At 32.2% G+C, this 499,345-nt stretch overlaps 11 protein-coding genes and 3 long non-coding RNA genes across 30 annotated transcripts in view; 6 read left to right on the top strand and 8 right to left on the bottom strand.

Annotated features, from left to right (window-relative positions):
- Nucleotides 1-15,021: 15,021 nt before the first annotated feature.
- On the bottom strand, nt 15,022-16,279 carry LOC127709643 (uncharacterized protein PF3D7_1409500-like). The gene is made up of 3 exons (XM_052215250.1): nt 16,168-16,279; nt 15,704-15,820; nt 15,022-15,284 (listed from the first exon to the last, which is right to left on the bottom strand). Exons 1-3 carry the CDS (start codon nt 16,277-16,279, stop codon nt 15,022-15,024), a joined length of 492 nt encoding a protein of 163 aa, XP_052071210.1.
- Nucleotides 15,867-220,346, bottom strand: LOC127708312 (E3 ubiquitin-protein ligase ZNF598-like). 2 transcript variants are annotated; one of them, XR_007985238.1, is made up of 7 exons: nt 220,005-220,346; nt 212,030-212,272; nt 211,321-211,532; nt 210,157-210,392; nt 209,002-209,128; nt 202,111-204,294; nt 15,867-15,876 (listed from the first exon to the last, which is right to left on the bottom strand). XR_007985238.1 is itself a non-coding variant. In XM_052213162.1 (6 exons), the coding sequence occupies exons 1-6, from the start codon at nt 220,158-220,160 to the stop codon at nt 202,308-202,310; spliced, it is 2,961 nt and encodes a 986-aa protein (XP_052069122.1). In that variant the 5' UTR covers nt 220,161-220,346; the 3' UTR covers nt 201,471-202,307. The 2 variants fall into 2 exon arrangements, 1 of the variants encoding a protein (XP_052069122.1); XM_052213162.1 differs by lacking the exon at nt 15,867-15,876 and having other exon boundaries at nt 201,471-204,294.
- LOC127709642 (D-erythrulose reductase-like) lies at nt 45,117-75,470 on the top strand. The gene is made up of 6 exons (XM_052215249.1): nt 45,117-45,131; nt 50,136-50,181; nt 52,274-52,367; nt 53,360-53,471; nt 58,570-58,678; nt 75,367-75,470. Exons 1-6 carry the CDS (start codon nt 45,117-45,119, stop codon nt 75,468-75,470), a joined length of 480 nt encoding a protein of 159 aa, XP_052071209.1.
- On the top strand, nt 120,747-172,019 carry LOC127708315 (uncharacterized). Its single transcript, XM_052213171.1, has 4 exons — nt 120,747-120,849; nt 143,079-143,239; nt 164,216-164,295; nt 170,165-172,019. The coding sequence occupies exons 1-4, from the start codon at nt 120,845-120,847 to the stop codon at nt 170,825-170,827; spliced, it is 909 nt and encodes a 302-aa protein (XP_052069131.1). The 5' UTR covers nt 120,747-120,844; the 3' UTR covers nt 170,828-172,019.
- Nucleotides 129,924-133,014, top strand: LOC127708322 (uncharacterized). Its single transcript, XR_007985241.1, has 2 exons — nt 129,924-129,972; nt 132,638-133,014. It is a non-coding gene; the product is annotated as an uncharacterized LOC127708322 (long non-coding RNA).
- Nucleotides 220,347-232,683: 12,337 nt separating the features above from the next.
- LOC127708317 (synaptogyrin-2-like) lies at nt 232,684-262,122 on the top strand. Its single transcript, XM_052213174.1, has 4 exons — nt 232,684-232,816; nt 233,440-233,659; nt 257,929-258,083; nt 258,691-262,122. Exons 1-4 carry the CDS (start codon nt 232,703-232,705, stop codon nt 258,880-258,882), a joined length of 681 nt encoding a protein of 226 aa, XP_052069134.1. The 5' UTR covers nt 232,684-232,702; the 3' UTR covers nt 258,883-262,122.
- Nucleotides 235,203-240,950, bottom strand: LOC127708321 (uncharacterized). The gene is made up of 3 exons (XR_007985240.1): nt 239,556-240,950; nt 236,704-236,791; nt 235,203-235,701 (listed from the first exon to the last, which is right to left on the bottom strand). It is a non-coding gene; the product is annotated as an uncharacterized LOC127708321 (long non-coding RNA).
- On the top strand, nt 250,033-251,472 carry LOC127708320 (uncharacterized). Its single transcript, XR_007985239.1, has 2 exons — nt 250,033-250,378; nt 250,832-251,472. It is a non-coding gene; the product is annotated as an uncharacterized LOC127708320 (long non-coding RNA).
- Nucleotides 262,123-273,832: 11,710 nt separating the features above from the next.
- LOC127708314 (inositol polyphosphate multikinase-like) lies at nt 273,833-336,824 on the bottom strand. 2 transcript variants are annotated; one of them, XM_052213169.1, is made up of 6 exons: nt 336,328-336,824; nt 287,651-287,764; nt 285,155-285,343; nt 279,202-279,374; nt 276,567-276,651; nt 273,833-275,182 (listed from the first exon to the last, which is right to left on the bottom strand). In XM_052213169.1, the coding sequence occupies exons 2-6, from the start codon at nt 287,742-287,744 to the stop codon at nt 274,719-274,721; spliced, it is 1,005 nt and encodes a 334-aa protein (XP_052069129.1). In that variant the 5' UTR covers nt 287,745-287,764; nt 336,328-336,824; the 3' UTR covers nt 273,833-274,718. The 2 variants fall into 2 exon arrangements, with proteins under 2 accessions (XP_052069129.1, XP_052069130.1); XM_052213170.1 differs by lacking the exon at nt 336,328-336,824 and adding an exon at nt 289,567-289,754.
- On the bottom strand, nt 296,990-335,035 carry LOC127708313 (inositol polyphosphate multikinase-like). 5 transcript variants are annotated; one of them, XM_052213165.1, is made up of 6 exons: nt 334,911-335,035; nt 321,918-322,031; nt 311,125-311,313; nt 309,809-309,981; nt 307,994-308,078; nt 296,990-305,326 (listed from the first exon to the last, which is right to left on the bottom strand). In XM_052213165.1, exons 2-6 carry the CDS (start codon nt 322,009-322,011, stop codon nt 304,863-304,865), a joined length of 1,005 nt encoding a protein of 334 aa, XP_052069125.1. In that variant the 5' UTR covers nt 322,012-322,031; nt 334,911-335,035; the 3' UTR covers nt 296,990-304,862. The 5 variants fall into 5 exon arrangements, with proteins under 5 accessions (XP_052069125.1, XP_052069126.1, XP_052069123.1 ...); XM_052213166.1 differs by lacking the exon at nt 334,911-335,035 and adding an exon at nt 334,725-334,867; XM_052213163.1 differs by lacking the exon at nt 334,911-335,035 and adding an exon at nt 334,633-334,716.
- Nucleotides 336,825-354,990: 18,166 nt separating the features above from the next.
- Nucleotides 354,991-382,961, bottom strand: LOC127707478 (protein FAM227A-like). Of its 7 annotated transcripts, none has more exons than XM_052212013.1 (16): nt 382,809-382,961; nt 381,160-381,330; nt 377,650-377,703; nt 373,983-374,056; nt 372,599-372,634; nt 371,313-371,426; nt 369,232-369,249; nt 365,013-365,075; nt 364,687-364,827; nt 363,775-363,901; nt 361,747-361,851; nt 361,032-361,462; nt 360,228-360,384; nt 359,117-359,195; nt 358,133-358,280; nt 354,991-355,987 (listed from the first exon to the last, which is right to left on the bottom strand). In XM_052212013.1, exons 1-16 carry the CDS (start codon nt 382,927-382,929, stop codon nt 355,913-355,915), a joined length of 1,914 nt encoding a protein of 637 aa, XP_052067973.1. In that variant the 5' UTR covers nt 382,930-382,961; the 3' UTR covers nt 354,991-355,912. The 7 variants fall into 7 exon arrangements, with proteins under 7 accessions (XP_052067973.1, XP_052067974.1, XP_052067980.1 ...); XM_052212020.1 differs by lacking the exon at nt 354,991-355,987 and adding an exon at nt 356,093-356,173; XM_052212019.1 differs by lacking the exon at nt 354,991-355,987 and adding an exon at nt 356,267-356,359.
- A 1,390-nt stretch (nt 382,962-384,351) lies between these two features.
- LOC127707566 (methionine-R-sulfoxide reductase B1-A-like) lies at nt 384,352-396,036 on the top strand. The gene is made up of 4 exons (XM_052212164.1): nt 384,352-384,432; nt 387,184-387,326; nt 387,640-387,757; nt 393,403-396,036. The coding sequence occupies exons 1-4, from the start codon at nt 384,378-384,380 to the stop codon at nt 393,432-393,434; spliced, it is 348 nt and encodes a 115-aa protein (XP_052068124.1). The 5' UTR covers nt 384,352-384,377; the 3' UTR covers nt 393,435-396,036.
- A 5,895-nt stretch (nt 396,037-401,931) lies between these two features.
- LOC127707427 (plasminogen-like) lies at nt 401,932-422,365 on the bottom strand. 5 transcript variants are annotated; one of them, XR_007984854.1, is made up of 11 exons: nt 422,166-422,365; nt 421,037-421,279; nt 418,963-419,196; nt 417,701-417,781; nt 416,431-416,509; nt 413,325-415,709; nt 407,207-407,452; nt 406,136-406,255; nt 404,577-404,642; nt 404,217-404,295; nt 401,932-403,279 (listed from the first exon to the last, which is right to left on the bottom strand). XR_007984854.1 is itself a non-coding variant. In XM_052211938.1 (6 exons), exons 1-6 carry the CDS (start codon nt 410,122-410,124, stop codon nt 402,208-402,210), a joined length of 1,638 nt encoding a protein of 545 aa, XP_052067898.1. In that variant the 5' UTR covers nt 410,125-410,189; the 3' UTR covers nt 401,932-402,207. The 5 variants fall into 5 exon arrangements, 3 of the variants coding, with proteins under 3 accessions (XP_052067898.1, XP_052067899.1, XP_052067900.1); XR_007984855.1 differs by lacking the exon at nt 421,037-421,279; XM_052211938.1 differs by lacking the exons at nt 413,325-415,709; nt 416,431-416,509; nt 417,701-417,781; ... (1 more) ...; nt 421,037-421,279; nt 422,166-422,365 and adding an exon at nt 410,070-410,189.
- A 65,928-nt stretch (nt 422,366-488,293) lies between these two features.
- Nucleotides 488,294-499,345, bottom strand: part of LOC127708300 (uncharacterized) — a 14,549-nt gene continuing 3,497 nt past the window's right edge. Inside the window, exons 2-5 of the mRNA XM_052213149.1 lie at nt 496,613-496,903; nt 494,645-494,704; nt 492,829-492,904; nt 488,294-489,036 (exon numbers count right to left, since the gene is read on the bottom strand). Coding sequence (XP_052069109.1) covers nt 488,682-489,036; nt 492,829-492,904; nt 494,645-494,704; nt 496,613-496,903 — 782 coding nt within the window. The 3' untranslated portion in view covers nt 488,294-488,681. The remainder of the gene's footprint in view (nt 489,037-492,828; nt 492,905-494,644; nt 494,705-496,612; nt 496,904-499,345) is intronic.

The raw sequence follows: 499,345 nt of genomic DNA, 5'->3' as shown, positions 1-499,345 counted from the left end.
AAGACAAAATTAGCTTTAACTCTTGAACCAAAGGTCCTAGACCCATGGAGTCTTTTGTAATGACATTGTGGACCAATGACCTTGAAAAAGGTCATAAGGTCAAAAGTCAAGGTCATGTCCAAAATTATGTGTTTCTGACCATATTTTAAGGGTTTTATGCGTGTTTTAGAGCTTTTCAATACATTCTACGCTTATCTTAACATATATTTTACGTAACAGAAAGGAAAGACCTGTCAATTGTTCACGAAAAAAGGAAAAATTGGGATTGATATTTCAAAGTTCCGCCAAGTACACATGTTAAATAACTCAGTGGTATAGGCAAACTTTAACTTCCTTAGTTTTACTTTTTTGAAAAGGGAAACAAATAACAAAAGTTGATGATTTTAGAAATGAATGGAGCAGGTCTTTACGGCAAAAAAAAATTTAATGACAGTTTTCATAATGAATGTGTAAAAACACTTGTTTGTTCTCGGACATAATATATATAATATACATGTAATATACTACATAAGTCTAAATTGAAAACAACGTTCAAACCTATGATTGCGTTGGATAAAAACCGCAATTTTTATACGTGTGCATGTAAAACAAATTTTGGTAGAGGGGTCTAAATACAGCAGAAACAACATTTTCTAAAAGACCAAAAAAGTGAAAAAGTGTATTTTAACAAAACGGATGTTCTTAAATCCTGCTGACTGCCATGGCGATTGCCAAATAAACGGATCACCAGATGTAACAAAATGTATCTTAAATATTAATTTAATACCAAACATGTAATATACTATATATATAGTTAGTATACAATTCCCAAGTTTGACCCACCTGCTGTAAAGTAACGAAATTATCGGTCTACGATGATACTGAGACGTCATATCTTTTTTTTATTAAACTGGACTCTTAGGGTAAGATATAAGAACATGTGGTATGAGTGCCAATGATTCAACTCACCATCCAAGTCACAATTTATAAAGGTAAATCATTATAGGTCAAAGTACGGTCTTCAACACGGAGCCTTGGCTCACACCGAACAGCAAGCTATAAAGGGCCCCAAAAATTACCCATTCAAACGGGAAAACCAACGGTCTAATCTATATAAAAAACGAGAAACAAGAAACACTTATTAACCACATCAACAAACGACAACTACTGAACATCAGATTCCTGACTTAGAACAGGTGCAATGGATATAGGAATATTTAAAAACTATAATGCTTACAAGCAAATGATGTGAACTATTAGGACTTGTTTCAATACAACCAAGAAGTATATCAGGATAAATCACATATCTTTTTAAAGTTGTAACCACAGATTCCTAGATACATCTGCATTTAAGGTAGTCACAGTTTTCAACACATTTTTTGTCTGAACAAGAATGCACAAGCTGAAATGTCTCTCCTGCTTTACTGATCTTGATTGCTTTTATGTTGATATTTCTAAAAATCAAGTTTTACTTCAAGTATCAGATAGACCAAGTCCGCCTTACAGTTATTCCATACACCAAACGTTGTTGAACTATAGCATATACATTATATACAGGAAACAGACCGAACCATGAAAACTTAATATTGACTTATTAACCATGAAAATGAGGCCAAGGACACATGATACATGCAGGACAGACCTGTACACCTTACTATCATTTCATACATCAAGTATAGTTTACCTATTGCTTTGAGTATTGGAAAAACAGACCAAAACACAAAACTAAACATTGACCTACGACCTAATGCTAACAATACCTGAGAAACAGCCCTTATCAGGTAACTTTAACCTTGATCACTGATCCATGAAATGAGGTTGAGATCAGATAAAACCAGTCTGAAGGACATGTAGACCTTGCAAGGGACCCATTGACCTACATGTAACAAAGGTATCCTATATTACATGTAGCAGTCGCTAAACCATGAAAACAAGGCCAAGGACAGTAGACATATGACAGACAGAAATTTTGTAAAATGAGGCATCTGAATACCGGTACAAGTTATGAAGCTTCTAAGTTTTCTACCTTTTGAAATATAAAGCTTAATACGAATGTTGTATGCCAACGCCCGATTGTAATCCCTATATCTCGCATTATGTCATTTTCATCGCAGGCAGGAAAAAAAACGTTGAGTTGTTGTTTTGTTTATGAATGCTCCATATTTGTCCTGCAATCTTTATAGGATTTAAGGGTAACAAAATTTTGAATTCAAGTAATGTTAAAATCCATTGTTGATGACATTCAGCTGATTTATCAGACATAATTCCAATGTTGAGATAAAAATTGTGCAGACAGGATTTTTCCATTTGTTAAGATATATTTGCAAGATTAATTTCATGTTTATAAGGCCATAATTAGGGTAGGGTTATAATTATTTTTTAAATATCATTTACGGAAATCATTGTTGCAATCCCTATTAATTAGAGTTCACATCTACTTTTACAAAACAATATTTGCCTGATTTTAGTGATCTGGATCATGGGGACAGATAATGAGGTTGTCAGTTAAATTCTGGTGTGACACAAGTTTGCAGATAAACCCTATAATCACCATTCCTAATTGTGTCAGTTTTCCCAGACAATATATAATTTGTTTGATTATTTTGTTTTGTTGCTGTCTAATTGAACTATATTCTAAATCTCCTTTTATCTAGAGAAGACTTTTGAAATAGCTACTGATTAGCATATGGATGGACAACAAATACCAAATGATGCAAAATAATTAAAATTGCCATTTGGGTCAAGAGGTGTGTGAGGTTAAAGATGAAGGAAAGGCACGTGCATTTACCACAACCGCCACCTGATATTATGATTTCCAAAATATTTAAATTCCATTAGTTTAATTTTGTAAGACAAGGCATGTATATTGTAGTTTGCATGTCATGTATCATGGTGGTTGTTGTTTGTTGCTGTTTATCATATTTGTTTTCTTTTATTGTTTTGTATAATGTGTTCTAGTGCTGTGTTGTTGCACCACTGTCCCAGGATAGGGGAGGGTTTGGAACCATCTAACTAGTTTAAACCCGCCACATTCTGCATGTGCCTGTCCGAAGTCAGGAGCCTGTAATTCAGTGGTTGTCGTTTGTTGCTATGTATCGTATTTGTTTTTTCATTCATTATTTTGTATATAAATTAGGCCGTTAGTTTTCTCATTCGAATTGTTTTACATTTGTCATTTCGAGGCCTTTTATAGCTGATTATGCGGTATGGATTTTGCTCATTATTAAAAGCTGTACAGTGACCTATTATGCTATAGTTGTTAATTTCTGTGTCATTTGGTCTGTTGTGAAGAGTTGTCTTATTGGCACTCATGCCACATCTTATTTTTATATCATGTATGATGATTACAAGAAAATTCACTACAAGCTGCAAAAAATAAATGAAATCAGCTCAAAAAATATGCTTTGTGTAGTCTAACATTGCCATGTATACATGTGCAATCATTAACTGATCAGATTTATATTTTCACTATTTTCATACATGTATCAATATATTTTTTTTTTATTCTTCTTCAGTGTTCTTTAAATATTCTGTGTTGATCAATGGGACATGTAGGTTAACTGGTCCCTTTGATCTTGAATTTTGATACGGATTTTGAATGCACTTTGCATATAGTTCCCAAGTAGTTGATATCGGCTTCTAATGTGGATTCTGACAGTACATTGTATATAGTCACCAAGTATAGTTGATCTTGGGTTCTCATTTGGATTCTGACTGTACTTTGATTTATATACTTGTAGTTCCAAGTATTGTTGAATAATGTGGATTCTTAATGGCAAGTCGAGTAGATCCTAGCTTCTCGTGTGAATTCTGTCAATACTTTGCAAATAGTTCCCAAGTAAAGTTGAACATTCAAGAATAAAATCACGTCCTCCTCTTCTTAGGCTATTACATGTCTCATATGAACCAGTATTCGTATTTGAACTAGGATTCTGAAATTAAATTTAACCATGCTTGATATTTAACTGCATAATGTAATTCATCTCTAAAAAATAAAGTTTTCGCACAGAGATATGTCTTGCCTTTTTGTTATTTTGATGGTAAAATGCAAATGTTAAAATCAAAATAGCAATACTTTAATTTGAATGTCAATGAACCATTACTGAAGGTACAAGGTCAAACAATCTCTATGGAAATGAGATGTGCCAATGCTAATACAACTGCATACCAAATATCATTGACCTACCACTAGAGGTTCCCCATTAACTGACCTTATCACACATGTAAACTAAGCAAAAGTTTGTAAGTCTACAGACCATGGCTGATGGGGCAGGGCCACACAATTTCCATGGAAATGAAGTGCCAATGCTAAAGCAACTGCATACCAAATATTACTGACCTACCACTAGCGGTTCCCCATAAACTGACCTAATCACAAACATTGTTGAAGCCACCGCAGGAAACAGCATACCTATGTTTGCTTTTTGACTCCATCAAGGCGAGACAAATATGAAGAAGTAATGGTGTTCATTCAATAATGAGCCAACAAAATAGAATCAAATGTATATTAAAGTGATTTTCTTTTATCAAACACCTCTAAACATGTCCAGAATAGATGGCTCAGAATACATACTTCTGAGGTCAGGCTGTTTGGCTGTCAGGGACAAGTAATTTCTCTCTCAAATTCTGAATCATTGTAGAGGGTCTCATTCCGGATTCCACTTATCCTTGTAATAATAAGTAATTTCACATCCCGACTGACTTCGTTTCCCGTTTTCATGCAAAACAGTTTTGACATTATATTATTATATTATATTTTTTTTCTACATTTAATTTGTATTAAACCTTATTTCATAACAATCATACTAATCATTAGAGACATATAATAATTATCTTGTTATCTTAAATATTTAGTTCAAATATTATATTGTATCGTATATTGTGACTATTCTGCTTAGTAATGGGCGTGCGATTGTTACAATAAAATATCTTGTATATTGTATGCATGATGTATATACATTGTGTAATTGTGTACAGTTCTTACTGTAAACATGACAGCACCAGTCACCCAAATGGGTATAACATCCTGCATTGACCTGTTTGGGATATGGGATTCTCAGATTTAGTACTTCAAATACTGAGCAAAATAAATATGGAATTGTGGGTTTTGAAATGTACGTGTTATTAGGTAATTTAGTAGAGTCCTACATTGTATGCTTGTACCTAAAACCTAGTGATGTTTTTCCAAAAGAAGGGGGAGGGGTAACTGTTTACAAATTATGATCATGACGTATCGACCAATAAAATATATTGCCTTATACTGTAGGGGTTCTAATTTAAATTATACCATTTATATTCTTGCCAACAAATTCAACAATCATACTTTTTGGCACCGATATTTTACCACCAGGTTACATGTTCGCAATTTGTCGGTTTAAGGTAAAACGAACCCAAAAGGATAACCAGCCATTACGAATATACCATGTAAAATTAGGAAAATAAATTTAGAATACGTTGGGCACACATTTAACCCATGGAAGTTTTCAGTCGCAGATAGTTTTTTTCATAAGTGTTTCTTGTTTCTCGTTTTTTATATAGATTAGATCGTTGGTTTTTTGTTTGAATTGTTTTACACTAGTTATTTTTGGGCCATTTATAGCTTGCTGTTCGGTGTGAGCCAAGGCTCCGTGTTGAAGGCCGAACTTTGACCTATATTTGTTTACTTTTTACACATTGTGACTTGGATGGAGAGTTGTCTCATTGGCACTCATACCACATCTTCGTGTTTATATTTAGTAAAACCTGTAAATCAAGATATTCCCAATCCAAATTATTTCTTGTTTGTTTTAAGGCCCTGTGAAACGTCATGATTACTAGAAACTGCTGTTTGGTTAAACATACCCGCAGTGGCCGTATGTTGTCGTGGAACAGGGCTTTGGTCAATACCAGCCATCTCAGGTTGATCACTGACACCGTCCAAAAAAATAAAACCAAAAGTCGGCGTTTGCAACTGCTGCAATTAGAATGGCACTGTTTCTGTATTGTTGGTTCTTTCGTCATGATAAGTTTGTTCTGCTGGAATAATATTTTCTTTTTGTGTGGCCTCTGGAATGGAAATGTTGTCATTCTTCGAGGTTCTGTTGCAAAATGATGAACTACTTGGTTAAAGAAGAATGTCGATTTACTTGTGGTGATGTTCTAAGTTGAAGGATTTGAAAGTTGTGCTGTGGTCATTTGTTGTATTCTTGTCTTTCATTTTGCTTATGTGCTTTGTTTATATGCCATTTTGGTTTTTTTGTTGTTGACATATTTGTTTGTTTTTATTGTGATTTAGATTATAATACAATGTTGACTGCTGTGCCCTTATTTTTTACATTTTTACCTATAATGTCTGTTTGTTTTGTTCACATATTGTTTTCAATATAATGAAATTTTATGCGACTGTCATGCAAGTGAGAGTTTTAGCTAGGTTTAAAACCAGGTTTAATCCCCTATTTTTTACATAAGGAAATGCATTTACCAAGTCAGGAATATGACAGTTGTTTTCCATTCGTTTGATGTGTTTGAGCTTTTGATTTTGCCATTTGATAAGGGACTTTCCGATTTGAATTTTCCTTGGAGTTCGGTATTTTTGTTTTTTTTACTTTTTGATTCATATTAGAATAGTGAAGTACTTAGTTCATATCAGAAAGATAAAATATTTGGTTAAAGGAGAATGTCAATGTACTTTGAAAATATCAAAATGGTGAATTTCTTCGATAGTATCAGAATGGTGAAGTACTTGGTAAAAGGAGAATGGTGATGTACTGGGTTGATATCAGAATGGTGAAATACATGGTTAAAGATCATGTCGATGTACTTGGTAAATTACTTGGTCAATATCAGAATGGTGATGTACTTGGTTAATAAAGAATGGTGATGTACTTGGTCAATATCAGAATGGTGATTTAGTTGGTTAATAAAGAATGGTGATGTACTTGGTTAATAAAGAATGGTGATGTACTTGGTCAATATCAGAATGGTGATGTACTTGGTTAATAAAGAATGGTGATGTAATTTATTAACATCAGACTGTTATGTACTTTGATGTATATGATTAATATCAGAATGGTAATGTATTGGATTAATATCAGAATGGTAATGTAATGGATTAATATCAGAATGGTAATGTATTGGATTAAAGAGGAATGGTAATGTTATTGCATTCATATCAGAATGGTAATGTATTAGATTAATATCAGAATGGTAATGTATTGGTTTAATATCAGAATGGTAATGTATTGGATTAATATCAGAATGGTAATGTATTGGATTAATATCAGGATGGTAATTTATTGGATTAATATCAGAATGGTAATGTATTGGATTAATATCAGAATGGTAATGTATTGGATTGATATCAGAATGGTAATGTATTGGATTAATATAAGAATGGTAATGTATTGGATTAATATCAGAATGGTAATGTATTGGATTGATATCAGAATGGTAATGTATTGGATTAAAGAGGAATGGTAATATATTGGATTAATATCAGAATGGTAATGTATTGGATTAAAGAGGAATGGTAATGTATTGGATCAATATCAGAATGGTAATGTATTGGATTAAAAAGGAATGAAGGCAAGAAAAGGGGCGCAGTTGATTCCCATGGGAATGTCGATTGTTTGTTGAAAAACACGTCCTCTAAATGTAACAAATATGTTGTCACTCAAGAAATCAAGCATCTTGATAATGTCAGTTACAGAGAATTTATTGTTAGAATCAGAATGATTTTTTACAAAGTAGGATTTATCCCTCCATGAGACCAGATACTTGTATCTACGTTGGCCTTTCTTTTTTATGAAACAAAGCAGGATCAACTCTTTCAATTTGTCTTTTAGTTTGGAACGGGGAATACTTGTGTAAAGTGTAGAAAAGTCAAGTGTTTTAATTCTATTGCAAGATGAAAGAGTCTTAGATTGTATGTACACTAAAAGATCTTTGGAATTTTTTGGTTTCCACATCTGATTCACGCCACCTCTTGAATAGGTAGTTTCACAATAACTTTGAAGCCCGGCTTTGATTGCTGATAAAATTGATGTTAATAATTTAGAAAGAGGTTTCGTGGAGCACTTGGAAGACCCAGCAATATACCGTTGTTTGTAAGGACACTTATGTAGTTTAGGTATCCAATACAGTGAACAGACATGCTCTTTTACAATGCCCAAATATAAGTATCAATAGTATGAACAATGTAGGACCGCAAGTGTTCATAACTTTAGGAATGCATATGAAGTTATTTTTTAATATATTTATTAATAACAAAATCAATGATAATACGGAAACAATATTCAAGATCTTGTTACAGTGTTAAATTGGTAACGATTTAGAATAAGTTTATTCAAGTGATCGATAAGTTTACATTAATGTTAAAAAGAGTGACTCCTGGTTAACTCGAAAAATAGTCTCAAAGAACTTAAGGAATGATGAAATTACAAATATTTCACTCAAAGAACTCAATAAACTCTAGTATCTACAACACTGCCATGAAAAGAGATGAAGTTTGAATTTATGTGATGTAACATTCCATGCTGTTGTGTCTAATCATTAACCAACAGAGCACGTGATGTTTGCTATGATAAACTTTTATTCAGATTTTTGTAAAGGAATTTGAACTTTCGATGTTTGAAACTACTAAGACTTTGTACTTCGGTTATGTTTTTATATAAATCAGGCCGTTAGAGTTGTTTAAAATTTGTCTTTTTTGGGCCTTTTATAGCTGCTTTGCGGTTTTGCTCATTGTTGAAGGCTGTGCGATGACCGGCAATTGTTAATTTCTCTGATCATTTGTTCTCTGGTGGAGAGTTGTCTCATTGGCAATTATACTACATCTTCTCTTTTTGTATTCAGTAAGTAACTTGAATTTTATTTCGATTCAAATGCATATGAAATTCAACTGCGATATGAATTTTAGGAATTGGTAGAGCTATTGCGAAAAAATTAGCAGAATGTGGAGCAGAAACATTTGCACTTAGTAGAACACAGGCAGATTTGGATACTTTAATATCGGAAGTAATAAGATCGGTTAAAAGACAGGTAATACGATCCATTAAAAGACAGGTTATTTGATCGATCAAAAGACAGGTTATCAGAAATAGAATCAGATGTAACTATATGTTAATTGAAAATGTATATAAATATCGGGAAGTATTTGTTTTTATAAAACATTATTTTAATTATTTTAATACTTCTAACAATAACAAAAAAAAATCCAACATATCCAAATAAGTTTCTTTATTAATTATTCTATGGGAAATACAGTAATAAAAGAAATAATCAATCCAGCTACATGTAACAAAACGTCTTGCATATCGTTTAAACAAAAGGATCAATTCTATTGATTAATAAGGGCTCAGGGAAATTGGTGTTATTTCCAAGCAATTGATACATGAACAGTCTCTCCATTGAACATTGATTATGGAACAGATTTAAATACCTGATTCATATGTCATTTATAAATCAGAAACTTAGTACTAGGTTTAGTTAGCACTGCTATTTTTGGCGCTTAGTCTCCTGATGTTGTTTCTTTCCAAATATTGTCAAATTGTGTAAGTAAAGTTTGTTCACTTATAAATTCATTGGAGAATGGCTGACCCCATGTCAGTAATGCAATGATCATCAAACACGTAGCAATATTCCTTTCGACTAATCTAATTGGTGTATATTGTAGGTACCAAACATTAAAGTTATCAACGTGGACTTACAAGATTTGGGATAAAACAAAAGAGGAAGTCAGTAAGATCGGACACATCGATCTTCTGGTTAATAATGCTGGTATAGTAATGGCGCTATCATTCATTGATACTCCAAAAGAAAACATTGACAGCCATGATATCAATCAATTCATTAAACAAATGCTCATATATTTTTTTGAATAATAGTTTTGTTCTTATATTTCGCTCATTACAAACTCTGCACGTAAATTAGCAGACTCCCCGAGAAGTAGGAAATTAGGAATTACCTTTTTGGTAGAAATTTTAACAAAAAATTAAAAAGACAGGTTTTAAAGATTTTACACTAAATTTTTCAGATATCTCGGATTTTGAGGAAATTGTCCTCATTGCACTTTGCACTTGCTTATCGATATCACCAATGAATATGCTGAAGACAAAATGTTCAAAATTCAGAAAAATAAAATGTATGAGAGCAATATAAAAGCTTTTTATAGAAAAACAAAGCTATATAAGGTCGACAAGGTCGACAGGAATCCAAAAATTATTATAATCAAAGACATAATTTATAAACTAGACATTTACATGAATAATTATGATATTTAATGCCTTGTAATGATCAGTGGTTGGATGATACCCTATTGGACTTATAGTCAACCTGTATTGGCTCATGATCAGTAGACGTTTTGATAAAGTAATATCTATACTGTTGTTATTTTATAATTGCATCTGATATTTTTGGTATGGCCATTTATTCGGAAATTTCTAGTATGAAACCAGACAAAATGTTTCTGTAATTCCTGTTGTATTCTAATTATATACAGTAGTGGATTTGATATAAGATAATTTGTGTATGCCCCTGCAACTGAAAGTTTGGGGGTGTTATTGGTTAACCCCTGTCCGTCCGTACGTCTGTCCGTCCTTCCGTCCGTTCGTCACATTATGGGTATATAGCTATTCCAGATAACTCCTCCTACAGTTTGAATGCTAGGAAGTTTTCTCTTTGATGGCTGTTTGTACATATATTGAAGGTGTGCATGTGGTCAGGGTTTTGATCTTTATTAATATTTACTCTCTTGGAAGATAGTTGAACTTTGTCATTTTTGGAGTATATACTTGCATTAGACGTGCATAGCTATTCCAGATAACTCTTCCTACAGTTTGAATGCTAGGACGTGTTCACTTTGCTTGCTGTTTGTACATATATTGAAAGTGTGCATGTGGTCAGGGTTTTGATTTTGATTTATATTTGCTCTTTTGGGAGATAGTTGAACTTTGTCATTTTTTGAGTATATACTTGCATAAGACGTGTATAGCTATTCCAGATAACTCCTACAGTTTGAATGTTAGGAAGTTTTCACATTGCTGGCTGTTTGTACATATATTGAAGGTGTGCATGTGGTCATGGTTTTGATTTTTATTTATTTTTGCTCTTTTGGGAGATAGTTGACCTTTGTCATTTTATGGAGTATATACTTGCATAAGAGGTAAATAGCGTTTCCGGATAGCTCCTCCTATGATGAACCATAGATATATGTGCTCCCATGCTCAACTTTGTGTATTTTAAAATAATACTTTGCATCTGCGGGGGCATGATTTGTGTCGATAATATCTCAAAGAAAGTCCTACATTGACTTAGTTATAACACAGTTACTTAAGATTGGAAATCGGGGGCATCACTTTGTCTAGTTTCCTTTTAAGTTAGTATTCGTATAGACGTGGAATAGAGTTTTAAACGTTGAGAGACCTAATATGTTTGCTATGACATACCAATCGATAATTGATATATATGCTTATGAAATCCATTAAAATTAAGCAAATGGGTATTACTAGAAAATGACATAATCAGTACGTTTTGTCTTCATTTCTTTAGAATGGTTCTGTATACATTCTGCTAAATATTAGCACACGAAAACGTCAGCTAGCTGGAATTCCGACTTTCTAATCGGATACTAAACACAATAAATAGATTTAAACCTAAATTTTAACTTCACTTATATTTCAGAGATTCATTTTCATCATTAATCCCTTTGAATTTGTCCACTGATTTTAAAACATGATTGATTTTGTGCTGTTTAATAATTCTATTGTGGTATAGTGGTGTACTGTCGTAAATTCATGAGAGATGTCCACTGTTAGTCTGTGGTTTAAATGTTGTAATGTACTATTTTTATTATATTATTTATTTATGTATTTCTCTGTCCTGAGTGTTCTTGTGTTTATTTTTTATGTATTCCTGTCACGTAATGTTGTCATTTTAGCGGAATTTTTAACATAAGCCATATAAGCGGAAGGTTTGACTAGCTATAAAATCAGGTTCAATCCACCATTTTTTCTTAAAATGTCCTGTACCAAGTCCGGAATATGGCAGTTGTTATCATATAATCCGTTTCTATGTATTTTGGCGTTTGTTTATGTAGCAGTTCAGTGTTTCTGTTGTTCCGTTGTTTTCCTGTTAAAGTTGATTGGTTTCCCATCGGTTTTGGTTTGTGACCCGGATTTGTTTTTGCTTAATCGATTTATGACTGTTGAACAGCGGTATACTACTGTTGCCTTTATTTAACATTCAAGGAGACCAGAATCATAAGAGATTATACAAAACAACCAAAACCTAAGGGTTACCTTGCCTGAAAGAGATTTAACATACATAATAATTTTAATACCAATTACTTGTATATTGAATGAAAATTTACGATAAGAATATACGATATATACCACGTTAATATCAAAGCACTGAATACTAGTTATCGTGGACTGGCAGTCCACCAGACGTGCCATAGACGCATTATAGGATCACTGACTCGATCATACTAGAGTTTAAAACTGAGTTACAGACATGTAAAAATTTCGATCTAGTACAAAACAAGCTAAAATTCATATAAAAGTATTTTTTTATTTTGATTGTGGTCAAAGGATTGTCAAATTTTCAAATGATTTTCGTCTGATATCATCTTCAATTTCATCCATCTATCGAAACTATTGTATTAAGTTTGATAGGGTAAGAATAAATGAATGTGCAAGGTACAACAACCCTATGATGATAATAAGAAGTTATCAATAAATTAGTTTACTATTTAATCATACTATTATAAACTAAATCGCATTGAACATTTATAAATATCTGACCTTTCAACGTGTCTCAAGAAAACTTAAATGGCAACAATTTAGGGTCATATTTGCCATTGAATATAAAAAAAAATCTAATTTGCATACTAGTAATGTATTATTTTTCTTTCGTACTGTTGTATTTCAATGGATGAAGATACGACCTTGCAATAAAATGACAGCAAATGCAATATCATGGCAAAAAAAAATCACAGTATTACACGTTTTATTTTATATGACTAATCGCACCGCAGGGAGCACTTCAGCAATTCAATGGTTTAAATGATACATTTAATAGATATAAGAAGATGTGGTATGAGTGCCATTGAGACAACTCTCCATCCAATTCAAAATTTATAAAAGTAAACCATTATAAAAAATGATTAAACCATTATTTTAGACTGTTTTTTTTATTAAATCATTTAATTTTGTTATTATACCAAAACTTAGTTTGAATATCTCCTGAATGCAAAATTTACCTAGCGGGATTCTGTCTGTATTGTTAAAGCCCTCTTGGTTTTTACAAAAGTATGTCTGCTGAATGCGAAATCACAGGATATACACCGGCGGTTAATGTTATTAGTGTGTTTAACTGTGTTCAAGAATAACAGATACCAGACAATCGAAATTATAAGATTTAATATTTAAATACATTTAACATTCAAGGGGACGAGAATTATAAGTGATTACACAAAACAACTAAAACCTAAGGTCTACATTGCCCGAAAGAGATTTAACATACACTATAGTTTTAATACCAATAACTTGATGTATTGAATGAATGTATACGATAAGAATAAACGATATATACCATGCTAATACCAAAGAACTTAATACTAGGTACATGGGACCAGACGTGTTACAAACATATTGCAGGATCACTGACTCGATCATACTAAGTTTAAAACTGAGTTAGAGACATGTAAAATTTCGATCTAGTACAAAACAAGCTACACTTCATATTTAAAAACGTATTTTTTTTATTTTGATTGTGGTCAAAGGATTGTCAAACTTTCAAATGATTTTCGACCGATATCATCTTAAATTTCATTCATCTATCGAAATTATTGTATTAAATTTGATAGGGTAAGAATAAATGAATGTGCAAGGTACAACAACCCTTTGATGATAATAAGAAGTTATCAATAAATCAGTTAGTGTTTACTATTTAATCGTACTATTTGTTAAGTATAAACTATATCGCATTTAACATTTATAAGTATCTGACCTTACTTTTCTACTTTCGATTATAGAATATTTGTCTCAGGAAAACTAAAAAGGGAACAATTTAGGGTCATATTTGCCATTGAATATAGAAAAAAATCTCTAATTTGCATAATGTATTATTTAATGGTTCAATGTGAATGATTATTTTGAAAATCTCATTACTTAAGATTATTGCTAGGAGGATGATAGAAAATGGAAAAGGTGGAAGTATTGTTAACATGTCCAGTATAATGTCTGAAACTACTGCACCTGATGGATGTGTTTACTTTACAACAAAAGCATCTATTGACATGTTAACTAAATGTATGGCATTAGAACTTGGACCTCATAATGTAAGTAAATCTCATTCATACCGATGGATTAGTCATTAAGGACGCTACTGAAAGAGGGTATTCATCACGCTGAGACTTTGTTTAATTCGTATTTACCCTAATTCTTAGGTCAACGTGTACACTGTTCGTACACATTTTTGTTAAGGGTCGACTTCTGTCATGTTGGTTTTTCTGTCCGACATTCTCATTTAATTCCGAGGAACTGCTTTCCATTCTGGTTTATTGAGTTCAACCGGATTTCAGAGTGGTAATTGTCGCTTAATCTTTATTGTCTGGGTAGTGTTGTATGAAGTATTATTTGTCTTATTGCTTTTGACCATGGTGTTATCTGTCTTTCTTTGACTGATGGTGTTATCAGTGGTGTAAACTGTGTTTCTTTGACTCATGTGTTATATGAGTTTCTTTTACTCATGTGTAATCTGCCTTTCTTTGACTCTTGGTGTTATCTGTGTTTCTTTGACTGCGGTTGTTATCTGTGGTATTATCTGTCTTTCTTTGACTCATGTGTTATCTGGCTATCTCAAAATCATGTGTCATCTGTCTTTCTTTGACTTACATGTTACCTATCTTTCTTTGACTCGTGATGCAATCTGTCGTTTTTTAACTCATGGTTTTATCTGGGTTTTTTTACTCCTGGTGTTATCTGTCTTTCTTTGACTCATTTGTTATGTTGATATCAGTCTTTCTTTGACTCATATGTTATCTGTCTGTCTTTGACTTATGTGTTATCTGTCGTTTTTTAACTCATAGTTGTTATCTGTCTTTCTTTGTCCTATGGTGTTATCTGTCTTTCTTTGACCTATGGTGTTATCTGTCTTTCTTTGACTTATGGTGTTATCTGTCTTTCTTTGACCTATGGTGTTATCTGTCTTTCTATGACTTATAGTGTTATCTGTCTTTCTTTGACTTATGGTGTTATCTGTCTTTCTTTGACTCATGTTGTTATCTATTTTTTCTTTGACTCCTGGTGTTATCTGTCTTTCATTGACTCATGGTGTTATGATGTTAACTGTCTTTCTTTGACTCGTGGTATTATGTTGTTATCTGTCTGTCTTTGACTCATGGTCTTATCTGTCTTTCTTTAACTCATGGTTTTATCTGTCTTTCTTTGACTCATGGTGTTATCTGTGGTGTTATCTGTCTTCCTTTGACTCCTTGCGTTATCTGTCTTTCTTTGACTTATGGTGTTATCTGTCTTTCTTTGACTCATAGTATTATGTTGTTATCTGTTTTTCTTAGACTCATGTGTTATGTTTTTATCTGTCTTTCTTTGACTCCTATGTTATCTGTCTTTCTTTGACAAATGGTGTTATTTGTCTTCCTTTGACTCCTGGTGTTATCTGTCGTTCTTTGACTCATATGTTATCTGTCTTTCTTTGACTCATATGTTATCTGTCTTTCCTTGACTGATAGTGTAATCTGTCTGTTTTTGATTCATAGTGTTATCTGTCTTCCTTTCAGTCCTATTGTTGTCTGTCTTTCTTTGACTCATGTTGTTATCTTTTTTCTTTGACTCCTGGTGTTATCTGTCTTTCTTTGACTTATAGTGTTATCTGTCTTCTTTTGACTTGTGGTTTTATCTGTCTTTTTTTGACTCATGGTGTTATCTGTGGTGTTATCTGTCTTCCTTTGACTCGTGGTATTATGTTGTTATCTGTCTTTCTTTGACTCATAGTATTATGTTGTTATCTGTTTTTCTTAGACTCATGTGTTATGTTTTTATCTGTCTTTCTTTGACTCCTATGTTATCTGTCTTTCTTTGACTAATGGTGTTATTTGTCTTCCTTTGACTTCTGGTGTTATCTGTCGTTCTTTGACTCATATGTTATCTGTCTTTCTTTGACTAATGGTGTTATTTGTTTTTCTTTGACTGATTGTGTAATCTGTCTGTCTTTGATTCATAGTGTTATCTGTCTTTCTTTGACTAATGATGTTATCTGTCTTCCTTTCAGTCCTATTGTTGTCTGTCTTTCTTTGAATCATGTTGTTATCTTTTTTCTTTGTCTAATGGTGTTATCTGTCTTTCTTTGACTCATAATGTTATCTGTTTTCTTTTGACTCATGGTATTACCTGTCTTTCTTTGACTCATGGTGTTATCGGTATTTTTTCGACTGATGGTGTTATCTGTCTTTCTTTGACTTATGGTTTTATTTTATTGTCACTTTGGTATCGTCTATTTTTTTCAAATAACAATACATATTCATATTAAAGATGATGTATATTTTCTTACTTTATTGGAACTTATATTAATTGATTTATAACATGCACGTTTTTTTTAAGTAAGCAATTGTCTTCTGTATATTATAAATCTTTTTTTCATTGTAATTTCAGATACAAGTGAATTCGATTAACCCCACTGTGGTATGGACAGACATTGCTCGTTCAATCAAGGACTACTTAATGCCGTTGCTTCCCATGACACCATTGGGAAGATTCGCCGGTAAGATACATAAGTAGAATGATTTATCCATTTATTCATTAGACTCAATAAAACTACAAGGAAAATATTATGATTTTTATTAATTTCGGATTTTACGTTTCCGAATGATGGGATTTTATTCATAAAAATCCGGGGATTTTCCAGTTTTCTGACAAAAACTCAAAAATGCTATGAACAATTTCCATGAAACTTCTGTTAATTATTTAAAGATATTGACATCAGTTTTCTTTCGATTTTTTTTAAATTTTAGATTTTACATGATTGGAGTATTGGGAATTTTTTCATCAAAGAGGGTGGGTGGGGGGGGGGGGGGGGGATGGGGGTTACAGTTTTTGGACAATTTTTCAAAAGTGATTTGAGAGAAACTTTCAAGAAACTTTGATGACTGGTTTATATCTATTAAAATAAGCTCCCTTTAGTTTTCTTGATACATGTCTGATTTGATATTGACGAGTTATTGAACTTTATTCGTTGAACAAGCGAAGGCCGTATCATGCACTCATGGCACAGTTCTTTATTTTATTAAGACTGTATTTTATAAATATGTACTACATGTACTTGTCTTTGCATAAATGCCTACCTCAGTCAAACACCTTATGACAGTAAATGAAAGATTGTTTCAATAATAACAGAAAAAAAATATAAAAAAAAAATAAAAAGATTATCCGCTTAGAATGTTACATGTAAAATTCTTTGTACTAACATGAGCAACACGACAGGTGCCACATGTGGAGCCGGATCTGCTCACCTTCAATTCTTGGTAGGGTTCGTGTTGCTTAGTCTTTAGTTTTCTATTTTGTGTTTTGTGTACTATTGTTTGTCTGTTGGTGTTTTCTTTTTTAGCCATGGCGTTGTCAGTTTTTTTTCCACTTATGAGTTTGAATGGGCCTTTAGTATCTTTCACCTCTCTTTGATAATATCGGAAGATGAATTTTTGCTTTATTAACCCCAATCATTCAATATTTAAATAAAAAAAACTGGTTATTCGTAAAATCATGAAAAAGCCAAACAAATTGCCCGTTATTTCAAACCTAAAAAATCTTTAAATTCATGCTTTTTCAGAGATAGCAGACGTAGTTAATGCCGTAGTGTTCTTACTGAGTGCTCAGAGTGGCATGATTAGTGGTGAATGTCTCCGAGTGGACTAAGGATTATGTGTACATTGACGACTGATATTAGATGTATTTACATACCAGCTAGTGATGCAAATTAACCTTTGATATTAAACTTGGTAGTTTCTCATATGATTAATTCTTACCACAAATGACAAAAAAATACATTAGTTTTATTTATATAAATACATAATAAATTTCCATAAAAAGAGTTAGAATTTTATATGTTTACTGAATACATACTTAGTAGTAAGTGCAAATCAAAGTTTTATCACATTGATGTTATCCAGAACATGCTCGAAATATTTGGATCTCTATATCCAAAAGACAAGAATCAATCATTTGTGTGATGCATATACTACACGTGTCCGGGTCAAAGTTGATTTATAAATATATTAAGTAAAACAATACTCTGTTTTGGAAAATATATTCTTACCCAAAGACTATTTTAGCAAATGAGAAGTAAATTAATATACAAATAAAACCTTTGTATTTGCCAGTCTCATAAATTATACTGTCCTTCAAACACTTTTGCCAAAGCAGCCCATTTTTTATATCATAATCATCATTGCATTTTGTTAAGATTGATTTCCAGTATTTTCATATTCATATTTGCCTTAGGGCTACAAATCTATTGCATTTGAAATAGTTTCATCATGAGATATTCACTTAAGAATTAAAGCCTTACCTCGGTCTAACAGGCCTATTGCATTTTATGCATATTTGTTAATTCGGATAAAAAGTAAAATCACCAAAATACCGAACTCTAAGGAAAATTCAAAACGGAGAGTCCCTTATCAAATGGCAAAATCAAAAGCTCAAACAAATCAAACGAATGGATAACAACTGTCATATTCCTGAATTGGTACGGGCATTTTCTTATGTAGAAAATGGTGGATTAAACCTGGTTTTATAGCTAGCTAAACCTCTCACCTGTATGACAGTCGCATAAAATTCCATTAGATTGACAACGATGTGTGAACAAAACAAACAGACATAATAGGTAAAAATGTCAAAATAGGGGAACAACAGTCAACATTGTGTAATAATCTTAATCACTTTAAAACAAACAAATATGTAACAAAGAAACACAAAAGGACCTATAGACAAAACACATAAGCAAAAATGAAAGACAAAAATACAAAATTTTACCATAGCACAATAACACAATGACGGGATGTACAAGTACCGAGCCACGTCAAATGGATATCACAAAAAATACACTAAACAGTAAAAGTAATATTTAAAAAGACAAATAAAAGAATACTATAACATGTTATTAAGATTATAAACAACGTCAGTTCCCAGAATCTATACTTCAAGACCATCGTGTATTATTTGTGAAGTTGATACGGAATATTTATCAACAAGGTCTTGGTATCTTCCGATGAACGTTTTTAGAAAAAGAACGCGACATTCTTTGACATACCCCTGGTTCATCAACTTTCTGCTCAGACACTGGTGACGTTTTACAAAGTAGTAGCTGCAAGTGTGAGTGAGGTATTGACTAATTAATAAGTTTTAAATAACATATCTAGTTTTAAAATGGTTATTTATGGTCAAAGTATTTGAATTTCGACAATATTTATTACAACAGAGTTAGCATAACTGATATTTCTGCTTTATAGTTTTCATATTACTTTATCCTTATCATTCATCAAGTAACATCACGTTGATTCAAGAGTTATATATTATTTTATATATTTATAATTATTCTATTTTGTAATACACCTATTTGCATTTGAATGTTTCTAGACATTTTATACCAAGCAAAAGAAAATAAAACTAAAATTAATATGTGACCCGCTTTGGCATTTCCAGGCTAATAGAGGTATAACGTCATTGATAGAAAAACGCCGTTATCTATGAAAATTACGTCACATTTTGTACACATACTGAATTTAAAGTCTGGATGATTCTTAGCATTGGTGCATTCTTCATCACATTTTTTCTAATGAACAGTTATTAAATATCAATTCAAAATACTATACAAGGACTACATTCATTTTGTCAATAAAACCTCACCAATGAAACTATACCAACAATTTTTTCAGCGATATACGTGTAACACAGGAACAGCCAATAATACGAAATATAGATTTTAAGAAAGGAGTTACGACCCCTGACTACGGTAACGGGTTTGTAAACTGTCCACAAAAATATACTTTGTTTACTTGATTTATCCTGTGAAACAGATGAAAATTGTGTTGAATTAGATCCTTTATAGATTTAACATCACATACAATAACAAATTTTGTTAGATTATCATATTATCTCGGACGAAGTACAAGATAAATAATGACCAAATCAAATACTCTAGAACCACCCAATATGTCGTCTTATGCTGAAGCATTCAAAAATAGACCCAAGTCTTACGAATCTGATTTCATCTCTTCTGTTAAACCTGTATTCTCTCAGGAATCAGATTTATTTGGTAGCGTTACAAATCCTATAAATAGTCTATACTTGACTATGAATGAAATGTTTGAAGCTGTTGGTAAAGTAATGCAAAAACGAAGCATCAAAGGCCTACAAAGAATCCGTGGCCTTTGGCGGATATACTTAGACGATGAAAAGGAGAGGGAACTATTACTGTATAATAGCTTAAAACTTCGTGGTAGGTCAGTATTAGTCTACTCGAGAAATCCAAGAGTTAAGTCATATGAAAACTCAACAGATATTAAGATTCGTGTCAAAGATGTACCACTCTCAGCAGATGATGGACAGATTCTAAGAGTGCTGGAGGGGTACAAATGTGTTATTCTAAAACATTTCAGAGAACGACACCGATATGAAAACACGTTAACGGACTGTCAAACCGGAGACAGGATTGTTATATGTCAAGGTCCATTAGAGGAGCCTATTCTAAAAAACATACCTATTGGGAAATATAGAGGAACCGTGCTATACAGAAGTCAAAGTGACAGCATTGCAAAATGCAGTAAAGGCATGGAAGTAGTTCATCGTGCTTCGGAATGTCAAAATGACTGGAAATGTCGCAATTGTGGTGAATCTGGACATAAACAGATAGACTGCACTAAAGGCGATTCAAGGCGAAAACACAGATTACAATGAAGATGATACTAGTAACTATCCATCACATCAGTCAAACTCAGATAATAATGATGACATTAATGGAGATGAAATACAACAACCAACAGATAGCGCACAGCCAGATGACATGTCAAACTGCACTATAGACCAATCGCAGTCAATCTAGAAAATGAGGACTATGTGAAAACAATTTCTTATTTGATAACCAATTATAAAGATAAAAGTACAAACTATCCCGATCTCGACATACTATGGGATAATTTTAACTATTGAAAATCCAAAGCTAGAGAGAAAAGAGATAAAATAGACACTTTAGAAAAAGACTTACAAAGACTTAATATCCAAGCTGATACTATAAACAATAATATAACTAAAAAACATTATTACAAACAATAGAAAATACAGAAGAAGAATTCGGAAAGCTATATTTTGAAAAAATAAAGGGTAACCAAATTAGACCTAGAGCAAAATGGGTGGAAGAGGGTGAAAAAATTCAGCTTATTATCTAGGTCTTGAGAAATCTAGGCAAAGCAAAAAAACCATAACACAATTATATGATGAAAAAGGGAAGATAACTAGAGATTAAGAAAAAATATACGTCAAGAAATCAAAACTTAATAGAAACACAAAATTATTTAAATGATATTAAAAAACAAAAAAAAATAAATGAAAGTGAAAGTGACGATTGCGAAGGAGAAATAACTGTAGAAGAATGCACAGAAGCTATCTTAAATGAAACTAAACCGTGCCCCAGGATTAGACGGACTAAATGATGAATTTTACAGAAAGTTTTGGGAGGAATTAAAAGTTAATAGTATCTACATTTAATCATTGCTATACTAGAGGACAATTATCAAACACAAAAAATAGGTATTATATCATTAATTTATAACAAAAATGACCCTTTGTCGCTTGACAACTATCGACCTATAACGCTTTTGAATTATGATGCAAAACTTCTGGCATATGCACTGGCGCAAAGACTCAAACCTTTACTTCATAAAAGTGTACACTCTGATCAAAAAGGATATATAAAAAATAGGTACATTGGTTTCAAATTATACAGATACAGGATGCTATTGACTACTCAGAAAATTTTAAAATAGATGGAGCTGTTTTATTTTTAGATTTTAGCAAAGCTTTTGACTCTCTTGAGTGGATCACTTAAAAAAATTGGTTTTAAAGAAAATTTTCTAAAATGGATTCAACTAATGTATTCAGATATTAAAGGATGTATAACTAACAAAGGCTGGGTTTCAAGTCGTTTTAAAGCATTTCGTGGAATTTACCAAGGCTGTACGTTATATTCGCTACTTTTTGTTCTTGCTGTAGAAATAATAACAATAAAAAAGTAGAGAAAATAAAAATATCAAAGGATTAGAAATTAAGCTAGATAATAGCATTAATACCCTAAAAATATGTCAACTAGCAGATGATACTACCCTGTTCTTACAATCTAAACAAGACATCACAGAAGCATTAAATTTAATTGAAATATTTGGCAACTTTTCTGGTCTTAAACTTAATAGAACTAAAACTGAAGGAATATGGCTTGGCAAATTAAAACATTGTAAAGAAAAATATGAAAATATTAACTGGTGTAATAATCCAAACAAAAGTTTGGGAATTTATTTTGGGCACAATAAATGAGAATGTCAAAAACAAAATATTGAAAAACAAATACTGAAATGTAAAAAAATAATAGCTAACTGGAGTAAAAGAAAACTAAGTATATTAGGAAGAATAGTAGTCACTAAATCTTTAATTCTACCAAACTTAACATACATAGTATCAAATACTGTCATACCAAAAGATTTGTTACAAAAATTCAAAACCCTCATATACAATTTTATATGGAATGGTAAAAGAGATAAAATTAAAAGATCAACACTTACAACAGAGTATAAAAAAGAGGGACTAAAATGATAGACATTGATATGTTTATAAATTCCATTCACATAGGTTGGATAACAAAATTATTTAATACTGAAAAGGACAACTCGACAGTTATCCCAAAATTTTATTTAAATAAATTAGGTAATAATGTGATAATTTTTAAAATGAATCTAAAAAATATAAAGGATCTAGATAAAACAGTTTTCAAAAGTCTACCAGAATTTTACCAAGAATTTATTAAAACTTGGATTTGTGTTAAAGGAGGTGCATCAACATACCCTCAAGACTTTCTGCAAATAAGAAAACAGTTTATATGGGGAAATAATTTAATCAGACTAAATGGAAAATGTTTATTTTTAGAAGAATGGGCAAAAAACAACTTGTTTTTCATAAATGATATCATAGATGATAGAGGTAAAATTTTAGAAACATATATACTTTCTAAACTAAAAAATAAACAAGATTGGATCAGGCAGATATCTTGCATTAAAAAAGCAATACCAAATCATTGGCTTACCACAATAAGTCAAGATAATTCAATTAAAACCAAAGTCAATATTCATAAAACCATAAATAGTCTAAAAATCATGCTTAAGAAAGAAATCAATTCTAAAATGAGTACAAATAAAGGCAACAGTAGTATACCAACTTATAACATTATTATAAATGACAACAAACCAGGTAAACCAATAGGAGTTATAACTTGGGAAAAATTGTTTGCCATAAACTTATATTTTAAACTAGAAAATTGTTTTAACTTTATTTTTCACTACTTACTTAGTACCTGACAATAAACTGAAAATGTTTAGATGGAAATTAATTCATTTCATTCTTCCATGCAATGATTAATTAGTAAAATCGAAAATAATCTCAGATAATTAATGTAATCATTGTAGTATAAAATAAGATTATGAACATTTTGTTCTCTCTTGCAGCTACAACAATGATTTTATATCAAAAATATTAAACCTACTTAACTTCTTAGGTTTCAATGAAAGCATTCTAAATATGGAAAATCTTTTAGTATGAATTAAAATAAATGATGAAGCTTACTATGAAATTAACTACCTTTTGAATATAATAATTTTTTTCTATCTATAAATCATATTATATCTCTGATCAAAAAGAAAAAAAATAGATATTTAAAAAATATTTAAAGCAGAAATACAGTATATTGTTGAAGTCAATAATGTAATTAATCGAAAAAAATGCAAATTAATTATAAAAACCCTCAACTTCATAAAACAATCATAAAAGTTTTAACTTTAAACATATCAAAACATATTTACATAATACCCAACCAATATCCCTGAAGTCACATGACGCGAGCATGTCATGATCAGGTGACTTTTATGTTCAACACATGTTTAAATGATATATTATTGTATAATACACACCTTTTGTTTTTCTTCTTTTTTTGTTTCTTTTTCTTTTTTTGTAACTTTGTGTTGTATATGCTGATGTTGTGTATAATCATGTCTGCCTGAGTAGTTTGTTTATATTTTAGTCAGAACTGCACAAAGTTCAAATAAGTGCAAACTTTGCTTATGATACAAAAATCAAGAAGATTATGGTCAACTTACCTGTAAACAAAGGACAATTTGTCTAAAAATTATATTCCGTAGTTATTCAAATTCAGTTAAAATAATCCAGAACATCAAATCAAAGATGATGATGGCAACACGCTGTATATTAAAAATTATGAAAAACCATTATCGGATAGAAGTGGAATACTCCAGTAAACATGAAATTATTTAAAATATTGTAATATTTTAATGTAATATCAATTTACTCTTATTAGATATTCTCCCTGGATACCTAATAACTAATATATCAAGGATACTTAGTGCAATGCTGTACACTAAGTAAATTGTATACAGCAATAGTGTGAAATAAAAAAGAAATATAGATTCCACCGTTGCATCAAGTGTATGACGATATTTCTCCACTCCAGATAGTTATATTTTGAAAAATTACTCTTGAGAACGAAGAAATATCGTAACACACGAGATGTAGTGGTAAAATCTGTTGTCTACGGATTTTAAGATATATTAACAACTTTAATCTTCGTCTTCAAAAAAATGTAAAAAGTTATGTTCTTTATATGTTACGTCATCATGCATGGTCGCCTTTCTTCATTACGTCACGTTAGGAAATTCAGAAGAAATCAAGAAAATTTGATGTCATAATTGAAATTTCGATTAACAATTTGCCGAGAACAAATTTTCTCTAGAGATCATGGAGATAGGAAATATTTTTCTAACACCGATCGAGACATATAAAAATAGCATGAAATTAAAGAATACAGTTATACACATTCATGAATATACCCTTACGAGTTTTAGAGGGTTTAATATTTCAACATAAGACTGTCTCCCATAAAACATACATTTCCAGGCTTTTGCCTTCATAAATATGTAAAGTATGTTAGTTTCCATAAGAATGCAAGTATCATTAAGATAAGCAGTTTGTTTATTTAAAGAATAAATATTTCGTCGTGTGAATGTTATAATTATTTGAATCACATGTTTTCTAAATGTTAGGAAATTGAATATTTCTAAAGTGCAACATCATATTTTTTGACTCAGGTTTAGAAAACAATATTAGACATTTATATTAGAAGTCAAAAGAAGTCGTTGTTATGTTAGCATGGTAGATTGAAAGATAATTTACTTCATAAGTTGAAGCCTGGTAAAAAATGATATATTAATTGAAAGTAAATCAAACGCTTACAAATCAAAGATTGTTTTTAGATAGTCCCTTCAATTATGTAAATATCGTTTAGAAGTATTTGTGGAGAAGGTAAACCACTTTAATTTCTTTTTAAGATTTCCTTTTTTGTTTGAAATTGAAATTAATTCCCCATAAATTGATAAAAAAAAGCTTTCAAAGTGTTTGAAATCTAAAATTATCTGCTCTATAATGTTTTCATAGATAGAATTATTAAAGTTGCATCATTATAATAAATGCACCGTCATTTTGAAACTACGCCTTATATAAACCGCTACGCCTCGCATGATATGTTTGGTAGGGACTTGCATAATCAAACTTTAAAAGAAAAAAACCCTAATACAGACAATTCTCAACTAAATGCATTACAAGATCAAATTACACTTTCTAAAAGAGCAAATAGCGGTTTTTAGTACATTTTAATCGGTTTTCAAATAACCTGTATAAACTACTCAGCGCCAATGAAATGTATCATGTGTCGTCTTAAAATAAATGCGTTCGATAATCAAAAAAATGAATGAAATACTCCTTATGTAGATATACAAAAAGACCCATTAAACTGTTGGTTCAACAACTATATCATTATAACTTGACAGGATGTTTTCTCTTAGTATGTACTTGATAGATATGCAATAAGTCCATTGTAGACCAGGTACCAGCATCAGCCTGGGAATCTCATATAGTTTTGGAAATTGAAAAAAAATAGATGTTTTAGTTCATTTGAAACTGTGTTCAAATAAGCCGGGGGCTTCGGTGGCCGAGTGGTCTAAATAGTCACTACTGTAATCACTACCCAGTCAACACTGAGTTTGTGAATTCGAACCCCGCTCGTGCAGGTGCACTCGACTCCAATCTTTATTGACTAGGATTGTCAGTTTTCCTATCCAAGGTCGGTGGTTTTCTCAGGGCACTTCGGCTTCCGCCACCAATAAAAACTGGCCGCCACGAAATAGCCCAAAAGCGGTGCTTACAAGTGGCGTAAAAACACCAAAAATCAAATCAAATCAAATAAACCGTCATAAATAACTCAGCGCCAATGAAATGAATCAGATGTCCTCTTACAATAAATGCTTTCGTTAATCAAAAAATGTTATCGAAAACTCCTTATGTAGATATATAAAAATACCCATTTAACAGTTAGTTCAACAAATATATCATAACAACTTAACATGGTAGGCATTAATTATTATGTAAACTGGATCAATTGCCAATTAGTAAATTACATGACATTTTCAAGGAGTGTGACACAATCTCTTTCTTCAGCCCACTCTATGAATATGCGCGTATAATTACAGCTTTTTGCCATCATAGGCTGTTCCCGCGTATCGATAAACCTGAAGATCATAAACGGCACTTTCTGAAAATTAAATATATGTAGGACTCTAAATTGCAATTGGGACGCTAAAATGCTATGGTCACGCTAAAGTGCAATGGTCACGCTAAAGTGCGATGGCCTACGCTAAAGTGCGACAGATTGATACGCTAAAGTGCGCTGGTATGTGCTATTAAATGAACCACACTAAAGTTCGATGCATCAATACGCTAAATTGCATTTTTTCGCGAAAATGAGTTTGTTCGCGAAAGTATAGACGTTTGCAAAGTTAAATAGCATTATGACGTTACAAGCCCTTTGTACAAACAAAAATTGCAGATTTGGAAGGTTTTTTACTAAACAAGAAGGAAACAAAACAAAAGAAACATATGATCCCAATTCGGAACATTTTTGGTCGGTGCTAGAAGAGTTTGTATCCGGAGGAGTTATTTCACAAACAATCATCCACAGTTACAGAAATGCAAACCTTTGATCCCGTTGTTAATGATTTACAGACTTTCAACCAAATTCAGCTTTGTCGGTTTGGGACAAATGTGTTTTGTCAGGGTACCAGAAAAGGGACTTCTCATAAACGTAGAAACTGACGATAGCAAGGGTAATATGTATACCGTAAAAGAAAGTGACAACGGCAAAATACATCAAGTGTCAAAGTAATTAATTCGTCCAAATTTGATTTAGAAACTCCTCCTATGTTTGTAATCCCATGCTATTTACTTGCGTGGAATAAAGTCTAATTTTTACTTTCTAATTGAATTATTTTATAAATGAATTTTTTTACAATATGGTTTGTCATGTTTGTTTATGAGATGGGTATTGGTCAACAAGACAGTAACCTAACGACCAGAGGTGTAGTATCATAATATGATTGCCAATGAGACAAGTCTCTCTATCCAAGACTAAATGTCATTAATGTTAATAACTACATGTTACCGTTTGGCTAACCCCACAAATAGTATTCTATTAAGACCAAAAGGTATAAAACGACCAGTGTAAAACAATTAAAACTAGAAAAATAACGGATTGATTAATATACAAAACAATAAACAAAAAACAAATAAGAAGATGTGTTGCAAAATTATGTCACTGAAACAACTCTCCACCAAAGACCAAATGTCGTTAATGTATGCACCTAATAACATTATGACCTTCGACGTGAAAGTTAAAGGTGCACAAATAAGATCTCGAGTACAATGGTTAGAAGAGCGAGAGAAAAATACTAAATTCTTCCTGGGCCTTGAAAAATCGTGACAAACAAAAAAGAGTATTACAGCGCTTAAAAATAAACAAGGGAAAATAGTAACAGAACCCGCAGAAATTTTAAACATAGAAAGATCATACTATGAAAATTTATATAAAAGCACTTCTTCGAATTTAAAAGATATTAAAAATATATAAATGAGACCAACATTGACCACAAACTGTCTGAAGTAGAAAGTGATTCCTTGGGAGGACCCTTAACAGTAGAATAATGCACTAATGCAATATTTAAAATGAAATTAAATAAATCTCCAGGAATAGATAGGCTAAGTGTAGAGTTTTATCGCACTTTTTGGAGTAATTTAAAAGAATTTACAGTTGAAGTTTTTAATAAATGCCATGAAGAAGGAGAACTAACAACCATACAAAAGATAGGTATAATATCCTTAATTTACAAAAGAAAAGACCCTTTGTCATTAAATTACTATAGACCAATTACGCTATTAAATGTAGAAACAAAACTCATTGCATATGCAATAGCCCAACGTTTAAAACCAATACTGTTGAAAATAATTCATGGCGTTCAAAATGGTTATATAAAAAATAAATATAGTGGTTTTAATTTACGCCAAATCCAAGACATTAGAGATTATGCTGAAACCGTTCATATTAATGGTGCATTACTTTTTATTGACTTTTCAAAAGCTTTTGATTCATTAGAATGGAGCTTTATGTATGAAGCCCTTATAAAATTTGGTCTCCCAAACTCATTCATTCATGGATCTACAATCTGTCGATACCTGTATCTTGGCATTGCACAAGGTCATGTTTTTTCTCTGACTGTTTATGACGTCTTTACACTAAATCCATTAGATGTTGAATGTGTACGGATTGATAATTTAGTCTTAGATGCATGATTGTTTTATTAGTTGTTAGTGGTTTTGAACTAGCTGTCAGTTAATGCGAGTAATCTCAGATCTGTACTTAGTGTCTTTTTGTTGTTTGGATGTACAAGCACCCGGCCATTTCCACTTGTATTTGTAGTATTTGTATTTTTATCCATCTGATGAGTTAAGCCTGTTTCAACTGATTTTTATAGTTCGTTCTTATGTTGTACTGTTACACCACTGACCCAGGTAAGGGGGAGGGTTGGAATCCCGCTAACATGTTTAACCCTGCCACATTCTGTATGTATGTGCCTGTCCCAAGTCAGGAGCCTGTAATTCAGTGGTTGTCGTTTGTTTATGTGTTACATATTTGTTTTTCGTAAATTTTTTGTACATGAATTAAGCCGTTAGTTTTCTCGTTTGAATTGTTTTACATTGTCATTTGGGGGCCTTTTATAGCTGACTGTACGGTAAGGGCTTTGCTCATTGTTGAAGGCCGTACGGTGACCTATAGTTATTAATTTATGTGTCATTTGGTCTCTTGTGGAGAGTTACCCATTTTCTTGCATAGTCCTCAACTGCATCCATCAGTAACCTGAAGTTCTTTTTCCAGTTGATGGGCTGGGGAATTCTGTATTTTGGTCCCTTGGCTAACAACTCTCTTGGTTGTTCATTGGTAACGATGCCAAGATCGCCAGTAATAACATGACCAGCTGGACTATAATTGTATTGTGACGATGCACATGAACAATCCAGAGGCTTGGATTTCACATCTTTGAGGTTAAAGGCCTCTAAAACCCTCTTGGATGCAATAGACTTGGTGTAAGTATAAGAAATAACAGGTGTAGCTTTATATTTGAAGTAATCAGGTATAGTTTGTTTTACAGATTTCTGGTGGAAAATATTGCTAATATTTACAGCATCTAAACCTTTATTGGCGAATTCAACCATAAAAGATTACGTTTTTCCTCATTTTTGGATGTAGTCGATACGGGTTTGAATAGTCTATGGTTAGCAATGTCCATGATTATTGCAACTAATCTATACAAAACAGAACGAGAATCAATAACGGAAGTATTTTGGGCCTCTTGAAATAGTAAAAAAAGTTTTGACAATGGAATGGAGTATAATTTAGTTCTGATATGATAAATTCCTAAAGGTTTTTGAACAGAAGTTAACAGACTATCAATTGTCACGGTGTGCACAGAACGTGGTATATATTTTCTGTGACCATGACTTCTATTTCGTCGAGCAGAAGTATTAAATAATTGTAATGTATTGACAGTACTACACCTGCGACTAGACAAAATACTTATACCATCAATTTTTTCATTGCATCAATAGGGAATGGCTATTCCCAACTCTCTTATCCAAAAGTCTTCTCTTTGTAAACGATATGGTGTACTCAATATGGGCTCATTTGTTGAATGATATATTATTTCAATAATCCGGACTTTCATAGAAACAATAGAATGGTCAGGCTGATTGAAATGTTTATATTGAAATTATATTAGGTATTCCAAAAGGGTCTTTTCATGTTTTCATCATGCCCAACATGTTTTATTCTCAAACTCAAAGCCAGGAATGATTAACTATGACAAAAAAAAAGTATCAACAAAAATACCGAACTCGTATTAACAAAAATAACGAACTCCAAGAGAAATTCGAAAAAACAACTCAATAAAACCAGTCAAGATATCAACCAACGGAACAAAAGGAAAACAACCGTCATATTCTTGACTTGGCACTGGCATTTTCCTGAGACATGGTAGGCTAAACCTCCAACTTGTAGGGATAAGAGATGAAAATATGGCTTTATGCTAAGCAACTCACAAACTTGTTATAATGAAAATAAAACTTAAAGTTTGGACATGCGCTTAATCTAATACTATCTACCATTTAAATTGAAACAAAAACATTTATATTCGTTATTGTCTATCCTCCAAGTAAATACGAACCAATATGTTGTTAATGCTCATCGGTCATTCACAACCGTATGAATAATATAGGTCACATATTTTTGGACAAGCTGAGTGGATAATAAAGAGTGCGGTTCCTCTTGAGTTTTTTTTTCTTTTGTTTGTTTCTTTTGTTTCGTTTCGTTGGTTTAAAAAAATGACTGTGTATCAAACATAATTGTTTTTCCTTTGATTAGGAATGAAGAAAGCAATTCGGAATCTGTTATACATAGATTGTATGTATTGTAATAAAGATGAAGTTAAGGGAAAACAAAAATGTGTATATAATTGCTTAATACTTCAAAAATATATCTAAAACATACCTTGACAATCATATGCATTAAATTGAGTTTTTTTTTGTAAATTTTCGCCATCTTGCACAGCTGTAAATGTCATTAATCGAAGATACAAAACTGCTTTCTATATATGTCTCATGAACGATAAACCCTTTTATTGAACGAAGTATAGTGTAAAATATATAAATTCAGCTCCTTTTGTTTGTGAAAGAGGCGAAATATACCAAAGGAACATTCAAACTCACAAGTCGAAAATAAACTGACAACGCTATGGATAAAAAAGAAAATGACAAACAGACAAATAACAGTACACAAAACATAACATAGAAAAACCAAAGACTGAGCAACACGAACCCAACCAAAACCTAAAAGATAAATACAACACAGAATTTGGAATGATATGGCCAAAGTATGAACTTTTTGTGCAGACAAGATGAGGCAAGATGAACGTACAACCGCCGACCATTTATGTTTGGCAAACCTGTGCTTCACTGGTAGGCAATGGAAGCTAAAATGCTTAACGTTCATTGTAAAATAGAGAGATCGTATTGAAAATGAGTCCCGATAAGTAGCAAATATTTCCCCGAAGAACTCTTTGGTTTCCATTTGCAGCTTATTAAGAGCAATTCTCTGTAACCACCAAAGAAATTCTAATAGGGTCTGGCACACATGGTCTCAGATTTTGATGAAACTTTTATATAATAGCCAGTACCATACCTAAAGGCAATAACAGGTAACAAATTGGGCCGCAATACTCCGGTTGCCATGGAAACCACATAGGTTGATTTTAGCAATAAAAGGTCATATTTTAACTCTTGAAAAAGTGAAAAAACGACATTTTGCACTGTTTAGTACTTGATTTATGTGTAACATATCCTTTTTTTCTGAATAATATAATATAACTGTTTGAAATTCACATATGTTTTACTTTTACCATTATTAGTTATTTTGCTGCCAGCTAGTAAAGATATGCTAAAATGGCAAATTTGGATTTCAGTGAAAAATGCGTAAATACAGGGTATTCAAGTGAATTTTTTTCTTGAATGCAGCGTCTCCTAGTAAAATGTTAGGTATATTTAGAAAGAACCAATATAGGTCTTCCAGAATATAAAATAAAATCAATGGGCAAATAATTGCAAAAAATATTTTTAATGAATGAAAAACACAAGATTTTCAAATTCTGTAAATTGTATTTTTCTACAAGTCAATAATGATCCAAGTAATTTCCATATTTAAACCATACAAAGATGGCATTAAATTTCTTACAATTTAACAAAATTGATCAGTTAAATTTTTCAGTCCAGAAAAATAGTTTTGTTTAATGAAATTTAACAAAAATGGTTGCTATGGTAACCGAGTTTCGAAAATTTTACAATTTTTTTTTCTTTCTAAAATTAAGTATGTATCTTTACATTTTTAAAGATTTAATTTTGTAATTGAATACAGAGGGAAGAAAGAACTGATTGTGCATATTAGTTTTGAACTGATACAGATCAACAAAGTTTGCTATTTATAAAGCAATGTGGGTAAAATGCTGGTCCGACTTAAATATTTAAAATAAAGTAAAACACCTTCTAAGTACATGCAAATTTCATTATATTAAACTCATATTGGTGCAATCATGTGTAGGTAATTAAGGAGATAACTGTATTGTATTTTAACCTTTTCGGACATAAAACGTAGATATTACTGTCGCAAATTGAGTTTACCTAGCGACCTGTAGCAGAGCTAGGTAAACTGATAATTGCAACAGTAAAATCTAGATTTACGTCCACAAACCTTAAAATACAATACAGTTATATCCATTCTAATGCAATAGCCAATAAAGATATTGTTTCTGTTTTTTATTTGGACATATAGTTGCTTAAAATAAAAATTCCACAAAATGTTGTTGACTTCTTTGGCACATAAACTTCATAGCAACATCATGACGTCATATGAATACTTCAAGTGTAAAACTGTAACATAGTATGTTTTGGGGCTTTGTTTACGCTTCAATTTTGGATATAAGCTATTAAAAAGTAGTTTAAGGTAGGCGTTTTTTTTTTCTATTTCGCCTATTTATTGGGAAAATATAATGTCGTTGAATCCAATATGGCTGCTTCTTGCATCCTTTCAAGATAAATAAAATAAATCCGTCATGAATTCTTTCTGTTTGATGCCAAAGAAAATCTTTTTCTTTTTCACTTTCAATGCCCATCACATTTCTTTGGCACTCAAGTCTGTAGTACATGCATTTTCTAGTAAGACTGCTTGCATATCAGGACAATGATGTACATTATTTGACAGCTTTTGGGCATATAGAACTTTTGCCTGATCTTTTAATGGGCCTTTCTCTAGCTTATATTCACAGCTGCCTTGAAGGAGGTGTTGATCAAGACTAATCTGGTTCTTGAACTCTTCAATGCAGCCATCCATAGAACATAAATGTCTGCTTCTGTTGTTTTGAAGCCTGTTCTGTTCCTAAAAAGAGGATAAATAAAATAAAAATTGATTCCCAAAAAAATAGAAAAATTCAAATTTACTACATTAACCAAGTTCAGTTCCAATTGGCCCAGTTGTATCAGAAGATTTTTGAAAAAGTTTATGCCAGACGGACTCAAAATGGGCCAGGTGACCTAAAAAGGACAACGATACAACATGTATAAATTTCTCTTTCAACAATGGACAGCCTGATTATCTATAATAAGATTCTGTCGATACCCATAATCCTGTAACCCACAAGCAGGGAATTTAAATGATGCATAACAATGTTTATTGAGTTTTGTGTTGGTTTTCTCGGTTGTTGTGACAAAATTTAATAATGATCATTGTCTTACAAGTGTGCTTAAGTTTTGTACATGACAGTTAGTAAATGAAATAATTATAAAATTACCTTCAGTAATGAGGTCATTAAAAGACATCTCTGTCCAGTCATTGAGTACTTTTAACTGCACAGAATTCTTTGTTGATTTTAAAGTCACAAGCTTTCCTGAAATGAAAATTGTAATTAAAGAACCTGTATTCATTTTATTGTTTGTTAAATTGATCAATATGGAAGTTTAAAAAAAATAACCAACTTCAAGATCATAAACTCTATAGATTTTTTATGTCGTTATGATATAAAATTACGTGAATTTTTATAGCATCCATTCTAGTCTAGGAGTTTGTGGTCTTTTTATCAATAGGCTCAATGCAACCTTTTTATTAAGATGATTTAATTTTTTATGTTTTAAGATGAAGTGCTGAGCTTATTGAATTTAGTATTGGTATTGCTTTTAATTGTCTTTATATACTTTTAACCTCTGAACCAGGATTTCGGAGGAGGGTTGAGTACTTATAGACTTCTTTTACCCACCTGTGTACAAGCCAGACCCTGTATTTTCAGTGGTTGTGTTATGTTTAAATCTATATGTTATTTGTAATCTGTTTTTTTCTTTATGTTGAATATAAAAGTAATACCTTCATCAATATTGTATGTCTGCCACATCCTCAAATGACTGCTCTCAAATCTAAAGTTGTAAAAACATGTAATATTGGTTATTGTTTCTTTATTCTTGGTTACATCTAAATCAAGGATTGTGTCAACAACCTTCACCCTGTAACGATTCCCTGGTACTTTATCAAGTGCCTACAAAAGATTGGATACTAAATGAATTCTGATAGACATAATATAAAACAAGATGTGCTGTGAGTCATTGCTCACTAGTGATATCCCTGCTTTTTGATAGGTAGCCATCAAACTTTCACATTGATTTGTGATAGCCTTTTTGATTTATTTTGTGAAAACTGTTTGTGACGGACAGACGGAAAGCTGATTACTATAGGGCTCCTATGTCTGAATAAAAAGATAAGATATCAAATAAAGTTAATGAAATATCTTATATCTAATTTATGAGATATCTTATAAAATAAATAAGATATCTTATAAACTAAACAAGAGGAGGCTCCGGGGTCCCCCACTGGTGCTAAAATATAATATTTCCATAAAGCACTTGTGACCTTGACCTTTGAACGACAAGAAACATCAAAATCAATAGGGATCTTCCTTACCTAATAACATTCAACTGTGTAAGTTTGAAGAAATAATATGAAGGTGTTCAAAAGTAACAGTCCAGAAACCGATTGTCAGCTGAAAATTCAACATCATTAAGTATCTGTGACCTCGACCTTTGACCTATAAACATCAAAATCAATACGGATCTTCCTTACCTAATAAACATTCAACTGTGTAAGTTTGAAAAAATTATATGAAGGTGTTCAAAAGTTACAGTCCAGAAACTGATTTTGGACGGACGGACGCACTGACACCGGTATTTCTATGTCCCCTCGGGTGGGGGACAATAAGAGAACTTATAAAATTGTTTTATAAGATATCTTATAAATTATATCAGATGTCCTATAACATTCATTCTAATGCAACATTCGTTGTAACGTACGTACGTCAAATTTCATTGGATAAAGTCATTTTCAGGGTATATATCAATCTGAAGATTTGGAGCCATCAATCTATGATTTGATGGTCGCAAATATCCGTTTACTGGCTCCGCTAACGTGTCGCTAGTAAACTCAATTTGCGACCATCAAATCCATGATTGATGGCTCCAAATCTGCAAATTCAAAACAGTAAGCTCCTAATTGGATATCTTGAAAATCTTATATCTTGTAAAGTTTATGAGATATCTTTATAAACTTCTTTATAAGATATCTCATGAAAGATATAAAATATATTATCATATACTTAGACTTAATAACATATGATTTTTACCATATGATAATAGCATTACATTTACGTATATTCCATATTTTTTTGAATTGGTGCTTAGCGGTCTGATATGAAAAGTTTATCACATGCTTCGACTTTTATCACATGCCTTTCCGTAACGTTATCGCATGGCATTCCGGTAATACTCGGCAAATTCTGGAAAATACATCTCAATGGTACCTTTTCAGTGAAAAACATTACAAAGAAGGGTACAAAACAATTATTTGGATACTGGAAAGTATATTGTGTAAAATGGAAAAAAAACAAACAATAAACAAATGATTAAATAAATGCATTTTTAACATAATTAAGAAAGTTACTTTAAAAATGTTGACTTTTCCAAACAGTGTTTATTATGTATATTGTTGAATTATTTTTTTATCGTCCGTATTAAAATATACCATACTGGTTTTTTTTCTTCATTGTTGAGGCATATGATAGAAAGATTTCATATCAATTGTACAACATTTGGGGTCTGTCATCCGTGATTATCTTACCTCCTATACATTTCTAGGAATATGATTGGTTTAAAGCGTCCGCGTGGAGACTATGTATATTTCATATTAGGTTAGTAGGGATTTGGGGCTTATTTCATACACGGTTAGTAGTGGAGTTCAGCCCTTTATATTCCATATAAGGTTAGAAGGTAGGCGGGGCTTATTTCATACACGGTTAGTAGTGGAGTTACGTCCCCTTTATATTCCATATAAGGTTAGAAAGGAGGCGGGGCTTATTTCATACACGGTTAGTAGTGGTGTTGCATCCCTTTATAAAAACAAAACGGTATTGAGAAAACATCTTAAAGATTTCAACAGACGAAGAAATTGATGATTAAGATTGAAATGAATTCATAAAACACATTCAAACCTAACAAGTTGTTATTGTTGGCAGCTGTTTTTGTAGGATCAATGAGAGAAGTTTCTTAATGCTAAAAGTATTGAAGACTTCAGTGCTCATTTTGATAGGTCACTAGTCTAAATTTCACACGTTAAGATAGTCGGTAAGATAAATTCGTTACATAGTGTGCTAGTGATGTAATACGGTATATATGGGGTCAGTAAATTCCATATGGGGATTCGAGCTTTGCTCTCACCCCATATGGAATTTACTGACCCCATATATACAGTATTAGGTCACTAGCACACTATGTAACTTATAATATTTCACTCTTTGAACTGCTATTTAAGAACCACGTAAAAAGATCAATATATTAATCTGTTATTTTTCTCCATTGTTGAAGCATATGATAAAAAGATCAAAGCATGTCATTTTTCATATCACATGTATTATCAGCCCTCGGCCAATATCAGCCCTCAAGCCATGCGGCTCTTGGGCTGATATTGAACCTAGGGCTGATAATACATGCGATATGAAAAATGCCATGTAATAATCTGATATTATACAAGATATCTTAAATACTTTTACAAAATATCTTATAAAGTCAAGTTTATGAGACATCTTATAAAGTGTATGCAATGATACTATTTTATATACAGTTATACCAACCCTCTTTCTTTAAGGTGGTAGTATTTCAGCCTCTGCAATCTTGTTCTTTGTATTTGTCTCAATAGTGTTCTCCTAAATTAAAAGAAAAGAAAAACTTTTTAAGAATATTTTAAACAAGGTACTAATTGAAATTGGAACAATAATGAATTCTGGAATACACATGATAATATTGAAGCAAAAACCAACCTATCTTAGAGGGTTTAGTAATATATGAATGGGTTAGGGTTCAGTTGAGGTATGTTTTATACCCAAATGATTTAGAAATTTACCCTTAATTTACCCTCAATTATGCATGCATGAATGCATAGTTTAACCCCTATTGGCCCTAAGTGTACATGTAAATTAGATCAATTAAAACCTTGGTTTTTATTTTAATAGATTTTGTACTAATGCTTAATGATGAAACTAGTTTACCAAATAAAATGTGCAAAAGCTTAGTGAATATGAAGACCAAATTGGAACTTTAAAGTTTAATGTTATTTCTGAATTGAAAGATCTTCTTATTCTTGTCATAGTAAAACTGAGTACATGCAGTTTGACATGTAGTTACAATATGGATCCCATACATACATGACAAAACAATAAACTCACTATTGACTATTGAGTATACATGTGTACAGGGAATCATATTTATACATGTAAATGAAAAGACATACCTCCTCAACATGCTCAATACTGTTATTTCCAAATAGTTTTTCTCTACACAGTCTACAAATTGCTGTAATATAAAAGAAAATAGATACACAATTGATCTCATTCTGTGTATCACTATCAAAACTATTTAGGCCAAACAAAAAAATATGTGTGTTTACTGTCACTTGCTGAAAAAAAAAGGGTAGGTAGGAAGGGATTTTTTTTTTTTTTTTTTTACATTGAGTCTATGGGAGCAACATTGTGACTTTAACAGTACTTAATCAAAAATAGTCAAAAAAACTTTAGGGTAGGGGACAAAAATTAGGGTAAGTAGGGGTACAGTAAACCCACATACATTTTTGTTGGGTCATATACTGAAATTAGGGTAAGTAGGTGTACAGTAAACCCACATACTTTTTTGTTGGGTCATATACATGTACATGTTTGTACATAAAAACATGAATTTTAAAACATACATATATCTCAAGTAAACATGAATAAAAGAAGGCTGTCCGCGCCCTTATCAGAATATAAGCCTTCTGGCGCATACATGTAGTTGTGACAACATTAGGGCTATGTTGCGGCTTCATTGCACTAACATGTTGTGGCAATGATGCTGCATAAGCGTATTTCATATGCAAATTAGTTTTCTGGCACTGGTGCCAGAAAATGCTGTGGCTTCGTTGCCGCAACATGTTGTGGCTTCAATGCAGATATTGTTTTTTATTTTGTATGCAAATTAGTTTTCTGGCACTACTGCGCCACTAATGCCTTTAAATTCTGGCTTCCTTTAATTATTGACTAAAAAGGTAAAGTAACGTCTGACCAGGCAAGTTTAGTGCTAAGTATACCTGAGAAAAAGTTTTAACTCCTTTATTTAACGTTATGATTTTTTTGTGTGCTCAGGGTTATTACTATAACTTTTTCTTTTAAAGAAAGTAAAGTTCTGTCCTCAGAAGTTATTCCTATATGTAATGTACTTAATTTTCCCACATTGAGGAAAAGGAAAGTTAAAATGTGTAACTCATGAACTGTCAACATGCAACATCTATACCTTCAATAACACCAACATAATTTCCATGATCCCAACAGGAGCCCCTTCACTTCAGTCAAAGGTGTTGTGTTTTGTCTGATTAGCAATCTAAATTCGTGATTATACTACATTTTTTTCCAAACAAATAGCACTTTCAAGCTGTCTTTAGAGGGTTACAAAGACATAATTGACCAAACTTCTTTCAGCATGCTCTTTAAAATTTTAGCAAGGGTTAAATTGAGAAAGGGAAGAGAAACCATGACTTATGTTTCAGAAGGTACCAATTCGCCCCATTAGATGATAGTTCGTCCCTGTTAATTAGGATTTTTTGAAAATGCTCTCCAGGTCTATCAGGAAGAAGACAATTTCCTTGATTTAATTAAATGAGAGATTGAACTTTTATATAATGCACTTAATTAATCATGTTAATCTAAGTTTACATACAAGTCTTCACAATAACAGAACACCCAATTCTTCACTAAAATCATAAGCTCAAGCAACATATGGTCCACTTCTAACACACCACCATGACCACAGTAAAAAGCTCAAACACTGGTGACATCATCAATGACATTATCAATGTTCTGGCTCTATTCTGGCATCATTTTAGTAGATTAAGAATGAGAAAATTATATGTGTCCTTTATGGCAACATTGTGGCGCTTTTTGTCATGAAAGGAAATAGCGCTGCACTGTAGCCAGAATGATGATGATGCTAGCGGCATCATTCAGCACTTATCCGGCGTCAATTTTCTGGCAACCTGATCAGCAGCCGCAACATTGCAGCATTGTTGCTGCAACATTTTTTATTTCATAAGGACCGGTATGAAATGATGTGATTATCATGTACAAAACCTTACAAATCTGGTAAAGGAAAGGAAACGTGAAACAGCATTCATGTTATAATTTTTGTCTCTCAAAAACAAGATTCAAAGAACTTCACATAATTTTATGTTTTATAGTTTAAAAAAGGGGTATTAAAGAAGTTCATATGGCTGTCACATGCTAAAAACAATAAGCTTAAGGTTCATAGCCAAATGGTAGATAATATTAACCCTAAGGTTTTTTTTTTTTCTTTTTTTTTGGGGGGGGGGGGGGGGGGGGGGTTACCTGACAGCTGCATTTGATTTCTTTTTCATAAGAGGTTTATCACTGTATCTTTTTTAAAGAAAAATGGTATTAGGTAAATAGTATCTACTTACATGTGGTCTAAGTAGTTACTACTGTAATCACTAGCCAGTCAACACTGAGGTTGTGAGTTCGAACCCCGCTCGTGCAGGTGCACTCAACTTCAATCTTAATTGACTAGGATTGTCAGTTTTCCTATCGAAGGTCGGCGGTTTTGTCCGGGCACTCCGGCTTCCTCCACCAATAAAAACTGGCCGCCACGAAATAGCCCAAAAGCGGTGCTTAAAAGTGGCGTTAAAACACCAAAAATCAAATCAAATCTACTTACATGTTCCAATAGGAATGCAAATGCCTGTCTTTGTAACAATTCTTCGAAACATCTCGGGTGTAACATGTCGATCCACTGCTTTTGTAGTATTATGATATTTCAAAATGACATTTACTGAAGGCACACCACAATTTTTCCTTCTATATCTCTTGTTAGTTGTTTCGATGATAATATTTCTATGAATATCACAGATCCTCAGTTGTGACGTACAATGTAATGTCAGATTTAAGTAAAGAAATTTCTGACAAAAATTTATACATGTATCTTTTTCCAATGGAAGCATTTTCAAAAAAAACTGTCGTCACTGCAGTTATCACAATTGCCTACGAAATCTTTTATGCTACACATTTTATAACAATTATTCGAAGATTATATAAATAAATACATTAAAAAAGTTAGTTACGGTAAGCAAAATAAACTATAAAATACACTGTCTTAGTACAGACACAGTTCCATTGTTCTGACAATATTTTCAAAATATGAGCAAATCACACCAACTTAACCATATATATAAGTGTAGGCTAACATCACTGTGAAAAATTTATCCATTTCCCATTATGCCTGAATATAAAACATGAAGAAATTCGCAAAATAACATTGTTGTCTGCATTTGTTTACATTTTCCCTCCTGTTTTTAATTTGTTTCTCTACAAGAGAACTCCGTAAAGGGAGGTAATTTGATTAGGTAAATACAGGACAACTCAACTTTTCAGGGTCAATTAATTTCAACACAGTCAAGTTTGCCCACTGATTTTTTTTCTTTTCTTGTATAACCTTAATCAATTCTCTCTATTCATATAATCAACAATATAAGAAATGGCTGCATTTTTTTACAACACCTGATCGAAATAGGCTCTAAAACCCCCTTTTATTGCATTTTTACCCTATTTTAGCAATATAGATTTTTTTTTTCAGAAAGTTTACTGTTGAACACAATTTTTATTTGTTTTTTTTAATCTGAAAAAAGTTTTAAATGTCTGAATATCTATATTATTTTCTTTTTATTAGACATAATTGATCATAATTTGTAAACACTGCATTTTCCCTCTTTCTTGCCACTTTAAGTCCTGTTACCAAGGAAACGGTAAACATATGGGGCTAAGTGTAATAATATTTTTTGTTAAGCTCATGTGGCTCTATTGAACTAATAAAGTTTAAAACAAATATTTTTTAGTGCGTGCCGAAATATTTTGGTGATTACAGAGAATTGCTCTTAATTATTAAATTCAAAGAAAACATCCTTAGATCCGAATTGGGACGAATTCAGAAACCGGTCTCTCTGGTACATTTAAAGAAGACCTAATTTTATCTCTTCGGGAACACAGAAGTTGATAATCCAAATTATAAGCTAGCGTATAATTTAGGACATGTTCCATTTTCATCTCACCTTATCCCACTAAATGAGTAGGACATGCCCACTCACTGCCTAAGAATTCCCCGAAAACCCTTCTTAAACTTAATGACGTCACCCTAAAGTCCCTAACCGATTAGGACTTGCCATTCACTTTATAACAGCTTCCAATTAGGAAACATTACTTGTCCTCCATGTATCTTGAACCTTTCAAGTGCTCCTTGTAAATTGATCAAATGGACACCATTACCCAGCTTTGCTAAGTGTGTTCAATCAAATATATATAAATTACTTTCTTTAGCACGTATATTACAGTACCTTATTGCGTAATCACGGATGCTCAGAACACAGTTCCTGAAACGGTGATTCGCTCGCTTACGAGCCCTTCCAACAGCTTTTCCACAGTTGGCATTGTGCCAGTACCGTCTCATTAATATATCTGACCAAATTATTTTAAAAGCAGGATATAATGGATGTGACCAAAGCAGGTCACATTCGATTTCATCGAATAGTGTGTCAATACACCCAAATCATTTGACCCAAGCTGAATAATAATGAAACTCAGGAGGGGGCGATTACGCAACCATTGTCCAAAGACTCGATTAAAAGTGCACCATTTTATGCCCTTTTGATCAATCCAATTAATATAGCCTGCATTCTGTAGGCCAAGGTGAAGTCCTCAAAGTCTAGACCAAGAGTCTTCATTCGCCCAATACACTATCGATGATCCTATTAACCAAATTGTTTTGACACCTACAATTGATACATGTATTACTTCAATGCCTGCAAATGTGGTTTCAAATTAATAAACTTAAATGGTCGAGCGAATGTATTTGGTATTACCGTTCGATATCCATCAACTCCATTTCTGTAAATAAGTCGTCATTTGCTCCTAACCTTTTTGCTTAAATTTTTTGTTATGATTCTGAAAGAATGTTCTCCGAAATAAAGTCCATTGACTTCGCAAAACGACACTTCTCTCAAAATAGAAGAAAATTGAAAATTAAGACTTGACCCTTCACAATGTATGTATAAGATATTCCCGGGCGGAGGATGACAAATTTGCAAATAAATCTTGAGTAAGTAAATGGGACACACATATTTGTCGTTTTGCTCACGGACAATCAAAGTTATAGAAAAGAATAGTTGATCTATTTAAGACTACGAATACTTAAATGAAACTCTTCATACCAGTTGAATTTAATCATTTAAAAGTCAGATATATGTATAACAAGTGCACCTAAATCAGCCTTACCTTCAGCTGCTATTTCACCCATGCGAGGTAAAGCGAAAAACCTAAGACTAAAAGGGTAAGCAAAGCTGATTAGTACGACGAATTGCAAACATATTGTAGCGGCCTGATTGATTCTGTTTATAAATTGTTCGAAATTGGTATCCGCAAGTCAGATTTTGAGGTTTTGACTTTTTTAGTCTATCTAAAGTTTCCCGACTCCGCCTAAAAAGGATTTCATACCATCTGTTAAAAGTTGAATCTTATGTTGATAACTAATTCCTGAAATACATGTTAAGACTGTTGAGTCTGAAATTCCCCTTGGAGAAAGGAAGGCGATGTTAAATATGAATTCGCTTAGTAAGGATGGCCAAATATCTTGTAAGTTATATGATGCGCGAAAAGATTTAAAATATTCGACTGCCTTATTGTACATTATTCAGGTTTTGAGTGCCATGGAAGAGTTTATAAGGTGATTTAATTCGAGTTCTAAAGCGTCCAAAGGGGGTCTGGAATAGCTGTACTGTACTAATCTGCTTCTGGTCAAAGGTTTATGAACCGCTGAAAATCACAACAGATAACAAATCAGCTAAGACATTCATTTTGCCGGGAATGCTTGTAAGACGATATTATACTGAAATATTTCAACGAGAAAAAACTAGAATTTTGATAAGGTGCATAACTCTATTGACTTTAAGTTTTTGCAGGTCCAAATGTGGTGATTTCAAGAGTACCTGATAACATTTATGTTCAAATTTACATGCTGCTCCATAAGTATGCCTGCCGTAGTTGTAACCCGTGGCACTCCATGGTGTCGAGAGTCTTTGGACATGAACAGGTTAAGTATCGTGGACATTTGACCCCATAAAAATGATTGGTATCAAAAGTGTCTGAATGAACGGATCTTTGGGGTGTAGAGACGTACAGTACCCAATTTCTACTCAAGACGTTTTGTGGACATCTAGCCTTGCCTGGGTAGTATTGTCATCATATGTGACCCAACCTAAGCCATACCCTCTAGTGTACTTCAGGAACTCTTGTCCTTCATTATAAAAATAAGAAAGTGTGGTATGATTGCCAATGAGACAACTATCCACAAGACACCAAATGACACAGATATTAACAACTATTTCAAAAAAGAAAACTAACGGCCTAATTTATGTACAAAATATTGAGCGAAAAACAAATATGTTACACAGCAACAAACGAGGCCATTTTCCCAGCATAACATCCATAAAGAAGATAAAAGCAGATGTCCATACATGTAAACTTGTATTGGTGCTCTGTTTTGTGGAGTAATGGTTTATTCTATTGCAAGGTCGCATTTAAAATAGAGTCTCTTTCTAAATCTTCTGCAGACTTTAGTAAAACATGTAAATCAAGATTTTCCCCATCACAATTCTATCTTTTTGTTTTAAGGCCCTGTAAAAACGCCCTGATTACTAGAAACTGCTGTTTGGTTAAACATACCCGTAAGGGCCGTAAGTTGTCGTGGAACAGGGCTTTAGTCGATACCAGCCATATCAGGTTGATCACTTGCACTGTCCAAAGAAATACCACCAATAGTCGGCGTTTGCAACTGCTGTCATTGGAATGACACTGTTTCTGTCTTGTTGGTTCTTTCATACTGATAAGTTCCAGTTTGTTCTGCTGGAATAATATTTTCTTTTCTGTCTGGCCTCTGGAATGGAAATGTTGTCATTCTTTTAGGTTCTGTTGCAGATTGGTGAAATACTTGGTTAAAGAAGAATGTCGTTGTACTTGGTCAATATAAGAATGGTGATGTACTTCGTTAAAGAATAATGGTGATGTACTTGATTAATATTAGAATTGGGATGAACTTGATTCATATGCGAATGGTGAAGTACTTGGTTAATATCAGAATGGTAAAATATTTGGTTAATATCAGAATGGTAAAACACTTGGTTAAAGGAGAATGTCGATGTACCTGAAAAATATCAGAATGGGGAATTTCTTGGTTAGAATCAGAACGGTGGAGTACTTGTTTAAAGGAAGATGGTGAAATACTGGTTTAATATCAGAACGATGACGTACTTGGTTAATATTAGAATGGTCATGTACTTGGTAAAAGGAGAATTGTGAGGTACTGGGTTGATATCGGAATGGTGATACAATGGTAAAAGGAGAATGTCGATGTAATTGGTAAGTTACTTGGTCAATATCAGAATGGTGATGTACTTGGTTAACAAAAAATGGTGAATTACTTGGTTAATAGAGAATGGTGAATAACTTGGTTAATAGAGAATGATGATGTATTTGATTAATATTAGACTGTTCATGTACTTGGTTTATAACATAATGATGATGTATATAATTAATATAAAAATGGTAATGTATTTGATTAAAGGTGAATTTATTACGTGTTTCGACAATCATAGAATGGTGATTGTGATAAAAACAGAATGATAAACGCTAAGTAAAAAAAAAACAGAATAGTGATTTGCAGATATAAAAAGAACGAAAAGTGCTTTGTTAAAATATGAATGAAGATGTACTTGGTTAAAAGAAATGATATTACTGTTGTTAGTTTAAATGTGTGTACAAGTGAAGGAACGTTTCCGAAGGAAAGTTTTGATATAAATAAAAAGGGATGTAGGGCATACATCAATGACAATCACACAGCAACACATTGACTGTTGACTTAAATATAGTATGCATAATATCTGACAATTAAATTTCTACAACAATGTATCATTTAAAACATCTTTTTCATGAAAATCTATATCAGTTAAGACACCAATGACTGTATTAATTTTATGAATGATTGAAATGCGAAATTCATAAAGGACTTATTTATCCAATGTAAGTTTTATACTCATTTAATTTGATGTGTGTCTCTAGTGTATAAGATATATTATGAATAATAAGTGTCACAATTTTATCTTATCAATTTGAAATCAAAATACACTTTTTGTAGTTGGTTAGTAGATGACAAAAATACAACTTGATGTCCGTTTGTGTTAATTTGTAAAAATAAAACAAAGTTTGCCAATACATGTTTATCCGTATTTGACACGGTAATAAGTGTATGCATGTTTATCATACATAAATAATGTTCGTTCAACGCAGAAGAACTATTTATTTATTCATTTGATCATACATTCTGGAATGAAGATTGCATCAAGGTCTACAGAGGTCAACGGTCACTATTCATATTGCATTTAATAATTATGAGTTGCGGTGGATAAATTTTATACTTTTCCCTAGGGCTTCAAACTTATTGCTTTTATTGAAAACTTCAAAAACCGCCACAATAGATCAACTGAGATCTTGTTAATACTATTTAGAATTCAGCCTAAGCCTTACTCAAAAAGATATTTGTATGGAATGCCACGGCTGTCTTATGTAGTACTCTGGCATTAGGTTATGTGGTTTTATTATTACGTAATGATATTTTGAATGATTATAAAACCAGGTTCAATCTACCATTTTCTACATTTGAAAATGCCTGTACCAAGTCAGGAATATGACAGTTGTTGTCCATTCGTTTGATGTTTTGTCTTTTGATTTTGCCATGTGATTAGGTACTTTCCGATTGAATTTTCCTCGGAGTTCAGTATTTTTGTGATTTTACTTTTTGTCTTTACATAATATGGTTTGACATTACGTAATAATGTTTTGATACAACTCAATATGGCATAGTCATTTCTTAATGGTATTTCGATATTACATGATATGGTTTCGTATTGACTAGATAACGTTTTGTCATTACTTAATATGGTTTTGTCATTAATCGATGTGATTTCACCATTATTTAACCTGGTTGTGTCATTAGGCAATGTGGTTTTAACATAACTTCATGTGTCTGTGGGTTTACGTATTGTTGTTGTTTCATTACATGATGTGGTTTTGTTATTTCGTAATGATGATTTGCCAATTCTTTATATGGCTTAAACATTACATAATGATGTTTCAAAATTTGACGGTTTTACAGTTATTGATGTGGTGCTGTTATTCTTTGATGTGGTGAGCACATTACTTCATGAGGTAAAACCACGTGACCATTCGGGAAAAACTAGCTCTATTCTTAAAACCGATTTCCATGTCGTTTGTTTTATGTGCTTAGAGTTCAAATTAAAGATCGGGTTACTGTTCCAGTTAAACTTCGAGTAATTCTTCGAGTAAGTCTTCGATTTCGAGTTAGAATTCAAGCCATAATTAGAATTGAAGTTTGAATTAGCATTGCATTTCGAGTTGAACTTCGAGTTTGAGTCACATTTAAAGGTAGAGATCGAGTTACAATTCGACTTTAACTTTGAATTTGAGAGTCACCTTTTGAGGTAGAGTTCGAGTTAGACTTCCAACTTGAGTCTCATTTAGATTAAGATTTCGAGTTGAAATTCGAGTTATCTAATATGAGTTTGTATTTAAATGTTTCTATCGCGCATCAAGGGCTTTAGCTCGGGCTACCGAAAAAGGACTTAGGGGCATGCGTACAAAAGATTAACAATGTTACAGTTTGCAAAACACAACATAGAAGTCTAAATAAAGTTAGATGTGGTGTGATGGCCAATGAGACAACTATCAACTAGAGTTTAAATGCAGTGGATGTTAGCAATTATAGGCAACCGTACGGCTTTCAATTCAACAATTAGAAAAACCCATACCGTATAGTCGGCTATAAAAGGCCATCACGTGAAAATATGAAACATTTCAAACGAGAACACTAACAGCCTAATTATTAACCAAACAATTTACGAAAAACAAATATGACACACATGAATAAACGCCAACCATTGAACTACAGGCTCCTGACTTGGGACAGGCACATAAAGAATGTGGTGAAGTTATAAATGTCTGTGAGCGCCTAACCCTAACCCTAACCTGGAAGCGTAACAGCACAACATTAGAAAATTAGAAAAAACTGTAAATATCAGTTGCAATTGGCTTAACTCAATAGATCGGTATGACTGGGCAATATAAATCCATCAAAATCCGGGGGGGGGGGGGGGGGGGGAAGGGGGTCTCGGGTGATCTGGAAGGGAAAACAGATCCTGCTCATCATGTGGCACCCGTCATGTTATTCATGTCAGTACAAACCCAGTGATGTGGGTCTCATTCGGTTGGTCACATTCGAGGATAAGAGAACGGAATTGTGATTACGACAATTGGAACATATCCGTCGTCACCTATGAAACAAATATACCCAAAAGTTTGGGTTTTTTTTTCAATTTAGTGCGAGGTATACCAGAAACGCAATTTATAAAAATAAAAGATTGATATTCGAATATGTTCAAATGATCATACATGCTAAAAATTAATCGGAGAATTCTTATTTTATAGAATTGATGCTTTGTCGCATAATGCGATCCCCCCGTTTCCCTGTAACTTTAGTGTGAGTTGATTAAAAGTGTCTCATTTGTTAACAGTACGGTACAAGTCATTTGATTTGTGTCGAGCCTGCGACATTTATGTCTCGGAAGTGAGACACAGTAAACTTATATTCCGTCTTCGGTAGTGGCGTCAATGTCTTCATCATTTAGATCGTTAGGTTTCTCGTTTAAACTGTTATACATTTGTCATTTCGGGACCTTTTATAACTTAATTTGCGGTATGGGGTTTGCTCATTGTTGAAGACCATACAGTGAAATACTACGTAATTTGGTATATGGTGGAGAGTTGTCTCATTGACAATCATGTCACATCTTCTAATTTTCATATAAGTTTTTTTTGGCAAAGAATGTTTCCGTTTAAACTGTTTTGTCATGATATATTTGTAAACCTCAATGGATTGTTATAAAACCTGTACAGGAGTTAATCTTCAAGATCAAAATAAAAATCTGCAGAAAAAATATTTTTTTAATTTTGTTTTTTACCGATAAATGGACTTACAACATTACACTTTTACACTGACAGCAGCAATGTCAGGCGAGACACAGGATTTCCGTGGAATCCTTCACGAATTTATAATACTGCTTCCATTTGATAGCTATGGAAAAAAAACAAAAAACAAAAAATGAAACGTCGGACCAAGTTGTTAGGCGATATCTATTAGATATCCCCCTTATGTCCGCAATATTGCTATTTATTTAGTACTTTTTTTTATTTCTGTCTGCATACCAAATAACTCCTAACAACAAATCGAACTTTAAATTAAACTATAACTCAATTGAAAGCGACACTCATCCGAAGCACATTAAACAAACGAAATATGCAAATCGGTTTAAAAATAGAACTACTTTTTTTTAAATGGTCACGTGGTTTTTACCTCATCAAGTGATGTGATAACCTCATCAAAGAATGACAGGACCACATCAAATACTGGAACAAAAATTTTGAAACATTATTATATAATATTCAAGTCATATAAAGAATTAACAAATCACCATTACCAAAAAACAAAACCATATCATGTAATGAAACAACTGCATAACGTTTACCCACATACACATCATGTAATGTTAAAACCACATTACATTATGTCTACAATTTCAATGACCACTTGATTTTATAACATCGCCTTTGTCTTTGCATTTTTGTAGATGAAATTTTATAAATAAGTTTGAGGTATTGAATAAAAAGATGAACATAGGAAAACAAAGGATATGGAGTATCAATTCATGACACGAAATCAATACATGCACAGCAAAAAAAAAAAACCCCACAAAAAGCAAAGTAACAGCTCCTTTATTGTTGTCTGTTCTTCATCTCAAAGTCGATTAAATAAATTTTAGGAATAAGAATGTTTTTTTGGCTGACTTTTTTTCATAAGCGTCCATCTGTTTTATATGGAGAGTAAATTCGAATGATAATGTGTATTGACATAAATATAAGTAAGTAAGTATATCAAAATTCATTATTGAACTTTCAATTACAATGTAGGACAATAAAGCATGCGTATGTTTAACCCTATCTATAGATAAGAGAGATAGGTTACCTTGTACAGACTGTGTGTTGAGGTTATCCCTTTCCTGTTGTTAAAAAAGTGTGAACAAGTATCAATTAATACTAAAATACGGAGATTCGATTTGATGGGAAGAGAGCTCTTGTTACCGGTGCTGGGAAAGGTAGGTGTATTTTGATCTGTATTGATAAAAATATGTTCAAAGTAATAAGAATATACAAGTTTCCTTTCATAAATGTTTGTTCATTTCCTGATACTTACATTTTGTTTTCAGTTATATTATCATTAGTAATACGACGCAAAGTGCGACTCAACAGCCTTGTGATGCAAAGATGCACACCAACCGTACGTAATAAAGGTTACAACATAGGTACCTGTGGAAGGAAACATATAGAATGGCTAAAACCAGAAATGTATCCATTATCCTGACACGCGATACAAACATTCTGAAATATGTTTACCCTCTGCGAATTATTATATTGTTTCATGATTAGTTCAATGTTCTCTTTTTACTTTATTCAATCGATAAGAAGTTACAAAGCTACTTGTCAAAAGTAGAGTAATGCCCCATATAAGATTGTGTTATGGGAAACCCTCACTGAGATCAACATAAAGAAATGAAAGAGTACAAGAAAAAACAGCAACTATTCTCGTGTCAAAAGATAAATATTAGAACAAGAAGTTGTGATATGATTGCCTTTGAAGCAACAATCCACATCGGAGACTAAAAGACATAGATGTTAGCAGGTATAGGTCACGTTTTCAATAATGAGCAACACTCAAACTTCATAGTAAGCTACCAAAGCTCCTTCTCTGTCATGCTATATAAACGGCCTGATTTATGAACAAAACATTAAAAGAAAAAAACATATGACAGACAAAAACCAACAACAACCACTGAATCACAGGGTCCTGACGTAGGATAGGCACATACAGAATAAGGCGGAAATATTCATACATGCGACTGCTCAACCCTCCACCGAATCCGGGACAACATTAAATTAGAACAAACTGTAAAAATAAGTTGACAACAGTTTGATTAATCAGAAAAACAAAGCTTACGAAAGACTAAAGACACAAAGTACCAATCAACATAGCTTGCTGTTACTAAAAACTGGTTCAAAGCCAATTACAACTTATAAATAAACCATGTTTCCCAGACAAAAGTATCAATATATATATATATGTACAAGTCTAAATTGAAAACAACGTTCAAACCTATGATTGCGTTGGATAAAACCTCAATTTTTATACGTGTGCATGCAAAACAAAGTTCTTGGTAGAGGGGTCTAAATACACCACAAACAGCATTTTCCAAAAACCCAAAAAGTGAAAAAGTATATTTTAACAAAACGCATTTGACTAGCAGATCGAACAACGGATGTTCTTAAACCCTGCTGACTGCCATTGGCGATTGCTAAATAAACGGATCAACAGATGTAACAAAATGGATATAACAATTTAATTTATTCTGATAAACCGGCAAAATATAAGTATAACAGTATGAACAATGTAGGACCACAAGTGTTCATAACTATAGGAATGCATATGAAGTTATTTTTTAATTTATAACAAAATCAATGCTAATACCGAAACAATATTCAAAGATCTTATAACACTGTTAAACTGATAACGTTTTAGACTAAGTTTATTCAAATGATCGATAAGTTTACATAAATTTTAAAAAGAGTGACTCCTGGTTAACTCCAAAAATAGTCTCAAAGAACGTAAGGAATGACGAAATTACAATTATTCTACTCAAAGAACTGAACAAATACTAGTATCTACAACACTGCTGTGTCTTTACTACTCTGTAAATTTAATGAAAAGAGATAGATTTTGAATTTATGTGATATAAAATTACATTCCATGCTGTTGTGTCTTATCATTACCTGATTTTTGCTATGATTAACTTTAATTCAGATTTTTGTACATGAATTTGAACTTTTGATGTTTGAAACTACTATGACTTTGTATTTCGGTCATTTTTTATACATAAAATCAGGCCGTTCGTTTTCTTGTTTGAATCGTTAATATTTGTCATTTCAGGGCCTTTTATAACTGACTATGCAGTATGGGTTTTGTCGAAGGCCGTACGATGACCTCTAGTTGTTAATTTCTATGTCATTTGGTCTCTAGTGGAGAGTTGTCTCATTGGCAATTACACCACATCTTCTCTTTTTATATTTAGTAAGTAACTTAAATATTATTTCGATTCAAATACATATGAAATTCAACCGCGATATAAATTTTAGGAATTGGTAGAGCTATTGCGAAAAAATTAGCAGAATGTGGAGCAGAAACATTTGCACTTATTAGAACACAGACAGATTTGGATAGTTTAATGTCGTAAGTAAATAGATAGATTAAAAGACAGGTAAATAGAAATAGAATCAGAGGTTACTATGTATTAATAGAAAATGTATATAAGTAAATTTCAGGAAGTATTTGCTTTATCCAAAATTAATGGAACTTATTTTAATACTTCCAACAATAACAAATAAATCCCGGAAATACTGTAATAAGAGATATAATTATCCCAGCTAACAAAACGTCTTGCATACTGTATAAACAAAAGGATCAATTCTACTGATTATGAACGGCTAAGGGACATTGATGTTCTTTTCTAGCAATTGATATATGAACAGTCTCTCCATTGTAAATTGATTATAGAAAGAATTTAAATATCTGATTCATATGTCATATATAAAGCAGAAACTTAGTACTAGGTTTAGTTAGCACTGCTATGTTTGGCGCTTATTCTCCTGATGTTGTTTCCTTCCAAATATTATATTGTGTAGTAGTTTTCTCACTTATAATCTCATTGTGTTTGAGGATGGTAAGAAAAAGAAATTACAGAACAAGGGTTTTATACACTGGTCTACATCGGCGAAAACATCTCTTGAATCGATTTACTTGGAAATATTGGTGTTTGTTATTACATTCTCGGTTTGAAAAAGGAGGCTAAAATACTAAATGAAGAAACATAATTACATGTATGTCGAAGTCAAAGTGACAACGCCATAAGAATAAAACCTTTAAAAAACGTCGAAAAGACAATAACAGTCTACATAACACAACATAAATAACTAAAGACTGAGCAAAGCGAATCCAACCAAAAACCGGGTATGCTCTGGAAGGATAAGCAGATGCTGCTCCACATGTGGCGCCATGTGGAACATGTACTTCGGATGTTATCTCAAGTGTACGGTCACAAATGCCTCGCTTGAAAAAGACAAAAGGTTTCATAGAGTGTGGATCGTGCACCCCATGTCAGTAATTCAATGATCATCAAACATGGTAATATTTCTTTTGATAAATCTTATTGGTGTTTATTGTAGGCACCAAAAACCAAACAAAGTTATTAATGTAGACTTACAAGACTGGGATAAAACAAGAGAGGAAGTCAGTAAGACCGGAAACATCAACCTACTGGTTAATAATGCTGGTATAGTAATGCTGTTATCATTTATTGATACTCTAAAAGAAAACATTGACAGGCAAGATATCACTCATTTCACTAAACAAATGCTCATATATATTTTTTAAAATCTTAGTTTTATTCTTATATTTAGCTTATTACAATCTCTACACTTAAATTAGCAGACCACCCGAGGGTGAAAAAATATATGATTTACTTTTTTGGTAGAAATTTTAACTGAACAATTAGAAAGACAAATTTTGAAGATTTTACACTAAATTTTTCAGAGATCTGGGATTTTGATGAACTTATATTCAGTGCACCTGGCACTTGCTTATCGATATATCATCATTATACAAATATATGCTGTAGACAAAATGTTCAAAATTCAGAAAAAATGAAATGTTTGAGAACAACATAAAAGCACGTAACAGAAAAACAAAGCTATATAATGTCGACTTTATCGGGAATAACAACATTATTACAGTACAAAGACACAACCTATGCAGTAGACTTAACTGCGAGTACTCTCAAATCGTACTATCTTTTTAATTTGACCTGTTGATACTATTTGTAATGCTTTTTTGTTATTTAATGTTAACATGGATCTTGTCTATATACCAGCTTTGATTATTTGGTATTTAATTTACCACAAATTTTCACTTCTTCGTACTATGAACATCAAAATTATTTCATTTTTCCTTAGATGCTGTTCTTGGACTTGTACAGGAAGTTTTATCTAGCACTAATTGTATATTTTTATTGTTGATATTCACCCCATATGTACCAAGTGTTAGATTAGTTTTATTGATATTAAAGAAATTTCTTGGTATTCCTAAACGGAAGATTTTATACACACAGAAGAAGTATACTTAACACAAAATAATTTTCATTTACCTGTGTATAATATGACGCAGGTTTCTTCAAAAGTGATGATTTTCTAAAAATTGTTTGAAATTTCACAGTGATATCATACTTTGATATTTATTCACTTATAGGGTCTTTGCATCGGCACTAAACACATTTATTTAAAAACCAGTTGTTGGCATGACACGGGTTATGTTCTTCTCATATATGCTATGATGGTATGATACTAAACCCCTAACGGGAAGGATTGTGCCTGATATTCATATGATGAAGACATAATCTTTCAATCAGTTTAATTGAAGTCTGGAGCTGGCATGTCAGTTAACTGCTAGTAGTCTGTTGTTATTTATGTATTATTGTCATTTTGTTTATTTTCTTTGGTTACATCTTCTGACATCAGACTCGGACTTCCCTTGAACTGAATTTTAATGTGCGTATTGTTATGCGTTTACTTTTCTACATTGGCTAGAGGTATAGGGGGAGGGTTGAGATCTCATAAACATGTTTAACCCCGCCGCATTTTTGCGCCTGTCCCAAGTCAGGAGCCTCTAGCCTTTGTAAGTCTTGTATTATTTTTAATTTTAGTTTCTTGTGTACAATTTGGAGTTTAGTATGGCGTTCATTATCACTGAACTAGTATATATATTTGTTAAGGGGCCAGCTGAAGGACGCCTCCGGGTGCGGGAATTTCTCGCTGCATTAAAGACCTGTTGGTGACCTTCTGCTGTTGTCTGTTCTATGGTCGGGTTGTTGTCTCTTTGACACATTCCCCATTTCCATTCTCAATTTTATTTGACTTTGTTTAAACCTGTTTATTTACTTTTTACTTTAATTATTTTACCCTTGTAATTTTTTATTAACTGTGTCTTTGCATTCAGGTGTCACAGGTCAAATTTATTCATTCATTGTGTGTTAATTTACGTTTTTTTGATTGAGTTAAGCCTTCCAATTGATATTTTATAGTGTGTTTTTCTATGTTGTGATATTATACTTTTGTTTCAGAAAAGGGAGAAGGTTTGGTACCATTAAAACGTTTAATCCCGCTGCAAATGTTTGCACCTGTTCTAAATCAGGAATCTGATTACAGTAGTTGTCGTCTGTTTATGTAGTTCATACGTGTTTCTCGTTTCACGTTTTTATATAGATTGGACCGTTTTTTTTTCCGTTTGAATGGTTTTACACTAGTAATGGTTTGCGGCCCTTTATTGCTTGATGTTCGGTGTGAGCCAATGCTCCGTGTTGAAGGCCGTACCTTGACTTATAATGGTTTACTTTTATAAATTGTAACTTGGATGGAGAGTTGTCTCATTGGCACTCATACCACATCTTCCTATATCTATTTTACACGAATAATTGATATTTTTGTTTAATGCCTAATAATATCAATGTAATAGCTACTGGTTAGATGATACCCTAGGGGACATATTGGCTCATGAGCAGTAGACGTATCGGTAAATTAATATATATGCTATTGTTATTCAATAATTGCATCTGAAATGTTTGGTATGGCCATTAATTCGGTAATTTTTAGTTTGAAACAAGATAAAATGTTTGATATAAGATCATATTTTTCCTTTTAAGTTAGTATTCGTATAGACGTGATAACAACACAACCACAACCTAAGGTCTACCTTGCCTGAAAGAGAATTAACATACATAACAGTTTTAATACCTATTACACGACGTATTGATGTGTTCCCATGCGAACCAACTCTGCCCATCTTCTTGCCGACTTGTTCTTTTATTCATATGAGGCTGCTTTCATACAGGAGCTTCCGAGGAAGAAAGAAAAAGAGATAGCATTATCCTTGAACTTCACTTTCCGCTATATTGATGATGTCCTCTCAATAAATAATTCAAAGTTTAGTGACTATGAACGCATCTATCCCATTGAACTTAAGATACAGTTAAGTCTGCCTCATATCTTGACTTACATCTAGAAATTGACAATGACGGTCGGTTGAAAGCGAAACTTTACGACAGAAGAGATGATTTCAGCTTCCCAATTTAAACTTTCCATTTCTATGCAGCAACATTCCAGTAGCGCCTGCATATGAAGTATATATTTCCAAGTTCATACGATATTCTAGGGCTTGCTTTTCCTATCATGATTTCCTTGATAGAGGGTTTCTGTTCACAATGAAGCTATTTAACCAAGAATTCTAAGTGGATAAGTTGAAATCATTCCTTCGTACATTTTATGGACGCCATCACGAGTTGGTAGACCGTTATGGAATATCTGTTTCACAGATGACGACGAATATGTTCCAATTATCGCAACCGCAATCCATTCCTCTTTCCCCAAAGGTGACCTACCGAATTAGACTTATCACCGGGTTTGTACTTACATGGGCACCACGACGGGTGCCCTAGTAGAGCAGGATCTGCTTACCCTTCCGGAGCATCTGAGATCACCCCCGGTTTTTGATGGGGTTCTTGTTGCTCAGTCGTTAGTTTTCTTTGTTGTGTTTTGTGCACAGTTGTTTGTCTTTTCGTTTTTTTCCGTTTGTTTTGTAATGGCGTTAACGTTGTCAGTTGATTTACGATTGATGAGTTTGAATGTCACTTTAATATCTTTCGCCTCTCTTGAATGAAAATTTACGATACGAATACACGATATATAGCATTCTTATACCAAAGCACTGAATACTAGGTAGATGAAGCCATCATGGACTAGCAGTCCACCAGACGTGTTACAGAAACAGTGGAGGATCACTGACTCGATCATACTAAACGTTTAAAATCGAGTAATAGCAAAACCTAGTCGGCTCGAAATGAAAATAATGTGTCCCGGGATCATGACAAGTTGATCAGAAATGTAAAAAAAAAAAATTGATCTAGTACAAAACCAGCTGAAATTCATATCAAAGTATTCAAATTTTTATTGTGGTCAAAGGATTGTCAAACAGTTATTTTAAGCAAAATAGGAAGAAGAAGATACGAAAATTGCAATAAAAAGCAGCTATAAAATGACAGTAAATGCAATGATGACTTAAAAAAAACGCAACAAAATGCACGTTTTATTCTATATGACTATTCACACCGCAGTCAGCGCTTCAGCAATTTCATGGTTTGCATGATACATTGTGACTGTTTCTTTTAAATTGATAAATTGTGTAATTAAAACCCAAACTTAGTTTGAACGTCTCCTTAATGCGAAGTTACCTAGCGGGGTTGTGTTTGTTCTGTTAAAGCCCTTTTTGGTTTTTACAAAAGTATTGATATAATTTATCTATTTTTGTTTTATTTATACTGTTGTAAAGCGAAGAAAAGTCAAATATTTAAGGTCTGATGGCTTACAGATTTTGTAAAGGGCAAGTACGGGAATTTATCCGGCGATTAATATGATTTGTTTGTTTATCAGAGAGCGTTTACTTAACTAGAAAGATTTAATACTTCAGGACTTCTGATAGATTACAACTGGACTATTTTGTTAATGAATTGTGCGACAGGTTAAACATGTGGAATGCACTTATTTTGTTTTCATAGATTCTGCTGAAGACATAACACTTTTAATTACCAATAACATTTGTGAAGACATGATCGCAAATCAAACTAATCAATAAGAAGCTAAGATATAGTTGGGAGTTCAAAAGAATTTACGTTAAAATGGTTGCAGTGAACGATTTTTTTGAGACGGTATATTATTATTATTTTAGATTATTGCTAAGAGGATGATAGAAAAAGGATATGTATGGCATTAGAACCGATGAAGTAGAAATTATGTACACTTCTAAAAGAGGGTAACCCTACGCCTGGACATAATTAGGTTAATGTGTACATTGTTCGTTTACTTTTTTCAAAGGATAGATATCTGTCATGTTGCGCTTAACAAGTTTTTTATCCGACTTTCTCATTTAATTCCAAGGAACTGCTTTCCATTCTGGAGCACTTGAGTTCAATTGGATTTCGGTGTAATAATTGTTGCATAATCTTGGGTCTGGATAGTGTTGTGTAAATTTTTTTCGTCTTATTTCCCTTTGCCCATTGTGTTGTCTGGGTAGTGGTATGTGAATTAATGTTCGTCTTATTTCCCTTTTTTCATGGTGTTATCTGTCTTTCTTTGACTCATGGTTTTATATTGTCACTTTGGTATCGTCTCTCTTTTCAAATTAAAATACATGTTCATATAAAATATGATTTATATTTTCTAACTTTGTTCTCAGACATTTGAACCAATATTTATTTTTAACTTGCAAGTTATTTTTAAGTAAGCAATTGGCTTCTGTATATTATAAAATTTATTTTTCATTGTAATTTCAGATAAGAGTGAATTCGATTAACCCCAGTGTGGGATGGACAGACATGACTCGTCCAATCAAGGATTTCTTGATACCGTTACTATTCAAGACACCATTGGGAAGATTTCCAGGTAAGATACATTAGTAGAATGTCGATCGATTAATTCATTAGACCCAAAGAAATTAGAGAAAAAATTATAGATAGATTATAGAATCAAAGTAACAAGACGAAAATATGTCGTGCAGTTTTGATCACCCGTTTACGTCACGTATTACGGTATACCATTTTCCGTCCGTGTGTCCGTCATCAAGATGTCGGACAATAACTCAAAAACGATTTAACCAATTTTCATGAAACTTTGGTGAATTGTTTATATCTATTGACTTAAGCTCCCTTTCGATTTTTATATATTTTAGATTTTTCATTTTCGAGTGATGGGATTTATTCATAAAAATGGGGGACTTTCCAGTTTTCTGACTAAAACTCAAAAATGCTTTGAACAATTTTCATGAAACTTTGGTGAATTGTTTATATATATTGACATCAGTTACCTTTCGATTTTTTAAAGTTTCTGATTTTACATTTTGGAGTACAAGAATATTAAATTGGGATTGAGTTTGTAATGTTGTTTATGTATTTTCTAACCATGACAAGAATATAAATACCTCTTTGAGTAAGGTATTGATTCATTTATAATTTGTAAAAAAAAGCTATCGAGTTAAATTGCTATTTATGGTCAAAATATTTGAATTTCGACGATATTAAATACATTTAAGAGTAAGCATAACTGATATTTCTGCATTATAGTTTTCACTTTACATTATCCTTATCATTTATCAAGTAACATCACTTTGATTCAAGGATTATACTATTATTTTCATTTTATGGGTTGGGTGAATACTTGTAACATACAACCTTTGTATTTGAATGTTTCAAGACAGCATTATACATCAAGCAAAAGAAAAATAAAACTAAAACGAATATATGACCCGCCATGACATTTCTGGGCTTATGGAGGTATAACGTCATAGATAAAAAAAAACGCCGTTAAATATTAACATAATTTCACGTTTGCAAACATACTGAATTTAAAGTCTGGAGATTTTTAGCATTGGTGCATTCTTCATCACATTTTTTCTAATGAACAGTTATCAAATATCAATTAAAATACTATACAGGGACTTCATTCATTTTTTCTACAAAATCTATCAAACAAAACTATACTCACTATTTATTCAACAATATATGTGTAACACAGGAACAGACAATAATAAGAATACAGTTATACGCTTTCACGAATGTAGCCATACGATTTTAGAGGGTTTCATATTTCAACATAAGACTATCTCCCATTATACACACATTTCCGGGCTATTGCTACATAAATATGAAAAGTATTTAAGTTTCCATAAGAATGCAGGTATCATTAAGAGAATCAGTCTATTTATTTAAAGAATATGTATATCGTCGTGTGAATGTTATAATTATGTAAATCCCATTGTTTCTAAATGTTAGAAAATTGAAATATATTAAAAGTGCTATATAATATATATATTTGACTCATGTTTAGAAAACAAGAGATGTAGCAATCAAATTTATAGACTTGAAGAGCAACTCTTTGTTCAATTGTTTTTGCATAAACAACATCTTAAAAAAATTAAGCATCCGGTTTTTTTTGGTGAACACTACAATACAAAAACATATTTTAGAAATTATTTCCAATATTTGTATTGGAGATAGACAATGGATTGTTTAATTCTGTAATATCCCCAATTCTGTAATGCTTGAATTGCTGAGTATTATTCAAAGATTGAGTTGAAATAATTAAAAAACAATTAATCAATGTATTGCTAAGATAAATATGATAACAATTGTTTTAGAGGAGTAATGTCTGTAAAACAGTGGCGATACAATACTTTAAAATTAATTTTCTCTGAACTTCCGATGTCAAACTAGTATAGTTTTGACAAAAACTCATAGAATGTGGAAATTTCGTTTAATAGTTGTATGGGAAGATAAACCATTGCACATGGATCTCAAACACATAGCTATCTCAATTTTTATCAAAAGTGGACATAGAACATTATACGAATCACACGACGATTTATCTATGATAGATCCAGTCAATTAATGTAATTCGATGGACGTGAAGATATGTGATGAATTATTAGGAGTCCAAATCCTCGAAATATCCATATATAAATAAACAGAAAGATCAGAAACAATATTAGACATTTATAATAGAAGTCCAAATAAGTGGTTGTTATGTAAGCATGGTATATTTAAAATATATTTTATTTCATAGGTTTAAGCATGGTAAAAATAGTATATAAATTGAAAGTAAATCAAACGCTTACAAATTAAAACTTGTTTTCAGATAGTTCCTTCAATTTCCTCTGGTATTTAATTGTCGTTTAAAAGTATTTTTTGGAGAAGGTTAACCACTCTACTCTGGTCATATTCTTTTTAAGATTTACGTTTTTGTTTGAATTTGAAATTACTTGAATACTGATAAAAAAGCTTTCAAAGTGTTTGAAATCTAAAATTATATGTTCTATAGCGTTTTCATAGGCAGAATAATTAAAATTACATCATAATGATAAATGCACCGTCATTTTGAAAACTACGCCTTATATAAACCGTTACGCCTCGCATGCTATATAAATAAGAAGATGTGGTATGAGTGCCAATGAGACAACTCTCCATCCAAGTCACAATGTGTAAAAAGTAAACAATTATAGGTCAAAGTACGGCCTTCAACTCGGAGCCTTGGTTCACACCGAACAGCAAGCTATAAAGGGCCCCACAATTGACTAGTGTAAACAATTCAAACAGGAAAACCAACGGTCTAATCTATATAAAAAAACAAGAAACGAGAAACACTTATGAACAACACCAACAAACGACAACCACTGAACAACAGGCTCCTGACTTAGGACAGGTGCATACGAATGCAGAGGGTTTAAACGTTTTAACAGGCGCCAACTTTCACCCTAACCTGAACTATATGTTTGGTAGGGACTTGCATAATTAAACTTTAAAAGAAAAAACCCTGCTACAGACACATTTTTAACTAATTTCATTGCAAGTTTATATTACATTTTCTAAAAGAGCAATTAGCTGTTTTTAGTACATTTAAAACTGTGTTCAAATAAACCGTTAGAAATTACTCAGCGCCATTGAAATGTCCTCTTAATAAAACATGCGTTCGTTAATAAAAAAATTGAATCAAATACTCCTTATGTAGATATACAAAAAGACCTATTGGTTCAACAAATCTGTCATAATAACTTGAAAAGATGTTTTCTCTCAATAAGAACTGGATAAATGTGCAATAAGCCCATTATAGACCAGGTACCTCCATAAGCCTGGAAATCTCATAGCTTGTCACATATAGTTTGGGGAATTGCTTAAGCATATTGGTTGTCGTATGTTGCTGTTTTCATATTTTTTTTTCGTTCATTGTTTTGTACATTAGTTTTCTCGTTTAAATTGTTTTACATTTGTCATTTCGGGGCCTTTTATAGCTGAATATTGCTCATTGTTTGTAAAGTATATTGATCCAATACCCACCCACTCAAAGTATGGATCCCATTTCCGACCTGTATGAATATAATTCGTCAAAAGCTGTAAACTTTCATTGTCAATGATGTTTCAACATAAAATACACAATATGACAATATTCAAATAACACACAAGTCACAATTGGATAAGTTGACAACGCGATTGATAACAGTCAATACGACACAATAAGCAGTTCAAACATCCACAAACCAATAATGTTATATATCACTTACGCTATATTGTATCTATATTGTATCTTTCTATCTATTCTATATTTCATCTCAATCATTCGCTATTAACTTGGTTTGCCAGGAAGAACAAAGCCGTTCAAAAACCGGTTCAGGGTTAATCGAGAAAGGGGAAAGAAACAAGTATATATACTGTATTTTTCTTCTTATAATTTTACCTCCATTATTTGAATATATGTACCACTACTTTTTACTTCATACTACTTCATCACATCATCTAATTAGGATTAATCCTTCATTAAATTAATACTAATATCGAAAAATGTTATCAGATTAAAATAAATCGCCATACAATCCAAAATTAGTTATCAATCAAAGTTATAATGTTTAATCTATCCGATACATTCCCCGCCACAAAGTTTCTGTGAAGTTACAACTCAAATGTTACTAATTTGTTCTTCATCTGGAATCACCACTACAAGTCTGTATGCAGATCTTCGGAAAATTAAGTCCTGAGTTTCTGTGTATAAAGTTCCAGGTCAAATTTCTTGTATCAATCTGTTACATCCCTTCCACACCATCTCGACTTACTTGGTTTCAATTATTTGTCCTAATTGCCAATTACCGCGAAATGAAGAATTGTCCTGTACAAGAACATGATCCAAAACTTGAAGGTTCCGTTTACTGACATGTCATTTTTGCCTAACAATTAGCGATGGAAAATATTTTCTGTGCCTTTTTTCTCCAAAATGCATTAACAACTTGTGCACTATTCATCCCAATGTCCTTAGGGCACATTCGGAGATGCTCTTTCAAGAATGAGATCATTCGGGCACAAGTAAGTTCTCTCTTTTGGATCAGATGTTGAAGTTCCTGTAGGTCACTAATTAAAAACGTTGGCTACTTCAAATAGCACGGTTTGTAGTTCAGAAAATGTAATGATTGACTGTCCAATGGCAAGAACTAAACTTTTCTTGACATATTTAATCAATACTTCACTGCATCCCAAAGGAGCGTCAGCGGCTTTAGTGAATTCCCATTCCATGCCATTGCCCTTCCCAACCATTTTGATCGTATCCCAATTCCAATTTTTTATCAATTCCTGCAGTTCCTAGTTGCAGATACTAGTTGTGATCCAAGATCGGACCTCATTTTCTTGGGATATCCTCTTACAGATGTGAATCGTCGCAGATCCATGATGGAACTACTAGTATCGTATCTATCGGCTAGATCCACATACACAGCTCTACTGCTCATGCAATTAAACAATACGCCTTATGCTTTTCCATGAGTGCGCCCCTTAACGGTATGCTTGATTGCAAAAGGTCCAAAGAGGTCAACTGAACAGTACAAAAACGCTGGTGACGGTTGAAGTCGTTCTAATGGCTATGGTCCTACTCTCAAAGGTTTCGAATATGAGGAAATGTTTTCCAGTTGAAAATCATCAAAATCGAAACTAGACATTGTGGCAGTTATCTTCTTGATTTCAGATGACATTTCAATACCTACCGTGTCGGGTAACTCGTCATTACCTCAATTACAATCTTGCCTTAAAGGCCACTGATCTATTAGATCATTCAAAAATTCAGGTCCATTTTTCCACATTGAGTTCTTAACCAAATCGTTAGGCGATGTATTCCTTGTCGCAAGGTACGCTGCATTGAATTCACTTGGCATTCACCACCAATCGGAAGGTTCAGTCTTATTTTGAATTTTTGCTACCCTTGTGGCAACAAATGTGCCGAATCCATAACTTTTTCTTTGAATTTGTGCCCTAACAATCATCGAATCGACTTTGTGTATAACACGACTAAATTTGTAGTCCATCTCCTCAACAAACTTTTGTCTAATTCTAGATGCCAATACAGCTCCACATAGTTCCAGTCTTGGAACAGACATCTGTTTGGTTGGCGCTATACGATTCTTCGCTATTACTAATCGTGATTCAAATCCTCCTTGTTCCGTTCTCCATCTCCATCTGACATATGCACATATTCCATAAGCTAATTTACTTAAATCCGAAAATATAACTAGCATGGGATCCCCAACAGCATTGTCGGGTTTTAAACATCTATGAGATTTCAACTGTTCTATGTCGAATAGCTCTTTGAAGAAATCAATCAACATGGCATAATCCCATCGCGAATTGGTTCGAGTTTTCTCATTACATTGTTTTCTATGTATGGTTTTCGTGTAGCTGCTAAAGTATATGGAGGAGCAAGTCGTAACGAATCGTACACACTAGCAACCTGGCTGATTACCATACGAGGATTTAAGATGTAGGTACGCTACTTTCAATCTGTGATTTCGTTAGATTTTCTCCCTTCGGAACCTTTTTGTACTTAGGAGAAAAATTAATCTTCACCTTGAAATCAAACAAGTCTTGTTTTGGATCCCATCTCATTCCAAGAAGTGTTTCATGTTCAGATTCATCTAAATCAACTTCCACGCGTTCACCACTATCTCGGGATTGTATTGCACTGCCGCATTTTTCATTTCCAGATAATCCAATGTTTAATGAGGTAACCTCCACATGCCAGCATTTTTTCGGTCTGCCGGGTTTTCGAATGAGTATGGTTGAAACTTTCAACCGACTGTAAAATATCATCTACATAACTGTTTCTGACCACCATTTTTGATGCATCTGGGTAGATGTGTTGATACATTTTTGCTGTGTGATTTAATGCAAGCGTCGAAATAGCTCCACTTGGTCTATTGCCAAAAGTAACTGTTAGCAATGCATAATGATCTGGTTATCTGTGTGTTTCTAAATTTCTCCATACGAATCGGTGGGTGTGCTGATCTAACGTTGAAAGTCTTATCGCATTGCACATTTTTGAAATTTCACAAGCTAAAGCTATGCATTATTGTCTGATTCGAATTAAGACAGCTAACAAGTCATTGATCACATTGGATCCTTTTGCCCAATAGTCATTAAGAGCGTGTCCCATATAAGATGACGAAGAGTTAAATATAATCCTTAATTGTATCGACTTTGATTCGGGTTTTAACACCTCTTGGTGTGGTATGTAATGCACCGGACCACTATGTATCTCCATCTCCTCCTTCGTCAATTTTCTGGCTATGCCACGTTTCACCATATTCATAATCTGTTCATCGTAGGCACTTGCATATTCTAAGAAATTTTGGAGTAGTCGTTTTTCAGAAGATCCAAGTCTTGATACCGCTGAATTCACGTTGTTTTGAATTTTTATCCAGGAGTAATGTACTACCCATTGCTGCAATTCTTTATCATGTGTCATGCCTGATTTAATTATATTTAATTCCCTCTCCTCTCTTATTCTGTGCCATATGCTTTTCTTGTCCATATTTTACCTCCAAGGTCAGTCAATGGTAGTACATACTCTTTACTTTGTACGTGTTCGGTTATATTTCCAACCTTCGTCACATATAATGTTATATCTTGTTCAGATAATCCTAATTTTTAGCAGTTTTGTGCGTAATCAATGACATGTTCGCTCCAGGGTTCCAAGTGTTGTCAATGATCGGTCCTTACACTGAACAGAACTGATCATTAATAGTACTCCATTCTTGCTCTTGTCGTCGTTGATCACCTGAAAGGATATGCCATCCATGTGTGCAGTGTGCACATTTGTGTGAAGCATTTTTCCACATGTTTGATGAAACTCATTTTGTATGTCACAAGATTTACGGCTGAGGCAATACCTTGACAAATGTCCTATCTTTAGACAACTGAAGCATCCGCCATTTTTTCTCACTAAATCAACCTTCGTCTGACTATCTAGTCTCGCAAATATAGAACAATCACCTATTTTATGATTATCTGATGTGTGATAATAACACTTAAACTTTCCTTCTGTATTTCTGTTTGTTCCGGTATATTTGTCTGGATTGTATCGTTTGTCGGTTTGTTCGACATGGCTTGCGCTACCTGTGCAAGACCTTCGATAACTTGTTTCATCACTTGCTGTTTCTCTTGTAATTGTACTTGTAAAGGATTTACAGCAACATCATTTTCATTGTCGTCATTTTCTGATTCGTTTGCTTCAAAATTATGTAGCTTTCCGTTTGCGGTTCCATAATCACGCAAACTCGACACCATGTACTCTAAAGCACTTTTGTCCTCTAACAAAAAATTCAAGAATTCTTTAAAACTTAGGGGAATACTTTTCGATTCTGTCTTATGTTTTCGTAATGACCATTCACGCTTTTGTATTTGCAGGAGTAGCTTTTCAATCTGACTAATCATTGTTGCTGTGTTAATCTCTGCTTCGAGGTTCATACGTGTTAAATCAAAAAAATATTTCTCGACAGTTTCTACCACCGAAATAAATTTTATGTTGTCACCTTCTTGAACTTTCTCAATTCACTTAATATGTGATCGACAAATTTCTCTGCTCTGTCATATTTCATATCCAGACGCCGAAATATTTCTTCGAAATCATTGTCAACACCGTTCACGACAGTTAGCGCTTCACCATTTAAAATTGCTTGAGAGCATATGGATCATTGCCGTATGACGATAGCATGTGTCTTTTATAATCAACTTTGAAACTTGGATAATCACGAATGCTGCCAGCAAAATTAGGAGCCTCTAATTTGTCCTTCTAAACGTTTCAGTATTTTTATTTTTCTTAACATGCTTCATTATGTTTTGGTCCTTTAGTTTACTGTCTTGTTCATGTTTTATATTTTGTCTTAGATTCTCGCATAACGATCTTGATTTACAAAGTTCTTTGTACATGCCAGTCAGATCATGATTAAATTCATTTATCTTTGGTTTGTCGTCTTCACTTTCAGAATCAAACGATTCTAAATATACATCATGTCTTGCCTCTAGTTCTGTATATGATGTTTCCAAGTATTGAAGTATTTTTGCAACACAACTGTCCCTAGCTCATCCTGTATTCCTTCTAGTAAACGACCATATATTCTATGAAATTTCCTTTTGGCTGTACTTCTTTTTCTTCTTTGTTACCTTTATGTTATCTGCATCAACAGACATCTTACCTTGCGTTGAAATGTATGAATATAATTCGTCAAAGGCTGTAAACTTTTATTGTCAGTGATGTTTCAACCTAAAATACACAATATGACAATATTCAAATAACACACAAGTCACAGGTTTGATAAGTTAACAACGCGATTGATAATAGTCAATACAACACAATAAGCAGTTCAAACATCCGTTCAAACATCCACGAATCAATAATGATACATATCACTTACGCATTGACGGCCTATTTCACATCAATCATTCGCTATTAACTTGGTTTTCCAGGATGAACAAAGCCGTTCAAAAACCAGTCGATGGTTAATCGAGAAAGGGAAAAGAAACAAGTATATATACCGTATTTTTCGTCTTATAATTTTACCTCAATTATTTGGAGTACCACTACTTTTTACTTTATACTACTTCATCACATCATCAAATCAGGATAAAATCCTTCATCAAATTAATACTCATATCGGAAAATGTTATCAGATTAAAATAAATCGCCATACAATCCAAAATAAGTTATCAATCAAAGTTATAATGTTTAATCGATCCGATACATTGTTAAGTATATTGATCTAATATTCAACCGTTCATAGTATGGATCACATTTCCTACCTTACATTGATAACGTGGTACGTGTACAATGTTTTGAGTTCTTTCGGAATAATATTCCAGGTAACTCTCTTCGGAGGTCGTCTTTTACATGTTTTATTCATTTATCTATTTGTTGATTTGTTCCTGTGTTATTGAATGTTATATATAAGTGTTTTACCGTTCTTAATGTAAGTTTTGGTATAGGTTACTAATTTTTGTAATTTAAATATGTTTGATATAGGATTCAGTAAGCATTTCGTAGCACCATCTTTTCGTTTTATTGTTACTGTCCAATTCATTTTTTTTAGGCGACATTGATTTTTTTAAGTGTTTCTTAACGATCTCTCCAACGTTCCTGTTTCTTTTGAATACTATTGTTAGTTTTTTATCAAAGAGATTTTGTAACTGTTGGTTGTCCTGAGTTATATGAAAATGTTTTCTTATAATGGTTTGTAAATTGTCCGCATTAGCGTGGTATGTAATAGTAAAAGTTCAATGATAAGTTAATATTGATATTAAAAGACCTCCGAACAAAAAGGGATGTTCAGATCCCCGAGCCCGAAGGGCGATGGGATTTGAACAGCCCTTTTTGTGAGGAGGTCTTTTAATGTCAATATTAACTTAATCATTGAAGTTTTACTGACTTACAAACCGTCAAAAACATAAGAAAAGTACACAAAAAGCACACGCAGAAACCTAATTCCCCTGAATTGGACGAGTCTAAATATGTTTTCCTTAAATGATTGTTAAACAGTACTCAGACTGATATATACAATTAACAGTTACCAAATTGCAACGGAAACGGACCGATTAAATGGCAGTACATCATTCAATTATTCATTTATTATATTTTGTTTAGCATTAAAATAACACCAAATGATAGTTTTACAAAATTAGGGGGTAAATTTATATTTTTGATACAATTTTTCAAAATAACGATTTCTTATTTAATAAAACCCTATACATACCTTATTTATAACTGACCAATGAATATTCTGCACAACAACTTCTTGTTATATATATATATATATATATATATATGATGTTTTTAATCTGTCAGTAATCATGAAACAGACCAGACCTAAGAAAACAGTAAGTAAATTCTTCCATCAATTATCTTTCTAAACAGCTTATTTCAGAACTTTTAATCGAACAGACCTAGATGCATAAGGTCCTTCACAATATTCATCCGGTAAATGTTCATTCCTTTTTGATTCTGTAATTTTCCTACACTACGTTACATGCGAATGCCAAATAATTAGTGTTGACAATGTCTGTTCAGTCCAATTAATTAATAGATCTTGCTTTGGTTTTTTTTTAAATAAAAACTATGCATGCAAATTTCAATGAATAAAACCGTATTAAAAGCATAAATATGACATCTATAGCATCAACTAGGTTTCACTGACCCGATCAAAACGTGTTTAGGTGACATATATTCGTAGGTTCGATGTTTTATATGAAAACAAACTTCTTTTATTTTAGTCGTCCGTTATTCCAATTTTATGTCCAACTGAAGCAAAACACCTGAAAAAAAACTTTTACCTTTCTTAGTTTTATCCTTTCCTGACAAAACATCATGTTATAAATCGTATTAAAACAGTAGATAAGAACCATAGTAAAAAAATATTAAAACTTTCTTATAAGCAGTCACTTATGTAATAAATTGAAGAAAAAAAAAAAAACACAAAAAAAACCATAAAAATTTAAAAGAAATAGTACCTCATAACAATTTACAAGATCTTGTCTTTGAGTGCTAAGTACATGGAACAATTTATGAAGTTGATTGATTGGTGTTTGCGTTACGTCCAGTGGCAAATGTTTCATGCATGTTCATGACTATAACACATGAAGTCTTTAAATACAATACTCAATAGGTAGGTCGTGCAATAGGAGGTCGACAGTGAGGTTGGACGTGAAACTTTAAAATACCACTGGAAAATGAGGGTATATTGAATTAGGACAGAAATTTAGACTTGCAACAGCTGGCCATTTTCGGACCACCCAAATAATTTGTGCAAGAGTTTTTTAATTTGCCGAGAGCGTTGATCCATGAAATCTACACTAAAGTCGATCATCGATGTTTACGTGTAGTTTACAATATCATTTCACGCATTTAATTTAGGTTAGATACTTTTAGCTCGCTTTAGTAACTGTGAGAAGTCTGTGAAACTGTATTGTTTATTGTACTTGAGGTTTTGGTATATTATGTACTACCGCTCTACTGGTTGGTCTCATGTGAAGTTGTTCCCCTCGAGAGCGGGAGGTCGTTTGTTCGAATCCCGACCGGGCCAAACAAAGACGTTAAATTAGTATTGGCTATTACTTGGCGCTTAAAACGTGACACCATAGAGTAGGAGCACAGACTGGTCGGCTCAGAGTCGGAAATGTGTCCGGGTCGGGTGACATTTTTTCCTGCGAACTAATATCTTGGGAACTTACGTATAAAAACACCGACTCAGCTTGTCAGTCTAGTAAAAAGCGGGGTTAATATTCGTATTGTATTTACATGTTATCGTCCTAAATATTCTTTTTATTTGCCGCTGGTCGTCATCCATTATCATCATTTATTTTACCCTTTTATTATACAGTGAAGTGTTTTTCTTCTACTTGTTTATATTACAACTTCTTAAATTTTCACCGATCAAAATTAAAATAGGGCAGATGAAATTTTTCAACCAGAGGGGATATCTTTGAGGGTAAATAGTATTAAATCAAATGTGACTTTTGGGATATTTAATATTTGACGGTAATTATTATTGAGTTAACTCCATATAACTATTATTAAGTCATTAGGCGGTTTTCACGGATTATTTTTCTGTATACGGATCTTTCTATAAAAAAAAGACTGAAAGTTGACTATAAATGTTTTGATATGTCTGTGTATTTGTGTTGCTCTCGCATTAATGTACAGTATATCTTTATCACCTTTTATTCAAAATCAAATGATTCACTTGGGTATAGAAATATTGACATCTCGAGACCTCTCCCGTCCCACAGTATACCCTTACTAAATGGGTGCGTTCGTTTGGCTTATCGGATATATAAATACGCAGTTTTGTCCCATCGAAATAGGGATGTATATCAGATTCCTGGTGTAGTGAGAATTTCACGCTATCTATACGTTAAAAAAACATTAGGGGGAAAAACGATCTGTGCACGAGTTAAATGATCGAAATGTGTAATATCAACAAGAAAGGTCAGGTAAATTTTTTCAAATAAGTCGCATGGCTGATTTTAACACATTTTTTGCGAATTTTGCTAGGACAATTGTAGATGAAAAAAAAAATATAACGAAACCGATTAGCAAAACAATATCTAAAAAATAAATAAATGAAACGCCCAAAATAAGTTGAATCCTTGAAAAATTGTTGTCAACATTTTTTTTATCCATTTTTGCTTTTATGGCAACTATTATACCAGTCTGAGATATAAATAAACTTGAAACAGCAAATGGTGATACGTAGACGAGACAGCTGTCATTGTTCGCTTCAATATATGAGTTATTGGCACTCAATGAAGATAGTTTTTTTCTGTTCTTATACCCTCTCCTATTAGTTTTGCTAAAGGATACAATGTAACCCCTGCTGTGTACCACGACAACGTTTTTGTAATGTTTAAAAAAAAAGATTAAATGCAAAGAGAAAAATGATGGAAGAAAGATTTACTCTTAAAAATTCATACTTAAATTAAAATGAAATATAAAAATTGGAAAACTGTTTGAGACGATTATTTATTGATTTATTGATTGTTGGTTGCTTAACGTCCAGTGGCAAATATTTCATGAATGTTCAGGACGAAAACAAGTTAACAATAAATACAATAGGTAGGTTTTGTAATAATAGAGGCCATCTGGGATGATGGTCGGGGAAATTTGGACTGCCACTGGACAATGAGGATATATTGGATAGGAACAGAAATTTTGCCTTGCAACAGGCCACCCACGGACCCCTCAAAGAGTTGTTGCAAGGGTTCTTAACGTGCAAAGAGCGTGGCACTTTCTGTACACGAGGTATCGGATTTAACGTCCCCAATCTGACCGGACGTGGCTGCAAACTTGATACATCCCGCACAGCCAAACGGACGCTCCACTTTGGCAAGCGTTTTACTGCTGGTCGGAAAAAGACCAAGTGACCATATTTGTATTCCCCACAAGGGTGACGATTATTTTCTGAAACCAAATGATTATACGTCACTAAATGAAGCTGATTAATTAATTGCTTCTGTTATGTCCAGTGGCAAATATGTCATGCATATCTACGACGAGATGCAAAGTGGATCAACTTGAGGCAAATGATTACAATTTTAAAGTGGCACTTTTTACAATAAGGCAGAGCGTTCGCTAGAAGTAAAACGTATGCCGTAATAGAATACAGTTGAATCATGATCGAAGTCGTCAGCTAAGCTATTAGCCCTCCTGGGGGCCTCGGTGGCCGAGTGGTCTAAGTAGTTACTACTGTAATCACTAGCCAGTCAACACTGAGGTTGTGAGTTCGAACCCCGCTCGTGCGGGTGCACTCGACTCCAATCTTAATTGACTAGGATTGTCAGTTTTCCTATCGAAGGTCGGTGGTTTTCTCCGGGCAGTCCGGCTTCCTCCACCAATGAAAGCTGGCCGCCACGAAATAGCCCAAATGCGGTGTTTAAAAGTGGCGTTAAAACACCAAAAATCAAAACCAAATTAGCCCTCCTTCTCTCTTTTTTCTCCACGGTAGACGAATGCCAAAAAACAGAACGTCATGAATTAACAAACAATAACGGCCACTATAAGTAAATGAGATATGGACTTTTTTATTTAAATAAATTCCTATTGCAGCCAACATCTCTCGGTTCGAGACAGGTTAGTATTTCCACCGATTGATTATTGAATGGAGATATTAAAGCAACCAAAAGCACTTTGAATCAAAAATTTTCTGAAATTGTAAATTATGATATTTTGCTGGGTGTTATTTCCCGATCCTATTTCGGACCCCTTGATTTTAAGAGGGCGTGTCTAATTAGTCATGCCCGATTAACTTTTAGTAAATTGAACCTCAACTTAAAGACACACACCGGGTATTTAAGTTCGAGGTACAATAAGTAGACAATAGAAATCCTTTGTGAAATGAGATCGTCCCAGGTATCTTAGATAATTATTTTGCGTTGAATAGCAATGAAAAATGCACGAGCAGGTTTGTAATTTGTGATAAAAGAGATATTATAGTTATTTGTGTTTGTATTTATAATGTCAGTTCCTTTGTATATTAATTATTTTGATCTTTCTGAATGAGAAATATTTATAAATATTTTTCTAACACATGTGTCTTTATAACCTCACCGTACTAATTGTTTCTATAAATAAATTTATTCGTATATTGAACTGATTAGAGTCAGAGATATTTCTTAAGATACAGACGCAGTGGAGGATCACTGGCTCGATCATACTAAAGTTTAAAACTGAGTAAGAAAAATGTAAAAATTTCGATATAGTACAATCCAGCTAAAATTAATATAAGCGTATCCAAATTTTGATTGTGGTTAAAGGATTGTCAAACTTTCATTTGTAATTATCTGACCTTATTTTTCTAATTTCGATTTCAGAATATTTGACGTGTCTCAGGTAAACTTAAAAGGGAATAATTTAAGGCCATATTTGCCATAAAATAAAATTTCTCCAATTTGCATAATATTTTATTCTTTCGTACTTTTGTATTCTAAGCACAACAGGAAAAAGATACGACTTTGCAATAAATCTCAGCTATAAAATGACAGTAAATGCAAAAAACGCACCATATTGCACGTTTTATTGAATATATCATTTCATGTTAATTACCAAAATATCAAAATTTACGAACAGACGCCATTGATGACTTCATTTGTATTTCACTACAACAAATAACAAATACTGAATTTGTTTGAATATTGAATTGTCATGACAACATTTAATCAAAATCAAAAATTTTTTTTTTTTCAACAACAATATTGCACATGATTTCTTCACTGGTACAGCTATTTCAGTGATGCTCCCTGTATATCAGTACCTAAAGACCAGGGTAACTTTAGGTATATATATTTATAATTTTGTTAGTATATATATTATTTATCATTATTACATTATTTCTCTATTATCTTACTATTATAACTCTAAATGTGAACTTTATATATAAAAAAAAAAACAGTAGCCCTTAATATATCATTGTTAACTATCTGATAGATGTTGAGAGTAAAAAATGATAACGGGTTATAGTATATAACTTTGGTGAATTGTTTATATATATATTGACATCAGTTTCCCTTTCGATTTTTTTTTAATTTCTGATTTTACATTTTTGGAGTATTGGGACTTTATTCATAAAAAAAGGGGGGATTTTATTTGTACATCCAACATTCATGTATTTATCTTTGAAGTTTTTGTTATAGTTTCGGTTGAATAATGTTTTATGTCTTATCGTTTTTTGTCCAAATAATTATAAAATTGCCTTTCAATACCATCATTGTCATATTCCAGAATATGACTGCTATACCGAGTGTGAATTTGCATTGCTATACGACGTGTCTCGGTATTTTGTACATCCAACATTCATGTATTTATTTTTGATGTTTAATGGTTTCGGTTGGATAATGTGTTGTGTCTTATCTTTTGTAGTCCGAATAATTATAAAATTGCCTTTCAATACCATCATTGTCATGAAAATTGTTTGGACGAGTATTGTGCAAATAATTGTATAAAGGTCGAGATTGCATGTTAGTTACGTAAGCGCGCCATTGTGGTGTTTGTCGTTGATGGAATATGTTCGTTGTTGTTCTGCGGTTTGCATGTTGTGTCGACTATTATATTATTTGTTTGTGCGTTTCTCTGTGATGAATGATCTTGCGTGTGTTTGTGCTGTATTTCTGTCACGTAGTGTTGTCATTTTAGCGATAGTTTTCGGACAATAACTCAAAAATGCTTTGAGCAGTTTTCATGAGACTTTGGTGACTAGTTTATATCTATTGAAATAAGCTATTTATTTTTTTTTTATACATTATGATATGATATTGAGGTGTTATGGGACTTTATTCGTTGAAAAAGCGACGGATGTATCATGCGCTCATGTCGCAGCTCTTTATTTGTAGATGATTTCTTTTTATCTCTATCGATTTATGAGTTTAGAACAGAGGTATACTACTGTTGCCTTTATTCTCATATAAGACATTGGTTTTTTTTTAAATGTGTTATTTGTCTTTCATAACCGCCTATCTCAGTCAAACATTTGATTGAATTCAGAAAGATTGTTTGAATAATAACAGAAAACAAAATAAACATTTGTTTAAAATATTTACCCGCTCAACTCTGTTACATGTAAAGTTGTTAATATCGGAAGATAAATGTTTGCTTTATTTACTTACAGTCATTCAACCTAAACATAACAAAACTGGCTATTCGTAAAACATTTAAAAAAAAAAGAAAAACAAAAAACAAAATGCCCGTTATTTCATACCTAAAAATCTTTAATTTCATACTTTTTTCAGAGATAGCAGACGTAGTTAATGCCGTAGTGTTTTTACTGAGTGACCAGAGTGGAATGATTAGTGGTGAATCTCTCCGAGTGGATAGAGGATTAAGTGTACATTGACGACTGATATTAGATGTATTACAAGTTGACCTTTGATATTAAACTTGGTAGTTTCTCTTATGATCAAATCTTACCACAAATGAAAAAAATTGTTTTATTAAGATAAATACATAATAAATTTTCCATAAAAATAATTATAATTTTATATGTATACTGAGTACTTACTTAGTAGGTAGAACAAATCAAAGTTTCATCACACTGATGTAAACCAGAAAATGAATGAAATATTTGCATCTTTATGTCAAACAGGTAACAATCAATCATTTGTGTGATGCATATACCATGTATACTACACGTGTCCGGCTAAAAATTGATTTGTAAATAACTTAAGTAAAAGAATACTCTATTTTGGAAAATATATTCTTAATCAAAGACTATTTTTAGCAAAGGAAAAGTAAATTAATATATCAAGAAAACCTTTGTATTTGCCAGGCTCAAAAATTATACTGTCCTTCAAACACGTTTTGCCAAAGCAGCCCATCATAATTATCATTGTATTTGTTAAGATTGATTTCTAGTAGAAAAATTTCATATTTGCTTTAGGGCTTCAAATCTATTGCATTTAAAATAGTTTCATCATGAGATATTTACTTAAGGTAGATCATAGGTATACATTTCTTGAGATAGAATTCTCTAATACTTTGCCAAAATCAAGATTTTACTATGCTTTTTTCAAAAATATAATAAAAAGTATGGGTCATCGTGCTATTTTCCAAGCTATGAGTAGTTGAAAATTGCCTAAATTTGGTTAGATTGTTCATAAAAAAAAACACATTTGTGTGCATTAAAAACAATTTATGAGATAGAATTTTGAAATAAATAGTGAGAAGATAGGTTTTATAATATATTTTAAGAAAATAAAAAGAAAAAATGGTGTCAGCGAATTTGTTTTCTTGCTAGAAGTAAAAATAAAAAATTTTCCTATCAGTCCAGTATATATTTTTTACTTAAATAGTTATCTCCCCTTAAATGGCTTATTTGAAAAAATTGATTCAAAAAACACAAAATTTGATATTTGTTATACAACAAAATCACCAAGTTTTCTTTATATAAATTTTTAGTCTAACCAATAAATTGCAAATCTGTCTCCAAATTTGCAGATTTGGGCAAATAACTAAACCGATTTTGTACTGGGATTGTACAATTCAAGATGGCGGTATACCACGAATTTACCTTAAGTAAAAGCCTTTACCTCGGCCAAATGGGCCTTTTGCATCTTATGCATAGTTGTTAATTTGGGTACAATACCTCTTTGGGTAGGGCATTGACTCATATATATTTTTTTAAACCTATCGAGTTAAATTGTTATTTATGGCCAAAATATTTTAATTTCGACAATATGTATTACATTATAGAGTAACCATAACTGATATTTCTGCATTATAGTTTTCTCATTACATTATTCTTATCATTTATCAAGTAACATCACTTTGATTCAAGAATTATATTATTATTTTACAACTTTATGAGCCGTGCAAATACTTGTATCATACCACCTTTGTATTCGAATGGTTCAAGACGACATTTTACACCAAGCAAAATAAAAATAAAACTTAAACTAATATAGTTTGGGGAATTGAAAAAATAAACATATTGGCTACTAAAAAGACTCTTTACGGGGTGCAAAATCGAATGGTAATGTGTGTTGCTATAAATATCAGTTTGTCTTATTGAACATTTATTATTATAATTGCTTTAATAATTTTACAAAGTAAGTCAATATAGCATAAATGTGTTTAACCTTATCTATAGATAAAAGTGATAGGTTGTCTTGTACAGACTGTGCCTTGAGGTCATAACTTTTTCTAAGGTTAAAAACGTATAAGTGAATAAAAAATGTGCAGATGCGATTTAATGGGAAGAGAATCATCGTTACTCGTGTTGGAAAAGGTAGGTCATTTAGATCTGTATCAACCAAATAAACAATGTATGTACAAAGGAATATACATACAAGTTTAACCGTTCTAGACAGATGTGGGTAGATCGCAGTATCATACATTGATGTCAGCTAGGTTTTCCCCCTAGTATTAACGTGTTAAGGCAAAGTGTTTATTTTTATTTCATTGATATTAATAAGTTTTGTTTGTCCATTTTATTATTATTTTATATGAGTTACAGTTATATTATTATTAGTATTAAAATATGTTATATAAAGTGCAACTTAACAGACTCGTGAAGCAAACATTTGCAGTGGAGTTTACAAACTAAAGAAATGTGCAAGGAAAACAACATAGAACATTAAAGCCAAACACTTATCTATTTGTCTGACACGATTTATGTTTGTCAGAATCAAATGTAGATTTAAGGTCGTAACTCTTCAGAACCAACCGTTATTTACAGTTAATATAACAATACCTTCTCTGAACCAACTTTTTCATGTAGACTTTAGGTCGTGTCACCCTCAGAACCAACCATTACTTACAGTAAATATAACAATACCTTGTAAAAACTAAATTTTCTATATAGACATTAGCTCGTTACATCCGCAGAACCAACCCTTATTTACAGTCAATATAAGAATACCTTGTCAGAACTGTTATTTAGAGTAAATATAACAATACATTGTCATTGTTGTCCGTGACAAATATAATATAGAAGGTATGTCATTTCTATAATTACCGTTTAATATATTAATGAGTATGTTAACTCGTATAGTTTTATTGTGACTGGGTTAAATTCAATGTTGCTTGTAGTGTGCATTTGAATTAAAACTATGGTACTTAACAAATTGAAATGTCAAAACAATGCCACTCTTTTGGGCATTAGAGACAGGGTTATTTTCATAAATGAGTATGGAACAGAAAACAAATAACACATTTTAAAAGCAAATCTTCTTTACTGTTACCTCAGGGGACTACCATGAAAAGTGGCAGAAAGGAAATAGAAAAAAAAAACATATACAAAAATTATAAGTAGAGAAAATGTAGTGCGGTGAGAAGATATTCATCGTGACAATGAAGATTTTCCATGCAATTCGAATAACAAAATAGTATAAACACGAGAACAGGTGTTATATCAGTTGATGGGGGATATAAATCCATATAAGCCTACCCAGATTAGATGAATAGGTAGTCTGGTAAAAATAACAGCGCTTATGATATCAAATATGATCTTTTTCATTGGAGTTATTTATCTCTGATTTTTATACATGTCTCCAGTGTTCTCACTCAATAATGATTAACAAAAAATCTTAATCTGTAAAATGCAATAGTTTGTCGGCTGTTTATTTCACGTTAAATAATAAGTGTAAGACATATAGATATATGGTATATATATATATCACAACATGGTAAAGTAATAACACGTAGACATTTTTATTACGCCTCTGTTGATGCAAATATTAATAGTTTTATTTCAGGGTCGTTGTTATCTATCTTAATTTTACGGGTTTGAGATATCAAGCAACGACAAGTCTGCGAAAGACTTTGAATGGTTCATAAAACGTATTCCGGTTCTGCACGAGTAGTGGTTCTGGAAAAGTAAACCGCTGCAGTACCCTGATCGTTAAAATCGAATGCTGATAAAAAAGTTTTGCAGCTTATCGTACATTTCTTTGAATATATTTTTGCAGCTTATTGTACGTTGCGTTTAACAGATCAAAACAGATAATTATGTTAGTTTATTTGTATGAGATCTAAGATTTTATATAGATATATTTTATATAATGTATATGCTTCAATAACAGAAAAAATCTGTCTAAACAGGATAAAGTATTTAAAATATTTACAGTATTTATTAATGTTTAAAATTCAGATAAAACTCATTGTATCACACCACAAACAATATTAAAAAATAAATTTAATCTCTACTGAGAATTGTATTTCACAAATGATTTTCAGATACTTTCAAGGCACTTAAGGTAGATGTGGGGTCTAAATAACAATCCATAGAGTTTTTTTAATAATTTGCTAAGATATAGTTTTTCGCAGCTCATGTATTTTAAATTCTATTGGGCAATGCATAAAAGAAAAGAGAAACAAAATCATGTTTTAAAAAAAAAAAATATAATTTATGCTTTCATCCTACAAACTAAAAAAAACAACCAGAGGTTTAACATACACTTGAATGAATCAGCGAGTAGCTCATGTATTTTACATTCTATTGGGCAATGACTAAAAGAAAAGAAAAACAAAACGATGAATTGCGAAATTTTTACTTTTTCAGACTAAAAATGTTTCTCATACAAAAAAAAAATGAGTATGAACTAATTTGAGGTAAATTATATGGCCTTCCAAATAACGTTTCGATTCCTAACATCACTGAAAAGACATTAATTGTCGAAATCCAGATATGGTGTACTAATCTTTGCACCTTTTGTTTGCGGTATACCATCTTTTCCGCAAGTTTATTGTTTTCTGTTTGGTATTAAATTAATAGTTAATTAGATCCATGGTGTTACATCTGGTGATCCGTTTATTTGACAATCGACAATGGCAGTCAGCAGGGTTTAAGAACATCCGTTCTTTGACCTGCTAGTCAAATGCGTTTTGTACTTTTTCACTTTTTTTGTCTTTTGGAAAATGTTGTTTGTGCTATATTTAGACCCTTCTACCAAGAAATTTGTTTTGCATGCACACGTATAAAAATTGCGGTTTTTATCCAACGCAATCATAGGTTTGAACGTTGTTTTCAATTTAGACTTGTTTATATTTTTTCGTTTGGGCTTGTACTATATTTGCCTTCGGGTTTATTTGATCCGTTCATCCTATTTCGACTCTTCAAAATTCAAGAGTCTATCCTAAATTGAGATAAATTATATGGCCTTCCAAATACCGTTTCGATTCCTAACATCACTGGAGAGACATTAATTGTCAAAATCCAGATATAGTGTACTAATTTTTGCACCTTTTATTTGCGGTATACCATCTTTTCCGCAAGTTTATTGTTTTCTGTTTGGTATTAAATTAATAGTTAGTTAGATCCATGTTGTTACATCTGGTGATCCGTTCATTTGGCAATGGCCAATGGCAGTCAGCAGGGTTTAAGAACATCTGTTGTTCGACCTGCTAGTCAAATGCGTTTTGTTAAAATATACTTAATCACTTTTTTTTTGGTCTTTTGGAAAATGTTCAAACCTATGATTGCGTTGGAGAAAAACCGCAATTTTTATACGTGTGCATGCAAAACAAATTTCTTGGTAGAGGGGTCTAAATACAGCACAAACAACATTTTCCAAAAGACCAAATGAGTGAAAAAGTAAATTTTAACAAAACGCATTTGACTAGCAGGTCGAAGACAAATGTTCTTAAACCCTGCTGACTGCCATTGTCGGTTGTCAAATAAACAGATCACAAGATGTAACAAAATAGATCTTATTATTAATTTATTACCAAACAGAAAATAATAAACTTGCGGAAAAGATGGTATACCGCAAACAGGAGGTGCAAAAATTTGTACACCATATCCGGATTTCGACAATTAATGTCTCTTCAGTGATGTTAGGAATCGAAATGGTATTTGGAAGGCCATATAATTTATCTCAATTTAGGATAGACTCTTGAATTTTGAAAGAGTCAAAATAGGATGAACGGATCATATAAACCCGAAGGAAAATATAATACAAGGCCAAACGAAAAAATATAAACAAGTCTAAATTGAAAACAACGTTCAAACCTATGATTGCGTTGGATAAAAACCGCAATTTTCATACGTGTGCATGCAAAACAAATTTCTTGGTAGAGGGGTCTGAATACAGCATAAACAACATTTTCCAAAAGACCGAATGAGTGAAAAAGTATATTTTAACAATACGCATTTGACTAGCAGGTCGAACAACTGATGTTCTTAAACCCTGTTGACTGCCATTGGCGATTGCCAAATAAACGGATCACAAGATGTAACAAGATAGATTTTATTATTAATTTATTACCAAACAGAAAACAATAAACTTGCGGAAAAGATGGTATACCGCAAACAGGAGGTGCAAAAATTTGTACACCATATCCGGATTTCGAAAATTAATGTCTCTTCAGTGATGTTAGGAATCGAAACGGTATTTGGAAGGCCATATAATTTATCTCAATTTAGGATAGACTCTTGTATTTTGAAAGAGTCAAAATAGGATGAACGGATCATATAAACCCGAAGGCAAATATAATACAAGCCCAAACGAAAAAATATAAGCAAGTCTTAATTGAAAACAACGTTCAAACCTATGATTGTGTTGGATAAAAACCGCAATTTTTATTCGTGTGCATGCAAAACAAATTTCTTGGTAGAGGGGTCTAAATACAGCACAAACAACATTTTCCAAAAGACCAAATGAGTGAAAAGGTATATTTTAACGAAACGCATTTGACTAGCAGGTCGAACAACTGATGTTCTTAAACCCTGCTGACTGCGATTGGCGATTGCCAAATAAACGGGTCAAAAGATGTAACAAAATAGATCTTATTATTAATTTATTACCAAACAGAAAACAATAAACTTGCGGAAAAGATGTGATACCGCAAACATGAGGTGCAAAAATTTGTACACCATATCCGGATGCCGACAATTAATGTCTCTTCAGTGATGTTAGGAATCGAAACGGTATTTGGAAGGCAATACAATTTATCTCAATTTAGGATAGACTCTTGAATTTTGAAAGAGTCAAAACAGGATGAATGGATCATATAAACCCGAAGGCAAATATAATACAAGCCCAAACGAAAAATATAAACAAGTCAAAATTGAAAACAATGTTCAAACCATATATATATATATACATTTTTCTAACAAGATAATAATGAATGAAAAACACAAATGAATAAAACAATACAGAATTCAATAGCTTGGCCTAGAAAGGAGTCAAACAAGCCGTATAAAGATATTAAAAGGCTAAGTGTAAGACATGCAACATAAGTTTTCAAAAATAAAGATGCTCACAAACTTAAACTGACATAATTACAAAAATACATTTGTAATAGCCAAATATATACATGAACATCTAACAAATATCTTTAAAAAAGCTTAAGGTGTTGAAAGGGGATGAAGGGTGGGAAAATATATAAAATCCCAAAATAAAAATCTTGTTTACAAAACTATCGATCTGGAGATCAGCAAGAATGTGTAATAATAAGATACATAGTGTAGGAACTGACCAGTGGTCATCCAGCCAAAAGATCTTAGTGCAGGGGTTTCCCCAAAGTGTTAGGAAAATAATGTAAATTTAGAAAGAAATTAATGGTTTTCGTCGTCTGCATAAAATAAATTATTAAAATAACTTGCCTTTATGCTTTTCTCCAACAACACAAACAAACAACTAGGATCACTTTTTTCACGTTAAAGGTTGTGCAAAATTGTCAGATGTTGTATAGATTATTCATGGAAAACCCAATTTTGTGTAATAAAAAGAAAACTAAACGATAGAATTTTAAGATAGAAATGAGAATTTAGCTCTTATAATATTCTTTCAGAAAAGAGAAAGAAAATTGTGGTCCTGAGACTCGTTGTCTTGCTACAAAATAAAGTCTATATATTTTAATAAGAAAATTATATCTTCTTATTTATATGTTTTAAAACGGTTGAAAACAAAACTTTACGACAAAAGAGATGATTTCAGCTTCCCAATAGTGAAGCATTGGGAGGCTGAAATCATCACTTCGTAAATTTTACGAACGCCATCACGAGTTGGTTGACCGTTATGGAATATCTGATATCGGATATGTTCCTTATGTCGTAACTACAATCCCGTTCCCTTTTCACGAAAGTGACCTTCCGAGTTAGACTTTTTACCTTTATTTGTGACATGTTTACCTGTTGTGTCCGTTTGTTTTGATCACGCATCATTATCATTATTATTAAATTTGATGCGACTGTAGTACCAGTGAGAGGTTTGGCGCTATAAAACCAGATTCAATCCACCATTTTCTACATTTGAAAATGCCTGTACCAAGTCAGGAATATGACAGTTGTTGTCCATTCGTTTGATGTGTTTTGTCATTTGATTTTGCCATGTGATTAGGGACTTTCCGATTGAATTTTCCTCGGAGTTCAGTATTTTTGTGATTTTACTTTTTACTGTTTTTCTGATACTTTTATAGCTGTCATAGTTCTAATTATTATCTAAAAAAAGCACTTTTCTGGATTGACCTTCATCAGGAACGCTCACTTTGTCTTTGGGTGCGTTCGAAGTGCTTTGTTGCATAAAAATATTTAGGTTGTTTTCTCTACTGGGGTCTGATAAATCTTTCTTTTCTCGTCTTTCCTTGCACAACATCATTTCTAATGATTCAATTACTGCACAAGCGCCTATAATTGGTGTAGAAAATATGAAGAAATACTCCGTAAATGTTTCTAGATTTGGTCTGTATGTTGATGAATTCCTTGTACCTGTAAAAAATGTCGACTTATTATCATATTTTCCGTGACAAATAGTGGAACATTAAAAAATGACACAACCCTGGCACATTAACTTTTTGCTCAGACACCGATGACGTTTTACAAAGTCTGAGTATTTCAAATGAAGTGGACTGTTTGTTAAACTACAATTCAATTCAGACAAATACCTTATATCATATGCACGAATATGTGGTCGCTTTGCTTATCATATTGTTCAGCCGCGTTAATTCCTTTATTATTATTTTTTTTAACTCATCTATATGTAGACGAGACAATATTTACAACTGATGTACCGATTAACTGGTCTCTATTGTACGGTGTTTTATGGCCGAACATGATAGTTTGATTGATTTTTGTTTGCTTTATGACAACGGAAATATTTCATGCATGTTCAGAATGAGAACAGATTATCGATTAATGCAATGAGTAGGTCCTGCACTATAGAATCGACCGGGATAAAGGACAGAACATTCGGAATGGCTCTGGAAAATATACGTATACTGGATAGGGACCGACATTTACCTTTGCAACATGCCACCCCCGAACTCATCAAAATGTGTTAGATGTGCTCTTAATGTGCATAGCGCATGGCCACTTTATCTTCGCGAGGCATCTGATTCAATTCCTGACGTGGCTGCGAATCTATATATCCCCACAGTCAAACGGAAGACCTACGTCGACAAGAGTTTTTGGTCGGAAGACGACCAAGGGATGGCCATATTTCTTTACCCAAGTCAACCTAAGGCGTATCACCCGATGACAATATACAACGTACAGTAATAGTAACACAACTGATGTTACTAATGGAGTTGAAATTGTGACCTATTCAGGAGCACCAGAGTTGATATTCCTTTTTTTGGTGATATCCGTATTTTTTCTATTTTTATTTTTCCGTATGATGTTAAGGGGACTTTTTTTTATTTTTTTCGTCCATTTATTTTTGCCATTGATTCGTCCCTTTTCTCCTCTTCTACTCATGGTTTCGAATGTCCCTTTGGCATCTTCGAATTTCCCCTTGATATCTTATATAATTTATAGCAGAAAGGCTGCTATTGAATAATTTCTGTTCAATCATTATGTCTGGTAGCTTATGGGATTGAGAATTAATTTGTCAATTAATAGCATAAAACATGACTTTGATAGGGTTTTCTATATTTTATTAAAATTCGGTGCAAATTGATCAAGATCCTGTCTGATTACAATGTTCATGACGTACAGCCGCCAGTATAAAATGGTATAATTTTGATATACAGTTTATAACGTTTCCTTTCAGTAGCTGTGAATTTTCTTTGTTATGGTATTATTCGTACAGTAATAAGTTTGCAATTCCCTTAGACCAAGTTGACCATAGACAATTTAAGCTATTCTATTTAAGTGTTTTTGTTTTTTATGCAACTGTTTGGGGTGTCCGCTAGTTGCATGTTCGAATTCAAAATGTCTAGCTCTATCCCGTCATTGCGTGAAAAGAATGATGGCGGAGCAGCAATATATCGTAGACGAGGGATACATTATACCAATCAAGAGGAAAAAAGGTACTTCCACGGATCGAAATCCAGAAGCTTTCTGTGCAGATATATCACATATATTGTAAAATCAAAAGAATAACACCCAAACAAGTTAGAGGCCGACCATTTTACAAGGACATATATATTTTAGAATGACGTAATGACTAAACACTGATTTGAGAAAGGGACATAGATTTGAGGTTGAAATTATTAAAAGGACATTGATTTGTGAATGACGTAACGATTGGACATACATTTGAGAAAAGAATACAGATTGATGCCAAACACGGATTTGAGGCTTACATATATATTCCATTTATGATGTTGTCCCATTGATGTCTATACCACAAAACATTTATCTATTCAAGTTTCCTATCTGGTATCTAACTTTCACATAAAAATGTCACCGTAAATTTATTGCCGGCACTGTACATTAAAGTAGATTTCATGTATAAACATATAGAACAGTGCTTAAACATATGCTGTACACGAAGGGAATGGGTATAAATATTGTACTGGAAAAGTTCACAGCATCCTTTGCCACTCAAATACCTACAATTAGATTTATTGTGCAACGAAATCACATGTAACCAAATCTGTAAAAGTTTTTGACTATGTACTAGCTTCCTTAATAACACATCAAACTTAAGCTGTTTCGATAAGGATCAGCATCCATTAGATATTGTATTACAATATTGATATTCGACTAAAAAGTGCACTAACTTGTCAACAGAAACTCTCCAAAAAATTATGATAACTGATGTTGTTGTATTTACCATATAATTAGATATAAAAAAAATTTCGTTCGGACGATGTAATATGTTTACGACTTATGAGTTTGAATGTCCCTCTGGTATCTTTCGCCTCTCTTTTACAATTGACAGTTATAATTTCACGACCTTGTTGATCAATATTCCGTATCAATTTCACAAATAATACATGATGATCTTGAAGTATAGATTCTAGGTACTGATGTTGTTTATCATCTTAATTACGTGTTATGGTGTTCTTGTATTTGTCTTTGAAATTATTTACCTTTATTGTTTAGTCCATTTTTGATAATATCCTTTTGGCATGGCTAGGTACTTATACATCCCGCCATTGTATTATTGTGCTATGGCCATTTGTTGTATTCTTGTCTTTCATTTTTGCTTATGTGCTTTGTTTATATGCCATTTTGTTTTTCTTTGTTGACCTCTTTGTTTGTTTTTATAGTGATTAAGATTATAACACAATGTTGACTTCTTTGTTTGTTTTTATATTGATTAAGATTATAACACAATGTTGACTGCTGTACCCCTATTTTTGACATTTTTATCTATTATGTCTGTTTGTTTTGTTTACACATTGTTGTCAATATAATGGAATTTTATACGACTGTCATACAAGTGAGAGGTTTAGCTAACTATGAAACCAAGTTTTATCCACCATTTTCTACATAAGTAAATGCCTGTACCAAGTCAGGAATATGACAGTTGTTTTCCATTCGTTTGATGTTTTTGAGCTTTTTATTTTGCCATTTGATAAGGGAATTTCTATTTTGATTTTTCTGTTATTGCACAATATTTTAACACTATACTTATAAAAATCCCTTTTCATGCTTTTGGTTGAAACATCAGCACAAAATTATTAGAGTAAAAATTAATAGTCAATATGAACATCATCATTCTACGTTTTTGTCTAAATACAAATCGAGTACTAGAGTATCTACTGTATGCGTTACCCCTGAAATGATCTACAAAGTCTTACGTAGTTAACCGAAGGAGTCAAACAAATATACAAACTTACTCAAGTTATTTTTCTACCATCAAATTAGAAAACACAGATAGAAACCTATACATACCTGTTTTGATACAGTTAATAAGTGAAAACTTTAATACTCGTAAAGCCATTTCTAGAGAGATAATAACTAGAAATAAAACAAAAAATGTTAATCTTAGTTAAATTACGTCAATTTTTTATATCACATGTTTTTTCAGTTGAGTATATATAGGACCAAGTATGCATTTATAGGAATATAATATTAATATGGTATTTGTGACAAAAAAAGACAAATAAAAAAACCATCAACACTACAAGTTACAATGGTTTATGGATCGAACATTGAAAGGTCTATCATGAAAGGATGATATTCGTTTGAGGAATGGGAATTCAATATGAAATAATATAAGGAATAACACTTTATCATGAAGATTGAAAATGGGGGTTTCTAAAAACAGCTAGGAACGGTCCCGATAATCCCTTAAACAACATTCGTGTCCTGTAAATATTTTCCTAAGACACTTTTTAAAATCAACAAAACTAATGATCTTAAATTCTGTCTGAAAAAAAAAACCCATTTGAGATAGCAAGGTCCAAAATGATTAATTACATTCTTCATTTATATTAACTAAATATTTGTTTACAATTGATTAGAAATCCAATTTTCTTCACAGATTAAACAATATTCAAAAGAAACCTCCATTTTAGGAGGTCAGAAAGTGCATAAAATATCACCATTACAAACTTAATCCCAATTTAATAGTCTTGTACGTGTCTATAAATAAAACAAATATATCTTATTTTAAGAAATGTATCTGTGATAATATAAACGTCCTAAAGAATATGTTACTTTTTGGGACGTTGGTCCATTCATGTGACGCGGAGTTTATATATCAATTATGGTGTCCTGGTGTACTGTCGTAAATTCATGGGAGGTGTCCGTTGTTATTTTGCGGTTTACATGTTGTAATGTACTATTATATTATTTATTTATGTATTTCTCTGTGCTGAGTGTTTTTGCGTTTGTTTGTACTGTACTCCTGTCACGTAGTGTTGTCATTTTAGCGATATTTTTAACATTGCCATATAAGCGGGAGGTTTGGCTAGCCATAAAACCAGATTCAACCCACCATTTTTTCTTAAAATGTTCTGTACCAAGTCAGGAATATGGCAGTTGTTATCAAACAGTCCGTTTCTATGTACGTTGGTGTTTGTTTTTGTTGCAGTTCAGTGTTTCTGTTGTTCAGTTGTTTTCCTCTTATAGTTGATGTGTTTCCCTCGGTTTTAGTTTGTTACCCGGATTTGTTTTCGCTTAATCGATTTACGATTATTGAACAGCGATATACTACTGTTTCCTTTATTTATAATTAATAATTATCTACATGAATAGTTCTTACAGACATTAATCATTCTAAAAAGGAATCAATTCTAAAAAGCTAGGCCATAGAAAATATCAATTCAGATCCCGTCTTCACATGTACAACTGCAGCAACACATTCATTTTGTAAAACAGGAATCTCTTTTAAAATGATTTCTTTTCAGATTTCGTCACATTTAACCTTAAAACATTTAGTTACATATAACAAATTTTCCAGTGCCAAACCAGTACATGTAAAAAGTAAATAGAAAAAAATATACCAAACTCCAAGGAAAATTCAAATCGAAAGTCCCTTAAAAAATGGCAAAATCAAAGACTAAAACACATCAAACGAAAGTCGCATACAATTCCATTATATTGACAAAAATGTGTGAGCAAAACATTGATATTGAAAATAAGGATAAGTTACAGTTCGTAATCATACATGTTCTATACATTAAACACGCCCTTTAAAACAAGATAATCTTCTTTTGTCGACAAATTATGCATATATATATAATTATATCTAATTATTACATACAACTCTAAAACTTCTTCATGAGTTGTCTATGTTATAGATATGAATATACGGACACTCTGGTCATTCAAAAAACATTACATAACCGATACTTTATCCACTAACATGTTTTCCTAAATAAAACTGGTAAACGCAAAACTTAAAAAAACAACATATAATCCAATGGTGAGATATGTTACTTTGTGATAAGCACACAATAACACGTATATTTGAAAATGTTTAAGAGCTTAAGAGTTTTAGAGACATGCACTATTTCAATACCAAAGTCTGTAGATCTAGTTTGAATAAAATTTTGCTTCCTTTTGATATATTCTATTTGTTAAGTAAAAAATGAAAACAACAATTCATTTGTTTTCCTATGCCTACACTTTTGACTAAACGTGTCTTAGTCATTCCATATTTTGCAACTGCCGCCGTCATAGTTATATTTTTATATCCACAATTTACAAAATGTGAAATTTTGTACGTATTTTTAAACTCTGTTTTACAAGAAAATCTACGGCTATGTCTCACGTTTTACTTTGCGAATACACAAATATTTTTTACATAATGAAACGGACGAATGATCATAATTGGACACTTCATTGATAAGTTTATCACAAAACACTTGTCTATAGATGGACTGGTCAACGGTTAAACCCCTCCCAGTCAAGGGACACTATTGAAAAACAAATTCTAACTTCTCTTTTAAAGCGGTAAACATAAAAACAAATATACTGCAAATTCTTTGAGCACATGAGTTTGTCTCCAGTTTTTAGTTGGATGTTGTTTGTTGTTTCATAATTGACTTGCTGTGCATTGTTTTGCTGTTGATCCGACTATAACTTCTAATAAAAACTTAAATTTCCCAAAGTCGTTAACCACTTATACTGACTAAGAACCTAACCATATTTCCAGCATTTGTTTTGTCAGGTTTTGTGGCGTCCCCCTTTTTCAATTTACCTTAGAGCTTGTTTATTTGTTGATACGAGTTTCTGTAGTAGGTTAAATATATGTAGGTTTTCATAAAACGTTTAACAGTAAATAAAGTAATATGAAATTTTTGTATATTGATCGAAAATGACTTTTTACTTAGTACTGCAGTATGAAGGTATCTATTTCGTAATGGCTACTTATCACAAGTTTGAAATTTAAAAGAAGTCGCAATGATATGACCCATATATATATATATACGTCTATATTCGATTAAAAAAAACTTATTAAATTATGTAATACACAGCTATTAGATTTAGTAAAAAGATATTTCAACTTATATAGATATTATTTCATGCCATTCAGTAAAATGATCAAAAAGATATTCTCTTCTTTTATAATAACTAAATGGGCACTATTTTGTCGTTGGTTTAGCGGTATTTCATCATATCTTAATAAACATGCCATCCAGTCATTAAATCCACAAATAATCGCAAACAGAAATTGCTTTGTCTTACTCATAAGATACACTATTTTCGTCGCATTCTGGAATAAAATATTTGGAATGAATTTTTTTAATGAAAAATGTCATTTTGTCAACTGTTTTATTTTTTTCAACAATTTTGCAAAAATATTATAAATAACAATAAATTAAATAATAGCTTTTGGACATTTTTGTAGGCTTTTGTCAAACTTCCACATTATTCCCATGGCAAAACAATACATGCAACATTGATATTGAAAATAAGGATAAATTATATTCAATTATCACGTGCATCTCTTAAGTTTCGTCAGGATAAGAGAGAATTTTGTTAGTTTAAAACCCAAACAATTTGATTGTTACTAAAGAAAAACATATAAATATCAAAACGATAGACAGAAAACAATACAAACATGTAGCAATTGTAATATCTATTACAATACTATTTTTGACAACATGCCTCATCTATAAAGTTATCATTTCAAATATCTTGACTATGTACATTATAATATGTCGAAATGTACAATTATATTATTTATTTATGTATTTCTATGTCCTAGATGTTTTTGCATTTATTTGTACTCTGTTCCCGTCATGTAATGTCATTTTAGCGTATTATTTAACATTGACATCAAGCGCGGAGGTTTGGCTAGCCACAAAACCAGGTTAAGCCCACCATTGTTTCTTAAAATGTCCTGTACCAAGTCAGGAATATGGCAGTTTTTATTAAATATTTCGTTTCTATGAATGCTGCATTGTTGTTTTTTTTTTTTTTTTGTTGCACTTCTGTGTTCTGTTATTTCGTTGTTTTTCTCTTATAGTTGTTGTGTTTCCCTCGGTTTTAGTTTGTAACCCGGATTTGTTTTATCTCAATCGATATATGACTTTTGAACAGCGGTATACTACAGTTGCCTTTATAATATTAGTCATTATTCATACACAGTTCATGTATTGACATTATAGTTGTTTCTATCATTATATATTTCACTTATACTGTTAACAATGATAATTAATATATCACATTCTTCACAAGAAAATATAAAATCAAATTTGTTTTCATTTCTCATTGAATTAAAACAGTGGACAATATTAGAAATTTTATTAAACATTGTGATCCAAGGTTTATTTCTGTACATGTTATGATAAAATGGAATTCATCTTCCACCTCTTATGGCATAAGGGATATATTCTATTTTCTAAGGCTGCTTTATTGTATCGACCACGTTCAATAGCTAGCATACTATTTCAATACTCAATTCAGTCAGTCTTCATGAGTTGTCTATGTTATAGATATGCATGTTAGAACACTCTAGTCATTAATAACATATTTCATAAACTAAACTTTATCCACTAACACGTTTTCTTAAATAAAACTTGTAAACGCAAAACTAAAAAAACAACAACATATAACCCAAAGGTGCGATATGTTACTTTGTGATAAATACACAATAACGTGTATATTTGAAAATGTACAGTTTAAGAGCTCTGCATTATTTCAATACTAAATTCAGTCAGTCGATCTATTTTGAAAACAATTTGAAATTAATTTTTATTGTTTTTTGCCCATCTTACTCTTTTTGTAAGTAAGTATGAATACAAACGAATGTGGGTTTACGTGAATGTGGTAGTAGTATACCTAACGACACAAAAAGTCTTCTAGAACAAAATGTATAATATTCAAAGGATTAATATGTCTCTGTGTAAAAGAGAGAAAGAAGATACCAAAGGGATAGTCAAACACATAAGTCGAAAACAAACTGACAATCTCGCAAATATTTATATTGAAAGATATTTAAATTTTGTAAATATTATATTTGAGTATTTTACTCCTTCACTCTCCAAATATCTCTCCATTTAATCATTAAACCTCATCTTGAACAAATTATTTAAATGAGAATACTGCAAATGTATTCATTAAAAGAAGATTAAAATAACTGACCTGATTATAAAAACATCGCCAATTCAAGAATATGAAATAATATGAATATAACAAAAACAGTTTTTAGGCAAGTAATGTTTGCAATACTATGATGAACAAAAACAAAGAAAACATTCAACAGGCATTTTGCCCAAAAAATTGAAAATGAAAATCCTATATTTCTCCATCAAAAATGACATCAAAGTGAACACATGAAAGGAGGACTAAAATAGCACAATAGTAAAAGAGGGGCTTTAAGATAGAATCTGTATACGTTTCGTGTAAATTTCATATTACTTTTCAACGGCGTGAAATATATCTTGAGAAACTGAAATTTTATTATCAATTGAAATGTTGGTTTCTTGCTTAACATTTTTAAATTATGTTCTTAGTTTCATTAAAGTTTCATATGAGAATTTGATTTCACTTTCTGAAAAAAATATTTTACCCTCTTTATAAAGATTCAGAAATTTTGTAGTTAAGGCAATTTCATCTTCGGTACGGTGTGTTTTCTTTGCATTTTATTCTTTATTTTTTTCAATCTTTGTACTATGTTTTTGTTGTAATTGTCCCATTGATATCTTCTTATGTTTGCTTGGAAGAGATTTAGAATATGTCGTCATTGCGCATGCTTTTATTTACTGCGTACTTGGTAATCTATAATATTTTCTATTATACCGTTATTCTAGAATATAGAGTTTTTCCTGTGCTGATTTCATCGTATGTTTTTTTGTCTACCCTTTGTTTATCCTCTGACTGAAATTGGACGGGGGAGGGTTTAGTTTTATAAACAGCATTTTAACCCTCTCCATATTTACATCACTGTTTGAATGCACGAACCATAGTTGTTCTAAATCATATCTTGTTTTGTTTTGTTCTTTGGAGAATTTTGTGTTGATGGCTATTTTTCGTAAAATATTTTCATAATTTGTTTTAGACCTGTTAACACTTAAAGCATGAAATAGTGTATGGACATCAATATATTGGTATTTGATCTAGGCGTGTTTTGCAGATCGAGACAAGCGTACCTAAAATTGCTCTTATACATAACTGAAGGCAAGGAGAATAAAGAAATTTCCAAAGCCTTTGAATTCTGACTCAGAGCTCATAAATCATTACCTTAGGTAAAACATATGTAGGTTTTATAATCTTTCGCCTCTCTTTTATAAAAGATTAAGAAATTGACAAAGAAGAAGGGTATTTTTTAAAACGATTGAACTGAATTTACTAACCTTAGACTAAGTATTGTAAAATATCCGAACCTGCTGATTTAAAATGTCTGATTACGTTTAAGTATTAAATTGCGCAGTCGCAATAAAACGCCCTCTATGTGTTGACAAATTTCATATGCTATGAAATTATCTAATTCAGTTTGTTGTGTATTAGATCATTTACTAGAAAAATGATGTTTAAAGTAATGTATATATTTTTTTTATTGCATTAAAATCAAATCAATGCAAATTTTTTTTTCATCAAGTATGCGATTAATTATTTGTCGTTTATTTTTTTAGAAAACACGTACCACCTCAAGCAGAAATGTTTTGTTTAATCAACTTCCTTGTCTAGGTCACTATATATTTATTCATAGATTTCCAAAAAATATTTAATGTTTTCGTCGAATTGAATCATATCGTCTACTGCAAACACTGAAATATGAACATGTATGTACTGTTTAAAGCAATTTTCTACTTATAATTTTTGGTTGCTATTATGTATATCATAAATAATTCCAACAGAATTTCTATAAAAGTTCTGTTTGATCGTTGGAAAGTATATTTTTTTATGCCAATGTGTATTTTTATCTTGCACATGTATATAACTGCATATTGATTACTACCATAAAAAAAAACGAAAGGAACAAAAGTATAGAAAATCTGGACAAAGAATAAGAGATTGGCATGAAGGAATTACTTATTTTCAAATGATTTCCTACGTTGAATAATAGAAAATGCCAATAAAACTATATCTGTATTTTAAGTTTTCGGTTTCCTGTTAGAATGTTGTCGCCTTCTTTAAAAAAAATATTTTTATTGAGAACACCTCTGGGAAAAAACCCAGTATTCTTTGATTAATCAAAATAAAAATATGATTCAAATGTTTGCGCTTAATTGTCCTTTCAAATTCCTCCGAAAAGAGATGGGGGATATGCACGAGAGCAGATTTCCTTTGCCTACACTTTTGACTAAACGTGTCTTAGTCATTCCATATTTCATATCCACAATTTTAAAAATGTGACATTTTGTACGTATTTTTAAACTCTGCTTTACAAGAAAATCAACGGCTATGTCTCACGTTTTACTTTGCGAATACACAAATAGTTTTTACATAATGAAACGGACGAATGATCATAATTGGACACTTCATTGATAAGTTTATCACAAAACACCTGTCTATAGATGGACTGGTCTACGGTTAAACCACTCCCAGTCAAGTGAAATAAATCAAGCAATAGCCTTAATGAATCAATACACGGTTCTAAAATGATTAATCTAATGAATAGTTTTGTACACAGCGATACCCTTTCGAGGTAAAATAAGATCAAAGTGCGCGTATGATTATTTACTTATTACAAAGTAAACATTAGTTAAAATAAAGTTAGACTCCTTGTTTCTCTTCATTGTACAATATTTTGAAGAGAAAAAAAATACAGATGCATATTGTAACAAAAACTACTCATGTCAGTTTTAATACATGCAAAAAAGTGTCTCTCCTCATTTAATTGTATTAATAAACATGCGACAATCATACATTTTCACAAGTATTCCTAATCTTAAGCTGTTGGCACTATTGAAAAACAAAGTCTAACTTCTCTTTTAAAGCGGTAAACATAAAAACAAATATACTGCAAATTCTTTGAGCACATGAGTTTGTCTCCAGTTTTTAGTTGGATGTTGTTTGTTGTTTCATAATTGACTTGCTATGCATTGTTTTGCTGTTGATCCGACTATAACTTCTAATAAAAACTTAAATTTCCCAAAGTCGTTAACCACTTATACTGAACCTAACCATATTTCCAGCATTTGTTTTGTCAGGTTTTGTGGCGTCCCCCTTTTTCAATTTACCTTAGAGCTTGTTTATTTGTTGATACGCGTTTCTGTAGGTTAAATATATGTAGGTTTCCATAAAACGTTTTACAGTAAATAAAGTAATATGAATTTTTTGTATATTGATCGAATATGACTTTTTACTTAGAACTGCAGTATGAAGGTATCTATTTAGTAATGGCTACTTATCAAAAGTTTGAAATTTAAAAGAAGTCGCAATGATATGAGCCATATATATACGTGTATATTCGATTCAAGAAAACAACTTATTAAATTATGTAATACACAGCTATTAGATTTAGTAAAAAGATATTTCAACTTATATAGATATTATTTCATGCCATTCAGTAAAATGATCAAAAAGATATCCTCTTCTTTTATAATAAGTAAAAGGACACTGTTTTGTCATTGGTTTAACGGTATTTCATCATATCTTAATAAACATGCCATCCAGTCATTAGATTCACAAATAATCGCAAACAGAAATTGCTTTGTCTTACTCAAAAGATACACTTTTGTCGTCGCATTCTGGAATAAAATATTTGGAATGAATTTTTTTAATGAAAAATGTCATTTTGTCAACTGTTTTTTTTTTTATCAACAATTTTGGAAAACTATTATAAATAACAATAAATTAAATAATAGCTTTTGGACATTTTTGTAGGCTTTTGTCAAACTTCCACATTATTCCCATGGCAAAACAATACATGCAACATTGATATTGAAAATAAGGATAAGTTACAGTTCGTAACATGTTCTATACATCATAATACGTCCTTTAAAACAAGATAATCTTCAACAAAATATGCATATACATTGTATATATAATTATATTTAATTTTCACGTGCATCTCTAAATTTTCGTCAGGATAAGAGATAATTTTATTAGTTTAAAACCAAAACAATATGATTGTTACTAAAGAAAAACATATAAATATTAAAACGATAGACAGAAAACAATACAAACATGTAGCATTGATAAAAAAGATTATAAGATCTATTACAATACTATTTTTGACAACATGCCTCATCTATAAAGTTATCATTTCAATTATCTTGATTATATATATTATAATATGTCGAAATGTAGAATTATATTATTTATTTATGTAATTCTATGTCCTAAGTGTTTTTGCATTTATTTGTACTCTGTTCCCGTCATGTTATGTCATTTTAGCGTAATATTTAACATTGCCATAAAGCGCAGAGGTTTGGCTAGCCACAAAACCAGGTTAAGCCCACCATTGTTTCTGAAAATGTCCTGTACCAAGACAGTTGTTATTTAATATTTCGTTTCTTTGAATGTTGCATTGTTGTTTGTTTTTTGTTGCACTTCTGTGTTCTGTTATTTCGTTGTTTTCCTCTTATAGTTGTTGTGTTTCCCTCGGTCTTAGTTTGTAACCCGGATTTGTTTTATCTCAATCGATTTATGAGTTTTGAACAGCGGTATACTACTGTAGCCTTTATAATATTAGTCATGAATCATACACAGGTCATGTATTGACATTATAGTTGTTTCTATCATTATATATTTCACTTATACTGTTAACAATGATAATTAATATATCACATTCTTCACAAGAAAATATAAAATCAAATTTGTTTTCATTACTCATTGAATTAAAAACAGTGGACAATATTAGAAATTTCATTAAACATTTTGATCCTAGGTTTATAAAGTTCTGTACATGTTATAATAAAATGGAATTCATCTTTCACCTCTTATGGCATAAGGGATATATTCTATTTTCTAAGGCTGTTGTATTGTATCGACAACGTTCAATAGCTAGCATACTATTTCAATACTAAATTCAGTCAGTCTTCATGAGTTGTCTATGTTATAGATATGCATGATCGGACACTTTAAGATTATCGCATCCGATGTAAAATACAATCATATTAATAGATCAATTCAATAATCTAAATATTGGCCAGAGCACCTGATGATGATGAACGGCCTTGGTCCGAGTGTGACCTAAATTGATACCCGAAACACCATGCAGAATAGAAATATTAGAACAATTAATCCAATACAATAGAAAGAATACTTAAATAATTGTATGACATTAGTACACTAGGAAACAAACTACGAGTGTCAAAGTAAACCCTCATTACAACTTATAATAAAAAAACAAAGACATTATAGAAATGCTCAATTACTCCTTGGATTGGTTTAGACACGTATAATAATTTGATTATGATAGCTTGAAGCGACTGCTTCCCTCGTTGTCTTGTCTTCGTATTGCTTAATCATCAGATTAAGTAATCTCCAAGTAAATCAACTAGACATATTATATGGTCGAAACTTTTTTGACCTCAATATACAATTTGAATGAAAATTAGTTTAGTGATTTTCTAATATTAGCAAGAAGGGTATAAACCATTACAATCAGCCAACACACAGCTTGAAATAAAGGCTCGATACAACTCTATAATACACCGCTACAAATGCGATTTTCTATGGAGCATTTACCACTTGGGGGATCAAACTATATATATCACAAGATGAAAAGATACTTTTCATTAATACGAACACCCAAACGGAAACCTAATTTTACAGCAAAATAGACCAGAAAACCCCATTCTTCTCTCAAGCACACTACATTTCGGAAGTAAATTATGAATAATACAAGATTAGAGTTAGATATAATGGATGGCGAAATTCCTCCATCACAACAATCACCTCCCAGGCATAGAATCATTCCTATCAGTTTCGACATATGAAGTCTAAACGAGGTATTCGATGAAGAGGGGGTAAATATAACCACAGAAGCATATGAAAAAATCGAGTCAAAACTTAAAAGAAGACATCATGCAGCAACCCTTACCAGAGACCTAAGAAGATATCCCAATGATGAATTACCTACATATGCAAGGATTGCAAAGGCAACATTCGCCCCTTTTATCGTTGACCCGGAATCAGAGAAATACTTTGACAACAAAGTGACAGAGTTCAACAGAAAAATACGCCGGGATTTTAGGGAGCATATGCTAGACGGTGCCAAAGAAGTAGTAAATACGGTAGCAAAGGACATTGAGCTAATATGGCGACACGCCTGTACTAAACTAGACAATGGAAATACGGAATGTGGAAAAAAACATTAGTAAATTAAATGACAGGATAATGGAAATGAAAAACAAGTGGGCTGCTGAATACCAAAATGCTGCAGGTATACTTGAAATACATGAAAGAAGACAAGAACATAAAGCTGGAACTAAGGATTAATCTGAAATCTCTGATCTAAAAAGAGAACTGGATGATCTAAGAAAAGAACTGGACAGAAACAGGGGATATCAAAACTACAGAGGACACAGAGGACCTCGGTCCAACCATCAATACAGACACTCGTCTTATTAAAGACAAAGATAATTTAAATATGTGAACTGAAATGCTACATTAAATAATTTTTATAATGAACTCAGATCAAACATCAGTTAAACAATTCAAATTAAAATCTATACAGGACTTTACATAAATAGTGGATTATTCTTACTTGGCAAACACATTATTACTTGCAGAATGAGGTAAAGTTTGTTTATATTACTGATTGTTATTAAATAATTAAATCATATTTAGTATTCGTAAAATGAATTTATGGAAATAGATATTATAAATGATACACAATCTTATTATAGGTCTCACTCTAATCAACCGAGATAAAATCATAACATGATTTTAGGTCAACAAACACTGTCCGTTGATTATCTTCACACACTGAATGATATCGTCTGATAATCTTTAAACTATACAACGGGCGAACACATTTTGTAAATAGATAAGGCTAGATTTCCTGCTAGTAAGAATATAAGCATCGTCTGCTAAAACAAATGAAACTTATTACAAAAAATTTAAATTCTCAGAAGTTTAGGAAGAAAGCTATACATATATGTTTTTGAGTCAAACAATCAAAACGAAAAAATAACACACGTTCGATCACAATATAAAAAAATTGTCAGCTGCTACGAAAAATAATCATACTTGAAACCTTTAAATAAACCGTATAGATGATTTGTTTTCAGAGGTAAAAATATCGCTTTGTAGCCAACTAACTGCATGACGTCACAACTGATATGATGCATATGTACACCTACTACTACGCAATAGGAACATTCAATATTTTAGCCAATCAAATAGCAAAGTACTATCAATTTACTTCAACCAATCAAAAATACACACAATAAATTAAAAACAAGTGCACAGCAGTCTTTACAAATTCCTATAGATAAAACTCACTTCGATGGTCAGCATTATCGGATACACATAGCTATAAATTGTATACATACAGAGGTGTTTTAAAAGAAAAAACACCTCAAACAATCATTAATCTTCTAAGATATGGAGCTACAGTAAACATATTCCAAGACTAAAAATTGTATACATACAGAGGTGTTTTAAAAGAAAAAACTCCTCAAACAATCACTCATCTATCAAAGTATATAGCTAGTTGTAGAAATTTTCCAAAGCAATAGTTAAAGAAAAATATTGGAAAAATACGAAGGTGATTCTAGGAATAAACCTTCCTTTAATTATCAATTCTAATACATATACAGAATATACAGATAAATAACATATAGATATATACATAATACAAGGGATTGGAAAGGTAAAGGCTCGTGCGTATCTGTGCTATATTATACACAGTTAGATAGAATAAAATCGTATGCCTAATAATAAAAGAAGACGCCTGAGAAATCAGGATAAGAACCGGAAACTTTTGAAAAACAAACAAAGGAAAAACAGAAACAACAAACGTAGGATATCTTACAAAAGAAAACTGAAAGAAACCGCTAAAAGCATAAATAACTTAAAATATATTGATATGTATACCAAACAAAAAATAAACGAAAACGAAATATCAGTTCTTGCTAAGGACTTAAAACTCGTTCCTAGTCCAAGCATAAAAAATGTAAAGGCTAATCTTCTCATTGATTTTGAAGAACTAGCTCGAAAAATGAGATGCAAATATCAGTTTGACGACGGATCAAATAATTTTATTCCTCATCCATTTCAACAGAAAACAGGATATAATCCTATACTCGCTAATAATGCAATTGAAGACTACATTTTTGCTACTAAGATTGAAATTGGAAAATTAAATACTAGAAAAATCAAATCAAACATGTCCATCAATGACAAAATAGCACTATCGACTTTGAGGAATAACAAGAATATCATAATAAAAAAAGCAGACAAGAATTCATCGACAGTGATACTTGACAGAGATAAATATAACAAATTAGCCATGGATCATTTGAACGACCAAATGCACTATGAACAGGTGAATTAATCTGACTTTGAAGAACTTATAAAGATTCTCAATGAAGAAATAAACAATCTGTACAGGAAATCTTACATTGACGATACTACACTAAAATATCTATCAATTCCTAAAAATACAAGATTGGGAAGACTTTATTTCCTACCTAAAATTCACAAGGTGAATGACCAGGACAGAAATAAACTAAAAGTAAACAAAGAATGGTTAGACAATATTAATATTACGGGAAGACCTATTGTATCATTATGCAACAGCCCACTTGAAAAAGTAGGGACATTCCTCAATTATTTCATTTACCCGGTGGTAAAAGAACAATGGACTTACACTAAAGACACCACCGACTTTATTAACAAACTAGAAAAAATCAAACTTCCTCAGGAGATAACTATGTGTTCATTTGATATTCATTCTATAAAATTGAGAATGGAAATGGGGAATGTGTCAAAGAGACAACAACCCGACCATAGAACAGACAACAGCAGAAGGTCACCAACAGGTCTTCAATGCAGCGAGAAATTCCCGCACCCGGAGGCGTCCTTCATTATGTACACAAATATGCGTCATGAAGAAATAATTGAGGCTGTAGATCGTGCTTGGCCTAAACTAAATAAATTTAAATATGAAATCCAACTTCCTCCTAAAACAGAAATGCCGGAACTACTAAAAATAATTCTTGAAAATAATATTTTTGAATTTCACAAAAATATTTTTAGGCAGAGAGTTGGTGTCCAAATGGGACTATCAGCCGCACCATGCCTAACAGATCTGAGAATGTTTGAAATAATATCAGACATACTAAATCGATTCCTATATTCGGAGGACATCTTAATGATTTCAATTTACAGGGATGATGGATTTATTATTTTTAACAAATCTGAAAGACATTTTATGGAATTTATAAAAATTGCTAATAGCATTCATCCACTCATTAAGTTCACATACACCATTTCAAATACCGAAATACAATTCCTAGACGTAATATTCAAGGGAAAGAGATTCTTGAAGGATAACATTTTGGATGTTAAACTATACCGGAAACCTACAGATAACTTCCAACACCTAGACAAAACCTCCTCTCATCCTAATACTGTCTTCAAAGGATTCATTATTGGTCGAACAATGAAATCCACAGACAACAGGAAATAGATCTTTTCAAAAATAAATTAATACATAGGGGATATGAAGAAAGCGAAATTGAACCGATTATAAAGGAAACATTAAAAAGACCTGGACATGACACATTGATTTATAAAAAGAAGAGAAAACATATAGCGCCGCCTCTAGTTTTAGCAACTAGATACAATCCCTTGTTTAAACAACTTGGCAGAATGGTAAGAAAACACTGGCACATCATTGAGAAAAATAATACTGCAAAACAACTATCCCTAAAACCACCTATTATTGCATATAAACGGCATAAAAATCTGAAGGAATATCTTACATCAGCAAAACTATAATTTGAATGTCAAAAAGGACACACACAAGAAAAGTAGATATGTAGAATAAAAGATCCGCCAGGTGTCGTGCTCTTTATGGCATAAGGGACATATTCTATTTTCTAAGGCTGTTTTATTGTATCGACCACGTTCAATAGCTAGCATACTATTTCAATACTAAATTCAGTCAGTCTTCATGATTTGTCTATGTTATAGATATACATGTTCGGACACTCTTGTCATTAATAACATATTTCATAAACTATACTTTATCCACTAACACGTTTTCTTAAATGAAACTTGTAAACGCAAAACTAAAAAAACAACAACATATAACCCAAAGGTGCGATATGTTACTTTGTGATTAATACACAATAACGTGTATATTTGAAAATGTGCAGTTTAAGAGCTCTGCATTATTTCAATACTAAATTCAGTCAGTCGATCTATTTTGAAAACAATTTGAAATTAATTTTTATTGCTTTTTGCCCATCTTATTCTATTTGTAAGTAAGTATGAATACAAACGAATGTGGGTTTACGTGAATGTGGTAGTAGTTTACCTAACGACACAAAAAGTCTTCTAGAACAAAATGTTTAATATTCAAAGGATTAATATGTCTCTGTGTAAAAGAGAGAAAGAAGATACCAAAGGGATAGTCAAACACATAAGTCGAAAACAAACTGACAATCTCGCAAATATTTATATTGAAAGATATTTATAAATTTTGCAAATATTATATTTGAGTATTTTACTCCTTCACTCTCCAAATATCTCTCCATTTAATCATTAAACCTCATCTTAAACAAATTATTAAAATGAGAATACTGCAAATTTATTCAAAACAAGAAGATAAAAATAACTAACCTGATTATAAAAACATCGTCAATTCAAGAATATGAAATAATATCAATATATCAAACACAATTTTTAGGCAAGTAGTGTTTTTCAATACTATGTCGAACAAAAACAAAGAAAACATTCAACAGGCATTTTGCCCAAAAATTGAAAATGAAAATCCTAGATTTTTCCATCAAAAATGACATCAAAGTGAACACATGAAAGGTGAACTAAAATAGCATTTGATTTCACTTTCTGAAAAAAATATTTTACCCTCTTTATAAAGATTCAGAAATTTTGTAGTTAAGGCAATTTCATCTTCGGTAGGGTGTGTTTTCTTTGCATTTTATTCTTTATTTTTTTCAATCTTTGTACTATGTTTTTGTTGTAATTATCCCATTGATATATGTTTGCTTGGAAGAGATTTAGAAGATGTCGACATTGCGCATGCTTTTAATTTCTGCGTACTTGGTAATCTATAATATTTTCTAACGTTATTTGTTTGAACTTGTATTTCTATTTTCTATTATACCGTTATTCTAGAGTATAGAGTTTTTCCTGTGCTGATTTCATCGTAAGTTTTTTGTCTACCCTTTGCTTATCCTCTGAATGAAATCGGACGGGGGAGGGTTTAGTTTTATAAACAGCATTTTAACCCGCCACATATTTACATCACTGTTTGAATGCACTAACCATAGTTGTTCTAAATCATATCGTGTTTTGTTTTGTTCTTTGGAGAATTTTGTGTTGATGGATATTTTTCGTAAAATATTTTCATTATTTGTTTTAGACCTGTTAAAACTTAAAGCTTGAAATGGTGTATGGACATTAAGATATTGGTATTTGATCTAGACGTGTTTTGCAGATCGAGACAAGCGAAGCTAAAATTGCTCTTATACATAACTGAAGGCAAGGAGAATAAAGAAATTTCCAAAGCCTTTGAATTCTGACTCATAGCTCATAAATAATTACCTTAGGTAAAACATATGTAGGTTTTATAATCTTTCGCCTCTCTTTTAAAAAAGATTAAGAAATTGACAAAGAAGGAGGGTTTTTTTTAAAAACGATTGAATTGAATTTACTATCCTTAGACTAAGTATTGTAAAATATCCGAACCTGCTGATTTAAAATGTCTGACTACGTTTAAGTATTAAATTGCGCAGTCGCAATACAACGCCCTTTATGTGTTGACAAATTTCATATGCTATGAAAATTATCTAATTCAGTTTGTTGTGTATTAGATCATTTACTACAAAAATGATGTTTCAAGTAATGTATATATTTTTTTTTATTGCATTAAAATCAAATCAATGCAAATTTTCTTTTCATCAAGTATGCGATTGATTATTTGTCGTTTATTTATTAAGAAAACACGTACCACCTCAAGCAGAAATGTTTTGTTTTACCTGAAGCAGAAATGTTTTGTGCTATTCAACTTCCTTATCTAGGTCACTATATATTTATTCATAGATTTCACAAAAAATATTTTATGCTTTCGTCGAATTGAATCATATCGTCTACTGCAAACACTGAAATATGTACATGTATGTACTGTTTGAAGCAATTTTCTACTTTAGTCATTCTATATTTCATATCCACAATTGACAAAATGTGACATTTTGTACGTATTTTTAAACTATGCTTTACAAGAAAATCAACGGTTGTGTTTACTATTTACTTTGCGAATACACAAATATTTTTTACATAATGAAACGGAAAAATGACCATAATTGGACACTTCATTGATAAGTTTATCCCAAAACACTTGTCTATAGATGGACTGGTCTACGGTTAAACCACTCCCAGTCAGGTGAAATAAATCAAGCAATAGCCTTAATGAATCAATACACGGTTTTAAAATGATTAATCTAATGAATAGTTTTGTACACAGCGATTTCCTTTCGAGGTAAAATAAAATCAAAGTGCGCGTATGATTATTCATTTATTACATTACAGATTTCCAAAAAATATTTTATGCTTTCGTCGAATTGAATCATATCGTCTACTGCAAACACTGAAATATGTACATGTATGTACTGTGTGAAGCAATTTTCTACTTATAATTTTTGGTTGCTATTATGCATATCATAAATAATTCCAACGGAATTTCTATAAAATTCTGTTTGATTGTTGGAAAGTGTTTTTTTTTTATGCCAATGTGTATTTTTATCTTGCACATGTATATAACTGCATATTGATTACTACCATAAAAAAAAACCAAAGGAACAAAAGTATAGAAAAATCTGGACAAAGAATAAGAGATTAACATGAAGGAATTACTTATTTTCAAATGATTCCCTACGTTGAATAACAGAAAATGCCAATAAAACTATATCTGTAATTTTAAGTTTTCGGTTTCCTGTTAGAATGTTGTCGCCCTCTTTAAAAAAAATTGTTTTTATTGATAACACCTCTAGGAAAAAAACCCAGTATTCTTTGATTAATCAAAATTAAAATATGATTCGAATGTTTGCGCTTAATAGTCCTTTCAAATTCCTCCGAAAAGAGATGGGGGATATGCACGACAGCAGTTTTCCTAAGCCTACACTTTTGACTAAACGTGTCTTAGTCATTCTATATTTCATATCCACAATTTACAAAATGTGACATTTTGTACGTATTTTTAAACTATGCTTTACAAGAAAATCAACGGTTGTGTCTTACTATTTAATTTGCGAATACACAAATATTTTTTACATAATGAAACGGAAAAATGACCATAATTGGACACTTCATTGATAAGTTTATCCCAAAACACTTGTCTATAGATGGACTGGTCTACGGTTAAACCACTCCCAGTCAGGTGAAATAAATCAAGCAATAGCCTTAATGAATCAATACACGGTTTTAAAATGATTAACCTAATGAATAGTTTTGTACACAGCGATTTCCTTTCGAGGTAAAATAAAATCAAAGTGCGCGTATGATTATTCATTTATTACAAAGTGAACATTTGTTAAAATAAAGTAAGACCCCTTGTTTCTCTTCATTGTACAATGTTTTGAAGAGAAAAAAAATACAGATGCATATTGTAAAAAAGACTATTCATGTCAGTTTTAATACATGCAAAAAAGTGTCTCTCCTCATTTAATTGTATAAATGAACATGCGACAATCATACATTTTCACAAGTATTCTTAATCTTAAGCTGTTGACACGATTGAAAAACAAGTCTAACTTCTCCTTTAAAGCGGTAAACATAAAAACAAATATACTGCAAATTCTTTGAGCATATGAGTTTATCTCCAGTTTTTGGCTGGATGTTGTTTGTTGTTTCATGATTGACATGCTGTGCATTGTTTTGCTGTTGATCCGACTATAACTTCTTATAAAAACTTTAATTTCCTAAAGTTGTTTAACACCCATACTGACTAAGAACCTAACCATATTTCCAGCATTTGTTTTGTCAGGTTTTGTGGCGTCCCCCTTTTTCAATTTACCTTGGAGCTTGTTTATTTGTTGATACGCGTTTCTGTAGGTTAAATATATGTAAGTTTCTATAAAACGTTTTACAGTAAATAAAGTAATATGAAATTTTTGTATATTGATCGAATATGACTTTTTACTTAGAACTGCAGTATGAAGGTATCTATTTCGTAATGGCTACTTTAGTTTGAAATTTAAAAGAAGTCGCAATGATATGACCCATATATATACGTGATTATTCGATTAAAAACAACAACTTATTAAATTATGTAATAAACAGCTATTAGATTTGGTAAAAAGATATTTCAACTTATATAGATATTATTTCATGCCATTCAGTAAAATGATCAAAAAGATATCCTCTTCTTTTATAATAATTAAAAGGACACTGTGTTGGCGTTGGCTTAGCGGTATTTCATCATATCTTAATAAACATGCCATCCAGTCATTAGATCGACAAATAATCGCAAACAGAAATTGCTTTGTCTTACTCATCATAAGATACACTTCGCATTCTGGAATAAAATATTTGGAATTAATTTTTGTTAATGAGAAATGTCATTTTGTCAACTGTTTTATTTTTTCAACAATTTTGGGAAACTATTATCAATAACAGTAAATTAAATAATAACTTTTGGACATTTTTGTAGGTTTTTGTCAAACTTCCACATTTTTCCCATTGCAAAACAATACATGCAACATTGACATTGAAAATAAGGATAAGTTACAGTTCGTAACATGTTCTATACATCATAATACGTCCTTTAAAACAAGATAATCTTCTTGCGTAAAAAAATATGCATATACATTGTATATATAATCATATTTAATTATCACTTGCATCTCTAATGTTTCTTCAGGATAAGAGAGAATTTTATTAGTTTAAAACCCAAACAATATGAATGTTACTAAAGGAAAACATATAAATATCAAAACGATAGACAGAAAACAATACAAACATGTAGTATTGATAAAAAGTATGTTAATATCTATTACAATACTATTTTTGGCAACATGCCTCATCTTTAAAGTTATCATTTCAAATATCTTGATAATATATATTATAATATTAGTCATGAATCATACACAGATCATGTATTGACATTATGGTTGTTTCTCTCATTATATACTTCACTGGTACTGTTAACAATGGAAGAAAATATATCACATTCTTCACAAGAAAAAATAAAATCATTTTGTTTCATTACTCATTGAATTAAAACAGGGGACAATATTAGAAATTTCATTAAACATTTTGATCCTAGGTTTATTAAGTTCTGTACATGTTATGATAAAATGGAATTCGTCTTCCACCTGTTTATGGCATAAGGGACATATTCTATTTTCTATGGCTGTTTTATTGTATCGACCACGTTCAATAGCTAGCATACTATTTCAATACTAAATTCAGTCAGTCTTCATGAGTTGCCTATGTTATAGATATGCATGTTCGGACACCCTAGTCATTAATAACATATTTCATAAACTATACTTTATCAACTACCACGTTTTCTTAAATAAAACTTGTAAACGCAAAACTAAAAAAACAACAACATATAACCCAAAGGTGCGATATGTTACTTTGTGATAAATACACAATAACGTGTATATTTGAAAATGTGCAGTTTAAGAGCTCTGCATTATTTCAATACTAAATTCAGTCAGTCGATCTATTTTGAAAACAATTTGAAATAAATTTTTATTGCTTTTTGCCCATCTTATTCTATTTGTAAGTAAGTATGAATACAAACGAATGTGGGTTTACGTGAATGTGGTAGTAGTATACCTAACGACACAAAAAGTCTTCTAGAACAAAATGTTTAATATTCAAAGGATTAATATGTCTCTGTGTAAAAGAGAGAAAGAAGATACCAAAGGGATAGTCAAACACATAAGTCGAAAACAAACTGACAACCTAGTGGCAAAAAACTAAAATAACAGTCTCCAAAACACAACACAGAAAACTAAAATCGGAGCAAATATATATATTGAAAGATATTTAAATTTTGTAAATATTTTATTTTAGTATTTTACTCCTTCATACTCTAAATTTCTACTTATTCAATCCTTAAACATAATCCTTTAACAAAGTATGAAAATGAAAAAAATAGAAAATTGTAAATTAAGGAATATGAAATAATATGAATAAAACAAATAACCCTTTGAGGCAAGCAATGTTGTCAATACCATGACGAACACAAACAAAGAAAACATCCAACAGGTATTTTGACCAAAAATTGACAAGGCAAATCCTAGATTTCTCCTTAAAAAATGACATCAATGTGAACACATGATAGGAGAACGAACTAAAAAGCACAATAGTAAAAGAGCGGCTCTAAAGATAGGATCTGTATACGTTTCGTGTAAATTTCATATTAATCTTTAATGACGTGAAATTTATCTTGAGAAACTAAAATTTTTGTTGAAACTTTAGAAATTCTGTTATTAGTTTCCTTAAAGTTATATTTGAGAATTAGATTTCACTTTCTGAAAAAATATTTTACTCATCGTATAAAGATTCAGGAACTTTGAAGTTAAGGTAATTGATTTCATCTTCGGTAGGGTGTGTTTTCCTTGCATTGTTTTGTCGATTTCTTTTTTTAATCTTTTCGAACTACATTTTTGTTTTAATTGTTCCATTGATATTTTCTTATGTTTGTTTGGAAGAGATTTAGAAGTTGTCGTCATTGCGCATGCTTTTAGTTACTGCGTACTGGTAATCTATAATATTTTTATCGCTTTTTTGTGTATCTTTCCTTTGACCTTTGTTTGTGATAATTTTTCATATCATGCTACACACTTGAGATAGAAAATTATAGTTAGAAACTATACGCGCACGTGCTGTTGTCCATATAAACATCAACGTCATAGGCAGATTGGCGATAAACAGGTTATCAATGGTCTTTCAAACTCAAGGATTTTTCTCTGATACATCTCATCTCAAGGCTGTCGCCCTTTGATTAAAAACACCTACTCGTTTGGAAAACCATCGATAATCTATTACTATCATATTTCTGTTTGTACTTGTGTTTCTATTTTCTATTATAGCGATATTAAAAAAAAAAAAAAAATTCCCATGCTGATTACATCGTATGTTTTTTGGGCTGCTTTTTTTTAATCCTCTGACAGAAATTGGACGGGTGAGGGTTGAGATATACTAATACCATTTTAACACGCCACATATTCACATTTCTGTTTTATGTAAGTAATCTTAGCCGTAGTTGTTTTTTTGTCATATCGTCATATTTTTGTGTTATTTGGGGAATTTTGTATCGATTGCTTTTTTTTTTTTAATTTTATCATAATTTGTTTTAGACTTTGACGGTTGAAGGCCGTACAGTGACCTATAGTTGTTAATTTCTGTGTCATTTGGTCTCTTATGAAGTGTTGTCTCATTGGCAATCATACCACATCTTCTTTTTCATATTGTAAAGATTTAGAGCTTGAAATATTGTATAGACATCAAGATAGTGTTGTCCTCTAGATGTCGTTTGGTTATTTCATTCTTTGAGTTGATGTCTAATCTCATTTTATTAACACTTATAAGCATTAGGAACTGCCTGTACCAAGCCAGGAATATGACAGTTGTTTTCCATTCGATTGATGTGTTTGAGCTTTTTGTTTTGCAATTTGACAAGGGACTTTCCGTTTGGAATTTTCCTTGGAGTTCGGTATTTTTGTTATTTTACTTTTTATAACTTATCAATAAGTTGGTGAACAAACTATAACTTTTTTGTTAAATGTTATTTATTTTAGGATTGTTTTGCAATTCAAGATCGAAAGCACCTCTCAAACATAACTGAAGGTAAAGAGAATCAAAAATGGTTCCAGAGTCTTTAAATACTAACTCAGAGCTCATAAATTATTTCTTTAGGTAAAACATATGTATGTTTTATAAAAGAATGCAGAAATTGTTAAAGAAGGATGATAGTTTTTAAAGTATTGAAATAAATGACTAACCTGATACGTATTACTGTAGAAGATCCGAACAGGCTGATTTAAAATGGCTGACTAAGTTGAAGTATTACATAACGCAGTCGCAATAAAAACATCATCTGAGTGTTAGCAAATTTCTTACTATGACAATTGGTTAATTGAGTTTGTTGTGCAATGGATCATTTACTACGAAAATGATGTTTCAAGTAATATATATTTTTTTTTCATTGCATTAAATCCAAATCATGAAAAAAATGTTTTTCTTCAAATATGCAATTGGATATTTTATTTCGTAGTTAAGATAGTTTGTTGTTAATGAACAAAGAATGCGGTATTTCGTAATATTGATTTATCTTTAGAAACACGTACCACCTTAAGCAGAAATGTTTTGTTCTATTCAACTTCCTTATTTAGGTCCTTATTTGTTTATTCGTAGATTTCCAAAAACGATTAATTGTTTTTATCTTATTAAATCCTGATCGTCTGCTGCAAGCACTGAAATACGTATGTAATTTTTTAACCAATTTTCTACTTATAATCTTATGTTGGTATTATGCATGTCATATATAATTCCGTTGGAATTTCTATAAAATTTCTTTTTGATCGTTGTAAAGTGTTTTTTTTCATGCCATTGTGTATTTTCATCATCACATGTAAATAAGTGCATATGGCTGTCTATGATAAAAACGAGATTTCACATAATTTCTTGTGTGTTTATGTGAATTTGAATAATTTGTAGTACTAAAGGTCGATTCCAGAATTTTTCATGATTTTGAATCTGCCCAACCAAATTGAAATCTTGATTCCATACTATATTTGTTGATGTCGATAGTATTAAACGTAAAACAATTGCTGTACCAGATGTATATTTCGGCACTTGATGTTTTCAGTTAAGCTCGAGGCTAAAATATTATTAAATCTCAACGTCAATAAAAACTATGAAGAGTTAATTTGACCAAAACGAAACAAAAGTATAGTCAAATCCGGACAAGGACAAAGTGCTATGCGTGACGGAGATACTAGCCTTAATTCGAAAAGATTTCATTTAAATGGAAAACGTCAATAAAACAATATCTGTATTTTCACAGCAAAATGAAATGTTATACTGACCATTTTATTTTACTTAAACAAATATTTTTCATATACGATTTCCAATAAAATGAGTGAAAATGATCACACTTTATATCCGATTATAACTGGTCATCACTTATATATGAAGGTATCACATTATTTCTTGTAGGTTTTATTCAATCGACCATACTGTTACACTAAATTATTTCTTTATATCGGTTGAAATTTGCAAACAATATGGCAAAAGTATGATACTAAGTGAATAATGACAACTTAATAATCCAGTCTTTATCTGATTTCATGCATATGAATTTCAAGTGTTTTATTCGGAGATACTGAAACTATCAATTTGTCATACGGTTTGAAATTTTCAGTAAAATGAGGGAAATGAAATAGGGAATGGAAACGGGGAATGTGTCAAAGAGACAACAACCCGACCAAAGAGCAGAAAACAGCCCAAGGCCACCAATGGGTCTTCTACACAGCGAGTAAAACCCGCACCCGGAGGGGGGCTTCAGCGGGCCCCTAAACAAAAATGTACAAAACATACTTTACAAACGATTTTAACTTTAACATTAAGTTTTAACATTATTGTCTCTATTTATTTGCTAGATTTTCTATTCTGAGATAAGGATTTTTTGATATTTTATATCCTTTTTAGATTTAGATTTAAATAAGAATGCATTTTGAATGAAAAATCTAAATTTTGCAATCTGTTAGTTTTTTTTCAAATTTGCAACTATATTATATAAATAACATCACCTAATTCAATCAAGGGGTTATCATCATTATTGTAGGGTTTTTTAATATATGTATTTTTCTAATATTAGACTATTGTTACCCATTCAAAATATGTACAATGTAGCCTAAATGAATCATTACACGGTTTTTAAACGATTAATCTAATGAATAATTAGAAAAAAATTAAAGGTTTGTACACCTCTACAACGATACCTTTTCAGGGTAAAATAATATCAATTTGAGCGTATGATTATTCACTGAGTACAATAGTAAACATAAGTTGAAATAAGGTTAAACCCCTTGTTTCTCTTCATTTTTCAATTTTTTGATAAACAAATCCACAGCTAGTATATTTAAAAAAAAAGTTTAATTTCATATAGATATTTTTTTATGTCATTCAGTTAAATTATCAAAAAGATACCCTTTTTCTTTTATAATAAGTAATTGGACACTCTTTTGTCATTGGTTTAATATATGGAATTACAGCATATCTAAATTAACATGCGATCCTTTCATGTGATCTATAAATAACTTCAAACGGATATTAGTTTGTCTTACTCATAAGATATTCTATTTTCGTCGCATTTTAGTTTATTACCAACACGGAAATATGTATGTACTTTTTGTATTAATTGTCTACTAATCCAATTATAATATTTAATCTGGTATTATACACGTGCCTAACTATGCAATGCAAAAATTATACCAAACTCTTTTGGATCGTTGTAAAGTGTTATTTTCATACCATTATTGGTTTGTACTAGAAATCTTGGAATTATCTCCATAAAGATATTGGTATCTATAATTGCCGACAACTTCAAAGATTTCAAATTGTTTCTTGTGTGCTTATGCTAAATTTTACATTATTTTGTTGTTCTTAAATAAGAAATTTTGAATATTAAAAGAATGAAAAATATCATTTTGTCGTCTGTGTGAAACTATTTTGTAGGTTTCCGTCAAATGCCCCTTTTTTCACAATTTTGTCGATTGTCACAAGTAAATATATAAAAATAAGATGTGGTATAATTGCATATGAGACAACTCTCCACAAGAGACGAAATGACACAGAAATTAACAACTATAGGTCACCGTACGGCCTTCAGCAATGAGTAAAACACATACCGCATAGTCAGCTATAAAGGGCCCCGAAATAACAAATGTAAAATAATTCAAACGAGAAAACTAACGGCCTGATTTATGTAAAAAATAATGAACGAAAAACAAATATGATATACAGCAACAAACGACAACCACTGAATTACAGGCTCCTGACATGGGACATGCACATACAGAATGTGGCGGGGTTAAACTAGTTTGAAGGCGTGGCAACCCTCCCCCTAACCTGGGACAGTGGTGTAACAGTACAACATGAGAACAAACTATACAAATCAGTTGAAAAGGGCATAACTCATCAGATCGATACTAAGCAGAAATACATCTAACAAAAACACAGAGTGGACATGGCAGGGTACTTATACATCCCAAGAACAAAAAGACACTAAGTACAGATCTGAGAGTACTCGCAGTTACTGACAGCTAGTTTAAAGGCAATATAACAACTAATAAAAAAATCATGCATCTAAGTCTAAAATATCAATCAGTACATATCCAACAATGTTTACAATGTTGTTTACTTCAATTATAACTCGGTTTGTATACAATTAATTAAAAAAACAAATAAGGACAGTTTTCTACACAGCGATATTTACTTTATTATATGAATTAAGGCAACAATAGTTTACCAATTTTCTAAACTCATAACTCGATTTAAAAAATCAAATCAAAGTCATAAACGAAAATTGAGGGATTGCATAGTCATCAAACGGAGCGAAACCGGTTGCGTCGACAGGGTAAGCGTCACCGGCCAGGCATATCCATTTTCAGACAAAATATTACTTTCGGGGAAAGGACACAATCAGTAATATACAGATTAGGCAAAGTTTCTGGTAACTTATTATTGAAGGCTCCGAAATAATGTCGCTAGTGAGTTGAGAAACAGACATATCGTATCGGTCAGCCAATTCGTCACCACTTTAAAACTTATGTAGTTTCGATTTCAGTCGTTCTTCTTCATAAGCATGAAGCAGTTTTTGTGTAAGGAGCGCACCTATTCTAATGAAGTCTATGTATTAATCTTATCCAATTGTTTCTATAAACGTTAACGTCCCAATCTTTACACAACGATTCATCATTCTAAACTGAAGACAAAAATTAAAAAAAGGTAAACATTCTTTTAAAATGTGGTAAAATAAACATGAATATTTTGTAAATTCTTTGCATCTCAGCAAGTAGATTTTTTTATAACATTGTTTCAAAAATTATATATTATCTCATTCACTTAAACCAATATGAACAGATATTTTTCTGTGTAATTATGCGATTTGACACTCTTTTATCCTGGCTATAATATGTGACATTTCTTCATATTTAAAATTAACATGCATTTTTTTCTGAAGATCCATAAATAACCCCAAACGAAAATGATTTTTATCTTACTCCAACGATACACTGTTTTCGTTGCATTTTTGAAGAAGATTATACTGAAATATGTATCGACTGTTTGTAAATCATTTCAAGATATGTTATTATTTTTTTTTTAATGTGCAATGGGACACTCAATTAGCATTAGTTACAAGGGTATTTCATCACGATTTAGAATTTAACATGCCATCATTTCTATAGATTCACAAATAACCTCAAACGCAAATTGATCTGGACACCTCGGACAAACGAAATTGTTTATGTTTTATTTTCATTTACTTTCACTGGGTTGATACCTCTGCTGTTGGACTGTTAGTTCCCATGGGTATCATCAGCACAGTAGTTAGTTGTAACATAATTTTCTAAAATTCCCGTTGTTTTACTAAGAAAGTATTCAGAAACTAAGGTTCAAACTTCCTCAGGCAAATTTAACCTTAGATGAATGTGTTTATTCATATTTGGTCCCCTTTGGTCATAATTCTACGTATTTATTTATCCCTGACTTTCAAAGGGTTTGATTTGAGCGTTTATAATGAAGGTAAATCCAGAAAATCGCTAAGAACGAAATTTATATACTGTTAATTTCTTTTACTAGAACTTGGTCGATACCTCTGCTGTTGCACTGTTAGCCCACGAGAGTATCGACAGCGAAGTAGTCAGTGCTTCGGTTCTAATATGATTATCAACATAATTTCCATTGAGAAATAAAGAAATTTTTCAGAAACTTAGGTTCTCAACTAACGTCAGGCAAATATCACCTTTGAGGAAATTGGCGTTATCTTTTAGGTTCATGTTGGTCATAAACTCTTGACGTTTTTACCTATCAAACCATCCCTGGATGCTTTCAAAATTTTAGATTTGAGCTTTTTTGGTGAAGGTATAGTCAACTCGCATCTCTTTTTTTTTTTTTGTTGTTAATAAACTCATTAGTGGTTAGAACGTATTATAATGATCTTTCATTGATTGCCTTGTTAGTCTTGAATATCCTTTTTTTTCCAATGTTCCGTTACTATTTTGTACCATCTGAATGGAATCTTGGCCTCATTTTAGCCTCAGTCAATCCTTTTCTATTTCATCCGTACCACACCTCTTTGTTTCAAATGACGTTAATCTTTGACAGCCGGTGATAAAAACATTGCACATTTTCGAATTATCTTGTGTTTCACATAACAACTGAAAAACTATTTAGGTACAAATTTCTATAAACATATTTGAGGTGTAAAAACAATTCAATATCCATTTAGTTCGTATATCGATAAAAATCACCTCTCGCATTTAACTTTAATCCAGTGTACCAAAACTCCACACTCGAATTCATAATTTCTAAAATTCTTGTCGGATCAAGTAGACAAACAACGCTTGAGACACTTTTATTATCATTGTAAAGTAACCATTTTACACAAAAAAACCAACATAGATCATAACACGAAGGCTATAAATACATACGCAAATGAAAGAATGGAACGTTTATCACGAATATATCTTAAAATACTAGTCTTCTCTGCTTGTAGATATCTAGCAACTCAATATTTTTGTAAGTGTTCGAATATTTTTGTCATTTTATAAATCTCATTTAAAAAAGTAGTACTAGCTTCTGCTAATTCTCAAGTTAACTTGACCCAATTTGTTTTGTGTTAAATTTTGCAACATAGACTTAACTATGAAAATTCATTAATGTAACAGTAATCAACCAGCTGCTACGTTTTTATGGAAAGCCAACGGGGTCAATATTCTTAATTCGTGAATTGTCAATTTGTAACTTGTATCTTTGTAATTTCAAAATTCATAATTCGTAAATTGTCAATTTGTAACTTGTGTCTTTGTAATTTTAAAATTCTTAATTCGTAAATTGTCAATTTGTAACTTGTATATTTGTAATTTCAAAATTCTTAATTCGTAAATTGTCAATTTGTAAATTGTCAATTTGTAAATTGTCAATTTGTACATTTGTAAATTGTCAATTTGTATATTGTCAATTTGTAACTTGTAACATGTCGATTCTTTACAAGTCGATGTGTTAAATGTCATCGTTGTATTATGCTAACGATCATTATGACGACAGATGGCGCTCGGTTTCTTTTTCGGTGTATAAGCCTCTTGTAAGAAGGAGTACCTCCATATGGAGTATATACCTAAGTAATTTTTGAAAATTAATTATGTACAGCAAATGCATCTAAAAGAAACAAATAGATTTTTTTTTATATTATATGTATACAGGAACCCGGTTTTATTTTGTTTTCGGAAGACCACAGGTGGTGTTTCGTTCGAGAACAGAAAATATATAAAAATACAACCCGAATACTTCAGTCCCTCCACGTAATCGATCTCTCCTACTTGCGAGGTAAATGAAGTAGTCGTAGATCAGCGGAATATAACGACTGAATAATTCTGGTAAATAGATATATAAGGAGATGTGGTAATAAACCGTATGATTGCCAATGAGACAACTATCCACCAAAGTTCATTAAATAAAGTCGATGCAAGCAATTATAGGCAACGTACGGCCTTCAACAATGAGAAAAACCCATATCATATAGTCGGCTATAAAAGGCTAAATCATTACTGGAAAACCCGGGTATTGACGGTTTCTATTAATCATAAAATGCTTTTATCGGACCATTTTATTCTGACTGAGGGGAAGGGCTGACAGATATATACATATATATATATATATAGATTGCCTAACAATGTAATTTTAACACACTATTTAGTATGTAAATATAAGAATGTTTAAAATATTTACAAAATGATGAAAATAAACGCAATATTTCGCTAGACTAACTAGCTTTATCAAGCGTGCATCTATCCAGGTGAAATCGGATGTAGATGATAAGAAACTTTTGCAGCTCAATGTATATGTTGAACCTGAATTTAGCTGCCTTGAAAATAATTCATAATTTGGATGAAGTTCAAGATTTTTACAAAATTTGTAGTTGAAGTTAGCAACGTCCATTGGCCAATATTACAGGATGAAAAGGACGATGCTGTGTACTAAATTATTCTTTATCTTTCCTGTATCTTTTCTCATCTTTTTCGTTAAGACCATCAGGTTCTAAAGTGTGGAGTTGGTGGATCCAAAAATTTTCTCTTCTCCTTCTCGCCGTGGTGTCCCACTCGGTGTTGACTTCTATGATTTGGAAAGTAACATTATCAAAAGAATGTTTCGTTGAACGAAGATGTCTTGTGAGAGGACAGCTTTTGTTGGTGTTGTACCATGAACGATGGTTATTGAGCCGAATATTAAATTTGTCCATTGTTTCTCCCACATACTGAAAATTATAGAAAATGATTCAAATCTTAAAAAAGTATTTTCCTCACCACCAGTCATGGCCTTCAGAAGACCTAAAAACATCCGTGACAAATTAGTGACATCTATATTAGCAAAGCAGCCTACTCCATCTCCTGGTTGCTACAAACAATGTGGTCGAAGGAACTGCTTGTGTTGTAAAGCTGCCAATTCAAGCAGTTCTTTCATCAGCTCCGTTACTAAACAAAATTATACCATCTACTCAAATTCCAACTGTAAAACGGAGAACTCAATTTATATATTAACATGTGACACTTGTGGCATTCAGTATGTGGGAGAAACAATGGACAAATTTAATATTCGGCTCAATAACCATCGTTCATGGTACAACACCAACAAAAGCTGTCCTCTCACAAGACATCTTCGTTCAACGAAACATTCTTTTGATAATGTTACTTTCCAAATCATAGAAGTCAACACCGAGTGGGACACAACGGCGAGAAGGAGAAGAGAAATTTTTTGGATCCACCAACTCCACACTTTAGAACCTGATGGTCTTAACGAAAAAGATGAGAAAAGATACAGGAAAGATAAAGAATAATTTAGTACACAGCATCGTCCTTTTCATCCTGTAATATTGGCCAATGGACGTTGCTAACTTCAACTACAAATTTTGTAAAAATCTTGAACTTCATCCAAATTATGTATTATTTTCAAGGCAGCTAAATTCAGGTTCAACATATACATTGAGCTGCAAAAGTTTCTTATCATCTACATCCGATTTCACCTGGATAGATGCACGCTTGATAAAGCTAGTTAGTCTAGCGAAATATTGCGTTTATTTTCATCATTTTGTAAATATTTTAAACATTCTTATATTTACATACTAAATAGTGTGTTAAAATTACATTGTTAGGCAATCTATAATTTTATTTGTGTAATTGAATTAATCTCTGTACTGATTAATCCACACTCCCATAGATTTGTATGTCATGTGCTGCTATTTATAGGCACTTATATATATATATATATATATATATATTAATATACACGCCTACTAAACTTTTCTGGTCAAGAAGCTTAAGAATTGCCGCTAAACCTGATTTTTTGTTCTATAATAATTTATAAAACAAAAAGACCAACATATTCCCGATTCCCGGCCTACCTCTCAATTCCTGCTTAACGCCCCGTACTCCGGTATCCCCCCCCCCCTCGTGCCACCCCTCCTTAGCCTGGCAACCTGACCCAATCTAATACTTCGTCGATCTGATCGTTAATAATTAACAGTTGATTCACGATGCTAATCAATAACGTTTGTATTACATAAGCTAATTTTTTTCGATATTTGCATTTCATATGACATAAAAAATAATTTGCAATGAATTCGTAACAAAATAAATATTTCCCGCATATGCCAAGAAATGACACTATCCGACGATGCATCCGTGATTCTAATATCCAATTGACGAAAAAAGTAAAATCACAAAAATACTAAACTCCGAGGAAAATTCAAATCGGAAAGTCCCTATTCAAATGGCAAAATCAAAAGCTCAAACACATCAAACGAATGGATAACAACTGTCATATTCCTGACTTGGTACAAGCATTTTCTTATGTAGAAAATGGTGGATTAAACCTGGTTTTATAGCTAGCTAAACCTCTCACTTGTATGACAGTCGCATCAAATTCCATTATATTGACAACGATGCGTGAACAAAACAAACAGACATAATAGGTAAAAATGTCAAAAATAGGGGTACAGCAGTCAACATTGTGTTATAATCTTAATCACAATAAAAACAAACAAATATTTAACAAAGAAGCACAAAAAGGCATATATCAAATTTAACAACCTCATTCGTTGTTTACTTATTTTTGTATTTTATGTATGTTAAATCCACCCATAAAGGATTGAAAGATTTTAAGTACTGGGACCGAATGGTTAGTTTAACATTAAGTCTGACGTAGAATCGCGCGTTTGACGTCAGAATGTAAACGTCACACAGGTAGAGATATAAAATAATTTTGTCGTTCAAAGTATACAAAAATTATAATAGAACAATAACACAATGGCGGGATGTTTAAGTACAGCATATGCCACTATTCCAGTCATAATTACGTTCGATAACTCTGCATGTTACTGGTTTAATTAGGATTATGTAAAATTTACTGGTTACCCGTGTGATAAATGATTTAGAAAATTGAAAAATATAGTTATTTCACCTCGGTTACCATCCGCTCGAGGTTTTCTTTTATTAATATAAAATAATATCGTTAAATAATTTCATTAAGAATCGGACAATACTAATCTACATAGGTCACGATTAGGTGCCATGTTTGTTTTCTTTGATCACGTTGATGTTTTGACTTAACATCTCCTTAATCTAGCTATGTCCTTGTGTATTAATATAGTGACAATAACGTGTCATATTTAATTGCAACAAAACAGTGAAATTAAAATGAATTATTTGCATGGGCAAAATTAGTGTCGAACATCGTCTACGTTTAAAAATTATTTGGCCGCTTTCCATTATATTGACAACGATGTGTGAACAAAACAAACAGACACAATAGGTAAAAATGTCACAAATAGGGGAACAACAGCAACACGAACCCCACCAAAAACTGGGGGTGATCTCGGGTGCTCCGGAAGGGTAAGCAGATCCTGCTCCATATGTGGCACCCATACTCTATCTCTATATTTATATAGAGTCATTTCAAGGCTTTCGATGTCTTTGTGTTTAGTCTTACATAAATCAGGCCTTTAGTTTTTTTCGTTTGAATTGTTTTACATTTGTCAGGGCCTTTTTTAGCTTACTAGGCGTTATGGATTTTGATCATTGTTGAAGGCCGTACGTGTGTACTTCTATCTCATTCGGTCTCTGATAGATAGTTGTATCATTGGCAATTATACCACATTTTTTTATTTTCATATTAGTAATTTTAAACAACGATTATTAAAACAAATTGTTTAATTTTCAGAAATACTCATCATTGTTTGTGAAGAAGCATCCAAAAGGTCGTATACCTTTTAAACAAAGACCATAAACATTAACGACAGGACTGTGAAGTAACAAAAGATGGGGTAAGTGTGTCCGTTTTTATTCCTGTTTCAGGCAAATTTATAAAATTACAACCTCATCTTTTGATTTTAGTTTTAGCGTGCATGTACTTTGCGTTCAAATCTTTTGTCCATTCATGTCGTTAACGTTAAACCCGTACATTAATGTTTTGTGTAAAATACATTAGGTGTCATTTTAAATAAAGGTTTGAGCGTATTGTCATACAAATCATCAATTTTTTAAGATCATTTTCTGATTAGAGTTAATTAATTTTGTCCTTTGAAATATTCATTCATACTGTACACGATATTATCGAAATAGGACTGTTCAATTGAACAAATTAATTGTCTACCTTAAAATTAGATAGTTACGGGCAATAACCATTAAGTTTTAAACAAAAGACAAAAGCACGCGTACGTTAGATAGGTATAAATCTCGACAGGATTGAACTTGTATAACGCACAACTATGAAGTTGTATACTTTTTTACATTTCTTGAAGTTTAAGAATATACCTAAAACGCCATCAAAAGATACCATGTATTGCTATTTGCTGCTATGTATTCCTACATTGCTGTCATGTTACATTCAAAATTATTTTGTAGATCACTTTGAGTTCTCCCCTATACACCACAGTTGTAATACCAAACTTGTTGGTATTTTCTAACCTATGAATTGTTTCTTTATTCCTCTGGCCAGCATCACCAACAAATCTAATTATCCAGATAATTCTTCTCTCACACGCATTACCCTTCTCTTTACATTATTATTGTTAAGCCTGCAATTGTAAGACTTGGTTTGTGCTCTAATGGAAATCTGTGTATTGCTACTACTTATAAATAAGAAGATGTGGTATGAGTGCCAATGAGACAACTATCCATCCAAGTCACAATGTGTAAAAAGTAAACAATTATAGGTCCAAGTACGGCCTTCAACACGGAGCCTTGGCTCACACCGAACAGCAAGCTATAAAGGGCCCCAAAAAGACTAGTGTAAAACAATTCAAACAGGAAAACCAACGGTCTAATCTATATAAAAAACAAGAAACGAGAAACACTTATGAACCACAACTACAAATGACAACCACTGAACAACAGGCTCCTGACCTAGGACAGGTACATAAAATGCAGCGGGTTTATACGTTTTAACAGGCGCCAGCCTTCACCCTAACCAGAAACAATGGTATAACATGACAACATAAAAAGACACACAACAAAATATCAATTGAAATGGCTTAACTCGATCAAAAAGACAATACACAAAAACAAGTTTGATCTATGACACAATATAAATAAAAATGATGTTTCAATGTCAAAAAGACAAAATTTTAACCTAGGACAAAATGACGTTAAATAAAATAACGTACACAGGTACATTTCAATATAATAATTTTGTTGTTAGGTGTACAGAAACATTTTTTACAAAATAAATTTGTTATTCATAGTTCGAGTACACAAGTAAAAAATTTTCGTCATACTAAATACTTATCAAAGGTAGTACATATTAAAAAATATTAAGACGAGATATAACACAAAATAAGTAAACATTGAAAAACAGAAATGCATTACAATTTGTGTACCTCTCTTTCTTCTCAAGTAATGTTTTCTCATCTACTGAATTTGTACAATGTGATATTGTTTTTCTATGAATGCTGTTCATTGCAGTTACTAAAAAAAAGTCTGTTCGGCATGTTCTTATTAGGTTTTCCATTAAGTATAATATATTCTGTATGTTGTATTTACTTTACGATTGCTAACAATAAGGAGAAAATGAGAGTATGACGATGATCTTGAAAAATAGAATTAATCAAAAGTAAAATGCTCTTTGAACTGTCAGTGAAATTCACTAAAGGACTTCGACAATGAACTTCAAACCCCACTCCTTGGGGCAAATTCAAAACGACGCTTTCAGTCCAATTGCAGCAGTACTTTTCATATAAGAATAATGAGACATAGTATGATTGGCAATGAGACAACTGTCCACCAGAGTCCAAATGATGTAGAATCTAGCAACTATAGGTCACCGTATGACCTTCTACAATACCAATACCGCATTGCAAGGTATTAAAAACCCGAAAATTAAAAATGGTAAAACAATTCAAATGAGAAAACTAACGGCCTGATTTATGTACAAAACAATAAACGAAATACAAATATAATAATCAGCAACACTTGAATTACAGGCTTACTGTGCCCTGAAAAATTTTCCCACATTCTAACGATTATATACATAATAAATTCCAATAAGTAACCCCTTGATGTTGTAATCGTATCTTGTAAAAATCCAATTGAATGTCAACATCTGGGGAATATCTATCAAATAGAGGAATCCTCGTAATATGTTCCGTTGAATTCAAAGTGAGTTACTTCTAGCTTTAAAGTCACCGGCAAATATAATGTGTCCACTTTTTGAATGCAATGTTATATCTTTTTCTTGGATGTCTTAAAACATATCTTGTACAGCTTATGTATAAATGGAATATGCTGGAAGATTATACTCGTATATAACGAAATAATTTCTCTGAAGGTAAAAACTGATTTACTGAGACTATGGAAAATATATTCCACCATCCACCTAAGTTAAATTTTGTGTTTAGGTCCATATATCAGATTGAATGTCCAGGTTTTTCAAACGACATTGGAAACGACATTATTTCGTCTTGACAGAAATCATTTTTTTTTAATTTTCAGCTACTCACCTTGCCTCATTATTATTATCTTCGAGGAATTAATAAATCGGACTTCAGTCATACAGATACTTAAACAACCAAAGCGTTTGTTAGCAGTTTTCGCTTTTTTAGTGTTCTAAAGTCAGAAATAAACTAACAATCTTCCAATGCACAAGAGTATCAGACATAAGTAGGTATCTCCGAATTGAATTTTCCTTTACAAATGTTTAACAGGGTCATAGTTTGTCTATGTATTCTTTACAACTAGAAAATGATTGCATTCATGTGATTCACATCAAATTGAAGTTAAAGGCAATTCACTTTCAATTTAATACATATAAAGTCTGCCTCGGTTCGGAAGGTATATGCAATCATAGCTGTTAGACCTAATACATCTAGGCAATTATCTCGGTATGTATAGTGTCGGCTGGGGTCGTTTTTTTCAAGTAATTTGGTACAGTTTTTTCCAGCGTGGTCAAGTTTTTTTCTCGAGTAAATATGATCTAAAATGTTAACACATACATTTCCGTTCTGAAAAGACGTGAAACATATGCTTGAACTAATATACCAGATCATATAAGGTAATTTAGTATTTGTAATAAAAAAGATATTATCGGCCATACATCATGTTGTGTTGTAAACGTTTCATTTAACCTTATTATTTCAAAATAAAAACCTTTTTATAATATACGAATTCAAATATTAAAGGAAATGTATACATGGGATCTCTATATCTTTAGGTATAAAGACACTTTACAAAAAAGTTGCATTAATCACAATTAATTTTAGAGCAGTTCACTTTTTCCGAGTAGCATCTAGGTTTGATTGAGTGAATAAACAAAACTCCGACTGATTGAAATGATCTAATACATCGCTTGGTCACAGGTAAAGCTATGTTTGGATACATCAAACATGTCTGTGCCCATGTAAGGACTGTTCACATCATGCACGTTTACTGTATGCAATCCACCCCAGTTAACGTGTACTTGGATCGATCACACATAAAGTACCATGATAGCTTCATTTCCATTAGGGAGAGGTGACTGGATGAAAATTAAAAAAACATGATTTCTGTCAAGACGAAATAATGTCGTTTCCGATGTCGTATGAAAAAACTGGACATTTAATCTGATATGTGGGCCTAAACACAAAATCTAACTTAGGTGGATGGACGGTCGCTGCAACTAACCGACCAACAGACCGTCCTACGGTTAAACAAAATATTGTAAATTTAGATGTCTTATCTATGTCGGATTGATCAAAACTAGATGATTGTATCCTTTTCTGGTGTTCTATTTTAACGAGTAAGAATAGCGATGTTTATTATTGAAATTAAAGCAAATGAGTCAAGTTTGGTGATTTGATAACTACACAGAGATATCAGTATATATTCCGGAAACATACGAGGTATTTATGACGTTTAATATCCCAATAGGAACCTAAAAATGTCATCATAACGGACGTTACTATGTGGCGTAGTTTTAATCTGCACAACAGTAAAATACAGTCAGATTCTCACAAAGGAACAAAACATTAGAGTATCCGTCATATAAACGGGCTTTTTCTAATGTAAAATCAGGCAATTTTCTCACCAAATACTGAATTAACAGCTAAAAGCAAATTCTGTGAAACTGTTTACTCGCGTAGTAGTATTCACCATATGTGGATTCTAAAAAACTCTAAAAGAACTTCTGGGTATGGTAGTTGTTATCAAGTAGTCCGTTTCTATGTATGTTGGCGTTTGTTTTTGTAGCAGTTCAGTGTTTATGTTGTTCCGTTGTTTTCCTCTTATAGTTGATGTGTTTCCCTCGGTTTTGGTTTGTGACCCGGATTTGTTTCAGTTAAATCGATTTATGAATATTGAACAGCGGAATACTACTGTTGCCTTTATTTAAATCGATCTTTCTCTGAAATCAATTCTATCATAACCTTTCAACCCTTTAAACCACCATTCCCCATGTCAAATTCAAAATCGTCTAAAAGAAATAATCCACAATGCTTTTCAATATATCGATACTGAATGGTGAATGTTCAACAAATACTTGGCACTGGAAAATACATAAAGAAAAAGAACATTATTATGTATGAAATTCATGTTACGGATATGGTATACAATGTGATAATGTGATATCACTATATATTCCGGAAATAGCCGGTTTATAAAAGAAGTTATTAATCCAAATTGGAACCAGCCTGGAATGTCACATTATATACCTTGTGTAAGACCTGAATAACATATAATATTATGATTTCAAAGGGGTCATATTAAAGCATATAAATCATTTATTACATCGGTATATTACATTATATAAAGAAGGCCAACATATGCTTGCTTGTTTCCGCGGCAAAAAAAATGGTCGCATGTAATTTGTTAATCAGACTGTGAAACTTCTCTTTAAAGTGACTGGCTTCCATTTTGATTTCACGTAAAGTTTAAATGTTGTATTAAAATCACTCACAGCTTCTTGATTCATGTTGTCCTCTAGAAATCCATCACGAGAGCTGCGTATATTTGAGCAATTTTTTCCAATAGCTGTTATCTGTAGAGAACATTTTCCACCAGCAAAAACGTGTTTTTAACAAGTATAATATTCAATGCTTCAATAGAAAATTGGTTTGTAAATCTTTGCCCAGTAATGTGCCTATATGTTACTAACCAAAAATGTACAGCGCATATAACCCTCGTTTGTGGGCTTAATTTTTGCGTAGACTGGTTACATTGATGCTTACCAATTTTACAGCATCTGTATCTTTAGCTGGTAATGATAAAACAACAATCTACATTATAACTGATAAAACTTGGCACATATTAAATAAACTAAGGGTTTTAAAATTAAGTCAATAAAATCTATGAGTAGAGCACTGCGGTTCAGAAACAATTGACCGAAAATTTATATCTTTTGGTGATTATAAAGTAGGGTAGGCTGGTTTCCTTATCTATTGCACTAGGAGGAAATTTGGCATAGTATTCTTGTCCATATTTTTGTTGAGTTCTCTATAATTTTGTACATCATTAAGTTGTTTCTGAGTTTTGTCATGATAATATATCCTGTCTATGATAACTATCGCCCAACCTTTATCTTCTTCTTTTATGATAATAGATTCATCGTTTTGTAATCGGATTAATGCTTAATAGATATAAGAAGATGTGGTATGAGTGCCAATGAGACAACTCTCCATCCAAGTCAAAATTTATAAAAGTAAACCATTATAGGTCACAGTACGGTCTTCAACACGGAGCCTTGGCTCACACCGAACAGTAAGCTATAATGTTGTTTTTCTGGTAAATAATCTTTCGCAGTTTCGTTATTAATGGAAATATTGACAGGTGATCAATGAACAGGTCTTAATTTCTATTGTCTTTCTAATTCAGACTTTTTCCTCACAGTTGATTCATCATTTTTACTCGGATTTTATCGGCAAAATGATGTTTAAGGTTAATTTTTTTCTTCATAATTCCTTGATGTCATGCAATCAATGTTAACTAGTTCATATTTCTTACCTTTTGATAACACTTTCATTTTGTCTTTGGTTTCGAAGTTTTTGTTCAATCACAGCTTTTCACCATTTCAGAGTACAAGGTTTGAGTATTCTTTGTTTTGACCCGATTAATGCCCTTGCTTCTTGACCGGATTTGTGATTTGTTTCTAATCTGTTTTGTTCTTGGTAGAGTTTTACTACTTGGTCGTTGATTGACGTATTTTTTTATTTAAGTGGTTATTTTTTTTTCTTTCTTAGAGTTTCGGTGCTGGTTGTGTGAATTCTCTGGCTTTCTGCATGTTATTGTAGCTATTTTTGAATAAACGACTTAATTTATACCAACGACTGGCAAAGGAAGTTATTTTATAAGAGTCTTTCAGCCAAAATTACACGGATCTATGTGAACACGTTGGATTTATCTCCCTTACCAGTATTGTTACATCATAAACGTTTCTAATAGCAGTGTCGTCAGGGTCATTGTCGCCCGAAGAGCGTCAAGAGGCATTAAAGTGCTAATGAATTATTTTTATTAAAATTAATCTATTTTGATGTGAAATATAGTCTTTGCAAATTGCAAATTATTCTTTATATTTATTACAATGTTTAACTTGCAAATTTGCGCTAGGAAGTTTTTTCCCTAAACAGGACTCAAACCCCTGCGTCTTATATATAAATATATATTTTAAATAAAATAAACATCATAATAAAAACAAATGTTAAATGTCTACATTTTTTTTCCTTCACGGGACTTATCAAGACGTTGTTAAGTGTTTCTATGACGTTACGTCATCGTATTGTTACACTGTTTTTATTCATCTTATTGTTCGGGTGTTTCCGGCGGATATATGATATATTTATAGAATGAATTTCATAACAGCGTGGACATGGACACATGGTAATTAAATGTTATCGTGTGTATCACTGGCTGTCGACAACAAAAACTTCACTCAATTACAGTATGTCAGGGGCCTCTCAATTGGGATAAATATAATTACTATTTTTACACATGTCCATTCATAAAATAAAAGTGTTTGCATAAAAGTTTAAAGGAATTTGTTTTGAATATATTTATAAACTCACAACAAAAAGTTTCTTTTGACAGAATGAGTATATTCAGAGGTGATATTAAGTAATCGATAAAAAAAAAAAAAAAACGTTCTGTGGCTCCTTAAAAAAAAGTATGAGTTGAAGTAGAGTAACCTACGATCAACTTTCATACTAAGATTAGTTTTGTTGGTTATAAGAACCCCGGACCTTCATAAAAAATAATTTTAGTCCTCTGGGCTGCATAATTTTTTGCACGGAACAAATTTGAATTCCCATAAATAAAGGCAACAGTAGTATATCGGTGTTCAAAAGTCATAAATCTATTGAGGGAAAATAAATCCGGGTTACAAACTAATATACCGAGGGAAACACATCAACTTTAAGAGGAAAACTGAATTGCAACAAAAACAAACGCCAACATTCATAGAAACGAACTATTTGATAACAACTGCCATATTCCTGACTTGGTACAGGACATTTTAAAAAACAAATGGTGGGTTGAAAAATAAAGCCAACAGTAGTATACCGGTGTTCAAAAGTCATAAATCGATTGAGAGAAAACAAATCCGGGTTACAAACCAAAACTGAGGGAAACACATCAACTATAAGAGGAAAACAAATGAACAACAGGAACACCGAAGTGCAACAAATATTTATTTTGGCGATTGACCAATCCACTGAATGATTTGCAATGCATGATATTCTACTTGTCTATAACTGACACACTACTTAATTTTTCACTTATTGCCAGTAAAGATTTTTTTTTTATTAGCATTCGTTTGTTTAACACCTGACGTTTATATTAAGTTGCAACACGTAGTTAACTATTGACTGTTGATTTCTAAATGTCCAGTGGCAGATATTTCATGCATATTACGAGCAAATCAGTCGGAAAGCTGACCCCGGTTTAATTCCATTTCTAAAACCAACAATGGAAGTCATGTGACTACCATATTTGGGCATTGTTTTGTCATTTTATGTTTGATTGAAACGAGTCGGTTTCATTCAAAAAATCATATCAAATGAAAACAAAGCATGCTGTACGTTATAAATGACAACTCCATATACATTTTAGAAATGTTTTGATAAAACGTACTGAATTAGAATACGAAGCCTTCAAACCCGAGCTCGTCACCCGTCGAGTCAATTTTTTTCAACAAAAAAGTTGAAACTTCTTTCTTAACTTCAGTGCAACCTATGCTGATCATGTGATGAGACTTCACTACTGTAACAACAGCCCATGAAAAGGCCGTAAAATGTCTGTCAAATATCACAGGGCCGTGAAAACCCCGTTAAAATACCCCGTGACTTTTGTAAAAATAATATTTCTAAAGGCCGTGGAAAATATTTGATGTTAGAAAAAGACCGTGAAATTTCAATATCCCGTGAAAAGGCCGTGATAATTTGTCCTTTCATGCTTAATAAAAAATATCACGGCCTTTTCACTGGTTGTTGAAACCAGTTAAAAGGCCGTGATATTTTTTCATGTCAATTTTTTCTTATCCTAATTCAGATTTAAAACATCCCATGTGATTATTATAATATGGTCTAATTATTTCCACTCACATTTTTCTAAATATCCTATAAACTTTTCATTATAAATATATGTCTGTTTAAATATTATTATATGCAATACTACTGTACAGGACTGACTTTTAGATGGAACCATTCATTGTTATAATTAATGACTTTGTGCCAATAAATATTTTGTATTTAAAGAAAAGTATTTTGCTTCTCGTCTGTACATTATTATAAACAATGTAAACATTAATTTTAATTGGAACCGAAACATGTAAAAACGAGAACTTCCCGGAATATCAGACAGTATCCGGATTCGTGTTTCTTTTAGAGTAATTGTAACATTTCCGCAAGGTTGCATTTGGAAATTGAAAGACGCCGAAGGTCGATTAATATTTACTTTACAGATGCAAGACGAGTGACAGCAAGTTTGAGGTAAGTTAAGTTATTAATATTTTATTCTTTTATGCATCATATCACCAAAATGTTGATGACGTTTGTGAGCATTTCCATTGAACTGATTTTTACTGAAATTTGCAGAAACCGCCCAAACAAGCATGTGATATATTCACTTATATTTGAGTCTGTTGCACTTGATTCCTTTAATCATTTCGGTTACTGTTTTCTAAGACTTACCGGATCCTTTAAATACGATTACGGTTTTGTTTTGTTTATGTAATTGGGGAAAAAAGGGGGGGTCCTTTTTCCCCACACTGGCCACATAAAAAAAATGACATTTATGTACAGTACACTACGTAGACATAGACATAGATAATTGGAAATGATTATAATAGCAATAAGTATCTCTGAAATGGAGTTACTCTGATAATCAGAGGCGTAACCCCCTTTGAATGTGTCGGGAGCTATTTAAGTATTTTCTGACTTGGCCGTATGGACACAGAGTTCAAAAGGGATTAATCAGAGGCATAGCAGGGAAAGTATTTAATATTTGTACGGCAAAATGTCCTTTCTAGAAGGGTTTGTGCCATATCATAAGAATAATTGGTATGGCAATGAGGTGTTAAAAAAATAATTGGTATTGCGAATATGCCTGCAGTACATATCCAACTAAGTCAGACATCACGTGACTTTTGTGACGTATACTAGCCGCCATTTTGTATTATATTGCCCCATATAAAATGCATAGGTGCTTCAATAAAGTTTAGTTTTCTCATGCACCTGACCCGTTTTCTAACTTTTGCAATTCAATCCTTGATATTCAAACATATTTCTATCAAACATGTTGGTCCTAACAGTTTAATTTTTGATTAAATTCTGTCACTGGAGAATCGTAAAAACATGTACTTTTTCTCGTTATTTCTCCGTTGACTCAATGCTAAATGTACCGATACCCATGTCTACTTGTATAACAAATAAAGAAATTCCGTTAATAAAAATAAAACTTTGCAAATCGATTAAGTATATTCAAACATATATCTGGCGAAAAATACTATTTAAAACAGTTTAATTTCTGGGCAATTTCGGTCAAAAATCGATTTAAAAAAGTGAATATTTCGGGATTTTTCAAAATGGCGGATGATGTATATGGAAATGTTGCATTAAATCGAGGATTTGTATAGTAAGACTTTCCTTGATTTAATTTAATTATCATGTAGAATCTCTGGTGTTTCTGTTATTTTCTTTGGTGATATTTCGATATGATTGATTTCAAAATTTATTGATTAAAAAAATATTATTTTAAGTGTGACACGGGAACATTTTATTTTGACAGATATCCAGGATATACTGTTACCAGAAAATAGTTAACAATAAAATTTTTCTCTTCTTTTTTTAAAAGTTTTTTTTTTCCTGTTTTCTGTATAATTTATCTTTCTTTAGAAATATATTTATACATTCCTTTTAGAACAAAAAAATATTTACGTCCCATGAGAGAAAAAAATCCCAACAATTATTATAGATAAATATTCCATACCTTCAAAATCCCATCACTTGACGAACAGGTGAACTCTGACTTTGGATGTAATGTTACATAACAATATATTGTCAGGTAGACGTGCAAACCAAAAGCAACCAGGTGACATTAAACATCCTGTGTATACATGTATTACCAGAGTTTAAATTTTGTGATATACAAAAGTTTTCATAACTGTACAAATAAATATATTCTCTTCCCCGTGTCAAACCAGAAGAAGTATGTATCATAATAAACTTTAAGAAAATATGAATATTATAAAAAAAAATCTTTAAAAAAATAATTTTTGCTTTAAAAGATAATCAAACTAATATTTATGTTTCTATAATTACTTTAAAGAAATATTTTGATTCAAATTTTAATTTAAATGGATTTTGTATTATTTCGTAAAAAATTAAACGAGATTTCATTGAATATGATTTTATTATTTATTTTTTAAATTCAATATTTTAAGCAAAATCCAGGCATTCAATAAATCGATATAAAGTTAAACTTGTGTAAAAAAATTTGTTATTGTATACATTTCAACAGAGACATATAATACAATTGCTCTGATTTCAACAACATTGTATACCCGACAATATTTATCGACAGAGTTATCGGTCCTGAATAGGACTGATATAGTTGGGTATGAAAAGTTGCTACGCCCCTGGCCCCCTGTAAAATAAATAGCTGTGACTCATTACGGCCACTTAGTCTAGACAAGTTTGGCTTAAGCCATACATATTATTACTTCAAAGAAACATTTAAATTTAATAGTCTGTCTTAAAAGTGTCTTTTGTCTTTAAAAAAATCTAAAAAAAATAATACATGTATAAGTTGACAATACAGAACTTCGTTAACTAATGATGCCATATATATTGGATAGGGGGCAGATTTTCTGGAAAATGGTATGAAAATATGGGAAAACCTATGCATGTTTCCAAGTGGCTGTTCTGTTTCAATGATGTTTTTTAGTATTTTTCATACCATTTTCACGTCCAGTATGAAAATCTGCCCCCTATTCAATATGGGGTCATTAACCGTGAAGTCCTGTATTGCATGGAATAATATTGTAGCTGTTTTAAGTACATGTATGTACATAAATGCCAAAAATTAATTTGAATATATAAATAGTTTTTTTTATATACATGTATAATATATGTAATGTTTCTTTATTTATTCTAGGAATGAAGAGCAAAAGGATATAGCAGTCTTTATATAAAATAGTTCAGGAATCCAGTTGGAAAGAAGAGATTTTCAGTTAAAAGTATTTCCTGGGAATTAACAGGAACTTCTATAAATGTTTTTCTGGAATAGTTATTCAAAAGGGCAGTGAAGTGAAGGATTACATTAGACAAATATTGCTGAAGTGGTAAAATCAGACCCAAGAGTTGTACAAAATGTCTACAATACATGTTACAGCTGACTTTAGCTACTTAATCACATTGACATTTGTGTGCTCCTATGTTTTCTTTACATAATTACTACAGTTCTATTAAAACTAATATTTTTATTCTTTGTCACAATTATTACTAAAAAAAATACAGCATTTTAATATGGTTTTTCATAGTCTCATTTGCATTGTACTTAAATAAGTTGTCTGTAGATGTTTACACTAGGTTTTCACTTGATTGAAACAGCATTTAAATTTTTTGTTAAATTATGGCCTGAAAAATACATTTAACATTTTACAGGAGTTTTCACAATCAGTGAATGGCTGTTTATCACAGTAGTACATGTACATTTCACTGTCTTTTCACAATGGGCACATAATTTATCACGACTTTTTCACGGTGTACATTTTTGTTTTTCACAGGGTTTCTACGGTCTCTTTACCCAAGTTTTCAGTTGGCACCTTTTCACGGCCTTTTCATGACAAATAAAGGCATATACTGTACTATATTCTACATTTCACGGTCTTTTCACAATGGGCACATAATGCATTATCACGACTTTTTCACGGTGTACATTTTTTTTCACAGGGTTTCTACGGTCTTTTCACCCAAGTTTTCAGGTGGCACCTCTTCACGGCCTTTTCACAAACTTTTCACAGCCTTTTCACGACAGCCATTCCACGGCATTGTCACGGATAAGTTTCACGGCCCACCGTAAATTAACCGTGACAAACACTAAAAATCACCAGCATTTTGACGGACATTTTCACGGCCAATCTACGGGGCATTGTTCCAGTAGTGCTTTTTATGAACTTTTTATGTTCATTATAAGTGAACATAATTAAAATCATTAATTACTTTTTATCAAATACAACTGATTATATTTTTATACTACAGATATATGTAAAAAGTAAAATAACAAAAATACCAAACTCCAAGGAAAATTCAAGTCGGAAAGTCCCTTATCAAATGGCAAAATCAAAAGCTCAAACACATCAAACGAATGGAAAACAACTGTCATATTCCTGATTTGGTACAGGCATTTTCTTATGTAGAAAACGGTGGATTAAACCTGGTTTCATAGCTAGCTAAACCTCTCACTTGTATGACAGTCGCAAAAAATTCCATTATATTGGCAACGATGCGTGAACAAAACAAACAGACATAATAGGTAAAAATGTCAAAAATAGGGGTACAGCAGTCAACATTGTGTTATAATCTTAATCACTATAAAAACAAACAAATATGTAACAGACAATTCGCATAATTTTCAATGTATTTGTAAAAGGACGGCCAATTTGAAACATATTTTCTATTATAACAAGACACGTGCTTACGACATCAATTTCTGACTCCAACGGGAAGTAAGAAACAGAAAACAGAAAATTTCCGCGAAAATAACGCAACTTCAGGATGGCGGGTTTTGATATCAGTCCCATTGTTGTATTTAGAAAGTAGTAACAATGGTCGTTTCTAAGGGCTTGCTTTCCGACTGAATATGAAAATTGCAATGAACTGTTTTGTACAGTTTAAATTATCGTTTACTAAGTGAATTATTTTGTACTGATATACTCCGTTGATGCCTACATATCTGTATAATGTATGAGGGTACAGTCGGAAAGCAAGCCCTTAGAAACGACCGTTGTTGCTACTTTCTAAAGACAACAATGGGACTGATATTTAAGCCCGCCACTCTGAAATTGCGTTAATTTCGCAGCAATTTGGAAAAATTTTCTGTTTTCTCTTTCTTACTTGTCGTTGGAGTCAGAAATTGATGTCTTTCTATCTTTTAAGCATGTATCTTATTATTAAAGAAAATAATACCTAAATTGGCCGTCCTTTAACAAATACGTTGAAAATTATGCGAAATTGTCTGTCAGTTTTTTTTTCTGCTGTCTTCACAGATAAACTAAGATTATATATAATCTACAGAGGTAAAAACAATTAATACGTATGTCAAAGTTAAAAAAGTATTTAAGTCTAATGTTCTGTCACCCCTTATGAAACCCCGTTTAAACTTAATTCCGAAAGAAAGACAGTGTAGTTTTTTTGGCCTTACACATCGATGTCAACATGCATGTGAAGAGAATGTACACACATTTAGTGTGTTTTTATTAAAAGCAATGGCGATTGCAGTTGTGAATTTGACTGGATTAATTATTCTCTTTAAGTGAAATGTTTGACGTTAACTGAAACAATAAGGTAAGGAAATTTTATACTGTCTGTGCACAACCTTGAAACAAGATGACTGGAAAAAATTAAATTTATCCATTGTTAATATTTTATTATTTTTTGTGATGAAGGACTCCTGCAAACGTAAATGCAAATATTACATGAACAAAGGAAACATAACAGTCTTGTCCTTTGAACTTAAAGTAATCGCTATCAGACTTGCATTTTAATCACTCTTATTCAAATCATTTTCATAATTACATGAAATATGAATTATTTGTGTTCCAACAAAAAATAACTATTGACTTAGCGCTCAAAAACTGCACTGGAATAGGCCTAGTTATTTTTTTTAAAATAGAAGAAGAAAATTATGAGATCGAATATTTCTCGTTGCAAATTTATGATTAACCATTTAAATTATTATCCATTAGTTTAGGCTTCTTTTTGATGATATATTTAGTTTAATTGTTAAACATTCACAGATTGCAAACCAATTTCCTTTTATTTCAAATTATGAAGAATTTACATTGAGGATACTTTGATTATTTTTTTTTAAATATATATAAAAAACAAAAGTATTGCAAGGGAATGCAACATTATAACCCTGTCTAGATCCAGAATGTATGCATATTTTGGCTTGCCGTTGCCTTTATGAAGTAGAAGTTTATTTCTGTGTTGGTATTATTCGGTTACAGCAGTAAAAAATATATACCAAATATATTATGGCCCAGAGTAACTGTAATTAAAGCCCCATTTCAGTCCTGGAACTCTTTTAAAAATGATAAATAAAGGCAACATTAGTATACCGCTGATAAATAGTCATAAATTGAGCGAAAACAAATCCGGGTCACAAACCAAAACGAGGGAAACACGTCAACTTTAAGAGGAAAGCAACGGAACAACAGAAACACTGAACTGCTACAAAAACAAACATACATAGAAACGGACTATTTGATAACAACTGCCATATTCCTGACTTGGTGCAGGACATTTTAAGAAAAAAATGGTGGGTTGAACCTGGTTTTATGGCTAGCCAAACCTCCCGCTTATATGGCAATGTTAAAAATAGCGCTATAATGACAACAGTACGTGACAAGAATACAGTACAAATAAACGCAAGAACACTGAGGACAGAGAAAAACATAAGTAAATAATATAATAGTACATTACAACATGTAAACCACAGAAAAACAACGGACAAACTTCCATTAATTTACGACTGTACACTATTACACCACAATAGAATTATGAACTGTGCGTAACACAAATGTATCAACGCCACAAAAAGTGACGTCACAGGTAAATTTCTAAAAATAGAATATAAAATTGGGATTAAGTTTGTAATGGTGTTATTTTATGTATTATCTAACCATTACAAGAATATTAATATAGAATTGTGTTAGTAATGGTGTAATTATTTGTATTTTCTAACCATGTCGGTTTTTCTTCTAAATCAAAACTGTGTAAAACAAATAAATCCTGTGCATATAGTTGCTTTAAACTAAAAATCATATAAATGAACTAGCTGATTAATTATCTTAACTTTTGCATAAATATAGAAAAGAAAAAAGGCATTCAAACCACAAAAGATAAGACATAACACAATATCCAACCAGACTTACGAAAGGAACAACAAAATCAAATACATGAAAGTTGGATGTATAAATACCGAGACACGTCTGATAGCAATGCGAATTCACACTCGGCAAAACAGTCATATTCGGGAATAAGTCACATTCGGTACTTAGCAGACCAGTCGACGTAAATGGTAAACCACAATCTAAGACGTGGTAAAAATGTCGTTAGTTAGTGTAGACTCGTTTAGATCAACCAATTTGTGATGGTGTCCATAAAATTTATGGAGTGTCATTTTTAATCTTTCCTCCTTATAACTCTGTTGCAGCAGTTTCTGCGTAAGAAACACTCTTTTTCTGAAATTAGTTCTAACAAAAACTTTTGATTTTTCAACCCTGTATACCACCATTCCCCATGTGAAATTATCATTTTGAAAATACTTTGAACGACAAAATTATTTTATATTTCTTCCTGTGTGACGTTTACATTTTCTGGCGTCAAACACGCAACTCTACACTAAGAGTAGATGTGAATGCAGTTACAGGACTTTAAATATTTCAATCCTTTATGGGTTGATTTATAATACATATATATGTAGCAAAAAATGTGGTTGTTAAATTTGATAGATGCTTTTTGTGCTTCTTTGTTAAATGTTTGTTTGTTTTGAGATTGTGACACAGTGATGACTGCTGAACCCATATTTTGACAATGTTACCTATTATGTCTGTTTTGTTCACGCATCGTTGTAAATGTAATGGAATTTGATGCGACTGTCATAAAGTGAGAGGTTTAGCGCTATAAAACCAGGTTCAATCAACCATTTTCTACATTTGAAAATGCCTGTACCAAGTCAGGAATATGACAGTTGTTGTCCATTCGTTTGATGTGTTATATCATTTGATTTTGCCATTTGATTAGGGATTTTCCGTTTTGAATTTTCCTCGGAGTTCAGTATTTTTGTGATTTTATTTTTTTTCTATATGAAGTCCGTATAGTGTTAAAATGCACGAGCATAACGTATCAATTGAGATATGTAAACACCATACGATGGGGCAGAGGGTATGTTACTGCTGAGAAATGGGAAATTGATAATTGGGATGTTGAAATCGTCCCGTTTGTCATAAATTTTAGTATGAAGTCGTCCAACTGTGTCAATATTGCATGAGGAAAAGATCAAGGTATGAAGCAATACTTCTAGTATCAGTAGTATCCTTAATTTCAAGTTCACTGGGATATATGAGATGCAAGTACTGACTGAAATATTGGTTATTCAGTGATAGGACATCATCAATATATCTGAAAGTAAAATTAAAGAATTTCGCAAGGTGCTTTTTCTTTTTGTCTTTTAGAAAGTTCTGAGTGAATTCTGCTTCATACGGGTACAAAAACAAATCGGCCAGTAGTGGTGTACAATTATTACCCATTGTTTATGTTTACCAAATTGTTTGACATATGTCCGTAGTGTAAAATATATTTAGTAAAAAGATAACTAATCATTTTAATTATTTTCACTTGTAAATAACAGCATGTGGTACAATATATATATATTAAATTAATAGTTATCAATTATTAAATTAATAGTTAAGATCCATTTTGTTACATCTGGTGATCCGTTTATTTGGCAATCGCCAATGGCAGTCAGCAGGTTTTAAGAACATCCGTTGTTCGACCTGCTAGTCAAATGCGTTTTGTTAAAATATACTTTTTTACTTTTTTGGTCTTTTGGAAAATGTTGTTTGTGCTGTATTTAGACCCCACTACCAAGAAATTTGTTTTTGTTTTGCATGCACACGTATAAAAATTGCGGTTTTTATCCAACGCAATCATAGGTTTGAACGTTGTTTTCAATTTAGATTTGTTTATATTTTTTCGTTTGGCCTTGTATTATATTTGCCTTCGGGTTTATATGATCCGTTCATCCTATTTCGACTCTTCAAATTTCAAGAGTCTATCCTAAATTGAGATAAATTATATGGTCTTCCAAATACCGTTTCGATTCCTAACATCACCGAAGAGACATTGATTGTCGAAATCCGGATATGGTGTACTAATTTTGCACCTTTTGTTTGCGATATACCTGCAAGTTTATTGTTTTCTGTTTGGTCTTAAATTAATAGTTAAGATCCATTTTGTTACATCTGGTGATTCGTTTATTTGGCAATCGCCAATGGCAGTCAGCAGGTTTTAAGAACATCCGTTGTTCGACCTGCTAGTCAAATGCGTTTTGTTAAAATATACTTTTTCACTTTTTTGGTCTTTTGGAAAATGTTGTTTGTGCTGTATTTAGACCCCACTACCAAGAAATTTGTTTTACATGCACAGGTATAAAAATTGCGGTTTTTATCCAACGCAATCATAGGTTTGAACGTTGTTTTCAATTTAGCCTTGTATATATATATATATATATATATATATATATATATATAAGTGCCTATAAATAGCAGCACATGACATACAAATCTATGGGAGTGTGGATTAATCAGTACAGAGATTAATTCAATTACACAAATAAAATTATAGATTGCCTAACAATGTAATTTTAACACACTATTTAGTATGTAAATATAAGAATGTTTAAAATATTTACAAAATGATGAAAATAAACGCAATATTTCGCTAGACTAACTAGCTTTATCAAGCGTGCATCTATCCAGGTGAAATCGGATGTAGATGATAAGAAACTTTTGCAGCTCAATGTATATGTTGCACTTGAATTTAGCTGCCTTGAAAATAATACATAATTTGGATGAAGTTCAAGATTTTTACAAAATTGATAGTTGAAGTTAGCAACGTCCATTGGCCAATATTACAGGATAAAAAGGACGATGCTGTGTATTAAATTATTCTTTATCTTTCCTGTATCTTTTCTCATCTTTTTCGTTAAGACCATCAGGTTCTAAAGTGTGGAGTTGGTGGATCCAAAAATTTTCTCTTCTCCTTCTCGCCGTGGTGTCCCACTCGGTGTTGACTTCTATGATTTGGAAGGTAACATTATCAAAAGAATGTTTCGTTGAACGAAGATGTCTTGTGAGAGAACAGTTTTTGTTGGTTTTGTACCATGAACGATGGTTATTGAGCCGAATATTAAATTTGTCCATTGTTTCTCCCACATACTGAATGCCACATGTGTCAAATGTTAATATATAAATTGAGTTCTCCGTTTTACAGTTGGAATTTGAGTAGATGGTATAATTTTGTTTAGTAACGGAGCTGATGAAAGAACTGCTTGTATTAGCAGCTTTACAACACAAGCAGTTCCTTCGACCACATTGTTTGTAGCAACCGGGAGATGGAGTAGGCTGCTTTGCTAATACAGATGTCACTAATTTGTCACGGATGTTTTTAGGTCTTCTGAAGGCCATGACTGGTGGTGAGGAAAATACTTTTTTAAGATTTGAATCATTTTCTATAATTTTCCAATGCTTCTGAACAATGGAAGACACATTTTTAAAATCAGGATGGTAAGTGAGTACAAGGGGTGTTCTGTTAGCTGCTTTATTCTTATCTTTGTACTCTAGAAGTTCTTGGCGACTAGTTTTGTTTGCTCTTTCGAAAACGCTATCAATGATGTTGTTATTGTATCCTCGAACAACTAGATGTTTACGTAGTTGTCCAAGTCTAGCATTTTGCGTATTTTCAGTAGAGCATATTCTCTTGATTCGCAATGCCTGGCTGAATGGGATGCCACGGGAGCAGTGTTTAGGATGGCAACTTTTAGGAGAAAGGAATTGATGTTTGTCCGTTTGTTTGGTATGAAGGTCCGTTATAATGGTTCCGTTCTTGATGTAACTCGTAGTGTCGAGGAAGTTTATTTTCTCCATAGATGATTCATATGTAAATTTTATTGAATGGTGGAAAGAGTTACAGTGTCCTAGAAATTCATTAAGATGTTCTTGTGAATCTGTCCATTTGAAATCAATATCGTCAATGAATCGGAACCATGATAAGGGCTGGTATGGAGCACTAGCCAAGAGGCGTTTTTCAAGTTGGCCCATAAATATGTTGGCATATATGAAGAAGCCACCTTGAAGAAGCTGTGGATTAACAGATTCAGATACTGACACCAATGAAGAAGTCACGCCCATCCCAAAATTTAAGAAAAAAAGTTCATGGAAACCACCTAAGAGTAAAAATGATAACTTGGAGTCATTCATTAACTACGTGAGGTCTGATATAAAGTCCTGTATAACAAATACAAGAAATTATAATTTATCCAAGTCAGAAAGCATTGCTTTGAAAGCGTTAAAAGATCAAGAGGATATCGTAATAAAACCTGCCGACAAAGGGGGCGCTGTGGTTGTCATGAATAAAACAGATTACATAGCAGAGGGAAATCGCCAACTTTCAAACTCCATTTTTTATAAACAATTAACCACAGATCCAACACTAAATAATATTCGAAGGATCAACACCATCCTTCAAGAGATGTTCGACAAAAAGCATATAGACAATGACACCTTTGATTATCTCCGACCTCTTGAGAACGAAGCAAAGGCCGGGCGATTCTATATGTTGCCTAAAATACATAAAACGGGCAATCCAGGTCGACCAATTGTTTCAGCAAATAGTCATCCAACTGAAAAGATATCAGAATTTTTAGACCATCATCTAAGATATCATGTGAAAGAACTACCCTCTTACATCCAAGATACGACTGATTATCTAAAGAAAATGGAAAGCCTCAATCCTCTACCAAGCAATACTATACTTGCATCCATGGACGTGTCTTCTTTATATACCAACATTCCACAAGACGAAGGAATAGCAGCGTGTGAAGAGGTATGGAACACTCGTAGTGAAAAAAATCCTCCAACTGAGTGCCTTGTTACACTTCTGAAACTAGTGCTAGAGAACAACAACTTTTCTTTCAATGAAAAACATTATCTCCAGATAGACGGTACTAGTATGGGCACAAAAATGGCCCCGTCATATGCCAACATATTTATGGGCCAACTTGAAAAACGCCTCTTGGCTAGTGCTCCATACCAGCCCTTATCATGGTTCCGATTCATTGACGATATTGATTTCAAATGGACAGATTCACAAGAACATCTTAATGAATTTCTAGGACACTGTAACTCTTTCCACCATTCAATAAAATTTACATATGAATCATCTATGGAGAAAATAAACTTCCTCGACACTACGAGTTACATCAAGAACGGAACCATTATAACGGACCTTCATACCAAACAAACGGACAAACATCAATTCCTTTCTCCTAAAAGTTGCCATCCTAAACACTGCTCCCGTGGCATCCCATTCAGCCAGGCATTGCGAATCAAGAGAATATGCTCTACTGAAAATACGCAAAATGCTAGACTTGGACAACTACGTAAACATCTAGTTGTTCGAGGATACAATAACAACATCATTGATAGCGCTTTCGAAAGAGCAAACAAAACTAGTCGCCAAGAACTTCTAGAGTACAAAGATAAGAATAAAGCAGCTAACAGAACACCCCTTGTACTCACTTACCATCCTGATTTTAAAAATGTGTCTTCCATTGTTCAGAAGCATTGGAAAATTATAGAAAATGATTCAAATCTTAAAAAAGTATTTTCCTCACCACCAGTCATGGCCTTCAGAAGACCTAAAAACATCCGTGACAAATTAGTGACATCTGTATTAGCAAAGCAGCCTACTCCATCTCCCGGTTGCTACAAACAATGTGGTCGAAGGAACTGCTTGTGTTGTAAAGCTGCTAATACAAGCAGTTCTTTCATCAGCTCCGTTACTAAACAAAATTATACCATCTACTCAAATTCCAACTGTAAAACGGAGAACTCAATTTATATATTAACATGTGACACATGTGGCATTCAGTATGTGGGAGAAACAATGGACAAATTTAATATTCGGCTCAATAACCATCGTTCATGGTACAAAACCAACAAAAACTGTCCTCTCACAAGACATCTTCGTTCAACGAAACATTCTTTTGATAATGTTACCTTCCAAATCATAGAAGTCAACACCGAGTGGGACACCACGGCGAGAAGGAGAAGAGAAAATTTTTGGATCCACCAACTCCACACTTTAGAACCTGATGGTCTTAACGAAAAAGATGAGAAAAGATACAGGAAAGATAAAGAATAATTTAGTACACAGCATCGTCCTTTTTATCCTGTAATATTGGCCAATGGACGTTGCTAACTTCAACTACCAATTTTGTAAAAATCTTGAACTTCATCCAAGTTATGTATTATTTTCAAGGCAGCTAAATTCAAGTGCAACATATACATTGAGCTGCAAAAGTTTCTTATCATCTACATCCGATTTCACCTGGATAGATGCACGCTTGATAAAGCTAGTTAGTCTAGCGAAATATTGCGTTTATTTTCATCATTTTGTAAATATTTTAAACATTCTTATATTTACATACTAAATAGTGTGTTAAAATTACATTGTTAGGCAATCTATATATATATATATATAGTACAAATAAGTTTGTTCATGTTTAAACGACCTTTTTTGTATTTCAGATATTATATTTTCCGAAAATCATGGCAATTTCGAAAAACCCTTTTGAGTACGAAGAAAAGAATTAGTAGATCCTACATAAATAAAACAGATATTTCTAGTACGGAGAGTGGAAAAGTTAATGATATTTTAATTACGATGAGTATAAAAGTTGAGGAAATAAGTAAGTAATTTTAAAAGTAAAAGACGATACTACTACTACTACTGCTACTACTACTACTACTACTACTAAATAAAAATAATAATAATTATAATAATAATTTAATCCTTTATCAGCCGAATTAAAACTACTGAAGCCAATGTTGGTTGGCTGACATTCAAACCCAGAACTTACGTAAATTATATAAGAAATATATCAAATCACATAAATTTGTATGTCAGCTCCTTTCAAATTGAATTTCAAATTTGTTTTCCCCAACAAGTTAATGACGGATTTTTTTTTTTGGAAAACTACATCCTCTCTCTTTAAAAATCAGTGATGGCCTTGAAATAATGAAAAGAAAAATATTGTCATATTTCTGATAAGGTGGATATGGTTTTAGTTTAAAACGATAGAATTTTCTAATGATTTGCCAAAATGTACTTTTTATTATGTTTTTTTTCTTTAAAAGTATGGTCAAGGGGTATTTTACATGCTTCGCAAAATTGCTATATTTTGTGAAGATTATATAAATAAAACACTTTTTTTTTTGTCACTAGACAGAAACTTAAACAATAGAAATTTGAAATATAATATGTGACGATTGCTCTTTAGTTTCATTATTAGTAAAAACAGTCGTAATAATATGACAAACCACACAACGTTCTTCATTTAGATAAAAGAAAACAACTTACAATTGAATTGCTTTAACACATGACATAGGCAAAATCTCTTTGTTCTTACTGTGCTATTATCTGGATAATGCACAGCTAAGGTGTGCATTGACTAAGTCAAATGTGTACAGTTCAAATGTACTCTTATCTTTAGGGGCGGATCCAGGATTTTTCAAAGGCATATTCCAATGAAAAAAGTTTGACGATTTTAGGATTAATTAAACACTATATATTTTCCAATCAAAGGGGGTGTACAACCTCTTCGACGTCCCCCTTGAATCCGCCACTGACCTGACAACTACGGCATAGTTTATCAGTAAACAACTCTGTATACACTTTGTCGTTTCAAATTATTAAATAGAACGTGCTTCTCATTCCTTAGAACACTTCATGATATTATGTGTACAATTTAAATCTTATGGAGGCTCGAGGCTATAAACACTTTATATAAGAAATTCCTGAATACTTGATATTTTATTCCTTAAAGTGAGTGGATCAAAATAATGAAATAAAATTAGAGGGTCACCGTTCATTTTAGCGTTTTATAGGCCACCGAAATAAGGAGGCTTTTTTTGGCGTTTTACAAAGGAATAATAGGGAAAATTGTGTGTTGACATACTTAGATTTTAATAACGAATACAATTTATATAAGATTTTGTTTAAATTTGTTTTACAACAAGCAAAAGTATAGTTTTACATGTTCAGCTAAAAAAACATATAGGTCACCGTTGGTTTAAGAAAGATATTTCACATTCTTAATTAACTATCCATATTGGCGGGAAATTTCTAATAGGGAAAATATCACCTCCATTACCTTCATCAAAAAAAAATTAAGAGAACTAAATTACAGATTTCCATTAAACTCTCTATTCTAAGAGAATTATAAGTTAAGTTCAGAAAAAGGAAAAAAAATATGGGGTCACCGATCTTTTGAGAGAGATAAATCACTAAAAGGGTGAAACCATGGCAACAAAAAAAATGGTTATTTTTGATAAAATTCAACTTTTTCTCCCTTTTTTTTGCCAAAACTAGATGAAATGAAAACTTATTTTGGTTTACAATGCCCCGTAGTGATATGCAGGCCCACGTTGAATTTTAGGTCATATGGTCAAATCGTAAGGCTACAGGTCAAGGTCATGGCATTCATAAATCAATATTAATTCATAAATTTTGTAGCTTTTTATGAGATCATTTAATAAGTAAATCAAAGTTTACAGATATACAGTGGAACTTAATGAATATATAATTCAATTGTCAAAGTCACCGTTGTTAAAATACTCAAACTTGGATTGTAGGGAACAATCTAGATAATTTTAAATACCAAATATTTAGAAGGAAAAGTACCAAACTTTTATAGATTATGACCTACTGGGGAAAATGCTCCTCATTAGATCTAATGTCAATTCCATCAAAAAATAAAATAGGTGCATAATGGCATTTGGAATGATGATTCTCTGCAAACCTCATGACTTATATTACACTTTCTTGGTTTTTGTGAAAAGTTAAAGGTTTAGATTAATATGTAGTCACTGCCTGGGGGTAATTCAGTGGTTGTCATTTGCTGTTGTCATAATTTTATTTTTTTTGTGCTTTGTACATAAAGCAGGCTGTTAGTTTTCTTTTTGAATTGCTTTACATTTGTCATTTTGTTTAATAGCTTGCTGGGGGGATGGGGGGTAATAGGGGGTTTGTTAACAACACCTCGACTTTGGCAAAAACAGTTAACAACAAATATAAAATACTGATAACGGTTAACACCAACTTAAATTGTGACTTAGGGAATTTTTTATGAAAACCACAGGTTTCAGTAGTAAAACAAACACTGCTTACTCTTCCAGAGCACCTGAGTCCTCCATGGTTTGGGTCGGTTTTGTCAATATTTAATTTTTTTGTTGGTCTTTTTTTTTTGGCGAATTAGCACATTTTGTCCCAGATGGCGGGACGCTTACTCTGGCAATGCGTCCGGTTTCGCTCCTTCTGAAGATCCTGCTATTCCTTAAATTTTTTTCTTCATTGGTACTTTTTATTTTTTTTATTTTTTATTTGAACATTGGAGAACTACTGTTGCTTCCATTTTGTCATGGTGTTCATAAAAATAAGAAGTGGTTTGATTGCCAATGAAACAACTCTCCACAAGAGACCAATTGACACCGAAATTAACAACTATAGGTCACCGTACAGCCTTCAACAATGAGCAGAGCCCATATAAAATAATTAACGAAAAACAAATATGTTACACAACAACAAAAAATAACCGCCGAATGTAAGGCTCCTGACTTGGGACAGGCACATACAGAATGTGGTGGGGTTAGACTTGTTAGAAGGCGCCAACCCTCCCCTAACCTGGGACAGTGGTGTAACAGTACAACATAAGAACGAACTATAAAAATCAGTTGAAAAAGGCTGAACTCACCAGATGGATACAAATAGAAATACATCCAACAAAAACACAGAGTGGACGTTGACGGGTACTCATATATCAACACAACAGACAGATACTAAGTACAGATCTGAGAGTACTCGCAGTTACTGACAGCTAGTTCAAAGCCAATAACAACTAATGAAAAAAATCATGCATCTAAGACTAAAATATCAATCAGTACACATCCAACATCCAATGTTGTCTATATTTCATTTGAACTACGGATTTCGATTGCACCCTTGGTATGTATCTTCTTACATTTGTATTTGCATTCGTGATAGTTAAAAGTTTTGATGGGAGGTCTTCATTTCTGGGTTTTTTTTATTTATTTTTAAAGACATTTTTTCTCAATTCTTTATATTTTTTGTCCACTATTCTCTATTCTTTTTTTAACACTCCATTCTTCTCTATTCTTAATCTTTATTTTATTTGCGACTTGTCTCTTAATCTGTGAACACCATCGAGACCATTATGATTGCTACTGGATATGACTCTGTGACATTAGTATCGTACTTTGTTTGGATATTACGCGATTTCGTCTGTTTTCCCCTAACGTTTGTCGGTTTATACCTTAACATTCATATGATCAGCTAACTTACAAAGTGGTAAAAATATTGTGATTGAGCAAATTTAAAATGATAACGATATTGATTTTTTAATGAGCATTTTAATATAGTCCCCTTGTCCAAAGACAGTTACATATATGCTGTTTATGTTACTCCTTTGAGGGAGCACCGTAAAGAAAGAAACAGTGAACACTCTAACTGTCAAGTAACAGATAACAGGAATCCCATTTTCATACAAAACAGTTAACAACATTGTCAATTTAAACAGAACAGATAACAGAAAGTGGGTTGAAAACAGTTAAAAGTATATATATATTTCAAATAACAGCTAACAACACCTTGAAATAGTCCAAAACAGGTTAACAGAAAAAGGTATTGCCCCCCCCCCCCCACCTCCCCCCCCCCCCCCGCCCTCTTTGCTTTGTGGTATGGAGTTAGCTCATTTTTGAAGGCCATAGGGTGGCCTATAGTTGATAACTTCTTATTTTTTGGTCTCTGGTGGAAAGTTTTCTCAGTGGCAATCATGCCGTGTCTCATTGGCAATCATATCCCATCTTTTTATAAATATTTGAAATTTTAGACATAATGCTGACAATAATAACACACAGGACAGCTTTTATGTTTGTGGTAAAGTGAATAATTAGAGGAGCCATTTATATCTAAGTTTGAGATAGACAAATTCTTCTTTCATTTGATAGGAGTACTCATATTTATGTATAAAAATAAATACATGAGATAGTTGAACATGATACACCAGCCATTTAATCTTTTTTCATATCTGTCAATTTATCCGTTTTATGCTTTTGAAATTACATACATTAAACATTTCAGTTTCAATAGTGTTTTAGATTTGTATTAACTAGAAAATGTGTCTATAAGATACATGATGTCCTGTAATTAAATGTAGGTCACAGTAATCAAATTGTTGATGAGCTGTGTGCTTCTATAAAAGAATACTGTAGTGGTGATATATCAGTATAGGTTTCTGTGAAATGAACCTAAAAGCAAGACATAACCAGACACAAAAGCATGAAATGTAGGTTAAAGTGACTCGAGTAATGTGTTGTACTACTAGTGTTCAAGATGTCTGTGGTGAATAAATATCATCGATATATATCTATAAGTTACTGAGAAATGGGGCTAAATGCAAACTTAACTGGATAGACCCATAGGGATGTACATACTTATGGACGGACAAGGGTATATCTATATAATCCATCCACATTTGTGGGGCGGGGCATAATAAAATCCAATCTTGGTATCTACTTTAAATATAAATAACAACATGCAGTATAGGTGACAAAAGTATTCATTTATGAGCATATTTAAGTTCCCATACATAACTTATCCAGATTACATAAATTCCAAAAACAATTAACCAATTAAAAAGTGTTGAAACATGTGAAAAGCATGGTTTGACTAGCAGCATATCAACTTTACAGGCTTATTCCATTCATATAACCTTACAACCTTATGACTTTTCACAGTGCACCAGGTTTTTTTTATCCTGTTATGCAAATCATGTTATGCAAAAAACCTGTCTCTCCACCCCCCAACCCCCCCCCCCCCAACCCCCTACCCCCACCCCCGACTCCCACCCCCACCCCAACCCACCATTCCCACCCCCAACCCACACCCCCAAACCCCCATTTCCTCCCTCGTAGAATTTTAAGTGCACACATGTTTTTATGCTAATTATTTAAACCAAATAGCCTTCAAAAATTTTAAATTGGTAGAAAAAAAATACATTTTTATGTAAAGCCACCGTCATTTGAAAATCTCCTTTTTTCAGGCACTGAGCCTCATATTAATTTAAATTTTGAATAATTATAATAAATCTTGATCATGAATCCTTGATACATTGAATGATTCTTCAATTGCTTTAAATACATGCTACATTATCTATAAGGGCATTTAAAAAGCAAATTTTTGCAATATTTAATTTTTTTAAATCACAAATTTTGATAGTTTAAATTGTTAAATTAAATGTAAAAAGTAAACACCCAAAAGTTAAATTATTAAAATGGACATATTGTCTACAATCAAGATTGTATTGTCATAAAACTTCGTCAACTCTTTTATAACTCCCTAATCTAAGGTGATGCCAAGTTAAAAAAAAAAATGTCTATTCAGTTTGGAAACACAATTATTGCATAGCAGAGGTGGATTTAGGGGGGAGGTACATATATGGCTAATGCATAGCCTTTTTACATGTCCCACTCCAAATGTTGCCTAGTTTTGGGGCCCTGGATCAATAAATGAAAAAAAAAATCACACTTGCACTTTTTCAATAAGATTTTTACAGTGTAATGTACTACTTTTAGGAAAATTATATCAAAATTATAGAATAGTCTTCCAGCTCTAACTCAAAATATGGACAATATTATGTTAAGGGTGTATGTAATTCAGTTTGACAGCTTCATACATACATGTACTAATTTTTGCCTTGTTCTACTAACCCAAATCACTACTTTACCTCAAAAATCATAATCCTTATTGTTTTTACATGTACTTTTGTCCCTCTAATTACTATATTATGCATAAATATAGATGATAAAAAATTGCAAGTTAGAAATTGTCCACACTAGGGACTATATTTGTAGACACTGAAAATCAAAGGATGATAACTGTGTACCAGGACCAAATGTCAGACATGTCAGTCAACAATGTTACATGTCATATTAAAACATTTAGAAAATGGGTATCTTTCTTAAATCATGTTAATACAGAGAATTAGAGTGTTATTTTCATTATACATGTACTTTAAAAATTAAACATTAATCTATCAAAATAGAAAGTTAAGTTGTGTACTATACTGTTTGCATTTGCTAAATTAGTGACGCAAGGATCCTATATTATGCAGATCCATTGTATGATGGCATTCAAATGTAGAAATAGGGAAACATCACAAACTTTCACTTCCCATATGTTTATATGTACGTTCATTTTTACATGTATGTAATAAAGAAATTATAATAGTATCAAATCAGTGAAATATCATGAAGAACCTTTTACATTTTGCCACTGTTTCAGTGATAATAATTATAAGAACTATATTTAATCCGAACTGTTTAAGCATAGCCTAATTTAATTAATCTAAATTTTTAATTCTTTCCATGAAAAGTGTACTGTTCTAGCAAAACACTTACTGGTACTCATGTATAACTTTATTAATTAAGGCATTTGACATAAAATTTTGCAAAGAGAACAAAATTTTAATCCAACAGTTTAAAATATATATAGTTTAATACACAACTTCGCCTTATCATTAAATATTCAACACATCTTGATATATGCCAAGTTCTACATGAATAATCTACAGGGGGGATCCAGAGTTTTTGAAAAAGGGGGAGGTGGGGTTAATCCCCAGTAATTGAATATATACAGCTGAGCAAAATTATTAGTTTTTAGGGGATTGGAAATCAAAGGTTTTTTCCGTGAAACAATGCATAACCAAAAAATGTACATAAATGTTTTAATATTTCATATTCTTTACCAATTTTGAAGTTTTATTATACAAAATCCCAGCAAGATTACCCAGTATTAGCAGTACAAACAGGAATTAGTGAGAAACACCTTGGGGGGGGGGGGGGGGGGGGAACAAGTATGTGACAACAGGAATCCGAGCAAACAACTCATATTCAAATAAACTAGACTAACAACAGAGTGAATTAAAATTCTGTTTGCAAAAGAAACTCCTGCCCTTTTTGTCCTTTTTTTTTGAAAATCAAATGGCCATTACTTATGGTGTCTGATGTAGACAACACACCTGCCAGGCCGGACTCTTAAGGTCTGCAAATAAATGGTGATGTAGTCAACACACCTGGACCCTAAGGTCTGTAAATAATGTGTCAAAACATTTATCGCAAGTACATTGTACCATGAACTACAGCCTACATGTATTTTACTGTGCGTATTGCTGTGTGTTTGCTTATTCCACATTGGCTAGAGGTATAGGGGGAGGATTAAGATCTCACAATACATGTTTAACTCTGCCGCAAAGTTTTTTGCGCCTGTCCCAAGTCAGGAACCTCTGGCCTTTGCTAGTGTTGTATATTTTTTAAATTTTGGTTCATTTATATGTTTCGGAGTTTAGTGTGACGTCCATTTTCGTTGAACTAGTATTCATTATTGTTTAGGGTCTAGCTGGATCCTGCCTCCAGGTGCGGGATTTTCTCGCTGTGTTGAAGACCCATTGGTGGACTTGGGCTGATTTCTGCTATTTGGTCGGGTTTTTGTCGTGAAACATTCTCCGTTTCCATTCTCAATTTTATATAATTTATAACACACACTCTTAAGAGCTGGTATGCCCTAGGGGTCGGTACTGTGTCCATTATTGTTCTTGGTTTATATAAATGACATTGCAGATGATCTAAGTGGATTCAGTAGACTTTTTGCTGATGCCACATCTATTGGCCATACAGTACCTGATGTTACACGTCTAAACACTTTAATAAATATTGATCTAGATAATTTGCAAAATTGGTCTGAAAAGTGGATACTAAAATTTAATCCTAATAAAACAGATATCATGATTTTTAATACTAGGAATATGCAGAACGTCCTTACTTTTGATTTTGGTGGAGTCTCAATAGCTCCTGTAGATACACATAAGCATTTAGGTATTATTTTTAGTAGTGACTGTAAATGGAATAAACATGTTGATAAACTGATAGAGAAGACGTCAAAACAAGTAAATGTACTGAGGAAACTAAAATTTAAACTAAAAAGGAAATATCTTGAAAAGATTTATATGATTTTTATTCGTCCTATTTTGGAATATTTATCTGAAGTTTGGGACAACTGTGGGCAAATTAATTCCGAACGGTTAGAAAAGATTCAGATTGAATCGGCACGTATAGTTACTGGTTTACCATGTTATGCTAATATTAACTCTATTTATAGAGAGACGAGATGGGAGAAATTAAGTGTAAGAAGGGAAGTTAAAAAAAATGACCATGTTTTATAAAATTGTAAATAACCAAACACCGGATTATTTACAAGCATTGGTTCCTCCGTATGTATCAGATACTACTAATTATAACCTGCGAAATAGACATAACATTAATATACCATTGAACCGTCTATCAGTTTATCAACAGTCTTATTTTCCATCATCTATTATACCCTTCCCTTTTCACGAATGTGACCTACCGAATTAGACTATTTACCGGATTTGTAATAACATAAGCAACACAACGGGTGCCACATGTGCAGCAGGATCTGCTTACCCTTCCGGAGCACCTGAGATCACCCCCAGTTTTTGGTAGGGTTCGTGTTGCTAAGTTTTAGTTTTCTATGTTGTGTCATCTGTACTATTATTTGTCTGTTTGTCTTTTTATTTTTGGCCATGGTGTTGTCAGTTTGTTTTCGATCTGTGAGTTTGACTGTCCCGCTGGTATCTTTCGTCCCTCTTTTACATTGTGGAATAAATTAGATTTGCATATTCGTCAAATTCCTACTTTCTCTTCTTTCAAGTTACAATTGCAACAATTGTATTTTCATAACGTAAAAACCTCCCAGGTACTATTTAAATGGAGATAGACTATTATCTATATTACATGCAAGGCTTCGCAATAAGTGCAGTGCACTTAGTGCGGATTTATACAAGGCCAATTTAGTACAGGATGCATATTGTGCATGTTGTCACATTAGTGAAAGTGTCGAACACTATTTATTATATTGTAATAACTTTGCACCGCAAAGAAATGTTATGCTAACTGAACTGACCCACTAAGACATTCCCGTTACAATTGATTTGTTATTGTTTGGTAATAATAACTTAGATACAAATGACAATTTTGTAATATTTTCTTCAGTACATAAATATACAAAAGAAACACAACGTTTCTCACTTTGATAACAACCTTGCTGGTTATTGTTTTATTTACTACAGTACAGACGTTCCATTGTTTGAATGATCGATTTGCGGTTCATAACGGTTAACATAATGTTTCGTCTCAATGAATTTTAATTATTAAGTTAGAAATATGTGCTACGAGATGCACATGCTGCACACAAAAAGGATATCTTTCCACTCTCTTTAAATATCTCGGGAAAGTCTATTGCTAAAATAAATGTTTCTTGGAGTTATCTCCTATTATACGTAAAGTCCAAAGAGAGTCTGAATGACATTGATGGAATGGAATTAGCCTGGGGTCCTGGCTCACTGTCTCTATCTGATCAGTCAAATTTATTTGGTGTATATGCATGTGTTGTACATTATTGTTTTCACACTCTCGCAATTTTTTTAAAGAAGAACTTTGTACTATTTGTCTGATATATGACTCAACATCTAATGGATTCCTGCTTAATACATCTGCATTGACATTTGAACGTCCTGATCTATATTTGACCTCGAAGTCAAATTGTGCAAGTTAAGAAACCCATCTCATTTCAGTCGCACCCAGTTTTGCAGTTTGAAAGTAAAACAAAGGATTGTTATCGGTATAAATTATAAATTTACTTCCTATCAAATATTCTCTGAATGTTTCGGTCACAGCCCATTTAAGAGCCAACATTTCAAGTTTCATAGAACTGTAGTTATCCATATTCTTTTTATTTGGATGTAAGCTGCGTGATGCATACGCTATGACAACAGTTCCTTGTTCTTGTTCTTGCGATAGAACAGCACCTAAACCTTCTATACACGCATCGGTTTCTAAACGAAACGGCTTTTTGAAATCAGGAAAGCCTAATACGGGTGAACTTACTAATTTTTGTTTTAACTCTTCAAACGACTCTAAACATTTCGCATCCCATTTTTCTTGAAATTCCTTAGCATTCAGTAACTTAAATTGTTTTGATTTTCCCTTCTTTCCATTTGATTTTGTAGTGAGTGAATGTAATGGCGCAGCTATTTTACTAAACTGTGGAACAAACTTCCTATAGTAACTGCATAGTCCTAAGAATGATCGGAGTTCTTTTTCATTGGTAGGTACTTACCAATCTTGAATTGATTTTGTTTTATCTGGGTTGGTTTTAATGCCGTCTTGTGAAATAACGTGTCCTAAGTATCTTACCTCTTTCTTGAAGAAATGACATTTAGACAATTTTAATTTCAAACCATGCTGTCTTAGTCAAGGCGTTTTAACTGTTCTTCTACTGTCTTAGAAAAGATAAGAATATCATCTAAATAAATTAGTAATATTTCAAAATTTTTGTCATTGAAACATGCTTCCATTATTTTTTTTAAATGTAGCCGCACTGTTAGAAAGTCCCATCGGCAGTCTTAGGTACTCATAAAGACCTCCCGTTCCTACACGAAATGCAGTCTTATGAATATCCCTTTCATCGGTCGCCACTTGATAATAACCTTGGGATAAATCAAACGTTGTATTAAACTTTGTTTCGTGCAAAGTGTCTAATGCCTCTTCGATCCTTGGAAGTGGATTAGCGTCGCGTATTGTCTTTTTATTCAATAATCTATAGTCAACACACAGCCTAATAGACTTGTCATGCTTATGGACTATTACTACGGGCGCAGCATAACTTACGAATAATATTTTAATTTAACAATTGTTTGATATGTGCTCTAACTTCTTCCATGTGATTAGGTGGAATACGTCTATGCGGAATCGCAATTGGTTTCTCATCTGTTGTAAGAATTTTGTGCTTTACAATGTCTGTGTATCCTAAATCTAAATCATTTTTACAAAATATATCGGTACTCTTGTTTAATAAGTCTTTAACTTTTTCTATTTGTTCATGCGTAAGGTTTTCCTGTTCTATGTCGAGGTCATTCAATTGTATTTTTTTATTGTTCTCTATATTTGTTGTAGCTAGCTTACAAACAGCAATATCTATTTTCTTTATTTGAACATTAATTTGAGTCTCATCTATATCAATGTCAATATTGTCTCGTGACACTTCGTGTATTAGTGAAGCTGAATGTAATGTACCAACTCCTTGTTTTCTGATTAATCCATACATCTTCTAATCCTATATTAATCATACGTACCGGTACTGTTCCTTGACTTATCTCAGCATAACTATCAACTACCATAATGTTTCTTGGTAAAGAGCCTTGGTTACCTTGTAATGACTGAACAACTGTACAATACTTTTCAGTTTTGTCTTTTTGCCTGGTTGTACACATAACTGTCTTCATTGAATTTCCTGGTCTATGTACTGGACTGCTACCAGCTATCTTAACAAAAGATATCTTTGGAGAATCTGTTTCACAGTCAAAAGAATTATTGTATAAAGTTAATATATCCGACAATTGCTTCCCAATAAGAGTGTTTTTTTCAGTTTCATTATAAACCTCTAAGGTTTCTTTCATCTTCATAAAAAAATTGCTTCCTAGTAAAAATGGTAATTTACTTTACTATTGTTATCAGTGTCTTTCACAACAAGAAAACCAACATACGGAATCATTGTTTTCACTACTGAAATGTTAAGTTCAAAATAACCTAAATATGGGATAGGTAAATCATTGGCTCCAGTGACTTTCATCCATCTTGTTATATCGTGTAGTATTGGTTTCTTTTCTTATGATGTATCAAAATATGTTTCAGTAATTGTTGAAACCTGGGAACCAGTATCTATAAGTTCTATAACTGATTGATTTTCAACAACAATTTCTGTCTCTGGACTTTTACTAGCAATGTTTTTAAAAATATTATTTTGAAATGAATTGGAGTCTACTCGTACCGTAGTATCTTCTACTGATCGACTCACTGCAGTAGAAGCTACTCTTTTACCTCTTCTGAGTCATTAGGAAGAACAGCTCCTCGACCTTGATATCTGTTACCTCTTTGGTTATATCTAACACGATAACCTCTTCCTCTACCTCTAAACTGTCCACGCGTAGGTGTTTTCTGTGTATCTTCGTCACTTCTTTGTGCTTGAAAAACTGATGGACATTCCGGACGTTTATGACCCTTACCACCACAATTATAACAAAAAATTGGTGTATGGCTATTATATACATCATTGTTTGTTTAATCACTATAGTTTCTAACATTACACAACCTATCAATTTGCTGTTGTTGTTTTTCTAACATTTCCTGTTGTTTTGTGAGAAGTTTAAATATTTCGGAATTGTCTTTCGATGTGTGTTCAGATTTTATTGCTTGATTGCTAACAACTTCGGCATCTTGCATTTGTAGTTTTACTTTCCTTTACTTTACTTTAGGTTTTCATTCACCCAAAGTAGCACTTCTTGTCTAAACTCAAGAAAATTCATTGTTTTATGCTCATAACTTCTCTTTTCAAGTGTGGTTCTTGAATACCTTCAATAAAGCGATCTTTAAGAACTTTATCTTTATCACCCAAAACTGTGTTATCTCGCTTGTTGATTTGGTCAAATATTTTCATCAGATTCAAAGAATAGTCTTGCAATATTTCATCATCTTTTTGATTTCTTTGGAAAAATAGTTGTTGTAATTGACTTACAGAATCATCCCCATCATAACTACTATGAATCAAAAGCAAAATTTTATCGGCAGAATCTCTTTCTAATAACGGTATAAGTCTTATCTCATCTTTAGCTGGAGATATGAGATTTTGCATAAGAAAGTCAATTTTGGCTTTTTCGTCTGGTATTGTAACAAGATGTTCTCGGGCATCTTCCAACCAATCACTTATTATCGGATCTTTGTCTTTTGTGGGTCTACCTGATAATTTTGTAAACGGTCTCTCTTTGCAACATATATAGTTTTTGTTGATTTTTGTTATTGTTCAATGATTTTGTTATTATGTTCTAATTGTTGCTTTAATTGTAAGTTTTTACCTTTTTCTTTGTGCATATGGTATAATTTCTTACTCAGTTCGTCTACCTCTTTCTGTAACTTTTCTTTTTAGTTTCCATCTTGCTTGAACTATCTAGTACTTTAAACCTAAAAACATATTGTCTAACCAACGTTGCCAATTTATATATATATATATATATATAGTTATCCTGTCGACGACTCCATTTTTGTAACCTCCGAAAACGATAAACTGGCTTACGAAAGCACAAATATAAGGTTCGTGAATTTATTGTATATTCATATACATATATATCAAAAATAATCACATTAATTGGCAAAAAATTGACTAGTATGTACCTCATCAATAAAATCATTGACGCCGCCATTCGCTGGTGACGACAAATGTGTTTTATACGAAACCCACATGTTTTTCTTAGGCATGATGCTTAGTGGAGGAACTCTTCCATTTGAAAATGGTCGATTATAAAAGGGCCCCGCAATTTTACCATCTTCCACTTTACACAATACTTTTTCTCAAGCTAGATTTTGATCTTGTAAAAAGTAAAATAACAAAAATTCCGGACTCCAAGAAAAATTCAAAACGGAAATTCCATTATCAAATGGCAAAATCAATGGCAAAACCGATTTAAAATTTTTGCTTTCATAAGCAACGCTTGGGCCTGTATAGTGTATTCGAAAAGCATATTTAAACCCATTATATAAAATATTTGCCGATGCTGTATCAGGGTAATCTTTCAACATATTCTCTAAAACCCTGGTCTTAATAGGGGTATAATCTAACTACCAAATATCGAACTGCTGATTGCAAGCTGCAACACATGATTAATTTGAAATGATTAAAATTACATCCGCATAAAACAGGTCTCCTGTCCTAGACATCTATAATTCTTAACAGAAAAACGAGTATCCTGGTCAAAATTTGTAGGATGATTCGACAACCTATTTAACTGCTTTGTAGCACTTGCACTGGACTGATACCATGGTGCAAAATTTTGTCTATCAGGTGCTCTATGGTAATTTGGAGCAGAATATTATTAATCTTATTAATGATTATATACATAATGTATACGAGTACAAACACTCTTAAAATTGTAATCGTAGCAACGTCTGTCAACAGTGTGAGGTTTGTTAGAAGTTGTCTGTTGAACATGATGTATGCCTACTGCAACAAACTGAAGCTATAGTTTCCCATCAATGACATCCCATGCACGCATATGATCTTAAGCTTTTCTAAGTCAAAATTTCTTGTCACATTTATTAATGTTCTGAAAAGGTACATTAGCCCCCTAATGATAGTCACGTAGCTAATACAATCATTTGTCAAATCAGGAAATCTTTGTAACAAAATTTTCATATAATATTTAAAAAAAACCTTCAGTCCACTCATCAAAGTTAGATAATGATTTTACTTTTGAATATTTGTTTCTTCCTTTCTTCCGATTAAAATGTTTTTATGTTCATCAACAGTAATTGAGCCAAATCAACACTAGTAAACCAATTTTCGTTTGAAACGTTCATTTTGATATAAACAGCTCTTAAAAGACTAAACAATACATTAAGTAGTTTTCAGACTTTAAGTCAATTTTCAGACTTATCCATTGCGGTAAATTCAGTATTAAGACAATTCATTTGCAGTCAATTAAGATACGTTCAGTCTATGTTCAGACTGTTCAGTAGCTGATATTTACCTGTTCAAATCAACATAATACTGAATTGTTTGTAAAGTTATTGAACAGTACTGAATTGACTGTAAACGAATTGTCTGATCAGAATTGAACCGCAGTGGAAAAGTATGAAAATTGACATAAACACTGAAAATGGCTGAATTATTTATTGTTCAGACTTTTCAGATGATTTTGAAATAAAAATGACCATTTCAGATCAAAATTGGTTTACTAATGCAAGATATTCTAAATGTCAAATTTGATTTCTAATTTTTGTGGTACAAGCACATCAATATCATTACTAGTAGGTATAATTAAAACCTCACCAATTTTAACAGTATAAGGTACTATGTGTTGCGCAGGCGCGAGGGTCTAAACAAATCCCTGACAAGGAACGCGTTGTCCAGGGGGCTGTTGGGGGACTACATAAGGCATTCCATACTATTGCTGTGGTAATATCGAGTGCTGTGGTGGTAATAATGGTTGTTGTACTTGTTGGGATGTTTGATGTAGCTGATGTCTTGGTAGTGCAAAGACATTGTTTTGTCTTTCGATCATGTCAATTGATCTTTCACAAATCTATTTTACCCAACTAGAAAATATCAATTAATACGCAGTCTTAACCAAATCCATGTTTTAAAAGCAAACCATGTCTTATATACAAACAGGAGGAGTCAAAGTATTTTGAAATGTTTTCGAACTTTGACATTGACCTTCTGTATACATGCATAAAAGTTATGGTAATAAGCGACATATTTTTTGATTTTTCCCATATTTTAAGTAATTTCGATATTCATGCTCGATAACATCCAAGTGTTTCATCATCCATATATTAACAAATAATAGATACAGGAAGATGTGGTATGAGTGCCAATGAGACAACTCTCCATCCAAGTAACAATTTATAAAAATAAACCATCATAGGTCAAAGTACGAGCATGTATCATTTCCTTGATCCTTAAGTTCAATGGAACTTTGATCTGCGCTTGAATTTTTAATTTCTATTATTATCAATGATGACGAGCATACTTGATGTTTATTTGTGTCATCTACCGTAACTATAAATAAATCGTTTCCTGAAAGCTTGAATGTTTTCTGCAAATATCATTAACAAGATCTCCTTAATTTTTTTTTACAATCAGTTTATTTTGGCATTTTCTCGTTTTTCTTTTGATCATGATTATCTGTTTTTTTCTTCGACTTAAATTTTTATTTGCCTCCCTAGATATAATCTCTTCCTTTTTTACCTGATTTTTGTAATGTGGATTAATAGTATGATAGCATGAGTTCTTTAGTTCAATTCATATAAAATCCTCAACGATAACTCTGACCATCTTCATTGGCTCAGTGGTTTCAGACTGAGAAAATAATTCTGAAATTTTTAATGACTCCCAGATAAATAGAAAACAGACTTTAAATGAAGACAACAGTTAAAAAGATCTAGTGTCTTGATAAGTAGGTATAGAAGGTAATTACCGATACATTTACGCCAGTGATACCCTGATTTTTAAATGTCAGCATTTTCTTTCAACTTGTACTCAAATCTCATCATATAATATGCAGCAGCATTTACAACAGGCATAAATAAATAAAACAATATTGCCAATGAACTTTTATTTATTATTTGAGATATTATTATGCACTTACTTTAATAAAGATGTCAATGTTTTCAAAATCATAAGACCAAATATCTGTTTCAATATTGAAATGTTTACAATCAATTCATTGACCAGTTCGACAGTTTTCACTTTTGGTTAACTATCACTAAACGCGTCGATTTAAAACAATCGTGTTCTGGATACTATTTTAAATTACTCAATATTCCAAATACATTATCAATAGATACTGTTGATAATGTTCTCGATGGCGAGTCCGTGCTGTAAACTAAACAGTTTTAACAATATTTTACAAATGTTTAAAATTCGTAAATTCATTTTAAATAATCAAAACTAATGAAGTGTCTCCAGCTATGCGTTCATCATCCGCCATACAAATCAAAACAAAGTCAAAACCTTCACGATATGGTTTAAAACAGTATACAGTAAGGTTTCGAATCAAAACGACTTTTCTGAGTCCTAAGATTTTCAGAACAACAAATCATGTCTATGTATTACGCAACCAATTTGCACTGATGTCAATTTTAGTTGTCCTTCCTCATAACTCTGCTACGAGAGTATTTTCGCTAGGATCACACACATATACCAAAATCCGTATAATGTAAACATGCAAGCACGTAACGTGTCAATTAAAATATATAAACGTCATACGATCGATAAAATGATTGATAATTACTGAGAAACGAGAAGCTGCCATCGGGAAAACTGAAATCGTCATATTTATTGTAATACTTAAGTCGAACATCTATGTTAATTTCAAGAATAGATATGAATATGGAGCAGACCTTCCAGTTTCAGTTGTATAATTAATTTCAAAATCATTGGGATATATGAGATACAAATACTAGCTGACATTATGGTTATAGAGTGACAAATAGTATGTCTGAAAGTGAAAATGTAAAAAATTGGCAAGATTCGATTTCTTTTTGTCTCTTGGAAGGTTGTGTATGAATTCTATTTCATATGAATATGAAATGTTGGCCAGTAAAATCATATGATAAATTATTCAGTATTTGAAACATGCAATTAAATTTGAGTCAATAACGTCAACCATATCAAACTACATACATTAGAGGCAACGATGGTTTACCGATGTTCCAATCTTATCACTAAAACTTCTTTTGTCATAAAAAAGAATGATGCATAACTTAAGATTTTTTAAGAAATTAAGGTTTCAACTCCCTCAGGCAAAATTGATGAATTTGGCTATTCTGTTGAGGTTTTGTTTGGTCATGTAGCTCCTAACTTTTCAGCTTATTCACGCATTCCTGGCTATTAAATATTAAGGTTTTAGCGTTCCTAATAAAGGTAAATTCAGAAAAAAACGCGTCAGACGCTCGAAATTGTTTTTTTTTTCTATTAAAAACGGAAATTTAGAAGATATTCGTGATAAGTTATAAATTAGACGACAGAGGTTTACCGATGTTCAAATCTCGCAAATAGATTAAGAAGAGACAAATCAAGGTAATAAACAAAAACTGATGGAAATTCATAAACTCCAAACGGACGAGACCTGGTGTGATGACAGGGTAAGCGTCCCTTGCTATGCATGCATCACCGGTCATGCGATTCTACACTCAGTCAAAATGTCACAATCGGGAATTTGACACAATCGGTAAAATAACAGATGAGACGACTATACTCGTATCGAAAAAACTAAGACCACGATATCATGTTGCTTGTCATTTGAGATACATAATATCGGTTAGCAATTTCGTGATAGTGACCATAAAACTTACGTAGTTTCGATTTCAGTCGTTCTTCTCAATAACTCTTTTGGAGCATTTTTTGTGTAGGGAGCACATACCTGTCAATTAAGTCCATAAAGTGTAGGATCATTTTTTGTGTAGAGAGCACATACCTGTCAATTAAGTCCGTAAAGTGTTGGATCATTTTTTGTGTAGGGAGCACATACCTGTCAATTAAGTCCGTAAAGTGTTGGATCATTTTTTGTGTAGGGAGCACATACCTGTTAGTTAAGTCCGTAAATTTTGGAGCATTTTTTGTGTAGGGAGCACATATCTGTCAATTAAGTCCGTAAAGTGTGAACATGCACGAGCTTCAAGTTTTAGAAGAGGGTATGTTACTGCTGAGAAATGAGAATATGACAATTAAAAAGTTGAAATCATCACGCTAGTTTGATGTCGTCCATCTGTGTCAACATCAAGGAAAAGATGAAAATATGCAACATATCTTCCACTTTTGGTTTTATCCCTAATCTCAAGTTCACATGAATACATGAGATGCAAGTACTCATTGAAAGTCGGGATATTTATTGAGTTACAGGACATCATCAATATATCTTAGAGTAAAATTAATGAACTTTGCCAGATGCTTTTTCTTTTGTCTTTGAAAGGTCGTTTGTGAATTCTGATTCATATAAGTACATAAACAAATCGGACAGTTATGCACAATTAGCATCCATAGTGGATTATCAATCTATGATTTTCCGTGACCTAAAACAAGGAATTTATCTCCACGTTTCCCGTTTTTATAGAAAACTTTGATTAATGAGACGATTTCGCGATATAGTCGATCTTTCAATCAAACATGGGGAATAGTCGTATAAAGCGTAATAAATCACAGGTTTTTTATATTACTGCATAATTGTAAAGATTGTGATTTTTAGTAGATCTTTAGAATTTTCAGAATCCAGATATTTGATTGTCACCGCTGGTTAAATATACCTCATCTCAATATTTCTGATGTCACTTGTTGAGTGAGCAAGACATATCTAATTCTAAAAAGTCATCAAAGATACTAGGCTTATAATTTTGTACGATAAACGCTGGTTTCATCAATAAAACTTTAAAGACTCATCAATGACGATCGAATCAAATAAAAATAAATAGGCCAAATCAGCAATTACCAATGTAGTGACATAGTTATACAATGCATTTCCAATCCCGATAATAGCATATTTTTTTTAATAAAAGAACTTTCATTGTCATCAATGGGTGATTGGGATAAATATATAGCAAGTCCTGAGATACAAATCAAATGATATCAGAAAGCAGTGTTTTACTTTGATTAAATATGTCTTGCTAACTTAACAAGTGACATCAAAACTAAATCAAAACTTAAACTTTACGAAAAATCAAAACTAGTCATTTCCTATGCTAGAGTACATCTAAAGTTTGAAATTATAGCTTACATAAATGGTTCAGTCAGGAAAAAGGGTGTTCAGGTACTAAAACGCACTTTTCTATAAAGATAAAAAGATTTCGTATAATTGCCAATGAGACAACTATCCACCAGAGACCAATTGACTTAGATGTTTACAACCTTAAGTCATCGTACAGTCGTCAACAACCCATACCGCATGGTCAGCTATAAAATGCTCCGAAATGACAAATGTAAAACAAATCAATCGAGAAGAGAAAACTAACGGCCTGATTTATGTACAAAACAAGAAATGAAAAACAAATATGATGCACAACAACAAACGACAACCACTGAATTATAAGCTCCTGACTTGGGACAGGCACATACAGAATGTGGCGGGTTAAAAATGCTTGCTGGCGCCAAACCCTCCACCTACCCTTGGACAATGGTGTAACAGTGAAACATAAGACATGATAAGAACAAACTATAAAAAAATAGTTGAAAAAGTGCTTAACTCATCAGATCGATACAAAGCACATAAAAACCCAAATAAATTAAAACCACAACTCGCACTTAAGCCGGTTTGAATTTGTGCTGTCAGACTTAGATATTTTGGACTTTCCAAACATGTGAAAGCATATTGTTAGAGCTATCTTATAATATTTAATCTTTAAATTATATGGCGTAATTTTCTTTTTATCACAAAAAATTTCAGATATTTTAAATTCACGCGTCTTGCGTACGATAACAGGTCTATATGCTTTCCCTCTCCGTGAGTTAAGATGAAACAAAGTTGTCATAACAACTTTCATTTGAAATAAATGTCAACATTTTATTCATAGGAATAAACTAGGCGTTGGATGAGTGATGCATGTGACAACTATATACCAAAGAACAAAGGACGATGATGTAAACAATAATGTGCAAATCCATACCATATAGTAAGCCCAACCCTTCTTAACGTAGGGCAGTGGTGTAAGAACGCAACTTTTGAATGAACTGTAAGAACCAATTAAAAAGGGCTTGACTCAAAAAAATTTTTACATATCAAAAATTAGTTTTATTAAAGATTATTTCATAGCAACAATTTCAAAGACAAAAACAAATGCTCTTAAAATAATGTTATATATTTAGGTTTGAAATCTTAGTTCGTGCGTGTGTGACTGTGCGTGTGTTTGTTTCAATAAATCTACAATGGTATTCTACAAAAAAAGTAATTCATTTCTTATGATTTCAGAGGAGATCCTGAAGAAGTGGGAGCCCATTTGGATGTTTGGTTTTAATCTTTATGGATTTTTGCGTGCTAAAGAAATCATGGTAATGCAATAAATAAATATAAACTGCCTAGCAAATTAATTTTAACACATATTTACAATGCGATAAAAAAAATGCAATATTTCGCTAGCTAAACTAGCTTCATCGGGCGTGCATCTATTCAAGTGAAATCGGTTACAGATGAAAAAAAACTGTGGCAGCTCATTGTACGTTAAATTTTGGTTCTTAATAAATAAATTGAATGACGTTCAAGATTATTTATTTAATTTACGAAATCTGTTGTGGAAGTAAGATAAGTTTTCAACGTTTATTGGCTAATATTACAGGGATAATTAGGACGATGCCACATAATAAACGTATTACTTACCTTTCCTTTACCTTTTCTCGTCTTTTTCATTTAGACCATCAGGTTCTAAAAAATATAGCTGGTAATTCCAAAATGTTCTCTTCTCCTTCTCGCCTTTTTGTCCAAGTATTAATGATATGCACATTGAACACAAAATTTGTTAAGACTCGCTAATTAACAGGAGACACAGTGGTGGTAACAAACTATTCAAATACATAAACAAAAAGCATCTGAATATATGGAAATGTTGAAAGAATCAGACCTTAATTATGAGGCTGTAATACTTTACATATTAGATGCTTTTTGTTTATGTATTTGAATAGTTTGTAACCACCACTGTGTCTCCTGTTAAATAGCGAGTCTTAACAAATTTTGTGTTTAATGTGCATATCAATGAGATGACATTACTCTGATAACAAAGTTTAAGGTAGATGGGGAGTCTAAATTAAAATCCATGGATTTTTTTAATAATTTGTCAAAACGTAGTTTATAACATGCTTTTTTCAAAAATATATTAAAACGTATGGGTCACCGTGCTCTTTTTCGTGCTACAGGTTGTGAGAATTTGTCAGATTTGTATAGATTATGCATGGAAAACAAATTTTTTTGTGATGAAAAGAAAATTACGCCATAGAATTTAAAGATAAAATATGAGAAGATAGCTCTAACAATATGCTTCCAGATAAGTAAAAGTAAAAATGGGGTCACCGGACTCGTTTTCTTACTACATAATAAAATAGGTAAATTCACAACACATTCTTTTTTAAAATTAACCTTATCTGAGTTATATCCCCTTATGTGGCAAAGTTGAAAAAAAAATTAAAAACAAAAATATGTTTTTTTTTGTAAAATACAGCCGTAAAATATGATAAAACACACAATTTTCTTTATCAACATGAAAAGTCTTGCACATGAATTACAAAATACTCTTGAAATTTGCACATTTCATTAAAGATCTAGACCGATTGATATTCGCTATTTCAAATTCCAAGATGGAGGAAGACACCCCGGCTACCTTAATAGTTAATCATTCCAACATTCAAGAGTTTAAAACGTATCCAATTCTGCTGCAGTCTTACTGTATGTCCACTTATCTTTATAATATCTCAATTTCTGTCTAAATTGGTCATATCAGAAATAGTATCACAATCTTAGCATATCTTACCACATATCTAACATAATTTGGCTAATGTATGAACTAGAATCGTTGAACAAAGCCATGTTTGCAAAATATGTAAAAGTTACCAGTTTGATGAATGAATTTCTTAAAAATTTTAATGTTCCAATTCAAGCATCAGGAAAAAAGGTCGCATATACATAACGGCTAAGACACGGATCATATGATTTTCTTTTAAGGGACTATTGTGAAGTAAGTTTTCAATGGAACTTTAACTTCATCAATTGCAGTTGATCATATTAATAGGAACAAACGCAAAAGGCACATAATAGGTATTATATCATTCAGAAGAAACAAAAGTTTAAAAATTACTTTTATGTGACGCAGAATTTACAGAAAATCTGTTTGAAATTTGATTTCTGTTAATTTCCTCTTTTTGATACTGTAACAATTCCTTAGAAAAAACGTGATGTACATGAAATTACGCAAAGCATTTTTGATGGAAATTTTGAAGCAATTAATTTCATTTGACTATTGCAAGAAATTTCGATACATCTGGAAGTGACATTGGTGGGATTTTTTTTGGGTGTTTTTTCTTTTGTTTTTGAGAAGTATTTGAATGAGTTCTGTTTCATAAGAATACAATAGACAAGTAGGCCAGTAATGGTGCACAATTAGTACCAATTTGATGTTGTAAATCCCGCACCAGCTACTGTTGACTTTAATTAAAGATCTGCTTGGCAAAGTATTTCAGTACAGCTACTAGTTTTGTTTTGTACATTTGCAGCTTTCTGGATTAATTTGATTTTATGTATTTTGGATAAATCATGGGGGTTCGGGTTGTTGCCTCAAAATTTCACTAATAAGCAATGCCAGTGTTTGTAAAGGAATAAAGATATGAATATATACATGCACTAGTAATTTTACTTCGCTTATGTTTATAACTATGAGTTCACAGTTTTGTTTCAGTATTATGTGTCATGCAATTGTACAATAATTTTGTTTCTTATGACAATTGCACCATTCAGGTCTGATTCCTTAAGAATGATAGAAGTGTTTGTTCTTGAAGCGCATTTTTGTTTATTTTCTTTGTCTACATGCCATTTGTTTTTCTTTGTTGACATATTTTAACCTATTATAGAATTGAGAATGGAAACGGAGAATGTGTCAAAGAGACAACAACCCGAACAAAGAGCAAAAAACAACCGAAGGCCACCAATGGGTCTTCAACACAGCGAGAAAATCCCGCACCCGGAGGCGGGCTTCAGCTGGCCCCTAAACAAAAATGTGTACTAGTTCAGTGAAAATGAACATCATACTAAACTCCAAAACATATAAATGAACTAAAATTAAAAATCATACAAGACTTATAAAGGACAAAGGCTCCTGACTTGAGACAGGCGCAAAATGCGGCGGGGTTAAACATGTTTAGTGAGATCTCAACCCTCCCCTATACCTCTAGCCAATGTAGAAAAAACAAACACACAGCATTACGCACAGTAAAACTCAGTTTAAAAGAAGTCCGAGTCCAATGTCAGAATAGATAACAAAAGAAACTAAGTAAAATGACAATGATATATAAATGAACAAAGGACTATTAGCAGTTACTGGCATGCCAGCTCCAGACCTCAATTTAACTAATTGAAATATTATGTCTTCATCATATGAAAATCAAGCACAATCCCTCTCGTAAGGGGTTTAGTATCATACCATCATAAAATATATGAGAAGAACATAACCCGTATCATGCCAAAACTTGTTTTAGAATAAATGTGTTTATTTCCGATGCAAAGACCCTATGAGTGCATCAATGTTAATACCAAAATATGCCATCTTTAATGACCTGACAATAGTATATCCCTTCTGGATAAGTCTGTTTAAAGATTTGGTTAGCTTTTGAGGTAAATGCCGACATTTTTGTGCTTTGTAAAGAATATTACCATAAAGGATTGGATGTAAAATACCTGAACGTATTAGATGTCTGCAGGTTGATTTATATTTACGAATGATGTTCTTGTACCGATGATAAAATTTAGTAAATATTTTGACTAGTTTGTGATATCGAAAACCTTGGTGTTATAATTTTTCAGTAATACAGAGATTTCTTTCGTTAAAATAAAATACGTTGTTACATACACGAGCGAATCGAAGTTGTTGAGATATAAAAAACACCATAAGATGGTGACAAGGGAACGTCACCGTCTAAAAATGGATAATTAACAATAGAAAATCAAAAATCATCTCTTTTATCATAAATTTTGGTATTAAGCTTCCCGTTAAAGATATAGATATCAAGATCCAGGAAAGAACAGTGTTCATTGTTAGTATTAGCTAGATTTAAAGTCAGTTCAGCTGGATAAATCTCTTTAGTGAACATACCGAAGTCGTCATCATTGAGAGCCAATATCTCATCCAAATATCTAAAAGTGTTATTAAATTTTTGTATCAGATGTTGTTTCGATGGGTCTTTGCTGATTTTAATCATAAATTGTAACTCATTACAATATAGAAACAGGTCCGCAATAAGTGGTGTACAGTTAGTCCCCATTTGAATTCCGATAACTTGACGATATACGGAATCTCCATAGCAAACAAATATGTTATCTAGTAAAAATTCAAGGGCAGTTATAGTATCAAAGCAGGTCCAATTGACATAATTCTTTTGTTTGTTAATACTAAAAAATTACCTAAAAGAGTTTGAACATATATATATTCGCATTCTGATTTTTTAAATGCCCATTTAATTAGGTGTGTTAATTTTTTCTTAATAAGATTATGAGGCAAAGTGGTATATAGGGTAGAAAAATCAAAACTTTGAACAGATTCGAAATCACCAATATAAGCTTGCAATTTATCATGTACTTCCAACGAATTTTTGACACTAGAAAAGTGATTAATTCCACTATTTTCAAAGGCCTTATTAGAATAATTTATTACCAGGTTTTTGATTGTACCAAGTGTACTATTAGGTAGAATAGACAGTTTAGTAGTGGAACAATGGCTTGAAGATGAAATATATCTATATTTGTAAGGTTTTTTGTGCAGCTTCGGAAGCCAATTCATGGTTGGAACTTTCATTGTATTTGGTTCTGCTTGTAAAGAAGTAGCTATAAGTTTGTGTTTGTTACAGATGTCATTTTCTGAAAATGGAGTCAATTGGAGTGTTGGTGAATTCGTGATTTCCTTTTGCAGAACCTAAATGTAAACTTTACGTCAACCAATAATGATATCATTGGCAGCCTTATCAGCCGGGACAAAAACAAATTCATTGGCTAGTTCTTTTAGCTTATGTTTGATGGCAGCTAGCTATAAAACCAGGTTTCATCCACCATTTTCTACATAAGGAAATGCCTGTACCAAGTCAGGAATATGACAGTTGTTTTCCATTCGTTTGATATGTTTGAGCTTTTGATTTTGCTATTTGATAAGGGAATTTCCGTTTTGAATTTTCCTTGGAGGTCGGTATTTTTTGTTATTTTACTTTTTATTATTACTCTTATATTGTTATGACTTTTTTGTAAAGGTATTGAAAGTTTTAATTGTTTCTATGATAATTCTTAATGTGAATCCCTTTCAAGTCTCGGGGTGAACATTGTTTTATTCATTACAAGTGAACTATCACTTTCTTTTCACTTCCAAAATGTTTCTGAAGGCAGAGATTATTATATTTAAACGTGTCCGTGTACGTCAATATAAGATTCCACATCCAGAGGTAAGATAAATGTCTTTCAGCGAACATTTCAAAGTGTGTGGTAGAGATAAATTCCATATGACGCCTTTTTGTTAAATCTATAGAAAAGAACTAGAAACGTGTTTATCAAGGTTTAAGCAGACAGTCTATATTCCAATCTGTGCTTATCGTGCATTTAGTATTCAGATGAAGCAGAAATCACTCAGAACCTTCTCAAAGACAAGAAAAAGAATCAAAAATCTTCAAAATCTATATCATCATTTAAAATAAATGTAGACCGTGAAGACAGTGATGAACGAATTTAGAAACAGATGTTGTCAATTATTTATATGTTAAATTTTAATTTTGCGAATTATTGCACCAAATCATCCAAGATTGATGCTGACTTGTTATTACTAATTAGTTTGAAAGTTTACCTTAATATGGTGGGCTCAAAAGACGATATTATTTCCGATCTCTTCCAACAGATACTATACAGTTAACTAGCATTCGATCTTATGTTTCCTAAAGCATATTAAAACAAGTGTCTTTCCTATTTATATGGCCAAATTACAAATTTAAACCTGGCCATTTGAGTTATTGGCAAAATTTTACAGATTTCAATATCAAGTCTTCTTCAATATAATCGTATGAATTAAGTGCATAATACAAGTGTTGCTGTAATAACCGTCATTTGGGAAGCTCTCAAATTTTTTTTAGAAAATTTTTACACAACACGACATGCCTTTATATTTTTCCTTTTCTTTCCTTTAAACAGAAAGAGCGAAAAGAAGGTGATACAATAATATTGATGGGAAAACATGAGAAAGCTAGACAGAGGGTACTCAAATATTTTGATCCGTTAGATTCAGACAACATCAAAGCAGATAAACGATATTCCATTAAGGGCTTAGAAGGTGGATTGGTTGAACTCAAACATATAAAAACAGCCACATCGCTAATCTGTTATCCTTCAAGTAAAAAATTTACTGACGGTAAAAAAGAAAGGAAAAGTGATAATGAAACAAAGCTAGAAAGTGTTACGCATGCAATCAAACATATCCATAGATCCACTTTGCTCATCTGCCATCCTTCAAATGAACCTTTTAATGACGGTGACACAGAATGGATAAGTCTTAATGATAACGGAAAAAATCTACATAACATATACAGCCATTGCCTTCTAGTTTTTACTGATTGCGCTTGCAAGTGTGTCCGTCAACGCGAAATTCCAGAATCAATACAACGTATATGCACAGGATCTACAATTTTGCACAGGTTGGATGGAAAGGCGTTTGGAGTTAGGTTGTTTTTCTTGAAACACACCGGAAATATGCAGTATGGTGAACTACTGATGGACTGCTTGTACGTTTTTTTTGATTTATTTGTTATTGTAAAACAAATTAAGAAAATCATTAATATTTTCCGGCGAAGGACATAACTCGAAAGTGGTCTAATGGACTTTCAGTTAAAGTCAATGTAAGGGCGGAGTCCTACCTGTTGAATATTTTGCATTTGAAGTCTGATAGAGATAGATACGATCGACGTAGTCGCCAAACTTTGATTTATTTATTCAAAGACTTGCATTTTTGTTTAAAGTCACTGGTGAGAGAGTTTGACTCTTTTACTAATTCATAACCACACATAAGGTTTCGATTGAATGTATCTACAACGGGACATGTTCCTCGAACAATTACTCTACTTAGTTCGTATCTTTGAAATTGAAACAAGACAGCTTTTTTTTTTTAGTTTATTCACTGACAAACATGACGGGAAACTTAGAATCATGCATTATGTTGTATCATGATTATTGCACAGCTTTTACACGATCCCTGCTTAATACAGCCAAAGGCAAGTGTGAGACATCACACATATATCCTTTATGTTCGACGGTTTCCATTTAGTTGACCTCGTAAGATGTTTCCGGTGCCTATCAGTACGTACCCACTTTAACTGGATATATTGTTTATATTTTATCTCCAAAAAATTTATAATGTGGTGGTTTTCATTATACTGGTCTCAGTCAAAACTTATTTTACCCCCCTGGAATCTCCTGGTTTTAACAGTTTTTTGGAGGAAAAATAAATAATTTTTCACAAAAATATTTGACTTGTATCACACAAAAATGCTTTTGACTCAAACTTAATATTCCATATTTTCAGTTCATATTTGTGGGTGTAAACCTTAAAATCCAGGAGCACATAAATAAATAGTACAGGAATGTAATGTATCACTTATACTTGGGCAAAGATTTTAATAGACAATCCCTTACTCAACAGGCAGTACAATATAAGCTACACACAAATGCGCAGTAGTTTCTGCTCAGTCTACTCTTGAGGAGAGAGGTCATTATTCATCTTTATCGCTTTGACTATACAAAGTAATGATGAACATTTTTATGGTTTTATAATAAAGCTATTTTAATTTTTGAAAGAAAACGTCAAGACAACTGTTGAGATTGTTATATTTGACGTGTTTGTACGTCCATTGTTCGCCCCCTTAGCAAGTTGTTTTTAACACTGCTTCCCCTACTAAAACTATTGCTACCACGTAAAATGTTTACAAATAAAACCTTATTAATTTAGCGCGTCTGGATTAATTTTCACCAAGAATGCTCAGAATGAATATTTAAAAGCCAAGGATATATATATATGAATTCCAAAATATCAAAAGAGATATTTAAAGGATAGCAAAAAAAACCATCTTTTTTTATAGTTGTGTTTTGTACTTTTTGCCAATCGGACGAGTCTAGCCATTTCCAACTGATTTTTACAGTTTGTCTTTATGTTCTGCTGTTAAACCATAACTCTAAGTTAAGCAGGAGATTAAGCGCTGGCGAATATGTTTATCCTCCACATTCTGCGTGCCTGTCCCAAAAGCTCGTAATTCAGTGGTTATAGTTGGTTGCTGTCTGTCATATTTGTTTTTCGTTTATTGTTTCAGCATAAATCAAGCTGTAGTTTTCCTCCTTTTAATTTCGTCCCATTATGTCATGTCGGGGCCATTCATAACTTACTATACTATATGGATTTAGCCTATGTTTAAGGCATTACGATGACCTATTGTTGATCACATCAAATTTCTTTGGTTTCCTATGAATAGTTGTCTCCTTGGCAATCATACCACATCTCTCCCTATTTAAATAAGGTTTACTTTGTCTGAGGAAATTGGAACTTTATTGTCTTTATCATTTCTATATTTATCGACGGAAATTTTTTTTTTTAAATAATGTGATAACTTATGTATTTGGCGAACAATTGACTGCTTGGTCTAATGACAACCTCATGATTAACAGTTCACAAGTAGCGGTAACGACTAAGTGGTAGTTTGTAAAATAGCACTTTGACAATTTGGGACGTTTTCCCGAGTTGGCCACCACCAGGAGGATCAAAAGAAAATTTAAAAAATATATACATCTAGTAAGTTTTCTACGACTAATCCCTCTGTACTGTTAACTAGTTTTCTTACTTCTATTAAAGAAATAGTGATTATTTTTTGTAATAAAGCATATGAAAATAATGGAATTAACTATTTTTTTGGAGTGTCAAAAACTCTTTGGATGCTTTGAATAAATTACGTGCTTTTAATGGTCAGTTCAATTTAGTTGACAGCTATGATTTTTCGACTCTATACACTACACAACCACATAATCTTATTGTAGCGCCGATCGGAATTGTTGTGAACTTTTGTTCAATGAAACTATAAATCTTTTCCAGTAAATGAATGTTTTATTTCATTATATCAATATTTAAGTTTAAATGGTGTGTATAAATTAAAAATCAATGCAATGTGTGTGCAAAATATAACTGAAAACAATAATCGTTTGACTGTAAATACGATCAACTGGTTTGGTCAACGTCAGATTTCAAACTGAAAAGCTGTCAGACTCTTTTTAGCATCTTGTGCTAAAAATAACTACACAGTTACATAGTCCCTATTTCCGGTTAACATGCAAACAGTAAACGAGGACCTTTAAGGACAAATTAACGTTACGACTCTTGTATTAAAAGAATATATAATAACTATCTTGAAAGGTAATTAATTGCATGTTAAATATATTATAACGTTTAAAAACATCGTTGCTAAGTAAATTTCTACGCATAACATCTGGGCCGACATGATGACAATGGGACATGAATGTCATATTCGAGGAAAATATATTGCGGGAATTATAAAATAGAATTGAACTGAATAATTGTTCATTATGAAAATAATAACTTCTAACTTTGCACAACACTGCCTCCCGTCAAATAAAGAATTCTGTCCGCAGAATTAATAATTAAAAAAAACGGTATGCACAAATAAAATATCAAATTACACATGAATATACAAATGCAACTTTCAACATAAGTTCAATGAAATATTCATATAATTGAAATATATAAGTGTAATCAAATGTTTGAATTAAAGTTTTCTCTTGATTGGCACAGTCACAATACTTCTCATCTCCTTCAATGGTACATCATTATAATTATCTGTTTCCTGTTAAAGTTTGTGTTTTAGTTTGTTGATTTCATTTTGAAGACCCTGTTTTGTCTTTTCCTGACGTTCTATGAAATGTCCAAGTCTTTGGCATTCAAAATTGTGTTTCCTGTTTATATCTTCTATTTCTTTTTGATGTTTCTCTTCTATATTCTTGATCTCTTCTTTATGTTGCATGTGCAATATTTGTTTTGTTAGCTGTACATCTTGAGTTGGGACTTCTTTCTGATCATCTTGGAAGATCTCAACCAGTTTTACCTCCACAATTTCCTCTTCATAATCTGGTACCAATTCCTCCTCTTCAGTGCAGTAAATTTTGATTTTGTTGACCTCAGTTGCGATTGGCACAACTGTGACTTTTCTTTCTGCTGGTTTATGAATTCTTTGGATTACCTTGGTGGTTGTTACTTTTACAACATCTTCTCCAACTAAAACTTGATATGGGGTTTTACTTATGATACATGAGTGTTCAACGGAATCCTCTCTGTCAGGCTTTCCTGCCATTGCCCGTAGGTGTTGGAACCATTTTCCCTCTGAAAGTTCTTTGAAATTACACTTGATGCAAAGATATGGAATTCCGTCTAGTGGTGCATGTTTAAACATGAAGTGTTGTATTGCTCCTCTCTTATTAAAACTCATTTCACATTTACTACATTTGAACATTTCTGCCATTCTGGAAAAATAAAATTATTAAGAAAATAAAATAAAATGTTCTTTTGAGTTGCAACAAATAAAACTAGTGCAACCTTGCTTCTGCCCATGCTGGCATATCTTCATTACAAGATTTAAGACGGTCATGATGGATTACCTCGGTACGTGATTTGTCCCTGATTTCGTACACAAAGGAACTGAGGATCTTAGTAATTATGAAAGGACCAAGCCATGGAGTTTGAAATTTCTTATTGACGGTCTTGTCAAACTTATAAACCAAGGACCCTATCTCATAATTGTTGTCAGTCAGTCGTGTGTCATGGTCACGTTTTTGTCTCTCTGCATTGGCCTTGAGATTTTCTCTTGCTATTTCATAAACTTCTTGGAAATGAGACTTAAGTGTCGACATGTACTCTTCTTCATTTTTCTGGATTCCTTTTTCTTTACTTTTATATAGTAAGCTAATAGGAATATTGACCTCTCTTCCTAACATCATACAGTTTGGTGAAAAACCTGTAGCCGGATGAAGGGTACTTCTGTATGCGGCTAACAGTAAACTGATATATTGGTCCCAATTTGTGACGTTCTTGTTGACAAAAGTTTTGATCATACCACCAAGTGTCTTGTGAAACCTTTCAATCAAACCATTTGATGCTGGATGATATGCAGTTGTTCTGGTTTTATGAATTTGTAATAAATTACAAACAGATTTGAACAGGTCGCTTTCAAAATTCTTTCCTTGGTCTGTATGCAGTTCTAGTGATATGCCAATAAATTCCATCACCAGTTTCTGAGATATCTGATCGGCTTGCTGATGTGGTATTGGGTAGGCTTCCATCCAACGGGTAAAGTAGTCACCTATAACCAAAATATATTTATTCTTCCTCTTGGTTAATGGTAGTGGATTGATTGATTGATTGTTGGTTGCTTAACGTCCAGTGGCAAATATTTCATGCATATTCAGGACGATAATAATGGTAGTGGACCAATGACGTCTATACCAGTTCTGTCTAATGGATACCCAGCTCTGTAATCCATCAAAGGGGCTTTTGGCTTTTTCCCAGTTCCTTCTATCTTATTTCATATTTTACATCTCTGTATGTGCTCTGTTATGTTTTGACTCATCTTGTACCAGGTGAAAACTGTCTTCATTTTCTCTGTGGTTTTCCTGACCTCCATGTGTCCAGAATGAGGAGTGTTATGGCTCATGGTCAATATATGTTTTTTTTTAATATTGCTGGAACACGCAACTGTAAATGATTTAACTTATTCTTGGTATTGGTCCATTTCTGATAAATAATACCATCAATCATTTCAATATTCTCCCAGTTTAACCAATACCTTCTTACAGCTGGGCTTAAACTGGCACACGTTTCTCTGTCTGGTAGTTTTCCTTCTGTTTTCCATTGGTGCAAATACTTCAGGTCTGGGTCTTCTTTTTGGAATGACTGCATGTCCTTAGCTGAGTATTTAGCTAACCACTCTGGCTGTGTTTAAAACCTGGTCAATACAGCTCTAACTGTAACATTAGAGTTCAGTTTTTTGACATCATCCACCTCGGTCTTGAAATTTTTCCATTGCTCATTTAGCTCTAAACAGGCCTTACATGTATCTTTCATGTTGTTTGAAGAATGAATGCACTCTGTATCACCATGTTCTTGTCGAGACAATGCATCGGCATTTTGATGTTTTAAGCCGGGACGGTGTTGTATTTCAAAATCATACTGGGATAGTGATTATATCCATCTTGCTATCTGACCTTGAGGGTCTTTGAATCCAAATAACCATTAAAGAGACCCATGGTCCGTTCTGACTATGAATTTTCTGCCCAGAATGGCAGACACGAACAAATGTAGTATATGTGAAATGAGTTTTAATAAAAGAGGAGCAATACAACACTTCATATTTAAACATGCATCACTAAATGGAATTCCATATCTTTGGATAAAAGTCGAAACGAGCTCCTTGTGTCATACGGTAGCTCAGATGCAAATTTTGCAGCTTGATCTTTAAGCACCAGTAATATTTCCTCAGCTTGACGTCTTGGATCCCAATTATTTCTTTCAGCAATTATTTCGAATTGCAACTGAAATGTACTCCAGTCACTTCTTCCATTGTAGAATGGTAATCTTGAGTGATAACTATCTTGCATGCTAGATGTGGAGTCTGTTCGGTATCTCATTTGGTTATTTTGCCATCTAGTATAATCTGGTTGAAAATTTTGCTGTCCTGTATATTCTGATTGAAAATTTCGCTGTCTTGTATCTGGTTGAACATTCTGCTGTCTTGTATATTCTGATTGAAAATTTTGCTGTCTTGTATTATCTGTTTGAATATTCTGCTGTCTTGTATATTCTGGTTGACCATTTTGCTGTCTGTAATAATCTCTTTCATTTTCAATTTCTCTTATTTTCTCCCTCAATTTAAGTACTTCTTGTTGGTCATCACTGTTATTATGGCTGATTGGTCTGTTGAAACTGGTGTCACTAAATGATGTAATTTTCGGTATATTGGCCGTCATTGTCTGGTCATGAATTGGATTAGGGGCATAAGATGTACTTATTCCTCTCGTGGAAAAGGACCATGTGCTTGGTACACCTTGTACTTTTGCATAAGTGTTTGAAACACTACTGCTTTGAACAAATGTGCACGGTGCACTTTGGGTGTATGAACCAATGCTCTGTGCACTTTGGTTATATGGACCAATGCTCAGTGCACTTTGGTTATATGGACCAGTGCTCAGTGCACTTTGTGTATATGGACCAGTGCTCAGTGCACATTGTGATGAAATACATGTGCTCAGTGCACCTTGAATTTGAATATATGTGCTCGGTGCACTCTGATGTTGTACGTTAGTGCTCAGTGCACTATATACTGGAACATTAATGCTCAGTGCACTCTGTGATGGGATATGAGTGCTCAGTGCACTGTGGGATGGGTTATATGTACTCTGTGTACTCTGAAATCGAGTATTTGTGTTCAGTGCACTCTCTCTTATCATTGACACCCCCGGTTCATTTAACTAATTATTACTGGCTAAAGCAGGCAAGGTAAGATGACTTGTAGAACTATGTAAACTTGGCAAATTTGATAACCCACTATTTGAAACCACGCTGGAATTTCCCCCGTTACCAGAAAATATCGGCAATGGAAGTTCTCTATTCTGTAAAAACATTTTGACTTGAGCAGAAGCTAAGGTTTGAATATTCTTAATGTTTCAATTAATCAGTATATTATCTAATAGTAATTAAACATATACAATCCTTTAAGCTTTACAGTTTATGTAAACAATTTTCAGAACAATAAAATATGTTTTTGTGTATTTCTTTTTTTACCAATTAGTTTTCGACAATAATATTTTATCTATACTTTATTCACACTCTAAGTTTCAGCAACATTTGAGTGCTTATAATTTCTTTAATACTTTTTAATTTTAATTTTTTTTATTTTCGTATTATTTATAAAAAAAATCACAGCTCTTAAGTTTCAGTAACTCTCAAGCTTCAATAGGCTTTAAAAATATACTTCGAGTTTCAGTAACTCTCTGTTATTTCATAAATTTTTATAAAGAAAAATTATTCAACACTTATTCTTTATTTTCGTATTATTTATGAAAAGTCACAGCTCTCACGTTTCAGTAATTCTCAAGCTTCAATGGGCTTCAAAAATACACTTCGAGTTTCAGTAACTCTCTGTATTTTTCATAAATTTTAATAAAGAAAATTTATTAAACGCTTAAAGTTTCAGCAAAGTTGTGTTTCGATATATCACTGTAAAAAATTTAATTTACTCTTTGTGTTTCAATTTACACTTTAAGTATCAATAAATTTATTCTTTTAATTTAAATTGTTGGTTTGGTTTTTTTTTTTTTTTTTTGGTTTTTTATCCCACCGCTGCCACCAATTGTAGCGCCGATCGGAATTGTTGTGAACTTTTGTTCAATGAAACTATAAATCTTTTCAAGTGAATGAATATTTAAGTTTAAATGGTGTGTATAAATTAAAATCAATGCAATGTATGTGCAAAATATACCTGAAAACAATATTTTTGTTTACTATAAATACGATCAACTGGTTCGGTCAACGTCAGATTTCAAACTGAAAAACTATCAGACTCTTTTTAGCATCTTGTGCTAAAAATAACTACATAGTTGCATAGTCCCTATTTCCGGTGAACATGTAAACAGTAAACGAGGACCTTTAAGGACAAATTAACGACTCTTTATATTAAAAGGATATATAAAAACTATCTTGAAAGGTAATTAATTGCATGTTAAACATATTATAACGTTTAAAAACACCGTTGTTAAGTGAATTTCTACGCATAACATCTGGGCCGATATGATGACAATGGGACATGAATGTCATATTCGCGGAAAATATATTGCGGGAATTATAAAATAGAATTGAACTGAATAATTGTTCATTATGAAAATAATAACTTCTAACTTTGCACAACACTTATCAAACAGAAGTTCTCTTTTTTAATTGAATGGTCCTTTGTTAAATCTGGTAGCAGATTTATTTGCTTCAACTCATAAAAACATTCTTTTGTAATGAAAAAGGAGAATATTCTAGATATACTTACTGTAACTGTTATGAAAGGATTAAAGCTTTAAATTTTCTTCTTGACAACATTTATGTACGTTTCGGATATAAGGTATATTGACAGGTTGTAGGTATTGCTATGGGCACCAATTGTGCCCCATTAATAACGGACTTGTTCATGTTATATGTTTATGGCCAAACTCAGAAAAGACCCATTTAAATTGCATTTGATCGATAAATTCAATAACACTTATCGTTATCTTGATGATATTTGTGCGTTAGGAATTCTCTACTGTATACTGCAGAAATTTACCCAAAGGAACTTATTTTACATCAATCAAATTTAAACGGTAATAATTCTCCTTTCCTAGATTTAGATATGTTAGTTTTACATGGGAAACTCTACACAAAAATTTACAACAAAAAAGACGATTTTTCGTTTCCTTTTGTTAATTTTCCTTTTTTTGGAAGATTATGATGCTTTGGCACCTTTTTACCGACTCGTTTGTTACACCCGTGACTGTAGTGACGTTTTGGAATTCAATCATCGTAATATATGTATTACTATGAAAGGTAATTGAGGCAAGAATTTTGTTCCCTCAAATTACTTAAAACTAAATTCTTCCATAGATACAAAGATTAGGTTTTGAACTTTGGCTGTACCTGTAGAATCCTTATTTCAAACGGAATAGCCCATCCTACTTTTTACGGTGATTTTATTCACCGAGCTCATAAATTTAGATACGATTCGGATTAACTTATCGATCCTTTAAATAAACTTATTCTAAAAGGTTACCAATTCAACACTGTAATTACATCTTTAAATATTGTTTTTATCGGTTTAAATATTGATTTTTATATCAGTAAATTAAGACAAAACTAAATTTCATTGTTATACACACGTTACATTCACGGTTCTACAATCTGTCGATACCTATATTTTGGCATTGCACAAGGTCATGTTCTTCTCTGATTGTTAATGACGTCTTTACACTTTATCCAATGGATGTTGGATGTGTACTTATTGATATTTTGGTCTTAGACACATGATTTTTATTAGTTGTTATTGGCTTTCAATTAGCTTTCAGTAACTGTGGGTACTCTCAGATCTGTAATTTGTGTCTTTTGTGGTTTGTTAGGAGTTTTAAGTCTCAAGTCATGAGCATGTAATTCAGTGGTTTTCGTTTGTTGCTGTATAACATATTTGTTTTTCGTTTATTGTTTTGTACTTAAACATGGCCGTTAGTTTTCTCGTTTGAATTATTTTACATTTGTCAGTTCGATGCCTTTTATAGCTTACTATACGGTATGGGTTTGCTTATTTTTGAAGGCCGTACGGTGACCAATAGTTGTTAACTTCTATGTCATTTGGTCTCTGGTGGAGAGTTGTCTCATCGTGTATATTATACCAGAAACTGACATTTTTAAATGCTGTATGTAGAAAATGTGTATTAAGAATGTGCATGAAATTGGTAAATTTAACAGGGATACTTTATGGAATGCTGTACACCAAATTTTATTGTTAAACAGCAATATGTGCAATCAAGAATCGATTTGAGTGTTAAGAAAACATTTTCATTAAAAAGTAAAAATCAAGCTTAAATAGATAAGACACAAATTACGTTAGTGTTACGTCCCTTGTCTGCATAGTTACGGACTCATGATCGTGACGTTACGTTTCTATTGACTTCATTAGTAACATTATTATCCATGATTATCACAAAGATGTGAAACCGGTTGGAGAAAAATGTAGTGAATTAAAGGATTTTTGAACGTCAATTCTTTTTATATGTTTCTACGTGTGTGGACGTAGAATTTGATTTTAAGTATATATATATATATATGGAAAATGTTGTTTGTGCTGTATTTAGACCCCTCTAACAAGAAATTTGTTTTGCATGCACACGTATAGAAATTGCGGTTTTTATCCAACGCAATCATAGGTTTGAATGTTGTTTTCAATTTAGACTTGTATATATTTAATAATATATTTTATATATAAAATAATGGTATAATTGTACCCCATGATAAAACTAATTTGTACATATATTTATTCATTAAATTGAAGAATTGTCTTAGCCATGTGATTATGACGTTTGTTATCAACTGCTTCCAGTTAACATTAACTGCTTCCGGTTCATATCAACTGCTTCCGGTTATATCAACTGCTTCCGGTTATTATCGCATGCCTTTCTGTAACGTTATCGCATGGCATTTTGATGTCATTCGGAAAATACACCTCAATGGTACGTTTTTAGTGAAAAAAATTACTAAGTTGGATAAAAAAAACTATTAGGAATCAGGACAATATATTATTAAAAAATGCAAAACAAATAATACAATAAATGCATTTTTTAAAGTTTTAAATAATTCTTGTCTGTATGTCTTCTGCTGTTAAAAAGAACATAACAGGTCATTTTTTAATCAGACCCCTTATCAGCCCATGGTCAAAATCATCCCTCGAGCCTGTCGGCTCTCGGGCTGATATCATGACCTAGGGCTGATAAGGGGTCTGATATGAAAAATGCCATGTTATAATCTATATAAATATATGGTAATGGACTATTCTTTTAACATTATGGTGGATGAAATTTTTACCCTTACTTTTAGTGAGCAATCCCTAATCTCCTATAATTGTGGTAGACTGTAGGTATTACAGTAATTGTGTATATTTTTATATTTAGTTTATGGTATTATATTTTGTTTATTATCTGACTTATATTGATTAATTAAAAGGTATGAGTATATTAATTACAGATTGTAATTAATTGATTAGACTATATATTTTCATAGTTCATTTTATTTGCTTATTTGACAGTTGGACTTATTGACAGACGACATTTTCTACTGGTTTGGGTAACTTTGGTTTCACTGTATTTTACTTCAAAGGCTTTCTTTTCATGGTTCATTGGACAGCACACTTTCTTTATTTCTATTGGTTATTATGTTTTGGCGCTATATTTCTTTTGTTCTATATACTGGTTATCACTTTTTGATATAATGGTTGACATAGACATATGTGTTTGATATAATTCTAAGTTTGAGTAACATTCTTTCTTAGTGTTCTATATTCTATATACAGGTATATTTTAAGTAATCCTGGGAAGATGTGATTAAATTCCAATTAGATAATTCAGGAGGCCTTTGCACCTCATGCGAGGGTATTTATTTAGTTATTGTTATTATCCTGATTTTGTCAAGAAATAAAGCGAATCCACCTCAGAGGAAAGTATTGTGTTTTATTAGCCCTAGAAAGTGCTATTACATAATCAAGGTGAAGAAAAGATACAGATATAGATTGGCAATCATATCACATCTTCTTATTTCTATATAGTGGCATTGTTGGATCCAACTAAAGTATCATTAAATATGCATGTTAAAAGCAGGAATGTGAAGGAGACTGCTTTGACCGTTTGTATATTATATTTAGAGAAAAAAATATGTGGATCTTGGAAGAGGAAGTGAGTCGTAAATGATGTCAGAAGCCAACTTTGTACTGCAGAGGTTTTACACCATGATGGTCAAAGCTCACTAGGTGCTATAGAGGTACCTGCCCGTTCAGCATCCCCTTGTCTTTATTACTTCCCCAATTTTGATTGTTTACTCTGAAACCACGTACATGTATCGGCTTCAAATCAAGCTGGAATATTGGTTCTTTTCACCTTCGTTATCACATATTATTTTATTTATCATCTAATTTGCATGAAGGAAGCAATAAAATAGTGGGGTTTTTACAGAATGACCAAAGTCATATGTCATATTCCTAACTTGGTACAGGCATTTTCCGAAGAAAATAGTGGGTTAAACCTTGCTAGTTAAACCTCCCATGGTATGACAATTATTTATAATTGCGTTATATTGACATAATTGGGTAGGCAACCCAAACTGACATAATATCTTCATATCTTTATTTCCTCCAATGATGAAGAGAATCTATGACAAACGAGACGATTCTAATTTTGAAATTATCAATTTCCCCCATTTTAGTAGCAATATACCAACTTCACCTGCATATGGGATATACATTTCCCAACTTATTCGGTGTTCAAGAGCTTGCAGCTCCTACTCAGACTTCATAAAACGTCACCAGTGTCCGAGCAGAAAGTTGATGAACCAGGGGTATGTCTAAGAACGTCTCGTCCTTTTTCTAAAAAAGTTCCTCGGAAGGTACCAACACCTTGTTGATAAATATTCCGTATCAACTTCACAATTAATACACGATGGTCTTTAAGTATAGATTCTGCGTACTTACGTCGTTTATCATCTTAATAACGTGTTATAGTATTCTTTTATTTGTCTTTATTAATACTATTTTTACTGTTAAGTCGGTTTTTTGTGTTATCCATTTGACGTGACTCTGTACTTATGCATCTCGTCATACATTGAACGACAAAATTATTTCTACCTGTGTGACGTCAAACGCGGGATTCTATGTCAAAGTTAATGTCAATCAAACCATGTGTCTGTCACGGTAAGGATTCGGTCCAAGTTCTTAAAATCTTTCAATCCTTTATGGGAGGATTTTACATATATAGATATAATCGTATAATAAAAAAGCAAAATGAGTTTGTTAAATTTTATGTATGCCTTTTTACTTTTACTGTTAAGTCTGTTTTTTGTGATATCCATTTGACGTGACCCTTTACTTATGCATCCCGTCATACATTGAACGACAAAATTATTCTATTTCTACCTGTGTGACGTCAAACGCGTGATTCTACGTCAAAGTTAATGTTAAAAAATTGAAAACAACACGTTTAGTAATTTCATGCGTCCAAAGCGCTTTTCTGGATTTACCTTCATCAGGAACGCTCAAAGCCAAGCATTTGAAATCCGAGGGATGTATAAGTACCGAAACAGTTGAAGAGCTATATGACAAAAATACCTAAAACAAATAGCCTAACCATGTGTCTGTCAGGGTAAGGATTCGGTCCCAGTACTTAAAATCTTTCAATCCTTTATTGGTGGATTTTACATATATAAATAAAATCGTATAATAAAAAGCAAAATGAGGTTGTTAAATTTGATAAAATTGAGAATGGAAATGGGGAATGTGTCAAAGAGACAACAAACCGACCATAGAACAGACAACAGCAGAAGGTCACCAACAGGTCTTCAATGCAGCGAGAAATTCCCGCACCCGGAGGCGTCCTTCAGCTGGCCCCTAAACAAATATATATACTAGTTCAGTGATAATGAACGCCATACTAAACTCCAAATTGTACACAAGAAACTAAAATTAAAAATAATACAAGACTAACAAAGGCTAGAGGCTACTGGCTTGGGACAGGCGCAAAAATGCGGCGGGGTTAAACATGTTTATGAGATCTCAACCCTCCCCCTTAACCTCTAGCCAATGTAGAAAAGTAAACGCATAACAATACGCACATTAAAATTCAGTTCAAGAGAAGTCCGAGTCTGATGTCAGAAGATGTAACCAAAGAAAATAAACAAAATGACAATAATACATAAATAACAACAGACTACAAGCAGTTAACTGACATGCCAGCTCCAGACTTCAATTAAACTGATTGAAAGATTATGTCTTCATCATATGAATATCAGGCATGCCTTTTTGTGCTTCTTTGTTAAATTTGTTTGTTTTATAGTGATTAAGATGATAACACAATGTTGACTGCTGTACCCCTATTTTTGACATTTTTACCTATTGTGTCTGTTTGTTTTGTTCACGCATCGTTGTCGATATAATGGAATTTGATGCGACTGTCATACAAGTTAGAGGTTTAGCTAGCTTTAAAACCAGGTTCAATCCACCATTTTCTACATAAGAAAATGCCTGTACCAAGTCAGGAATATGACAGTTGTTATCCATTCGTTTGATGTGTTTGAGCTTTTGATTTTGCCATTTGATTAGGGACATTCCTTTTTGCATTTTCTTCGGAGTTCGGTATTTTTGTGATTTTACTTTTTAGTTAGATCGACAGTTAGAGTAAAGTTGGAAGATGGAAATATATTTACAAACAATATATCAAAATTAACCTTCACAAAATTATATAAAACGTGAAGAATGCGTAAAATGTGAAAAAGAAAACGTTTCTAAGCCTAAGAAAAAAGTAAAACAACAAAAATACCGAACTCCAAGGAAAATTCAAAACGGTAAGTCCCTTAATAATTGGCAAAATCAAAAGCTCAAACACAACAAACGAATGGAAAACAACTGTCATATTCCGGACTTGGTACAGGCATTTCCTTATGTAGAAGTAGCATTGCCTACACAGTAGAATATTATACACAAATTAATGTCCAATATATAAACACCAGTTTATTCGTACATCTTGAATTCGCACACATCCAGTAAATGTTTGTGATGCAGGCCTTTTGAAAAATAGTCCTTTCAGCTTCGTCCAGGTCGATGTCTGTATGGCATGATAAGATACATGCTAAAACGTCTTCGTCAGTTAAACTATGAAGATAAGCACTAATTCGATTAGACCTATTTTTATCAGATCACAAAAAACTTGTCCCTTTCTGGCTGGAATGATTCACAAGAGAGTACGATGTGAAGAGTTATATCAGCGAAAAACCTTCCGCATGTGTCGCACAGAAAATATAGTATGGATGGGTTAAGGTACACAGATTGACAATAAAACGGCATGCACTGTTCTATAAGTAATGGGTGTTTTCGGCTAAAAGTCCATGCCGGATGAAGACCTTCTGAAAGTGTAAACGAATGGAAAAACAACTGTCATATTCCTGACATGGTACAGGCATTTCCTTATGTACAAAATGGTGGATTAAACTTGGTTTTAAAGCTAGCCAAACCTCTCACTTGTATGACAGTCGCATAAAATTCCATTCTATTGACAACAATGTGTGAACAAAACAAACAGACATAATAGGTAAAAATGTCAAAAATAGGGGTACAGCAGTCAACATTTGTGTTATAATTTCAATCACTATAAAAACAAAAAAATATGAAGCCTTTCGGTGGATTAAACCTAAATTTCCAAACATTTCCGCATACTGATACCATCGTCTGCAAGTTACCACAGTTTGTACTGATCAAAGCGATATCATCTGCTTGTACGTGTGATGAAATAGCTGCTCCCTTGACGAACATCACGATAAATTTAGAAGAAACGTGACATTTGTCCGTTGAAAAGAACTGTACTTTGAGCGTCCAAATACATTTCAGCTATAAGCAACCATAACTTTCCAGTTACACCATATTCAAGCAGCTTATACAACAATCCATTGTGCCAAACCGTATCAAATGCTTTTGTTGAAACAACTATTATCCGTCCTAGTCTTTCAAGATGGTGATAAATGGATTCATGGATATTAACTGATGTATGTAAACACGATAAACACTGCTGATATGCCGTTTGCTGTGGGGTTGGAAAGCATTTGTTGTATTTTTTCAATTCTAATTTTAAATCGATACTTTTATCAAACACTTTTCCGATACACGGTGCTATACTTATTCCTCGGTATGAGTTTGGATCTCCTTTGCATTTATTTCCTCATTTGAATAAAGGGACAATTAAACTTGGTTACCAAGATTTGGGAGCAAAAATGGTTTAACAAACTAAGTTCAATAGCTTTGTCATATGATCTCTTAAACTGTTACCACCGTATTTCAGATGTTCATACTAGTATTCATATTCAATGTAATCAATACCAGACGCTTTGTTATTTTTTAGGCTCATTAACACTTTCCCTTCTTCGTTAACTACTAGTATAATATTTAGCTGATCCGGTATTTTGTTTGAAAATTGACTCAAAGTGCCCGGTTCATCCGTCTAAAATATCATCCTGAGTCGAACATTGTTTCCCATTCACCATGAGTTTTTTTATTAGAAGTTCTTTGACTTTTTATTTTTGTTCAAAAATTACCAGAGACGTTTTTGATCTATATTAAAATCCTTTTCGTGTGAATCATATGTCTCTAGCATATGCCTTTGATATGCATTTCATAATTCCCGACGGAAATTTCTCTTGGCAGATTTGTACTCTAGAAATTTGATCTGTTTTCCCCTTTGTCGATTTTCAAAAATCCGTCCATTGTTGACGTTTTAAAGTCATATGTTAATGCAACGCATTTACAGGTTGAGTCCAGTAAGGTTTAAGATATTTAACAAAAGTTGTGTGTGGTAAAGTTTCTGTTTCTGATTTTTGTTTCGCATCGATGATATTTGTATAATAACACTCTATATCACAATTAGAACATCCTTCATTCTGTATTTCCACGTCCATTAGATGTGATGTTGCAAAAGAAAAGTCTTCCAAACTGTTCCTTTCTCGTGCCTTTTTCCATGATACTTTTCATGGTTTTATTATTGTTTCAGTGTCAGCATTGTCTAATGATAGCTTAGCTAAAATTGGGTGATGATCCGAAACATTAAATGACTCATGGTCTTACACACGTGTTGAATCTACCAGACTGATATTATCCTTTGATATCAAAACATGGTCTATAGCTGCAGATGGACCATTTTCATACGACTGGAATGTAAATGTATTTCCTTCTCCAAAGGATTGCAAATGTAGAGAAACAAGGCTCAATTCGTCCAAAAATTTCGCAAATGTTTCGGATCGTTTGTCTCTAACGGAACTGAAAGAACTTGGACCATTTACTTTGGCGTTTATATCTCCAAGAATTAAGATCGTTCGTTTTTTTTTATCTGAGCGTCACTGGTTAGTCTTGTGTGGACGAGACGCACGTCTGGCGTATTGAATTTTAAGCCTAGTACCTTCTGCTAGCTATTATTCGTGTGTTTCTTTGTCCTATATGTTCTCCCATTTATTTGTAGTGTAGTCCTGTCATGTAATGTTGTCATTTTAATGTTATATTTAACATTGCCATAAAAGCGGGCGGTTTGGCTAGCCACAAAACCAGGTTCAACCCACCATTTTTTTCTTAAAATGTCCTGTACCAAGTCAGGAAAATGGCCATTGTTATATTATAGTTCGTTTCTGTGTGTGTTACATTTTAATGTTGTGTTTCTGTTGTGTCGTAATTCTCCTCTTATATTTAATGTGTTTCCCTCAGTTTTAGTTTGTAACCCGGATTTGTTTTTTCTCAATCGATTTATGAATTTCGAACAGCGGTATACTACTGTTACCTTTATTTGCTTGATACGTTTTCAAGACAGAATAGACAACTCAAACATGCCCGAACATAAAAAGGTGCACGCGACTTTCTCTTTTCGATGCAATTATTACTCATGTTTTGGATTTACCGGGGATAGAGATGCAAATTCATGCTTTAGAAAGATCAATCTATTATCTGTCTGGTCATTTTTTTCGGCGGAATTTATGCTTATGCAAGAAAAAGATCCACTTGGATTTGAACCTGCCACAATCGAATGTTTTATAAAAAAAGGGCCTATGATTTAAAATTTTACAAATATCTCGAAGCTCCATACTATAATTCAAGTAAAAACACGTGTGTAAGATGCATAAAATCCTAAATTATGCACCTTTATTAAACTTTAAAGCCCATAGAAACAGATGTAAACAATTCAAATATACCAATTTTGCTTTTTCACCTTCTCTAACAAAGAGTTCCATTTCTTTTGTTTCGTTCCAACCGGGTTTCCGCCTGAGAAATCAAGCAAATGTTTCGATAAATGAAAAATACAAGCCACTTGGTAAGTAATTTATGATATTAAATTTATAAAAAGGAGTATGCTTTTTTCTCTGGTTTATGACCTTTGTACCGCGAGAACCATTGTTTGTTCGACAATTTAAATAAAAACACTTGTTCAGAATAATCGTTTTCTTTTTTTTGCTAGGCAATACAGTTTTTTTTTCTTAAAAAATTTAGAATCATGATAGAATATTATAAAATTTTATCTCATATAATTGTGCGTTATAGACGTGTTCTGGAATAAGTAAATCTAATCTAATAATAGAATAGTATTCTAATAAATGGAGTAAAGGGGTATTTAAGGTGGGAAATTATTTACAAACCCACAAATGGCAACAACACATGATTACTATCAAATAATGTTTTAACAAACAAAAGTATCGAGGTAAATAATGACCTGACACAGGTCATTATTGTATGCTGTGAAGCACTTTTCATTGAAATTTGGTATCGTACGGGTTGGTTCTTGAAAAGAATAACCTATCGAACCTATGAAAGGACATAACTCCATATATGTATATAAATGCAGATTAATGTAATAGCCTTTTTAATCGTGATAGTCATGTTAACGGTACTTTTATGAATAAGTATGATGCTGAAAAACTTTATATTTATGTTTAATAATGATGATATGCAATTTTACACTGCCAAAATCTGCCACGATATATTATTAAAAAGAAAAGTGTTTCATATGATTAATGTTTGTTTATACATCACGTTTATGTAAATCTGTTTTAATCAGTCTCTCACAACACTTTTTTCGAGTGGGTTGTATATATATATATGTCTATGTAACAAATAGATTTAAAGCTTGTATATACATTAGTTTAAATTAGTTTAAAGTATATGTTCTTTTAATAAGTCTCTCGTTGCTCTTTTAAGAGATGCGTATGTTTAGCTGTAGTTCACCTTTTATATATATCTCTGGTTTATATATATGTGCATGACGTGGACTTATATAAAGTTTTTGTCTTTGTCATTGTATGATAAAGCACATTGCACATTTGGAATTGCCTGTTGGACTTATTTTCACTGTGAATTCAGAAAATATCATTGTAGGTATTTCACACATACAAACAACATGTTTATTATCGTAATTATTAGTATCAAGGATATGCATACTATTAAGTTATGAAGCTCTTCAACTGTTTCGATACTTATACATCCTCGGCTTTCAAATATTTGGCTTTTAGCGTTCCTAATGAAGGTAATGAAGAAAAGCGCTTCGGACGCATGAAATTATTTAACGTGTTGTTTTCAATTTTTTATGCACATTATCTTCATTTGGAAAAAATATAAAATGAGATCATAGTTTACGCTCTATAAAATGAAATATTTCAATAGGTTTGATAAACTAATTTTTGTATAAATTCCACAGCAACAATCTTCAGGTTAAAATTTAAAAATAGATATATGATTAGATTTGACAGTGTTTATATAGCTTTTGATGTGTAATATTGTTTCCGAGGCCAAAATATTTGAAAATCCAAACATAGTACATACGTTACAGAGCTGATCAAACCAAAACGGACCTAAGTTATGGTCAAATTCGGACAAGGAATCAGAACTTTGCATGTGGGAGATATATTCATTATTTTTAAATGATTTCCAAAATTTTATAACACCAAATCGCAATTCAACAATATCTGTATTTTCATGTTAGTACCGAAGAACTGGCTACTGGGCTGCTGGTATCCTCGGTGAAGTAAGTCCCCCAGCAGAGGTAGTAAAAACATTACGGACGATTTTTTCTGCACCAGATGCGCATTTCAGCAATTAATATATCTTCAGTGATGCACGAGTTCTAAATATTTGAAATCCAAACCTAATACCAAACGTTAAAGAGCTGCTCAAACCAAAAGGGACCTAAAGTATAGATAAATTCGGAGACGGAATCAAAGTACTCTCAGATCTGTACTTGTGTCTTTTTTATTCTGGGGATGTATAAATACCCTGTCACGTCCGGTCTTGGTTTTTTGATACATGTTTTTCTGTTTTGTACCGATCTGATGAGGTAAGCTCTTTTCAACTGATTTGATAGCTAATTCATATGTCGTGCTGTTACACCACTGTCAAAGGTTAGGGGGTGGGTGCCAGCTAACATGTTCAACCTTGCCACATTCTTATGTACCTGTTCCAAGTCAGGGGCCGGTAGCTCTGTGGTTATTGTTTGTTCCTTTTTATCATATTTTTTTTTCATTGTTTTGTATATAAATCAGGCCGTTAGTTTTCCGTTTAAATTGTTTTACATTTGTCATTTCGGGGACGTTTATAGCTGACTATGCGGTATTGGCTTTGCTCATTGTTGAAGGCCGAACGGTGACCTATAGTTGTTAACTTCTATGTCATGTGGTCTCTGGTGGAGAGTTGTCTCATTTGCAAATCATACCACATCTTCTTATTTTGTATATTCAATTATATCAGTTAACTAACATAAAATGGCAATATTACAACTTATGCTATATGACATCGGCATAAATAAAGTTGTCTATCAACCAAGTTAAAGCAAAATGTATCTTCTATATTCGTTAGTGTCTATATATGTAGTAATGCTGTATCGTGTATGGAGATTTCAGTGGTCATTCACATCAGTCGGGATCAGTGGGCCAGACATTATGGACGAGTTGAGAAAATAACATTGAGTATTGTTTCTCTTTTTTAAGGGGATGTGGTGTTTTGTTTTGTTTTGATTTTGATTTTGTTTTTTGTTTGTTTTATTTAGTTTTGATTGTGTTTGTAAAGAAAGGAAAGGTGTATGATACGGATCATTTTCCTCCTGATGACGGACTTCGACATCTTTTACAAGTGTAAAGTTCATTTTTACAACTTTTTGTTATATACGCTCCTAGTACGGTTTTCTGTGAAACGGATATTTTTCAATATTTTTTTCTTATTATTAAGATTATATTCATTTATCTAATGTATTCTTACTTATATGAAAGCAATCTAATTGTTATAAATATGTGCCATCCCTCTTTTTCAAAATTAAGATTTAAAAGGAAAAAAAGGAAATAAACTACTGTAAATAGATATAGGAAGATGTGGTATGAGTGCCAATGAGACAACTCTCCATCCAAGTAACAATTTATAAAAGTAAACCATTATAGGTCAAGGTACGGCCTTCAACACGGAACATAGCCTCACACCGAACAGCAAGCCCCAAAAATTACTAGTGTAAAACCATTCAAACGGGAAAACCAACGGTCTAATCTATATAAAAACGAGAAACGAGAAACACGTATGAACTACATAAACAGACGACAACTACATTACATCAGATTCCTGACTTAGGACAGGTGCAAACATTTGCAGCGGGATTAAACGTTTTAATGGTACCAAACCTTCTCCCTTTTCTGAAACAATAGTATAACATCACAACATAGAAAGACACACTATAAAATATCAATTGGAAGGCTTAACTCAATCAAATAAACGTAAATTAACACACAATGAACGAATAAATTTGATCTGTGATACCTGAAAGCAAATACACAGTAAATAAAAATTATAAGGGGTAAATAATTAAGGTCAAAAGTAAATAAACAGGTTTAAACAAAGTTAAAGTATGATACCACTGTGAAATGTTAAACAATATTTAGAAAATCATCACTATAAGATCAAAAAGGGGGTCGGCGTTACTGTTTTCTATTAAAAATAAACACTTGCTCGAGGGTTAATTGGTTTCGTTTTTTATAATGTGTTATATCCTTAAACTGTTTGAGCTTCTTTCGATATTCTTGTATAAACAAAAGGAAATGCGGAGTGAACATCAATGATTAATTGATTTATTGGTCGTGTGTGTTTACCGCCACTTATAGCACTCTTGGTGATATCGTGAAGGCCAGTTTTCATTGGTGGCGGAAGCAGGAGTAACCAGAGAGAACAACCAACCTTCGGAAGGAAAACTGGAAATCATAGTCAATTAGATCGAAGAAGAACGGAAGTGCGGGTATGGAACTCACAACGACATAGTTGACAGGCTATAGTGATACTGTAGATAAGCTACTCAGACCACATGATCACCGAGGCCACTTGTACATTAATGAAACATCACCCAAACGCCACTGGCATTTGTGTCTGGAAATAAAATTACCGATACACCTTTATATTAATGTTTATAGGTAAAAATAAATTTGTGACAAATGCCTGCTCGACGCCATAAAAAAGACATGTTGAGGTCAATTATTTATTTTACTGTCGTGTGACTTTTCGTCTTGTTTTTGACCAAGGCGAAATGTGCCCTTCTTCGACCCGTAGTCTTTCATTGCCCTTCAGGTACCCCTTTAACTTTTTATAATTAAAAACATTTAAAAGAACTGAAGGCATTTGTTGTGTGGTTCACCATCATTTATTTCTCGATGTAAACTAAAAAATACAGAAAGATGTTTATTAGCGTGAACAAACAACACAAGTCAAAGGTTTACCGTTGATGTAAGGTGGACATTTTAGAGATCCACAAACACCTCCAACTAAATAAACAACAGATTCTCCATTATCACGATCACCACTGGGTACTGCAACAGGTCTGTTGTCAGTGCAAATGTACTTTGTTGGCTGCCACGTTCCACCAACACCATGTGACATCAGATATCCCCAGTATTCCATATTCCAGTCGCTAGGACAAGACTTCGTTCCAGGTATCATTAAGACAGACGACCTTTGTGTGAGACAAACGGCACATGTCATATCTTTGTCAGCAATACTCGGACTGAATCTATTTATGTCGGTTTCCACGCCGTATGGGTTCTTTGCAATGTTAGGTGATTGTAGATTTGTATATTCTGGTTGCTTTGTTAAGCACAGGAAATTTGATCCGCCCCCATTAATATTATGCTTCTTCCCAGCAACATAACCTGTATTAAAAACAAAATGGGGATTGATTATTACGCATTTTGACATCCAAACACAGGCGCTTGGGTATGTAGGATTCTGGTGTTGCATTTTCATTGTTTACACTGATTTTCAATTTTCTAGATTTATACCACGAACTTAATAATAAGGAGATGTCGTACGATTGCCAATGAGACAACTATCCACCATAGACCACAGGACGAGGATGTAATAAACTGCTAGTATATACCGGTCTAAACTATAAACTAGTGCTTGTGTTACCTAGTTTTGAGAGAATTTTTCAACTCTAATGCAATCACTTACTTTACTAATCATGCTGATTACTTCTGTACAATAGTAAAATAAAGGCATTCAATCAGAGTTGATAAATTCATCCTAGACTAGAAAATACAAGCAAAGTATTGTTAAGTTTATGGTATAAAAATTTAAATATTCAGTGCAAACATAGAAACATGAATTATCGAAAGCCTGTTGACTTCCATAGAAAGAATGAATGGTCATGCAGGCTGGTTAATTAAACTTGAGTGTTTTTAAAAAAGATTTTTTTTTCTTAGGATCATTAACATTAGAATATAGTGAGCCATTTTACTATGCAAATTTTCATATAAATACGGGAAATGTAAAAACTTACTGTTTACGTCACACTTCATTCAAGCAGAGACATATTATATGATTGTATTATATGTCTCTGATTCAAGCAATGTCGATTTCTGTTTAAAAAAAAACAAACGATTGGGAATCAGTAAATTAAACGTTCAATCGTCAATGTTAAATTTCAGGATAAAACCATATATAAGCTGAAATATTATAGAACATAAATGTACGAGTTTTAAAGACTCAATGTTTCTTACGATTGTCCTATATTGTATATAATCACATCACCCAAAGGCAGTAACTACCGAGGGTAAGTTTTTAGACACGCCAATTGTAATTATGAACGTCCACATTTCGAGCTCTTCAGTATGAAGACAAGAAAAATATACGGAATTGCGGGACTGTAAGTGCCGATCATATAATCATTGCCAATGTATATGTATACGTACCTTCATACACTATAGAGGATTTTGTTGGACATTTGTTATGGCCCCAACGAATGTATGTCGATCCTACTTCTTTTGTTCTTAATGTCGATACTGTTGGCACTGAAAATTTATTTATTTTTAGATTTACTTCAATAACCAATAAATTAGTCCGAGATTATTCTGAAGACCAACGGCTGTTTTGCCAGACAAGCTGGGCCGTGGGACGTCAGAGCTCGTCCCATATCAAAAAGTGGATATTTGCCCGTCCAAAATAGATGCGCTGCTTCGTCGCTTCAGGTGCCAACGGACGGCCTTGGAATTATATAAATCGGGTATCAATTTGTTCATTTTTCATTTATCTCTTCATTTATGTAAGTTTCACCTACCTGCCACCCTTTACTTTCTCATATTTAGACAGTTTTCACAGTGACCCACCGTCAGAGTAATCTCGGACTACCAATAAATGAGTAAATTTAACGGGGGAGGAGAATCAAAGACTTTAAGTGGAAGAAAAACGGACAGACGAAAAACGATGAAAAGAGTAATTCCAACCAAACTAAAATACCGGTTGAACTCAGGTGACCCGGAAGGGTCAGCAGTCCCTACGTACGCTACTAGTGGCAACCTGTCGCGTGACTCGTGTTAGAATTCGTTGATGAGTCATATATCCGTTCATAACAAACCTCTGTGATAAGGCATTAAACAGTAAGAACGGGTAAATGAGTATTTTCTAACCTTGAAACACTATTTGGAAAAGATGAAGAATTTTTTAAGTCTCCTATACTCAGTCTAAGCGGAAAAAGATCATAAGAATCGGTCACGATGAAACTCTATTGAAACTAATGTTAGATCCAATACTTTTCGCTTTTTAACCATATAAATAGCTGTTCAAAACACAAAAGGAGGAACGAGGAGACTTCTATGTACCTGTTCAAAGTGTTAATCGTGTTTTTTAGCGGCAGTTGTGATTGACATGCTACGAAAAAATAGAAACGATTAAACTAACATCCTCATTTATTATAAGATAACAAACGAAAATGTAATACGACAGAATGCAACCAACGGCAACCTCTGGAATACAGGCTCCTGAACTGAATTGGGACATGCACATACTAAATGTGTCGGGGTTAAACATGTTTGCGCTTGGAATATTTTTCTATTAATAACGGAATAGCATACATAAGAACAAACTGTAAAAGTCCGTTAATATCTTTCTTTCCGTACCTTTCTTTCCGTACCATGTGAACAATTTAAGGAGAAATTAAACAAATTCGAGGCAAGGTTCACCCAATTCGTCATTTTGGCGTGCATTTTTACTTATTTCTCTGTTAATCTAGAACGGTTGTAGAAAATATTACATCTCACAATAGAAAATAATAATATATGTATATATATATTCTTCGATATCATAAAAATAACAAATAAATAAACAGAAAAATACCTTTTTCTGTCTATTGATGTTCCGTCACCGTGCCGGATACTAGATACCATCGAGTCCAAACATTTTTTGCCGGGGTAGTTTAGACACAGTGGATACTAATACTAGATCGAAATTGATACATATTATAATAAAATGCTTCGCTGGGCACAGCTTGATACGACCGCAGAGGTCGAACCCTGAACAGTTGGGGCAAGTATGGACAGAACATTCAAGCTTGATACAGCTCTGAATATGGATTGTGATTAAATATTTGACACAGCATAGGTTTCTGACACAAAATGAATGTGGTCTAAGAACTTAAAAAAATTTAATTTACCTATTCAAACCATATCATTATTATTTGCATTTATATATAAATCAGAAATAACCAATTTAAAATGGAAAATTTAAACGAAAAAAAAAGGAAGAACCCCCCCCCCCAAATTTTTTGATTCATCACCCCCAAACTCAATTCCAGCCTTTCCTTTGTGGTATGGTACCTTGCAGTACAATTTCAGAGAGATCCATACACTTGAACACAAGTTATTGTCTGGAAACTAGAAAAATGCTTATTTTTGGCCCCTAATTCCAAAACGTTTTGGGCAATTACCCCCAAACTCAATTCCAGCTTTCCCTTTGTGATATGGAACCTTGTAGTACAATTTCAGAAAGATCCATACACTTACACACAAGTTATTGTCATGAGACCTGAAAAATGCTTGTTTTTTGCCCCTTTTTGGCCCCTAATTCCTAAAATTTTGAGGCAATTACCCCCAAAATCAATCCCAGCCTTCCCTTTGAGGTATGGTACCTTGCAGTACAATTTCAGAGAGATCCATACACTTAAACACAAGTTATTGTCTGGAACTAGAAAATACTTATTTTTTTGCCCCTTTTTGGCCCCTAATTCCAAAACGTTTTGGGCAATTACCCCCAAACTCAATTGTAGCTTTCCCTTTGTAAAATGGAACCTTGTAGTACAATTTCAGAAAGATCCATACACTTACACACAAGTTATTGTCATGAAACTAGAAAAATGCTTGGTTTTTGCCCCTTTTTTGGCCCCTATTTCCTAAAATTTTGAGGCAATTACCCCCAAAATCAATCCCAGCATTCCCTTTGTGATATGGAACCTTGTGGTACAATGTCGGAGAGATCCATACACTAACACACAAGTTATGTCTGGAAGTTACAAAAATGCTTATTTTTGGCCCCTTTTTGGCCCCTAATTCCTTTACTGTTGGTACCATAACCTCCAAAATCAATCCCAACCTTCTTTTTGTGGTATTGAACCTTATAGTAAAATTTCATAGAGATCCATTCACTTAAACTAAATATTGAGTGCGAAAACCAATGTGTCTTCGGACGACGACGACGACGACGACGCCAACGTCATACCAATATACGACCACAAAATTTTTTTGCGGTCGTATAAAAACTATATGCGAACACATTGGTTGACTGCAGTATACAAATAAGGCCAATGGCTAAACCCATCGGGAAATTGAATACGATGTGTCGTGTACGGAGAGTTCTATGCACGCTCTCTGTATACGTTAAAAATTCATTGGCTTGCAACAACTCGTTGATGGCGTTCTGTCTCTATCCAACAAACCAAATATTGTAGTGAGTATCGAAATTTCTGCCCTTCATCACGGTACACCCTCTTTGAAGAACCAACCTGATGGATTTATTGTTGATTTGCTCTTGTTATGAATATACATTACATATTTGCCACTGGACGTTAAACAAACATCAATCATTCAATTTAAGTGTCATTTAACTCAAAACGTATTGAAGCACGAATTATATATTCTACTTCGAACTGATATTCATGGACGTTAATATAAAATTACCTAATCAGAAACGTATCCTCTGAACAATTTTATTATAGCAGTACCGCGAAAGCTGGGCCTAATATCAGATTATGTTAATATACTGTAGACAAGTTGATTTATGTATAATTTATCTATTTGATAATATCCCCAACCTTGTACTTCATTTGTATCTATGTTACCCTTATATTATAGAGATCCAACTATTTCGAACACAATGAATCCAAATACTCTATGTAGGCTCTTTGATTTTACTCACTACTGGCTACTGGACAAACTACTTTTCTGAACAGTCATTTTATCTGGAACTGGCTAGTTTGATAGTTTGACCTTGTATTTCTACTATATATACTGTGATTTTTATTTATATTGTGAATGCGGAATAAGTTAGACCAGAAGTAACATTATGAGCCGTAACCAGCAGTTTATAAGGTATTTATCATTTCAAGGTTTATCAATAGTAAAAGTTTTCGTCTTAAATATTTCATTTAGTTTCACTGACTTTGCTAATTGTATTTTAAAATTTATATTTTATATTTTCTTATTTACCTGTTATTAACATTCAATGTTGTACAGTATTGTATTGAGTCATTTAGTCAACTTACTTTAGTGGAATGTTTTCATTTGCATTGATTAGCAAATTGTTTACATTTAGAATTGTCATTTAATTGTATTTTGCATTATTATATATTTGCAATTGTGTAATAAACATAATATACATTATTTGCTACAAAATGATAAATTCATATGCATTTATTTGTAAAGTTATATTAATTTGTCATTATCTGTATATTTCAGATCTGTCATTCCCTTCTTCGATTATATTTAATAAAGAATTTGAACGTTTCACATTCGAGTCATCAAACCTGGTCACAATGCATTATGTTTATATGTGACTATGCCTATTATTTTCTGTACTGAGATGACTGGACCTAAAATTCTGTAATGATTTGGTTGGGTCCATCAGTCTCTGCTGATGTGGCTGGGCATTATATTCATTACTGATGTGGATGAACCATATTTTCTATACTGATATGGCTGGGCCTTATAATCCACTAATGCTGTTGGGTCGAATAATATTCAGATATATCTATTATAGTATGCCTTATATTCTGCATGCAGTCGATTTGTGTCTGCTTATTTAAACTTACAAGTTATAATTATATCATGCGAATTTTAGACAACGGCAAATGAACCCTCAACTAAATAATATGCCAATGCGACTAGACCGGAATAAGTGGCGGAAAGTACCGTGTAAAGGACATGCATATAAGGTTAAATGAACCAGTGTGACAGGCACGTACATTAGGTTTGATGATCCCAGTGAGACGGACATATCATTGAACCATAAAATGAGGCAGACCAATGGCCGTAGACACCATGTTCACCATGTTTGATTGGTATAATACTAACACCTAACCAAGATTCTACAGATCAAATAATTAAAACTATTCTCCTCCCAGTACGCAGCAGCCTATGAATTCACCCATGGAAATACTATATCGACGTGTTCACAAACAGTCACTTTAACCATGAGAACCAAGGTCAAGTGGTTTCTTTGTTTTCATAACATAGACAAAATATAGTTAAACTATTACTCCTAGTAAATGAGCAACTTATCCGAGCAGGAAAACGTTTATAATGACACAAACATAATAACAGGCTCTTCTCTAATTGGACAAGGACAACTGCCAGACTGAATATTCAGACTATAAGCCATTTATTCACAAAATATGATATCTTCTATCTCTTCTTAACATAGAGGTATTTAAAAGCTTTACACAATTATCACATCTCCCAATAAACATACCTATGTCTCATATTCTGAAATTTAAGCTGCAGGCCACACAAAAAAGACAACTGTTCCAAGTCGGGAACCCTGACAGTGGTTGTCTATAATTATATCTGTGTGTTGCTTCCTCCTGCAATTTGGTGTTGATGGCAAATCATTGACAAGCGCTTAGCTTTATACGAAACGTTTCTAGACTGAAAGGTATATTGAAACTTCCATGCCTTTTACATGTTGACCTCCAAATGTCTTATGGTTTTTTGTCATTGGGTAGCTGTCTCTTATTACACATCGTTATTCACATTGGTCAGATTTGCTCCATCTTTTTTGATTTTCAAAATATTAGACAATAAATTGCATTTTACCATGATATCCATGCTGGTTGGTTGACCAAACTACAATTAACTAACTTTAATCTAGAGGCCCAGAGGATGATCATATTTATCTTGGTTACACTTAACTCTGCAGTTATGATAGACACCAACTAATATGTCTACATTAATACATCTATTCAAACAAAAGTTCATCCCTCCATCATTTCAAAGTCAGTTGGCTAAATAAAGGCTTCTTCGTTACAATGTTCAAATATTTTTCAAGAAAAATAAGGGGCAGGGGGGAGTAAGGATTTTTTTCTTCTAACATTTCAATACAAAAATGTGGTCCATTAGCAACACAATGATCAATGAATTCAAGATTGATAACCGCTAGTTAGTTCCTTCATATAAAACTAATCAGATGTGGTCACATGGATATAGTTTAATTGCCTGTGAGACAACTTTTCACCAAAGAAGAAAGGACAACGATGTGAACAACTACAGATCACTTTAGGGCCTTCAAAAATGACAAAATCCCACTTTGTCAATAAAGCTATATATAAGAAAGGCCTGGGATACAGGATGTGAAACAATTAAGACAATAAACTAACAGCCAGCTTTATTTTATAAACAATAAACTTCCAACCTCAATTACGTTCTCTTTCTCAAATGTGAATTATCGAATTAGACTTGTCACCGGGTTTGAACTTAAGTTACATGAGATCCACAACGGGTGCCACATGTGGAGCAGGCTCTGCTTACCCTTCCACAGCACCTGATATCACCCCCGGTTTTTGGTGGGTTTCATATTGTTCAGTTTGCTTTTCTATATTGAGTTTTGTATACTAATGCTTGTCTTTTTTTCGTTTTACGTTTTTTGCCATAGCATTGTCAGTTTGTTTCAACTAATGAGTTTGAACGCCCCTTTGGTATCTTTCATCTCTCTTCTAAAAACTGTTACGACATAGAGAAGCCATTTACAACCACTGGATTACAGGCTTCTGACATCATGAATGTGGCAGGTTTAACAAGTTTGTGAGCATAACCTGAGACAGTGGCTGACATTTTATCAGAGGTCAGGACTCATCCAGGGATAGCAGACAATGGGCGGCTTATTATATGCCTGCTCCTTAAAAGTTTTACTGTGATTTTATTAACCACCATAGTAGGTCTGAGCTAAGCAAAGTTTACTGATGGCAGACAACAGACAACAAATGCCAAGTTATAATAATAGTTTTTACCAAGCTTAATGGATTAATGCACAGATGGAATAAATAAGTGAAGATAATAATTATCCTGAGTAAAACAAATTAAGCAACAATTCTTTTTAACTTTATTTTTCAAAAATAAATTATATTTTTAAGCATTACAATAAATAACTTATTGTTAATAAGAAAATAAACCCCACTTTGCAATTTTTACATCACAAAAACCTGGTTATAAATTTTTTTTTCTGCAACTTTAGAAAATTTCAATTTAAAGTTTTTTTAATTAAAATATATGTTGCTAAACCTTTTACTCAGTATAGGTGGTCATATAATAATTCACAGAAACTTAAGATTCTGATTAAGATTTATTATTAGCTTTATCAAGCTTCTTTTAAGAATTGCAGGTTTCAGATGTTTTTTCTAAATTTACATAACAAAACATTGTACACCTTATTTAAATTTATAAGTACAACAATGAAATATTATATACTGTCTGTTATTATTGGTCACATGAACAGTTCATTATGTTTGAGAAAAATATCTATATTTTCTGAAAATAATTTTTTAACATGGTTTCTTCAAGTTTGCTCAATTGACAAACATGATTGACAGCCATTTGAATTATACATGTTATAGATGTGCAAGAACCTTTGAATGACAAAAAATACAGATGCTCTTGAAAAAAACCCAAAATTAATAAAATCAAACTTTTTCTGTTTTAAATAATTTTAGGAGGCAAACCATACATGCCATATATACATATATTTTCAGGAGGCAAATCTCATTGTAATTGTTAACAACATGATCATTAAAAAATAGTTTAACAAGGGGCATAAATAGTAAGAGTAATACAAATTGTAAAAGACATGAAAAAGTATTTCTATAGGTAAGGCGATTATCATCCAAATGGATATCTTTTTTTAAATCTTTTCAAGGGGGACACAAATCCAGTACACTGATTGACCATTTGTATAACAACACAGTGGTTTTACAAGTACATCAGGAATGAAAACTTAATGAAAATAAAGTAATGATATTCTTTTTACAAACCAAACAATCTCTTGAAGCTTTGATAATGTGACAACCATATTATTCTAAAATTTGGACTAAAAACTAATGTAAAACAGATTGAATACATAAAACAATGTAGGTTAACTGTTTTCTTCTTTACATGGCAGGGTAACACAATTTATTTCCCTTTGACCCATGACCTTAGACAATGTCCTCCACCACCATCACCTAGAGAAGGGAAGTCTGATGCACTACCATGTATAGATGTGTGTTCAGTGTAATCTGATGAAAGGAGCACCTGTCGACATGTTGGACATGTCTGAAAGTTTGATGTTTGTTTCCATGGAGCATCACCACTCTTACCAGAAATTCTGATCACATGACCACTTTTGTTTTTCTCCTGAATAGATTTGTAGGTGGTTAAAAGTTGTTGTTGTTTGTTTATGTCTGGTAGGAGGACTAGAAGTTCAGGGAAAATAATGTCAAAATTCTCCTTCCCTATCAACTTTTCACATTGTTTGTAATATTCAGCAGCATCTGTTGTTCCTTGCCGGAATGAAGCAGACACAGTTTTAAACTGATCAAAATTTTCCTTGTCCTCTCCTAAATGTAACATAATGTCGGCAATCAGTTTCTGATTTCTTACTTTAGAATTCTCCGGAGCCACATAATCAAAGTTGCTCATTTCCGTCATCATCGGCATGATATTTTTCAATGTAAAAGTGCATGATTTTTCTTCAGATGTCGAATGACCATTCTTGTGTGAGGATGTAGGCATAGCAAAACCAGGAGGAGGTCTCTTAGAGGAAGAGACGTTATCAAATCCTGGTGGCTTTGCTGCTGACACACTGCTGTTTGATGGCAGAGGTTTAGCGAATCCCGGTGGTGGTGCTTTGGACTGGTTACTCGATCCCAGTGTTGGAAAATCATCCAATTTAAGATTTTTGTCATTCTGTTTTGGTACAAACCTTGGCTTGCTCTCAACAAAGGACTTTATTTCAGTTTCGTTGCTCAGTATTGAAAATTTATTGTTATCTTCAGGAATATCTGCAGTTTTGACTTTCTTGTCAACTATTTTGAAATGTTCAGGACTTGCTGACCTATAAATTTCTTCTTTTCTGACAACCTTTGGGCTTTCAACTTTAGGTTGTTCCCTGTTTGTAACTCCTTTAGTACTCAATAGACTACTAGCAATACTATCTAAACTGGAACCACCTTTAGACTTTGTATCATTATTAATATCATTATCTGATGATTTAGATTTGTCTTTTTTCTTCTTCTTCTTTTTAGTATCACTAGTATTAGTTTTTTTATCATCAGTTAGAATAGGTTGTGATTGTTTTGTTACATTTTCAATACTATATTCAAAGTCATTATCGGCATCAAACCAGTCAATAGGTTTCTTTTCTTGTATAGGCTTACTCTTCCCTTTGGCAGATTTTTGTAACCAGTTCATATTTGATGCAGATGTTGACGCAGGCTGTCCTCCTAAAGATGGAAAGTCTTTTTCATCTTGGAATGTCTTATTAGATAATTTAGTTTTGTTTTTTGACGACTTTTGGTTATTTGCGGAGACATTCATTGTAATTTGTACAGGCATGGCAGCAGCTTGTTTTGTTTCTTTGGCGGTTTGTTTAGAAACCCACTTCGCTGAACCTAAAGCACTGCTAATACTGGATGATTTAGTGGGCAGCCCGGGAAAATCATCCACCACCGGTCCTTTAGATGTTGTATTAGTAAACTTAGATACAGGTTTTGATACAGATTTGGAAACAGGTTGTGATTTAATAATAGGTTGCGGTTTAGATATTTCAACAGTTGCAGGTTTCTTTTCTAATGTCTCAGCAGTTTTATCTTTGGTAGATGGTTCTCCAGACAAGGAGGGAAATTCTTCTGATATAAGTCTACCATACTGTACAGATCTTTTGTTTTTCAGTGCTATTTGTTGTGCCATAGAGAAGTCTAATGCTTCAGAGTCAGAATCCTTATGATCTGAATCAACAGGTGAGTCTACACGTAAATCATTGTTACCTAGAACAGGGAAGTTCTCAGCATTACGTAAAACTTTTTCTTCTTCTTCTTCCTTTTCTGGTTGTTCTTCAACCTTTTCTTTTTCTTTCATGACATCTAAAGAAGCATGAATAGCTTTCTGTACATCTTCCTCACTGTTAAAAAGAAAGTAAAATCTAATTAAACCTTATTAAAATCTAAATGGAAGTAGAATTGTAAACACCACTGTTTTAAGATGCTGTCATATACTTACCATTTTCTCTGCTAATTAAGGTACCAGGTACATCTAGAGCAATCTCTGTGACTATCATGATATTTTGCATGCAACTAGAGAATTGTTGAGGTTTTATACTTTTCAAGAAACATTTGGTTTAAAACTACTTAGTCAGTAGAGGTGTAAATGTATATACTACATAAAATAAAAATAGCCAAAAACTTTTATAATAGACTGTTAATAAATTGCTTCGCCGGACGCAGCTGCATACGACCGCAGAGGTCCAACCCTGAACAGTTGGGGCAAAAATAGACACAATATTCGCACTTGATACAGGTCTGAATTTCGACTGTAATTAAATATTTGACACATAATAGGTTTCTGACACAGAATAACTCTAGTCAAAGAACTTAGAATTGGTTATATGATTTGAATTTATATTCAATTTTTTGTGCAATACACTGTGCCTGTGTGAATTGAAACCCCACCCCCCCCCCAAAAAAAAAAAAAAAAAAAATTGCCCCTCCCCCCCTTTTCCAAAAAAAAAATTCTTTCCCTCAAGATATGGTTATAATCAAGGCTTCCAAAACGGTCATATATTCCGGACATTTGTATAATGTCCGGTAAAAGTCCGGCTGGGCAAAGCACGAAACGGTCATCTACTTTTTATTTGTCAAGGCTTTCTTAAGAGACGGTCATTTTAACATAATTCGCGATCTTTTTGACCCAACCTTTAGCCTTTAACAGCCACTTATTTCCGGTCATAAAAGTGACATGATCATTAAGTACTATCGAAACAACCCCTACTTTAATACGTTCTCATTTTAATCGAGGCTAATTAGTTGTCGAACAGCTGAAATTTACCTGTTCAGGTGACAGGTAAACTATTTTGAACCGGACATTGATCGGTCTATTCAAAGTTATTTTCTTACATTTCACCGGTTTGCATCTAATTAATTTAGTCAAAAAGATTAAAATTATCAGAAATACATTTACAAATAAGATTTGATAAAAAATTAAAGAGGTGAAAATGAAAATTCATCATATCCACGTTGACGTTGTTTGAACCAGAGACATGTCTCTGTTTGAACTAGTACACGTGTGTGCATGTGCATGTGCGCAGGTGTGAAATTTAATTATGCATCCTAATTTCTTAAAAAAATGCTTAAATTGTCATTGATACCTTTATCTCACGTTTATTTCGAATATTTTCTTGAAGAAATAACGTAGAATGAGCTACTTACACTCATTCATGCTTTGCAAAAGTACACGGAATTTACGTATCCGTCTCTGGTCAATGTTTTACCATTGTCAAGATAACATCCGGTTTCAGATTTAAAACGAAAGTAAAGTTTTTGACAACGTTATTTTGCACAAATAAAGAGTCTAAGGCAGATATAAGTACGCTGATGTTGCACACTTCGGATGATGCACTGCCAATTTAACAGTTTACTTCAGAACTTCAAATTTGAATCAAAGAAAGTTTAATATCGTTTTTTTTTAAATATCAATCATTGGGATGGCCAACTCGGCAACTGATTACCATAATTGCCTTTTGTTTATTTAGTCTTAAAGGATTAAAATCGGGATAATATATAAAATGTCCGGCTGGCTAAAAATAATTTTGGAAGCCCTGGTTATAATCTCAATTCAAATTACCAATGAAGTTTGCAACCATAATTACCCATTTAAATACATCATAAAAGTCTTAAATAGATAATTTAAAAGCAGTGTAAGGGAGGTAATCCAACATTGTACAACATTGTACAATTTTGTTTTTGGATTACCTCCCTTACACTACTTTTTAATTGTCCATTAACCAGGAAACCCTTGTTTTCCCCCTTTTTTTGCCCTAATTCCTAAACAGTTTGAGCCATAACCCCCCAAAGCCAATCCAAACCATCCCTTTGTGGTATGGAAACTTGTGGTATAATTTCAGAGAGATCCATACACTTAAACACAAGTTATTGTCTGGAAACTAGAATAAAATGCTTCGCTGAGCACAGCCTGATACGACCGCAGAGGTTGAACCCTGAACAGTTGGGGCAAATTTGGATATAATATTCAAGCTTGATACTGTCTGAATTTTGATTGTGATTAAATTTTTGACATAATATAGGTTTCTGACACAAAAAAAAATGTGGTAAAAGATCTTATAAATCTATTGTGCAATACTGTGCAATTGAAGACACCCCATTCCCCCCCCCCCCCCCCCCCCCCGACTTTTGGAATCCCCCTTGGAGCAATTACCCCAAGACTCGATCCAATTCTTTCCTTTGTAGCATGGAACCTTGTAGTACTATTTCAGAGAGATCCATACACACCTAACAAAAGTTATCGTTTGGAAACTAGAATAATGCATGTTTTTGGCCCTTTTTTTGGCCCCTAATTCCTACATGTTTGAGGCAATTACCCCCAAACTCAATCCCAGCCTTCCCTTTGTGATATGGAACCTTATGGTACAATATCAGAGAGATCCATACACTTACACACAAGTTATTGTCCGGAAACTACAAAATTTGTTGTTTTTGGCCCCTTTTAGGCCCTTAATTCCTAAACTGTTTGCCCCATAACCCCTAATATGAATCCCAACCTTCTACTTGTGGTATTAAACATTGTTGTACAATTTCAGAGCAATCGAAATACTTATACACAAGTTATTATCCTGAAACTAGAAAAATGTTTGTTTTGGGCCCCTTTTGGGCCCCTAATTCCTAAACGGTTGGGACCATCATCCCCAAAATCAATCCCAACTTTTCTTTTGTGGTATTGAACCTTCTTAAAAAATTTCATAGAGATCCATTAACATAAACTAAAGTTATTGTCCCGAAACCAATGTGTCTTCGGACGACGACGCAGACATCATACCATTATACAATCCCATAAAATTGTTTGTGGTCGTATAAAAATGCCTTTTTGGGCCTCTTTTTGGCCCCTAATTCCTAAACTGTTAGGACCATAACCCCCAAAATCAATCCCAACCTTCCTTTTGTGGTATTGAACCTTATGGTAAAATTTCATAGAGATCCATTCACTTTAACTTAAGTTATTGTGCGAAAACCAATGTGTCTTCGGACGACGACAACGCCAACGTCATACCAATATATGACGGTTGTATAAAAATTGATTTCTCAAAAACTTGTACAAATTTCCTGAGAAAAATAATATATTCCTGCAACTGAAATTTCTGTTTTAATTGATACAATACCCATTTGTGTCCTAATTCAGTTTTAGGTTAGATTCACTCTACATTTTGATGGGAGTTTGTATTGACAAAAGCTTAAGATTTGTTTTCTTCGATTTGTTTTCTTCTATTGGTACAGTAGACTCCACCTAATCGGATATCGGCTAAACGAATATATCGGCTATTGTAATATTATTTCAAAACACCAAACCCTTCCCTATATGTTTAATGTTAATTTTATCGTGTAATCCAATATCGGATATAAGAATATATCGGCAAATCGGATAAGAATATTCAGGTCATTTTGTTCAAAACCATGCACAATCGGATATTTTCAATATTTTTCTGACAGGAAATGGACCCGGAAGTTACGAATTTACAATCTTGCAGACAAGAAGATTTTGTTTTTACTAAATAAAAGGAACTATTTCTTAATAAATTGTTGTCTTTAATCATTGTCTTCCTTTGTCATGTGAATTAGATGCCCTTTTACTTCAAATGGTTTGAATTTATTTATATAATATGCAAGACTTGACAAGTTGACGTTGCTGTTTGGAGAATTTTGATTAAACTCTAAATGTTCACAGAATCAGAAATATAATCTAAACTGAATGTACCTCCTTCTGAATAGTTTATTGCAATATAAATATAAATCCCTTTTGACAAGAGAAATCTGACTTTTGTCAGATATATTTTTTTCACATGTGCAAAAGTAACCACATGTCATGGACGCCATTTTGGATGTTTACAAATTTGTGAGGAAGCCTCTAGAACTATGACCTAAATATAAATAGTCTTCATAAAACGTAAACTTTATGCAATAATATTTTATCAATCATGATTATTTTCATAAATTTAAATTTGATTATTTAAAGAAATAAAGTTATAACAAATACGATTTTAGTTTGGAGATTCTACACAGACATGCTTAGATCTATTTATAGCCAAATTAGTTTACCTGTGTGATAATGTAAATAATGGATATTAATTTGCTTACAAAACAAATAAAGATAAACTATGGATGGAAGATAATAATTCACAAAATATTTCAGGACATTTGATTTATTTTAATAAATAAAGGATTTAAAAACTGCAAACAAATTTAATCATTACATAATCAGCTGATAATTTTTTACACAAACATCCTGGTGATGTAACTGATAAAAATCACTCCATCAATCCTCCAGCCCTTTCACATATTTAGCAATTGTCAGGGTTAGTTACATCTCAGGATTATATCTACTCATTATTGCAGAATATTCAATGAATATACATTCATCGTCTAATTGAATATATCGGGTTATCGGATATTTTTAGCTGACATTTTGGGTATCCGATTTGCCGGAGTCTACTGTATCTTTTTTTGTGTTCACATACATGTATCTGACTCGTTAATTTTCGTTTTCTTGTTTTGTGTATCGTTTTCTAGGTTATATCTACCTGTTATTTTCATGTTTATATTACCTGAAGTTTCCTCTTCTATACCCTCTAGGTTCCTCATATCTTTGTCTCCCTCTGGAACCTCTATTATTATGGAATACTTGTGTCTGTACAGGTCTAACATCTTCATAATCACCAGCATTTACAGCACCTAAAATTTACAACATAAAAACGTCAGCTAATATTAACAATATACAATTAGGTGTCATAAAATATTTAAAGGATAAAGTCAATTTGTTTTCTGTATATTCATATAAATTTAAATCAAGCATTTATTATTGTGAACATTGACAACTAGCAACAAGATATTGGTAATTGTGTTTTTGTAAACTTGTAAAAGAATGATAACTTAAAAGAATTAAATTAACAGTTTTAATGAATGTGATGATAGTTCTGTTATACGTTTCCCAAATAACAAATAGCTCAGTAATAATTAAATTTACACGTTTTACACATAACAAATTTATAATCAATTTAAAGAAAATCAACAATTAAGGATACTATGATTTTTAAGAGAGCATGATATAGTGTTGGAAGAATGTAAATGCCTTAAACAATCAAACATGTTGTCAGATAGAGGTCTATCATCATTACCACTGAACGTTAAGCAACTAACAATCAATCAATCAATCTATCATCATTAAAATAATTGATTTGCTGATGACTTACCCCTGTCTCTCCTTCTTTGAGTTTCCCTCCGTGGTAACTGATAATCTATGTCTATGGTACGTAGTTGTTTAGCCTGGGCTTTGGTTAAGTTATTAGACTTACCCCTGTCTCTCCTCCTTTGAGTTTCCCTCCGTGGTAACTGATAATCTATGTCTATGGTACGTAGTTGTTTAGCCTGGGCTTTGGTTAAGTTATTAGACTTACCCCTGTCTCTCCTCCTTTGAGTTTCCCTCCGTGGTAACTGATAATCTATGTCTATGGTACGTAGTTGTTTAGCCTGGGCTTTGGTTAAGTTATTAGACTTACCCCTGTCTCTCCTCCTTTGAGTTTCCCTCCGTGGTAACTGATAATCTATGTCTATGGTACGTAGTTGTTTAGCCTGGGCTTTGGTTAAGTTATTAGACTTACCCCTGTCTCTCCTCCTTTGAGTTTCCCTCCGTGGTAACTGATAATCTATGTCTATGGTACGTAGTTGTTTAGCCTGGGCTTTGGTTAAATTATTAGACTTACCCCTGTCTCTCCTCCTTTGAGTTTCCCTCCGTGGTAACTGATAATCTATGTCTATGGTACGTAGTTGTTTAGCCTGGGCTTTGGTTAAGTTATTAGCATGTTCTGCAGTTGTATGAGCCTGAAAATCTATCTTGGAACGGAAAGCATGAGTCAAACGCACCTCAACACCAGAACAAGCTCCTTCTTGACATAAATAATGCTTCTCTCCAAAATGATTCCTCAATGATTGATAGTCACTGAAATGATATTATAAATAAAGGTCAAAGTTTCAAATAATTCCACTTCAAAAAGTTAAGTTCTTTTATTTTCGACATAACAAAACTTCAAGGTATATTTTCTAAAAAAAAAAAAAATTAGTTTTGCCTTAAATTTCCTGAATTTCAAATGATCTTCATGGGAACAATTGACAACTTACTCTCATAGTTCTGACTTTGCACTAGCACTTTATAAGGAAAGTTGTGGGGTTGTATAAATGAATTTTCTTCCATACGCTATTTTGTTTTGAAGATGCAGTCACCAACATCAGAGTAAATTCACTGTTATCTGCTTAAGTACTTTTAGCTTACATTTTATTTAAGTAGTGTAATTACATATATAATTGTATTGTAATACATATATGATTATATTGTAATACATGTATGATTGTATTGTAATACATGTATGATTGTATTGTAATACATGTATGATTGTATTGTAATACATGTGTGATTGTATTGTAATACATGTGTGATTGTATTGTAATACATGTGTGATTGTATTGTAATACATGTGTGATTGTATTGTAATACATGTGTGATTGTATTGTAATACATGTATGATTGTATTGTAATACATGTATGATTGTATTGTAATACATGTATGATTGTATTGTAATACATGTGTGATTGTATTGTAATACATGTGTGATTGTATTGTAATACATGTGTGATTGTATTGTAATACATGTATGGTTGTATATCACATCATTTATTTATATTTGTGTCTCAATGAACTTTTGTTAAGTCCTCTTTTATGAATGCATTGATTTTGTATAAATTACATATTTATGGTTTTTCCCCTCAGTAACAATTAAGGTTATAGGGTATGTGTTAACCTGACACATTTTAAAATCTAGAAACTTTTGAATGAATTATAAGAGAATACAAAAACATTTGTTTGACTTACTTATAAAATTCACTGCATCCCTCTGGGTCACAAAAGTGACAGAAATAGTGATCTTTACGTAAATGTCTATACAACTCATCTTTATCAAAGTATCTTTCATCACAAAATTCACAATTTGGATGACCTTTATAAGATTTATCATCTTTATCTCCTTGACGACGATGAGCTGCTAAATCATGACGATTATAAAATTTTCTTTCCGATGGCAATAACTGAAATAGAGAATACAAAACCTGTTCAAACATTAAAATTAAAACACAGATTTTGATTGTTTATATGTTTAGCACCACTTTCATTTAACATGAACAGATACTTTTTACAAAGTTCTGTAAACATATGAAAAGTTATTGTAAAATTAGAGAAAATACACACTCAATCAATCCATCAATCATGTCAATAAAAAAAATTTTGCGTCCATCATGTCCATTTTATTAATAAATTTTATGACGATTTTCATGGGATTTTTTTCAACAATATTTGTTAAAATACAGAAATTTTTTAATGTTGACAGGTCAGGGCCTTTTATGGAATACTAGTCGGGCAGTATGGGTTTTGCTCATTGTTGAATGCCATACTTATAGTTGCTTACATCCACTTCATTTGGACTCTGGTGAATAGTTGTCATATTGACAATCATACTACAGCTCCTTTTTTTATACCATTAAAAGTACATATAGTTGTCTTAAGTTTCAAATTTTTAAATTTTTACCGTTAAATGATCCACACAAAGATTACAATAGAACAAAGTATGTTGTTTTCTCAAATGATTCTGTAAATCTTTGAAGCATCTTTCAGGCCTGGCATGGGCACAGATCTGACATCGATTTTCCAGAATATTATCAAATGAGTGTTTAATATCCTCATTTTGGAAAAAGATCTTGTTTCTCCTATTTTGAATATACCCATGTCTAGGAATTTCACTAAATTTTAAGGCTTCTTTTATCAGATAAACCTGCAATATAAAATAAAACAACTTAGTAATTACAATTGAATCTTGTTTTTTTAACCAATTATTATTAATATACAATGAATTCCAAGCTGTTAAATTATTAAACACCAATCATAATTTAATAATTGGATTAAACATGTTAAACAAGTTGATTACAGGTGTAATACCATCATTGTTTTTCCCCTATTAGTCTTTGTTCAATTTGCACTGTTCAAAAAATGTGCAGAATATATCTTTGTTTCAAATAAAGAAATACTTGGCATGAGCAAAGTTTTATTCTGTCCAGTACTACAGACAAAATTTCACATAACATGTCATTGCATATAAGATAATAACCATCATTGGAAGTTAACCAATCAAATGTCCACCCTTTCTTTCTTGTTTACAAGCTTTAGTAACCATGTAACCTCAAGTTTCCAAAATATTTTATAGAAACACCAAATAAAAAAAGAATGGTGCTTTGAAACACCCAACTTCCCAAGATCAAATGAAGGTATATGTGTATCATGTTTATGACTCAGAAATTTTTTACTGCAATGAAATGTAAGATTAATTTCCTACAACTGTCAAATTCAAGGGAATATTTTTTTCTACCCTTTTTCGTATGAAATTGGATGTGATGTACTATGATTTGGTGGTATTACACCTACACACATAACTACATAATGGTATGAGTTCACAGTGGTAAGAGTTGACTTTTAGTGGTATGAGTTGACATGATACAAGTTTGCAATGGTACAAGTTGACTTGCTTCCGCTGGGGACATGGTACATGTACTTATTACAGACCGATGATAACTATTAATGAGCTTTAATCTGTAATTTTGTGTAAAAACACGGAATGTATAGTTTTGCCAAGGGATAAAAATTAACATTGTAAAAGTTACATGCTTATTTAAATCAAGACTAATGTATCAGAAATATATATATCATTAAATGACACTCTCTTTAGCATGTTTAGTTAGTCTCTGAAACCCTCACCAAAACCAAAAGTGCTTGGGGCATGTACCTCTTTTTTTCTGAGTTTATTGTGGGTGCTTTTTAAGATTTTTCCCTAATTTATTATGTTCTTACTCCTATACATACAATCTTACAAGTATTCTGTACGGAAGCAGGACAAATCGCCCCACTGGCAAATCGCCCCACACCAAATCGCCCCACTTTTTCACCAACTCGCCCTACTTTAAAAATAAAATGCTTCGCTGGGGCGCAGCTTGATACGACCGCAGAGGTCGAACCCTGAACAGTTGGGGCAAGTATGGACACAAAATTCAAGCTTGATACAGCTATGACTTTGGATTGTCATTAAATATTTGACACAGAATAGGTTTCTGACACAGGATGAATGTGGTGTAAGAACTGGAAAAAATTTAATTTACCTATTATGGTGGAATATCCATAAACTAAATTGTTTGTTAATTTCAATATATCAAAGAATATGTAGAATTCAATGTTTGATGTAATGTAATAAAGTTGAAATTTGGACCGTTTTTGTTCAATGTGGACCAATTTGGTAACATGTATAAATAATCAAAAATCTAAATACATGGGAGCCCATTTAAATACATCATAAAGGTATTAAAATAGAAAGTGACATCATAGTCATGGCTAAAAATAAACAAAAATCCTTAATCAGCAACATTTAAAGTAATATCTAAAAATAAAATTCCTTTGTAACCATAAAAGCCCATTCAAATACATCATAAAGATATTAAAATAGAAAATGACATCATAGTCATGGCTAAACATAGCAAATAATCAGCATCATTTAACAGTAATATCTAAAAATGGAAATTACATCATAAAGGTATTAAAATAGAAAATGACATCATAGTCATGGCTAAAAATAAACAAAATCCTTAATCAGCATCAGCAACATTTTATAGTAATATCTAAAAATAAAATTCCTTTGTAACCATAAAAGCCCATTTAAATACATCATAACAGATATTAAAATAGAAAATGACATCATAGTCATGGCTAAACATAGCAAAAACCTTAATCAGCATCATTTAACAGTAATATCTAAAAATAAAAATTTCTTTGCAACCATAAAAGTAAAATAGAAAATGACATCATAATCATAGCTAAAAATAAACAAAAATTTTTTTTATTGGCAAATTTTAAATGGAGTTTATTATACTAAAACAATAAATTTGCAACCATAAACATGATAAAACCCCATTTAAACACATCATAAAAGTATTAAATAATTCAACTACATCATAAGGCTATAAAAATAGAAAATGACTTCATAGTCAAGGCTAAAGGTAAACAAAAAACCTTCATCAGCAAAATTTTATATTGGCAAATTTCCAATGAAGTTTATTACACTAAAATTGTTGGCAAATTTCCAATGCATTTATTAACAATAAAGTTATTGGCAAATTTCCAATTTACATAATTTAAAAGCAGTGTAGATGAGATATTTAAATGAGTTTGAATTACCAACCTTACACTGCTTTTAAATAATGTTCTTTACTCAATTATTTGTCTATTAAAATGGAAACCCTTGTTTTTAAACCTTTTTTCCCCTTATTCCTTAAACATTAGAGCCATAACCCCCCCAAAAGCCAATTATTACTTTCCAATGTAACCTAAATTTCCAATATACATAATTTTAAATTTCAATTCCTCATGATATATAACCGTATCATTATTATTTTCTTTCATATATAAATCTGAAACAACCATCTTTAAATGGAAAATTTTAAAGAAAAAAAAAAGAAAAAAAAAAATCCTACCTCCCACACATTTTTTCAACCCCCTTTTGATTCATCATCCCCCACCTCAATCACAACCTTCAATTTGTGGTATGGTACATTGCAATACAATTTCACAGAGATCCATACACTTGAACACAAGTTTTTGTTGCAAACTAAAATAAAATGCTTCGCTGGGGCGCAGCTTGATACGACCGCAGAGGTCGAACCCTGAACAGTTGGGGCAAGTATGGACACAACATTCAAGCTTGATACAGCTCTGAATTTGGATTGTGATTAAATATTTGACACAGCATAGGTTTCTGACACAGAAAGAATGAGGTCTAAGAACTTGAATTTTTTTAATTTACCTATTATGGTCCAATGTCCAAAATCAAAATACATGGTTAGATTCAGCATATCAAAGAACCCCATATATTCAATTTTTGTTAAAATCAAACAAAGTTTAATTTTGGACCCCAACTTGGACAAACTTGAAAACTGGGCCCATAATCAAAAATCTAAACACATGTTTAGATTCAGCATATCAAATAACCCTAAGAACTCAATTTTTGCTAAAATCAAACTAAGTTTAATTTTGGACCCTTTGGACCTTAATGTAGACCAATTTAAAAAACGGGACTTAAAATTAAAAATCTAAATACACGGTTAGATTTGGAATATCAAAGAACCCAATAATTCAATTTTTGATGAAATCAAACAAAGTTTAATTTTGGACCCTTTTGACCTCAATATGAACCAACTTGATAGCGGGGCCCACAAATAAAAAATCTAAATTCATGGTTAGATTCAGCATATCAAAGAACCCCATATATTCAATTTTTGTTGAAATCAAAAAAAGTTTAATTTTAGACCCCAACTTGGACCAACTTGAAAACTGGGCCCATAATAAAAAATCTAGACACATGTTTAGATTCAGCATATCAAAGAACCCCAGGAATTCAATTTTTGTTAAAATCAAACTAAGTTTAATTTTGGACCCTTTGGACCTCAATGAAGACCAATTTAAAAAACGGGACCCAAATTAAAAATCTAAAAACATGGTTAGATATGGCATATCAAAGAACCCCAATAATTCAATTTTTGATAAAATCAAACAAAGTTTAATTTTGGACCCTTTTGACCTCAATATGAACCAATTTGATAACGGGGCCCACAAATAAAAAATCTAAATACATGGTTAGATTCAGCATATCAAAGAACCTCATATATTCAATTTTTGTTGAAATCAAACAAAGTTTAATTTTGGACCCCAATTTGGACCAACTTGAAAACTGGGCCCATAATCAAAAATCTAAATACATATTTAGATTCAGGATATCAAAGAACCCCATATATTCAATTTTTGTTGAAATCAAACAAAGTTAAAATACTGGACCCTATCTTGGACCAACTTGAAAACTGGGCCCATAATCAAAAATCTAAACACATGTTTAGATTCAGCATATCAAAGAACCCCAAGAATTCAATTTTTGTTAAAATCAAACTAAGTTTAATTTTGGACCCTTTGGACCTTAATGTAGACCAATTTCAAAAACAGGACCCAAAATTAAAAATCTAAATACACGGTTAGATTTGGAATATCAAAGAACCCCAATAATTCAATTTTAGATGAAATCAAACAAAGTTTAATTTTGGACCCTTTTGACCTCAATATGAACCAATTTGATAACGGGGTCCACAAATAAAAAATCTAAATACATGGTTAGATTCAGCATATCAAGGAACCCCATATATTCAATTTTTGTTGAAATCAAACAAAGTTCAATTTTGGACCCCAATTTGGACCAACTTGAAAACTGGGCCAAAAATCAAAAATCTAAATACATGTTTAGATTCAGCATATCAAAGAACCTCATATATTCAATTTTTGCTAAAATCAAACAAAGTTTAATTTTGGACCCTTCGGACCTTAATGTAGACCAATTTGAAAACTGGACCCAAAATTAAAAATCTAAATACACTGTTGGATTCGGCATAACAAATAAATAAATGTGATCAAAGATTTTACAAATTTAATGCGCCATACTGTGCAATTAAAGATTTCTTCTTGAAATTTTTCAATATTTGAAATTTGAAAAAAAAATAATATTTGAAGAATAATGTTTTTAATTTCTGAAATCTGAAATGAGAAAAAATTGACCCCCCACAATTTCTTTTTATCCCCCCCCCCCCTTTTTTTCCCCAAAAAAATTCTTTCCCTCAAGATATGGTCATAATCTCAATTCAAATTTCCAATGGAGTTGGCAACCATAATTACCCATTTAAATTTACCATAGTGCTAACTTAATTTATTTTATAATAGAATTAAAAATATAGTGTCAAATCTTTCATATGGATTTTTTTGTAAAAAAAAAAAGATGCAACATTTGCAGATATTTTTACTGGTCTTCCTTTATAAATATGCATTTCTTTAAACATAATTTAAAAGCAGTGTAAGGGAAGTAACCAAAACGTTGTATTTTGATTACCTCCCTTACACTGTTTTAAATTATCTTTATTGTTCATTAACCATTACTTTATACATAATTTAAAAGCAGTGTAAGGGAGATAATTTCAATGATGTATTTGATTTATCTCCCTTACACTGCTTTAAATTATGTTTTGTACTAAAGTATTTGTCCATTAACCAGGACAACCTTGTTTTTCCCCCTTTTTTGCCCCTAATTCCTAAACGGTTTGAGCCATAACCCCCCAAAGCAAATCCTAACCATCCCTTTGTGGTATGGAAACTTGTAGTATAATTTCAGAGCGATCCATACACCGTTCCACAGTTATTGTCTGGAAACTAGAAAATGCTTATTTTTGGCCCCTTTTTGGCCCCTAATTCCTTAACTGTTGGTACCATAACCCCCAAAATCAATCCCAACCTTCCTTTTGTGGTATTTAACCTTATGGTCAAATTTCAAAAAGATCCATTTACTTAAACTAAAGTTAGAGTGCGAAAACCAATGTGTATTCGGACGACGACGACGACGACGACGACGACGACGACAACGCCAACGTCATACCAATATACGACCACAAAATTTTTTTGCGGTCGTATAAAAATCCTTATTTTTGACCAATATTTGGCCCCTTATTCATAAATGTTTGAGCATTTAACCCCAAAACTCAATTCCTACTTTCTCTTCGTGATAAAAAATAACTAACTTAAAATGTAAATTTTAAACAAAAAAAAAAGGAAAAAAAAAAATTACCCCTTTTTTTACCCCCGCCCCCCTTTTCCCCCAAACCAAGCTCAATAACAGCCTTGCCTTTGTGGTATGGTACCTTGTAATACAATTTTAGAGAGATCCATACACTTGAACACAAGTTATTGTCTAGAAACTAAAAAATGCTTATTTTAAACCCCTTTTTAGGCCCCTTATTACTAAACGTTTTGGGCAATTACCACAACACTCAATTCCAGCTTTCCCTTTGTGAAATGGAACCTTGTAGTAAAATTTCAGAAAGATCCATACACTTACACACAAGTTATTGTCATGAAACTAGAAAAATGCTTGTTTTTTGCCCCCTTTTGGCCCCTTATTCCTAAAATTTTGAGGCAATTAACCCCAAAATCAATCCCAGCATTGACCCTTTGTGATATGGAATCTTGTGGTACAATGTCAAAGAGATCCATATGCTAACACACAAGTTATGTCTGGAAGTTACAAAAATGCTTATTTTCGGCCCCTTTTTGGCCCCTAATTCCTTAACTGTTGGTACCATAACCCCCAAAATCAATCCCAACCTTCCTATTGTGGTATTGAACCTTATGGTAAAATTTCATAGAGATCCATTCACTTAAACTAAAGTTAGAGTGCGAAAACCATTGTGTATTCGGACGACGACGCCGGACGACGACGACGCCAACGTCATACCAATATACGACCTCAAAATTTGTTTGCGGTCGTATAAAAATCGCCCCAAACTGGTTTACCAACTCGCCTCACTTTTAAAAAAATCGCCCCACTTGTGAAAAGGTTAAATCGCGTTAATTTTTTTCCTGCCAACTCGCCCCACTTTATGATAAAAGGTAAAATCTAGATGAATATATAATTTTCAGGTCTGCCAACTCGCCTCACTAAAATGAAAACTAATCTGCATTACAGTTTAATTCTTTTATTCATTAAGTGGGGCTAGTTGGTAGGCTTTAATTCTGTACATACTTTTATTTATCAGTGGGGTGAGTTGGCAGACATAAATTCAACGGCATTACTTCCTTTTTCATAAGTGGAGCGAGTTGGCATGACTCAATTCATCAGGATTTTTCTATTTTTCATAAGTGGGGTGATTTGGCATGACTCAATTCATCAGGATTTTTCTATTTTTCACAAGTGAGGCTAGTTGGCATTCAAGTCGCAGACTTCTTTCTGCTTTATTTCAACAAAAAGAAAGAACTACAAAAACCTGTTTATCTAGGGTTTTTATAGGTATTGATTTTATTTATAAGTGGGGCAGGAACATAGATATACAACGGGATTGTATCATTTTTCATAAGTGGGGCGAGTTGGCATTACTGAATTCATCGTGGTTTATCTATTTGTCATGAGTGGGGCGAGTTGGCAGACTTTATTTCAGCGGGATTTTTACCCTTTTCATAAGTGGGGCAAGTTATCCAACCTATTTTCAATGGGATTTTACCCTTTTTTATAAGTGGGGCGAGTTGGTAAACAAGAGTGGAGCGATTTTTTAGAAAGTGGGGCGAATTGGTGAAAAAGTGGGGCGATTAGGTGTGGGGCGATTTGCCAGTGGGGCGATTTGTCATGGATTCTTCTGTACATGCTGTCCCTCTGTTCTTATAATGGAAAATAAGAATAGAGGTACACAAGCATGGCAAGCATCTACTGTTATTGAAAGAATGTAATAAGAGCAAGAACATAAACTTGGTAAAAAAAGTCATAAACAAATTATTTTTTTAAAAGGGATCTATACCCAGCGCCTGTGTAACAAACCTTTAATTATATAAATAATATTTAGATGAACAGCCTTCACAATCTGGTAGATATTAATTTTGAGGGAACTGACCTGTGGTAAATCTGTTCGACAGATAGGACAATAGAACTGTTCGCAGAGTACACGCATTCGACAAGAACATTTATAACAGATGACATGATCACAGCAACCAACAGCAAACACATCGATGCCCTCGTGGCAAACAGGACAGGACATACGGGACTCCATTTCTTCAAACTGTGACAATCAGGTGATATTACTAGATTAAAGTTTAACTTATTAAGTTTCTCTTTCGATTCTGCACAATCTGTGTTATGTATACTAATAGGGTTGTGCAACTTTTAAAGTCTTTTATAGAAAATTTGATACCAAAAATAGAAGCAGTGACCCAGCTTTCGTTTTGATTGTGCAATATCTTACTACGTCATCAGTTATTGTGTTCTTTTTTCATTTTTTTTTATTTATTCAATATTTAAAGAGTAACTAGCTTCACCCTTTGAAACAAAAAAACACAAAATTAAGTTTCAACACCTAAAAGCATATATAATATTTTTCTGTTAATGTGAAAATTATTAATTAAATTATGTCACTTATCCCGTACACGGTCCTTAATTTAAAGTTTTATCTAAAGTCGATATATTATTAGTATGAGACACATATTATGACATATATACAAAAGTCATGTAAACAACACATTTCTAAACATACAATGCATGTTAAGATAATGAGATAATTAAGTGTCAACTAAAGGTTTTAAAAAGACATTGCTTAAAGTCAGGTTTTAGAAAAAACCACACGCATAATTAACACAATATATTTGAAAACGTTTTTTTTTTTAAGTTAACAAAAAAATTAAACACAATACATTATACCAACTAAGAATAACCGTATTATAAAAGGTAACCAGTTCAACACTGTTGTAAAATCTTTAGATATTGTTTTTTTTTTTCGGTAATAACATCAGTGATTTTGTTTTCAAAAATGTAATCATAACGAAATATTTATTTTTATATATGTGCAGCTATGAGTACTCGTGATCCTACATCCTGTAGATACCGTTTTCAAATATTTTGGCATTCACAAGATCATCCGTTTCTCAGACTTTCAGTTATGACGTCATTTAATCTAAATCCGTAGGATGTGTACTCAGGATTGATACTTTAGTCTGTTATAACATAGTTCATATATTACATGTAGTAGTTGTAGTTGGCTTTAAGCTAGCTTTCAGTAACTGCGAGTACTCTTTTATCGGTACTTTGTATCTATATTTTTTATTTAGGTTGGTTTTGTTTTGTGCCGCTCGTATACCGATCTATTGAGTCAAGCCATTTGCAACTGTTTTGAACAGTTTGTTCTTATGTTGTGCTGTTACACGACTGCACTATGTTTCAGTAGGGTTGAGTGTTAAAAATGCTTATCCCCCACCACATTCTCGGTTATCATGGTTATATGTCTCTGTCCAAAGTCAGGAGCCTATAATTCAGTGGTTGTCGTTGGTTTTTATCTGTCATATTTGTTTTCCGTAAATTGTATAGTTATAAATAAGGACGTTAGTTTTTCGTTTGAATTGATTAACATTTTGCATGTCAATGCCTTTTATAATTACTATACGGTTACGATTTTCTAGTTTTTACAGGCCGTACGGTGACCTATAATTGATATATTCTCGTCATTTGAACTCTGATGGATAGTTGTCTCATTCGCATTCATATACCACACCTCCTTTTTTCATATAAAAAGACTGAAATATCACGGAGAAAATGGCAACTAAAAAAAGCAGTACAAGTCAAAAAGTATCATAAACTGAAAAAAAACACAAGCTTTATAGCACTACATGTATATGCATGCGCGTCACCGGCTTTAATAGCTGTAATGTCGGGATCCGGCATGATTGCCTACGGTATATTAGTCAGTTTATGATATTGCTAAAAAGATGTTTCCATGCGACTGTGGTATAGCAGCTCATCCCAGATTTGTGCAGCATCGAAAGAAAAGATTTCAACCAAATCTGGTAATTCTCTTGTGATTACTGCTGTTTCATAAAATTATAGTTTTGATTTTAAATATCAATTAAATTATGTAGATAACTTGGACTTTTATGAATTATTTTTTTAATTTTTCAAAGCAAACGTATTTTCCAATCCCGATAAAACTGTCATATTGCAATGTTTATGTGAATATTTTCACAATAAAATATTGTTTACACTAATGGCAAACGTTTTTATTCTCCTTATTCTTAAAGAATGTTTTGTTTTTCCTAGCAGATTTTGATGAAAACTATGATAATCTGTGTCTATTACATGCGATCATTCATAAGTTCTTTATTTTATTTTCATTTTTACTTGAAAAGATTGTTTTCGCATCACTAGTGCCAACTTACTGGACAATAGTTAAAATTTGAGAGAGTAAACGATTAATATGCTATGTTTGTAGTGACGTTTTGGATTTTAATGAGCGTAATCTATGTATTACTAGTAAATTATTAAGTCAGGGATTTCGTTACCACAAATTACTTAAAACCTTTACTAAATTCTTATATAGATACAAAGATTTGGTCTGCATGTTTGGCTGTACCTGTAGAAAACTTATTTCAAACGGAATAGCGCATATCCTACATTTTAGAGTGATGTTGTAAGCCGAGCCCGAAAATTTAGATAAGATCCGGGTAAACCTATCAATCCTTTAAATAAACTTATTCTAAAAGGTTACCTATTCAACACTGTCATTGAATCTTTGAATATTGTTTTTATTGGTGTAAATATTGATTTTGTTATCAGTAAATTAAAACCATACTAAATATTACACATATGTACTACAATCTGTCGATACTTATAGTTTGGCATTGCACAAGGTCATGTTTTTCTCTGACTGTTAATGACGTCTTTACACTAAATCCATTGGATGTTGGATGTGTACTGATTGATATTTTAGTCTTAGATACATGATTTTTTTCATTAGTTGTTATTGGCTTTGAACTAGCTGTCAGTAACTGCGAGTACTCTCAAATCTGTACTTTAGTTAGTGTCTTTTTGTTTTTGGGATGTATAAGTACCCGTCCACGTCCGCTTTGTGTTTTTGTTAGATGTATTTCTATTTTTATCCATCTGATGAGTTAAGCCTTTTTCAACTGATTTTTATATTTTGTTCTTATGTTGTACTGTTACACCACTGTCCCAGGTTAGGGGAGGGTTGAGCGTTCACAAACATGTTTAACCCCGCCACATTCTTTATGTGCCTGTCCCAAGTCAGGAGCCTGTAGTTCGGTGGTTGTCGTTAGTTCATGTCTGTCATATTTGTTTTTGTAAACTGTTTTATTATAAATTAGGCCGTTAGTTTTCTCAATTGAATGGTTTCATATTTTTCATGTCGGGGCCTTTTATAGCCGACCATACGGTATGTTTTTTTTCTCATTGTTGAAGGCCGTACGGTTGCCTATAATTGCTTACATCCACTTCATTTGAACTTTCATGGTGGATAGTTGTCTCATTGGCAATCATACCACATCTCCTTATTTTTATGTTAAGCTGCCAAGCATAATAGATATTTGACCATCTACTTTAGAATGTTTAATAGTCAGGAGCCTGTTGTTCAGTGGTTGTCGCTTGTTGGTGTGGTGCATGAGTGTTTCTCGTTTCTCGATTTTTATATAGATTAGACCGTTGGTTTTCCTGTTTGGATTGTTTTACACTAGTATATTTTTGTTGCCCTTTATAGCTTGCTGTTCAGTGTCAGCCAAGGCTCCGTGTTGAAGGCCGTACTTTGACCTATAATTGTTTACTTTTTACACATTGTGACTTGGATGGAGAGTTGTCTCATTGGCATTCATACCACATCTTATTTCTATTAACCGTCTTGATGCCATATTCTTTCCAAATTTAGTAAAAGTAAATCGTACGGTAAACTACCGAATGTCGCTTTAAAATGATCCATTTAAATAACAGCATTAAATTTTCTGTCGTCTAGAGCTTTTTTGAAGTCTTTTTTATCGTTAACAGTGCTGTTTGGCAACCAAAACCGGACTTAATTACTGAAAGCAGAGGATGAAAATGTTTATTTTAAAATTCCATTCATGAATAGCTCGTTCATAAATTTTCGAAATACATCATGTAACACATCTGTAGGTATATAATGTCCTTTAATAGAGAAATATTTATTTTAAATAGTAGGGACACCTGAGCAGCTTTTAGATTATTTAGATAATTTAATTTTTACTTTCGATTTAATTGTTTACTAAAACTTTAATTGGATACGACTTTACTGGTTGTGTCATTTTCATAATTTTTTGGTGATATAGCATTGTATATTTCTTTTTCTATATTTATCAACATTTATGTAAAAAAAAATCGGAAATCTCTCTTGGACCTTTAGTATATAGGTCCCGCGATTCCACTGGAGTAATATTCTTGAAATTAAAAATCGTCTAAAACATTGTTTAATACTATAAATAAATAAATAATAGGTAAGCTTTATTTAGAGTCGGCATAGTAAACAAACAAGGACATAACATAAGCTCTATTGAGCTTTTAACCGACATTAAACACCTGCATGATACCTTTATTTTAACGGCAAAAATTACCTAACATCCACGTCTCTTAGACTATACATGCATGGTCACATAGATTGCTGTGCTACAGCTTGCGCGGATGATGTTACTTTAAACACGACAGACCCAAATGAAGCTCAAGTACTCTTAAACATGGCGTATGAATACAGTTGTAATAAACATTACAAATTACAACCACATAAAAGTGTTGTAATTGAGATGGTTAACAAAAGGAAGAAACGACATAATTCTGTAGAGCTAAAATTGAAAGACAAGAAACTGCCAGTTGTGGAAAAAGCTACACACCTTAGAACTCAAAGATCAAAGTCCAAAATAGAAACTTTGGATAATACTATCAATGAAAACATCCAAAAAGCAAAAAGAACAGCATATAGTCTCATGGCTGCAGAATTTCACGGTAACCATGGTTTAGATCCAAGCACTTGTATTCATATTATGAAAACATTTGTCTTACCAACATTTCTTTATGGACTGGAGATACTGATACCAACCAAATTAAATATTGATAAATTGGAACTATTTTTCAAAAAATTGCTTAAACAAATACATTCTAGTTAGAACATAGACCTCTGATTTCGTTATCCTCACTGAGGGCCTCTTATGATATCAGAGGCTATACTTTAATTAGATTGAAACAAATACTGTCCCTAGCGCAAAATGTTCCTGATGTTGTACCGTACATTGTCTCTGGAATGATACCAATTGAAGGACAAATACATTTTTAACCTGCCTCTACAGTATATGTTTACTTCCAGTGGAATCAACTGAAAAACAAATAGCCAGAAGACAATTAGCAAAATGGTCACAGTTGGTTCATAGAAGTAAAGAAAATTATTTGGAAATATGTATGGCATGGTATTGGTTGCAAAAATTTGATATTTTTCATTTAAATGCAATATTTCTTATTTAATTGGTATATTTCTTCATTTAAATGCAATATTTTTTTATTTGAATGGTATATTTTTTCATTTAAATGCAATATTTTTTATTCAGATGGTATAATTTTTCATTCAAATGGTATAATTTTTCATTCAAATGGTATAATTTTCGTTCAAATGCAATATTTTTTATTCAATTGGTATAAAATGTCATTTGAATGCAATATTTTTTATTCAATTGGTATAGTAGTTTTTTTATTTATATGCAATAATTGCATTATGGGAAATTCTTTGACGTCATAAGGTCAAATTTGCAACAACGTTTGTGATTGGTCGGAAATTGTTTGGATTTCTCCTCTTTCTTTCTAAACATGGGTGACCAAGAATTAAAAAAACGCGTCAGAATATCGCCCCTCTAACTAAATCTAACGTTCGTGCGAGTCCTGCACTAGCTGTTAAAATCTTGTGGTCATAACTAGTATTTCTATTGCAAAATTTCGATGGTCAAAACGTTCGGTCCACTTTTCAAAAACCGTTTCATTGTATATGGATTTATATGCAAGTATATCGTTTTTTTTAAATAGATTATAGACACCGTTGGTTTTCCCGTTTGAATGGTTTTACACTACTAATTTTTTGGGGGCCCTTTATAGCTTGCTGTTCGGTTTGAGCCAAGGCTCCGTGTTGAAGACCGTACGTTGACCTTTAATGGTTTACATTTACAAATTATGACTTGAATGGAGAGTTGTCTCATCGGCACTCATACCACATCTTATATCTATATACAACGTAAACCAGACGTTTCTCAGACTGTTTTCTTTTTTTTAATAAATCCTTTGCCGCGCGTTGTGTACTGATTGATAACTCAGTCTGGGAGAACAAGATTTATTTCAGAACCAGTTGTATCAGTAATTAGGTTTGAGCAAACTTCCAGTAATTGCAAATACTCTTATGCCGGTGCTTTGTGTCTATTGTCTTAATGTTAGTTTTTTTGTGTGTCTCGTACCGATCTTTTGAGTTAATTTGCTGATTTGTGCAGGTTGTTATTTTATTGTACTGTTACACCACTGTCCCAGCTTCGGGATGGGTTGCCGTCACAAACATGTTGTTGTACTGTTACACCCGGCGCTGTCCCAGATTAGGGGGAGGATTGGGATCCCGCTAACATGTTTAACCCCGCCACATTCTGTATGTATGTGCTTGTCCCAAGTCAGGAGCCTGAAATTCAGTGGTTGCTGTTTGTTGCTTTGTTATACATATTTGTGTTTCGTTCATTATTTTTGTACATTAATTCGGCTGTTAGTTTTCTAGATTGAATTGTTTTACATTTTTGATTTCGGGGCCTTTTATAGCTGACTATGCGGTGTAGACTTTGCTTATTGTCGAAGGCCGTACGGTGACTTATAGCTGTTGATTTCTGTGTCATTTGATCTCTTGTGGAGAGTTGTCTCATTTGCAATCATACCACATCTTCGTTTTTATATCCATCCTGCCATATTCTTTATTTGCCTGTCCCAGGGAAAGAGCCTGTAGTTTAGTGGTTGTCGTTGGTTCCTGTCTCGACTCATATTTGATATTTTGTAAATTGTTTTGTTATGTATAATTAGGCTGTTAGTTTTTTCGTTTGAATTGTTCACACTTTTCATGTCGGGCCGTTTATAGACGACTTTACAGTATCAGGTTTTTGTCATTGTTGAAGGCCTTACGATTGTCTACAAAAAGCATTTGTCTACATGATGGCAAACAGCTCTACAGAGCTTATGTTTGTAGTATTTCATGTAACCCGACTTAAAATATTTTTTTTCTTATCTTATCTTATCTTATCTTATCTTATCTTATCTTATCTTATCTTATCTTATCTTATCTTATCTTATCTTATCTTATCTTATCTTATCTTATCTTATCTTATCTTATCTTATCTTATCTTATCTTATCTTATCTTATCTTATCTTATCTTATCTTATCTTATCTTATCTTATCTTATCTTATCTCTTCTCTGTATCAAACTTGGACAAAAGCTTGTTTATGATCAAATGCTAGTATCTAGAAGGAAATTTTGTTTTCTTCCAGATAAAATTACATTCAGTCTGCAGTTAAAGTTTTTAAACATTTATTAGATTCATAAACTATCCTGGATTTTTACCAAACTTGGACTGAAGCTTCTTACAATCAAAAGATAGTATCAAGTGGAATATTTTTATTGATTTACTTCCTCATTTTTGTAGAGCCTGCGATTAACAGAAAAAGTAGGCGAGACACTGGGTTCCGCGGAACCCTTACGAATTTTTATATTATATAGTTACGTGACTTCTAAACTCGTGTTTTCCTGAACAAGCATGAAATAATTTTCACTGGGTGTTAAAATTAGCAACAAACAATCAATCAATTTAAACTTGTGTTAAATAAGAGGAAAACCATTTGATATTTATTTATTTGTTGGGGTGGGGGACAGGATTTCATATATGAATATGATTGCCTGCATGGTAAGAGCTGAACAATAGGCATGATTAGCGACAGATTGAAATGAATAATAATGCCCTCTCTTCCCTTCCCCATCCTTCATCTATAAATTTAAACTGACCACCACGGAATAGCCCAATAGTGTTGAAAGTAGCGTTACACACCAATCAATCAAAATCCCTTCCCTAGAATATCAAATAATCGTCCCTTAACTGTTATTGTCCGTGTAGTTCTTATATTTATCCAGCTTATCGTCCTACAGGGATGTCATATTTATCCAGCTTATCGTCCTACAGGGATGTCATATTTATCCAGCTTATCGTCCTACAGGGATGTCCTACTAAGGCTGTCATACCATACAAACGTTTATAAAACAGCTCACATTCTAATACATCTGCATTCATAAATTTATTAATTTCATTTAGACTAAACGACGCCATGTTTGTTATGTGCCTCTGCCGTCAACCTATCAAAAAAGAAGAGGTGGAAGAGAGCCAGAAGATCTTCCCAATGCAAAAAAAAACAGAAATGGACTTCTTCTGGCTCACTTCCGAAGAAAAAAAAAAACGCGCCCCATTGATATGTTTTAAAAACGCCTTGCCCCTAACCTTTTTTTAAAAAAAATGGCATTATTAAATATATAAACATATATATAATCATCAAAATTAAAATGCTATTGTATTTTAATAAGACCTACTTTATTACATGACCTGGGACTAATGACATCTATCTATAAGTCCTAGCATACATTTATTATTATAATATGAATATGTTTCTTGTTTTAATAACCACATATGATGCTATGCATGAGTCACCATCTATCAGGACATGAATTGGGTTTACATAGAGAGGATAAGGGACGACATCAGAAAATCAATGAAGGATAAAAAAACTTAATTCAAATAGTTTTTTTTGGGGGGGGGGTCAAAATTGTTGCAAGTTTTGTTTAAATAGCATCGATTTTATATATATCCTTATTGGTCAATGGTCAATCAATTTTTCCCAAATTAAGTTAAGATGGGGGGTGGGGGTAGGGGGTCAGTGAAAAAAACTATATGAATTAAGTTTTTTTATCCTACATTGAACTTTTGATGTAGTCCTTAATGTGCAAAAAAATAGATAAGGGGCGGGACCAAACTTATAGATAACATAATAAAGAAATGATGAAATATACAGAATACGTTGATTGACTTTTGGTTGCCTTATGTCCAGTGGCAAATATGTCACGCATGTTTAGGACAAATATTATAGAGATCAAAGGATAAAGAATAGAGTGAAATGGTAAAAACTAAAAGATATAGAATTATAGAATCGATCTTTGATCTGAAACCCCTACCCTCACACACACACATCATAACCATTACTGCCAATACTCACATATATACATCTCTATACAAATATCTAAATTTGAACCATAAACTTGTATACCCCCCTTCCAAATGCAGTATTGAAATGTAAATCATTTAAAAGTCCTGAAGATAAAATATGTTTTGAAATATGCCCTGCATACTTATTTATGCAAAGACATATAGTAATTATTGAACTACTGTGGGGCTTGAAAAAAAATCTATTTAAGGGATTCGGAGACGAGAACAGTAAAAAAAAGCTCAGCAACGAATCCTAAATGTAAAATGATTTGCAGCATAAGAAATGAGAGCACATATTATAGATAGTATTAAACATGAAGTTCACGCCTCATATAGTGAAGTCCCATGTCATAGGACTATTGTATTGTTGTAACATGGGTTAGTAACTGGTTCCAATTTATCCTGAGTTGTCTTTATTAAAGAATTAGTTCTGGAGTATAACAGCTTATATGTCTCTACTTGTGGGTTTCTGGTTCTGCTGTCGTAATTGAGGGGCCTGATGGGGGAGGGGGGTCTTATCACGATTCATGAGTTGATTTTTTTGTCATTCACGATTCACAGAAAATAAATTTCCATGATCACGGATCACGAAAATATAAAAAAAAAATCTGTAGAAAAACGGATCACGATAGCGAAAATGCGCCGATCACGAAGAACGAAAATAACCCATCAGGCCCTCGTAATTAGGTGATTTTTTTTCTACATGTAGTAAAAAATAGGGGGCTTAGTCCAAATAATTGTAACGTCCTGGATGCTTTTTATTCTTTTTTCATGTGTGCCTTCCTGCAACGTCTCCGAGGATCAAGAAAAGTAAAAAATGATATAGCACTAAAGAACGTCATGATTACATGTATCTGGACTTAGAATGGGGAGGGGGGCTAGCTATGTATATTTTTTTATTTCAATGTGTAGACTGTAGGAGAGTTTCTTTAGAAAAGGTTTTCATTGGAGGTGTTTTTGCCATGCACGCAGGCATCTGTTTCTATCCATGAACAAGTTGTGTGTCAAATTATTTATTATTACTGGTCACTCGCATTTTTTGCTCATCCTGGCCATTATTGGCATTAACAGCCAGTTCACGAACTCGCACGAACGCCAAATTTAGTTAGAGGGGCGATATTCTGACGCGTTTTTTAATTCTTGGTCACTCAAGTTTAGAAAGAAAGGGGAGAAATCCAAACAATTACCGACCAATCACAAACGTTGTTGCAAATTTGACCTTATGAGTCAAAGAATTTCCCATAATGCAATTATTGCATATAAATAAAAAACTACTATACCAATTGAATAAAAAATATTGAATTCAAATGGCATTTTATACCAATTGAATAAAAAATATTGCATTTGAACGAAAATTATACCATTTGAATGAAAAATTATACCATTTGAATGAAAAATTATACCATCTGAATAAAAAATATAGCCATTTAAATGAAAAAACATACTATTCAAATAAAAAAATATTGCATTTAAATGAAGAAATATACCAATTAAATAAGAAATATTGCATTTAAATGAAAAATATCAAATTTTTGCAACCAATACCATGCCATAAATATGATCTTGCGGAAATATATCTTTTAGACACTCTACATACCAAAATTCGGTGGAAAAACCTAATCTATAATAATATAAATAAATATTTGAAAAATTACTTTACAGATATCTCCAAGCTATACAGGAATGTAAAATCATTTAAATGTTGAAGAATACAATCCTGGAAAACAACACTCTTTGATTTATATCCATACATCATCTGCACGAGACATAAATCGTCTTCCTATCAAGTTAAAACTAGTAACTGGAACTTATATTCTCCAAGAAAATAGATCTAAATTTGATTAAAATAATGTTGAAGCTACCTGCCTTCTGTGTGGACAAGAAGATGAATATTTATCCCATTTTCTATGGAAATGTACACTATTAGAGAACACTATAGAAAAACTTCAATGGAAGATCTTATGAACGAATATTATAATCTTACTATAGTAGAGAAATGAAGTACCTATCTGATAATGATAACATCCACAGTATACTGGACAGCTCAAATCTCCTTAGGGAAAATGTTGGACATAGCAACAGAAAAATAAGCATCAAGACGTTATCTGCATTAGAATTTCAGTGTCGCAGATATGTGTATATAACACATGTAACATTCATAGAGCAAGATATGGGATGCTGTCTGATATGAAAAACAGGAAACGATAGGGTCTCTTAAATGAAAATGCCTCATAATTTACCATATATCCTTTTAATAATGCTAAATTTTAACTATACCATATTTTAGGTTTATTGAATGTCATTTTTTTAAATCATAAAATATCAAAGCATATAGCTTAATTCTAAACCAAATGAATTAAAATTTGATTCAACTTAAGATAGGCAGGACAAATATTTTTTTAGTTTTTACGTTATATACATCACATGTATGAGTTCTTAAATGTGTGAAGAAATAACTAACAGAGAGAGATATTTTTATATGCTGTACATATACAATGTGTTCTTAAGAATATACATGATGCTTATATACATGTATATATATGGTGATGGAATATTTTTTAACATTGTGGATAGAAAATTATTTTTAACTTATACTTTTAGTGAGAAATCACTGATCTATCAAGGAGGTGAAGACAAGATACAGATACAGGGTGGCAATCACACCACAACTCCTTAATTTTTATATTTACTGAGAAAAAAATACAACGGTGGAAGGTGGAAGGGGAAATTTAACTTTTAAGGAGAAATGAATCAAAATAGAAAGATACCAGAGAGAATGGTAATAGTCCCTGCATGGATTCAAACTGACATCAAAGTTTATTATAAGTTTAAATAGGGGGGAAATTCAAATGTTACAAAATCACCAGGACAAAGGTGTGGTACAAACCACTTACTGACAAAACAATAGAACGGTAATACAATTCCGAATCCTCATAGACTAAGTACAGACCTGTATATCCGAATTTTCACAGTAAATATTGGGGTTCTGGTTTGTACTGAATTTTTATTAGTATGAATCAGAATTATATTTTTTTACTTATAGATTAAATTGGAATTGCAATTTGTTTGAAGCCGGATGATCCCTACAGTACTCAAGGATTTGTAATTCGTACCAGAGACAACATGTCTCTGTTCGTACTTAACATTTCGAATCAAACTCAAGTTTTCTTATCTTATCTCGACGAATGAATCGAAAACAATGTGTAGCTAGTCAGGGCACTTCCAGCCATTTATAAAAGGGGGGGTTCCTAACCCAGGATAAAGGGGGATCCAACTGTATGTCCCCATATTCAAATGCACTGATCGTAAAAAAAAAGGGGGGTTCCAACCCCCGGACCCCCCCCCCCCTTGGATCCGCCACTGCTAGTGTAATCAAAGATTTTGATAGTACCGTTAATAAAAAAACCCAAAGAAAATTTGTGATCAGGATCTTCAACCATGTTTTAACATTTCCCTGTTTATGTTCGTGACGTCATTTCCTCGTGATTTTGTGTTCGGAAAATGTCGACGGCACAGGGAAGTGGGGGTGCGTATGGTGCTGGTAAAGCTGGTACCCCCTTTGATCCATTAGAATTTATCAAGAAACCACAAGTCATATTGCGAGCTGTCAGTTTGGTACGCTTGAATTCCCACTTTTTTAAATAGATATTCACTATAAACACAGTAAGCACAACCCACAATCATGACCCTGTCTAAAAAAACAACTTGTCAATACTTGTGATTTACAAGAATGAACAGAAGATGCATTTTCAAGGATTACGATAGGCAGGGGTCCAGTAGTCCATGGCCCTTAAAATATGAGCTGGGCTTATGCGTTTTTGCTTGATCATTAAAACACTGGGCTACCACTGCCCTGGAAAATTTTAATTAAATCCTTGCTTTTCTATTCAATAGTCTATTGTTTATTTCTTCGAAATCTATTGATTTATCAGCATAAGATGTCCATGCATACTATTGTTGCCCTAATGAGTAATGCAGTTATCTTCATGTAACCATTGAGCTGTCATATATGCAATAGCATCTAATCATTGATCTATCATATGCTATGCAGGACCATGCATGTGTAACCTTTGAGCTGTCATACCCATGACCAGCTAAGTCTACATGTCGGTCTTTTCACCACCACACTGCTGAATACCCAAAAAGACATTTATTAGAAAACGTAGTCGCATGTGAATGTTGCCATGGAGATAAACATGATAAATGTACATTAAAATTTTTGTATTTTTACTTAATAGATATGGTCCATTATAGTATTTGGTTGTATCATAGCAGAAGGTTGGCATGGAGATAAATGTCAGATGCATGGTGACAATAATGCGTGTGGATATGGGACAGGAATTGGCATCTTAGCATTCATTTTCTGTTTAGTATTCCTTGTAATAGATGCCATGTTTGAAAATATTAGCAGTGTACAATATAGGAAATATGTAGTCATAGCAGACTTAGGAATATCAGGTATAGAACATTGTTCATTTTGTAAGAAATATGTTTTTAAAGCAGATTTAAGAATATTCAGTCTTCAATGTTACACATGTTACATGAAGCAACCAGCCAAGGCTTGTAAAATGGCCTTCATTCCTATATCATTGTCTTCTACGGGAAGATAGAATCTAGATATAATTTACATCAAAATGAGCTTTGGGTCTGTGGCATAAAAAGAAGACTGAAATCTGAATTTTTCGTCATATTTCGTGGGATACCAATTTTCATGGATTTCTTGGGTGTAAATGTAGGAAGATGGTAAACCACAAATTTAAATATTCATCAAAGTACACATTATCTATGGGCTTGTATGTAGACTTTGCCAAAGCCATGAAAATCAAGTTAAATATATCTACGAAAATGCAATTTTTCCTCAATCCACGAAAATGCTATAATATCTATAAGTATAAGGTATACATGGTAAAGATAGCTTTGTGCAGTAAATGCTCATGTGTATATATAGGAAATACATGTATGTTGATAGCTTATGATTTAGGAACATGAAGTAAATGTACATGTACCATGAACAGTCTCCGGGACAAGTTTGCACTTCCGCTGAGTGCAAAAGTTGTCACCTTATTTTTTGGAGTTAAGTCAAAATGAAGTTGATAACTTGGTTGGTATTGGTTCCCTGATATTTGTCCTAAAAAATTTTGGCTCTAGCACCACTGTTGAAAAAGTTATGCCCCTTTTTTCAACAATTTCCTCAGAGGAAAAGTTGTTTTCCTCAAGGGAAATCAAATTTCCCTAAAGGAAAAAGATTTTTCCTTAAGGGAAATTGTATTTTCCTCAAGGGAAAAAGATTTCCCTTAGGGAATTTGCTGCATTAATATTTCCTTTGAGGAAATTCTATTTCCTGTAAGGAAATTTGCGGCTTCAAATTTTCCTTTGAGGAAATTTTATTTCCTCTGAGGAAATTTGAGGCTTCAAATTTTCCTCTGAGGAAATTTGCAGCTTCAAATTTTCCTTGGAGGAAATACTTTTTCCTGTGAGGAAATTTTGTCAACTGCAATTTCCTTTGAGGAAATATTTAACAAACACTTTTCCTTGAGGGAAAATTCAATACCACAAATTTCCTCTAAGGAAAACATTGTTCTCCAAATTTCCTCTAAGGAAATTTCTGTACATCAACTTTCCCTGTAGGAAATGCTTTCCCCTATTTTTACTCATTGTAAATTTCTTCACTATACAAACAGTATGAACATAATGTTTACAAGACTTAATAAATGATACAAATGATATTTAAACTTTAATAAATTTTTGACTCAAAATTATCATGACATACAAAACCAATATAGTGAGTCTGACTGTTTAGGTCAAGGTATTGTACATACTTTATATGACTTTAACTTTGATTTTTAAAATATTTTTTGTAGCAAAGTATTCTGTTTTCTTTGTTATTGTTTCAATTGTATACATTAATAAGCAACCAATTTGAATGTCATACCATTTGTGGAGTTCTTAAGAATGCGTTCATATTTGCAAATTAAATAATAAAATAAACACAGTGACTTTTCTTGTAAATTTTAATTTTCCTCTGTTTCAGCTGCTGTGTACAGTTATTCAATTCACTACGTAAAAGTTCATAACATAAATTATTCCATTCACTAAACAATTTCCTTCAATTCTTAGAGAAAACATTTTTGCAATTTGTTCTTCGAAGATCTTCTTCAGTATATTTGATATGAGGGAGCGATGTAAATGAGTGGATAAAGCTGGTGTTCCTTTCAACAACAAAATGCTATTTTTTTCTTCATTTCTCCCTTCTTTTGACGAATATATATAATATGATGTTGCATTTATACAATTGTGTTTTTCTGCATCTATGATAGAACTCCATTTTGTTTATAGCCATTATCATGTGATTATGATGAAATTTCCTATTTCTTTTTTGCAGGAAAGCACACATTTCATTTCACATTAATCCAATTAGCGCACCATGTAGATAGATATCAACTTTCAGTTTCCTCTTCAGTATTGACCTATTGATCATGAAAACCAAGATGTCTGATCACCTATAAATACACAAAATAAACAAATAAAATGTTATAAATGGAGAGAGAAACAGCAATAAAAAAGCTTATTTTGTCATGTTTATGAACATTTTAAGAATATTTCCTTTCTTACTTGCATGACTTGTGAGTTCTCATAATTCCGTGCTTTTTGTCTATGGGTTTTTATATTACCCCGGTAGTTGATTTTGTGCATTTTATCAATCTTTCGAGTTGAGGCAATTGCAACGGTTATTTTTACAGTTTGTTCTATATATGTTGAGCTGTTTAACCACTGTCCAAGGTTAAGGAAGGGTTGAGTGCTCACAAACCTGATTTTTTTATTACATGTATTAGTTTTTATTGATTTTTAACTAACTGTCAGTAGCTGTGAGTACTAACAGATCTTTGTGTCTTTTCGATTAAGAGAAAGGTATACATTTCCTGCTTAGTTCGGACTGTTTATTTTTTTGCAGGAAATCTACCGGTATGTCATTTGTTGTCTGGTGAAGAGTTGTCTTATTGGCAATCATGCCACATCTTCTTATTTTAATATAACCTTGCCATATTCTGATTGTGCCTGTTCCAAGTTCGGAGCCTGTAGTTTATTCTGACACTCAAATTTAGTGGTTGTAGTTGTTTCATATCTGTCATATTTATTTTTTTTGAATTTGTTTTGTTATAAACTAGGCAATTAGTTCTACAGTTGGGATTATTTCAATTTTTCGTCTGAGGGCCTTTTATAGCTGACTACTTTGACAATAGGGTATGGACTTTCTCATTATTGAAGGCCGTCACTGGCCTATAATTGCTATCTTAGAGCAATGATCAATAGTTTTCATATTTAATATGCCACATCTTTTTATTTTTATAATAATCATGATAATCATCTTTCAAGGGCAATAACTTTTATAAAAGTGGCCTTATGAGTCTTATCGAGCATCACTGATGAGTGTTTTGTAGACGAAACGTGAGTCTGGCGTAAATACAAAATTTAATCCTGGTATCTATGATGAGTTTACTTACCATTTAGGTTTTGTTGACTTCTGCAAATTTTAAATTACCTATCATTTCTGCTGTTTATAATTTCTCTGCATCTTCTATAGTTCTTGTCCTACACATAAAAAGAGTAAAAATTATTATTTAATGACATCTTGCATAAATAATTATTTTGCTGTTTAATGTATATATCAATACGTGTTTAATAAAAAGCTGTACCATGAGTGCTTGATAAGCTTGTTGCCCTTTTAGCTTGGGTTTATGCTTTAAATGAATTTTAATGATCAACTACATTATAGAAAAACTCTGAGCACTGCGCAACTAAGACCCCCCACCCACCTACAAAAAACAAAACTACAGGCTCTAAAGAGCCTGTGTCGCTCACCTGACTCTATTTGGGTTTTTGAAATCATATAAAAAAGATAAAAATCATAACAGATACTTTAATAATGATTGAGGCCATATTTGGTTTAATATTGTCCTACTCCGCTGGCGGCCGTCTTGGATGATGCATCGGCTACAGAGTAACAACACTTGGTCAACACCTCATAAGGAACATTCATGCTATGTTTGGTTTCATTCCATTCAGTGGTTCTCTAAAAGAAGACATTTGTATGTATTTCCTATAGGGTCCTATCTTAAACGAAGTCCCCCGCTGCTGGCCATCTTGGATGATAGATCGGCAACAAAGTAACAACTCTTGGTCAGCACCTCATAAGGAATTCAGTGGTTCTCTAGAAGTTCAAAATGTAAAAAGTTAACAACGGCAACGGACGACGACGGACGCCAAGTGATGAGAAAAGCTCACTTGGCCTTTCGAGCCAGATGAGCTAAAAAAGGACATGCACACAGAGTGGTATTCATTGAAACAAAACATGAAAATAATTTGGCTCCATTTAAAGGGATATTGCAAGTGTATATACATTTTGTAAGTTTAAGGCCGTGATTTTTGAACAAATACAATTCTAAAACCTTCCAAAGTGTGAAAATGGACAATTTTAAACAATTTTCCAACAACTAAAATTCCATAACTCTGCATCTTATATAAAAATAAATAGGGGATGATACTCCGGCTTGCATATCATATAAAGTTATAAAGGAAGATAACTGAAGAACGGTAAAATTTATACTACTAAAATTATAACTTGATCTGATTTTGTGGTAAAAAGTATTGCTTTAAAGTTTAATAAAATTTGGTTGAGGCAAACTTAATTTAGAGGACGGAAACGTAAAATTCATCATTTTTTCCATCTGTAAAGGACATAACTCTAGAACAGACTGAGTCAGTAAAAGTGACACCACCAAAATTCAAACTGTTTTTTGTGGTAATAAGCATTGTGTGCAAGTTTCATAACATTTGGTTGAGGCAAACTAAAGTTAAAGATAGAGAGCCGGAAACCAAAAATTCAGTAATTTTTCCATTTGTAAAGGGGCATAACTCTAGAACGGTAACACTGACACCACCAAAATTCACACTTGATCTGAGTATTGTGGTAATAAGCTTTTGTAAAAGTTTTATAACATTTGGTTGAGGCAAACTAAATTAGAGAACAAAAACCAATGACTTTGGGACAGACGGACAGACGGTCAAGGGTTGACCCACTATCACATGACTATGGGTCATAAAAATGTAAAGGGAGTTTATGTCAATATTTAAAATCAATTCACCAAAGTTTCATAAAAATTGGTGAAAGCATTCTTGAGACTATCCAAAGTCTCAATATACAATAAAAACTTAAATCAGAATTTTTTTTTTAAATTGAAAGGGAAATTATCATGATTATGTTAATTGGCAATATTAATAAATACATGCAACAATTTCTGAAATTTACAGTATATAGGCTTTTAACCCCACCATATTTTTGCACCTGTCCCAAGTCAGGAGCCTATATGTGGCATTTGTCAGTTTTGTATGATTTTTAATTTTAGTTTCTTTTATATATTTCGGAGTTTAGTATGACGTCCATTATCACTTAACTAGTATACATTTTTGTTAAGGAGCCAGCTGAAGCACGCCTCAGGCTGTGGGATTTTCTCGCTGCATTGAAGTCACATTGGTGACCGACTCATCTGCTCTTTGGGCAGGTTGTTGTCTCTCTGACACATTCCCCATTTCTATTTTCAATTCTATTTTAAATTCAATTATAAATGTAAGGCTTCTTGTTGATTTGTTTTACATTTGTCATTTCGAGGCCTTTTATTATATTTACAGCTTTCTATATGCATAGGTGCTTGAGGACAGGATCCTGTTTTGAGCCCCACCCCCCCCCCCCCCCCCCCCCCCCCCCCATAGTCCCTCCCCCTTATTATCATAAATCTTAGATTTTTCAATATATATCACTTATTTGTACCATATACATACTAATATACCATATTTTTACTCTTAATATGCATGTTTACTATCAACGTGAATCTCGACTCCTGTCCTCAAGCACCTATGTCTATATGGTGTGAATTTTGCTCATTGTTGATGGTCGTACGGTTATCTATAGCTCAGCGAAGCAACATCACAACTGTTTCCAAGTTTGTGAAGTCAGAGGACTATATTCATCTTTCCGACTTTCAGATCATTTGTTGATTTTTCATGAATATGTGCCATTCCAATATGAAATAGCTAAATCATGTATACATTAAAAAAAAACTTTAAACTAGGATACTCATTTGGGGAACTAATGATTTGTTGGTTTTTCCCTAGTCCAAATAATTATGACGTCTGGCAAGGCTATTTTTTTTTCTGGGACGGCTAAATAGCCTTGCAAGACGTCATAATTATTTGGACTAGGTTTTCCCCACCATCGACATCGTCCTGTGGACGAAACGAGTTTGGCGCATTAACAAACAGATCATGTCTGTAGTGACAAGTTAGTGTGTGTGCTTACCAATATTTGAATTTTATGAGCCTTCTTTTTGAATATTTTTTTCATTTTTTGGTGCAATACTGACGTCGAGTGCTGTTGTTGTTGTGCTGTTTATTTTTTACAAAAGCGATCAAGTAATGCAGGGGAAGGAAACTTACTTAAAAGACCAAAATGAGTCGCAACTAATGGTACATAAATATTTTACTATGCAGTCAGTATCCTGATATACATGTATATACTCTTAGACTCATTTCACAGAAAAATCGTACAAGTGAAAATACTCGTTAGTCATGAACATTTTAGATCACTTAAAATTTAGATTTTATAACTTAGATTACGAAAGATGATAATTTGTCAAATAAGCCCTTGTAACCAGGTGCTGCATTTTTTAGCACGTGTCAAAAAACAGTTAAAAGTGCCGGGATCTGACAGAGCTTTCAAGAGCTATTTCTGTTACTGTGAGTTTATTATATATTTATCACAAAAAGCTAATGCTAATTTCTTTTCATTTAATATGGGTCTATATGAAGCCCCCACCCCTCCTCCAGCTTATCTGATTAATTTACGATCACTCTGAGTAAAGAAAGTAAGTCACAATTGCTTATATAAGGTATTTTAAATTCTGGTTGATAGTTGTCTCATCACCAATCATACTACATCTCCTTATTTTTTTTTACAATAAAGCTATATTTAGATGCGGTATAGTGATGAATGTGTAAACATGCAGCATGCTTGTAAATAATTGTTAAAATACAGCACAAAAGATGCATAATATATCAAACTCGAGTCAACGCCATGTCAAAAACTAAAAAAACAACAACAAAAAAAAGGCCAAATGACAAATAGTCTATAAAAACAACTATAGCATACCAAAATATATAATTTGTAAAGACTTGCATGCAACTAGGCCTATACAGTAGCTCTATGTTCTTATAGATCTCATAACATTACGATTAAAAGTCAGATTATGTGTGTGTAAGTTTATTAGAAAATTCAACGAGACACGTCCTAATCAGGTAAAATCCAAAATAACAATTTACAAATTCAGATCTACTGCCTGTTGTATATTGCTTACATGATTGTATATTGCCAAACGAATAAATATGTCTGGTACGGGATGGCGGCTTCGAAGCGGAGACAAAAAGACCCAGATAAATGAAAGTGTAGAATTTTTGTTGTGGAGAATTTTTTTTTAAAGAACTAGATTCATATCTCAGAATTTGAATATAGCATCTCGTTTTCTTTAGATAAATTGTTAGCTATTACTGACTATAATAATTACCCCCTTATAAGTATTCGCAAAACATGAAGTTAATGATCAATGAATATGAAAACATTTTATAAAGTATAAATATTGGTAAACGGACAGCAAGTCATAGGACTATTATAGTTCGAATAAATTAGTTTACAATAACTGTTGAAAAGTTATGAGAGAAAAATCTGGATGAATTTATTTTTATTAGAATGATTTATTTTACAGTAAAGGCTTCATATTTTTAATCAGTTATTTTAAAAGAAAGGTGACATGTTTAACACCATGGAGCCAGTAAATTAACAAACTACTATGATGGATTTTTTCTTTACAATCATTGATCATTATTAATATTTGAGAATAAATTTTGTTTACAATTCGTTTTCATAAATAATGGTTCAAGAAAAAAACTTTTTGAAAATTAGTCTGTTAGTTTCCAAAGAAAAAAATATCTTAAAAACTGAACTGTGAGTTTTCAATCGTTACGTTTTGTTATACTTTTTTAGTGTTAATCTCAGCAAAGACAAATTTGGTGATAAAAATCGATTTGTTGGTCTTTAAAAAAAAAACATATGTCATAATGTAATCTTCATCTGGAGATATTCATTCCCTACTGTAAAATATTGAGTTTTGGTTGATTAATGTCGGGTGTGTCTGACGTACCGAATAATATATGATAGGTACATGTAGGTCTTGTAATTGAGACCGCCCGTGATACGGTCGGAAAATTTCGACTGCCAACGAAAAAGGATGGACAGAAAATTGGCCTAATACCAGGCTACTTATAGTCCACTTGAAGAGTTGCTGCAAGGATTCAGCGTCCCCATTCGGACGTGTCTGAGCACAACCCAATGGACGTTCGACTATCATTACTGCTAAGGATTTATTGCCGGTCAGAAGAAGACCTGTAACGACGCTATTTCTATAGTTACTCTAGTTCGCTAACGAATTCGCTTCTTGTTCCATTGAATATAAAGGAAACAGTTATCTAATATATATGTATATATATATATATATACATATATATACACGTCTTAATTGAAAACAACGTTCAAACCTATGATTGCGTTGGATAAAAACCGCAATTTTTATACGTGTGCATGTAAAACAAATTTCTTGGTAGAGGGGTCTAAATACAGCACAAACAACATTTTCCAAAAGACCAAAAAGTGAAAAAGTATATTTTAACAAAACGCATTTGACTAACAGGTCGAACAACTGATGTTCTTAAACCCTGCTGACTGCCATTGGCTATTACCAAATAAATTGATCACCAGATGTAAAAAATGGATTTTACATATTAATTAAATACCAAACAGAAAACAATAAACTTACGGAAAGATGGTATACCGCAAACATGAGGTGCAAAAATTTGTACACCATATCCGGATTTCGACAGTGATGTTAGGGATCGAAACGGTATTTGGAAGGCCATATAATATATATAGGAAAAAAAATAAGACTGAAAATGCACCAAATATTTATATTCAATATGAATACTCGCATTTTGTCTATTACAACAACAAGTTGTTCAAAAATTGTTGTAATAGACAAAATGTGAATATTCATATTGAATATAAATATTTGGTGCATTTTCAGCCTTATTTTTTTTCCCTATTTTATGCACAGCATGGACAAAATTTAAAACTTTTTAATATATATATATATTTTTCTTGAACTACTATAAATAAAGTAGTTCATTTTAAAATGTATTCTTTAAAGGTTAAGAAAACAATAAGTTAAAATGGCTGGTACATATATGGTTTCATGGCTAATACCAAAAAGGTATAGCCAATTTCCCGTTTATTTTTTTTCGTTGTTTGGTTCACATGTTCAAATTTAATAAATTGATGAATTTAATAATTTATTGATATCCTAAATCTTTGTTAATATATTTACTTCGGTAGAAAAGAAAGTGAATCTTCTCATCGGGACTTTTATTAATCTGCATATCTCTTATCTGTTTTGGGATTGAAAAAAATATCTTTAAAAAATGCGGTTTCGAGTCTATTTCTTCATTTTAATTTGGTTACACGTTCAGCAATAATTGATACAAATATGATACATTACCAATGATAAGGCCATATATTTGAAGCTGTTCAAAGTTTTGTACATTATAGCTGGGACTATTATACTAAAAAATAGTTAGTATAATAGTCCCAGATTATAGGTACGTGTATCAGATTGGACATTTTTTTTTATTGTTCTATATAAATAATCTCACTATAAGTTATCTCAGGTCTAAACAAAATGTTACTATGAGTTTTCTAATGAGTTTTGTTTGATAATTTTTTGTTTAATTCAGTTAAAAGTTTGTTTTTTTTTACACGAGAAGGTCTGCTAAAAAGTTTATGATGATCTCTTTTTTTTCAGCATAACAAACGGATACTCTTTAATGTACACTAGGTGGACTTTCCTCTATTCCGATGAAGGCAGAGCACGTCTTTCATTTAAAAGATTAAATCGTTGTTTTGCAACAGACGGCGGCACATCGGGCATTGACTTACCATTTTATAATTTGTAACAATTATGATTAACCATATATTTATGAGTTATAACAAAATTATCTTTTATACATCTTTATTTAAGATGATCGAGATTTGAGAATGATATGAAAATAATAAAATATATATTACAAAAAAAAAGTTATCTCAGGTCTAGTTATCTAGTATAAAATATATTCACTGGAAATAAGCCCTTTAAAACACAAATCCCCATTTACTCATTGCGAAGTTTATTTGCTAGTGTTTTTTTAATCTTTTTTTTTAATGATTTTATTATATTATCTTTTTTGTGAAAATTTTGAGTGGTTGAACATGAAATGGACATCGATGCTACAAAGAAAATTTGTTTAATGTCATCTGTTGCAATATATACTAAGTATTACACGTGGACAGGATGTTCCCCAGAAAATTAAGGTATTCAAAATAAGTTATACACACCCCAAGGGTACACGCCACTGTCATATGGAAAATTACTGGGTCACCAGTAAACTGGTAATCAGCCATGCAACTAATCAGTTGACTGACCATGCCACTACTATTTAAAAAGTTTGTCGTTAGATCAAAATGAAATATTTATTTTAATTTAAAATTGAAGAACTAAAAGGATTTATCATAATTATGAAAGGAAATAATTCAACAAAATCGGATTATTTCCCAAAAGATTATATATTTTTTAATTTTTTTCCGGGGAAAATAGAAAACTGTATCAGAGACATATATATATAAAGGGTCCCATCAAGGATTTTATAGAAATCCTTGGTCTCATGAAATGTATCTCACACAGACATGCATAATTGAAATTTATACATTGATTGATTCTATGATTTCTTGAGAAATCAGGAGCGAAATATAACAAATATTTAGTTTTGATATTAAATTAAATTTACTTTTCCTCGCTATAATTCATTTGACATAACATTGAGGGATTTAAGGGTCTGTCCGTACAACGTTAGTATTTCACATGACTTATTTTCGCGCTTCGCCTTGAAGCTCATTATTCAGACTGTTTCAGACAAGATGATGAAAATAACATGCAAGGCACTTTTTTTCGATCATCGTGAAGTGCACTCTCCCCCTCTTCAAGAATTGTATATTTATAAATCCTCGTCCTTTTTAATATTACCACACTCTTTGTGATTACCGTTATGCTATTATGCTAACAGTAATTAACCCGGGACTTGATTTACATGTAATATCAGGGGCGATTCTAGCTAGGATAAAGGGGGTCTTAATACATAGGCAGATCCAGGGGGGGGGGGGCTGGGCCCCCCCTTTGGTGGGAAAAATTTGGTTGATTATATAGTGAATCACTGAAGCATGACTGGAGCGGGCCCCCCTTAGATCAGTCGAATGTAGGACAGAAAGTCACAGGACAAAAAGTCACGGACAAAAAGTCACAGGACAAAAAGTCACAATTCAGTTTTGAGATTATTTTTCTTTAAACAAGAAAACACAAATTTAAAAAATTAAATTTTTGTTTTTTCTTGAACTATTATATATGAAGCAACTTCGTAATTAAAAATTATTCAATAAATATCAATAATGATCAAATAATTGTTATGAAAACAAAATGTCAAAGTGGCTTGGTACTTAAAAGGCTTCATTGTGCCAAGAAATATATCCTTTGCATGATTAAAATTTAATAAATTTTCATTTATCAAGGCTTATGAACAATTTCCTAAACTTAGAAATGAATATATGTAATAAAAAGAAAATATTTCAAGATCTTTCTTTTATATATTCAAACAATTGTCAACAAATTATTTGTGACTTTTTGTCCTGTGACTTTTTGTCCTATCAAATTTGTGACTTTATGCCCTGTGACTTTTTGTCCTGTGACTTTCTGTCCGTTTACCAGATCAGTCAGCCCCCCCCCCCCCTTACAAAAAGTTCTGGGTCCGCCACTGAAATATATGTCTCCATTAAATCAGAGACATATAATCAGAGACATATATGTCTCTGATTAAATGCAATGATCGTTCACAAAAAGGGGAATCAAACCCCCGGATCCCATCCCCCTTCGATCCGCCACTGATTGTGAATATAAATATAATTGTTACTTAAAAGTCATAGACTAGTACTAGCTCCGAGCACCTGTTTGGGGATATATACAGCTAATTAACCGTAAATAACTGCGAGATAATGAATAACAAGTTGATAATTGTCTATTCTCTGCTAATTAATGTACCTGCAATTCACCCTGATTCATTTGTGAGACCACCGACACTAATAATATTACCTCAAAGTTAGAGGTTCTCCGTTACTGGGAACTTCATATCGGATCCGATCAATTTATTGGTTCCATTCCCCCTAGTAATAATGATCCATTTGCAGTGACGATGACAATCAAAAGTATACTCATTACTTCTTCTTCTTCTTCCTGGTACGGGAAAGACTCCGATGCCGGAGTGTGGAATATTACTGTTGATTTTGCATGATAACATACATGTTATGTCAACTCACTTCTCCTTCCTACGGCGTCAGAGAGAGAAAAAAAGCCTTGCAATGCGTCATAATTATTTGGACTACTTCCATATGACTTTGAAAAAAAACAAACAATAGTTTATTTCACTGATTGAGATTGGGCTGACCAGACATTTCAGCATGTGAAATCTTAATTGTTAGTCCAAGTACACAGTTATCATCCGTTGATTTTCATTTTTTACAAAAAGATTTCCTAGTGTGGACCATGTATTACTTTAAAATTTATTTATTTATATTTTTTATGCATAAAAAGTAAGTACAATGAAGTAGGGGGATGAAATTATTTTATTTTAGTTTGAGAATCACTCATACTTCTTGTATGATGTCACCTTAGCCTACAAATTACCAAAAAGAAACACTTTTTTATTTCCCATAGCTTATGTGTATGCCTTATCATATACATGTAAAAATGTGTTACTGCCTATATATTGACCTTAAATGTTATTCAGTCTTCCATGGCCTAATGGGACCTTGTTCTACTCATGTGGTATGCTATAAGCAGATAAGTAACTTTCTTTCCTTTTGAAATACAAATAATTTTTTAAATATACATGAAGAATTTTTATATTACCCCCCCCCCCCCCCCCTTAATTTTGAAATCTCTAATTTTAGGCATAGGCTCATATAAATTCGACTTTTGAAGAATTGAAATAAATCTGAGACAGCAAATGAGTATTGAGCTGCTTTACATTAAAATACATTATGTACATACATGTGACATACACAATTATATATAAATAGTTATAAAGACATTTAAAAAGCAATTTTTTGCAATATTTAAATTATGTAGGCCCAAATTTTGATAGTTAAACGTTAAACTTTAAACGGCAAAAAATTAACAACCCAAAGTTCAAACTTATAGTCTTTAATGTATATATGCTATTGCCATGAAACTAGGTAAACTGTCTTATAATTCTCTAATCTTAGTTCATGCCAAGTTTGATTAAAATTAGTATTTCTACTCTATTAGGTCTCTAGTGTGGATATAGTGTATAACTTGCAAATTATTTTCATACTCCTTCCAAATTTATTGCGGATGAATGACATTTTTACCAGATATTCGGAATCCTCTGGTTTTATCCATGCAGTGCCATTAAAAAAATTTAGCCCGCAAACCCCTACTTTTCTTTTCATATTTTTATTACATAGTTTAAAAAGCCATATTTGAAAATCTTATAAAATCCTTGTTATTTTTCCATAGCTTTTGAAAGAAAAAGGTGCCAGTGTTAAGTGTATGAAAAGTCTAGAGAGAATCACTTCCCGCCAAATTTTTAATGGCTTATATCTTAAAAACAAGCACACGGACCCTTCATTTTTTCTGTTTTTTTAGTTCCTTTATTCATATTCTTTTAAAAAGCTTGTTATTTTGAAACGGAGTAGCGAACATCCTTAAGGCCAAACAAAAATATATATCTGTTTACGGTTACCCGACCGACCGTCCTTTTGAGCGCCGACCCTAAGTAATTTTATTTCCGTCGTAAAAGCAAAAATTAACTGAACTCGTGTCAAAAATGAAGTTTGTGTTGCCAATAATATAAATCAATTGCCTGATACATCCCAATGTTCACAATCGTGAATATCACAGCTGTTATAAGGAAATTCGTGACTCATGTGATGAAATAAACACTTTGCCGCCATTTTGTCCCTAACCAATAACCAAGGGAAATAATCCAATCATTAAAATAACGGGTAAAATTGGCCAAGGATCAACTCAGACCACGACAAGACGAAACGGCATGACTCAAAATCATGTCGCAAAAAATAAAATGAAAAAATAAAATAAAATGGAAATACCGACCTACCTAGCCTTTTTTTTAAAGTATGTAACCTTAAACAGACATATATTTTTTGGGGCCTAAGTAGTGATTTGGTATAGTTTGAAAAGGTCAAATATTAGTATGTCTGTGAAGTTGTCAAACTAAATTAAAGACCCTTTAAACATAAAATTGTCCATATTTTGAGTTATAGCTTATAGATTTTTCTATTATGTTAATATGTCCTGTCCCAAAAGTAGTACACTACACTGTTAAAATCTCTTTTGGATAGAGCCAGCGCAATTTTTTAAATTTGCCTTTTTGCTCATCGTTCCGAAGGAACAGTGCGATTTTGCCATCACTTGGCGTCCGTCGTCGTCTGTCGTTGTTTTTCGTCAACCATTGGCATCCGTCGGGTGTAAACTGTTTCATACATCTTCTCCTCTACTGAACCAATTCCTACCAAACTTAAGCTGAATGATCTTTAGGGTATTTACAATAAAGTTTGTGTTTTGTTACATGGTTGTCATGGCTAAATATGAACATAGGGGTAAATGCAGTTTTTGGCTTTTATCTCAAAACCCAAAGCATTTAGAGCAAATCTGACACAGAGTTAATTATTCATTAGGTATTCAAAGTTCTATCAGCCCTGAAATTTTCTGATGAATGTAATAACCCATTGTCATGATTGTTGGGTTGCTGTCACTTAATTGGTAATTTCAAGAAATATTTGCAGTTTTTGGTTATTATCTTTAATATTATTAATGATAAAGATAAACTGTCAACAGCAAAAATGTTCAGCAAAGTAAGATCTACAGATAAGTTTCTATAACCAAAATTGTCAATGGACCTCTTAAGGAGTTATTGCACTTTAACGACAATTTTACACAATTTGTTTATCATGTTTTCTAACTTTAAAAAATCTTCTCCTCCGAAACTACTGAACCAATTCCAACCAAACTGAGGCTGAATGATCCTTAGGGTATTTAGAATAAAGCTTGTGTTTTATTTTCTGTTTCATCAATAAACATGGCTGCCATGTCTAAAAATAGAACATAGGGGTAAAATGCAGTTTTTGGATTATATCTCAAACACTAAAGCATTTAGAGCAAATCTTATGTGAGGTAAAATTGTTCATTATGTCAAGTTCTATCAGCCATTAAATTTTCAGATGAATCTAACAATCCATTGTTGGGTTGCTGCCACTAGATTGGTAATTTTAAGGAAACTGCAGTTTTTATTTTGTGGTCAAAATATTGGTATGACGTTGACGTTGGCGGCGTCATCGTCGTCCAAAGACACATTGGTTTTCACACTCAAACTTTAGTTGAAGTTAATGGATCTCGATGAAATTTTACCTTAAGGTTCAATACCACAAAAGGAAGGTTGGGATTGATTTTGGGGGTTATGGTACCAACAGTTAAGGAATTAGGGGCCAAAAATAAGCATTTTTGTAACTTCCGGACATAACTTGTGTGTTAGTGTATGGATCTCTCTGACATTGTACCACAAGATTCCATATCACAAAGGGAATGCTGGGATTGATTTTGGGGGTAATTGCCTCAAAATTTTAGGAATTAGGGGCCAAAAAAAAGGGGTAAAAAACAAGCATTTTTCTAGTTTCATGACAATAACTTGTGTGTAAGTGTATGGATCTTTCTGAAATTGTACTACAAGGTTCCATATCACAAAGGGAAAGCTGGAATTGATTTTGGGGGTAATTGCCCAAAATGTTTAGGAATAAGGGGCCAAAAATAAGCATTTTTCTAGTTTCCAGACAATAACTTGTGTTCAAGTGTATGGATCTCTCTGAAATTGTACTGCAAGGTACCATACCACAAAGGGAAGGCTGGGATTGATTTTGGGGGTAATTGCCTCAAAATTTTAGGAATTAGGGGCAAAAAAGGGGCAAAAAACAAGCATTTTGCTAGTTTTAGTACAATAACTTGTGTGTAAGTGTATGGATCTTTATGAAATTGTACTACAAGGTTCCATATCACAGGGGGAAAGCTGGGATTGAGTTTGGGGGTAATTGCCCTAAACGTTTAGGAATTTGGGGCCAAAAAACAAGCATTTTTCTTGTTTCCAGACAATAACTTTGTGTTCAAGTGTATGGATCGCTCTGAAATTGTACTGCAAGGTACCGTACCACATAGGGAAGGCTGGGATTGAGTTTGGGGGTGATGAATCATATGGGGGTTGAAAATGTTGGGGGGATTTTTTTTACTTTTTTTCCTTTTGTTTTCTTTAAAATTTTCCATTTTAAATTGGTTATTTCTGATTTATATATAAAAGCAAATAATAATGATACGGTTTGAATAGGTAAATTAGAAATTTTTAAGTTCTTAGACCACATTCATTTTGTGAGCCTCTTGTTTTAATTGCTTCTGTAAGTAATATATTAATTTGAAATTTTGACGACAGACACATACAGATTATACTGTTAACAATATTTCAGAGTTTAATGTTGTCAAGCACACAAATCATAGAAAAATAGTTAATCACGTCATTGTTGTCCGTTGAAAAATTAGTATGAACACGATGAAAAAGTACGGGAATGTTTGTTTGTTAAACTATTGACCGTGGTTATGTCTTTGAAACTGTTGACTGGCAAATAGTCTGTGAAATGAAATAGCACAAATATTTCATTCTTTTTTATATTATGGTATATAGAAAAACACATACTGATGTATCATAATAGTTATAGTGACTGTCATTAAATTATAGTTTTTACCTTTTTTAAGTTTAGGGCAAGAAATATAGAAGATAAAGAAAAATATAAACAATTACAACTGTACAGTAGAAATGATCGGCAAAACAAGATAAACAGAAGACAACAAGGCCTAAATGGTAAGACCACTTCTATATAATAAAAGTGATTGCCCTTGAATGATGACTATTATAAAAATAAGAAGATGTGGTATGGTAAATGAGTTATCTATCCACCAGAGTTCAATGAAGTGGATGCAAGCAATTAAAGACCAATGACGGCCTTCGATAATGAGAAAACAATCATGTCTGTGAGCACTCCACCTAACCATAATCTAGGACAGTGGTTCAAATAGCACAACATATGAACAAACTGTAAAAACTGTTGAAAGTGGCTCAACTCATTATCACTGCAAGGCACTAAAACGACTGATATTAAGTCGTGGACACAAAGCACTGAAATAACAGAACTCATAATCATGATTAGTAGGAATATCAAATTTAAGTTTCTCAAAATGTTCATATTAAACATGATAAAATAAGCTTATTTCATATTGCTGTTTTTTTTTCTATTTATATTTTGTGTATTTATAGGTGCAGAGACTTCTTGGTTTTCATGATCATCAACAGATCAATACAGAAGAGGAAACTTAAGGTTAATACTTTTCTACATTGTGTGCTAATTGGATTAATGTGAAATGAAATGTGTGCTTACCTGGAAAAAGAAAATAGGAAATTTCTACAAAATGGCTGTAAACAAAATGGAGTACAATCATAGATGCACAAGAACACAATTGTGTAATTGCAACAACCTACACTGAAGGATTAGGGAGAAATGTAGAAAAAAAAGTATTTTTTTGTCGAAATAAACACCTACTTTATCCATTCATGTACATAGCTCTGTCATATCAACTATATAGAGGAAGATGTTTGAAGAACAAATGGCAAAAATGTATTCTCTACCAATTGAAGGAAGATGTCTGGTGGATGGAATTATTAATGCACTGAACTGTTTTGTAGGGGATTGAATAATTGTACGCAGCAGAAAAGTTAAATTAACATGAAAAGTGGTTATTTTATTTAATCCGCAAATATGAGCACAATATTAATAACATCACAAATAGTATGATATTCATAGCATTTTGCTTATTATTGTATTGTCTCAAACAGCTAGCCTATTGTTTTTGTATGTCATGTTACTCATCAGTGAACATTTTATTAAAGTTTTAACTATCTTTTGTATCAATTATTCAGTCTCAGGAAAAATTATATTCATACTGTTTTTACTGTTATGAAATTTTCATAGAGGAAAATTGAATGAGAGAAATTTCCATAGAGGAAATTTGGAGAACAATGTTTTCCTTAGAGGAAATTTGTGGTCTTGAATTTTCCCTCAAGGAAAAGTGTTTGTCAAAAATTTCCTCACAGTAAATTGCTGTTGACAAAATTTCCTCACAGGAAAAAGTATTTCCTCAAAGGAAAATTTGAAGCTGCAAATTTCCTCACAGGAAAAAGTATTTCCTCAGAGGAAAATTTGAAGCCTCAAATTTCCTCAGAGGAAATAGAATTTCCTCAAAGGAAAATTTGAAGCCGCAAATTTCCTCACAGGAAATAGAATTTCCTCAAAGGAAATATTAATGCAGCAAATTCCCTAAGGGAAATCTTTTTCCCTTGAGGAAAATACAATTTCCCTGAAGGAAAAATCTTTTTCCTTCAGGGAAATTTGATTTCCCTTGGGGAAAACTACTTTTCCTCTGAGGAAATTGTTGAAAAAAGGGGCATAACTTTTTCAACAGTGGTGCTAGAGCCAAAATTTTTTAGGACAAATATCAGGGAACCAATACCAACCAAGTTATCAACTTCATTTTGACTTAACTCCAAAAATTAAGGTGACAACTTTTGCACTCAGCGGAAGTGCAAACTTGTCCCGGAGACTGTTCATGATGTTGTACAAATGCTGTATGATCATGACACGTACATGAGGTATGGGGAAATATGTTTTCATAGCATTTTTTTTAGTATCAAGTACAAATAAAACCATGTGCATTTAATTATGTACATGTAGGACATATGTTTTCAAAGCAGATTTAGGAAAATGTGGTAAAATACATGTACAAGGATAATGCTAGTGAGAACATCTTCCAGTTTTGGGGGGAAAGACATGAACAATGAAAGAGGGGCAGATCTATCAAGATACCAAAGGGATATTCAAACTCTTGTTGATAACAAACTGATATTTATTGCAATATTGGTAATATTGGCAAAAAAACAAACAAAAAACTCCCAAGATACAAACAGGTGACAAAGCACAACAGAAAACTAATCTTTGAGCAAAACAAACCCCACCAAAAACCAGGTGAGATCTCAGCTTCTGTAAGGTGCAGGGTAATGAGATGGTGCCACTGTGGCACCCATTGTGTAGGTCATGTAAGTTCACATTTGGTGATAAGTCTAATTGAGTGATGTCACATACGAGGAAAATTGGACGGGAAAATAATTTCCGTCTTCTTTTGATCGCTGAATCTTTAATCTGTGTTCTGAGTTAACTTTGCTGCTTGCATCTGATTTTGACACATTTTTGGAGGAATTTTTTGTTTTCAGTGCTCTTTAACATGTTTAACTTCATATTTGATGTGGCCTTCAAACTATTTTTTTTTTATTGCCACATGTGAGTTTTGTGCCTGTTCAAACCCTCATTTTGCATTCTTAATCATAATATAAATAAGAAGATGTGATATGAGTGCCAATGAGATAACTCTCCATCCAAGTCACAATGTATAAAAAGTAAACAATTATAGGTCAAAGTATGGCCTTCAACACAGAGCCTTGGCTCACACCAAACAGCAAGCTATAACATGTATAAAGGGCCCCAAAATGACTAGTGTAAAACAATTCAAACAGGAAAACCAACAGTCTAATCTATATAAAAAATGAGAAAAGAGAAACAATTATGAACCATACCAACAAACGACAACCACTCAACAACAGGCTCCTGACTTAGGACAGGTGCATACAAATGCAGCAGGTTTAAACATTTTAACAGGCGCCAACCTTCACCCTAACCTGAGATGGTAGTGTAACATTACAACATAAAAAGACACACAATAAAATATCAATTGAAATGGCTTAACTTGATCAAATAAGACTTTTAAACAAAAACAAGTAAACATACACTGAACGAATAAGCTTGGTTACCTGTTCTTTTTCCCTAGATTTAAAGTCTCTTTTATGTTAAAGTTACATATATTGTTGCCTCATGGTTTTGTAAGGCGTTGATTTAGATTAAAAAGTTTGCAGTTGTTAGGATGTACAATGTAATTATAGTTATATTCCACAGTGATAGAATGTTAACACTTTAAACAGATACAGTATACATATACATGTACCTGACTTGAAAACAAATTAGCTAAAGTGGTCTTTATTCTACCATGTGTCTATTGAAATATCAAGAGTTTTTATCAGAGGAAACTTTGAATAATGAATTAAGATTGGGAAAACTCTGATATCCATAGTGTATATTACAGCTTTCATTTCTGGACTTCATGCTGTTGTATTACATGTAGTACATTTCTGGACTTTTGGGGCCCTTTATAGCTTACTGTTCGGTGTGAGCCAAGGCTCCGTGTTGAAGACCGTACTGTGACCTATAATGGTTTACTTTTATAAATTTTGACTTGGATGGAGAGTTGTCTCATTGGCACTCATACCACATCTTCTTATATCTATTCATACAATTGTATTGGTACATTTCTTGGGTTTATACAATTGTATTGGTACATTTCTGGACTTCATACAATTGTATTTGTACATTCCTAAGACAGACATAAGACGTTTTATTTCACTAAAGCCCCCACATGGGGTATGTTAGTTATAGTACAACATTTTAACAAACAATAAATGTGTGAACTTATTTACATTAGTACAACATTGTAAACAAAGGTGCAATGATAGTATATATAATGAATACTTATATGTGACAGGAAGTACAAATTATAATAACATGATTCAGCACATGTATAAAAAGGTTTTAATAAAAAATTTGCAAAATTTTGCTATTCCAGTAAGTGTAAATAAATCTGATGTATTCATCAGTTCTTTAAATTTTAAATCATTTGGGTTATTACATTTATTTAAAGGTAAAATTTTAGCTCTTACAGTGTTGAAAAAGGTACATTTGAATACTGTAAATTCAGAAATTATTGTGAGGTTTTTATTAATGCGAATAATGCGACTCCTTGAACATGTGTTGAGTATCGCAATAACAAGAACTTGCATTCTGATATCTGGTACATATATGTATGTAGCTTTTCCTAAAATCGCAATGATTAAAATCGCATTTTTGTTCCTTCTTCAAAAATCGCAATGATAAATGCACGCAATAATTTCTGAATTTACAGTATGTAATGAAACTCTCATCACCAAGTTCATTAGCATTACAGAGATTACAATGTCTTTCAGTTCTATTCCTTGACTTTATACAATTGTATTGGTATATTTCTGGTTATCTCCCTTGTCACATTGCACTTTTCTATCAAAAAATGTGAAGAAACAGGAAGATTCTTGCTAATTCATTGGATATGAACATCATGAACTGGTTTGAAAAGTTTTTATATTTTTTTTTCTTTTTACATTTGAAAGTGGTGTAAATAAATGTTTTTCGTAGATAATCAAACTTGTTGGGCTGCTGTCTCGTTCTTACATTGTCTTTATTTTCGGTGTAATTTTTATAAGCCGGTTTTCAAGGGAAAAATGTGATTTTTTGAAATGGTGGAATTCAATGGCATTCACTGTCAATGGATGGGCAGCTGTCAACAGTTTCTGTGCAATAACTCATGAACTGTTAAATCAATATTTTTCAAATTTGAATATATTACTGATGAAAAAATGGAGGTCAACATGGATATTGACTATTTTTACTTTAATCGTTCAGGACAAATGATCCTTAAGAGTTGATTCATTTAGCTTGGAAAATTAAACTCAGAGAGCCTGAAAGGGTCATACATTATAATACATCATTGTCCTTTGAACTAGCTGCCCTCTGTTCAACCTTCAAAATACAGATAACCCAGTTTGGTGTCAATTTGACAGCCCATTTCTTGTTCATAATTGTCTCACCTCATGCAGATCATCACTGACCATGTAGTGGTCTAATGTGTATTGTGTCTCCTATAGACATGATATAGTTTATCAAATGTTATATACAGGATATCTGTAGTTTAAGATTCATTAGAGGAAATTAAAATGAGTCTTGTTTGCATAGATCTGTAAAATTCAATGTTAGCCATCTAGAATTATTGACACACATACATTATATGTATAGTTATCATTATATCAAGTGTATAATGTAAAGAAAATCAAATATCTGAGTGATACATGAGTAGCTAATCTGTGTATATATCTTCTTGAATTCCCTATTGATTAAGTTCATTGACAAGAGTTTGTAGTAAAGCACCATTGATTTTGTTAGGACATGGAATGGATTTCTCTCATCATTGATTGATTGTTTATAATTCTTCTTTAAAGTAAGGCTGTGGAATAAAATCAAATATCTATTAAATGATCTTGTCACAAAGTGAAGCTGACCATTGTTTTAAGGATACATGTAATATAATCATGATAATGGACCAATTACATTTTTTGTACAAAGTCCAACATTGTGGTCAATTAAATGCATAAAATACATTAACACTGTAGTATTTAAAATCTTAAACCACTCACATTTTTCTAATAAATGGAGTGCTTTTGCAGTTAACATTTAGATACAGTCTAAGATTTTTAGGACATAAAAAAAATAATTTCAAACCATCATGGAATGTTATGACTTTGACAAAAACTTCTTAAAGATAAAGAAATAGCATCTGAAGAAAAAAATGATTAAAAAAAATAATGTAGTTTTCCTGATAAATGGAATTAGACTTGTTTGTTTTTAAATCATCCGATCTCAAATTATATAAATCCATAAATATTACTTAAAAATTGGTATGATGTTGATACATAAGTTTCTGTTTTGATGATTGTGAAATAACAATAGAGCTACCAACTTTGTTTTTACTGTATGCATCATTCAAAGTGGTGCTCTACAAAATGTAGGTGATATTATACCTAAAAATAAGAGGAACATGTACATGATCAATTGTAACTTACCTCTTATTTTAGGTATATTTTGTAATTTGTAAGCTGGAAAATGTTGATTTTTGAATGAATGTACGAGATTGGTTGATACACACAATAAAAAAACCAAAGTCATTTATCATTATATGTATTTATATCAATCAAACCAAGGATGTATAACTAACATAATATACGTCCTTGATCAAATGAACATTTATGTATCAATTGTATATGATAGATCTATGGATTTGTTATTGGAAATGAGATGATTTTAAGACATGCAAGACAAGTTTAAGAATATTTTTTGACAATTTGATGTGTTTTCTATAAAAATGAACTTCTACTTTGAAAGAATGAATTCTATAATATTTGAGAAAATAAAAGAGATATATCTATCAATATTTTTTTTTCAATATTTAGTTGTTGGTCAACAATCCAAATTTGTATGCAACGTTTTGCTTAAATCTTTGATATAGCCCATTTACTGTGAAAGTAGCTTTTCTTAATGCCTAGTTTTTTATGTTAATTTCTTAAGTTTTTTTATCAACTGAGGGTGATTACTCAAAGATTGCAAAAAATGGGCTCAATATTACACTATAAATTATGTGCCTTTTGCATACATCATGTACATGATTACAAATGTACATGTAAAACATTTTTTGATGAAGTTAAACACCTTACCATACACACTGAACATCAATAACATCTGTTAAAAATTAAAACATCATTTATGTATTGAATTTGTACAGGTTATTTATCATTTAATTCTCATTTATGCCTCATAGAATTTTAATAACCTATGTCAGTATTTTGTTTTGCTCAGTATTATCAACTTTTACCAATATTTCCCTCTGGGCTGGGCAATACATTTAAACCCTTGGTTTCCTAACCTTGCCTATCTATGGTTTGTTGGTCGCTGTTAGTCTTGAGTTAGATGTCAAAAGTTATACAAATTACCTGACATTAGTCTCTTAGTCCCTCAAATTGATTTTGCATTTGACAGGACTAATAAGTTTTCTATAGTTTGTTAGATTTTGTCCGACTTTAGACCTTTAAACTGATTATTATGTTTTACAGCTCTATTGACCTTCCTATGTTCTGTTTGAATTTAGTTTCTTACATTCATCATGTTCATAAGACCTTTAAACTGATTATTATGTTTTACAGCTCTATTGACCTTCCTATGTTCTGTTTGAATTTAGTTTCACATTCATCATGTTCATAAGACCTTTAAGGTGGTACCTAACACTACAGGGAGATAACTCTGTAAAAATCAGCTAAATGTTTTAATCACGTTGTATTGTTGTAGAAAATATTAAGCTTCTCAATGATCAAAATTAGTGTTTGTCAAACTGCTATATAACCAATGAAATTTTTCTGATAAAGTGGTTGGTTCAAATTTTTTGAAATTTTTATATTTTTGTCAAAGGGTCAAAGTAAACATTTTGTCAAAATTTTATGAAAATTAAACGAGCCAAATTAATATTAGTCAAGATGTTGGGTACCACCTTAAACTGATTGTTATGTTTTTCCACAGTTTAGACCTTTATAAATATTATACTGATTATTATGTTTTACAGCCCTATGGACCTTCCTATGGTTTGTTGGATTCTGTTATATGACTGATGCATGGAGAAGATCTGAAGATCATGCTTCTTATATAGCACCTAATGGTTATGGCAAGGATCATATTCAAGCTGCAATAGCATTTTCTTTCTTCTCAATTATAACTTGGGTATGTTTAGGTTAAGTGCAAATTATATCATTTTCAATAAATTGGAAATTTTTGTTTTTTAAATTAATTGTAAACATGATAAAGGGAAACTAGTTGTACCTGAAACATAAGTAAAGACATATTATAAACACTAAAAGTTCAATGGACACAAGAGAAATTTTTATAAGGTCAAAGTAGACAATGTGGTGCAGACCAAACTGCTGGTCAGTTTCATAAATTTGTGTTACTATTAGTAATCTTCAAAGAAGCATTGAAAGTGGAAAAGTGGTCATTTTAATTCAATGAGAGATGTATGCTTCACTTAAAAGTGCCTTGGTTGCACAATATGGTCTGTTAATTAATGGCTGAGCCATTGGTAATATATTCAAACGCTAACTGACAGTAGAGTGTTCATACTTTGAAATGTTAATGGCTGTAAACAACATTTCAATGAAAAATATGGCATTGTGATTCAGGGGCATTCGAATAAAATTCAAATAAATTCATTGAAGTTTGAAAAGAACATCAATTGATTTAAAATATAAAAAATATTAATTTGCATGGTAATTTAATTTGAATACCCTCAGTAAAGAGATATATGAATTTTTGATTGGTGCTTTAATTGTAGGGAGGACTTACCTTCTTTGCTGTAAGACGTTACCGTGAGGGTGTGACAGAAACCTTCCAAGAAGGATACAATCCAGAGCAGAATGCTTCATCACCATACTCATCATTCCCCGGTAGTGACACCGGGGATCCTTACCAGGCACCTTTTGGAGGCCAGAAAGAAGCCCCTGAATATCAACCTCCGACATACTGATCAGCTGTATACTTTAGAGATATATATGTGTTAGATACATTAGGTCAGTGGGAGCACCAAATATTACTGTGTATGTATGCAAGGAACCAATGATTTGGTGCTGTCATGTCAGTAGCTAACTTATTTATTGTATGTATGAGTATAAAGGTTGTGCATTCTTAATTTATTTATCAAAATTATCAAAACTAACAAAGAATGGATTTTATGTACCAGGTTTAATTAGCCGAAAAGTTGTGTAGGAATGTGCTGAATGGCAAGTGAAATTTTGTGTTTTATTCATATCAGATTTGTACACAATTGCACATACACAAAGAGTAATTTTTTTCTGAACTTGTTTTTCTTTTGTATTAAACTAAAATATGTTTTGTCAGGAAGAAAATGGAAATAAATAAATAGTTGAACCAACATATAAAATCTTATTTATACAAAAATAACTGAACTTTCGCGAAATACATTAATTTATAATGAATTCTTAATTTGCCTGGTATCCTTCAGATTATTGTCCCCCTGTTGTGGAACCAGGGACATGTAATACTAAGCATCTGCCAGTTTTATAAGTGAAATCACATTTACATTTTTTGTCAGTTTTTTAATGAAATGTGTATCAATGGTTTATATTAGCAATGTTTTAGAAAAAATTCAAAATCAACACCTATTAACTATTTTTAAAGGAGTTATGCCAATCATTGCCCATGAAAATGGAAAAGCTATGGAAATTTGCAGCGTTAGCAATCTCAAGACTACATTTCTTGATGGATTTTGATGAAATTTTATCAAAGTGCTATCCTTTTTTTTTTTAAATTACACTGTAAGCATTCTCATGCCATTATTTCTTGTCAGATTTATATGAGAAAGTTCAAAAGAACAAAACAAAATAAGTGGAGTAATTGCTGATAAAATATGTGCTTCAGCTGGTGACATGGCAAGGCCGTTTTTTTTTAGTTTTTTGTTATATTTGGGTGTAAAATATATTGAGTATTGTATACATAGAGAACATTTTTTGCATTACATTTAGAAACATCACTGTTATTGAAGTTTACAACAAACACCACTGTAGAAAATATACTTTAGGTATATAAAACTGGAGAAAATAGTAACATAATAGTTCATATAGTAACATGTAAACATTGATATTGATGAAATAAATGTCCTAGATAGTGCAATAAATGTTATAGGAGAAATCAATGGTGTTGTAAGAAGCATTTTATCACTTTATTTTACTCAGTAAATAACTACATTGATATTTTATCAAATAACAGATACATATACATCAGATCTTAAGGAAAATAGGAATTCTTCCCTTAAAACAACAGAGAAAGATATTATATATAAAGTTTTATTAGAATAACAGATAATACTATATGATTTCAGTCTGACAAAGATAAATGATGTGCTGAATATTTGATCAGAAATATATTATGATTTGAAAGACTGTGCAAGTCAGATTTAAAGCATTCTATAGAATTATTGTGATGAATGTTGTTCCAAGGTAGAATGATGTATTGGTTTACTCATGCAATCCACTTTTGATAATGTTTGTCACAATATATATAATTACTCTGTTATTGTATGACAAATATTTTAAAATGACAAAAAACACCATGTCTACTTGCTAATGATGCCATCCATTATTTCAAAGTTATAATTGTCTACTTGCTAATGATGCCATCCATTATTTTAAAGTTATAATTGTCTACTTGCTAATGATGCCATCCATTATTTTAAAGTTATAATACACTGGGTGTAGTGCTTCGAATTATTGCACATGAATTTTGGTTATGTTCTATTGTGAATATTACTTTACTCTACAAAAATGATATACATGTAATCTATACTTACCAAGTCTATCTACAGTTATTTTCCATTTATATATAATTTTGTATAACCATTAATGTGATAATCAAATTTTTTTTTTGATTGTTATAGATTTTAATTAAAAGGGAGTATTTTCTTTGTTACTTGGTTATGAATGAGTGATTCATATTTTTTTGTATATAAATCATCATTCCATAGTTTGTTTTGTTACTATACATTCCAGCTGGTTGGTTTTCATTTACATGTGAATGCTATATATACAAATGCTTTTGTATGCTATTTAGATCTATTGACTTGCTAAGGGTATTGGAAATCCTCTGTTCCAGTTTAGCCTGAGGTCTCACAGATTTGGTATTAAATTTAAAATAAACATTCAATGTAAAATATAAAAAGAAATTTAATTAGGCCATTCATTCTTTTATAGTTTCAGACTTTGGTGAAGATTTAAATGGTTATTTAATAAGAAATGTAATGCCAAAATTTATGATGACAAATCTTTTTCAATTGTCAAATTTCTTATTATCCAGCCATTATTTTTTTATTCCGAAAAAATGTTTACTGTTCCAATAAAATTTAGTATTCATCTGTTGATCAAGGTCTGCATTTCTGTTAAATAAATCCAATGTAATAATTGATTGTATGCTAAGAGACATAACAAAACTTTAAAGAAACAGAGGATGTTTCAAATGCCATAGATTGGAGTCAATATATTTTCATGGACCTGCTTTCTTTTAGTAGTTTTAGCAAAGGGACATAACTGAGTTTTAGAGGACATGTGATATGTCAATTAATCTTGTATCAGTGTCAGGTTTAAAGATTAACATTTTTTATTGATGTTTTGATTGCATAATATTATAATATAAGTATTGCATAAAGAAATTTATTTGCCAAAATTTTATACTGTTCAATGTACTAACTTGAGTCAATGATTTGTTTTTGGATCTAACACTATACGTAAGAATGACTTGTTTAATAGTAAAAGGTACACCCACTTACTTGTGTTATGAATTACAGCTCTACAAACAATTTTTGTGTTTTTCAAAGAAATCCATGCATTTTACCAAAAATTTGATTGATTGTTAAAAATTAAATGATTGTTAACTTTGAATAACATTCAGGTGTGTAATGATTAAGGGTAAATGTATATTTATGTATGTTATATTTTATTTTATTCTTATGTTTTGCTTCAATCTAAACTTAGAATGAAAAACCTTATGAAGATTTTCTTTGAGATTTGTTATTTTTGCTGATACATTTTGTGGTAAATGGCTGGTTTTTTTTTTTATTTAATTCTAAAGACTATTAGACTATTAGAGATATTGTAATTCCAATCTTATTTACTTTTGTTTATTCTGTTAAATAGAAGTTTATCATGTTTTTATGTCTACTCAGTTTGGTAATAAAAGTTGCTTAATATTTCTTTCAGTTTTGTTTTGTTTTTTGTATTTTACGTTTAGTTTCGTTAGAAAAGTTTTATAAGTATATTGAATACTTTTCTTAAGATGGATTTATCAATGTCAAAATAATTATCAATAATTTTACATTTACAAGATTTGAAGAATCTATAGATTAGCCTGCATTAATTCTAAAAAAGCCAAAAGTTTTGTTGCCAAATATACATTAATGCATAGACAACTTGTTATCATTGACTTTCTATACATAGAAGGGATGAGGCATCTCGTAACACACTGTTGAAAATCTTTCCACATACACCTTGATCTTTTCCTATACACCTGTACTATTAAAGTAGAATAACATATACACATACACTTTTAAAATGCATTTCAATATCTTTTCTAGGAAATTAAACAACAACAGCATAATTATTGTCTTACAGTTTCAGGAGTTAAATCTGTTATGATTTTATTGACACAGTATCTTCTTATCTAGATTGATTTGTGTGTTATAACTCTGAAAATTTTATAAAGCAGATTCGAAATTCACAGGTACTGTTTGAGAAACACTAGAAGAATGAATTCCCCTTGATATACATTTATTAACATTGTATTGTGTGATTATTATGGTAGTACATGTTGTTTTCTTACTGTTTGTTATATTAATACACAACTAATACTTTATATAGTTTTTGTCATTGCATCCATTGCAGAAACTTCAACAATATCTTTAGATGTATATAGACACAGTAAGTGTCTAAAGTTTCATGTTTGGTTCTACATATCCAATCCCTTTACTAAACAAGGAGGATTTTTCTGATCTTTATATCCATGACTTGTGCCAGCATAATGTCAATAATGCAAAAAAAGAGTCAGAAGAAACCAATATAACATTAAAATGTCACAAGTCGAAGAAAAATTGACATAGCCATGGCAAAACAAAAACAAGTTCACAAAATACTGCATAAAATACTAAAAACAGAGCAACACCATCCCCAACAAAAATTGGGAGTTCCTGCTCCACATGTGGCACCCGTTGAGTTGCTCATGCATGTACAAATCTGGTAACAAGTCTCATTGGATGTTGTCACAAGCAACGGAACACAACAGGGTTTGTTGTTAAGACAATTGAAGCATTCCGTGGTCGACTTCTGTGACAAAGATATTCAATAACGATCTTCCAACTAGTGATGGCTTTCTGTAAAAAGTTTTAAAGGATGACTTCAACTTTACCACTAGGAACCTATGCTTCAACTGCTTACTTGTAAGCAGCAACCCTCTGTCAAGAAATGATAGGAAACACAAGCTCTGAAATATATCAAATAGGAGCTATATATTCCATATGCAGGCATTGCTGAAATGTTGCTAATAGAAATGAAAAGGTCATAATAGGGAAGCTGACATCATTCCTTTTGTCGTAAAGTTTTGTTTTTAACTGGTTCTCGTTGGACAATTTTTGGAAAATGACGCTATCAGCGGCATGTTTCCGATACCATTGACCAGAACTAACGGAAGTTGAATATGCCTCCGCCTACCGCACTCGGTTTCATATTTACTATTTTACATACTAACTGGAATCTGCTTGTATTACGCTACACTCGAACAAAGTGTTGTAGTCGGACGGGATCCAGCTTACATACGTTATTTTATTTACCAAAAAGATATCTTGACCTGTCCATATGTTTTTTGTTATTAAATGGTATTTGGAGCTATCCCTTTGTTATATTTTTCATATTTATTCGAGCTTTCACTTTTATGCACATGTCTTACAATCGTAAACAATCGGTATGTATACATGATAAATAGATCCGTTTTGTTATGGTGTTGGACTTTTTACCCACCAATGATCAGCAATCGCTAGACAAAATAGTTCTCCGAAATAATGTCAGCCTTTCATGCCATTTCAACTTTACAATCATTAAAAAAGTAATAATCGGAATCATTTTGATATCCATTGGATAGAAACTGGTCTTTATCCAGATTTACGAAGATTTTAATAATCGGACATTAGTAATACGGTTAATTATACCCACGCGGTGCGTATGAATCTTTGTTTACAAAGTTATAGCAGCAGAGTCTGTAACTGTATCATTATTGATTAACTACACTGTTATTGTACTTAATATGATGAAAACTGCATATGCAATATAAGATGTCAACTCGCCCAATACAGATTTTTTTTTTTTGACTCACAATAAACAAGCTGAAACGTTCAGTATGGCATATATTTTAGGTTAAAGACGGTCCCATTCATTTGAAAAGCATTTTGAAAGTACACGATGGAATTATTTCAGGTTTGGGGAACGAGTAAATTATCACAAAGTTCATTTCTTGACGACCTCATAATTTCATCATGTCGATGGTACAAATCGTTTTTACTGTTTACTTTCGCTTCTCATGTTTTGTAAACGGTCTTTTATTTTTTAACCCGAACCAGGCATATGCATTCTGTAATTGTGCAAATCTTCGTTCTTTGGTCAATTGGCTTATATATAGTTGTATCAATTTCAACTCTTACATTATTTTTTTTTAAATATATTTGCATTACAAATGCAATGGCAGTACCTTTCCAATTACTATTTATGTGTTGTGTCTAAATTAAAGTTGTAACACTTTATAGTGACTGGAAAGGGTAGAAAAATTCATCAGATGAGAAAAGGCTGAAGATACATGGAAACGGCACCAAATCATAAGATATTGCATCTTATAAAAAGAAACCGAGATTTGGATACTTCCACTTCAAGGTAAAAATGTTTATCTCTTGTGAAATGAAATAAAAAAATATTGTAACACTGTAGTTAATTAATAAAGATACTATTACATGTATTTCTGTATTGTCCTTATTGTTTTGTCCTCGGCCAGCAGTATTGGCCTTCGGCTTCGCCTCAGACCAATACACCAAGACATGGACCAATAACAAGGACAATACAGAAATACTTACGCAATAATATTATAGAATGACAGTATGGTTCAATAGCGGGAATCAGCCCCTCAACTACTTTTTACATAAATATTAACTTCTGGCTTCATATCCTTGTTCGTCTTGTCTGGAGATGTTGTTGTAGTTCCAGTTAGGCAAGCATTTTAGAGACGTATCCCGTCCATCCTCTCTTGACTTGTAATTTCTGGTGATAGATTTTGCCGCTTGACGTTGTATCCTTTCAAGCTTGTTTTTTTTGTTACCGTGTAGGGGTCCCATACTATGGCTCCATATTAAATTATAAGATCCATTCCTAAAGATCTAGATCATTGTTCTAATCTGACACAAATTTCAATAACTGGAATGCTACCCAAGTTGAATGTATGGTGACCTACTAGAACAGCATTATCACTATTGAAATTGTGTTTAATACCATGATTGTTCAATGTCATTAACTTAAATGGAGACAGACATTTGACCTGAAAGGTGGTGTGGGAGTGCAAAATCAAAAACTAACTGACTATGATATATGGTTAAAGAATGAATATCAATTACATGGGTCAACATGGTCAAGGGCAGAGTTGTTATGAAATAACAATATGGCAGAGAAGTGGTTTCAAGTTTCATATAAAGCGACCTGACTGACATGAAATAAAAAATCAAAGGAGTATCCCTATTTGTCTAATCTTCAAGGTGAAATAAAACTAGTAAAACAATATTATACTATTGTCTAAATCTACAGAAATAATTTGCTTCAAGTAACAGAAATAACTAGGTCACTAGTAACTTATTTAATGAGTATGTGGGGTATAAGAGCTTGATAACAACAGGCTCTTCATAATCATTTGGTTTGAAAAGGATACTAGTAGTCTATATTCTTGATTTAGAAAAATGTAATTGCAAGACAAAAATCACATTACTTAGAATACTTTAGATCATTCAGGTAGTCTTTATTTATATGTGCAAAAGAACAGCCAGTAGTCATTGGATATTGTAGATCATTCGGGTAGTATTGACCTATTTATTTATAGAAAAAAACAGCCAGTAGTCATTGGATACTGTAGATCATTCAGGTAGTCTTGACCTTTACATTTGTACTAGCCAGTTGTCATCTTCACATAACACACACATATACGAATATCAATTATATGCTTACGAGACATGTTGGAATGTTAAACTAATTACGGTATGTGAAAATCAAGACTTGCATAAAAAATATCACAATATTAGAGACAGTGGCGTCATTTTTCCTCAGAGCTTTCAGCTCTTTGATTAGATGCATAAAGTCAAGATATGAGGCCGACTTAACTATCTCAAACTGAGGGGAAACTGATTTTACATCTATAAATTACACCCAACTAATGTGAGCAATACAAACTAAGGGAACATCTGATCTTTACATACATGACTTGCATTCACCTAATGTGAAGAATACAAACAAAGGATGGGGAAGAGTGTAGAAGTAGTTCATGTACTGTATCCCTAACCTGTTAATACTGAAGGTTATGTGAGGACCCCGCACGTGACAAATTCCAATCTTAATTGACTAGGAATGTCAGTTTTCCATCTGAAGGTTGCAGTCACTCTGTCTTCTTCCACCATTTAAAACTGACCGCTAGGATATAGCCAATTGTGCTGAAAGTGGCGTTAAAAGACCTACTATCAAACCAAGGAATATCGGAGCTTAAAATACATAACTTGCATTCACCTAATGTGTATAATTTAAACTGAAGAATTTCTGATCCTAATTTCCACGACTTGCATCCACCTAATGTGTATTATTAAATAAATTCATCACAGATACCAGGATTGATTGTCTACAAATGAGTCATCAGTGACGCAGGAACAAAAAAAAAGTTAAAAAGACCAAATAATGTACGAAGTAGATGATCATTGTGAACCCAAAAATCCTAAACGTTTTGCCAAATACAGTTAGTGTGTTTAATTCAAAATAAGGAAATATCAGATGTTTACATTCATGACTTTCATCGACTTAATGTGAATGATTCACACTAAGGAAACATCTGATCTGTATATATGTTGTGTACAAGTTATCATTCTGTACAAATTATAATTTGTATTTTGATTTTGTACAAATTGTAATTTGTCCAAAAAGTGCTTGTACAAATTTTAATTTGTACAAAATTTTACTAAAATCCACTTATAACTTGTACAATAATTTGTAATATGGATTTGGTTAAACACGCATTAATACACACTATAGAATATTTATTTAATGACCACAAAATAAACTTTATTTACAAAATACGAAAATAGTTTTCTGTATTATTTGTTTGAACATGTGAGTGAATTATGTCAACGTGAATTGCACAACATCTTTTGCTTTTTACATTTTCATTTAGAAGTGCTGCAACCCCCACCCCCCTTTTGCTTTACACGAAAGAAACCCCCGACCACCAGTTTTTGAAAGCTTTTTAACTGCTTCACATAGCGAAAGTTGAAGCTCGAAGCTCAAGAACCGTTGTGCGAATAAACATAAGTCTTTAACAGCTTAAATTTTGTTCTTAACAAATATCCTGTTAAAATTCCTACAGCTGTTCCAATGCTTTATCAAAAATCACCGGATTCAACAATTACGCCTAAGATATTAGGATCAGTTGGGGCACGATCATACCGACATTATCCCTACAGCAAGTTTTGATAATTGCAGCTTTGTTTTCTTGGTAAGATATTCGACTTGGATATGTCGGCCAGACAACGCATACAGATAATTTATTAAAACAATTGACCCAAAAATAATGAACAGTTGAAAAGTGTTCAAGAAGAGTTGTTATACCACTGTTTCAGGTTAGGATGAGGGTTGGCGCCTGTTAAAACGTTTAAACCCGCTGCATTTTTATGCACCTGTCCTAAGTCAGGAGCCTGTTGTTCAGTGGTTGTCGTTTGTTGGTGTGGTTCATAAGTGTTTCTCGTTTCTCGTTTTTTATATAGATTAGACCGTTAGTTTTCCTGTTTGAATTGATTTACATTAGTCTTTTTGGGGCCCTTTATAGCTTGCTGTTCGGTGTGAGCCAAGGCTCTGTGTTGAAGGCCGTACATTGACCTATAATTGTTAACTTTTTACACATTGTGACTTGGATGGATAGTTGTCCCATTGGCACTCATACCACATCTTCTTATTTATATTGAATACAAAAATATTTTCTTCAAAATTTATAAATGTTAAAAATATATAAAAAGGTCATCATTTCTATCATGTTAAGTCATCATATATCCTTTGTACAAATTATAAGTGAAATATAGTCAAATTTTGTACAAGCATTTATTGGACAAATTACCATTTGTACAAAGTTAACATACACAATTATAATTTATACATTTTTTTGTACAAATTATAATTTGTACAAAATGATAACTTGTACACAACATATACATGAATTGCATTTGTATTTTTATATTTTATTTATCAATATTGATAAGATATTCCATGACTAGTGTTTCCTATCATGATTTCAATGATAGAATATTAGTTCTTATAAGGAAGCTATTGGAACAAAAATTCATGATGAAAATGTTGATGTTATGAAATATCTGTGTCAGGGATAGCCACATTGAACCGTTCTTTACTTGACATAGCCTCAATCTTATCTTCATTTTCTAAATTTTGACTAAACACCGGATACATTACTTGCCACGAGCAACATGAATTTTGCTATTCGTGGAGCAGGATCATCTCACTCTATAATGGAACAGCCCCGTGTTTTGTGGATGGATTTGTTTAGCTAAATTTGTTGTTAGTTCCTCTTATTTTCCATTGTGTTGTGTGCTTTTCTTAAACACATGATTTGTATTACCACTTGGTATCTCTTCCTCTTTTATATACTAGTAGGCGAATTATGCTTTTAGATTTTTTATGTTATAATGAATAACCAGTCATGTTATGCCTTTATGTATTCGACAAATGAAAAAAGCATTGACGGAAAAGTTCAACATTTTCTAATTGAGAAATAAATTTGATGAAATAATTATTCATGATGATTATCGATTAACAAGTATGAAGCACATCAACTGCTAATCAGATATGTATATTTCCTAGTCTTTGACAAATGATAACTAACATATAAAGATATCAGCAAACTTTTATCCATAGATAAAATATTCAAACCATTACAAACTTTGACCTCAGGCATCTTCTAGCTAAGAATATATCCTTATCAAAGACAAAGAGAAAAAGCTTCATGCAAAGATCTTTAATTTCCCAAGATAGATTGATGATATTCTGTCATTCAATTATCTACGTTTCAGTGTGTGCTTACCTCTCATATATACCCCAGTGATATTGAAATTAAGGATACTACCGAAAGTAGAACGTCTGCTCCATAACTTGATTTTTTCCTCGATATTGACTCAGATGAACGACTTCAAACTAGATGTATGACAAACGTGATGATTTGAACTTTCCAATTATTATCTTTCCTTTTCACAGCAGTAACATACCCTCTGCTCCATCGTATGGAGTTTACATATCTCAGTTAATACGATAGTCTCGTGCTTGTTCAAAATATACGGACTTCATTAACAGGAATGTGCTCCAAACACAAGGACTTCTTGACCAGAGTGATGAGGCAGACCGACTGAAATCGACACTACAGAAGTTTTAGTCACCATCATGAATTGGTTAACCAATAATATGTGTTGATGTCTCAACCCATTAGCGACATGTTTTCGCAGTCTTAGCTCATTGGATACCAGTGTAGTCGTCCAACGTGTACTTTTATTGACTGTGACCTTTTTCTTGAGTGCGCACTCACGTGGCGGGTGATGCATGCATAGCAGGAGACACTTAACCTGTCCACGCAAGCGATTTGGCTCCTTTTCGAGTTACCTTGATTTGTCTCTTCTTAATCGATTTACGAGACTTGAATATCGGTAAACTACTGTCAATTTAATTCAGATCCACGATCATACGTCTCATGAGGTTTAGTCAACTTTTGGTTCTGATTCTTTCCCAAACTGTTGATCTTGAACTTAGTTGATGAAATAATGACCAGAAGGTGTCATGCGCACTGATATTGGTAATGCTAATTCATTGTGTAACTGAAAATTACAGAAAATATTTGAGTATAACAATACCAATAAGTCAACAGACATGATGTGGGTGTAAATCATGAAGAAAAAAACTAAAATTCTTTCTGTTTGAATTACATACTTAATGTGGGTGTGAATCAAGAAGGAAAATAATTTGGCACAACTTTTTCGGATTTTCGGTTTTTGATGTTTTGTTTTGATTTGGTGTTCTAACTGTTTGATTCCAGTTCCACTGGTGAGTCTGGTGTAGACGAAACGCGCGTCTGGCATACCAATTTACCACCCTGATATCTTTAATGAGTCTTTACTGCACCAGATGTGCATTCCATCAGTTAATGTCTCTTCAGTGATGCTCGAGGCGCTTCGGACGCATCAAATTTGTAGAAGTGTTACTTAAGCTTGTTTTCTAGCGCAGTGTCGAAACTGTTGCTTATGACATGAAGGTCCAAGGGACCAGCTCAGTAGTAAATGCTTGTGCTGACATGACCTATAACACACTAGTACCTTTTTTCTAATTCTCCTTTTATACATTTATTAATGATTAACAAACTAAGGTTTCCACTCCCTCAGGCAAATTAACCTCAGATTAATTTTTGTGTATGCATTTTTAGTCATGTGGCTTAATGTATTTGAAGTGTTTGAACAGTATTATACCGCTGTTTAGAAGTCATAAATCGATTAAGAGAGAACAATTTCGGGTTACAAAAAAATATCCTTGCCTTTCAAGTATGGACCCTCCTGACATCATCTGAGAAACAAAATGTATCAAGGAAAAGTTAACTTGGACAAATAAACCAGGAAATTCAGGTTAACGTCATTAGAAACCTGTAAATGACACGATCAACTTACAATCATTCTTTAAGCCTAATTTAGTTCACCCATTGCTAATAGTTTCCGAGAAACATAAAGGGTCAATACAGTTATAACAGGTACTTTGCATTATCAATGATTCCCATGGTCAGATAAACACTGCTAGACAGATAGTTACAATTACAACCATTATACACATAATAAACATGATAAAGTTAAGCTTTTACAATTAGTACGCGAGAAAGTCCGAATCAGATAAACGTAGCATTGGCCAATAAACTATGAAAACCAGGTCAATATATCAACCCTGTCAGACAGACATGTTCACATTTCTATCATTCAATACACCAAACAAAGATAAGCTATTATGAAAAGTAAAACCTAAAGACCAACACATGCCATAACCCACGAACCATGAAAATAAGATCAAGGGTAGATGAGCCCTGCCAGAGAGAGACGTACACCTAACAATCGGTCTGTATAACAAATATAATTGACCTATTGCTTATAGAATCGGAGACACGGATGTAATTACAAAACTTAACGTTGACCAATGAACCACTTAAATTATGAACACCTTACAATCATATGTACCAAATATAGCTTACCTATTGGTTGTAGTATCAGGGAACAGGACCAATTTAATACCGAAAACTAAACGCTGATCATTGATTTATGTCTGATGGATATGTATGCATCCCTATGATTCTTTAAATCCAATACAAGTGTGCTTTCGCTAATAACTGCGAGAGAATCACATTGTAAAGAAAAGAAAAACAGTTGCCGAATCATGAATGAGATCAAACACAACGGTCAAATGCCAGGGAAAGTGTTTAGGTCTTCATTCTGGAATTTGAAAAGTTACACAAAGAACTAACGTTGACACAGACGGATTACAGTCCTATGTCTTACATCCTGAGGCATTCGTCCCTGACGAGACAACAATATACGCTGATCAATGCACCATGTTACAATGATTCTAAATACCGAATTCTGCTGAAATTTTATTCGTAATAATTATTAGATAAGTGACAGTTACTTCAAGCAATCATTGAATCCAATCAATCATTTTTAGCATATCTGTATGAAAGACATGAATTATCCAGCTCTTTCACCTTCTTAAATATAAAGTTCATGCCGTCAGCTATCCTGCCTAGATAGCATCCTTGTCTTGCATAAGCAAGTACACAGTTTTTATTAAATCATCAGACCATGAAGATGAGGTCAATAACATAGACCAGATGAAAGTGCATCTGTTAATAAGATATGATTTATCTTCTGGAAAGTGAAACTTTAGACAAAACAGTAATTCTAGAGAGACACCACCAGACAATCATTTTATTATCTTTCGTTCTTTGACAAATGTCGAAAGCAAGACAAAAATGAATGAAGATAAATCTTTGTCAATTTAGCTTTTCTTGTGTAATCATTGGGACAGATATTATATCTGTCACATTTAATTACATTTTATTATATTGTTCAATCAAATTAAAACAAAACAATAGCAACAGCAACAGAGCACAACAAATTATCATACTTTTCTACAAATCAAAACAATAAGTCTATGTACAGCTTAGCTTTTAGGTGAATCAAAACAACAGCTGCGGTCAGTTTGGCAAAACCATAAGTTTATGGTCAGCTTGAAAGATAATTAATGCATTAACAAGTACTTTGGCAAAATATAAATATATATTTACATAAATTACAAATTATCACTGTTATTATTTATACGTTTCTAATAAAACATGCACAATATTACAAAATAGTTACAATGTAAAATATTACAATATCAATTATCTAGAAAATAGAAAAAGTGATTTTACCCACAGAAAATATTACTCTGATATCTTCTATGACTGTAATGAACAATTACTTCTGATTGATTGGGGGTTAAAAGCCAGTGTTTATTATCTCGCTAAGACTCATTTCATCTTAATATAAAATAAACTTAACACAGAGATATGTCTCGCCTTTTTGTATTTTTGATAGTCTAATGCAAATGTGATATTAAAATTGTAATACTTTGACATGCAAATTATGCAATATATTCACAGTCAATGAACCATGACTGCAAATGAGATGTGTCAATTCTTATATATAACTGCATACCAAATATCATTGACCTACCACTAGAGGATCCCAGAAACTGACCTAATCACAAACTAATACATGTAAACTTAGCAAAAGTTTCACAGTCAATAGACCATGACTAAGGGGGCGGGTCCAAAACAATCTCCATGGTCACGAAATGTGCCAATGGTAATATAACTGCATAGCAAATATCATTGACCTACCACTATTGGTTCCCAATAAACTGACCTTATCGCAAACGAATACATTGTTGACGACGCCGCCGCCTCCGACGCCGCAAATCATCTGATTTAAAACATTGTGAAAAGAGATTGTCAAAGATGTAAAAGAGTGACAAGAATGTCAAATGATTGCCAAAAGTATATTAAAGCTGATTATCATGTTTATAGCACACAAACAATATAAAAATCACTCACCATTATAATGATCACACAATCAATATAAAAAGCACTCACTATTATAATGATACATCTGACGCATTCCATTACCTAACATGTTAAAAACTAACTGTTCTATGCTGATCATCTTTTTCTTTTTCTTGAACGTGTCTATAAATAAAACGAACCTATTTTATGCTTAGAAATTTAAAGATAATATAAACGTCTTTTTGTGACGTTGATCCATTCATGTGACGCGCAGTTTATATTTCGTTTGTGGTGTCCTGGTGTGCTGTCTGAAATTCATGGGAGGTGTCCGTTGTTATTCTGCGGTTGTAATGTATTTATGTATTTCTCCGTGCTGAGCATTTGTTTGTATTGTAATCCTGTCACGTAGCGTTGCCATTTTAGTGGTATTTATAACATTGCTATATAAGCGGGAGGTTTGGCTAGCAATAAAATAAGGTTCAACCCACCATTTTTTCCTTAAAATAGGAATATGGCAATTGTTATCAGACAGTCCGTTTCTATGTAGGTCAGTGTTTCTGTTATTCCGTTGTTTTCCTCTAATAGTTGATGTGTTTCCCTCGGTTTTAGTTTGTTACAGTGTTTTTAATATTGTAATGCCTGAATACCATCATTGAAGAACAAACAACAGTAGGAGATCATAAACACCATATAAATTATCAGTATGAACCCGACATTTTAAAAATGTTACATATGCAATGATTTTGAACAATTTGTATAATATGAACTCCTCATCAAAAATAATTATACTTTGAAACAAACGACTCTTCATTCAGAGGAAATTTTTCCCTGTGATCGGTAGCTAGGATGAGAGAACAGCCTAAGAAAGAGAAATAACTCCTCCTCAGTTATACGTACTTTATTGGCATTCAGTATTATTGAAATGACAAATTTTTAAAACATCCACTGAACAATATAATTATATAGCTGTCAAAAGCAGACAACAAATCAAATCTAACAAGGTTTAATATGGTCTATATACTTTTGTCAGGGTATAAAAATGGCAGTGGAAATCAAACTTTCTGACAGTCTAAAAAGTAAAACATCTTTTAAAAAAAAAAATAGGCCAGGAAAAATATTGCGTGTTTCTTTATTTAAGACAGGTGTATAGTCAAAGGAATAACTAGCTAATTATACACCTTAATATTTTTCTTAATGCTTTATGAAAAAAAAAATCACAGATCTTTAAAGCATGTTAACAGTCTTCTTGAACAAAAAAAAATACACTTGTTATAAAAAAAATAGTGAAGTTAAAATAACAAGCTTTACATAACCACATAACACATAAGTGTTGATCTGGAAACATTAAGGCACTCACACATATTTGCACATTTCTGTTAAAAAAATTAGGAATTACATATCAAGCAGAGATTGTAAATGTTTAATTAAGTTTTGTAATCCAAATATATAATTCTCATCTCGGTCTTCTGACGGAAACACATGGGTAAAATCAATCATTCGTACATCTACAAAACTTCTATCTGGATTGTTATGGTTAAAAGAAGAATTTCCGGTTTCGTCACTTCCTTCCTCTTTGAGCCGATCGTAAGTTTGATTAATGTCGGATTCATAATTTAAGTCTATTTTATTGTCTTCCATACTGTCCAGTTTTTCTTCCTTTTCTTCAGAACACCATACTATATCCTGTGCTTCAGTTATGTCTACAGATGCATTGTAAACAAGCAGCAATGAACTGGCATAAAACGCATATTTTTTCTGATTTAGGAACCAGGTTTCTATCGATTTTAATTTGTCAACCACGGCTTGGATATAATCTTTTCTGTAGTATTTGCCTTGACGAAAAAATTCACCTAATCCTAAAAAAAGAGATTTTTATTCAGAAAATTATGGTTATATAACAAAATACAGAGAATGTAGGACGTTGGTATGATTTGATAAGTCATGTATAATAATTATTTGATTTTCTGCATATTAATATTATAAAATATCAGCTGTGAGTCCCATTATAAAGATTTTTCACAATTGATTGATTGATTTTTGTTTGCTTAATGTCCAATTGGAAATCTTTCATGCATAATCAGGACAAATGATCACTGCTTATAAGCTGAAAAAAGCTACATTCTGTACTGTTGCGTGTATAGAAAGGGTTTGTCGCATCTGATCCATGTCCGATTCATGAATAATATGTGAATTCAGGGATGATTTTACTATACCATTTTGGGCAGCAAAAATAAAAATTCAAACCTCAAAACAAGAAATTTGTTTTTCTGTATTTCAATAGATAAGTCCATCAACTGTTCCAGTTTTTATTATCAAAGATGTTAGTCATTAAAAAATCATAGCTGAACACAATATAATCTAACATTTCCAACTAAAACCCATATTTGACAAATGTGACTAGCAGATTGAGAATAATAATAATAATAATAATAATAATAATAAAAATTATAATAATAATTCTTTTTAAAGAGGGTTACACTGTAGGCTATAAAATTAATCTTCCCTGAGGCTCTCATGAACTACATTGAAATACAATAAACAAAGAATCACAAATAATCAAACAAACACACACATAATAAAAATCAAAAGAGAAATTGTTATGAAATATACAACTTTCAAAACAGGTAACAATGATGAATTCATATAGTATTGGCATCATTCAAATTACCTCAACAATATTTAGAATTGAAGTAAGTGTTTGAAAAATTATCATGGGATATTGTTGTTTGTCTTTTCGTCATGTTTTTTTTTTTGCCATATTGTTGTCAGTTTTTGTTGTCTTATGAGTTTTAATATTCCCACCACAATCTGAATGTGCCTGTGCCAACTAAGGAGCCTGTAATTAACAGGTTGTCATTGATTGGTGTCTTTCATACTGTTTGTTGTATTCATTATTGTTTTGTCCTGAGATCACCCCCAGTTTTTGGTGGGGTTCGTGTTGCTTAGTCTTTAGTTTTCTATGTTGTGTCATCTGTACTATTATTTGTCTGTTTGTCTTTTTATTTTTGGCCATGGCGTTGTCAGTTTGTTTTCGATCTATGAGTTTGACTGTCCCTCTGGTATCTTTCGTCCCTCTTTTATCCATAGTTTTTCCAGACTTTTTTGCAATTCAAAACCAAATCGTAAGACAACTCACTTTAGACTAGAAAAGGGTACATCAAGCACCTGCATATATCAATATGTATACATTTGCCACATTTATCTTCATGGCAACATATAAAACAAGAGTGTTACACTTACCATCAATAAGCATTGTTTTCTCTGTCAACTTTCTACAGAAATATTTATCATATTTGACCATCTTGTTTTTGTCTGTATCAAATTTCTGAAAAATGTATATATGCATTTAGTATTAGGTTTTATCAAAAACAAAAATTCTGTCTAATTATCAAATGAAATCTTTATCTTTAAATACAGGCTCCTAAATTTGTAAAATCTGAAGTAAGAGTTAAACTTATAGATAGGGTTAATGATATCATAAGACTACTTAGATTTATTCTGTATTTTGATACTGTTAAGGAATAAAACTACTAATTCATATCCCAATGCTTTCTTTATTAAATTCTGCAATTCATACCTTATCCTGACTTGTGCTGAAAAATTTAATATACCTTTGATTACATATTAGAGAGCACTGGTTAATATCTACTCAAATAGCAATGTTCTTACTTATATGTCTTATTTTAACAGAGATTTTTTATTGAATATAAATATAGTGGTCCTAACATAAACATATTTGAAATATTTCCCCCTTTTTTAACATGTTGGAAAAGGAGTGTATCTTGGTAAAAACATACTTTTATGTTAAACATGGACCAACAAGAGAAATTCATGTATTTCCCAGCTAGACATCTTGCTTAACTGGTTGAAAATGGCATTCCAAGTGAGATTTTAGAATTCTTATCCAAGTATATACCAATTTCCTTAGAAATAAATGATCTACTAAGAAACCCAATAAAACATGAAAACTCACTAGATAATTTGACCGAAATCTATATTTTTACTATAAACCAGTCATACTATGCATGTTTCATTGATTTCAGTCTTGAATAACGCAAAAATTAAAACTTCAGGTTAAGTCTTAACTGTTTGCATGCTAAATGACCCAGACAAGGCTGATATATCCTATTGTAGCAATTTGGGAGCTGTAATTTGAAACCAACATTGAGAAAATTATGTAACATGATAACTGACAGCAAATGTGACCAATTTTCATTGTATTGGGTATGAGTTTCTAAAGTTTGAATTTCACATTCCTTTCAGAAATAGGAATAACACTACTAATTCGTATTCCCATAGCTTTCTATGTTAAATTCTGCAAGTTCAAGCATGAAAGGCTACTTTTTCTTAACTACAAATTATGTTCCAGTCATTTCATGTCAAAACTATACCTGACTTGTGCTGAAAAATTCAACATACCTTTAATTGCATATTAGAATGATTCGTTCCCGGACGTTTGGTAGTACAAGAACACGTACTTCTGATCTGAACAACAGGGCACATGTGCCTTCCTATTATTTTATTATTGAGAAAAAACTTTCAACACGGTTTCTATAGTGAACCCAAGTCCATAAGATTCCCTTTGATACCCAAAATCACCCAAGTATTTTACTTATTGACAAAGTTACAGCTATGGGTAGGAACTATTCTGTTTAAAATATCTACTACTTTCTTGTATATTCTGTCTGATCGGACCCTAATTAGTGATTCTATATCTTATGCACCATTACTGTGAATGCTCTCATCCCCGGAATTGCATCCAATTGGCAGATCTATGCAATGTTTTCAAATAAGCTATTTTTTGTCAATATACCAAATGTCAAACAAAAAATACCTTGACTCCTTCTGCAGATAATCTAAATCATAGATACAAAATTTGTTCTTATAATGTTTCTGATTAAGTCAGACTTTTTTAGTTTGAACATTAAAAACAGTTCAGCACCATAAACACCTGTATCTCCACCCATTCCATCAATGCAGGGTCTAAATAGGTCAAATTATTTCAAGCATATACTAGAAATGTAAAAGACAGTCAGATGCCTTTATGGATACTTATGCAGTGATGAAGATTTGAGAATTGAATGATTCTACTAAAGTTAAATCCTAAGTGGCAAACCAAACTCACATGGTATGAACAAATAGAGAATGAAAACAACACGTTATAAATGTTATTCATCCGACGCGCTTTTCTAGATTTACCTTCATCAGGAACTCTCAAAGTCGAATGTTTATGTTTGAAACCCAAGGATGTACAAGAACCGAAACAGTACTATGTAAATAAACTCATCATGTTACTTGATAGATAAAGACTGATTACAAGTGATGGCGCTGCTCATGCAAATGTCTTCTGTGTACATCAAAGTATAAATGAAAATTACATTTAATTCATTTTTTTTCGTCTGAAGCACCATCCTGGATTTACTTTCATCATGAACACTCAAACCCAAGTTTTTGAAAACAAGCGATGTATAAATATGAAGAAATGTTGGGAGATTAATCTTCAAAAGGGACCTTAGAGGAAAAGTCAAAAAAAGGTCAACTTTGCCTGATAGATTTGGAATCTATTATGTAATATTTTCTGCAATTATCAGAAGGGAATTTTAGGGGAATATCTTATAAATCGTTTCAATACTGAAACACTGACTTCTGACCTGATGAAGCCAGCGATGTATTAATGCGTAGAAACATAACAAGCTACAAGACCAAAAGTGACCTTAAAGGAAAAGCCATATTCAGCTATGGTCAACTTTGCCTTGCAGAAGTTGGAACCTTACTTTCTTCATATGCAATAATTTCCATAATTTATCAATGAATTTTAGGAAATCACTGACTACTGAGCAGATGATACATAATTATACAGTGAATAGTGTTTTACAAGCATTCCTGTGAACTGATATCCAAGCTGCAGGACAGGGGGAAATTTTGCTATTTGTGATGCCACTTTTTCTGGTGAGGCTTCTGGGTCATATGTTTTTCTCCCCATTTTTATGTCCAAAACACATGGCTTGGAAAGTTTCTTTATCAAGTTTTCTAACTTCAAGTATTGGTCTGGAAAATAAAGGTAAAGACGTATTTCACAATTATAATATTGTGATGAAAATATCAAAAATAACATTAATTTCACCGTGCATGGCAAACATCAACATTGACAAAGTCTTTTTAACTTTAGTTTATGTAACAAGAAAGATTATCTCATAGTTTATTTAGGGACCACATTTCCATGATCTTATATTTAATGATATCTCTATGTGTACAATTCTTCTATGACCCTTTACTGGTGTGGGGAAAAATTACAACATATCTAATCTATCTAGAAACTGATCAATTGATTGTTGTTTGTTTTACCTCCAGTGCCAAATATGTAATGCATGTTCAGGGCTATATATAAGCTGAAGTTATAAGGGGAATATGATTGGGAACTTTTCAAGCAAACTATTAAAACAAAACTAAGAACAAATCTTGACTCATTACATACTGCTTAACATATTTACATGATTGATTTCTACTTGTTATTTCAAGTGGTAAATATTTCATGTATATCAGGAAAAATCTTAAGCTTGAACATATTTAGAATTTTGTCATTTATATTAGTTAGAAAGAACTCCTTATCTTTAACATTATATCACGATCTGCTTTAAATTTCATCTGATATTACCATAGTCAACAGTAAACATTTCTCACAGTAACCATGTTTAACTTCAGTGATAATGATGAATTGTTGTGACCTTTGATATTTAACAAATAATTCCTTTTTTTTTCTAAACTCCTTTCAGCGAGTTAGATCAGAGATAAAGAATTGTCCTATTTCCTGAACCATACCACTACAAACTGCTCAGAATCTGAAAAGACCATGTTTTGTGCTCGACCAGTAAAATCGGGCACAGATTTTACTCGACTAGACTCGACATTGTCTCGACAGTACTTAACTTTACTTAATTGTACTCGACTTTGGTCTCGACTTTACTTAATAAGTCTGATTCAGTACTTGATGATCTTGGTGTAGTCTGAAATGGTCTCGCACAAGGCTCGACCAGTCTCGACCTGTCTCGACCAATCTCAACCTGTCTCGACTAGTCTCGACTCTGTCTCGACCAGTCTTGACCAGTCTCGACTAGTCTTGATCTTCAAATTTAGTCTTCACTGGTCAGAATCAGCCCATCTAACTAAATTAAATATAGATCTTATAAAATTCCAGTTTATTTGGTAGTTTGGTTCATTGCTGTGAAACTAAAGAATTTAATTAATAGGTAAAAACAAATTAGATTAAATTCAGATAGTCATCTTTAATTATTTCTATAACTTTTTCAAACAAACTTGGATTTTTATAAAACTCTACAGCTATCTCAATTATACTTTGTTCTTACAGAATGCCAGGTGGTTTCGTTGCTTGATTAATTGCTGTCAAATTTGAGGATTTAATTAATAAGTAAAAAAGCTAAAATTTTCAGTCGGACTGAATTCAGATAGTCAACTTCAAATTTGTTTATTTCTTTTTCATAAAACTATACAGCTATCTAAGTTATATATTGATCTTTCTGAATCCCAGGTCTTTATGTAGTTTGGTGTATTGCTGTCAAATGTTAGGATTAAATTAATCTAGGTCAAAAAAGCTAAAATTTGCAGTTCGGACTAAATTCAGATAGTCAACTTTAAATTTTTTGTTAACTTTTTCAATCTGTTAGAACAGATGTTAATAGTAACTTATCAAAAGCACTTTGAAATATTAATGTCGGAATTTTAATAAATAGCGCCGTTTTCCAGAAATTCCATTGAAAATGACAAAAATGCATGAAAACCAAAATTTGTGTCTGTGTATCAACTGTTATTCACCATAAAACCAAATAACATACTTTATTTAGTGCTTAGGATGTTTTTGACATAATTAGATTACTGCAATTACGCCACTTGTTAATTATACAGCCACTTATAACAACCATGTAGTTGCCCAAAATACCGCCATCTGCAAAAAAAAAGCTTTTTTAGCTGTTCTTTGTTAAATCAATTTGTATGTAGTCAATATTAGGTTGAAAAACACAAATCTTAAAAGTGCAAAATTGTTACAGGACAGAATACATAGGTCATTCATGCTTTTAGGGGAAAGTTTTGGAGCGAAACTTTGATATTTCAATATTTCAATATTTATATGTTTTCTTGGTTGCTTATACTGCATCTTGTATTGACTGAGGATCTTAGTGAAAATTATTATAAGCTAGCGACTGAAATGTTCTTTATGCCTGGTCAAGGTATTTAATCCTAACAAACTACGTAATTCTTGTTTATAAATTGAGAATTTCGCAATTATATTTACTTACATTAATTTTTTAGATGGAAATTCTAGCAATTCGCAATAACAATACATACACTTCCTGAATAGTTTACATATACATACGTTATAATATAAAGATGATTGATGAATTGTTGGTGTTTGACGCAATTTTCGGTTCAGCACTATTGGCTATTAAAGTATTTAGCGGCGATCAGTTTTTATTGGTTTAGGCCTACGGAGTGCCCAAGGAACCACCGACCTTCGACAGGCAACTGGCAATCCCCATCAACAGAACATAAGTTATAGCTATTAGTATCATGGACGAAATTACTGCCAGTGTAGGTGTCACAACAAAAATCTACCAATCAGCATCAATTACCTTTTGTAAAAGTAGGCAACCTCTTACAAAACAAAGCAGGTTTGATGTTGATGTTTAATTCAGCTAATGTTACAAGTAATGTTGCGTAATAGAAACAGAAATGTAAATGCATTTGAACCACTTTTATTTCAAACTTAATTGGCCATGATTTGCATTAAAATTTCAATATAATGCAAATTCACATAATATTTTAAGGCATTTAGAAAAAAAGAAAAATATAGTAGATCATCTGTTAAGCATTGGTTGGACGTTGGCATATTAACCTAAAGATATTACATGTACATTAAGAATAAATATGGATAAAATGAAGTCATTTTATTCTAAAATACCTATACAATTGTGAAAAATGAAAATTGTGGTTGAATTTATCCAGTGGCAGTTGTTATCTAATACTTAGTAGTTAGTTTCTATGTATGTTGCATAGTCGTTTGGATTTTTTTGTTGCACTTCAGTGTTTCTGTTGTTTCGTTGTTTTCCTCTTATAGTTGATGTGTTTCCCTCAGTTTTAGTTTGTAACCCGGATTTGTTTTCTCTCAATCGGTTTATGACTATTGACCAGCGGTATACTACTGTTGCCTTAATTTATCATGTTTTTTAATTGGTTTTATGTCATCTAATCTTAAATTATGTTTATGGATATTTATTGTCCACTGAACCCTCTGTTGTTGATCTGACAGCGACTTTTGGTGATTTTCTCACTTTATTTTCATATTTTTTCCGTTCGGGTTTTTAATGATGCGAAGATCTCACAACAATGATAAGTGATATATAAGTTCATGAAATAAAAAACGTACATAATGTTATGTATAAATGTAAAAACATGGGTTTAAACAATCTGACTAAAATTCATATCTATCACGACTCGCCTGCTCATTCATCGTATGAGAATAACGAAATCAGAGATCTACATTTTAATAAGATTGGGGTTAACTTTATGAGATAGCTTGAAAGCATGTATGTTCTGGTCAATTTTAAGAGATTACTACTTTTAATTCTCTTTGAATATGTCTATTATGAAACAAATCCCTTCACGTATAACCTCTATATGTGCACTTTGAACTTCCTTAATTCTACCAAGTAATGTCGGAAAACAGATGACAGCATGACCAAGGCGAAAAAGTAGGACAGACAAACAAAACTTCTTAAAACACTATACCGAAATGTGCGAACACTACGTAAACCAGTATGGTGATTACAGTTGCTCAGGAAAGGTATTCAATCTTAATTAATCTGAATTATTAATTTTCAGTCATATTTAATAAAACAACTAATAAAGTATATAATGACGGTCTAACATCAAAATGAATTCGCCGGATTTGATATTGAAAGCGCATGGTACAAACAGTTTTTATTGAAACATTGAACGAGAATAAACTTCGTAACATGTCTTTCCACATCGGAAAACTAATTTTTGTCAAGTATACCTTTTTTGTTCCTTAAAGTTCTTCCATAATCCTTTTTTTAGATATGGTTGATCATTATCTGCCGATATTGGCAATATTATGTAGCCAGTAAAAGCAAAATGATCCCCATTCGCAGATAGTGTTTTTTAGGGCAACTGCAATAGCTTCAATTGAAGGCTGCATCTTGTCCTATATCATATTAGTTGCAGTTTAAAATGATGAAAATATTCCCTTGGCCTATAAACGATAAATCTATTCTATTTTCGACATACAAATATTAAAACTTAAGAAAATATTTAGATTTTATTGCAATTTTAACATTTTTGAAAGTTTTTTTAAGAAATGCAATTTTCTGTAAATATAGAGCAATCAACAATTAATTTTGCATTTGATTTTTGACCGATGGTTATTGTTATAAAAGGTTTAGATCATTTTTAGAAAAAAAAATCCATACAAGTACCAGAAAATAGCATTTTGTTTAATTCTGGCAAAATTAAGGAATGTTCAATTTTAACCTTTGACCTTGATTTAACGCAAATTGCACCGTACGAATTATTGACGACCGGGCAAAACAGAAAGTACAGATAATAAGCTTTCGAATGATATATAATATAGCCGTATGTTAGGTGGGTGCATTAAAGTCGTTAACAAGGCGTCTTTTTGAAAAATGTCACTCGCCTATATCTCAGTTATATATTTATCTTATAGAATGCCAGGTTGTTTGGTACTTTGGTTAGTTGCTGTCAAAATTAAGGATTTCATTGATAGGTAATTAAATAAGCTAGAATTTTCAGTTCAGACTGAAATCAGATAGTCACCTTTAAATTTGTTTATTTCTTTTTCAAATTAACTTGGATTTTCATAAAACTATACAGCTATCTCAGTTGTATATTGATCGTACTTAATCCCAATTTGTTATGTTGTTCGGCATATTGCTGTCAAATGTAAGGGTTTAATAAATCAAGGGTAAAAAAGCTAGAATTTTCAGTTCGGACTTAATTCAGATAGTTATCTTTAAATTTTTTTATATTTATAACTATTTCAAAACAACTTGGATTTTCATCAAAATCTACAGCTATCTCCAATATATATTTATCTAACAAAAAAACAGGTTATTTGGTAATTTGGTTTATTGCTGTTAATGAATACTATCTGAATTTAATCGATTTTTTTTTGCCTATTAATTAAATTCTTTAGTTTCACAGCAATGAACCAAACTACCAAACAAACTGGAATTTTGTAAGATCTACATTTAATGTAGTTAGAAGGGCTGATTCAGACCAGTGAAGACTAAATTTGAAAGTCAAGACTAGTCGAGACAGGTCGAGACTAGTCGAGCCCTGGTCGAGACCATTTCAGACTGCATCAAGATCATCAAGTACTGAATCAGACTTATTAAGTATAGTCGAGTACATTTAAGTACAGTTAAGTACTGTCGAGTAAAATCTGTGCTCGATTTCACTGGTCGAGCATAAAATATTGTCTTTTCAGACTCTGAGCAGTTTGTAGTGTACATTGATCAACTTGTGGTAATTTAATACACTTTACAACATACATTATATATCATGTATGAAACTGACTTCACAAGTCAAATGGAGTTTGAACAGTTATTTCAATCTTATAATTATGATAACACGAGATACTCCTATATATATGAATTATAAATCAAGTAAGACTAATTATACAGAGAGAAACCAAATCAAATTGTGGTAATGGAAAGTGACATTAAACCCTTTATCTTACAGACAGTTCCGACAGATAATAAAAAAGGCTGTCTTACGTTTGGCTACACCACCATTTGTTTCTCCATGGATTACACCATGGAATTCTGGTACAAATGACCTAAGTTCTATCAGTGTGTTGTCGTATGTTGACTTGAAGATTTCATCATAAAAGTCTAACTCTCTTTGACCATTAGGTGGATTCTGCACAAGTTTTAGTATGGTACCATCATCTACCTCTAAACATCCTGAAAAAATTAAACTGTTATCAAATATCACAAGATAATTCTACATTGATTTCTTTTTGTATAAGACTTTCATGCGAAATCTAAATGCAGGCTAAACAACTTCAATGCAAAGAGGAGGTTTGATTAAATATTTCAATAATTCTAGAGAACTGATGACTGGATATTATGTATCACAGACAAGCAAACATACTGATCCCTTATCATGTAACACATCCCCACCAAATGTGTAAAGTATTCATAAATATTTCATGATGTATGTACATATGTAATGATCTGAAAAGTCATAAGACATTTCGGTAAAATGTAAACTTTGCAGCATAAAACAGTGCAATTCACGTTTAGTATTATACAAAAAAATTTAAACCATGTTCACTCTTCCAGAGCACCTGCTGAAGGGTTTAATGTTAGTTGATGTCAGGTTTATATGTCAGTGTTGTTTATACATGCGTGAATGTGTTTGTTCTACATATTATCACTGACATGTACCACTCAATTCACTATAAGATGAACCACACATCTTTGATTTCATTCTTCAACTTCATACTTTGTTTTGGCCATTTAACTATTTTGATTCGAGCGTAATTTATTTAGAACATTGGAAAAAACCACAAAACTTCACCATATGATCATTCACATAATTATGTGCTGAGAATAATTCAAAACCATCAGTTGTATGGTCATTTTTTTATTCTTGTCTTTAATTTTTACATATGTGCTTTGTATATATAGTGTCTATATGCCATCTTTTGTTTTCTTTGTAGACATAGTTGTTTGTTTTTGTAGTGATTAAGATTATAACACTATGTTCACTGCTGTACTCCAACTTTTGACATTTTCACCTATTTATTCTGTTTGTTTTGCTCAATGGAATGGAATTATATGCGACTGTCATACAAGTGAGAAGGTTAGCTAGCTATAGAACCAGGGTTAATCTGCTATTTTCTACATAAGGAAATGCCTGTACCAAGTCAGGAATGTGACAGTTGTTTTTCATTCGTTTGGTGTGTTTGAGCTTTTGATTTTGTCATTTGTTGAGGGACTTCCCGTTTTGAATTTTCCTTGGAGTTCGGTATTTTTTTTTTTTTTTTTTTTTCCAAAAATGCTATATAAGGTTCACAAAAACAACGGTCAAGTTTGTTAAAAAAAAAAAACGAGTAAACGCATTTTTTAAATGTAACGCAGTATATCCAAATATTAACAATCGCCCCAATGTAGATCTCAGCCTTCTATTTACGGACAAGTTATAAGGAAAAGACATTTAAGTCGATCAAATCAGAATATGATGCTTGAATAGGGTATCATTATTTTTTTTGTGTTTAAAACTGAATTTCATTGTAAAATTATGTGTTGCAGAGACGTATAAGAGATTTACCAAAACGTAGGTACGACCTGTGATTAAGGACGACCTTAGTGTATACATCGATTGATCATGCACAATCACCTGATGCATTAAAAACCGGAAGTCAACATAGACCCTTTCCGTTTCTACTTATCTGTTTGCGAAGTGACTGCGGGACCAGTCAAAATTAATCTTTTGACACTGAAAATTGTTATCGGACCTAAAAGATTGAAATTATTTACCGGACAAAGGGTCCGATATGATAGCTATGTCACCCGGACCACGCCATTTTTAGAACTATATAAACTAGAGTTGACAGGGCCAGTTATGTAATAAAACAGAATAATATAATACATGAAGGAAGGAAAGGATCAATGCATGACTACCACATATTACAAGGACGTTGGTTCTGATGCTGCTATAACTCACAGTGTTATAAATCCTTGAAATTGACTTTTCGTCTTCAAGTTAAAATAAACGCCAAACAACATTCATGTGCCTATTGCCATTTGACAAATGTAAACAACTTGTATATACAAAGTTTTCGGCTATAAAATATTTCATACAATTGTTCTTTAACATCCTTATCAAAAGCACAGAAGATAAAACAATGTTAGACTTTCCATTGAGCACTATTTCCTAAGTGTAACGTCATTTATTGTGGGTTGGTCGACGATCATTTAAGGTTATTCTAGACATATGTTTTGTATTCCAGAATTAAAAGTATGAAAACATGTCCAATTAATTATAAATAAACTACCAGCCTGCTAGAAAATGGCAATGGCACCTATTTCAGAATTCCCGGGGAGGGGGGGGGGGGGAGAGAAAATATGCTATGCTAGCATTAAGCAGCTTAACTGCCTAAAATATGACTTGAACATTAGGATATTTAAGAGTAAATAATTCACTAACATATCAGATGGGGTAATAATTCATGGGGAGACATTAATATATATATATATACATACCTATGTTTCCATCTCCATACTTGTGTCCAGCTACTTGGGTAGGCAGAGGCTTTGTCCCTGGAGGCAACTGGGGAGAACTAAGAAACTTAGACATCAGTGCATTTCTTTATTTGTCTAAAAAAAAAGACAAGCATTGTATATACACAGTTTTTAAAGAATCTGCTAGCCATATCAATAGCCTTCTACATGACTTTTTTTGTCATCTTCTTTTCTGTAAATAATAAAATTAATTGATGAAAATTTCCCCTGTTTCTTAGTTTTGGCAAAACAGATTATGTAATGTGACCACCAAACTTGTATACCTGTATAACAAAAACCATCATGTATTAGTCTGAGTCAATAACAACATATAGAAACATATGTGTTTCATCTGTAACCATGTATTTGAATAACATAAAGGAATTTTTTCCATGTAAGGTACCTCGATATTAACACAGAGGAGATGTTTTTTTAAGTTTACGATCACAGACGACGACAGATGTCAAGTTATTGCAATAGATCAGTTGGTCTTTTAGACCAAATGGGATAAAAATTTATTATAACAATTTGGGTTTTTTTTAGAGATAAACGTAACAAACTGATGGTTAACACCTTACGTGGATAACCGTTTGTTATTGACTTTAATTCCTTAGACCAAAGAGATTTTCATTTGAATCAATGTAGCAGATTTTTCTCAGTTCTGTGCAAGCCATTAATTGAAAGTTACTTCTTTTGATCTAAACAAATGCACTTGAATATTTTCACAAATTCATTATAAAGATTTTTATATACAGTTTTTTTATAATTATGACCATTTCAATAATGATTCATGTCAACACAGAAGGTTAAAAGATTGTTTTGGCTTTTGGGCAATGCCATCTGTTTTCAATTTTCAACAGATTGTTAAATTACTTTGTAGCACGGGTCATTAAACAAAACGATTTTTTTCTAATTCTAATGACCAGGAATTCAAGTCTTTAACTTTTTCTTTCCAAGGGAGTGAAGTCTTAGGTAGAATGTTAACCTAAATCATACAAACTAATCGTAATCTTTCCGCAAATCAAATATTTTTCCCCAAGTATAGCATTTTCCCTAGCTGAACAAATTTATAATTTACAAGTAATAACAATTTTCCAAAGCCATCTGATTTCTTATGTCTCAATGATTTGAACTAAATCACTGAATCAAAGTCAACGATTTTTTACATTCTATTACTATCCTTACTATGAATTCCCTAAATAATTCATCTCTTTAATCCTAATCATAGTGCAAAACCAAACAATTTATATTCAATATATTAAAAAAGATCGTAATTCAATGTAGTCCCCTAAACAAAATGATTCATATATAATGTCCTTAGGACTATAAGTGTAAGTATCCCCTAAACAAAATGATTCATATATAATGACATAGGACCCTTAGTGTAAGTATCCCCTAAACAAAATGATTCATATATAATGTCCTTAGGACCCTTAGTGTAAGTATCCCCTAAACAAAATGATTCATATATAATGTCCTTAGGACCCTTAGTGTAAGTATCCCCTAAACAAAATGATTCATATATAATGTCCTTAGGACCCTTAGTGTAAGTATTCCCTAAACCAAACAATTTATTACTCAGGCTTAAATTAGGGCTGTACTTTACTGAGTGTATGTAGTGCATAGAATTATTATATACATATGTATTGCACTAAATAGAAAGGCAGTAGTATTAAATCAATAACAATCTATACAATTTCATGGTTCAAATCAATAGAATAATAAATATTCATTTGATAAAGTATCATAATTATATTCCTCCATTTAAAGGAAGTATTTTCCCTTCTTCTACTGTAAATTTATTTAAAGAGCTAAAATGGTTAAATTTCAAATCTAGGATTTCTTATCATAAATTGATTCTTGTTCATAAAATTCTAAATAATAAAGCACATAATTACCTTAAAGAACCATGTTGTCCAATTATAAACCTACAAAGCAGCAATTTAAGATCTTCTACAAATAATAATCTAGCTGTAGTGAGGCCTAACACAAATTCCATGAAAAAACCATTCACATATAGCTCCTCAATACTTTGGAATAAACTACCAAATGAAATAAAACAATGTGAAAATCTTGGTACTTTTAACGGAAAATGTGTAGATTTTTATGAATGATATGTAATAACTCTTTGACTCTATCGTGTCTTTTAAATGTTTGTGTATAATGTATTATTTTGTTTTTCTTGTTCTACAGACAATCATTTAGCGTGAAAGTTTAATTATATGTTCAAAAATTGTAATATTTGTAATACTTGTTCTATATGTTTTTGTGAGGGCTTCAAGGTAGATTAGCGAATGCTGATCGAGTCACCCTCTTTAACCCTTGCAAAATTTTACTGTAAAAATTGTAACTTGTATCCAGACTATCATGTCATAATTGTATAAGCTATTTTAGTATTACCTCTTATATATGTGTTGCAAATGTGTTCACTGATGATTCCAATTTAAATAATGAAATATTGTTACTTTGGTAATTTGAGATTTTGTATTAGTTTTTAGAAGTTATTCCTAGTTTTAATAGAAATAAGAAGATGTGGTATGAGTGCCAATGAGACAACTCTCCATCCAAGTCACAATGTGTACAAAGTGAACAATTATAGGTCATCATATTTTAATAAGCAATTAACGTACGTTTTACTTTAAGTTATTAGCTGTATCGATAACGTCAAATATGGCGCAACTTTGTCATGTGTTCTTCAAAAGGTTACCGTTGGGTCAATATTCTAAACGTGTACCCGTCAAATGTGTACACTTATGATTTCGTAACTGGAAGAATAGACATGCCTGGATTGGTTTAGTCACGATAGTTTATTAGAATAAGCATTTTAAGTCGAGGACTTCTATATTTTCAGTCAGCGTTTGACGTTATGTTATTCCTACTGCTTAGAATGTTTACTTCCGGTAAGTTATGACTAAATACCAGAACAAGGTCATGTTTGTCTGTCTTTGCTGTGCTTACATTTGGCCTACAGCAAGGATTCTGGGGGTTTCTAGAGGTAAGAAGCAGCGCATTTAGCTGTATGCCCCGTATATTTTATAAGTAATTGTCGTAGTTAAGAGGTAAGAAGCAGCGCAGGTAGCTGTTAGCCTCGCATCTATTGGATTTATTTGCAATGTAGAATTTAAGATATCCCCGTTTGGTCAGTGCAAAAATACAAGAAAGAATGTTATTTTAGTAGCTCCGCCCCATATGTAAATTATATAGTTGTTAGAACATTGTACATGTATGTAAATATATCAGCTGTTCCAGAAGTTTTATAAACGTACCATTTTCTACTATAGATTATTTATTCACGCTACCAATACTGAGAGAGAGCAGACATCAGAATCGACGGCCTTACTTATTTATCCATCGTATAGTTACAATTTTTATGAGTTTATTCGTATTTCTTTGCTTTAAATCTAGACAGACTTAGCCAGAGGCAGAAATTACGATAATATGTACAAACATTAAGATCCCCTTGTTATGTGTAAACCACTTCTGAACAATGTAAATAATCATTCATTTAAGGATAATGTACCCTTTTGTTGTTTCAATGCTTATCATATTGAATTTATTAAAAAATACAGCATTTCCCTTGTACTCCTATATTTGACAATTCGGTGCCTTATAGACAGAGGATTATTGCATGGAGTGCTAGATATGATTTACTGTTTAGTCCATTTTTGGTAATATACTTTTAGCGTGGCTTGGTACTTATACATCCCGCCATTGTGTTATTGTGCTATGGTCAATTTTGTTTTTTGTCTTTCACTTTTGCTTATGTACTTTGTTTATACAGTGTTTGTATACCAATTTGTTTTTCTTTGTTGAAATAGTTATTTGTTTTTGTAGTGATTAAGATTAAATTACAATGTTGACTGCTGTACCAAAATTTCAATCTAAAATTTGTGACATTTTTACCTATTGTTTCTGTTTGTTTTGCTCACACGTTGTTGTCAATCAAATGGAATTCTATGCGACTGTCATACAATAAAAGTGAGAGGTTTAGCTAGCTATAAAACCAGGTTTAATCCACCATTTTCTGCATCAGGAAATGCCTGTACCAAGTCAGGAATATGACAGCCGTATCCATTCGTTTTATGTGTTTGAGCTTTTGATTTTGCCATTTGATAAAGGACTTTCCGTTTCGAATTTCCCTTGGAGTTTGGTATTTTTGTTATTTTACTTTTCCCTAAAACAAGTATGTAAATAAAGATGTTGGTTAAACAAGTATAAAAATACCTAGTCAAGTACACATTCAATTGTACGCACGACTTTAGCGACTCAGCACGAGTTTTTTGGATTGTTTAGGACTTTTTGTAGACAATAAACGCTAGCGCATCATGGACAACTAAGTGAGTAATCTATGTTTACAGTTTTGTGATGAAAATATCTGTTGGATTTTTGCAAAACTATTGGCTTATTTGCCACAAAATCCCCATTTTCTATTAAATGCAATAAGATATTAAAACTGTATTTCTTTGAACAACATTCCCCTTTGGTATATATGTACAACATATCATGTCATGTTATTCTGTATTTTTACTGTTTTGGTATTGTAGCCCTCAAACGTAAGACTTTAAAACTGATACATGGATTTGCTGCATCTCCATTAAAAGCGCGGCATTTGGTTTTGAATGTTGTCCCAACTTCGTTATCAATTTGCCCTAGCAACTGTTTTATTCCAGCGCAACTGATGAGTCTGATGTAGACAAAACGCGCGTCTGACGTACCAAATCAAACTTCTGCTATCTTTCAATGCTTCTAAATACCAAAGTCTGCTGACCTTTTACTCATACCAACTTTTAAAATCAAATGATAGTTACTTTAAGCAGTCACGGAATCATGATAAAGAGGTTAAGAACAATCGACATATGCTAGAAAGAAACATCAACCATATTAAAAGTTTCAAGATATGAATTGTCCAGCTCTTCCAACTTCTGAAGTATAAAGTTTCATATAAATAGTTTATGTAGTCTATTCTATCCTGCCAGGACAGCATCCTTGTCGTGCATGAGAAAGACAGGATCTCTACAGAGTTTTTGTCTAGACGTTGGACCATGAAAATGAGGTAAGAACATACACCAGATGAAAACTAATGACCATGATGCATTTATAAATAAGATGTGAATTATTCACCAATTACACCTTCTGGAATATAAATCTGTAGACAATATAGTAATTCTGAGACATTGCCAGATTATCATCTGGCTGTCTTTCATACTCAGACATTTGTCGAAAGGCGAGACAGTCAAAGCGTCGTTGTTGCTGGGATCCAGCCAATAGTGTAGCTAGTCTGATATTTTTTTCTGATCTCATTTTTAATATTTATTTCAGTTATTTTCATTTTGATGTTCTTACTATAAAATCTGTATTCATTTGCCCAAAGATATTTTAATTTTAGATTTTTTTAGTGTAGCTAGTCTGATATTTAAATTATTGACTAATATCAGATGATTGGGCAAAATACATATCTTATCGTTCATCTTTCACACACAATTTACAGAAGTAAAGAGGCGAAGGATACTGAGGGGGCATTCGAACTCAAGTCAAAAATAAACTGACAACGCCATGGCTAAAAAAGAAAAAGACAAACAACCGAACACAAAACACAACATAGAAAACTAAAGACTGAGCAACACGAACCCCAACAAAAACTGGGGGTGGTCTCCGGTGCTCCGGAAGGATAAGCAGATCCTGGTCCAAATGTGGCACCCGTTGTGTTGCTTATGTTAGTACAAACCCGGTGATAAGTCTAATTCGGTACGTCACATTCAGGGAAAAGTGGACGGGATTGTAGTTACGACAATTGGAACATATCCGTTGTCATCTGTGAAACGGATATATACTCCATAACGAGCAACCAACTCGTGATGACGTCCGTAAAATTTACGAAGGGATGATTTCAACTTCACCACTTGGAACTCTTGGTTTAATAGCTTCCTTGTGAGAAGCAACCCTCTATCAAGGAAATCATGATAGGAAATACAGCCCTGGAATATCGTATCAACTGGGAAATATGAACTCCGTATGCAGGCGCTGCTGGAATGTTGCTACACAGAAATGGAAAGTTAACAATTGGGAAGCTGAAATAATTTCTTTTGTCGTAAACTTTTGTTTTTAACCGACCATCATTGTCAATTTATTGATGTAAATCAAGATCTGAGGCAGACTTAACTGTATCTGTTGTATCCTTTATTTCAAGTTCAATGGAAAAGATGCGTTCAACATAGTCCAAATTTTGAATTATTTAGTGAGAGAACATCATCTATATAGCGGAAAGTGAAGTTGCAGGATACTGCTAAATTCTTTTCTTTCTTCCTAAGAAGTTCCTGTATGAATTCAGACTCATATGAATAAACGAACAAGTCGGCAAGAAGAGGAGCACATTTGGTTCCTCTGGGAATGCCGATTGTTTGTTGAAAAAAAATCCTCCAAGCGTAACAAATATGTTGCCAATAAAATTATTTATTTTGTAAAAATCATTTCCACATTCCATGTATACCTTACAACAATATTATTTTTATTTTACCGGTGAACGTTATTTTATTTGGGCGGCATTTTGTCCAAGGTTATGGTTGTCTTTCTTATATTGTTTACATCTAACCCCCTTGTTTTATTAATTTTGTATTTACATTGTGTCATAGATCAAATTTATTCGTTCAGTGTATGTTCATTTGTTTTTGTTAATATGTCTTTTGATTGAGTTAAGCCATTTCAATTGATATTTTATAGTGTGTCTTTCTATGTTGTGATGTTACACTATTGTTTCAGGTAAGGTCAAGGTTGGAGCCTATCAAAACGATTAAACCCGCTGCATTTGTTTGCACCTGTCCTAAGTCAGGAACCTGATGTTCAGTGGTTGTCGTTTGTTGATGTGGTTCATAAGTGTTTCTCGTTTTTTATATAGATTAGACCGTTAGTTTTCCTGTTTGAATGGTTTTACAGTAGTCATTTTTGGGGCCCTTTATAGCTTGCTGTTCGGTGTGAGCCAAGGCTCCTTGTTGAAGGCCGTACTTTGACCTATAATGGTTTACTTTTACAAATTGTGACTTGGATGGAGAGTTGTCTTATTGGCACTCATACCACATCTTCTTATATGTAATCAAGAAATCAAGCATCTTGATAATGTCAATTTCAGAGAATTTTTTGTTCGAATCAGAAAGATTTTTTACAAAGTACGATTTATCCATCCCCAAGACAAGAAACTTGTATCTACGTATGCTATTCTGTTTAATGAAACAAAGAAGGACCAACTCTTTCAATTTGTCTTTCAATTTGGAATGGGGAATACTTGTGTAAAGTGTAGAAAAGTCAAATGTTTTAATACTATTGCAAGATGATAGAGTCTTAGATTGTACGTACTTTAAAAGATCTTTGGAATTTTTTAGTATCCACATCTGATTACAGAATAATTTTATGCAGTGTAGATCAAATGTAATTATAGGTGTAATATCGAGGTCAAGAATTCTTTATTTTGATGATGATGATGATGGATGGCTGCTCAACGTGCTAGTTCACAAGGTAACAGTCGGTAGGAAGACATGTCACCTTACCCGGACACATTATTCTGACTCCGAGCCCACCAGTCTCTGCTCTATCTCCTTAATGACGCGTGCTTAGCGGAGAAGCAGCAAATACCAATTTTAAAGTCGTTAGACCCGGCCGGGGTTCGAACCCACGATCACCCGCACTCGAGGCTAACACGCTACCATGAGACTACCGAGGTGGTAGAATTGTTTATTAAGTTAATTGTGTAATAAGTATTCAATTATGTAACTCAAGAGATATTAACTGTGGTCAACTTAGATTACATTACAGCAGTACTCTCAGGCTATTTTGCCTAATGAAAGAATTGCAATAATTCATTTGAAAATAGTGTGGGAATCAACTTTGATATCAATACACATCTTTTATACCAAATTTTATTCAATTACTTACACAAGCATAAGATACTAATACAATGCTTTTATAATTCTTATTAACTGATTATAATTGATATATTACTTTTTCATTTTTATTCATAAAAAGTAATATATCATAAATTTTTATTTACACATGAACTATATGCGAGTGTGTATCTAAAATTAAGTAGCTGTTGGACCTGTATTTTCTCAATTCAAGGGTTAATAACATGTCAAAATGGCAGTAGGTGAATAAAATGGTGTATAAACTTTCATAAGTCATAAAACACATAATTAGATTCACGATATGAATCAGAATTCCGCACCATCTTAAAATCTGGAGTGATAACATAGATACAGCATGGCTGGATTAACAAACTATTATCACAGAGATATTCTCGCCTTTTTGCAATTTAGATAATGCAAATGTTGAAATTAAAATAGCAATACTTTAACATGTAAGTTATGCAAATATTCAAAGTCAATGAACCATGACTGAAGGTACATGGCTAAACAATCTCCATGGAAATGAGATGTGCCAATGATAATACAACTGCATACCAAATACCATTGACTTATCATAAGTTGTTCCCTTTTAATAAACCTAAACACAAACATTAACTTGTAAACTAAGTTTCAAAGTCAATGAACCATGATAAGGGGTTGGGGCTATATAATCTCCATGGAAACAAGACTTGCAAATGCCAATACATTTGCATACAAAATATCATTGACTTAACATAAGTGGTTCATCTTAAACTGATCTAATCACAAACTAATACATGTAAACTAAGCAAAAGTTTCAAAGTCAATAGACCATGACTGAGGAGGCTGGGCCAAATAATTTCCATGGAAATGAGATATGCCAATGCTTATACAACTGCATACCAAATACCATTGACCTACCACTAGTGGTTCCTCACAAACTGACATAACCACAAACTAATACATGTAAACTAAGCAAAAGTTTCAAAGTCAATAGACCATGACTGAGGGGGCAGGGCCAAATAATCTCCATGGAAATGAGATGTACCAATGCTAATTCAACTGCATACCAAATATCATTGATCTACCACTAGTGGTTCACAACAAACATGACCTAATCACAAACTAATACATTGTTGCCACCGCCACCGCCGGAAACAGCATACCTATGTCTCACTTTTTTAGAGATAATTCTTGGTCAATTTCTCCTTTCTTTAGTAACCAATTCGGACATATATACTCTCATCCTATTCTGATGATCATTGTTTTAAAAATTAATAGAACATAATAAAATAAATTTTAGAACAAGTAATAAGATAGAAATCTGAAGGTAAATAAAGTGTCTTCAGAACTGTCCCATATAATTATACTGTTTAATCAAAGCAAAACAGAACACCACCACAACGAAATTATCAAGCTTTTTAAAAAAATCAAAACAATAAGTCTATGGTCAGCTTGAAAGATATTTAATGCATTAACAAGTATTTTGACAAAATATAAATATATATTTATAGAAATTACAAATTATCACAGTTATTATTCATACGTTTCTCATAAAACATGCACAATATTACAAAATAGTTACAATGTAAAATATTACAATATATATTTTCAACAAAATAGACAAAGTGATTGTAACCCCAGAAAATATTACTCTGACATTTTAAATGAATATAGTAAACAATTACTTTTGTTTGATTGAGGGTAAAAAGCCAGTGTTAATTATCTCCCTTAAAATCAAATTATGTCAGAATTTTATCTTTAAAAAAATAAGAACTGTATGGGAAGGTAAAAAAAAATCAATTTAACCTGAAAAGGGATGTATCATCTGCTTTACAACTTTCAAAGATGTAAAAACGTAACAAGAATGTCATTCTGATATAAAACTTGACTTAACATTGACCAGAAAAACTACATTTTGGTTAATTTTGGTCCAAACTGCCTCTGTATAAACTGTTGTTTCAGTATTTCAGTTGATCCAATTTCATAAAATAGATGTATTTACCTTCAGACATATAAATTTTCATTTGTAATAAAAATATATCAGCATTTTTTGTTTTTTCTAATTCTTTAAATTTCTATAGGAATAATGCCACTGATTATCAACAAAAAAACCACACACATACACAAGTGAGCGCAGATTGGAATAAAATAGCATTCTCTGTGCTGTTTTCACTTATTACTAGTGCAATGGTATTAATCAAAACTATTACTATACCAAAGTCCAAAATATTTCCATATGTCTCTTTATCTTCTGAATTAACATAAGAAATATCCACCTTGAGCTGACAACTCCTAAATTACCATGGGAAACCACCTTTTCCAAATAAAGAATACACGTATTTCTATTAAAATTTGTAGGAGTAATAATTTGTTATATAACTTAATCTGTCTAAAAGTGTGCAAATTCTGAATTTAAAATTTTATTGAAGCTATCCTGGTATCCCATTTTAAACTTAAAAGTATTTCTATTTCTATACAATCGAAATTTATAAAGGACAACCCGTGGTAAAATCACGATATATTCAAGCCCCCATGAATTATTTCGATTCTAATAGGACAAATACGGCAATTGTTTTGGATCGAAGCGCTCTAGATGAAGGCATTATTTGCCGTTCCCATAAATAAACGCACTATTAAATTGACGTAAAAGACCGGAGCAAACTGAATAAATGACATGCTTAAACTATTTACAATAACATATTTAGATAGGTTTGGATGAATCTAAATGATAATTGGACTTATATGTCTTATATGTATACAATAAAATGCTTCGCTGGGGCGCAGCTTGATACGACCGCAGAGGTCGAACCCTGACCAGTTGGGGCAAGTATGGACACAACATTCAAGCTTGATACAGCTCTGAATTTGGATTGTTATTAAATATTTGACACAGCATAGGTTTCTGACACAGAAAGAATGTGGTCTAAGAACTTGAATTTTTTTAATTTACCTATTATGGTCCAATGTCCAATATCAAAATACATGGTTAGATTCAGCATATCAAAGAACCCCATATATTCCATTTTTGTTAAAATCAAACAAAGTTTAATTTTGGACCCCAACTTGGACCAACTTGAAAACTGGGCCCATAATCAAAAATCTAAACACATGTTTAGATTCAGCATATCAAAGAACCCCAAGAATTCAATTTTTGCTAAAATCAAACTAAGTTTAATTTTGGACCTGTTGGACCTTAATGTAAACCAATTTAAAAAAATGGGACTTAAAATTAAAAATCTAAATACACGGTTAGATTTGGAATATCAAAGAACCCCAATAATTCAATTTTTGATGAAATCAAACAAAGTTAAATTTTGGACCCTTTTGACCTCAATATGAACCAATTTGATAGCGGGGCCACAAATAAAAAATCTAAATTCATGGTTAGATTCAGCATATCAAAGAACCCCATATATTCAATTTTTGTTGAAATCAAAAAAAGTTTAATTTTGGACCCCAACTTGGACCAACTTGAAAACTGGGCCCATAATCAAAAATCTAAACACATGTTTAGATTCAGCATATCAAAGAACCCCAAGAATTCAATTTTTGTTAAAATCAAACTAAGTTTAATTTTGGACCCTTTGGACCTCAATGAAGACCAATTTAAAAAAACGGGACCCAAATTAAACATCTAAAAACACGATTAGATTTGGCATATCAAAGAACCCCAATAATTCAATTTTTGATGTAATCAAACAAAGTTTAATTTTGGACCCCAATTTGGACCAACTTGAAAACTGGGCCCATAATCAAAAATCTAAATACATGTTTAGATTCAGCATATCAAAGAACCCCATATATTCATTTTTTGTTGAAATCAAACAAAGTTTAAATACTGGACCCTATCTTGGACCAACTTGAAAACTGGGCCCATAATCAAAAATCTAAACACATGTTTAGATTCAGCATATCAAAGAACCCCAAGAATTCAATTTTTGTTAAAATTAAACTAAGTTAAATTTTGGACCCTTTGGACCTTAATGTAGACCAATTTAAAAAACAGGACCCAAAATTAAAAATCTAAATACACGGTTAGATTTGGAATATCAAAGAGCCCCAATAATTCAATTTTAGATGAAATCAAACAAAGTTTAATTTTGGACCCTTTTGACCTCAATATGAACCAATTTGATAACGGGGTCCACAAATTAAAAATATAAATACATGGTTAGATTCAGCATATCAAAGAACCCCATATATTCAATTTTTGTTGAAATCAAACAAATTTTAATTTTGGACCAACTTGAAAACTGGGCCAAATATCAAAAATCTAAATACATGTTTAGATTCAGCATATCAAAGAACCTCATATATTCAATTTTTGCTAAAATCAAACAAAGTTTAATTTTGGACCCTTTGGACCTTAATGTAGACCATTTTGAAAACTGGACCCAAAATTAAAAATCTAAATACACTGTTAGATTCGGCATAACAAATAAATAAATGTGATCAAAGATTTTACAAATCTAATGCGCCATACTGTGCAATTAAAGATTACTTCTTGAAATTTTTCAATATTTGAAATTTGAAAAAAAAATAATATTTGAAGAATAATTCTTTTTAATTTCTGAAATCTGAAATGAGAAAAAATTGACCCCCCACAATTTCTTTTTATCCCCCCCCCCCCTTTTTTCCCCCAAAAAATTCTTTCCCTCAAGATATGGTCATAATCTCAATTCAAATTTCCAATGGAGTTGGCAACCATAATTACCCATTTAAATTTACCATAGTGCTAACTTAATCTATTTTATAATAGAATAAAAAATATAGTGTCAAATCTTTCATATGGATTTTTTTGTAAAAAAAAATGATGCAACATTTGCAGATATTTTTACTGGTCTTCCTTTATAAATATGCATTTCTTTAAACATAATTTAAAAGCAGTGTAAGGGAAGTAACCAAAACGTTGTATTTGGATTACCTCCCTTACACTGTTTTAAATTATCTTTATTGTTCATTAACCATTACTTTATACATAATTTAAAAGCAGTGTAAGGGAGATAATTTCAATGATGTATTTGATTTATCTCCCTTACACTGCTTTAAATTATGTTTTGTACTAAAGTATTTGTCCATTAACCAGGACAACCTTGTTTTTCCCCCTTTTTTGCCCCTAATTCCTAAACGGTTTGAGCCATAACCCCCCAAAGCAAATCCTAACCATCCCTTTGTGGTATGGAAACTTGTAGTATAATTTCAGAGAGATCCATACACCATTCCACATTTATTGTCTGGAAACTAGAAAATGCTTATTTTTGGCCCCTTTTTGGCCCCTAATTCCTTAACTGTTGGTACCATAACCCCCAAAATCAATCCCAACCTTCCTTTTGTGGTATTTAACCTTATTGTAAAATTTCAAAAAGATCCATTCACTTAAACTAAAGTTAGAGTGCGAAAACCAATGTGTCTTCGGACGACGACGACGACGACGCCAACGTCATACCAATATACGACCACAAAATTTTTTTGCGGTCGTATAAAAAATGGCTTATATAACACATTTTTGCATCGTTTGTTTACGTTTCCTTGTTGTGATGATTTTCGGTTTCACAAGCGTGTATTTTCCCGTAAAATGTTTATATTCTTACGTCATCGTTCTATGACGTCAGGTAGCTCATTCATAAAAAAACATGTGACGCGGGAGTATGATTGGAACAGCCCAAACAATATATTCATATTTTACCACGGGTGTGTACTCAAAGCGTTTGAAGAACGTCATGTTAGAATGGTGAATATCTATAATATAGAATTAAAAAAACATTTTTTTTAAATTAGGGGAGATAACCTATTACATTGTATATATGAACTCCTAGCACCATATGGAAAGTGTTAAAATAAATACTGTCTATAAAACAATGCTTGTTTGCTTGTTATATCAATAATAAGAAAATTGAGGAAAATATATGCACAATTATCTACTTTCATGTTCTACCTATGTTAAACATTTAAAAATTCAGCATTAATTCAGTTTATTAAACGTGTTCCAGATTGGTTGAGACATTTGTACTATTCACTTAATGATATATAAAACTTGTACATGAAGCTGTCAATATTGAATAATTATATTTTTGTTGATACCAGGTTTATTTAACCTAAAAATCAAAATAATTTCAGACTCATATTCTTAGTAAATATAAATTTCATGGTTGAAAAATCCATGTATGTATCCAACTAAAAGTAAATTATGTTTTTAAAACTTTTGACATAATTTAAAGATAATGCTAACCTCTGAAAGTGATGAATATTTATTTACACATTAATTCATAACATTTCTCAACTATGACCTCTCATTCAATATAAAAAAAATGTCTCTTTGCGTTATATTTTTTAAAACAGATAAAAGAGTTGATTTATAGTTTAGTGTTTGGAATTAATCATATCAACTATATAAAAGGGAGTGTTTGGGGCAAGTAGCAAGTAAGGTTATCGAGACAAATTGTTACCTTTTCTGGGGGGGAGGAGGTTGGTGTTGGTGGCTTGGTTTCACACAAGAAGTCAACCTAATTCTGATTATTACTGAATATTCAGTGAGGTGCAAAAAACCCTATTTCCTAAACCAAAAACACAGTTTAAACTATATACAGTTTTTTTGTAAGGAGCCTTATATAACTACAAATGTGTCAATTATTTGGAAAACAAATTTAAACTGCACGCCACAATAAACAATAAACAAAGGATGATTAAATTCTTTTATGAAATATATATTGGTGATTTTTATATAAATCCAAAGTTTTTCACACTTAATGCATCATTTATGGTTTTGTTTGTTACAACATAACTGTTAAGTGGTTTGTATAATATTTTTAAATGTTCCATTAATCAATTCAATTTTTCTACGGTATTATCTATCCCTCTTTCATAGCTACCACAAAAATATTGCCTACTAATGTCTTCACACAAGGTCAATCTAGAGAACGCTTTCATAGCAATGCATTTTTCCATGGAAACACTTTAATTTACTTTCTGTTCATCATATACATAGTTACAATATATATACTCAAGCATACAAACGCAATAGCCAAACAAAATTTCCTATTTCACAAACCTTTAATGAATATTATACAGATGACAAAACGGAATGTTTACACAGATCTGTACAAAACATAAGAGTAAGTGTCTGTACACAACTACTTTGGCATGTATTCTTATGTAGTAACATTAATTTGAAGTACAGAAAACATACCTAAATAATAATACTTTTGAAATTAGTGTGTTAATTCAGTACCATAATTTCACAGTACTGGACTTAAAAGTTGATGGTAATAGTTTTATACGTTTGATTTGTAGTACATTGAAGGTCATATTTCTATTTGTACCAGTCCGGTATTTTTTTTTATAATATTACACTTTCAGTAAAATTTTCTATTAAATTAAAATGAAAAAAAGTACTATTTATTTAGTGTACTTTTGTATTACTACACTGCAGAAGTACAAAACTGGGACTTTAAATATGTAGTACAAACCTTGTGTAAAAAAAGTTTTGATACTAAAAAAGTACAATTGTGTAAGAGTTGACGGTTGACTTTTATACTTTTTTCGTTCCGTTACATTCAAGCAGATTCCAGTTTATTTTAAGCAATGCAGTGAAAAGAAACGAGAAATTTGTAGTGAGCATTTAATTTTTAAATTAATCAGTATTAATTTGATATTGAACAAAAATAACATATTAATATGGATTAGGTAAAAATATTAGTTTTGAAAATGATAAGAGCACCCTTTCCAATTTCAATAACAAACATGGCGGAATGTAAACAAACCACCTCAAGAAATCGATTTTTTTCTCTTATTTCTTGCTTATCCTACTCTATAGTCCAATCCCCTGTCTGGAAGGTTCAATTTTGGAGAATAAAACCACGGACTATACAAGCCTTTATTCAGTATATATTTCCTTATCAACGGTTGATTCAGAAAAAGGTAACAGGGTAAAAATAATTCAACTTTTTAAAATGGAACCCAGAAAAAATATTCTGGATCTGTACTTGGCAATATTTATCATATTAACAGTCACAAACATTGACTATTATTATATTATGACAGACAGTATACTAAGTTGTGTATGGGTTCATATACCTAGTACTTCTCATTAAGCAAATGATTGCCAAAAATTATACTAAAGCTGATTATCATGTTTATAGCACACGAACAATGTAAAAATCACTCACCATTATAAAGAGGTATTCTGACTCATTCCCTGACCTAAACAACTAACTGTTCTACATTGATCATCTTTTACAATATCAGAAAGACAAACATTTCTAAAAGAAACGTACTGCTCATAACCTTGTTTCTCCAGTAGGGTATACTGATTATGTCACAAGGTCACATTTGAAATTGCTGAAGGTCACCAGGTCACTTATTAAAGAAAGTAGGTTTTGAAAAGGTCACATGTCACTTAAATTTGATTTCAGAGTGCAGGACAGCCTGCTTAGACATCAATCTTTTGTTGTCCCTTACACTTAACCTGTCTAAATGTATCTTATCCTGATAAGCATATAGACTAGATTCTATAAGGGAAATTATTTCAAGCACACTGAAAAACTGTTTCTTTGTGAAACCTGACTTCTTATATTATTTTTAACATTGTAATGCCTGAATACCATCATTGAAGTACAAACAACATTAAGAGATCATAAACACCTTACAAATTATCCATATGAACACGACAACTTAAAAATGTTACATATGCAATGATTTTAAACAATCTGTATATTATCAACTGCTCACCTGAGAAAAATAATTATATTTTGATACAAGTGACTCTCCATTCAAAGGAGTTGTTAACCTTGTGATGGGAAGTTAACATGGGAAATAAATAATACCTTAAGGAAGGGGAATAACTCCTCCTCAGTTGTACTTTATTTCAGTATTTATGTAATGACATATAAAACATCCACTGTACAATAGCTGTCATAAGCAGAGCTTAAAATCAGATCAAAGGTTTAATATAGTCTACATTCTCAGGGTATCTAAAAATGGCAGTGCAAATCAAAATTTTAAAAAGTCTAAAAAGTAAAAGATCTATAAAAATATATATGCTTGGAAAAAATATGATTTGTTTCTTTATTTGAGCCAGGTGTATAATAAGGTTAACTAGGTAATTAGAAACATATTTTTTCTTAATGCCGTATGAAAAAAGAAGAGCCACAGATCTTTGAAGTATGTTAACAGTTCTTTATGTACAAACAAACAATTTGTGTAAAAAATTTATTGTGAGTAAAAATAAAAAGCTCCACATAACCACATAACACTTTAGTATTGATCTTGAAACATTAAGGCACTCACACATATTTGCACATTTTGTGGTAAAAAATAAGGAATTAAATCTCAAGCAGAGATTGTAAATGTTTTATCAAGTTTTGTAATCCAAATATATAATTCTCATCTCGGTCTTCTGACGGAAACACATGGGTAAAATCAATCATTCGTACATCTACAAAACTTCTATCTCTATTGCTATGGTTACAAGAAGTATTTTCTGTTTCGTCACTTCCTTCCTCACTGAGTCGATTGTCAGTTTGATTAATGTCGGATTCACTGTCCTTGTTTATTTTCTTATCTTCCATACTGTCCAGTTTTTCTTCCTTTCCTTCAGAACACAACACTATATCTTGTGCTTCAGTATTGTCTACAGATGCATTGTAAACAAACAGCAATGAACTGGCATAAAATGCATATTTTTTCTGATTTAAGAACCAGGTTTCTATTGATTTTAATTTGTCAACCACGACTTGGATATAGTCTTTTCTATAGTGTTTTCCTTGACGAAAAAATTCACCTAATCCTAAAATGAGAAATATAATTATCAAGATAACTCATAATGGTAATATTGCAAAATATGAAGAATGTTGGACATTGGCATGATTTAATATGTCAGATGCATACATTATATTATATAAAGTGCCAATATGAAGCTTTTTCATGATTGATTGATTGATTTTTGTTTGCTTATAAATGTTCAGTTGGAAATGTTTCATGCATATTCAGGACAAGTGAGCACTGCTAATGAGCTCAAAAAAGCTTCATACTGAGTTGACTAAAAAGTGAAATAACAAAAATACCAAACTCCAATGAAAATTCAAAATGGAAAGTCTTTTATCAAATGGCAAAATCAAAAGCTCAAACACATAAAACTAATAGAAGACAACTGTCATATTCCTGACTTGGTAACGGCATTTTCTTGTGTAGAAAATCGTGGATTAAACCTGGTTTTATAGCTAGCTAAACCTCTCACTTGTATGACAGTTGCATAGAATTCCATTATATTGACAACAATATGGGAGCAAAACGAAGACATATTAGGTAAAAATGTCAAAATAAATTAATTCTGTATTTCCATAGATAAGTCCATCAACTGTTCCAGTTTTTATTATGAAAGATGTAAGTCATTGGAAAATTGTAGCTGAACACAATAAAATCTAATATTTCCAACTAAAAACCATTTTTTGACAAACGTGACTTGCAGATTGAGAAGAATATTAATCTGATAAAATTGTATTTCAGCTACTATCATCTACATAATTTCATACTTGGTTACATTCTGTATCATTCCTTAATAAAATGCTTCGCTGGGCGCAGCTTGATACGACCGCAGAGGTCGAACCCTGAACAGTTGGGGCAAGTATGGACACAACATTCAAGCTTGATACACACTGAATTTGGATTGTGATTAAATATTTGACACAGCATAGGTTTCTGACACAGAATGAATGTGGTCTAAGAACTTATAAATTATTAATTGACCTATTCAAACCATATCATTATTATTTGCTCTTACATATAAATCAGAAATAACCAATTTAAAATGGAAAATTTAAAAGAAAAAAAAGGGAAAAAAAATCCCTCCCCCCAAATTATTTGAACCCCCTTATGATTCATCACCCTCAAACTCAATCTAAGCCTTCCCTCTATGGTATGGTACTTTGCAGTACAATTTCAGAGAGATCCATACACTTGAACACAAGTAATTGTCTGGAAACTAGAAAAATGCTTATTTTTGGCCCCTTTTTGGCCCCTTATTCTTAAATGTTTTGGGCAATTACCCCCAAACTCAATTCCAGCTTTCCCTTTGTGATATGGAACCTTGTAGTACAATTTCATAAAGATCCATACACTTACACACGTTATTGTCATGAAACTAGAAAAATGCTTGTTTTTTTGCCCATTTATTGGCCCCTAATTCCAAAAATTTTAAGGCAATTACCCCCAAAATCAATCCCAGCATTCCCTTTGTGATATGGAACCTTGTAGTACAATTTCATAAAGATCCATACACTTAAACACACGTTATTGTCTGGAAACTAGAAAAATGCTTATTTTTGGCCCTTTTTGGCCCCTTATTCTTAAATGTTTTGGGCAGTTACCCCAAAACTCAATTCCAGCTTTCCCTTTGTGATATGTGACCTTGTAGTACAATTTCATAAAGATCCATACACTTACACACATCTTATTGTCATGAAACTAGAAAAATGCTTGTATTTTTGCCCCTTTTTTGCCCCTAATTCCAAACATTTTGAGGCAATTACCCCCAAAATCAATACCAGCATTCCCTTTGTGATATGGAACCTTGTAGTACAATTTCATAAAGATCCATACACTTACACACAAGTTATTGTCCTGAAACTAGAAAAATGCTTGATTTTTGCCCCTTTTTGGCCCCTAATTCCTAAAATTTTGAGGCAATTACCCCCAAAATCAATCCCAGGCTTCCCTTTGTGGTATGGTACCTTGCAGTACAATTTCAGAGAGATCCATACATTTGAACACAAGTTATTGTCTGGAAACTAGAAAAATGCTTATTTTTGGCCCCTTTTTGGCCCCTTATTCCTAAACGTTTTGGGCAATTACCCCCAAACTCAATTCCAGCTTTCCCTTTGTGATATGGAACCTTGTAGTACAATTTCAGAAAGATCTATACACTTACACATAAGTTATTGTCATGTAACTAGAAAAATGCTTGTTTTTTCCCCTTTTTTGGCCCCTAATTCCCAAAATTTTGAGGCAATTACCCCCAAAATCAATCCCAGCATTCCCTTTATGATATGGAACCCTGTGGTACAATGTCAGAGAGATCCATAAACTAACACACAAGTTATGTCTGGAAGTTACAAAAATGCTTATTTTTGGCCCCTTTTTGGCCCCTTATTCCTTAACTGTTGGTACCATAACCCCCAAAATCAATCCCAACCTTCCTTTTGTGGTATTGAACCTTATGGTAAAATTTCATAAAGATCCATTCACTTAAACTAAAGTTAGAGTGTGAAAACCAATGTGTCTTCGGACGACGACAACGACGAGGCCAACGTCATACCAATATACGACCACAAAATTTTTTTGCGGTTGTATAAAAACAGAAAAAGTCTTGGTCTTAGTTTGATAAATTCACAATTGTTCTAAAATTTCCAATTATTAACCCATTTAAAAAAAATTGCAATCATTGTAATACACTTACCATCAACCACCATTGTTTTCTCTGTTAACTTTTTACAGAAATATTTATCATATTTCACCATCTTGTTTTTATCTATGTCAAACTTCTGAAAAATGTATATATGCATTTAGTATGAGGTTTTCCGATTTTTTTCCTTCTTTCTAACTATAATCAAGTAGATCTATAAAGAGGCAGACCTCTGTTTTTTTGCTTATATTGTTATTCACCATTACAATGAATGCTTACCCTCTTAACTGCATTAAATTAACAGATTTTCAAAGTTTCTCAAATAAGCTATTTCAATATACCAAATGTCAAACTGAAAGTACATTGAGTCTCTCTGCAGATAAACTAAATAATAGATACAGATTTTGTTCTTATCATATTTCTGATAATGTGAAACTTATTTAGTTTGTACATTAATAAACTGTTAACACAGAAATATGTCTCGCCTTTTTTGAAATTTTCATAGTATAATGCAAATATTGAATCCAAATGGCAATATTTAAACATATAAACTATGCAAAACATTCAAAGTCAATGAACCATGATTCAGAGTGCAGGGCCAAATAATTTCCATGGAAATGAGAAATGCCAATGTTAATACAACAGCATACCAAATGCTATTGACTTATCATAAGTGATTCCCTAAACACTTACCTAAAAACAAACTTTTACTTGTAAACAATGTAAAAGTTTCAAAGTCAAAGAACCTTGATAGGGGGTGGTGCCAAATAATCTCCATTGAAAAGGAGACTTGCAAATGCTTATACTATCATTAATAGTACATTTTTTGACACTGCTGCCGCCAACAAGCCGACAACACAGGAAAGAGCATACCTAAGTCTTGCTTTTTGACTCTGTCATGGCGAGACAAAAACAGCTAAGCACCATTAAGAAACGTATCGCCTGCAAGACATAATTTTTAACAAAGGAACATTCAATCAATGCATGGTCTAAATAGGTCAAATGATTTCAACATACACTAGAAATGTAAAAGCCAGTCAGATGCCCTTATTGATACTTATGCAGTGATGAAGATTTTGAAAATTTGGAAGAGATCCAACCAATGAATGATTCTACTAAAGTTAAATGCTAAATGGCTAACCAAACTCACATGGTATGAACAAATGACTATGTAAAAGGTAACTTAATAGATGAAGACTGGTTCCAAGTGATGACACTATTTATACAATTGCCTTCTTTGTACTTCAAAAGTATAAATGAAAATTACACTTTATTAATTTTTCTCATCTGAAGCGCCATCCTGGATTTACCTTCATCATGAACACTCAAACCCATCCATTAGAAAGCAAGGGATGTGTAGAAATGTTGGGAGATTAATCTTCAAAAGGGACTTTAAAGGAAAAACCAAAATCAGCTACAGTCAACTTTGCCTGATAGATTTGGAACCTATTTTTTTAATATTTTCTGAATTTATCAACAAGGAATTTTAGGGAAATATCTTATAAAATTATTACAATTAATCTAAAACACTAACTTCTGACCTGATGAAGCCAGGGATGTATTACTACGTACAAACGTAATAAGCTATAAGACCAAAAGCGACCTTAAAGAAAAGCTATTGTCAACTTTGCCTTGTGGAAGTTGAAACCTTACTTTCTTTTTATGTAGTAAAAAGTAAAATAACAAAAATACCGAACTCCAAGGAAAATTCATAACAGACCTGGTTTTATACTAGCTAAACCTCTCACTTGTAATTTCTTTATCTGTCAATGTGGAACTTTAGGATATTGTCACATGTTATATATCATGTAAGTACTGAAGCACTAACTACTGAATTGATACATAATTATACAGTGAATAGTGTTTTACCAGCATTCCTGAGAATTGATAGCCTAGCTGCATGACAGGGGGGAATTTGGCTATTTCTAATGCCACTTTCTCTGGTGAGGCTTCTGGGTCATATGTTTTTCTCCCCATCTTTATGTCCAAAACACATGGCTTGGAAAGTTTCTTTATCAAGTTTTCTAACTTCAGGTACTGGTCTGGAAAATAAAGGTAAAGACTTATTTCACAATTATTACATTGGCGTGAAAAATATAAGACTTTCAAGAAAATATGAATTCACTGACGCATGGCACACTTCAACATTGCAAAAGTCTTTTTAACTTAATTTTATCTAATAAGAAAAATTATCTCATCAGTCTATTTACGTACCACAATTCCAAGATCTTATATTTACTACAAACTCAGTACAATTCTTCTAGGAACCGTTTCTGATGTGTGGATGATATACATAATATATTTTGCTAAATACTATATATAAATTTCAAAGGTTCTAAATTTTGGTTATTAAAATTTTCAAAACAAGATAAATAAATTCTGTATATTAATGTATGTCTTTTTATATAAGTCATAAATACCAAAATCAATTCAATTTAAATAATTTGTAAATATTAAACATCAAATGAAATATTTATTAACCAATATGAAATTTGGTATTAAAAAGGGGAGCTAACACCCCATTTAAGTTATATTTAACTTATGTTAACTTGTCGAATGTCTAAATATAGATGTGAACGGTGTGGATATAATCATTTTCAACTATTATAGAATAAAAAAGACAAAATACGAAATTATCTTTATGGAATTCCGTTGATTTATTGTCAAAACGTAAAACAGACAGTTGTTTTTATTAGAAATTGGTTAAGCTAGAGAATTGATAAGAAGTAGTGGATTTGGAAACGATAATCAACTTGCGACTAAAGTCTTACAGTAACCCTGAATACCTGCAGTGGAAATGTTGAATCACTGGTGACCTTGGATATTTATCAAATAATTTCTTTTTTCTTAACCTCGATCAGTGATTTAGATCATAGATATAGAACTGTCCTATTTCCTGAACTGATCAACTTGTGGTAATTGAACACATTTCACAAAATACACATATATATATCATGTTTAAAACTGACTATACAAACTAACTGGAGTTAAACATGACAGCTATTTAAATCTTATAATCAAGATAGCACAGGATACTCCTATATCTATGTATTATAAATCATTGAAGACAGATTATACATAGAGGAACCAGATCAAAAGGTGGTAATGGAAAGTGACATTAAACCTTTTTATCTTAAAGACTAAACAAAGAGATTGTGACATAAAATAAGGTCTGCTCTTCTTACGTTTGGCTACACCTCCGTTCTTTTCACCATGGATGACACCATGGAATTCTGGAACAAATGGCCGAAGTTCTATTAAAGTGTTGTCGTCTGTTGACTTGAAGACTTCATCATAAAAATCTAACTCTCTCTGACCTTTAGGTGGACGCTGCACATGTTTTAGTATGGTACCATCATCTACTTCTAAACATCCTGAAAAAAAAACCAATAAATTATTATGTAATACAACGTGCAAATATGATAGAATTCTTTCTGTCTAAAACTTTAAAGCTGAAACAAAACTAGAAGCTTAGTCTAAAGAGCCTGTGTCGCTCATCTAGGTCTATGAGCATCTTCAACAATGGACTCTCTCCAACATTGTGGACTAGTCTAGAATAGAATTCATGACAATAATCTCTTTGTTGTTGATCTTGTATTGCTGATCATTTTTGCTTAATTCAGTTTTTATCTATCTATTATAGTTTATAAAATGATAGGCAAATACCCAAAAAATTGGTAAAAACAGCACTAAAGGGCAATAACTTCAATAAGGAGTTTGCAGGTGATTTCGGCTATGTACACTTATCAGCCATGTTGACTTATTTGTAGATCTTGTCTTGCTGATCATTTCTGCTTATTGAAGTTTCAATCTATCTATTATTGTTTTTAAGATATTAGACAAAAAATAGGTAAAAATTGTCATTAAAAGTCAATTTCATCCATTAAAATTATTTGCAGATCTTGTCTTGCTGATCATTTTTGCATATAAAACTTCTCTCTATCTATCATAATTTCTAAAATAATAGGCAAAATCTAAAAAAAAAAATGTTTAAATTTGTCAATTATTTAACTCCTGTAAGAAGTTGTCGGGCAGTTTTGAAGCAAATATACAATATGTAGATATCATCAATCTGAACATTTCTTTATTCATGGAAGTTTTCAAGATAAAAGACAAAACTTGCATTTTACCCCTATGTTCTATTTTCAGCCATGATGGCCATGTTGCTTGGCGGGCAGTGTCATCGGACATTTTTTTTAACTAGATACTCCAATGATGAGTGTGGCCAAGTTTGTTTAAATTTGGCCCAGTAGTTTTAGAGGAGAATATTTTTGTAAAAGTTAAAAATGACAGATGACAGACTACAACAGACGATGATAGATGATGGACGACAGGCGCCAAGTATTGAGAAAAGATCCCTTGGCCCTTTGGGTCAGGTGAGTTAAAAAAGAATACATAAATTTCTTGCAGAGAGGATGTTTGACTAAATCTTTCAATAATTCTATAGAATTGATGACTGGATATTATGCATCACAGACAACCAAACATTCTGATCCCTTTATACCTCTAACAATCAAGGTTATACTTCTTTTGCCATCACATATATATGAGTTCTAAATCCTTTGCCATAACCCCATTGATCTCTTTAGGTTACTGACATGTCATTTCACACAATACTATATAGATAAACATGATATATAAAATGATTTTAAGTTTGACACAATTCAAACAATATACAATACTGGTTAACCAGAAACCGTTTAACAAAGCTTTAAAATCATCTACTAATTTTACAGATACTAACAAAGATTTTAACAATTTTTGTTAGAATTTATTTAAATGAACATTGTAAAACATATAATTAGTTTTTAACACAATTTCTGAAATCAATCTTTTGATTTCCTGGTCTGTATAATTTCCCTATGTAATTCTAGTCCTTTTAAGAATGTAGGAATATGCTATATTTATTTTGGAAAGAAACACTCACAAAAAAACAAAAGAAAAGAAAAAGACACAAAAACATGAATAATTAATTGCATTATTTATATGTCATTTTATTTTAATGTACCTGAACAGTTTTTGAGGATTAATTTGATTTTACAAATTAAAAATGTTTGTCAAAACTTGAAACACATGACCACCAAATACCTTTAGTATTCATAAATTTTTTGGATGATATTATGATATACAAAGTTATAACAGGTTTCAGTAAAATGTTAAAGTTTGCAGCATAAAACCATCGTAGGACACAGACGGTCGCCTATTCGCATTTGGCGACCAAAACCTTGATTGGGTGACTAGAAATTGTCAAAAGATGGATAGTTACTGGCCCAAAAATAAATCATTGGGAGAGTGCATTATTATTCTCAAAATCATAGTTTACTCTCATAAATTAACCACCCCAAATTCAGAACACCCATTTTCAGAAATCCTGTACTCTGGGTCACGCTGTTAAAACGTGCAAGTGCATCAGAATAGACACAGACAGTCAACATGGAGGATATACAAACACGGGCTGGGGATTTCTAAAAAGAAAATTAAAGATTAATTCCTTTATCTTTTCTATCTTACCATGTGGTTTTCCATAAGACAATTCAAATTAAATCTGAATTTGTCAGAAAGCTCTTTAAAATAATAAAATTATATACTGCATACTTTATCACATGAAAAGCAATACTATATGTGGATCCCTTACTTTAATATCCCTGCAATCTGGGAAACCACATTAGGTGTTTACTTCTCCTTGTTTAATATGTTCCTAAAAGTGTGGTGACCAACTACAAAATGAATGTGAGACCCCCTTCCCAAATTAGCTATATATGACAAAAACTTGTAAGGCATAAATTAACAATTTATGCAAAAGGAACGATTTGACAACTCAACACACAATCTCTGATTTGAAGAACTTTCTCCCCCACCTTTGATTTTCCTTCTGTTGTGAACCCTGAACCCTGTCAATGGATACAATGAAGCTGTCAAAATATGCAAAGTAAGTTAACTAATGTATTTTTATAAGTTTTCTTCACTGTAAGTTACTATTTTATGTTGTTTAGTCTGCCGTATCACCAGTACAGGTTGATGCCAAATAGACATAAGAACATCAGGAGGGGTTGATTGAAGAATAAAGAACAACGATTTGTATTACTTTATTGGCATTTGTTATTGCTCAACACTGAAAAAATTCTTGGTAAAATAATTGGGCTACCAAACCAATATTCATTTTGGGCCTGTGAAATAATTTTAGCACTCGCCAAAAAAAAATCTTCTGGCCCGACTGTCCTACAATGAAAACAGTGTACTGCAAGTTTTTTATTATACAAACAAGAGGCTGTCAGAGTGACAGCAAACCGGATTTTCCTGCAGAGGTTGAACCCTGAACAGTTGAGCAAGTATGAACACAACATTTAAGCTTAAAACAGCTCTTAATTTGGATTGTGATTGAATATTTGACACAGCATAGGTTTGTGACACAAAATGAATGTGGTCAAAGAACTGAAAATTTTTAAATCAGACATTTACCTATTATGGTCCAATGTCCAAAATCTAAGTACATTGTTAGAACCAGCATATCAAAGAACCCCAAGAATTCAATTTTTGATGAAATCAAACTCAAGGTTAATTTAGGACCCTTTGGACCTTGTGGTATTATCTAATTAATAATGAAAATAAATACAGGTTTTGATTCAGCATTCAAAGAACCCTATATATATTCAATTTATGCTGAAATCAAACACAGTATAATTTTGGACCCTAATTTGGACAAACTTGAATACTGGGCCCAAAATCCGAAATCTAAATATATGTTTATTAATAGACAAACTAAACTTAGTTTTTAAAGGAGTTTGCTTCATCAAAAAAAAATATATAGCATTCAGATAAGAAGTTTATACAGAATAACAAAACAAACCTACCACAAAATTCTTCAAACAATTTACCAAAGAAAAGAAGAAAAAAAAATCCAAAATGTAATTTATCATTAATACAATATCTATTAAAAATCTATAAAACTTATCTGTAATTATCTTCAAAATGTCTAATAATGAACAGTAAATTTCAAACTTTATTTATACCCTACTACAGATCTTATCATCATCAACACTTAGGAAACAGAAAATTTTCAAATAAATCTGTCACTCCAATCATAATTGTGTGATGAATTGACCAGATATTTACCAGATGCTTTGTTATCTGATAACAGGTGACAATTATTTAAAAACACTTAGTGTAATCAAACTTTATATATATAATTAATAGTTCCCAATATTTTCTTTCATTTGTCACAAACTAATATAGATCTGCAACTTATATATCAATGTCAACAATTTTATCTACACAATGTTATGTAATGAAATATATCCTTTAATAAAAATAGATTATTATCTAATGAAAATGATATTTGCAAATCTCAATTTCTGTTCAAAGGGAAATAACTCAATCATATAATAAGTATAACTTTTGGCTACTGACACAAATGACTAAAAGGTCGACAACTCAACAACGAGAAAATCGTGAAAATTGAACTTGACCTTCATTTATTCACAGGAAACAACATATCTAAATTTGAAAAAATTTTGTCAAAGCGTATGCATGTTAATGAACGGACACTGTTTGGCAGCCGCCCGCCCGCCGTACATCCCCAAATCAATAACCGATTTTTACTTCGAAAATCCTGTTTAAAAAAGTAAAACCATATTTACTCTTCCAGAGCAAATCACTGCAAATCTTTGATTTCATTCTTCAACTTCATACTATTTTTTGGCCTTTTAACTTTTTCGATTCGAGCATAACTGGTGAGTCTTTTGTAGACAAAAGGCGTGTCTGGCATACAAAATGCCTGGTATCTTTGGTGAGTTTCATTACACATTTAGTTCATTTGTTCATTAGTTCAACCCCCTAAACTTCAAATTCATATAAAAACTGATTTTAAAAAACTTTTTATCTGTGAAAACTTGAGATGTCTCTAATTTCTTATTCAATATATTTTTCTAAAACTTGCTTTAGTATTTACTTCAGTATAAATTATATATATAAAAAATTATAATAAAACAAATATTCATTCAAGTAGTCTTTAATCTGGGATTATTGCCCATGAAAAGCTAACCAGACAGTTTTATATGAAAGTAAATAATTTGTAGGTATATCACAATTTCGTTTTGACTAAAAAGTTCAGCAAACAAAAAATAGACCATAAATCTATGAAGAAATTCAGAATGCTCTTTTATTGTGTACAATAAGTTTGTTAAATAAAACCTTATCTAAGACGGCTTAGAAATGACAAGGGCATTATTTAATGACACATTAGAGGTTTATATTTAGAAGTTGATGCGATATACATGATCAGTTTTGAAGGAGGTTTAAAATATATAACATGGGTTTATTATAGAGATAACCTATTTAAGGCAATGTTTACTGTATGACATCAATATAAACTATTTTGCATGTTTTTACAGCCACCTTGAAGAAAAGTTTTAGCCCTATAATTAATATCTTTTAAGGAAGACAATCTTTTTTTGGGCCTTCTTCTTAAGAATTAAGAGGTTATAATGGGATAATGAAAAAAGGAAAATAAATTTGTTTATACAATTGCAAGTCAAATTAATTGGCCACTAAATCAGATGTTTTAGCTTTCTCCTATTTGCTAAATCAAATTGAATCTTATATAAAATGTTCGTCAATAGAACAGATGTTTTTATGTTTAAAATATTTAACAAGGTTATACAGTTATGATATCATAATATATTTAGAACATTCCACAAAATCTTGAATATATCACTCACATATATGCTGAAAAAAATTAAAACCCCTCTCTTGTCTGGATAATTTAAGTCTCCTGTTATTATAAATTGTGCCATTAATTATAATGAATTTCTAAAGAAGTCAACAAGTGCTGTAAAGGGAATGGAGAGTTTCAGGGATACAGATAGAACATTTGCTCTTTTTTCATTATAAAATAGTTAATAGGCAAATAATAAAAATGAAAAGTATTGAACTCACGACTGAACACATTAATTAACGAATGCATGTAACACATGAGTGAATTATCACTGTTGTTAAGTCCTGAGTATATCAATATTTCAATATTAGAAATCTGGGATCAGTAATTCTCTTTATCACATTGACTTTAATGTGAATAATGTAGAAATGCGAGTAACTTTCTTTTTTCTTTGAGTAATGAATTTGTTTTGTTACAAAGCAACTGACATGGTCTTGACGACAATTATTGTTGTATGAAACATGTGACAATTTTATGACAGACATGGCACTGGACACAGTGCAGGCAGTGTTGCAACTATGTCACAGAAGCAAGGGTTTGAATCCAGCTGAGTGGAGAAGTCTGATTAAAAATGTACACTATTAAAATCAGATTAAACATTAACAAATATGTTTTCTTTAAATCTGAGCTGCCTCTGTCTACATTTTGGTGAATAACTTCAAACATTTAATCTTTTAAACCCATTAATCCAACATTATTCATAACCGGAAATAAAAACTAGATCAAAATCAGTAAATACCTTACTACAATCAAATAATTAAATAACACTCCAATTAAATTTATATCTTATGATTAATATATGATTATAGAAGTGTTAGTTTTGATTGTCACAATTAATCATAGAGGGATTGGCAATTTTGACATCCTTATTATCCGATGTAACAAGAACGTGCTGTTCCTTTGCTTTACGTTTTGTCTTATATATAAACATGATAAATGTTTGGATTTTCATGAAATCAGAATTGATATATTAATTTGTCCTATCATTAAGGAAGGGGCAAGATATAAGCAAATCAATACATGTTTTTCTTGTTTACAGTTTCACATTATAGTTTTCTAGATAATAAGCCCTTTTTTAATGGGCTATAATACTCCAGTAGGATTTTATCAAAAATTTCTACCATATGACATTTTTGTATATCTTGTATTGCTGATCAGTATTGCTGTTTACAGTTTCAATCTTTCTTTTATAATTTGCAAGATATAAGGTAAAGACTTAAAATAAGTTTAAAACTAGAGTTCTCTGCAAAGTACTTTGCAGGACACTAATCAGACAAGGTTTTATTATTTTAGGGGTATATGACACACCCCAAGCTCATGATACAACTGTATACCAATATGATTAACATACCTTATAAGAGTACTAAAGTTATGAGCTGGACACGAATTGGACAAGGTTTTACTATCATAATGGTAAAAGGTTAAAGTCAGGGTCAGAGTGACCTGACTTTAGAATGTGACACATCCCAAGCCATGAGGCAACTGCATACCAAGTTTGGTTAATTTAAGTTTTTGGTACAAAATGTATGTGATGGACACATATTGGACAAGGTTTTACAATCATAGGGTTCAAAGGTCAAGATCAGAGTGACCAGACCATGGTTTATGACACACCAACAGCGCATCTTTACTCGATAGTTGTTTTTGTTATTGACAATTTATCTCTTGTCTATTTTAGTTTACAAGATACTTTCCAAAAATGCAATATATAAGAAGTTGTTTGATAATTCTTAACAAATATTTACATTTGTAGATAAAGGCTTTGTGAAAGCTTCAAGGTAATAATTTTATTTTATCTATCTTTTACACTTTTTAGAGAAAAAAAAACAAAATAAGATGTTGACCCCTCTGTTCTATTTTATCAAAAGCAAAACCATGATTGTTGAAGGATCAAATCCCAAAATTCAATTTACAAAGGAAAATATAGGTAAAGTTTTGTAATATACACCCAGTAGCTTCAGGAGAAAATTAATTAACCTAGAGGATGACAGTGAACAACTCCAAGTGATGGAAAGAACTGACATGAATTTTTTGGTTTAGGTGACCTTATGAAGTTGAATTTCTCACTTACCTAGAAATGTGACTTATCATATCATGAGTGTTCTATTTACTCTATGACATCATTAAGTAACTAGAGGCTCTCAAGAGCCTGTGTCGCTCACCTGACTCTACTTTGGTTTTAGAAATCATGTAAAGATAGATAAAAATCATAACAGATACCCAAATAATGATTGAGGCCAAATTTTGATTAATATTGGTCCCGTTATTTAATAAAATATCATGGTGGCCATCTTGAACAGTAAATCGGCAACAAAGTAGCAACACTTGGTCAGCACTTCATGAGGAACATTCATGCCATGTTTGGTTTCATTCCATTCAGTGGTACTCTAAAAGAAGACATTTGTATGTATTTCCCATAGGGTCCTATGTTAAACTAAGCCCCCCCCCCCTAGCGGCCATCTTGGATGATGGATCGACTGCAAAGTAACAACACTTGGTCAGCAACTCATAAGGAACATTCATGCCATGTTTGGTTCAATTCCATTCAGTGGTTCTCTAAAAGAAGACAATTGTATGTATTTCCCATAGGGTCCTATGTTAAACTAAGTCCCCCGCTGTCGGCCATCTTGGATGATGGATCGGCTGCAAAGTAACAACACTTGGTCAACTTCTCATAAGGAACATTCATGCCATGTTTGGTTCCATTCCATTTATTGGTTCTCTAAAAGAGGACATTTTTATGTATTTCCCAAAGGGTCCTATGTAAAACTAAGTCCCCCCGCTGGCGGCCATCTTGGATGATGGATCGGCTACAAAGTAACAACACTTGGTCAGCATCTCATAAGGAACATTCATGCCATGTTTGGTTTCATTCCATTCAGTGGTTCTCTAAAAGAAGACATTTGTATGTATTTCCCATAGGTCCTTTGTTAAACTAAATCCCCTGCTGTCGGCCATCTTGGATGATGGACCGACTGCAAAGTAACAACACTTGGTCAGCACCTCATAAGGAACATTCATGCCATGTTTGGTTTCATTCCATTCAGTGGTTCTCTAAAAGAAGACATTTGTATGTATTTCCCATAGGGTCCTATGTTAAACTAAGTCCCCCCCCCTAGCGGCCATCTTGGATGATGGATCGACTGCAAAGTAACAACACTTGGTGAGCACATCATAAGGAACATTCATGCCATGTTTGGTTTCATTCCATTCAGTGGTTCTCTAAAAGAAGACATTTGTATGCATTTCCCATAGGGTCCTATGTTAAACTAAGTCCCCCGCTGGCGGCCATCTTGGATGATGGATCGGCTACAAAGTAACAACACTTGGTCAGAACCTCATAAGGAACATTCATGCCATGTTTGGTTTTATTCCATTCAGTGGTTCTCTAAAAGAAGTCATTTGTATGCATTTCCCATAGGGTCCTATGTTAAACTAAGTCCCCCGCTGGCGGCCATCTTGGATGATGGATTGGCTACAAAGTAACAACACTTGGTCAGCACCTCATAAGGAACATTCATGCCATGTTTGGTTTCATTCCATTCAGTGGTTCTCTAAAAGAAGTCATTTGTATGCATTTCCCATAGGGTCCTATGTTAAACTAAGTCCCCCGCTGGCGGCCATCTTGGATGATGGATCGGCTACAAAGTAACAACACTTGGTCAGCACCTCATAAGGAACATTCATGCCATGTTTGGTTTCATTCCATTCAGTGGTTCTCTAGAAGAAGTTCAAAATGTAAAAAGTTTACGCCGACGCCGGACGACGACGGACGACGCCGGACGACGGACGACGGACGCCAAGTGATGAGAAAAGCTCACTTGGCCCTTCGGGCCAGGTGAGCTAAAAATACTGGTACTTAATGCAGTAAAAACATTTAGGTCTACTTCCAACTTAATTTTTCTTTATATGTTAATTCTTTGTAAGTTTAATAGTTTCTGGTTAAATTAATGTGCAGTGTATGGTGTACTGATCAACCATAAAGATGTATATCTCAGCTTAACATCCACGTGTCTGTCTAGCAGGAAGCTAGACCTTATGAACATACAGGTTGTCTAGTTACTGAATAATATACCTGTCATGTTAGATCACCACAAATTCACAATATTAATGTTAAGCTTTCTAAGATAGAAATACATGTAAGATTTTAATAACATAAAGGTAAGAGGATCAAGGGGTCAAGGTTCATTAAGTTTTAATCTGTCCACAAACAATAAAAGGACTTTCTTATTCTATTTTGTGACCCTACTACCTGTTAATCTATATGTTATTGGAAGAGTTTCTTAGCAGATTTGACATTGAACTAAAACTAAATTTACACCCACAAGTAATTTGAAGGGAAATTTCCCCTGGCAGTGCTGACCTTAAAAGAAATTGGTTATTGTTTTTTGGTTCTTGAAAAGTTTTGATGTTATGAAATTGTTATACTGTTGGTAGGTACACTGTGTATGTTTTTAAACATGTTTTGTTTTCACAACATATAATCTAGATAAGCAAAAAGGATGGTTCATGTATATATGTAAAACTGGTTCAATCCAACCACATTCTGTACCAAGTCAGGCTATCTGGGCCATTTGTTGTTCATTGTTCTCTTTGTTTGTATGTCTGTTTTATTGGAAGGAGTAAGGTGTTGTTGTACTGTGCAGTATTTTTGGCTACTTTTGTTACCCCTTTTTATGTGTATCAATTTGGCTTTAAAGTAATGATGAGAATACTGGTAGAGAATATTGTGGTGAAGACCCAAGGAGACTTGACACAATTTACATACAATGTATTGATATGCATACTAAAAGTGAAATTTGAGGTAAAGGCCTGAGGTGACTGCCACAATTAACATATTGATAGAGAAATTTGAGGTAAAGGCCTGAGGTGACTGCCACAATTAACATACTGATAGAGAAATTTGAGGTAAAGGCCTGAGGTGACTGCCACAATTAACATACTGATAGAGAAATTTGAGGTAAAGGCCTGAGGTGACTGCCACAATTAACATACTGATAGAGAAATTTGAGGTAAAGGCCTGAGGTGACTGCCACAATTAACATACTGATAGAGAAATTTGAGTTAAAGGCCTGTGGTGACTACCACAATTAACATACTGATAGAGAAATTTGAGGTAAAGGCCTGAGGTGACTGCCACAATTAACATACTGATAGAGAAATTTGAAAATATGACTTTGACATTTGGATATTTAAGAGTAAATAATTCACTAACATATTAGATGGGGTATTATAGGGGAGACATTAATATATAAATGTACATACCTATTTTTCCATCTCCATACTTGTGTCCTGCTACTTGGGTAGGCAGAGGTTTTGTCCCAGGAGGCAACTGGGGAGAATTAAGAAACTTAGACATCAGTGCATTTCTTTATTTGTCTGAAAAAGAAGACAAGACATGTAGTGTATAAACAGAGTTTTCCTCATATAAATACCCATCTACTTGACAGTTTTAGTCATCTTCTTTTCTGTAAATAATAAAACTTAGCAATGAAAACTTTTAATATCTAGTTGTTCCATGTAAGGTATCGATCTCAATATCAACTCAGAGGAGAGTTTTTTCAAGTTTACAACAGATGACAACAGGTGTCAAGTTATTGCAATAGATCACATGGCGCCTTTTAGGTCAGGTGAGCTTAAAAAGACCTAATGGGGTATAAATTTATTGCAACAATTTATTTATTTTTTTCAATTTAGGAAATATATTTAAAAGTGCAGCACTAGTAACTAATCAGATAAAGTCATAAACTGTTGGTTAAAAAGTTAAGTGGATAACCATTTGTTACTGACATTGATTCCTTGGAGATTTTCAAATGAATCAATCTCACAGATTTTTCTCAGTTCTGTATAAGCAATTAATCGAAAGTTACTTCTTTTGATCTGAACAAATGCACTTAAATATTTTCACAAATTCATAATGAAGATTTTTTGGCACTGTAAACTAATAACTAATGTAAATTAATATCTAAAACGAGTTATTATCATAATCTATTTTATTTGTTTTAGTGATTAGTTCTAGTCTGTTGATAATGTCACAAATACAATTAAGCAGTCATTTTACTGTTTAAAACTTTTAACCTAATTATCTATTAGTAGTTCTAAACTTTTTAAATCCAGTTTTCAAACAACCCTACCTTATAAAGTGTAATTTCCTGTCTCCTTAAAACCATTTCAGGAGTTATAAATTATTACTTATTGATTCTTCTCTTTATTGGAAAGTATGAATTAAAACTAATTACCAAAGAGTTTTTAAAAGTCGGTACAAAAACAGAAATCAAATACATTTTTCTTTTGTTACCTATTCTGACATCAGACCCGGACTTCTTTTAAACAGAGTTTTACTGTGCGTATTGCTGTGTGTTTGTTTATTCTACATTGGCTAGAGGTATAGGGGGAGGGTTGAGATCTCACAAAACATGTTTAACCCCGCCGCATTTTTGCGCCTGTCCCAAGTCAGGAGCCTCTGGCCTTTGGTAGTCTTGTATGTTTTTTAATTTTAGTTCATTTATATGTTTTGGATTTAAGTGTGACATCCATTTTCAATGAACTGATACACATTTTTATTTAGGGGCCAGCTGTAGCCCGTCTCCGGGTGCGGGTTTTTCTCGCTGTGTTGAAGACCCATTGGTGGCCTTCGGCTGTTTTCTGCTCTTTGGTCGGGTTGTTGTCTCTTTAACACATTCCCAATTTCCATTCTCAATTTTATGTAGTAAAATCATTTAATCATTCAATGAACCAAAAGACATTAATTCCTAACCAAGAATTTTGCTTCTAAATGTCAATATAAGCTTAATTGCAATAAAGCATTGCTATGAAATATATCATTTTCTTTAAAGCTACTACCAGTTAACATGAAACAATGATATAAATACAGGTCCAGTGTGCATGCTAATTCACTGACCTGAGGATCTCACATTTCTATAACTAATTATGCCAAGATATGAAATTTCGGTCTCCAAATTGTTTAAAGGTAGGTATTATTATTAAAAAAATTTAAGGACCCAGAATAGGTCTTCTAATGCAAAAAAAAATTGAGCATCGTAAGATCCTCTACACAGGATCTGCATTTGATCCGATCCAGAATTCTGATCAATTTTACTCATGGAGAACTGAGTCATTAGACAGTGAAGTATGATCCGATCCAGAATTCTGATCAATTTTACTCATGGAGAACTGAGTCATTAGACAGTGAAGTATGATCCGATCCAGAATTCTGATCAATTTTACTCATGGAGCACTGAGTCATTAGACAGTGAAGTATGATCCGATCCAGAATTCTGATCAATTTTACTCATGGAGCACTGAGTCATTAGACAGTGAAGCAGATTCAGTAAATACTGAAACAAGTACAAAGAGACCTCCTCTAATTTTAGTAAAACCACTTTAAAAAGACTACTACCATTTGTGACAATCCTCTTTTGAAGGAAATCTTATCTTTAAAGATATCCACTTTAAAACCATTAGAATATCAAGTTTTGGTATTTAATAGGTCTTTTCAGTTTCCAAGATAAGACAAGTTTGCAGTATCTGCCATTACACGGGTTACTCAGTGTGCACTACATTTTTTATGTTATTTCTTCACAGACAGAAAAATATCACAGTCATTCCTTAATTAGAGGCTACAAATTTTGAAAGAAGATCTTGTGAGGTATCATTGAATTTTTCTGTGTAAAAAAGGCCCTCTTTGAAAGTTTTTACACTAAATTATGGATGATCAAATGTTAAAACAAGTTGAAACCCATGTCTCATTTTAAGAAACTTACTCAGTATAGTAATTTAAAAAGAAATAAATCTAGGCAACAAAACACTGAATTTTCTTATTGCTCCTTGTTGTAGGTAAAGACAATCTACAGTCATAACAGATCAGCCTTCTATATATATATAGAAAGGTTTGTAAAATATCTCATATATAAATACTGATATTAAATGGCATGCAATTTGTCACAACGTTTATCTGTATTTATGTTTGTGGTGTCACAATATATTTTATCTGAAGACTGACCACTTTTGTAGCTACAAATTAAAGTAGAGTAAATTAATTCACAAATTATCAATCAATTTTATATTAACTATTATATTGTATTGTATTATATTATATTATATTTTCATGCCATACCATTACTGAGGATAAACAAGTAATACAGTTATCCTAAAGATAAATATTTTTATATTTAATCAATATCCTTATTGACCAATCTATAAAACCTTACAGTTCATTGTTCCTATCTGTTTAAATAAGTACTCTATATTCAGAAGTGTTTGTGATGTTTTTCTTGTTGCATATAAAATGAACATATTTTATATATAAATACTTCACAGATATTTATTTCATAGCATGAGATTTATTTATCTGTAGTCTAAGTTATGTGGTGTTATAGTTTTGAGGATTTATTTCTTTTTTTAATTCCAAAAGCATTATTTTATTGTAGATAGAATTTCCTCAAATCTCCATTAATTCAGCTGACATTTGTGCAGATTAATTAACATTTGCATTTATAAATGCCAAAAATAATGTTTAATACTCATCTAGATTCTAAAACTGTATCAAATATAATACAATATTCCTCCACTCTAGACAGATAAATCTTCAATTTTTAATGCAGTGATTGTTTAAAGCTTTTAATAAATTAGAATTTAAATGTCAATATTGGGAAAAATATTGAATTGCGGGAGAAACGATTGTGAAATCTGTTTGTCTAATGATTTTAGATGATATATTGTAGGCAAACTTTTCATTCTTTGTCATAACCGGGTAAGCTGCAAAAAGTTCTTTCTGTCACTCAGAAACATAATCGTCTGCTAATTTGTCTCATCAAATGTCTTTGAAAGCTGTAAATATTGATCGTTTATTTTAGGACTAGATTGTCCTAAATAGGTTGTCCTAGTGCTAGACCTAAATAAGTAAAACTGATCCACTATGATTGACAGAGGGTTTTAAACTATATTTAAATATATAATAATTTAAAATGGTTTGAAATCATTTGACCTGGTTCTTTTTGGTATACTGGTGTATCTGGTTCTTTTTGGTTTACAAGTGTATCTTTAATCTGTCCTGTATATCCTTAACAAAATAACCCTTTATAAAAAAATTCGATCATAATTTCAAAATAATTCGGCTTTAACTCAATTCAGTGGTGGATCCAGGGGGGGGTTTGGGGGTTGGACCCCCCCCCCCCTTTTTTTTGACGATCAATGCATTTGAATGGGGACATATAAAGAGATAAAAATTAATTTTATTTCCAATATAGGACCCATTATAGGCATAATCAGTACATTGATTTTTTTATCACACAATTGCAATAGACAATACACAAGAAAATAAAAAATAGAAATACAACTGACAAAACACATGAAATATAAATTGAGTTAATAATACATGTAGTCACATAAACCAGTATGTTCAGTGTTTATTGACCATGCACCAGAAGCAGCATCACATCCATTATAGAAAAAGCTTTTGAGTTAAGTCCTTCCTCGTGGCTGATGCATATGAACAAATAGTATTATTGTTCATATGCAGGAGTCACCAAGGGCAGGTGCTTAAAGGACACTCAAGCCAATACACAATCAAAGCACTGTAAGCGCTGTAGGCAGTTAACCAAAAACCAAGCCAAACGTAATTATGAAAACTGTGGCAGTGTTGCTTCATTTTTTTTTTTAAGATTTGAAAGAACAAACATTAAACATTCGTATATTGTACATTTATGTTCATTAAATGAATTGATTATTAAGGCAAATTAATTAATATTTCATCAAGGTTTTCAAAAGCAACTCGTATATCAATGTAAATGACCCCCCATCTTCATCCCCATATGCATGATGTTACTCCATACCAAGTTTGGAATAAAATGACAGGTGATTATAAAACAGTTGGTCAAACATTCTCGGGCTTTACACTGCTTGAAAGAGTTATATGTTTTCTTTAAAATGAGCCATAAATGAAAATTATTATAGGCCCAGAAATAATTTAATAAATTATTAAAGTAAATTCAATTAACCTAGGCTCATTTTTTGCATCAATAAAATTTTATAATAAACAAGAAATAATTGTAACAGGATGCCGTCACGAAGTCTCCCAAACAAAGCCCCCATAATTCGTCATTCCGATGGTCTCCTGACATTGGGCAAAGTCCAGTTCATATTGGTTTGGTCTAGTAAAGTGATATGCATATGTGACACCTAGGAGATTGACCCTGTATGTCATTCAAATCTTTTTGAAATGATGAACAGGAATAAATATGGTTTAGGTGTGGGTATCTCGACCGTTTACAAGTTCTCAAACAGGAGGGGTGGGGTGACCCCAGGGACTCCCCCTATATTTCATTTGATTTGTTATATTGTCCGATACATGAATACATATGGTTTAGGGGTGGGGATCTCGACCATTTCCAAGTTCTCAAACAGGAGGGGGTGGGGTGACCCCAGGGACTCCCCAAATATTTCATTTGATTTGTTATATTGTCCCATACATGAATATATATGGTTTAGGGGTTTGGATCTTGATTAACAAGTTCTCAACTAAAGGGGTGGGGATCTTGACTGTTTACAAGTTCTCAAACAAGAGGGGGTGGGGTGTCCCCATGGACTCCCCCTATATTTCATTTGATTTGTTTTATTGTCCCATACATGACAAGAAATAATTGTAACAGGATGCTGTTACGAAGTCTCCCAAACAAAGCTCCAATAATTCGTCATTCCCATGGTCGCCTGACATTGGGCAAAGTCCAGTACAAATTGGATTGTGATATGCATAAGTGACGCCTATTGATTTACCCTGTATGTCATTCAAATCTTCTTAAAATGACGAACAGAAATATATATGGTTTAGGGGTGGTGATCTCGACCGTTTACAAGATAAAAGCACATTCTCAAATTGAAGAGGGGTGGGGTAAGAATACATATTTCATTTGATTTGTTTTATTGTCCCATACAAGAATATATATGGTTTAGGGGTGGGGATCTCGACCGTTTACAAGTTCTCAAAAAGAAGGGGGGTGGGGGTGACCCCAGGGGACTTCCCCTATATTTCATTTAATTTGTTTTATTGTCCCATACAAGAATATATATGGTTAAGGGGTGGGGATCTCGAATGTTTACAAGTTTTCAAAAAGAAGGAGGGTGGGGTTACCCCCATGGACTTCCCTTATATTTCATTTGATTTGTTTTATTGTCCCATACAAGAATATATATGGTTTTGGGGTGGGGATCTTGACCGTTTACAAGTTATCAAAAAGAAAGGGGTGGGGGTTACCCCCATGGACTTCCCCTATATTTCATTTGATTTGTTTTATTGTCCCATACAAGAATATATATGGTTTAGGGGTGGGGATCTCGACCGTTTACAAGATAATAGCACATTCTCAAATTGAAGGGGGTTGGGGGGGGGGGGGGGGGGGGGGGGGGGGGGGGGGGTGACCCCAGGCACTCACCCTATATTTCATCTGATTTGTTTTGTTGTTCTGTGATCATTTCTAAAAACTGTGTGTGTCTATCACTTACAATTTTCAAGTTAAAGTCATTTGAAAATTTTAAAAGATAAAATCTCAAAGGTTTCTAAAGTAAACCCCTCCCTTCTTTATGCCCCTTAAAATACCCTTTTAGAGACCCCAATGCACAAACGATTGGTTGATGGCTCCCCTAGACATGTTAATCTAACATTTTTTGAAACCCTAAGTAAATCTGACAAGGGGTTTTGGAGAACCGCTGCGGACAAGTTCATCTTTAATGTGGCGGAAGAAGAAATAGAAAAAGAAAAAGAAAAAGAAAAGGTTAAGAGAAGAGGAAGAATAATAAAAATAATAAGAACTGAGCAAAAACAATAAGTCTCCAAACTTTGTTTGGGAGACTTAAATATATATGGTTTAGGGGTGGGGATCTCGACCATTTCCAAGTTCTCAAACAGGAGGGGGTGGGTGACCCGAGGAACTCCCAATATATTTCATTTGATTTGTTATATTGTCCCATACATGAATATATATGGTTTAGGGGTTTGGATCTTGATTAACAAGTTCTCAAACAGGAGGGGGTGGGTGTCCCCATGGACTCCCCCTATATTTCATTTGATTTGTTTTATTGTCCCATACATGAATGTAATTGGTTTAGGGGTGGGGATCTCAACCATTTCCAAGTTCTCAAACAGGAGGGGTTGGGGTGACCCCAGGGACTCCCCATATATTTCATTTGATTTGTTATATTGTCCCATACATGAATATATATGGTTTAGGGGTGGGGATCTCGACCGTTTACAAGTTCTCAAACATACATACATGTATATGGTTTAGGGGTGGGGATCTCAACCATTTCCAAGTTCTCAAACAGGAGGGTTGGGGTGACCCCAGGGACTCCCCCAAATTATTTTCATTTGATTTGTTTTATTGTCCCATACAAGTATATATATTGTTTAGGGGTGGGGATCGCGACGGTTTACAAGATAAAAGTACATTTTCAAATTGAAGGGGGTTGGGATGACCCCCAGGGACTCACCCTATATTTTGGTTGATTTGTTTTTATTGTCCTGTTCTCATTACTGAAGACTGCATGAGTCTATCACTTACTGTTTTCGAGAAATAGTCATTTGAAAATTTAAAAAAATAAAATCCCATAGGGTTCTATAGTAAACCCCTCCCTTCTTCAGGCCCCTCCAAATACCCCTAAATAGACCCCCAATGCACAAACAAAAGATTAATGGCTCCGCTAGACATGTTAGTCTAATATTCTATGAAACCCTAAGTAAATCTGACAAACGGTCAAAGTTGTCTTCTTAGACGGTTTGAGTGGATTCGGTCCGACTTGTCTCGGGAACGAGTTGTCCACATTACTTAAAACATCCCATCAACGTCGAGTTCCGCATCTGTTTCATGACCTCGTTTCATTCATAAAATAACAACAACCTTATTTGGCAAGATAAGTTAAAAATAACCGCCCACTTATATAACTTTATTTCCTCTATCATAGAGATTTGGTGTACATGAACAATATTCCTGCGCATTTTGCCATTTGGGAAATATAAACGACTTGTAACTACCGATTTTCGGCGATGAAATATTTCATACAATTGTTCTTTGACATCGTAGCCAAATGCACAGGGGATAATAAACTACGTACTGATTTCTGTTGAGCACTACTTCCTATGTGCAACTTCAAAAGTTTTGGGTAGTTCGACGATCATTTAAGGTTTTTCCGGTCATATTTTTTGTATTCCAGAAATAAAAGTATTAAAATAATGTCCAATTAGTTATAAATAACATAATAGCCAGCTAGATAATAACAATGGCACGTATTTCAGCATTTATTGGGTAGAACACAAATCTAGGGTGCTCACTGCCTAAAAATATGAAAACTTAAACACTTTACGCACAAGCATAAACTAATACTTAAAAAGAATTACTATATTATAGTCCTCCTTGTGGCTAATGCACATAAATAAGATTAATATGTAGTTATCCAAATGCAGGAGCCACCAAGGGCAGGTGCTTAAAGGACATAGTAATATATTGTGTAAAATTTCTGTATAAAAATATTTGGATTTGGACGCAGCCTCTGCACAACTTGTCCCAATGCACTGAGAGAAAAAAGAAAATACAAAAAGAACACAAACAATGGTATGAATTATGAGTATTTTTCATTCTGTTTTATGAAAGCACACATTTCATACAAGATATCCTTGTTTTCATTACTCATTAACCAAATAAACTGATCTTTAATTGTCAACATATCAAAATTAGCACAATATTTCCTAGCACAAAGTATTAATTTCCTTCTCTCATTATATAATGAGGTACAATTAAGAAGAAAATGTAACTCATCTTCAACTTCAGAACTTGAGCACCTGGGACAAGTTCTATCGTGTCTAGGAATACCCTGATACCTTCCCTTTTCAATCTTTAGGGAATGTGCTGAAACACGCAGCCTTGTCAGATTTTTTCTAATATCAACATTGTGGATTATAGATAAATATTTTTCACAGACAAAATTATTTTTATAAAGTACATAAGAGCATAGTTTACAACCAGCATGTATTTGTAATGTCTGCTCCCATTCTTGTAAAAAACAGTTCTTAATAAACTTACTATTTACATTTAGTAAGTTTTGATTGTTCATTGAGTTAAATAGCAGACTTAATAATTTTTAATATCACATTTAAACTATATAGCTTATAGCATATAGCTGGAACCCCCCCCCTTTATCCTGGGTTAGGAACCCCCCTTTTATAAGTGGCTGGATCCGCCCCTGAAATTAGAAATCAGACAATAAAACTTGATCAATATTTTTGAAAAAGCTGACTGAGAACATTGATGAAAGCTAACCAAGTACATTTTGTTCTTCTACTGAAAACACAATCAATCATATCAAACAATAACTGGCTACTCCTATTAGTACTTTTTTGTTTACTTGTATTTATACGTCTTTTGGCCTCTCAGAGCATTTTTGGTGATCTAGTAAAGTGCTCGCAGCAAATTGGAGGATTCATTTTGATAGTCCGCAGGGCAACATCTACTATGACTTTAACTCAGTGTGTTGTTTTTAAAATAAATCAATGAAATAAAACTTGAGATTATGAATACCATATCCTAATGCGTCATTGAAATCATTAAATATTCAAAAAGGGTTGACAAATATAAATCTACATGCAAAATATATTATTTCTATATATATATTTTTATTGACTGAAATACAGTAAACATGGTAAATTTACTGAATTATAAAACAAATATTTTCTTACGAGAAAATTTAATATATTTTTTTACATTTCAATAGGTACAACTGATCAGTCAATGTACTTCCTGGTGGATTTGATATCCAGATCAGTTAGTAGAGGATATATATAGTGATGGAAATCTTCACAGAGGCTCCAACCCAGTTTAATGAGTGTGATGCAATTTGAGAAATGCAATTTTAGGAGAAATCCGGGTTATTTCATTTGAATATAGTTTATATCCATGGAAAGAAATTTGTTACTGATGCACCACTTATCAACCCCCAAACTCCATCAGATCTCTGATCAGGTTTCAAAGTAAGAGAGTGGAAAATATTTATGAGGAAGGGACATATATATGGATGGAACTACAGATAGACAGGCATTAGCTAATCAATGAAGACCAATGAAGGCCAATGAAGGCCTTATTCTGCAAGGCCCTTCAAAATCAATTCCTCAACAACCCATAAATTACTGCACTTTTACCAGCATTACATCAGGTCAATTTGAAAAAAAACAAAAGTGTACACGCTAAAATGTCTTGCTTGCTTTATTCATCATGATTAAACTTATGTTGAAAGTCTGTAATCATTGTTAATAAGGTCAAGGTCAGAGGAATCGAGCAAGACAGACATGTACACCGATCAATCATACCATACACCAAGTATAGTTAGCCCATTGCTTGTAGCAACTGAGAAATAGTTGTTTATGTGCCTGTCCGGAGTCAGGAGCCTGTAATTCAGTGCTTGTCATAGTTGTCTCATTGGCAATCATACCAGTTTACCACATCTCCTTATTTTTATATCATACTTCTCTGGTGGATAGTTGTCTCATTGGCAATCATACCATATCTCCTTATTTTTATATCAAGGACAATGGACATATGAAAGATGGAACCTTAGTAACATAAGGCATCTGAATACAAGGTATGAAGCATCCAGGTTTTCTATCTTCTGAAATATAAAGCTTTAAACAATAAGTTTATGCAGCTACCACCACCACTGCTGCCACTGCTACCTGAATGTTATCCTTATGTCTCACATTGTCGCAGGTGAGACAAAAATCACTTAAAGAACAAAAACCAATTTCACTGCATTCTTGGTTCAAGTGTTCCTATTCAGGTCTTCAAAAGATTTTAAAATCTGGTCTAGCAAAAACTTTACAGGAAACATATGCACTCATTCAATACTGGACCTTTATTATAGTGAGTGATAAGATCACCAGACTAGTCAAGAGATCTCAATCCACACTGTACATTAGTACATGCAGTGTTCCAATGCAGTTATTTCCCCCATATTTAAATTATTATGTAGTTATATTCTATAGGCTATAGTCATATGTTAAATGATGCATTGGGCTAATATCAAATATTTGAGAATTGAAAGTTCTTTGTTAATCTGTAATCTTATTTTTTTCAAAAATTGAATTAGAAAAGTCATATGCACACATTAGAGCTTCCGATATATTTCCACAAAATATCAATCAACAAGCAGGATTTAACGTTGTCATGAAAAACACCTATAATTAAATAAACATCTTATAAACATGCAAAATAAATTTAAAAGATTGTTTTGGCTTAAGGGCAATGAATAATTTCCATCTACATGTATCTTTAATTTTTGACAGATTGTTTAATTATATTGTAGTTAGCTATGTAGTTCCCCCGAACAAAACGATTTGTTTCTAATTCCTTATATGACCAGGAATTCAAGTCTTCAACTTTTTTCTTTCCAACGAAGGAAGTGAAGTCTTAAGTAGATTCTTTACTCAGATCATACAAACTAATTGTAATCTTTCCACAAACCAAATAATTCATTCCAAGTATAGCATTTTCTCTAGCTAAACAAATTTTTATATTACAATGAATAATAATTTCCCAAAGTCAGCTGATTTCTTCTGTCTCCATAATTTAAACTAAATCACTGAATCAAAGTCAACAATTTCTTACATGCTATTAACACGATTAAGATCCTTACCATGAATTCCCTTAATAATTTATCTGTTACATCCTAGTCATAGTGCAAACCGAACAATTTATATGCAATGTCCTAAGGAGCATAAGAGTAAAAGTATCCCCTAAACCATACAAATTCATGAATTTATTAGTCCGACTTTACTTAGGATTGTACTTACTTTACACAGTGTGTACATAGTCCATAGAATTATAATATACATATATATTGTACTAAATAGAAAGGCAATAATATTAAATCAATAACAGTTTATACAATTTCATATAGTTCAAATCAATATTTCATTGGATAGCATTATAAACATTCAGTTAATAAAGTATCATAATTTTATTCCGTCATTTTAAGGAAGTATTTTGCCTTCTTTTAACTAATATAAATATTTTATCACTCTGTCATAGCTTCCTGATTAACTATAGGACTACAGTAAACATAAAGAGATTTACATGCATTATTTATTGTCATGAGACTCACTAAAGGGATCACTGATGCATTGTCAATGACTTTGTCATCTTATCAATGATTGATTGATTATTTATTGCTTAACATCAGCACTCTTAACAATGAATAGCCCTTAAAATTTGAATTGTGGCAGAAATCTAAAACACTATTTTATCCTGCAATCAACTGTTTTACTATTTTTACTGTACAATAAAAGGTGAACAAACAAACCTAAGGTATACTTGTACAGAATACAAATATTGACGTTTTTTTGGTATTTCAAAATGAGCAAAAGATAATATTCTAATTATTTAGGTCACAGTTCCATGTTCAAACAATGTCATTTTCTACAGAAAAGAGACTTCAGATTAAACCATACACTAAACTTTAGTTGACAAAGTTGACTTATAACAAGCATATATCTCAACTCCTTTTTATATTTCAATAAACCTTGAAAAAATTCAAAATGCAGAATAAAAAATAACCATTATATGTTGATAAATAAATATATTAACGGTAGTAAAAAGCTATAAAACAGAAAATAAACATGCAGTTTATAAAACTGATACAAATTAATTTTATATTTTCAGACATTTATAACCTCCAGTAACTGTCGATGGAGCTTATGCTATGTCCATGTTTGTATACTATGTGGACTCTAAATAAAACGTATTTTTTATTATTATTAACTTCATACACTTCCAACATTTATGCATTCAACTTAAAATCTTCAAATTGAAGACCCAGTGTTGGTAAATGGCACTGGCCAATAGACTGAAAGTAATAACTTTCAAGTTTGCAATATTTTACTGTAAAAATTGTCAATTTTATCTAGACTATGATGTTATAATTTTGTAAGATATTCTAGTCTTACCTCTTATATATGTATAAACATTAAAATCCCCTTGTAATGTGTAAACCACTTATGAACAATGAAAAATAATCAGTCATTTAAAACAGTGTTACCTAAAAGTTGACCTGGTGATAGCCAAATAAACAGAGTATTTTCACCTGTAGAACATTACACTTTGATTTGACTTTCATTAATACACAAATGGAATGGAAATGTTGTTGAAACAAGCAGTGAATCTTCATTTTTTCCTGTACCTTAATGTAATGTTGTGATTGATATATATATATACATTTACTTACCTAACCTAAACTTTATCATATAAATACTAATATACAAATTATAACTTAAATATTATCCTGGTTAATCTCATTAGTAGTTAAGTTCCTGGTTTATTTTAGCACATCTATGGCAATCTTTATCATATGAAATCTAAGGGGAAATCATTTGACTATAAATTACAATTAGGTTTTAAAAGGAAACTTTAAATTGGACTATGTACTTTCTTCAAATTCAGTAAAACATGACTTTAAAAAAAAGTTTTCTTGAATATGAAATATTTATATGTAGTAAAATTACCATATGTATATATGATCATTCCTGTTCACTTAAAAATACTTTGTGTATTGCGTTTAGACATCCTTGTTCAATTCCTAGGAGAAGGTAACACCTCCCGAAACAAAAGCTGATTCTTATCAACTATAGTTAGAGGGTATAAGGCATCTACGCAATGCTCAGCGGTGTTGTCGTAGAAAAATGAAGTGAAAAGTACAGGTTACAGCCCCGGTCGGGGAGGAAGTAAAGAACCAGATCTACTCTAACATTGTTAGGTTGATTTTCTAGGCACTTTATATATATCAAATTATATATACACAATTTTATAACATCATCTTCGTATATTACCTTTATAACATCATCTTCGTATATTACCATCTTAGATAAGATCTTTAGACTTTTATTTTTAGATATATATATATATGAATAGATGGGCTGGTAACATTATTTATTTACTACAAGCCCATCTAATTAAAAATAGCTCGAAGGACAATGAAAATAAAGGTCAGTGGAGGGAGAAAATAAAGGTCAGTGAAGGGAGAAAATAAAGGTCAGTGAAGGGAGAAAAAAGAATCAGTGAAGGGAGAAAAAAGAATCAGTGCTAAATATAAAGCTTGTAAATATGATGACATTGAATGCCAATACATATAATAGAAAATACTATTACATGGTTATTTTTGGCAGATATTTTTTTCACATTGAACCCTTTCTAAAAATTCAAGCGATTTTTTCTGCGATTTGTTGAACTTTGTTGATGTATCCATTTAAGTGATAACCCAAGTTTGACATGATAAAAAAAAATTTGTATTTATGTTATTTTTCTTCTAAAAAATGTCGCATAATGAATCACACAAAAAGTAATTGATTAAAAGTCATATTACATATATTAGGCACATAAAAAATAAATTTGGTTAGCTTATGGAAAAAGAATATTTTTTTTTTCCTGATCAAAATTTCTATCAGGTTAATTCATTTTGTGTCATTATAATCCTGTTCCTGTTTTTTGTGGACACGTTTTAAGTAAAATGACAATCTACATGTAGACATGAATGAAACTTAGTAACAATTTACATTCTTCAAATACTTCACATAGATAAATTTATAAATATAGATTTCAATATTACAAACAATTGTTAATGATGTTATAAACACAAATTGACTTACCTGTTATTGGATTTATTGTACAAATGACTCTATAATTACATAGTACTCCCACACCTGTTGAAATATATATAAGCTAATTAATTAGTGACAAGTCTATCTGATGGACCCTCTATACCTCACTGACAGGTTGATTAAACAAGACAACCTTCTTCCTTCATGTATACAAGATTATGATTAATTCAGTCACAGAAACAACCATCACAAAGAGTTCTAAGATACCATGGATAACTTAATTAGGTCTTTTTTTACATGAAATTCTTCCTGGGCTTGGTTTCTTTTCAACTTTAAACTAGCTAGAAAAATATGACAGTAGTGAAACAAGGAAGTATTAAAACATAAGTAACCCTGGTACCTTTTTGGAGCCTGAAATAGTCAATCCTTAATTAATTTGCATAATTATAATTAAGTATGATGACATGCAGAATGACAATGTGTAATGTGTGACTGAAGGATAAATCGTGAAACATACACCCTTCATCTTTACAAATGGAGTTGTTTACATTGCATGCATATCTCCAGGTCAAATATGATTGTACATGGACTCTTTAATTTATCAAATATTTTTGGCTGTATTCATCATGTACAAATAACAGTAAAGTACTTCATTATGTAATTTTTTCTTTGTTAGCTTTAAGTTTTTCATTCCAATTAGTCTTTTTTATTCATACATTATATCTTTTTTTGAGATCTGCAGTACTATTGAATTACATAAATGACTGTTAACTAAAACTAAATGCAAAATATTATTCCTTATGTTATTGATGGTGTTTTACCAAAACGACAAAAATAGGATATGATGAAATGACTTTTAAGCTTTCATATCCTTCTTTACTTATTTTGAAATGACAAGGTATATTAAATATTGGTTCATTTCATTTAATGTCACTTACATGAAAGAAATTAGCAGACCAAATAAATTATTAGATTGACTACTTTACTTATCTGATGGGGCAAAATCGTTTAATCAAATTCAAATTGGTAAATCTTAGATAGTTTAATTTTTGTAAAAAGTACCTAAATGAAGATTTTTTCAGACATTTAAAAACAATAATCATTTTTTGCCATGGCATTGTCAGTTCCATTTTGAGTTATGAGTTTGAATATCCCAATGGTATCTTCCGCCTTCCTTTTTTATCACGGCTCAAGGATATTTTTAGTAATTACTATTCAATAAGACAAACACTTAACTTAAAGGAAATAAGAAAAGACACATAAACTTAACTGAAAGGAAATAAGAAAAGACACATGGTAATATTTTGCCTTGGCTTCTGAAATGTATGACTCTGAAACTAAGAAAATAATCAAATGAAACTTGTATGTGTCATAACTGACATACTGGTAATCCATGAACAGTTTCCAAGAAAAAAACCTTTTCCAAAGTAACTTCCCGTCTCAGGATTTATGTCCAAAATATTGTTTATTCATGTACAGTTTTTGAGACAAAAACTGTTCCCACAGTAACTCAACTTCACATCATCAGATTAATATACCAAATACTTTCGACCAGCATTTGACCAGAGAGCAAGTTACTAAGGAACAGACCTAAACAAAAAACTGTCATATTCATTATCGCTAATCCATATACCAAGTGTTCTTGGTCTGACATTACGAAAATAAGGATATGTGGTATGATGATTGTTAAACATTCTAAAGAGATCACTATCCAACAGATAACAAAGAAAACGAAACCATAAATATGAGGTTAAGTTCAAATGAACCCTGCCAGACAAAACGCACACTACATGTATGCAATCATTCCATACAACAAATATAATTGACCTATCAATTATAGTAACTGAAAAACAAACAACCATGAAAACCTAACATTGACCAATAGATGAAACCTACCAGTTGGACAAGTATATTTAACATTCAATCCATACACCAATTATAATTTACCTATTTGTACACTATCTGAGATACAGACTTGACCACTAAAACCTAACCTTGATCTTTGATCCATGAGACAAGGTCTAGATCAGGTGAACCCTGTCTGACGGACATGAAGACCTTGCAAGGAACCTATGATATACCAAATTAGTTATCCTATTACTTATAATAAGTGAGTATTTCATGTTCAACATATTTTATATGTCCAAGGGCAATAACAAAATTTTTTTTTTACAAATATCTTAGAAAAAAGTAAAATCACAAAAAAACTGAACTCCGAGGAAAATTCAAAAATGAAAGTCCCTAATCAAATGGCAAAACCAAAAGCTCAAACACATCAAACAAATGGATAACAACTGTCATATTCCTGACTTGGTACAGGCATTTTCTTATGTAGAAAATGGTGGATTGAACCTGGTTTTATAGCTAGCTAAACCTCTCACTAGAAGAGCAAGTTTGTAATGCAATTTCCAATACAAATAACATTTCCAAGGGGCATAACTTTTTTCAAATATTTGATAGACACTGATTTTCGCAATTGTCTAAGACATTGCTGATAGAAACCTTTGATATAAATTCAATAAAAATCTGGTAAGAATTGCACATGTGAGAGCGCTTATAATGCAAATTTCCATATAATCAATATTTCCAAGGGGCATAACTTTTTTTTAAATAATTGATTGGCACTGATTTTCGAAATTTTGTCCGAGACATTGCTGATATAAAGCTACGATATAAGTTTCATAAAAATCTAACAAGAATTGTACAATAATATTTCCAAGGAGCATAACTCTTTATAAAAATAATCGATCGGCACTAGTATTCTAGGTCTAGGGCCAACAGACTTGCTCAAGAAAGGTTTTGGATAAGAAAGCTTAGGACAGTTTCTCCAGAGGGCATAAATGAAAAAACAAAGAATGTGTCACTCATTTTCCCTACCATCACTTGTTTCCAGTAATTCAGGCTTCCGTTTTGGACTCTTACAGATTTAAGAAATTTATTCCTCCTCCCAAACATCCATATTGAAAAAAAATTACCAGCGTATTGATTATTGATAATTTGTATAGCATTCAAGATTTTTATTTCAGTTTGACTACCACATGTCAAGATAAGATTCATTTTACATCTTACTGATGAAGGATATTAGTTATCCGAAATATCTAAAATTTGTTCATGATTTAATTATTTTTTGGTGATGTTGTACCCTTTTAGACTTGTTATATATATATATATATATATTTCCCAGTTGATACGATATTCCAGGGCTTGTATTTCCTATCATGATTTCCTTGATAGAGGGACTCAGGGTTGCTGCTCACAAAGAAGCTATTAAACCAAGAGTTCCAAGTGGTGAAGTTGAAATCATCCCTTCGTAAATTTTACAGAAGCCATCACGAGTTGGTTGACTGTTATGGAATATCCATTTCACAGATGATGGCCGATATGATCCAATTGGCATAACTACAATCCCGTCCCCTTTTCCCTGTACATGACCTACCGAATAAGACTTATTACCGGGTTTGTACTAACATGAGCAACACAACGGGTGCCACATGTGGAGCAGGATCTGCATACCCTTCTGGAGCACCTGAGTCATGTGCATGTTTTCCACCAATGAAATGTGTGCATCAACAACTTTTTGTACAGCTCTGAGTGTCACAAATTGCTATTTGTCAAATTTACTGGAAAAAAATTCTTGCAGATTATATAACCAGTATACCTGACAAACAGTATCACACATTTGACAATTACCTGTTTTATGTCATTAAAGGTAGCTGGGATGTCTAAATGTTCAACAATAGATTTTTCTTAAACATTTGTAAAAGACTTCTGAGACAATGAACTTTCAAATTTCAATATAAAAACTGAGGGTCAAGGACAATATTTTTTTCATTTAATACATTGAAATTAATGAAATCAGTTATTTTATATGGGTTATATAGGGGAAACTTAATTTTTCCTTTTTGAGGAAACATTAAATGATAGAATTGCTTTTCATAAACATTTCTGAAATAGCGGGTCACAGGCTTTATTTTCTTGAAAATTCCAAAAAACACAAATTGTCCTATCAAATTCAATATAATTATCTGCCCTTGATTTAAAAAAGATTTTTTTCTGAAAATTTTAAATACACTTAACGACACTTTATTTTTTAATATTATAATCCTTAAATTTCAAGTTTTATATGTTGTTGATATATATTGAATGATACTAGGTAAAATATCTTTCAACCAAAGAAGTGTTTTTGCAACACACCCAGAAGGAATGCTCAGAAAAAAACACCCAATCTACCTTAATTTCATGAGTTAGGTAAAATATCCTCAAACCAAAAAATGATTTTGCAACATTCCCAGAACGGATGCTCAGAAAAAGACACTCAATCTACCTTAAGGGCATACGATACAGTTTTGATCCCATGGTGAATTTTTGACGAAAGTTTGCATACAAGCTATTTTTCACCTAGTCAATTCAGATATGTTATAAAAAATAAACCTTCATGTGCTACTTTTAGAGATATATGGGGTCGAAATTTTAGACATTTACCAGAAATTTCGGTTTCTTGGGCATTTCTATCCTTTAGAAAGACACATCTAACTTTTTTGTTTTAAAAGATAAACACAAGAGGATTTTTTGCAAAAGCATCTGGAATATCTGCTCTATATAAGTGTGCTTTGAATTTGTGAGACAATTCTTTGGAAATTATTCATTTTTATCACATTTTCATGATTTTAGTCAAAGAACTGCATTTTTTGCTGTATATTTATCTAATTTAAAAAAAAAAATCATCGGTGATTGTTCATAAAAATTGGCAAAAATAATCTTCATACATAATCAAGCCAAATGTCATTTTTAAAAAGAGGGGTCCATGAACACGTTTTCAAGTTAAAGCAGTCTGTATGATAAAAATCAGTCGAAAATGCATCTTTTCCCGATATATAACAGTTTGATGCGTGAAAAATAACATTTTACGTTAGCAACGTCATTACCTCCCCTGTAACTGTATCATATGCCCTTAATTTCATAGCATTTTCCGTTTTACAGATAGATTTACAGATTGTTTTTTTCGGTCCATATTTTAAGGCCAGTAAAAATAAATGTTTATTTATCAGCAACTTAAACCCACTGTATTAATTATAGTATGGCTCAAAATGACCAAGACATACACTACAGCTCGGGTGGATTTTGCTTTGTTCACCGGCCCACCATGGGAGTGGGCACCGGGTGGGCAAAATTTGTACCTTGTCCACTCTGCCCACCTGTAGGAGTGGGCATTCAATTTCTTTTGTTTCATCTAAAAACTAGTACAATCACTTGAAAAAAGCAGATAAGCATTTGTAATCAATATTTTTACAAAAAAGAGATTATAGCTAGAGTGGGCACGGGTGGACTGCCCACGGTGGGCCGGTGGAAAAAGCAAAATCAACACGGGCTGTTGTGTAAATAAAAAGAGATTTTGGTATTAATGTTAATATGCATTCAAGTCATTTTGTCAACGTATATTTGTTCCGCCTAACCGAAGTTCCACTGGAAACTTTGTTATAAACAATGTCATAATATCTGTTCCTGTTGGAACAAATATTCTATACCATTTATTTTGTTAGGAACATTTACTGTAATATTATTTCCAGTGGATACAATATTCCAGAATATTGTTTCCATTTGGAACTTATATTATGAAGGAACTTCTATTCCGTGACAATTTAAATCTTCTTCATAGGTTTCGATAACCCAAATTAACTTGGTATCAGTGATGTGTATTTGACACAATCAACCTATATATAGCCCATTATAGGTAATTTTGATGGGACCCCTAAAGTAAAAGAGTGCAATGCAATAATGCCTTCTTTTACTTTAGGGGTGCCACAACCTATATACAAGCCAATACTATATAAACAATCAATACAACAGTATATAAAACCACAGCACAATGCATTTTAAATACACTATATATTGTGGGACCCTCCACTTTTAAGTAGTAATGTTGGGACCCTAAAGTAAAAGAAGGCTGAATTATCAGTCAGTCGAGATTAAGAACACGTGTGATCACCTGTTGCATTTTAATCACTTGTCACGTCTTGTTTACAAATTATATCAAAAATAAATATACACAGCCTATAGATTTTCATGTGGTGGCCAAAATTAATGCGTTAAAAATCAAAATAGCGTTTCAAGACGTCATCGACATAATAATGTGGACTGAGGGTTCACCAGAGATTTTACACATTCACATAAGTTAATTATAAGTCTGACATTTTCTGAAGTGGCTGAGAAAGTTTAAACCTTTACTACCAGAGATCTATATATTTTTTTCTGATGAATATAAATAACTACAGCAGATTGTGAAGGAATCTTGGAAGTCATTGTTTCTCCAAAAAATCTCCGAATGTATAAAATATTTGCACCTCATGTTTGTGGTAAACCATCTTTTCCACAAGTTTATTGTTTTCTGTTTGGTATTAAATTAATATTAAGATCCATTTCATACTGGTGATCAATTTATTTGGCAATTGTCAATGGCAGTCAACAGGGTTTAAGAACATCTGTTGTTCGACCTGTTAGTCAAATGCGTTTTGTTAAAATATACTTTTTCACTCTTTTGGTCTTTTGGAAAATGTTGTTTGTGCTGTATTTAGACCCCTCTACCAAGAAATTTGTTTTACATGCACACGTATAAAAATTGCGGTTTTTATCCAACGCAATCATAGGATTGGACGTTGTTTTCGATTTAGACTTGTATATATATATATATATATATATAATATTATATTATAAGGAAACATTTTTGGGTGCGAAAAACAGCAACTGGTTTGGTCGATATACTTGGGCCAAGTTGGGGTACTACAGTTGTGTTTAATATTTAACTAGTTTTTCAACTTATTAAACATGATACATGTATATAAATAAATTAAATAGAAAGCTCACACAGAAAGAAAATGCTTGCTTACCAACGGGAACATTGGAAATGGGAAGTAACTCATGATCTGACCAATAACCGACGATCTGTCCAAGTTTCAAGAATCTTTAACCCTTTCACTGCCACACTGATTCAATACTTTGCCACGGCATATTTTGGGTATACAAAAAACAACTGTACCGCCTATGACGTCCACAATGAAGGAACGTCACGGAGAGGGGCACAGATGGAGGTGTGCACAGAACATCAAGTATTTTGTGTTTTTTAAGATTTTGATCCGAAGCGCAACAGATGAAATGCGAGTCCTACGTATTTGAGGGGTTCCGTAGTAATTTTAAGCGATACATTTATGATATTTATGATTTGAAATGTTTTCAAATTTAACCTAGTAAAAGTATATCATTTAAACTTAAATATTGAAAATCGAACATTTATTGAGTATGTCAATTCTATGAGGCGCCGTTTTACTATTTATTCCTTATTTTCTGATATCAAAAAATATCTTGATATCAAAAAATTGAATTCCTGATATCAAAAAATGATTTTTTGATATCAGGAAATATTTCTTGATATCAAAAAATATTTCTTGATATCAGGAATTCAATTTTTTGATATCAAAAATTGCGTTTTTTGATATCAAGAATTCGATTTCTTGATATCAGAAAATAATCTTTATTTCTTGATATCAGAAATTCGATTTTTTGATATCAAAAAATCATTTTTTGATATCAAGAAATCCATTTTCTGATATCAAAAAATAGATTTTCTGATATCAAATATTACTGACGATATTTTGATATCAAGAAATACATTTTCTGATATCAAAAAATGATTTTTTGATATCAAAAATTCGAATTCCTGATATCAAAAAATGATTTTTTGATATCAGAAAATAAGAAAAATGTCAACGATTGCTCCCTTCGTGTCAATAAAAGCATCAACGTTCACCAATGAGCCCTTACATTAAGTCGGGTGTTTCGGTCGTGTAATATATACGAAAGCATATATCAGAGTTTGGCTTCATCAGTCTTAATATAAGAAGTTTTGTGTTTTTTGTGTTTCACATATTTATTATTTTAAGGTTTATAGTCCACAATTGTAAGTTCTCCCTTCTTTTATAAGCAATTATTGGTTTCCTCTGAAACAGATTTGTGCAGTCAGGTTTTTGCAAATATCAAGCCCCAGTCTTTTGTTCATCTTGTTTTTATATTTTTTTCCCGTTGTTTATGTTGAGGATTTATTAAGTAAGTTAGTTCTGTTAAGTTTAAAAATAAGGAGATGTGGTATGATAGCCCATGAGACAACTAGCCACCAAAGTTCAAATGAAGTTGATGTAAGCAATTATAAGCAACCGTACGGCCTTCAACAATGAGAAAACCCCATACCATATAGTCGCCTATAAAAGGCCCCAATATGAAAAAGAAATAAACAACTCAATTTAGAAAGCTAAAGGCCTATATGATTTATAACAAAACAATTTACGTAAAACAAATATGACAGACATCATTCGTAAATATAAATCAACATGCAGACTTCTTCATGTTCTTATACGTTCAGGTATTTCCCATCCAATATTTTATGGAAATATTCTTTACAAAGCACAAAAATGTCGGCATTATCCTCAAAATCTAACCAAACCTTTAAACAGACTTATTCGGAAAGGATATACCGGTAGTTACGATACTGTTGTCAATTAGTCATTAATGATTGCATATTTTGGTATTAATATTGATTCACTCATAGGGTCTTTGCATCGGAAATAAACACATTTATTCTAAAACCAGTTGTTGGCATGATACGGTTTATGTTCTTCTCATATATTTTATGATGGTATGATACTAGACTCCTAACGGGAGGGATTGTACTTGATTTTCTTATGATGAAGACATAATCTTTCAATCAGTTTAATTGAGGTCTGGAGCTGGCATGTCAGTAACTGCTAGTAGTCCTTTGTTCATTTATGTATCATTGTCATTTTGCTTATATAGTTTATTTTGTTACCTATTCTGACATCGGACTCGGACTTCTTTTAAACTGAGTTTTACTGTGCGTATGCTATGTTTTTTCTTTATTCTACATTGGCTAGAGGTATAGGGGGAGGGTTGAGATCTCACAAAACATGTCTAACCCCGCCGCATTTTTCCTCCTGTCCCAAGTCAGGAGCCTCTGGCCTTTGTTAGTCTTGTATGTTTTTTAATTTTAGTTCATTGATATGTTTTGGAGTTTAGTGTGACGTCCATTTTCACTGAACTAGTACACAATTTTATTTAGAGTCCAGCTAAGGAACACCTCCGGGTTCGGGATTTTCTTGCTGCGTTGAAGACCCATTGGTGGCCTTCGGCTGTTGTCTGCTCTTTGATCGGGTTGTTTTCTCTTTGACATATCCCCCCCCCCCCCCCCCATTTCCATTCTCAATTCTATGAACCAAGACAATGCACTAAACTGCAGGCTTCGGACTTGGAACAGACACATAAATAATGTGGCGGGATTAAACATGTTTGAGCGCTTAACTCTCCCCCTAACCTGGGATACTGGTGTTACATTACAACATAGTGTAAGAACAAACGTGGCAGGGTAACAACAACAAAAAGACACAAATTACAGATGTGATAGTGACAACTAGTTCAAAGCCAACAACAACATAAAACAAATGCATGTCTTGTATTTTCAAAAGATTTGTCTATTTCGTCTTTTTACGAGAGTGCTAGTATTTCTTATGAACCGCGTCTTCCATAAACCTTTTAAATACATATGAGCTTTTCTGTGAAGTAATGAAACGTTTCAGTAGGTTGGATGTACGTTTTCATCTCTAAAATAACTTCATTTTGGAAAAGTTTGTCTTTATATTGAAAGAATTGTCAAGACGTCACTTCATTTTGAGAAAAGTGGTAAGTACAATTTAGTAGGGTATATATTTCGACTCTTCAAAATGCATGAGTCTATCCTAAATTGAGGTAAATTATATGGTCTTCCAAATACCGTTTCGATTCCTAACATCACTGAAGAGACATTAATTGTCGAAATCCGGTTATGGTGTACAAATTTTTGCACCTCATGTTTGCAGTATACCATCTTTTCCGCAAGTTTATTGTTTTCTGTTTGGTATTAAATTTATCATATAGATCAATTTTGTTACATCTTGTGATCCGTTTATTTGGCAATCGCCAATGGCAGTCAGCAGGGTTTAAGAACATCCGTTGTTCGACCTGTTAATCAAATGCGTTTTGTTAAAATATACTTTTTCACTTTTTTGATCTTTTGGAAAATGTTGTTTGTGTTGTATTTAGACCCCTCTACCAAGAAATTTGTTTTGCATGCACACGTATAAAAATTGCGGTTTTTATCCAACGCAATCATAGGTTTGAACGTTGTTTTCAATTTAGACTTGTTTATGCATTGTATTAGATATATAAGGCGAAAAGATTGTGTATATCGCCAGTTGAACCTGAATATATTATCGAGCCATCGTATCTAAATCTTGAAAACATTTTCCAGTATGTAGTAAATTCTTAGGTCGACATATCCCGCCAATTCGGATTGTACGACACAAGATTAAATATGTTTTATTTAGGAATATTTAAAAAAATCTTCCATATATTGTCTTTTAGTGCATGGGTCTTGAATTTCGTAATAAGTTTGATCAAACTGAAGATTACGGTAAATTTTTTTTTGCTTCAAATATTGTTATTAAATAGCAGTTTTCCGGAGACTTTGAAGTCTTATTCATGTTTATAAAACTTGAAGTGTATAAGCATTTTGTTTTTGTAACAAGGGACACAATGTCATCAATATAATGACCAATACCGTGTATAGTGGTACTCCACACTATAAAACAATTGGCCACCGGGAACATTATTTCAGATATTTCCTGATGTTTGGCCTCATTGGTGAGCCTGAATGTTTTAAATGACACACAGGGAGCCATCATTCATTTATTTCACTTATTCGCATTCTTGATATCACAAAATCATTTTTTGATATCACAAAATCTATTTCTTGATATCAAAAAATCAAAAATATTTTCTGATATCAAAAATTCGAATTTTTGATATAAAAAAATCTCTTTCCTGATATCAAAAAATGATTTTTTGATATCAGGAATTCGATTTTTTGATATCAGAAAATATTCTTTATTTCTTGATATCAAGAAATCGGTTTTCTGATATCAAAAAATGTATTTGTGATATCCGAAAATCATTTTTTGATATCAGAAAATAGGTAATAAATAGTAAAACGGCGCCTCATACAATTCAACCTATAAAATGAATTAGCTTTCTGTACCGGCGTGCGAGTACTCTCATATGTCTATTATACCTTTTGTGTTTTGATAGTCGTTTTTGTGCTTGGTATCGATCTCTTTTCAAGTGATACGGGAGACAGATTTATAAAATCCCGCTAACATACATACAGAATGTGGCGGGGTTAAACAGTTAAACCCCGCCACATTCTGTATGTATGTGCCTGTCCCAAGTCAGGAGCCTGTAATTCAGTGGTTGTCGTTTGTTTGTTTTTCGTTCATTTTTTTGTACATAAATTAGACCGTTAGTATTCTCGTTTGAATTGTTTTACATTTGTCATTTCGGGGCCTTTTATAGCTGACTCAGTTTTTTGTGTTGTTTTTGTTTCGTTTTAAATTGGGTGGGGCACGGGATTTGGTCGGTTATATTTATTGACAACTTTGTTTTAGACTCGGGACGATCTTTATCATGTTTATGATTTAGAGCTGAGATATTGTATGCGAAAAGTAAAATAACAAAAATACCGAACTCCAAGGAAAGTTCAAAACGTATAGTCCCTTATCAAATGGTAAAATCAAAAGCGCAAACACATCAAACGACATTGCAATAATATGATAAATAGTTAAAATAGAATAAATAGTGGCCGCGTGGTCTAAGTAGTTCATCTACTGGGACAGGGACTTTCTAAACTAACGTTAGTATAGAAAGTCCCTGTCTGGGAATAGCATATATCATATCCCAGATCTACTGTATCACTAACCTGTCCACAAGTGAGGTTGTGAGTTTGCACCCCGCACGTGACAGGTGCGCTCGACTCAATCTTAATTGACTAGGATTGATCAGGATTGGTTTTCCTGTCGATAATCGGTGGTTTTCTCCGGGCACTCCGGCTTCCTACACCAATAAAAACTGACCGCCACAATAAAGCCAATAGTGTTTAAACAATAAACACCTACAATCAATCATCTTATATAACAAATGGTGCCAAAGCATTAACCGATAAGTCTTAATTTGTCCGGTTCATGACAATCTGATTAGAAACATTTGCAGATGATTTGCTAGACTGTAAAAAAAACAAAGTTTTGTACACCTTCTTTTGTAATTAAACTAATAGTTTGCCAGTGATGTAGAACTCGATCCGATGATAATAAACCAGTATAGTGGTCACCAAGGGACGGTGCCGCAAAATATATACAAATTCTTAGTGTACACATATTGTGTTATAGAATTCGTCATGTATGAATACAAGAATAAACAAGGATTTGTATAGTAAGGATCTTACTATACAAATCCATGGATTAAATAAACACGAAGTAACAAGTAATTAAAAATGGGATTAACAAATAAGAGCATGTCCAAACAATTCTCAGTCTTATGATCCGTAAGTGTAGGCTTGACATGATAGATAAAAAGTCAATGCGTGCGATTTTATCATGTACGAAGTCTATATTCACACCTTGTCATCGGATTCCCACTGAATCATACAATGTCATATATATATATATGTTGTGTACAAGATGTAAGTTTGTACAAATTATAATTTGTACAGGGTTTTTGTACAAGTTGTAAGTTTTTTGACACACACCTTTTTCCACCGGGTGATGAAAGTTTATCTTCTAAAATTTTTTAGCTTAATGTCTTAAATTAAAATTTATATACTTCAACTTAACATTTAGTGCTATTCTCCTTGTCCTAAAACTGTAAATAAGACTACCTGAATGGTTTAAATTCTATTTTTATTTGTCTCCTCATACCAAAGTTATATCCATAAAAAGTCTTTTTGTGTTCTTATAATGTTTTTTGTAGCAATGCTCAGTACTAGACTGTGTCATGTAGTCATGGAAATATGACAGAAATATGCGAAACAAAAGACTGTGTGCTTTTATCATCCATGTGTGTTAAGCGGTTCATAAAACACTGATAACTTGTACAAAAATTCTGTACAAATTATAATTTGTACAACATTACAATTTGTACACAACATATATACTAGAATCGAACAAACCGAAACATCCCATGCACTCACTATAAACGAAATCCGTTCAGGAAATTTTTAAGTCAATTAAAGCTAAAACGTAGATATGAAAATTATGATTTATTCTACGACTCCGTGAAGAGATCCAACAAAACAATTTCATTGCAAAATCCAACTCTAAAAAAATATTATAATGTCTTTCAAATCCTTAGCTGTGTATTAAACATAATATAAAAATAACACAATGTACATTAGACTTAACATTTATTTAGTATAGGCATTGTGCACATTAAACATTCCAAGTGAGATGGTACAGCAAATCTGATTCCTAAAAATCACTTATTCAAACTGTAGAATAACTTTGTAAAAACCTTCTCTATTTGTTTGGATTTAAACAGGGTAAATTCTGTGTATAATTCTAATACATTCTCAGCTATTGTTATTCGCAAGTCTATGTGTTCACATAAGGTATACATTTCCGAGTGGAAGGCGAGTGTATATCTTTTGTTCAAATCTTTTAACCTCTCGTCCATTATTGACACTTGTTCCAAGGCTTTTCTGAAATGTCGTTGATGTTTTCTCAATTCTGCAAATTGTTCTGTCCTGATGTCCATGATGTCACACAGTCAGAAGGTTTGTTCTTTGTAATGAATAAGTCTAATTTGATTACCCGACCCTCATGTTACAATCTTAATTAAATACTTCTGAGGCGACCGAGTAATTGAGTAGTTTGACTGAGTATTGAGTTTTGACATCGGATATTGAGTACTACCTTAAATTAATATTTCTTTCACAAGTCATTGTAAGGGTCATTGTGATGATGACTTGCTAATTAATTTTCTGGACAGTACAAATTGCTGATATCCCTCTGTAAACTTGAATCAGATTAAAAATCTTGATTTACTTAAAACATTACGGTTCACCAGTAAACAATACAGTAGATATACCTATAGATATACAATAGAACTGTCAGAAGTTTGATGTTTACAATACTTCAGATAACTTAACTTACAATAAACTGTTTCTTATTCTTAAGTTATTTAAAACGTGAAATACAATTGACAGTTTTTTTTATATTTCAAAAGAGTCTGACAATAATTGCAGTGACTTGAGAGTTGATGACCACGTTCTTTATTTTTATGTAAATTTTATTGTATACGTTTCATTACGAAAAAAAAAAGAGATTAAGAAGGCCAAAAACATACACAGAAGTTACACAACATTTTGAAATTTGTAGCCCAAAAAAATAAAGACAAGTATAATGCCTTGGAGGTTATATGGATATTCTGACACTGAATAAAATTAGGTTTTATGAGACAGCAAACAAATCGACGCAAAAATCATTAGACATCTAGAACAAAATCCATATACTGTTTACCCAGTTTTTTCCACATATACATGTAAACGAACCAATCGAGATATTGGTCAAAATTATTTCAACGGGGCCCTATTGAATCACTTACGAACTTTCAAAATGCACAATTTAGAATACCCTGGTGATTGCAGAAACTCCATTAATTATAGATAAACATGTGTTATATTTCAGATGATCCTTCAGAGATCAAACTGTTGGTAAAACCCCAATCAATTTACTCCATGCCATTTAGTATTCATCCGTTGGCCGAAAGAAAGAAAAAAAAAAGTTGTTCTCAAAATACCAAAATATATACGTGGAAAGGTAAATTGTAATTATTTTGTATCAGTGAATGGGTTTCAGAAGGAATGGAAGTATCAAATATGCTCAACACTCAATGGCATGCATTCTCAATGGCTCATATATTCTCATATTCTCTGTATTCGGAGAGACTTCTTAGAAAGGGGGAGGCGGGCACGATCTTTTCTGTTCAGTTGTTTTAGACATTTTTAAACTTTTGTTAACTGTTGTTTTGAAATTAGATATGTGCTGTTAACTGTTATATTAACTAATTCATATATATAGCACGCTTTTTACGAATTGACGTATTTAATTCACGAAAAGCGTAGCTTTGAGTGGATTAAATATGTTAACTAGTAAGGCGTGGCTATATATGATTTGTAACATTAATGGGCGATGACACATGTCAAAGATTAAAGACTAGATTAGAGAGCGATTTATGTGTTATTGGAGTGCCACCCCCTTTTTTCACCTGGCGAAAATTCTTGATGGGCTGTTGATTGCGTAAGGTCAAGAGATAAATATTTTAAGCAAGCTCAATTCACGGGATATGCCTTTAAAAAGTGGAGGAAATGAAACGACTAAAAATCCAGTGACAATTTTTTGGAATATTATGACACGATCAAAACAAGTATCCACCAATGTATCAATATCGCCTCTTCGTTGATAGACCATGTTATTCCTTAATTGTTGTCACTCTCCTCGAGCATTCATTTGTTTTAAGTATAGGGAACCATTTTTAATTGAGGGTTAGGTTTGCAAGTTTGGTCGCGTTGAAGTGTGAGGGTAACCTTTTTTCCCGATTTTTTTTTTTTTTTTTTTTTTTGGGTGTATGCATTTTGTTTAAATTTATTAGGACATTTTATGGTCATTGATTTCATAGTTTACTAGGGCCAAGGAGGCGCAGCTACATAGTGAAATAACAACTTTTGAGATGTAAGTTAGAACACTGGTCTAAGCTTCTCCCATTCTTTGCTTTTCCTATGGCAAGCGACACACGACGGGACAAGTACTGGAGAGTGCAATAACTTAAAAATCTTTCAGTTAACCACTCCTCTAAAAATAGCAGAAGTTAACACACTCGAAGATTAAAGGAAAATTTACCATTCAGTAGTTGTTTTCTGTTTTCTTAAAATTGACATTGTTGTTAACTGTTATTGTGAAAAAAAATTACCCCTGTTAACTGTTTTTTATTTATCTATGTTTTAATTCACTGTTTTCTGTTTTCTCATTTAAGATAAATTAAATTGCTGTTATCGGTTATCAGTATTTTAAATTTACTTTTATCTGTTTTGAGCAATATCAAAAATTGTTAACCTGTTAATGGAACCAGCCTTCTTGAACCCCCCCCCCCCCCCCCCCCCCCCCCCCCCCCCCCCTTTCGATCATATTGTAAAACCTACTGACGAGAAAATTGTCTCTAAATATAATACAAAATCAATCGTGAAAGCACAATATTCTTAATTCGGAAGCTTCCGTAGATAAGATGCTGATATTTTACAATATGTACGTATATATGCCGAAAATTGAGACTTTGTTTATCGTATTTATTTAAAATCTGCTGACAATTTATGTTAAATAATGAAAAACTAAAAATTTGGTAAAATTGCAGTAAATATCGATAGCTGCTGTGACCATGACCTATTACCAAGTAGCTTCAAAATCAAATAGGGTTTCCCTTCATAGACACACTATCAACCTAAGATTGGTAAACAACTGGTTTATAGCTCAGAAGATACAGTCTGGAATCGAAAATATTCCAAAAATGTCACCATCAAGTTATCGGCAATGTGACCTTGACTTTTGACCTACAGAGCCCAGAATCTATAGGTCTTGTTTTTTCTTCTTCAATTGGTCCATAGGGAATCTATATTTTCCCACATTTGCTTGTAGATTGTTACTGTGACCCTACCTGTGACTAAGAAATCTCAAATGCAATAAAGGTCATTTTCACCCACAAGACCCATTATCTAACTATGATTGGTATAGAGATGATTTATAGTTCACAAAATCTTGTCTAGAAACGATACATTAACCAATATTCAGAATACTTCTAAGCACTGTGACCTTACAATTATTAGAAAGGAGGGGGCTTTTTCTCTCTAACGGGTATTTCAAGCTAAGTTTGAAGAAGATTGGACATATAATTTCAAAGATGTCATCCAAAAACCAAAATTTTGGTCTGAATTCAGTGTTTTGGTTGAAGCTATGACCTTGACCTTTGTTTAGGTGACCTTATAATCGGCAGGAATCCTATTCACCCGATGCGCGAAAATCATACCAAGTTTGGTATTGGATGCACATATGGTTGTTCCAAATTCCATTCTGCTGTGACTTTTAACCTTTAACATGCCCATGTCCCAAGGGACATTCTCAAACGAAGTTTCATAAATATATTGTTTAAGAATGAAATGATTTTGTCTGGCAACCAAAATGTTGAAAACCTTATGGCATTCATCATATGATAATTATATAGGAACAACTACACTTAATATTCGAACCAAAAGCTAACCAATGAATCATGAAAATGAGGCCATAGTCTAATTTTACAGCTCTTTTTTTATAGTTTGCATTTTACTCTCAGTAAATAAGAAACTTACATAAACACAAACTTAATACTGAGCATTTGAACAGCAAGGAGGTCAAGGTCAGGTGATTCTTGTCAGAGGACATGTATACTGTACAATCACACTATATAAGAGGACAGTAAATAGCTTACCTACTCATGATATAGGAGAAACTTACCTAAGGGAGCTACCATTTGATTTTTATGGGGGGGGGCTAGGATGAAAAATTTTGTCCTGCATTTTTTTTAGTTGTAATCTCTGTCCTGCCATTTTATTTTTCACTCTCTTCGGTCCTGCCTTTTTTTTTATTAGTTTATCCTGACTTTTTTTACATAAATTGTCATCCTGCCTTTTTTTTTGCCAAGTTGCTCATCCTGCCTTTTTTTTTGACATAAACTCCTGTCCTGCCTTTTTATTTCAAATTTCATCCTAGCCCCCCCGTAAAAATCAAATGGTAGCTCCCTAAGCTAAATCTTCTTTGCAGTGTTTTGTGGATTGTTGTTTGTTTTTTTCATCTTCTTGCCTTTATATCCATGGTTTGTCCTGTTTTAGCTACCTTTTGGATTTTGATTGACCCTTAGTATCTTCTCCCAATTTTTGACAATCATTCTATAAACCAATCATAGTTCATCTGTATCCAAGGAATTGCTTTTGGTGAAAAAATGAAGTCTGTTTAACAAAATCAGTGAACCATGGCAATGAAGTAAAAGTAGAAAGCAATATGCTAGATATAAACTTCATACAATAATTAAGCCATCTATATACAAAGATGTTGTCAAACTCTCTTCCAGCTAAATTTTCAGTGTTATTACAGTTAAAAACTAAAGTTCTTTCAGTGTATAGATTATCAGAAGAGCTTTAAAAAGTTGAGTATAATTTGCTGTATCTGTAGTTATTTATAAAATATGTAATCATCTTGGAATGCATCATTTTTTTTGTAGTTTTATTGGCATTATACAAACATTCAGCACTATAGGCTATTTCATGGTGGTCAGTTTTTATTGGTGGAGGAAGCCAGAGTGCCCTGAGAGAACCATTGACCTTCGCAAGGTAAACTGACATTCCTAGTCAATTAAGATTGGAGTTGAGCCCACCTGCCACGCGAGGGATTCTAACTCACAACCTCAGTGTAACAGGCTAGTGATACAGAAGTTGGACTTCTTAGACCAGTCTGCCACTGAGGCCCATTCAAATAATAGAAGTCATAGTATGATTCCTTTATGAGACATCTGTTGTCTTTTCCAAGTTATAATTCACACTTTGATATCAGAAACTTCCTAACACTGGTATGTATGGACTTATTTATACTATCTGTTAAGATCAACTTGGTGACATAATCATTGGTAACAATACTTTTGTGTTGCTTTTTTTATTGAATGTTAGAGTTCGAAGCAATTAACTAATTGCCAAATAAAAAAAATAGATAATATAAAATGAACTTTATTGTACAATGTATCACAGCCAGTAAAAGCTAAATATAAATAACAACATAACATAACAAACAATTTTAACAAGCAAAGTCTCGTTCTCTCTCTCTCTCAAATCTGGATTGCTCTGGATATAACATACAGTAACTCACAATATTGCTCGGTTTAATTTCATGAAAAAAATCTTCTAGAATTCAGTGGCTTGCTTTCTCTTTTTTCTCTCATTAAATTTTATACTTGTATTAAAATAACAACAGGATCTTCAAAATGGATATCACATTATAAATGTAATATCACTACAAGATACTTTACATCAAATACCAGATCATCCATCAATAAATATGATACTGATAGCTTGAACTACAGAAACTTTCTTCTCTGGCTTGCAACTAGATAATGATAATAGATGATCTAAGTTTGAAGAACTAACACCGCCACTTTTATTTAACTACTGGTACCTCAATTCATCTCCTGTCAACAGTGTTCACCTTCTTCTAACAAAATTAAATATCATTTTTAAACATGTAACAACATACACATGAATTAATAGTTATATAATACAGATATTTGAAAATAAAAATATCATTAATATTGTAAACAGTTTATTTTTATGTATTTTCTGTAAATTGTGTGCAAAACAAATGCAAAAAAATAATGTAAAGTGTATTTTTAAAAATTAGTCAAACAGGTATATATACACCTATATGTGCATCTGGATTTTCATATTACAATATGAATATGATATTGTCAGTAAAATCAGGGAATGTTTTACAATTTACAAAGTGTAGATTATTAATATACTCCATCATTTCTATTTATTGTGAATATTTATTCATTATACCACAATAATAGACTTCATAACTAGTTTAAATAGATTTTAATCAGCCTTTTGAATAGTTGACTATCTGATTCTTCTGTATTATGCAACCTGAACGGATTTCATTGCTAATTCTAATGCCTCATCAGCACCTGATGTTGTGTTTTCATCATCAGTCTGAAAAACGAAAAAAAATATGTAATGAATCATATATTCTCAACTTAAAGGGGCATTAGCTACGAGATATAGAAAATAATATATTATTTTTTTTTGTTAAATTTACAAAGTGTAGATTATTAATATACTCCATCATTTCTATTTATTGTGAATATTTATTCATTATGTTGTGTTTTCATCATCAGTCTGAAAAACGAAAAAAAAAATGTAATGAATCATATATTCTCAACTTAAAGGGGCATTAGCTACGAGATATAGAAAATAATATATTATTTTTTTTTGTTAAATTTACAAAGTGTAGATTATTAATATACTCCATCATTTCTATTTATTGTGAATATTTATTCATTATGTTGTGTTTTCATCATCAGTCTGAAAAACGAAAAAAAATATGTAATGAATCATATATTCTCAACTTAAAGGGGCATTAGCTACGAGATATAGAAAATAATATATTATTTTTTTTTGTTAAATTTACAAAGTGTAGATTATTAATATACTCCATCATTTCTATTTATTTTGAATATTTATTCATTATGTTGTGTTTTCATCATCAGTCTGAAAAACGAAAAAAAATATGTAATGAATCATATATTCTCAACTTAAAGGGGCATTAGCTACGAGATATAGAAAATAATATATTATTTTTTTTTGTTAAATTTACAAAGTGTAGATTATTAATATACTCCATCATTTCTATTTATTGTGAATATTTATTCATTATGTTGTGTTTTCATCATCAGTCTGAAAAACGAAAAAAAATATGTAATGAATCATATATTCTCAACTTAAAGGGGCATTAGCTACGAGATATAGAAAATAATATATTATTTTTTTTTGTTAAATTTACAAAGTGTAGATTATTAATATACTCCATCATTTCTATTTATTGTGAATATTTATTCATTATGTTGTGTTTTCATCATCAGTCTGAAAAACGAAAAAAAATATGTAATGAATCATATATTCTCAACTTAAAGGGGCATTAGCTACGAGATATAGAAAATAATATATTATTTTTTTTTGTTAAATTTACAAAGTGTAGATTATTAATATACTCCATCATTTCTATTTATTGTGAATATTTATTCATTATGTTGTGTTTTCATCATCAGTCTGAAAAACGAAAAAAAATATGTAATGAATCATATATTCTCAACTTAAAGGGGCATTAGCTACGAGATATAGAAAATAATATATTATTTTTTTTTGTTAAATTTACAAAGTGTTCAATCATTAATGAAAGTGAAATAGTGATACAATAATTTGATTTTAGAAGCCAGTTTGTATCATTTTTTTCAAAATAAGCAAAGAAACATTGCTAATGAATTATTCACTTTTTTCAAGTGAATAATTCCACCTAATTAAATCCATATTCATGTGAACTTCAACTGAACCCCTTAGCTAGAGATGGGTTATGCATGAACTAGGCATGTTCAGCTATTAAAAAGAAAAGAATGTCAGCATTGGAAGTGAAACAATATGACTGTTGGCAGTCATCGGAGGTCACCTCGACGGTTAATTAGATGGCGTCTAGACTAAAATACACACAAAATGCTGATACATATTATCGAGTCCGTGCATCGTAAATTGTTTATTTTAGACTTTTTATAATTTGGATATACCTTTTAGTATGTTATAAATCAAATATGAGAATTTGAGTCAAATCAGTGTAGATCAATTTGACAGCTAATGCCCCTTTAAATTGCTCAAAACATTTATCTTAAAATAAATCTAATATTATTATATATAGTACATAGCCATTTCTTGAGTATGTGCCAGGAAAACCATCAATCTAATGTTGATAAAGGACCAATTCAGAAAAGGAACATCTCTGTGTTGGACGTTTCAATTAGCCCATACATCATTTATAAGGATGCTAATACTGCACAAAGCAATTCATGTAGAAAAAAGTGAAATTTCTAAATTTAGGCATTTAACCAAGTATCCGACACTAACACCAAATTCTCAATAGATAAAAATCCTAATTGCAATCATTTTGTCACAAAGTTAAGGAAAATGATTATATTTTCTTTATTCTTTTTTATTATTATTAGGGAATCTTTGCTAATCCAGCCACTCATGTATCCTCTCTTACAATATACCTTCTCCCTGTAACCTCCCTTTTTTTTTATCTATACTCACATCAAGATCCAATAAAATAAGTTCCACTAGTTTTTTCACTTGTTTTGGATCAGCCAACAGAGCACTTTCCTTTAGTTCATACTCCTTCTTCAAAAGTCTATGTTTCTTCAAAGAAGCTCGATTCTCCTTGGAACTCTTCTCATAAAACCTAAATCACAAATATACATTTTCAATAGCAATGATACAGCACACTGAAGGTAAGATATTTATAAGCGATTTGAGTTTTACACATTCTACACTTTACAGTATAACATTTCTAAAATTAACAGATGCTTTATTTCTATAGTCAAAGTGTTCAATGTTTTATCTCTGCATTCTTGACATGTAACATTGGCAGATTATATCCTTATAGGTCAAATTAAACAAAACATTAAAATATTAACAGAAACTTCCTCTGCATTGTTGTCCTGATTTATTTGCATGCTAAATGCAACTGGACAACCAATAATAAATCACTTTTGTTCTGTGTCTTTTGGAAAAAAATTCTTTATAACTATGTATGCATATTTATCAGTAGATTATTTCACGAAAGCTTTTGTTTATAATCTAATACATTTTTACTGAGTTAATATTAAAGTTGTTGACAACTTCCTATATCTTAAAGCAATACAGACCATATTTTTCAAATTCTATTTTCTTTTTATAATCTACAAAATACCTGAAAACATATATGATTGATTGATTGATTGATTGATTGTTTTTTGTTGTGTAACATCACTTTCAGCACTATTAGCTATTTTATGGTGGTCAGTTTTTATAAGTGGAGGAAGCCTGAGTGCCGGGGAGAGAACCACGACCTTCCACCGGAAAACTGACCATCCAAGTCTATTTAGATTGGAGTCAAACACACCTGCAACTTGCATGGTTCAAATTCAGAACCTCAGTGTTGACATGCTAGTGATACAGTAGTTGACCTACTTAGACTACTCGGCCACTGAGGCCCTGTGAAAATATATAAAGGTTACATCTAAATTAGATACTTACACTTCATACTGTCTCTGCATATTCCTGACATTCTTAAAGGATTCCTTGATAACCTCTCTGTATGTTGGTGTATCTAATGTTAGCACAGTTAAGGAAAAATCACTCAGAGACTACAACACCCTGGTGGGAAAATGTGTTTCAAAACAAAAGGGGGAGGGGTTTATAAATCTGTTATAATGTATGCAAACTAAAAAAAAAAAAAAAACTAAAATCATTTTTAAAATAAGAATTATGTTGACCAAAATATTTAATTGCTTAACTTTATATGGACCAACAGAATGACGAATAGATGAAAAACAAACCAAATAACTCTATAGTAGAAGTATAATAAACAGCTGTGCAAATGAGAGAATGATTGTACGATTGCTATTATTATCATGTTTAAAGTCTCACAAGTCTAGAAAAAATTATTAGAAACTTGACTAAACAAAAAAATAGGAAGTTACCTTTATTGGTTGAGATTTCTTGATAACTTAATAGTGAAATTGTTATCATAGAGTTTTTGCTCCATGTTGAAGGCCTCACTGTGACTTTGAAATGAAGAACAGTGATTTAAGCATTGTTCCTTTTAGACTGTTGTTTTCATGTGTGTGTAGTTATTATGTTTTCATGTGTGTGTAGTTATTGTGTTTTCATGTGTGTGTAGTTATTATGTTTTCATATGTGTGTAGTTATTATGTTTTCATGTGTGTGTAGTTATTGTGAGTCATGTATGTGTAGTTATTGTGAGTCGTGTGTGTGTAGTTATTGTGAGTCATGTGTGTGTAGTTATTGTGAGTCATGTGTGTGTGCAGTTATTGTGAGTCATGTATGTGTAGTTATTGTGTGTCATGTGTGTGTAGTTACTGTGCATCATGTGTGTGTGTAGTTATAAGTCCTGTGCGTGTAGTTATTATGAGTCATGTGTGTGTGTGTAGTTACTATGAGTCAATGTGTGTAGTTATTATGAGTCATGTGTGTGTGTAGTTATTATGAGTCATGTGTGTGCAGTTATTGTGAGTCATGAATTGATACACCTTATTGCTTCATTTCCATGTGAAAACTAACTCAAAACAATTTTCACTAAAAATTAGTTTTCTCTCTTAGCATAAGTCTTTATCAAGAGGATATGGAGGTAGATTTTCCATTTCTGTCCTTGTCACTCGGACATTTTGTCCACTGTCATACTGCAGGTGCTTCATATACATATAATGTGACAGTAAGGGACTCTGGCCATTTATGTTGAAAGAACATCGACTGAATGAAGGACCAACACAGGCTGGATGGGACTGAAAAAGAAGACAAAATATTCATCAAACAGCATGGAACTCTGATCATGATGTTAGAAAGGCTGGATGGGACTGAAAAAGAAGATAGATATTAAAAAACTTTTACCTATTAAGAATGGTTTAAATTTTATTTATTCTTCCAAAGTACTTTATATTTGCTAGATAAAATGAATTGCATTAGCATATATTAAGTGATTGAACCTGAAATCAGGAATCTTATCAATATATTGGTAGATAATAATGCATTAATGTAACTGAGAAAAGATAACAATTGATTTTCTGTTCATGCTGAATGATAAGTTTCTTTAATTGACAGATTAGAATCATTTAATAAAATTGTTATAAACTGGCTGTTTCTGTTTTGGTCCTAGTGTAGATTCTCAATCAGCTGTCTTGGCCATGCAGTGACTCTCCAAGTCTTGGGAACAGTGCAGCTAACCTGGAATCTATATCAAGTCCAATACACAAACAGCCAGTTAATACCACTATAATACATATAGTTAACACTGTCGCCAGATTAACATCCTTCTGTCTCGTTCTTTTATTACTGGTGAGACAAAAATTGGAGTCACAGGAAAAATTTATAGGTTTCTACTATCTACTAAATGTTATCTTCCAAACAAGATAAAAAGGTTTCATGCTCTTACCTCCTGAACCATCCTCTCAGACATCTTGGATGGAACTTTCACAGCAGAATGTGATGTAGATGTTTTTGTATCATGTTTTTCATACATATCTTCTAGAGTTGTCTCCCTTATAGGTGTCAAGGCATCCATCAGTTTCCTGGGATCCACTGGTCGCTGTTTCGGCTGACGCTTTCCAGGAGAGGATTTCATGGAGTCAGAGGAGAAGTCAACAGTTGATCCATCTCTTGATGAGCTTGCAGATCCAGAAGTTTTAATCTTGGATGATGTAGATGCAATTGAGCTTCTCTTTCTGTGGATTCCACGTCTCCTTCTCCCACCAAATCCACTTGCCATGGACACGGATTGGTTGAGGGATGTTGTGGAGGTGTACTGACTAGGTGAATGGCTAGATAATAGATTGTCTAAGAAACTCGAATTGATATTGGAAGATGCTGAAAAAAAGAAAGGATATTTGTTTGCTTTTACTACATTTATCTTATAAAATTATGCAAGATTAAAATCCCAGTTGCTTAAGGACTGTCTTAACAAAATCATTTACAATCCGTAATGAACAGAAAATTAATGCAAAGAAAACTTTGCTCATGGATTTAAACATAAATTGAAGTGATTTATTTTATTTGATATCAATCCTGTTTCTTCATGGGATTGGTCATTTCGTTACTTTCAATGTGTAGTAATTCATCATTATTGAACAGTAGAACACACTTGAACTTACATTTTTTCTTCTGTGAGTTGATCATCTCCTCCCTAATGTTAATATCTGGAGGTTCTAGTTTACTCATGTTCCACTTCATCCACAGTCTAGGAGCTGGTTTTATACCTGTAAAAAGAAGGAGCACATATATAATACAAACTTACTTTTGCTTTTAAAAAAGCAAGTTTGGCTGTAATGTTAATTTCCAAAGCAAATTCTCCCATTGAGACAGATTATTTGGCCTGATCGACTTTTATAAACAACCATCAAATCAGATAATCAAACAAATCTGATGATGTCAGACAATAAAAAAATAAAAAGCTGTGCCATGAGTGCATGATACGCCGTCTTCCTTTTAGCTCATCTTTAAGCTTTAAATGAATTTATATGATCCATTAGAAGTACTTTGAGCACTGCTCAAATAGACCCCCAAAAAATATGACATGCACACAGTGGCACCCACTGACACATAACATAAACAATTTGACACTATTAAGGCTACTTCAAGTTTAACTAAGTTTGTGGCCTCAAGAATGTATAAAATTCTATAACGGTCCAAAGTGTGAAAAATGGACAGTTTTCAAAGATTTTCAAGGAATAAAGTTCCATAACTCAGCAATGTCATATCAGAAATTTATAAAAAAAACCAAAAGGGAGCTTGTTTCGATAGATATAAACAAGTCACCAAAGTTTCATAATAAACTGTTGAAACACAAAGGTATGTCTCGCCTGTTGGCATAAAATTCAGAAAAAGACAATCTGGTGGCCAGTAACATTGCTAATTAATTCAAAGTCCCTGGACCAACTAGTGGGTAGGGCCTAGAAATGGTTGAAAAACTGAGATGTACAAACAGCAATGTAACTTTATAGAAAATATTGTCTATTGTAAGTAGTTCCTATCAAACTAACTTAATCATAAAACTTAACATTTAAAATTGTTAATTGATTGAGAGTCACTGGACCATGACCTAGGAGGCAGGGCCTTAAAATAGTCATCAAACTGATATGTACTGATAGTAATGCAACTTTATAGAAAATAGCATTGATCTATCACAAGTAGTTCATATCAAACTAACTTGAGCAGAAAACTTATCATTGAAATTTGCTAATTAATTGAAAGTCACTGAACCATGGTCTAGGGGGTAGGGTCTCAAAATAGTCATCAAACTGATATGTACTGATAGCAATGCAACCTCACACAAAATATTATTGATCTATCACCAGTGGTTCCTATCAATCTAACTTTAGCAGAAAACTTAACATTTAAAATTTTGTAATTAATTCAAAGTCACTGGAGCATGGCCTAGGGGGCAGGGCCTCAAAATAGTTGACAAACTGATATGTACTGATAGTAATGCAACTTCATACAAAATATCATTGATCTATCACAAGTACTTCCTATCAATCTAACTTAAGTAGAAAACTTAACATTTAAAATTGCTAATTAATTCAAAGTCACTGGACCATGGCCTAGGGGGCAGGGCTTTAAAATTGTCATCAAATCCTTGTGTCTCGCTTTCCACGACTTTTGTCGCAGGTGAGACAAAAACTGCTAAAAGAGATTTAGAGTTATTGTTCCTGAAAACTGGAAAATCCCCCCTTTTTTATGGATACTCCAAAACAAAAATCAGAAATTTTAAAAATCAAAAGGGAACTTATGAGTTATTGTCCAAAGTGTTGACAACGGACGGACCAATGGACAGACAGAATACCATAATATATCCTTTAATCGGGCGTACAAAAACTAATAAGTGTGCTCATGAGAGGTTCACTTTTTGACAGGCATTTATATATTTACAAAGTTTTCAATCATTCTTCTTTCCCTCTCACTTCTGGTTGTGCTTACTTGCATGAAAAAAACTTTCATCTCCTAAATACTATGTCTCAGGGTAAACTTATTTGTTGATCTGTTCCTGAACATATACCTGTACCTTGTTTTCATGCAACCTTTCCTAAACAATCTGTTATCCAGTCATACACTAGTGTGATTATATCTATAACAAACCTGTTGTTCAGTCATACATTAACATGATTTTATCTATAACAAACCTGTTATCCAGTCATAAACTAGTGTGATTACATCTTCTTTAAACTGTTCCCCAAACTGTCTATAGGAGTCTGGGAAAGAGTGGCAGTATCCTGCATATATAGCCTGGGATATTAAACTGGCATAATCCTGTAAAAAGAATCAGATACTTGTCATCAAAACATAGACATTATACACTGGAATAATTCTGTTAAATAAATCATAAACAATATTCAGACATACATAACCAGGCTGTTGGTTTTCCCTTTTGATTTGTTTATCATTTAGTCATTCTATTGCCTTTTATATTATAGCTTAATATATATATACATTACTGGTTTTGCTCATTGTTGAAGGCTCTACAGTGCCCTATACCAGTAATTGTCTACATCCACATCCTTTAGTCTCTGGTGGATAGTGGTCTCATTGGCAATCATACTACATCTCCTTATTTTTATAAAATGGATATCTGATATTAAATTACAATTTCCTGTAAAGAAGTTGTCCATATAAAACCCTTATAACATTATCCCCTGTGGTTAATTCTGACAAAAAGTATAGTATTAAAGGTAGTGTTATATGTATTATACCACACTTACTGAACTAGGGGTATAATGCACGTTTTTTTGTTTGTTCATTCATTAATCTATTCAACAACTCACCATCTGTTTGTTCACTAGTACATCTATACTTTGCATCCAAACCAGATGCTGCATTTCAGTGAAACTTGCATAAAATCTTTAAAAACTTATCCAATTTTACACCTTGTTTTTTTCAACTACATTTCAATTAAAATTTGATACTACTGGAAATGGCAAAAACATAATTATATGCCATATAAACAGATGCAGAACAGCAGTAAAGTGTTAAAATGACACTCAAAAACCTACACTGTCTACAAGATCGAGTTAACTTAAATATAAAATAAATCTTACAGTGAAAAAGACATCTCTGAATCTGGGATGGTTAACAAACATCATCAGTTTGACGAAATTATGTGCACATCTGTTAAACAATCGAACCTGGGAATTCTTACTGGACTGGTATTTGTCTAGGAACAGGTACCAGAACAAATCCTGTAAAAATTGAAATAACCAATACTGTTGATAAATTCATAACATGTCATAAATAAATAAACCAGAATATAATGGAATGAATATATTAACACTGAATTACATAAAATCTTCTACAGTGAGTTTCTGTTACTGAGAGAGAGCAAAATTTAAGAAATAAAAATCGACCCATTGCTAACAGTACTTACCTGGAATACTGCTTGGGATGCTTCACAATAAAACCACTTCTCATAGTATGGTTTGTAAACTGGCTGAAAAAATCAATTATCATTCTCAAGTAAAAGTTAAAAAAGCAATTACCTAATTACGATTCCAAACTTTAGTGTATAGTTTTAAAGAAACCAATACAAACATACTATAGTGAGTGTGTGATAAGTTGAAAATTGCCTTAAACATGTTAAAGCTGACTGCTAAAGTCCTGTAACTCTGTAAAATTACAAGAAAAAATTATAAAAAACAAAATGAATTTTCTTCCATCAATCCTAATATTGTGTTAAAATTTCATGAGATTTGGTTAAAGTAAATTTAAGTAATTATACAAAGTGTTGACTGAAGAAAGGACGGTCAATGGTATATCATAATACAGGCTTTCATAAAAACTGAGCATTGCCTGATCCTAAAGCTTGTCAGGGAAGATTTGATCTGTATATTAATCAAATTGATTGTCAAGTTAATTCAAATAATCTCCTAAATAAGGCCCCTATATAGGATATGTCGTTACTGTTGTAAAAGCTTTAAATTTTCACAAGCTAACAGTAGAAACATTTTAATAGTACCTTTTAAACTACTGCTTTGGAAACCCTTCACTAGTATCAAATTGCACACAGGAGTAGTATATTTCAATTTGTTGTTAAACTCCTCAATAGAGGACATATCTTACAGTTACATTTCTTTTCCAGAAGGAAAGGCTTCATGATATATTTATCATCACAAACATCTGTACGGTATGGAAGTCAGTACAGTCAACATCAATAATAAATACACAAACTATAACTCCCATAATGCATTAAAAACATGAATAATGAAAATACCACTAATTACCACAGTATATGTAATAATCTACGTCAGGTAATAAAACACCTTTAAATCTATAAACAATTCAAGAAAAACTATACATGTATATCTTATGATAAAAATAGAAAAACAATTACATTATATTAAACAAGAGCAGGCACACTAACATGTCTCACCTGCTGAAACTCATACCAATGCTGTTGACACATGCATAGTCAATGAAAAACATATCTTAATTACCCTGATAACTTAACCAATTCTTTGGAGCATGAAAATGTGGTGAGGGTCAAATGTTATATACCAAATCAACATATCATTACCACAAATAACAAACATTGTTGACTCACAGTTCTTTGTAAACCGTGATGTTTACATACCTAATCCAACAAGAGTGCACATGCTGAAACCTCTCGCCTGCTTTACTCACCATTGATTTTATGTTGAAAGTCTTAAAGATAAAGGTTTTAAGTATCACATAAACTTATATTTTTAAAGATCTATGAAAATGAGGTAAAGGTCAGATAAATCCTGTCAGACAGCCACATACAACTTACAAATTTTTTAAACACCAAATATAGTTGACCTATTGCTTATAGTACTTGAAAAACACACCAAAACACAAAGACTACCGTTGACCAATGAACCATGAAAATGAGGTCAAGGTTAGGTGAAACCTGCCAGACTGACATGTACCCATTACAATCATTATACAACCATTCCATACACCACATATAGTTGACCTACTACTCATAGTATTTAAGAAACGGACCAAATCATGTAACTTTAACCTTGATCACTGATCCATGAAATGAAGTCGATGTCAGGTGAACTCTGTCTGGCAGACATGTAGACGTTGCAAAGAACCCATATACCAAATATAGTTATCCTATTACTCATAATAAGTTATCCTAAAATAATTTACTGTAAATTCAGAAATTATTGCGTGCATTTATTATTGCGATTTTTTAAAAAAAGGACAAAAATGCGAGATTAATTAATGCGATATCAGAAAAATCTTCATACAGATATATATATCAGATATCAGATTGCGAGTTCTTATTATTGTGATACTCAACAAGTCGCATTATTCGCATTAAAAAAAACCTCTCAATAATTTCTGAATTTACAGTACTCATAAAAAGTGAGAAATTCACATGACAAAAAAACTACAATTTTTTTTCAAGCAGTCACTGAACCATGAAAATGAGGTCAAGGACAATTGACATCTGACAGTTGGAAACTTCATAACATAAGGTATCTGCATACAAGATATGAAGTATCCAGGTCTTCTACCTTCTGAAATATAATAAAAGCTTTATACAAATAGTTTATGCAGCCACCACTGGATAGAAATACATAAGTCTCGCATACTGTGACTTTCGTGACAGGCGATACAAAAACCTGACAAAGGGACCAAAACAATGTAAAAGTCCTGCGATGTATGTCGGATGGAGCCATTTTAAACTTGCAGTGAGGTGAGAGTTTTTTTACTCCGTGTTGAAGGTCTCACTGTGACTTTGAGATGAAGAACAGCAATAAAAGCGCTGTTCCTTTGCTTTATGTGTGTTTTTCGCTGTGCATGTACTGATTTTGTATCATGGATGGATACCCCATATTCTTTGTTTTTCTAATATATATTCCTTTCAATAAATCCACATACCAAATGCTACCAAGGATAGCTACTGAATATAGATTTAATATCTTCAATAAAATTCATGGTACCAATTTTACTGCACCAGATTTGCATTTTGGCCAGGTATGTCTCTTAAATGCTGCTCAAGGCCAACATATTTGAAATCCAAAACATAACACATATGCTGAAGAGCTGATGAAACTAAAGTGGACCTAAAGTAAAGCCAATTCTGGACAAAAAATAAAGAGCTAGGCATGTGGTAGATACTCATTCTTTACTTTTTAATGATTTCAAAACATTTATTACAGCAAATTTAAATAAAACACTTTGCCCTTTGTCACCGGGGCATTATATTATGTTAGGCCAGGTAACAATAAGATTCTGACAAGGTCCATTTCCTCCATTTATAAATTTTAAATGAAAGTCGAAAAGGGTGAAGGGAATAAGTTATTAAAGTATTTGTGACTGGTTATAAATGTTGCAATAGCTGCCAAGGCAATACCTATGCCTTGCTTCTGATGGCTGTTGATACAGGCAAGTAAAACAATTAGGAACAATTTCTACTGCTGTCGTATTATACAAAATACTCATAGGTTACAATATTCCAAATCACTGTTAATATTATATTAAATATGAAATAAAGGGATATTGCATGCATATAACACAATTATTTAATAATATAAGCCAAACCAAGGTAGTATTGATAAATAATGGAAATGAATATCTGAATATAGTACATATTGTTTTTCTTTTGAACAGCAACTTTTTATATATATCACAAACCAAAATTAAATCCAGAATTTCACTGAAATGAGCCAATGGTTCTATAATCTTGCATACAAGGGTTCAGATCAGTGAAATCTCCAGTGAGCCAATACTTCTCAAAATAAATTATTTGTGTTGTGATGACAACATTGACAATCGGGTAATTGGAGCTAATTTGCTGGAATGGCGATTTATGTTTAAAAAAATGTCAGATTGTACAATTGCTGATGATTTCTGTGGTGTGTTGTATACAGAATAAGAAAAGTTTAATATCCCAGCTTCTGAACACTTCCAGTTTCAAGCTGAAGTTAATTTTGTTATGAAGAGTCAAAAATGGCTTTTAGACAACAAATCATTTCCAATGGAAACATAAATGACATGAAATTATTGCAAAGAATTTCCGTAAATATTTGAGAAAAAGGTATGATCAGAAAGCATCCGAAATTTTAAATAAAAGGAATATAAATTAAGATAATATGAAAGCATTTTCCACAACGTTCATATAATTGACTTGAATAAAGACGTATGTACACTTGTATGCAAATTTGTCCACCATTACTTAAAATCACACAAGTTCCCGTAAAATTTGACATCACAATTTAAAAAAGTTGACGTCATAATTAAAAAGTGATTGTTGCTTGACGTCAGAAGGTTATTCGTAGCAGATCTAAGGTCATTCGGAGACAAAATTCAGCTAAATACCAAAAGTGTAAATACGTTTATTTACCACCACAAGGAGGGAATCAAAATTAGTATCAGGGATAAAATATGTATAATATCAAACCTTTGTTTTAAAGTACTATTTGAAAATGAAAAATGTGAGATTTCCACATAATCACAACAGTTGCATTACACTGCAGATACAAACTATACCCTCCAATATAAATAAAATGTCACTGTTCATCAGAAATAACATAAACTGCCAAAAAAAAATGACCAAATGTTTTCTCCCTTTATAAATGACTATGAGTTATGTCCCTTTATAGATACTATACCTTGTTTGATCCCCTTTTCTGTTCAAGTTAATATAGAAATCATTATAAAATATGACCATTTCATTGAAAAGCAATTAAAGAAAAGCAATTTACAAACATTGAATAATGAACTATTTAATCAGTATTTAAATCTAAAGAGTCTATGTGCATCTTCCATAATTGCCATTCTGCAACATTATAAACTAGAATATAATTCATGACTAAACTTCTCTTTTTTGTTGATCATTTTTTTGTTTACAGATTCTCTCTTCACAACTTCTTAAGTATTAAAGCAATCTTATAAACTGTACATCTGTTGTTTAATTTGCACATAATGACTGTGCATCTGTTAAAATGTAAAAAGTATGTACATCTTAAAAGATGCATATAATCTGTACTTTTGTAATGATATATATGAACTGTGTTTATTCATCTTACAGATATACAGTTTATATACATTTTCACAGATGTACAGTTTAAATGCATCTCAATGGATGTACATTTTATATGCATCTTAATAAATGAACATCAAGATTGCTAAAAAATTGTCATTTAACAACAATAATTAATATATGGAGTTGACTGACAATTTCAGCCATGTGACTTATTTGTAAATCTTTTCCTACTAATCATTTATGCCATTTAAAAAGCTTCTCATATTCATTACAGATTTCAAGATAAACAAAACACAAAATTTTGGTAAAAAACGTTATTTGAGGACAATAACTCCTTCAAGGAGTCAATTGCCAATTCGTCCATGTTGGCCTATTTGTTGAACTTGTCTTACTTTTCATGTTTGTCGTTTAAAGTTTCTCTCTTTTTATTACTGTTTTCAAGATAATAACCAAAAACACAAAAAAATTGGTGAAAAACCTTTATTTAAGGGCAATAACTCCTACTTATTTGTAGATCTTGTTTCTAATAACTATCATATCTAAATTTTATCTCTATCCATTATACTTTTCAAGATAATAATCAAAAACAAAAATAGTAACATATATTATCATTTAAGGGCAATAACTCCTTTTAAGGAAGCGTCTTAACAGTATTGGTGTAAATGGACTGTAGGTAGATATCAACATTCTAAACATTTCTGTTCCGTCAGATCTTCTCTATATACTGTGGATTCATTATTATTCGTGAGTTACCAGTTTTCGCTGATTTCGTGTGTATCTGTGAACCACGAATTTAAATGTTCAACGAAGAAGGAATTCTCTATTGGCTTTAATGCAGACTTTTGCAAAACCATGAAATCAAAAATCAACGAAAATATGATATTCCAAAATCCACGAAAACTGGTACCCACGAAAATTAATGAATCAACAGTATATAAATGAAAGTTAACAGACAACAGTTGACAGATGCCAAGTGATAGTAATAGCACACAAAGGCCTTGTGGGCCTCAGTGAGCAAAAAAAAATGAGTTCAGAACTTCAGATTGATCAATTCTAGCAGATGTCACATCAATTAGGAGGGGTTGGATCCAGGGTTCATGCTGGGAAAGGGGGTAAATGTCAGTAATAATTAAAATATTTCATAGCATAGTGAGGTGAAAAATTGTTTGACAATTTAAGTTTTTTCTACATCACATCCCATTCCAAATCTACCGCTCTCAATTTGCTTTAAAATATAAATACATTTGTAAATGTTCAAACAATTCTTCTGTTCACCATCATGTAGGAATATATGAACTGAATTTTTTTTATATTAAATATTAATATTCACCTGTGATATTCCCTAAAGGTAAAATTTTGTATAGTAGGTGATTTTCGACTCTATAAGAATAGGTTACACATAACAATAAAATAATTATCTGAGTATCGAATCTGAAAAAATGTAGCAGACTTTTCTTTTTCAGGGGGTAACGTGATTTTCTCATATTGAAAAAAGTTTCTAGATTAAACCTGTGATCCAGGTTTATCTGTTCAGAATTTTGTGTAGGGTTTCATGTTTCTATTTTGTTATGAAATGTAGGATTCCCTACACCTGATAAAATTCAAAAAGATATTTTTCAATTCCTATTTTTTGTCAGGGATTCTTTTTCTTTCACTTAATCTTAAATTTTCAATATATGAAAATATATAGTAAGCTATTCTATTTACCTTTTTGTACAGTTCCATTTGAGCCTCTGTTGCCTTTTTCAACATTTCTATGGCTGGTATATCATCAGGCAAGGGAGTTAACTCAATACCATCATATCCAGGATACTGGAAAAGCTGTAGACAATGCAGAGTATTGTGATTATTATAGTTGTAAGAACAATATAATATGTAAATTATTAACCCAATCAAAATAGTCAGTATATATTTCATAATAAATTATAATAAAGTTTTTGTAGTCTTCATAAAAAATAGATAGCTGATCATGTTTAGCAACAATCTGGTTACATAAATCAAAGCTGACAAGGTCATTTCATGGTATGCTTGACCTAATGACTTTATTTAAAGAAGACCCAAGATACTAAGTTATTATAATAGTTATAAATGTTTGAGTATCTATGAAAAGTTAAACGTTCTTTTGTCATATTATGAAATCCTGAATTGACTCTTAAAAATTGTATGAAATGACTTATGCACAGAAAAATATGCCATGTTTGAATTTCCAGTCACAAACCTGAAAATGAGTTGGGTTGAGAAGTAAATTAAAAAAAAAATTATCTTAAAGCCTAAGACACAATGGTTTTGACTGAGACATAAACAAGAGGCTCTCAAGAGCCTGAATCGCTCACCTGTATTTCAGAGGATAAGATTTTTAAATGTTAGCATACTTGATGAACAAATTGTGTAAAATTGTCTATAAAGGGCAATAACTCCTTAAGGGGTCAATTGACAATTTTGGTCATATTAACTTTTTTGTAGATCTTATTTTGCTGAACACTATTGCTGCTTACAGTTTATATACATCTATAATAATATTCAAAATATTAACAAAAAACTGCAAAATTTTGTTAAAACTACCAATTCGGTGGCAGCAACCCAACAATGGGTTGTTCGATTCGTCTGAAAATTTCAGAGCTGATAGATCTTGACCAATTGAACAATTTCACCCCACGTCAGATTTGCTCTAAAAGATTTAGTTTTTGAGATATAAGCCAAAAACTGCATTTGACCCCTATGTTCTATTTTTAGCCATGGCGGCCATGTTTGTCGATGGATCAAAACTTCGAATATAATTTATAAACAAGATACCCTAAGGAACATTTAGCTAAAGTTTGAAGGTATTTGGCCCAGTAGTTTCAGAGGAGAAGATTTTTGAAATAGTTTACGACGACAGACGACGACGACAGGCGACGCCGGACGCCAAGTGATGGCATAAGCTCACATGGGGCCCTTTAGGCCCCGGTGAGCTAAAAAGAAAGTAAAAATTTTCCATATCAAATATACTGTACCTCTACAAATTTAGGCTTTCCTGTGTCTTTCTTTATCTGAAAAAAAAAGAAAAAAGTTAGACCTGGTTACAGCTATTTTAAAAACGATTGGAATATTATTTTAAAATCATTATTTCATAACAAGATTTTTATTAAGATAGGAAATAGAGGAAGGGATACAAAGGAAAACTTTCAGATAAAATACAGAAATAACTAACATATCAAAGTTACTGCCTTTCTTGTTTAGAATAAGGATATGTGGATGCCAATGAGACAACTTTTCACTAAAGTTCAAATATGCTCTTCATTGTCTATTAATGGAAAAGCAGAAATATTTAGATTTATCTTAACAAGCCATATGTGTATCCTAAGCTTGTTCAAATTCCATTACCATACAAATTTTCCACAAAGCTGTATCTAAAGTCAATGAGAAATGCATGCTTCACGTTCAATAGAACCTGCATGCAACCAAGTTACACTACTAATACTAGCAGTCAAGCTGGATGGTCAAAACCATATTTGTTTTTCATAACATATAATGTAAGTCAGTAGCTATATAAATATATTTCAATTGTCCAAAAACATCAGGAGTTTGTCATCAGATATTATTCTACAACTGTTTATCAGACAGATTGCCATACCTGGTGGTGGTTGTTTCATTTGAATTTATCCAAAATTTCATATTCATATCTATTTATTTTTTTAACTTAAGATATACAGTATGAGAACTTACAGTACTAATTTTACTTTTAGACATGCTGACTTAGGCTATATATTCTGAGAACTTACAGTACTAATTTTACTTTGAGACATGCTGACTTAGGCTATATATTCTGAGAACTTACAGTACTAATTTTACTTTGAGACATGCTGACTTAGGCTATATATTCTGAGAACTTACAGTACTAATTTTACTTTGAGACATGCTGACTTAGGCTATATATTCTGAGAACTTACAGTACTAATTTTACTTTGAGACATGCTGACTTAGGCTATATATTCTGAGAACTTACAGTACTAATTTTACTTTTAGACATGCTGACTTAGGCTATATATTCTGAGAACTTACAGTACTAATTTTACTTTGAGACATGCTGACTTTGGCTATATATTCTGAGAACTTACAGTACTAATTTTACTTTGAGACATGCTGACTTAGGCTATATATTCTGAGAACTTACAGTACTAATTTTACTTTGAGACATGCTGACTTTGGCTATATATTCTGAGAACTTACAGTACTAATTTTACTTTGAGACATGCTGACTTTGGCTATATATTCTGAGAACTTACAGTACTAATTTTACTTTGAGACATGCTGACTTTGGCTATATATTCTGAGAACTTACAGTACTAATTTTACTTTCAGACATGCTGACTTTGGCTATATATTCTGAGAACTTACAGTACTCATTTTACTTTGAGACATGCTGACTTTGGCTATATTCTTTACTCTATCACTTCTTCCTGGCAGGAATGCTAAGCAAAACAAATAACAGAAAAATATGTTAAAGCATACAAAATATTAATCTGCTAGCAGGTGCTAGGGGTCGTCTTAAACTTGCAGTGAGGTGAGAGTTTTTTTTTTTTTGCTCCATGTTGAAGGCCTTGCTGTGACTTTGAGATGAATAACAGCAATAAAAGCGCTGTTCCTTTGCTTATTGTGTGTTTTTTTGTTTTGCATGTACTGATTTTGTGTCATGGATGGATACCCCATATCCTTTGATTTTTTCTATTACACAAGTTTAAGTGTAAAATCATTTACACCAAGGGTTGATTGACAAATCAAAAGCCAATCCTGTCAGACAATGAATTTAATTTCTCATTTAAAATATTAATACCAGGGAACAATTTCATACTTTTACAATTTCCGTCGTCATCTGATGTCTTTTCTGTTTATACAGTCTTTCTTATAATAGAATTAGTGTATTGTGTTGTCCATTTGTAATAGCTGTAAGTGTACTACACTGAAGCTATGTTCCTGTAAAACATCTCTTTAAAATGGTGCTAATTTGATGGCTTTGATTATTCAATTATCATCATACAATTTGACTACAGACATTGGTAGTCTATGTGAAGCTGGTTCCTGTAAAACATCTCTTTAAAATGGTGCTAATTTGATAGCTTTGATTATTTAGTTATCACCTTACATTCTGAATAAAGACATTGGTAGAAATCTACATGTAATTGTAAAGATCAGTTCAGACAATAAAAACTACTTCAGGGATCAAGACTTTTCTGGTCAATTTTTCATTGAAACCTCTTCTTTTAATCTTTTTATTTCAGCAAAGTTTGGTTGCTTGTCACATTGACATATACAACTATATCCCACATCTACTTGTGTTCATACACTGACATATACCACTATATCCCACATCTACTTGTATTCATACATTGACATATACCACTCTATCCAACATCTACTTTTATTCATACATTGACATATACCACTATATCCCACATCTACTTTTATTCATACATTGACATGTACCACTATATCCCACATCTACTTGTATTCATACATTGACATATACCACTATATCCCACATCTACTTTTATTCATACATTGAGATATACCACTAAATCCCACATCTACTTTTATTCATACATTGACATATACCGCTATATCCCACATCTACTTTTATTCATACATTGACATATACATGTACCACTATATCCCACATCTACTTGTATTCATACATTGACATATACCACTATATCCCACATCTACTTTTATTCATACATTGACATATACCACTAAATCCCACATCTACTTTTATTCATACATTGACATATACCACTATATCCCACATCTGCTTTTATTCATACATTGACATATACATGTACCACTATATCCCACATCTACTTGTATTCATACATTGACATATACCACTATATCCCACATCTACTTGTATTCATACATTGACATATACCACTATATCCCACATCTACTTGTATTCATACATTGACATATACCACTATATCCCACATCTACTTGTATTCATACATTGACATATACCACTATATCCCACATCTACTTTTATTCATACATTGACATATACCACTATATCCCACATCTACTTTTATTCATACATTGACATATACCACTATATCCAACATCTACTTTTATTCATACATTGACATATACATGTACCACTATATCCCACATCTACTTGTATTCATACATTGACATATACCACTATATCCCACATCTACTTGTATTCATACATTGACATATACCACTATATCCCACATCTACTTTTATTCATACATTGACATATACCACTACATCCCACATCTACTTTTATTCATACATTGACATAAACATGTACCACTTTATCCCACATCTACTTGTATTCATACATTGACATATACCACTATATCCCACATCTACTTTTATTCATACATTGACCTATACCACTAAATCCCAGATCTACTTTTATTCATACATTGACATATACCACTATATCTCACATCTACTTTTATTCATATCTTATATCTCTTATAAAACCAGCTATATTATTGTCTTTACATTTTACAAAGCTGTTTATATTGTAGTGATCTGAATTCTAACTAGACTCTTTTTCTTCCAAGAGGAAGTCTTATATATATACAACAATACTATCAATTAGTACATGTAAGTCAGAATTTGCATTTACCTTAGATTATGACTGGTTCTCTAACAAACAGAAGGATTTTAGGTTCATCTGGACCTTATGGCTGTGTTTACACCTCAAAATTTACTCTGAGTACAGACAAACCTGTGTATCTGGAATAGTTTTTATGTTTAGCATACCCTACATATATAAAATTCAAATGCATTTTATGTTTTAGAAAATTAAAAACGTAACTGGATTTTGCTGTGCAATTTTTTCAATCCCTGCAGAAGATGATGAAATTAACAAACACTTGAGTTTCACTTGATATGGTCTACTCAGTGACACAGTTTAAATGACCTATTGTTGTCAGATATCTATTGTCCATGTCAATCAATACAGTTCACTTATTACCTATGGGGAAGTTCTCTCTTTCCAAACTGTGTTTATCTTGGTACCTTCTGTTGGAACCAAAAATAGTGCACAGCAAAATCCCGTTAAGTTTTTAATTTTCTAAACAAAAAATGCATTTAAATTTTATTTATCTAGGGCATGCTATGCCTTAAAACTATCCCAGATGCACAGATTTGTCTGTACTCGAGTAAAATTTGAGGTGTAAACACAGCCATTTTAGCCATAAGGTCCACATGAACCATAATCCATATATACAATAGAAGAGCCAACATGTAGTTTTAAGATAATATAAGAAGATGTGGTATGATTGCATAATGAGACAACTCTCCACAAGAGACCAAATGACACAGAAATTAACAACTATAGGTCACCGTACGGCCTTCAACAATGAGCCCATACTGCATAGTCAGCTATAAAAGTCCCGAAATGACAAATGTAAAACAATTCAAACGAGAAAACTAACGGCCTGATTTATGTACAAAATAATGAATGAAAAACAAATATGATATACAGCAACAAACGACAACCACTGAATTAAAGGCTCCTGACAGACTCCTGGGACAGGCACATACAGAATGTGGCGGGGTTAAACATGTTAGCGGGCGTCCAACACTCCCCCTTACCTGGGACAGTGGTGTAACAGTACAACATATGAAATTAACAAACTATAAAAATCAGTTGAAAAGGGCTTAACTCAGATAGATACAAAGCACAAAAACACAGAGTGGACGTGGCAGGGTACTTATACATCCCCACAACAAAAAGACACTAAGAACAGATCTGAGAGTACTCACAGTTACTTACAGCTAGTTCAAAGCCAATAACAACTAACATGTTGACTAACAAAAAAAATCATGCATCTAAGACTAAAATATCAATCAGTACACATCCAACATCCAATGGATTTAGTGTAAAGACGTCATAAACAGTCAGAGAAAAACATGACCTTGTGCAATGCCAAGATACAGGTATCGACAGATTGTAGAGCCATGAATATGCATATGTATATAAAAAGACCCTGTTTGTTTTCCCCGACAGTTATTATTTTACAATCATACTCACTTTGTTTCATCGTAAAATATCCAGCAAATTTGTTAATTTCCTTTGCTTCTTTTTCTGAAATGATACATTCAGGCGTTATGGATTTAAAAAAACTGCATAACTTATACCTAAATGAGATAAGTATAGACTTGCATAGAACAATTTCATCTCAGTATTATAAAGATTGATTGATCTTGTGTGTTAAACACACTTTTTGCAATTTTGTGGTGGCCACTTTTTATTGGTGGAGGAAAATGATGTGCCTGCAGAGAACCACCAACCTTCAGCAGGAAAACTGGGAATCCTAGTTAATTAAGATCTGAGAAGCATGCATCTGCCAAATGCAGTGTTGGAACTCACAAACTCAGTGTTGACAGGCAAGCGATACAGTAGATTAAGTACTTAGACCACTTGGCCACTGAGGCCCCTCAGTTATATAAAGTAGGTGATAGAGGGTCAAAGCCTATATTGATATATTTAATTTCAATTATGTTGAGATTTTTTTTACACATCTCCTGAAATTTCATATAATCCTATTTACCCTTTTTTCTGTTTGTTGCAGAATTTTAGCTATTCGAAATGGAACAGTGCAGCCAAGAGTGTTGACTCAAATTTTTATGGTAAAATTTTATGACTCATATCTGTTCTATGATCTTGATAACCCGGTCATACTTTATCTTATCTGGTAAATAAAGTATTAATAAATAAATTAAATTAAAAAAAACAAGTGAATCTGTGAGCTACTGCTCACTAATGATACCCCTGCCCTGCTACAAGTATAAGATAAACAGGAAGTTGTTGAGTGATGAATCGGAAAATGCATCACATGGTATAGCTGACTCACATAAACCTTGAAACCAAATTTCAGAAATCCTTGTAATGTAGTTCCTGAGAAAGATGCTACGAAAAATATATTCATGGGACGGACGGACGGACTGATGGATGGACTGACGGATGGATGGACTGACAGATGGACGGACAGACAGAGGTAAAACAGTATACCCACCACTATTTTAAAGCGGTGGTATAAAAAGCATCTGATTAATGATCAGAAATATGATTTTATAAATAATAGACCAACAATAAGTAACAAATTACTTTCGATAACATGAAATACTTATACAATATAAATATTCTATTTATTTAATGATATGGATCTGTTAAACTATCACACAACACAATAGTTGAATAATAATCAAAAACGCAATTCTAAGAATTACCAAGGTAGAAATTCAAAACAATGTTATCACAATTTTTTTAAATCAACCCTAAAGACCTGTAGATCAAAACCGATACAATATGGGTACACAATTATATATAGCTTGAAATACAAAAAATATATAAAAAGAACTAAGTATTTACTGTGTGAGAACCAAGTATATGTAAGAGAATGATAATCCCTTTCTTCATGATTAAGTACGAGCGTTAGCGAGTACTTATCATGAAGTAAGGGATTATCATTCTCTTACAAACTTAGAATATTGTAAAGTCTTCAAGGCTCAAATGATCTACTCAAGAATTAGTTTCATTGTCAGTGCAATGTTTATATTTGATGCATGACTTTCCTTTTCTGCATGTCATTTATGGATTAGTTTTAGTGATGTAAGCACTTTCATATCATTTGGGAAATATTTTTAAAAAAAAAGCGTTATAGATATTAGGTGACACAACAGTAGAAAGAAAAGGTAGGAATTGTATATGTTTCCTGATTGTGAGTATGAATGTAAAAGACATGTAATATTTTAGTGAGGAATTATCCTTTTTTTATTTACAATTTAAATCAATTAATACATTTGAGTTACAACTAAATTTTAATTCACAGCCAATATTTTGGTCCGGCTTTTTACATCAAATAATATTTCAGTATTTCAGGGAAATGTTCAAAAATAATGCCTTTAAAAGTTTTTAATATGTTCAAAATTAAATTCCTGTTTTTTTGGGTTTTTTTATCAGAATATTGGAAATAACTATTCTTCCCAACCACTGATCAAGTAATCAAAGTTTTGGAAAGCTAAAGATTTAGGTTATTTTTTTTATCTGAAAGATTTTTCTTTCTTTTTTTGCTTGGCTTTGTTTAATTTTCTTAGTAATTTAGAGTTATTAATATTTTCATAATAACATTCATGGTACCAATTTTACTGCACCAGTAAACTTCTACTATTTTGAGATATTTGTTTGTTTCACAATTCAACTTTTAGTCAGTTTCAATCACTGTGTGATAAATCCTTCCAATCTGATAAATGTGCTTCGGGGCAGTTGTAACTCATCTATAGACACTCTTTGTTTTGAACTGTAAATAGACCCAAATAATAGAATAATCCCTTACTAAGAACATGATTTACATTTATTCTTCACAATTAAGAGCCATCCAATCCTACAATTGGTCGAGAGCACTTTGTTATATTCTAAGCTTGATATGAAGATTGCATGTAGCCTTGTAGGTAAATGTAGGTGAGTAGATTAATTCGATACTCCAATTAGAATAGTGAACAAAACTTAGGATAAGGAAAATGAGCTTGCAAAAGAACAAATTAAATTTGTTGTATGCTGAAACAATAATTAATCAGAGATGAAGAATAAATCTTGCAAAAAAGGAAAATGTTTGGTAATTAATCATTTTTACTGGAACAAAAATATCCATTTGTTACATACATATGGTCAGTCACAAAGATTCTATTTTGGTTAGAAATGGACCATATGATGAAGACATAATCTTTCAATCAGTTCAATTGAGGTCTGGAGCTGGCATGTCAGTAACTGCTAGTAGTCTGTTGTTATTTATGTATTATTGTCATTTTGTTTATTTCCTTTGTTTCCTATTCTGACATCGGACTCGGACTTCTCTTAAACTGAGTTTTACTGTGCGTACTGTTGTACGTTTGTTTTTTCTACATTGGCTAGAGGTATAGGGGGAGAGTTGAGATCTCAAAAAACATGTTTAACCCCGCCGCATTTTTGCGCCTGTCCCAAGTCAGGAGCCTCTGGCCTTTGTTAGTCTTGTATCATTTTTAATTTTAGTTTCTTGTGTATAATTTGGAGTTTAGTATGACGTCCATTATCACTGAACTAGTATACATATTTGTTTAGGGGCCAGCTGAAGGACGCCTCCGGGTGCGGGAGTTTCTCGCTGCATTGAAGACCCATTAGTGGCCTTCGGCTGTTGTCTCTATGGTCGGGTTGTTGTCTCTTTGACACATTCCCCATTTCCATTCTCAATTTTACCATTATATTTTGTCTGAAGGGTGTTGACTTCAATTCTTTATGTCAACGTTTATGACTCATTATGTAATACTGCTCTAACAATTTATAGGCAAGCCACCAAATTAACAAGAAACAAGTTAAAAGCATGAACACAAAGAATCCTTCTCTGGAGTTTAATTCAATATCATCAGATTCATTACCCCTCGGCAACCAATTAATAGATGTTTCTGATGATTGGTGCTCCACTAATCAGTTCCTTTAGCACTGTTGCCTGAAGATGTGAATGTACGGTACCTATACTAAACAGATAATGTATAATAACAGCCGTACCTTTTGTCTGGTATCTATCAATTCCTTTTCCACTGATAACTGAAGCTGTGTCAGATATATCTTCATGTTCAGACGCTCTACTTTCTGCAACAAGCTGAGTATATTTCTGAAATCTTCTTTCCAATTTACTGATTCTTTTATTCACCAGGTCAATTGAGCCAATGAAAAATGCTATAGCAGTTAAGGAAAGCAGTCATTTTCAAAATTTCACATGAACAATATAAATGTACAAATTAATATATTTGGAAGAGCTAGCTTATCAATCAGATGTTGCATTCATTTAGTTTCATAATCTTATAAGAGATAAATCATCCCAATCCTTATCACGTTTACTCTTTTAGTTTCCATATTTACATTGACAAGGTTAAACACTTTTTAACTCTCTCATTTTTGAGGACTGTGATGAAACCTGAAAGAGACAATTAGAAAAGGTTGGCAATATACAGGTTGACAATATATTGTTTACAAAATCTTTAAGAAATATTAGAAAAGGTTGGCAGTATATTGTTTACAGAATCTATTAGAAATGTTTGAAAAGATTTCAATATATTGTTTACAGAATCTATTAGAAAAGGTTGGCAATATATAGTTTACAGAATCTATTAGAAAAGGTTGGCAATATATTGTTTACAGAATTTATTAGAAAAGGTTGGCAATATTATTGTTTACAGAATCTATTAGAAAAGGTTGGAAATATATTGTTTACAGAATCTATTAGAAAAGGTTGGAAATGCATTGTTTACAGAATCTATTAGAAATGTCAGAAAAGGTTGGCAATATATTGTTTACAGAATCAAATAGAAAAGGTTGGCAATATATTGTTTACAGAATCAAATAGAAAAGGTTGGCAATATATTGTTAACAAATCTATTAGAAAAGTTTGGCAATATATTGTTTACAGAATCTATTAGAAAAGGTTGGCAATATATTGTTTACAGAATCAAATAGAAAGGTTGGCAATATATTGTTTACAGAATCTATTAGAAAAGGTTGGCAATATATTGTTTACAGAATCTATTAGAAAAGGTTGGCATGTCAATGTATATTTGTTCCGCCTAACAGAAGTTCCACTGGAAACTTTCTTATAAACAATGTCATAATATCTGTTCCTGTTGGAACAAACATTATATACCATTTATTCCGTTAGGAACATTTACTGTAATATATGTTCCAGTGGAAATAATATTACAGAATATTGTTTCCATTTGGAACTTATATTATGAAGGAACTTCTATTCCGTGACAGGCAATGCATTGTTTAAAGAATCTATTAGAAATGCCAGAAAAGGTTGGCAATACATGTATATTGTTTATAGAATCTATTAGAAAAGGTTGACAATATATTTTTTACAGAATCTATTAGAAAAGGTTGGCAATATATTGTTTACAGAATCTATTAGAAAATTTTTGAGATAAAAACAACAATACTGGAATAAAATTTTATTCCAGTATTGTTGACAATACTGGTACCAGTACTGTGATCGCCAAATTTAGGTGATCCAAAAATCGCTTCAGACTTGGAATCCCAAATGTGAAAAGAATATTGGTTTACAATGTGGCAAACTATATGAGTTCAATTCAAAGAGATTTTATGTTTTCTTATCAGTTCAAAGTGATTTTATGTACTTGATTTTTATCATTCAAGGATACGAGATTTTGCTCTTTGGATTGATTCGATTTGCTTCCTCTTTTTTGCTAAAACTTCAGGTTTTGAATCTAAATTTCCTTCACAAATGTCTATAGGAGAGCCAACTCGATTTAATCGCTCCATTTGTTTGTGAAATGTCAAAGTCAATCATTTTTTTCAAGACCTATCGAATATTTCTATTCTATCAAACGTTTTTGCGATACGGCTTTCAGTTGGCAACAAGCGCTATTAATAACGTTGGATAGAGATTGTTCCGCCTGAGGATCAAAACAAATGTGACTAGTACACGTAAAAATTATAAACAAAAAGTTACCACAACGAACCAATTATACCTACACAAACGATGTTGACAGTCTCACTTTTAAAATCCTTGCAAGGACGTTACATAATATACAATTAAGTAAACTCGGACCAGAGACGTATAATACAAAGTTTGTCAAAAAAAGGAAGCAAATGTAACAGTGTATTCCTTCCACCAGTGTATTGTCTCCGTGGACAAGCTACACCTGGGACTATTATACTAAGTTAGTATAATAGTCCCAGGCTACACTAATGTATAATTTTCAGAGTAATTATTGCACTAGGTTACTTTTTACATGCTTATTGTAAATTATCCTTTGTCTAGTTATGTATTCAAAAAACTCTCATAAAGATTTTATGAGGAGTGACTATTTAAAATAAATAGTGGGGTGTGGGCTTTTTATAAGGGTGGGGCGCTAGGACTATAATATTAACTATATATGTCAATATATTCTTAAAAACGGCAAATACAATGCATCAAGTGATATACATATATTTAAATCGAATTAAAATTTACGGGGTTGACCATGTCTTGTCTAACTGGCAGAGGAATGGCATATGAGTGGACTCAAAAGTGTGATGGAAGCTAATTCGTCACGTGGCAGGCCTTCCAAGTAGGCCAACTGGCCGAAGCCATCTTACAATGTTACAAAATAGCAGTTTCTCCTGATCTCTTATATACATTCATTAATGTACCGTATCAGAAATTAGTCAGTGAGAACAAGGATTTGTAAAGTAAGATCTTACTATACAAAGTAAGATCTTACTAAACAAAGTAAGATCCTACTATACAAAGTAAGCTCTTACTATACAAATCCTTGGTGGGAATAATAACCGTGAATAATTGATGTATGTTTTTGTTGTCTGTAGCCCAGGCTATATAATCAATCAAGCAAGCAATCAGATTTAGTTAGAATCGGCATAGTATACAGTTAAGTTTTAGAAAGCTGATTTGACCGAAGTAACATTATGCAACAGCGTGAGCATTGCGTACTTCGTGTGCGTTGCTGTCGAAAAAACTTTGAAAATTTAGTCGTATTTTGTATGGTTCACAGACTGATGATGTGGGGCGAAAGAAAAAACATTTAAGAACACATTTAATGTAACACATAATTTAGAATGAACGATGTACTAATGTATGCACACAACATGAATTAATTATTAATTAAATATCAAAGTAATTGTATGATTTGTCTAATCTGTACATTTGCGAAAATAAGTTTCCTTACTTTACTTAATCTTATATAACAGAAAGTGAAAGTAGAAGGAAGATGTCCTTTTGTGGTTGGTTTTCTGGTGAAAAGTATAGAGATCATTTTGATAGAGGTAGTATTTTTTGTTGAAAATGTGTTAAAGCACCATGTACCAATTAAATTTAGTATAGTTTGAATAAAATGTAAGAATTCGGATGGAAAAGAACAAATAGTTCCTTAGGAGTTAAAATATAGGACATTCATTTACACTGTCACGAAATAGAATTTCCTTCATAATATAAGTTCCAAATGGAATAAATATTCTGGAATATTATTTCCACTGGAATACATATTACAGTATATGTTCCTAATGGAATAAATGGTATAGAATATTTGTTCCATCAGGAACAGATATTATGACATTGTTTATAACAAAGTTTCCAGTGGAACTTCTGTTAGGTGAAACAAAATATACGTTGACAACACAACAATATTGTTAATGTAAATAATCACCCTTTACCTCATTATAAGTTTAAAGGGTTTTGGAAAGAATAAATTGCCTGTAAGGCAAGTAATTTAATGTATTATCATCTCATTATATTTTTCAGGTCTGACAAGCAAATTACAGTAAAAAATGGTCTGACTTAATATATGTTAATTTTTTAACTGATTTTTTATAGTTTGTTCTTTATTTTGTACAATGTACTATTACACCACTGTCCCAGGTAAGGAAGAGGGTTGAGCCCCTGCTAACATGTTTAACCATGCCACATTCTGTATGTGCCTGTCCATAGGCATAGTCAGGAGCTTGTAATATAGTGGTTGTCGTTAATTGTTGCTCAATATCATACATGTGCATTTGTTTTTCGTCTATTGTAATGTACATAAAGCAGGCCCTTAGTTTTCTTGTTTGAATTGTTTTACACATGTCATTTCTGGGCCTTTTATAGCTGACTATGCCATGTATGCAGTATGGGCTTTGCTCATTGTTGAAGGCCGAATGGTGACCTATAGTTGTTAACTTCTATGTCATTTGGTCTCTGGTGGAGAGTTGTCTCATTGGCAATTATACCATGCCTTCTTATTCTTATATCTACCATGACCATAGCTGTAGAACTGTACACTGTAGCTCTTATTGTCCTTAAGATTATTTTTATCTTACCTGGCCCAAAGGGCCAATTGAGCTTTACTCATCACTTGGCATCCATCATCTCTTATTGTCTTCCGTTACCTTTGATTAATTTAAAAGTCTTTTTTCCTCTGAACTGCTCAGCCAAACTTAAACAAACTTGGCCACAATCATCATATTATTAAGGGTATTTTGTTTTAAAAATGTGTTTGTTAATCCAGCCTGTCAATCAACATTGCCAACAACGGCTGAAAAAACATTGGTGTAAATGCAAGTTTTGTCTATTATATTGAAAACAGCTATGTATAAAGAAAATCTGACAGGAGCAAAAATATTTAGAATGATGAGATTTACCTATTGTCTGTTTACATCAAAACTGTCAGACGACTTCTTATTGGAGTTATTGCCCTTAAATGAGAAATTTTGCCACTTTTTTTCAATTTTACCTATTATTTTAGCAATTAAGATTGATAGAAACTTTAAAAAACAAAAATGATCACCAAGACAAGATCTATATAAAAGTCAACATGGTTAAAATCGTCCGACAACTTCTTATTGGAGTTATTGCCCTTTAGTGATGATTTTCACCCATTTTTATTAGTGTTTTTGTCTAATAATTTCAAAACAATAATAGATAGATGGAAACTTTATTCAGCCAAAATGATCAGCAAGACATGATCTACTTATCAGTCAGATGGCAATAATTCAACGATTTCTTATTGGAGTTATTGCTCTGAAGGATGATTTTTTCTAATTTTCAGTGTTTTTGCCTATTATCTTCAAAACTGTAAAAGATAAATTAATACTTTCAGTAGCAAAAATGATCAGCAAAAACAAGATCTACAAATAAGATTATATAGCTGAAATCGTCGATCAACTCCTTATTGAAGTTTTTGCCCTTTATTGACAATTTTTACCCATTAGATGCCTTTTGCCTCATATCTTAAAAACTATAATACTAATAGATAGATGAACACTTATGCTAGCAAAAATGATCAGCAATACCAGATCTACAAGTAAGTCAACATCACTGAAATCGTCAGTTGATTCCTTTTAAGAGTTATTGCTCTTTAATGATGACTTTTCCCGTTTTTAGTGTTTTTGTCTTTTATCTTTAAAACTATCATAGATAATAGACACTGGCTCTTAAGAGCCTCTAGTTTTAATTAGCAACCTACTGTGGTCTACAAATTACATAAAATATGCCAAGGACTCTTTGATACCAATTTTTATGATAACAGTTCCCACAAGTTCGTGTAAGCATTAGTTACATTTAGTTAACGAAAATCAACTCAGAAATGGAAAAAATGCTAACTTTAGATAATTTGGGTAATATCCCTAATTTCAGAGTTAATATCTGGTTTTAGAATTGTCCCAATTGATTACCTTTATGAATTATTGCAGCAAATTAAAAATCAATTTGTTATTTTTGGACAACATTTAAAATGAATCTTTACAGATTATTGGTAGTTGATTGGTGCCACATTTATTATATAATTTATACATACTGGAATCTTACCATGAACAAATAGATGTCTGTTTCGAAAATAAAATCCCAAGTTATGTGGCCATCTGATGAAAAACAAAGGTTGAGTCAATAGTAGGTATATATGCCAGGTGTGTGATACTGGTCATATCTAGTTTTGTATATATGCCAGGTGTGTGATACTGGTCATATCTAGTTTTGTATAACAAACAACCAATCTTTTACACTACACCAACCACATTATTTAAAGACGAAATTTTTCATTTTAGGAGTTTATGCATGTGCAAAGTGTAACAACCATTTATTTAGCAGTGTATCAAAATTTGAACATTCCTCACCATGGCCAGCCTTCAACAAACTCATAAGGGAGGACTCTGTACAGAGAATTACAGAGACCAAAACAGCAATAAAGGTAAATATTCACGAATTTAATAAACTAGTAGGGGGATTCTATGCAAAAAATAAAACAGTTAGCAATGATTATATATCATACCTAAGAAGAAAAATAAACATTCTTATGTTGCTTATATTGTAGTTTAAATTTTTTTTTAAAGCAGAACTGAAATAGACAAACTAACAAATATATACCAGTCACTATGTGCATTTAAATATACAAAATAAATCAGTCTCTTTAAATCAAGTGCCATACTTTTGAAGTTCAGTTAATCTTATGAAGTTTTACATTTGAGAAAATGAGAAATTTGAATATAAAAAATCTATTACAGATATTATGTGGTAAATGTGGAAATGGTCTCGGACATGAATTCCTTGGTGATGGACCAAAACAGGGACAACACCGTTACTGAATATTCAGTGAGTCTCTCGTCTTCATTTCTCATGACAGTAAGTATGAACTGACATTACAGCTATAGAAAGGAAACAAATATCATGAATATGAAGCTTAGATAAAATCATACTGGCACTTTAACCTTTCATTCATCTGTGATAGATAGTACCGGTACTGTCCTTAAAACCTTTTTTCATGTAAAGTACCTAAATTAGTTTCTAATTTGTAAAAAACTCTCACATTTCATCTGATCAGCTTAGTTGTAATTAAATCAAGTAAACTTGCTTTAATCATTCTTTCCTGTATGGCCACAATCATCACTAGGGTATCTAGTTTAAAAAATGTGTCCGATGACCCTGCCTGCCAACCAAGATGGAAGACATGGCTGAAAATAGAACAAAGGGGTAAAATGCAGTTTTTGGCTTATATCTCTGAAACTAAATCATTTATAGCAAATCTGACATGGGATAAAAATGTTTATTGGGTTAAGATCTATCTGGCTTAATATTTTCAGATGAATCAGACAACCCGTTGTTGGGTTGCTGCCCCTGAATTAGTCATTTTAAGGAAATTTTGCAGTTTTTTGTTATCTTGAATAATATTATAGATAGAGATAAACTGTAAACAGCAATAATGTTCAGCAAAGTAAGATCTACAAATAAGTCAAACTTGACCAAAATGGTCAATTGACCCCTTAAGGAGTTATTGCCCTTTATAGTCAATTTTTAACAATTTTTCTTAATTTTTGTAATCTTTTACATAAATCTTCTCTTCTGAAACTACTCAGCCAAATTTAACCAAACTTGGCCTCAATCATCACTAGGGTATCTAGTTTAAAAGATGTGTCCGATGACCCCGCCCACCAAACAAGATGGCCGACATGGCTAAAATAGTACATAGGGGTAAAATGCAGTTTTTGGCTTATATCTATGAAACTAAAGCAATTAGAGCAAATTTGACGATGGGTAAAAATGTTCATCAGGTTAAGATTTATCTGTCCTGAAGTTTTCAGACGTATCAGACAAGCCATTGTTGGGTTGCTGCCCCTGAATTAGTAATTTTAAGAAAATTTTGCAGTTTTTGTCCCGTCTTGACGGAGTCAAAAAGCGAGACATAGGTATGCTGTTTCCGGCGTCGGCGACGTCGGCGTCAACAATGTATTAGTTTGTGATTAGGTCTAGTTCATGGTGAAACCTAGTGGTAGGTCAATGATATTTGGTATGCAGTTGTATTAGCATTGGCACATCTCATTACCATGGAGATTATTTTGCCCCGCCCCCTCAGTCAAGGTCTATTGACTTTGAAACTTTTCATAGTTTACATGTCTTATTTTGTGATTAGGTCAGTTCAAGGGGAACCATTAGTGGTAGGCCAATGTTTATTGGTGTTCAGTTGTATAAGCATTAGCACATCTCATTTCCATGGAGAATATTTGGCCCCGCCCCCTCAGTCATGGTCTATTTACTTTGAAACTTTTGCTTAGTTTACATGTATTAGTTTGTGATTAGATCAGTTTAAGATGAACTGCTAATGTTAAGTCAATGATATTTGGTATGCAAATTTATTGGCATTTGCAAGTATCATTTCCATGGAGATTATATAGCCCCACCCCTGATCATGGTTTATTGACTTTGAAACTTTTACATAGTTTACAAGATAATGTTTGTGTTTAGGTTTGTTTAAAGGGAACAACTTATAATAAGTCAATGGTATTTGGTATGCAGTTGTATTAGCATTGGCACATCTCATTTCATGGAGATTGTTTAGCCATGTACCTTCAGTCATGGTTCATTGACTTTGAATATTTGCATAACTTACATGTTAAAGTATTGCTATTTTAATTTCAACATTTGCATTATCAAAATTACAAAAAGGCGAGACATATCTCTGCGATAACAGATTTTTGTTATTATCTTGAATATTATTATAGATAGAGATAAACTGTAAACAGCAATAATGTTCAGCAAAGTAAGATCTACAAATAAGTCAACATGACCAATATGGTCAATTGACCCCATAAGGAGTTATTGCCCTTTAAATTCAAATTTAACAATTATTCGTAAAATTTGTAATCTTTTACAAAAATTTTCTCTCCTGAAACAACTGAGACAAATTCAACCAAACTTGGCCACAATCATCACTAGGGTATCTAGTTTAAAAATTGTGTCCGATGACCCTGCCTTCCAACCAACATGGCTAAAAATAGAACTTAGGGGGGAAATGCAGTTTTTGACTTATATCTCTGAAACTAAAGCAAATGTATAACGTTTGCATTATTTCATGCATCAATTGTAAATAAAAATATCAGGTGAGCGACACAGGCTCCTTGGAGCTCTAGTTGCTTATATCTTGAAAACTGGAATAGATAGATAGAAACATTAAATAGCACAAATGATCAGCAATATAAGATCTACAAATAGGCCATTATGGCCGAAATCTTCAGTCGACTCGTTATTGGAGTTATTGCCCTTTAATGATATATTTTTGCCTATTATCTTGAAAACTATAATAGATAGAAAGAAACTTAAGACAGGAAAAATTATCAGCAGGATTAGATTTACAAATATGTCCACATGACTGAAATTGTCAGTTAACTCTTAATAGAGTTGTTCCCCTTTAATGATAATATCTGTTTTTGATTGTATTGTAATTTGTGTGTCAGGGAAGATTTATTGTAACTAACTGTGTTAACCCTATTTGAATAAAGAATTTATAATTATTATTATTTATACTTAAAGTGGTCATTGTTGAAGATGCAGGTGAGCAACACAGGCTCTTTAGAGCCTCTAGTTTTGTTTTTAAAACAAATAGATGTTTGCAGTCTTGATATTAAACATTTGGAAGAAATTGAAAACAAAATTATGTTTCTTAAATTAAACAATTAAAAAAATTGAATGAATGACCTATTTATATAATTATTTAATTATACCAACATTTCGACTTTCATATTACAGCAAAAATCCTAACATTAGTAAAAGTTTTAAGCTTTAAGATAAATGTTACAAAAAATCAAATTCATGAAAAAAAAGTTGTAACATATTTATTTGAATTTATGGCTATATAGATGTAAATAACAATGATTAATCTGTTAATTATAGATAAGAAGATCACTTTATTTCAAGTGACATCCTGTTATAATCCTGTTTTATAAGTGTATACATGTCAATGATTACTCATTTAGGAATCCTACTTTCAGTAGGATAATTTTAAATGTTATGACATGTTTTAGAATGTATTGTTCATTACCAGTTATGGTTATAATATATGTCATTGGAAATTAATTATCAGTCTGTGTCTAATTTAGGAAAAATATATGAAAAAAGTATGAAGGCTAAGAAAAAATAATTATATCCCCATATATGTAAAGTATTTTGTTAAAAGTCAGTATTTTTTTTCAACTAAGGGTACCTTAAATAGACATATATTTTTCCTTTAATTATCAACATGTACTTTGGACAAAGAAGCACTAATTAAGGTAAAGTCAGAAGGTAACAAGTAGTACATATTTCACTGAAAATAAATCCTATGCATAGCTTTAGTTTTTAACATATGTGTAAAATATTTAAGTAATTTTGGTATGAAATGAGTCTTAAAGAACTGAGATTATTACTGAACCTTTGTTGAATGTATAATTTGAATAATAAAAAGGTTGTATGAAATTACAATTGAAGAGCATATTTTGCCCTTTTTTTAGATCTGAAGTGCCGGTTTTTGTACTTTTGTACTTTTGTGAACCAGTGTGCTCTTATATGCAATTAAATATACATAATGAATTTTTCAGAACAAGGCAGGCTAAGGTTAATTTTGACATGGAATGACCATCTTATTTAAGCAAAAGGCTTTAAACTGAATTTAACATAAAAGCAATGTTTTATACAGTTTGATTAAAATATGAGTTATTCCCCTTGCATTAAGCTGTTTCCTGATTTGTCCATTAAATAATCTATTAATCTGATTACTAAATATTAAAAGATATCTTTATATTTATCACTGACCAATAATCATGGCATATGAATCTGTTTTTCCTACAATTATGGCATGTATGGACGTAGGAAGATAACACATATATTTAAAAGATTGACTAAATTAACGTCATTTTTACATGTAAAATGAGCACTTTGATTCATTTGTTGCTGCTCAGATTCTCAGTGATGATCTAAGTGCATAGACTTATTTGGTTGTACATGTACCGTACCTTTAATATTTTTTACTTACTACTTATATGCCTGCAGGAAAATGTGTAGAAAAAAAAGGTGTTACTGCTGGAGTCTTCTCAGAAATGATCTTATAACAGATTTAATGTGTGACTCAATTCGATCAAATTCAAGTAGATACTTTCTCTGAAATAAAATTATAACCTATTTAGATGTTACCTATATATAATAACTATGATATACAATCTTTATAAAGAAAATTTAGATAATACCAAAATAAGGAGATGTGGTCTGATTTCCAATGAGACAACTATCTACCAAATACTAAATGACTTAGATGTTAGCAACTAAAGGTTACTGTGCAGCCTTTAACAATGAGCAAAACCCATATCACAAAGCAAGCTATGAAAGGCCCAGACATAACAAAATGTAAAACAATTCAAATGAGAAAACCATTGACCTGATTTATGTACAAAACACCAAATGAAAAACAAATATGATATACAGTAATAAACAACAACCTCTGAATAACAGGCTCCTGACTTTGGACAGGCACATACATATAGAATGTGGCTGGGTTAAACATGTTTTTTGGTGCCCAACCTTCACCTAACTGGACAGTGGTGTTACCGCAAAACACAAGAACAAAATGTAGAAATCAGTTGATTTTTGTCTCAGCTGTGACAAAAGTCGCTGAAAGCGAGACATAGGTATTAGCTTTTCCAGCAACAGCGATGGCATAGGAGGATGCGTCAACAATTGTTAAGTTTTCTACATAAGTCAGTTTGATAGGAACTACTTGTGATAGATCAATGATATTTTGTATAAAGTTGCATTACTATCGCTACATATCAGTTTGACAGCTATTTCGAGGCCCTGCCCTCTAGGTCAAGGTCCAGTGACTATCATTTAATAAGCAATTTTCAATGTTAAGTTTTCTGCTTAAGTTATTTTGAAAGGAACTACTTATGATAGATCAATGATATTTTCTATAAAGTTGCATTACTATCAGTACATATCAGTGTAACAACTATTTCGAGGCCCTGCCCCCCTAGGTCAAGGTCCAGTGACTTTTAATTAATTAGCAATTTTCAATGTTAAGTTTTCTGGTCAAGTCAGTTTGAAAGGAACTACTTATGATAGATCAATGATATTTTCTATAAAGTTGCATTACTATCAGTACAAGTCCATTTGATGACTATTTCAAGGCCCTGCCCCCTAATTCATGTTCCAGCGACTTTGAATTGTTGCAATGTTGCTGTCCATCAGATTGACTTTTTTTTATTTTCTGCAGACAGGCGAGACATATCTCTGTGTCAACAGTTTATGTTAACCTGTTACCTATATACTCAAGATAATATATAACATCCATGATGTTTGACCTTTGTTAATATATAAAAATAAAGTGATGTGGTATGATTGGCAATGAGACAACTATCCACCAAACTTCAAATGAAGTGGATGTAAGCAATTATAGGTAACAGTACGGCCTTTGTTACTTATATATGATAACTATAATATATAACCTTTGTTTTCTTTGTTTACAGAGATGAGAGACATACCTGTTACTGAATCCTAAAAAGATTATATTATTCTGAAGCTAGCTCAAAACCAAGATGTCATCATTCCATCATATTAACAAACTTAGTCCAGCAAATGAATTCTTCTGGTAGAAAGTCATCTTTCTAAACAACTTACAACTTAATTGTTATTTTTTACTATCTTGTATGTTTTGAAGACTCTATGTTGTCCACTTGATGTCTTTTGGTTATTTGTTTTAGTTGGTTTTTGTCTAATTGATTTATGTTCCACACACCCCCTTTTTCATGTCAGTTGACATTTTTATGGTCATGTGTCTATTTAGACAGTCTCTGAAAGGAATTTTATTTGATAATTGAAAAAATAGAAAACTTAAGAATACAATTACATGGTATTTTTTCTTTTTATACATTTACACACTAAAATGCAGGAAGAAAAGTGACACAACATATATCGCCTTTTAGTCTTGTTTAGAGGGTATAGACATTGTTATGGTTACAATGGAAGATTTTAGTTTTCTGTGTGTTATGTATATTTACTTGACTTTTATTCATGTAAAACTTTTCTTTCAGGGGCAAAAACTATGTCACGAAACTGTGATTTCATAAAAATATTAGCACTTCTGGTCATTTGTGCATAAATGAGCAACACCTAAGCAAAAGAATTTTTAAGATGTAAGCCCTTATTGTCTATTAACAAGCTTTTATCAGCAGAGTTGAAAGTTGAAATGTTTTACCTTAATTCAATTTGCTGTTATGTCTTTATTCTTTCAGTACTATTTCTCAATAAATTTAAAATGGAAAAAATCAGTGTTTATAAAATATAAGGATTGGGATATTCAATAAGATTTTTGCCTTTTGATGAGTTTTACATGGCAATAAAAATGATAATATGACATTGCATTTCCACAACAATTGTACACATATTTACATGTTATTTTAAATGTGAATTTCAAATGATGACTTTACATACAGTTTTACATATATTATTTGATTGATGATATGGTTAGTGATTACCAGTTTCAAGCATTTGTATAAGATTTTTACTTATGAGAGAAATTTGATTGATGTGCTTCCATAGCAACCAAAGATACAATAATTTAAAATTAAATATCTTTTTATTATTATTTAAGTGTCATTGTTCTAGGGATTATCATTTTTTATTTTATTTTGACTGAAAATTTTATTACATGACCGTGAGCTATTTAGACACCATGTTATTGCAGTAGTTTGAAAATGATGTATGATTTCGTTGACGACTATTGTTGTATTTAAGATATTTAATTCAATTTTATAAATAATTTCACTTGTTTGAAGTTAAGCACATTTTCTTCGACCTATATATGTGGGTTGTTGATATGAGTATATGTTTATCTTGGGTGATAGGGATTAACATAATCCTATTTATGGTGAATAATAACAGTGTTTTAATAGAAATATCATTGTAGGTGACAATGAATCACAAAATCCTTTATTAAACATATCATTGTGTGTGATTATTAATAACAACATTCTTTTTGTCAGAAAACCTGCTGTTCTTTACTCTTTTTATGAATGACCTCTACTCTGTATAAATGACCTTTACTCTGTTTATGGATGACCTTTACCGTGTTTATGAATGACCTTTTGATTTTGAGCTAGCCTAGGTAGATGATACACCATTGATGATTCGAGGCATTTTAGTAAATGAAGTATATATGAAGTTGTCAGGCCACAGTCCACATGGAAAAGCTAGACAATGGAAAACTCCTCTCTTCTACTGATCTGACTAGAACCTTCATATGTTGTGTTGCCAAAGAAACACTTTTTTAACTGATTTGACTATAATCGTGGTATGTTACGTTGCCTCAGAAACCCTTTTTTTAAAAATGATTTGACTATAATCTTGGTATGTTATGTTGCCTAAGAAACCCTTTCTAAGTTTCTCTTGACTTAGTATGAATTTCCACCTTCAAATGTTTTGTTTATGAATTGTATATATCTTACAAGTTAGCGAATTGAATGGAGAAAATATTTTGATGATTTATTTATTTATATATAATTATCTTATTAATAGTTTTCTGTTGTCATCAATAACATGGCATTGTAAACTTATTTTTTTAATTTTTCATATACTTGTTTTTATATTTATTTTTTGTTATGGTGTTTTTCATTTTTCATCACTGAAAATGGATGTATGTTGAATTTAAGTGATATATACTCACAGAACTCAAATGAGCATATTACATTATCACCTTGTACGAGGCAATTGGGATAGATTCAAAAACATTTTAATCTCCATTGTTTCTATTGAGCAAGCTTATCCTTGTAAGTTAATAAGATTTACAATATATAATTTAATTGGAAAATTGTGTAACTGGACATACAAGTAAATGACACATTTTTTGGAGACATGGAAAATATATTTAAAGAATATTATCAATAACAAATTGAGTGACGAATTAATAAATATATGAAAATAAAAACAGATGTGATTAAAAATTGTATTAAGATAACTTAAGCAAGAAAGAAGTTATAACTATTAGATCTAATAATCAAAATATTATAGATACACTCAGGGCCATTGTGTATTGTCATGTAATGTCTTTCATTTTGATATGTAAATTTTGAAAGTTTTATCAAATAAATTGATTCAGAAAAACAGTTGTGCTTTTATTTGTAATTTTTCGCCACTGGATTACAGAATGAATAGATAAAAGCTACATATCAGAATATGAATGAATAAAATGAGATAGGAGTTATACTTTCATGTCTTATTGGTTGAAATATTTTTAGAATGCCTTTCACTCAAGTTTTCAGAATTTTCAAGATTTAATGTTCACAATATATTTATGGGTTATGTTCTAATTGGCATTGTATTTATGATAGTACTTTCATTCTCAATTAGTTAGGTAAGGGAGCAGTTAATTATTTATACAAGTGTTTTTATGGATTACATGTGAATACATTTTCAGCTGACCTGGACCAAACGGTCCATGTGAGTGATTGCCACCAAATAGTCCATGTGAGTGATTGCCACCACTTGGTGTCTGTCACCATCATTCACTGTTGTAAACATTTAACTTGTTCTTCAAAGAATTCTGGGCCTGATATTACATGACTTCACCTGAATGATCCTTAGGGCATCTTGTTAACAAAATATATCTGGGGATTTGATCCATCATCAGCAAAAAATGCCAAAAATTGAACTTTAGGTATAAAAATCTCAAACACTGAAGCAGTGAGAGCGAAACTGACATTGGTTCGATTTATCAGTAGTTCAAAACCTATCTTTAAATTTATTATAGAGAGAAACTTTAAATGAAAAAAAAATTACCTGCAAGTAAATATCTACAAATCTGCATCCATGAAATTGTCAACAGACTCCTTGTAGGAGTTATTGCACTTTTTATACGACCGCAAAAAAATTTTGCGGTTGTATATTGGTGTGACGTTGGCGTCGTTGTCATCGTCCGAAGACACATTGGTTTTCGCACAATAACTTTAGTTTAAGTGACTGGATCTCTATGAAATTTTACCATAAGGTTCAATACCACAAAAGGAAGGTTGGGATTGATTTTGGGGGTTATGGTCATAACAGTTTAGGAATTAAGGGCCAAAAAGAGGCCCAAAAAGGCATGTTTCTAGTTTCCAGACAATAACTTGTGTTTAAGTGTATGGATCTCTCTGAAATTATACCACAAGTTTCCATACCACAAAGGGATGGTTAGGATTGGCTTTGGGGGGTTATGGCTCAAGCCGTTTAGGAATTAGGGGCAAAAAAGGGGAAAACAAGGGTTTCCTGGTTAATGGACAATTTAAAAGCAGTGTAAGGGAGGTAATCCAAAAACAAAATTGTACAATGTTGTACAATGTTGGATTACCTCCCTTAAACTGCTTTTAAATAATCTATTTAAGACTTTTATGATGTATTTTTAAATGGGTAATTATGGTTGCAAACTCCATTGGAAATTTGAATTGAGATTATGACCATATCTTGAGGGTAAGAATTTTTTTTTTTGGAAAAGGTGGGGGGGGGGGCAATTTTTTCTCATTTCAGATTTCAGAAATTAAACAAAATTTCTTCACATATTTGGGGATTTTTTTGGGGGGGGGGGGGGGTTCAATATGCAACAGCATAGTGTATTGCACAAAAGCAAACACAAAAGCAAACAAAAAAAAACTTTTATTTTTTTTTGGGGTGGGGGGGGGGGGGCAATTCGCACAGGCACAGTGTATTGCACAAAAGCAAAAAAAAATGAATATAAATTCAAATCATATAACCAATTCTAAGTTCTTTGACTACAGTTATTCTTTGTCAGAAACCTATTATGTGTCAAATATTTGATTACAATCCAAATTCAGACCTGTATCAAGCGCGAATATTGTGTCCATTTTTGCCCCAACTGTTCAGGGTTTGATCTCTGCGGTCGTATCCAGCTGCGCTCAGCGAAGCATTTTATTAATGTTTTTGGCAATATTTGTTTGGTTTTTTTTCTTGAAAAAATCGAAGGAGAGAAATTTTAAATACCGAAAATTCTCATGGCCAAAATCGTTAGTCAACTCCTTGTAAGAGTTAATGCCTTCAAAGATGTTTTTATCCATTTTTATGCTCCCCAGAAAAAAAATCGGGAGCGTATAGTCATCGCTTTGTCCTTCCGTCTAAAAAAATGCTTTCATATTGAAATCTTGTGTTCCCCTTGTTAAATAACAACGAAAATTATACCAATGGAAGATATAGGGAAGGAGAAAAAAGCCCATTGACTTTTGGATCAATTGGTCATAGTTCAAGGTTACTGTTGCTGATCATAATGGAGTTTTTTTTTGTTGATTTACAAAGGAAACTTATATATAGAAGGAGAAGAACCCTATCGATTTTAAGGTTAAAGGTCAAAGTCGCATATCTATTAGAAAAAGACAAAACATAGAAATACGAGTTGCAACTTTCTGTTTAGCCTGGATGATTATTGGAGGTACACTTGTTCGATCATAAGTTAAGCTGATATTAGTGATAGATAGAAGGAAAGGGACACATTCTTAATTTTAGGTCAAAAGGTCAAGTTTCAAAAGGCAAAACTATTCAGATATGTCAAAAATCGTCACCAAAGGATAATAACTGCTACATAAATTCGATAAAATGTTTCAATCCTATTTGAATTTTTATACCCACGTTTTACAAAAACGAAATAAAAATGCAACTCGTCTAATTATTGTTTCGCAAATTTTTAATTCTTCCCTCGCCGGGATTCGAACTCATGCTACTGAGATATCGTGACACCAAATCGCCTGCACTATATCCGACGCGCTAGACCACGCGACCACCTAGGCTTCACAATAATAAAGCTTTCGGTGGTTGGGTGTTACCTTTCCTCGTCAGTTTTAATCTAGCGTCGTAATACAGTACATGATATATAAGGCATGAAGATGGAATTGTTACAGATCAGCTCGTGGTCTAGCGCGTCGGATACAGTGCAGGCGATTTGGTGTCACGATATCTCAGTAGCATGAGTTCGAATCCCGGCGAGGGAAGAACTAAAAATTTGCGAAATCAAATTTACAGATTTAACATTGTTGGGCTGATGTTTAGACGAGTTGTATATACAGAATGTACACAGCCATGTATCACCATCACTGCTGGTGATCCGATGGATAAATCTGTTGTAGAGTTGTCACTGGTTCAGACGTACTTATATATATATATATATATATATAAAGAAATGTGGTATGATTGCCAATGAGTCAAATATCCAACAAAGTTCAAATGAAGAGGATGAAGCAATCATAGGCAAACGTGCGGCTTTCAACAATGAGAAAAACCCACACAGCATAGTCGGCTATAAAAGGCCCCGACATGAAAAATATGAAACAAATCAACTGAGGAATCTAACTGCCTAATTTATAACAAAACAATTTACGAAAAACAAATATGACAGACATGAACCAACTACAGAATGTGGCAGGGTTAAATATGTTTGTGAGCGTTTAACCTCCCCTAACTTCGGACAGTGGTGTTACAGCACACCATAAGAAAACAACTATAAAAATCAGTTGAAAAGGGCTTAACTCATCAGATCGATACAAAGCAGAAAAACATCTAAAAAACACACAGACTGGACGTGGCAGGGTATATATACATCCTTTACAACAAAAAAGACACGAAGTACAGATCTGAGAGTACCCGCAGTTACTGACAGCTAGTTAAAACCAATAACAACTAATAAAAAAATCATGTATCTAAGACTAAAATATCAATCAGTACACATCCAACAGCCAATGGATTTAGTATGAAGACGGCATTAACAGTCAGGGAAAACATGAACATGTGCAATGGCAAAATATAGGTATCGACAGATTGTAGGACCGTGAAAGTGCATATGACATGTGTATAACAATAACATTTAGTTTGGTTTTAATTTACTGATAAAAAAGTCAATATTTATACCAATAAAAACAATATTCAAAGATCTAATTACAGTGTTGAATTGTTAACCTTATAGAATAAGTTTATTCAAAGGATTGATGAGTTTACCCGGATCGTAAACAACATCACTGTAAAATTTAGGATGTGCTATTCCGTTTGAAATAAGTTTTCTACAGGTCTAACAGCCGAACTGGCGAACCAAATCTTTGTATCTATGGGAGAATTTAGTAAAGGTTTTAAGTAATTTGCGGTAACGAAATCCTTGACTTAATAATTTACCAGTACATGTAATACATTGATTACGCTCATTGAAATAAAAATTGTCACTACAGACACGGACATAGCGAACGAGTTGTGATATATAAACACCGTTAGACGATGCCAAAGGAACATCACCGTCCAAAAAAGGAAAATTAACAATAGGGCAAGAAAAATCATCCCTCTTGTCTTGATGAATTTTCTTGTGATAAATAGATTTTTTTGTCAATGTATTTTATCAATCCCACATCCCCCAAGAACAGTTGTTAACTGGATATTGCATGGACAGTGTACACTGTGTATTATTAACAAACACGTTGTTTACCTCCTGTTAACTGGATATTGCACGGACAGTGCACACTTTGTATTATTAACAAACACGTTGTTTATCTCCTGTTAACTGGATATTGCATGGACAGTGTACACTTTGTATTATTAACAAACACGTTGTTTACCTCCTGTTAACTGGATATTGCACGGACAGTGCACACTTTGTATTATTAACAATCACGTTATTTACCTCCTGTTAACTGGATATTGCACGGACAGTGTACACTTTGTATTATTAACAATCACGTTATTTACCTTCTGTTAACTGGATATTGCACGGACAGTGTACACTTTGTATTATTAACAATCACGTTATTTACCTTCTGTTAACTGGATATTGCACGGACAGTGTACACTTTGTATTATTAACAAACACGTTGATTACCTCCTGTTAACTGGATATTGCACGGACAGTGTACACTTTGTATTATTAACAATCACGTTGTTTACCTCCTGTTAACCGGATATTGCACGGACAGTGTACACTTTGTATTATTAACAATCACAGACCACAAAGGACCAAAAGAAAAACGACGTAAAGACTAACAACAGGCATCTTTGTACATCTTATAGTGATGATCATTGTTGTTGTATCTATCTCTAAATAACCAGAAATACTAAAATGTCTCAAACAAAGTCCAAAAACTCCTACTTGGGGTCAATTTAATGGTTTCAGTCATAGGCATTTTTGAAGAACTTGAATTGTTGATAATTTTTGCAAATCACAGTTTCTGTCTATCTATTATAGTTTCCAAGTAATTAGGCAAAATGACGAAATTGTGAGAAAAATAAATATCGTCATATGATGTTAAAAACTCAACTAAGGAGTCCATTGAGTCGTCTGATAATTTTTGTACCATTAAAGAGTAGACATACGTGGATCTTGATATTTATAATCTGTTGTGCTGTATCTATTAAGATTTCTAAGATATAAGACAATTACCTCTATATTTACCCCATGGCCATGTTGGTTGATTTATCGGAATGAAATGAACCAACTTTAATGTAGATGAGGATCAATCATGTGAAGTTTTGTATAAAATGGTTCGATCATTAGTTTCGGAAAAGATCTTTTCAAGAAGTTAACCACGTGCCAAATGATAGGAAAATCTCATTTCACAATAATATGAAAATACTAGTATATTTCTTTTGTTGTAAAAATTCAAATCAAACCAATTTTCAATTTCTTATCATTTACAGAACATGCTTTGCATTGAATCATGATATTGATATCGGCTAACTATTTAACTTTATACCAGAAAATTTAGGACTGGCACATTCATGCATCATTTTATTGACCTAAACTATAACACAGGATAGATTAATGCAAGCATTAGTTGTCTCATTTTGTAAAGCCAACTTGTGCTCAGATGTAACTTTATTGGTACAGATGTATTTTTTATTTAGTGAAATATCGATCGCTTACGCCACACTTTTATAGTTTATTTTTACATTGTTCAGTCATTGATGGTACCCAAATCAAGTCTAGGCCTCAGATTTTTCAAGCAATAATTAAACCATGTTAGATCTCTATAATTAAAAAAAAAGTATTAACAGCTATCTTTATTTTTTAATTGCAATGTGCATAAAATGTTACCGTTCAAGACAAAATGTGTTAATTCTATTTGTTTTCCATTTTCTGCGTTAATGATATGAATGCTTAAATCGGCGTAAACATGACTCATTTTCCCCTAGGAAATAGATGTACGTCTCAGTTAATTAATAATCATGTAGCTTGTCCGGAAAGTGACCACTTTAACCTGACCTACTAACTAATTGTTTGATATCCGACTACTAATTTAAACCTATGAAGTGTTTCCGTAAAATTAGAATTGATAAGTGTCATCAAAAACATCGGACGGTGATACTAAAGTCGTTGGGGACATGATTGGTACATAAACATTGTCACTTTCTACAAAATCTGTCTTTTTCTTCGAGATTCCAAAATTCATGGGCATATAACACTGAGATTGTCCATTATTATTTTGTTCTGAATTCTGCACGTTCTGACTGCTAGATGCCCTGTTAATTGGTGAAGAATAATGACTATTAGGATCTTCTGCTTGATTTTCCATCGATAGGCTTTCACTGACATTGATATAGTTTGCTGTTGGAGAGAAATTGTCTCCAATATTTTGATAATTTGGTATTTTCTTTTTAGACGTTTTTGCTGCCCGAGAAGATTTTGTAAAGTTCATATTGTCATAAGGATTACACTTTTTCGTAGGCGTATTCATACCCTCCTTTTCAGCTGACAAATAATCGGCACCAAATTGTCTGCTTGTCTTATGGTGGTTTAATGATTTATTGTCTTTGTAATTTATCTGTTGATTTTCGTACACATGTTCAGAGCTATCATTATCAGGACTACATTGGTCCGATTCCAGAAGAAATGTTGCTGCTGTACTGTAGCCGTCGTTGTGGTCACCTGACCATTTTATTGGTGTCGATCTATTTGTTTTGTCATATGAATTTCCATTGTAGTTGGCGTGGTTATATTTATTGGCACAATCAGCCAGACATGTTGGTGAACTACATTCTCGTAAAACGTCATAAGATGGCGGTAAAATGTCTCCTGAGTAATTTTGTATGACACTATATTCAGAATCATCGGTATATTTACATCTTGTATCTTCTGTCAAATTTCTACTTTTTAAAGTTTTTGAAACATTCCGTACAGCTGTGGGTTCCAACGTGTAACTATTGTTTTTATATGCCATTGAAAGCAAGGTTGAGCTGTTGTTACTTAGAATATCTCTGTTGGTAAGATGTGTTTCGGCAACATAATCAATACGATCGCTTCCGTGATCATGATGATCTAATTCAGAACCGGAAAGTGCATTAATATGTAGTATTTCTACATTGTCACCGGCATCAATGTCTTTGGTTTCTCTAAAACTAAACAAGAATATCTGTTTAATCAACCACCTTAATGTTCATGCGGTATTCAAAACATAAATGTTTGGTCATGTGACAATTATAAAGGTAAGATCAATCTAATCAGAATAATGGATCAACTCAGGCTGGCATGTCTTCACATGCAGAAAGTTACTATCTTCCCAAACACTGTAACTTATTGAACCACTGAGCACATAACAACTGTGGCTCAACCGAGGGCTCAACACATCAATCAAGTACAAACCTCCAGGTTATTGAACATGTTTCCTTCCCCTTATTTCATGTCTATTCAAATGGAGTTTGTGTTATGATTATGGATATTATGGATAGACAACTGATTTCAGGACTTCATGCTAAGTCAAGTTTGGAAAAGGGAATCAATTTAAGATGTCAATATAAGTGTGTAAATTTCTACAAGAAATGCTCCTTTCGTTTTGTCTACTCCTGAACATCTATGACGACCATTAAGTGACCTCTACATATTTATTAGTAGTGTAGTAGAAAAGAATATAACCTCTACATATCTATTTGTGGTGTAGTGAAGTAGAAAAAAGTGTGACATCTACATATCTATTTGTGGTGTAGTGAAGTAGAAAAAAGTGTGACATTTACATTTCTATTTGTGGTGTAGTGTAGTAGAAAAGAATATAACCTCTACATATCTATTTGTGGTGTAGTGAAGTAGAAAAAAGTGTGACATTTACATTTCTATTTGTGGTGTAGTGAAGTAGAAAAAAGTGTGACATCTACATATCTATTTGTGGTGTAGTGAAGTAGAAAAGAATATGCCCTCCTCTACATATCTATTTTGAATATCCGTTGGTATCCTTCGCCTCTCACTTGTGGCAAAGTGCAGTAAAAATGAATACTCTATTGACTCTAACAGTCTGAGAATAAACAGTCAAACAATGGTCTGATCATGACAGAGTATACTTACTGTCGAAATATCGTTATTGTAATGACAGCAATCAATAATAATCCAAATATGCATCCACCAATTAATGTTGCTATGGTAACTAGAATAAATGACAAAATCTAGAATTATTAAATGCATATATTATGGTGATGTATAGCTAAACACGCTATTTTATAAAGCTTTTTAATTTTGTTTTGTTGTCATTATTAAATAATGACTTACTGACTTTGCCCCCTCTCCTAAACCCCTCTCCAAGCAAATGATTAAAAAATTATAAAATTTAAAAAATAAAATCATGTTTTCCTTTTTTCTATTTTAACTGAAGTCAACAAAGTTTAAACTGTCAGATAAGCTGTCACTTGTTCGTTAACATATACTTACTGGTCTCACGTGTGTGATTATTGGTCAGTGCGGATTCACGTGGTTCTATAGATGTTGTGTTCTCCACTGAAAACAGCAAAATGAAACGTGGATAATAGTCACATAGTTTACAGAGTTTATGTTAAAGATAAGAGAGCTTATATATATTAGCTAAAGATACTTTAGAAATAATATAAAGAAGCACAGAAGAAAAATTAAATAACAGTTTTTGGACAGTCTACCTGTTGTAATTGTTGAGAAATATCGAAAGGTAAAACAACGAGTCTTTATTATTCGATTTTGAAAGTAATGTGAATGCAACGCAATAAAAATTAAAAACCAATTGTTCAGAGAACAATTGAAGGTCTTTCCACAAAAAAACAAGAATTTTGATATGAAAATAGTAAAAATTCGGTTTAAAATGTCATTTCCAGCGTCAAATGATAGCTAATAGTACGCTGATTCCAAAAATATATGGTTTCTATACAATATTTTTTAAATAAGGGAAATAATTTGTTACTTCCGGTTTGAAAAAAGGTTACTTCCGGTATTGTTTCACTGTTTAATTGACACTGATTCCAAAAATATATGGTTCTATATACTTTTACATTCAAAAAGTACAAAAAAAATAGCTACTTCCGGTTTACACAGGTTCACTTCCGGTTCGTTTTTGAAGGTCATATGGCTTGCAACTAAATGCAAAAAGTCCCATGGCTTTATCATGTATACAAATGAGGTAAAAGCAAAGGTCAAAATCTAGAACGTCAATTTAATCTATGACCTTGGGCTCAATTTCAAGGTCATCAACCAAGGACCTCAAATCAAAACCCTAGATCTTAATTATATTTGGTTCATGAGTTATATCACCATATACATATTTTTAAATAAAGAGGGGAGAAAACTCTTATTTGATGTAAGCGCACCCTTTAAACCAATATGTATGTGTTACGACATGTCGCAACTTGCAATTAAGTAAAAATATTTTGTCGATATCTTATATCGTGTTTGAAAAGTGGTGAAAATAAGCCAAAATCCAAATTTAGAAATGACCTTGACCTTTGACCTTGACCCTATTTTCGTTTTTTTGGACCAAGGATCTCAAATCAAAAGACGCTAGGTCTTTATCACTTATGGTTTAAAAGCTACAACTACATTTTTCTTATTAAAAATACAAAAGGGGAAATAACTCCCATATGTAGTCTCCGGACCGCTTCGGTCAAAATTATTTTTTAAGATCCTGAAGATATAACAAGCAAATTGTTGAAATAATTTTGTCGTAATCTTAAACGGTTGCGAAGGAGATTTGTACACAAGAAAAACAGTGTTTGGGGAGATAACTCTTACAATAAAAAGTGTTCGGCTTAACAGGGTCAGTTTCAAAATCGTAATAACTGTTCGATATCATATGCAAAAAATCAAAGCGACATCTTGCGAAACAAAAAAGCACCGTCAGAAAAAAGTGGCGGAAGAAGAAAAAAATAATAATAATAATAATAATCAGAAGAAAACCAATAGGTATTTCCACAGAAAAGTGGAAAGACCTAATAAAGTCGAAAAATGTAATGAAGGATGTTACATACATGAGGTATCGTCAGTGACCGTCGATAGTCTTCTGTCGTTTTCTGTAGTAGAGGAATGCCATCTATTATGATCGGTCGTTGATCCGGTAGTGTCCTGGGTTCTAGTAGATAATGTTGAATCTATTAATAAATATAGAACAGCTTATAAACTAGACATTTATCTAGTTTAACTTTATGATATGAGCAAGTCCTCATAATTGAATTACTTGTAATTAAAAAATATTGAGAGTCAGCTAGACAGGAAACAACTTCGATAAATTAACTTTGATATTCACTAGGCCTAACATCTATCTAACAAAGTCATTACGAAGAAAAGAAGGACCGTTTTGCGCTGTATTTGAATCCCCCACAGGGGAGAAAAGACTCAACAAAGATAACAGGCTTATAAGGCATATACCATGTTACTCCAGTCGCGCGACTACATAAGACTCCCAAGTAGATCATATCCAATCAAAACAGGTGCAAGGTTAAATCATTATTGAAGTTGAAGAGCATTAAAAACCAAAAATTTTGAAAATATGTGCCAAATACTTAAATGATTCGAATATTTCAACATTTGAGAAACAGTTAATTCACAGAAATTGAACACATCAATGCTATTTCATATAAAAAAAGAGTACTGACGACTGTGCTGGTGAAATCCTCCGGGACGAAACGTCAAAACCAAGATGTTATTCCTATTTGATTTTGTAATATTATTTGCAAGTTTAGGCTGAATTTACCTTACTGAGCAGTTTATCTGATAAGGATTATCCTCATTCAATAAAGTCACATTACAGCACACAATCTCTTTAGAAAACCAACGATGACATGTATTCACTTTAAAATGCATATGATCCTTGTGATGCTGCCACTCAGATAATATATATTACCTAATTGAAATCTTCTACCCTATTTTTATTAATATGTCTTTTTCGGTATTTCTATCATTCTGTTAACACATTTCTATACACTCATTGTGTATTAACTACAAATCGAATAAACAAAACCCCCAATACTTCTATACATCGCTTTGTCACCAAAAGAGAATCATAACACCTCACACTTATCTGTGTAAAAAATCAAACTTACCCACACATCCGTATCTGATGGTTAGTACTTCATTAGAGAATGCACAAGAATCATCATAAATTTCATCTTTGGCTGAGACTTGGCAGCTTGTTAGTCCGTTACATTGCTGTTGTACACTTGTTGTCACTTCATTTCTACCACAGTATATAGCCCTACCTTCATACTTAGCAAAATATATATCTAACACCATTTCTCCATTACACCATAGTTCCTTTGTGCTGCCCTCTCGTACTGTCATTCGTATGGCTGAAATTTCAATATTTAAAACAATAGTATATCCCTAACACCATTAAAACTCATTCTTTACCCACAGACACATAAGTATCAATATTATAAAGAAATTACCCTTACTCTAGTTCTTATGTTCGGCGAAAGCGGTGATACTTATACTATATACCCTATGGCTATTTGGACTCTCCTACATTTGACATAAAGGACTTTAAGAGCCAGACATTTGTTTCGTGTGTCTTCAAAGCACCTGGAGGACCTTTGTGATATCATATAATGACAGACAAACAGTAAAAGTTGTTGTTCCCGAAAAACGGATTTTCATATGAATATCCTATTTCATCTTTCCTTAATCTCAGTCGAAAATTTTCTTTCGGACGTCAATGCCACAGCAAGCCTAACCGTTCGCATAGTTGTATGATACTTCAGATTGATTTATTTACAATGTCATATGTATAGCTAAAATAATATAATTACTAACCATGCTACGAAACTACCCATTGTTTTTATTACCCTAAGTAGCAATTTCATATCTGGTGATTATTTTTTTGTTTTTCTGATATGTTGCTGATTTTTTATCCTTATTTTTTATGTTCTTTTGATTGTCCAAATATTTGTCATGTATATTTATTGTCATGTATCTCAGTTTATATGATATGCAACATCCTCTCATCATTGCGATTTTACAGAAAAATAGTATCAACTGAAAAGTTCTCCGGCAAGTTTATAAATTATCCCGGCTTTTGGTGGGGTTCGTGTTGCTCAGTCTTTCGTTTTGTATGTTATATTTTGTCAACTGTTGTTTGTCTTTTGGTCGTTTTTTGTTTTTTGCCATGACATTGTCATTTCATGACTTTGAGTTTTTTGTTTTTTGCCATGACATTGTCAGTTCATGACTTTGAGTTTTTTTGTTTTTTGCCATGACATTGTCAGTTCATGACTTTGAGTTTTTTGTTTTTTGCCATGATATTGTCAGTTCATGACTTTTAGTTTTTTTGTTTTTTTGCCATGACATTGTCAGTTCATGACTTTTAGTTTTTTTTGTTTTTTTGCCATGACATTGTCAGTTCATGACTTCGAGTTTTTTGTTTTTTGCCATGACATTGTCAGTTCATGACTTTGAGTTTTTTGTTTTTTTGCCATGACATTGTCAGTACATGACTTCGAGTTTGTTTTTTGCCATGACATTGTCAGTTCATGACTTTGAGTTTTTTTGTTTTTTGCCATGACATTGTCAGTTCCTGACTTTGAGTTTTTTGTTTTTTGCCATGACATTGTCAGTTCATGACTTTGAGTTTTTGTTTTTTTGCCATGACATTGTCAGTTCATGACTTTGAGTTTTTTGTTTTTTGCCATGACATTGTCAGTTCATGACTTCGAGTTTGATTATTCCTTTGGTATCTTTCGCCTCTTTTTTAAGAGTTCACATTGTAAATTGGGTGACCGTAACAGTGTCTTAGTTTCTAGCATGATTAAAACATATTGGAAAATTTTAATACATTACCATCTTTTTTTATCAGTATGACATTGTTACCAGTTTTTTTTTATCAATATGACATTGTTACCAGTTTTTTTTTATCAATATGACATTGGTACCAGTTTTTTTTTTATCAATATGACATTGGTACCAGTTCTTTTTATCAATATGACATTATTACCAGTTTTTTTTTATCATTATGACATTGTTACCAGTTTTTTTTTATCGATATGACATTGTTACCAGTTTTTTTTATCAATATGACATTGGTACCAGTTTTTTTTATGTTTCTGACACCAACACTTACTTATAGGTAAAAGCGTTAGTCGTATGATGGGTGATACATGCAGGTGATTTTTACCGTCAATGCACAGGATTTTATTATTTTTTACATATGTTTTTCATATTGTACCTTGAAGAGTATAAAACTTTACAAATTAGAGTTGCGTCGGAAGCGCTTCTCTGGATTTAACTTCGAACGCTCAAAGCCAAATGTTTGAAAGCCAAGGATGTACAGGTATACTTGAAAAACGTAAGGAACTGTATAACCAACAAGAAAGAAAAAAGAATCGCCAAATAACTTACGTTTCCATCTCCTATCATATGCAGTACATAAGATACGATAAGCTTATTCTAACGATTCTAGAAATGTATAACAAAAATCATCAAACGTGCCAGTGATCAATTTCACAATAAATCTTACGAGAAAAAATATTCGTAAGTCATGAACATTTCAGTATAAGTTATGATAATTTAAGTTGTAAGAGTTTTTGTAAAAAGTGCTGCAGGCCTACAAGTGTGTACGCTTGCAGAATGGTTTCGTCTACAAAAAACTCATCAGTGACGCTCGAGTTAAGAAGTTAAATGATTAAGACAGTACGAAGTAGAAGAGCACTTACAGTGGCGGATCCAGAACTTTTTGTAAGGGGGGCCCACTGACTGACCTAAGGAGGGAAAGGGGGGGGGCGCCCGCTCCAGTCATGCTTCAGTGATTCCCTATATAATCAACCAAATTTTTCCCACAAAAGGGGGGGGGGGCTGGATCCGGCAAATACAGCCAAGGTAATCTATTCCTAGGGTAGAAAATCCTAAGTGACATATATTCTTACATAACAATACCGAGTGTTGTTCATCTTTACTTTTGTTTAGAAAACTTACCATTTGATGCCTTTAAAATCCATAGAAACGTGCAAACAAAAGTAAAACGATGCATTATATCCTATAGAGGTAATAGTAAGTGTTCTATCGGTATAAATATTAAAAGCTGCAGTCACTCCATCATGTGATGAAACCTTGAGTACTTGAAGTTTGTATGACTATGTTTCATAATCATTTCAACAAGGTCAATAAGGACACTTGAACATCTTAAATGTCCTTTGTTTGTGTTTAGTTGCTGTATAAAATGCATAGAATGGTGTAATGTAGATACAGTCTTTAAATGAAAATAACACTTAATTTCTTGCTTCCGATGCGCTTTTCTAGATTTATCTGCACCAGGAACGCTGACACCTAAAACTTTTGAAAGCCAAGTATGTGTAAATACCTGAACCTGTGAGGAGCTTTATAACAATAGGCAATTTGTGTTCCTCTTTACATGTTATTTTTTAGTATTGCTATCACAATGTCGTATACTAGTCATACCCCTTTGTTCATAAAGATGCATTTTTTTTAATATATTCCACAAAAAATGTAAATGTTCACCGAATACATGTGTAATTATTTTTCCTAATTTTTTATTAGAGTTAATTCTTTTTCGTATAATGATATTGACCAATCATTAAAATCTAAGTCTCTTCATTGACTTCATTATCAAATTGTATACGTCTTTACTCAGCAGTACTGCATAGTTTCTGTTTTTCTTTTCTTAACCTTCAAGAACGAGGAAATGACTTTTTTCTTACAAAGATATATTCTTTATTCGTCAATTGCCTTTACAATGATACTCCACTGCTTTAAAAAACTTTAATTTCATTTCTATATAAAAATAAGAAGATGTGGTATTAGTATCCACAAAATTTCAAATGAAGTGGATGTAAGCAATTATAGGCAACCGTACGGTCTTCAACAATAGAAAAAACAAAACAACACCGTATCTATTTTTTTATATATTTGTTTAGTAACTATTGTTAGATATTTTTTTACCCGCAGTAGAACAGTCATAACTTCAAGTTAAAACAATAAATTCTTTATATAGTTACAATACGGATACTGCTAAAATCATGAGGTCTGCATGAAATTGAAACAGATGGACTTCAAACCGGTTTATATGACAAATGTGGTTGCTTTAGCTTTCCCATTATCAACTTCCCATTTGTTAGTACTAACATATACCAAAGGTTTGGAAGTTAATCACTCTTCATCTAAAACCTTCCGATTCTACAGTGACCAGAATATCAAATTTCGGATTAACAAATTGATTCCTTTCTCAATACAGCTTCATTTTCAGTATACATAACTAATCTTGTTTATCATAAGCGCAAAATAGTAGCAAAGCATTTAACTGTAATAAATGTTTAAATCGGTATTCCGCATACATGCGATCCTTTGAAAAACATTTTTTTCAATTTCCAAGTTACCGGGCCCGATCAATTTCTGCTTCTTTCTCTGTCTCAGGCAATTGTATAACGTTTCCCTCTTCATAGTAGTTTGGTGACTTTTCCAAAAGTATATAATAGATACAATATTAAGGTGAATTTGTTTGTATAAGTAAAAATTTCAGGTTTAAAACCGGATCTTTTGATTAGAAGCTAGGTTGCAATTGCTTGTGTAATAAATAAATTGAGATCAAAGTGAACGACGTTTCCTGAAAAAAGAATTGAATGCAGATAAAGGAGTATGAACAATTACTCTCAGACTGTCGTACAAAACATAAATATTTCAATAAATGTCTTCATGTCACGAAACAAATTCGTTTTAAGCTAGGAATTAACCTCGAATGCTTAAAAAATCTAATCAGGTTCACGTATTGCACACTACTTTTGCCTGCTTTTATGAACTGTAACAACAGTCAGCATATACCCACTTTTTTATAGGTCACAGAGATATATAAAGTATAGCTTGTGGATTTTTTGTATATCTTTTATTCATTTATCAAGTTCGTCTTAAAATACATATAGTCAAGTCTGTCAGCGCCAAATATAGCATAATATAAACATATTGCAACATAAATGATTTCAATGGTTTTATAATACCAAAGCATGGCACAATCATATATAAAAAGTCTAGAAAAATCGTACGATCGGAAATCATCATTTTGGCCTCAAAACCTAGATTTTAACCAAAAATCGATAGAAATTGTGAAAATTTTTGAAAAGCTAAATTATGGATGTATGTAAGCCAAGCACATGTCAAAAACGAACTCAAGTTACTAATCCGACTACAAAGAACATTTCCGATGGTAAATTTAGAATCCAGAGTTAGGATTTATTGGTAAAATAGCAATAACTGTTCAAAGACAGTGGGCTGTTCTTTTTAAAAAATCATAGTGATCATAAATTATTTTTTGCGGACACAGACAAAGTTACCTTATATCCTTTTTCACTGAACTATTCCAAGAATACATTAGATGCACCCATAAAATGGAAAAAACGCTTTATAAAAGTAGCCTCCGAAGCCCATTCCTGAATAAACCATCATAGGAACGGTCAAATCATAAAAAATTAAAGCCAGGGATGTACAAATATTAAAATACTTTAGGAGCTATGCGACTTTAAATGATCTCAGGAGAACAGTCCAAACCACATGAAGTCCGCAAAAACTGCTGGATCATGAACATTAATATCTTAATAATTAAGTCAGCATTGCCTGCTGGAGTGTGAACCTTAGTATCTTAATAATTAAATCAGCATTGCCTGCTGGAGTTTGAACTTTAGTATCTTAATAATTAAGTCAGCATTGCCTGCTGGAGTATAAACCTTAGTATCTTAATAGTTAAGTCAGCATTGCCTGCTGGAGTATGAACCTTAGTATCTTGATAAGTAAGTCAACATTGCCTGCAGGAGTACGAACCTTAGTATCGTTGAAGTCAGAATTGCCTGATGGAGTATGAGCGGTAGTATCTTAATAATTTATAGTTTTATCAACAAAGTTTAAGAAAGGTTGATAAAAATCATGTCAGTGACTAAGCATTGACTTCTGAGCTGACAATACCCTCGAAGACTAACAATACACCAGCAGCGGTATTTACTAAGTGCTAGAGAAAGAAAATAACACATTTATCAATTTGGAGCTTCCGAAGCGCTTTTCTTGAATGACCTTTATAATCCATAGAGGACATTGTTAACAATCACTGTTTTTTTTAATTTATTTATTCCAACAAATACAATACAAGTAACATCAACAACCATAGCTGTTTAACAATAATAAATTAAAAAAAAACGCTATTAATAAAAGATAAAATAAAATAGTGCTTACATGAAAATCTTCGTGGAAGCCATATGTCGTTTGCCTGGGTATTTCATTGATTGCCACATATTAATGCGACACATGACGAGATTCATGTTTATAGTTAATGATATGATATTAATATCTTTTATACAATTTCCGGTGCAAAGTGCAAATTCTGGAAAAAATGGGGATGAAATAGGTATAAATATCACAAAAAACGGCATATCAAATTCTTATAAGAGACAAAACATGTAGTAGCAGAAACTACACTTCACCTCCTTTCGATAAATATTATATTGCATGGATGTTTTCTCTGTCTTTAACGAATCACGATCATATGTTGCCTATTCCTTTTTGAATCACGTAAAAACTATTTACTACGGGAAATCAGAAGTTAAATACTATACAATTACTGACTTTTGATGAGGTAAATGTGTGGTTTTATTGACTTTTGAAAAACTGAAATTCACTGAGGCCATCGGCCGAAGTGAATGTCACTAGGTTTTTCAAAAGTCAATTAAACCACATATTTACCGAAACAAAAGACAGTAATTGTTTTATTCCATGTTCCGAGCGAGAAAAATATGTATAAAATAACAGTTATTTACCAAAACCAACTAAACGTCAAACATTGTATCGTTATTATACACGTAAAAGCACGCGACGTTTTGCGCGGTGAATATACTTTTTCCGCAGGTGAATATGCTTATTTATTCAAAATCCCATTCATATAGAAAAATCTACTAAAGTTCTATTAATATGGAATAAACATTTTTATTGAACTACTTTAGAGGATTAATAGAAAAGCTAAACAGTCTCCTTCCAAATAATATTCCAGTCCCTATTTGGCAGGAAGCAATAAAACATGTCAACAAATTTATACTCTCGTCCCTATTTGGCAATAAGCAATAAAACATGTCAACAAATTAACACTCCACTTTCTTCAAAGCTCCATTTCCAGTGTACGTTTGACTGGTTTTTTTAAAGCTCCATTTCCAGTGTACGTTTGACTGGTTCTTTTAAAGCTCCATTTCCAGTGTACGTTTGACTGGTTCTTTTAAAGCTCCATTTCCAGTGTACGTTTGACTGGTTCTTTTAAAGCGTCATTTCTAGTGTACGTTTGACTGGTTCTTTTAAAGCTCCATTTCTTGTGTACGTTTGACTGGTTCTTGTAAAGCTCCATTTCCAGTGTACGTTTGACTGGTTCTTTAAAAGCTCCATTTCCAGTGTACGTTTGCATGGCTCTTTTAAAGCTCCATTTCCAGTGTACGTTTGACTGGTTCTTTTAAAGCGTCATTTCCAGTGTACGTTTTACTGGTTCTTTTAAAGCTCCATTTTCAGTGTAAGTTTGACTGGTTCTTTTAAAGCTCCATTTCCAGTGTACGTTTGACTGGTTCTTTTAAAGCTCCATTTCCAGTGTACGTTTGCATGGCTCTTTTAAAGCTCCATTTCCTGTGTACATTTGATTGTTCTTTTAAAGCTCCATTTCTACTTTAATTTGACTGATTTCGGATTTGTTTAAATTATAGTTTCATCTACTACTATGTCTTGTTGAATTTTTGCACAAGATTTAAAACCGAATTTGACTGTTGCATTGTATCCGGAGATAGACTGGCAGATGAACTCGATTGTTTACATGTGATAGAGGACTGAGATTTGTCATTTTCCTCTGATATATTTTTACTATCATCGCTGGGAACTTCATTGTTTTGAGCAGAAACAATTTGTGTTGAATAAAGTGGATTATCTTTTGCATCCAGTCCTATAGTTTCATTTTCACATTCATCTTGTTTCGATAATGGTTTGTTCAAAACTTCTATATGCCTTGATTTGTCATGACTATTGGTCTGTTGAAACGTCTTATTTGATTGCATTATATACGTCGACTCAGTGTCTTTCTTGATTGGTTTTGGTAATGGCTTATCGATAGTTCCATTTTCAGGCTTGATTATTTTTGGTGAAGGTTTGGGCGATGGTTTAGGCTTTCTCAAAATTGGTTTTATTGCAGCTTTTGGTTTCGGTGGTTCTTCACAACGTTCAGCGATTTCATATTCATTCTCATATAAATCATCGGACGCAGCTATCTGATTTTGATTACTGCCATTAGGAGTATCATACAGACTTGTATACGTCTGTTTTTGTTCATCACGTGACTCAGAAGAATTAGGCATCTCGTAAACGCGCGGTTTTACCATCGGCATGTTTGCATAATCTATCGGTTCGATTCTCTCCCCTTCCATAGCAGAATATCCAGGGTTGGTTGCGATAATGTTGGTCTCACCATCACTTTTTCTATTCCATCGGATAATTTTGCGAACACGTGCAAGTAATGTGTTGTTATGCTCAGGCGCAGCATATATATAAGATATTCTTTGGTCTGCTGTACTTGGTTCTGAATTAAATACTCCACGTCTGAAATAAAACCAAATATATGTTTACACCAGCAATTAAATATCATTAAATACTCCTAGTCTGAAATAAACCCATAACATGTTTACATCAGCAAATAAATATTCCACGTCTGAAAAAAACACATATATATGTTTACACCAGCAATTAAATATTTCACGTCTGATATAAACTTATGTATGTTTACATCAACAAATAGATACTCCACGTCTGAAACGAACTCATACATGTTTACATCAGCAATTACATGCTCCACGTCTGAAATTAACACATATATGTTTACATTAGCAATTAAATACTCCACGTCTGAAATTAACACATATTATGTTTACATTAGCAATTACATACTCCACGTCTGAAACAAAATCATGTATGTTTACATCAGCAATTAAATACTCCATGTCTGAAACAAACTCATGTATGTTAACGTCACTGTCCAATTTTCGAGAATGGCAGAGCTCGCACGATCATCTTTACCCGTCACATTCTATTTTTGCTTGTACAAGGCTAGCAACTAACACAATGGCTGTCGTTGTTTACTGTCCGACACATTCATTTTTCGTCTATTATTGTAGTATCAATCGGGCCGTTTGTTTCCTCTTTCGATTTTTTTCTTCACATTTTGACAACACAAGACCTTACAGTACGGTATTGGGTTTCTTATTGTTGAAGTGTCAATGGTGGTCTTTAATTGAGTTCAAATTGTTCATTATGGTCAACATACCTTTTTAGTATTAAAATTACAGTCACTAGTACGATTGAAGTCACTAACACGCCAAATAATATTCCCAGGATGACAGCAACTATAGAAAAAAAAATACAACAATATATGATATATACCGTGTACACTACTAGTATATAGATAAAAATATCAAACATATTAGTTCATAAAAATGACAGGTACTGATATTAAACGACAATTAAAAATATGACAAGAAAAAAAGGTACAGGATATTAAACGACTAAGAATATGAAAAAGAAAACAGGTATGTACAAGATATTGCTTGTGGGGTTTGGTTATCTCCCCATTTTAAAAATGGATAAAGGATTAATGCAAAGATAACAACCTGAAACGGCAATAGGAACCAAAGACATTAGAAAGTGGACCAACATTACAATTAAAGCACCACGAATAACTGAATAAAAAACTAATAAAGGTGGCAAGTACTAAAGATATTTACAGCTGTACGAAAAAAACAAAGTAATAAATATGCTTAGTAACAATGACCATAGCAAACAGACTTAAAGCCCTTTAAAAAAATAAACAGCAATAACAGCTTGACAGAAATGTAGATATACAATAACTGGACTACAATAACAAATTATGTATTTCATAAACGTTAAAAAAACATAAATTTTCCCACAAACGATGGAGAAATTTAAAGTGACGAATCAAGTCACATAACCAGCTGTATCCTGTGGTTTAAATAAATAACGTGATAAGTAAATCAATGGGAAACAACTCATTGGTACTGCAAACTATAACCAACAATAAGGGAAAAACAAATCATAAGCTAGAGATGATAGCGATTGAAACAAAAATAATCAAAATACACACCGAACAAACTGCCGACATATGGTTTACTAATATGGTTACAATGTAAAGTGTGATTTCAGAATAAGAAAATCCACAAAAGCCAAAATGGAGAATTTGAGACATAAATTCTGATATTTAAAATTCTAATTCGAAACTGAATGAACAGAATACTCCTTTATTTCAGATCAACGCTTTTGACAATTTAATAGTAGTTAGTCCTTAATGATTGACCAATAAAAATGGCTGCGGTGTTCGCAATAAAATGTTGCACGTTTGTTCCAAAAATATGAAAGTATTCATATAAACTAAACACAATTAGTTAAAGCATTCAATATTCATCTGACACAAGTTCTGATTTATAGATGTTTAATGGTCATTGATGTTTGTTTTTGCTGTTATTTTGTAATGTTCGAAATTTCTTTTCACGAGTTCCCAATTTTGAATAAGAAATACAAACCTGGAGTGTCATCATCCTCGTCAATGACGTCATCTTCTGTCGCAATCAACTTTGGTGTGGAAGTCCGAATCGTTGTTAATTCTAAACAATAATGAAATTAAGATTTCAAAGTCAAATAATTGTCGTCATAATATTATGATATATTGTAAAAAAAAATACAACTATACTAAATGATCATACCATGAACTTTTTCTGAATGAAATTTTCTATACATTTTTTAACAGATGTATATGTGCTCATCTGGACAATACAATGTTTTTTAGTTGTACGTTTCCATTAAATAGTTTTATTTTTAAAAGTTATCAAAAACCTTGAAAATGAAAATAACACTAACAATATTTCGTCACGGCCCGATGCATTTTTAATTATTTATCTTCATTAGTATATATCAAACCTATACATTTGAAAGCCAGGGATCCATAAATGTGCAACAAAGTTAGGAGCTAAATGACCAAAAGGGACCTAAAAATAAGAGCCAAATTAGTCTAATATCAACTTTAACTGAGGAAGTTGGAACCCTGGTTTCTTAATAATTTCTTCATTTATCAATGGGCATTTTAGTAAAAAATATGTAATAAAAGGGCGCATTGTATTTTGCGCCAATTTGTTTTTAAAATGCAGAATTTCCTTTGTGCCAATATAAAATACTGCTTTTGCGCCAAATTAAAGGTAAAATATAACGGAAACGTTTAAATATAAGTTGTATCCTGAGTAAAAGGTTCGTAAAAGAAATGTTGTAGATTAATGCAGTATTGACCCCTAACTCAAAGAAAAATAATAAATGAAAAATAATTTAAATTTCGCAAAAAAAAGGAAAACCGAAAGATTTCAGTATACAAAATGTACTAATTATGTCATCATCCTATGCTCCATCTTGATTGGAGGGTAACCTGGGAAGGTTTTTAATAAGCACACGTTGTGCGTACGTATATCGTTGTACTAAATTAATTGTAAGTTGCTTTCCTACTTAGAGAAACGACTTATTTCAGATTTACCCTTTTCTTTAACTATCAACAGCATACCTCGTGATACAATAGACAAAAACCAAATGCAAGTATGCAATAGACTAATTGTGTAAGCAAGTTCTATGGTGGAAACAGGTCTTTTATTTTATGTTCGATATAAACGTTTTTATTACTTGCATCAGGACCAAACCAATTGGAACTTTCACAATTCAGATTACATGAACTACTTAGTATTTCCAACAACTTCTAAAGTCCGTTAATTCTACTATAAAGGTTTTTGAAAACCATAAAACGTACCACACAACTCAATTTCACAGTATTCCCATCTTAAATCGGGGTCAGTAGTGTAACACCAAGGTCTGTCGTCTTCATCCGGGTTCCTACAGTAGTTTTTATTCCCTCTTCCAGTCGGCCATTGTTTCGGGACATGTGGATAGTTGCTTTCCCATCTCTGACAGGTTATACCACTTCCTGTTATACTTCTAGTTCCGTTGTAAAACGCTTTACCATCTATCCGGTAATAACAATCCTCTGAAATATTTAATATTATCTTCTACAGTGACCTTATATATATATATTGCTTAAGTTCGTTTTTTTAATTCTAAAGGTCTAACTTGCCAAAGTAGAAATGTTCGTAACTCATTTGAGGTCCCTTCGGTTATATTGTCCTTATGTATTCAACTTTCTAAACTTTTGACTTTGAGCGTTATGATGAAGGTTTATTTAAAAGCGTTAAAACACAATTAGATACGGAATGAATTGTTTTAGCAATGACTTTGTACCCTTAATGCAGAGAGTAGAAATTATGAGTTTTCCAAGAATCGTTTGGTTTTCGTAAAGAAAGATCTTTCAATGAAATATAGCATTAAGATACTTTGCAGAAAATTATGTGGTGGTTCAGAGTTCTAGTTATATTCATGGAAAACTCTTTTTTGTTTGTGTGTGTTTTTCCCTCACATTTTTCGTTTTCAAACAATATTAGTTATGTATTCAATTTCCAAGTATTTTTACCCAGTACCAAAGGGAAATTCAATAGGTTGCTGAAACGAACTTTTAGTGTATGAGTGAATGTTACTGAAATGAAATGTTAGCGTATGAATGCGTGATACTGAAATGAACTTTTGGTGCATAAATGCATGTAACTGAAATGAAATGTTAGCGTATAAATGCCGGTTACTGAAATGAAATATTAGCGTATTAATACGTGATACTGAAATGATCTTTTGGCGCATAAATCCATGTAACTGAAATGAAATGTTAATGTATAAATACTAGTTACTAAAATGAAATATTAGTGTAAAAATGCCAGTTACTGAAATGAAATATTAGTGTAGAAATGAGTGATACTGAAATGAAATGTTTGTTTATAAATGCATGTAACTGAAATGAAATGTTAGTGTATAAATGCATGATACTTTTAAAAAGAAAATAAGGGGAATACAAGAGTGTTACTAAAATGAAATTGAAGCTGTAACCGCATTTTACTGAAATGAAATTCAAGTGTATAACTGCGTTACTGAAATGAAATTTAAGCTATAAACGTATTTTACCGAAATGAAATGTTGTTGTATGAATGCAAATGTTACTGAAATGAAATGTTGGCGTATAATGCATGTTTCTGAAATCAAATGTGATTACTGAACCAAAAATTTGGTGCATGAATACTGGTTATTTAAAAGAAATGTTAGTTTAGGAATACAGATTACTGAAATGAAATTGCAGTGTAGGAATAAAGGTTAATTAAACGAAATGTAAGTGTATGAAAGCAGGATGGTTTAGAAATTCAGGTTACTGAAAAGTTAGTTTAGGAATACAGGTTATTGAAAAGTTAGTTTATGAATACATGTTACTGGTTAGTTTATGAATACAGGTTACTGAAATGTTAGTTTATGAATATAGGTTAATGAAATGGTAGTTTAAGAATACAGGTTACTGGTTAGTATGGGAATACAGGTTACTGAAATGTTAGTTTAGAAATACAGGTTACTGAAATGTTAGTGTTAGTGTAGGAACACGGATAGGTCTACTGACTGGTAAATTATGTCATTAAGAAATGTTTGAAGATAAAATAGACAAGAATAGGAAAAATACTAAAAGTAATAATACTAAGAAAATGGTTTTTCTCTAGAAAAGGTTCGGAAATGTGCATTGTCATTTAAATTTAATCCAGACAATGTGCGTTTGATATAATTGTAGAACTGTGTGCACATATCAAATTCGCTGAATATCTATAATATATTGATATATTATTAACGTCAAAATCAGATATTATTTTTTTTTCAAACGGCCAATCATATGTGCCACTATACTGTGCGCCTTATAACAATAACATGAGTATAGCAATATGTTTCAAGCTGGTAAAAATTCGTACCGTAACATGTGTATCTTATAAACAAACTCTCATCGGGTCCGGTACATGAATCTCCAAAAATACTATCGTAAGCATACAATGTGCAATTACGTTTCCATTGACAACGACCTTTGACATGCAAGGTCACTTCATTTATTTTACAGAAGAAAGCATCTCCTTCATAGGAAGCGTATTCAATAATAATAACTTTTCCTGGAGGACATTGTAATACTTTGGTTCTGCCTTCCCTGATCTCAATTTGCTCTGAAAAATAGTTTTCGTAAACAATAAAAACAATTCAAAATCAAAATATGAACGTGTCGAATTAACTAAAATTTAAATTTGATAAGATCGAAATTTTATCACGATTTCGGAAGTATGTGACTTAATACCCGAACGCAAAACGTATCATACTAACTTAAAGGATTAAGTTTCAATGTATTGGAATTTAAATTTGATGAGATATTTAAACAGAAAATGAATAGATCTGCGGTTTATTTGAGAAATTTTCACACGTTTTACGTTATTTATTATTATGTTATCGGATTTGAAAATGAATAAATAATGTGTTGGTATACTTCGGCAATTTAAAAAACATTAGTGCAGAAACATATGTCGTAAGGGGATATAACATTCGGAATAAAACTACTAGTGCAGAAACATATGTCGTAAGGGGATATAACATTCGGAATAAAACTACTTAGAATAAACTGGTTCTTGTTGTACTCTTTTATTTTGGTTATATAATTTTATACGACAGTCTTTTATTTTGGTTATATAATTTTATACGACAGTCTTTTATTTTAACAAAGCTGCAGGAAATGAGCACAGTATAAGAGAGGACAGCGCAAGGTTGGGTTGCTGTCAACGGTGCATTATAAATTGGATGTCCTATTTTGTTTCAGAAACACAAACATTTTTTTTTTAATATCTCTGATTTATCGGCTTGTATTTAGATGTGAAGAAATTTAGGAGAAAAAAACACTAAGGATGTATATACTATAGTAAGCAATCAAGCGGGTCGTGTATATAGAAAGTTTGTTTATGGTAATCAGCCCTGAAGAAAAGCAGTAAATTGTCTACACAGAACTATACAAATGCATTATAAAATGTATATATATTACGTATGTATCTGCTTCAATACACTTACCTGAAGTAACAGGTAATAATGCTATAACCTCTATAAAAATCAGCGTTGTCAACAAAAATAAACTAGTGTCCATCTTTGATTTCGGTAGAGGTTAAATAATGTACACATTTAAACGACCGGAAAATGAATCAATTTTAAAATGACCCGTCACAACTGTTCAAACACTAAACCTCCATAATAATAAAATGACTAACGTCACATGTTACATATAGGTCACAGAGTACATCAAATTATTCGACTGTTAAATTTTGAATTGAAATGGAAAAAATCTGATTGACACATCCTCTGTTCCTTGTACAGCTGAATAAATATATATATATTGTCAAAATGTCCATATCTACATGTAATTAATGTTTTTATTATTATTTCAATTACAATTTAATTTGATATTGAATACTTTTCATGATACTTTTGGTTATATAATAGATGCATTGTCCTTGAAATGTTTCCTATTGAAATTTTTGGTTATATAAACGTTATCTAAATTTGTGTTTTCATTGAAAAAAATATATAAATATAGATACCAATGACAGACTATAAAAAGCAAACCTCACAAAAACCAACAGCGAACAAAATACAAAAAAAAACAAAAACAAAAACGTGACGAGTGAACTCATGTGAACTCATGTGAACTCATGTGCTCTTAATGGAATCCGATAATCTATATGAAAACAATGGCATGTTTGTACACTGTTAGATCGAACTCAATACACTAAAGAGAAGACGTGCCTAGCTATAAAATTAACTTTATCAATAACATTCAGACGAAACAATCATTGTAATAAATAATGTATACACTTATCAATCTAATTAAAATTCATATACATATTAACTCGCGTGCTCGGTACATATAAGCATATTATATGAGTCTAACGAAATCAGAGATATATATTTTAATTAGATTGGCACACTTATTACATGTTGCTACTCTGTTAGTTGAAGGTTTTCACAATGTGGGTTTTTTTCTACTCACAATATGTACATATCTAAATTATTTAGATTTGATATACCTATTGACAATCTCAGCTTAAAAGGTACCGCTTGGATTTTTTTCTCTCTGGGCAGTCGTAATATTAAAGCTGTCCCTTTAATAAATAACAGATTCGAACAATGTATAACATATGAGGGCGTTTTTCAATTAAAGTGTGAATTTCAGACCTAAAAAAAATGGAAAATCAACTTGTCTAAAATTTTATTTCAAGTGTTATTTTGAATACCTCTATTATAGACCTGTTTGTAAATAAAAAGTGCAATCTTAAATTCTCTTCAAAATGATATTGTTTTCCTAATTTATGTACTGTTTCGTAGGGGACATTTGTCCACTACGAAACTGCTTCTAAACGCACATCTTATGGCATTTTAATGTCTCCTATTGACATTCCAGTTTGTTTTACTTTATATACTAGAAAGATCTCTCATTTTTTCTGAATTGGAGAACCATTTTTTTTATCTATAAAGATTAGACAGTACTTCACATATGAAGGTACAACTCATGTTACGTAGTGGACATTTTGATGAGTTTCGTAGTTGATAAAACCGTTTCGTAGTGGACAAAAAGTTTCGTAGTTGACATCAACCCTATTCTATGTTGATAAAAACATACTGAAAATTACATGAAATTAACCCTTGTTATTTGTTTTGCACGAATATAATTGAAAAAAAGTAAAAAAACGACTGCATGGTAGTGGTAGTGTCCACTACGAAACGTTTTTCTCTCTTACTTGTTTCGTAGTTGACCATTACGTAGTGGACATATTCACATGTTTTATTTTTTCCCCACAATCTCTATATTGTAATAGTAACAAAATGATTCTATTCATCAAAGCACATACAAAGCTGTACACTGATATTTTTTTCATAATTTTGAAAACAGATACTGAAGGAGATTTGTCCCGTTTCGTAGTGGACATTAAAAAAAATACGGTACCACTCTGGTCCATTTGATGTGCTCAATTTTTTTTTGCCAACAATTTAACTGCCGTTATAAAAGCATCACTTCTATTGTAAGACCATAATGTTTATATATCTTGCAAACATTAATTTTATAAAACTGTTTATTAGCAAAATTTAATGACTTCGTTTCGTAGTGGACATTTTGTCAGGAATTTCAGGGACACACCTTCTAAAATTAAAAATCCTTTGTCAAAAACTGTTTATTAAAATATGTTGGCTCTAAACATACTTTTGAATAATTAAAGAACTTATATTAAGTAAAAATAATATTTATTTCTACCTTTTATTACAATATTTTATAGTATGAATGTTGAATAGGAGGTCTAGGGACATGCCATTTTGATTATTTTGAACCATTCAGGAATCAATATCTTATTAATCCCTCTAAAAAATAGTATGTTTCTTTGCTTAAAAATGTTATATCTAATTAAATGTACTGACTGCACAAAAAAAGATCAAACACATTTTTTTAAAAGTGGATGGGACAAGAAATCACGTTTTTATTGAAAAACGCCCATGAAATACAGATAAAAGAGCGTAAATAGACCAAATGTGCTTATTTAGTAAATGTTTCGTAAATTTCATACTTGGAAGTAAGAGATGATCGTTTCTCTAATTCCTTTTCCTGATCTGTTGAATATTTTTATTAAATCAACGTGTGGTTCGTTTGATCTCAGTTCTTCATTGGTCAAAATTCGATTATGACGTCATATTTTCTTGCTTTCCTATTGTGACGTCATGAAAAAGGCGACCATGCCTGATGACGTTACTTAGAAAGAACACATCTTTTTGCAGATCATTCGAAATTAAGATTGTCTGTAGATCGTCTAAAAATCATTAGAGAAACAAATTCCACCACAAAATATTGTGCAATACGATATTTATCCACTCTCTGCTGTTAAATTTTAAATATTTAAAACGCCCGGCGATCCTCGCGTTTTAAATTTGAAAATTTAACTATATAGCTAATAAATATAAGTGTCACACTTGATGCAGTGGTAGAATCTATATAAATATGAACTATACTTATGATCGTTATCCATATTAATATCTTTGAACATTGATCTGCTGTGTGGTTAGTTTAGACATATTTTATTTGCTAAATCTAAGCAAAATGGATGAAACGCAAGTTCACCATCTTACCTCCTTTACACTTCTAGGAATATCATTGGTTAAAAGCAAACACGTGGAGACCCTGTATATTTAATATGGGGTTAGTAGGCGTGGTTTATTTTAATACACGGTCAGTAGTGGTGTTACGTCCCTTTATAAAAATAACACGGCGTCGTGGAACAATCTGAAACGTTTCGCCTGGACAACAGATTAAGAAGTTGATGATGAACGATTGAAATAAATGCAGAAAACACATTAAAAGCTAACAAGTTGTTATTCTTGTCATTTGTTTTTGTATAGACCAATGGAAGTACTAGGTTCTTTATATTGAAGACATGATCACCTTGATAGGCAACTAGTTTAATTGCCACATGTTAAGATAGTCGGTAAGATAAATTCGTTAAAAAGTGTGCTAATCGCCTAATACGATATATATGGGGTCAGTAAATTCCATACATATCGTATTACGTCACAAGAACACTGTGTAACTTATAGTCTTATAAGTCTTATTTCTACATAATACAATATGATTATATATATATATTATGTGCATGCATGTAAAACGAACAAATGTATTGGATATTATACAAACTATAAATAAAAAGAAGAAAGGAAAAGGAAGAATCAAAGATGGAGAAACCATATTATTCTTAGATGATGACTGAGGTTTTGATGATGATGACAACGAAATCTGTTTGACCTATTAATAAAATCATGAACATGTTTGAAATTGGAGAGATTTTGTTCATTCGAAAGCCTCCGCAAGTTAATAGCTTAGTATCTAAATCCAATTTTTCGGAAAGTCTATTAAGATTGTTGAGTAAAGATTCTCTACATGAAGTGTAGTTTGGGCATACGAAAAAGAAATGATGAACAGCCTCAATATCTGACCACACTGACAGGATGGATCCAATATGATGTTATACCTTTCAAAAGGTCATTGTTTAAGAATGAAGCGGGACATGGAGTTAACATAATAGTCAGTTTCCTCGGACAGTACAGATAACACGTGGCAACTTTACTCTGGAGACTATATCTTTTTTTTCAAATTCTTTCTTAAAGATATAGAGTCGATATTGCAAATTTTTAGATCGAGCTTATTACATTCTCGTATTTTGATGAAATAAAAGATTCAGTAGTTAGGGAAAGTCTACAAAACGGAACAATCATTTCGCAACGGATTGTTGATTGTACTTTGTGCACGATTACATAGGTACTCAGGTGCATGTGTTTGATTCATATTATAAAACATCTGTAATTTTCTTCTACTTTCATATACTATGAGATTCCCAGGCAACCTCAGATTACAGAGTTTCAGTTTTAGTGAAATTTGGTAGACCTGGTAAAATTATTGCGGCTTCCAATTGCAAGTTTTTCTAATTTATTTGATTTACATATACCTTAATTATCCCAAATTAATTAAAACCTTTACTAAATTCTTTTATACATTTACGGTCTTACATTCTGTCGATACCCATATGTATATATACAGGCATTTTCTAAATTTAGGCATTTTGTGAAATGAATAAAAGTTTAGGTATTATCAAAAATGCCTTTTGTGCATTTCATTAATTGACCAATTCTTTCAGACATTTAACAAAATGCCTGGAAATATTGAAAGGAATTTTACAAAATTGCATGAAATGTTCACAAAAACTGGAAATATTGAACAACAGAGTAGTAACGTGTCATTCTATGATAATGACTGAAGTTAACAGTATGCATTTTCAGAGTTTTAACAACTAAAAATGAATTATTTACAATTCCCACAAGAACCGACGATTATTTGTTATTTTGTGTAATGTTTAGATGACAGGATAAGTTACAAATTTGTCCAATCTTTTTGCAAACACATTGTTTGGTGTTAAATCAAGTCTTAACACTAGTTGGTGAAACCTTGATCATAACACATTCAGCTCTGTCAAAAACTTTTTTGATTAAGCATTAAACATGCGAAAGCATGGGTTTTCGTTCGTAAGTAAACATCACACACATGAATATCTCCTTCTATTTCTTGTGTTCCCAAAAGATTCAATTTAACATAAGCATGACAAGTTGACTTTCATCTTTTTGCTTATCGGAGAAGTTAAAAGACTCTTACAAATGATTGTAAAGATTAAACAACTGAGACAGTAACGATGAAAATAATCATATCTTTACATCACTACCAAACATGATTTAAAAAAAAAATATTTTCAATTCCAAATAAAATTGAGAATGGAAATGGGGAATGTGTCAAAGAGACAACAACCCGACCATAGAACAGACAACAGCAGAAGGTCACCAACCAAAGGCTGACTTAGGTATGGAAATATGGATTTCAACAACCAACCGCCAGCAAAACACATGCTAGAGAGATGAATCCGTATGACTGTGCAGGATGTTTAACTAACTACACATTCTCCTGAATGGGGGACATAAAATATGATGCCTTGTGTAAGGAGAGTGCCACACTCTGCACGTTAAGAATTATTATAGTTTAAACATATTTTATTGTTTAAAAAGAACAAACGGATTGAACACACGTTTTTCAACTTAGTGACGACCTCTCCGTTAGAATTCTTTTACGGGTCCATAGGTGGCTTGTTGAACGGCAACATTTCTAACATCTAATATACCCTAATTTCTAGCTAGTGGCAGTCAAAATTCCTGCCCTTCATCCCGGTCAATCTATTGCATAACTTATCTATTGGATGTAATATTGATTTGTTCTCGCCCTAAATATGCATAAGATATTTGCTATTGGACGTAAAACAAACAACAAGCAATCAATCATTGGTCTTATTACATATAACAAACTTCTGTTTTGAATCTAAATTTTCTTTGTTTGTAAGTTTTGTTCTGGTGAAAGAAAAATTATCCTTTGCACTACAGAATGAGACATCGGATACAAAAATTTAATAACACTTTTAGATATTTGGATGATATATTGGCTCTCAATAATGACGACTTCAGTATGTACACTAAAGACATTTATCCTGCTGAACTGACTTTAAATAAAGCTAATACTAACAATGAACACTGCCCTTTCCTGGATCTTGATATCTATATCTTTAACGGGAAGATTTTTACCAAAATTTATGATAAAAGAGATGATTTTTCATTTCCTATTGTAGTACGGTGACCAGACTCAATATTTTCAAAATTTAACAATAATTCATCAAGGTGTTTATTCTTTTTCATCTGTCAAGGAATATGGTCTGGAATTTCTGCAGAATTCGGACCAGACAGGTGCACAGCTCTGTACATGTAAGGTTTTGTTGTGAACAAACACATGACTTTTGACATGGATATTTCCCTATACATGAACAAATAAGATCTTGCAAGAATTCTGTTGAGATATGCCTTTCAAAATACACGGCATGAGATGTATTATTATCCTCTCGCCAATCGTACTCTAACGGTGATGGAATAGAGGGTTTAGCAATGTGTGATGTTGTCTAAATCTTAGTTTGAAAAGAAGCACTTAAAACATGCTGTTTCAGTGCCGCTTCACAGGGAAGCAACCTAACTAGACTTACATCGTTACTGGTGGCAAGCTTGTCGCTCATTTTATTCACATCATAGTGAAATATTTTTTTTTCTAATCAAAGCTTTGTAACTAACTTCCTTACACATACACGGGCTTCATCTTTGTCAGGACTCCCGAAGCTTTGCAAACCACTGAAATAATTGTGCGTATCCTTCAAAGTCCTGTAGTCGGATTTCTTACCTACTCTAAAAAGAGAATACATTGAGTGGCATCCAGTAATTAAGAGCTTGTACAAAAGGCAGCTGTTTACAAATAGTTTGGAAAAGACAGCCTCATAGTTGGTGAATAGGCAAATAAATTATTCGCTGGTCCTGTACAAACGTTACACTGCTAATGTTCACCATCTGCACCCATAATTCGTTTGTATGTGTTATCTCTTTATATAGTAGTGTACACACAGAACAATCATATAATGAATCACATCCGTATCAGAGTCATTAACGACAGTCATTAACAGTGTAATCAGAGGAGGATTTAGGGAGGGGCAGGGTATCCGTCCCCCTTTTTTTTAGGGAAAAATTTGGTGGATTATATAGGGAATCACTGAAGCATGATTGGAGCGGGCATCCTCTTTGGCAATCAGTAGACCCCCCCTTTTATGAAAAATTCTGGATCTGCAACTGGTAGTGTCTTTAACATGTTTAACGACCTTGACAATTTCAGAATTTCCAAACGTTCCGGATAAGTAAAGCTGACAATCAGATAGAATCATAGTGGGGTTGTCAAAGTTTTGAAGAATAAAACTACCAAAGTAATTAAGGAGAGCTTGTTTGTTTTCATTGACTGACAGGAATTTCTTCCAGTCAAGAATACTTCTGCTTTTTATAAACTGTCTATGTGCGGAGTTCCTTTTCAGCAGACTGTATAGGTATAAAACCACTAATTCATAGCCCCATTGCTTTCTATGTTAAATTCTGCAATTTCAAGCATTAATGGCTACTTTGTCTTAAGTTCAAATAAAGTGGCAGTTATTTCATGTCTAAACTGTACCTTATCCTGACTTGTGCTGAAAAAATCAACATACCTTTAATTGCATATTAGAGCGTACTGGTTCCCGGAAGTTTGATAGTACAAAAACAGGAACTTCTGATCTGAACAACAGGCCAAATGAGCCCTCCTATTAAAATTTCATATACTTCTTTATTATTCAAATTAAACTTTCAACAAGGGTTTCACAGTGATCCCAAGTCCCCAAGCTTTCATTTGATACTAAAACAACCCAAATATTCCCACTATTGACAAAGATACAGCTATGCGTAGGAACTATTTTGTTTAAAATATGTACTACTTTCTTGTATGTTCTTTCCGACCGGGCCTGAATTAGTGGTTCTATACCTATAACAGCACCAAACTTGTTATATTGACTTCTGCTGGACTTAATTTCCTTCTATGATCTATTTCTAGCATAGAAAACACATAAAGCTTTTGTCAAAACACTATATCACTGAATTCAAGCTCAAATTGGACTGGTAGTAACATACGCGTTAAACAAAGAAAACTACATATGGATACTAATAGTGACAGATTTGTCACTTATTCAATTTTTACCAGTTCTGATTTGTTAATATCTACTCAAATAACAGTGTTCTTACCAATATGTCTTATTTTTATCAGAGATTCTTCATTGAATATAAATACAGTGGTCCAAACATAAAATATAATTGATAATTTTGTCCCCCCTTTTTTCTACATGTTGGAAAAGGAGAGTGATTTGGTAAAAAACCATACTTTTATGTATAAACATGGATCAACAAGAGCAATTTATGTATATCCAAGCTAGACAACTTGCTAAAATGGTTATAAAATGCATTTCAAGTAAGATTTTGGAATTCCTATATAAGTATAAACCAGTTTTCCTGGAAATAAATAATTCACTAAGAAACACAATAAAACATGAACACTCACTAGATAATTTGACCAAAAATAATATTTATACTATAAACTAGTCATAACATACAAGTTTCATTGGTTTCAGTGTTAGATAATCCAAAAATTAAAATTTCAGGTAAAATCTTAACTGTGTGCATGCTAAATGACCAAAAAAGGCTAAAATACCTTATTGTAGCAATTTGAGGGCTGTAATTTGACACTAACATAATTGTTACATAAAAAAATTAATGTTACATGATTCCTGACAACAAATGTGACCAATTTTCACTGTAAAGGGTATGATTTCTAAAAATAGAATTCCACATGCCTGTCAGTAATAGGTATAAAACCACTAATTCATAGCCCCATTGCTTTCTATGTTAAATTCTGCAATTTCAAGCATTAATGGCTACTTTGTCTTAAGTTCAAATAAAGTGGCAGTTATTTCATGTCTAAACTGTACCTTATCCTGACTTGTGCTGAAAAAATCAACATACCTTTAATTGCATATTAGAGCGTACTGGTTCCCGGAAGTTTGATAGTACAAAAACAGGAACTTCTGATCTGAACAACAGGCCAAATGAGCCCTCCTATTAAAATTTCATATACTTCTTTATTATTCAAATTAAACTTTCAACAAGGGTTTCACAGTGATCCCAAGTCCCCAAGCTTTCATTTGATACTAAAACAACCCAAATATTCCCACTATTGACAAAGATACAGCTATGCGTAGGAACTATTTTGTTTAAAATATGTACTACTTTCTTGTATGTTCTTTCCGACCGGGCCTGAATTAGTGGTTCTATACCTATAACAGCACCAAACTTGTTATATTGACTTCTGCTGGACTTAATTTCCTTCTATGATCTATTTCTAGCATAGAAAACACATAAAGCTTTTGTCAAAACACTATATCACTGAATTCAAGCTCAAATTGGACTGGTAGTAACATACGCGTTAAACAAAGAAAACTACATATGGATACTAATAGTGACAGATTTGTCACTTATTCAATTTTTACCAGTTCTGATTTGTTAATATCTACTCAAATAACAGTGTTCTTACCAATATGTCTTATTTTTATCAGAGATTCTTCATTGAATATAAATACAGTGGTCCAAACATAAAATATAATTGATAATTTTGTCCCCCCTTTTTTCTACATGTTGGAAAAGGAGAGTGATTTGGTAAAAAACCATACTTTTATGTATAAACATGGATCAACAAGAGCAATTTATGTATATCCAAGCTAGACAACTTGCTAAAATGGTTATAAAATGCATTTCAAGTAAGATTTTGGAATTCCTATATAAGTATAAACCAGTTTTCCTGGAAATAAATAATTCACTAAGAAACACAATAAAACATGAACACTCACTAGATAATTTGACCAAAAATAATATTTATACTATAAACTAGTCATAACATACAAGTTTCATTGGTTTCAGTGTTAGATAATCCAAAAATTAAAATTTCAGGTAAAATCTTAACTGTGTGCATGCTAAATGACCAAAAAAGGCTAAAATACCTTATTGTAGCAATTTGAGGGCTGTAATTTGACACTAACATAATTGTTACATAAAAAAATTAATGTTACATGATTCCTGACAACAAATGTGACCAATTTTCACTGTAAAGGGTATGATTTCTAAAAATAGAATTCCACATGCCTGTCAGTAATAGGTATAAAACCACTAATTCATAGCCCCATTGCTTTCTATGTTAAATTCTGCAATTTCAAGCATTAATGGCTACTTTGTCTTAAGTTCAAATAAAGTGGCAGTTATTTCATGTCTAAACTGTACCTTATCCTGACTTGTGCTGAAAAAATCAACATACCTTTAATTGCATATTAGAGCGTACTGGTTCCCGGAAGTTTGATAGTACAAAAACAGGAACTTCTGATCTGAACAACAGGCCAAATGAGCCCTCCTATTAAAATTTCATATACTTCTTTATTATTCAAATTAAACTTTCAACAAGGGTTTCACAGTGATCCCAAGTCCCCAAGCTTTCATTTGATACTAAAACAACCCAAATATTCCCACTATTGACAAAGATACAGCTATGCGTAGGAACTATTTTGTTTAAAATATGTACTACTTTCTTGTATGTTCTTTCCGACCGGGCCTGAATTAGTGGTTCTATACCTATAACAGCACCAAACTTGTTATATTGACTTCTGCTGGACTTAATTTCCTTCTATGATCTATTTCTAGCATAGAAAACACATAAAGCTTTTGTCAAAACACTATATCACTGAATTCAAGCTCAAATTGGACTGGTAGTAACATACGCGTTAAACAAAGAAAACTACATATGGATACTAATAGTGACAGATTTGTCACTTATTCAATTTTTACCAGTTCTGATTTGTTAATATCTACTCAAATAACAGTGTTCTTACCAATATGTCTTATTTTTATCAGAGATTCTTCATTGAATATAAATACAGTGGTCCAAACATAAAATATAATTGATAATTTTGTCCCCCCTTTTTTCTACATGTTGGAAAAGGAGAGTGATTTGGTAAAAAACCATACTTTTATGTATAAACATGGATCAACAAGAGCAATTTATGTATATCCAAGCTAGACAACTTGCTAAAATGGTTATAAAATGCATTTCAAGTAAGATTTTGGAATTCCTATATAAGTATAAACCAGTTTTCCTGGAAATAAATAATTCACTAAGAAACACAATAAAACATGAACACTCACTAGATAATTTGACCAAAAATAATATTTATACTATAAACTAGTCATAACATACAAGTTTCATTGGTTTCAGTGTTAGATAATCCAAAAATTAAAATTTCAGGTAAAATCTTAACTGTGTGCATGCTAAATGACCAAAAAAGGCTAAAATACCTTATTGTAGCAATTTGAGGGCTGTAATTTGACACTAACATAATTGTTACATAAAAAAATTAATGTTACATGATTCCTGACAACAAATGTGACCAATTTTCACTGTAAAGGGTATGATTTCTAAAAATAGAATTCCACATGCCTGTCAGTAATAGGTATAAAACCACTAATTCATAGCCCCATTGCTTTCTATGTTAAATTCTGCAATTTCAAGCATTAATGGCTACTTTGTCTTAAGTTCAAATAAAGTGGCAGTTATTTCATGTCTAAACTGTACCTTATCCTGACTTGTGCTGAAAAAATCAACATACCTTTAATTGCATATTAGAGCGTACTGGTTCCCGGAAGTTTGATAGTACAAAAACAGGAACTTCTGATCTGAACAACAGGCCAAATGAGCCCTCCTATTAAAATTTCATATACTTCTTTATTATTCAAATTAAACTTTCAACAAGGGTTTCACAGTGATCCCAAGTCCCCAAGCTTTCATTTGATACTAAAACAACCCAAATATTCCCACTATTGACAAAGATACAGCTATGCGTAGGAACTATTTTGTTTAAAATATGTACTACTTTCTTGTATGTTCTTTCCGACCGGGCCTGAATTAGTGGTTCTATACCTATAACAGCACCAAACTTGTTATATTGACTTCTGCTGGACTTAATTTCCTTCTATGATCTATTTCTAGCATAGAAAACACATAAAGCTTTTGTCAAAACACTATATCACTGAATTCAAGCTCAAATTGGACTGGTAGTAACATACGCGTTAAACAAAGAAAACTACATATGGATACTAATAGTGACAGATTTGTCACTTATTCAATTTTTACCAGTTCTGATTTGTTAATATCTACTCAAATAACAGTGTTCTTACCAATATGTCTTATTTTTATCAGAGATTCTTCATTGAATATAAATACAGTGGTCCAAACATAAAATATAATTGATAATTTTGTCCCCCCTTTTTTCTACATGTTGGAAAAGGAGAGTGATTTGGTAAAAAACCATACTTTTATGTATAAACATGGATCAACAAGAGCAATTTATGTATATCCAAGCTAGACAACTTGCTAAAATGGTTATAAAATGCATTTCAAGTAAGATTTTGGAATTCCTATATAAGTATAAACCAGTTTTCCTGGAAATAAATAATTCACTAAGAAACACAATAAAACATGAACACTCACTAGATAATTTGACCAAAAATAATATTTATACTATAAACTAGTCATAACATACAAGTTTCATTGGTTTCAGTGTTAGATAATCCAAAAATTAAAATTTCAGGTAAAATCTTAACTGTGTGCATGCTAAATGACCAAAAAAGGCTAAAATACCTTATTGTAGCAATTTGAGGGCTGTAATTTGACACTAACATAATTGTTACATAAAAAAATTAATGTTACATGATTCCTGACAACAAATGTGACCAATTTTCACTGTAAAGGGTATGATTTCTAAAAATAGAATTCCACATGCCTGTCAGTAATAGGTATAAAACCACTAATTCATAGCCCCATTGCTTTCTATGTTAAATTCTGCAATTTCAAGCATTAATGGCTACTTTGTCTTAAGTTCAAATAAAGTGGCAGTTATTTCATGTCTAAACTGTACCTTATCCTGACTTGTGCTGAAAAAATCAACATACCTTTAATTGCATATTAGAGCGTACTGGTTCCCGGAAGTTTGATAGTACAAAAACAGGAACTTCTGATCTGAACAACAGGCCAAATGAGCCCTCCTATTAAAATTTCATATACTTCTTTATTATTCAAATTAAACTTTCAACAAGGGTTTCACAGTGATCCCAAGTCCCCAAGCTTTCATTTGATACTAAAACAACCCAAATATTCCCACTATTGACAAAGATACAGCTATGCGTAGGAACTATTTTGTTTAAAATATGTACTACTTTCTTGTATGTTCTTTCCGACCGGGCCTGAATTAGTGGTTCTATACCTATAACAGCACCAAACTTGTTATATTGACTTCTGCTGGACTTAATTTCCTTCTATGATCTATTTCTAGCATAGAAAACACATAAAGCTTTTGTCAAAACACTATATCACTGAATTCAAGCTCAAATTGGACTGGTAGTAACATACGCGTTAAACAAAGAAAACTACATATGGATACTAATAGTGACAGATTTGTCACTTATTCAATTTTTACCAGTTCTGATTTGTTAATATCTACTCAAATAACAGTGTTCTTACCAATATGTCTTATTTTTATCAGAGATTCTTCATTGAATATAAATACAGTGGTCCAAACATAAAATATAATTGATAATTTTGTCCCCCCTTTTTTCTACATGTTGGAAAAGGAGAGTGATTTGGTAAAAAACCATACTTTTATGTATAAACATGGATCAACAAGAGCAATTTATGTATATCCAAGCTAGACAACTTGCTAAAATGGTTATAAAATGCATTTCAAGTAAGATTTTGGAATTCCTATATAAGTATAAACCAGTTTTCCTGGAAATAAATAATTCACTAAGAAACACAATAAAACATGAACACTCACTAGATAATTTGACCAAAAATAATATTTATACTATAAACTAGTCATAACATACAAGTTTCATTGGTTTCAGTGTTAGATAATCCAAAAATTAAAATTTCAGGTAAAATCTTAACTGTGTGCATGCTAAATGACCAAAAAAGGCTAAAATACCTTATTGTAGCAATTTGAGGGCTGTAATTTGACACTAACATAATTGTTACATAAAAAAATTAATGTTACATGATTCCTGACAACAAATGTGACCAATTTTCACTGTAAAGGGTATGATTTCTAAAAATAGAATTCCACATGCCTGTCAGTAATAGGTATAAAACCACTAATTCATAGCCCCATTGCTTTCTATGTTAAATTCTGCAATTTCAAGCATTAATGGCTACTTTGTCTTAAGTTCAAATAAAGTGGCAGTTATTTCATGTCTAAACTGTACCTTATCCTGACTTGTGCTGAAAAAATCAACATACCTTTAATTGCATATTAGAGCGTACTGGTTCCCGGAAGTTTGATAGTACAAAAACAGGAACTTCTGATCTGAACAACAGGCCAAATGAGCCCTCCTATTAAAATTTCATATACTTCTTTATTATTCAAATTAAACTTTCAACAAGGGTTTCACAGTGATCCCAAGTCCCCAAGCTTTCATTTGATACTAAAACAACCCAAATATTCCCACTATTGACAAAGATACAGCTATGCGTAGGAACTATTTTGTTTAAAATATGTACTACTTTCTTGTATGTTCTTTCCGACCGGGCCTGAATTAGTGGTTCTATACCTATAACAGCACCAAACTTGTTATATTGACTTCTGCTGGACTTAATTTCCTTCTATGATCTATTTCTAGCATAGAAAACACATAAAGCTTTTGTCAAAACACTATATCACTGAATTCAAGCTCAAATTGGACTGGTAGTAACATACGCGTTAAACAAAGAAAACTACATATGGATACTAATAGTGACAGATTTGTCACTTATTCAATTTTTACCAGTTCTGATTTGTTAATATCTACTCAAATAACAGTGTTCTTACCAATATGTCTTATTTTTATCAGAGATTCTTCATTGAATATAAATACAGTGGTCCAAACATAAAATATAATTGATAATTTTGTCCCCCCTTTTTTCTACATGTTGGAAAAGGAGAGTGATTTGGTAAAAAACCATACTTTTATGTATAAACATGGATCAACAAGAGCAATTTATGTATATCCAAGCTAGACAACTTGCTAAAATGGTTATAAAATGCATTTCAAGTAAGATTTTGGAATTCCTATATAAGTATAAACCAGTTTTCCTGGAAATAAATAATTCACTAAGAAACACAATAAAACATGAACACTCACTAGATAATTTGACCAAAAATAATATTTATACTATAAACTAGTCATAACATACAAGTTTCATTGGTTTCAGTGTTAGATAATCCAAAAATTAAAATTTCAGGTAAAATCTTAACTGTGTGCATGCTAAATGACCAAAAAAGGCTAAAATACCTTATTGTAGCAATTTGAGGGCTGTAATTTGACACTAACATAATTGTTACATAAAAAAATTAATGTTACATGATTCCTGACAACAAATGTGACCAATTTTCACTGTAAAGGGTATGATTTCTAAAAATAGAATTCCACATGCCTGTCAGTATAACAGCACCAAACTTGTTATATTGACTTCTGCTGGACTTAATTTCCTTCTATGATCTATTTCTAGCATAGAAAACACATAAAGCTTTTGTCAAAACACTATATCACTGAATTCAAGCTCAAATTGGACTGGTAGTAACATACGCGTTAAACAAAGAAAACTACATATGGATACTAATAGTGACAGATTTGTCACTTATTCAATTTTTACCAGTTCTGATTTGTTAATATCTACTCAAATAACAGTGTTCTTACCAATATGTCTTATTTTTATCAGAGATTCTTCATTGAATATAAATACAGTGGTCCAAACATAAAATATAATTGATAATTTTGTCCCCCCTTTTTTCTACATGTTGGAAAAGGAGAGTGATTTGGTAAAAAACCATACTTTTATGTATAAACATGGATCAACAAGAGCAATTTATGTATATCCAAGCTAGACAACTTGCTAAAATGGTTATAAAATGCATTTCAAGTAAGATTTTGGAATTCCTATATAAGTATAAACCAGTTTTCCTGGAAATAAATAATTCACTAAGAAACACAATAAAACATGAACACTCACTAGATAATTTGACCAAAAATAATATTTATACTATAAACTAGTCATAACATACAAGTTTCATTGGTTTCAGTGTTAGATAATCCAAAAATTAAAATTTCAGGTAAAATCTTAACTGTGTGCATGCTAAATGACCAAAAAAGGCTAAAATACCTTATTGTAGCAATTTGAGGGCTGTAATTTGACACTAACATAATTGTTACATAAAAAAATTAATGTTACATGATTCCTGACAACAAATGTGACCAATTTTCACTGTAAAGGGTATGATTTCTAAAAATAGAATTCCACATGCCTGTCAGTAATAGGTATAAAACCACTAATTCATAGCCCCATTGCTTTCTATGTTAAATTCTGCAATTTCAAGCATTAATGGCTACTTTGTCTTAAGTTCAAATAAAGTGGCAGTTATTTCATGTCTAAACTGTACCTTATCCTGACTTGTGCTGAAAAAATCAACATACCTTTAATTGCATATTAGAGCGTACTGGTTCCCGGAAGTTTGATAGTACAAAAACAGGAACTTCTGATCTGAACAACAGGCCAAATGAGCCCTCCTATTAAAATTTCATATACTTCTTTATTATTCAAATTAAACTTTCAACAAGGGTTTCAAAGTGATCCCAAGTCCCCAAGCTTTCATTTGATACTAAAACAACCCAAATATTCCCACTATTGACAAAGATACAGCTATGCGTAGGAACTATTTTGTTTAAAATATGTACTACTTTCTTGTATGTTCTTTCCGACCGGGCCTGAATTAGTGGTTCTATACCTATAACAGCACCAAACTTGTTATATTGACTTCTGCTGGACTTAATTTCCTTCTATGATCTATTTCTAGCATAGAAAACACATAAAGCTTTTGTCAAAACACTATATCACTGAATTCAAGCTCAAATTGGACTGGTAGTAACATACGCGTTAAACAAAGAAAACTACATATGGATACTAATAGTGACAGATTTGTCACTTATTCAATTTTTACCAGTTCTGATTTGTTAATATCTACTCAAATAACAGTGTTCTTACCAATATGTCTTATTTTTATCAGAGATTCTTCATTGAATATAAATACAGTGGTCCAAACATAAAATATAATTGATAATTTTGTCCCCCCTTTTTTCTACATGTTGGAAAAGGAGAGTGATTTGGTAAAAAACCATACTTTTATGTATAAACATGGATCAACAAGAGCAATTTATGTATATCCAAGCTAGACAACTTGCTAAAATGGTTATAAAATGCATTTCAAGTAAGATTTTGGAATTCCTATATAAGTATAAACCAGTTTTCCTGGAAATAAATAATTCACTAAGAAACACAATAAAACATGAACACTCACTAGATAATTTGACCAAAAATAATATTTATACTATAAACTAGTCATAACATACAAGTTTCATTGGTTTCAGTGTTAGATAATCCAAAAATTAAAATTTCAGGTAAAATCTTAACTGTGTGCATGCTAAATGACCAAAAAAGGCTAAAATACCTTATTGTAGCAATTTGAGGGCTGTAATTTGACACTAACATAATTGTTACATAAAAAAATTAATGTTACATGATTCCTGACAACAAATGTGACCAATTTTCACTGTAAAGGGTATGATTTCTAAAAATAGAATTCCACATGCCTGTCAGTAATAGGTATAAAACCACTAATTCATAGCCCCATTGCTTTCTATGTTAAATTCTGCAATTTCAAGCATTAATGGCTACTTTGTCTTAAGTTCAAATAAAGTGGCAGTTATTTCATGTCTAAACTGTACCTTATCCTGACTTGTGCTGAAAAAATCAACATACCTTTAATTGCATATTAGAGCGTACTGGTTCCCGGAAGTTTGATAGTACAAAAACAGGAACTTCTGATCTGAACAACAGGCCAAATGAGCCCTCCTATTAAAATTTCATATACTTCTTTATTATTCAAATTAAACTTTCAACAAGGGTTTCACAGTGATCCCAAGTCCCCAAGCTTTCATTTGATACTAAAACAACCCAAATATTCCCACTATTGACAAAGATACAGCTATGCGTAGGAACTATTTTGTTTAAAATATGTACTACTTTCTTGTATGTTCTTTCCGACCGGGCCTGAATTAGTGGTTCTATACCTATAACAGCACCAAACTTGTTATATTGACTTCTGCTGGACTTAATTTCCTTCTATGATCTATTTCTAGCATAGAAAACACATAAAGCTTTTGTCAAAACACTATATCACTGAATTCAAGCTCAAATTGGACTGGTAGTAACATACGCGTTAAACAAAGAAAACTACATATGGATACTAATAGTGACAGATTTGTCACTTATTCAATTTTTACCAGTTCTGATTTGTTAATATCTACTCAAATAACAGTGTTCTTACCAATATGTCTTATTTTTATCAGAGATTCTTCATTGAATATAAATACAGTGGTCCAAACATAAAATATAATTGATAATTTTGTCCCCCCTTTTTTCTACATGTTGGAAAAGGAGAGTGATTTGGTAAAAAACCATACTTTTATGTATAAACATGGATCAACAAGAGCAATTTATGTATATCCAAGCTAGACAACTTGCTAAAATGGTTATAAAATGCATTTCAAGTAAGATTTTGGAATTCCTATATAAGTATAAACCAGTTTTCCTGGAAATAAATAATTCACTAAGAAACACAATAAAACATGAACATTCACTAGATAATTTGACCAAAAATAATATTTATACTATAAACTAGTCATAACATACAAGTTTCATTGGTTTCAGTGTTAGATAATCCAAAAATTAAAATTTCAGGTAAAATCTTAACTGTGTGCATGCTAAATGACCAAAAAAGGCTAAAATACCTTATTGTAGCAATTTGAGGGCTGTAATTTGACACTAACATAATTGTTACATAAAAAAATTAATGTTACATGATTCCTGACAACAAATGTGACCAATTTTCACTGTAAAGGGTATGATTTCTAAAAATAGAATTCCACATGCCTGTCAGTAATAGGTATAAAACCACTAATTCATAGCCCCATTGCTTTCTATGTTAAATTCTGCAATTTCAAGCATTAATGGCTACTTTGTCTTAAGTTCAAATAAAGTGGCAGTTATTTCATGTCTAAACTGTACCTTATCCTGACTTGTGCTGAAAAAATCAACATACCTTTAATTGCATATTAGAGCGTACTGGTTCCCGGAAGTTTGATAGTACAAAAACAGGAACTTCTGATCTGAACAACAGGCCAAATGAGCCCTCCTATTAAAATTTCATATACTTCTTTATTATTCAAATTAAACTTTCAACAAGGGTTTCACAGTGATCCCAAGTCCCCAAGCTTTCATTTGATACTAAAACAACCCAAATATTCCCACTATTGACAAAGATACAGCTATGCGTAGGAACTATTTTGTTTAAAATATGTACTACTTTCTTGTATGTTCTTTCCGACCGGGCCTGAATTAGTGGTTCTATACCTATAACAGCACCAAACTTGTTATATTGACTTCTGCTGGACTTAATTTCCTTCTATGATCTATTTCTAGCATAGAAAACACATAAAGCTTTTGTCAAAACACTATATCACTGAATTCAAGCTCAAATTGGACTGGTAGTAACATACGCGTTAAACAAAGAAAACTACATATGGATACTAATAGTGACAGATTTGTCACTTATTCAATTTTTACCAGTTCTGATTTGTTAATATCTACTCAAATAACAGTGTTCTTACCAATATGTCTTATTTTTATCAGAGATTCTTCATTGAATATAAATACAGTGGTCCAAACATAAAATATAATTGATAATTTTGTCCCCCCTTTTTTCTACATGTTGGAAAAGGAGAGTGATTTGGTAAAAACCATACTTTTATGTATAAACATGGATCAACAAGAGCAATTTATGTATATCCAAGCTAGACAACTTGCTAAAATGGTTATAAAATGCATTTCAAGTAAGATTTTGGAATTCCTATATAAGTATAAACCAGTTTTCCTGGAAATAAATAATTCACTAAGAAACACAATAAAACATGAACACTCACTAGATAATTTGACCAAAAATAATATTTATACTATAAACTAGTCATAACATACAAGTTTCATTGGTTTCAGTGTTAGATAATCCAAAAATTAAAATTTCAGGTAAAATCTTAACTGTGTGCATGCTAAATGACCAAAAAAGGCTAAAATACCTTATTGTAGCAATTTGAGGGCTGTAATTTGACACTAACATAATTGTTACATAAAAAAATTAATGTTACATGATTCCTGACAACAAATGTGACCAATTTTCACTGTAAAGGGTATGATTTCTAAAAATAGAATTCCACATGCCTGTCAGTAATAGGTATAAAACCACTAATTCATAGCCCCATTGCTTTCTATGTTAAATTCTGCAATTTCAAGCATTAATGGCTACTTTGTCTTAAGTTCAAATAAAGTGGCAGTTATTTCATGTCTAAACTGTACCTTATCCTGACTTGTGCTGAAAAAATCAACATACCTTTAATTGCATATTAGAGCGTACTGGTTCCCGGAAGTTTGATAGTACAAAAACAGGAACTTCTGATCTGAACAACAGGCCAAATGAGCCCTCCTATTAAAATTTCATATACTTCTTTATTATTCAAATTAAACTTTCAACAAGGGTTTCACAGTGATCCCAAGTCCCCAAGCTTTCATTTGATACTAAAACAACCCAAATATTCCCACTATTGACAAAGATACAGCTATGCGTAGGAACTATTTTGTTTAAAATATGTACTACTTTCTTGTATGTTCTTTCCGACCGGGCCTGAATTAGTGGTTCTATACCTATAACAGCACCAAACTTGTTATATTGACTTCTGCTGGACTTAATTTCCTTCTATGATCTATTTCTAGCATAGAAAACACATAAAGCTTTTGTCAAAACACTATATCACTGAATTCAAGCTCAAATTGGACTGGTAGTAACATACGCGTTAAACAAAGAAAACTACATATGGATACTAATAGTGACAGATTTGTCACTTATTCAATTTTTACCAGTTCTGATTTGTTAATATCTACTCAAATAACAGTGTTCTTACCAATATGTCTTATTTTTATCAGAGATTCTTCATTGAATATAAATACAGTGGTCCAAACATAAAATATAATTGATAATTTTGTCCCCCCTTTTTTCTACATGTTGGAAAAGGAGAGTGATTTGGTAAAAAACCATACTTTTATGTATAAACATGGATCAACAAGAGCAATTTATGTATATCCAAGCTAGACAACTTGCTAAAATGGTTATAAAATGCATTTCAAGTAAGATTTTGGAATTCCTATATAAGTATAAACCAGTTTTCCTGGAAATAAATAATTCACTAAGAAACACAATAAAACATGAACACTCACTAGATAATTTGACCAAAAATAATATTTATACTATAAACTAGTCATAACATACAAGTTTCATTGGTTTCAGTGTTAGATAATCCAAAAATTAAAATTTCAGGTAAAATCTTAACTGTGTGCATGCTAAATGACCAAAAAAGGCTAAAATACCTTATTGTAGCAATTTGAGGGCTGTAATTTGACACTAACATAATTGTTACATAAAAAAATTAATGTTACATGATTCCTGACAACAAATGTGACCAATTTTCACTGTAAAGGGTATGATTTCTAAAAATAGAATTCCACATGCCTGTCAGTATAACAGCACCAAACTTGTTATATTGACTTCTGCTGGACTTAATTTCCTTCTATGATCTATTTCTAGCATAGAAAACACATAAAGCTTTTGTCAAAACACTATATCACTGAATTCAAGCTCAAATTGGACTGGTAGTAACATACGCGTTAAACAAAGAAAACTACATATGGATACTAATAGTGACAGATTTGTCACTTATTCAATTTTTACCAGTTCTGATTTGTTAATATCTACTCAAATAACAGTGTTCTTACCAATATGTCTTATTTTTATCAGAGATTCTTCATTGAATATAAATACAGTGGTCCAAACATAAAATATAATTGATAATTTTGTCCCCCCTTTTTTCTACATGTTGGAAAAGGAGAGTGATTTGGTAAAAAACCATACTTTTATGTATAAACATGGATCAACAAGAGCAATTTATGTATATCCAAGCTAGACAACTTGCTAAAATGGTTATAAAATGCATTTCAAGTAAGATTTTGGAATTCCTATATAAGTATAAACCAGTTTTCCTGGAAATAAATAATTCACTAAGAAACACAATAAAACATGAACACTCACTAGATAATTTGACCAAAAATAATATTTATACTATAAACTAGTCATAACATACAAGTTTCATTGGTTTCAGTGTTAGATAATCCAAAAATTAAAATTTCAGGTAAAATCTTAACTGTGTGCATGCTAAATGACCAAAAAAGGCTAAAATACCTTATTGTAGCAATTTGAGGGCTGTAATTTGACACTAACATAATTGTTACATAAAAAAATTAATGTTACATGATTCCTGACAACAAATGTGACCAATTTTCACTGTAAAGGGTATGATTTCTAAAAATAGAATTCCACATGCCTGTCAGTATAACAGCACCAAACTTGTTATATTGACTTCTGCTGGACTTAATTTCCTTCTATGATCTATTTCTAGCATAGAAAACACATAAAGCTTTTGTCAAAACACTATATCACTGAATTCAAGCTCAAATTGGACTGGTAGTAACATACGCGTTAAACAAAGAAAACTACATATGGATACTAATAGTGACAGATTTGTCACTTATTCAATTTTTACCAGTTCTGATTTGTTAATATCTACTCAAATAACAGTGTTCTTACCAATATGTCTTATTTTTATCAGAGATTCTTCATTGAATATAAATACAGTGGTCCAAACATAAAATATAATTGATAATTTTGTCCCCCCTTTTTTCTACATGTTGGAAAAGGAGAGTGATTTGGTAAAAAACCATACTTTTATGTATAAACATGGATCAACAAGAGCAATTTATGTATATCCAAGCTAGACAACTTGCTAAAATGGTTATAAAATGCATTTCAAGTAAGATTTTGGAATTCCTATATAAGTATAAACCAGTTTTCCTGGAAATAAATAATTCACTAAGAAACACAATAAAACATGAACACTCACTAGATAATTTGACCAAAAATAATATTTATACTATAAACTAGTCATAACATACAAGTTTCATTGGTTTCAGTGTTAGATAATCCAAAAATTAAAATTTCAGGTAAAATCTTAACTGTGTGCATGCTAAATGACCAAAAAAGGCTAAAATACCTTATTGTAGCAATTTGAGGGCTGTAATTTGACACTAACATAATTGTTACATAAAAAAATTAATGTTACATGATTCCTGACAACAAATGTGACCAATTTTCACTGTAAAGGGTATGATTTCTAAAAATAGAATTCCACATGCCTGTCAGTAATAGGTATAAAACCACTAATTCATAGCCCCATTGCTTTCTATGTTAAATTCTGCAATTTCAAGCATTAATGGCTACTTTGTCTTAAGTTCAAATAAAGTGGCAGTTATTTCATGTCTAAACTGTACCTTATCCTGACTTGTGCTGAAAAAATCAACATACCTTTAATTGCATATTAGAGCGTACTGGTTCCCGGAAGTTTGATAGTACAAAAACAGGAACTTCTGATCTGAACAACAGGCCAAATGAGCCCTCCTATTAAAATTTCATATACTTCTTTATTATTCAAATTAAACTTTCAACAAGGGTTTCACAGTGATCCCAAGTCCCCAAGCTTTCATTTGATACTAAAACAACCCAAATATTCCCACTATTGACAAAGATACAGCTATGCGTAGGAACTATTTTGTTTAAAATATGTACTACTTTCTTGTATGTTCTTTCCGACCGGGCCTGAATTAGTGGTTCTATACCTATAACAGCACCAAACTTGTTATATTGACTTCTGCTGGACTTAATTTCCTTCTATGATCTATTTCTAGCATAGAAAACACATAAAGCTTTTGTCAAAACACTATATCACTGAATTCAAGCTCAAATTGGACTGGTAGTAACATACGCGTTAAACAAAGAAAACTACATATGGATACTAATAGTGACAGATTTGTCACTTATTCAATTTTTACCAGTTCTGATTTGTTAATATCTACTCAAATAACAGTGTTCTTACCAATATGTCTTATTTTTATCAGAGATTCTTCATTGAATATAAATACAGTGGTCCAAACATAAAATATAATTGATAATTTTGTCCCCCCTTTTTTCTACATGTTGGAAAAGGAGAGTGATTTGGTAAAAAACCATACTTTTATGTATAAACATGGATCAACAAGAGCAATTTATGTATATCCAAGCTAGACAACTTGCTAAAATGGTTATAAAATGCATTTCAAGTAAGATTTTGGAATTCCTATATAAGTATAAACCAGTTTTCCTGGAAATAAATAATTCACTAAGAAACACAATAAAACATGAACACTCACTAGATAATTTGACCAAAAATAATATTTATACTATAAACTAGTCATAACATACAAGTTTCATTGGTTTCAGTGTTAGATAATCCAAAAATTAAAATTTCAGGTAAAATCTTAACTGTGTGCATGCTAAATGACCAAAAAAGGCTAAAATACCTTATTGTAGCAATTTGAGGGCTGTAATTTGACACTAACATAATTGTTACATAAAAAAATTAATGTTACATGATTCCTGACAACAAATGTGACCAATTTTCACTGTAAAGGGTATGATTTCTAAAAATAGAATTCCACATGCCTGTCAGTAATAGGTATAAAACCACTAATTCATAGCCCCATTGCTTTCTATGTTAAATTCTGCAATTTCAAGCATTAATGGCTACTTTGTCTTAAGTTCAAATAAAGTGGCAGTTATTTCATGTCTAAACTGTACCTTATCCTGACTTGTGCTGAAAAAATCAACATACCTTTAATTGCATATTAGAGCGTACTGGTTCCCGGAAGTTTGATAGTACAAAAACAGGAACTTCTGATCTGAACAACAGGCCAAATGAGCCCTCCTATTAAAATTTCATATACTTCTTTATTATTCAAATTAAACTTTCAACAAGGGTTTCACAGTGATCCCAAGTCCCCAAGCTTTCATTTGATACTAAAACAACCCAAATATTCCCACTATTGACAAAGATACAGCTATGCGTAGGAACTATTTTGTTTAAAATATGTACTACTTTCTTGTATGTTCTTTCCGACCGGGCCTGAATTAGTGGTTCTATACCTATAACAGCACCAAACTTGTTATATTGACTTCTGCTGGACTTAATTTCCTTCTATGATCTATTTCTAGCATAGAAAACACATAAAGCTTTTGTCAAAACACTATATCACTGAATTCAAGCTCAAATTGGACTGGTAGTAACATACGCGTTAAACAAAGAAAACTACATATGGATACTAATAGTGACAGATTTGTCACTTATTCAATTTTTACCAGTTCTGATTTGTTAATATCTACTCAAATAACAGTGTTCTTACCAATATGTCTTATTTTTATCAGAGATTCTTCATTGAATATAAATACAGTGGTCCAAACATAAAATATAATTGATAATTTTGTCCCCCCTTTTTTCTACATGTTGGAAAAGGAGAGTGATTTGGTAAAAAACCATACTTTTATGTATAAACATGGATCAACAAGAGCAATTTATGTATATCCAAGCTAGACAACTTGCTAAAATGGTTATAAAATGCATTTCAAGTAAGATTTTGGAATTCCTATATAAGTATAAACCAGTTTTCCTGGAAATAAATAATTCACTAAGAAACACAATAAAACATGAACACTCACTAGATAATTTGACCAAAAATAATATTTATACTATAAACTAGTCATAACATACAAGTTTCATTGGTTTCAGTGTTAGATAATCCAAAAATTAAAATTTCAGGTAAAATCTTAACTGTGTGCATGCTAAATGACCAAAAAAGGCTAAAATACCTTATTGTAGCAATTTGAGGGCTGTAATTTGACACTAACATAATTGTTACATAAAAAAATTAATGTTACATGATTCCTGACAACAAATGTGACCAATTTTCACTGTAAAGGGTATGATTTCTAAAAATAGAATTCCACATGCCTGTCAGTAATAGGTATAAAACCACTAATTCATAGCCCCATTGCTTTCTATGTTAAATTCTGCAATTTCAAGCATTAATGGCTACTTTGTCTTAAGTTCAAATAAAGTGGCAGTTATTTCATGTCTAAACTGTACCTTATCCTGACTTGTGCTGAAAAAATCAACATACCTTTAATTGCATATTAGAGCGTACTGGTTCCCGGAAGTTTGATAGTACAAAAACAGGAACTTCTGATCTGAACAACAGGCCAAATGAGCCCTCCTATTAAAATTTCATATACTTCTTTATTATTCAAATTAAACTTTCAACAAGGGTTTCACAGTGATCCCAAGTCCCCAAGCTTTCATTTGATACTAAAACAACCCAAATATTCCCACTATTGACAAAGATACAGCTATGCGTAGGAACTATTTTGTTTAAAATATGTACTACTTTCTTGTATGTTCTTTCCGACCGGGCCTGAATTAGTGGTTCTATACCTATAACAGCACCAAACTTGTTATATTGACTTCTGCTGGACTTAATTTCCTTCTATGATCTATTTCTAGCATAGAAAACACATAAAGCTTTTGTCAAAACACTATATCACTGAATTCAAGCTCAAATTGGACTGGTAGTAACATACGCGTTAAACAAAGAAAACTACATATGGATACTAATAGTGACAGATTTGTCACTTATTCAATTTTTACCAGTTCTGATTTGTTAATATCTACTCAAATAACAGTGTTCTTACCAATATGTCTTATTTTTATCAGAGATTCTTCATTGAATATAAATACAGTGGTCCAAACATAAAATATAATTGATAATTTTGTCCCCCCTTTTTTCTACATGTTGGAAAAGGAGAGTGATTTGGTAAAAAACCATACTTTTATGTATAAACATGGATCAACAAGAGCAATTTATGTATATCCAAGCTAGACAACTTGCTAAAATGGTTATAAAATGCATTTCAAGTAAGATTTTGGAATTCCTATATAAGTATAAACCAGTTTTCCTGGAAATAAATAATTCACTAAGAAACACAATAAAACATGAACACTCACTAGATAATTTGACCAAAAATAATATTTATACTATAAACTAGTCATAACATACAAGTTTCATTGGTTTCAGTGTTAGATAATCCAAAAATTAAAATTTCAGGTAAAATCTTAACTGTGTGCATGCTAAATGACCAAAAAAGGCTAAAATACCTTATTGTAGCAATTTGAGGGCTGTAATTTGACACTAACATAATTGTTACATAAAAAAATTAATGTTACATGATTCCTGACAACAAATGTGACCAATTTTCACTGTAAAGGGTATGATTTCTAAAAATAGAATTCCACATGCCTGTCAGTAATAGGTATAAAACCACTAATTCATAGCCCCATTGCTTTCTATGTTAAATTCTGCAATTTCAAGCATTAATGGCTACTTTGTCTTAAGTTCAAATAAAGTGGCAGTTATTTCATGTCTAAACTGTACCTTATCCTGACTTGTGCTGAAAAAATCAACATACCTTTAATTGCATATTAGAGCGTACTGGTTCCCGGAAGTTTGATAGTACAAAAACAGGAACTTCTGATCTGAACAACAGGCCAAATGAGCCCTCCTATTAAAATTTCATATACTTCTTTATTATTCAAATTAAACTTTCAACAAGGGTTTCACAGTGATCCCAAGTCCCCAAGCTTTCATTTGATACTAAAACAACCCAAATATTCCCACTATTGACAAAGATACAGCTATGCGTAGGAACTATTTTGTTTAAAATATGTACTACTTTCTTGTATGTTCTTTCCGACCGGGCCTGAATTAGTGGTTCTATACCTATAACAGCACCAAACTTGTTATATTGACTTCTGCTGGACTTAATTTCCTTCTATGATCTATTTCTAGCATAGAAAACACATAAAGCTTTTGTCAAAACACTATATCACTGAATTCAAGCTCAAATTGGACTGGTAGTAACATACGCGTTAAACAAAGAAAACTACATATGGATACTAATAGTGACAGATTTGTCACTTATTCAATTTTTACCAGTTCTGATTTGTTAATATCTACTCAAATAACAGTGTTCTTACCAATATGTCTTATTTTTATCAGAGATTCTTCATTGAATATAAATACAGTGGTCCAAACATAAAATATAATTGATAATTTTGTCCCCCCTTTTTTCTACATGTTGGAAAAGGAGAGTGATTTGGTAAAAAACCATACTTTTATGTATAAACATGGATCAACAAGAGCAATTTATGTATATCCAAGCTAGACAACTTGCTAAAATGGTTATAAAATGCATTTCAAGTAAGATTTTGGAATTCCTATATAAGTATAAACCAGTTTTCCTGGAAATAAATAATTCACTAAGAAACACAATAAAACATGAACACTCACTAGATAATTTGACCAAAAATAATATTTATACTATAAACTAGTCATAACATACAAGTTTCATTGGTTTCAGTGTTAGATAATCCAAAAATTAAAATTTCAGGTAAAATCTTAACTGTGTGCATGCTAAATGACCAAAAAAGGCTAAAATACCTTATTGTAGCAATTTGAGGGCTGTAATTTGACACTAACATAATTGTTACATAAAAAAATTAATGTTACATGATTCCTGACAACAAATGTGACCAATTTTCACTGTAAAGGGTATGATTTCTAAAAATAGAATTCCACATGCCTGTCAGTATAACAGCACCAAACTTGTTATATTGACTTCTGCTGGACTTAATTTCCTTCTATGATCTATTTCTAGCATAGAAAACACATAAAGCTTTTGTCAAAACACTATATCACTGAATTCAAGCTCAAATTGGACTGGTAGTAACATACGCGTTAAACAAAGAAAACTACATATGGATACTAATAGTGACAGATTTGTCACTTATTCAATTTTTACCAGTTCTGATTTGTTAATATCTACTCAAATAACAGTGTTCTTACCAATATGTCTTATTTTTATCAGAGATTCTTCATTGAATATAAATACAGTGGTCCAAACATAAAATATAATTGATAATTTTGTCCCCCCTTTTTTCTACATGTTGGAAAAGGAGAGTGATTTGGTAAAAAACCATACTTTTATGTATAAACATGGATCAACAAGAGCAATTTATGTATATCCAAGCTAGACAACTTGCTAAAATGGTTATAAAATGCATTTCAAGTAAGATTTTGGAATTCCTATATAAGTATAAACCAGTTTTCCTGGAAATAAATAATTCACTAAGAAACACAATAAAACATGAACACTCACTAGATAATTTGACCAAAAATAATATTTATACTATAAACTAGTCATAACATACAAGTTTCATTGGTTTCAGTGTTAGATAATCCAAAAATTAAAATTTCAGGTAAAATCTTAACTGTGTGCATGCTAAATGACCAAAAAAGGCTAAAATACCTTATTGTAGCAATTTGAGGGCTGTAATTTGACACTAACATAATTGTTACATAAAAAAATTAATGTTACATGATTCCTGACAACAAATGTGACCAATTTTCACTGTAAAGGGTATGATTTCTAAAAATAGAATTCCACATGCCTGTCAGTAATAGGTATAAAACCACTAATTCATAGCCCCATTGCTTTCTATGTTAAATTCTGCAATTTCAAGCATTAATGGCTACTTTGTCTTAAGTTCAAATAAAGTGGCAGTTATTTCATGTCTAAACTGTACCTTATCCTGACTTGTGCTGAAAAAATCAACATACCTTTAATTGCATATTAGAGCGTACTGGTTCCCGGAAGTTTGATAGTACAAAAACAGGAACTTCTGATCTGAACAACAGGCCAAATGAGCCCTCCTATTAAAATTTCATATACTTCTTTATTATTCAAATTAAACTTTCAACAAGGGTTTCACAGTGATCCCAAGTCCCCAAGCTTTCATTTGATACTAAAACAACCCAAATATTCCCACTATTGACAAAGATACAGCTATGCGTAGGAACTATTTTGTTTAAAATATGTACTACTTTCTTGTATGTTCTTTCCGACCGGGCCTGAATTAGTGGTTCTATACCTATAACAGCACCAAACTTGTTATATTGACTTCTGCTGGACTTAATTTCCTTCTATGATCTATTTCTAGCATAGAAAACACATAAAGCTTTTGTCAAAACACTATATCACTGAATTCAAGCTCAAATTGGACTGGTAGTAACATACGCGTTAAACAAAGAAAACTACATATGGATACTAATAGTGACAGATTTGTCACTTATTCAATTTTTACCAGTTCTGATTTGTTAATATCTACTCAAATAACAGTGTTCTTACCAATATGTCTTATTTTTATCAGAGATTCTTCATTGAATATAAATACAGTGGTCCAAACATAAAATATAATTGATAATTTTGTCCCCCCTTTTTTCTACATGTTGGAAAAGGAGAGTGATTTGGTAAAAAACCATACTTTTATGTATAAACATGGATCAACAAGAGCAATTTATGTATATCCAAGCTAGACAACTTGCTAAAATGGTTATAAAATGCATTTCAAGTAAGATTTTGGAATTCCTATATAAGTATAAACCAGTTTTCCTGGAAATAAATAATTCACTAAGAAACACAATAAAACATGAACACTCACTAGATAATTTGACCAAAAATAATATTTATACTATAAACTAGTCATAACATACAAGTTTCATTGGTTTCAGTGTTAGATAATCCAAAAATTAAAATTTCAGGTAAAATCTTAACTGTGTGCATGCTAAATGACCAAAAAAGGCTAAAATACCTTATTGTAGCAATTTGAGGGCTGTAATTTGACACTAACATAATTGTTACATAAAAAAATTAATGTTACATGATTCCTGACAACAAATGTGACCAATTTTCACTGTAAAGGGTATGATTTCTAAAAATAGAATTCCACATGCCTGTCAGTAATAGGTATAAAACCACTAATTCATAGCCCCATTGCTTTCTATGTTAAATTCTGCAATTTCAAGCATTAATGGCTACTTTGTCTTAAGTTCAAATAAAGTGGCAGTTATTTCATGTCTAAACTGTACCTTATCCTGACTTGTGCTGAAAAAATCAACATACCTTTAATTGCATATTAGAGCGTACTGGTTCCCGGAAGTTTGATAGTACAAAAACAGGAACTTCTGATCTGAACAACAGGCCAAATGAGCCCTCCTATTAAAATTTCATATACTTCTTTATTATTCAAATTAAACTTTCAACAAGGGTTTCACAGTGATCCCAAGTCCCCAAGCTTTCATTTGATACTAAAACAACCCAAATATTCCCACTATTGACAAAGATACAGCTATGCGTAGGAACTATTTTGTTTAAAATATGTACTACTTTCTTGTATGTTCTTTCCGACCGGGCCTGAATTAGTGGTTCTATACCTATAACAGCACCAAACTTGTTATATTGACTTCTGCTGGACTTAATTTCCTTCTATGATCTATTTCTAGCATAGAAAACACATAAAGCTTTTGTCAAAACACTATATCACTGAATTCAAGCTCAAATTGGACTGGTAGTAACATACGCGTTAAACAAAGAAAACTACATATGGATACTAATAGTGACAGATTTGTCACTTATTCAATTTTTACCAGTTCTGATTTGTTAATATCTACTCAAATAACAGTGTTCTTACCAATATGTCTTATTTTTATCAGAGATTCTTCATTGAATATAAATACAGTGGTCCAAACATAAAATATAATTGATAATTTTGTCCCCCCTTTTTTCTACATGTTGGAAAAGGAGAGTGATTTGGTAAAAAACCATACTTTTATGTATAAACATGGATCAACAAGAGCAATTTATGTATATCCAAGCTAGACAACTTGCTAAAATGGTTATAAAATGCATTTCAAGTAAGATTTTGGAATTCCTATATAAGTATAAACCAGTTTTCCTGGAAATAAATAATTCACTAAGAAACACAATAAAACATGAACACTCACTAGATAATTTGACCAAAAATAATATTTATACTATAAACTAGTCATAACATACAAGTTTCATTGGTTTCAGTGTTAGATAATCCAAAAATTAAAATTTCAGGTAAAATCTTAACTGTGTGCATGCTAAATGACCAAAAAAGGCTAAAATACCTTATTGTAGCAATTTGAGGGCTGTAATTTGACACTAACATAATTGTTACATAAAAAAATTAATGTTACATGATTCCTGACAACAAATGTGACCAATTTTCACTGTAAAGGGTATGATTTCTAAAAATAGAATTCCACATGCCTGTCAGTAATAGGTATAAAACCACTAATTCATAGCCCCATTGCTTTCTATGTTAAATTCTGCAATTTCAAGCATTAATGGCTACTTTGTCTTAAGTTCAAATAAAGTGGCAGTTATTTCATGTCTAAACTGTACCTTATCCTGACTTGTGCTGAAAAAATCAACATACCTTTAATTGCATATTAGAGCGTACTGGTTCCCGGAAGTTTGATAGTACAAAAACAGGAACTTCTGATCTGAACAACAGGCCAAATGAGCCCTCCTATTAAAATTTCATATACTTCTTTATTATTCAAATTAAACTTTCAACAAGGGTTTCACAGTGATCCCAAGTCCCCAAGCTTTCATTTGATACTAAAACAACCCAAATATTCCCACTATTGACAAAGATACAGCTATGCGTAGGAACTATTTTGTTTAAAATATGTACTACTTTCTTGTATGTTCTTTCCGACCGGGCCTGAATTAGTGGTTCTATACCTATAACAGCACCAAACTTGTTATATTGACTTCTGCTGGACTTAATTTCCTTCTATGATCTATTTCTAGCATAGAAAACACATAAAGCTTTTGTCAAAACACTATATCACTGAATTCAAGCTCAAATTGGACTGGTAGTAACATACGCGTTAAACAAAGAAAACTACATATGGATACTAATAGTGACAGATTTGTCACTTATTCAATTTTTACCAGTTCTGATTTGTTAATATCTACTCAAATAACAGTGTTCTTACCAATATGTCTTATTTTTATCAGAGATTCTTCATTGAATATAAATACAGTGGTCCAAACATAAAATATAATTGATAATTTTGTCCCCCCTTTTTTCTACATGTTGGAAAAGGAGAGTGATTTGGTAAAAAACCATACTTTTATGTATAAACATGGATCAACAAGAGCAATTTATGTATATCCAAGCTAGACAACTTGCTAAAATGGTTATAAAATGCATTTCAAGTAAGATTTTGGAATTCCTATATAAGTATAAACCAGTTTTCCTGGAAATAAATAATTCACTAAGAAACACAATAAAACATGAACACTCACTAGATAATTTGACCAAAAATAATATTTATACTATAAACTAGTCATAACATACAAGTTTCATTGGTTTCAGTGTTAGATAATCCAAAAATTAAAATTTCAGGTAAAATCTTAACTGTGTGCATGCTAAATGACCAAAAAAGGCTAAAATACCTTATTGTAGCAATTTGAGGGCTGTAATTTGACACTAACATAATTGTTACATAAAAAAATTAATGTTACATGATTCCTGACAACAAATGTGACCAATTTTCACTGTAAAGGGTATGATTTCTAAAAATAGAATTCCACATGCCTGTCAGTAATAGGTATAAAACCACTAATTCATAGCCCCATTGCTTTCTATGTTAAATTCTGCAATTTCAAGCATTAATGGCTACTTTGTCTTAAGTTCAAATAAAGTGGCAGTTATTTCATGTCTAAACTGTACCTTATCCTGACTTGTGCTGAAAAAATCAACATACCTTTAATTGCATATTAGAGCGTACTGGTTCCCGGAAGTTTGATAGTACAAAAACAGGAACTTCTGATCTGAACAACAGGCCAAATGAGCCCTCCTATTAAAATTTCATATACTTCTTTATTATTCAAATTAAACTTTCAACAAGGGTTTCACAGTGATCCCAAGTCCCCAAGCTTTCATTTGATACTAAAACAACCCAAATATTCCCACTATTGACAAAGATACAGCTATGCGTAGGAACTATTTTGTTTAAAATATGTACTACTTTCTTGTATGTTCTTTCCGACCGGGCCTGAATTAGTGGTTCTATACCTATAACAGCACCAAACTTGTTATATTGACTTCTGCTGGACTTAATTTCCTTCTATGATCTATTTCTAGCATAGAAAACACATAAAGCTTTTGTCAAAACACTATATCACTGAATTCAAGCTCAAATTGGACTGGTAGTAACATACGCGTTAAACAAAGAAAACTACATATGGATACTAATAGTGACAGATTTGTCACTTATTCAATTTTTACCAGTTCTGATTTGTTAATATCTACTCAAATAACAGTGTTCTTACCAATATGTCTTATTTTTATCAGAGATTCTTCATTGAATATAAATACAGTGGTCCAAACATAAAATATAATTGATAATTTTGTCCCCCCTTTTTTCTACATGTTGGAAAAGGAGAGTGATTTGGTAAAAAACCATACTTTTATGTATAAACATGGATCAACAAGAGCAATTTATGTATATCCAAGCTAGACAACTTGCTAAAATGGTTATAAAATGCATTTCAAGTAAGATTTTGGAATTCCTATATAAGTATAAACCAGTTTTCCTGGAAATAAATAATTCACTAAGAAACACAATAAAACATGAACACTCACTAGATAATTTGACCAAAAATAATATTTATACTATAAACTAGTCATAACATACAAGTTTCATTGGTTTCAGTGTTAGATAATCCAAAAATTAAAATTTCAGGTAAAATCTTAACTGTGTGCATGCTAAATGACCAAAAAAGGCTAAAATACCTTATTGTAGCAATTTGAGGGCTGTAATTTGACACTAACATAATTGTTACATAAAAAAATTAATGTTACATGATTCCTGACAACAAATGTGACCAATTTTCACTGTAAAGGGTATGATTTCTAAAAATAGAATTCCACATGCCTGTCAGTAATAGGTATAAAACCACTAATTCATAGCCCCATTGCTTTCTATGTTAAATTCTGCAATTTCAAGCATTAATGGCTACTTTGTCTTAAGTTCAAATAAAGTGGCAGTTATTTCATGTCTAAACTGTACCTTATCCTGACTTGTGCTGAAAAAATCAACATACCTTTAATTGCATATTAGAGCGTACTGGTTCCCGGAAGTTTGATAGTACAAAAACAGGAACTTCTGATCTGAACAACAGGCCAAATGAGCCCTCCTATTAAAATTTCATATACTTCTTTATTATTCAAATTAAACTTTCAACAAGGGTTTCACAGTGATCCCAAGTCCCCAAGCTTTCATTTGATACTAAAACAACCCAAATATTCCCACTATTGACAAAGATACAGCTATGCGTAGGAACTATTTTGTTTAAAATATGTACTACTTTCTTGTATGTTCTTTCCGACCGGGCCTGAATTAGTGGTTCTATACCTATAACAGCACCAAACTTGTTATATTGACTTCTGCTGGACTTAATTTCCTTCTATGATCTATTTCTAGCATAGAAAACACATAAAGCTTTTGTCAAAACACTATATCACTGAATTCAAGCTCAAATTGGACTGGTAGTAACATACGCGTTAAACAAAGAAAACTACATATGGATACTAATAGTGACAGATTTGTCACTTATTCAATTTTTACCAGTTCTGATTTGTTAATATCTACTCAAATAACAGTGTTCTTACCAATATGTCTTATTTTTATCAGAGATTCTTCATTGAATATAAATACAGTGGTCCAAACATAAAATATAATTGATAATTTTGTCCCCCCTTTTTTCTACATGTTGGAAAAGGAGAGTGATTTGGTAAAAAACCATACTTTTATGTATAAACATGGATCAACAAGAGCAATTTATGTATATCCAAGCTAGACAACTTGCTAAAATGGTTATAAAATGCATTTCAAGTAAGATTTTGGAATTCCTATATAAGTATAAACCAGTTTTCCTGGAAATAAATAATTCACTAAGAAACACAATAAAACATGAACACTCACTAGATAATTTGACCAAAAATAATATTTATACTATAAACTAGTCATAACATACAAGTTTCATTGGTTTCAGTGTTAGATAATCCAAAAATTAAAATTTCAGGTAAAATCTTAACTGTGTGCATGCTAAATGACCAAAAAAGGCTAAAATACCTTATTGTAGCAATTTGAGGGCTGTAATTTGACACTAACATAATTGTTACATAAAAAAATTAATGTTACATGATTCCTGACAACAAATGTGACCAATTTTCACTGTAAAGGGTATGATTTCTAAAAATAGAATTCCACATGCCTGTCAGTAATAGGTATAAAACCACTAATTCATAGCCCCATTGCTTTCTATGTTAAATTCTGCAATTTCAAGCATTAATGGCTACTTTGTCTTAAGTTCAAATAAAGTGGCAGTTATTTCATGTCTAAACTGTACCTTATCCTGACTTGTGCTGAAAAAATCAACATACCTTTAATTGCATATTAGAGCGTACTGGTTCCCGGAAGTTTGATAGTACAAAAACAGGAACTTCTGATCTGAACAACAGGCCAAATGAGCCCTCCTATTAAAATTTCATATACTTCTTTATTATTCAAATTAAACTTTCAACAAGGGTTTCACAGTGATCCCAAGTCCCCAAGCTTTCATTTGATACTAAAACAACCCAAATATTCCCACTATTGACAAAGATACAGCTATGCGTAGGAACTATTTTGTTTAAAATATGTACTACTTTCTTGTATGTTCTTTCCGACCGGGCCTGAATTAGTGGTTCTATACCTATAACAGCACCAAACTTGTTATATTGACTTCTGCTGGACTTAATTTCCTTCTATGATCTATTTCTAGCATAGAAAACACATAAAGCTTTTGTCAAAACACTATATCACTGAATTCAAGCTCAAATTGGACTGGTAGTAACATACGCGTTAAACAAAGAAAACTACATATGGATACTAATAGTGACAGATTTGTCACTTATTCAATTTTTACCAGTTCTGATTTGTTAATATCTACTCAAATAACAGTGTTCTTACCAATATGTCTTATTTTTATCAGAGATTCTTCATTGAATATAAATACAGTGGTCCAAACATAAAATATAATTGATAATTTTGTCCCCCCTTTTTTCTACATGTTGGAAAAGGAGAGTGATTTGGTAAAAAACCATACTTTTATGTATAAACATGGATCAACAAGAGCAATTTATGTATATCCAAGCTAGACAACTTGCTAAAATGGTTATAAAATGCATTTCAAGTAAGATTTTGGAATTCCTATATAAGTATAAACCAGTTTTCCTGGAAATAAATAATTCACTAAGAAACACAATAAAACATGAACACTCACTAGATAATTTGACCAAAAATAATATTTATACTATAAACTAGTCATAACATACAAGTTTCATTGGTTTCAGTGTTAGATAATCCAAAAATTAAAATTTCAGGTAAAATCTTAACTGTGTGCATGCTAAATGACCAAAAAAGGCTAAAATACCTTATTGTAGCAATTTGAGGGCTGTAATTTGACACTAACATAATTGTTACATAAAAAAATTAATGTTACATGATTCCTGACAACAAATGTGACCAATTTTCACTGTAAAGGGTATGATTTCTAAAAATAGAATTCCACATGCCTGTCAGTAATAGGTATAAAACCACTAATTCATAGCCCCATTGCTTTCTATGTTAAATTCTGCAATTTCAAGCATTAATGGCTACTTTGTCTTAAGTTCAAATAAAGTGGCAGTTATTTCATGTCTAAACTGTACCTTATCCTGACTTGTGCTGAAAAAATCAACATACCTTTAATTGCATATTAGAGCGTACTGGTTCCCGGAAGTTTGATAGTACAAAAACAGGAACTTCTGATCTGAACAACAGGCCAAATGAGCCCTCCTATTAAAATTTCATATACTTCTTTATTATTCAAATTAAACTTTCAACAAGGGTTTCACAGTGATCCCAAGTCCCCAAGCTTTCATTTGATACTAAAACAACCCAAATATTCCCACTATTGACAAAGATACAGCTATGCGTAGGAACTATTTTGTTTAAAATATGTACTACTTTCTTGTATGTTCTTTCCGACCGGGCCTGAATTAGTGGTTCTATACCTATAACAGCACCAAACTTGTTATATTGACTTCTGCTGGACTTAATTTCCTTCTATGATCTATTTCTAGCATAGAAAACACATAAAGCTTTTGTCAAAACACTATATCACTGAATTCAAGCTCAAATTGGACTGGTAGTAACATACGCGTTAAACAAAGAAAACTACATATGGATACTAATAGTGACAGATTTGTCACTTATTCAATTTTTACCAGTTCTGATTTGTTAATATCTACTCAAATAACAGTGTTCTTACCAATATGTCTTATTTTTATCAGAGATTCTTCATTGAATATAAATACAGTGGTCCAAACATAAAATATAATTGATAATTTTGTCCCCCCTTTTTTCTACATGTTGGAAAAGGAGAGTGATTTGGTAAAAAACCATACTTTTATGTATAAACATGGATCAACAAGAGCAATTTATGTATATCCAAGCTAGACAACTTGCTAAAATGGTTATAAAATGCATTTCAAGTAAGATTTTGGAATTCCTATATAAGTATAAACCAGTTTTCCTGGAAATAAATAATTCACTAAGAAACACAATAAAACATGAACACTCACTAGATAATTTGACCAAAAATAATATTTATACTATAAACTAGTCATAACATACAAGTTTCATTGGTTTCAGTGTTAGATAATCCAAAAATTAAAATTTCAGGTAAAATCTTAACTGTGTGCATGCTAAATGACCAAAAAAGGCTAAAATACCTTATTGTAGCAATTTGAGGGCTGTAATTTGACACTAACATAATTGTTACATAAAAAAATTAATGTTACATGATTCCTGACAACAAATGTGACCAATTTTCACTGTAAAGGGTATGATTTCTAAAAATAGAATTCCACATGCCTGTCAGTAATAGGTATAAAACCACTAATTCATAGCCCCATTGCTTTCTATGTTAAATTCTGCAATTTCAAGCATTAATGGCTACTTTGTCTTAAGTTCAAATAAAGTGGCAGTTATTTCATGTCTAAACTGTACCTTATCCTGACTTGTGCTGAAAAAATCAACATACCTTTAATTGCATATTAGAGCGTACTGGTTCCCGGAAGTTTGATAGTACAAAAACAGGAACTTCTGATCTGAACAACAGGCCAAATGAGCCCTCCTATTAAAATTTCATATACTTCTTTATTATTCAAATTAAACTTTCAACAAGGGTTTCACAGTGATCCCAAGTCCCCAAGCTTTCATTTGATACTAAAACAACCCAAATATTCCCACTATTGACAAAGATACAGCTATGCGTAGGAACTATTTTGTTTAAAATATGTACTACTTTCTTGTATGTTCTTTCCGACCGGGCCTGAATTAGTGGTTCTATACCTATAACAGCACCAAACTTGTTATATTGACTTCTGCTGGACTTAATTTCCTTCTATGATCTATTTCTAGCATAGAAAACACATAAAGCTTTTGTCAAAACACTATATCACTGAATTCAAGCTCAAATTGGACTGGTAGTAACATACGCGTTAAACAAAGAAAACTACATATGGATACTAATAGTGACAGATTTGTCACTTATTCAATTTTTACCAGTTCTGATTTGTTAATATCTACTCAAATAACAGTGTTCTTACCAATATGTCTTATTTTTATCAGAGATTCTTCATTGAATATAAATACAGTGGTCCAAACATAAAATATAATTGATAATTTTGTCCCCCCTTTTTTCTACATGTTGGAAAAGGAGAGTGATTTGGTAAAAAACCATACTTTTATGTATAAACATGGATCAACAAGAGCAATTTATGTATATCCAAGCTAGACAACTTGCTAAAATGGTTATAAAATGCATTTCAAGTAAGATTTTGGAATTCCTATATAAGTATAAACCAGTTTTCCTGGAAATAAATAATTCACTAAGAAACACAATAAAACATGAACACTCACTAGATAATTTGACCAAAAATAATATTTATACTATAAACTAGTCATAACATACAAGTTTCATTGGTTTCAGTGTTAGATAATCCAAAAATTAAAATTTCAGGTAAAATCTTAACTGTGTGCATGCTAAATGACCAAAAAAGGCTAAAATACCTTATTGTAGCAATTTGAGGGCTGTAATTTGACACTAACATAATTGTTACATAAAAAAATTAATGTTACATGATTCCTGACAACAAATGTGACCAATTTTCACTGTAAAGGGTATGATTTCTAAAAATAGAATTCCACATGCCTGTCAGTATAACAGCACCAAACTTGTTATATTGACTTCTGCTGGACTTAATTTCCTTCTATGATCTATTTCTAGCATAGAAAACACATAAAGCTTTTGTCAAAACACTATATCACTGAATTCAAGCTCAAATTGGACTGGTAGTAACATACGCGTTAAACAAAGAAAACTACATATGGATACTAATAGTGACAGATTTGTCACTTATTCAATTTTTACCAGTTCTGATTTGTTAATATCTACTCAAATAACAGTGTTCTTACCAATATGTCTTATTTTTATCAGAGATTCTTCATTGAATATAAATACAGTGGTCCAAACATAAAATATAATTGATAATTTTGTCCCCCCTTTTTTCTACATGTTGGAAAAGGAGAGTGATTTGGTAAAAAACCATACTTTTATGTATAAACATGGATCAACAAGAGCAATTTATGTATATCCAAGCTAGACAACTTGCTAAAATGGTTATAAAATGCATTTCAAGTAAGATTTTGGAATTCCTATATAAGTATAAACCAGTTTTCCTGGAAATAAATAATTCACTAAGAAACACAATAAAACATGAACACTCACTAGATAATTTGACCAAAAATAATATTTATACTATAAACTAGTCATAACATACAAGTTTCATTGGTTTCAGTGTTAGATAATCCAAAAATTAAAATTTCAGGTAAAATCTTAACTGTGTGCATGCTAAATGACCAAAAAAGGCTAAAATACCTTATTGTAGCAATTTGAGGGCTGTAATTTGACACTAACATAATTGTTACATAAAAAAATTAATGTTACATGATTCCTGACAACAAATGTGACCAATTTTCACTGTAAAGGGTATGATTTCTAAAAATAGAATTCCACATGCCTGTCAGTAATAGGTATAAAACCACTAATTCATAGCCCCATTGCTTTCTATGTTAAATTCTGCAATTTCAAGCATTAATGGCTACTTTGTCTTAAGTTCAAATAAAGTGGCAGTTATTTCATGTCTAAACTGTACCTTATCCTGACTTGTGCTGAAAAAATCAACATACCTTTAATTGCATATTAGAGCGTACTGGTTCCCGGAAGTTTGATAGTACAAAAACAGGAACTTCTGATCTGAACAACAGGCCAAATGAGCCCTCCTATTAAAATTTCATATACTTCTTTATTATTCAAATTAAACTTTCAACAAGGGTTTCACAGTGATCCCAAGTCCCCAAGCTTTCATTTGATACTAAAACAACCCAAATATTCCCACTATTGACAAAGATACAGCTATGCGTAGGAACTATTTTGTTTAAAATATGTACTACTTTCTTGTATGTTCTTTCCGACCGGGCCTGAATTAGTGGTTCTATACCTATAACAGCACCAAACTTGTTATATTGACTTCTGCTGGACTTAATTTCCTTCTATGATCTATTTCTAGCATAGAAAACACATAAAGCTTTTGTCAAAACACTATATCACTGAATTCAAGCTCAAATTGGACTGGTAGTAACATACGCGTTAAACAAAGAAAACTACATATGGATACTAATAGTGACAGATTTGTCACTTATTCAATTTTTACCAGTTCTGATTTGTTAATATCTACTCAAATAACAGTGTTCTTACCAATATGTCTTATTTTTATCAGAGATTCTTCATTGAATATAAATACAGTGGTCCAAACATAAAATATAATTGATAATTTTGTCCCCCCTTTTTTCTACATGTTGGAAAAGGAGAGTGATTTGGTAAAAAACCATACTTTTATGTATAAACATGGATCAACAAGAGCAATTTATGTATATCCAAGCTAGACAACTTGCTAAAATGGTTATAAAATGCATTTCAAGTAAGATTTTGGAATTCCTATATAAGTATAAACCAGTTTTCCTGGAAATAAATAATTCACTAAGAAACACAATAAAACATGAACACTCACTAGATAATTTGACCAAAAATAATATTTATACTATAAACTAGTCATAACATACAAGTTTCATTGGTTTCAGTGTTAGATAATCCAAAAATTAAAATTTCAGGTAAAATCTTAACTGTGTGCATGCTAAATGACCAAAAAAGGCTAAAATACCTTATTGTAGCAATTTGAGGGCTGTAATTTGACACTAACATAATTGTTACATAAAAAAATTAATGTTACATGATTCCTGACAACAAATGTGACCAATTTTCACTGTAAAGGGTATGATTTCTAAAAATAGAATTCCACATGCCTGTCAGTAATAGGTATAAAACCACTAATTCATAGCCCCATTGCTTTCTATGTTAAATTCTGCAATTTCAAGCATTAATGGCTACTTTGTCTTAAGTTCAAATAAAGTGGCAGTTATTTCATGTCTAAACTGTACCTTATCCTGACTTGTGCTGAAAAAATCAACATACCTTTAATTGCATATTAGAGCGTACTGGTTCCCGGAAGTTTGATAGTACAAAAACAGGAACTTCTGATCTGAACAACAGGCCAAATGAGCCCTCCTATTAAAATTTCATATACTTCTTTATTATTCAAATTAAACTTTCAACAAGGGTTTCACAGTGATCCCAAGTCCCCAAGCTTTCATTTGATACTAAAACAACCCAAATATTCCCACTATTGACAAAGATACAGCTATGCGTAGGAACTATTTTGTTTAAAATATGTACTACTTTCTTGTATGTTCTTTCCGACCGGGCCTGAATTAGTGGTTCTATACCTATAACAGCACCAAACTTGTTATATTGACTTCTGCTGGACTTAATTTCCTTCTATGATCTATTTCTAGCATAGAAAACACATAAAGCTTTTGTCAAAACACTATATCACTGAATTCAAGCTCAAATTGGACTGGTAGTAACATACGCGTTAAACAAAGAAAACTACATATGGATACTAATAGTGACAGATTTGTCACTTATTCAATTTTTACCAGTTCTGATTTGTTAATATCTACTCAAATAACAGTGTTCTTACCAATATGTCTTATTTTTATCAGAGATTCTTCATTGAATATAAATACAGTGGTCCAAACATAAAATATAATTGATAATTTTGTCCCCCCTTTTTTCTACATGTTGGAAAAGGAGAGTGATTTGGTAAAAAACCATACTTTTATGTATAAACATGGATCAACAAGAGCAATTTATGTATATCCAAGCTAGACAACTTGCTAAAATGGTTATAAAATGCATTTCAAGTAAGATTTTGGAATTCCTATATAAGTATAAACCAGTTTTCCTGGAAATAAATAATTCACTAAGAAACACAATAAAACATGAACACTCACTAGATAATTTGACCAAAAATAATATTTATACTATAAACTAGTCATAACATACAAGTTTCATTGGTTTCAGTGTTAGATAATCCAAAAATTAAAATTTCAGGTAAAATCTTAACTGTGTGCATGCTAAATGACCAAAAAAGGCTAAAATACCTTATTGTAGCAATTTGAGGGCTGTAATTTGACACTAACATAATTGTTACATAAAAAAATTAATGTTACATGATTCCTGACAACAAATGTGACCAATTTTCACTGTAAAGGGTATGATTTCTAAAAATAGAATTCCACATGCCTGTCAGTAATAGGTATAAAACCACTAATTCATAGCCCCATTGCTTTCTATGTTAAATTCTGCAATTTCAAGCATTAATGGCTACTTTGTCTTAAGTTCAAATAAAGTGGCAGTTATTTCATGTCTAAACTGTACCTTATCCTGACTTGTGCTGAAAAAATCAACATACCTTTAATTGCATATTAGAGCGTACTGGTTCCCGGAAGTTTGATAGTACAAAAACAGGAACTTCTGATCTGAACAACAGGCCAAATGAGCCCTCCTATTAAAATTTCATATACTTCTTTATTATTCAAATTAAACTTTCAACAAGGGTTTCACAGTGATCCCAAGTCCCCAAGCTTTCATTTGATACTAAAACAACCCAAATATTCCCACTATTGACAAAGATACAGCTATGCGTAGGAACTATTTTGTTTAAAATATGTACTACTTTCTTGTATGTTCTTTCCGACCGGGCCTGAATTAGTGGTTCTATACCTATAACAGCACCAAACTTGTTATATTGACTTCTGCTGGACTTAATTTCCTTCTATGATCTATTTCTAGCATAGAAAACACATAAAGCTTTTGTCAAAACACTATATCACTGAATTCAAGCTCAAATTGGACTGGTAGTAACATACGCGTTAAACAAAGAAAACTACATATGGATACTAATAGTGACAGATTTGTCACTTATTCAATTTTTACCAGTTCTGATTTGTTAATATCTACTCAAATAACAGTGTTCTTACCAATATGTCTTATTTTTATCAGAGATTCTTCATTGAATATAAATACAGTGGTCCAAACATAAAATATAATTGATAATTTTGTCCCCCCTTTTTTCTACATGTTGGAAAAGGAGAGTGATTTGGTAAAAAACCATACTTTTATGTATAAACATGGATCAACAAGAGCAATTTATGTATATCCAAGCTAGACAACTTGCTAAAATGGTTATAAAATGCATTTCAAGTAAGATTTTGGAATTCCTATATAAGTATAAACCAGTTTTCCTGGAAATAAATAATTCACTAAGAAACACAATAAAACATGAACACTCACTAGATAATTTGACCAAAAATAATATTTATACTATAAACTAGTCATAACATACAAGTTTCATTGGTTTCAGTGTTAGATAATCCAAAAATTAAAATTTCAGGTAAAATCTTAACTGTGTGCATGCTAAATGACCAAAAAAGGCTAAAATACCTTATTGTAGCAATTTGAGGGCTGTAATTTGACACTAACATAATTGTTACATAAAAAAATTAATGTTACATGATTCCTGACAACAAATGTGACCAATTTTCACTGTAAAGGGTATGATTTCTAAAAATAGAATTCCACATGCCTGTCAGTAATAGGTATAAAACCACTAATTCATAGCCCCATTGCTTTCTATGTTAAATTCTGCAATTTCAAGCATTAATGGCTACTTTGTCTTAAGTTCAAATAAAGTGGCAGTTATTTCATGTCTAAACTGTACCTTATCCTGACTTGTGCTGAAAAAATCAACATACCTTTAATTGCATATTAGAGCGTACTGGTTCCCGGAAGTTTGATAGTACAAAAACAGGAACTTCTGATCTGAACAACAGGCCAAATGAGCCCTCCTATTAAAATTTCATATACTTCTTTATTATTCAAATTAAACTTTCAACAAGGGTTTCACAGTGATCCCAAGTCCCCAAGCTTTCATTTGATACTAAAACAACCCAAATATTCCCACTATTGACAAAGATACAGCTATGCGTAGGAACTATTTTGTTTAAAATATGTACTACTTTCTTGTATGTTCTTTCCGACCGGGCCTGAATTAGTGGTTCTATACCTATAACAGCACCAAACTTGTTATATTGACTTCTGCTGGACTTAATTTCCTTCTATGATCTATTTCTAGCATAGAAAACACATAAAGCTTTTGTCAAAACACTATATCACTGAATTCAAGCTCAAATTGGACTGGTAGTAACATACGCGTTAAACAAAGAAAACTACATATGGATACTAATAGTGACAGATTTGTCACTTATTCAATTTTTACCAGTTCTGATTTGTTAATATCTACTCAAATAACAGTGTTCTTACCAATATGTCTTATTTTTATCAGAGATTCTTCATTGAATATAAATACAGTGGTCCAAACATAAAATATAATTGATAATTTTGTCCCCCCTTTTTTCTACATGTTGGAAAAGGAGAGTGATTTGGTAAAAAACCATACTTTTATGTATAAACATGGATCAACAAGAGCAATTTATGTATATCCAAGCTAGACAACTTGCTAAAATGGTTATAAAATGCATTTCAAGTAAGATTTTGGAATTCCTATATAAGTATAAACCAGTTTTCCTGGAAATAAATAATTCACTAAGAAACACAATAAAACATGAACACTCACTAGATAATTTGACCAAAAATAATATTTATACTATAAACTAGTCATAACATACAAGTTTCATTGGTTTCAGTGTTAGATAATCCAAAAATTAAAATTTCAGGTAAAATCTTAACTGTGTGCATGCTAAATGACCAAAAAAGGCTAAAATACCTTATTGTAGCAATTTGAGGGCTGTAATTTGACACTAACATAATTGTTACATAAAAAAATTAATGTTACATGATTCCTGACAACAAATGTGACCAATTTTCACTGTAAAGGGTATGATTTCTAAAAATAGAATTCCACATGCCTGTCAGTAATAGGTATAAAACCACTAATTCATAGCCCCATTGCTTTCTATGTTAAATTCTGCAATTTCAAGCATTAATGGCTACTTTGTCTTAAGTTCAAATAAAGTGGCAGTTATTTCATGTCTAAACTGTACCTTATCCTGACTTGTGCTGAAAAAATCAACATACCTTTAATTGCATATTAGAGCGTACTGGTTCCCGGAAGTTTGATAGTACAAAAACAGGAACTTCTGATCTGAACAACAGGCCAAATGAGCCCTCCTATTAAAATTTCATATACTTCTTTATTATTCAAATTAAACTTTCAACAAGGGTTTCACAGTGATCCCAAGTCCCCAAGCTTTCATTTGATACTAAAACAACCCAAATATTCCCACTATTGACAAAGATACAGCTATGCGTAGGAACTATTTTGTTTAAAATATGTACTACTTTCTTGTATGTTCTTTCCGACCGGGCCTGAATTAGTGGTTCTATACCTATAACAGCACCAAACTTGTTATATTGACTTCTGCTGGACTTAATTTCCTTCTATGATCTATTTCTAGCATAGAAAACACATAAAGCTTTTGTCAAAACACTATATCACTGAATTCAAGCTCAAATTGGACTGGTAGTAACATACGCGTTAAACAAAGAAAACTACATATGGATACTAATAGTGACAGATTTGTCACTTATTCAATTTTTACCAGTTCTGATTTGTTAATATCTACTCAAATAACAGTGTTCTTACCAATATGTCTTATTTTTATCAGAGATTCTTCATTGAATATAAATACAGTGGTCCAAACATAAAATATAATTGATAATTTTGTCCCCCCTTTTTTCTACATGTTGGAAAAGGAGAGTGATTTGGTAAAAAACCATACTTTTATGTATAAACATGGATCAACAAGAGCAATTTATGTATATCCAAGCTAGACAACTTGCTAAAATGGTTATAAAATGCATTTCAAGTAAGATTTTGGAATTCCTATATAAGTATAAACCAGTTTTCCTGGAAATAAATAATTCACTAAGAAACACAATAAAACATGAACACTCACTAGATAATTTGACCAAAAATAATATTTATACTATAAACTAGTCATAACATACAAGTTTCATTGGTTTCAGTGTTAGATAATCCAAAAATTAAAATTTCAGGTAAAATCTTAACTGTGTGCATGCTAAATGACCAAAAAAGGCTAAAATACCTTATTGTAGCAATTTGAGGGCTGTAATTTGACACTAACATAATTGTTACATAAAAAAATTAATGTTACATGATTCCTGACAACAAATGTGACCAATTTTCACTGTAAAGGGTATGATTTCTAAAAATAGAATTCCACATGCCTGTCAGTAATAGGTATAAAACCACTAATTCATAGCCCCATTGCTTTCTATGTTAAATTCTGCAATTTCAAGCATTAATGGCTACTTTGTCTTAAGTTCAAATAAAGTGGCAGTTATTTCATGTCTAAACTGTACCTTATCCTGACTTGTGCTGAAAAAATCAACATACCTTTAATTGCATATTAGAGCGTACTGGTTCCCGGAAGTTTGATAGTACAAAAACAGGAACTTCTGATCTGAACAACAGGCCAAATGAGCCCTCCTATTAAAATTTCATATACTTCTTTATTATTCAAATTAAACTTTCAACAAGGGTTTCACAGTGATCCCAAGTCCCCAAGCTTTCATTTGATACTAAAACAACCCAAATATTCCCACTATTGACAAAGATACAGCTATGCGTAGGAACTATTTTGTTTAAAATATGTACTACTTTCTTGTATGTTCTTTCCGACCGGGCCTGAATTAGTGGTTCTATACCTATAACAGCACCAAACTTGTTATATTGACTTCTGCTGGACTTAATTTCCTTCTATGATCTATTTCTAGCATAGAAAACACATAAAGCTTTTGTCAAAACACTATATCACTGAATTCAAGCTCAAATTGGACTGGTAGTAACATACGCGTTAAACAAAGAAAACTACATATGGATACTAATAGTGACAGATTTGTCACTTATTCAATTTTTACCAGTTCTGATTTGTTAATATCTACTCAAATAACAGTGTTCTTACCAATATGTCTTATTTTTATCAGAGATTCTTCATTGAATATAAATACAGTGGTCCAAACATAAAATATAATTGATAATTTTGTCCCCCCTTTTTTCTACATGTTGGAAAAGGAGAGTGATTTGGTAAAAAACCATACTTTTATGTATAAACATGGATCAACAAGAGCAATTTATGTATATCCAAGCTAGACAACTTGCTAAAATGGTTATAAAATGCATTTCAAGTAAGATTTTGGAATTCCTATATAAGTATAAACCAGTTTTCCTGGAAATAAATAATTCACTAAGAAACACAATAAAACATGAACACTCACTAGATAATTTGACCAAAAATAATATTTATACTATAAACTAGTCATAACATACAAGTTTCATTGGTTTCAGTGTTAGATAATCCAAAAATTAAAATTTCAGGTAAAATCTTAACTGTGTGCATGCTAAATGACCAAAAAAGGCTAAAATACCTTATTGTAGCAATTTGAGGGCTGTAATTTGACACTAACATAATTGTTACATAAAAAAATTAATGTTACATGATTCCTGACAACAAATGTGACCAATTTTCACTGTAAAGGGTATGATTTCTAAAAATAGAATTCCACATGCCTGTCAGTAATAGGTATAAAACCACTAATTCATAGCCCCATTGCTTTCTATGTTAAATTCTGCAATTTCAAGCATTAATGGCTACTTTGTCTTAAGTTCAAATAAAGTGGCAGTTATTTCATGTCTAAACTGTACCTTATCCTGACTTGTGCTGAAAAAATCAACATACCTTTAATTGCATATTAGAGCGTACTGGTTCCCGGAAGTTTGATAGTACAAAAACAGGAACTTCTGATCTGAACAACAGGCCAAATGAGCCCTCCTATTAAAATTTCATATACTTCTTTATTATTCAAATTAAACTTTCAACAAGGGTTTCACAGTGATCCCAAGTCCCCAAGCTTTCATTTGATACTAAAACAACCCAAATATTCCCACTATTGACAAAGATACAGCTATGCGTAGGAACTATTTTGTTTAAAATATGTACTACTTTCTTGTATGTTCTTTCCGACCGGGCCTGAATTAGTGGTTCTATACCTATAACAGCACCAAACTTGTTATATTGACTTCTGCTGGACTTAATTTCCTTCTATGATCTATTTCTAGCATAGAAAACACATAAAGCTTTTGTCAAAACACTATATCACTGAATTCAAGCTCAAATTGGACTGGTAGTAACATACGCGTTAAACAAAGAAAACTACATATGGATACTAATAGTGACAGATTTGTCACTTATTCAATTTTTACCAGTTCTGATTTGTTAATATCTACTCAAATAACAGTGTTCTTACCAATATGTCTTATTTTTATCAGAGATTCTTCATTGAATATAAATACAGTGGTCCAAACATAAAATATAATTGATAATTTTGTCCCCCCTTTTTTCTACATGTTGGAAAAGGAGAGTGATTTGGTAAAAAACCATACTTTTATGTATAAACATGGATCAACAAGAGCAATTTATGTATATCCAAGCTAGACAACTTGCTAAAATGGTTATAAAATGCATTTCAAGTAAGATTTTGGAATTCCTATATAAGTATAAACCAGTTTTCCTGGAAATAAATAATTCACTAAGAAACACAATAAAACATGAACACTCACTAGATAATTTGACCAAAAATAATATTTATACTATAAACTAGTCATAACATACAAGTTTCATTGGTTTCAGTGTTAGATAATCCAAAAATTAAAATTTCAGGTAAAATCTTAACTGTGTGCATGCTAAATGACCAAAAAAGGCTAAAATACCTTATTGTAGCAATTTGAGGGCTGTAATTTGACACTAACATAATTGTTACATAAAAAAATTAATGTTACATGATTCCTGACAACAAATGTGACCAATTTTCACTGTAAAGGGTATGATTTCTAAAAATAGAATTCCACATGCCTGTCAGTAATAGGTATAAAACCACTAATTCATAGCCCCATTGCTTTCTATGTTAAATTCTGCAATTTCAAGCATTAATGGCTACTTTGTCTTAAGTTCAAATAAAGTGGCAGTTATTTCATGTCTAAACTGTACCTTATCCTGACTTGTGCTGAAAAAATCAACATACCTTTAATTGCATATTAGAGCGTACTGGTTCCCGGAAGTTTGATAGTACAAAAACAGGAACTTCTGATCTGAACAACAGGCCAAATGAGCCCTCCTATTAAAATTTCATATACTTCTTTATTATTCAAATTAAACTTTCAACAAGGGTTTCACAGTGATCCCAAGTCCCCAAGCTTTCATTTGATACTAAAACAACCCAAATATTCCCACTATTGACAAAGATACAGCTATGCGTAGGAACTATTTTGTTTAAAATATGTACTACTTTCTTGTATGTTCTTTCCGACCGGGCCTGAATTAGTGGTTCTATACCTATAACAGCACCAAACTTGTTATATTGACTTCTGCTGGACTTAATTTCCTTCTATGATCTATTTCTAGCATAGAAAACACATAAAGCTTTTGTCAAAACACTATATCACTGAATTCAAGCTCAAATTGGACTGGTAGTAACATACGCGTTAAACAAAGAAAACTACATATGGATACTAATAGTGACAGATTTGTCACTTATTCAATTTTTACCAGTTCTGATTTGTTAATATCTACTCAAATAACAGTGTTCTTACCAATATGTCTTATTTTTATCAGAGATTCTTCATTGAATATAAATACAGTGGTCCAAACATAAAATATAATTGATAATTTTGTCCCCCCTTTTTTCTACATGTTGGAAAAGGAGAGTGATTTGGTAAAAAACCATACTTTTATGTATAAACATGGATCAACAAGAGCAATTTATGTATATCCAAGCTAGACAACTTGCTAAAATGGTTATAAAATGCATTTCAAGTAAGATTTTGGAATTCCTATATAAGTATAAACCAGTTTTCCTGGAAATAAATAATTCACTAAGAAACACAATAAAACATGAACACTCACTAGATAATTTGACCAAAAATAATATTTATACTATAAACTAGTCATAACATACAAGTTTCATTGGTTTCAGTGTTAGATAATCCAAAAATTAAAATTTCAGGTAAAATCTTAACTGTGTGCATGCTAAATGACCAAAAAAGGCTAAAATACCTTATTGTAGCAATTTGAGGGCTGTAATTTGACACTAACATAATTGTTACATAAAAAAATTAATGTTACATGATTCCTGACAACAAATGTGACCAATTTTCACTGTAAAGGGTATGATTTCTAAAAATAGAATTCCACATGCCTGTCAGTAATAGGTATAAAACCACTAATTCATAGCCCCATTGCTTTCTATGTTAAATTCTGCAATTTCAAGCATTAATGGCTACTTTGTCTTAAGTTCAAATAAAGTGGCAGTTATTTCATGTCTAAACTGTACCTTATCCTGACTTGTGCTGAAAAAATCAACATACCTTTAATTGCATATTAGAGCGTACTGGTTCCCGGAAGTTTGATAGTACAAAAACAGGAACTTCTGATCTGAACAACAGGCCAAATGAGCCCTCCTATTAAAATTTCATATACTTCTTTATTATTCAAATTAAACTTTCAACAAGGGTTTCACAGTGATCCCAAGTCCCCAAGCTTTCATTTGATACTAAAACAACCCAAATATTCCCACTATTGACAAAGATACAGCTATGCGTAGGAACTATTTTGTTTAAAATATGTACTACTTTCTTGTATGTTCTTTCCGACCGGGCCTGAATTAGTGGTTCTATACCTATAACAGCACCAAACTTGTTATATTGACTTCTGCTGGACTTAATTTCCTTCTATGATCTATTTCTAGCATAGAAAACACATAAAGCTTTTGTCAAAACACTATATCACTGAATTCAAGCTCAAATTGGACTGGTAGTAACATACGCGTTAAACAAAGAAAACTACATATGGATACTAATAGTGACAGATTTGTCACTTATTCAATTTTTACCAGTTCTGATTTGTTAATATCTACTCAAATAACAGTGTTCTTACCAATATGTCTTATTTTTATCAGAGATTCTTCATTGAATATAAATACAGTGGTCCAAACATAAAATATAATTGATAATTTTGTCCCCCCTTTTTTCTACATGTTGGAAAAGGAGAGTGATTTGGTAAAAAACCATACTTTTATGTATAAACATGGATCAACAAGAGCAATTTATGTATATCCAAGCTAGACAACTTGCTAAAATGGTTATAAAATGCATTTCAAGTAAGATTTTGGAATTCCTATATAAGTATAAACCAGTTTTCCTGGAAATAAATAATTCACTAAGAAACACAATAAAACATGAACACTCACTAGATAATTTGACCAAAAATAATATTTATACTATAAACTAGTCATAACATACAAGTTTCATTGGTTTCAGTGTTAGATAATCCAAAAATTAAAATTTCAGGTAAAATCTTAACTGTGTGCATGCTAAATGACCAAAAAAGGCTAAAATACCTTATTGTAGCAATTTGAGGGCTGTAATTTGACACTAACATAATTGTTACATAAAAAAATTAATGTTACATGATTCCTGACAACAAATGTGACCAATTTTCACTGTAAAGGGTATGATTTCTAAAAATAGAATTCCACATGCCTGTCAGTAATAGGTATAAAACCACTAATTCATAGCCCCATTGCTTTCTATGTTAAATTCTGCAATTTCAAGCATTAATGGCTACTTTGTCTTAAGTTCAAATAAAGTGGCAGTTATTTCATGTCTAAACTGTACCTTATCCTGACTTGTGCTGAAAAAATCAACATACCTTTAATTGCATATTAGAGCGTACTGGTTCCCGGAAGTTTGATAGTACAAAAACAGGAACTTCTGATCTGAACAACAGGCCAAATGAGCCCTCCTATTAAAATTTCATATACTTCTTTATTATTCAAATTAAACTTTCAACAAGGGTTTCACAGTGATCCCAAGTCCCCAAGCTTTCATTTGATACTAAAACAACCCAAATATTCCCACTATTGACAAAGATACAGCTATGCGTAGGAACTATTTTGTTTAAAATATGTACTACTTTCTTGTATGTTCTTTCCGACCGGGCCTGAATTAGTGGTTCTATACCTATAACAGCACCAAACTTGTTATATTGACTTCTGCTGGACTTAATTTCCTTCTATGATCTATTTCTAGCATAGAAAACACATAAAGCTTTTGTCAAAACACTATATCACTGAATTCAAGCTCAAATTGGACTGGTAGTAACATACGCGTTAAACAAAGAAAACTACATATGGATACTAATAGTGACAGATTTGTCACTTATTCAATTTTTACCAGTTCTGATTTGTTAATATCTACTCAAATAACAGTGTTCTTACCAATATGTCTTATTTTTATCAGAGATTCTTCATTGAATATAAATACAGTGGTCCAAACATAAAATATAATTGATAATTTTGTCCCCCCTTTTTTCTACATGTTGGAAAAGGAGAGTGATTTGGTAAAAAACCATACTTTTATGTATAAACATGGATCAACAAGAGCAATTTATGTATATCCAAGCTAGACAACTTGCTAAAATGGTTATAAAATGCATTTCAAGTAAGATTTTGGAATTCCTATATAAGTATAAACCAGTTTTCCTGGAAATAAATAATTCACTAAGAAACACAATAAAACATGAACACTCACTAGATAATTTGACCAAAAATAATATTTATACTATAAACTAGTCATAACATACAAGTTTCATTGGTTTCAGTGTTAGATAATCCAAAAATTAAAATTTCAGGTAAAATCTTAACTGTGTGCATGCTAAATGACCAAAAAAGGCTAAAATACCTTATTGTAGCAATTTGAGGGCTGTAATTTGACACTAACATAATTGTTACATAAAAAAATTAATGTTACATGATTCCTGACAACAAATGTGACCAATTTTCACTGTAAAGGGTATGATTTCTAAAAATAGAATTCCACATGCCTGTCAGTAATAGGTATAAAACCACTAATTCATAGCCCCATTGCTTTCTATGTTAAATTCTGCAATTTCAAGCATTAATGGCTACTTTGTCTTAAGTTCAAATAAAGTGGCAGTTATTTCATGTCTAAACTGTACCTTATCCTGACTTGTGCTGAAAAAATCAACATACCTTTAATTGCATATTAGAGCGTACTGGTTCCCGGAAGTTTGATAGTACAAAAACAGGAACTTCTGATCTGAACAACAGGCCAAATGAGCCCTCCTATTAAAATTTCATATACTTCTTTATTATTCAAATTAAACTTTCAACAAGGGTTTCACAGTGATCCCAAGTCCCCAAGCTTTCATTTGATACTAAAACAACCCAAATATTCCCACTATTGACAAAGATACAGCTATGCGTAGGAACTATTTTGTTTAAAATATGTACTACTTTCTTGTATGTTCTTTCCGACCGGGCCTGAATTAGTGGTTCTATACCTATAACAGCACCAAACTTGTTATATTGACTTCTGCTGGACTTAATTTCCTTCTATGATCTATTTCTAGCATAGAAAACACATAAAGCTTTTGTCAAAACACTATATCACTGAATTCAAGCTCAAATTGGACTGGTAGTAACATACGCGTTAAACAAAGAAAACTACATATGGATACTAATAGTGACAGATTTGTCACTTATTCAATTTTTACCAGTTCTGATTTGTTAATATCTACTCAAATAACAGTGTTCTTACCAATATGTCTTATTTTTATCAGAGATTCTTCATTGAATATAAATACAGTGGTCCAAACATAAAATATAATTGATAATTTTGTCCCCCCTTTTTTCTACATGTTGGAAAAGGAGAGTGATTTGGTAAAAAACCATACTTTTATGTATAAACATGGATCAACAAGAGCAATTTATGTATATCCAAGCTAGACAACTTGCTAAAATGGTTATAAAATGCATTTCAAGTAAGATTTTGGAATTCCTATATAAGTATAAACCAGTTTTCCTGGAAATAAATAATTCACTAAGAAACACAATAAAACATGAACACTCACTAGATAATTTGACCAAAAATAATATTTATACTATAAACTAGTCATAACATACAAGTTTCATTGGTTTCAGTGTTAGATAATCCAAAAATTAAAATTTCAGGTAAAATCTTAACTGTGTGCATGCTAAATGACCAAAAAAGGCTAAAATACCTTATTGTAGCAATTTGAGGGCTGTAATTTGACACTAACATAATTGTTACATAAAAAAATTAATGTTACATGATTCCTGACAACAAATGTGACCAATTTTCACTGTAAAGGGTATGATTTCTAAAAATAGAATTCCACATGCCTGTCAGTAATAGGTATAAAACCACTAATTCATAGCCCCATTGCTTTCTATGTTAAATTCTGCAATTTCAAGCATTAATGGCTACTTTGTCTTAAGTTCAAATAAAGTGGCAGTTATTTCATGTCTAAACTGTACCTTATCCTGACTTGTGCTGAAAAAATCAACATACCTTTAATTGCATATTAGAGCGTACTGGTTCCCGGAAGTTTGATAGTACAAAAACAGGAACTTCTGATCTGAACAACAGGCCAAATGAGCCCTCCTATTAAAATTTCATATACTTCTTTATTATTCAAATTAAACTTTCAACAAGGGTTTCACAGTGATCCCAAGTCCCCAAGCTTTCATTTGATACTAAAACAACCCAAATATTCCCACTATTGACAAAGATACAGCTATGCGTAGGAACTATTTTGTTTAAAATATGTACTACTTTCTTGTATGTTCTTTCCGACCGGGCCTGAATTAGTGGTTCTATACCTATAACAGCACCAAACTTGTTATATTGACTTCTGCTGGACTTAATTTCCTTCTATGATCTATTTCTAGCATAGAAAACACATAAAGCTTTTGTCAAAACACTATATCACTGAATTCAAGCTCAAATTGGACTGGTAGTAACATACGCGTTAAACAAAGAAAACTACATATGGATACTAATAGTGACAGATTTGTCACTTATTCAATTTTTACCAGTTCTGATTTGTTAATATCTACTCAAATAACAGTGTTCTTACCAATATGTCTTATTTTTATCAGAGATTCTTCATTGAATATAAATACAGTGGTCCAAACATAAAATATAATTGATAATTTTGTCCCCCCTTTTTTCTACATGTTGGAAAAGGAGAGTGATTTGGTAAAAAACCATACTTTTATGTATAAACATGGATCAACAAGAGCAATTTATGTATATCCAAGCTAGACAACTTGCTAAAATGGTTATAAAATGCATTTCAAGTAAGATTTTGGAATTCCTATATAAGTATAAACCAGTTTTCCTGGAAATAAATAATTCACTAAGAAACACAATAAAACATGAACACTCACTAGATAATTTGACCAAAAATAATATTTATACTATAAACTAGTCATAACATACAAGTTTCATTGGTTTCAGTGTTAGATAATCCAAAAATTAAAATTTCAGGTAAAATCTTAACTGTGTGCATGCTAAATGACCAAAAAAGGCTAAAATACCTTATTGTAGCAATTTGAGGGCTGTAATTTGACACTAACATAATTGTTACATAAAAAAATTAATGTTACATGATTCCTGACAACAAATGTGACCAATTTTCACTGTAAAGGGTATGATTTCTAAAAATAGAATTCCACATGCCTGTCAGTAATAGGTATAAAACCACTAATTCATAGCCCCATTGCTTTCTATGTTAAATTCTGCAATTTCAAGCATTAATGGCTACTTTGTCTTAAGTTCAAATAAAGTGGCAGTTATTTCATGTCTAAACTGTACCTTATCCTGACTTGTGCTGAAAAAATCAACATACCTTTAATTGCATATTAGAGCGTACTGGTTCCCGGAAGTTTGATAGTACAAAAACAGGAACTTCTGATCTGAACAACAGGCCAAATGAGCCCTCCTATTAAAATTTCATATACTTCTTTATTATTCAAATTAAACTTTCAACAAGGGTTTCACAGTGATCCCAAGTCCCCAAGCTTTCATTTGATACTAAAACAACCCAAATATTCCCACTATTGACAAAGATACAGCTATGCGTAGGAACTATTTTGTTTAAAATATGTACTACTTTCTTGTATGTTCTTTCCGACCGGGCCTGAATTAGTGGTTCTATACCTATAACAGCACCAAACTTGTTATATTGACTTCTGCTGGACTTAATTTCCTTCTATGATCTATTTCTAGCATAGAAAACACATAAAGCTTTTGTCAAAACACTATATCACTGAATTCAAGCTCAAATTGGACTGGTAGTAACATACGCGTTAAACAAAGAAAACTACATATGGATACTAATAGTGACAGATTTGTCACTTATTCAATTTTTACCAGTTCTGATTTGTTAATATCTACTCAAATAACAGTGTTCTTACCAATATGTCTTATTTTTATCAGAGATTCTTCATTGAATATAAATACAGTGGTCCAAACATAAAATATAATTGATAATTTTGTCCCCCCTTTTTTCTACATGTTGGAAAAGGAGAGTGATTTGGTAAAAAACCATACTTTTATGTATAAACATGGATCAACAAGAGCAATTTATGTATATCCAAGCTAGACAACTTGCTAAAATGGTTATAAAATGCATTTCAAGTAAGATTTTGGAATTCCTATATAAGTATAAACCAGTTTTCCTGGAAATAAATAATTCACTAAGAAACACAATAAAACATGAACACTCACTAGATAATTTGACCAAAAATAATATTTATACTATAAACTAGTCATAACATACAAGTTTCATTGGTTTCAGTGTTAGATAATCCAAAAATTAAAATTTCAGGTAAAATCTTAACTGTGTGCATGCTAAATGACCAAAAAAGGCTAAAATACCTTATTGTAGCAATTTGAGGGCTGTAATTTGACACTAACATAATTGTTACATAAAAAAATTAATGTTACATGATTCCTGACAACAAATGTGACCAATTTTCACTGTAAAGGGTATGATTTCTAAAAATAGAATTCCACATGCCTGTCAGTAATAGGTATAAAACCACTAATTCATAGCCCCATTGCTTTCTATGTTAAATTCTGCAATTTCAAGCATTAATGGCTACTTTGTCTTAAGTTCAAATAAAGTGGCAGTTATTTCATGTCTAAACTGTACCTTATCCTGACTTGTGCTGAAAAAATCAACATACCTTTAATTGCATATTAGAGCGTACTGGTTCCCGGAAGTTTGATAGTACAAAAACAGGAACTTCTGATCTGAACAACAGGCCAAATGAGCCCTCCTATTAAAATTTCATATACTTCTTTATTATTCAAATTAAACTTTCAACAAGGGTTTCACAGTGATCCCAAGTCCCCAAGCTTTCATTTGATACTAAAACAACCCAAATATTCCCACTATTGACAAAGATACAGCTATGCGTAGGAACTATTTTGTTTAAAATATGTACTACTTTCTTGTATGTTCTTTCCGACCGGGCCTGAATTAGTGGTTCTATACCTATAGACAGTCGTAGCGGTCAAAAACGTCTGCTACTGTGTGCGCTAGAGTAAAGCATAGAGACATAATAGTCAGCTGCAAGGTCACCGAATGTTTTATTTTTCTTAGAATCAATACATTGGACTAATGGAAGGTATAAAAAGTGCAGAAGAGACTTTAGATTTGAATTGCTTCACCAAATCAGACTTGCATGATTTTCTCATGGTGTCCTCATCGTGAAAAGGCGAAACTGGAAGGGGACCGACAGGTCGAGACAGCACATTTTCTATTGTTACGCGATCTCTGCAGTTTGCCAAAACCAATGCGCGTTTGAATACAAGTTCTAGATTTTTGTAACCTGAAATTATTTTACCCGATTTACATTTTAATAAGGTTTGTTTTTGAAGTCATATTTTAAAACTCCCTTTCTTTTGACTTTGATATTGGACTTTATAACTCCTTGATTGGCATTCATAAAGGGTACTAGTTATGAAATGTCTAGACATGCGAAAGCCTTCCTCGACCGCATGAGCATGCATTTCGGATGAGATATTGATAAGACATGGAGGATGGGATTCGATATTAAAGGAATCAGTCTTGTTTGATTCAGATGGTTCACAATGGCAATACAATGTTCTTCGCCTCTTGTCATTTCTATTGGTCTTGTTTCCTCATGTTAATTTGCATTACTTGCAGCAATACTAGGTTTTAGCATAGCACCACTATGAGATGCTGGGAAATGTCTGGTAAGTGTCAATCTAACTAGTGCAGACTTTGGATTTTTTTATACCTACAATGCCACCTGATCATTTTGAATCGTTTAAAATGGTTTTTTTTCTGTTGCCATACCGTTAATATGTCCTGGAGTCTAAAAGCAAAGTCGCCACTTGTAAATGCTGATCGAATTGTCTCTGAAAGTTGAAGCATGTCGAGTATGCAAACTGGCATCCAATTGGTACGGTTGGTTACAAAAAAATAATGTAACATTTGGGATGACGATCTCAAATGACGTGACCAATTACCCTCTCGTTCTGCTCTAACATTTGACAACAAAATTTCTGCAGCTTCAGGAAACATATCAGTATTTGAATTTCAGGTGATGCAGCACATTCCACTTACTTATATGCTTCTATAAGTGGAAGTAAATGAACTTTAATTAACTCTATCAGATTAGGCGTTAGGCCTCGTATCTGGCTGGAATTGTTTGCAATGCCACTGTGAGTCTCCAACAAAGCATTCCAGGTCGAAATAAGGCTTCTGAGATAAATGAATTTGATATTGTTGTTTAACCAAGGTATAAAATATTATATTCATGTCGTTTATTTTTCATTTAGCGTAAAAAACCAATAATGAAATTGAATCGAAACGTACTCTATTAAATGCAAAATATTCGTAGTGTCAAACTTCTACAAAAACTCTTCAAAAACGGATAAATTTGGTCAAACTTTATTTGAAATTGTGAAAAGAAGGTGGAACAACAATGTACATAATAACAGAAAACATATACTAGTAACGAATGTTATTTTAGAATGCTAACCTAATAACTTGTCAATTTCAATTTTTATCTAAAGTAAGCTAACGTACTTTAAAGCCCATTTTACAAAAAATGCACCGTACGATTTTTTGACGACAAGTCAAAATCTAAAGTTTAGTCTTTTAACTACCAGTATTATGATTAAAGCCATATAGTCCGAATGACAATTAAACTCTGTAAATATGCGTCTTTTCCTCCCTCGATCACCGTACTATTGTTAATCATCCATTTTTAGATGGTGACGTTCCCTTGTCACCATCTTCTGGTGTTTATATATCTCAACTTATTCGATTCTCTCGTGTATGTAACAACGTATTTGATTTTGATGAAAGAAATCTCTGTATTACTGAAAAATTATTAAAAGAAAGGATATAGTTACGTTACTGTTGTCAGGTCATTAAAGATGGCATATTTTGGTATTAATATTGATTCACTCATAGGGTTTTTGCATCGGAAATAAACACATTTATTCTAAAACCAGTTGTTGGCATGATACGGGTTATGTTCTTCTCATATATTTTATGATGGTATGACACTAAACCCTTAACGGGACGGATTGTGCTTGATTTTCATATGATGAAGACATAATCTTTCAATCAGTTTAATTGAGGTCTGGAGCTGGCATGTCAGTAACTGCTAGTAGTCCTTTGTTAATTTATGTTTAGTTAATTTATGTATCATTGTCATTTTGCTTAGTTTCTTTTGTTACCTATTCTGACATCGGACTCGGACTTCTTTTAAACTGAGTTTTACTGCACGTATTGCTGTGTGTTTGTTTAATCTACATTGGCTAGAGGTATAGGGGGAGGTTTGAGATCTCACTAAACATGTTCAACCCCGCCGCATTTTTGCGCCTGTCCCAAGTCAGGAGCTTCTGGCCTTTGTTAGTCTTGTATGTTTTTTAATTTTAGTTCATTTATATGTTTAGGAGTTTAGTATGACGTCCACTTTCACGGAACTAGTACACATTTTTGTTTAGGGGCCAGCTGAAGTCCGCCTCCGGTTGCGGGAGTTTCTCGCTGTGTTGAAGACCCACTGGTGGCCTTCGGCTGTGTTTTTTACTGTTTGGTCGGGTTGTTGTCTCTTTGACACATTCCCCATTTCCATTCTCCATTTTATGCTTTCACTGTGACTTCTAATCATAGACATAAAAAAGTTTCCCTGCTGGTATTTGAAGAACACTTTTAATTTTATTGAATCTTGGTTTTACTTTGCAAGACATTTTTTATAGTCTTTTTGGTCATGTGTCTCAATGATATAATTTTTCTATAAGTTGGCTAAAACTGAACCGGCAATTTCTTAAAGTTTGTTTTAAAAGTTCATTCGTTTTACAAAATGACTAAGTATTTCTAGTCATTTTATATAATGCCTGTCAAGGTTAGACTTTCTGTCTCATATTATTTTTGTCAAAACTCTTTAAATGATCATGATTGAAATGGAAAGAAAACAAAATACCCAATGTATACAACAACTTAACGGATATCCACGTGATCAAAATACCGCATTTCTAACATCAATTCAACCACCCTCAATCAAAATTCACCTTCTAAATTCAGTACTCGACTCTCTACACATCTTATCAAACATTCGTGTTCTTATCTAATTGAATGGTTCCTTGAAATCTGATTGCAAATATATTTGCTAAAACTCTTATACAACCTTCTTCTGTAATCGAAAATGTAATTTTTCTAGATAAACTTACTGGCAACATCTATTTACGTTACGGCAATTTAAAAGTTTATCGATATGTTGAAAATATTGCTATTGGCACAAAATGCGCCCCTTAAATAGAAGACGTTATGAATCAAAGGTTATGGCCAAATTCAGTCAAGATCCGTCTAAAATCGATTTAATTGAATTAAACAACTCAATCTAACCGTTACCTTGATGATATTTTTGCGTTAAATAAACAAGAAATCTCCAAATATACCCCCGAAATTTACACAAGGAAACTTATGATAAATCTAATATAAACAGCAATAAATGTCCTTCCTGGATTTAGATATTTAAGCTTCACACGGGAATCTTTATACAAAAATGTAGAATAAGATGTTTTTTTCGTTCCCTATTGCTTAGTTTCTATTTTGGACGTTGACGTTCATTTGGCCTCATCTAACGGTATGAAATATAAAGATAAGAAGATGCGGTATGAATGCCAATGAGACAACTTTCAACACGAGAACAAATGACGTAGATGGTGGCAACTATAAGTCATGGAAGCAACTACAGGTCATCGTTCGGCCTTTAACAACGAGAGAAAAAAAAATCATACAGTATAATAAGATATAAAAGGCTCCGAAATGACAAAATGTAAACAATTCAAACGATATAACCAACTTTGTTTATATTTCCCCAACTCGTTTGCTCTGCTCGTACATGTACTGATTGATGTTTAAGTCTGAGAAACATGATCAAGTTATTAGGTGTAATTGGCTTTAAACTAGCTTTTAGTAACTGTGGGTACACGTTAGTTGGTACGTTGTATCTTTAGTCTTTTTGTTTGTCGTTTTTTTGTGTGTTTTGTGTCGATATGATAAGTTACGTCCTTTTCACCTGATTTTTATAGTTTGTTCTAATGTTTTGCTGTTACACCCTTGTCCCAGGTTAAGAGAGGATTGAACGCTTGCACCCTAAAGAGACAGGCAGATACATAACGTGGCGGGGTTCAGCATGTTTGCGGGCGACAAACATTCCCTTAACTGTTGAATCTGAAGTTAACAGTAAATTTTATAGATGGTTAATGAACGTGATATTGCATTTCTACATTTTCAATTGTTAATAAGGTTTACAGTTTATATAAAATGGTGGTTTATACACCTAAAATATTGAATTCCTTGTTGAAGTTTGTATCAATGATAATTGTGGCAGTAGTCATTTTTGATTATGCACAGTAATAATCTAATATTAAAAATCTTGTAGAAATATCAACAATCAATAACAGAAAGGTAAAGGTACAGTAAATGTCACAGATTTTTGCATTCAACTTTGGCTCGCTGAACTATAACTGAAAGTCGAAAAAATAGGGCATGTATCTCTTTGATATTTCTGAAATATTACTAAATGATTTTTTTCAAAATGGGTGAACATTTGTGTAAATAGTACGTTGACAGAAAATGGCGAAACACGTTCTTACATTTGTCTTAAAGTCATCAAATCTTATGTGAAAGTGGAGGGACCGGATCGTAACCCTTGGCTAGCGCATATGCATTTACAAGGAACGTCAACTATGTTCGATGTGTTTAATATATAGTTGGTTGGTTCCTAGTCATAACTTCCATAGATTTTGTTTCTTATACACATTAGGGCGAAAAGAGACGGGAGATATAAAAAAAAAAGGCGAAAGATACCAAAGGTACATTCAAACTCACAAAGCCATTGCTAAAACAGAAAAAGACCAACAGACAAACAACAGTACACATAACACAACATAGAAACCCAAAGTTTGAGCAACACGAAACCCACCAAAAACTGGGGGTGATCGCAGGTGCTCCGGAAGGGTAAGCAGATCCTGCTCCACATGTGGCATCCTTCGTGTTGCTCATGTTAGTACAAACCCGGTAATAAGTCTAATTCGGTAGGTCACATTCGGGGAAAAGGGGACGGGACCAAAAAGACAATCAAAACTCATAAACCAAAAACAGTCTAATTAAAATATAGTACTGATATCGTATACTCATATGGAGTATAACGAAATCAGAGTTCTATATTTTGATTAGACTGAAACCAAAAAGAGACCGATAACGCTATGGCAAAATACGGACGAAAAGACAAACAGTCTACAAAACTCTACAAAGAAACCCGAGAAACACAAACATCATACTCCACATGTAGCACCCATCGCATTGATCAGGAGTATATATATATAGCTTATTAATTTGATTTTTTTTAAATGTATATAATACAAAACTCACCGAGACTAGAAGGTATAACAAAGTTGAGTACATATTATTGTGTAACCAAGGTTGACAACTATTTGATAAAGAAATAGTATCATTGACGGTACAAACAATCAAACATATTATTACTGGCTTTGGAAAAGATCCAATTAAATGCTTTCGGTTTACTAGCTACACTATCTCCTTTAAACATCTCCTACAACGCAAGCAACGTAGTACGTCAAACGACTTTGAAAAAAAATGTCAAAAGAAACACAGATAGTTAAAAATAATTAAAAGCATAGAAACATGAAAAACTGAGCTAATGTGATTGTGGTTGTCTTTCTTTGGTAAGTCAGCTATGAGCAGTTAAAAAGGGAGCATTTCTGATTTTCAGTATAGGATCGTTTCGAGAAAACATGAGGCGGCCAAACTGTATAAATAAAAATGTGAAGATTTATACGTTTAAAACGAAATCTTCTTAGTATTACCAAAATGAATGAAATATACAACAAGAGCGTTTTTTTTGTCCCACGCGTAACGTGTTGCGGGGGACATGGAAATACCGTTCGTCCGTCCGTCTGTCCGTTCGTGCGTCCGTCCGGTCTTGTTAGCTCTCTCACAGGTACAATTCTTGCCAGATTTTTATAAACTTACACTAAAGGTTAATATCAGCAATATCTCGGACAAGTTCTATAATGGTGGCCGATCGACTTTTTTTAAAAGAGTTATGCCCCTTGGAAATATAAAACTTATGGAAAATTGCCTCGTTAGCGCTCTCACGGGTACAATTCTTGCCAGCTTTTTATAAAACTTATACTATAGGTTAATATCAGCAATATCTCGGACAAGTTCTATAATGGTGGCCGATCGACTTTTTTTAAAAAAGTTATGCCCCTTGGAAATATCAAACTTATGGAAAATTGCCTCGTTAGCGCTCTCACGGGTACAATTATTGCCAGCTTTTTATAAAACTTATACTATAGGTTAATATCAGCAATATCTCGGACAAGTTTTATAATGGTGGTCGATCGACTTTTTTTTTAAAAAGTTATGCCCCTTGGAAATATTAAATTTATGGAAAATGGCCTCGTTAGAGCTCTCACGGGTACAATTCTTGTCAGATTTTTATAAAACTCATACTATAGGTTAATATCAGCAATATATCGGACAAGTTTTATAACGGAGGCCGATCGACTTTTTTAAAAGAGTTATGCCCCTTGGAAATATTAAATTTACGGAAAATGGCCTCATTAGCGCTACAAAAAAAAAAATGTTTTATCTAGTTATCGCCCTTGTACCTTGGGTAGATAAAATATGTGCAACGCGGGGGACATAGGAACTCTGTTCTTTTATTTTATATAAAGTAATTAAATAAGTTTGACCGACTTCATGACAGTGCATTTTATTATCCAAGCAACTTTTATCGTGTAATACTGACTATGCAATATAGTAGCAATGGTTTAAGACTCGATATCCGCTAGGTCTTCAACATTAGTTAATCATACACACGACATTAGTTTTATTATTACATATATATACTGACTGTCAAATTTAAACCAAATCAGTATAACAATCAAATTCCAAATATCCATTATTTGAACTAAATCATGAAAAAGAGGACAAATTTAAAAAAAAACATAAAAGGTTTCCATACAACATTTTTGGTCCCAGTCGACGACATTGGTTGAATTTCCACTACAGAATGCAACAATCAATTTTTGAATTTATACTATTTGCAATAGCTGAACAGGCTCTTAGCCAACGGAACGCTCTTTTCCAATTAATTATTCAAAAAGTTAAGTTTCAAAATAAACTTTCCTTTATATCCAACACTCGTTCGTGTAGCGGTAATCATGTTCACATAAGTTATTTCTTTACAAATATTAACAATGATTGCTATATTCTGTTACGTCTGCGGGTCTTTGAATACCAGTAGTATTGTACGTATTTGTGTCGTTATGGTTGTAAGTATACGAGTTTAAAGCACCTGTTCCTCTTACAACTCCTTTAGCATGGTCATATGTACCAACGTCGGCATTATTGTATGTCCCACAATTTGTTTTGATAGACGCACGAAATTTTAAATGATTATACTCCGTCTTGATGGATTCCTCGTCGGTGATACTGATTTCATCATAGTGACTCTCTCCATTTCCGCTATCTATAGTATCAGAACTATTAACTTCTGTCCCTGTTTGTATTCTGTACTCCACTTCTGCTGACTCTTTGCTGTGCAGTCTACAAAAGTAAAATGATCCAGTCAGCTAAAATATTACTCGAAAAAATTGACTCATTAAATATATCAGTAAAATCAGTTACTTCAAGGGACATATAGAAGATGTATATATTCAACACATACAAAACATTAAATACTTTTTCAATCCTTTTCTAACTTATAATCTATAAGGGTGAAGGTTGGCGCCTGTTAAAACGTTTAAACCCACTGCAAGTTTATGCACCTGCCCCAAGTCAGGATCCTGTTGTTCAGTGGTTGCCGTTTGTTGGTGTGGTTCATAGGTGTTTCTCGTTTCATATAGATTAGACCGTTGGTTTTTCTGTTTGAATTGTTTTACACTAGTCATTTTGGGCCCTTTATAGCTTGCTGTTCGGTGTATGCCAAGGCTCCGTGTTGAAGGCCGTACTTTGACCTATAATTGTTAACTTTTTATACATTGTGACTTGGATGGAGAGTTGTCTAATTGGCACTCATACCACATCTTCTTATTTATATGAACGAAATATTTAATATCAATATCATTGTTAAAATACAGCGAAAATAAAGAAATTAGTATATCAATATGAAAATGACTTTGTGGTATGATTGCCAATGAGACAACTATCCTACTTTTTATTTTCAAAGCAACAAAATTTCAATCTGAAATATATGAAACATCAGTATTTTACAAATATTACACTAACATGAGATTTATAATAAACCGTTCTAAAACGATACTGAAATTTATAACAAACCTTTTCGGAAATTGTCAAGTAATAAATTTTGAAATTATAAACGAACTAAGTTTTTCAACTCCTTCAGGCAAAGTTGACCTTAGATGGATTCGTTTTTAGTCATATAGCTCCCCAACTGTCGATTCTTTTACATTCTTGGCTTTCAAATATTCGGCTTTGGGCGTTCGTGATGAAGGTAAATACAGAAAAGCAGATGCATGCAATTTATAACGTGTTGTTTTCATTTATACATGTGTGAGCTGAAACTTAAATGATGAAACATACGCGATAATGCATTATTATTTTACAAATATTCTGCTCAAATTGTGTTTACTGCTAATATACTCCGTACTTTTGGCGTTTTAACTTGTTTTGATTCGAGCGTCACTGGTGAGTCTTTCATAGACGAAACGCGCGTCTTGCGTACAAAATTATAAGCCTGGATGATACCTTCGGCGAGTTTTTTTATATACGCATGTCTTTGTTATTTTTTTTTTATCTCAATATCGTTGTATTATCATACGAATATCCTTATTTCATGACGATTCATTAGTGTTGTAAATTTATTATTGGTCTGTACACATGTCTTTGTGATTGAATTTCTAACTGTCCGTTGTTTTGTATTTTTTTACAGATTATTCTGTGATGTGTAGTGCTGACATTAACAAATAACAATGTGATTGTTTTTGATTTTGATTGTATTTTATAAAATTCATAAATATATTGATTTTACTTGTGATACAAAAACTGGAATGCCCTTTTTGTTTTCGTGTGGTATATCCCGCAATGGTGGTAAGTCGTGCACTTAAGGCCATTTTTTTATTTTATTTTTCTGTAGACTTAGCTTTGATTTTTTATTACTGTGTATTGTCAAGCTTGGTTACTCATTATTGTTTCTCATTCACAGAATGTACGATGTTGTTCCATACTGCAGCAGCTGACCCGGTTTGTTTACATTCAAATTCTAATGGCTTCAAAACCACGTGACACATTGAATCGTTATATCCAATCAAATTGCTCTACTGTCAATTAGGTGATTTTTTAGTACAAGGCAATTATATTATTTGTTTGTATGATATTGCTTTGAAATAGTTTGCAATAAATTGGGGGTTTTATTCAATAGGAAACCTCATTATTAGCCACGAAATTTGATATCAATGGAATTTTATATGAATATTTACTTATGGTCAGAATATCGATCTCTTTATATTGAACCAATTTTTTTTTTTAAAGAAAAATATATGTATATTGTTTTTTATTAACCTACTCTAAATTCCTGAACAAAAATATGGCATGATTATCGTTTGTTTCCCAAACTTTTTCTTTCATTTTGGATGGGTTTTTTTCCGCGGGAAAATCGATTAAGACGTAAGGTTCTTGCCATTTTGAAATTCTTAAAAATACGATTTGCCTGGCCTGTTTGGTCTGCCATTAAGATTGATGACGCTTAATGGAATGTAAACAAAGCAATGGAGGCTGGAAGAGGGGATTTCTGAAGTTCTGGAATGTTTTTAGGCATTCGGAAGTCAGGTTTGAAACGGCCATTAGAAAATTGGCATTTTTGTACAATTCTTTAGAATAACAATGAAAACATATCTTTAGAAATGTTTGTTTATTTAGAAGGGTAGAAAAAATGTATTCTGCTCTAATTTTGTACGCTGGTATTAGCGTAGTGACGTCAATGCGGAGTTTTCCCGTGTGATAAGTACAATAACAAAATCCGAACGAACCAACATTATGACCGATTTTAGACTACGGTAGGATAGATCTGTCTCGTTACCGTATACCCCATGTACCTTCTTTTATTCATCTTCTATTCTTGATCATTGTGTTTACACTGGAAACATTTCACCTTTAGACTGACGGAACCTAGTCATGTTGCAAAACAGCATCTATACTATTAAATGAGAAGACCTCATTTTGTGTGTCGCTTCTCTTCCTTCCACAATAATTTAATTTTGGATGTAACGCGTCTTCTGATTGGCTGACGTTGTTTTGTTTATCAGCTTATAGACATAATTTTGTCATGTGACCGTGACGTCATCAACGTTTTTTCATGGTTTACTCAGGTTTAAAATGGAATTTTTAGAAATGACTGTAATATTTTTTCTGTCTATTCGAAATAACATAAAAAATGCTACGCGGGTTATTCAGTGTGCACCACATTTTTTATGTTATTTCTTCATAGACAGAAAAAATATTACAGTCATTCCTTAAATAAATTAATCATCATGCCTCTGTGTCCTAAAGGTACCATGCATAGTCGCATTTGTCATCCTCGCTTATGATTATTCGGTTTATTTTGAAAGAAAAACGAAAATAAAGGCGTCCGGTTATTGTTTCCGTCATCGGACGGACTTTTAAGTCATAGACAAGACTTCCGTTTAAGGACTATTTTAAAATTACACATAATTTCCATAAGTACTTGGGGATTGGACAATTATTTTCGCGTTTTTCTGTATACTATGATCATACATATACTATGAATTAGTTGTATTTGCTATTTACTATCAATTCCAAGGTTACTATCCACGACGGTCACTGATATATTATATAGAGATAAAATTGAGAATGGAATGAGAGTCTCTATATAAATAAACTCATCATAGATACCAGGATTGAAATTTGGTATATTTGCGCCAGGCGCGCGTTTCGTCTACAAAAGACTCATCAGCGACGCTCGAATCAAATAATTTATCAGTGACCGCGGTGGATAGTAAACTTGGAATTGATAGTAAATAGCAAATACACTTTATTTATAGTATGTTCATAGTATACAAACAGAAAACAAAAAATAACGGACTTCGGAAAAAAGTTGGAGGGCTAAAAAAAATTGTCCTATCCCCAAGTACATATGACTTTTGATACCTTTCCTGAAATTCTCCAGTCATAAAATCTTTTACAAAAATTCATCCTACAACAGTTTACATACTTTCAATTACGCTCTAAAAGCCCGCGATTTCGCGGGTGTGTTCTAGTAATATTAATGCTCAAGTAAATCCCTTACGAAGACTTGAGAATTATCTAAAAATGTGTTTTACCCAATACCTGGGTAATAAAATGTTTAATGAAGAGATTTACCTCCGTCTTACAAAGACTACACTGACAATAACAATCACAACACACAGCACAACACCAGCTAGAATGTAGGGTAGTTCTGTAAATACAAAACATCAACATATTATTTCCATCATAAAGCAAATTAAACGCAATCTTTTTTTGTTATTTGCCCAGCGTTTGGTTAAAATTTTAAAAACGCTCTTGATGAACAATATTTCTTTCTACGGAAAGGCAAAATGGATATAGGCAAGTTTATCTTCAGCGGTTTTGGTTATTCTGTGTAGGCTATTTTAGTTTTATGCTCTCAAACTTTGTATATACTTTTTTGCCCTTTTAATCGTTTAAAATCGTCCTGAACATGCGTGACGTCCATTTTCACTGAACTAGTACACATTTTTGTTTAAGGGCCAGCTGAAGTCACCTGCGTGTGCGGGATTTTCTCGCTGTGTTGAAGACCCATTGGTGGCCTTAGGCTGTTTTCTGCTCTTTGGTCGGGTTGTTGTCTCTTTGACACATTCCCCATTTCCATTCTCAATTTTATGAAATATTTGTCACTGACGTTGAGCATCCAACAATCAATCAATCAATCTAATCTTTTTTCTGGAGTTTATTTTTTAAAAGTAAGCAAAAGAGAGGCGAAAAACACAAAAGGGAAATTTAATCTCATAAGTCGAAAATAAACTGACAACGCCATGACGAAAATAGAAAAAGACCAAAAGACAAACAACAGTATACAAAACACAACATAAAAAAACAAACTAAAGACTGAGCAACACGAACTCACCAAAAACCGAGGGTGAACTCAGGTCACGCTTCGGAAGGATAATCAGATCCTGCTCCACATGTGGCACCCGTCGTGTTGCTCATGTAAGTAAAAAAATCGACATTTTGTTGTTTTACTACTGTTCGGCGGTACCGTGGACTATTATTCTACGTGGGTAACCGCCGGCTAGTCTTTAGTCAGTGATACCGAAATGATTTGAATTGTTTTTTGCTAAAACAAAATACTAGATTTCCAGTTCATGATTACTTAGGATATCTGTTGTAAATTCCCCTGACAAAGTTGATCTTGGACGATTTTGACTTTTTGTTTTATGTTCTCAGACGGTGTATATAATTCAAAAGAATACTCCCAGAAGACAAGAAAGGAGAATGTGGTTCATTACAAGGAAGGCATGAAAAACTAGATACATTAGGTATGGGAGTGTCAAATTCAAAACGACCAGAACATACATAACCGCCTATAAGTGCGAACCAACAATGTTAAGTTTGAATATTTTACATAATTTAATAACCATACACATGAAAATCAGTTATTATATCTTCATCTGGTGTCCACTACATTTAAGATATCATGAAGCTATCTTAATTACCATTAAACCTGGAAGGATTGCAACCAATAGCATGCTAAAATTCCGTTGGTAGACAATTTCATACACATGTTTGTAACTTACATTTTTATATATTGAATTAATGACGATGTCATGTAAAACTTCATGCCTTTATGGGGCTCATGATTGAAAATTCAAGTTCCCCCTTCTATTCTAAAAATCTGCAGTCATATGTCAATCCATCATTTCAATCATGGCAGTACCAAAATAATTTAGGATATAAAATATTCCATGGAATTTAATTCATAAACAGTTATTTTTGTTCACATATTGTTGTCAATATAATGGAATTTATGCGACTGTCATACAAGTGAGAGGTTTAGCTATAAAACCATGTTTAATCCACCATTTTCTACATAAAGAAATGTCTGTACCAAGTTATTTTACTTTTTATTACTGTCTCATGGAGAAAAAAAAACAAAATCAAACTATACGAAGTGACATACTTTGTAACACTGATGATCTGTCATCTATGGGCTGGTTTACAATATCTTCCGTAACATTTCCTGAAACAATCAATCAAAAATCAGAACATTTCATTAGACTTAGACTTTGAGAAATGAATAAAAACAACATTGGTAGACAAAATCAGGACTACACTTAATTTCGTTGTTCTAGTTACAATACAGAGACATTTAAACGCTTGCATTTATCCTCCAATATAATTTACAGTAAGTAAAAATAATTGACCAATAATTATTCTTTTATATATGTTTTGAAAACTAGTTTGTAATAATTGAATAAATGAAATGAAAGGTATGGCTAAATACTGCTTAGGGGACGACCATTTGATATTCTGGGGGGAGGGGCTCAGGAGGATTTTGAAAATAAATAACTCAGACTTGATAATCACAAAAATAAATGGTTTGTTCTGTGGTAGTTCGAAAATAAATAACCTGACTTACAATTGAAAATGAATAACTCGGCAGGTCTTTAAGCCATTTTATAAATGCTATTCGAAAGTATGAGGTGGCACCAGATTCTTCATAAAATTCATCTTTTTTTCAAAAAAAAATTCGGGTAACACTTCCCAAATCTTTTAATAATAAAGGTATAAATATTATTTGAATATACTTGAAATGTCTGAAAATGGGTTTCATTTAACTTGAGGTATATTGGCTCAGGAACGCTTACCTCACTTTTATTACAGGGCTGTAACTTCATTGAGGCAAATGCCTTTATGTAGGATTTTATAACCAAAAGCTTGTCTTCATATCAAATTGTTTTCACAGCGAGTGTTTGCAAGAAGCAAGTTCTGTTCTCCCTTGGACGTAGCACCTGTTTTTTCGGGATCAATGTTTCGTTAAATTTGTCTTTTGTTTATTGATTGCCCTTCTGTATTCACTTAGTGTTGCTTTCCTTTTGTGATTTAGTAATTTTGTTTTCAACTTGATCATGAGTTTTATTTTATTTAAGACTTTTTAGCTAATTTTACAACTTAACTACTTTAAATTGTATCCCAGTTAAGAGCTACATCAAGTTGTAATTGAAATGTGTTATTAAAAATTACTTGACATAGTTATATCACTGATAATCAGCCCCCTCTTAACTTAATTTGAATAACCCTATATAATTTACAGGTATAAAAGATTTAAATTCTGCATGCCGAAACAACAAAAAAAAAAAAAAAAAAAAAAAAAAACCAGCAGCCACATACTTAACTATGTGAATTACATTTTTACTTTATTCTTCATATTGGTCTTTTGATGTTGTCCATAAAAACTTAAGTCTTACGCTGAATCTATACATTTTGCTTTGAGACCAAAATATTGTCAAAAAATTATTAAAACAAAACTTGCGTTTTCAGAATAAGAAAGGGTCTGGGAATGCCCAGAAAGCACGATTTTGCATCATTTGTTCTATAGTTTCTTTGGGCCTTCAGCGGCTTCAAAACCCTTCAAATTTTTTTTTGCCTCGCTCCGCTCGGCGTAAATATATTTGGCAATACTTTTAAAAGAGGCTAGTCACAGCCCAACTCTAATACCGTGTATGTATGCAATACATGTAGATGCAGTTTGGAATTCAGAAGATTCATTTCCGCAGAGGATAATGATTAATTCTGATTAAATGGTACATTAATGACTTGACTGTACATGTATTATTTATAATAAAAAATGAATTTAAAAATTGTATGTTTTCAAATATTATTAATATAGTTATGAAAATAAATAATCAGTCCCTTGTTTTAATGAAAATGAAAAATCTTGCTTCAACAGTGCAGAAAATAAATAATCTATCCTCTTAGTTTACAAAAATAAATAACCGACCCAAAACAAATCCTCCTGCCCCCCCCCCCCCTCCCCAGAATATCAAATGGTCGTCCCCTTATCAAACCTATTGCACCAACGCTTGTTTGCGACTTCTTTCTGTATTTATCAGAGAAAAGGAAACCAATTCTTTAACTTTGGACGTACCTTTGCAGTCATATGTTATCTCAGCATATGGTTTGAAAGATGAAGTACAATTACCAGCTGGAAGTACTCCGTCAGTGTTATGAAATGTACAATTATTTCTACCCTGGCATCTTTCCTTTATAGCTATACTAACATTCGCACTACCAATGCATCGTTCCTTGTTTATTGATGGATCGGGACACTCATTTGTGTAAAATCGACCATAATATACAACAATAATGTCAATGGATTGGTTTCCAACACATGGTATAACTTCACTTTTATCAAAGCAAACACGAATTGTGTCCAAACCTGTAATAATTAAGTTGAAAAAAATGTAAGTTAAAAAGAAAAGTGACCATTAAAAATTCGAACATTGAATTGCGGGAAAATTAATGAACTTGTGATTAACTGTCTCCTCCTTAATCAAACATCTAATGATAATTAAATGGTAAAATTCGAACAAAAATTGATCTTTATATTAGTTGTTCCTGTAATGTAAAATATAGTAATACAGGCAAAGGTAAACTTAATAAAATTTTGCCTTTAAACAGATTTGAATCTCGATAAAGATTAAACGTTAACCATGAAAAGACATTCAAAAGACAACTTTTAAGTTCACAACAATCTGTAAACAAACAGGACCAGTTGTTAAATCTAGGGATAGTTTCAAATATGTCTTACTAAATGAACGGGACATTATAACTTAAGTGTACAAAACGTCTATGTATCATCTAACTTTTATATGTAAAATATACTTGCGACACTCATGGTTTAGCCCTGAACAACATTCTGGTATTGTAAATGTACGAAGAATTGTTTAAAATCTATCAAATATATCATTTAGCTTAAGCAATTTCTATTATCTATATTTATATATCTAATATTTGATATTCAGTTAGTAACACAATTCATGGTTTACGCTTCAACTATGTTCCTTATTTTACTGTCCAGAAAACAGTGCCTGCAGTCAATAATAAGACTGATTTTGTTCAGTTAACAATGTATTCCTAGTTGCCAGGTTTTAGGTTTAGTGGGCTGTATAACTCTCTCTGTAATTGGATCAACATGAACTGCAATGGTTTTAGTTAATATAGGACAACCCAGAAGGAAATGTGTAGTATCTTCATCGAATGAACGGCATATTAGTAACTGAAATAATGATGACGGTGACCGATTGAAGTTAGCTCTATCGGAATTTAGCATAAAGGTTCCTGATAAGATATTGATTTTAGTAATGTATTTGCAGCTTTTGTTAAATCACGTATATTTCAAACTGGGTGATGTCTCCCCAATGTAAAGTTGTTTGATTTCTATGTTCGTTTATTTCAAAGTTGGTTTCGATCTACTGCATCCACTAGGTGTTTTACCAGTGAGTTTTTAAGTTTCTTTGTTATTACCATAAATGTCCAGGATATTTTTGTAGGTATATTATCTTGTAGATTATATATTTAAGGTAACCAGGATCTAGCCAAAACCTCTCTAAATGTTGAGAAGAAATTGTTTAAATTGTCGTAAGTAACAGACATTTGTCTGATATTAATACTATCTCCTCTGAATTTTCAAAGACTACAAATTGTGGAGATAGCTGCATTCTATGAAATTGAACTCCAATTGGTAGTCCGCCTATCATGAGATATATCAGGTAAAGCTTTGCGATGACTTAGAGTTTTCCTATGATATGTTTCTAGTTGGTTTTATTTCCTGGTAATGACCACGTCCATACAGTAGTCTTTGCTGATCATATGGGTGTTAACGATTTTGTAAAATGTTACTGGATCCAATCTATTCGTCCCATGTATCCAGGTTCCCATCAATGCACAGTTCTTCTTGTGTGTCTTATTCTGTTTGCTACATTTATCTCGTTCTTTCCCCAGCTTTATGTCTTCCCAAATAAGTTGCTTCATTAGATACTGATACTGTTGTATAAGTGAGGGTCCAATCATAATGTATAGTATGCTAATGTTGTTTGAATATCGTTGAGAGACAATATGATCTGTTGCTGTCAGGTTTGAGTATAAATCTTTTATAACAAGCCATTAAAAAGGAGGAAGTGTGAAGTACATCAACTTGTCAATGAACAGCAAGAAATTCCATATAAAATTCTCTGCTTTTCTAGTTTAATCATATTTGGTTCTGTTATAATATATCTAGAATTCAGAGGGTTAAGTCGTTCAGTATACTCCAAAATGAAGTTCAGTAACATTGTCTAAGCTGAATTTTGGTAACCTAAAGTTTTCAAAGACTTTTTCAAGAACTTGTGTAACCGTTACTGTCCCACGGTATGTGTTAACAGATGTAGGGACTTTTGTTTTTGGTAACGAATTATGCTCTAATGAGATCATCATGATCCCACTGTGAAGTTTATATTGGGGAACAAACCATGATATATAGAGATCCTCAGTGGTCTCACTGTGTGGTATATATTTTGGAAGAACAAACAATGATCTATAAAGATCTTCTATGATCCCATTGTGAAGTATACATTTGGGAACACACCATGATACATAGAGATCTTATATGATCCCACTGAAGGATAACGTGATTGCTTTCCACCTTTGTCAAGTATGTCGATCTGTAATCGGAAAGCAAGGTTGTTTTAGTTATCACAAGTAATAGGGACTGCAATATGATCCCATATACCATGGTTCATTCACATCTACGTCACATTTATTGAACTGTAAAATTACACCGTAGGGAGTAATTGATTCCCATCTATGTCAAGTAGATGGGATTTTACTATGATATCAAGGG

Source organism: Mytilus californianus, unplaced genomic scaffold (assembly GCF_021869535.1).
Source record: "Mytilus californianus isolate M0D057914Y unplaced genomic scaffold, xbMytCali1.0.p SCAF_7, whole genome shotgun sequence".
In the NCBI taxonomy this organism is placed as follows: Eukaryota; Metazoa; Mollusca; class Bivalvia; order Mytilida; family Mytilidae; genus Mytilus; species Mytilus californianus.
Note: the sequence above shows the minus strand (reverse complement) of the source record. Positions and strands in the feature narration are given on the sequence as shown.

What these genes read in the sequence shown, in the direction of transcription:
- LOC127708313 (XM_052213165.1), bottom strand. Translation starts at nt 322,011, where the DNA reads ATGTCTAAGTTTCTTAATTCTCCCCAGTTGCCTCCTGGGACAAAACCT. An exon ending in GTATGGAGATGGAAAAATAG is followed by an intron (nt 311,314 to 321,917) that starts GTATGTACATTT and finishes TTTTTTTTTCAG; the next exon opens with GATGTTTAGAAGTAGATGAT. An exon ending in GAACGGAGGTGTAGCCAAAC is followed by an intron (nt 309,982 to 311,124) that starts GTAAGAAGAGCA and finishes TTTATTTTCCAG; the next exon opens with ACCAGTACCTGAAGTTAGAA.
- LOC127707478 (XM_052212013.1), bottom strand. Translation starts at nt 382,929, where the DNA reads ATGGAGCGATTAAATCGAGTTGGCTCTCCTATAGACATTTGTGAAGGA. An exon ending in CTCAAAGTAAAATGAGTACT is followed by an intron (nt 372,635 to 373,982) that starts GTAAGTTCTCAG and finishes TTTTTTTTTCAG; the next exon opens with ATAAAGAAAGACACAGGAAA. An exon ending in CTGAGAGGATGGTTCAGGAG is followed by an intron (nt 360,385 to 361,031) that starts GTAAGAGCATGA and finishes CTTCTTTTTCAG; the next exon opens with TCCCATCCAGCCTGTGTTGG.
- LOC127709643 (XM_052215250.1), bottom strand. Translation starts at nt 16,279, where the DNA reads ATGATTCAAAGAAAGACAGACAACAATAGGACTGAAAGGAAGACAGAT. An exon ending in ACAGACAGATTACACAATCA is followed by an intron (nt 15,821 to 16,167) that starts GTCAAAGAAAAA and finishes AGAAAGACAGAT; the next exon opens with AACACCAGGAGTCAAAGAAA. An exon ending in ACAGACAGATTACACTATCA is followed by an intron (nt 15,285 to 15,703) that starts GTCAAGGAAAGA and finishes TAACACCATGAG; the next exon opens with TCAATGAAAGACAGATAACA.
- LOC127707427 (XM_052211938.1), bottom strand. Translation starts at nt 410,124, where the DNA reads ATGCATCGTTTTACTTTTGTTTGCACGTTTCTATGGATTTTAAAGGCA. An exon ending in GATTTTAAAGGCATCAAATG is followed by an intron (nt 407,453 to 410,069) that starts GTAAGTTTTCTA and finishes TTGAAATTTCAG; the next exon opens with CCATACGAATGACAGTACGA. An exon ending in ACAATAACGATATTTCGACA is followed by an intron (nt 403,280 to 404,216) that starts GTAAGTATACTC and finishes ATTCTTGTTTAG; the next exon opens with TTTTAGAGAAACCAAAGACA.
- LOC127708317 (XM_052213174.1), top strand. Translation starts at nt 232,703, where the DNA reads ATGTCGACGGCACAGGGAAGTGGGGGTGCGTATGGTGCTGGTAAAGCT. An exon ending in AGCAGACTTAGGAATATCAG is followed by an intron (nt 233,660 to 257,928) that starts GTATAGAACATT and finishes TATGTTTTACAG; the next exon opens with CCCTATGGACCTTCCTATGG. An exon ending in TCTTCTCAATTATAACTTGG is followed by an intron (nt 258,084 to 258,690) that starts GTATGTTTAGGT and finishes CTTTAATTGTAG; the next exon opens with GGAGGACTTACCTTCTTTGC.
- LOC127709642 (XM_052215249.1), top strand. An exon ending in TGTTACCGGTGCTGGGAAAG is followed by an intron (nt 50,182 to 52,273) that starts GTAGGTGTATTT and finishes TATAAATTTTAG; the next exon opens with GAATTGGTAGAGCTATTGCG. An exon ending in GATTTGGATAGTTTAATGTC is followed by an intron (nt 52,368 to 53,359) that starts GTAAGTAAATAG and finishes TGTTTATTGTAG; the next exon opens with GCACCAAAAACCAAACAAAG.
- LOC127708315 (XM_052213171.1), top strand. An exon ending in TATAAAAGTTGAGGAAATAA is followed by an intron (nt 143,240 to 164,215) that starts GTAAGTAATTTT and finishes TTATGATTTCAG; the next exon opens with AGGAGATCCTGAAGAAGTGG. An exon ending in TGCGTGCTAAAGAAATCATG is followed by an intron (nt 164,296 to 170,164) that starts GTAATGCAATAA and finishes TCCTTTAAACAG; the next exon opens with AAAGAGCGAAAAGAAGGTGA.
- LOC127708312 (XM_052213162.1), bottom strand. Translation starts at nt 220,160, where the DNA reads ATGGAGTCCCGTATGTCCTGTCCTGTTTGCCACGAGGGCATCGATGTG. An exon ending in GTCGAACAGATTTACCACAG is followed by an intron (nt 212,273 to 220,004) that starts GTCAGTTCCCTC and finishes TTTATATTGCAG; the next exon opens with GTTTATCTGATAAAAGAAGC. An exon ending in TTTGTGTGGATCATTTAACG is followed by an intron (nt 211,533 to 212,029) that starts GTAAAAATTTAA and finishes TCTCTATTTCAG; the next exon opens with TTATTGCCATCGGAAAGAAA.
- LOC127708314 (XM_052213169.1), bottom strand. Translation starts at nt 287,744, where the DNA reads ATGTCTAAGTTTCTTAGTTCTCCCCAGTTGCCTCCAGGGACAAAGCCT. An exon ending in GTATGGAGATGGAAACATAG is followed by an intron (nt 285,344 to 287,650) that starts GTATGTATATAT and finishes TAATTTTTTCAG; the next exon opens with GATGTTTAGAGGTAGATGAT. An exon ending in GAAAACAATGCTTATTGATG is followed by an intron (nt 275,183 to 276,566) that starts GTAAGTGTAACA and finishes CTCTTTTTTTAG; the next exon opens with GATTAGGTGAATTTTTTCGT.